General features: G+C 41.7%; 28 protein-coding genes and 1 long non-coding RNA gene across 60 annotated transcripts; 13 read left to right on the plus strand and 16 right to left on the minus strand.

Moving 5' to 3' along the window:
• Nucleotides 1-50,853: 50,853 nt before the first annotated feature.
• LOC103190151 (alpha-1,4-N-acetylglucosaminyltransferase-like) lies at nucleotides 50,854-53,164 on the minus strand. The gene is made up of 2 exons (XM_007910869.2): nucleotides 52,743-53,164; nucleotides 50,854-51,586 (listed from the first exon to the last, which is right to left on the minus strand). Exons 1-2 carry the CDS (start codon nucleotides 53,157-53,159, stop codon nucleotides 50,987-50,989), a joined length of 1,017 nt encoding a protein of 338 aa, XP_007909060.2. The 5' UTR covers nucleotides 53,160-53,164; the 3' UTR covers nucleotides 50,854-50,986.
• An 8,046-nt stretch (nucleotides 53,165-61,210) lies between these two features.
• Nucleotides 61,211-69,717, minus strand: LOC103190220 (lactosylceramide 4-alpha-galactosyltransferase-like). Of its 4 annotated transcripts, XM_042338946.1 has the most exons (4): nucleotides 69,142-69,717; nucleotides 64,068-64,157; nucleotides 63,121-63,569; nucleotides 61,211-62,167 (listed from the first exon to the last, which is right to left on the minus strand). In XM_042338946.1, the coding sequence occupies exons 3-4, from the start codon at nucleotides 63,535-63,537 to the stop codon at nucleotides 61,571-61,573; spliced, it is 1,014 nt and encodes a 337-aa protein (XP_042194880.1). In that variant the 5' UTR covers nucleotides 63,538-63,569; nucleotides 64,068-64,157; nucleotides 69,142-69,717; the 3' UTR covers nucleotides 61,211-61,570.
• A 3,889-nt stretch (nucleotides 69,718-73,606) lies between these two features.
• LOC121849889 (alpha-1,4-N-acetylglucosaminyltransferase-like) lies at nucleotides 73,607-76,123 on the minus strand. Its single transcript, XM_042339189.1, has 3 exons — nucleotides 76,056-76,123; nucleotides 75,517-75,965; nucleotides 73,607-74,563 (listed from the first exon to the last, which is right to left on the minus strand). The coding sequence occupies exons 2-3, from the start codon at nucleotides 75,931-75,933 to the stop codon at nucleotides 73,967-73,969; spliced, it is 1,014 nt and encodes a 337-aa protein (XP_042195123.1). The 5' UTR covers nucleotides 75,934-75,965; nucleotides 76,056-76,123; the 3' UTR covers nucleotides 73,607-73,966.
• Nucleotides 76,124-79,745: 3,622 nt separating this feature from the next.
• On the minus strand, nucleotides 79,746-138,895 carry farp2 (FERM, RhoGEF and pleckstrin domain protein 2). Of its 2 annotated transcripts, XM_042339188.1 has the most exons (28): nucleotides 138,816-138,895; nucleotides 132,259-132,496; nucleotides 121,446-121,550; nucleotides 117,653-117,695; nucleotides 116,464-116,542; nucleotides 116,231-116,328; nucleotides 115,680-115,794; nucleotides 114,829-114,976; nucleotides 114,545-114,640; nucleotides 113,705-113,868; nucleotides 112,628-112,696; nucleotides 110,698-110,755; nucleotides 109,723-109,963; nucleotides 97,073-97,248; nucleotides 96,465-96,554; nucleotides 96,088-96,221; nucleotides 95,683-95,764; nucleotides 94,307-94,544; nucleotides 93,908-94,038; nucleotides 93,609-93,677; nucleotides 93,211-93,300; nucleotides 91,203-91,223; nucleotides 90,585-90,667; nucleotides 89,913-90,031; nucleotides 88,827-88,990; nucleotides 85,907-86,014; nucleotides 85,254-85,405; nucleotides 79,746-82,157 (listed from the first exon to the last, which is right to left on the minus strand). In XM_042339188.1, exons 2-28 carry the CDS (start codon nucleotides 132,463-132,465, stop codon nucleotides 82,061-82,063), a joined length of 3,177 nt encoding a protein of 1,058 aa, XP_042195122.1. In that variant the 5' UTR covers nucleotides 132,466-132,496; nucleotides 138,816-138,895; the 3' UTR covers nucleotides 79,746-82,060. The 2 variants fall into 2 exon arrangements, with proteins under 2 accessions (XP_042195122.1, XP_007909323.1); XM_007911132.2 differs by lacking the exon at nucleotides 91,203-91,223.
• Nucleotides 138,896-141,578: 2,683 nt separating this feature from the next.
• LOC103176249 (maestro heat-like repeat-containing protein family member 1) lies at nucleotides 141,579-146,509 on the minus strand. The gene is made up of 2 exons (XM_042339247.1): nucleotides 144,091-146,509; nucleotides 141,579-143,869 (listed from the first exon to the last, which is right to left on the minus strand). Exons 1-2 carry the CDS (start codon nucleotides 146,507-146,509, stop codon nucleotides 141,579-141,581), a joined length of 4,710 nt encoding a protein of 1,569 aa, XP_042195181.1.
• A 2,841-nt stretch (nucleotides 146,510-149,350) lies between these two features.
• On the minus strand, nucleotides 149,351-157,225 carry LOC103190558 (ephexin-1). Of its 2 annotated transcripts, none has more exons than XM_042339331.1 (11): nucleotides 156,987-157,225; nucleotides 155,827-155,987; nucleotides 155,294-155,446; nucleotides 154,158-154,185; nucleotides 153,374-153,448; nucleotides 152,575-152,667; nucleotides 151,799-151,950; nucleotides 150,885-151,049; nucleotides 150,254-150,351; nucleotides 149,853-149,957; nucleotides 149,351-149,742 (listed from the first exon to the last, which is right to left on the minus strand). In XM_042339331.1, the coding sequence occupies exons 1-11, from the start codon at nucleotides 157,221-157,223 to the stop codon at nucleotides 149,585-149,587; spliced, it is 1,425 nt and encodes a 474-aa protein (XP_042195265.1). In that variant the 5' UTR covers nucleotides 157,224-157,225; the 3' UTR covers nucleotides 149,351-149,584. The 2 variants fall into 2 exon arrangements, with proteins under 2 accessions (XP_042195265.1, XP_007909606.2); XM_007911415.2 differs by having other exon boundaries at nucleotides 154,158-154,287.
• Nucleotides 157,226-169,230: 12,005 nt separating this feature from the next.
• septin2 (septin-2) lies at nucleotides 169,231-199,896 on the minus strand. 5 transcript variants are annotated; one of them, XM_007911501.2, is made up of 14 exons: nucleotides 199,535-199,896; nucleotides 199,079-199,255; nucleotides 187,532-187,580; nucleotides 181,414-181,597; nucleotides 180,650-180,736; nucleotides 179,957-180,080; nucleotides 179,093-179,227; nucleotides 178,322-178,439; nucleotides 177,430-177,531; nucleotides 177,097-177,242; nucleotides 176,767-176,889; nucleotides 173,227-173,284; nucleotides 172,916-173,034; nucleotides 169,231-172,471 (listed from the first exon to the last, which is right to left on the minus strand). In XM_007911501.2, exons 3-13 carry the CDS (start codon nucleotides 187,556-187,558, stop codon nucleotides 172,924-172,926), a joined length of 1,215 nt encoding a protein of 404 aa, XP_007909692.1. In that variant the 5' UTR covers nucleotides 187,559-187,580; nucleotides 199,079-199,255; nucleotides 199,535-199,896; the 3' UTR covers nucleotides 169,231-172,471; nucleotides 172,916-172,923. The 5 variants fall into 5 exon arrangements, with proteins under 5 accessions (XP_007909692.1, XP_007909757.1, XP_007909816.1 ...); XM_007911566.2 differs by lacking the exons at nucleotides 199,079-199,255; nucleotides 199,535-199,896 and adding an exon at nucleotides 195,560-195,622; XM_007911625.2 differs by lacking the exons at nucleotides 199,079-199,255; nucleotides 199,535-199,896 and adding an exon at nucleotides 195,404-195,481.
• Nucleotides 199,897-200,648: 752 nt separating this feature from the next.
• Nucleotides 200,649-236,705, plus strand: hdlbpa (high density lipoprotein binding protein a). The gene is made up of 28 exons (XM_007911859.2): nucleotides 200,649-200,767; nucleotides 212,334-212,409; nucleotides 216,123-216,235; nucleotides 217,400-217,554; nucleotides 217,862-218,077; nucleotides 218,342-218,548; nucleotides 219,270-219,485; nucleotides 219,889-220,095; nucleotides 220,591-220,698; nucleotides 221,011-221,115; nucleotides 221,707-221,785; nucleotides 222,585-222,724; nucleotides 223,209-223,313; nucleotides 223,414-223,527; nucleotides 224,164-224,250; nucleotides 224,696-224,827; nucleotides 225,563-225,781; nucleotides 226,109-226,330; nucleotides 226,915-227,133; nucleotides 227,229-227,367; nucleotides 227,788-227,927; nucleotides 228,846-228,950; nucleotides 230,189-230,323; nucleotides 230,950-231,093; nucleotides 231,358-231,537; nucleotides 231,863-231,979; nucleotides 232,564-232,695; nucleotides 233,135-236,705. The coding sequence occupies exons 3-28, from the start codon at nucleotides 216,160-216,162 to the stop codon at nucleotides 233,222-233,224; spliced, it is 3,789 nt and encodes a 1,262-aa protein (XP_007910050.1). The 5' UTR covers nucleotides 200,649-200,767; nucleotides 212,334-212,409; nucleotides 216,123-216,159; the 3' UTR covers nucleotides 233,225-236,705.
• A 604-nt stretch (nucleotides 236,706-237,309) lies between these two features.
• On the minus strand, nucleotides 237,310-258,429 carry ano7 (anoctamin 7). Its single transcript, XM_007911774.2, has 24 exons — nucleotides 258,372-258,429; nucleotides 256,545-256,741; nucleotides 256,023-256,107; nucleotides 254,886-255,010; nucleotides 253,900-254,007; nucleotides 253,272-253,408; nucleotides 253,036-253,093; nucleotides 252,556-252,666; nucleotides 252,126-252,291; nucleotides 251,860-251,950; nucleotides 251,077-251,173; nucleotides 250,018-250,161; nucleotides 249,135-249,272; nucleotides 246,318-246,416; nucleotides 244,703-244,805; nucleotides 244,298-244,409; nucleotides 243,753-243,807; nucleotides 243,098-243,195; nucleotides 242,585-242,724; nucleotides 241,564-241,769; nucleotides 240,802-240,944; nucleotides 240,033-240,123; nucleotides 239,352-239,471; nucleotides 237,310-238,506 (listed from the first exon to the last, which is right to left on the minus strand). Exons 2-24 carry the CDS (start codon nucleotides 256,683-256,685, stop codon nucleotides 238,381-238,383), a joined length of 2,694 nt encoding a protein of 897 aa, XP_007909965.1. The 5' UTR covers nucleotides 256,686-256,741; nucleotides 258,372-258,429; the 3' UTR covers nucleotides 237,310-238,380.
• A 6,232-nt stretch (nucleotides 258,430-264,661) lies between these two features.
• Nucleotides 264,662-271,056, minus strand: ppp1r7 (protein phosphatase 1, regulatory (inhibitor) subunit 7). 2 transcript variants are annotated; one of them, XM_007912013.2, is made up of 10 exons: nucleotides 270,884-270,948; nucleotides 269,629-269,733; nucleotides 269,147-269,202; nucleotides 268,452-268,517; nucleotides 267,698-267,828; nucleotides 267,264-267,426; nucleotides 266,524-266,640; nucleotides 266,269-266,373; nucleotides 265,918-266,004; nucleotides 264,662-265,150 (listed from the first exon to the last, which is right to left on the minus strand). In XM_007912013.2, exons 1-10 carry the CDS (start codon nucleotides 270,915-270,917, stop codon nucleotides 264,974-264,976), a joined length of 1,041 nt encoding a protein of 346 aa, XP_007910204.1. In that variant the 5' UTR covers nucleotides 270,918-270,948; the 3' UTR covers nucleotides 264,662-264,973.
• A 2,331-nt stretch (nucleotides 271,057-273,387) lies between these two features.
• pask (PAS domain containing serine/threonine kinase) lies at nucleotides 273,388-292,297 on the plus strand. Its single transcript, XM_042339313.1, has 20 exons — nucleotides 273,388-273,453; nucleotides 275,480-275,733; nucleotides 276,133-276,365; nucleotides 277,205-277,375; nucleotides 277,534-277,674; nucleotides 278,189-278,323; nucleotides 278,701-278,839; nucleotides 279,175-279,356; nucleotides 280,142-280,313; nucleotides 282,006-282,098; nucleotides 283,106-283,277; nucleotides 283,593-284,884; nucleotides 285,619-285,794; nucleotides 286,335-286,502; nucleotides 287,015-287,140; nucleotides 287,276-287,410; nucleotides 287,704-287,903; nucleotides 288,571-288,704; nucleotides 289,153-289,296; nucleotides 290,333-292,297. The coding sequence occupies exons 2-20, from the start codon at nucleotides 275,520-275,522 to the stop codon at nucleotides 290,497-290,499; spliced, it is 4,194 nt and encodes a 1,397-aa protein (XP_042195247.1). The 5' UTR covers nucleotides 273,388-273,453; nucleotides 275,480-275,519; the 3' UTR covers nucleotides 290,500-292,297.
• A 1,524-nt stretch (nucleotides 292,298-293,821) lies between these two features.
• mterf4 (mitochondrial transcription termination factor 4) lies at nucleotides 293,822-299,275 on the minus strand. 2 transcript variants are annotated; one of them, XM_042339392.1, is made up of 4 exons: nucleotides 299,173-299,275; nucleotides 296,077-296,619; nucleotides 295,099-295,283; nucleotides 293,822-294,657 (listed from the first exon to the last, which is right to left on the minus strand). In XM_042339392.1, the coding sequence occupies exons 2-4, from the start codon at nucleotides 296,459-296,461 to the stop codon at nucleotides 294,301-294,303; spliced, it is 927 nt and encodes a 308-aa protein (XP_042195326.1). In that variant the 5' UTR covers nucleotides 296,462-296,619; nucleotides 299,173-299,275; the 3' UTR covers nucleotides 293,822-294,300. The 2 variants fall into 2 exon arrangements, with proteins under 2 accessions (XP_042195326.1, XP_007910370.2); XM_007912179.2 differs by lacking the exon at nucleotides 299,173-299,275 and adding an exon at nucleotides 298,027-298,138.
• A 577-nt stretch (nucleotides 299,276-299,852) lies between these two features.
• LOC103191260 (histone deacetylase complex subunit SAP130) lies at nucleotides 299,853-321,568 on the plus strand. 8 transcript variants are annotated; one of them, XM_042339148.1, is made up of 21 exons: nucleotides 299,853-300,008; nucleotides 303,184-303,361; nucleotides 303,931-304,181; nucleotides 304,715-304,882; nucleotides 305,394-305,526; nucleotides 306,162-306,295; nucleotides 306,692-306,813; nucleotides 307,576-307,726; nucleotides 308,329-308,419; nucleotides 308,580-308,684; nucleotides 309,155-309,290; nucleotides 310,050-310,177; nucleotides 311,135-311,410; nucleotides 313,380-313,557; nucleotides 314,179-314,283; nucleotides 315,025-315,386; nucleotides 315,936-316,184; nucleotides 316,915-317,040; nucleotides 318,846-318,949; nucleotides 319,547-319,660; nucleotides 319,973-321,568. In XM_042339148.1, the coding sequence occupies exons 2-21, from the start codon at nucleotides 303,190-303,192 to the stop codon at nucleotides 320,129-320,131; spliced, it is 3,264 nt and encodes a 1,087-aa protein (XP_042195082.1). In that variant the 5' UTR covers nucleotides 299,853-300,008; nucleotides 303,184-303,189; the 3' UTR covers nucleotides 320,132-321,568. The 8 variants fall into 8 exon arrangements, with proteins under 8 accessions (XP_042195082.1, XP_042195084.1, XP_042195085.1 ...); XM_042339150.1 differs by having other exon boundaries at nucleotides 313,383-313,557; XM_042339151.1 differs by having other exon boundaries at nucleotides 307,579-307,726.
• A 2,012-nt stretch (nucleotides 321,569-323,580) lies between these two features.
• On the plus strand, nucleotides 323,581-340,470 carry LOC103191549 (AMMECR1-like protein). The gene is made up of 8 exons (XM_042339327.1): nucleotides 323,581-323,848; nucleotides 329,863-329,986; nucleotides 333,096-333,597; nucleotides 336,402-336,512; nucleotides 336,899-337,013; nucleotides 339,478-339,568; nucleotides 339,787-339,883; nucleotides 340,163-340,470. The coding sequence occupies exons 3-8, from the start codon at nucleotides 333,128-333,130 to the stop codon at nucleotides 340,272-340,274; spliced, it is 996 nt and encodes a 331-aa protein (XP_042195261.1). The 5' UTR covers nucleotides 323,581-323,848; nucleotides 329,863-329,986; nucleotides 333,096-333,127; the 3' UTR covers nucleotides 340,275-340,470.
• A 17,069-nt stretch (nucleotides 340,471-357,539) lies between these two features.
• Nucleotides 357,540-403,751, plus strand: LOC103171937 (unconventional myosin-VIIa). 3 transcript variants are annotated; one of them, XR_486886.2, is made up of 49 exons: nucleotides 358,101-358,196; nucleotides 360,119-360,232; nucleotides 361,325-361,477; nucleotides 361,826-362,010; nucleotides 363,578-363,699; nucleotides 364,827-364,969; nucleotides 365,362-365,475; nucleotides 365,568-365,721; nucleotides 366,706-366,782; nucleotides 367,247-367,366; nucleotides 367,713-367,855; nucleotides 368,097-368,307; nucleotides 369,486-369,621; nucleotides 369,856-370,016; nucleotides 370,956-371,093; nucleotides 371,689-371,847; nucleotides 372,272-372,364; nucleotides 372,952-373,046; nucleotides 373,244-373,328; nucleotides 373,716-373,934; nucleotides 374,476-374,583; nucleotides 375,052-375,216; nucleotides 375,474-375,674; nucleotides 376,166-376,339; nucleotides 376,496-376,570; nucleotides 376,975-377,102; nucleotides 377,518-377,644; nucleotides 378,994-379,113; nucleotides 379,379-379,552; nucleotides 380,408-380,635; nucleotides 380,958-381,125; nucleotides 381,967-382,081; nucleotides 382,653-382,779; nucleotides 383,098-383,267; nucleotides 383,458-383,639; nucleotides 383,755-383,867; nucleotides 385,124-385,281; nucleotides 385,952-386,105; nucleotides 386,525-386,680; nucleotides 387,881-387,986; nucleotides 388,079-388,192; nucleotides 388,663-388,750; nucleotides 388,848-388,954; nucleotides 389,346-389,531; nucleotides 390,070-390,186; nucleotides 390,800-390,883; nucleotides 392,349-392,468; nucleotides 392,712-392,858; nucleotides 403,590-403,751. XR_486886.2 is itself a non-coding variant. In XM_007884849.2 (48 exons), exons 1-48 carry the CDS (start codon nucleotides 357,884-357,886, stop codon nucleotides 392,796-392,798), a joined length of 6,492 nt encoding a protein of 2,163 aa, XP_007883040.2. In that variant the 5' UTR covers nucleotides 357,540-357,883; the 3' UTR covers nucleotides 392,799-394,062. The 3 variants fall into 3 exon arrangements, 2 of the variants coding, with proteins under 2 accessions (XP_007883040.2, XP_007882952.2); XM_007884849.2 differs by lacking the exons at nucleotides 358,101-358,196; nucleotides 403,590-403,751 and adding an exon at nucleotides 357,540-357,901 and having other exon boundaries at nucleotides 392,712-394,062; XM_007884761.2 differs by lacking the exon at nucleotides 403,590-403,751 and having other exon boundaries at nucleotides 392,712-394,062.
• On the minus strand, nucleotides 394,042-422,211 carry lims2 (LIM zinc finger domain containing 2). 3 transcript variants are annotated; one of them, XM_007884624.2, is made up of 11 exons: nucleotides 422,061-422,211; nucleotides 414,453-414,612; nucleotides 414,045-414,111; nucleotides 413,167-413,287; nucleotides 398,941-399,090; nucleotides 398,287-398,437; nucleotides 397,291-397,383; nucleotides 396,776-396,824; nucleotides 396,366-396,441; nucleotides 395,608-395,718; nucleotides 394,042-394,296 (listed from the first exon to the last, which is right to left on the minus strand). In XM_007884624.2, the coding sequence occupies exons 2-11, from the start codon at nucleotides 414,606-414,608 to the stop codon at nucleotides 394,272-394,274; spliced, it is 999 nt and encodes a 332-aa protein (XP_007882815.1). In that variant the 5' UTR covers nucleotides 414,609-414,612; nucleotides 422,061-422,211; the 3' UTR covers nucleotides 394,042-394,271.
• LOC103171671 (uracil nucleotide/cysteinyl leukotriene receptor) lies at nucleotides 405,552-412,594 on the plus strand. The gene is made up of 2 exons (XM_007884483.2): nucleotides 405,552-405,850; nucleotides 409,308-412,594. The coding sequence occupies exon 2, from the start codon at nucleotides 409,351-409,353 to the stop codon at nucleotides 410,356-410,358; it is 1,008 nt and encodes a 335-aa protein (XP_007882674.1). The 5' UTR covers nucleotides 405,552-405,850; nucleotides 409,308-409,350; the 3' UTR covers nucleotides 410,359-412,594.
• Nucleotides 422,212-423,749: 1,538 nt separating the features above from the next.
• wdr33 (WD repeat domain 33) lies at nucleotides 423,750-460,967 on the minus strand. Of its 5 annotated transcripts, none has more exons than XM_007884980.2 (24): nucleotides 460,817-460,967; nucleotides 454,392-454,619; nucleotides 452,874-452,942; nucleotides 452,420-452,524; nucleotides 449,985-450,080; nucleotides 449,372-449,523; nucleotides 446,684-446,781; nucleotides 437,293-437,419; nucleotides 435,684-435,838; nucleotides 434,932-435,010; nucleotides 434,014-434,124; nucleotides 433,756-433,853; nucleotides 433,422-433,508; nucleotides 432,832-432,971; nucleotides 432,570-432,722; nucleotides 431,100-431,807; nucleotides 430,558-430,666; nucleotides 429,615-429,800; nucleotides 428,637-429,108; nucleotides 427,560-427,679; nucleotides 426,084-426,247; nucleotides 425,448-425,609; nucleotides 424,856-425,071; nucleotides 423,750-424,295 (listed from the first exon to the last, which is right to left on the minus strand). In XM_007884980.2, the coding sequence occupies exons 2-24, from the start codon at nucleotides 454,593-454,595 to the stop codon at nucleotides 424,069-424,071; spliced, it is 4,038 nt and encodes a 1,345-aa protein (XP_007883171.1). In that variant the 5' UTR covers nucleotides 454,596-454,619; nucleotides 460,817-460,967; the 3' UTR covers nucleotides 423,750-424,068. The 5 variants fall into 5 exon arrangements, with proteins under 5 accessions (XP_007883171.1, XP_007883117.1, XP_007883266.1 ...); XM_007884926.2 differs by lacking the exon at nucleotides 460,817-460,967 and adding an exon at nucleotides 460,551-460,703; XM_007885075.2 differs by lacking the exons at nucleotides 429,615-429,800; nucleotides 460,817-460,967 and adding an exon at nucleotides 460,551-460,703.
• A 540-nt stretch (nucleotides 460,968-461,507) lies between these two features.
• Nucleotides 461,508-465,397, minus strand: polr2d (RNA polymerase II subunit D). Its single transcript, XM_007885193.2, has 4 exons — nucleotides 465,313-465,397; nucleotides 463,806-463,986; nucleotides 462,973-463,068; nucleotides 461,508-462,701 (listed from the first exon to the last, which is right to left on the minus strand). Exons 1-4 carry the CDS (start codon nucleotides 465,383-465,385, stop codon nucleotides 462,623-462,625), a joined length of 429 nt encoding a protein of 142 aa, XP_007883384.1. The 5' UTR covers nucleotides 465,386-465,397; the 3' UTR covers nucleotides 461,508-462,622.
• A 647-nt stretch (nucleotides 465,398-466,044) lies between these two features.
• On the plus strand, nucleotides 466,045-469,989 carry LOC103172486 (cryptic protein). 5 transcript variants are annotated; one of them, XM_007885362.2, is made up of 7 exons: nucleotides 466,045-466,468; nucleotides 467,506-467,631; nucleotides 468,171-468,220; nucleotides 468,303-468,485; nucleotides 468,776-468,890; nucleotides 468,977-469,083; nucleotides 469,692-469,989. In XM_007885362.2, the coding sequence occupies exons 3-7, from the start codon at nucleotides 468,214-468,216 to the stop codon at nucleotides 469,823-469,825; spliced, it is 546 nt and encodes a 181-aa protein (XP_007883553.1). In that variant the 5' UTR covers nucleotides 466,045-466,468; nucleotides 467,506-467,631; nucleotides 468,171-468,213; the 3' UTR covers nucleotides 469,826-469,989. The 5 variants fall into 5 exon arrangements, with proteins under 5 accessions (XP_007883553.1, XP_007883506.1, XP_007883455.1 ...); XM_007885315.1 differs by lacking the exon at nucleotides 466,045-466,468 and adding an exon at nucleotides 466,813-466,844; XM_007885264.2 differs by lacking the exons at nucleotides 466,045-466,468; nucleotides 467,506-467,631 and adding an exon at nucleotides 467,641-468,089.
• Nucleotides 469,990-472,428: 2,439 nt separating this feature from the next.
• On the plus strand, nucleotides 472,429-493,071 carry LOC103172733 (serine/threonine-protein kinase PAK 2). Its single transcript, XM_007885473.2, has 15 exons — nucleotides 472,429-472,591; nucleotides 481,363-481,571; nucleotides 482,628-482,728; nucleotides 483,844-483,988; nucleotides 484,120-484,154; nucleotides 484,822-484,932; nucleotides 485,486-485,621; nucleotides 486,316-486,379; nucleotides 486,720-486,768; nucleotides 487,149-487,261; nucleotides 488,351-488,468; nucleotides 488,587-488,686; nucleotides 489,383-489,579; nucleotides 490,082-490,219; nucleotides 491,355-493,071. Exons 2-15 carry the CDS (start codon nucleotides 481,382-481,384, stop codon nucleotides 491,439-491,441), a joined length of 1,584 nt encoding a protein of 527 aa, XP_007883664.1. The 5' UTR covers nucleotides 472,429-472,591; nucleotides 481,363-481,381; the 3' UTR covers nucleotides 491,442-493,071.
• Nucleotides 493,072-493,571: 500 nt separating this feature from the next.
• aqp12 (aquaporin 12) lies at nucleotides 493,572-496,398 on the plus strand. The gene is made up of 3 exons (XM_042339256.1): nucleotides 493,572-494,163; nucleotides 494,723-494,854; nucleotides 495,716-496,398. The coding sequence occupies exons 1-3, from the start codon at nucleotides 493,572-493,574 to the stop codon at nucleotides 495,952-495,954; spliced, it is 963 nt and encodes a 320-aa protein (XP_042195190.1). The 3' UTR covers nucleotides 495,955-496,398.
• Nucleotides 496,399-498,363: 1,965 nt separating this feature from the next.
• LOC103176256 (galactose-3-O-sulfotransferase 2) lies at nucleotides 498,364-507,730 on the minus strand. The gene is given in 4 exon segments (XM_042339248.1): nucleotides 498,364-498,552; nucleotides 498,554-499,141; nucleotides 500,765-501,764; nucleotides 507,726-507,730. Coding segments are annotated over 4 exon segments (1,782 nt in total).
• A 3,733-nt stretch (nucleotides 507,731-511,463) lies between these two features.
• LOC103173414 (single-pass membrane and coiled-coil domain-containing protein 1) lies at nucleotides 511,464-519,098 on the plus strand. Its single transcript, XM_007886067.2, has 3 exons — nucleotides 511,464-511,695; nucleotides 514,767-514,916; nucleotides 517,657-519,098. The coding sequence occupies exons 1-3, from the start codon at nucleotides 511,562-511,564 to the stop codon at nucleotides 518,099-518,101; spliced, it is 729 nt and encodes a 242-aa protein (XP_007884258.1). The 5' UTR covers nucleotides 511,464-511,561; the 3' UTR covers nucleotides 518,102-519,098.
• A 1,115-nt stretch (nucleotides 519,099-520,213) lies between these two features.
• rnf168 (ring finger protein 168) lies at nucleotides 520,214-527,375 on the plus strand. The gene is made up of 6 exons (XM_007886001.2): nucleotides 520,214-520,702; nucleotides 521,334-521,410; nucleotides 521,829-522,005; nucleotides 523,735-523,871; nucleotides 524,010-524,079; nucleotides 525,017-527,375. The coding sequence occupies exons 1-6, from the start codon at nucleotides 520,318-520,320 to the stop codon at nucleotides 526,025-526,027; spliced, it is 1,857 nt and encodes a 618-aa protein (XP_007884192.2). The 5' UTR covers nucleotides 520,214-520,317; the 3' UTR covers nucleotides 526,028-527,375.
• LOC121849911 lies at nucleotides 524,287-529,453 on the minus strand. Its single transcript, XR_006085396.1, has 2 exons — nucleotides 529,369-529,453; nucleotides 524,287-525,119 (listed from the first exon to the last, which is right to left on the minus strand). It is a non-coding gene; the product is annotated as an uncharacterized LOC121849911 (long non-coding RNA).
• Nucleotides 529,454-529,583: 130 nt separating this feature from the next.
• ubxn7 (UBX domain protein 7) lies at nucleotides 529,584-543,576 on the plus strand. 2 transcript variants are annotated; one of them, XM_007885828.2, is made up of 11 exons: nucleotides 529,584-529,698; nucleotides 531,367-531,514; nucleotides 533,462-533,529; nucleotides 534,262-534,342; nucleotides 534,987-535,099; nucleotides 537,000-537,146; nucleotides 537,781-537,871; nucleotides 538,323-538,450; nucleotides 538,887-539,289; nucleotides 539,850-539,929; nucleotides 540,730-543,576. In XM_007885828.2, the coding sequence occupies exons 1-11, from the start codon at nucleotides 529,620-529,622 to the stop codon at nucleotides 540,889-540,891; spliced, it is 1,500 nt and encodes a 499-aa protein (XP_007884019.1). In that variant the 5' UTR covers nucleotides 529,584-529,619; the 3' UTR covers nucleotides 540,892-543,576. The 2 variants fall into 2 exon arrangements, with proteins under 2 accessions (XP_007884019.1, XP_007884078.1); XM_007885887.2 differs by having other exon boundaries at nucleotides 534,262-534,327.
• A 5,308-nt stretch (nucleotides 543,577-548,884) lies between these two features.
• On the plus strand, nucleotides 548,885-552,298 carry LOC103176265 (sialidase-4). Its single transcript, XM_042339249.1, has 2 exons — nucleotides 548,885-549,203; nucleotides 551,189-552,298. The coding sequence occupies exons 1-2, from the start codon at nucleotides 549,003-549,005 to the stop codon at nucleotides 552,296-552,298; spliced, it is 1,311 nt and encodes a 436-aa protein (XP_042195183.1). The 5' UTR covers nucleotides 548,885-549,002.
• A 3,476-nt stretch (nucleotides 552,299-555,774) lies between these two features.
• stk25b (serine/threonine kinase 25b) lies at nucleotides 555,775-573,816 on the minus strand. The gene is made up of 12 exons (XM_042339060.1): nucleotides 573,738-573,816; nucleotides 566,316-566,546; nucleotides 565,632-565,688; nucleotides 565,397-565,505; nucleotides 564,688-564,845; nucleotides 563,537-563,722; nucleotides 562,889-563,034; nucleotides 562,121-562,232; nucleotides 561,487-561,558; nucleotides 560,736-560,872; nucleotides 559,138-559,173; nucleotides 555,775-558,591 (listed from the first exon to the last, which is right to left on the minus strand). Exons 1-12 carry the CDS (start codon nucleotides 573,771-573,773, stop codon nucleotides 558,399-558,401), a joined length of 1,473 nt encoding a protein of 490 aa, XP_042194994.1. The 5' UTR covers nucleotides 573,774-573,816; the 3' UTR covers nucleotides 555,775-558,398.
• Nucleotides 573,817-574,826: the final 1,010 nt, after the last annotated feature.

Here is a 574,826-nt window from a genome sequence, read left to right on the forward strand (position 1 = left end):
TTGTGTTGTTGCATTTCAGCATTACAAAGAACGAGCTAAAAACATACAGAATAGGTTGACCACGGAGATATCTCTGTACATTTTGGCAATCACAGAGTTAAGACTTGCTGTAATTGCCAAGTCTGTAAAGAGTGAAAATGTTTGAAATGGCTGAAAAGGATTTTAAATTCGACCTGTGAAAGCAAGTGTTGTTAAAGCCCCCTCTCTCTCCACCTCCAGAAATGAGATGCGCAGGTGTTAATGGGACAGATCACACCAGACAATCGCCTACCTCCTCCACTCCTCGTTGGGTTGGTACAATGACACTGTCTTCAAAGTGTGACAAGTCTGCAGGCCAAAAGGTGCAATACAGTGCTCACCTGACTCAAAGCACAGGTGATACAAGCCAGCAAAACTGATTGTGTATGCAGGAACGGCTGCTGGATGCCTGATATATCACAAATTTAATTCAAAGCTTAGTCTTTGAACTTACTGAATTTACACAAACGCCAGCCCTAGGATTCGAAGGTGAAAACAGAAGACAGCAATTATCCACCTGACTCTCAATGATAAGAGATAGCACTGTATGCAGTATTATGTGTTTGTTGAGCTTCTTTGCAGTGTTGTTTGTGTGTGTATGATGGTGGGGATGGGGGGGGGGCATGCACAGTTCACAGTCTGCTGAGACATATGGCAATCTTTGTAGATTTCACACAACAAACCCTGAAATGGGATCGCATTGACTATTATTGAATAGGAATATTGAAGAATCAAATGAGCCTGAATAAAGTCATCAGGACCAACGCATTATGTTGAGCACGTCTTATAAATTCAGACTTCTGGCAATGTGACATTTCATTCTGCTACTTGTGTCTTACTGTGCAATGGATTTTGCTTCTACCCTTTTCCTGGTTTGCCCTCTGCTCCAGGCTTGGCATCTTTTACCCCTGCGCACAGTCTGTTCCAGAGCAGCCACCACAGTTGTCCTATCCCCTTATCAAGCCACAAAGCCTGTCTGTCCAGCTCACTCCCCTCCGAGGTGGATTTTTTGTTCCATGCTTTCTTTCTCATACATATGGCAATTAGAATCGAACAACAAAGGGATCAGCACAGAGAGTAGGTTTATTTGATCTACAAAAAAAAGGGAGCAAAAAATGTTCCTGAAATACATACTCAGGCTTAAATTGGGAACATTGATAATGATCGTTAGAACATTGAGCGCAAATAAATGTTATCATTAACTCACGGGTGTGATACAAGAATACCAATAATAATCCATGCATTTGATATAACTCCTTATCACGCCTTCAAGATGTCGCAAAGCACTTCATAGACTATACTGTAAAGTGAATTGACTGTGTATTTTGTGGCCGAAATATTAACCAGCATCATGCTGTCAGAATTATGGCCTGTTCATTGACCAGACAACAGAACTGCCGCTAAGTGCAGCCTTGTACTGCCGAACAATATCTATTTAGGCAGCCAGGCAGAGAGACAAGTGGCAAGGGAGGTCAGGGGATAAAAACAGGCTTTTTGCTCTTACTTCTCGGCTCTTTCTTCAGTGAGATCAGGGCACCAAATTAGCAGCTCACCACAAGCATAATCAGTCCTGCAGATTCCTTTGTGGCTGCGAAGCTTCTGGCTGAACGTTGGGTAAAAATCATTCTTGTGAAAAACTGCATTTTTTTTTAAACAATGTACCCTTAACTCAAATGGAAAATTAATTGAAATTTGGCTTCATTTAAGCGTTCCAGTGCAAGGTGTGAAAATCTTTCCTGCTGAAAAGAAACAATATTGCTACTTCAACATCCAAATAGATTTTAATATGTTAGCCTATAATTACAGTTAAACAAGATTAAAAAATGTATATTCATAGATCATTTTCTAAGCTTAGCTTTTCTTGTATGTACTCTCTGACTATATTAGAGCACAAAGCACAACAGATTCCACTAAATAATACGTTAGCCTGGCTCAGTTGGTAACACTCGTACCATTGGGTCAGAAGGTTCAAGTCCTACTTTGAGCTCACAGTTGAGGCAGACAAGCAGTTTAGTGTAGTGATGCAGGAGCTATGTAGCTCAGTGGTTAGAGCACTCGCTTTGCAAGCGAGAGACCTGATTTCAATTCCAGGCAGAGGGCGAAACCTTGGGCAAGTTTCCTTACTCCACACACCTAATAATAATCCCTCCAAAACAAAAAACAATAATAAATTGGTCATTTTCAATCTACGACTGTTTGTGGGACATTGCTGTGCGCAATTGGCTGCCGCATTCGCCCACAAATATACAGTCAATTCACTTTACAGTGTGTTCTGTGAAGCACTTTGGGACGTCCTCCCGACGTGAAAAGCGCTATATCAAATGCAAGGATCATTACTATTATTATTATTATTATGCATTGTCGGAGATGCTGTCCTTCTGATGAAATGTTAAACCAAGGTTCTCTCTGTTCAGGTGAGTTTTAAAAATTCCGTGGCATTACTCAAAAAGAGAAGAGTTTCTCCCCAGTATCCTGGGCAACAGTCCTCCAGATAAATTCATTCTTTTTTCATGGCTGTGTGCCTACACTTCACAGGTACAATTACAACAACAACTTGCATTTAAAATACACAGTCAATTCACTTCACAGTATATTCTGTGAAGCTCTTTGAGACATCTCAAACATGCGATAAGGAGCCATATCAAATGTAAGGATTATTATTATTATTATATAGTGCCCTTCGCAAAGGACGACAACAGTCATCTGTGAAGTGCTTCACAACATTTCAAAGTCATAGTCTGATATGCACATATTCCCTCCCCTCCTTTCCTACTGATCCCAGCCCCCAGCTCGGGTCCATGTCCCTGTCTGTCCATTGCCTTGGGACATCAACCCGACATGAAAGGCACTATACAAATGTAATTTGTTGTTGTTGTTAGCCACACAGAACGTTTCAACCCCTACAAGCAAACCTGTGTTGTGTAATTATGCCATCCAACCTTTGAATGCTGCTGCAATGAGGAAAAGATGGCAGGCTCCCACAGTCAAATCATATCATTTGAACTGAAATAGTAATTTGACCTCTGTTGCAGTGTTTTATTTCATTCTGTGTTATATTCTATGTATTGCCTGGTCTTTATCCGACCAATTTTCATAAGATAAAAAGTTGATGCAGGAAAAAATTTAATTAATTGACTCAGAACAACGTAACACTTGCTTTTATTCTCTTCACAGAAAGAAAATAGTTGAGGAAAACAGCACCATTCCCTTGTATATTCTACTGCTTCGCAACTATGAGGAGCTCTTCTCAATCTCAGCACTGGAGGATCAATGTATTCCTGTGCACAAACAATCCTACCAATTTTTTTGTATAACTTCAGATTTGGGCGTTTCATTACAATTCACAAATGCAGTCTTTTCAATGTCAAAATCTCTTAGTGCTGAACACGAGTCCAAAACAATAGGCACAAATAATAATAATAATAATCCTTGCATTTGATATAGCACTTTTCACATCTTCTAGACGTCTCAAAGCGCTTCACATAATGTACTCTAAAGTGAATTGACTGCATAATTGTGGGCGAAAATCACCCCACTCTCTCGCATGCAACCAGCTCCAAGCATCCAAAATCAGAGCTTTGCATTCACATCATTAAATGATCATCCCAGATCTCCATGGAAACCACAAGAACATTTCCTCAAAAAATGAACTGAAAACCATGACCCAAAGCAGAATTACAAGCACAAATTAAATGAACAGCATAATTGATAAGGATGAGGCGATAGGCCGCTTATTGCGTTCGCGAATGAACTGACATAACTGCCATGGGTGATGTAGATGTAAGCAGGCTATTTGATTTAAACCATCAGAGAGGAACTAGAGGGCACAGGTTTGAAATTAAAAAGCATCGAGCAGGACAAGAGATTAGAATTTGTTTTGCCCCTTCAGAATGGTGGAGATGCGCAATACAGAGCCAACAAAAGCACTTCACGGTCCGTCAATTAACTCCTTCAAAAAAGAATTTGTTAAATATCAGCTTGAGAACAGTGTTGCAGAACATAGCATTAGCTACAGACTAAAATTTACAAATAGGCCCCTAGATGCAATGATTTCTGGGCAGGGGGAGGGAGTTGATGTAAAGGAAAATATTGCTGTGAAGGCCAGGCTAATGTTGAGGTGGTAATGTGGTGACAGATGAATATTCTGCGGATTTCGCTTGATCACATTTGAGATTCATGGAGTATCAATGCAGGAGATCGAGTATCGGTGTGATGCACGTGATAAGGTAGACTTTGTGTGGCTGTAGAAGGAACCTAATGGCTCTTTCTCATTCCATGCTGCCAATTGTTCTGCAATCAGAAATCACAAAGGTATAAGTTGACCTGGTCACATTACAAATAAATGTGGCCATTGTTCATTAAAGATTCAAATAAATGCAGTCACACTCCATTCATTCTTGTTGGTCATTCACATTCTGAACTCGGTACTGAGAATAAAAATGACTCCACGCCCAAACCCATCTGGAAAGCATTGCCTGAAGCCGATTCGATAGCAGCTTTTAAGAGAGAAGTAGATAATTATTTGGGAAGGACAAGTTTGCAGGGCTATGGGGAGAGTGCGGGGGAGTGGGATTGATTTGGAAGTTCTTTTCAAAGAGCCAGCACAGACACGATGGGCCAAATGGCCTCCTTCTGTGCTGTATAATTCTATGATTCTCTGATCCTGAATATAGTCACTTCCTGGATTTCTCTACTTGAACATTGAGCTAGAGAGAGTCTCTTACAGGACTCTTCAGTCAAGGCATTAAAAGAGATTCATTTAAAACAGATCATTCAAATCACAGCTGAAATAATGTTTCCTATTTGAAAGCAGCTTGTGAAATAAACATATATCAACTGAGGCATGAATCCAAGCCAACGTATGCAACTTTCATAAATTCAGCCTATGTAAAGACAGTCACACAATGATTCTTGGCTTCTTACGACATGGATGACATGTATACATTTCTTCCATTTTAGGAACAGAGAGCACTGCAGCAATTACATTTGCTGTTTGTCAGCAGCCAATGTTACACTCCACAGCCAATGTTACAGTCCACAGCCAATGTTGCAGTCCACAGCCAATGTCATTGCTTGCAACAGTGCTGAGAGGTAATCCTGAAGAGCAACTGATCCACTCCCTTAGGGACTGGGCTCACTGTAATCTTAATTTCATCGCACTACACCAAAAGCATGGTTTCTTCTAACTCAGAACACGAGCACAGGCTGGAGTACTGGCTTTTAGCAGAGGTGCAGCACTCTTAGACATGAAATATTATCCTTGCAACCATGGACTGATTGCTGCTATTCTCTAATTAGTATGTGGACTCAAGACAATGAACACTGCAGTGCACGTAATCTCTGAGATGGGCATCAAGCCATTTTAATTGAAAACCACGAGTAACAGAGAGAACAAGTGTGCTACATCACCCCCTCCCTTCTGCCAAAAAAATCCCCACAGAGCTAAAGAAGACATTTAAATGAACACTTGTGGATTGTGAAGCAATGTATATTTTAGCAATTCCATTAAACTTGTGACAAATGGGCCCCTTTCGTTAAAAACCCAACTATAAAAATGAATAATTACTGATATTACAACCAAATTACCTTCAATGAGAACTAAATGATGCCATTAGAATGGTTAAAGCAAAAGTAAATGACTGAAGAACACAGATTGCTGCTGGAGATAAGAGCAAGAAGGTACGTTCCCTTTTGATCACTGACTCTGTCCCCTAAGGCGTATTATGCTGGGATGTGTAATTTTTAGACATACTGAGGAAGATTATGCAGGTGTTGGCTTATTTTGGTAGGGAACATTAATGAGTAAACATAGAGAGAAACTATGATGTCAGAGTTCTAGCTCCCTCCATTGGAGACTACAGGATATGAATTTCACTCGAGTCGAACTAAATGCCTGAAAGCATTTCTTATTTTGCAAAATGATGGGGGTGGGAGAAAGACCTTTGCAAAATGCGTTAACTTGACAAAATGTTAGTGTGATAGTTATTTTCACCCAAATGATATCTACCAAAGATTAATAAAATTATGCTGTGAATATAATGGGAATGCTGAATTCTATTATACATGGATTTCTACCTCCAATCTCTTAACCTGCTTTCAGGCATTGGCCTGTGCTGGGGGTATCGCTGCACAAGAGGTAACCATCACCCTATCACTTGCCCAGACGGCTATTCTTTATGTCGGCTAAGACAATACGTTTCAGAGGTTATCTGACCATCAGTCAAATCCAATCCCAATTTTGCCTATTCTCTACACACACACAGTACAGCATATGGTGCTAAAGTGAAACCCTGTCCAAGCACTGAGATGTGCCGTCAAATTGCAGCTGCTTGGAAATTTACTGAGCGCATCTGTTATGGCACCATTGGCCATAGCACAAGTCATAAATGCTTTTATTTTCAATCATGGCACTGGCCCCGATATCGGATGTACCCGCCCTGAGAGCAGTACATTGAAAATGTCATTATTGAACGGAATTCACATTGGGACACAGATTTCCTGAGGTGTGAAGGGAGATTGAATCTAACTGAGCGACTGTTGCACCACAGTATCCGCAAACTCGTGGACTTAGGCCAACATCAACTAATGGCAGCTTGTCTCTGGGCCATCTGTGGGTGGTTCCAATGATCCTGTGAAATGCCAGGGCAGAAATGAATTTCAGCTCCCAACTGGATCGGACTTTGTGGTACAGCCTTTTATTGTTTTTTTATTGAAAAACACAGACGAAGAGCAAAGCAGTGCTGGATGCTCATTTCTTAAACTGTATAAATCAGACAATTTCAAACAGGATTTCTTAATGAAGACTCCAAATTGCAGATGGGGATTTCTGCCACTAACAGACTGTGATTGTCCTTCAACAAAATCAACTTTCAGAGCAACGTTTCTGTGTGCATCTTTATTTAGTCTTTTCAAAGTGATGTACTTTTGGTTACCAGAAGTCACCACTTGTGACTTGGAGTCCTTATTTAAAAAAAATGCCACTACAAACTGCTAGGTTTTAGTTCCCAACTACAAAGATCATTATCTATGCAATCTATAGTTCTATACTACTGGGGCAAGGAAAGGCCAAGTAAATGGGACTGAAAGATTGCTCTTTGAAAAGAGCCAGAACAGACATGATGGGCTAAATGATCTTCTGTGCTGCATATTTCTCTTTGTTCTATGATGGTTATATCTGCAAAGAACTGGTAGAAGCAGTTTTTACAGACATGACTCTGATCCATAGTCCTGATCCCAAGATGATTAAACAGTTCAGTGGTATGAGTATTTACTGTGTCCCCATATTATATTTAAACACAAAGAACTCTACAGGACTGTTGTCCCTTCTTATCAACAAGTTTATTGAAAACTTTCAGTAAACAACACTTCTGCATACCTATGTTTTGAAGATTTCACACCATCCTTCTAATGGACAGCTATGTATGCCTAAACCTTACCAACCTGCCCACTCCCTCTGCTCAACGGGCACCGGCCTGCTCCATGTCCTCCGCCCTGGCAATCCCCAACCTCTGGAACACCATCATGGAATCCCTTCACGTGGCCTCCTACAAGGCCCATCTCAAGACTTTCCTCGTTCACTGTGCCTTCAGTCATCCTCTCACACCCAAACCCCTTGGGCCCTCTTGATCCCAACCCCTAGATTGTGTGCAAACCCTTGACTGTTCAGCACTGTTTTTGCCCTTGCTCTAACCATTCAACAACAACAACAACAAAATTACATTTATAGAGCGCCTTTCACATCCGGAGGGCGTCCCAAGGCCCTGGATTCAAGGCAAAGCTTGGGTGCAAGCGAAGACACTTTCACAAAGAACGGAGACTTATATTTAATTCAACACACAACGCAGTCACCGCTCAGTAATCCACAGCTTTTCATAAACGTAATTCTCGCAGAACAGTAATTACAGTGTAAAATTATGATAACTATGTCCGTGGCACTTTTTTTTAATTATTTGTTGCAAGCTTCCCAAGTGTGCATTTAATATATTACAAGTCATGTACAAATTGATACTTACTTTTGCATTTCTTCAGGGGTCATTAATTTTCTTCCTAAGCTCCTTGGGAGTGATGTGCATCTCAAACACAGCATTAACCCAGTCAGGCAGATACACATGGGGCATCGATCCTGCCTTTTCTACACCCTGCATGTCACTGCACTATGTGTTGGAAATCCGATGCTCTATACCAAACAAATCCCATTAACCAGTTATGAAGCTATAGAGATTTGTTGACATGGTGAAATCACGAATCTGATCGTAGCTGATCGTTCCACTTTGCCCAATGGTGATTTCCCATCTGAATAGCTCACGAGCACATTGATAGAGCTGTCATTTTAATAAAGTAAGCAATGTTGCTCATATGATTTTCCAATAAAAACAATCCAATTTTTCAAAACAAGGCATGCTCTGGGTCTCTGAAATAAATACCGAATAATAATAGCAGTAAGAAGTGAAATGCAAATGCCATTCACAGCCTCATTTGATCTTTAATCAAAGTGATGTTTGTTTTTTATCTGTTGAATTTCAGCTCAGCCTCATCAACTAAAAATCAACAAGCCAATGATTGGTGAGTAATGAATTACTAACTAGATTACTACATTAGCAGTTTAGAAAGGGTCAAATTCTTATTTATATTGTTGTGGTGTATGTTGATAACATTTGTTAATTTTACAAACTGAATTATCACCAAGTTTGTTTTTCTCTTAGTAATTTTTCTCAGGCTTCCTGATGGCTCAGTGAGTGAATGGACTTTACGCTATAGTTACCAGTTTGTACCAAAATGAGGCAGTCGAGGGAGATAATATCATCCGGGACATTAATGGGGAGTATTACAACGGACATTGACATTCTGAGGTAGATCAGGGAAAATGAGATCACTTGCTTGTGGTTAGCATCTGGTAACTATTTCAGGTGAGCACGTTCATTTATGATGGGGAAGAGGGGAGGTAGAGGGAACAAAAAATCAACAAAGAGGAAAGATCTCTTCAGCAGACCTAAGCTGTAATCCAAAAATAATAGTCCCGTGGACAGTAATTAGCTTTTTGTGCAGAAATGTCTCCTTTGGTTTGCATTATTTTCCATTGGCAATTGTTAATCTTACTTCAATTATACGGACATGTTCCAAAAGTGCTTCTGATTGTCCAACGGTCAATACAGTATTTAGGTACTGTATTTATTTTTTGGCATTGAATATAGTGACTTCTACTATTGCCCCTTCACTACATGTGCCTCAAGTGCACTGATTTTCCTCAATGTAGCCTCACCCGCATCTGTCCATTAATTGAGCACAGCACATAGTTGAGGCCAGAGGGAGAGCATCATTATGTACAATATACATAGAATATGTATATTCTATGTCCGCAGAGCACCAGAATCATCCTCTCTTCCTTGACGGAGAAGGCAAACACCAAGTGTGATTGACAGTGCCCTCGGCTGCCATGCTAGAAATATATAACCTCATTAGAGAAAACTAGGAGGCTGTAAGCTCTCTTCTCAGCACCCTGCCAATAGCCCTGAATGTGATAAATTTTAGCCAAATAGATCCTTTGAACATCCCAGTGGATTGAGGGTCATTTAGCAGGTTGTGGATGCTCTATTTAGGAAGGCCTGATGCTTTCTTTGTTTCTCAAGGAATATTCCGTAGAGAAACAATCATATTTATAATATCAGAGAGCTGGAACAAAACAACTCGTTCTTAAATATTCTGCAGGTGAATCCTCAATCGCTCTTTGAGAAGAAACCATGTGATACAAATCTCGATAGGGCTGAATACTGTAGCATATAGACGAGAGGTAAAAGCAGCACATTTCAGCGGAAAATAGAAGTTAATCATCATTTAGGTAAGCAATATAAAGACAGCTGGCTTTATGTGGGAAATGCAAAGCTGTCAAAATTAAATCAACAGTATCATAATACATGATCTCCATCAAAATGTGTGCAGAGCTTGATTGGCACAAAATGCATCTTTACAGGTTTAAAATGAATTACAGTAGTTTTGAAATTGATGTGCTACCTTATGTGCCATTTTCTACTTGGCCGTGCCATCTGAGTGGTATTGATGCCAGCAATCTTATATTTACGGCCCATTCTTCAGGCACTTGACAGCGCTGCAGCTCAAATTACCCTGCACCGTTTTTATTTATTCTTTTTTTCCCCCCAGTTAGAGTCAGCAAGTAACAGCCTGATGGAAACACTGCTCCACTCTGCAAACAGAAAAGGAACAGCGAGTGTCTGTGTTAGTGGGATAGCTTTATGGAAATGTTATGAAACATTTTTCAGAGCAATGTTTCATAACATTTCTCATAATGGTCCTCTCCAAAGTCCCTGGGAGCAACAGCAGTTACTGTTCTATCCCCATTCTACGGAGTCCTGTAGCTCAGTGGTTAGAGCACTCGCTTTGCAAGCGAGAGACCTGAGTTCAATTCCAGGCAGAGGGCGAAGCCTTGGGCAAGTTTCCTTACTCCACACAGAGCCTAATAATAATCCCTCCAAAACAAAAAACAATAATAAATTGGTCATTTTCAATCCATGACTGTTTGTGGGATATTGCTGTGCGCAATTGGCTGCCGCGTTCGCCCACAAATATACAGTCAATTCACTTTACAGTATGTTCTGAGAAGCGCTTTGGGACGTCCTCCCGACGTGAAAAGCGCAATATCAAATGCAAGGATTATTATTATTCCCTGGAAATTTCATAACATTCTTTATGGAAAAAAAACCATGATAATCCACAACTGCTTGTGGGGCACTGCTGTTGGTTGCTGCTTTCGCCCACAAATATACAGTCAATTCACTTTACAGCATATTCTGTGAAGCGCTTTGAGAAGTCGAGAAGACGTGAAAAGCGCTATATCAAATGCAAGGATTATTATTATTGATTATTATCGGTTTCTTCTTATCATTGGGGATCTTCTTTGTAAATATCAGAAAGCAATATGATTAACTCATATATCTATTTGTTTAATTTGTTCTCTCTAGCTTTTTAAAAAAGTATAGATGGAGGGGTTTATACAGGGGAAAATGGTTTTCACAATACATTTTAGTGATAATTGGTACTGGAGAAAAGCAAGCATCCTTCAGGGTGAATGTGTGAACATGCGATAATGGTCTTCTCCAAAGTCCCTGGGGATCAAGGGCAGTTTTCTAAGTTACTGCTCTATCCCCAATCCCTGGAAATTTCATAATATTCTGAGAACATCTTTGATTGCTTAGTCTATCGTGTTTTATGCTCAGGATTTCCATAATCCTACCGCTGACAGTCATTATTCTGCACATTTTAATAAGTCTTTGTGCAGCATTAGCATATATTAATCGTGAATGACAGGAACTCAATCATCTTTTTCATATGCTGTAAATGCAGCACTAGCAGAGAGAGCAATTAAGAAGCGGGGGTACCTCTGCAAATACACCTCCCTATTACCAGCGGTTCGGAAATTAATGCTCTCCGAGTGGAAAACATTTTGATATATTGCAAAGTTTGCTTTGCGAACAACAACTTGTATTTATACAGTGCCTCTCATGCACGGTAGCCTCCCATAGCGTCGTATTGACCCTGTGTCTAATTCACGCAAGCGTGAAAATAAAAAAAATGCCGTCTTACTGTATCCTCAGCACATCATCTGGAGAGTATTAATTTCTGGCACACAGCTAGAAGCTAAGACAGCCCAAAACGTTCACTACTTAGCACCATCTGTCACAAAGCTATTCATGTTTTTTGCTGCAGGTGTCTATCCCCAGGAGGTGTGCTTTGTGTATTTAAGCTGCTGAACTTCACCCTTTGAACCCTGATTGCCTGCCAATCATTTTTTTTCCTCCTTTTTAGAAAAAGCTGATGTTCGTTTTTCACCTTTGGGGTCAGGAAAATATATGGGGTGGGGATGGGCGGGTGTGGTGGGGGGAGGAGAGGTAAAGCATACTGTTTCATATCAGATTTGGTATTATTCAATCTTATGAAAGGTTGCATTTTTCACTCCATTGTACGACATCAGCAGGGCCCTATATCCCTACGTAGAATCAACAGATCTCAGATATAATTATAGAGTTTATGATCGATGTATATACTCTCTTTTAGCATTGCCCAGGGAAACATGTGAAAAATCTTTTCGTCATTGAGAGGGGCATCACCTGGCAGATTTCTTCAGAACCTTGTCACCTGGAATTGTCTGTATATCTCAGTCCATACTTATTCTCCAATCCTGTCCCTAACAGATACTTGTATAGTTTTTGTATTTGAAAGAACTGATCGACAACATCAACTGCTTTTGCTGGGAATTTATTCCACATACGTACTACCCTGGATATCGTCTTCTTATTTCTAGGCTCACTTAAACTTTGATAGTTTCAAAACAAAGCTCCGTCCATCTAAAATTCAAGCCAGACCGAACCTTAACACTCCTTCTTGACGCAACTTGTCTTTTCTCCTACATTTTCTATCTTGGTACTGTCTTGCTCTGCAGCCTGCAACATTTAGACCTTCAACTACAATTCTCAAAGAGGAGTGTAATTTTTAATTTCTTTCAATGAGTCTGGTCCCAATCTAATTTCATTAAAAGAGACCAATTGAAATGGGGGAGTCCAGTTTATGTGCCAAATTGGAAGAAGAATTTACCAAGAATAGAGCTGAGATTATTATTTCTTTATCACTATGTTTTCCACTTTAATTGAAGATTTAATCTGAACTGGACCATGTTTGATAAAGTCTTACATTGAATAATTATGACTGTTCTGAAAGAGTCTCCCGCACACTGTGCTTTATAGGATAATTATCTTGCAATGGATCAGCATATTGTACTGAGGCAAAAAACAAACAAATTCTTATGAGTGTGTGAGCCACATCACATGAATATTAATCCTGCTAACCAACAGTTCACATTCCTGGCTCTGATGGCAGTAACGGAGAGAGATCAGAAGTGCAATGCCATCAGTAATAAAGCAATAACTTTGTACATATTTATTCTGCAGCTTTTTAGTATTGTGTTTAAAGAAATAGCAATTTTGATGGAGCTTACAGTGTTCTGCACAAGTGCCAATGCAAGGTACAAGCCTTATGGTACATGAGTTGAAATTCGCTATGTCCCCATGGTTTAAGTTTAGTATTGTTAGGTGTGAAGCTGAGCCATACAGATCCAATAGTTCCAAAGTTCATTTCCTGCTCTGTGCTGATCTCAGGCAAGTGGGGAGCTTCATTTGACTTCAATTTCCCTGCATTAAGGAGGGAAGAAAAAACATTAAACTTCTGTTGCCTACCCAGTGATCCCTACTGGGAAGTCCATATGTGCGAAGATGAGGTGAGAACTGGATTGTTGCAGAGTAAAGTAGCTTGCCAAAGCTTATTGCCTAAGCTCTCATAGGAAAAGGATGACTTTGAGATATTGGAGGTGAGGCAGCAGCTGTGGAATCATTTCCTATCAGGAGATAACCCCTTCAGCACCGAAGGACAGATAACAAATTTCCATCGTACTGAGTATCACTCATCGGCAACATGGGTATGGGATGAATAGAGAACATTGTGTACATCCAATTAAAATAAAGCAGCACACGTTGGAATTATCTGACAAGACCTTTTTCTGCCAGTAAATATAAAAGGCAAAAAGACATATTCCAAACTCCACGGGATGGCAAGTTTGCTACAGAGCAGATTAACTGGCTTTGCAACATTTCTATTAAGCTGACAGAGCCTCAAACGGGTTTCCACAGAAGCCATCAAAAAAACTGTTGAAGTGAATTTGAAACGGATGGCAAGATTAGTTTGGATGAAGAAAGCTATTCGGACACCCAATCTCATTCCTCCAGAATACCCACCCTACCTTCCTCCCGTTACAGCATCATGTTGCTTTTTAAATCAGTCCCAGGGTCCTGGCCTCAACCACCTTTCCCGGCAACCTCTTCCAGTCATTACCCTCTAGGTTAAAAAAAATCCTGGTGTCTGTCCTGAAATTCTGAAATTGGCCTTTGCACTCTAAATCTATGTCTTCTTGTTCAACTGTCTTTGTGCATCCTAAAGTATTGTTCTGGGTTTACTTTTTCAATCACATTAAGTAAAGCAACGGTAGCAGGAGGCTTGAAAAGATACAACACAGAATTTTTTACAATTTTACGAGGTGCATCTTCACACAGGACATTACGCCACCCTGAGGATGCAAATTATGGCTTTATATCAATGATGCATTACCTCTTGGTGTAAACAACACACTGTAATCAGTATAGTCAAAAGCTCTGCACCTCCTTTGAAGACTGGTACCTGAGTAAAATGCATTGAATGCTACGTATTGCAAAATTAAATGTGCCAACATATCTGATGACTTGTTGAGACAGATATCCAACTATAAGTAGTAAGCAAATAGCATAGGATCAAACACACATTTTAGATGAGGAATAAAAGTAAAACTAATGTTGTGTTTATTACGTTTGCGGAATATTCCTTTTTTAATATACAAACAATGAATGTCATAATGTGTAATAAATATAAAATCCATTTTAAATTCAATTTTTTAAAATGCACCAAATAGGAAATAAACAAAATCTAAAATTAATAAATATATTTAAATGAATACCTTTGCACAAATATTATCCATTCATCACATGTATTCTGTATTAAAATGTGTTACACGTTAAAGCAGAATGGTAGATTGCTGTGAAAATTGCATATTTGCTGGTGTAAAATGAATGAATTACCACATAAATTGGAAGAAACACATTCCACGATAGTATATTGATTGCATGTGTAAATCTCAGTGGCAACAACAACAACAACAACAACAAGATTCCATTTATAAAGCGCCTTTCACGTCAGGAGGACGTCCCAAGGCGCTGGGACGTCCCAAAGGACATGTTCTTCTCTGTACATTGCCATCACACTGCTTCCATATGAAGGTATAAAAGGTATAAAAGGTATAAAAGATCAAAATGAAACCTCTAAAATAGATACCATTTATACTTGGAAGCTGCACACATGTGGACAACATGGGACTTTATTTGTAGGTGTTGCTATTGAACCGATTTCGGGTAACATTTAACCTGTGGAACAGTAGGATCTGTGCTTGAACATGATGCATTGAGAGATAATTGACTAAGCACACACAGGTGGCCTGCTTCTTAGTTATATTGCTTCTCAGTTGTATTTCGCCCACACTATATAGTCAATTCACTTTACAGCATATTCTGTGAAGCCTATTGAGACGGCCCCGCAATTTCGTCAAATCTTCTTGCAATTTTTGGTAAATATTTCCACTCTTTCTTTTGGCCCCGGTGCCAGGTAAAGCACAATAAATGCCTCGCAATGCAATGGAAATTGCCTCACATTGCATATTGAGTCAGATATCCATTGCAATTTATCATGGTAAGCAGCATAAAATCAGTTACACATGTTATAACTTTAGTTGAGGGTGTAAAATGACCTGCTAGGATTTTTAAGAGGATCAATAACTAATTAAAAGAGGAATACAGATAGTATAACCTGCTGTAAAAAGCTGCAGACCATCTAATTGCTTCTTCAGGAGTCCATCATCAAATGAAGCTGAAGCAATTCAGTCAATACTTCTTTTTATTTTTACGGTTTAATTTTGTGTCCTAGACTTTGATGTAAATTAAAATCACTTTAATTAATTTTGCAAAATTCAGACCTTGCAAAATGAAATGCACACTTAAATCATATGTACTTACATGTGCATTTGCATACTTGAGCACATTTTTACGTTGGCTCACGTGCAAAGCAAACTGCAACTCCACGGGGTGGGGGGAAGGAAAACACTTGAAAAGAAAAGAAAAAAAACTAATTATCTTCAAAGAAACCTGTTACGTATTCAACATGGGACCCCGTGTCAAGGCAATTACTGATTCCCCGCTGGATCCAATTCTTCACTGAATGACTGAAGGTCACCCTTTAATCTGAAAACCCATCCAATCAATTGAAGTAACCGTCAGCACAAGAGAGCATTGGTCATCAAATTAAAGTACATTTTGATTTTGAGTTTTTCCAGGTTGGTTTTATGTGTTGGGGACTTGTACCAGTAGCACGTGCTTGAATTTATCTAAACCACTCACACCGGATTATGCAGAGGTACCATTTAGAAATGTAGATCATTGTTGCAAGAGGGCAAAATATTTGAACCGTAATATCAAAGGGTCAAAAGAGGCTTTCTAATAAATATGCTCCTGCTTTTCTGCTCATACTTGTAAAAGCAGGAAGTAAATTTATTATAAAAGCTTTATAACACTGTGGTTTGATAAAGAGAGCTATAAAGCTGTCTTAAATTAGCTCCTAAATGAAAATAAATGAGTATGTGAATAGAAGTGCTTGAAGGTACCACACTGTGATGGAGTTAGACAGTGAACAGGCAAGAGAGTGGTGTAACACTCTGCTGTTCACCTTCACATTAGTCGAGGAAACAGCTAAATGGCCTGCATCAATGTCCCCAGCAAAGAGCTCCCTTATTACACTAATCTGAAGTTGGCTTTTGCAACACAATCTGTTATTGGGGTGCAGAGACAAAATGGGTGCACTCGTACCACATCTTGTCCCAATCTGAGTACAGTTTAAAACTGTGTACTCATGTCCTTTGGGAACTGGATAGTTACTGTCCACACTCATTAATTTAGGGCTCTTAACGGTTATCTGAGAAAAAAGAGACCTGCATCATGTTTAGTGAAAGGATAGTGTCTAACCAAGAGTGCCATACAGCTCTTCTCCAGTGACACCGTGTATAATTAATATTCCAACCGAATAGAAACCGCTCGACTCCTAAACACTGTCAATCCACGTGTAAAAGTTGCAGTATTCCCTTCTGTTGTCAAACCTAGGCTGTATTTCAAACTATCGGAGAAGTCTTACGATAAATTTTACATTGTAGTCGATTAATATCGGTTTCAGCACTTAATCCTTTGGATTTGATTGACATTTTCTGAGTATTCTTTGAAGCACTTGAAAGAAAATATTGTAGTCAAATGCCGAATTATGCTAAACTATTTGCAATGTTCAGGCTTTGATGTACACAAAATAAATCCAGTCACTGAAGAGAAAGACATTTTGTTTAACCCCCCAAAAGTGCTTGAAACACATTTTACGGTGTTAACAGTGTGTAGAGCCGCAGGGAAGTTTTGTATAATCGTGATTGATTTTTTTGTGAGACTGTGAGGCTGGGGAATGAAAAGATGTTAAAACAAAAACAAAAACACACTTTTGAATGTTCATTTCAAATATGGCTGGGTTTCAACAACAAGAATAACAAGAAAAACTTGCATTCATATAGCGCCTTCATGCAGGCTGGTGTCACGGATGGTGTAACAGTGATGGAGCCTGAGACTGAGCCAAGGAGAGAGAGAAGATGAACGTAAGTACGGTCGAAGAGGTAGGTCTTCAGGTATGATCCGAAATATCGAATTAGTTGGATTTTATGGATAAGGGAGCTGAGCAGACCGGCGAAGAGGGCATTGGAATAGTTGAGGCAGGAGGTGACGAATGCTTGGACAAGGGTTTCGGCTGCATTGGGTATAAGGTACGGTCAAAAGACAGCAATATGAAAGAGGTGGAGGAAGGTTGTCCTGGTCAGGGAAAGAAATATTCAGAAAAACTTGCCTCTAAATACACACAATACTTAGCTCCCTATGCTGTTCTACATAAAAGAGGGGTACATCCTATGAAAGAGGAATAGCTAAAATCATATAGCCTCAATCATGGTTTTCTTTCGTGAAAGATTTCAGCAGACAAACACTGCAGCACCTAAATGGTTAAGTACAGAATCAGAAGAACACAAATCATTTTGGAAATAATAGGTATGACACTGTATCCCACGGCAGATAAAGGTTTGGGCTGGAGATAAGATGAAGGTCAAAGTGAAAGTCTGACAGGGCATTGGAAAATGTCTCTTGGGCGTAAGAAGGAAAACCACAGCAGATTAGATATAATTGAATTCAGAATCTGGTCATTTTCAGAAGGATGAGCTTCAAATCAGTGAGGAGTTTGCAGTATTTTTTCACTGCAGATTGAGAGGATGATGGAAAAAATGTTTCAGGACTACAGTGATATCAGTTATATAATAGTCACAAACTACATTTTTACGCAGGCCAGTATATAACAGGCAATATCGAAGCAGGATTGATTTTTCCCATTAAGATGATCAATAGGTATTCTTCAGGTCTGAAATGTAACAGCCATTTTACTCAGTCATCTCCGACCTCTGTCATTTGGGAGAATTTTTTTTCCCAGAGATGTTTAACATGCATTTTACAGTACTGCCTCATTGCTAATATTTCAATACTTGAATGATAACTGATTGATAAGAAGAATGGCTTTGTTATAAAATGATTGAGTCAGCCTGAAGGTCAATGCATAAGCATTTTGCCAGCTCATTTTACTGTATGCCATTGCTTCTACTGTGGCTGTGAGTGCATCATATATATATATATATATAAAAAGAAGCAGCATGAAATATGTCCACTATAATTTTCAGACCAAAATGCACGATTCTGAAGATTAAGTAGTGATCGTTTTGCGCTAGGACATCATTCTCAAAACCGTTCTTTAGCTTTTTGACCCCCAACCTCCTCATGTCATTTGTCGTTAGTATCTCTCATTACTGAGGACGAACGACAAGGGAACACATTTCATCAAAATACTGAAAAATAAGATGCTGAGCACTTCTGCCATCATCTCCCACAATCTTAACCTCCATCACCTTGAATAAACACCTGTCTGTTTCAAGCAGCCAATTTTTCTCAAAATGAATGGCCTCCTTATTTAATTGTACAGGGTCTGCAGCACACAGTCACAGGCACAAATGAAACTGACAGGCTAGTGGTAAGTGAAATCTGCACTGCAGTTACTCAGCCATCCTCATACTAGAGATCAGCAAAATATCTCCTCTCCTTTACATGGGTGTACCAACACTAAGATATGTACGATTGTGTATTTGCATTATTTTTGATTCAATTTAAAAATCTGTGTTTTTCTTCTTCTCCAATCCCCCTCCTAATCAATCTTGAAAGCAATGTCATTTATTTTTTTCCTTCTAGTAGAAAGTGGTTCCACAGACCCTCTGGTATTTACTCAAGTGGCTATTATATACACAGTGGCCTTGAAATGGAAAGTTATCGAGTCCTGGCCAGTCCTTGCACTCTCCCAACAAGCATCGAGACCAAAAACATAAGATTCCACCCCAAACTAGTGACTGTTATGGGGAAAAGTCAAACACCATAAAATTACAGGAAGAAAATGATAATAATAATAATAATAATAATAATCCTTGCATTCGATACAGCGCCTTATCACATCTTCAAAACGTCTCAAAGTGCTTCACAGAATATACTGTAAAGTGAACTTAAGATATATTTTGTGGGCAAAAAGGGGGAAAACAGCAAATAAAGATGTTTTAATGTTTTATGGACAGAATATTGTTTATTTTGTATTTTTAGATGTTTTAGATATTCACCTTGGTTTCCTTTCACTAATGCTATCTCATGCTTTAGAAATGTTGTGAATATATTGGCAAACCAAAAATTCAGTCTTGTACAATGGACTAACTGCCCTAAAATCAATATTTATACCTCAGACTTAATATAAAGAGGATCATACGAAAAGAACAATGATGGATTGTGATTCATAGGCCAATTGGTTTGCTGCAGAGATTACAGGAAAGTGTTTTTTTTAAGATATAAATATAAACACCCGTCATTTCACACCCTTTTCCACTAATTTAATTTATTTTTCCCTTCTCGTGGAAAATGGTTCATGGTTAAGCAATCGCAAGACTAGCTCAAGCTCCACAAAACACTGCATGTTTTCCAGATTCACGTTCTCACTTGGATGCATTTCCCAGTGGAATGGCAGAGCTCGTATAGCCAGTAGTGCAGGGGTGAAGAATCTCGGGAGGTTGGGAGGGGAGGGATGGGGGAAAGGGAGTCCAATCTTCCAGTCAAACAGATAGAAAAGATTTAAAGTTTGCCAACAGCCCATGTGTCCTTGGATGGATCACAGTAAAATTTGATTCCACAGAAAGCAATGGGAAGCTTTCATTTGCTTCTATGTCTCTCTAATCTGATGCATCTCTGGAGAACCTGCACACCCTAAGCTTTCTGATTCATTGCGATTGGTATGTAGCATTGCGGCAGAGTGCTGCAGAGTGTGTGCCCATGATTCCTTCACTCCAAGCTGTGCCACCGTGGGTAGCTAACCAGCCACGGCTACAAGGCATTGACATTTTACAAAATCATGGATTTTATACACAAGACAGTGAAGTATAAATAGATAAGCTGCACGACTGTAGCATTTTGCTTGCAGTCACGTCGGCAAATATTAAGGTACGTTTTGTCAATGTTGATCTTTGAAAGTAGCTGTTGGTTATATCAACAGGAACATGCGATGAGTTTTGAGATGCATCCAACCCTATCATAAGAAACATGAATCTTATTTGTGTGTAACAAGGCACTGTTGAACCACAACATCCAAGTTTATTCACACTTTGTACCACATACTTGCATTTAATCAACTGAACAACTGCACCAGCTACTGGGCCATGTGTCAAGGGGATGCAATACTTAAGAACCTTCAGATGGTGCAATCTGAAAATGAATCTGGCTTTATTTTATGCAAGCAATGATGGACAGATTTCGTCAATAACACTGACAAATGCAGCTAGTAATAATAAAAGACAAACTGGCTGCTTTTGCAAACAGCTAGTTAAATATTCATACCATGGACAATATAAAGAAAGATCTGTGAAAAACATATTTATTTTCAGTAGTGAGATAATTGCATACCCTGAGAGAAAACTGTTACGAAGTCAGGGTAAGTAATGAATTCTGAGGCATCAGACATGTGAAACAGCTTCCTAATGGGGAAGCATTTAATTGGAACCTTAATCCCCTTTCAACCAATGTAAGCAACAAGCTCTCTCAAGTCAAATAAAGCTTGGCTAGCTACAGAGTGGAGCTCCCGCTTCTGTGGCCAAAAATTGCACCTCTGCCCCACATCTCACATCCTTTCCATTTCCCACACCAATCTGTTTGTAATATAATATAATAATAATCCTTGCATTTGATATAGTCGTTTTTCACGTCTTCTCGACGTCTCAAAGCGCTTCACAGAATATACTGTAAAGTGAATTGACTGTATATTTGTGGGCAAAACGCGGCAGCCAATGCACACAGCAGTGTCCCACAAACAGTCGTGGATTGAAAATGACCAATTTATTATTGTTTTGTTTTTTCGAGGGATTATTATTAGGCGTGTGGAGTAAGGAAACTTGCCCAAGGTTTTGCCCTGCCTGGAATTGAACCCAGGTGTCTCACTTGCAACGTTAGTGCTCCAACCACTGAGCTACAGGATGTGTGACTGCCAGTTTAGTACCATTTTGCTTTAGAAATCTCTCATTTGCTTTGCTTTATTTCCATACCCCCACCCCACCCCACCCAATTCTAGGTAGCATTACGCTACAGAATAGATATCTTTATTTTCTCTTGCTTTATTATTCTTTCTAATTGTCTACTGATCACGTACGCCATCTGTAGTCGAGAGGTTTGGTGAGTGACCTTGTCTAAGACATCTGCAGCATTATTCTACTATCCTGTGAAGCATTTTGAGACGCCTCAATACAACATGATAAGGCTCTATAAGTGAAGAACATTATTGTTATCATTATTCTTGCTGAACCCTGGGAAATGTAAATGAGGTTCCAAAGGCAGTGACTTGTTCTTTTAAAATGTTTTTGGGGCGTTACAGAGCGTTTCTTAATGAGAGTGGATATCATCTTAAGTTTTAATTATTATACAAGAAAAACAACAAAATTACATTTGTATAGCGCCTTTCATGTCGGGAGGATGGCCTGAGGCTCTGGACAGTCAGTGTTTCGGACCTGAGCTTGGGGTCGGGATCAGAGAGGGTGAAGGGCAGGGGTGGAAGGAGGGCGACCAAAGCCACAGTCGAAGAGGAGAGTTCCAGAAGGTGGGGCAGAGTAGCTGAAGGCCGCCTGCTAATGGTAGGGCGGGTGAGGCGGGGGAAATGAAGTAGGCTGGAGCCCGCTGAGCGAAGACAGCGGGCAGGTTGGTAAGGGGTTAGGAGGTCACAGAGGTAGTAGGCGGGAGCAACGCCTTGGAGGGCTTTGAAAGTGAGGGCCAGGATCTTGAACTGTATCCTTTGTGTGATGGGAAGCCAGTGAAGTTGGGCGAGGATGGGGGTGATAGGGTCACGGAGCCTGGTGCGGGAGAGGACACGGGCTGCAGAGTTCTGGTTGATCTGTAGCCTATGGAGGAACGAGTTGGGGAGGCCGAAAAGCAGGGAGATTGCATAGTCAAACCTAGATGTTGTGAATGCGTGTATGACGGTCTCGACGGCCTGCGGTGTGAGACAGTGGAAGAGCCGGGTCGATGTTGTAAAGGTGGTTGAAAGTAGAGAGGGTCATGGCACAGATGTGGGGTAGAAAGGACAGCTGAGGGTCAAACAAGATGCCAAGGTTCTGGACTGGCTTAGTGAGATGGAATCCCTGTGAGAGTTTTGATCTAAAATCCTTGCATCATGAGGAGACCAATCTTGATCAGTTATATAGTAATAGAGTCTCTCTTTCCCCTTCTCTCACGTACACATACAGATTGTGTATTTCCATGATGGGAGTAACTCTTCCTGAACTCTATCCCTGTAATCTTCCAGTCTCAGAAAACTCATTTGTTTGTGTGTGTCCCTTGATCCGGTAGAAATACTGGAATTGTGTATTTTTTTAAAAAAGAAACTTTTTTGTTGTAATATATTGCGGCAACGGATTGAACATTATTTGCTGTAGTTGTACAATCTCTACTGCCAGCCTTACAATGCAGATATCGTGCAACAGCCTGTGTTCAACAGAATGTTGGTGAACAATAAATTCACATAACTTGTCGAGTTCAGCATCCTAATGTACAGCAGTGGCTGAGAACGAGATACATTTTTATTCCTTTCTCTCATTGTTCTGCATTTAATAAAAGATCACATTAGGTCCTTGTTTTGTTAAAAGTTTTATCACTTAAAATCAATGGACTAGGATAGAAAAAAAATCATAATTCACTCCAGCTACTGCACTAAGACTGAAGGAGGGGGTCAAGTCCCCATCTGATTCTGCATCTGTTGGTATGTGGGTGTTTGCATCTACTTCACATGAATCTAATTCGATTTGTGCCTCAATCAATTATTATCTTTGACTTTTTAAGTACATAAAACCTAGAATGAAACAGGACATTCAGCCCATCAAGTTCTGAATGGGCAAGTCAACATGATTTTTACAGGGTGTCTTATATACAAAAATACAATTCAGTTACTTCTGTAATAGATCAGTGATCATCTGAGAAAATATTTTTAAGCTCATATTGCCACTGGCAACATCTGTGTCATTTGTCTGCATATTATCTTTGGCACCTGTACCCAGGGCCTAGCATTTTATGAAGACCCCTGTACAAGTGCACAGAGCTTTTAATCCCACCCACCCTCAGTGAGCAACACTCAGACAAGATGTCAAGAACTGAGCTGCTCACGTCAGATGTAATCGCATACAATCGATGCCTTGGATTATTCTTCACACCAGAAACAGCAATAGTAATGGGAATACCTTCTCCTCCACTTTTCCTCTTTCCTCCCACTCCCCCCACCTCATCCTGAGCCTTGCCTGTCAGCCTCCCGTGTTGCAATGCTATATTCAGCGCTGATGTAATGTGACCAATGAGTCAGGCTGCAAAGGCAGACAGGGTGACCTGAGCTCACTTCCACCTTCTGGATGATATTTAATTTTGATGCATGTCTACACTTAACCAGGGTAAGGATAGCGAGGCCAGGCAGAGGCACCTCTACAAGTTATGGAGAATGAGTCTAATAATTTCCGTACTGGGATAAATATGTCCAGCATGCAATGATAAATGATACATTTAAATTAAAAAAAAGCAAATTATTATATGCTACAACGAAGAACAAACTAGGGGACAGTGATTTTAAGATAATGATTCTATCTCAGGCTTCTGCTGATGCTTATAAACCATTACAGCTTTCCTCTCCATGTCCTAACTAATTCACATCTAAATTAAGTCTCGCTGAATGCATATGCATGGCCTGATACGACTGCTTTACATTTCAATCTCAATTGTTCATTGTTGCAATGCAGCTATGAAAAGAAGATTGAGTAATTACAATGCATGTTCAATATAATTGAATTACAGAGCAAAATCAAAAGAGAAGCAATGTTATAAAAAATAAAAGGAAAATAGTATGGCAAGAGACAAACAGTGCAGGATCCTTCTGTTGATTTTAACAAACATATTGTCTTCTGTCATAGCATGCAGTATGTACTGTTACCAATTCGTTATTAAATCCAACAGATGGATCCTGCACAATGCTTATCTGCTGCATTTGTAATTTGCTTTTGTTCTATACTACCACATTCTCTTGCAATAAAGAATAACAATTTCCTCTTACGAGAACCTTGCTGTTGCTTGAATTGATTAAATACAGATAGGCAAAGTCCTCAAAGGTTTAATTTGTCAAGGCAAGATGTTCCTTTCCTTGCGAAAAAAACATCAGCAGTTTTAAAAGGGGTTCAACAGTGTCCCTTAGACATGGAAGGCACACAGTATTAGTTCAGATACGCAAGCTTTGTGTTATGGAGTTCTATAATCACATTGTATGTCACTACTTCATGAATCATGTGCATTATTCTATGGAGATATTCAGTGTTGAGGTGTGGTAGCCCACTGCTCTTTTGCTTCTTACACCGGATTGCAATCCATCCCAGTTTCATACGTGTTTTTTTTGTCTCTCGTTCTCTTTCAAAAGTAAGATTCCAATGTGAAATTAGTTTCCTCAATCCAGTTCCTAGTCGGTGCAGCCTTAGAATAGAAGTGTCGGTAATTTTCTACTTAGCAGCACAAACTGGTAATCTCATTCAAAGAGGCCAGCAGGATAGCTGGCGTGGGAAATGGAATACTTCACTACTGCACAAGGGGGTACTCTTCTGCAGTTAAGGTTATGGTTCACTTCTGAAGCATAGTAAAGGGAGCTTCATGTTGCAGCTAGTTGTGCTATTCGCTGTCAGCTTGATGCTGACACTAGGTGTTTGTAGTGGAACAGTGTTCCTTTCCCTAGTCCAGTCATCCCTCACTTAGAAGGGTGCAGAGGTTCGCTGAATAAAATACTTCACTTGTAGTTCCTTGTACCTTGTTTTAAAGTGGAATATCGGATGTGATTTTGTATCCAAACAATTTGTGTGTAAAGTTTCCCTAAGTGTTTTGAATGGGGATTAGCATTCAATTCTCTGGAGATTATTGACTGTGTAAACGCTCTCCATTTACATCAGTACTCTAGGGAAAAGCTTACTTACACAGGCCTCTGTTTGCAGTATAATACATGGGAACAGGAAGCACGCTACAAACACCAGCAACTGTATACATATATCATGCTCTATAGCATTTATGATTCAGTGGCTGATTCACCTGTTTCTTCTTTCAAGCAAATTCTCAAAGAAACAAATAATAGCAATTTTTATTAAATAATATCCTGTGAAATCCACAGGTCCCAAATGCTTAAAATGGAGCCGCAATATTGAAATATTTCGGCTAAATATATGTCTTGATCGTTGTTGGCAGATTGGAATGATCTCTTTTCATTCTCTTGCTCCTCACATCATCTGTTCAATTTATCGTAACGGAGGCTGGAGGCTGGATTGATTCACTGATAGCAGGGAGAACCTCAACTGGGCTGGGAAAGCAAGGCACAGTCAACCTTGTGTTCATAGATAAAGAATAAATCAGGCTCAGAAGAGACGGCATCTCCAAAGCAATAGCCCACCTTCACAATAGACTGTAGAACATTTTGGGTGTGGGGGAGGGGGAGAGCAATTAGTACCGAAAGTCCCAAGCAAACTGTAGAGCAAGGATGAGCAAATTCTGATGTTACGTTTACATAATAATAATCCTTGCTTTTGATATAGCGCTTTTCACATCTTCTAGACATCTCAAAGCGCTTCACAGAATAAATTGTAAAATGAATTGACTGTATATTTGTGGACGAAATGCTCACACTCAACGTTCATGCTTCTGTGAACTGTCAACAATGCACAAAACTAAACTCTCTGCTGCAACCCATCATTCCAGTGACAGGAGCAGCTGCTTTTAGCCATCAATGAAATTGGAAGAAATTCTATGACAGGACCCACAAAAGGCATTGAAATTGTAAAAGATTCCAATGATTTTACACCCGGCAATGCAACAGCTACAGTAATCAGTTTGACAAGACTTCACTTTTGACCAATGGGACATTCAAGAAAAAAATATGAATAAAAGAAGCTATTAGAAAATGTTGGGAAAGTCTTCCAAATGCATATATTTTAATGAAAACCTTATCCTTTCGAGGAAAACCGTGCCCTACCGTAGGGCAACAACTGTGTTTGCAACGAACGATGGTTATGAACAAACATGTACAGGAATCTGAGATTTGACTTCAGAAGGTGGGAAAGCTGAGTCCAGTAACATCCGGTCCCAGGTGCTGAAATGGCATTTGGTTTTATTGAATTCCACGTGGCAGAAATGATACGCACTTGGCCAAGAAAAGGGCCTGAATGCAGCAGATTGTAAGCAGTTATGCAGAAACTACAGGTGAAAAAGCATGAGGGGAGAAAAGGCAAACACCGTGTATAATTTGAGCAAATAAAATCTATAAACCCAGGAGTAGGAAGCCAGGTGAAAGGCGCCCTCTGCATATTCCTTATAAAGGAAAGATGCAAAAACAAGACAAGCAATATCATGGGAAACACCATCACCGTCCTGGCTTGAGATATATAATAAATAGCTGTTCCTTCATTATCCCTGGGTTCAAAATCCTGGAACTCTCTACCAAAATGCTACACAGCACAGTGATTCTAGGCTCACCACACAAAAGGACTGCGGTGCTTTAAACAGAAGGCCCACCTTTCCTTTCTCAGAACAACCTGAGAAAGGAAATCTGCAATAAATCCTGGTTCTGCCAGTGTTGCCCACATCCTGAGATGAGGATAAAAAATACAAAGCGCACAGCAACAGCACAGCAATGAGTTGCTAACGGCAATAATACATACACAATTGTATACAACACAGGGGAACGGACCGAGACCACAGAATTCAATGCTGAAATATTAGAGATACAACATTGAGATTCTACTCATAACAGTCAGGAATCTAACCGAATATTAAATGTCAACAAAATAAGGATGTGCACAAAAATACTTGCTTCGTTACAGTAACAAATGGGAACCTAATCTCTCAGAGAAAACTCAGCCATTTCACACGATTAGAAACACTTAATTCCGTCAGCTACTGCTCTCATTCTGTTCTGAATGGTTTCAATTGTGAAGTTTTAACCACCGTAGCTGGGGCTTCCAGTTACCAGATACACATGGAAAAAGTCGTTCTTCATAAGGAATTTACAGGGATCTTATACTATTCTCAGTATTTTTATTGCACAGCTTCATATAACATTGGCTGCCTCTGTGTGCACTTAAACACCAGCATGTTTAGTGTTTATGCTTGAAAGTGTTTTTTACTGTCTCCTGGGATATGATGTTTGCTACAATTAAAGAGAGAGAATCTAAATATGAAATGGGTAGCAAAACAAAAAATAAAAATAATAAATATAAGTTTCACACTTGTAGTTACTTAAAACTCAACCTTTATACATGAATTCTCATTGTGTGACAAGTTAGAATCCAGGCTGACCAGGTGCCAGGCTGGCTCGATTGGAAGCACTCTCACCTCTGAGTCAATGTGATTTCATGCCCACGTTGGGATTTTGAACTCATAGTCTCGGCTGTCACTTCTGTGCAATGCTGGGGGGTGCCATCCTTCAGATGAGATATTAAACCAAAGTCCCACTTGCCCGTTTAGGTGGAAAGTAAAGATCCCATGGTACAAATTTGAAAAGAGATGTTCTTCCAGTGTCCCTTGGGTAAAATTGGTCTTTCACTTCATTGCTCTGTCATATCAAATGTAACTTTTTTTTAATGAGGGAACCATTTCCTTTAGCTTACTTCCTATAAGGCCTTCATATCATCTACAGACTAATTACCAGTAAATATTCTGTCAGATTTTGTTTTCCACTCTTGTCTACTTGTTTTCTCACAACACTCAAACAGCTTTGGATTCATTTATCAGTCAGTGTCTTGGATACATGTATAAGATATTTATCTTTGTTTGTTGATGCTTGCCTTTGAAAAGCAAAAGAGAAAAGGGTGCTTATAAAAAAAGACAAGAAAATAGACATTGGGCATTTTCAAAATGAATACAAAATAATTTGAGACTAAATTGATTCCAGGAAAGGCAAACATTCATATGAAAATCTATATCAGCTAATGTCAGCTTTATAAGATAGGAACTTCACAGTCGCTTCAAATATTACTTTCATTATGAATGTTTCAAAATATTCATAATCTCTGCTCATCCCATTTATTCATAAACAAGTCTTAAAACGGTATCACTCATTGATTTATTAGTGCATGATATTTTATTCTGACTTTTAGTCTTCCTTCACCTGAGGGGAAAGGGCACGACAACTAAAGAAGTTGTATTCCTCAGTTGAACAGGAGCTCAAGGCAACCGATCTTCAAAGCATTGCAGCAAAGCTTCGTAGCAGCTGAAAACGAGCTGGGCTCTCAGATTTAAACCAGTGTTGAGCTTTGATCTTCATTCACTGTAAGCTCTTGATCAGATGTCCATAGAAGATCACAGCCAGTGTTGCCAAATTGCAAAGAAGCTTCTCGATACAGGGCAAGGTGGAGATAACCTTGAGTTCAGCACAAACATTCCCTCACTTAACAAAATAACTAGAGAATATTTATTTTCTTTATTGGCCTGTTTTGGGAGAATAAAACTAGAATATTACATATTTTAATGCATTGTAGAAAGTGAAAAGTTATAATGCTAGCATGGATATTTGAACAAAAAAGATTCGATTAGTTGAAATCTATAATTGTTCCATTCATTTTGCAGTTGAATGTAGAATTTTGTTTTAACTTAGAGCAAAATGTTTTAGTTTAGGGCAAAACCTTAGGCAAGTTACTCCACATGTCTCTGTTTACCAAGCAGTAAGTAGGAACTCGGTTGTTAATCGATTGGCGGATCGCTTTTCTCGGCAGTAATAATCACTAAAACATAAGTCAATTCACTTTACAGTCTATTCTGTGAAACGCTTTGAGATGTCTCGAATCCGTGATAAGGCACTATATCAAAAGTTGTGAGAACAGATCGAAAAAGAGGTCAAACTTCAAGAATCGAAACTTCCTTGCATGCATAACAAGCTCAAGGGAGAAGCAGAATGCAAGCTACACTTTAGAATCACTGAAATCACAACATTAAGATAAAGACATGGGTATCTGTTTGTTCATAGTGAATTAGTACTTTGTTTTTATTTTCTGCCCCAATCCCAAATAACTGAGATGGTGAGTCGTGTTGGGCTACACTTACATGGCTATTGGTTAAAGTCAGCCATTCTTCACAAGTGAGACTATTAGACCACGAGACCATCACAGTCAAAGCTGATCCTATTGTCACATCGCATTCACATGTGCACACATCTGTAGTTGAACTTACTACAGATGTGTGCATTATTTACTAATAAAGTCTTTAAACTGTTGAAAATCTTGAAATGATGAACAGGTTTCAGAGATCTGCAGGTCAGACCTTCATCAAGCTTTTCACCTCAGGCTGCCTTCACTCTGTCTCCCAATAGTCAGTGAAATTGACATGTAAAATCTTAAACATCTTTTCTGAATGAAAAATCACCACGATTGCAATAAAGATATTTTATTACTGTTATCTAAAGATATGTCTGTGATTAATTCAATACTTGAGTAATAGATTGGTTTCAGTTGGATTTGCAATATGCTTGTTCGGTATTCCCTTGTACTGTGTCCCCCACACACCCAACTCAAGCACAAACCTAAAATGTTCAGCATTCTCCCAACGTGAAAGATGCTATACAAATGTAAATTTGTATAGTATTTGCTGTAGGACATTTTACCTGGAGATGTGTTCTGGGAAGAACTATTAAAGAGAGACTCAAGCCATTTAGTAAACACGTCTGTTTAAATGACCTCTGTACAAATTTTGAAAACAGATTATTTTATCTATATGCACTTATTGTCATATTTTGTACTTCTCACTGTCTTTTAAACATCAGGAAGTTGTAATTCCTGTTGGAATAATAACAAAGCATCTGACTGCCGGCAATAGTTTGGAGGTGGGGTTTGAATGAAATTATGGTTCACCTATTATACGAATCGTATGCATAATCCTCAGTGATCTAATGGCTTTGTGCTTCGCAAAGACTGCAATGTGCATCTCTGAAATCAAATAGAAGGATACTAAACAAAAAATACTTTGTTAGGGTAAGATACTACCTAGTGATGGAGTAGATATGACAGCCATGTCTGACTTGTCCAATTTCTGCAGGTTTTGTCAAAATCTGGCTTCATATTTTGGCTGTGACTTTAAGATCTACGCAACGTGGAATCTAACTGAGAATCCGTTTGGAGATCGGCAAACGCATCAATACTCTAAGTGAAAGGCTTTTGGCTGCATTTAGAATTTCTATGGTAAACTGGAATACTATGTTAGATTGGTAGCTAAAAATAAGTTGGCACAAGAGAAAACACACCTATGCTTGGAATGATCAACTTTTATGCCACACCAATTTTGAATGGGTCTTCGTGTGGTCTTCGAACAAGCATGATTCACGTGTAAGACAGACACAAATGTGAATTGGTAGTAATATTGCATTAGAACAGTACAGTACTGCAGTGTCTGTGGGGGTATTGTTCCCTTGGTTACATTACGTTGCATTAAAGTTAGCGTACAAATTTTTTAGGAATTTAGTCATGAAATAGAGGTGCAAAACGATTATTAAGATCTAGCACTAGCCTTAAATTTAATGAGATTGAGGTTGATTTAATTCAGAGTGAAACAAAATCAAGACACGCTTCATGCTCGGAGACTGTTTTGCATTAATTTAACTTACACTGTTAATATTGCATCCTCCTGGTCCAATAGTTAAAGCACTTGTTTCACATCTCTGTGGGTGTGGGAGTTAAGTGATGGTGGCGGCTGACATACCAACACACTCATGAATATATGATGAATGTCCATTGTCAGTTAACTGCTGGGAGGAGGTTGAAGCTATGGAGAGCTTTGTAACCTATATCCCTATCCTCTTGGCCGAAGGAGGAAGGTACAGAGGAAAAATTAACATTGCCTGCGATATGCAATGTCCCTCTATACTGCAGGGTCTCCAAATCATTAAACCAAGTATTGCACTGCCATCTTCTGTGCTCCCAAGAAATTACCGATGCAGTGAGCTTATTCTCTTATTCAGTCTAAGAAATAGGGTCTATCATTGGTGCATAGAAATATTAAGTTTAAGTAAGTACTCATCTAGACTTTGACAGAAGGATGAAAGAAATGGAAGTAAGATACTAACCTGATGTAGAATATTATTGTGAACCCACCAAAAAGATACATTTTGTTTTACTTCTCTTCAAGTAAGACAATTTTACTGTATATTATATGGCCTGATCAATATCGCTACAGAATTGGCAGTTCACATCCGAAGACTACAAAAGCTTGGCAATGCAGTTTCCTATACGCTGTGTGTGGTGGATGATGGCCAAATTAAAACATTAGAACATTACAATCAAACTCCACTGTGACCTTTGTCAATTTATGGATGACAGATAGACATTCCTAATAAATGCATGATTATAGTACGCTCATTAAGGTGAGAGATGACCCTATGAGGGAATTCACTTGCACCTAAGTTCAGCATTAAGCATTATTTGATTGGGGAAACTGCTATTGAAGACAGAGACAGACTTATAGTTTTCACTCTGCTCTATAATGTGACTCCAGCAGCATTGGTTTCATATTATGTGAAGTTTTAGCTGTGAATTGATTCCCACCAGGAAGTGGGCTCAAAGTCCCCAAGCTCATTTCAATTAGGACAGTTGTGGCCAACAGAGAGAAGAAAAACTTTCATTCTCTCAAACCAGGTTGGATTCAAACCTAGAGATGAAAGGGTAGCTTTCAGCCCAGCCCACCACCCAATCCATCTGTGCTTCATACAATATAAAATGTGCAATATCTTGCACAATTACCACAGTTGAGTTGGAAAGAAAGAAAGGCTCATAAATATTTTTAAAAAGGAGCTTTTTTTTTCAAACATTTCAAGCAGAGATGAAAAGTTCTGAAAAAGATTTGGTAAAAGTCATGCAAAAGTACCAAAATGAATAATGAATTTATGATTAAACGTCAATGACAAAAGTCAACTTTGCAGCTGGTGAATATACAGGGCAAGTAATTATTAAAAATTGATGTTTCATTCTACTATCAATCCACAGCAATATCTGTAAGGTTAGAAAATGTCAAAATAGGTAGTTCAATGCCGTTACAAAGTGAATGTCCCAATGGATTCTATTTTGTTTTCCCATGCTTTATTCAAAGCGATGGGTGTGATAATACTTCCGAGCTAGCAACAATTCAGGCCAAATTGCATCATAACCAAGATTTCCAAATAATTGCATCCCGATCTCTGCAAAAGGATAGTGATAGTCATAAGCCAAACACTTTCCTAAAGGGAGTGGGAGTGTTGATATGCCTAGACTGCTGCAGTACGCCTTAAAAAACATGTTACTAAAGTTCACGACGGATTACAATTCAACCCCAGTTGTTAACCTCACTCAGAGAAACAGGCCGATGGGATGGCCACAATAGGTAGTGAAAATATCACACCAGAAACATAAAAACAGGAGTAGGCCCCTCAAGCCTATTCCGCCATTTTATAAGATCATGGCTGATCTGTACCTCAAGTCCAGTTACCCGCCTTTGCCCTATATCCCTAATACCCTGACCTAACAAATATCTATCTACCTCCGAATATTCAGTATATTCAGCAGTGCTGCTTTGAATTTGGGTGTATGTATGGGCCACAATAAAGGAGGCTTCCTTCAGCATCACTCCCTGAACCTCACTTGAACGTTTGTGACGCTGATGCGAGGTAGAACTCTCCACAATTGACGTAGAATTTTGGCTTTGATGCCTTAAGTAGAAACATGTTGCATTCACTCATGTGGTAATGTGGACATCCCTCATCTTGATGAGCACATAAACTCACCAAAATGTATTGTACAAGAGCTATTGGCCTTATCAAAGGAGTGACAACCTTACAATTGCTGGTTTATATTCACACCAGATATTCCACTATTCTGAATATAAAACATCTGAGCTCAATTAGAATGCAGTCTGTAATTTTCTCCTAGTTTTTCATTATTCTATATACAAACCTTCTGAACTGTTTGATTAGATTGCAGACTATAACTTACTTTTCATTGTATATATAAACATCCGAACCTCTCGAACGAGACTCTGGGCTAGTAATCACTCCCAGATGCCCGTTCTTTGTTTTTTTTTGTTAATCATTCCATTCAGCCAATGAATGATACTTCAAAGACTATTACGCCATTGACAGTTCAGTGCATGCTACTCACTGAAAGTGACAGAACAAACGTAAAAATAATTTCAGTACATGCTGTAGAGAATAAACTGGGTTTTATCTATGTGGAAAAACCATCAATATATCACTGATAATGTTTCGGAAATGAAAACAGCCTAAAATATTGTGAAGGTGAAGCTTCCACTTGTCTTGGCTTAAAAGGCTCACAAAGGAGAGCATCAGCACTGTAGGGAGCAATCTCCCTTACTTATGTACCTGCTATCTCGTCTGCTAATGTGTCAGAAGAGGGGAAGCTCACTAATTAAAATATAGATCAGTCAACTTGTAATTACAAAATGAGGTATAAGTGGAGCATGCAGTGCTGGCCAGCAGGGGTGGTGCACCATTCCTGTGTAGGTTAATGCAACATTTTTAACTGCAGTCTCTCGAAATACTGAACACGTCTCTCTGAACACGGAGTCCCACACGTGCTTTCTCACCCGCTTGAATCCGCACTGTGTTGAAATCACGACTTGTCATATTGTCTTCAAGTCATTCATCCCCAGGTTTTCGTAGCTGCAACTCCTTACCCCCTTTAGCTTCCCCTTCACCCACACTCTGTAGTCATTTTAGACTTCTTTAAACATAATCACATATAGTTACAAAGTTACATAGACAGCGCGGACACATAGTTAGTTAGTGCAGCTCCAATGTTCTGCAATATTGTAAATAATCCTTGCATTTGATATAGCGCCTTATCACATCTTCGAGACATCTCATAGAATGTACTGTAAAGTGAATTGACCATATTTTGTGGGTGAAATAAATAAACAAAAGGTAATTTACAGACAGTTATAAATAAGGTGCATAATTCCTTTGGAGCACTAATGTCTTTGTACTTTCTGAATTCAAGTCTGTCAAATCCATAACCTGATTTAGGACAGAAAACACATATTTGCATTCGCATTCTAAGGGAACATTCATTGAACACTCATTGTGAAAGTGATCCATGAATAAGTCAACCCAATTTTTTTCTCCACCATCCCCAATAGACTGTATCAGATATGAAGAACTCATCAGATTGAAAGGACTTTCTTCCTTCCAGCATGTGGCAATGTTCCTGGTTACAATGCCATTGCCCTGCACACGACTGGCCTTCATTTAAAACGATCACCAGTCAACATTCCCATATTCCTCAACCAGGATAGAAATAGACATGTCTTTAACACATGCCCACCCTATTACATTTACATTTGATTCTTCCAGCGTTCTGTGATACTACCACCAGGTGAAGGGAGCTATATAAATGCAAGTTACTGTGATTGTAAGGATTTATTTTAACAATAATAACCATTTAGTAAGGAACAGGGAGGGTTCCTCTGTGTTCTATCATTTTCAACCAATTTGGGACAGTATCAAACATGGTAAAAAAACAAGTTAATCTTGACCGATTTCTGAGATCTGATGTAAAACAATCTTTTATTTATCCAATACATGAAGTCATTTGTCTGAATTCAACTTGCCGTTGTCTTATGCAGGACCCTGAGCTGTCAGAGCACAAAGATAATAGTTTGTGAGGATAAAGGTGAGTAGCTCCTCAGTAACCTTTCCAAAAGATTGAAATTCCACCTCCGTTACTGCGTTAGAAAAGCCCTTACAACCAGTGCTGTCACTGCTGATCTTTTCAAAGTGTGCACACACCAGGAGCTCTGCATTAACTGAGAAACGAGCGTATTGATCTCATCTCTTCTGGTACTATGTGATATTGTACATTCCGACCCGATCTGCTGATCAAAGGGTAAAAGACAGAGGAGACTTCCATTTAGATTTAACAGTTTGAAATATAACTGACCTTGTTCCACATGAGAAAAGACAGTAGAGAACAATGAGAACAAAAAATATTGTTCAATTTAAATCTGAAGTCAGAAACTAACGTTGTCAGTGTTCCATGAAGGATAAGAAGCGTTTAATTTCAGCCTTCTGGTTGTATTGCATTCTTTGATATACTGCATCATTTCATATAACATTCACTCGATAAAATGTAAGTACTGTATATAAACTATCCCCTTTAAAATACGGTGTTTAAAGCTCCCCAAAACAGGGTAATAAAGAGTGTCTACATACTAAAGTCAAGATAGAAAAATCTCTGCACAGTACGTTCAATTGTTCAAGGTGTCAGTTAGTAGCTCTCTTGCCTCCGAGGCAGAAGGTTGTGCATTTGAGCCCCACCTCGGGACTTTAACCTCTTATAATCAAGGATGACACTCCAAAGCAGTGCTGGGAGTGCCCCGGATTACTCGAGGAGCTGTCCTTCGGTGAGATGTTATATACCGAGATCCCATCTGCCTGTTCAGGTGGATGTTAAAGAGCCAATGGCTGTTTGGAAAGAGAAGGGAGTTTCTCCCTTGTTCTGGCCAACAATCTCCTCAGATAAAACAAACACAACAAATTACATTTGCGTAGCGTCTTTCACCTCAGGGGTATGTCCCAAGGCGCTGGACGGTCATAAAAAATAGTTATTCACTCCATGTCTGTTTGTAGGACATTGTTATGTGCAAACTGGCTGTCATGTTCAACTACAAAATACAGTCACCACATTTTACAGTAAAAAATCCAGTTAAGATGTTGAGATGTCCTCCAGATATAAAAGGCTCTAGATCAAAATTAAGTTATTTAAGTGCTTACACCATTGATTGGCAAATTCCAAAGCTATAATTAAAAAGTGACCCCAATGATAATGCCCCTTAAGCTATTGACTGTTTAGTATGAACCAGAGAGCAAGAGCTCGGTCCATTTAGAACAGACTCCAATATCTTCCAAGTTGTTTGTCAATAAACATAATTAAAGACTTAGAAAAAAGAGAACAAGCAACTGGGCAACTACTACCTTGCGTAAGTGCCACCTGCAACTGTGCATTAAACTACAGAAAATTAATCTTTGTGCACAGTGTCTGCATATGCCACAACAGATTAACCTTGTGCTAGTTGATATTTAATTTGATGGCTATTGAAATTCAAGAAACATAGGGAACGCTGTATCCTTTCACAACATCTGATCAATCTGATGCAATCTACTGCTGAAGACAGTTGAAGTGACATATTTGCTCATAGTCCTGCAGGATGCTTGGCCCCAGTGTCTTTTTAGAAATCGGACTTCTACAGCTTGCCCATTGTCACTCACAAAGTAAATAATTTTGCTGCATGTCTTAATTAAGAGATCCAAGTCCACCGTGTAACTGCATATACTTCATGCACCCAAATCTGACTTGAGGAAACTTGGCTTTGAAGTCGGTTTAGTTGGAGCAGCATTGCCTCAGGACATCACAAAATCCCAGATTTCTTAAATAAGAAATAACGCAACATGGAGGCTTCTATATTTCTGACTCCTAAACTTGCTGTCCAATTTTCAGGACCTTTGGGGTACTCTCTGCATCTGTGAGTTGATTAGCTAATTGTTGTAAATATTGAAAGCACGGAGAATGAAAAGTGCAGTGCTTCCTAATGAATAGAATAACACATTCATTAATAGAATCCGTTTTGAAATACTATCTTCCACAGCTATTACTAGCTGGTTAATAAAGTTCTGTTTAATTATAGGAAATTAATTTTGTATTTATGTCTGCCAGCTGATGCATTATCACACCATATTAAAGAGGCGATTTGCTGTTAAGAAACAAATCAGGAGTTGATTTTATAAATCAGCTACTCTGTGCACATTTTTAACAATTTCTTTTCATTTCTAATTCTACTGTAAAATATATAATTGGTATATTATCGCTACAAAGCATTCTAAAAATGGTGGCCTCCTTAAACAGGCATGTGCCTCTCAAAAGCATTGTGAACACACAAGGTGTATTTTCAGTAAAGAAGCAAATCGATTGCATTCCTTCCACATATAAAATAAGACCCGGGGGAATAGTGAGAAACATCAATGAAACCTGGTGACATTTAACGTGGGATGTTAAATGTCACCAGGATGTTGGATTTATTGCTAATGTAATCTGTGCACCGAAGATTGCCAGCAAAGGCACAGGTTATTTAAATGATGTGAGCCCAAATTCAAGATCGACTTGTTGAGTTGAATGACACTGTGTTATAACACTGTCGCTTCACCTCTGGGCTGATTTGAATCAAGTCACAATAGACGAGATGAACATTTTTATTTTCTGACGGCTGGAGAGGATCTCAAGTGAAACAAGCTCTGTCTCTCTCGCCCTCTCTCCCTCTCTGCCTGACACAAGTGTCAATGCAAGGTCGAGGTTCCGCTGAGCAACCAAAACTGTTGATAATTCACTCTGGTCTGAACCCCACGATTGGATTATTCTCTCATAGCCAGGCAGGCAGTCAGTCAGCCAGTAGCCTCCATGCACTTCATTTAATACAACTTAGAAATGCTCAATTACTATCATCGCTCACTTTAATGAGCATTGCACCACAGATTAAAAACAAACTATCAGCCAGATGCCTGCACAAACCCTTCTTCAAGGGATGCAAACAACATCAATCTCACAAATAGAATATTGGCCAAAATGTATAAAGCAGCACGAGTAGGATGAAACATTACAATAAATCATATTAAAGCTACTTTTCTCCCTCAACAACAACAACAACAAGATTCCATTTATAAAGCGCCTTTCACGTCAGGAGGACATCCCAAGGCGCTGCACAGTCCTTTTATAAGGCGCTATATCAAATGCAAGGATTATTATTATTGCTATCCTCCAATACCTCACCCAAATGACCATTCATCCTGTGTTAGCCTCCAATGTTTTCATGTGTTATCAAAGCTGTTTGATCCAAAGGGGTAAGGAGGAGAGCAACTTACAAGTACTGCAAAGACCAGGAATCAAATTGAGAGCAGTCTCATAGTCTCTAACTTGGTGCTTCTCTTTTCCAACTGAGACATCAAAAGAGCTAAGGTAAAGAACTAAGATGAACATTTAAGAAGATTCCTAAAACCGAAGTGAAGAGATCTTAGTTTTCTATACGCCTGTGGGTCTCACCCAGGTACTATTCTCATAAGAATATAAAGCATGAAATGCAGACAAGCTTGGCTTATACATATATCATTCACTTCACTTACTATCAGCAAATCTTATAGTTTTGCAAGAAGTGCTCTCCTCCACTGTATTCTTCATCGTAAGACCAGCAGGGGACACTGAATAGACCCCGAACAGTTCATTTCAGTTGCCTAAATTAACTAGCTATAAAGTACTGCCTTAAAAGCGTGTTTCATTTCATTGCTCAAAGATTTCCATTCCTAAAGTATATTTCTCAACTTTATTTTTATTTTTAGCCTTTAGTACATTATCAAATCTATTGCACTAATAATGGAGTGTTCCATGTGTTCTCCCACTTCCAGTTGCCCAGTCCTGACACCAAACCTAATCTAGCCTCTGTTTCACAAATTGCAACAGAGGGCAGTCATTGCTTACTTTAATGTGAATTGTTCCTTTCTGCTTATTCCAGGTCTGGCCACTCAACAATTGGATTATTGAAATTGTCCACAATTATGTCTCTATTGCCTGTAATCTCTCTCATTTACCTAAACAGCTTTCATATAATTCTCTAGCTTGAACTGGGCATCAATAGCAGTTATCAATTACAGATTTGCCTTCCCTGTTGTTACTAACTTCTACCCTGATTGCTTCACCAATCTCTCCGTTTGCACTTATATCCCTCCTCTCAATAGCTATCATATCTTTTCTTCTGAATAATGCTTTCATTTCTTCAGATCTATATTGTGTTACAACCTCTTAATGTATGTCATAGCCATCTGCTCTCAGACAGGTTTCTGTGGTGCTGATGAGCTTCACCTGCTGTACATCAACAACAACAACAACGAGATTCCATTTATAGAGCCCCTTTCACGTCGGGAGGACGTCCCAAAGCGCTTACATACCTCTAATTCTGAAAAATATCTTCCTCAAGCTCCTCGCATACATGCAAAAACCTTTGAACTGTTCCATCTGTACATTTTGTTCCCTATTTTGTCACACTGTTGTTTCCTTTTCACCTCTCACTCTAAACTACATCTCCCGCATCCTCTAGCTCAGTGGTAGCCAATCTTTTTGCTCAGCCAACCAAATAATTTTTTCTTGAATTAGTCTTCATTTATTGGCATGACTATTGCAGTTCGGTAGCTACTGGAACCAAGGTATTGATTTGACTTCCCAGGACTGGTGTGGCAGTGTTGTTTGGCGGGCCATATCTTGAGCCTCCAAGCAGTCAATTGATATCCACCGGTCAATCAACCAGTTGGAGACCCCTGCTCTAGTTTATCCACCAGTCTCAGGTTATTATCTCTACCAAAGCACTTGTCCACCCAGTCTAGTCTAACTTAAATGAATCTCGATTAATGTATTTATGTTTTGTGCCCAAATCTATTTTTTTTTAAAAATTGCAGAGTGAAGAACAGTCATTACAAGAAGAAACATGAAGGGAATGTCATTTGGACAACATATTTTCCATTATCTAATGTAATTTTTTTGTTGTTTGGAGGAAAACGTGATATTTTTGTGTGTGGGCTTGCTGAATTCTGATGAAGCAGTGGAGACGGTCACTTGCTTGCCGAGAGATCCCTCTGCAGTCAAAAGCAAGAACTACTCTCGTTGTTTGGGTTGCAGCTGAATGTACATTAGCTGCCATTCAGTGCTATCAGCAGGTAACCAAGTTAGCATCTTGCCTGTTGCACCTCCAATACTGTACTAGAAAACTATGTGCAAATTATAACATTTTTACAGTTTCTTTTTTAGATGGAAAAAGACGCTAAAGATGGAAATACTTTTTCTAATTTCCTGTTTTCCAATTCAAGCAATGTTGCCTCGTAAATAACAATAATAATAATCCTTGCATTTGATATAGAGCTTTTCACGTGTCCTCGACGTCGCAAAGCGCTTCACAGAATAGACTGTAAAGTGAATTGATTTGTGGGCGAAACGCGGAAGCCAATTGCGCACAGCAGTGTCCCACAACAGTCGTGGATTGAAAATGACCAATTTATTATTCTTTTGTTTTTGGGAAGGATTATTATTAGGCGTGTGGAGTAAGGAGGTGGAACAGGCAAATTGACTACATGACTAATAAAAACAGTCCACTTCAATCTTTGAACCATTCCTTGCTACTAGTAATTTATTTCATTTCACTCCATCGCTTACAATTAAGCACATTTGAGATCTGATGTTAACAAAATGGTAACATTTCAAATGCAAAAACACATAGTCATTGCCCTACATTGACCTTTTTTTTAGCATTATGCTGGCATTTGGTAATTTTTTGCTGATATCCATTACTCATCGCGAATTTTCATGTGAAATCCATCAATTTTTGTACAGACCTAATCCCTTAAATTGGGTTACTTTGCTGGTGTAGCTGAATACAAATAGATCCTCTGAGCTTTTCAAAGTACAGATGAAAGATGATTGTAGAATAGAGCTTGGAAGTCAATGTGACCCTCAAAGATACTTTGTTCTACAGAGGCTATGTAATTTATTCAAGGGAATACATGATGCAATGAGGGAGATCACTGTCTATTCACCTCCGTATATTGGGCTTGAATCCAGACGAAATTGATTAGATTAAAGTATTCAATTTCTCTCTGAGATTTATGAGGATCATATTTTAAGTAAATCTGGTCCCAATCCAGTGGGTATGAATACACTGCAAGAGTTGCCTATATTTCAGAATGATTTGGCACTGAATTGGTAGTCTCGACCAGTTTATGTAGGCAAATGTTACACTGGTGCGATAGGGGGCTATCTAACTCAGGTTAGATATCAACCAAGATAAATAGTACCTTTCATTCCTGTAGGATAATGTTTCAAAGCGCTTAATAGCGATGAGGTTGGACATGAAACAAAAACATTGTGATCTGGCAGTGACTAAAAATAAAACTATGAATTTAACGTACAGACTTCTATTGCTTCCTTTCTCCCATGTTACAGTAAAATATAAAGCATAATCATGTTCATAAGAAAACTTGGAACTGAAAGCAACTATTTTAAAGTGCTTTTGAATGTGTGAGAAAATAGAAGGAATGGAGATGCATACGATTTTAATAGTGCAATTACATTCACAGGAACTTAACATAAACTCATTGAACTGTTAAATTTAATCTCCTTTTGCAGATAATAAGATACGCATTTGGAATTTTAAATTCAACCACAGTGCTTAAAACTACAGCATTATGAGTGGCTGAATGTTCCAATTTAAAAACTACAAGAAAAAACACACAGTAGTTCTGTAGCTGTTAGAAAATTGTTAGAGCAATTTAATTCAACTGTTCCAGGGATGTGAGAGGGACAAGTTGATTGAAGCCTTATCCTTCAGATCAACCTATTTCTAAGAAAACATGGAACATGAGAAGATAACGTGATCTATCAAGCCCCACTCATTTTGAGAAATGTATAATATGGTAGATCATTTCAAGCAATGTCTGGGAAAAGAAAATTGATGGCTCATTGCTTAATGGCATGGTATAAGGTGCTAATAGACTTTGAGCAGGAAACCCAAACACATAAAAAGCAAGTTAAGAAGTTATGAGTTATACTACACTGTTCTTGTGTAGCCATGTACCATCAATGGTAACATTCTGGAAACACATCATTTGTCTCTTCACGCACTTGGACATGGAGAGGGTACTGAACATGAGAGGGGGTGGTGGTATATACTGTACAGATATTTAAATTAGCTATCACATGAGCCAAATATTAAGCAATGGTATAAAAGGTCAAAAAAATTAGAGTGTGATGCACGATGTTGGTGTTGATACAAGCCTTTCCAAAAAAATGTCTCTTGGTAATTTAGTTTTACCAGAGTTAGTCTTGACTGAGAAAACCTTCAGCCGATAAGAAATTGCTCACAATTTAATCCTGTAATGAGTTCCACAGGGTAGTGGTCTGCAGACTTCCCTTAATCAATGCCTGCATTATTTCATATCCGTGCTGCCTGGCTTTTCTTAAATTACCTTGGTGTTTAGAATTCAGGTAAAACTCAGTGGTCCAGGCAACCTGAGAGACAGAACTTACATAACAGAAATTCAGCATGAGTAATGCGGTCTGCATGTGACCACAGTTCCCATCTCTGTTGTACAACCCCCAGGCTTCCATAAACCCTGAAATCAGCAACATGATAGGCAGCGAACACACATATCTGCAGAAATAGCAATATCATTCCGAAATCCAATAACAGAACTTAACAAAACAACCACCAATAACAACAACTTGCATTTATAATAATAATCGTTGCATTTGATATAGCACCTACCGGGTCTTGGAGACGTCTCAAAGCGCTTCACAGAATAAACTGCATAGTGAATTGACTGTATATTTTGTGGACGAAACGCAGCAGCCAATTGGGCACAGCAGTGTCCCACAAAGAGTCATGGATTGAGTGACCAAATTATCATTTTTTTAAGGGATTATTATCCCCAGAAAAGCGATCTACCAATCGACTAACAACTGGGTTCCTACTTAATGCTAAGTAAACAGAGGTTTGTGGTGTAAGGAAACTTGCCTAAGGTTTCACCCTACCCTGGAATCAAACCCAGGTCCTCTCACTTGCGAGGCGAGCGTTCTAACCAATATGCTACAGGACTCCAATTGTATAGCGTCCCTTACGTAGGATAGAGTCCCAGAGAGCTTGACAGTGGCGGAGCACAACCACAAGCCAAGGGAAGATGGGGAAGGAGGAGGCAAGACAAAGGGAGAGTGTTCCAGAGTTTTGGGGCGTTGTCGTGGCCAAACCCAAACCCTCAAAATCTGCACAGAATTCTGGCCCTTCTGAAGACCTGGAAGGAATTTGGTATAATAAATAGCTATTTGCAAGCAGCAGGAGAAATTAAACACGTATGTAAACCAAACAGGTCCTTGGTAATAAGTCCGCAATTGGCTTCAATTGATGTTGAAGATATTGGTATATTTAAAGGCCAGAGAATCAGGAAGGTTTATCATGTCTGCCTTGCAGTCGTTTAAACTGATTCTCTGCTGCTATTTGCACACTCTGCCATTGGCACATACATACACAACTGACAAGAATAATTCCTCCAGCCCAGATCAGGATTGCACTCGGGGCATTCCTGATCTGTTTTGTCCTCAGGGAGGATATACCACTGAGCCATCAGCAAAGATTCATGACAACAGCAGTGCTGAACAAAGAAGGTTTTGATGCCATGTTTTATTGTAAGTCAATGAAGCAATAATCCAGTTGAAGTATTGCTTTCGTTGGTATTTCCTTTATTTCTTATAACAGAGGAGTTTATCGAGAACAAAGATATCACCAGATCTGGAGAAACTAGATATCTGAATGATAGATATGAAAGAGCATCTAATAGTCAGGAATATTTAATCACTACTGTGTGACGAACTGTGTTAGCAGTGATGGATGGCAAGCCCCTATCTTCAAACAAACAATATATATCAAAATGATTTCACTCAAAAGTAAAACTGTTGAAAAGGTGCATCCTTTCCAGCATCAAATACCTAGTTGTACTGCTTCCTACAGGGTGAATTGCAATTCATTTATGTGTAAATAATTGATGCTGCTCTCTGATAGCGCTGTTTAAAAGTCATGTCACACTAAGTCTAGCGATTATTTTAACCTGAGTTAGGAATCAAAGAGTGACGCATGTGTTACAATGATAGAATCATAGAGCATTTACAACATAGGAGGCCATTCGGGGCCAGCTAATGTATTGTGAAATTAGAGTTACCATCTCTGAAAAAGACAGCCTTATCAGTCTGATGTTCCATGAGACAATAGAATATATGAGGCTACTTCAGCACCCCTCTCTCCCCACGCTCACCTATCAGTACATTTGGTAATAAAATACATCAGCTCATTATATGCTGATAAGCTTGCAGCTGAATGTAATTTAAGGAGTAACTGCTGGCCCTCGACTTATGATTCAGTGGGTAAGATCTAGAAGGTCTTACAATAATAATCCCTCCATTTGATACAGAGCCTTTCACATCAGGAGGACGTCTCCAAAAACAGGATATTCTGTCACAAAGCATTGTAACTGGGTAATTCGGAAGCGAAGCTTATTTCCAAAGAAAATCCAAATTCCATATGTGATCGCAGAAGATCAAATCATCAATGTCCATCCATCTGTCCCTCAGTAACACAGTATCAGTTTCATGTAGGGATTATTATCATAAGACCTTCTAGATCTTACCCACCTCAACAGGGAACTGACTAACCAAGCTCTGCGGTTAGAAACAACAGCTCAAGGCACAGGCAAGCTTGGTTGAGAGAATGATATTCTAACGCGACTGCTCTCAGATCTCCACCCTAATGAAATCAATTACCAACTTTATTCCCTCGATACCTGCAAAAAACGTTTTATCTATGTCATCACCAAAAAACATACATTAATTATATTGTCTCTCCAAAATCATTACACCCTAACCCTGATCTACCTATTATTAGTAATCAATAATAATAACCCTTGCATTTGGTTTCATGTCAGGAGGACTTCTGAAAGTGCTTCACAGGATTTAGTGTAAAATGTAGTGATTGTGTATTTGTAGGTGAACACTGCAGCCTATTTGCAGACTGCAATGTCCCACAACTAACAACGTCTAATTTAATTTCAGGGATTGTTGGCCAGGACACCAGGAGAAACGCCCTTGAACGAATTAATGGCCTGGTAATAATAATAATAATCCTTGCATTTTGATATAGCGCTTTTCACGTCGGGAGGACGTCCCAAAGTGCTTCACAGAACACACTGTAAAGTGAATTGACTGTATATTTGTGGGCGAACGCGGCAGCCAATTGCGCACAGCAATGTCCCACAAACAGTCGTAGATTGAAAATGACCAATTTATTATTGGTTTTGGTTTTGGAGGGATTATTATTAGGCTCTGTGTGGAGTAAGGAAACTTGCCCAAGGTTTCACCCTCTGCCTGGAATTGAACTCAGGTCTCTCACTTGCAAAGCGAGTGCTCTAACCACTGAGCTACAGGACTCCACACGATCCTACCCATGTGTTTTTTTTGTCTGCTCTCTGCTCCCTGAAATATCACCTAATTGGAATATTCAAAAATGATTTTTTGAGGTTTCTTTATACCCTTTTATATTCCCTAGTGAACCGAATTATGAAAATTAAGCCTCATTATCCAATACTGTTCAAACTTTTTGACTGCTTTCTTCTCTGTGAAATGAAAGTCTTGTAAAATATTTGTAACCTTGGATTATTCTCAGTTCTTTTGGGCTCATATTCCAGAATGTGCGTGAGACTGACGTTTATTGTATGTCGTTATGTGAGCTATATTTTGACTATTTCACCAGTATTCCCTTCACAGCTTCCACTCCCTTCATTGTGCTCTCGTATGTAACACAAAGTTAGAATCACATGCAAACTAAGAATAAAATTGCATCAAGCAATCACTCCGGTTTTGTGGTATTTTGACTAGTTGGATTATAATAATAATAATCCTTGCATTTGATATAGCGCCTTATCACATCTTTCAAAATGTTTCAAAGCGCTCCACAGAATATACTGAATTGAGCGTATATTTTCTGGGATTGAAATTATCAACTCAAAGTTTTTCCAATTAAATTGGAAATCAAATGGTAGAAACTAGCAAGCGTTTTGAATCTATGACTTGTATCAAGGTTTGAATATTGTGCTTAAACCCNAAAAAACTGCGGAAACCCGGCTTCCAAATTAAGACTGAATTTAAGAATTTCACAAAGTTGAAGACAATGGCCTTAATTGCTATACTTTTAACGAAGAAGGGTTAGGGTGCACCTTATGATTTCTACAACTACTGTAAAAATATATTTTGTGCGCACTTGTCAGCTGAAAAGTGTTAAAGATGACGGTGAATGTTCAGTTGTCTCCTCTGTAAACAACCAAATTCTGATACACCGCACTTGCCAATTGAGAAACGTAATAATGAGAGGATGAAATAATCCTAGTTTAGTTGAAAAAGAGAACCATACATTGATCAATTTATTGTTTTCATTTTAATTTACCTTGCAAACATTTGACTGTTGGTTTGATTAATTCAGGCTTGTATTCCTCTGGAACCAGCAACTGAGCTCACACCATCTGTGTCTTGCTCAAGTTTTACATTGAATCCAAATATAATTTAAACCTGATGACATTCTATTGTATTAGGTTTGTTCACAGTATTTTTTTAATGCACACTTATTCCAACCTGACTGGGCATAATAGAATTAACAATCGATTAAATTATTTCATGCTTGGTTGGTCAAGTAGCTTCAATGCTACATTTAAATCTCAATTAGAAGGCCTCATTTATGCTCTCAAGCCCCTATGCATTTTACTAAAATCTTTCCTAGTGTTACCTGATAACTTAATTCAGTCCAAACAGCATGGGTTGGAAATAGTTGAGTTTCATGAACCTAGAGCTTGTATGAGCTTTGGGACGTCCTCCCGACGTGAAAAGCGCTATATCAAATGCAAGGATTATTATTATTATTATTATTATGAGTGAAAATTCTTGTCATGCATTTTAAAATGATAATTTAATATTCAAATGAGAAAAATGCTCAAAGCTTCAGTTTTGCAATGTAGAACACGGTAGAAATCCATATCATGTAGCTTCTAATCCAGGATTCACAGAACATTTGGCAGATACAAACTAAAACAAAATGCTGATGGAGACAAACAAATAATGTCTTTTGACACCGAGAAGCTGAAAAACCCAAACATTGTTTGAAATATCCAGATCGCATACCGGATCTAGAGAATGCTATGGAGAACATCTGAGAAAGTGGGAAGAAAGTGCTGACTGAAGCTACTCAAGAAATCCGAGGTTGTCGGCATCATACATGATTACCTTGGATGTCTGAGAAAATGCTGGATTAAGATCAACAGGATAACGTCTTAGATTTGTTCGGCGGGCCTCATTGCTTTTGATTGGAGTCACAGGAGGACAAAAGAGGTTCGGATGAAGAAAGTCCATTGACCCATTTGATCTCATCCTTCTCGAGTTGCCCTCAATTCCCTCCTTCCCATGACAGCACCAAGCTGTTGCTTAATTGAGTCCAGAATCCTGGCCTCACAGCCCTTCCTGGTAACCCATTCCAGACATTAAATCTCCTTCGGGTAAAGTGTTACATCTTTGTGTCTGTCCTGAAATTGTTCTTTGCAACCCTGAACCTAAACATTCATGTTCTGCTGCCTTGGGATGTCTGAAAATACTGAGGTACATATTCAGTGTTCACTGGAAGAGAAAATAAATATTTTAATCTCCCTGAACTTGATCAAGGCACCTTCATTTGAACATGTCCTCCAAGATATAAACCTACTTACATTTACATCATTGATAGCTCACAGCATCTTAAACTCATGGATCATATATCTCTCTATTTAACTTGCTTTTCTCTAGCAAATTAAAATCCAGCTTTTTCTGGTCACTCATAATGTAGAGGCTAGAATTGGGTAAGATATTCCAAATGTAGCCTTACCAGTGATCTACACATAGTTAAACATTTATTTAATCTGCTTCTGAAATGCTTGTGATCCAGTTTAGTATTAATTGACATTGTAGTTAATTGCTTCACATTGACTGGAAACTTTTCAGTGAATAATGAGGACTCGCGTCCAAATTCTTTTACTTCTCCAACCTTTGCTAACAGGTCATTTTTCACTCCATCCATGGTTGATGTTTCCTGCTCCAATTGTATTACCTTATATTCATCTGCGTTAAAATCCATCTGCCATTCATTAGACCATCTGCTTAATTTGTCCAATTCTGTTTGAGTACTGTTCATCTTCCTTATTTATCACCTGCCCACACAGCTTGGTATAATTATCCAATTTGATGATATTACCAGAAATCCTCCTTGCCAAATTATTTATAAACAGTGTAAGCAGCAGGGTAAGAAACCCTGGACAGACTCCTGTTGAACTTTGATCACCACTGCACTTCAAGATGTGATAAGGCGCTATATCAAATGCAAATATTATTATTATCACCATCTTCTATTTCCCAATCTTATTCGCTAACTGGTAAATTGCTGGTAATTTACCAGCTTTCCCATAATTAAAAGACTCCATAATGAAATATTATCAAATGCCTTCTGAAAATCCATGGAAATTGTATCCTCTAGTTTAACTACCTTCTCCAAGAACTCCGGCATATTAGTCAGGTGTAAACAATTGCTTCTGGATTCTAAGAGCCTCGCCACTCTTTAGATGAGCATCTCATAAAATGTTCTCAGTTATCTTTCCCACTGCAGATGATAGGTGAAGTGGTCATTCGTTTCAAGTTATTTGCAATGCAATTTTAGGACACATCAAGTGCAGACACCAATTCAGTCACAGGCACCTAAACATAAACTACAGGGGTATAGGGAAAAGGTGGGTAAATGGGGCTGAAAGGATTGCTCTTTAAGAGATGATGGGCAGACACAGACATGATGAAGCAAATGGCCTTATTCTGTACTGTAAATTTCTATGATTCAATGATATGCACTTTCTAGCAAGGGTTATTGGATAGCGATTAAGAAAGGGAATCCAGATTCACTTCCTTCTTCCTTCGCCTATTCACGCCACTGCTTTCCCGCCTGAACTTAGTTTACAATGCAGAGCAGCGATCAAACTTTCCTGTCTTGTAGGGCCCAAAATCACATTACACAGAAATGTTAAATCCATAACATTTCTGTGTCACATAAACATAATTATAGTGGAACAGAATGAAAGCAGCACTTGAATTACAAGCGGAGTTTTTGATAGGAACATTGTCTCTGCAATTTTTGCACTTTAACCCCCAATGCAATTACACAAAATGATACATCACCTTAATCTGTCCTTTATGTGAGAATCAAAATTCTCCAAGTGGGATCACAGCTGCTTTCTTGCAGACACTCCATGAATAATGTACACAAAATGTGGTTTCCCAACTAAATATCGTTTTCAGTTAATTATGAGTATTACACAGTTAGTCAGCCGCTTACTACTCAACAAGACTCACTGTTTATTTTTTTACCAGCTGCACTGACATTCTAATTGCCAGGGGGGTGGATAGTAAATTGTCCTGAGATTATTATATTTCAATGCAAATGTTTACCATCTGTCCTGTAACCAGACTGTTCAGCAAAATTGTATAATACCAATTTGAAGTTTACAACAGCTTAACTATTGGTGAAATCTCATCATGAACCGTCTGTAGCAATAAAAGGAAACAGGAACTCGCTCCTGTTCAGAAGAATTCTACTGTAATCTACTTACTTGTCTTCACGTAGACTCCGTCACAATGTGCTGCAGCTCTCACACACCTCAGCTTTGCTACTCCCTCCTCTCAGCAGGCTCCGGCCTGCTCAACGTCCCCCGCCCGGCCCACTCACCATTGGTGGTCGTGCCTTTAGCCTCTCTGCCCCACCCTTTCGAACTCCGTCCCATAGCCCTTTCGCTGCGCTCCCTCCCTTGCCTCATTCAAGGCACTTCTAAAGATCCTCCTCGACGATTGCGCCTTCGATGATCCTCCTCTCTCTACTCTTCCTGCCCTCCACCCCTTCTGATCCCAACCTTCAGCACAGGGTCACATCCCTGACTCTCCAGCGCCTTAAGACATCTCCTGACATGAAAGGCACGGTATAAATGTAATTTGTTGTTGTTGTTCTCAGCTGGTATTCCTCTTCTAACTCAACAACAACAAATTACATTTGCCCACGTTGGGGGGACATCCCAAAGATCTGGACAGTCAAGGATTTGGACTCTTACCTTATCCTTTCGGCTCGCGCTGAAACTAACATCTACCACATAATAGGAAATGGGTCATCAAAAGCATGAATATGGTTATGGCTATGTAGAGTTTAGGCTATGGCGCTTGAACATAGGATATAATAGGCTTCACAACTGGCCAATAAATGTTTACATTGAAACAGTTATTGAACCTCCTTCTGTTCCTGAAACCTATAAATCTTATGTAATTCAGTACATCAACAAAATTCAAGTCTAATCCAGGACACATCTGCATCAACAAAACAATGGCTGCAGTCAGTTAATAGAACCTGATGAAGCAGCCTTCGAGGGAACCACAGTATAATGGCAGAAATGTGTATAATCATTCCAATCACTAGATCAGTCCCCCATCTTAGCCTTAATTCAAAATCAGGGTATCTTGCAAAAGCTCCTTTATCCTCAACTCAGTTGTGTACTTTGGGCAGATATCACTATATCACAATAATTGCAGGAACAATTTAGATTTTTGAAGTGCCTTATAGTGAACTGTCTCCACACACATCACAATAACTCAAATTTAGTGATTATTTATTGTACGCAAACACGGCAGCTGTTTTGCACCGGCAAAGTTTCACATACCATTTTATGGTATATCCTGTGATTTTCGTTGGCACATGAGAAGGCCTAGATCATATGCAAGGATAATTATTAATATTATTATTAATCTCCCAGGTGTCCATTATATATACGATACAAGGTATACCGTACGTCATTATCCTCCACAGTGTCATACAACACAAGAATATTATGGTTGGAGGCTGATGTTGCAATAAAGCGTATTTACCTCTTCCGTGTGCAAAATTTACTGTATAAAGCTGCTACGTTTTACGAGAACCTTATAGGTGGTCGGACAATATTTTATAAACAAATTCTCTATTAATGTTCCACTTCCGGCAACCACTCGTTTTTGTTGTCCCACGTTTTTGAAGTTCCAGATGTGCACCCCTTTTGTATCTGAGAAAAAGGATTCAATATCGTTCTTATTCCAGGGCTGAAAGAACCTCTGCCACTCAGTGTATTTAATTGGATAAAAATATCTGGGAGACAAATAAGAAATGCCATTGCATTGCAAGTCAAGAAATTTGCCAAGGTTATCAGACTGACACCAATGTTTCAACACACGACTGATCAGATGAGGACCTTGTTGACCCCAGATCTGCCCATTGTAGTTGGTGACATAGTCTTCCATGCAGTCCCACATGAATTGATGGTGATCCTGAAATCCGAGGGCTGCACCATTGGCAGTCATGTATCCTTCTGCGCAGATAAAGTTTGTGAACTGCAAAGGCTTCAGGGATATAATATCTGTATCCAGGTAGATGCCACCGTATTTCCACAGAACTGCTAACCTGCAGGCGTCAGAGAGCACATGAATCCAGTATTGTTGCCGGTACGGATTTACCTGCATTATAATGGACAGAACAAAACAATATTATTTACCAATAAAATAATAATCCTAATTAATAATAATAATCCTTGCATTTGACATAGCACCATTTCCACTGGGAGGACGTCTCAAAGCATTTCACAGGATTTGCAGTAAGTAAGTGGATTAACGGTGTATTTTGTAAGCCATCACTGCGGCCAATTTGCACAGAGCAATGTCCTACAAACCAACCTTGAAGTGAATGATCAATTTTTGGTCTGGAGGATTCTTGGCCAGGAAAATAGACCCTTTGGAATCACTCTCTGTTATATAAACATATATTCTTCTTTTAAGCAAGGACCCAATCCTGTTTCTTAACTGTTCACTGCAGTTCAACATCTTCAGGAACAGAGGTGTGAGGCGGGATAGGCAAGAAAAGGGAATAACAAAATTGTTGTTTTAAAAACGCTCAAAACTCAGGAAAGTTTCCAACTGCACATTGTCATTATCTTGAGTTCTTGGCATCCGCTTCATTAAGGACATCCGTCCTTCTGGTAAGTCTATAACAAAGATATCAACAACTTGCTTCTAAATAATAATAAATAATAATCTTTGCGCCTTATCACATATTCGAGACAACAACAACAAGATTTCATTCACAGAGCGCCTTTCATGTCGGGAGGACGTCCCAAGGCGCTGGACAGTTGACTCGGGACCCGAGCATTGGGGGGAAAATGGTGAGGGGAGGGGAGGGAGGGAGCGAGGAGGGGGTAGAGAGTCGAGAGGGGAGCTGAAGGCTCGGTCAAAGAGAAAGGTCTTGAGACCGGCCTTGAAGGAGGAAAGGGAGGAAGCGACGAAGGCACTGAGGGATGGGTTGCAGAGCCTCGGGGCTGAGAGGCTGAAAGCCCGGCCGCCGACCTACTATCCCCCTACAGGCAGGTAAGTAGGGGGATAGTGGGTCGGAGAGGTAGGAGGGAGCAAGGCTGTGAATGGCCTTGTAGGTGAGGATGTGGATGTGGATCTTGAATTCGACGTCTCAAAGTGCTTCACAGAATATACTGTAAAGTGAATTGACTTCTGACAACAAAATCAACTTTAACATGTCATAAACTGTGTGAACATTATTACTATATATAAATTACCAGGAGAGGGAGACATTTACTTATAAGATTCTGAACTGAATGACTATTACCTGTTGATACCAGAAACTCAAAGGCGTATTTTGAAACAATGCCTTGAGCCTCAAAGGAACCAATACAACGTTCTTGATTGATGAAAGCATGGGAGCAGCAACATACTGAGGGAATGGATATTGTGATAAATTCCCGCTGAGTCCCTTCATAAAGTAATAAACAGGTTTATCTGGATTCTCCCGAGCAGCTGATTCCACGGCACATACAGCCAGTGGTGTCGGCTCCACCTCATTTGTAGTCTGCACAAACATGATCCCAGGATCTGTGATTAAACTTGAATAATCAAAATCCGCATCATATTTATCTTTCAAAGAGCATCTTTGTAGGAAACAGTAAATGAAAGTGCTTTGCAAATATAATACAATGCAGATTACGAGAAGGAGAGCGACGAGGTAGCCTTTGTGTAGTCTCTTCATAACTCGCTGCGGAGAACTTGCTTCAAACGTTGCTGTGAAGGATGAAGATAAAAGGACAACTTAGTAAGAAAGTTTGAGAAATTTGTCACTGGAGCAGCGATCGCTACCTGGGATTTGCTTACTTTTGTCGGCGAGCACCACCTCCAAGATTTTTTGGCAACTTAATAATAATAAAAATAAGGGAGGGAGGGAGCAGTGGTTTTAAAAACATTTAGAAGCCTTTTGAAATGTGGACAGCAAAAAAAGTGCCACTTTCTGAAGCACAATTCCTCAAGGAAACATTGGAAAATCTGGTGCTCATTACTTTCCCCAGGACAATCTACACAAAGCCTCTCGGTAGACCTGACACAATGTGGACTTCTGACACAAACCACAAGAATGAGATAAAATGGTCTGAAAAGCCTTCTTCCACTGCACTTACCTCACGTGAACCAATCTTACAAGGCTCAGTTTCAGTTTTCAGTGTGATTTGATCAGCTCTACCAAAGCGTTCCAAGAAGGCGTCACCTCACAGAGAGTGAGAGGGAACACAGTAGAAAAAGGAAAAACAGTGAGATTTGACTCTGGATTCCTGAAGCACCAACTTTTCAAATGGCATTGATGTCCAATGCAAATAACCAACGGAGTTCGTGTTAATGCAAATTCGTGTTTATATTAACTGTACCAAAACCAGGATCATGTTCAGAAGTTCTCATTGTTTTTTTTACACACAATCTAAGATTTGTTAATTGGAGCTTTTAGTTTGTTCATATATCTGACTGTTGTCACACCCACCAAGCAACTGGCATGTTTCACTTCAGTCCATCCTCCCTGGATCTGTCAATTCCTTGGACCATGTTACTCATGTTCAGTGAGGATGCACGCATTTTTTGGATACTTATATGTACCCGGAAATTATCTCAGACCGCTTGGAAAAAAAAGTTCACTTAATCACAGGTCCTACACTTCCTCACCTCACTACACCACCTTACTACACCATCCTATCTTAATCTTAACACGTTTTGGCTTCCTAAATACCACCCCACTCCACGCGCTACACTTCCCATCTGTCATCACATTGTCCATGCATAATGTCGACAGTGTCGCTTGTTCAAAATGATTCTCAGACCTGAAACCTTATGCAGCAATCTGTGTGCAGTGTGCTGTCCGCAGAAACAATGTCAGAATTCTCATTAAAACGTACCTTAAAAACAATTGCTCAACACAAATTTACTCCCATTGGGGGAGGGGGTTGGGGGAAGTGGGATATTAAAAAAAATAATTCAATCAGCTGGTTTCCATTTCAGATGCAATATTTTTTGCAAAGGAATTGTTGTGTCATTCTAATGACTGTGCTGTACACACGGAATAAAAGGAAAGGAAGATTGGCTGATTTTTGATGTTTTGATTTTTAATGAATGCATTGCTCCCCCTACTGCCTGTTACAATAAGCTTTATGGTTTAATTACAAGCATTACATATTGCTTCTGGGCCTTAGGCTTCAACCAGTCTAAATTTAAACACTAAACCTTTACTTGGAAACCTCGCTCGCAGCAAAGATACAGCATCCAAAGATAGGTTGGAATTCAAATATGATTTGGAATCTAGCATATGATCGGACAAAATCAAAAGCATTGCAATGTCAAAGTAGTTAAAATCCACCCACCTTCTCCGGTGCCTTTTGACAATGCAGGCACTCAAGCTGCTGCTTTTATTTGGCTCTGTAGCATGCGCTCCTCAGCACTCTTGTGGTCAAGCTGGTTAGCTACTTTTGTAGTACTGTACTGTGTTTCCGTGAGGGAAAGATAATGAACACGAAGCAATCTTTGCCGTCATTTAACGAGGCAAAATCTGGACGGGTGTCAAGTAGCAGAGGAGGAGGAAAGGTTCAGTAGCAACTTGCTGCAGCCTGTGAGCTGGAGAGCGTTATTTGTTGTTGCATTTGCGCTTCAGATGGCAATAATAACAGGCTGCAGTCGGATATAAGTGATGCTAGCGGCTGCTGGCATGACAGTTGTTGAATGTGAGTTTAATGTTCCAGGTGCTGCGTCTGTCTACCAGTGGGTTCCACAGGCAGGAACGTAGTGTGTGAACATCTCTTCCACACAGGTTAAAGTGCAGTAGTTCTCCCATTCCAGAACACCACTGTGCAGTTTTCAACCTAACAGCAAAAGTTGGCATGATATGACTGGGCACTATTAAACAGAAAAAAGAACAACAAAGATCTGTCTTTAAATAAAAAGTTTTTCGGGAACGGAGGTAGGTGGGGGGGGCGATGTGGGGAGCTTATCTTGCTTATCGAATTTACGCTTTTCGAATTCAAGATCCTCACCCTCACCTACAAGGCCATTCACGGCCTCGCTCCCTCCTACCTTTCCGACCTGCTATCCCCCTACCTACCCGCCCGTACCCTCCGTTCCTCTGGCTCCGGTCTGCTCCACATCTCCCACCCCAACCGCCCTACCATCGGTGGCCGGGCCTTCAGCCTCTCAGCCCCGAGGCTCTGGAACTCTATCCCCCAGTGCCTTCGCCGCCTCCTCCCTTTCCTCCTTCAAGGCCGGTCTCAAGACCTTTCTCTTTGACCGTGCCTTCAGCTCCCCTCTCGACTCTCTACCCCCTCCTCGCTCCCTCCCTTCCCTTCCCTCCCCTCACCCTGACCATTTCCCCCCTTGCTCGGGTCCTGACCCAACTGTACAGCGCCTTGGGACGTCCTCCCGACGTGAAAGGCGCTCAATAAATGGAATCTTGTGGTTGTTGTTGTTGTTATGATATGGTTCCAATAAATAAGGTGATTGGGGCTCTCAATTCATCGTGATCTTCAGAAAAGTAAAGCTTCATAACTCGAGCCACCATCCTGCCTTCTGCAACTTATTTGGCTGCCCCGCCTTTCCATTGAGGTGTAAAGATCAACCCATGTTGACAGTCTGATGCAGGAGCAGTACTGTGCTGGCACAAAGCCCAGACGCCAGTGCAAGTCTCAACGCCAATGAAAGTACTGCAAAACCAGGCTAAGAGTTTAACCGCGCGTGCCCGACGCAGCAACATATTCGAATGTCGTTCACACGCACATCAGTGCACTTAAATGCCTGGTGCGATCGCCAGCGTGCTCAAACGCCTGACCGTTACCGAAGCTTGGTCCCGACTACACCTTAGTGTGGCATCCACAGCTTACTCAAGCTTGGCCCCACCTACACATTGGTGTGTCACCCACAGCTTACTCCAAACTACTGTCCTCTACTTGATACATTCAAACATTCAAGGAGACAATCACAAACCCTCAAAACTACTGTCTCTACTTGAAGTATTCAAACATGCAACATCATTAAACGTTAACGCTTGATTCTACCTCCCTTGTCTGTTTACTGGGGAATCCTGCCAAATTGTTGGAAATCGTTGCTTTACAAGTCAATTGTACAGGCAAAGGACGCAACACTTGACCATACATAGGGCTACCAGACACACCAGAAAATTCCAGAAAATTCCTCACCTGTGAGGGGAGGAAGGGGTTGGTTGTCAAAATTAATCAGGGTGGCTGTAGAGCCTGAATCTACCAAAATAGCATGGATGGTCCCGCACACCTTCATGGATATAAACGGCCTCGGTCCCTCATATTTCTTAAAGGGGACACACAACCGATTGCTCACTTGGCCGGCATCAGGGTGTGGGACCGAAACACGTCACTGAGGGCATGGTTGGTTCCCCTCGACTATAGCCGAGACAGAACCACCTCCACGTCCCTGATTAGGGCCTAGCTGAGTCAAGATTTCTTGGGTTAATGAACGGGTTAACTTTCGCTCCAGGTTCCTCTCCCATTGTTCATAGTTTTGCTGCTCTTGATCAGATCTGGGGTCAGCATAAAAGCTCTGCTCTCTCTGTGCACGGGGTCTGTGCCCTGTTGGACAGTCCAATGGCCCCGTTTACCACAGGTATAGCATGTATCCCTTGATCTATCATGGGGTCCCTGACTTCGGGGCTGCCCTCGACTCGGACCATTATTCAGTAGCCTCCACGGCTCTCGCCCCTCCACCTGCCACACAGATTCTGTCTTTTCACTCTTAATAGATTTCTGAATAGCCCTGTGACACCTAGTGGCTGCTCCCATCAGTTGATCAAAAAGGGAGGCGGGATCTGTGCCTAACCCTATAGCAGCAGAGGCATTCTTATTCAATTTCCCTAACCAGCATTTTTTTTGTAATTAGCAGAACCCTCGCATTGTTGCCGATTCATGGCGTTCTCCTGATTAGCTGAATATAGTTGCCACAGTCTATGATGGAAAGCCAGGGGACCTTCATTTGCCCCCTGCTTACATGAGGTCAAATCTTCAAGGGGGTTGGAATGGGCAGCCAGCGCTTGCCTCACCTCTACCTCGAAATCCTGTAAATTGGCCGGGGTAACGACTCCGCCTGGGATCGTACGAGGGTCTAAAGCTCCTCGGAGATCCAAGCTTAACATTGCCTTAAGTGTCCTAGCATAGTCCACAATTCACCTTCAGAACAGAAGGTTTGTCGTGTTAATTACAGTGAACAATGCTGTATTAGGACTCGCTGCACAAGATGACAACGTGATCCCTGAAGCACCTCAGTTTTGATTAATGGAACCACCCACGTTTTGAAAGGTTACTATGCACTTTTTGTTTTACAGGGGCGTGTACCTGCCAGAATCAAACCCAATTTTTGCCAAACAATGTTTCTCCTTATCCAGTTATGTGTGAGTGCAATGATACTTTGAGATCCGTTCTTCATTTTAATCTAAGTAGATTGTCTCTCGAAGAGCAGACAATGAGTCCGGGCTCCAATATTCACTGTGAAGTTTGTAAAAGGTGCAACTCCTAATGATTCAGTTCATTTGAATGTTGTTCATCTGAATGTTCTTCTGGCTCAGAAGGCTTGCCCCACCTGTTGAACCAGTTGCGCTCTTGATCACCTCCACCCACCTGGTTAAAAAAAAGAACATAAAGTTTATTAAGATGGAATAACACATCACGAGGTGTGTTCTCAAGGGCTGAGATGATATCAACAAACTCCATCAGGTGCTTTCTCAAAGTTTGCCACTCGCAGTATTTTAATGTTCACCTGAAACACTATGATGGTTCTTGGTTTAATGCAGGGGTGGGCAAAACATGGCCCACGGACCATATTGAGCCCGCCAAATGATTCTATCCGGCCCGTCATTGTGTCTAGCAATAGAAAAAATGATAGTTGGTTCAGTTCCAGAAAGTCACACAAATTTCGCATTTGGACTGGGAATATCAGCCAATCACTCTGCTTAGATGTGCGCACGTTCCCTTCAGTGTTGAATCAAGCTGACATCAGAAATGTACGGATTGGGAAAGTTTCCAACGGGCGCGGCAAAAGCAGCAATACTTTTCACTGACGAGGACGTTAATTGGAAATGAGTTTATCAAAGAAGCAGAAAGTGGACACTGAAGGCCAAATATTCAACAAACAATGGACTTCGAATTCACCAAACATTATGAGCTGACAGAAAAATTGACCTCAATACAAGATATGGAAGATACGACAACTGGAGAAGACTTTTTGGAGGCTGTAAATAAGTGTATCTTAAAATTAGGACTGGAGTGAAAAAAATTGATGAATGTAACCACTGATGGAAGCCCAAATCTGACAGGCAAAAATGTTGGGTTACTGAAAAGAATTCAAGATCAAGTCAAAGAAACAAATCCAGAACAGAATATGGTATTTCTGCATTGCATTATCCACCAAGAGGTCCTCTGTAAGAGTGTTCTAAAACTAAGCAATGTCATGGACACAGTTACGAAAGTGGTCAACTACATTTGAGCAAGAGGATTAAACCACAGGCAATTTGTAACTCTGCTTGAGGAATCGGTATCCAAGCTCACGGATGTTCTGTATCACACGAATGTAAGATGGCTTAGTTTAGGAAAGGTCTTGAAAAGAATGTGGAAACTGAGAACAGAGATTTTTGGACATGAAACAAAAAGATGCTGATTTCCCACAGCTGAATGATACGAATTGTCTCTGATTTTGCATTTGCCGTTGCTATCATGGGCCACATGAATAAACTGAATTCAAAACTGCAACAGAAGGGGAGCTTCCTGCACGATTTGTATTGCAATGTCAAGTCATTAATGACAAAATTATTTATTTTAGCGCATCAGATAGGAAACAGGCTGTTCGTCCACTTTCCAACTTTGCAGCAGATTACTGTTTGCGATCAAAGCCTTAAAAAGTATATTTCGTCACTACTTGACGTACATACCGAATTTTCTCGCTGATTCCAGGATTTCAATTTGATCGGAAATGACCTGTCTTTGGTCTCTTCACCTTTCTCATTTGATGTTGACAAATCCCCATTTGACCTCCAACTCAACCTTATTGGCTTGCAATGTGATTTATTGCTTGCAGAGCAACTCGTATCAGTGCCTCTTCTTAGTTTTTACGCCTCGCTTGAATATACCTTTCCAAAAATAAAGGCTCATGCCCAGAGGATCCTTGTGCTGTTTGGATCAACATATATATGTAAGGAGACATTTTCTGTGATGAAATTCAATAAATCAAAACATAGATCTGTGATGACTGATGAACACCTTGCAGCAGAGCTGCGCATTGCAACAACGGAGACGATGCCTGACTTCAATTGTCTGGTTAACGCACATCAGCGCTTTCATTCTTCCCAATGAGTGAGCTTCCCACATTCTCATCAATACGTGAATAAATGAATAAAATTTGAATAAATGTCTTAATATAGATACAAATGCTCAATGACTTGTTTTATTTAACCTCATTTTAATGATTGTCAATTATATAGATTTTATTCTATGCAAGTACAAATGTAAGACTTAATTTTGAGCAATTATTATGCATTTGTATCTATATTAAGTGTGTGGCCCACAAAGCTTACCAAAACTCATGAAGTGGCTCGCCAGCCAAAATAGTTGTCCACCCCTGGTTTAATGGCTCATCGACATGGCAGCACCTTCAACAATGCAGCAGTCTTTCAACAATGCTGCACGAGAGTGTCAGTCCACCATTTGAGCTCAAGACTCGCTCCTGTTCAGAAGAATTCTACTGTAATCTACTTACTTGTCTTCACGTAGACTCCGTCACAATGTGCTGCAGCTCTCACACACCTCAGCTTTGCTTCTCCCTCCTCTCAGCAGGCTCCGGCCTGCTCAACGTCCCCCGCCCGGCCCACTCACCATCGGAGGTCGTGCCTTCAGCCTCTCTGCCCCAGCCTTTCGAACACCGTCCCATAGTACTTTCGCCGAGCTCCGTCCCTTGCCTCATTCAAGGCACTTCTCAAGATCCTCCTCCACAACAGCAGCTTCAGTCATCCTCCTATCTCTATTCTTCCTGCCCTCCACCCCGCCTGATCCCAACCCCCAGCGCACGTTCAAATCCCTGACTGTCCAGCGCCTTGAGACATTTCCCGACATGAAAGACACGGTATAAATGTAATTTGTTGTTGTTGTTCTCAGCTGGTATTCTTCTTCTAACTCAACAACAACAAATTACATTTGTCCACGTTGGGGGACGTCCCAAAGATCTGGAGAGTCAAAAATTTGGACTCTTACCTTATCCTTTCGGCTCGCGCTGAAACTAACATCTACCACATAATAGGCAATGGGTCATCAACAGCTATGGTTATGGCTATGTAGAGTTTAGACTATGGCGCTTGCATGTAGGATATAATAGGCTTCACAACTGGCCAATAAATGTTTACATTGAAACAGTTATTGTACCTCCTTCTGTTCCTGAAACCTATAAATCTTATATAGTTCAGCACATCAACAAACTTCAAGTCTAATCCAGGACACATCTGCATCAACAAAACAATGGCTGCAGTCAGTTAATAGAACCTGATGAAGCAGCCTTCGAGGGAACCACAGTATAATGGCGGAAATGTGTATAATCATTCCAATCACTAGCTCAGTCCCCCATCTTAGCCTTAATTCAAAATCAGGGTACCTTGCAAAAGCTCCTTTATCCTCAACTCAGTTGTGCGCTTTGGGCAGATATCACTACATCACAATAATTGGAGAAACAATTTCAATTTTTAAAGTGCCTTAAAGTGAACTGTCGCCACACAAATCTCAATAACTCAAATTTAGTGATTATTTATTCAAATCAAACACGGCAGCTGTTTTGCAACGGCAAAGTTTCACAAGCAATCATAAACCATTACATTCCCCCACAAAAGACACACCTCCACACCATTTTACAGTCTATCCTGTGATGTTCTTTGGAACATCTTGAAGACATGAAAAGGCCCAGATTAAATGTAAGAATAATTATTATTATTATTATTGATCTCCCAGTTGTCCATTATATATAAGATACAAGGTATACCGTATGTCATTATCCTCCACAGTGTCATACAACACAAGAATATTATGGTTGGAGGCTGATGCTGCAATAACGCGTATTTACCTCTTCCGTGTGCAAAATTTACTATATAAAGCTGCTACATTTTACAAAAACCTTATAAGTAGTCGGACAATACTTTAAAAACAAACGCTCTATTAATGTCCCACTTCCAGCAACCACTCGTTTTTGTTGTCCCTTGTTCATGAAGTTCCAGATGTGCACCCCTTTTGTATCTGGGAAAAAGGATTCAATATCGTTCTTATTCCAGGGCTGAAAGAACCTCTGCCACTCAGCGAATGCAATTGGATAAAAGTATCTGGGAGACAAGAAAGAAATGCCATTGCATTGCAAGTCAAGAAGTTTGTCAAGGTTATCAGACTGACACCATTGTTTCAACACACGACTGATCAGTCCCGGACCTTGTTGACCCCAGATCTGCCCATTGTAGTTGGTGACAAAGTCTTCCATGCAGTCCCACATGAATTGATGCTGATTCTGAAAACCGAGGGCTGCATTATTGGCAATACTGTTTCCTTGTGAGCAGATAAAGTTTGTGAAATTCAAAGGCTTCAGGGAAATAATATCTGTATCCAGGTAGATGCCACCGTATTTCCACAGAAGTGCTATCCTGCAGGCGTCAGAGAGCACATGAATCCAGTATTGTTCCCGGGATGAATTTACCTGCATTATAATGATGTAACAAAGCAATATTATTTACAAGTAAAATAATAATCCTAATTAATAATAATAATCCTTGCATTTGACATAGCACCTTTTCCAAAGGGAGGACCCATCAAAGCACTTCACAGGATTTGCGGTCAACTGTATATTTTGTACGCCATCACTGTGGCCAATTTGCGCAGAGCAATGTCCTACAAACCAGCCTTGAAGTGAGTGACCAATTTTATCTGGAGGATTGTTAGCCAGGAATATGGCTAACTCTCTTTGGAGTCACTCTCCATTATATAAAGATATATTCTTCTTTTAAGCAAGGACCCAATCCTGTTTCTTAACTGTAAACTGCAGTTCAACATCTTCAGGAATGGAGGTGTGAGGCGGGATGGGCAAGAAAAGGAAATATCAAAAATGTTAGTTTAAAAACCCTCAACGCTCAGGAAAGTTTCCAACTGCACATTGCCATTATCTTGAGTTCTTGGTATCTGCTTCATTAAGGACATCCGTCCTTCTGGTAAGTCCAAAACCAAAGATATCAACAATTTGCTTTTAAATAATAAGAAATAATAATCCTTGCGCCTTTCCACATATTCGAGACGTCTCAAAGTGCTTCACAGAATATACTGTAAAGTGAGTTAACTGTATATTTTGTGACATATTTTACATAGTGATCTTCAAATAGGATAGTGTCTCGGAGTACTTCACCAAAACAGAAATAAATCTGAGAAACAGAGGAGAGAAGCAGTCAAAGTGGTAGGTTTTCAGGCCGTATTTAAAGACAGATAGAGAGAAGGCAAGATGGAAGGGTAAAGGAAAGGAATCCCAGAGAATGGTGATGTAGCTTCTGACAACAAAATCAACTTTAACATGTCATAAACTGTGTGAACATTATTACTATATATAAATTGCCAGGAGAGGGAGATATTTACTTATAAGATTCTGAACTGAATGACTATTACCTGTTGATACCAGAAACTCAAAGGGGTATTTTGAAACAATGCCTTGAGCTTCAAGGGAACCAATACAACGTTCTTGATTGATGAAAGCATGGGAGCAGCAAAATACTGAGGGAATGGATATTGTGATAAATTCCCGCTGAGTCCCTTCATAAAGTAATAAACAGGTTTATCTGGATTCTCCCGAGCAGCTGATTCCACGGCACATAGAGCCAGTGGTGTCGGCTCCATCTCATTTGTAGTCTGCACAAACATGATCCCAGGATCTGGGATTAAACTTGAATTATCAAAATCCACATCGTATTTATCTTTCAAAGGGTATCTTTGTTGGAAATAGTGATTGAAGTCATTTTGCAAGTATAATACAATGCAGATTACGAGAAGAGGAGCGACGAGGTAGCCTTTGTGTAGTCTCTTCATAGCTCGCTGCGGAGAACTTGCTTCAAACGTTGCTGTGAAGGATGAAGATAAAAGGACAACTTAATAAGAAAGTTTGAAAAATTTGTCACTGGAGCAGCAATCACTACCTGGGGTTTGCTTACTTTTGTTGGCGAACACCACCTCCAAGATTTTTCAAGACGTGTCAAAGCCCTTCACAGAATATACTGCAAAGTGAATTGACTGTATATTTTAGTGGGCAAAAGGCGGCAGCCAATTGCCCACAGCAGTGAGGAGGGAGGGAGGGAGGAGAGGGAGGGAGGGGAGGGAGGGAGGGAGGAGGGAGCAGTGGTTTTAAAAACATTTAGAAAACTTTTGAAATGTGGACAGCAAAAAAGTGCCACTTTCTGAAGCACGATTTCTCAAGGAAACATTGGAATATCTGGTGCTCATTACTTTCCCCAGGACAATCTACATAAAGCCTCTCGGTAGACCTGACACAATGTGAACTTCTGACACAAACACAAGAACGAGATAAAATGGTCTGAAAAGCCTTCTTCCACTGCACTTACCTCACGTGACCCAATCTTACAAGGCTCAGTTTCAGTTTTCAGTGTGATTTGATCAGCTCTACCAAAGCGTTCTAAGAAGGCGTCATCTCACTGTGAGTGAGAGGGAACACAGGAGAAGAGGCAACAACAGTGAGATTTCCCTTTGTCGGGTCCTCTGTTCTGGATTACTGAAGCATCAATCAACTGGTACGTTTCACTTCAGTCCACCCTCCCAGGATCTATCAATTGGTTAGACCATGTTACAACAACAAAAACAATAACTTGGATTTTATATAGAGCCCTCCACACCGGCCGCACATGTTACTCATGCTCAGTTACGATGGTCGCATTTTTTGGATACCTATATGTACACAGAAATGATTTGCAAAAATCAGTTCTCTTAATCACAGATCCTACACTTCCTCGTTTTTAGAAACATAAGACATTTGCCATTTGTTATTATTAGCAAGATGAGTTTTTGGTTTGACCTTATCCACATTAAGATATTTTGGTTACAGGGCACGTTCGTGAACCAAGATTTTATTAAAATACGATCCACTAGACCTGCTGTATACCACAGAAGCTCTATTACTTCTCTGTTAAACTTTCCCAAACCTCTTGGCAACTCGATTCAAAGGAAACCTGGGAGGAAGTCACGTGCTTGCCCTTTTGGGCCCAAATTGTGTTAGGAAAGAGAGAAACCCTCTGAAAAAGTACAACAACAACAACAACAAGATTCCATTTATAGAGCACCTTTCACGTCGGGAGGATGTCCCAAGGCGCTGTACAGTTGGGTCAGGATCCGAGCATTGGGGGGAAATGGTCAGGGTGAGGGGAGGGAAGGGAGGGAGCGAGGAGGGGGTAGAGAGTCGAGAGGGGAGCTGAAGGCACGGTCAAAGAGAAAGGTCTTGAGACCGGCCTTGAAGGAGGAAAGGGAGGAGGCGGCGAAGGCACTGGGGGATAGAGTTCCAGAGCCTCGGGGCTGAGAGGCTGAAGGCCCGGCCACCGATGGAAGGGCGGTTGGGGCGGGGGATGTGGAGCAGACCGGAGCCAGAGGAATGGAGGGTACGGGCAGGTAAGTAGGGAGATAGTAGGTCGGAGAGGTAGGAGGGAGCAAGGCCATGAATGGCCTTGTAGGTGAGGATGAGGATCTTGAAATCGATCCTCTGGGGGATGGGGAGCCAGTGGAGGCGAGCGAGGGTGGGAGTGATGTGGTCACGGTGTCTGGTGCGGGACAGTACACGAGCTGCAGAGTTCTGAATGACCTGCAGCTTGTGGAGGGAGGTGCCGGGAAGGCCGGCGAGGAGAGAGTTCCCATAGTCCAGCCTTGAGGTGATAAAGGCGTGGACCAGAGTTTCAGCAGCGTGAGGGGTGAGGTAGTGCCGTAGTCTGGCAACATTCTGGAGGTGATGGAAGGCGATGCCAGGTGTGGTGCGGATATGAGGGAGAAAGGACAGCTCAGGGTCGAACAGAACCCCAAGTTTCCTGACTGGCTTTGAGAGGTGGAGAGTGCAGCCTTGGATGCTGATGCTGTCAGCGCCTGAGGTGCGGAGGCGCTCACGTGAGCCAATCAGGAGGGCCTCAGTTTTCCGCACGTTGAGCTGAAGAAAGTTGTCTCTCGTCCAGGACTCGATGTCGGACAGGCAGCTGTCAGGACATCGGTGGTCGTGGAGTTGAGGGTAGAGGAGGAAAGGTAGAGTTGGGTGTCATCCACATACATGTGGAAGTTAATCCCATGTCTGCGGATGATGTCACCACAGGGGGAGCATGTAGAGGGTGAAGAGGAGGGGACCGAGGACAGAGCCTTGAAGGACACCGCACGAGACAGTGCGGGGGCTGGAGGAAAAAACATTTGTGGAAACAAAGTGAAGACGGTGGGAGAGGTACGACCTAAACTACTCAAGGACAGGGCCTTGAAGGTTGAGGTGAGAGGACAAGCAATAGAGGTGGATAGCATGGTCGACCGTTTCGAATGCTGCCGATAGGTCGAGGAGGACGAGGAGGCAGAGGGAGCCCTGGTCGCAGGTGGTCAGGATGTCATTGGTGACCTTGACCAGGGCAGTTTCTGTGCTATGGGCAGCACGGAAACCCGACTGAAGGGTTTCTTCACAAAAAGGCATTTACAGAAATAGATAAGCATCACCACAGTAACAGTCTTTCACGCTGAGCGAGTTTGTAAGGGAAAGAGAAGCGAAGAAAGAGAATTTAGCCCATGAAAATTCAGATTTGCATTGAATCGGATTTTTATTAAGGCAGTAACTTTGACTCCTTTAAATATTTGTCTTTACTGTTAATACACAATGTATAATTGTACTATGCCATGCAAATACCAATTTGACAGTTTAACCAAATCTATGAGCAAAATAAACAGTAAACAGGTGGCCAAAAATAATCAGATATGATGCTACACAATAAATACACAAACATTTCTTCAGAGGATATCATAATCATAATCAGTTTCAATCCCAAGTAACACAATGAAATAACTCCTCGAAAAATTGTGCTAGAACTGTTACCTGTACACGATCATTGCCAGGCAGTGTGGGACCACATTACCACACACTATACAAACCTACGCAAACTCAGTAGTTCATTTTCAAAAAGGTAGCACATCAACCAATGTTTCTGCCACACTTTCCGCTTTGTGGTGTATGTTGCAGGTAATTATGTAGGATTGTCCCTGATGCAGTGAGTTAGTGAAGGGAGTGAGCAGTCTGCTCCAACACTCCGCCACAGCGCTCTCCAACATTCACAACACTCAGCTGTTGGAGTGAAAAGACCGACGGACTTTGTAACCAAGTCTGGTTATAACGTCCGTTGCAATAAAGAAAATACCGATCCATACGATTTCCTCAAATTCCCAGTCTTGTGAAATTGTGCGGCGGATTTTGGATATTTTGGCATGAAATGGAGTGCAAAGCATTAAAATTATTTAATAATTAATTTAATATTCTTTCTGGCACAGTATTTTGGCATCTCAGGTGCTTGTTCAGGGACATAAATGATCCACTGTAAGGGCAAATTACAAGGGTGGTAAACCATAGAAAGTAACAGCTTGGGAAGGTGCATTTGTATAATACACAACGGTGGGGTCAACATGTTCTTCTGTCACCAGTGGAGATGCTTATTTTCTTTTAATGACCTACACTCAACTTCCATCACAATACAGAGCTGTAAAAAGGGTTGTGGATCTGAAACATTGACTCACTTTCCTTTCTCCGTAGATGCTGCCTGACCTGCTGAGGGCTCCCAGCAACTTCTGTTTTTGTTTCAGATTTCCAGCATTTGCAGTATTTTGCATTTTGCATCCCGTCATCCTGGATGGGATTCAAACTTGGATCCCAGAGGTGAACACCATGTGCCCTAATCCAGACCCATCTGTTCATTGCCTATCCTCTTCTCCGATCATAAGAATGAAAACTATGGCATGTAATGTCACAGCCCTAATTATTCTATAGTTTATTTTGTTTTTTTCTAGGCATTATTATGTGTCCGGATGTGTATTGAGCAGCAAAGTCACTTTTCAAAAATCCTTGGATGCTTGTCTAAAATGATACTAAAATAAAAAGATCATTTTACCAACCACAGCTAAAACCCCCTACACTTTCCTGATCCATTTAAACAACAATACAATTCAAACACCACCAACATAATATATTTTGTCTCACTCCACCGAGACCTGCTGTGGTCAGGATCAAACTATTTTTTCATATAATTCCAATTTCCTCCATTATCCCTTTCTTCCAAGCTCTCTCCTTCATCTCACATTACTTTTCCCATTTTGTTTCTTTCATTAGTTTAATTATGGGATTCCACGAGCCACATACTGGGCTCCGCTACAACATGGAAAGGAATATCGAACCCCTCCATACAGACACTCAGTATAACATGTGAAACAAGCTGCACATATCTGCTATAGAGGACTCATTTTCATATGCCCCATTCCAGCTGAGTCTAGATGTTCTTTATCTACGTAGCATTTTAGAGAAAACAAAATTTGGTAATTTTTTAAAGCTTTAAATTAGAAATCGGTTTTCTGTAGTTCTTAAAAGCCCACCTTCAAAATTTAAGCTGTATTCAAAAATTTCACAACTATCAGCTTTGCCAGCATAAAACATTTTCACTTTAGGTATGACCCTAATCCAAATCAGATAGCCATCCTCTCTCTACTCTGTCTGCTGAGCAGTCCCAGTTCAGGTGTAGCACAGGTTAAATACAACATAAAACTGCTTTGCACATTGTCCCATCAAGACTCACAAGTCAAATATAGCACAATCAGATGTCGAATAAAATCCCTCTATACTTGCCCACTGAGAAGCAGCAGGTTAGGTAGCACAGAGATTAATTACAGAGTGTGAAGCTCCCTCTATACTGTGTACCTTGTCGTGCCAGACTAGATTAGATGTAGTTTAAGATTCCTCTTCATTACTCATACATTGAGCACTCTCAGATGATGTACAACATGAATTAGATGTGGGGTAAGACTCACTCTAGATTGGCTATTTCTGCTGTTTCTCTTCAGGATTTACAATTGGCCTTCAACCTCTATTTCAATGGGAAAATGTGTCAATTTTGAAACCAAATCTCATCTTCCTTGACACAGTGGCTCTTTCACACCGAAGTACAACATTTTTGCCTTCACACCTGCCATAAACATCTGAACCCAACCAGTGACCCATCAAATTGGAGTTAAGACATCGCACACTCCATTTAGTGATCCCAAACCTTTCAACACTTCACTCATTCCTTTCTCATTCTGTCTTCTTGATATCTCCAAGGCAATACATTTGCTAAGTAGAAACTGCCACATGTGTTTGTGAATTACAACATGAAGGCTGTAAACCTACTTAAATGAAAAGTAAGCAGCTGTCAAATTGACAGATGCATAACTAAGGATGACCCAAGAGTATGGACTAAGCAGGTCCGAAACTCACAGTGTACAGGACAAAACAAATACAAACATCGCTGTTTATAGTGTTATGTAATGACAGGAATAGGACAGAGTCCCTTGTTTTCCGAACCCAGGCATGGAGCGCACAAATAATTGAAATTTCATCCTGGCTACAACTGTGCAAAAGTCTAACAGGGCACTTACATTTATGAGTTTTCTTCTTTTATAGCCAAAGGAGCAGACCACTGAGTGGTAGAAACTGTAGATATCTTTACTCACTCCGTCCACAATTCACCTTCAGAACAGAAGGTTTCTGTTGTTAATTACAGTACAGGAAGTGCATCTTTGGTAGGTGAACAATGCTGTATTAGGACTCGCTGCACAAGTTGACAACGTGATCCCTGAAGCACCTCAGTTTTGATTAATGGAACCACCCAAGTTTTGAAAGGTTACTATGCACTTTTTGTTTTACAGGGGCGTGTACCTGCCAGAATCAAACCCAATTTTTGCCAAACAATCTTTCTCCTTATCCAGTTATGTGTGAGTGCAATTATAACCTTGAAACCCGTTCTTCATTTTAATCTAAGTAGATTGTCTCTCGTACAGCGGACAATGAGTCCGGGCTCCAATATTCACTGTGTCCTGCAGTAATGCTTGAAGATTGTAGCAGGTGCAACTCCTAATGATTCAGTTCATTTGAATGGTTTTCATCTGAGTGTTCTTCTGGCTCAGAAGGCTTGCCCGACCTGTTGATCCAGTTGCGCTCTTGATCACCTCCACCCACCTGGTTGAATAAAAGAACATAAAGTTTATTAAGATGGAATAACACATCACGAGGTGTGTTCTCAAGGGTTGAGATGATATCAACAAACTCCATCAGGTGCTTTCTCAAAGTTTGCCACTCGTGGCATTTTAATGTTCACCTGAAACACTATAATGGTTCCTGGTTTAATGCAGGGGTGGGCAAAACATGGCCCAAGAACCATATCGGGCCCGCCAAATGATTCTATCCGGCCCGTCATTGTGTCTAGCAATAGAAAAAATGATAGTTGGTTCAGTTCCAGAAAGTCACACAAATTTCGCATTTGGACCTGACTGGGAATATCAGCCAATCACTCTGCTTAGATGTGCGCACGTTCCCTTCAGTGTTGAATCAAGCTGACATCAGAAATGTACGGATCGGGAGATTTTCGAAGACGCGTGGCAAATGCAGCAATACTTTTCACTGACGAGGACGTTAACTGGAAATGAGTTTATCAAAGAAGCAGAAAGTGGACGCTGAAGAACAAATATTCAACAAACAATGGACTTCTAAATATTCTTTTACCAGTGTGGGTGTAAAGCTGTGTGTTTAATGTACAAAGAAAGTGTGTCAGTGCTCAAAGACAACAATTTGAATCGCCATTTTGAGAGCAAACACGCTTGCAAATATAAGAACGTTTCTGCCGAACAAAAAGGAAAGAAAGCTGATGAGATGGTTGTCCGAATGCAAAAAGAGCAAAGCATTTTCACAAAATAATTTATGTCCCAGGATGAGACTTCAAGACTGAGTTATTTGATTGCACACAAAATCGCCAAGAACATTGGCTGAAGGAGAATTTATAAAGGAATGTATGGTTGACTCTGCCTCGATTTTACGCCCAGGCAAGAAAAAAACAGTTTGAGAACATTAGCTTGTCAAGGCGAACTATTGTGAGGCATGTCGAGCATATCTCTGAGAATATGTATCTCCAGTTACAAAATCAAGTAAGCAATTTTGCATTTTTTAACTGGCACTGGCACGTGAGAGTTGTGATGTCAAAGACACAGCCCAGTTGATAATTTTTATTCAACGTATCACCAAACATTTTGAGCTGACTGAAAAATTTACCTCAATAATAATAATAATAATCCTTGCATTTGATATAGCGCTTTTCACGTCTTCTAGACGTCCCAAAGCGCTTCACAGAATATACGGTAAAGTGAATTGACTGTATATTTGTGGGCGAACGCGGCAGCCAATTGCGCACAGCAATGTCCCACAAACAGTCGTGGATTGAAAATGAGCAATTTTTATTATTGTTTTGTTTTTTTGGAGGGATGGAGTAAGGAAACTTGCAAGATATGAAAGATGCGACAACTGGAGAATACTTTTTGGAGGTAATAAATAAGTGTATCTTAAAATTAGGACTGGAGTGGAAAAAATTGATGAATGTGACCATTGATGGAAGCCCAAATCTGACAGGCAAAAATGTTGGGTTACTGAAAAGAATTCCAAATTAAGTCAAAGAAACAAATCCAGAACAGAATATGGGATTTCTACATTGCATTATCCACCAAGAGGTCCTCTGTAAGAGTGTTCTAAAACTAAGCAATGTCATGGACACAGTTACGAAAGTGGTCAACTACATTCGAGCAAGAGGATTAAACCACAGGCAATTTGTAACTCTGCTTGAGGAATCGGTATCCAAGCTCACGGATGTTCTGTATCACACGAATGTAAGATGGCTTAGTTTAGGAAAGGTCTTGAAAAGAATGTGGAAACTGAGAACAGAGATTTTTGGACATGAAACAAAAAGATGCTGATTTCCCACAGCTGAATGATACGAATTGTCTCTGATTTTGCATTTGCCGTTGCTATCATGGGCCACATGAATAAACTGAATTCAAAACTGCAACAGAAGGGGAGCTTCCTGCACGATTTGTATTGCAATGTCAAGTCATTAATGACAAAATTATTTATTTTAGCGCATCAGATAGGAAACAGGCTGTTCGTCCACTTTCCAACTTTGCAGCAGATTACTGTTTGCGATCAAAGCCTTAAAAAGTATATTTCGTCACTACTTGACGTACATACCGAATTTTCTCGCTGATTCCAGGATTTCAATTTGATCAGAAATGACCTGTCTTTGGTCTCTTCACCTTTCTCATTTGATGTTGACGAATCCCCATTTGACCTCCAACTCAACCTTATTGGCTTGCAATGTGATTTATTGCTTGCAGAGCAACTCGTATCAGTGCCTCTTCTTAGTTTTTAAGCCTCGCTTGAATATACCTTTCCAAAAATAAAGGCTCATGCCCAGAGGATCCTTGTGCTGTTTGGATCAACATATATATGTAAGGAGACATTTTCTGTGATGAAATTCAATAAATCAAAACATAGATCTGTGATGACTGATGAACACCTTGCAGCAGAGCTGCGCATTGCAACAACGGAGACGATGCCTGACTTCAATTGTCTGGTTAACGCACATCAGCGCTTTCATTCTTCCCAATGAGTGAGCTTCCCACATTCTCATCAATACGTGAATAAATGAATAAAATTTGAATAAATGTCTTAATATAGATACAAATGCTCAATGACTTGTTTTATTTAACCTCATTTTAATGATTGTCAATTATATAGATTTTATTCTATGCAAGTACAAATGTAAGACTTAATTTTGAGCAATTATTATGCATTTGTATCTATATTAAGTGTGTGGCCCACAAAGCTTACCAAAACTCATGAAGTGGCTCGCCAGCCAAAATAGTTGTCCACCCCTGGTTTAATGGCTCATCGACATGGCAGCACCTTCAACAATGCAGCAGTCTTTCAACAATGCTGCACGAGAGTGTCAGTCCACCATTTGAGCTCAAGACTCGCTCCTGTTCAGAAGAATTCTACTGTAATCTACTTACTTGTCTTCACGTAGACTCCGTCACAATGTGCTGCAGCTCTCACACACCTCAGCTTTGCTTCTCCCTCCTCTCAGCAGGCTCCGGCCTGCTCAACGTCCCCCGCCCGGCCCACTCACCATCGGAGGTCGTGCCTTCAGCCTCTCTGCCCCAGCCTTTCGAACACCGTCCCATAGTACTTTCGCCGAGCTCCGTCCCTTGCCTCATTCAAGGCACTTCTCAAGATCCTCCTCCACAACAGCAGCTTCAGTCATCCTCCTATCTCTATTCTTCCTGCCCTCCACCCCGCCTGATCCCAACCCCCAGCGCACGTTCAAATCCCTGACTGTCCAGCGCCTTGAGACATTTCCCGACATGAAAGACACGGTATAAATGTAATTTGTTGTTGTTGTTCTCAGCTGGTATTCTTCTTCTAACTCAACAACAACAAATTACATTTGTCCACGTTGGGGGGACGTCCCAAAGATCTGGAGAGTCAAAAATTTGGACTCTTACCTTATCCTTTCGGCTCGCGCTGAAACTAACATCTACCACATAATAGGCAATGGGTCATCAACAGCTATGGTTATGGCTATGTAGAGTTTAGACTATGGCGCTTGCATGTAGGATATAGTAGGCTTCACAACTGGCCAATAAATGTTTACATTGAAACAGTTATTGTACCTCCTTCTGTTCCTGAAACCTATAAATCTTATATAGTTCAGCACATCAACAAACTTCAAGTCTAATCCAGGACACATCTGCATCAACAAAACAATGGCTGCAGTCAGTTAATAGAACCTGATGAAGCAGCCTTCGAGGGAACCACAGTATAATGGCGGAAATGTGTATAATCATTCCAATCACTAGCTCAGTCCCCCATCTTAGCCTTAATTCAAAATCAGGGTACCTTGCAAAAGCTCCTTTATCCTCAACTCAGTTGTGCGCTTTGGGCAGATATCACTACATCACAATAATTGGAGAAACAATTTCAATTTTTAAAGTGCCTTAAAGTGAACTGTCGCCACACAAATCTCAATAACTCAAATTTAGTGATTATTTATTCAAATCAAACACGGCAGCTGTTTTGCAACGGCAAAGTTTCACAAGCAATCATAAACCATTACATTCCCCCACAAAAGACACACCTCCACACCATTTTACAGTCTATCCTGTGATGTTCTTTGGAACATCTTGAAGACATGAAAAGGCCCAGATTAAATGTAAGAATAATTATTATTATTATTATTGATCTCCCAGTTGTCCATTATATATAAGATACAAGGTATACCGTATGTCATTATCCTCCACAGTGTCATACAACACAAGAATATTATGGTTGGAGGCTGATGCTGCAATAACGCGTATTTACCTCTTCCGTGTGCAAAATTTACTATATAAAGCTGCTACATTTTACAAAAACCTTATAAGTAGTCGGACAATACTTTAAAAACAAACGCTCTATTAATGTCCCACTTCCAGCAACCACTCGTTTTTGTTGTCCCTTGTTCATGAAGTTCCAGATGTGCACCCCTTTTGTATCTGGGAAAAAGGATTCAATATCGTTCTTATTCCAGGGCTGAAAGAACCTCTGCCACTCAGCGAATGCAATTGGATAAAAGTATCTGGGAGACAAGAAAGAAATGCCATTGCATTGCAAGTCAAGAAGTTTGTCAAGGTTATCAGACTGACACCATTGTTTCAACACACGACTGATCAGTCCCGGACCTTGTTGACCCCAGATCTGCCCATTGTAGTTGGTGACAAAGTCTTCCATGCAGTCCCACATGAATTGATGCTGATTCTGAAAACCGAGGGCTGCATTATTGGCAATACTGTTTCCTTGTGAGCAGATAAAGTTTGTGAAATTCAAAGGCTTCAGGGAAATAATATCTGTATCCAGGTAGATGCCACCGTATTTCCACAGAAGTGCTATCCTGCAGGCGTCAGAGAGCACATGAATCCAGTATTGTTCCCGGGATGAATTTACCTGCATTATAATGATGTAACAAAGCAATATTATTTACAAGTAAAATAATAATCCTAATTAATAATAATAATCCTTGCATTTGACATAGCACCTTTTCCAAAGGGAGGACCCATCAAAGCACTTCACAGGATTTGCGGTCAACTGTATATTTTGTACGCCATCACTGTGGCCAATTTGCGCAGAGCAATGTCCTACAAACCAGCCTTGAAGTGAGTGACCAATTTTATCTGGAGGATTGTTAGCCAGGAATATGGCTAACTCTCTTTGGAGTCACTCTCCATTATATAAAGATATATTCTTCTTTTAAGCAAGGACCCAATCCTGTTTCTTAACTGTAAACTGCAGTTCAACATCTTCAGGAATGGAGGTGTGAGGCGGGATGGGCAAGAAAAGGAAATATCAAAAATGTTAGTTTAAAAACCCTCAACGCTCAGGAAAGTTTCCAACTGCACATTGCCATTATCTTGAGTTCTTGGTATCTGCTTCATTAAGGACATCCGTCCTTCTGGTAAGTCCAAAACCAAAGATATCAACAATTTGCTTTTAAATAATAAGAAATAATAATCCTTGCGCCTTTCCACATATTCGAGACGTCTCAAAGTGCTTCACAGAATATACTGTAAAGTGAGTTAACTGTATATTTTGTGACATATTTTACATAGTGATCTTCAAATAGGATAGTGTCTCGGAGTACTTCACCAAAACAGAAATAAATCTGAGAAACAGAGGAGAGAAGCAGTCAAAGTGGTAGGTTTTCAGGCCGTATTTAAAGACAGATAGAGAGAAGGCAAGATGGAAGGGTAAAGGAAAGGAATCCCAGAGAATGGTGATGTAGCTTCTGACAACAAAATCAACTTTAACATGTCATAAACTGTGTGAACATTATTACTATATATAAATTGCCAGGAGAGGGAGATATTTACTTATAAGATTCTGAACTGAATGACTATTACCTGTTGATACCAGAAACTCAAAGGGGTATTTTGAAACAATGCCTTGAGCTTCAAGGGAACCAATACAACGTTCTTGATTGATGAAAGCATGGGAGCAGCAAAATACTGAGGGAATGGATATTGTGATAAATTCCCGCTGAGTCCCTTCATAAAGTAATAAACAGGTTTATCTGGATTCTCCCGAGCAGCTGATTCCACGGCACATAGAGCCAGTGGTGTCGGCTCCATCTCATTTGTAGTCTGCACAAACATGATCCCAGGATCTGGGATTAAACTTGAATTATCAAAATCCACATCGTATTTATCTTTCAAAGGGTATCTTTGTTGGAAATAGTGATTGAAGTCATTTTGCAAGTATAATACAATGCAGATTACGAGAAGAGGAGCGACGAGGTAGCCTTTGTGTAGTCTCTTCATAGCTCGCTGCGGAGAACTTGCTTCAAACGTTGCTGTGAAGGATGAAGATAAAAGGACAACTTAATAAGAAAGTTTGAAAAATTTGTCACTGGAGCAGCAATCACTACCTGGGGTTTGCTTACTTTTGTTGGCGAACACCACCTCCAAGATTTTTCAAGACGTGTCAAAGCCCTTCACAGAATATACTGCAAAGTGAATTGACTGTATATTTTAGTGGGCAAAAGGCGGCAGCCAATTGCCCACAGCAGTGAGGAGGGAGGGAGGGAGGGAGGGAGGGAGGGAGGGAGGGAGGGAGGGAGGGAGGGAGGGAGGGAGGGAGGGAGGGAGGGAGGGAGGGAGGGAGCAGTGGTTTTAAAAACATTTAGAAAACTTTTGAAATGTGGACAGCAAAAAAAGTGCCACTTTCTGAAGCACGATTTCTCAAGGAAACATTGGAATATCTGGTGCTCATTACTTTCCCCAGGACAATCTACATAAAGCCTCTCGGTAGACCTGACACAATGTGAACTTCTGACACAAACACAAGAACGAGATAAAATGGTCTGAAAAGCCTTCTTCCACTGCACTTACCTCACGTGACCCAATCTTACAAGGCTCAGTTTCAGTTTTCAGTGTGATTTGATCAGCTCTACCAAAGCGTTCTAAGAAGGCGTCATCTCACTGTGAGTGAGAGGGAACACAGGAGAAGAGGCAACAACAGTGAGATTTCCCTTTGTCGGGTCCTCTGTTCTGGATTACTGAAGCATCAATCAACTGGTACGTTTCACTTCAGTCCACCCTCCCAGGATCTATCAATTGGTTAGACCATGTTACAACAACAAAAACAATAACTTGGATTTTATATAGAGCCCTCCACACCGGCCGCACATGTTACTCATGCTCAGTTACGATGGTCGCATTTTTTGGATACCTATATGTACACAGAAATGATTTGCAAAAATCAGTTCTCTTAATCACAGATCCTACACTTCCTCGTTTTTAGAAACATAAGACATTTGCCATTTGTTATTATTAGCAAGATGAGTTTTTGGTTTGACCTTATCCACATTAAGATATTTTGGTTACAGGGCACGTTCGTGAACCAAGATTTTATTAAAATACGATCCACTAGACCTGCTGTATACCACAGAAGCTCTATTACTTCTCTGTTAAACTTTCCCAAACCTCTTGGCAACTCGATTCAAAGGAAACCTGGGAGGAAGTCACGTGCTTGCCCTTTTGGGCCCAAATTGTGTTAGGAAAGAGAGAAACCCTCTGAAAAAGTACAACAACAACAACAACAAGATTCCATTTATAGAGCACCTTTCACGTCGGGAGGATGTCCCAAGGCGCTGTACAGTTGGGTCAGGATCCGAGCATTGGGGGGAAATGGTCAGGGTGAGGGGAGGGAAGGGAGGGAGCGAGGAGGGGGTAGAGAGTCGAGAGGGGAGCTGAAGGCACGGTCAAAGAGAAAGGTCTTGAGACCGGCCTTGAAGGAGGAAAGGGAGGAGGCGGCGAAGGCACTGGGGGATAGAGTTCCAGAGCCTCGGGGCTGAGAGGCTGAAGGCCCGGCCACCGATGGAAGGGCGGTTGGGGCGGGGGATGTGGAGCAGACCGGAGCCAGAGGAATGGAGGGTACGGGCAGGTAAGTAGGGAGATAGTAGGTCGGAGAGGTAGGAGGGAGCAAGGCCATGAATGGCCTTGTAGGTGAGGATGAGGATCTTGAAATCGATCCTCTGGGGGATGGGGAGCCAGTGGAGGCGAGCGAGGGTGGGAGTGATGTGGTCACGGTGTCTGGTGCGGGACAGTACACGAGCTGCAGAGTTCTGAATGACCTGCAGCTTGTGGAGGGAGGTGCCGGGAAGGCCGGCGAGGAGAGAGTTCCCATAGTCCAGCCTTGAGGTGATAAAGGCGTGGACCAGAGTTTCAGCAGCGTGAGGGGTGAGGTAGTGCCGTAGTCTGGCAACATTCTGGAGGTGATGGAAGGCGATGCCAGGTGTGGTGCGGATATGAGGGAGAAAGGACAGCTCAGGGTCGAACAGAACCCCAAGTTTCCTGACTGGCTTTGAGAGGTGGAGAGTGCAGCCTTGGATGCTGATGCTGTCAGCGCCTGAGGTGCGGAGGCGCTCACGTGAGCCAATCAGGAGGGCCTCAGTTTTCCGCACGTTGAGCTGAAGAAAGTTGTCTCTCGTCCAGGACTCGATGTCGGACAGGCAGCTGTCAGGACATCGGTGGTCGTGGAGTTGAGGGTAGAGGAGGAAAGGTAGAGTTGGGTGTCATCCACATACATGTGGAAGTTAATCCCATGTCTGCGGATGATGTCACCACAGGGGGAGCATGTAGAGGGTGAAGAGGAGGGGACCGAGGACAGAGCCTTGAAGGACACCGCACGAGACAGTGCGGGGGCTGGAGGAAAAAACATTTGTGGAAACAAAGTGAAGACGGTGGGAGAGGTACGACCTAAACTACTCAAGGACAGGGCCTTGAAGGTTGAGGTGAGAGGACAAGCAATAGAGGTGGATAGCATGGTCGACCGTTTCGAATGCTGCCGATAGGTCGAGGAGGACGAGGAGGCAGAGGGAGCCCTGGTCGCAGGTGGTCAGGATGTCATTGGTGACCTTGACCAGGGCAGTTTCTGTGCTATGGGCAGCACGGAAACCCGACTGAAGGGTTTCTTCACAAAAAGGCATTTACAGAAATAGATAAGCATCACCACAGTAACAGTCTTTCACGCTGAGCGAGTTTGTAAGGGAAAGAGAAGCGAAGAAAGAGAATTTAGCCCATGAAAATTCAGATTTGCATTGAATCGGATTTTTATTAAGGCAGTAACTTTGACTCCTTTAAATATTTGTCTTTACTGTTAATACACAATGTATAATTGTACTATGCCATGCAAATACCAATTTGACAGTTTAACCAAATCTATGAGCAAAATAAACAGTAAACAGGTGGCCAAAAATAATCAGATATGATGCTACACAATAAATACACAAACATTTCTTCAGAGGATATCATAATCATAATCAGTTTCAATCCCAAGTAACACAATGAAATAACTCCTCGAAAAATTGTGCTAGAACTGTTACCTGTACACGATCATTGCCAGGCAGTGTGGGACCACATTACCACACACTATACAAACCTACGCAAACTCAGTAGTTCATTTTCAAAAAGGTAGCACATCAACCAATGTTTCTGCCACACTTTCCGCTTTGTGGTGTATGTTGCAGGTAATTATGTAGGATTGTCCCTGATGCAGTGAGTTAGTGAAGGGAGTGAGCAGTCTGCTCCAACACTCCGCCACAGCGCTCTCCAACATTCACAACACTCAGCTGTTGGAGTGAAAAGACCGACGGACTTTGTAACCAAGTCTGGTTATAACGTCCGTTGCAATAAAGAAAATACCGATCCATACGATTTCCTCAAATTCCCAGTCTTGTGAAATTGTGCGGCGGATTTTGGATATTTTGGCATGAAATGGAGTGCAAAGCATTAAAATTATTTAATAATTAATTTAATATTCTTTCTGGCACAGTATTTTGGCATCTCAGGTGCTTGTTCAGGGACATAAATGATCCACTGTAAGGGCAAATTACAAGGGTGGTAAACCATAGAAAGTAACAGCTTGGGAAGGTGCATTTGTATAATACACAACGGTGGGGTCAACATGTTCTTCTGTCACCAGTGGAGATGCTTATTTTCTTTTAATGACCTACACTCAACTTCCATCACAATACAGAGCTGTAAAAAGGGTTGTGGATCTGAAACATTGACTCACTTTCCTTTCTCCGTAGATGCTGCCTGACCTGCTGAGGGCTCCCAGCAACTTCTGTTTTTGTTTCAGATTTCCAGCATTTGCAGTATTTTGCATTTTGCATCCCGTCATCCTGGATGGGATTCAAACTTGGATCCCAGAGGTGAACACCATGTGCCCTAATCCAGACCCATCTGTTCATTGCCTATCCTCTTCTCCGATCATAAGAATGAAAACTATGGCATGTAATGTCACAGCCCTAATTATTCTATAGTTTATTTTGTTTTTTTCTAGGCATTATTATGTGTCCGGATGTGTATTGAGCAGCAAAGTCACTTTTCAAAAATCCTTGGATGCTTGTCTAAAATGATACTAAAATAAAAAGATCATTTTACCAACCACAGCTAAAACCCCCTACACTTTCCTGATCCATTTAAACAACAATACAATTCAAACACCACCAACATAATATATTTTGTCTCACTCCACCGAGACCTGCTGTGGTCAGGATCAAACTATTTTTTCATATAATTCCAATTTCCTCCATTATCCCTTTCTTCCAAGCTCTCTCCTTCATCTCACATTACTTTTCCCATTTTGTTTCTTTCATTAGTTTAATTATGGGATTCCACGAGCCACATACTGGGCTCCGCTACAACATGGAAAGGAATATCGAACCCCTCCATACAGACACTCAGTATAACATGTGAAACAAGCTGCACATATCTGCTATAGAGGACTCATTTTCATATGCCCCATTCCAGCTGAGTCTAGATGTTCTTTATCTACGTAGCATTTTAGAGAAAACAAAATTTGGTAATTTTTTAAAGCTTTAAATTAGAAATCGGTTTTCTGTAGTTCTTAAAAGCCCACCTTCAAAATTTAAGCTGTATTCAAAAATTTCACAACTATCAGCTTTGCCAGCATAAAACATTTTCACTTTAGGTATGACCCTAATCCAAATCAGATAGCCATCCTCTCTCTACTCTGTCTGCTGAGCAGTCCCAGTTCAGGTGTAGCACAGGTTAAATACAACATAAAACTGCTTTGCACATTGTCCCATCAAGACTCACAAGTCAAATATAGCACAATCAGATGTCGAATAAAATCCCTCTATACTTGCCCACTGAGAAGCAGCAGGTTAGGTAGCACAGAGATTAATTACAGAGTGTGAAGCTCCCTCTATACTGTGTACCTTGTCGTGCCAGACTAGATTAGATGTAGTTTAAGATTCCTCTTCATTACTCATACATTGAGCACTCTCAGATGATGTACAACATGAATTAGATGTGGGGTAAGACTCACTCTAGATTGGCTATTTCTGCTGTTTCTCTTCAGGATTTACAATTGGCCTTCAACCTCTATTTCAATGGGAAAATGTGTCAATTTTGAAACCAAATCTCATCTTCCTTGACACAGTGGCTCTTTCACACCGAAGTACAACATTTTTGCCTTCACACCTGCCATAAACATCTGAACCCAACCAGTGACCCATCAAATTGGAGTTAAGACATCGCACACTCCATTTAGTGATCCCAAACCTTTCAACACTTCACTCATTCCTTTCTCATTCTGTCTTCTTGATATCTCCAAGGCAATACATTTGCTAAGTAGAAACTGCCACATGTGTTTGTGAATTACAACATGAAGGCTGTAAACCTACTTAAATGAAAAGTAAGCAGCTGTCAAATTGACAGATGCATAACTAAGGATGACCCAAGAGTATGGACTAAGCAGGTCCGAAACTCACAGTGTACAGGACAAAACAAATACAAACATCGCTGTTTATAGTGTTATGTAATGACAGGAATAGGACAGAGTCCCTTGTTTTCCGAACCCAGGCATGGAGCGCACAAATAATTGAAATTTCATCCTGGCTACAACTGTGCAAAAGTCTAACAGGGCACTTACATTTATGAGTTTTCTTCTTTTATAGCCAAAGGAGCAGACCACTGAGTGGTAGAAACTGTAGATATCTTTACTCACTCCGTCCACAATTCACCTTCAGAACAGAAGGTTTCTGTTGTTAATTACAGTACAGGAAGTGCATCTTTGGTAGGTGAACAATGCTGTATTAGGACTCGCTGCACAAGTTGACAACGTGATCCCTGAAGCACCCGAGTTTTGATTAATGGAACCACCCAAGTTTTGAAAGGTTACTATGCACTTTTTGTTTTACAGGGGCGTGTACCTGCCAGAATCAAACCCAATTTTTGCCAAACAATCTTTCTCCTTATCCAGTTATGTGTGAGTGCAATTATAACCTTGAAACCCGTTCTTCATTTTAATCTAAGTAGATTGTCTCTCGTACAGCGGACAATGAGTCCGGGCTCCAATATTCACTGTGTCCTGCAGTAATGCTTGAAGATTGTAGCAGGTGCAACTCCTAATGATTCAGTTCATTTGAATGGTTTTCATCTGAGTGTTCTTCTGGCTCAGAAGGCTTGCCCGACCTGTTGATCCAGTTGCGCTCTTGATCACCTCCACCCACCTGGTTGAATAAAAGAACATAAAGTTTATTAAGATGGAATAACACATCACGAGGTGTGTTCTCAAGGGTTGAGATGATATCAACAAACTCCATCAGGTGCTTTCTCAAAGTTTGCCACTCGTGGCATTTTAATGTTCACCTGAAACACTATAATGGTTCCTGGTTTAATGCAGGGGTGGGCAAAACATGGCCCAAGAACCATATCGGGCCCGCCAAATGATTCTATCCGGCCCGTCATTGTGTCTAGCAATAGAAAAAATGATAGTTGGTTCAGTTCCAGAAAGTCACACAAATTTCGCATTTGGACCTGACTGGGAATATCAGCCAATCACTCTGCTTAGATGTGCGCACGTTCCCTTCAGTGTTGAATCAAGCTGACATCAGAAATGTACGGATCGGGAGATTTTCGAAGACGCGTGGCAAATGCAGCAATACTTTTCACTGACGAGGACGTTAACTGGAAATGAGTTTATCAAAGAAGCAGAAAGTGGACGCTGAAGAACAAATATTCAACAAACAATGGACTTCTAAATATTCTTTTACCAGTGTGGGTGTAAAGCTGTGTGTTTAATGTACAAAGAAAGTGTGTCAGTGCTCAAAGACAACAATTTGAATCGCCATTTTGAGAGCAAACACGCTTGCAAATATAAGAACGTTTCTGCCGAACAAAAAGGAAAGAAAGCTGATGAGATGGTTGTCCGAATGCAAAAAGAGCAAAGCATTTTCACAAAATAATTTATGTCCCAGGATGAGACTTCAAGACTGAGTTATTTGATTGCACACAAAATCGCCAAGAACATTGGCTGAAGGAGAATTTATAAAGGAATGTATGGTTGACTCTGCCTCGATTTTACGCCCAGGCAAGAAAAAAACAGTTTGAGAACATTAGCTTGTCAAGGCGAACTATTGTGAGGCATGTCGAGCATATCTCTGAGAATATGTATCTCCAGTTACAAAATCAAGTAAGCAATTTTGCATTTTTTAACTGGCACTGGCACGTGAGAGTTGTGATGTCAAAGACACAGCCCAGTTGATAATTTTTATTCAACGTATCACCAAACATTTTGAGCTGACTGAAAAATTTACCTCAATAATAATAATAATAATCCTTGCATTTGATATAGCGCTTTTCACGTCTTCTAGACGTCCCAAAGCGCTTCACAGAATATACGGTAAAGTGAATTGACTGTATATTTGTGGGCGAACGCGGCAGCCAATTGCGCACAGCAATGTCCCACAAACAGTCGTGGATTGAAAATGAGCAATTTTTATTATTGTTTTGTTTTTTTGGAGGGATGGAGTAAGGAAACTTGCAAGATATGAAAGATGCGACAACTGGAGAATACTTTTTGGAGGTAATAAATAAGTGTATCTTAAAATTAGGACTGGAGTGGAAAAAATTGATGAATGTGACCATTGATGGAAGCCCAAATCTGACAGGCAAAAATGTTGGGTTACTGAAAAGAATTCCAAATTAAGTCAAAGAAACAAATCCAGAACAGAATATGGGATTTCTACATTGCATTATCCACCAAGAGGTCCTCTGTAAGAGTGTTCTAAAACTAAGCAATGTCATGGACACAGTTACGAAAGTGGTCAACTACATTCGAGCAAGAGGATTAAACCACAGGCAATTTGTAACTCTGCTTGAGGAATCGGTATCCAAGCTCACGGATGTTCTGTATCACACGAATGTAAGATGGCTTAGTTTAGGAAAGGTCTTGAAAAGAAGGTGAGAACTGAGAACAGAGATTTTTGGGCATCAAACAAAAAGATTCTGATTTCCCACAGCTGAATGATACGAATTGTCTGTCTGATTTCGCATTTGCCGTTGATATCATGGGCCACATGAATAAACTGAATTCAAAACTGCAACAGAAGGGGACCTTCGTGCACGATTTGTATTGCAGTGTCAAGTCATTTATGACAAAATTATTTATTTTGGTGCTTCAGATAGTCCACTTTCCAACTTTGCAGCAGATTACTGTTAGCGATCAAACCTTAAAAAGTATATTTTGTCACTACTTGACGTACATACCAAATTTTCTCGCTGATTCCAGGATTTCAATTTGATCGGAAATGACCTGTCTTTGGTCTCTTCACCTTTCTCATTTGATGTTAACAAATCCCCATTTGACCTTCAACTCGACCTTTTTGGCTTGCAATGTGATCTATTGCTTGCAGAGCAATTCAAATCAGTGCCTCTACTCAGTTTTTACGCCTCTCTTAATTAATACACCTTTAGTAAAATAAACGTTCATGCCCAGAGGATCCTTGTGCTGTTTGTATCAATGTACATATGTAAGGAGACATTTTCTGTGATGAAATTCAATAAATCAAAACATAGATCTGTGATGACTGATGACCACCTTGCAGCAGAGCTCCGCATTGCAACAACGGAGACGATGTCTGACTTCAATTGTCTGGTTAACGCACATTAGCGCTTTCATTCTTCCCATTCAGTGAGCTTCTCACATTCTCATCAATACGTGAATAAATGAATAAAATTCAAATAAATGTCTGCTCAATGACTTGTTTTTATTTAACCTCATTTTAATGATTGTCAATTATATAGACTTTATTTTATGCAAGTACAAGTGTAAGACTTGATTTTGAGCTATTATTAAGCATTTGGATCTATATTAAGTGTGTGGCCCGCAAAGCTTACTGAAACTCGTGAAGTGGCCCATCAGCCAAAATAATTGCCCACCCCTGGTTTAATGGCTCATCGACATGGCAGCACCTTCAACAATGAAAGCAGTCTTTCAGTTCTGCACTGGAGTGTCAATCCAGCTTTTGAGCTCAAGACCCAATGTTTTGTTTTGAACCAATAACTGTTTGACCCATAGGCAAGTGTGTTACTGACTACATCAAACCAACACAAAATGTTACTGGGACACACATCAATCTTACGGAATCCCTGCACTTGTCCGGCTGTGAGATATTGTTGGGCAAAGGTAGATTCTGTTGGACTACGCTGCCACCTAGTGCATTGAATGCAGATTGAATGGCCACGGGATTTTTAATTTCCAAATTGTTTTATAAAACTGGAATCCATTTTGGGGTCAGAAAAAGACATATGGATCCAGATCTTACCTTTCAAAAGTGTATTCACTCTCAGCTCTGAAGAAGTAGACGTGAGTTTTGAACTGGAGCTTGAAGACATAATCTTTGTGGATGCTGTCACTCACGGAGGGCATACTGGCCGTATAGCCTAACAGTGGGAGACTAGCTAAGGGATAGTCATCCTGCAAAACAGTCAAAGAGTAGCATTGTAATGTCAACACATGTTAGAAGAATTCAATGTTGTATTCAAATGCTTTTACCCTTCTTTATCCTGTAACATTTGCGCACCCTTGCTACCCCCAGCACAATGCTTTTCCTAGTTAGGATGGTGACAGTAGAGACTGGGTTTTGTAGTGTGGCCTTTACTAATTGTTGTGCCAGATTCCAAACATCTTCACGCACCTGTCTGAGAGAGGGTGGCACTTGGTCAGCTAGATGGGTGCCGTTCAGCAATTAAGAAACATCAGTATAACACTCTCTAACCATGGACCCAAAGCAGTTCCTCTCCCGGCATTTTTACCAAACTGGAAACTACAGTCGTCTTAAGTGGCAACATCGAACAACATAGTTAGGTTTTCTTCCTCTATTGCCTTTTTACGTTCTACCAACGGAGGTCTCCCGTGCTGCCTTCCGTGATAAATGGCGATATTCATGGTTCAGGAATTACAAGCCTAGGGCTGTACCTGGTGTGTCTTGTAGAAGAAGAGGCAGAAGTTGGTGAAGACAACCCAGAGTTTCTGCCAGCCATTGCTATTCTTGAACTTCCTCAGCAGGTACCCTGACAGCTGGTTCTAATTAGAAAGGACCCAAAGACACAGTTTTAACAGAAGTACAAAAGGCACAGAATGTAGACATTTATCAAAGTGACTCCAATAAAATGCTGATTACAACAGTGATCCCACTCTCGCAGTTCCTTAACCATGCCATTTTCATATTCAATTTATACTGCTGCAAAGAAACCTTTTTTCTTTGTGACTGATCTTATGAAATCTTAAGCCCTGACACTTGCGAATCACCAGTTAACTTTCCCAGTCATTGCTTAAAAGCATTAAATCAAGCAGGAATGCTGAATTCTGCTCTTGTGGGAACTCCTGACAATCAATGTGCCGCGTATCCAGTTACCTGCAGGATTTATTATTTACGAATGCTTTACCTGTTGCAAATACTACATTTTAGACCCAACAATGACCTTCCAGTGAATTTGACAACTGGTTTGCTGCAGTGCAAAGGTTTGGCCACCAAGTTGTGTTGTTGTATGAAACAGGACAGCAGAGGTAACATTTCACTGCTTTAAGGTTTAGTTAAATGGAAAAAATTATTAGGAACTGGTGGAAACAGAAACGGGTCGATCGCACAGAGCCAAACAAGCTAAATTCACTCAAACCAAAACACACTGGTTGGTTCGGGAGGGTACAGTGTATCGTTATATTTTATAATAGAGCAACGCCCACTTTAAGGATAGAATGTTGGATTTCTAAGGCGTTAACATCTTTGAGTTAAATATTCACAAGTGTGGCTTCAGACGGTGTTTAATGAGCGTCCCATAGTTATCAAATACAAGGCTTATTATATTGTTTTGAATCATAGAGAATTATTTTATGAAGTTGAACAAAATGTATAAAAATCCATTTGTAAACCAAGCCTTTGCTTGCAAGAATAGTCATTACACTTCATAGGAATACACTTAACAGTAATTACTGCAAAGCGCATTTAATATATTTATCATTAGAGACACTAGATCAAATGCAGTGATCAGTATTAATTATTATGTTTGCTATTATAATAAGCCTGCTGTAAAATCACATTCAACTCAATCCTGCTTCTACAAGAGTAAAATTATCCATCTGCAAAAATGTAGTTTCTCAGCAGGAAAAGCAATAAGGAGAAGCATTGGCACCCTCAGTTACAGCCAATAACTGCAATATAAAAAGCTGAACAAAGCCACTTGTGTTGTAAAGCAGCAAGGCAGAAACAGTGTTACTGAATAAACGTATCGAAATTAACCTTTTTGTTCATTGGATCGACCTCTGCTTTAATTGATTTACTTCTGCGGGTTAAACGCATTGGCCGATTATCAGGTTTACCTCCATCATTCGTAGGTAATCAGCCAGCGACAGATTTTGGCTGCGGTACCAGCACACATGGGTGATGCTATTAGGTCTCTGACCCTGGCCCAGAAGATAGCGCGGAGGAAGCTCCGGAGAAGTGGCAGGAGAATAGAAAACTGAGCACGTCCGTGTGTAAGCAGGTACGGAGATGGGAGGGAGAGAGAGAGAGAGAGAGAAAAAGAAAGACAGAAACAGGACAGCGATGAATAAGATAACGGGATCAGAGATCAGTAGCTGAAATTTGCATTATTCTTCAGTTAGTCACAGGATGGCCATTTACACAGACAATACCACACTGAGCTACAGCACTACCTTCCACACATGAGTGACATGAGCTCAATGTTATTGTATTATCACAATCTTTTCCACACGTGAATGACCGCCCTGAACTCTGTGAGAGAGTCTGTGTTCACAACAGGTGCAATAAAAGCCAGTAGCAGCTTTCATGCCTTTTCAACATAAATCAGTCACAGACAGTCATGACTAACTTTATCTTTTTTATTACAAATCTTGCATTTTTATGTTCAATTTTCTTCTTGAACAAGTGCTGGTGGTCGGGGCTTAGAAGGGTTTCAGAGCCCGATGTATAAAGAACTGAATTAACTTACATCCCCCCCACCGTTGACACTCCAGTGAGCTGATGAGTGTCTTCATTAACAATAACATGGTTCCCTAACAGTCAGTCTAAGTAACTCCTTTCAGGCCACTTGTGTTAGCTGTGCAGTGTGGATAGAGACTCGCATCAGACCAATGTTATGACCGTAGTGTGCAATCACCAAAACCACAGCAAAACCTTTGTATCCAGACACCACAGGGTTTGATGGATCTCTCGCACAGATATCAGGTGCTCAGTTAACTTATTTGGCAGTCAACCATGTCAACAGAACTTTACAATGAAAAGGAAGATAACCGGGTTGACCAAGTCACAATGCGGATGCAAAACGTGCTGCACGAGAAGGCAAAAATACAGGAGGCAAGTGATTTTCATTAATGGAAGGAAACAGAGGATGAGTGAGCTGAAAGAGAGAGTGTCACAGAGAATCCAACATGTTTCAGAAGCCTGTTTGAAAGGAAGAAGAATGGGAAATGAGTGATGGAGACAGAGTGCTTTGACTCCACCGGATAACCCAGGACTTCACACCATCACTTGTAAACAAAATTGATCATAAGCGTACGACCCTTGAGAAATTATTGAAATGGTCTACTCTGAACCGGGGAAGGCTGAGCCGAGAATTGACTGGACAAGGAGAAATCACAGTCTGGGATCATCTTCCCCTTCTCCATTTAAGATAATGACAAGTAAGGCCTGTAAAAGGGGCAATGTATGTTGGAAAGTTCTAATTTAACTTGGGAAAGCCAGTGCCATAGCTGGCAAAACTAATTGGAAATCAATATAAAATAGCTCTGGCAGGTAGGGTATGTGCATGTGTGCCCTGCCCTGGGTTATCGTTGGGTAACTGGAGTGCAGGAGGTGGTGAGAGTGCCCTTTGGGTACCTCCACTGCAACACTGTGGTCCATCATGGAGACACTAGTGTTGCGATGCCAGCACACGTGCATTGTGGTGTTGGCACGGTGATGGGTCTGTTTGTCCAACGAACTGCGGGAAGAGTGAGTGTCGTCTTCGGATTCCTGCTCCACTGACACCTCATCTGAGGATCCTGAGAAAAACGAGGGCAGAGGCATAAAGAGAAATAACTGCAGGGTGGGCACCTCTCACATCATGTTCTCATCGCAGAGACTTGCTGGCAAATTAGTATCCATTAAACACATAGAACAAAGCACAGGGCATAATTTTTCGCACATTAAATTGGAAGCTGAAACGCAGTTTGAGTGTTCACCGTAGTTAGCACCTTTAATTAAAGAATCTTCTCGTGACACAAATCCAAATAGGTGCTGTTCAAACCACAGACCTCCAATAGAACAATTAATTGGGAGAATCGAAGAGATGAAATGCCTCATGGGCTTAGGCCCACACCCGTTCCCCTTAAAAATTTAAAATTGCACAGAAGTTTTGGAAACATTTTAAACTCAATCTGAATTTAAGAGGTGTTTTTCCTCAGTCCTTCCTAGCACTGTATGAAAAAGGCTCCAGATTAGGATTCAGGTTAAGAATTTTCCCAAATTCCACACAATCTTCAATTTGAAGACAATGTTTTTGTTTGTTTGTGGCTTTGAGGTATCCACTCCTACTGATAATCAAGAATTATTATTATTTATTATTATAATCCATTAAAGGGTTTGAGCCGTGAATTGGTCACAAAATGGAGGTGGGTCATTTGGAGAAACATATTAAGTGGAATCACACTAATGAGTTGGATGTCACAATGATGCCCTTAGGATAGATGATTCAAAACCTTTCCCAACTTGCAATTAAAACCACCAGATCGTACTTCAAAAGCTTCTTTTTAACAGTTAAAAAAAAAAGCCATTTTGAATGTGGGAATTACCCCAGAATGAGATTTCCACTCAATGTAGAGCAAAATGTATTCCTTTGATTTCTTTGCCTTTTGGCTTCCTCCCCACTGATGAGTTGGCCCATTCTTGTGGAGGAGCTGCCATCATGTCTATTAAGTAACTTACTGTTCGAGCGATCGCAAATGTTGGTCTCCAGGAACGCGTCTCCCTTCTCGTTCGACTTCTTCACCAAATCAATGGCCATGTTCAGATCTTCTATCCACTTTCCCATTTCTATTCTGGAGCTTGGAAACAGAAAAGAACAGAAATGACGTCAGCACATTCAACTACTGTGGAGCAAGTGATCCTCAAACAGGACCTCCCTTTCAGAGCAAACTACTTAATAACCATATATACAGTGTACAGTAAGCAATGCTGGAAATCAATGCTTGTGTGGTACTTGAATGAGAACAGAAACACTTTTGACTATGATGGATCAGGAGGGGTGGTGGACAGGAAGGGTAGGGGTAAGAGGGTGACCCAAGGCGCGGTCGAAGAGGAGGGTCTTGTGACGTGCCTTGAAGGAAGCAAGGGAGGGAGCGAGGCGAAGCTGCAAGGCGAGTTCCGAATAATCTGCAGATTGTGGAGGGAAACATTGGGGAGGCCGACAAGCAGAGGGTTGGCGTAGTCGAGCCTAGATGTAAGAAATGCTTGGATGAGGGGAGAGGCAGTGGTGGAGCCGGGAGATGTTGCGTAGGTGGGGGAAGGCAGAACAAGTCATAGCACGGATGTGGGATAGAAAGGACAGTTGAGGGTCAAACAAGACACCAAAGTTCCGGACTGGCTCAGAACACCTACCTGGCTGCCACAACAATCGTCTTTTGTGCAGAGTAGATGGTGAAACAATGTGGAACTGACCATTCATTTTCACTCTCTTCAACCTGCAACAAGAAACAGTAACAAGCCACATCATTTCTTATCCAGGCTCCAATCACTGTTTACTTAGTCTGTCATGAACTCCGTCTGGGATGAATTTCAATTCGAACTAAGGTTTCCAAGGTAAAGGGATAGTGTTCGGAGCAAACGGTGAAAATCAAATCAACAAGACAACAAAGGTAGCAGATGATTCAGCAAGGCTAATAACAGACTGAATAAACAAGATATTGGTTCAGGATTTAGCGGAAGAAGGACACAATTAAACAGAACTGTGAGAAAGATAGTGAAGGTAAAGCCCAATTTGGTACAGCAAGGAGCAAGAGGGCAATGCTGGAGACTGATTCAATGAGGCTAAATGCAAAATGACTAAAGCAGAAGCAGTAGAGAGGCGGAAACAGCATGGACTCCTCTGCAAATCCACGACACACCTACAGTAGCTTCTAAGTCTATATTTATCCTACAAGAAAGTCCTAATCAAAAGTCACTTTGAGAAGCTGAGACTGCCTCTGACAGGAACCTTCCCCAGAGCTCTGTACTCACCGGGGGTTCCAGCACGATCAGCTGGCAATGGTCCAAGTACAGAAAAGCAAAACAAAACAGTTCACATGATTGTGAGGATTTCCAAGAGCAACACTCAGTACAATCAATTTCTACTAATACGGTTGGGGTATGAGCTTAAGTTTCACACTTGACTTGGCCTCCGTTTATTTTACTTTGTATTATCTTCACTCTGCCACTAAGGGGAGCTTTCCAAACGTCTTTAATACTGTATTCGTAAACAGGAGACATATCAGATACGCCACTGATTATTCACAAACTGGACGGTGCAATTCACAAAACAGACCTAGTTTACTAACACCGCAAATTAGACCTTATCGGTAAAAATCCCTTAATTTCTTTACAGCTATCTAAAGCCCTCCTGCAGAAGAACAGAGATGGAAGCACACAAACACACACATACACACACACACACACAAGTGTTCATGTGCACAGAGGAGTCTCCATTATTTCCAGAAATACACTCTCACCCCCACATGGTTAGTTCATTTTTCTTGGTATTACTTCTCCTCTGTACTCGAGAGGTTAAATAAAACTGGCTCTGGGTATCGCCTTGGACAAGGACAAAATACATTCCGAGTCAGTGTGTGCAGCAAATTGTTCCCATGCTCCCAAAAGCTGAATTGCAGAAGCTAAGACGAAGCACTGTCACCCTGTCATAGCTCCTCTTGACACCCACCCACACACTCAGCTTTGCTTCAGCATGACCCCAGCATCAGTAAATTCATTCTTTGAGTGGAATTCTCCCACTCATTGCTCTGTTTAACAATATAACTTTGCAAAGTATTACTCATGTTCATGTGTTGACAGCATGAAGAAGGACGTTTATAACTGGGTGGCCCTATCATAGGAATAAAGCCTGACTTTGTCGATGCAAGTGAGATCACTCACTTGTAGCTGCATGCCTCAACTGACATTGAGCTTTACTTTGATACAGTTACCAGTCCTGATCCTCAAATCCTCTACAGGAATAGAGACGTATGTGAGAAGGGATTAGGAGGGATGGAGTCTCCTGTTGAGTACCAACACCGACGTAATGTAATGCACATATTTAATTCTATGTAATATATTGGATTACTGCAGGCTAGGGCCGGGGGAGATTGGAATGGCTTTGACAATTACAATCATTTATATCATAAGATTTATTAAAAACAAGTTATTTAGCACAACTTTCTTTGGGGTTCGATCCCATCTATCTGCTTGCTCACTATATCCTGCAAAAACTAAAGGTCCCAATCATGCCACGAAGAACATGAAGCACATCTGCTCTGGAGTTGGATAAAGAGCAACCATTGAGTGTCATGTTTAAGGTAGTTTTCATAAGAAATATATCCTATCATTTTTCAAATAGTATTAGTTTATAAGTCTGTTACAAGCCAATCATAACAGATAGAACATGGAGAAACAGACAGAGAGAAACCAAAGAAACGGAAATACATGTTAGACATACACCAGAAAGACAAGAACACCCTCACTATTGTTTCCTGTCGAGTCGATGTGACACAGCTATCCTTTAGAGCTTATAATAATAATAATAATCCTTGCATTTGATATAGCGCTTTTCACGTCGGGAGGACGTCCCAAAGCGCTTCACAGAACACACTGTAAAGTGAATTGACTGTATATTTGTGGGCAAACGCGGCAGCCAATTGCGCACAGCAATGTCCCACAAACAGTTGTAGATTGAAAATGACCAATTTTATTATTGTTTTTGGTTTTGGAGGGATTATTATTAGGCTCTGTGTGGAGTAAGGAAACTTGCCCAAGGTTTCGCCCTGCCTGGAATTGAACTCAGGTCTCTCACTTGTAAAGTGAGTGCTCTAACCACTGAGCTACAGGACTCCACTAATGGTGCATTCTGTGCACATGCCTGCTTTTCATTTAGTTTTCTTTCATTGTCTCTGCCAGATTGTTGAACAAGGACCGATTAATACAGTAAAATTAAGCCTGACTCATTCAAACCACTGTAAGAATTTCTCGGTGTACTTACGATCATGCCATAGAGCGGCAGCTCACCGTGTACTTTGAACTGGTTGGTGATCGTCACTCCCTTGCTCGTGTACAGTAACATATCAGAGAACTAGGTGAGAAAACATACGAGGTGGCTCACATATTTGGAAAACAATAAAATATTAAAATATCAAATGAAAATGAAAATGGATGTGCCGTCTGTAAGAACTGAAAAGACAATGAAACAGTTACTGTACATACAGCTAGAATGAATGGAAATGGTAGATACCTGCAGCCAAATCAATGGTCAAGGATCAGGTATATGACAGGCTGTCACCTCCATACACGTGGAAATTCATAGTAAGGTGTGAGATTATCACCTCGTTTCTATGGGTAGTATAGAGGACATGAACTTGTAAGTTTTGATGGTTCACTTACCAGGAAGAACATCCTCTGCTGGAGTCCTTTTTTCGTAAGTTTGTACAAACAGCCTTCCCGAATAAACTCCTGAGGAGAAATGAATGTATAATGTAGAATTCAACACATTTTTCACCAGCGCAAGTTTCTATTTCATTTGAGCTGAAAAGATCTGCGTATAGTACATGAGGTATAGGATTATCCAGAATCCTAATGATAATTTTTAAATGTTTCTTTTCAAAGAACATTTCTTTAGAATTGATGTGGACCAGATCTTGTCGGAATTTTTTTTGTTTATTTCGCTGTATTTTCCCACTTACCCTTCCAGGCAGGATCAGGTTCTCAATGCCAATGAGGTCTCGTTGCAACTCTGTTAGTTTCTGAAAATTCTCCAGTCTAATCAAACTGCTCTGCAACTGAGCCACCACCTCGCCAACCTCCATCAGTGCTTCTGGGAAGGGAAATCAGGGTCAGAAAGAAACATCTCCCTGATCTCCTTCAAGTTGTCTGTGACAGCTATCAAGGACAGCCCTTGTGATCATGATTGCAGAATAATAATCCTTGCATTTGATACAGCGCCTTATCATGTCTTCGAGACGTCTCAAAGCGCTTCATAGAATATGCTGTTAAGTGAATTATGTGTATATTTTGTGGGCAAAACATATGCCAAACGTAGACACATGTGTTATGTACTGCAGTATCCAACACATTATACTGACCTTGACAGTCTCCATAGTCCTGATGATCAGGAGGGTAGTGCCTGCAGAGTCTCTCCAGGATTAGCTTGTAGTGCATTAGCCTCTGGATGGGCTTCAGTAGGAAAGTATTGAGGGGCAGGTAGCACACCTTCTGCAGCTCAAATTCTTTGTAAACAGCCTCCAGTTTCTTTGAGCGCTTGGTGGCTTTCTCCAGTTCTGTCAACACCTCATCGTGTTTCTGGAGGTAGCTGGTAAACTCCTAATGATAAAAAATATATAATCTCATTAAGAGCAGTTATTTAAGGATATGAAAGAGCTTCCGACACATTGAGCAGAAGCTTAGCGATCTTAAACCTCTCATGTGAACATGCCTCATAGAGCACAGTAAGAATGATCAATTACATTGTTTATTTTCCCTTCAGGCCCATTATGGAACCATTTGCAACCCTCATCAGTCCATTTCACTTGTCATTGAATAGAATGCTTGGCACCACAGCACGTATCTCAAGGTCCATTTTACTCACAGTATTATTACTACATGCCAAGTAGAAACAAAGCCACATACTTTAGACAGATGGCATCACTTTTTGTTTTACCAATTGCCAACTTGCTACTGACAGAGCCAGCCACACCAATATTTATTTATTGGAGGATATGTTCTCATTTCTCTCAAATATTATGTCGTAATACAGAATGAAATTGTAACTCTGTCCTTATAAATCCAGGAGAGTTCGCTTTGGATCTTGCCCCTAACTGATGGGATAAAGCCTCCAACTGTCTGACAACTAAAATGTAACTTGTTGGGCACAAAACATTGTTCCTGATGGGCAGGAGTCCATCCACAGCAACCAAATTGTCCAAATTACCACCTGAAGGTCATAATGAAAGCTACGTAAGGAATGGAAACATCCTGCTGATGCAGTTCAAACACTGTTCTGTGCTGAGTTAGCTGATAACAGCTGCAGTTAGTCCTCAGTCCCTGGATAAGGGAGGGGAAAATTAGTCACAGATCCTAATAGCGATAGTTATCCAGTTGGAAGTACATTTGTGCGGATTTCTGGTGCAGACAGGATTGGACTTGGCTGTGATGTCACTTGCGGTTGAAGAATCTGCCAACGTTCAACCTTGAATAAATGTGCACTTGTGCAAAGAGACTGCAGGGCAACCATTTAAGTGTACCCCAGTATTAGGGAAAAACAATAAGAAAAGGAAATAAAAGTGGAGGAGAAAATTGGCACCTTTTTTATACATATCTTTTTGACAAGAATGATCCTGCTGCTTTCTACTCAAGGTCCCATGTGAATCATTAACAACAAACTGTGATACATTTGAAAGAAATATGACCAACGTTGAATAAAATAGTCATTACTCTCCATAATGAGTCTGCCTTTCAATACCTTAAGAACACACATATTCCGAAGCATAACGTCCCCAATTCTCTGATAATCTCCTTTCACGTGAGCATTGGATCGTCCTTCCCTGAAGAAGAAAAAAAACCATAAAGAATGTCCACACAGCTACTGCATAAGTTCATCAACTACACCTTGAAGCAAGTTAGCAAGTTAATCTTTCTTGAAGATTAAATCCTTCCTTGCAGAACATAAGCATATAGCATATAAACATAAGCAATGGGAAGTCTACCACCACATGGTAAGTTCTTAAAAATGAACAATATTTTTAATTACTTTTTTTGGGGGGTAGAGGTATAACCCACAAGTACTTGAGGTTATGTCCAATGTCGAAACTACCCATGCGTTAGAAACCGCCTTTAAAGCACACAGCTGAAGAAAGTGAGGCCTCACCAAAGAGCGAGTCTCTGTTCTATCTCTTTCAGGAATCCCCGGTGATACTCGTAAATGGGATCAATGTTGGAAAACAGCAGCGTCATTAGCCCCTCCGGCATGGCCTTCTCTTTGATAACTGCACTGCGGAACCACTGGGAGAGGGAGACAATACAACACCAATGAACCACCAAGTAAACCACAAGTAAACTATCCTTCCTCTTTCACCGCGTTTTCAGCCATCTTTCAATCCCCTTGCCCCACCCACTCCCTCCCTCTCAACTCCCATCCCCAGCTCAGGCACAAACCTTAGACTGTCCACAAATTTGTATTGCTGTAAACACCAGTCACTTTTTAAAATGGAAGCCAGCACGGGAACACACACAGAGATCACTTACCACTGTTATTACTTCGAGATCTTTCAGATAGGTCCTTTCTGTGGTCAGGATTTCCTTCGCAATGAAGTAGGCTTTATCAGCTGGGTAACGCTACGAAAACATCCAACTGGTGTTAAACCACTATCTCAGCAGTTCAACATCAAACCAATTAGACAAAGCAAAACATAAGCAATGGAGAATGAAGGTCAAACACGCTCGATCAATTGCTGGTACTTTCTAAACAGTATTTATAATTGTTATCTTTTCTGTTTGAAACAACGCCTGTGTGAACATTGGGGTAGTGGAGGCTCAGGGTAGTTGCTCATTTTCTGAGCTCATGCCATTAAGAATGGATACTTGGGTGAGGTAGAGCACAACTACAGCCTGTGAGCTGCCATCTTTATTTTGTGCTGAAGGTATTTGGCTACAGTTTGTCATCTTATCTGTTCCAGCTGCTAACTTATAATAATAATAATAAATCTTGCATCTGATATAGCGCCTTATCATGTCATCGAGACGTCTCAAAGTTCTTCACAGAATATACTGTAAAGTGAATTGACTGTGTATTTTGTGGGCGAAACACTGCGCACAAACTTTCTTCATTCACCCAAATCATTCATATTTCCAACCTTTCGCCGGACTTCTTCCTCATCATCCAATCTTGTGCTCCCTGCCTCACTAAGAATAGGGCTCTGCAGTGGGGACAATGGCTGACCAGGCAGACTCAGGTTGGACATCTGGAATCCAGGAAGGGACATATTCAAAGGGTTCTTCGTGTCAAAGGGAGGGCTTCCGGTTAAGCTTCCTAGAACGAATCAAATACAGAACCCATGAAAAACTATCCTAGCAAAGTGCAGGACACATAAAAATAACTTAACCACATCGAGGGTAGGGGGAAGAGTTGAGGTTTGAGTGGTTGGATTCAGAATCTACTTAAAGAGAATTAGCAGAATTTCCTCAGACATGTAATGAAATACCCACCAATGTGTAAATGATGTACTTAGCTAGTTGGACACTATCTTCCAGTTGGATCAGTCAGGGTTTGGTAGTGCATTTACGTGGCATATGAATCTTAACAAACCTTGAGTGAAGAATTTACCAGCAGAAAAGCTTAACGTTATAACTGCATGGATATCACATCCAACAGGAACTCAGCAGTTTTTCTCCGTTTAACCCTTAACTTGTGTGGGATCTTGTTCATATTGTTTGTAGCAACTGTGTACATCAGAGTCTGAAATAACTTCTATGATGGGCCAGTATTACAACAGTTTAATTGTTCTCTACACTGGGTGGCGCAATAAGGAAGTGCTCTGTGTTGAGCATGACTCACACTATTATTAGTGTGTTAATTTATTGTGAATCTTGCATTCTCAAGTCCATGTAGAGGAATAGACAAGATCCAACAGGTCTTCCTCAGCCTGGTATTGTACAGAGTGTTTAATATTGCTATTGGTGAGGTTTGGAATTCACCTGTACTTTCGATGGTGCCTGATAGATTACAATGGACCAAAGCAGCTCTTACTCAACAAGTCCTTGTCACAAAAGGAAAATGGTCTTTTGCGCACGACCAAAGATTTATTNAAAAAACTGAATCACATACCTATTGCACATCATTCTCTGTATCATCTCTGAAACTCCATAGATACATATACTAATAGCTTCATTTTTGATATCTATAGTTTGGATTACAATTTCCGCTTGTATGAACAGAACATTGGTTCTGTTATATTCCCCATGGACTAACGCCAGCCTAAACAATCACTTCTTGAATAGCAAAAATAGATGTTTTCTCAGATGTAAAGAATTGTTTAGATCCTCAAAACAAGGCAACAAAAATGAACATAAAATACAGTTAACCATCGTAGGGCAAAACTGCACTATTAATGTCAACAATGAATTCAAGCATGAAATTGTAAATAAAAATGAAATCTCTGGTTTTCAGCAAAATGATTGAAACCTTAGGGTATCATCTGAATCTCTAGATTGCATTACAGCCTTGGTTTAATTCATTCCCAGCTGGTTTTGTCTATGATAGGTTCAGTTACTAAGCACATGTTAGCTGCAGGGTTTAATAATGACCTGAAAATCAAATTCACCACCTATCATAGCAGATCACAAAGGTTCTCAGTTAAGAACCTCTAGATTGTTATTCTGGATTACAATTCAAATTAATTGATACCACATCCAGGCAAAATATATACTTCACATATTTCATAACCATAAATTAACATGCCTGGAATTTGCCTGTCAGATTGGGAAATACTATGCTGTGTGGTGTAACTAACTTCTATCTGCCTCATTGTCAATTTATAGGACAATGTGAAGAGACCATTTGAGAGAAGTCACACAAGTTCCTTGAACATAAGATTGTGTAGGACAATTGCTCTCCATTGAACTGCTACCAATGTCTACTATGGAAAATCTCTCCTCGACAGTCAGGCAGGGAAATGGAGTGGGATTCCTGGCTAAACTATAAATAAATTCAACATTGGTAAACACTCAGCAGGCATTGGGCATCTCGTGGCACCTTGTTTTAAGGAGAACATTAAAAATTAATGTGTGAGGGATTCATAATCGCTTCACAACAAAATTCACCTCACAGAAGCAAAACGTCATTGATTCAAGGGCAAGGGCCGTAATGAAAGCACAGGGCCTAATCTGAATGAGCGAAGGTGGAAATCCTTGTGGGAAATGGTCAAGATCCAAAGTACTATTTGACTTGCTGAGGCTGCAAGTAACATGGACGGTGTGTAGTTCTTTTCCCAATAGAGGATTCAAGCAGATTAAAGAACACTGAGGCACTCCTGAAGATGAGGGTGTGGAAGCTGTCTGATAAGGTACAAAAGCTGAGTCCCAGAATACAGCAATTATCACTGTTCATTGGCAAAGACAGGGATTCCTTGTGCTGGTTGAGAACGTTGATTTGTTTTGTATGAACATGGTTGTTAAGAGAGAGAGTGAGAAACAAACAACCAGAGGGCCACATCATGGCTAGTTAGGAAGGTACAAGGCATGTTGTGGGTCAAAGGTGAAATTGCACAACCAGACAGGATACAGATCTCCACAGCTCAGTTGGTGTCTTATATTTCCTTCCACCATATTAAACAGAAGCATTCATAATGCGTCTGCACTCCTCTCCCTAGAACTGTTAAGTTTATCTTGAGAAAGTTTGCAGTCATACTGTGTAATTGATTTTGCATGACCTTGAGATTGCGGTCAGAGTATTTTTGTAATTAAAATTTCTGAGTAACCTTTGCATTACATGTTACTCAGCCGCAGATTCTTCCACTAATCTTCAACAGGCCCTTTGTAAAGGGCTTTGTTCTCAGAAACGCCTGGTTTACATTGGAAATTCCTGCACACAAATAATGAGATTGCCCAGTATCAAACAAACAAGCTCTTCCATGGTAATCAGACCTTTCACTTCATCCAAAATGTAGCTGATTCCAGATAAACGTGTACTTGATTCAAATAATGGATTCCAATGATCTAGAGAACTTCACATTTGTTATTAATTTAGAATTCCTGAAATAGCGCTGAAATATAAAATAGCAATTCATAGTACTACCAAGGTCAGATCATTGGAAACAGAAATGGAGAAACTGAGGGACTGTTTACAATTTTAAATGTTTGACATCGTGAAAGTCACAGAAAGCCAGGCGGGTCCACAGTACTCCAGGCCACCGCTTTTGACAGACCAGTCAGCCTGGATCATCAGCTGGGCATGTGAGAAGCAAACTAATTACCGGGAGCACGGATTCTTCCCACTGAACTCCTGTTAACTCTGCAAGCCAAATCCCTAACAAGTAGGGTGGTGCTAGCTGGACAAGTAGCAAGAAACTTGCTAGACAATATTCTTAATGTCAAGCTCTGCGATTGTTAGTGGTTAACCTCCAGCAGTAACCCAATCCAGTCTGGGTACCTCATACCTTGGCCTTGCCAAACTGCACCTAGTATTCTTTGGAATTATGTATGCAAGATGTATCCCTACAGGGAGAAAGTGTGCATTCTATACCAGACACCCAGAAATGTTCACATGTTGGTGGCTTGAATATATGGATCTCTGAGTTCGCTTTAGATCCTCCCACACGAGTCACATAAGAAGCTAACCAAAAATACAGTAGCTTTAGTCTTCTACACCTAGTCTGACAAACTCGAACCCAGCAGGTGGCAATCCAAGTACATTTATATTTTAAGTATTTAAGAATTTAAGTCCACATTTGAAAGCAGTTTGGAATATACACATCTTCTGTACAATTTACGAAGAGCATTGAAGAGTAGAAACATTTAAGTCCTCATCTCCCAAGAGACAACTTATTAAGGGCACAATTGTGGAGACACGCTGAGAGATAATAGATCTCTATTTTAGATAGGTGGCTCAGGCAAAACCTTCGGCTGTAGAATTTCTGAATAAAAGATGAATAGTTTTGTAGGGGATGTGTACAATAACTGATGCTATTTCTAATCCTGTTATTGAACGAGTTTCAATAAGCGTTTTTGCATAAACATCCAACTCAGTTATGTATACATTTGTCATTGAGTATGAATAGCTACTCCAAGGGAAAGGGCTCAGTGACTAGTTATCTGGAGTGACGAGTAATGACAAGTTTAACCAGGGTTGATTTATCAATTTACTGTAAATGTATGCGCAATATTGTGATTTCCCCCTCTCCTCAAAACAAATAGAGGCCAGTTACAATTTGGGGAAAGGAAACATAACACAAAGTGGATTGATATGTGGGAAAGTGTTGACAACCAAACCTTACCCTTCAATCTCCTGATCCCACCACCCACCCCCGTGCTTAACACTGGTTACTAAGCAGCATTTAAAGGTTTACATTCTTCTAATCTCTTCTGCTCTCCCTCCCACCAACAGAAAAAGGATTCCACTAATAAGGAGCATTTGCACGTTTACACACTTGCCCGTTCTGCACCCTGTTCCCACAGAAACTGCCATTTTCACATTGACAAAGACCAAATCAGTCGCATGGAGATGTTCCAATGTGCTTTATTATTTACTTTGCTGCAGCGTGCAATTTTCCCTGTGTCATTTAAATGCACCTTTGTGAAAAAAAACAGCGAGACAAAGAACAAACCCACACAATGTCCATTCAAACAAGCTTTTTATTGGAGAGATACCCAAGTAAACATGGAGTCACCAAAGCAGCTCAAAGTTGTGCAATGCAATACAATCCCACGACCGATCCATCGTAATTGCTAATGAAAATCAATAACCAGACATTTGGTCATTTCCAAGCACTTGAGTTGAAAGTTGTTCACAGAGCTCAAAAAGACACCTGTTTTTTTGCTTCAAACATGTACAAATGTGCTCCTAAGTAAACTGAACTGTAATTAAATTGGAACTCAAATGAAATAAAAAATGAAATAAAAACAGCAAATGAAATGAAAACAGTAAATGTTTAAAGCTGTACTTGATTTACAAATTTCTTGAACAGGATCAGACTTTTCTGAAATTCAAGTCATCTGGTGCTGTTCCATAACACTTTTTAAAACGTGTTCCAACAGTTAACCAAAAGGATCAAGCAATTCTTCTCCCGCCCTCATTTTACAGAATGTTACAGTACAATATTAAACTAAATTGGATACGCTCATGTAACGCTTAAATTAATAACAGTCACTGCCTTGTGTAAAATTGAGCAAGAGATCCAGATCGCACATTTCATCCTGTACTAATTCCTCTGATCTTAACCAGGGGGTTCCAAGGATGACAACCATTCGTCTCAGCTCCCAAGGGGAAGAAATGACCCAATCGCAACCTAGTAACCCCTGCTGTCAAGATTGAGCTCAGCTCCCACCTACTCAAAAGTTTTATTAGTTTGACAATACTCATTGTCCAGGTTCAGACAAGTAGAATCTGTTAGGCCAGGTACATGAGAGCAGCGAGGGCTGTGCAACAATAGCCCAACATGATTCAATGCTCTCAGGGGTTGATAGGACAAAATAGGAAGCAGCTGGGAAAAACACCTGACTGTTTTATTTTTGTACGTAAAATCTTTTTAACCTGACAATTGATTACTTATTTTAAGGCTCATTAGAAAGGTCCAGACTATGATACAGGTGGCCACATCTTTTCCCTTCTTCCTCTTCTTTGCCTTTCACGATTTGCCTGTGCGACTCATGAATGAAATTCTGTTCAATTGCTCTAGCTCACTCGAGATTTCAAGTGAAAAGCAGAGGTCAAGGGCCAGTTTGTACACAAGTTAACCTGTGGATCCCACTGGTGTAAATTTGGCTTTCAAACTGAAGCCTACCAAAAGTAAGCAATCAGCAAGCACGATAAACATTGAAAGTGTAGAAATAACCAAGGAACATCAACAGATGTAAAAGAAAACAAAAGCAGAATGAAGGCATGGATCGCTATTAATCCTTTTCTATTCTTCCAGCTATGTATTTGGAGTAAACAATAGCCTTCACCTCCCCAAAAAACAAGAGCACTGTCTATTTTCCAATGGAATGTATGACCAAGTGACCCATTTCAAGGTCTTTGTCAAAGCTGTAAATGTTGGATCCCTGGAAAATCACAAGTGGATTTGCAGCCAGTTCCTCCTCACCAGATGAAAAGATGTCTCACTGCCACCTTTGCCCAGATGGCTTTTTAATACCAGAATCAATGATATAATGGTAGTGCATTGTGAACATTATCTCAGGGTTAAATCAATTTTCTTCAAACCAAAGGGCTCCTCACCCAAAATTAAGAAAGTTTTATTTCATGTTTCTTTTAAAAACGTCTCCTATAGCAATTAAGAATAATATGTAAAATCCTCAACGAGCGTGAACCACTGAGATGAGAAGAGTCAGAAATCAAGATTCTAGAAAAATGTTGGGATGTTTTCAACCTTATGAATATTGTCATGGGCATAAACCAATTGAAGTTCCTAGTATGGAGTTGTTGAAGGTCAATGCTTCAATTTGCTATATATCTATATCACAGGTGCATATGACACTGCAAGTTCATCTCGTTGGACGGCCTACTTTGAGAAAGGTTAATTCAGCCATAACAGTCCAACGAGTAATACTTAATTCTTTGGATGAGCTTTCTCATTGTACTCCTTCAGCATCTTGAAGCTTTGCCACAAGGGGTACTACAGCTTCTGTCCTTAAAATGGATTTGGAATAAGGTTGCCTAGTTGTGCAACCCTAAAATAATTGAAGGGTATAATAGCTGAGGATTTTTGAAGCTGCATACAATGAGAACTTCAATCCTCCTTCATGCCACAGTACTAGGTAAGATGGCACAAGATCAATGGTTTATTTGCATAGGTGCCTGATACATTTGTACCATTAACTTTGAACTTTAAATATAAAAAAGGTATCCACTGTGACATGCTGAAAAATGTAGTCCTGCTGTAACCAAGCCAGGCATATTACAAATGAGCTGCCGGGGATAAAGCACCAGCAATTGCCAGGAAAGCGGCTTCAGCAAAAGGAGGATTCTGCCGATGACTCCTGGAACCTAGGAATGTCAGGCATCATTTTTGCACACATAATATTAAAAAGAAGCTCCATGGCAATAAATGGAAATGCCACTTGTAACTCAATAGCTGCATCACCTGCATATCACATTGTCTCTTACAATAGTCTTTGGCTGCCTGCATGGTATGTTCATGAAAAACAGGACCATCCTTTCACACACATTATCCTTTCCCGGGTCACGATTACTGCTTCTACCACCCTCTCCTGGCATGATATAAAACCCATTGCAATTCAATAGAAATGAAAGATGCAACCCCATATTTGCCAAGAGAAATGCAAATGGCAAAACATGGTGCTGGCAGTAAATAAATAGAACCAAGAACGGTCTGTACCAATTTATTTATTGTTTTTATAAAATTACACAAACTGGTCACTAAATGTTTCGATTGTATCACAGCCTGTGGCATAATCCCAGTCAAACCATTGTTCCACATCCTGTCAAAAAGTTTAAATCTTTAGCAAATCTTTTTATACGTGTAACCAATATTACTACAATCATAAATGTGTGAAAGTAGCAAAGAATCAGATCTTGGTAACAATTTTTTCAGGCACTTGTTAAGGATTCTTCATGTTAAAACAGGCTACACTCCAGTGTGGAGCAAGGTGCAGTATTAGTCCGCTGTCCACCCCATGTAGAAAAGCTATTTGCTTCACCGTCCTCCCGACCTCTGATCCCCCGCACTTATGCTTAATGGCACTTTCAATTACTGGATTGGAGGCGTTTGATCATATGGCACAGGTATATTCTCCCTAAATATTAGTGATGGCACAGATTTTTAATCTGGAACTACCTTCAATAACAGTAATGTACCAGACCCTGGGCCAGCAACCTTCACTGAAATGTGTGTCCATTGTAGTTTTCTAACAAGCAAATAAAACCGGTTTACCTACATATTGCTAGAAATTTGATCTGATCTGAAGGTCACTTTGTATCAAGGGAGCAATAAACAAAAAAACAAGGCAGGAATTTTCATTCACGGCACTAAATGGACAATCAATTCTCCTTTAGGAGACTGCGAGCTGTTCGGATCACGAGCACGAAGGATACATAAAACTCAAGGGGGTGGAGGGTACAATTTATGCAATGGTGTTTCACATGAGCAGCGGGAGGTTGTGTCTCAGACCTGGTGCTCAGTTTCTTTGGGTGGATACAAATTCAAACACCTAATCTGACTTCAACTAAGAAAGTATTATGTGATAATTTAAACAGGAGAATGAATATTTCCAGGCTTCCCTCATGAGCAATCTTTAGCCGTGAAGTCATGCCAATAGAATGAAGTCATCCATTCTTTTCCCAAATCCCAAAACAGATTCTGCAGCAGAGCTTAGAGCTAGTTTGGTTCTCCCTCGCTTCTCTTTCCCCCATTCATTCTCCCACCAAGACCCATGGGATTTGCTCTACCCCACCTCACCCTAAATTGGCTTAACTCTCTCCACACCTCCACAATAAGCACACAATGTAAATACAAGGCACAATTCCAAGTTTGCCATAACTGTACACCAACGGAATATATAAAGCACACTTCATTAAAAAGGTTTTATCACCAGATTGGTTTAGTACCTCAGCCCAGAGTATACAATAAGCAAACTTCATACAACAACTTTATCACGCAGGTTGGCTTTTGTACAGATCAGATGTGAACATGAGGATTGATCATTGAAGTCAAGGGTTGAATCGAAATGAATACCTGAACGTTACAGCACAGGTATCATTTAATTCTGCGAGTCATCTTCCAAGCTATCACCATGAAAAAATGGCTGGTAAGAAACCCAAATTCACTCCAAATATTTCCCATTCAAAGTTTGAATGTTTCAATGTTTCAATCATGGAGACACTCAGGAAATTTCCCAAATAGCCAGTCCACCGCTGTTTCTGGACAAAACAAAATCTACTGCCCACCACCCACATTCCTGCAGCTTGCGGTCATTACTAACAGCATTCAAAATAACATTTGACAGTACGAATGGAGTCTGTGAACAGAACAAAACCCACTATCAAAATTCTGATATCCTGTGGGAAAGTGAAGCAAAATCATGTCCTGCACTGAACATTTTCATAATTAAAGCAATAATATGACAAAGATCAATAATTGCCTAGTCTTTCACCACCCAATGACAATAATGAGAATGAGATACCAGCTAGATCTTCTCTTAAAAAATTAAAAGTTAAATATTTGAATAACACCAATTTGCTTTTGGCATTTAGAACCTTGCATTAGTGTTTGTATTAATGTTAGAAAACAGGATTAAAATAGCAAATTCTGAGAAATATGTATCGTCTAAAACACAAAGGATTATTATATCCTGGGAAATATCCTACACTTCCTCCCTCCCTAATCTGCTATCTGGATATAAGGCACATATTCTGAAAAGTGCACCCACTGAGGAGAGAAGTGATGATCCAAATTTTACAATCAAATATAGCTACATTTAAAATCAAGACCTATACACAGGCTCTGTGTAAACATGCTTTGAAAAGTCTTGTATTTAAGCAAGGAAAAGACACACGGTGAATTGGGCACTGCTTTCTTATGTCATATTAGGGAGGTTGCGCATAGAGAAGGCCAGCAAAGAGAGATTTCCTGCTACTCACAGACTAAAAACCATACAAATGCTCCATTCAGAACCGATTTCAAAGCCAGCACTTATGACAATCTCAACTTCACAGTAGGGACATTCAATCCAGCGAGTGCCTCCTGCATTAAACATCAAGGATGCATAGTGCCTACTATAGACACTATAGAGGGATAAAAAATGGTCCTTGCCAATTGCTCCGGATCACAACTGCAACTTTCATCTGGAATGCTCCCCACTGTCAAAAATCTTCCAACAATACTGGGTTCACATACAACAAAAGGTTACAACATAGCACCTATGAAATTGGACCCTTGCATGAGGCTGTGCCTTCAGGAAAGGAGAGGGTGGGAGCGCGCGCAGAGAAACAAAGAGACAAAACTGAGAGGTCGGGGTATCTTGCTTGTAAAAGTACAAAGAACAGCAAAACTCACTCACAACACTTTTGCTCTGTCCCTACAACGAGGTCTGGATTTGAGACCACAATTCCTTTACCAACATTTTTAATTACCTGCTCTGCATTTCCAAAGAATCCATACTATTACAAAGTCAATGCCTGAACTATAATTTAATCAAAACCATAACAGATTTTATACCGTGGGCCAGTAATGGGTTTCCAGTCTGGTTTACTACGACTGACCACTGGCCAAGACAAAAACAAAACCTATCCTGCAAATACCTCAGCGGTATTCGTATTAGAAGCCTTGGTCAATGGCAAACAATGGTTGATAATCACCTAGGAAAGTTTCATTTACAAAAAGCCCTCCATTGACAAAATCTAAAAAAAAACTGCACAATATACTGCAGAAATCACAGAATTCATGTAAATGTAAAGCTACAATTTCCCCAAAGAACCTTTTCCCACCCTCCACAGAATTAATACGTTAGCAGTCAGGATTTGTTTGGTAGATCTATCAAAGTAAGATCCATGATCAGAATGTCCATGCTTCAAGTATTCCATGGCTTTAGATATCCAATCTTATTGCTGATCACCAGCAATACAGCATGGAAAGAGAGCAAAAAGCAGTAATCACTATCACTGGTAAACAATCTGTGCAACTCTAAATCTCTTCTTCTCTTCCCACACCACATCCAAAATTAATCATTTATTCAGCAGGTGTAATTACTGACACAGTTCCTTCCTTCAAGTGAAAATTAACAAAGGTACCACTGGAGACACAACCTTCAAACCAGGAGTTAGGGATCTCATTCTCAAATCTCAAAGTATTATCAATTGTCACAAATAGCAGAGCAAAAAACAAAGCACGTGATTAAAATTTGCACGCTGCATATCTTTTTAACCAAAAATGATACTTCCATGGTGTTGAAATAGAAACAATCAACACACATTTTAGCCTCTGCAAATTCACCTGAAAGGAATATTGACAAGTATCAGTGTGTCTGTCCTACTTGTGCCAAACACGAGAGAGATGATACAATACATGGGTAAAATATTCCCCACTCCTCTCATTAATAAGATGAACAACAAGAAAGTATGTTGCAATGTCTACATGTCCCTGTCAGCTATATTATTTGTACAAAGTGCTGAGAAATGTCTGCGGTTTTTTTTCTAAGCAATCTAGTTACAATTTTACTTTGCCTGCTTCAATTCCAGGGATTGGTACCAAGCAGTCGATTGACATTGTTTGATAAGTAAGATTTTGTGTGATCCCATGAGAACTGCTATCCACAGGAGTTTCAGAGAACAGAGGAGTTGATATAATTGTATAAAAGCAGCTTGGTGCCCAAAGCTCTTGTGCTATAGTAGAAAAGCTACTGCCACTGATAATTGGCATCTTCCTTCATAAAGATAAATTCAGGGCTCATTTTCGCAAATAAAGGAAAATGATAGCACTGAACAATATGACATTAGTGCTTTTGAAAATTCTCAAGACTGCCTCAAGAGAAAATTTTGGTCAAACACGGGGCCACTGGCCCAACACTCGTCACACTCAAGTGACAAGCGAGAAGCAAAAATTGTACATTAAATACATTGGAAGTGGTTATAATGAAGTACTACAGAGATATATTTCTACTCTTAGTATGTGAAATGAAGTGAATAGGAATTTCTGCTCTGGTGATCATCAAACCAAAGACAAAAATACAGCATTAAAGTCCAGCAGATCACTAAGTGTAATTAGCTTTTGGTCCCAAACCATTAAATGTACGGAAAGAACTATCAGCTCTGCTCTGCACTGCATCAAAGTGTACCAGCGCGGTGGCACAGTTCAACATAGACTGCTCCTCTCCTCCCGTTCTCCGTGTGCACAACCATTAACATCATTCTTGAAACTAAAGGTGAAGTTATTTGCCGTGACTTGTGCAAATGGATTACTGTAGAAGAAGTTGCCCTCAAGAGGGACACCGTGGTCTGAATCCCATGACCCGGACCCGCTGCTGGTAGAATCCTCAGTGGTGGTGGGGGGGTAACTCAAATGCTCAAACTGATCAATCACATCGCCGAACTGAAGCGCGGAGCTGGATTCAGAGCGCACTGAATAGGTGGGGAAATTCACCATTGAACTGGCTTCAGACTGATTGGCCGAGTTGGCCATCCTGAACGATGCCGTTTCAGACAAACCGTTTAGCCCAAGGTTTGTCAGTGAGCTGCTCTGTGACCGGTTGTTCACTAGAGAACTGGTTTCAGATCTGCTGAAGTGCCCATGCATCCGATTGACTTGTTCCTTCACTTCAAAAAGGTCAGCCGTGTTGATTGCTCGGCCGTTGCCATTGAAGTCGCTCCCACCCTCAAATTCAAAGTCTTCGTCTGAACCCACCTCCACATTATTATTGCCATACTTACGTGAGCTCCAGATTTGCTTGCTAAGGTTGGAGTTTATCGTTGGTGGATGGTCTTGCTCATTGTAACATGCAAGACCATTCAAGCTATTCCCTAGCCCACTGTAACACGGTGAAAATGCTTCCGACCCGCCCGCAAAAAAAGAAATCTCAGCAGGATCATCATCAATGAACTCTTCCGTGAGTTGCAACTGAGCGTTTGTCAATGTGAAAACTGGCATTGCCCTTCCCCGAAGCTGGCTAACATTATACTCATTTTCAGTAATAAATATACCTCTGGTATAATCATCCTCATCATTGTCATTTTTCTGAGTGGGCCTGCCCTCACTGTAATCCTCTCTAGCCACACTACTACCCTCATCACAAACCGAAGAGCAGGGGCTGCAGCTGGCTGCAACTTCAGCAACAGAACCTTGCAAGGAGACTGAAGAGGGATGGTCAGAATTCTTCTTCCACGCCTGTTCAAACACTGGACTCATCTTCACTTCTGCTGGGGACCTCTGGGCGGTCTTGTCAAGGAGCACTCTTGCATTATCAGGATGGACGGGCTGATGATCAGCGGCACTTTTATACGTAGACTGGATGGACTGGAAGGAGATGGTCGCTGAGGAAGGGGACCCCGGGACTTCTAAACACTCAGTAACTGATAAACTCTGGAAGAGAAATAAATAAATCAACAGTCACGTTTGGACACTATAAATAGCTTTGAAGTTGGTGCGAAGTAAAATGTATTTTCTGCTTCAGTATTTGGATATTACAGTAAACAAATTAGCCTAATAAAACATGCCCTTAAATTTCTTTATCGATGAACAGCAGGACCTGGAACAGAAAATAATTGGACGAGAAATATGTCATGAGATTCCATAGCACCTCCACAAACAAGAAGTTGATGTGTAAATTTGGGGGGGAGGGGGGGTTTGATGAAATGAAACACACAAGATTAGCAGGAACAATACAACCACTTTAAACAGCTCCCAAACCAGAAGATCATTGGAGAGGTCAGGCCCAGGATTATTTACCGCTCAGCCTAGATTGCCTCAACTGTATGGGTTTTGCCAAGCCAGGATGGGAATGCCACGTGCAAAGGAGGCATCTGCCCATCTCAGGAAGGGGAAGGGGGAAACAAGAGGGAGAAGAGAAAGACCAAGCATACTTCCACTATCTCATTCACAGCTAATGTGTTAGAGTGGCACCAACAGTAATTGTGTAAGTGTCTGCTACCTATGGGGCTTCACACTCTCAGTGGTAGGAGAATATGATCAGGAAGTCTCCTGCAATTATTTTTATGAAAAAGAGAGAACGATCCACATAATAAGCTGTTAAATAAGAACTTCACTGACACAACACACTGACGCACATTCCAATGATAAAGTGCCGCAGGACTAACCTGTTTGGGCACGTCTGCGCTCAAATTCCGAGGCGAGACTTGTGCTCTGCCGTGCCGCCTGCAGAACAGAGAGTATTTAGTAAGGATGTGAGAAAGAAACCCCTGCACCAGACAGACAGCAATGCTGCACTCAACAGACACTTGCACAGAGAACGAGCGGGGAGTGGGCAATGAAGGAAAGTGCACCCACAAGACAATGCAGCACATCCAAAATAAAAATAGGGGAGCATTAATGCATGCGAGACATGAGACACTGCAACACATTTGAAATAAAAATAGGAGAGAGAGAATACAAAGTGAGGCGCAGAAAGGAGACCCTATACCGTACTCAAATTCACACATTGGTCATGATTGCAATGTGAATTGAGGGAGTTTATACAGAAGCAAAAGTCAAGCAGTTTTTTTTATAGATTACCTAAAGCCTGAGACTCAATCAAACTCAATACAATTATTAAATTTCTTGGATATTATTTTACAGAAGTTTTTATTCAACAAACTTTTAAAACTAGTCACCAATACTGCACTCCCAATTCTGTAACCATTCCCAGTGTGCCTCAAAGAGCACAAAATCACCAGACACACAAGAGTAGAATTATCTAAACATACCATCAATGCTGAACAATTACACCATTGTGTTATTAATGGTATGTCACTTATTTAAAGCAGCCAATTCGGTACTGACTATATCATATTTAATACACGCACAATAATACTATAGTGGTTAAGGAGTAAATATTGAACCCAACATACGCATGTAATTATTAAACTTTGATCAATAGCCCCTTAATTGTACAATTAAGGTAGTGCACAATATATATGTACTAACAACACAACACAGCTGCACAGACAACAGCACTGCCCTGTCTGCTTTCAATGAGCTAACTACAGACCTTCGCCTAACATGTGGAAGTGGGGGTGCTGGGGGGGTGGGGGGGGAGAGAGAAGAAACGGGAAGGCATTGAAAACGTGTTCCTGTTATTGTATTGGTGGCAACAAAAATGGTGAGCACAAAGCAAGACAATTCCGAAGTGTTAGAGAGAATGCAAATCCCCACAGGATTCTATGGCAAGTTAACAATTCAAATGACAAAAAAAAAAATCAAATTAGGCAAGGAAAACAGTAAATCACATTCATAGCAGTAATAATATATTACATTCCATTATCATCTATCAAATCTGAATTGATAGTTGAATTCCAGTGGAAGTATTAACTGTGGCAAGTGACAATAATATTCAAAGACCCCAAGTTAATAGTGTTTTCATGAAGGTGTAAAGTACACAAATATTGCTGGGTTATGTGCTAGTGTCTGTTGAGAAGAAAATTCAGCCCTATTTCCAGCTGGTCCGAACTGAATGGACGTTAAGTAAACAAGGTGAGGGTTGAAGCACTCCCAGAGGCAGGGATCGGCGAGTGGCCATTGATAAAAAGGGTTTTAAGTGAAGAGGAATAAAACATAACCAGGAAACGACTTTCATTCATGTCAACAATCGCCATGACAAAAATCCTCCCCATCAATGCAGAACAATGAGGGCTAGTGGCGAGTCTTTGTCCAGCTCTTTGGAATGGCCTCCTGATGTATTTGTTATGTAAATGTAATGTGTTGTTATTGTGGTTACAGATACTAAGAGATTACTAGTTTAGACAAGCAAGCATTAAGAGCTCCATAATTATATTGGGTAGGGAGTGGGGGTGGAGTGGGAGTTCCATTTGTGCCAAGTAGGTATATGTTAATGTTAAGTTCCTGGTCATATTTTTAAAAACTCAAATGTATAACCAAACATAAGCACAATTTTGTTTTACAAAAAAAACCTTGATTTCCAGCACAGAGGAAGTCGTTAAAACCAATGCCACCCTCTGTAAATATCACCAGATGAAAACAAACTGTAATACAACAATAAAGTCAGCCTTCCAAATACAAAACAAGACATACCTCTGATAAGGAGTTGCCTTAACCACACTCTCCCGCATGTAATCAACGAGCTGCTTCTGTGTCCGACCGCTATGGAGAAATAACAACAGATTAAGCACCATTTTATCAGTTGATTTATGAGTATGAATCTAGTTTTAAAGCCACAACAAATTAATCTGTAGGCTGGTCACTTGAGTGCAAACTTATTCATTCCCTAGTGATCCATTATAAGAGTCTTAGCAGCCTATGTCTGAGCAGCATTGGAAGCAGTATTACCCATAAGTCTACTGCAGTATTGCCTGCAAGTCTCTTACTCTCTTGGCAGTGCAGGAAGACTAGAGGAAATAAAAGTGTCTCAGAAAGATACAGTAAAAGTTAAACACAAGTTATTAATGGCCTAAATGAAGCAAGAGTGCACATATCAAATAAAGCCTAAGAATAGTGCACATCCTAACTGCTCTCCTGGTGTGCCAGTGCAAAGATTAGTACCACATTGATGTAGGATCACATTCAGTCAAGCAGAAAGCAAATATTTCATGATACAGGGGAAAGAAATTGAAGCAATTAGGTAATGGAATATGCCTCCCAGGAGTTGATTTCAGGATAGTATTAGTCAAGATCTGGCAGCAGATAGCTGTCTGGGCTATCTATGGAGATTTTCGAGAAAAGAAAAGGGAAGAAAAGGAGTTAAGTCTTCCTATTTTTAGTTTTCCACACTTACACAGCCTGAGGCAATCCTGAAGTGCAACATTTCAGTAAAGACTCAGAATTCCCCCTTATCTCTGTACAAATACTCCTTGATTTATTCAAATCTGCTTCAACTGTTCCAGCTTTTATCCATAACCATAACTTCCTACATCAAATTTCCTAACTTGATATGCTTCCAAGGCCTATTCACCAAAGTAATGTTATACTGTACTTTTATCAACTACACGGATAGAATGGTAAATCTCTGGTAAAAGGATAACATCAGGAAACAACAGCAAGTTTAAAAAAAACTTGAACAACCTAAACTTTAACAACTAAATAAGCATGAAACAAACTGGTACCCAGATAGTGACAGAATAGTGTTGTTATAGACTTGAAAGTGCACTTTACCTGTATCGGAATGAGGAGCCTCTGCTGAGGAAAACAGGTTTGGCCTTTGCTTTCGGTTGGTCCATGAGTCTGAAGAAGGTGTGGTATTCAACACAGTTCTTCCAGAAAATCTTACATAGATCACGGTCTCCCAGCAGAAACTCTAGAGTATCCTGGTATGGACCCTGGAATTGGATAACACTATAATCAATACCGCTCTGAATTTCTCTATTGTAAATGCAGTGTTCATAAGAGTTTCATAGAGTGATACGCACAGAAGCAGGCCATTTGGCCCATCTAATGCACACCAGTGTTTATACTCCACACAAACTCCCATCCCTCTGATTGCCTTCCCCCACACCCCTCTATTCCCCTCTCCCTCGTGTATGCATCAAATTTTGTCTTAAATCCATTGTTATTTGCTTGAACCAGTTTCCAATATTCTTATCGCACACTGCAAGAAGTTCCACTTAATCGCTTTACACCATTTTCCACTACTGAGACCATTTTGACACATTTACCAATCTATCACACACCAAAAAGAGTTACTGAACCATTCTATCATAATCAGTTTGTATATTAAGGATACGGAAATTCAAGGCTATGATGGTCACTGGTCTTGGGAGACTTTAGCAAGGCTTCAAGGAACAGGTGCACCCATGGAACAGTACCAGTCAGCCAACATCATAAGTTCAATTAGGAATGAGTCAGCTCCTGATTTTTGGTATACTGAGTTCCAAATGTATTGGTCAGAACTACATTATCATGCCATCAGATGAATCACCCACACGCTTCCCACCGCACAGACAACTCCAGGCAAAAATAAAGACAATGAACTGCTTCTAAAACTCCAAACCGTACATGAACTTCTGGATGCAGCTTGATGAGAAATCTTTTCCTCTTGAAACTAAGTTTCCGAATTTTTGACCAGTTGAAGGTGTTGATTTTTACATTGCCCTGGAATAAAAGTAACAACTTGCATTTATATAGCACCTTTTACATACAAATAAAAGTCTTGAAGCACATTACAAATCACATTTGACTAGAAATGTCTCCGAGTGGAAGACAATATGTTTCCTAGCCATGTATAAATAGGGCCATAATTAATACCAATGTTATATTTAATCCGAAGACTGCATGCTTACCTGAAAGACCAGCACTCCCATATGCGCGACAGACAGGTTGATTTTAGTTCCTTCCCTGTCAGAGGCTGGATGAAACCGAATTCCATACATTTCAAGTTTCCTTGCTATCTCTAACACCTGGAAATCAGACTCTGCAGGGGTATGGCCCCTAAAATATAAGGACAATACACAATCATTCAGACCTCAGCTCTGATCGCTCTGGTACCCTCATACTTCTGAAGTGCCCAAACCCATGCTTTGAGGATTAATGCAGTCATCTGTGCTTATAAAATAGGTCCAGAATGACCCTGGGAATCTGCAGTGTCCTATCTGCCTTTCCATTTCTGTGGAGTGTAGTTATAGTGAATTGTATGTAGACAAACGGAACCTGGGGACGTAATATAGGGAAATTGGATCTGCACCCACTGCTGTCATGGCACAAGTTGGTATTTAAAGTACCACAGCGGTAACTTTTATTTAAAAAAAATTGATCTCTTTCCCAGTGACTCAGTAAAGCAAAGACTATGTGCCACAAAGTGCAGTACTGAGCAATTCATTATTCAATTCGTAGTCTGTGGGATTAGCTGATACTCCAATAGGGTAAGGCTGCTGCAATTAATTTGTATTTGATTGGGCAGCAATGAGAGGTTTGCAATTATGTTGCCAATGTGCCACACAAATCTATAATAAACAGGAGAATCTGCCAATTATTGAAAGAATGGCCTTCTCACGGTGGCAGAATGATCCAGTATGGAAGTACCGTATGATACTGCTAAAAACACAAGGCTAATGGGTTGAGAACAAAACAGAGGGTTTCCACTTGATAGGCAAAGGCAGAGAACAAACATCTGCTTTGGACGACTGATACTCACATGTGTTTCCTGTGGAATTCCATGATCTTTTCCTGTAACTTTTCCTGATTTGGCAAGAGTGTGTTTTCTTTCAGGTGCGCCCTATCTAGAGCTTCATCATAATCTCCGATTTCAGCTGAAAAGAAAGAGAAGGATTGCTTCAGTAATGCAAAGCATAAATACGTTCTGTGCATGAAAACATTTTTGCCCAAATAGGGATGTTGTTTGGTACAGGCCAGTGAAGGGCTCGGGGAACTTCAAAAACATTCTACAGAAAGGAAGCACAATTGTCTAAACTGACATTTTAGGGATGAACACAATACAATGACCATATTGTATTGTGTTCATCCCTAAAATGTCAGTTTAGACATTTAAACATGACCATAGCACAGTTCACCACTTAATGGAACCCGGTACGGGAACGGAGAAACCAGGGAAGAAAGTTCAGGGGAGCGATGAATATTTATTCTGCATCAAAATTGCTTCTATACACTGCTATGATACACTCCAATCAGAATCATCACTGCTTCCATTCCAACGTGACCGTGGCTCAGTTTGGTTATGGTACTCACATTGCAAGAGATGAGAGGTGAGAAGTGCTGCAGTGTTCTCATTACACATTAGTCTGCTCTCTGCTAGGTCCCGCTTAATCTGCAATGCAAACAAGTATCTGGAAAAAGAACAAAGTTACATGTGGACAACTGTCTGAACAAATGAAATGCCCTACCTCTCACACACTGAAGCAAACGGATTACAGTCTCAAAACCAACTTTAGATTCAAGATACCTCCAATCCCAATTATTACCTTGTGTATTCCTCTTGTAGTTGGCCTGGATCTGGGGGGAAGAACTTCACAGACAGTCTTAATATGGTGTTCTTTGGTCCTGTAAAGAAAGAAGGTAAAGAACACTAAAAATATAAAAAGGGCAAATAGTTCCCCTCAAGTAAACTGTTTGTGGTTCAACACCTGGATTTCATTTCCAATATGTTCTAGTATAAGCAGACTGAAAAATTGATTAGGTTGAAATGAAATAATCTGCGGTGGTTCCTTAAAGCAGCTGCATGGTCACCACCATCATAACTTCATTTAAATCAGCGCGCACACGCCAAAATAGGCTGCCGATTACGCAGTAAAATGATTTTTCAGTTTACAATGACATTCAATAAGACTTCCCAAAATAGAACCATTAGTTGCAATGCTCTATCCCCTCAGTTAGGAAACATAGTCCAGAGTTATTGACCTACAACATTGTCCAGAGTTATTGACCTATAGGGTGTTACCATCATGTTGTAGTGAATGCAATTAACATTTACTGTTAGCAGGTAAATCAAAACATGATCTGTGCTGCAACTTGCACTCCTGCCCATCATTACAGACAGTTTTGCAATCATTGCAGAAATTTACTTGCATGACTTTCCTACTATGCCCACACATCGCATTGTGTGGGACTACAAGAAGTCCTAAAATCAATTAATCAATAAGTCCCAAGAGCTTTTCTAACAAGATGTTTACTCGAGTGCAAATGAAAGAAAGCATTAATTGCTTTGGGCAAATCCCAGTGTATTCCACGATTAAAGGCACTTGGACAAACTTATCGTAATGCATCCTAATATTTATCGAGCTTTCTGGAGGCAAGTACACAAAATGATTGCTTGAGTCCTAATTTAACTGTTTTTGTAAGCAGCACAATTCTGGCAGCTTCTGTTACACTGACTGTCAAACTAAATCAAAGCCAGAGCAGTCTTGCTTACCAATGATTGAAAATATACTGTGATTCAGACTTATGCATGAACCTAGAAATAAATCCATACTTATCAGCTACAGCAACATTAGATACCTGATCCTTTAAACTATGTATGATCATTCATGAAACAAGTCTACAATTTGAGCTGGAACACAAAATATGAAGAAAATCATGTATCTAATGAACTGAACAAAAATATGTGGGTGGAGGGGAGGAAGTCAGGAGGAGAACAAGAAAATAGACACTTACTTTGGACTTGTTTCACAATAAGTTTTGCAGGCTCAAGCCAAATCTAAATGAAAGGAAAATATGAAGTAAATAAAATGTATGACGTTATTGAAAAGAAAATGGTCTAATAAAATTAAAACAGTAATTGTGTAGACTTCAGAAATGGTTTGGACTAACAGGAAAAGCACACACCAATACATGGCCAAAATGAAATTACCACTTGCAGCAAATGGCACTGAATGATTCTTCACCAATGGTATTGGACAGAAAGTGGAAGTAAGCAATAATTGGACAGTTAGTGTTAGAGCAAATCGCTCAGCAAAATAACTCACTCAATAATTGCTATTTATAACGTTCCTCTTCTACAAAAACTTCACAAAGTTTCACGTATCCTTGCAATAACAGATCAATCACACTCCCACAATGGCTTGGTGGATAAATGTGCATCACTGGGCTACACAGAGCAGAAGGTCACAAGCTCAGTCTCTGTTGTTAGCTGGGAGCACTAAAATGGGCATCAATGCATTTTAAGCCTAAAATTTCACCTATGACTATTTTGTGTTGAAAGTTAGGATCACATAGATTTGCGCAATCTTAATTTTTTTAAGACATAATGGTCACAGGCTGGAACTATGGTGAAATTTCATGCCTTTGGGCTGGGTGGGGGTGGGGTGGGAAGAGAGAAAGGAAAAAATAATGTTTCTGCCTGATGAAAACAGCATTAGTTTTGCCTTCAGTCAAATAACCTGCTGTGAAAAAGTCAACAGCAACTTGTATTTATTTAGCACCCTTCATGCGGGGGTGTCATCTCAGAGTCCTGAGTCTGAACTAATCGATAGTGAATTGCCACTTACACCAAATACTAGAGAGCAGGACCCCGGGAAGGATCAGAGTAGTGTATCAGGAGTGAAAGAGGAGGAAAACTGTCAAAAAAAAGAAAAAGATATACTGCGTTACTCTACTCTGGTCACAGTGTTCTCCTTTTAGGCTGTGAAGTAGTACATTTATCTAGTCTGGACACTACCCGTCCACCTTACAAAGAATTCCTATATCCCTGGAACAAAACAATGCAAGATTAATACAAGTTTAATGCTCACTTTATTAGCTTTAGCATTTTCAAACCAGATAAGAGATTCAACATTATTCTCATCGTTTAACTGGATACTCACTCCAGCAACAGCCAGTGCCAGGGCAAAAGTCTCGGCTTTGATTCATTGTGTAAAATCTAATTGTTGCTTACAATCGACGCCAATTGGCAACAAAGAGACGATCCATTAATGCTGAATTGCATTCTCCAGCCACTGCTAAACTTGGCAGCAAATCCATAGTCACAAAGCCAACGTGCCATCGAAGTCAAGAGGCATCAGCCATCAGCTCCACACTTAAAAGGTAGATATCGTCAAATCAGCTGTCTTTTAGCAAAAGGCATGCAGGATTCTGACATTATTACCACAGCAAAAAAGTGTATTCAAAACAGAAGCAAAGCGTGCCTCCTATATGTCACATCCCACTGCTCTCCATTTCTGACAAACTCATTATTGACGTTAGGGACATGCGATAGTTACCAACGCTGCCAATTTTCAGATGTAGAACAACCAGCACAACTCTACTCACTCTGACGAGCAAGAGCAGACAAAACAATCTCTTCTTAGTAATGCAACAGCTCTAAACCAGCTTTGCTGAGCTAATCTATTAACTGCAACCCAATTTTAATCTTAGTTCTTAGCCTATTCTTCGAAAAAGGGGTGAATTCCTCAACACAAATACCTTATCCATTATAGCCAAAACTACAGCTGAAACTGTAAAAATGGAGCAAGAGACTATGGAAAAAGGGATGTGGGCCAAAACCTCAAAAAATGTTCTTTTCTTCCCTCTGCAATTAGCTGCTCATGCTGAGATTATTTGCGAGTCAATTTAACCCCATATCACCACAGCTGAAAAAGCAATCCTGACTTCCTGCACAGCTTGTACACCTATATGCTGTTTTTTTATGTAACTTGTTAAATACTGTAGCTCAATAGTAGAATGAAAGGCGTTTCTTTCATAAAGGATTTCATTGAGATCCTGGAAGGAGGGAATTGTACAAGTCAAGCCCATTTCCATGCAAATATACAACATGTACATTAATCTTCCCACACATTATATTTAAATCTTACCTTGCCTAATGCACTGTTCTCTTATCTGGCAGTGAGTGGAGATATTATAATCTACAGAAATGTTTCAGTTCTGCAATACACAGACAGGAAATGTTGAACCTAATGCTTAAGGAATATTAATATCTGTAAGATCCAACGCAGTGGAAAGGTCTCAGCCAACAATACACCTCAAAAGAAACACAGAGAAGCAGCTTTCATTTCCCCATCCATTTCCAACTACCAAAATATCATTTTATAAGCCAGCCACGATTGTTGGCTCTCGGTGAGATTACCAAATTCTGCTGAATGACTGGAACTTTAGGCATTCGTGTCCACTGGGAACTGGACAGGCCAGCCTCAAACTCAGTTTGTGTAGAATCCTTACCCCACAAGAAAGAATGACTTTTATCCCAACAATTTGGTCTGAATTTGAACTCAGGCAGCCTGGTGACCTGGAAGTCGAACATGTGTTAGTGCCCAGCTGGTCGCAGGACCACAGGGACCCATGTTACACAGCAGGGCTCCACTGTAATCTACTGTAATCTGACCATATTGAACCCAATTTAACAAAACTGCATCTGAAGAAATCACGAGTTAGCATCTTACTAATGCAAATAACATTCAGTACAAATAGCCAACACAAAATAGCAATTGCTGCCAAATGTAACGCATGAGGTAAATGCACTAATAATAATATAACTTGATATAACTCCTATAGTGCCTGTCACGTAGGAAAAAATCTCGAAGAACTTCACAGAGAAAGAGCAGGAGCCCAGCAGCATGGGAGTTAGGAGGGAGGTAACTGAAGCAGGATGGAGAGAGGGGGTGGGGTGGGGGTGAGTTTGTCGTACACATTAAAGGAAGGCAGGAAGCAACAATATTGCTTGAACTATTATGGATAATCTGGAAGTATTAAATTACATGACGTTCAAGGGAGGAAATGACAAGCTGTGCTCCTGACACAGCATATTATAATATAGAGGCACCCCGGCAAGTGATATTCAAGCTTCCAACATAGTCTTTTGCGCTCTGACTCAAGACAAAGTTTACACTGAAATGGGTTCACTAAGAACACCTGCTCGACATACATCAGCAAGTGTCAAGTATTCATACCTAAACTTTGCTGAAGTACATACTCGCATGCACACACAACTGTCAGTTGTTGCAAGACAACTGGAGTTTAAAGATATGAAGCTTCAACTGTTTTCACCAGAACAGAGGAGGTTAAGAGAGATCTTTAAAATTCAGGATCGTTACTGAAAGAGTTAAGGGGAAGGTTAGGGGTAGAAAATATGAAGAAATGTCTTCATACTTAAGAGTCAATAAACATGAATGCTTTGGGATATTGGATAAGTATTTGAAGATAAACAATATAAGACGGTGCGGAAAAAGAGCAGGGAATTGGAATTAGACCAGAATTTGCTCTACAGCACACGCTGAAGACAAGAGCATCCACCTGCCTGCCCACATTGGATTGATTATAGGGACAGATGTCGCAAACAAGCAACAGTCACAAGAATCTTCAGAGTCCCAGACATATTGAGCTGAATAGTTTTTACATTCTGTACACAGTTGGCCATTGCTGCTCACATGCAATGACAAGATACAATTTGGGGTTTGGGGTGCAGCTGCTATTATCTACCGCAGTCCTGCGTGAACACTGAAGCTCATATACATACCTCATTCCCCAGGCTGTTCTGGAATTCCAGGCCAAAGTAATCACTTTCGGTGAGGTTGAGACGCAGAAAAACTTCATTCATCAGAGACTCACCATAGGCCTTTTGCTGTGGGGGCAGAAACAAATGATCATAAGCAAAAGCCATTTGAGCTGCCTAACTACTTTCAGGTTAAAGCATCTCCTCCAACCCCAGCCCAAAATGGAATGGTCGACAAGGGATCCACTTGTGAATCCCCATATTCATAAAATAAAGAATTCAAAGGAGTATTTTCAGATAGAATACAATGTAATAATAATAAAATAATAATCCTTGCATCTGTTGTTGTCCTAGGTTTGAGTTAAAATCTCTAACGTCATTCTTGAACGGTGAGCAGTCCAACAAGGTGAACTGTCAAATGCAAAAAAGTAGTGCTAACCGCATTTAGTTTGTTTGTTCAGAATAACTGCTTTCTTTTTAGCCGGTTTTCTATAAAATTTACTTCTCTGAAACAATATGCAGGCTCCTTGACACAAACGTGAGCCATTAAATAGAGCAAAGCACAGTGTAAAACTACTCTCTTAAAAATACCCATCCTCTACATTAAAATAAAGGTCAAAGGCAAAGCTAAAGGCTAATAAAATTGGATTCCTCTGCAGGAGCTTCCCAAACATTTAACTTGTTATATGCATTAAAATTTAGTTTTAAAATCCCCAGATTTAGTTTAAGTTAAATCTAAATTTAAGTACAGTCATACAGTGATATACAGTCTGTACTGAAGGAAACCAGCTTAGTTGTGTTTATCTGAGTAAAAACAGGATTTACAGTATTTGCATGCCTGTCTGGATGTGCTCTGAAATCTGCCGTGCAGTGTGGATAGGAATGAATGCATAGCAGCAGGAGCAGACTAGGAGACTATACAATTGCTTCTATTTCAAGATGTTCTCCAACATACAAATGGGAAAAAGTAGCATTTTAAGTGACAAGTTAGTCTGTTCAAAACATCTGGGAAACCTTATTACCCAAACTTAAAAGATCAATGCTTAATTCGATCTGGTCCATCTGTGAATGTTATAATCTCTGCAACTCAGATTTAGAGGAAGTCTTCTGCTCTTTGAATTAATGACATCAGCGTGCCAATAGCAATGTTTAAATCAAACTTTTTTTTGCCACACAAAATCATTCTTCCAAACTGCAGCCTCAAACAGAGAAGCACATTCAGAAAATGTGAAAAAAAGCCTGACATTTAGAAAAACAATCTTTTCATTTGTTATAGTGCCGTATCACGTCAAAATGTCTCAAAGCGCTTCACAGAGGTTTGGATGGTGTAGTGACTGTATTTGTAGGAGAAATGCCATTCTTTATTCCCCTCTCAATTCACATTGACATTAATACAAAAAATTGCTTCAAAAGGCAAACTAGACCAGAAATGCAGTAGGGCAAGGAAAACATGCATATAACCAGCCAATCTTAAAAAGTCCAATTTAAAATTAAAGCCTACACTTCCAACAGGAGTTTTGAAAAAAATTTGAATGTAAAGATGTGGTAAGAAATTATTTTTTAAATTACTTTTTATTTGAAAAGTAGAACATTTGGGTGATTGTTGTAGCACCTTCAAATTAATCCCTTGAGAGAAGGAAGGCCAAATTACTCTACCTGCAGCAGGAGAGACCAAGATTGAAAAGGTAGCAAATATTTAATTTTCCATGACAGCTTGAGCATTCAACACATTTAATTTTCCATTACAGGAATTACAGCAGATGACTGAAGGCAGTCCAGACCATCTGTTATATCCCTCTCCGTCTCTCAGGCAGTCCAGCTTCTGGATGGGTTTAAGGTCCATAGTGCACCTATCTGTCCACATGGTAATCCCCATATGCTCTCAGGTCAGGAGTACAGCTATCCTCCTGGCAGACAGGCGAACATCATTGAAAGCTGTGGGCTTGATCCACTTCATCTTTTTCCAGCTGGCTTAGTTGCTATAATCTGCCCCAGGCTTTCGCAATGCCGCAAATCCAGTGACACACCATAATCCTTTGTCAACATAAATTGAAACAACGCCACATTATCATTCAATAGCACTCAGACACAGTCAGAATTTAAGAAAAGTGTACACAAACTTCTAACAGGTACAAGGTAACTCTTGCTTATGCGTTACTAGGTCACTCACTCCTAACAGCAATTTAGTATTTTATGGCAGGAGCAAGCATTGCCTTTCTAATGACAGACAAGTTCTACCTGAAATTTTGTGGAACATTATTAACCAATATTGGGATCCCAGTCAATCCTGTCGTTTTATTAGTTTGGCTTGTGTCATCGTAGCAAACATTTCTTACTTCTGGTAAGAATTGTCAGCAAACGTCATAAGTGTAGGGACGCACAAGGAGGTGCAGTGAGGACGGAATAGCAGTGGAAGATACGCTCCGCTCCTCATTATTGCTGATTATTGCGAGTGTTTTTAAATCACCCGTGATCAAGAAAACCATTTGAAATAATGAGCGCAACGTCTCAACAACCATTAAGAAACGTTTCAGGAAATGGAACAAAAACTAAGCGGATAAGCAAGAGCAGGAAAGGTTAGATTAGACTTGTCTAGCCTCAAGCTAGGAACTCCAAACATACTTCGACAATGAAGCATTGTGCTGAACAGCAGCATTAGTGCAGTTCAAACAACGTACCATTTGAGGATTGGCATTTAATTAATCGTGGAATGCAGTTCCAACAGAACAGTTAAGAATTCAATGTTAAGAATTTCTTTGATAAAAAGTGGAGGTCAGAGATTAACTGCAGATCTTCGTTTGAAGCAAACTGAAATGTGGAAACTAGACGTGTGCCTCTCCTAACACACAAACACAGTCAAAATATGTAAGTATCAGGCTCAAGATAAGATAAGTACCTCTGTTGTACATCCCTCACCCAGCCACCCCACAGCTGTCACTATTCCTAATCCAGTCTCTACTCCCTCACCCCACACCCCATCTATCCTCTTTCCCCAACCTATTCATCCTCTACAGCCCCGCTCCCCCCCAATCAATTTATCCTCTACACCCCGTCTCGCCCCCCCCCCCCCATCTATCCTCTACCCTCCAATCTATCCTTTGCTGTTTCCCTCAAACCTGTCCAGTGAGTAAGGAAATGTGATCATCAAAACTTAAATTATAATCAATAATAATCCTTGCAAGAATGGTTCGAATAGACCGAAGGTTAGGTTGCTAATTTAGCTGTTAGCCTCAAGATTATACAAGGAAAAGTTTGTGACAACAACCTCGTGTGGATGGAAACCAGAAGCCCTTTGTTTTACTCATCGTTTAATACTAATGGACCAATGGAACATAATCTGTGTTTATTATTCTTGTGCAGAAGACAATTCAACAGCTTTCATTAGGTTCACAATAAGTGAACTGTTATTGACACCTCACAGACTACACACAATATCCCTCAGTCGGTTTCAGATAACCCATTCACACTAACGCACACAATTGCCGTTGACCTCCCACAAAGGATGAAAAAACAAAGTCCACAAAAATGCCAAGTCTACATTGAACTGATCCCCCCAACCTTGTTCTGATGCAGGGCCTTGTGAAGATAAGTAGTCTACTATGCAAAGTGGTTTGAAGGTGCTTTTACACAAATACACGCAAAAGAGCATGGTGGCTGTACAAGCACCCAAAAAAAATGGCAATTTTAAATTGAAGAGCACTCACCCCTTAGGCCACCAAGGCCATCAATGTATTAGTGGGTGTACTGAGCTGCAGTACAATCACGCTGCACATTTCGGAATTCTTCTGAAATATTTTATGAATAGTCTCAAGTCATGTGAGCAATTTAAACATTTGTGTCAGTAAATTTGCCAATTTTAAACAGCATTGCTCCTTCTGAACGCAATGCTTGAACAAAAGAATTCATGCGACAGTCTGCCTCCCACCACTTTCTCACGCACTGTATTCTCCCAGTTCAGCTCTGATGAAGGAGGTGCAATTTTAAATGGAAATATGAATCCACCCAATTTCAGGATGCCGGAAAATCTCCACCTATTTACTACAATATCCACTAATGTGTACTCTTCAACCTAATCCATTTGGAAAATATATCTCTGGAGAAATTCAAATTTAATCTAAAGTCTCCAAACAAGTCGCCACCACAAAAATGTTAATTATATCATGGACCCACTTCTCTTCAATGTTTGATGCAATATATACAGCGGAGGACACTGGAGGGCCATTTGAGATGGAAGCTGGTCTGCTGCCTACTGAGCCTGCAAATTAGTGTTCTGATATCTGCCAGATTCACATCAGCAGCAACGCACTAGCATGCGGGTAAGAAGCAGCTTGTCCCAGAGGAACCTGAATCTAGCTGCAATGCTATTTCACAAATTTGATAAAGCCATATTCCATCAGAGCAGTTATACCCTTAGTCTTTACATGGACCATGTCACCACTTGAATGTTCCATTACAAATGTCGGTCTTATATAGTTCTGGTAATGATTACATTCAAACACTAAATTTCTCTTTTCCCTCCGCGCAGCAAGAGGTTAGCTTCTGAACCCATCGCACTTATACCAAGTATTGTGTCCCGGCATTCTGTACTTAGCATTCTTGCTATTGTAACATAATGGCTGGGGAAAGGTGGTTGAGGGAGAGGGAAAGAGCTCTGCTTTTGGAGTGCTGGTGGAAGCAATACAGAAACATTTGGCAGCACAGCAGAATTCCTATTGCTCACAAGTTTTGGAACAGCGCCTGCAGAGCCTGATTTCTGTGGTTTGCAGAGACTTGTACTTTCTCTCTCAGAACCAATTGTTTCGAGAACAATATTAAAAGAGAGAAGCAGTGAAACACTAGGAGATAAAGGGTTATCAACAGCAATAGACAAGAGGTGAAGATGATTGGCGGCATACCCTGCGAGGAACACTTAGTTGGTTTTGCAATTCTTTGCTAAATTTGAATGTGGTCAAAATTAAATTACATAAAGTATTACGATCTTAAAATTAGACTCAAGCAAGTTACAAATGAGATCAGACAAAATTTCTTCACACAGAGGGTTGCTAAAATGTGCAATACATTGCCCCAGAAGGCCAACATCAGTCCGGCTGTTTATACCCCTGAATGCCCTTATGTCCCAAGTTTCTTTTAGAAAAGGGGAAAAAAATGGAATTAAAAGATCTGCCATGAAGCAATAAAAATGTTAGAATGGCTGAATGAAAGCCCGCCAAGGTGCTGCCCTGTGTGAAGGGAGCTATATAAATGGCTCTTGACTTGCAAGTTGTTGTTGAAGGATGACCTTTTGTTACATCACAACTGAAGTCATTGGGCCCCACAGTTAAAAAAAACTTACTAACTTCCCTCTACACTGCAGGGATAGCAGACAAAGTATACAAGAAGCTTATTTTTTTGCGGACAAATAGTACAGCAAGTTCACGCTGGGGTTAGAATGAATTTACCGTTTCAAGAACATCCCAAAGGATACAGCTAATTTTAACCTTCAATGAAGTTACAAGATTTCCTGGTACCAAATCCTTCATCTTCCGGGAAAGAAGCCTTCATCTGAATGAATCAAAATGAATGGGGAAACATCCACCCTTTAAATACAAAATACTGAATTAAATCCAATCCTAAAACCTCCAGATTACTGCCTACGGGGCCGTGAATGGAGGGTGAGGTTTATTTCAAATGAAAGTATGCTGGTTAAATACAGGGCAGATCCAATATACTTTAAGTGGATTGCAAACAGGTTAAGCAGAAGATCCAAATGTGCCACACCCTAGAACCTCCGCTTCTGTCAGTACAGTGCATAAGGGAACAGAGCTGCGACCCTAAATCATCCTATAATAATATTAATCTTTGCATATATAGCACCGTATCATGTTCGTTGCAATGTCTCAAAGTGCTTCACAGAATGAAGTAGGAAGTGAATTGCCTACATGTTTAAGGAAAAGTGACAGCCAATTGCACACAGCAGTGTCCCACAAATAGTCGTGCATTGAGTGACCAAAATTTTGTTTCTTTTTGAAGGGATTATTATCTTCGGAAAGCGATTCGCCAATCGACTAACAACCGAGTTCCTACTTACTGCTTGTATTCTCCAGAGTACTAAAGTCACCTCTTTCCTTTCCCCACCGTACTCTTTCAGCAGCAACAGAAACTTGGCTGGCAAACGCTCAACATAATTAAGTACCAATGGATAAAACGTCCTTTGGAAACAGGCCACTTTTACAGGATTCATCCAGACCTGAGAAAACAGATTCTTCCTGTTCATACACGTCTCCCAAACGCCCACGTGGCTCGCCTGACTCCCAAATAATGAGATGGATGAACAAAATTGATCTGTTTTTTTGTTTGAGCGAGCTGTGTTGGCTGAAAAACTGAGAGAACAAACTGCTCTTTCAAAGTGTCGTGGGATCTTTAATGGCTGCTTAAACTGGAAGATGCAGCCTTGATGTGGGGCTCAAATCAACAAAACCCCTGTACCCAACAATGTAACAATACCGTGTCATATACACAAATCGCAAACGCAGAAAAAAAAAACACCGTTCCACCACAGCAACATGGCTTTAAACTGCGTGACTTCCTGCTGAACTCTGCAGGGACTCTGGACTCATTATAAAGAGCACCACATTGACCTCCAGGAAACCACACATCAAACTTCACAACAAGATGCATCACTCAGGATTATACCAGAACTGAAAGTTGGATTATTTATTTTGACTTCCTTCTTCATCCTCCATGATCTTTACTTAGCACAGGTTCCATTCTCCAATCAGCTTTATCTTTAGGTTTCTTTTATCCACCAACTTCCCTACTTCCTTTTTTAGGTCGTGACTCACCTAATGTATAATGCTTATCTAGTGATGTGCCACCAGCTCGCTGATCATTCCTTAAATGCAATCTTAGACAGTGAATATCAGTAGGTTATTCAATCATCTGGCAGGAAGAAGACAGTCTTATTCTCACCAAATAGCCACAGCTTCTAGCAAATACCTCTAATTAGATATCTATAACTGAATCTCAAGCTGATTGTTCCTCCGAGCTCAGCAACACTGAGGTCAACTCAAACACCCACTGCTAACCAGCCAAGATGAACAATTAAACTGGAAGATTTTGGTCCATACTGTACCACCCATTGAATTCACACAGAAAACCACTGAAGCTGATTTTCTGGTTTGTCTTTACAGGTGAGAGCCATGATCATATAGAAAATGGGATGGAAAGGTCTACGATACAGGTGAGTACAGAAAAAGATTGTACTTCACCGACGTATACAGGCACCATAGCAAAGATGAACATTGTGGAGTCCTGTAGCTCAGTGGTTAGAGCACTCGCTTTGCAAGTGAGAGACCTGAGTTCAATTCCAGGCAGAGGGTGAAACCTTGGGCAAGTTTCCTTACTCCACACTCCTAATAATAATCCCTCCAAAACCAAAAAACAATAATAAATTGGTCATTTTCAATCTACGACTGTTTGTGGGACATTGCTGTGCGCAATTGGCTGCCGCGTTCGCCCACAAATATAGAGTCAATTCACTTTACAGTGTGTTCTGTGAAGCTCTTTGGGACGTCCTCCCGACGTGAAAAGCGCTATATCAAATGCAAGGATTATTATTAGTATTATTATTATTATCTTCAGAAAAAACATTCACGATTAAATCAGCCCCTGGTTATGAAATTACTGCTCTAAACCTTTCATGCACCGGGAGGAGCTTATGTCATGCAGTATTAAGGGGAATTATTTTTTCTGCACCAGTTGCGAGCTCTCAAGCCTTTACAGAGTTACATTTGACTGGAGTAATAGTTATCTTGGCTGCTGTTGTATTTATACAGGAATATTTTTTGGAGAAGTGGAGCCGAAAAAAAGCCAGAAATGTTAAAGTTGTAAACATTACGTACAGGCATAGCACATTTTCAACCAGGATGTGAAAGATGCTGTATCAAATATAGCTTTCTAAGGAAGTTCATATATCTTAGCATGCAATGGTTTGATAAGTCAGTGCGCAGCACTAAGTTAGCATGACTGGGGATCTCACCCTAACTCTCAAATAGAGGATAGACACAGTCCCATGAGACAAGTCGAAATTCAGAACACAATTCACCCTATGGCACCTTCACACATCCACCTGGAGAATAGCACGTGCAATTCAGAGAAGGGAAGAGTAGGAACGAAGATGGAACTGAAATAAATAAAACATGCTTTTATAAAAAAAAGCAAACAAATAGGCTGCATTTCCACCCAAAAAATCATGGAGCCTGCCAATTATTCTACTGCCATTTAAACATGCAAACTAGAAGCATTCACAGATTCAACATTAAAGGGAATGAACAGCCTTCAGTTCAGACTAGAGATTTTGTTCCTGCTGCTGGATATTTTTCAAAGGCAGTTGGCTGAAATTATGATCTAAGAATTTTTTTCTTGGCAGTCAAGTAAAGCTTTTAAGGACTGAAGGGCCCCTCAGTTATGGTTGTAGCTGTGACAGGTGTTGACAATCTACACACTGTCTACTGAGAGTTCCAAAGTATATTCAGATAAGAGTACAAGCGGGTACTGCAGACAGCAGAGCTGGTCAGAGGCGATAGACTGACCGTGCTCAGCTCAACACAGCAGTTCAGCCACTTGGGAAAAAGGGAAATCTGTTTGCTTAGTAATAAACATGAAAACACATGGAATTCCCATTAAATCGCTTTTAGAAGAGCTCCAGCAGCAAGCAACTGCAGATCCCAGAGGTATCAAGAGCACATTTTCTAGGTTTCACTGGAAACTCCTATGATCTTTAGCCTTGAAGGAGAGAAACCTTACGCACTTCCACTTCACCAATGGACTTGTGCTTGTTCTTTAAAAAAAGTGATATTCCTTTATGGCGATTAACTGAATGAACAGCACTTACCAGGACCGCAGGCTGTCAAGTCTCCATATGCATTTCCTCTTTGCTGCTAAGATTACTTGACGACATACAGAATGGGTAGGTCAAGTTTACAGAGAGGACCGCTCTACATATACACAATCACTATCCTTGACAGAAAACTCTGAAGTGCTTTGAGATGTTGACATCGTAAGTGCTACATCAAATTGGGATTATTATGATGACAACCATCATTAACTCTGTTTTGCCAGAAGCATTACTCAAAATGGCCATTACATGAATCGTCAGCACTCTATACTTTCCCACATCCCACCAGAGAAACGTTGTTTATGAGGACAGTGTTTCTGATGCTGATGAACTGATGTTCAGTGTAGGCTTGATGCATGATGTGGCTCATGTAGCATTTTTTAATAGCATGGAGGAAGTCACACGTAATGCCCATTAAGCATTTAAGTCTATAGTTGAACAGTGGGGAGAGAGGCCAGGGGAACGAAAGGCAAAGCAGTTTGTTCAACACCCAGTGCTTAAATGGTAACCATACACCATGCTACACAACAGGCCTCCACAAAACTAGAGTACAATTTTCCTAAAAATCATCAAAGTTGAACATTTTTTTTACCAACATTCAATTTGGACCTGTGGGCTGACCATGTCAAAGAACAAATCAAAACAAGAAAGCAGCCAACAGCTGCCAGAGCCTGCCTTGAAAATGTTAGGTTTACTTATAAAGGCTGGGTGAAAAGGACAGGAAACGCTGACTGAAGGCAAGATACACTTAACAACTTCCAGATTACTACAAGCTGCTGAGTTTTTAAAAGGAGGGGCGGACTGCAATAAAACTTCAGTGCGGCTACCAAGAGGTGTATGTTGAACAGAAAGGGAAAAAACAAAGCGTAAAACGATGCTATGTGATCTCTTGGTAACGGAACCAGCCTCCTGATCTTAAATTGCAACCAGGAAATCAGATCTCCCCCCCCCTCAAGGGAGTCTGCATATTTCACTTCAGAATCATCACATCCACATAATAGCAGCATATAGAAAAGGTGCACTGAAAGTCTCGGTTCTGGAGTACAAAGGGCTCATTTCCAAACAATTACCTCCATCCCTCCTTCCACATAACTGCGTAAAAAAAAAAGCTGCAGAGAAGTCTTTGGTTTGGAACAGGGGTAGAACATTCACCTTACCTACACAAACCATAGAGAAAATTAAAATGTGTGTATCTTGGATTAAATCCTTCAATTTTATAGGAAAAAAAAACTACTTTCTAAAACTGCTGATGTGGAAGAACTGAGACTTGAATCTTTGCTGCTGCTTTAGAGGCATGTTGCAGAAAAGCAATGCAGAGCATTGGAAACAGATTAATAGAGCAAAGGTCACAATGCAAATCAAGACACAAAGGTTTCTGGCTTGCTTAGGATGTCTATACAAGGAAAAATTGCAGCCAGTTAAATCTCGGAACAGTGTAATGTGCATACTTTTCAACAAGGATACTCACTTGGTCATTTTTCATTCTACACAAATTCAATGAGTTATTTTCTTTGCAAGTATTTAGTAATGTTCAAATCAAATGTACTGTGGCATTCAGTGTCAGCTGACATACTTTATCTGCTCATACATTACACAGGCAGTATTTCTGCCCAGATCTACATAAGCCTAGAGATGATCAGTTCCACATTTTTCCAAAGAGCTTTCGTACATCTGCAGGTTGTAGTTTCTGTCGTGTGTCCAGAGATCAAGCAACTTTGATACCTATTGAAGGGTGTAACTATTACAATCACTACCCTTTACAGTATATTCTGTGAAGCACTTTGAGACGTCTCAAAGACAATGATAAGGCACTATATCAAATGCAAGGATTATTATTATTGTCAGTAGTTAAAATCAAAAATCCCACAAAATTTGTCAACTGCACTAAGAACTGGCCATTTAATCTTTTTTTTCAAAAAGGCGTAATATAAATATGAACCTGTGAAAACATTAATTACTTACCTCTACTTCAAACTGCTCCTCTGTGTTATCCAACAACCGCAACGTGAGCTGGATCCTTCTCCCCCGAAGTTTGGGTGAGGCCACTGCCAAAGCTGAGGATAAACTCTGCTGTGGCTCCAGCGTGCTGACCCCTGGTATTGTCTGGGCTCCAAGTCGAGCTCCAGGAGTCTGCAGCAGCCGATAGGTTCCTTCCACCTCCTCCTCCATTGCTCGCCAGCAGGCAATGGATGTATTCTATCTAGCAAAAAGAAAAAACAAGTTTCATGAAAGGAATTTATGACGGTTCCCCCCGCACCCCCTACAATTCTACAAGTATAGGAAGCCATTCTCTGATACCTCATCCAAGTAGTCAGTCAGGTATCAGCTTAAGTGTTTTGCAGATTGTTCAAATACAGGGCAGTTGAGACAACTCGAATTCTGTCAGCTAAACCAGGGATCAGGACTGAGGCATGCCTGGTCTGTTTGGCTCAGTTTCAAGTTGCTAATCGATGGCTTACTACCTAAGACGATGCATGAATAAATACACTTTAAACAATGCTGAAATCGCTATAGAGGTCATTGAAAGTGTTAGAAGACAATTATTNAAAAAGATCCTTTTTTCTCTCTCTCGGTCCGCAAGATGAATAATAACTAGAATATATGTAAAAATAGCCTGAGTTAAATTGGAGTCAAATTGGTCCACCAAATGGGGAAATAGCCACCCTCACCAGATCACATTAAGGAACAGTTTCATTATATTAATTTCTTTTACAAAGGAGTAAATGGAAGAATCAGTTTGCAAAGTCTGCTCACAACAGGCTAAGTCCTAGTATCCTGGCCAAGTGTTCACACTGTTTGAGATGGGGGGTGGGGAACCAGTCAGTTAGCCAATCAGTCGTGGAAAGTTTAGATTTCGATTCTTGCAAAGGATGTTTTGCTTGAAAATTATAAAAACAAAAGATTTGTTTGGCGAAACAAAAAGTTTATGCAACAAGGGCCAACCGGCTCACAGGCACGAAGCTTGAATTCCATTGACAATACTCTTCTAGCTTTAAATCTATCTCTCTGGTGTAGTAGCCAGTCATTCACCCAAGGTCAAGGCACCATCTCTGCCCAGTGCCAGGACCCATATTAGCTGGCTCCAAGAATTTACTAAATAGAGTCAAATGGAACACCTAATCAAAGAAGTCGCAGTGTCAGAAAAAAAAACATGCTTACTGGCAAGTAGAAAATTATATTTCTGGAGTTCTGTCAGCATTCCAATAACCAGCGCTAAGCCAAAGCTGGTGAATGTAAGCAACTCAGTACAGTCTTTTCTTGTCAAGTGTTAAAATCTTTTTTTGCCAAATTAAAGTGTGTGCACACCACACAAATATAATGCTGTGCAGCCCATTATGATCCAATACAGCTGAAAGCGAAGGGGGGAAGCTGAGCACGCACATTAATCTTCGCTGACTCTTAAACCCTCAACGTGCAGAAAATCTGGCAATAAAAAAGTTACGCAATGGACATAAAGCAGGAAAAGTCACAGAATTTCATTTAATTCTACAACGTTCTTAGAAAATGAAAATTGCAACAAATGTTCATTTTGGTGCAGCCCTGAACTCCCTTTGTGTTACAGTGCAAAATTCAACAGTATCCTTTACATCAGGAGCACAGAGGAGGGCATTTGGGCCTTGAATGAAAGCTGTGCCAGCTGATTCCTCCAGTCTGCTGGTAATCCTTCCAAATGACACCAAACATTGATTTTGCAAACAAGCCTAACAAGCATTGCAGTCACTGAGGAGCAATTTTACTTTGCTTAGAAGTAAGAATTGGAGCAATTCGAGAAACTTTTACATGTTCTGAAACTGTGCAGCCACAACCTGCTTTATGGATGAGGGATTATGAGTTGATCTACATTACAGACCCAGAACAGAAAACTCCTGGGCCCGTCATAAATCACAGGTTGGAAGACACGCAGAACAGACTCCCAGAAAAAGTTATTAATTCTAGGTCAAATGACACTTGGGAAAGGGGATCAAAGGATGCAGGAATAGTTAGATCTGATCAACTACCATAAGGGTTAGGAAGGGAGTACAAGATCTTTGAACTTGGCGGAAATTAACAGGCTGGAAAGTATATAATGGAGTGGTCACAGATATGCTTACTACAAACGTGAAGCCCAAAACTAAGAGTAATGCCTAAATAAAGACTTCCTCCTGCCTGACTTCTATTACTGCTGTTCTGCTTGTCCTGGTGAAAGACGGTACAACCCAGACATCAGTTTTCTGCAATCTATACACAAGGTGATTGGATTCCTGAAATTCTACACAAAAATTCTTGTGAAGCCACTCACATAATGGGCTAATTTGCAATTCAAGGATCTTTTATATTTTATTAAAATGGGGCTTTGATATTCCACAACAAGGCTCAAGTATTTCAGTCCTAAATACAGTAAAATCAGCACAACCTAAATAAAACCTTACTTTGCTGAACACAGTGCCTGGGACATGTTAACTTTCAACAGGCCAAAGTGCAAGGCAAAAACAGAAGTTAAAAATACTTTAAAACCACAGTGTTCTAACTTTCACATAATCCAAATGACAACCCAAATTGTTTCGTTGGTCGTGGAAACTAGGGTTGGGCTTGTGTGGTTGGCCACTAAAACAGTGGGTACTGCACCAAACCACTTCAATTCCAAGCCACAATGGGACAAATCCCTCCCTGAAAGGCCATTTTGATCCATTCTCTCTTGTAACATTGTCTGCTAATTGTATTTATAAATAAATCTCTTAATTCAACATTCATAATATGCAAAATTATTCTGATTCTTGTCTTAGGGAAGAGACACTCAGATTTCACCCTCAAATAAACAGTCGATTCACTTTACAGTATATTCTGTGAAGCGTTTTTCAGACGTGAAAAGCGCTGTGTCAAATGCAAGGATTATTACTTATAAATGTTCTTTGACAATCTGCAAGCAAATACAAAGAGCAGCATAACAATTCAATTTATTTTACTTTTTCTACAACTTTCTTGATCTCTCAACTTTCACATTCCCCTCTTCTTTTCTCCTAAACTAGTTTACTTTTTTGCTATTCACTTACCTCCCTTCTTGTTCCTGACCACTCAGTTAGTACAGCTGGAAACAGGCCTGGGAAGTAGCAGGGGTTAGCGATGAGCAAAGAAGCTCGCTAACAGATTTGTTCAGACTGCAAGCAGCCAATATCAAAACACAGTGTGGAGTAATCACAGCTGCAAATCCACATAGTGTGATACCAACATACTATACTATATTTCACTGTACACGGCCCAAGGGCTCCAGTGCGAAGAAGCCAAACGCTTACAGTAAAGCCTACTTAACCCACATCGAGTCAGCTATCATTTAGACAAGGTTCCCAGTATTCTTTTGTCAAGAACCACGATATCCAATTCAAGCCATTTGCATTCCTTATACAATACCATCCATGTTCCTGGGCAGAAGCCTCTAGTGCCTACAATTACACACTACAACACACCATGCATTTCAGTGTCAGAATATAAAAGTTGTGAGCAGAAAGTGTACTGAGGGAAGGGACTATGATCACACACTGCAACATATCATGTATTTAAGTGCCGGACTATAAAAGAAAGTGCATTAAACATCAGTAACTCAGCAGTTAAGAGAAACAAGAAGTCTTGTCGTCTGACTGGGCTCCAATCAAATTTTCAACTCGCTCAGTGCAAAGTGCAAAAGCAAATAAATAAACTTTCGCTGATCATCAACTTCACAAAGAACAGTGAAAACTCTACCACGCACACACCACATGCTGTCTGGCATTAAGTGCATTAGATTTCATACCGATTTACAATTCCTTTGAATTTTTTTTACAATTAAGACAATGTAAGCTCTAATCCACACAGCCTGGTAATGAGGCTGTTCAACATGTTGAATATGGTAGTGTGGAAACCTCAATTGAGCTCACGATGTTCATTTCAACCCTTCATCCTAGAATTCCAAGCAACTTGCACTTCCTTAAGCCCCCACCCACATCCACGCAACACTCCAGAGATACACACACACACACAGACTCATTTTAGACTGCTCCTCTCCCTCCCCCTCCCTCAGTAGTTTAGACAGAAACCTGCCTATGGTACATCGGAAACCAGCTGCAATTGGAATTTAAAATATTCAGAATCAGCATGATAAATGTGGTTTCTCACTGCCTCCACCACTCTCTCCCTCATAAGCAAGACTATTACTACATGTACACATGATCAGAAACCAGACATACAAGCCTACTGACATCGGGAGCCAGGATTGCTTCAGAAGATAGTGGTAACTACTCCTAGAAGCAACAAAGCTGCTTACTTCATAACCTAGCACCAACACCAAAGGCAGTGTGCTAAATAGTACAAAAGTCTCCCGGTTTACACAGAAACTTCAGCACAGAAAAAGCTAATGTGCCTATGGCACACCAGGTCCCCCCTGAACCTACTGACTAAAATTCAATTTCTCTTCACAATTCCCTTTCATACGTTTACAATTCGTGTGATTAATTCCCTTTTAAGATGTCTCAATTGAATCGGCTTCAACGGCCACTTGCAGTAATCAGATAATCTTCCCTAGAGTTCTAATGACTGATAATTTAAAATTGTGCGTTCCGTCTGATTGTAAAACGAGATTTCTGAAAGGTCGAAAAGGCAATAAATACAGCAGCTTCATAACAAAACTAAAGCCAGCAAAACGTCAGTTAACCGCTTTAAAAACCTGTTAACAGTGTTATGAAATTATTTTTCAATCCCAATTTCTCCACAGTTCTCAGTACCACCCGTATCTCACACTGAATGCCTTTGAAACATTTATTCACACGTGTTGCTTGAACTTTTCTAATGCACTCCTCTCTCGTTGTTTTCCCTAGCTCACCATCCATATGCTCCAACATATCCAAAACCCTACCTGCATCCTCACATTCACCAAACTCCTGCCCTCCCCATGATCAGTGGCCAAGTCTTCAAATTCTACAATGAGTCTTCAGTGTTGACTTCCAAAAACATAGTTATGTTAAATAATGTTTTTATATACCTCAACCAGGAATAAAATCTTTATCTACTGAAGCTTCCTTTCTTCAAAACCCAAATACTTGTTAGTGTGCGGACTTTGAATCTCACGAGCTGAGTTATGCCAGATAATTCTGGCATACTGCACAGCCTCTTCAACTGAAAGCCTTCATGCAGTATCCCAGGTTGACAAGGCTGCAGAATTCATTTCATTGACATTTCAAATTCCACAACACCACAGGCAACACAGAAATTGTGCGTTCACACATTTGTTCACATATAGTTTCAAAGTTTGCGAATCATGACGTTAGATTCTGCCCACCGAACCCTCGTTGATCACTGCCACACTAATTCGGCGGTCTGCACAGATGACGTTTAAGGCCAGAAAAATGCAGTCGGAAAGTCATCGGTGGTGTTTATTCTACTGGCTCAGGACATGCCAAGAAAACTACTACCCACAATGGTCTTCATTCAGGCGTTGAATTCAGCCAAAAGTGTCAAATGTAACCTATTATACAAGACCAAAAGCATTGTCAAAAGCATTAGACCAGAACTCGAGACCAGTAAATGAGACGATGATGTTTTTTTTTAAAAAAAAGAAATTCCTTTGGAGCAAGGGACTTTTCCATCCATAATTTTCTTGGAAAAAAAACAAGAGCGGGCCCCGCAAGAAAGGATTCAGAAACGAAGAGCCAAAGTTAATCATTTGTAAAACAAGGTCCGTATCTTATCTCCACCCCCTTCGTGGTCATTCATATGGATCCTTTATTGGGGGATATATATATATAGATATGTATATATATAGATATATATATATATAAAAAGTTGTGACAAAACACTGATGGTTTCGACAAAGCCAAGTTTGGGGTTTTGCCCCCCAATTGGGGAGCCAATTCCACCCCGTGGGTCAGGGACACCCCGCGCCCCTCACTCCTCACCTCTTTCTTGTTCGCTTCTGCCATCAGAAAGCGGCTGAAAGCGCAACCCCCCCCACCCCCGCCCCACCCCCGCCCCGGGGGCCACTGGGCTCATCCGCCACCACAGCCTCATCCATCCATCCAACCTTCCTCCCCCCTCCTCTTCCTCCTCCTCCCTCTCTCCCCCCACCCCAACCATCCAGTAACAGCCTGAAAGGCTCCAAGCTCTTTGCACGTCGTTCACCCACTCCTAGGGGACCCCCCCCCCCCGAGATAATAATACCCCCTCTGCCCCCTCCCCCGGGCCGAGTACCCGATCTCCCCAATCACACTGCCCCCCCCCCCCACCCCCCACCAGCACCAATACACAGGCTCTCCGATCCCAGTGACATACCGCCCCCCACCCCTCACCCTCACCCACTCACTCCTCCATCACTGCCGCCCCCCCTCCGCATTCACGGCCGTCACTGCCCCGACCCCCAGTCCGCGGGTCCAGCACCAACCCACCGCCGCCCCTCCATCCCCGCTCCCCTCTGCTAAACACCCGGCGCTTCCTTCCAGTGCCCGGACCGGCTCTCTGCCCCCCCCCCGGTACCCCCACCCGGTGCCCCCCCGCCTTCCTCCCGGTGACCCCCGTACCTGCCGCCGCTCTCAGTCTCGCACTCGCTCCGCGCATTCCATCGGCGCCATCTTCCTGAGCGCCCGCAGCCCCCACCCCTCCCTCTCGCTCTCTCTCATTGGCTGGAGCCACAGCCAGGTCCCCAGCTCTGATTGGCTGTTTGTGTGGGGGGAGGGAGGAGGAGGAGGAGCTCGGCGGCGGCTCTCTGATCACCGATTGGTTGTAACTCATGTCTGGCTGGTCCTGATTGGCTGGGACTTTAACCTGCATGAGCGGCCCTGCATCTGATTGGCCGAGTCTGTGCGAGTGGCTCCAGAGTTTTTGGTCGTGAAATGAACCAAAAAAAAAGGTCAATTTGATGGCTTTAACTTAAAAAAATGTATATCTTTGTGTTGAACGTTATTACCTACGGCCCCGACACCGCCGCTGACTCGGGTAACTGGACACGTACCCGACGCAACTTGACTGCTGCCTTTTAAAACTTTATTGCAGAATAATAATAATAATAATAATACTCCTTGCATTTGATACAGCGCCTTACTGATCACGTCTTCTGATCGACTCAAAGCGCTTCACAGAACATACCGCAAAGGGTAGTGACTGTGCATTTTGTGGGTGAAACGCGGCAGCCAAGATAACCCAAAAGGAAGGCAATTATGTGCATAAAGGTGTGTGCCCTGTGGTCCCTCTCTGGTGTTTAGTTCCTACTGCAATGTGATGCAAAGGTGCCAATGGGTATTGGATACCGGGAGAGCCACCATACCTGAAATGCAAACTCTCGTTGTGCAGTTTGTCGTTTATTGTGAGTTTGTCGCGTGTAAAAAAAAAGCACCTCAGGGAATGCTGCACTCTGCCAGTTCTGCACTGGAGTGTCAGTCTTAAGCTGTTACCGCTATGCAGTAGTGAGGGTGCGCGCATTGCTTTGTTGGTGGAGACCTGCTTCAGGTGAAATGTTAAACTAAGGTCCTGTCTGCCTGTTCAGGTGTATGTTAAAGATTCCATTGCATTTGAAAAAGAGAAGAGAGATTCTTGGCCATCAAATCACCAACCAAAATTTGTTATTCACTTCATGGCTGTTTGTAGGACAATACTGTGCTCGAAGGGCCGTCAAGTTTCCCTACAAAACGTATACTTACTTTGCAGTAAATCCTGCGAAACACTTTGAGTCAGCGGAATTGAACAGTTGGTTTGAATAGGATCAGACTCAGCTTTGATGATCCTCTTCATCATCCGGGTGAGTCTGCAAAGTTAACCGAGGACTGGTATCATACCATGGTTGTCACACTTACGGATAGGAAGAAAGAAAGCTGGAGGTTTTCAATAAAGAATCGTGCCCGAAATGTTAACTTACCTTTCTAATTCAGATATTTTGTATTTCTGACGTTTTATGTTATTTCACACATGGTATCATTTCAGTTACTGAAATTCAATCAGTGACTTGGTGCCACCTACAGTTGAGTTAGAGATGTACAGGATTTGGGTGGGTGGCGTTTCTAAATGGTATATAGTGCCCTTATCATTTCAAAATCTATATTAGAAACGTAGAAATTTACAGCACACCAGGCCTGCGCTGCTGTCCTCCCCCACCCCCACCACTGTTAAAGAAGAAATTAATAAAAATGTTTTCCAACCATCTAATGTGTGTTATTTCCTCGTGTTTAGTTTTTAATCAATAACGTGAAAAGGTTGGCAGTAAGATGTACCTCAATAGCACCCATCAATTCTCCGCAATTTTCGGCAAAATTTCTGAAACTCTCCACAATTTGGGGCAAATATTTCCGCACTTTTCTATTGACCCAGGCAATCCCCAATGTGAACAGAGTCAGGAGTGCCTACACTCCAAGAGCACAGATATCTTTACAAGCAGTCTGAGCATAAGCAAACAAATTGTGGGCTTAACTCTGGGACTTAATAAAACGTTGTTAAACACTTGTAAATATGTTGTGTTGTTAATTGTTTCAAAATTAGGTTTATTATTTTGAGAAGCCGCGATTAACTAAGTTATGAACATATGCTACTTAGCATATAACTGTCACACAGTGTTGGTAACTGTTTATATAAGATCCTAAACAAAGTCCATCTCTAGAAATTCTTCAGTCCTAATTGTAACATTTGTACTGTTTCAGTTCATATTGTAAAATGTATACTGTGTACGTGGGAATGACTGGTTATTCAATCTATCATGGTGATTAGATAAGGCATGAGAGAGGGTAATCTACATATGCAATTTAGTACAACTGTGCAGGAAGGAAATTATAGTATTTGTATTGTACTGTTCATCACTGAAAGTTGGATTTCTGTTCAGCTTTTGGTCTCTCGAGTTAATTTATTCGAACAAAGAACTCAGAGTTTTAGACAAGGATGCGTGGTTTTATATTAACTGCTTTTCTTGTGCCTGAAAAGCATAATCATACAAATATCATTGTTGCAGAGGAATTATATGAATTGAGGGAAATGTTTATTTGCACGGGAATTCTCTATTAGGTTGTATCCAGATTGGGATATTTCACAGTCACTTGTCAGCCATGGGCCCTCCACTGTTGTTTAGGATCTAGAAATAACTACTGTGTCAAAACAGGATTTTGTTTTACTAAATAAAAAAAAGCAAACACCATTTGGAAAAATAAAGTATTCACAGTTGCTTCAATAAATTTGCTCACAAGAACAGGCAGGCATCTTGAATGCGTGGAGTGTTTGTGTCTTGGGCAAAACCTCTGCAAACACAATGTAGGTACATTCTATCCAGAGGTATTTCGACTCAGTGGAGCACAGATGGAGGAGAATCAGTTCCCGACCTGGGTTGGGCTTTCTGGCCGACACTTGACACCACAGCAGCACAACTGTTGCATGCAGGTCACCCGCTTGGCAGGTTGGAAATATTCTTTCGATGGACGTTGGAGAAGTAACCCTGAAAACATGACTGCGTTTGCTCTGATCTCAGGCTGAGGTCTTTTGAAGTACAACGTGCAGCCGGTCACATAGGAGTTGATCATATCAGGGAAGTCTTTGACGAGTTGTTTGGAAGTGTCCTTCATGAACTCCCCATAGTTCAGAATGTCCCCCATCAAATACTTGTGCGCGTTCATAGACATACTCTCAGACCCCATGAGTGGAACCACCAAGCGCAACGTCAATTTGCAAGCCTTGACAACCTCATCACCGCTTTCATTCAGATGCACCAGCAGGCTGACCAGGCTCAAATGGATTTGTTCTAGGAAAGAAGCCTTTGCATGTCCATCTCCAAATCGAGCTAAGTTTCCAAACACGGTATATGCTGCAGCTCGCACCTTCTCGTTGTCAGTCTCAAAGAAGTTCTGAACCCCAAGGGCTATTTTGATCAGAACGGGTCTTACAGTGTTTGGTTCCAACTGCTGTAAGAGCTTGGTGAGGCAACACATCACCTCGAGCATTATGAAATCGTTGGGGTCGTCTTTCTCGTCCATCACAGCAATCATCGCACAGAGTAACTTGGTGCCGTATTTATCAATGTTGTGAGGAACCCCGATTGCAACGTTACCCAGGCCTCTTATGGACAGCAAGCGGACAACAGGGGGGGTGTAAAACAGACATCTCAACAAGCTGCTCACAAGCACGAAGGTGAGTTGCAAATGTGAGACTACATGGTGTTTTAACAGCTCTCCAAAGAAAGCAGCTACAGTGACTTTCTGATTCTCTTGTATATTGAGGATGGCAGGTGCCAGCTGTTCTACAATACCGACTAGATGAGGGGCAGCGTATTTGGCCATTGCTCTGGCCAGCAGAATAACACCTTTGTGGTATTTGTGTGGGTCGATCATGAGATCCCAGCCTCCCTTCTCCTTCATATAATTCACCACTTCCTCATTCTCCCCCTGATTCAACATGGCAATGAGCGTCTCCACCGAGTAAATGCAAACATCTCTGCTCTTGGCAGTTGTGACCTGGTCTGAGTCATTTGGCTCCTTTGGTAGCGGTTTGCAAAGCAAATCTTTAGACACGCGCACATTTATGCAGGAACTGAGGTGAACTATTAAGCTGCTGAATAGCTGAGCGTACAATTTGTTGACAGCCTCTGCAGACTCGGGTTTAGACAATATTTCACGCAGAGCGCAAGTCACAGCCAGAGGTTCAAAGGCAATATGCCTCATCGCATTATCGCCCATAGGGGAGTCTCTTCTCTCCTCAAACAGTGGCTGTTTGTTCAACTTGTCCAACAAGTGTTTGATGGTACTTGTGGCCAATGAGGTATCCTCCGCTAGTGATTTCCATATGTCACTGGTGTACTTATTCAATGGGAGAGGGTAGGTGAGGAGACAGTTTAGAACAGCTGGCATGTTCTGAGATGCCAGAATGGCAATAGAATGTATCACTGAAAGCCTCACGGCTTTTTCAGTGATTGCGTGCATTTGAACCTGCAGCACTTTCAATATCTCTGAGACCTGATCCCTAAGCCCAGACCCACGCCTTTTAATGACAATGTCCATGACTATGGCGGCTGCACTGGCACAGCTGGGATGCTGGTCACCCAGTCCATTTAAGAGCATAAAGATTAAATTGCTCAGCTGGTCATGGGGCAAACGTTTCGAAATGACCTCGGCAATCTCACAACATGCTTTAAAGAGGACTGGGCCACCGTTTGTGGCATCTAACTGTTGTCGGATTGTTTTCAGATGCTCCACCAGTTCATCTTTCTGATCCAAATCGAAACCTTCGTAGCATAATTGGATGTAGAGAAGAATGTACAAGCAATCCATGGCCATCTGCTGTGTGGTCAGCAATGGGTCTAAGCATCTTGGCACCAAGCGCCCAATGAGGCTTCCCAAATTATGGAATGCCACCACATTCCTCACATTGAGCTCCTCCAAGTAAAACCTTAACAGCTTTGAGGTGATGTCCATGGCTCTCTCTCGCTCATAATCCTTAGTTGATGTTATCCACCCTTCAATGTGGTTGAACATCGCTTGCAGACCCCCCGGAGACAAATCCAGGAGTAAGATCTGCTTTAGAAAACTCTGCAGAGTGGTTATTGTTTCAGTGTAAAGTAACTCTCTCGCCATCATGTCCAAGTTTCCATCTTCCTTATACTTGTCAAGTCCTAAAGGCACCAAGTTAAAGACACTTTTAAGCATATCTTAATTAGCTCGGATGTGTCAGCCTCATTTATCGGAGGGTTTAGTTGTACAAGATGCATGCAAGCATTCATTGCTGACTGTCGAAGAGGTGTCTTCAGTTGCTCTGTTGATTCAGTCTTGATAAGACCTTGAACATATAACAACAGCTCCCTTTTTTTGACCAGGATGAAAGAAGATCGCTCACTGTTGGAAAGAATGGCTCTGGCTATCAGTGTCACGGTTTTTATCAGGCTCATTCTTAGTGTGAAGTCCTTATAACACATCTTCATCACTTGCCCATTTGCACCAAACTGATTAATAACAACTGGCAGGATGTGCGCCTCTATTCTAGACAAAACAAGATGCTCAGGTGCATATAGTGTCATGTACCCATAACACAACACTAATGTGCTCTTGACTTTATCTACATCAATTTCAGGCTTGTCCTTCGGGATGTTAAAAAAAGTTTTGGTTTTCTTAAAGATGTTGTCTAGGTTAGAAAACTCCTCCAGGCTACTGAGGGTATCATCAAAATGGTTCATTGCACAGAAACCTACTCCAACAGCTACACCCTCTCTCTCAAATGCCTCATTGTGTTGAACAGTCAATAGCATTTGCTGAAGTTCCTTCTTTATGTTTTTGCTGCACGACTGCCTCAGCACAATGCCAAGGCATTTGTACAGAAACCCCTTCTCTTGTGGGTAACTGTAGTAGCTGTAAATTTGTTTGCTCATTTCTTCACTCAGCTGGCATGTCCACACTTCATCATCAATTGTTTTCAGAGTTCTGGATAAAAGAAGCAACAGTTTCTCTTCCCATTCTTGCTGGGGAAGAGACACCTCTGAATTCTCCACCAAATAATGGGCTAAAGGTGGAAGCTCCTCTTCCCACACCCTCACTGTTGCTGGGTGGATGTTCAGACTTATGACTTGCAATAACCTAAGAGCAGGAGCGCCTCGACCTCCTCCTTGATATGGACAAGAAGAGACAACAAGGAGTCGTGTCAGCAGTGCATGGGGTTTAGGAAGATTTGGGTTGTCATCGTAATTAAGAAAAAAACTTTCACTCCCGATTTGCTGTTTCTTCTTTCCTAGATGTGCCAAACACCTACACACTGGTGCCAAGGCTTTGGTGTATTGAATCATGGTCACAAATTCTAATAAGAACGGCCAGAGAACATCCTCCATCTTCACTGTAGTTGTGATAATAGACATCATTATTTCACATGTCCTACTTAACTCTTCGTCTGTAACCTTATCTGGATCAGAATTGAATGTTGGTACGCTCTGTGAATCAGTGAGCAGAGCGCACTGATGGATGATGAATTCCACCATTGTCTTTCCTCCTTCTAGATCTAGATAGCCTTGATGGGCCATGGCACAAATTACCTGGGAAATGATCTTCTTGACATTATTGTTACTATCCAGAAGTGTCAGTTTCATGCCAGCGAGAATCTGAGCCTTTTTATTCTCTAGCTGTGAAGAGGCAGAATTAATGAGGTGCTTCAAAACAGCCAGGGTTCCGATTCTGATTTGGTGGTTGTTGTTTTCCAGCTTACGTAGAATGAATTCAATTAGTGAGTCTGAATAAGTTCGGGCTAGTACTGTGAAACAGCAAAGGATTTCATTGTGATTTTTTGCAGCGAGATGGTTATTATTATCCACTGGAACACAGATCTGTTGGTGTAGGTTTTGAAACAGGCTGTCCATTTGTGTTTTTAACACTGTACTGCCCATATCCATGGCAGCATTCAGTACGTGGCACAGGCCGTGACTGATATAAAACTGCTCGGAGTGTTTCTTATATAAGGACAAGATTCCTGGGATTAACTTGGGCAACTCATCCTCTAGTCTTTCTTTAGGCATCAAGGGAATGATGTACCCTAGAGCTTCCACTATTGTAATGTTTAACTTGGATTCTTTCTTCTGAAGCCACACGTTGAAAAGTATGTTATAAATGATGTTGATCTCATCAGAGAATGTATATTTTGTTACTGTAATGCCTGGAACCTTCTCCGCATTGTCCAGATACTCAAAAATACTCTTGCAAAACAGACCAAATGCTGAAGTGAACACAGATTTCACGTGGTCCTGTTTTATTAGGATAAGCAATGGAATCATACTTTCTAAAATGTTCTTTAGCAAAGGCACCATGCCATGATCATTTGCTACTGAGAGACTCCCCAAAGTTTTCACTAAGTAGACATGTGGAATGGTCTCTGGGTGGAACAATTGCATTATCTGATGCACCACTTCCTTAATAAACCCACAGCCCAGAGCAACCAGGAGGTTACTTGCTGCTTCCTGCCACTCAGGAACTATTTCTTTTGATTTAGTCATCTCCTCTGAAGCCATAGATATAAGTTTTTGAGCCAGTGGCAGGGCAATCTGGTTGATATTGTCCTTGACAATCAGCTCCATACTGTGCAATATAATAGCACGTTGCCCCTGTGCCAAACTGTTGTGGTAGAGAAGATAGTCATGGCAGGCAATTAGTACCACTTCTGGCTGATGGCATCCCAATGCATGTAATGACTCTGATACTTGCTGGCAAACGTGTTGATCCAGATCAACAGTAATGTCCATCAGGGCAATTGAAAAATCGTCCATTTTGCTCGTCTCCATTTTGTTTTTTCCAGCAAACCTTCAGAATCATAGGCTTGCAACGTTTGAGTTCACAATACCACGATTAAGGAAATTACTACTACACTTCCAGTTATATGTTGTCCTTTCAGAAGCCAAACTTTGAGCTGTTTTTGCTGGAAATTGCAACAACTTCCATTCGGTCTGAAACAAATTCTATTTGTAACCACAAATGCTATGAGGTTTGATTTACCTCTTTGGTTACTCACAGTCTGAAATCCAATTTTCTCTTCTGAATGGCCTTCTCTCTGTTTCCCCTCCTACAGAGAGTTAATTTTCTTCTATGGTTAATACACATTCCCTCTTTGCACAGAAATTTCAATTTAGTGCTCACAGATTTCATTATTTTTGAAGAACGTGGTTGTTTTTCGTCGTTTTCCTCTACCCCTTTATCCCTCACACAGAGAAACATTCAACTTATTTCTTCTGTCCCTCAGCACAGCTTTCCCTCTAAGGCCAAACCCTCTTGCCTTTGGGTAGCCATGGGTTTCATTGTGAAGTCATGTGACATAACCTCCTCAGTTTGATGAGGTGTGTTATCCGCCTTGAGCTGTGAGCCTATCCGAGCCCTGCGAGGTGACTCTCGAGGGTTCGAAGGGAGTGGGGTTGAGGGAGAAAACATTTTTTAAAAATTCTGAATTCCTCAAGCACGGAATTCGGACATTAGAACGTAACTATCAGGAATATATTTGGACATGCCACAAGTTGTATTTGTGTTCAGCTGTGTGTCAGTTACCATAATGCCAGTTATTGTCAGCGCAGAACAACAAAGGATCCTTCGTCCCAATAAGAATCAAAAAAACAATATATCAAATGCCATTTGCATTTCACTCGTAAAGGTGGCTTTATAATTTACAACCAATAGTAATGTAGAAATAGTGTTTATATTTTTTTTAAATTATTCTTATTTTAGACAGTAGATTAATATTCAACGGTATATAAGCTGCTCTATGATATCACGAGAAAGTTGCTAGGGCATTAGAGCAATTATTGTGACGTCATACGTAGGGAAGTGGCAACAAGTTCTTTCATTTGATATAGGACCTTAACCCGTCACTAAGACATCTCAAAGAGCTTCATAGGAATCACTGGAAAGTGTAATCACTGTATGTGTGAACAACACAATAGAATTTGTAATATGTTACAAGGCAACACCATATTTGAAATGACATCATAAACTTCAAGAGAGAGGCCGATGCAATTTATTAATATCTTTCCCTCTAGGTATGTTGCTGTCATAATTTTCTGCCTGCAATTTTTCTCTCCTGAAAAGAATATGGTTGATGGGAGCTGACAACCCTCTGGTACCTCAGCCGAAAGTGTGGACATTGGGTGAGAGCAGGACAGAGCTCAGCTGTGATGGCCTCTACAATTGAATAACCTGCCAACACTCACTATCTGTGCTCACATATAAATAGGTGCACGAGGGAAGTACTGAAGGGATATCAGTGTCTGTAGAACCATTCGTTACTCCAGCAAGACACGTTGGTAACATTTTAGTAGGTTGCAGAGATAGGGAGGAGCAAGACCATGGAGGGCTTTAAAGGTGAGGACGAAGATCTTAAACTCAATCCTCTGGGGGTGGGGGAGCCAGTGAAGCCAGGCGAGGGTGGAGTGATCAGCTCATGGAGCTTAATGTGGGAGAGGACACGAGCTGCAGAATTCTAAATAGTCTGCAGTTTGTGGAGGGAAGAGTTGGGAAGTCCGGCAAGCAGGTAGTTAGCGTAGTCAATTACTTTGCATGAAGACATTTAGCTACTTACTAGAGATTATAGGTGGCAACAACAGCATCAACTTGCATTTATATAATGCCCCTCACACAGAGTAGCGCGTAGGGGACTTGATAATGGCAGAACACAACACCATCATTTTGTAATTGGTGTTCAAATGAATGCAATGGGGAAAGTACAGGACGTGACAAAGTGGTACAGATGGAGTGTAGGAGTGGGTCTGATGGGACAAATTGCTTTTTCTCATTCCAGACATCCTAATGGTTCATATAATGTGATTCCATTTACTGGCACAAGACTTCATACCAACCATTCATTTCCAACATTTTAATAGTTTTCACAGTTCAAAATATTTTTAAAAAGTAAAAAAAAATTACAATCATTGTTGTTTTTACCCTTATGCTGAAATACATAGAATGTGCGACATATAACAGGTAACATCCAGTGTCCTCCACTAGTGAGAAAAGTGATCATGCAAAGATCGGTTCGATATACCACCCCATCTATTTTGCTCGTTCCCTCCGCTCAGCGGACTCCAGCCTGCTTCATGTCCTCCATCTTACCCGCTCCACCATTGGCAGGCGGGCCTTTTGCCACTCTGCCCCCACCTTCTGGAACTCCATCCCGCATTTCCTCCACCTCACCCCCTCCCTTGCCTCCTTCAAGGCTCATCTGAAGACCCTCCTCTTCGACCGTGCTTTCGATCATCCCGCCCGGGTTCAGGTCCGAAACACTGACTGTCCAGGATCTTGGGACATCCTCCGGACTTGAAAGGCACTATACAAATGTAATTTTGTTGTTCTTGTAATTCATTTGCACAAAAGGCCAGTGCTGAAATCTTACCTGAGACAAGAGTCCACAAATATCAGAACAAATATTAGCAAATAGCTTTAGCAAAAGTTTCCTTTCAAAACCTATTTCACCCATTAGATACAAAACACAAAATACTGCAGATGCTGGAATCTGAAACAAAAAAAGAGAGAGCTGGGAAAACTCAGCAGGTCAGGCAGCATCTATGGAGAAAGGAAAGTGAGTCAATGTTTCGGGTCCACGACCCTTCGTCAGAACTGACCCTCTATAGATGCTGCCTGACCTGCTGGGTTTTCCCAGCTCTCTCCGTTGTTGTCACCCATTAGATACACCAGTAAGAGAACATTGAGAAGAGGAGTTTGTTGCGATACAAAGCGTTCCAGCCACCTTTAGTACACAAGCAATGAAGGCCTGACAGACAGACAGTGACACACTGAATTGATGTGAAACTCCTGGTGCCATTGTCATCAGGTTCTGGTGAAGACAAACCAGGTCAATAATGTCCCTCAGCAAACGTTCAGTTTTTCATCTGAAGTAATTCTTCTGCGGCTCGTAACACTCGGTAGCGTTCCAACAAATTCCGTCTCCTCACATGTTCATTCATAATCTCCTTTACGCAGTTGTTGGGAAACCAGCCCATTTTACCATCTGAGAGCCTCATGCCTTTGTACCACCCTGTGGAGATATATAATATGAGTAGTGTTAGGAGACACATCCACCTTTCTGCATCATCCTCAATCTTAGTCCTATCTTCCTGCTCCAAAACGTTGACAGACTGCACATACCATCAGTTGTCTTGTGAGTAACGTTGATGAGATTAGCAGGTTCAAGGCTCAATTCATCGGCTTGCTGTGCAGCATATGCTTCCAGGCATTGGACTTGAGGGCAGTCTGGAAATAAAGCATCAGAATTGCACATCATTTCAATGGAACAAACTTGGATTTCAAAAATAGTTTTATTTATTTAAGAAAACCAATACAGCACATTTATCTTGCATTCGTTCCATAAGAATCCCTTGAAAGAGTGGCTGTTGACAGCAGTGAGGTACTACTGCATACTGTACTACATCATTAATGTGAACTATTAGTTTATTTCCTCAGGGTTTTTCTTGTGATTGGTATCAAGTATCCATTATTGCCTGCAGGTAAGTTATACACCATAAAGGATTACTTGTCTGTTCTCTTACCCCAATCCTCATATACTTTCTCATACTCAGACTCCTCATTGTCATTTTCACTGCTCTTTTTCTGTGTTAAAGCCTCCATCCAGCGAGCTTTCTCAGTCCTATCATCAAACAAACACAAGAAGGCTATGTTACGTGTCAGACATGCCCCTCCTGGTCAAGCACAAGCAAATTGACAAGATGAAAATCTTAGACTATTCAATTAAAAAGATACTGGGAATTTTTTTTAATGCAAAATATTGTAGATTTATTGGACACATTCAGTGCTGAATCAACATTTATACAAGCACCTCATGGCGAGGCAGGGCAGGAAAATTACTGATAGTGATCAAGACCAGATACCCTAGTTGATTTTTTCCCTCTCCAGGGGTGCTGAAGCCAATCATGGTATATCCAGCAAAGGTCCTACCAACTTATATAACAACCACAACAACAACAAATTGCATAGCTCAGTAAAAAGACCAGGAATAGAGTCTGTCATCTTCTGTATCTGAACCACAGCAGGTGATGCATTGAAACCTTGAAGGATTATTCTAATTTGGCGGTCTCGGTTAAATACTTAGTTTCAGGCCAGAGAATAGATATTAAATTGGACATTCTGAGAAAGAGAAACTTTAATACTGTATATGCGTACGGATTCGATGCTTTAACCAGACGCTTTGAGCACTCGTTCCTGCGATTCTGAATCAAGACTAAAACAAAGGAATTCTCCTGCAGCGAACCAATGCTATTCAGCTTCACTTCCTGAACTTCTGTCAGGGATCGATGAGCGTAGTCCTGTACTACAAACCTGTCCGCTCTGAAACACAAGAACAAATAAAATTGAAACTATACCTGGCATCTTTTTTTTAAAGAAAGATCGATTCTGAAAGAAGAAAGAACTTGACTAGAATTTTTATAGCATCTCCACACTTCAAAATGTCACAGACACTTTACAATAATTATTGCCAAGTGTATAGAATACTTGAATTGAACTGCATGAACAAATTTTCAGTATTTTACACAAATAAGTAACCAAAATATTATAAACACTGTGGATCTGATTCAGATCTGCGAGACATCATATGGAAGAAAGAAAGTCTCATTTTAGTTTTCAATGTACGATAGACTGCAATTTTGTGTTTATTGTGTGAGCGATGTTACTGGTGGGAAATTGAACACTTTATCCCTTTAGGCATCATCAGCATCTAGTTTTCTAGCATTAACATGGTTAGTTGTAATGTAATCCTTTCTATACTCTGCTCTAACAATTTGCCTCAAAAGAGATATTTTACTACAAATTTTCCATGCCCCTCACTAGCCATCCTGTGCTCCCTTTGAGTGAGATTGGCTATTTAGTGGAAAACTGGTGGCAGATTGATGTTATGAACACACACCCTCTGGAAACTGAGATAGTGTTGTCCACTCTAATCTCACATGGCTACAATTTCTTATAGCCAAAGATAAAGAAGATATTCATCACGTCAGTTTTCTAACGCACTGCCTCACAGAGTTCACCCCAAGCCCCTCCTTTTTAAATCAATGGGGAATATAACACAGAATAATCACCCTTTCTGAACTGTCACCAGAAGCAAGTCATTGAAAAGAAACAAATAAACAGGAGACAATTTCTTCAGGCGAAAGAACTTCTCCTGCATCGACAGTTCCAAGAGTTCTCCGCGTTTCACCAGCCATCGAAATTGAGAGATCACTGGAATAGCCTGGAAAAAAAAAATTCCAGTTATATAGAACATAGCCGACAGGGGCTTCAAGTTACAGCACATTCATATAAAATATATCCCACAGGTTGTGGCAGTTATGTTGGACTATATTCCACAGGAGACATAGCACGTTCTATTGAAATGACATGTCACTGAGGCTGAAATTTATGTGCATCATGTTGCAGTATACCTCACCACCTACAGAAAGTGGAATATTTGGGTTGCATAGCAACAAAGTGTATCTCAAGACTAACTGGGACATATTTCACACAAAATTGTCCTTGTAGCCTGCTGAGAAAATTGAAAGACCAGGAGAATCGATGCAATCCCAAAGGATTTGCAAGATCAAACATGTTCAGCAAATAATTGTTCAGACACCGTATTGAACTCCTGAACAAAAAGCACAGTGTTCCTTTAACACAATTTGAAAGAGTTCACCGCTAGTATTCCAAATGGATAAAAAAAAAACATCTCTCACGTTTGGTTCATTGCATCAACAGAAGTTTGTGACAATCCTTGGCAAACAGAAATATTTAAGAATGGTTCAAAAGTTGTGTTGAAAATAAGGAACTGAAGAAGAAATTCAATCAATTCTTGGACCAGCTTTCTAAAGCCATTTCTCACCTTCATTTTCGTGAATTCAATTGTGTTTCCAATATGAACCATTTCTTCAGTCTGCTTCATCTTCCCCACCTCCTTATTGCATTCCCCAACAATCTGTTTTAATGGAGAGAAAGAGAAAACCCTCAACATGAATACACAGTTCACTGGAAACCCACAAAGCAAAGAATCACAACACACTACCTCAACAGAGAACCTCAATGCATTGGGAATAAATTAACGGAGAGAGATGAGAAAGATAACAACAATAACAACTTGGATTTATAGAGCGCCCTCCACGCTGGATGGCATCTCAGAGCGCTTTAACACACGAACACAAAGTGTATATTACACTGGTGATTCAGACACAGAGAGACAACACAGAATGGCAGTGAGAAAGAAAAGAAATGGAGAAAGAGAAAATAATCTTAGACAGGAGTACAGTGTACATTAGGAACTAGAGAGAGTAAGAGGCAAGAAGTAAGACAGACAGACAAAAAGAAAAAGCTTCAACAGCATTACATAACACCATCACTATATAAAACCTCAGGAATCTTGACAGATAGATAGGGAAAAGAGTGCACATGAGTATGTGAGAGAGAGAAAAAGAGAAAGAGAGAGAGAAGTGTAAGCAAAAAGACAGTGAGCTAATTATTTCACAAGGAATGTACACTTTAAATCAGGATACTGTGGCGCATATTTAAAGAATATGGAACACACACCTTGATACAGCAGTTCTGATGTAGTTTGTGGTGGGTGATCTATTTTGTGTACAATTCAAAGATAAAAGTTACGCTTTGTGCAAAACAGATGCACTGTTTACCTTCGAGACCTCCTTCAGTGCTGCTGCTGCCATCTTCTCCCTGTTGCATCCTTGTTCTGTTCTCTTCAGGATATTCTAAGAGTGAAACACAACATGAGGCCCCTTAGCTCCACAGGCTGATTCGGCCATCTAATATATTTAATTTAATTGGAATTACATAAAATCTGATTCAGGAAATAAAATACTAAGCACATCGGGAGAAATTCCTGTGCTACTCCAAACTGAAAATTGCAGTTAACCATATCAGTGAACTCACTACTTTGGAGCAGAATAATCTCTTGTGTTATATCTTTATATAACTCCACGTCCCCCGCCCCAATCGCCCTACCATTGGTGGTCGGGCCTTCAGCCTCTCAGCCCCGAGGCTCTGGAACTCTATCCCCCAGTGCCTTCGCCGCCTCCTCCCTTTCCTCCTTCAAGGCCGGTCTCAAAACCTTTCTCTTTGACCGAGCCTTCAGCTCCCCTCTCGACTCTCTTCCCCCTTCTCGCTCCCTCCCATCCCTCCCCTAACCCTGACCATTTCCCCCCTCCTCGCTCCCTCCCCTCCCCTCACCCTGACCATTTCCCCCCTGCTCGGGTCATGACCCAACTGTGCAGCGCCTTGGGACGTCCTCCTGACGTGAAAGGCGCTTTATAAATGGAATCTTGTTGTTGTTGTTGTTGCTGTTTATCTGCCAAGGAAAACAGGAATTTCATACAGAAAGAATTGGGAGTTTCTTGGGAATATCCATATAATCTAGGAACCATGGATGTCCAGACAGATATGGACACAATGTGAACGTACCTCAACTAGAATCTTTAATCTGGTTATCCTTTGAAATGGCAGAAAAAGGAAAGATTTCAGTGGCAGTCTGTGGCAGATGGGGTCTTCTTGCAGCTTGTTAACCACCTCTGTAAACTGAGCCTTCTCTTTCCTGTGCAGATCATTTGACATTTAAGGCTTGTAGTGGTGATCATGTAAATTAATCAACAAAACTGCACCTTTCCCAAAGCAACATATTCAGCGAGAAACTATATTCATCTGCAAAATACACAGTCATTAAACTTTGCTGTAACGATGCTGTAAAGTGCTTTGAGATGTTTAGCTGACTTGATAAGGTAAATGCTAAGATTATTATTATGTTGTTGATTGGTTGTGCACTTGTAAATTGGGAATCCAGCAGAGGACACTGTGCAAAGAAAAGGAGAAGCTTTCAATGAACCAGGGTCTATGAAGATTATCTGCAGGCTTCCAGCTCTCGTCTATGTTATACCACACTCAAAACGTTTCAGGGATTTGTGGGAATATACTAGGCTTATAGTGCACAAGTTCCGGAATTAATTCATAGAAAGGAAAACATATTACAAACAACCTCTCTACCATCCTTATTATAAAATAAAAAAATAAAATTACCAACAATCCCATGTCAAAATACAATGTCACGGTTTGGAATTCAACTAAAATAATGGGGTTGCAGAAGGGAATCAGTTCCTTTTAAACAGATTGATTTTAAAGTACGAATGATAAGGCTTCAGGATTATCCTTAACCTAGAGGAAATGAGTTTAACAACTCAACTCCTCAGTTTCTTAGATTAGGTTTCTAAGGTTTGAATTATAGAATTTTTTTTTCAGTACAAGAAAGTCATTCAACCCATGGTGTCCCCCAGTTCTCTGTAAGAGCTATCTGTTTAGTTCTACACCCCTGCCTTTCACCATACTATTATATTTTCCTTTTTTAAATTTGTCTTAAATCCTCTTAATTCAATTCTAGTGGAGCATGTCCTAATAATTTTATTATGGACTAAATAGTATGGGTAAAGAGCAACCAGTTGCTCCCTAGCTTTTCTGGGGAGTTGGAAAAGTTAAACAAATTAGATTGAAATTAATCTGTGCGCTATTGTTTCTCCCAGGAGAAGAGGTTCACTGGTACAGGTCCTCACGTAAATTGGAGGAAGATTTTCTCCTGGTAGGGCTGGTTGCGGACGTAGTCAATGTAAGAAGAAAAACTGTGCTTGGCGTGGTGCTCAGTGATGTCACAGATATCCGAGATCACAGGATTCTCGTCTAGGCGGCATTCCAGATCAATCAGGAAACTAATGGGAAGATAGGAAGGAAGAAAGTTAATATGATTCAGTCATTCAGAATATTAAAAAGCTCTTAAATTCACCTGATTATCCATGTTGTTCTTTCAGCAAAAGGTTTCAACAAAACACAATTATGTGCTCCATCAACACTGTCTCACTGAGCACCTCGAGGTTTGGTACACCATAAATTGGATGCAATAGAAATGAAAGTTCACTGCACTATCAATGACTTCCAGATCAGATATAGCTTAGTATCGTTGAATAGCCTTTCCCATATCTGAGCTGACAGACACCTGGGTGAGGTGCTGGAGGGTCACTGTAGAGCAATTATGTCTTAAGGAGAGGATACAATTGTCAAAAAATTGAAAATAATCAAGTTGCTCACTTACTTCTCACTGACTTGCTGGATTTTGGTTATTGTAGAAAACAATATCTTCTTATCCTGTTTGGTGAGCAGTCGGCTGAGCTCTCCCGAGGCCATGAAGTGGTCGATGGTAACATTGAGGCTCCTCAGGTAGGAGGCTTCTGATGTAACGACTTCAAACATGCTCTGAAAGCGAAAATCATTGAAATTACAGCGCAGAAGGGAGCCATTTGGCTCATCGAGATTACATGCTGCCAGTTCCTCCACTAGCTTTTTCCCTTATATTACCCTTTTATATTCTTCCCCTATTTATCCAATTCCATTTGAAATATCTTTACGGCATTCATTTCAATAACCACCTGAGGCAAAGTATTCCATAATCTAATAGCCTGCTGCATGATACAATGCTTAGGGTCCCTCTCCCTGGCTCGGCATCAGTCTCCGACACTGTCAAGCACTCAGAGATGCTGCCCAGGGTGAAGGGCGCTATTTTAATGCAAGTTGCTGGTGTAGTAAAGAAGTCATGCTTCATAAATGAAGCACGACTGTCAGGCTCAGTAGAGTGTTCCATTAAGAACAAAACTACCGCCAGCCAATCTTGTGCTCATCTGATATCCACATCAATGCACTTTCTAGCAATTCACCAGAGAGTCCTGTAACTCAGTGGTTAGAGCACTCGCCTTGCGAGCGAGATACTGGGTTCAATTCCAGGCAGGGCGAGACTTTGGGCAAGTTTCCTTCATCCACACGCCTGATAATAATCCCTCCAAAAAACAAAACAATAATAAATTGGTTATTTTCGATCCACGGCTGTTTGTGGGACGCTGCTGTGCGCAATTGGCTGCCACTTTTCGCCCGCAAATATACGGTCAATTCACTTTACAGTCTATTCTTTGAAGCGCTTTGAGACGTCGAGAAGACTTGAAAAGCGCTATATCAAGTGCAAGGATTATTATTATTATATTATTATCAATCAGGAGAGGGAACCTCATCTGAATTTTCTCTTCCCTCAGACTGGGGCAGTGTTTTAGTCCTCCATACGCTACAGCAATCAACAATCATTACAGATCAGTAATTGAACCGGAATCTTCCTGGGTTGTGTGACTTAGGGCCACGTCCCAATTACAAGCAAACGTAACTCAGGTAAGACAGACATTTTTTGGTCTTATTTCTGTTGTTACAAACCTCCTGAAGTAATATTTCTGCTCTAGTCAGAGCAGTGAGAGCCCCACTCTCTTTCACCGCAGGCATCTCCTGCCAACAGCTGAATCTTGATTTTTTAACATCTTCAGATGGCAAACTTGATCCCTGTTCACCTCGGGCCTCATTCCACGTATTCGGTAAGTCTCGATCAACCCTAATATCAGTCGATGAGCCTGGACAACTACTGGGGGCTGGTTTTTCAGCCTCCTCTTTATACATCCTGACATCAACAGCCTGCGATGTGGTCGAACTGCTGGAGAATTTACGTTTAACTTTATTCTTCACTGGAGTCAACAAGGGACTGCTCGTCCTGACATCATCAGCTTGTAACACTGTGTCGTCATCAGACTTTTTCTTCTGCTGTGAGGGCAACCTCACGACCACATTGTCATTTGGCGAATCGGGGTCCGCTCTGCTGGCCTGGCTCATGAGTCTTGAACTTAGCTGGTGTTTCAGTTCCTTCAGGATTGAAGCTTGATTGTAGGCCTGATAAAAAGGCTCTGAAATTAATAATACATTCAAAATATGAATACTACGATCGGTTTCCATGTCAAGAAAAGTTACATTAGCCTTTCAGGTAGACGGGACTTTGGTTTAACAGCAATATTGCGCTTAATGAGGCACTCTCCCCAGAATAGTACAGTACAGTGTCAACCTAGACTATGAGTTCAAAGACCCAACATTGAGCTCGAATCCACAACTTTCTGACTCAGAGGCAGGAATGCTGCCAACTGAGCCGAGGCAGAGAAGATACGTTTTTCACTTAACCCTAACTAACCCTTGTTTCTGCCCCACTCAACTTTCTCCTTTCCTCAGTTTTATCCGGACTTGTCATCAAGGCTATATTCCCCCATACCCTCTTACAACACAAAGGTGAGGATATACTGCAGTTGATTTTGTGGTGATATGCACCCTGATTGTTTTTTCCTTACCATTAGCGAATCTTGATGTCCAGTTTCTCTCACGTATTGTGAGAGAGGCTTGTCTGGGTTGAAAAAAAAATTTTTATTAGAACTTGGATTTGGCTTCATTTTTCAATGATCACTAATTTGAACAACACACATGAGATAATGAAGTTAGCAAACAAACAGAAGGTGACACTGAGTTGTTATGACCTGCTGTACCTGTGCTATGGGCCTGCGGAATAGAGTGAGGACAGAACATCTTACGTGCCCTAAAACTTAGTGGCACTAGCATAGCCTAGTTCGACTCAGCTTGTGGAGTCCTGCAGGATATTGGTTAGAGCACTCGCATCGCAAGTGAGAGGACCCAGGTTCGGTTCCCGGACAGACCAAAACCTAAGGTAAGTTTCCTTTCTCCACGCGCCTCTGTTTACCCAACAGTAAGTAGGAACCCAGTTGTTAGTTATAGGCAGATCGCTTTCCGGGTATAAAATTCTCTTAAAAAAATACTAATTTGGTCACTCAATCAACGACTGTTTGGACACTGCTGTGCGAAATTGGCTGTCATGTTTCACCCACAAAATACAGTCAATTCATTTTCCAATATACTCTGAAGCGCTTTGAGGAGTCTCAACAATGTGATAATGCACTATACCAAACGCAAGGTTTATTAATTATTATTATTATTGCCACTCAGTTTTGTGCCTGTAGTTTGGGGTGAAAAATGCAGTCAGAAGATACGGATTGCTGTGAAACAATAGGGCGAGTTTACAGAACATCAATCTGTGGCATGGATCCAACAACAACATCAACAACAAAATTATTGAGCGCCTTTCACGTCGGGAGGACGTCCCAAGGCACTGATCCAGTGCAAGAGTAGGAAAATCTTGTCATTAGCACCATTTGGAATGTTTAAAATCAGTCATACATCTGGGCAGTGAGAAAAGTCTACTTCAAATACAAAAATACGTACCTATTGTCCTGAGAAGATTCTAAAATGCTGTTTTTTCTGTTCTCATTTTCACCTGAAAGTGCATAAAATATCCCGATTAATCACCTCATTCCTTTCCCTCCTAACATTCCAGACTCAATGAAACAGCGCTACATTACATCAGCATACTGATGCCCACCACTTGTTGCAATGGGCACTTAACATAAGAAATGCTAGACGAACAAAGACCAAGGTCCATATAGTTCGCCTTCCACCTTCCTGGCGGTCGCATGCACATATTGTCCAAACTACCTATATGTACTATATCACATAATGTTATTTCCTAAAAGAAAACTATCTAATCTGTGTTTGAAAGAATCAACACTTCCTGCTTCAACTGTCTCCCTAGGGAGCCTGTTCCACAGGTTCACTATTCACTCATTGAAATAATGTTTGCGTAGATTCATTATGAATTTACCCCCTTTAATCGTAGGCCATGTCGTCTGGTTAACAAAATAATACTCATGAAATGAACCTAGATTATACAGTGTAAAAAGTCTAGAACTTACAGCATGGTGACAGGGGCTTTGATGGCAATGGTGGTAGAGGTAATTTTGGTGCTGGGGGAACAGTGTCCAACTTGTGACCATAAATTACATCATTATCATTTATTTCCATGTACTCCCTCTCACCGCTATAAGAATCCTCGGTGGTCTCTGCATACATTCAGCAAAAAGAAGTTAAGTCAAGCTTCATTAATACAGACACAAAGATTACCAAAGTGCTTTGAAATACAGATAGAATCAACCTCACTTATCGTTACACTTTTGAACGTCGTCAGAATGTTAGCTTTGGAAATTGAAATATAAGTTCATCAAGTTTGCATGCAATGCTAAAGTGGGTGGGGTTTCTAATGAAAAGAAACAAACAGACAAAATACAGAGGGATCTGAAGAGATCAATCTGGATAGTTTGGTTGAGAAGTGGCCAATGTCACTTAATATTGGCAAATGTAAAATGAGGGCAGGAAAATAAGATGAATGGTACATGCTCACAAGAAGTAACAAAGGAAATGGGTCTGGGTTACCAGCTGATAGCTCTTCGAAACCTTCCATTACAGCAACATTGATTCCCCCCTTACACACACACGCACGGATGCACAGACATGCACACGCACAGTTAAATGGCCTCCTGACACTTGATGTCCAATTTACACTTAAAGGATGGTTACTTGGACATGACAACAGATGCTAGCCAACACCTATGGAACCATAGAATGATACAGAGCCTTCAGAAGAGCTGGGAGAAAATTGGAAAGTAGAAGTGAAGTACAGTTTTAACCCTTGCAAACTTGCCAACTTGAGCAAATGATCACAGTTTGGCACTGTGAGGCTGTACTGGTGAAGTGTGGCTACCTGCGAAAGTGTCCATTAGCTGGGTGTTCTCCTCTGGCTTTGAAGGCAGGCACAGTTGTGAAAAATGCTCAGATTTGGGTTGGTTTCTTGGCAGTAATGCTGGTCTCTGTCTCTTAGCTTTAGTGCTGCTCTCTGTTGCAGTGATTGGTTCCAGTTCAGAGTAACTAGAAAACTCTTCATCTTTCGATAAGTGAGAGCAGCTATTAGAAGAGGGGCTATACTTTATTTTAGCTTCTGTTTCATTGGGTTAGCATCCTTTGTCACGTTGGATTGCTGTGAATTTTGAACGTTGAGTGGGCTATTTCTACTACTCGATGTCTGAGTAATGAGTTGTCTAACAGGCAAGTCCTTTTCATAATGCTCCATCTCTGGTTCCTGGAGTATGGAAGAGCTTGGTGCATCTGAGAGTTTGGTCCACATTTGCAGGCTGGAGACCTCATTGTCAGAGCTGGGAGAGAGCTTGTTAATGCTCGTTCCATTATTGGCATGGAGGCTGGCAGGGTTGAGAGGAGAGGCAGGAGAGATGGTCTCTGAGGTAGCAGCAAGTCCTTGGCTTTTCTTTTCTTCAGCTCTTACCTCTTCTGTTCCACCATCTGGAATATGTGCATTGATTTGACTCCTAAGGTGGCAGATACACGGGCAACATGGTGGGCACTCAAGCTGACTGGATCTGATGTCGTCATCAGGAGTTTCGACAGAAAGCTTCTGTTTATGATGGTGCAGCCAACTTTTTCTGTAACAAAGAAGAAAAATGTTCCATCAGTTTTCTACATTTGTTCAATTATGTACCATCAAGCACTTTCCATCCACACCAACGAGCCTTGCATCAGATTATAGTTCCTCTTACATCTAATGTTTGTTTTGAAAACAACCAAAGCCACCTAATGTTATCACCCTCCTCAATGTCTAACTCAACCACGCACCTGAAGCAGTCATTTTGAGAAAATAACTCCTTCAGTGGGTAAATATCCTGCAGAGTGCGATATCTCCTCCCGATGTGAAAGGCGCTATATAAATGCAATTTATTGTTGTTGTTCTCAGCCATACTAAAACTGCAGTTTAGTAACTCAGTAAACAACTGAGAGCAAGAGAATGGAGAAAGAAAAAGCAAGGCAAAGTCAAGGTAAGCTTACAATATTTACATTTTAATTTAGTTTATATTTAGTTTTTAATTTAGGATTGATATAGGTGAAGTCAAATTGCTTCTGACATTTGAGCAGCTTTATTAATGCTATTAGCCTCTGATTATCTATGGGATGTAAACTAAATATGCTTTTTTAAAATAATAATAGCCAAACAGAACAAAACCTTAGGAAAGTTCCCTTACTCCACGTGTCTCTGTTTACCAAGTCTTACAGGTTAAATATTATTGCTCTAGAAAATGCAAACTGAAAAACGACCCAATTATACCTGGGAAGAACAAGCAGGAATTCAGAAAGAGCCCAAAATGATCTCAAATCAAAAATAAGCAAAAAAAAAGAAAAATGCACATACTTTGGAGGGATCTCTTTGAATTCAAGTTAAAGGATAATCTTCTCGTGGATGTGATTTTCTGTTTTCTGGTGGATGAAGTGTGTGGTTCTAACTTTGATCTTGGTTTTGGCCGAGGTACAAATTTTGCCTCTGTATTTCCATTAATGTCTTGATGCTGCTCATGTAAGTCATTGCATGGCAATACCATGCCCTCTGGGAAGTTTGCACTGTTTAACTTTAATCTACTATCGACAGAGTTTGGTCTCTGTGGCACCACTGAAGTTTGTAGTTTCCCAACATCCTCTCCTAAGGAGATACTTTTAAATACTTGTCTCTTTTTTTCCAATGCGATTTTGGGAAGAGTAGGTTTGGGAGGAATCAAAGGTTTGGATTTTGCAGTTGTCGAGTTATCCATTCTTTTCACAGGAGAATCAACTCTCTTCACGCTGTGCTTAATGATCCTTGTTGGAAGCCGGTGCTTTAGCTGGGGATGACACAACACATCTTGTTACCGCATTAAAGGGTGACCCGATGAACGAAAACCAAAAAGTAAATTGTAAGGAGATAAGAAAGAGATCATTAATTTTATGAATCCGCACATGAGAGCCCTCAGTGTAATAAGAGTCTGCTGTGTTCTTCGTGGGAAATAGCAAACAGCTAAGATTTGGAACAAAGTGTGACTGGAACCTACTGAAATTTAAGATTAGGAAACTGATCTCTTTTCAAAGACTATTATGAATACTTGGAAAAGCCCTCTCCATATACATTCGATCTCACATTATCAACATCAGTAACTTCCTAGCTGTCATTCACAGAAAGTAAACCAATAACAACATACATTTCCTGTGCACTATTATCAGAATTCCAATAAATCCAACCCTTTACTAAATATGATAGTGAAACCAACATCAATGACTCATACATATAGACTGCCGTAACACCATTCTTTATCAAATATTTTAAAATTCAAACATTTCCGGCAGATTTGGTCTAAAAGTAGATTCAGCCTAAATGCTAGAGTTGTGATGCTATTTCTGCAAAACAATTTGTTCTGAACTGATGTGACAAAAGCCGTTCTGGTCTTCCATTCAATTACAGACTGCAAAACCTTAGAAAAGAAAATGATGTAACATCTAACAAAGATCGAACAGAAATGTTAAGAAAGGAATCCTGTAGCATAATTGTTAGAGCACTCATCCTGCAAGCGAGAGGATCCAGTTTCGAGTCCCAGACGGGACAAAACCTAAGGCAATTTCCCTTATTCCACACGTCTCTGTTTACCAAGCAGTAAGTAGGAACCCAGTTGTTAGCCAATTGACTAACAACTGGGTTCCTACAAGAGATTACACCCATAACAATATAACTGTGGGGATACTGCTGTGTGCAATTGGTTGCTGCGTTTTACCTACAAAATATGTAGTCAATTCTCCTCATAGTATATGCTGTGAAGCGCTTTGAGACGTCTCAACAACTTAATAATGCCCTAAATCAAATGAAAGGATTATTATGATTATTATTATTATAAAGGCAATATATTTATGAATGTGAAAAGATTGGGACTGCAGGAAAATACTTTTAAATTAACCTTTTGAATACAACAACAACAAAATTATATTTATAGAGCGCCTTTCACGTCGGGAGGACGTCCCAAAGCGCTGATACCCCACATTTGAGATAACGTGGTCTGGTCTGACTAAATCGTTGAGCAGATGTACTGCAATGTGGGGGGGGGGTCAGAAACTAACTAAGGAGGTATTAAATTGCTGTGGGACCTTTGTATGGAGTTTGGGAGGCGAAAGGTAAAGGAAAGTACATGCTGGGGCTGCCTTAGAACTATTTCTTTGGCAGCCACACCGTGAAGTCTGAGAGATATCCGCAGATGCAATGTATAATCAGCCCCTCCTCACTTACTTGTGAACTCAGGTTCTCTCTCTAATTATATAGGTTTTAAAAGAATATGTAGTTATCAAAGGTACTTAATTCCTGTAGTAAGTAACTTTGCAGATTGCTTCATAATAATAAATAATAATAATCCTTGAATTTGATATAGCGCTTTTCACGTCAGGAGGACATCCCAAAGTGCTTCACAGAACACACTGTAAAGTGAATTGACTGTATATTTGTGGGCGAACGCGGCAGCCAATTGCGCACAGCAATGTCCCACAAACAGTCGTAGATTGAAAAATGACCAATTTATTATTGTTTTTGGTTTTGAAGGGATTATTATTAGGCTCTGTGTGGAGTAAGGAAACTTGCCCGAGGTTTCGCCCTCTGCCTGGAATTGAACTCAGGTCTCTAGCTTGCAAAGCGAGTCCTGTAACCACTGAGCTACAGGACATCCGCTTCTGCTTCATAGAGCATTGGAATTCAATTTAAATCTCGTTCAGGCATCTTTGTGTTGGAACATGCTGTTTACTGGTCTGTTTACATGTTTTGATCCTGGGTGATTCTGCCTCAGATACAGAATCTGATCTGCCCCACTGACTACCCACTCACCTGAGTACCTCTCGATTAACTGATTTTTATTCTACTTATTTACCCTCTCAGTTTGCGAATAGGACATGTTGTGAGAACGCTATATAAATATATATTAAAAAAAACATCGGGAGAAAGACACAAATGTTACAAATCATCTTTAATTGGGAAACCGGTTACACCACATGCTTTGTACTTCTGTACAAAGAGCAAAGTTTTAATCACATAGTTCTCTAAAACTCAGGGCAATTCATGTCTTTTTTAAAAAAATTAAAATAAGGACTGGAGTTTATTGAGGGGTAAGAGTGAAACAGAAAAGAAAACCTCCATTTTGAAGCCAACTATACTTTCGTCCTGACTTTTACGCTTTAACCCTGCTGTTAACAAGCTGGAAGCCTTTCGAGAAAGTCTAATGAGAGATATGCAAACAAAAAAAAGCTTAACGTCGGCTTTTGAGCAGTTCACCTGGTTCCCTCAGCTGAATGGCTCATTCTTCAGTCCTTACCTTTAGTGCTCAGTAAAGTTCAGAGGTTCCTCCATGAAGACTAACGAGGCTGTTGTCCCAAAGGTTTTGCTTTGCTTGGACAGGGCTCCAACTGCAAGAGAAAGTCACTTCTGTCAAAACGACTAAACTCCTCCGGGCACAGCCAGTGTCTGGAAATCACTTGTTGCATTGAGAACCTGAAACCTGGAGTCGGTAAGTCAAGGAATGCTCCTACATGCTCTGTAACTCGATACCCACCCTCCACAACACCCCGAGGCGAAATAAACTAAAACAGCAACTTAACAGCGTTAAGACACGCAAACGCTCACTTGCTGGAAGAGTCGACGCTTTCTAAACGGATGCAGGTGGTTTCGCTACATCAGAATCTCAAGTAGGAAGCATCATTTCTCCATTTAAAAAGAAACACATTCATATTGAGCCACTTCCTCACAAAGGTTTCTGTAAAGTCAATCTTGCCAAAGAAACATAGGGCTAAACCCCCGCCGGTCAGTGATCAAAAGCAGGGCAGATCTACATACATTGTAAGATCTCCCCCAACATGTTCTGCACCGCAAATATCTGCCTGTGTCACTCTCCTGATGGGGTCGCCTTCACACGTTCCCATCTGAGCTCCTGCCTGTCAGGTTGTCTTTTCCCCTCTTGCACCAACTACTTTTCTGAGGATTAACGTCTTCATTGGCAGGATGTCCCTGGAAATTAATCCGCTTTGAAATCCCCCCCACCTCCCCCCAAACAGACAGCAAACTCCTTTACTTTTCAAATACCTTTTGCAATTTGCTCAGTAACAACATGTAAAAATTAAGGTATGTTATAAACAGTGACCTGCTTCATGTATAAGTAAACAGTCACCTTCAGACACCCACAATGGCTCAGTGAATCATAAAAGCCAGGAGTCAACCACATACAAACCTTGAAACATGCGGTTTACCGAATTTTGGCTGCAGTTAATAGTATTAGTTCTATAATTGGTTTACAACCTCCTCAGGTTGGGGTTAAAATACACACTGTCCAGAGTCCCTACCACTGATTAGTACATAATGACTGCATGTGGTTCATGGTAATAACATGGTCAAGTTTAACTCTAATATCCCTTCACTCACTGCTCAGGTTGCACTGAATGAATGAATGAATGAATGGTACTTCAGCAAGGTAACGGAGAGCAGTTAAACACTTACAGAACACAGTCACACCACTTTACAGTATATCCTGTTAAGCGCTTTGAGATGTCTCAACAACATAAGGGGCCACATCAAATGCAATAATTATTATTACAGACATGCAATAATTATTATTAGACAGTAGAGGAATAAGGAGGAAAAACAAATTACATTAAATATAGTGCCTTTCACATCGGAGGATGCTTCACAGAGTTGACTGGGAGGCTGAGCTGGGGTTGGGGGCAGCTGAGGAAGTTGGAGGGTTAAGGTGACCAAAAGCAAGGTCGAAAAACTTCCAGGACTTTGCCTAATCTTTCCCATAAAACACTAGCCTCTGTCTGTCTGCAAATATTCACTATTAAACATTCATCCTCTTTCCCTCTCTGCACACACTGAAAACTACCTTTTCCTGTTAGGTCAGAAAGTCTGTCCTATCTGAATACGATGGGATTGATTGTATTTAGTATAGTTGTATGTTGCAGCACAATTTTGTTTGTGGAGGAGGCAGTGGAAGAAAGACAGAGTCACAAATAAATAAGCAATTTTAAGTCCCTGGAGCAAACAGAATTACATAACATTCCACTGTAATTCTCATGCTAAAAAGACTGACAAGTCAGGACTTGAACATGAAAGTATGATTTTAAGTAAAAAAAAACATATCCATAGAGTAGAACATAGCCAGTTTGACAGGCAGACAAACTCTGACCCTGAAAACACATTTTTTTTTGTCAGCCAGGTACTTGACACACGCAGAAACCTATCACCATGCGAGAATACCTAAACCACGCATGGAAATTCCCGTGTCTGGAATGGAATGTGCACTCTCTTCCCCCAAGGGGTACACCCTGCTTACCTAACTCCACAGAGGAGAGTATTAGGCAGTTTGGCAAGAGTCAATGCTTGGGGATTCCAGAGTATGCGTTGGGGTGCTGTTGGAGTTCAACCAACTAAAGTCACATACCTTACTTTTGAGAGCAGTGTTTAGCCATCTTCCTGGTGCTTGTCCAGCAAGGACCACCCTACCATTAGGGCTTTGACTTATAGGGTTAACAGGAGTCCAGTGATTACTTTTAGAGATATGCATTTTAGGTGAGTGAAGTAGAGTGCAGCCCGTGAAATAACAACAACAACAAGATTCCATTTATAGAGCGCCTTTCACGTCGGGTCAGGACCCGAGCATTGGGGGGAAATGGTCAGAGTGAGGGGAGGGAAGGGAGGGAGCGAGGAGGGGGTAGAGAGTCGAGAGGAGAGCTGAAGGCACGGTCAAAGAGAAAGGTCTTGAGACCGGCCTTGAAGGAGGAAAGGGAGGAAGCGGCGAAGGCACTGGGGGATGGAGTTCCAGAGCCTCGGGGCTGAAGACCCGGCCACCGATGGTAGGGCGGTTGGGGCGGGGGATGTGGAGCAGACCAGAGGCAGAGCAACGGAGGGTACGGGCAGGTAAGTAGGGGAATAGTAGGACGGAGAGGTAGGAGGGAGCGAGGCCGTGAATGGCCTTGTAGGTGAGGATGAGGATCTTGAATTCGAAAAGAATAATAATAATCCTTGCATTTGATATAGTGCTTTTCATGTCTTCTAGACGTCCCAAAGTTCTTCACAGAATATACTGTAAAGTGAATTGACCGTATATTTGTGGGCGAACGCAGCAGATTGAAAATGGATTGAAAATGACCAATTTATTATTGGTTTTGGTTTTGGAGGGATTATTATTAGGCTCTGTGTGGAGTAAGGAAACTTGCCCAAGGTTTCGCCCTCTGCCTGGAATTGAACTCAGGTCTCTCACTTGCAAAGCGAGTGCTCTAACCACTGAGCTACAGGACTCAGAATTACACTGCCCAAAATCTAGAGGTTAACTGGCCTCTAGGATTTTTCTCGTTGTAAGTTTTCAAGTGTTCTGATCTCTTGGGATTTACACTGGAACTAAAGGAGAGTTATGCATTGCTGAATGTGGGAGTTCTTACAGCATCTTTTTTGGAGGGAAGTAGTTTAGAGGAAATCAGAGTGGCTTGGAAAATAATTTTCCAAACTCAAGTTGCAAAATAATGAATGACTGGTAACCATCACTTTTGAATTTACGTTTTCTTCAGTGCTTGTGCAACTCACTCTGAGTCACTATAAAGTAATTTCTTAGCATCTTAAAATTCCCTTAAATTGCAAGGGATAATAAACCAGAGTTATGATGCCATCAATGGCATTATCTCAGCCCAGTTAAAGTTTAAGATTATGCTGCCATGGTTCAATAGAGGAAATAAAAGTACATTAAGTAGAAACTACCACTGGCAAAGACGAGAACTATGCAGATTAGTGATGGAGATTAGTGATGGTTCTAATCCATTCATAGGTTTTTAAAATTCAGGCAGCAGGTTACTTAAGGTACGGAAATTCTTTCAAACTCGTTGAATCAGTGCAGAATCACGGCATTGTTTGATTCTCAAAATTCCCTCCTTCCTCACAGTCATCGAGCAGATCTGCTTTCCTTCACCTCCATCACATCACTACTGCCCCAATCTTACCAAAACACTTTCATGTCCCTAACCTCTGGAACTTCCTCCCACCCCTTTTTGTTTCTTTGAAGTCCCACCTCAAAACCTACTGCTTTTCCCCCACCCACCCCTTTCCCTTGCTTAATATCTAACCCTGTCCTTGTAACACACTGAGCTATGACCCTACGGGAAATTCAAGTTGAATATAAATGCAGCTTACTACATTGAGGGGTTGTGTCTAGGTCTCATGGATAAGTATAGTTATTAAATGAAACTTGTACTAACACGCTACCGAAAGCACAAACAAATGTTAGGCAGTCAGCAGGCGGGTCCAAGTTGTTGCGTCTGTTCAGGTAGATGTTGAAGATCCCACAGCACGCTTCAAAAAGTGAGCTTCTCCAAATAAAACTTTATGGCTGTTTGTGGAATACTGCTGTGTGCAATTACATTTCAGTTTTAAAAAAATCCTCTGAAGCCCTTTGAAATATTAAGAACTTGATCATCGCTTTATCAAATGCAATGATGTATTGTCTTGTCCAATCTTTTCATCCCATTGTGCCATTTAGTCAAAACACGGCGTGTTGAAACCCATTTACTTTTTTTAAAAAAACTATCGATCGATCAGTTAACAGCACCTGAACCCCCATGGTTTAGGCACACAAGGTCAAAACAACCAGATCAGATGCAGAGGTAGATATCCTCATCATAATAGCATCCAACAAATAAGTCACATTCAAACCTCTTAAGATTTTCTCAATTACCTGAAAATTTCTGGGAGCATCATTGGTATTATCTAAAATGCCTTGCCCATGGTATGACAAGTACCAGCCAACCAAATAATTTGTTTTCCTTCACATGTGTGAACAGAGAGACCAATCTACAGCTTGAATGTTTTATACAAGTTTATTGCAACATTTAACAAAAGCACAAATGCATTTACATTGTTGTAACAAGCAGCAATACATTACTGTATAGGTTTGGTTATTGCTGTCTCAGCCTTCAATATTCAAATGGAAATGGCTGACCTGGATGTCACTATCCGGCACAAAACTGCCAGACAGAGGGTGTGTCACACCATCACTCACATCATCCAAAGAATTTAAACATTTAACAAGGTATGAGACTGAAATGGTTAGAAGTTCTAAAATAGCTTTTGAAATCCAAATAGTATTGTAACAGCCTTTAAGCTTAGAAAGTGCACAACTCCCAATGCTCGAATCTAACAGCTACTAGTACACCAAGACCATTTGGTGGAGATTGAGCAGAGAAAGAAAATGCACTCTTATCCTCCCTACAGAAGAAAAACTCCTTCCAACAAAAGATTTGCATAAGCATTCCAAAGATGTGAAGGCGAGAGTGGGAGAAGAGAATGTAAACATCCATGTTAATTTCTAACTGTTAGGATACCCAGTGACAGAGGACACTGGGCAATCACTCATTTCCCAGCATTAAATCCTGAGAAAAACCCAGTGTCCTAAAACACATGTATAAGCAATGGGGGTGGAATAACTTCACTAAATGAAATATTTGGACACAAACAGTACTTGTCAGTCACTTGACAAATGTAAAAATACATACAAGCGGAAATTCTATTCCTGACTTTTCTATAACAACTTTGAGATTCAAATCCAAATCACATTTAAACAGTTGTTAGTCCAAAGTTTATTTGATTTTCATTGTGGTTTAATACTGTTGAAAAAAAACTGGTGAAAGTTACAAGAAATGGTACAGTTTCAGGAATGGGGGTTTATGGTGATAGTTTAGAAATTGTGCAAATATGAAGTTTAAAGTGAAAATTAACACGAGGCACGGGCTGTTGACACTCTTTCTACTTCCTTTGTGCATGAGAAATCGGACTAATTCAGGCACTCCTAAGAAAAGGTCAAGCGAGCAGGGACTCGATTAGAGGGTATCCTTGCAAGCAGCAATGTACAGTAAAACTCATAAGTCTGATCTTTATAAATCGTATAATCTGCCTAAATCCTTTCAAGAGTTTATATTCTATGCAAGTTTGACAAAACGTATACTTTGCATAAATCATATTAAATATATGGTCCCAACTGATACAACTTATGTGAGCTTTACTGTAGTAGGGACCACAGTGACTCAGTTACTCAAGAGAGACCGAGCAGAGATCAAGTGTCCCAGAACAAAAGTTGCTGCCCAGAGCATTAAATGGGTTAACGTAACAGCGTGGTGAAGAATGCAATCAGATCAGGAAATACTCTCAGATCAAATCCTTATTCACAGAAGACCCATTTCTAAAATGCTCCTTTAAAGTTTTCATGCAGAATACAATTTCCCCAAAAGAAACTGACTCAAAAATCAAGCGAAAAATTTGAAATCCCCCAGCCTCAAAGTATTTAGGGAACTCATGCAAAGCAAAAGGAATGTCAATGCAAGTATGAGCACAGGCTTGTGCATTCTGACAGTGTATATAAATGGAGTCATTGCATCTTACTATACAATAAATAGCTTTTTAGTTGCCAAGACAAGCCAATTCATGGCATGCAATTTTCAGACTGAAGACCAAGGGGACATATCTACTTCAGGGACAGATTTATACCAGCCCCCCATAGTTTAGATGACAAACTCTAAGGTACCAATAAGCCAAGTGCACATCTGAAGTTTTATGCCAGTATAAAAGCTGGTTAAGGGATTCAAATGCAGGATCTATAGATGGGATTTGTGCAGTTCCATCATCATCTAAGTAAACCACCATAATTATGTCACTGAAAAGGAATGCAAAGGTAAATTACACAGTACCTGCAGGGATTAAATCCTAATGCTCCATTGTTTGGCTGAACATGCTTCAATTAACTTTTCAAACCACGATACCAGACTGAAGATTTTTTTTTAAAACCACATTTTAGACAGTCTATAAGTGTGTGGAGAGTACAATCCAAGTGTTTGTTTCATCCTTGGTGGCGAGGAACCAAATTCAAGTACTCTCTCTCTCTCTGAGTTTTCCTGCCTGTTATTTAGGTGCAATGTCAGTTGATTCAAGCTCCACAGATGGATGGACAAGTCAGATTGCCAGACCAAATAATTAGTGCACTGAGTAGTAGTTACCTTGGTGATATGTTGTGCTGACCGGGACAGTACAGTTTAGCCTTGAACATAACCTTTTTCAAAAGGGATGCATTGAATTAAAAAAAACCTTAAGTGGTTTAACATTTTGGTTAACACCGGAGAATGAGTTATTTGAAAGGATAGAGGGCCCAAATGTTTGTTATCCGATTAAAATTAAATCCATTCTCAAAAGACTAATACAGAATACACTCTAATCAGTCAATTAACTGCAGTGTAATCCTGACATACTGAATATTGGCATTTGTCAATGTCATTAAAAATGCCAAGTACAGACACGTATCTTTCTTGGAGCAAGAAAATAACAAATCCAACAAGTGTTTACAGGCGGAATTGAGAAGGAACAACAAATAATGTAATTTAACCAAAGGTTTCAAAAGCTCAGTGGTTTGATTTCCAAGCAGGTTAAAGTGAGCGGGGGAGGGGGGGTGGTAAATAATTGCTTGGATCCTTGTCAGTGACCAGAAAGCAATACAACTCCAATATTAACCGTGCTGACACATTTAACTCTTATGAACAGTGACTCTGCTAAACAGGATCTAGGTGCCTCTGTAGCATTGCAATCCATCAGTGCATTTGGATTAGCAATGATACAGGCTTCACTACACAACATACCTAAATGGTCAATATTCATATGAATGAGTTACAGCTCTCACAGTTCCATCGAATCAAACCCTCCCCATTAACAAGTGGCTTCTTCACCCTTATCCAGTGTCACAAATGCTATCTACGTAACCACGAAAAAACAGTCAATAACAGGCACTGTATAAATGAATCTTACTTTTGAGCACTTATAGAACTGAAATCCAAAGTGAGATTAATACAAATTATATAGGCAATATAAAAAAAATGAAATTACCACATATAAAAAAAATTGGCAAAAATAAGAGTACAAAGATTACAATATTGCATTGTGAACTTAGCACTGAAATCACAGCTCTCAAATAATGGCTGTCAAAACCACATTTTCCACACTCAAGATTCCTTGCCACCTCTGCTTCAAGGAAGTGGATTGTGTTCGAGAATCTTTTGGAAGAGATCTAAAAAAAAAAAGAGGGTTTTTAGAAGTGCACATTTCAAAGAACTATCTGTAAGTTTAAATTCAATGGGTACGGGACAAAAAGGCATGAAAATGGAACTAAATAGATAGTTCTGTCTGAGGGGCAGCAATTATAATGGTTTGAACTGTCTGCTTGGCCTCCCATGCTATCAATTTCTAAAGTTATCATGCAGTCAAAACCAAGTGCTAAATCAGCTGGCGGCATGGGAAAGGGAGAATCATAAATGCATCTCCTGTTTTTAAATTAAAAACTGGTCATTTGAAAATTCTCATCAGTGTACACACTGATAACCTGAAGTATGGCAGCAAATAAGTGCTCTGAGGCCCTACCCTGCATGAGGGGCACTATATAAATGAAAGTAGTTGTTGTATCTAGTTGCTGTAGTCCACTTCCAGTCTTCCTGTGTGTGGGATAGACACTCACTCTCCAGTTTAGACGTGCTGGCTATGCACACTGCTGGAATCCCCATCTCCTCCTGGTTTATTCTGCTGCATCTGCATCTGAGCCTGCATCTGGGCAATCATCTCCTGCATGCGACGCAGCTACGAGAAAAGAAAATTGAAAACCTGAATATTTGGAAAGCATTGTACGACAGAATCCAAAATACTGTCTTCACACCACTTGCAGAGATATCAGGCCAGTGCTGAACGTGAGATCTTGAAGGCAGTGCAGAGAACGACTTTTGTAAAGGATGGAGAGTGAATGTGATTTTCTTGCATCACTAAAGCTCTTACCTCAGCTTCCTTTTCCAGCAGGATTTGGTCCTTATCCTGAGGATGCTCTTCCCCTTTTCTAAGAGGGCAAACACAAAATAGTTAAATTGGGTTAAATCCAGTAGTCCCAGAATCAGCAAAACTTGAATTGATCGCTTCACTTACCAATTTGTTTTAACTAAACAGTCAGTATATTGTCAGTGACATATTAACCTGACCAACTTGGCTTAGCACCATCTCAAACTGATTCACCTTTCAGATTTCCTTGTAGACTTCTCCTGGACTTGTTCTCGGCACCCTGTGTGCAAACTTTCCACTGGAAACGGCCTTCACTCATCTCAAGTAAAAAACATTCTGCTTCAACACCTCAGAAACAATCCAAAGACATGGGGCTGGCCTGAGAATTATCTAATGCTCCTGCAACTCTAATAGGGCAATGCACTATTAATATCACACATACCCAATGTCACAAAGAGGCAGGGAATGTTCCACATTGAAAAGTCGACAAGAATTCTCATATATTCATATCAGGCCACACCGAGGGGTTCAAGGTCTAGGTTTCAACTTGGGTCCCAGAGGTGAGAGTTTGCAAACCCACCATCAATCCCTCAAATTAAAGGTCTTTATCCCCGTCCAGCTCAGCTGGACAGACACTGAGTTCCTATCTGAATCACACCAAAAGATTCTCAGAGATAAACTTCTCCTGTGCTAGGTGATATATCCAGTTAGCAAGTTTTGTATAGTATCAACATGAAATGAACCATTCAATTGAACAAACAGTTGAATTAAACCCCCCCATTACAACGAGACAAGTGAAGGAGAGAGGAAAAAAACATCTAAACTGTTGTGAATCGGTAATCAACTAGCAAGCACTGCATCAAAACAGAATTGGGCTTTCGTCCAGCACATCTCCACCAGCTGCCCAATGGTAAACTACACTATTCATTCCAACACTGCATGCGTGAAATATCATTGAGTCAGCACCCAGTTTGCTGGCACAGCGTGTGAGTTCTTCACAGGTACACATTTCTTATTGACATTCCAAGTCTTAAACTTGTCCAGAAATCGAACAGTGGAAAACTACCTGAAGTGACTTGTCCACTTAATTTAACAAAACTTGCTTATCTAACAAAGTAAGGTTATGAATTCTGACAAGGCAATTTTCTCAAACAAACTTAATTTGAACTATTTTTATGTATAAAAGGGGGGAAAAAAAGTGTGAAGGCAACATACAAAGTAAAAATTAGGGTACGCAAGTCAAGGGGGCCACATGTCAGCAATATTCTCAAAAAACAAAGCAGAATTTATGGTTTAAGTGCCAAATCAGTCTGTTTGCATCGAATTATTAAGAGTGCAATTTTAAAAAATAATTTAAAAATGAAATGCCTTTAAAATCAACATAGCAGCCAAAATTTTGCTAAAATTCTCCTTGGTTGCAGGAAATCAAACATAGTTTGCGAACTAAAATTCATGGATAACTTGGCTTCACATAATCTTCTCACACCTGTACAAATAAGTCTGAAATGAGCAAACGCGATATGTGAAGTGATCAAATTGGGCTCCAGGAATAAATTGGATTCTTTTAAGTAGTGAGTGAACCAAGTGACAGAATGAAAGTCTTGCATTTCAAATCTCATCCGTCTTGTAAGCTACTCTGGCAACTAAATCAAACGGATACCTGTTTTAGTTACCCATTTGTAATGAATCACCAACTTCCAGTCAAACCACCTGATAACCTCTTGGAAGCAGCAATGATAAACAGATTCACAAGCCTGGAGGGGAAAGCTGAGATTGTAACAGCAATATGAGATTATGCTCTTGAACAATACAGTTCATCAACACATCCACTATTTGTTTGAGTTGCAATTACAAGCGTACATCAAATTACGCTTCTTCCTTTCCCTGGAAATTAAGCAGTCCCTAAGGTGTTCTCTATCTATGGTTGTGGAACATGAAACATGAGGGTTTGCCCAGAGGCCAATGATTCTTAAATTACTCCAACCAAGTGCCACAAGCAACAACAATTTAATTTGTACAGCTTCTTTTCAGGAACTAAAACACTTCAGATGGGGGAAAGAGGGCATTAAATTATACAAGGTAATTGAACAAAGCTCTGGATATTCAACTTTGGTTAAAAAAAACAAGTGGTTTGGCTTCATTGACAGAAGTAAAATACCCTATTTACGTATGCCTCTGTATTCAAAAGGTAATTTGCTCCTTCCATAACACAATTTCCCTTAGCTCCCTCTGTTGGCATAACTTTGAAACATATTTAAAAGAAGGAATTAATAGTAAAAGATAGCAGAAAACAGATCAAAGAACAGATCAAAGGAAGATCCTTCCCCCTCAAATTTCACCAATTTGTTGTCGCTCCTCACACCATTTTGGTTCAGCGACTCCCAGACATGGCTAACGCAAACACTGTACAAATCACTTTGGAGACAAACAATGCCCAGTCTACACTGGGACACTGCCATCTTGTACAATGTTCCACGCCGCTATGATCAGGATTCTTGGAAAGCTCTAATGTACCATAACCCGACCATAACTGTAACCCTGCATGCACTTTAAGGACCAGAGTCTAAACATACTCAGCTGGATATTCTTTCTCTCCCTCAAAAAGTAATTGATGCTTTAAGGGAAAGGTACTGTAATTTCAGACACTAATTAACATCTAACATGACATTTTCTATTGAAGAATCTCATATTAACCACAGGAAAAAGGCACTGTGTCCGTGTACTGGAATTACCTAAAACATTCTCAAAATAAATTTAGTTATTTTTGGAATAGGCTGTACAGGGAGACCTGGGATACTCGGTCATAATACTTCCCGCCACCTCTTTCATCACATGTTCAGGCAAAACTATTCTGTATTCCTGCCAGGGGATGAGAGAAGTTATTATGGAATATGGACATTTGCTCCAAAAGCATATACTGAATTAATATATTTAGAATGCTGCTTTTGGCACTTTGCTTTTTAAAAATTACACAAAAGCAAATGGCTATAGTGACATGTAACTGACCTGATCGGTTATTTCAGAGGAAAAAGGACTTAGGATCACAGTGGTTACTGAAGGAGCAAGTATCACAACAGGTTATATGCATGGACTGAATGGCTTGCTGCTATCCTGTATTTTCTAGGAGGTTTTTTGGGCCTGTACCGTGGATAATATTGGCCGAGATTACTTTAAAGACTATTTAGAACTGCTGTCTTCAAGTTGGACCAGCATTGTCAGCAGAAGAAGACTTTTTGGCCAGTATGTCTTTGCTTCAAGCTTTAAGTAACTCACCCTGCGTTTGGTCTATTTTAAACTGGGCTGCAAACTGAAATGATGTCAGGAATGTGAGATTAGTTTTGGCACACTTGCAACCATAGCAGCTAGACCATCTAAACATGGTTTAATGATCCGACATGTTTAGCGTCTAAGATCATGTGCAAGAGCATTTCTTCCCTTACTGCATTCTCCCCCCTCACACAGCAGGTACAGGTAATGGTACATCAGAAGCTTCTGTTAAAATGGTTTGCAGAGGGCGAGAAGGCAAGAGTGACAGGTACGTACGAAGGAGAGAGAGGGAGAACGTAACCATGGGAAGACAACCTGCCACCCCGCTTGAGACGTTCCGAACGGAAATTTTCATAGTGCAGATCCTGGGTCACCTCCTGTAGATCTTGCATGTGGGTACTAGATATTCCGAAAACACAAAGCAGAACATAGATAAATCTTCGATTGCAGTCTGGGTATCGCAACTAATCAGAACATCAGTTTTTTGAAACGAGCAGGAAAATTCAAACCCAATTAGACAATATTTATTGTTCATTGCTACCTACTGTTGAACCTACTATAAACCATTTCATCAGAACAGTACTGTCATTTAGACGTGGCACTTACATGAGCATAGTTCTTAGCTTCAGGAAGTCATTGTGCTCTGGATTCTCCACTTCGACTACTCCCCATGGGTATAGGCGGCCTCTGACTTTTTTACCCTTTGCTTCAATTAGTTGATTTGACCCAACCACTGCGAAAGGGATACTGGTCTGTATTCACAAGAAGAGCATCATTTTAATGCAATACTACAGTCAATATGTCAAATACATATGTCTGAGAATTTCAACCAGTGCAAACATTGACTTATGACAAAAGGATAAGAAAGAGCCAGGCAATGCTTCACCAGAAATAATAATAACATACAAGGAGTTTAGATTTTAAACATCTGTCCTCTACCTTAAGGACTCGAGTTTGCTCCTTGAAATCTTCATCCTCGTCAGACTCTGCATCTGGAAGGTGGTATATTCTAATTCCATGCTCTTCAATTTCATCCAAAATCTGAAAAAGAAACCATGGACCTATTGAAAAACGGATAATCATCACAGAATTTGGGATTGCCTTGTAAATATATATATTATATAATATATACACACACACAGGGAAAGTAGTACATTGCGGTGTGGTTTCATGCTCCAAATTTAACAGATCCTTCTTGCTTATATCCTGTACAATACCTGGTTAATTAGAGCTGTTTTATTGCAGCCTGATGAAGTTGGCCTAGCAGGGTATAATACATTTGATTCAATCACCAACAGATTCAAGGGAGATAGATCGCAGTGGCCTTTCACAATTTTATACATTCCTATATTCCTCAGTGAAAGAAAACTGGCACTTTAAATCGACTGCAAATGCCAATTAAGGGCACAAAGCCCACAATATTGTGCCAGAACTCATCTAAAAAAAGGAAAACATCCAAATTTTGCTCAAGCTGTAAATTAAAGCTAAAAACACAAACTCCAGTGTTCAGCTGCACAGATTTCTAAAATAAACATCTTGTAGTTACAGATTCAAAATGGTTGCCTTTTCTGCATTCAGGCCATTCGAGGCCTCTTTCAAGATTACATCCCACCAATGTTTTTTTTGCTACCTTAACCCCATAATACGTGTCATTCCTGGATCTAGAATTGCCCCTGGATTGCTGCAAATGAGTACCCACTACACTAGATGTCACAAGAATTATTACACTTCAGCAATTATTGGTTTCACACTTAAAGGAACAGTTTTTACACATTTATCAGTAATTTATTCTCGTTTCAGACAAGACCTGAATATTTGCTAATCTCCGTACCCTTCTCTTGAGCCGCTCCCTTTCCTTCAGTGTGAGAGTGTCTGCCTTAGCAATCACAGGAACAACATTCACTTTGTTGTGTATGGCTTTCATGAACTCCACATCCAAGGGCTTCAGGCTAGATAAACACAAGATAAAACAGAGAGATGCTGGGAGAGTTTGCTGAGAACTTGTTTTATTTAGAATATAAAAAACATTTTCCTCCCTCTAAAGACATCGCATCGACTTTTTCTATAATACATTTCCATGAGTACTTCATCAAAATGGCCTCATAGGTGCCTAGATTGTGAATATCGGAATCGAGTCAATCCTCTATGATGGTCTCATTAGTCTGGTTCCTAAACCAGGCTACTTACTGCTGATGAAACAGACCACTGAGCCTGGTTCGTAAGAAGAACTTGGAGGGGCAGATCGGTGAGCTCCCGTTAAGACCCCGCAAGTCCTATCTGGACAAGCAGCTTGTCAGACAGTGCTCTCAATAACACCCTATGTGGTTTTACCTGGTTAAACTCCAGCAGTAGCCCAACAATTACTCTGTAATCCCTAAGCCCTGATTACCAACCTTTACCAGATACTCTCTGGAATTAGCTAAAATGGGTGCATCGTCCAGGAAGAGAGTACAGTTTCCACTACACTTTGAGGACATTTGATGTATAGCACCATTTGCATCATGAGGACCCTTAAAATGTCTTTTTTTTGCAGACAAATGCCTATGTTTTCTGTGCTGTACAGAGGATAATGCGACACAATTCTATCAGGCAACATGCTTACCCATGGCCAAAAGGAGAGATGAAATAAAAGCAGCAGTGGACTCGGTTATCAACAATGTGGCGTCTGTTCAGTCCACTCTCGTCATGCAGGTAACGCTCAAACTGCTCGTCAATGTATGAAATGATGGTTTTAAAGCTGGGAGGAAGCAGAATTGAACAATGAAGAACATTGTGAGAGCTACAATCATCTGGTCAGGGACACAGATAATCCTTCAAAGCAAGCAATGCATCGAATGATGACTGGGGAATATCAAAGCACTTGTACAGGTAAGCAAACACCCTATATCAGTGCTTTAGTATGTCAAACCCATCCAATGACAGATTTTTACATCTCAGCAATTCAAAGCAATTCCATCAGGTCCTTTAATTTGACTGAATCATACAAGATCCAGAAACTGCATTATTATGTACATGTCACCATATTAAAATAGCTATAAATGACACCCACCCCCTCCCCCAAATGTCACTCCAGAAAGAGATACAATACTGCAAGGTAATAAAGAGGTTTAACACTTCTAATTTATTCAATTTCTCCAGTTTTTGTACACTTCCATTTAGATATAGGAGCGATCTCCCTTTAAGAACAGCTACACTGGGAGTGTGTTTTTTCCATCTAATCTCAATTCACATAGAGTGAATTGTGTAGTACATTATGTAGTACAATTAATCCAATTTATTGCACACCTTCTCTGCTGCAAGCAGAAAAATTGANTTTTTTACAAACGTTTCAATACCTGTTAATCAGTCACTCGAATTCAATGCTCTGATTAAAAATCTAAATTACTTACAGAAACTGGGATTGCAACACCCTCGTCAATTGAATGCCTCAGGAAGCATGAATACAGTTCACAATAATAGTACATACCAGTCTTGACTGTTTATGGCATCACCATATCCTGGGGTGTCAACCACTGTCAGACGAAGCTTCACTCCACGTTCTTCTATCTCCACAGTGGAAGCCTCAATCTGGACAGTGCGTTCAATTTTCTCTGAAACGGAAACATGGTGCTGTGAGCCAAGGTGACCCAGACAAGCTCATCTTTCAGCAGCTACATACATCCTCGTCAAGTCCCCAAGTAATAGCAAGAGCTTATTAAAATAAAAATTCCTACATGTCTAAATGAATAGGTCACCTTCCTGATACTGTCAATTCTACTTTGTAACCAGTCATGAAATGGTGTGAAAAAGCAACTTGGATGACAGGCTTTCCTATTCAGATTATAGGAAAATGCCTGGGCTCTGCTCAGTGTCTCAATAAGTGAAGTTGGTACCTGTTACTCAAATCAGAGCTTGGCCGCTAACTGATACCAATTTAGCTGAAGAGATATTGTTCCACGGTGCAGCTGTCAAGTATTTCTAATACACTGCAAAGCAAACTACTTTTAACACTAGATTGTAATATCTCCCTTTGAAAATCTAATCGCATGGAATTTCTGAAGAGACTTTTTTGGCACCAATTTACAGTGTCCTGAAAGGGAAGACATATACAAGCACATCATCATGTTTGGATAGTTTCAATCTATGATAAAATTGAACTGACAAATCAGAGGCTCCTTACCTGCAGCACCTGGAATGATCCTCTCAGGGTAGAGATCAGTCAGGAAAAGGCTGTTAATGAGGGTTGATTTGCCCAGGCCAGACTCCCCTGTAAAGGAGAAAAAACAGTATTGAAACAAGGCATCTTACGTCAAAAACAATCACAAGACTACACCCATAACAATAACTTTCAGATGCAGATCATGGAGAAGTGATAAAGCACTATATTAAATGCAAGTATTATTATAATAGATTACGTAACGTTTCTGTGATTGCCAGTTTCCTGTATCAACAGCAAATTTGATCCATGGAATTCTCCCAGATTAAGATAAATCCTGAAATTACTTAGTCAGCCTCAACGTAAAGTTTAAAGTTATCTCCTGATAATTCATTTGAAACATATCTGCCGAGAGGTAAACAGAATCAGACAAAGAAGCCCTCAAGTTTGATCTCTGATCTGTGCTAAGTTAGGTGATCTTGGAGTACCAGTAGGAACACCACCATTACCCTCAGCAATCTTGGATTAAAGAAGAGAAAAGTTAATCATGGCTCCAGTTCATGAACACCATCAAGGAACTTCAGTGGAAAGTGGGCATGTGAGAATGTAAGGTGAAGAGAAATAAGGCAGGCTGTGATGTCCCCCCCTCCCCCTGCTAATTGGTCTCCAGCCCCTCATTTTTTCAGCCTACAGGTGAACAGACAAGTTTGAGCCGTGGAACTGTACCGCAGTATGTGTAAACATCTTCAGGAGAGAGAAAAGATCAAAAAAATAAACTGTATACTTACCAACTACCATGAGTGTGAATTCAAACCCTTTCTTCACAGATTTACGATGCACCTGATTAGGAAGGTTAGCAAATCCCACATACCCCGGGGTCTCTGGGTTTGTGAACTGGGCTTGTTGCTGCTGCTGCTGTTGCTGCTGCTGTTGTTGCTGCTGCTGCAACATTTGCTGTTGTTGCTGTAACAACTAGATGAAAAAAAAGACAGTTCAGATCTCTTAATGGCACTTGAAAATGATGTCCTCCACTGAACTGAAGACATCCAGCAATCTAATTATTCTCAATCCCCAAGGATAGTTTCTGTAGTCGTTTTCTCAATTTCAAGGTGCACCTCAGTTTATTTAGCTTATTTTAATCTTTGCAACAGGAACACAAACAAAATAGAAGTTAAAGCACTTGAAGTGGAAATAATGTACAGAGAATAACTTATTCAAAGTACTCCCACTGGAGATAGGGGAGAAAAAAGTTACAATGCAGCATTTAATAGTGAAGAAACATCCCACATTAATATCAACATCTCACTTACTCTTAAAACCAGCTGCATTTTACACAGAGCAGCTTAGCAGTTCCAGAGGAAACGTTGGATCAGTGTGGAAGCTGACACTCACAGAATTCCAGCAATACCTCTATAGAGAAGTGAGTTTTGCTTCTTGTGTTAATTATTGCTGGAGCACCAGGTGTTTGAAAACTAGTGATATTCCAAAATAATTTCTCCCCACTCTTCACTGGTCTGCTTCACATCCCCCACCCTGCCGGTCCCACCATCAGCAGTCAGGCTTTCAGCTCACAGAATCGAACAGCACAAAAAGAGGCCGTTCGGCCCATCGAGTCTGTGCCGGCTCTTTGAAAAGAGCAATGTAATGTCAATCCCACTCCCCAGCCCTTTCCCCATAACCCTGCAAACCCATCCTCCTCAAATACCCGTCCACCGCGTTCTTAAAAGTAGTTATCGAATCAGCCTCGACCACCCTTTCATCTGCTCCCATTCTCTGGAACTCCATGCCAGAGTCCCATTGCCTCACCCCTTCCCTCGCCTCCTTCAAGGTCTACCTCAAGACCTTCCTCTTTGAACATGCCTTCAACCAACTTCCTCCCTACCTCCCCCCCAACCACCAACTACAGTTCAGGTCCAAAATAGTCCAACATCTTGTAACATCATCCCGAATGAAAGGCGGTATATAAATGGAATTTGTTATTTGTTGTTGTAATTCCATTAATTTTCAAGATCAATTCAATGAAATACATGTCCCTGTTACTGATCAATAAGTAACCTGTAATGCCCCATGGTAAACAAAAAGAATGTCTGAGATGATGACTGGGCACTGAAGTGACTGAGAAAATTTAATACAATATTTTGGCCATCACTTGGCTTTGGAAAGCTTCAAACTTAACCACACCGACAATCGAGCCAAAGCTTAATTGGAATTTTCCAGACAGCACACATCAATAGGCACAGAAAACACAGTGGAAATCTCCATTTACATACCATTAAGTGTGTACTGCATAGTTAATGGGTTTTAAAGCAGACAATTATCTGCTGATTTCTATAAGAGGCATTTTCAGCATCACCCGCACAAGCAGTAAATTTGGTTCGAGTAAAGAAATGCTGGGAGATTAGATTCCATCGAGATCTTCCTATCTGAAACTTAATCTCTGCAGGAGCAGTCAGATTGGGACATTGCACAGAGAGGTTTCATCCTGTAAATGAAGGCCACTTATTAATAAAAAAGATTTATGTTGGCGCAATCATTAATACAAATGTTGAACCATCATTGTTATGACCTGAAAACCTCTCATCTGGACAAAGTATAGATTTGTTTTTAAATCCACACTGTAAATTTTCAACATTTTAAACTTCATGCTGATTATCTGGATAATTATTCTCTTTCAACCTGGGACAGAGTAAACAGGTGAAGAGTGAGTAGGGCTATCTTAAATATGCTTAGCCCAATGTAATCACTGCTCCCCCAAGAGTCCTCTCAACTTTGCCAAAGGGAAAAAACAGATTAATTGCTTTTTAAATAGTAGTGTCTGGATGAATGCATACCAGAGCGGACTCCAGAATTCCAATGCACTGTTCACAGTCGCTCCCATTACAGCATAGATGAACTCCAATCCAAGCAGAAAATTCTTGGCAGCTTGCTTGTGCTTCTAATCATGTTTTGATTGATGGTCCAGAAGGAGATTCACTGTGAAACGTCAATTCTCTTTTCCTCTCTTTACTCCCCCACCCCCTCCCTCCACAAGCCTTGCGAATGTGGATTTGGCCAGATCTCCAGATGGCTGCTCTGCATTTACAGAGGCACCGGGCCACTGAGTAAAGCACAGCTGGAATACATATTGAGACAGCGGGGTAAACACTTTCCCAATGCGGGCCCTCTTCTCAGTTCAGTTCCCTTTGCTTTAATGCTAAATCTTCCACAATAATGTGTTATCTCACACTATTTTGTTCAGTCTTGGAATATTTGCTACACTTTTTTTTTAAAAAAAGAAGTCTTTTTGCTCAAATGGAGTCCCAAGTTCTGCTCAGAACATGGACCAAGTTAGAATTGCACAAAATGAAATGACACAGAAGCAGACGAAAATCGGCCCAGCTCGTCTATGCCAATACTTACACTCCACTCGAATTGAAGAGGTGGAAGCCGATTCGATAACAACTTTTAAGAGAGAAGTAGATAATTATTTGGGGAGGCCAAGTTTGCGGGACTATGAGAAGAGAGCAGGGGAGTGGGATTGATTTGGATAGCTCTTTTAAAAGAGCTGGCACTGACACAATGGGTTGAATGGCCTCCTTCTGTGCTGGATAATTCTATGATTCCAGGTGCACACTGTGGTGTGTTTTCTACCCTGCCAGATAATCCTAACCCACAAAGATCAAACCACTGTAATTGCTACTATGAAATTAGGGTCCAGATCCCATGTTAAAATAAATGTCTAGCTCAAATTACTGGCAGCAAGTTCAGGAGTTTTATCTCTGATCCTATTCAAGGGCCATCAATTGAAAACCTCAAGGCCCAGCTGAGTGTCTGTTCTGCTTATCTCACCGTACACTTCTTCCACACAGTCAGCACGAAAGTCAACAATCACCACTACTCATTCAGGATTTAATCGTCTCACTGGAAATGGCGTCTCCAAATAGTCTTTTTACAGAAGTTACTTTTGATGATTAGGGTAGTACCTCCTTCATCCCAACTAGTCCCACCTCCCCTTAAAACAGCTTTGGCTGAATAGCTTATTTAACAATGAGCTAACCACGTCCGACTTTGTACCATGCACTGCCCAGAAATCAGAGTCTGGATAATCCCTGTCCCTCATTCACAATGGAAAATCACAGCATTATAGGACAGAACACAAAAGTCCCAAACATCATTAAAAAAAATCCACATATGCACTTAACAGCAGAAAAGTCAAAAGCAAGAGCTGTTTCTACTCCTCCCACATCAGTAGGGTTAAGGTCAATTATAGTACCACAATTGCCAGCCCGACAGTTAACTCAGCATATTCTGATCTACAAGATTTAGTAAGTCACTGTATGAGTACTTTAAGCACTGTGCGATCAGGAGAGCTGTGTTCTGCATTAATGCACATTTTGTGGTACAGCTCCTGGGCCACACAAGTATACTTCAACATGGAATACAAAAAAAACTGTAAATTGTTTTTCTTTGGTAGTTCTCACAATGTTTCATGGTTGTCAACAGCTCAATCGAGTGGCACAGCCCAGAGACAACATGAGACAGCATCAAAATAACTTCACACAAGAGGGAAATAATCTGCCAGCTAAATGAGCAATGTAGGCATGGACTTTAAAACCGCACAAATAAGAATGCCTCGCCCCCTCCCCCCCACCAACAATTACTTGGCAGAAGAGGTTCCAATGAAATGAGACCTATCCTAACTGATGTAAGTACGTAGAACAGCTCAAATTTAATAGCGCCTTGGGACATCCTCCCGACGTGAAAGGCGCTCCATTAATGTAATTTTGTTGTTGTTAATGATGTAGTATTTGCATTTGTATTTCTAGCTTTATGAGTGCTCATCCAGTTTCAGAGCAAAGCCCATGCGGGTAATTTATTCGATTTATTTATAAGTTTCCCTTTCCAAATCTGTGGCTTGGTATAGTCCCAGTGACGTATGCCTTCAATGAAAATTCCAATGCAGCCTGCACAGGCGACTGGACAGCACAGGAACTCAAGACTCCAGATGCCTGCAGTAGTCATTTCTCTCCCCATCCTCCCCCACACGAAACACACAAATGTAAAAATGTTATTTGGGAAGTGCAAACTGAGGCAGTCCTGATGCTGCAACATTTTGTATTGCTGGAAACTGTAACAAGAACCAACGCAAAATTTGCACTTTTATAGCACCACTTTTCATCAGAGGGAGGCCACTCTGGGAGGCAAATGGAGTGGGGGGGAACGGGGAAAGGTGGTCAAAGGAACAGTCAAAGATATAGGTCTTTAGTTGAGTTTTAAAAGCAGAAAGGAAGCAGTCAAGGAGCAGGAATTTTGGAAGAATTCCACAGGGTGGATGCAGTGTGGCTGGAAACTCAGCAGACGATCATGCAGCAGAGTTGACAGGGTCCACTCGCTCCACATGGAGGGAGGGAGTGGCCGTGGAGAAGGGTCACAGGAGATCGAAGAAGTCGGGTAAGGCAAGGCTATGGAGAGTTTGAAGGCCACGTCAAAAACCTTTTAAGTTGATTTTATTTGGTCAGGCAGCTGTCAAACACATGCAGAAACCCAGGATCTAACCAGGCAGAGTTCCACATATGCATGCCACCCACACGTGCAATTTCAACTCAACTGGAATGGAATGCTCACTCTCTTCCTGAAGGGATATACACTGCATCCATGAAGTAGAGGCAGGCAATGTTGTGAAGATGGAGGAAAATGGATTTGGTTAAGAGTCTAAATGAAAAGTTAAGAGTGTTGACAGCCAAACTAAATGCAGAAGTGTCGCACAGGCTCTGTGAGTTGAGTGAACAGCCAGGAAGATTGACATGAATAGCACTGAGGTTAGGAGCCATTGGCACTGGATTCAGTTTTGTCAATGAGTTACAGAAAGTCAAAGCTCATCAGACTTGAAAAGCAATGGTCTTGGAGTTGAAGGTGGAAGGAAAGTTGGGTGTCATCCAGGTACACACTTAAACATAGACCCCTAACCACCTTCTTAATCTCGTGCCCATTCATCATGTAGCTCGTAATAACATGATGCAATGAGTGCATTAATGATGTGAACTGTTGCCAGCTCTCCCAGCAATGGCAGCTTGCTTGTGTGATAAAAATTTATTATATTCACAAAAACACATCTTTCAACTAACTACATTGATGTTCTCTCTGTAACTTTTGGCTGACAGTGCAACAATTTACCAGGGACCTTCTGAGGCACTAAACGTCAGGGCCATATTTGAGACCTTGTGAATACCACAAACCTAGGTCTGCAGTGGTTATAGCTAGAAGTGTGTGGTAATGCCTGAAGCTCATTTTTCTCATGGGAACTACTCATTTTCACAGGAACAGCATTCACATCTCAGGTGAGCTTTGTAGAGTTAATAGAAATTTGGCTTTAGAATGAACTCAGTTATAGCAAATCATGACAAACTTTTTTATGGAAGCAACCCAAACAATTTTTTTTAAAAATCAGTGTCATTACTACATCAGCCACCTTTTTAAGACATTCACATTAGTAAGGTTGCTCTCTTTCAAATGCTAGTTTTAAGCACTCTGAGACACTACCCTGTGTGGAAGATGCTATATAAGTGCAAGTTGTTGTTGTAGTTTACATTAAAAACTACAATTTCACATCAATGCTGCACAGTTGATTTACAATCTTCGTCTATTTTGGTGACAAGTTAATCAACATTTAAGACAATAAGCAGACTAGGTTAAGACTTGCTAAAGCAAACACCACATATGTGCAAATGAAAGGACATTTTCTTAAAGGGGCATGCAAACACACATTTCAAATTATTCGGTTCAACCTGAATCATTGGATAGCTTCAGTACATCTTGTCCACTAGCTTTAACCAGAAAGCAGTACCATACAAACCTTTACTTCAGCCATTTTAAAGAAATAATCCCAAATAATACCATTCTATTTTTTTCTAAAAAAAAACTACTCACCTTAAATTTTTCTGCTGTTTGAGACATAGTGGAGATTGCGCAATTCTACCTGAAAGAGAAAGAAGTTTAGCATACATTACTCCATAAATATTTGACAAATTTATTTCTACCCCATCAATTTCTTCTCATCCACGAATCCAAATTAATTTACCCTGGATAATGAACATTAACCGTAAAATCATTACAACTGGGAATCTGAAAACAAGTGGCAAGACTCCTAGGCTTTATTCTCATCCATTTGAAAGAGCTTAGGTTTTCAAAATAGTAGCAGCCCTGATGGTGTAGTAGATGAAGCTGCAGCTTATGGATGACTTGACATCAATGCAATGGTTTCACAACAACGTCAATATGTTACGGAAGAGTGGGACTCAGCAGGCTTACTCAATTCAGCTTAGCAACTTTATACTGCGTCAAGTCTGCAGCATGCGGAGGCAACTGAAGATCTGACTCTCTACTCCAAAATAGTGCCATGGGATGCAAGAATGAAGAACTAGAACCAACAAGGTCTTGGTTTAACAATTCATCCAAAGCCCTACACTGAAAACCCTGCAGCTCTCCTCTATCTCTCACAGTGTTCCCCCTGTACTCGAGCAACAGTCTAGAATAGATTATGACTACAACTCCTTGCGCTGCTACTCCAAATGACCACTTTGTAACCCACAGGTTAAGAGTGCTACCAATGAGATAGAAAAAATAAAAGTAATGTATCCAAGAATTGAGCTCACTGATGAAAGATTGCGATCAGCTTTTTTTAAAAAAACATAAAAATTCTATGAACAGGAAACACCTTGGGCTCCACGAAATCTCAAGACTAAGAGTGAATGCATTGGTGGAGTTTCAGGTAATTTCTACCTCCCCAAATCTTGGGCATCGAGGGTCTTGTAACACTCACAAAGAAATCTTACTGATTTTTATGCTAATGATCTCTCTCACACAATATGGTTAATTTAAGGCAGTATTTACTCAAAATGGCAAGCCTCCAAATCAAGGACTTCAGAACACCATACATGCAATCTCACACAATCACAACTGATACTATTAATATCAAGTTGTGCCTCAGTAGTTGATTACCAACACACTCTAAAAACCAGCAGAGGCAAAAATAAAATGAATCTTACCCCCTTCCCCTGAGTAATCTCCAGTACAATTCATTGTCACACTCCAGACAGCAAGAAAGAAAGAGGGAAAAAAAGCTCAGCATCACTTACAACTAAATCTCTAATATTTATATAATCAGTCAGATTCAGTTTCACACATACGAATGTTAAACTTGTTAGTTTAGATCAAACTGCGGGAATAATAGTCGGGCATAACCATGCTTTTTTAAAAAAAACATGAATATTTTATGTTCTTCCTGCTCCCAATTAATTCTGGGGCACACACTGTAGAAACCAAGAGCTTTCTGAAGATTTCTAAAAATCACAGGTTTATAAAATTGCAAATACCTTTGTAAGTGTCAGTTACACCCATATTTCCTATCCACAACGCAAGAAGTGCAATAACGTTGCTCTAACAATTGTATGTAGGTAGGTAGCACTTTAACCAGTCAGACATAAACAGTTTTGTCACTGAGGGGTGGGTAGTTTTACCTTGGACACTTATAACGCAACCCATCCTAAGGCAGCTAGAGGCTCAATTAAGCAGAATCTAAGTACAGTTAAGAACAAAGTAAAAAGAGATCCTAGTCGGTCATATTGGGAACTAAAGTATTTATTTTAAAACCAGACAGTTGAAAAGAAGCTGAAGTGCCAAATCAAGGTTAGACTGGACAGAACATCACCATGTGCTCACATTCAGCAGCAAAATAAATTTCCATTCTCATTTGAATCTGAACTTCTTTTTCCAACATAAATGAGACGGTCGGATTCCTAAATCATGGCTTAAAAGTGGGTCTAAGGGAACAAAAAGCAAATAATTGTAAATAGTCCGGCTACTTAAAATGGCAGAATGCAACACACAATTAACCCTACGGGGAAGTCTCCACTAGAGAAAAAAAAACGGTGTTGGCACATGTGGTACAGATGGGGAATCGGTTTCTCAGACAGCCGCTTTGTACACGAAAATGTGTCAGTTGTAGATCTGACTGAAAGTTGCTCAACCCACAACTAGCCAAAGCAAGAAAAGCTATGATCCAGGTTTTTTTTCCCCCCCCCACTCTGTGGAGTTGCTTGTATAAAATGAGCACCATGATTAACCAGTCCACAGCAGAAAATCCTGTGATACACTTTTCCCTTCTGGGACATGATGACTCAGTGTCCCTTCATTGGCTGAATAACATAGGACGAGAATGCTCACATTTCTAACAATGAGTGAAAACGGCAAAGCTAACTTTCCTGCACTCTCTCTCTCCTGTACGTTGTAAATACAGCTCTGTCCTATATAAAGCAGCCTCTGTGAGACGTACAAGAGCACATTATGAAGCCGCCATGGCAATGTGCGCTGCAAAGGGAATCTGCCAGATGCTACCAAGTAAACATCTATAAGATAGAAAAGTTTACCCTCCAGCTAACCCCTCCATTAACAATAGTAAAATTGTCAAAACAAGACAACAACCAATTTTCTGTGTACTTTTTCTACACCCATTCATTTGACAGACAGATGTTGACAGATAATACCTTGCTTGTATCGAAAGCCAGATAGTGAGACTTGCTCTGTACGCATACGAGGCAGCAGCCTTAGACCATTCGCTTTCTTAATATCACAATCTCACACTGCATGCATTATTTCCAAGGCCAGGTACAATTTTCTTTTTCCAAGCCAAGAAAACCATTTGTACTCCGGGTGCCTCAAAATATAAGCACACCCACTGTGAAATTGTAACTGCCATTCACAATTCCCAAATCCTTCATTATCGATTTTACAACTCAAGTCAAATGAATTTAGCTTCAATGAGAAAATTCACAACAGAAATATCAGCAGCTCATACACAAGCAATAAGCAGAGATGATCCAACCGCGTAATCAAAAGCAGCTCAACGCAGAGATAACGTGGAGCAAAGCTCCCTCTTTTCAAAAGAAGTTTATTCGATTTAATGAACATCATAATCGCTTACATAAAAAGTACACAATATCCCCAGAAGGCACAACAATTTGTACTTATATAGCGCCCTCCACACAGAGTAGCGTCTCAGAGTGCTTAAAATTGGATCTTCTCCAATTAGCAAAGAGAACATCAAAAAAAATGTGAGTGGAGATCCAAGGAACTATTTAAACCTATGAGGCTTTGCTCCATTACACAGGACTGGGAATTCCAATGCTTTTTTTTAAATATAGAAGTCTCTCAGGCTATACAGTTAATTGGGCTCAACAAACATCAATGCTCAGTCACAAAAGCTCATGGGTATTGCACCTTGAGAATTATTTTCCACAATGATTAAAAATGATGCACCATGTTTTTTTTAAAAATGCTGCAGCTGCTGTTATATTTCAGGAACAGAAATGTGAACTCTTCAAACTGAATACCTACACCTGGGTCACTAACACAAGCAGTTCTTCTGCACAGTGCAAATAAGAAAAACATTCCATGGCAGTAGAATGCAATGCCTGGAATCCTTAGAAGGAATGAGATACATGAACTAACCTAAACTAACGAAACAAGAGAAGAGGATACCGTAGAACTCACAAACCCAGCATTTGGACTGGAGTGAAAGCCAAAATGTTGGAACCATACTTGAATCTTGGTGACTGGGATACACTTGAGTCAACTTCCTCTTCCATTATATAAAACAATTGGATGGGCTACAGAAAAAGAGCATGGCAGAGCAGAAAGTATATCTGAGAGCAATCTCTGGATTCCAGTTGAAAGACAACCACTATGCTTTGAAATACAAGGCACAGAAAAGCAACACAGTTTGCATCCAAAATAAAAAATAATCAGGGATGGGATGTTAACGAGCCAAACACTTAACAAACTAACTGGGCAGCTGAGAATATCTTCTACCCAGTTATACAGTTATGCAGGGTTAAGTGTTTAAAGTTTACTGTTCAGTCAGCAACCATAAACAGTATCTCCATATTCTGTGCTGAACACACAATAAAGAAAAAGTGATGCCTTCACAGAGTTGCAAGGGTAAAGTTATGATCAGAAGCTGTTCCTTAGATCTGTAAAATCTTGAGGTAGCTTTTTATTATAGTATGAAAGAAACCATCGCATTTGTTAAATGCTATCTAGCTTTGATAGAATAAAGCAAAAGGGAAATATTTGCACCTGGGGGAAACAAAAGAAACATGAACATTTGCTAACCCTGTGGCTTCCAAACTTCAATTAGAAAATACAAGACTCAGGACCACTATAAAGGAAACACCAAAGTAAATGCAAGGCTTCTCATTTGAGTAGACAAAATCAACAATAGAACAGGTTCCAGCATAGGTTCATTACACAGAATTTCTACAGCATAATTTAATGTCGCTGGCTTTATTCCAAACAGTATAGTGATATGGTGCAGGACCCCAATTATGCTTCAAGCTCTGTCAGGACTGAATATCAGCAACAGCAATTCTGGGAAGTTTTTTTTTTTGAAAAGGACATCTGACCATTTTAACAACATTTTTAAAAAATGGTTTGTTCAAATTTCCCAGTATCTCCTTTAAAACAGGACAGAGAATTGAGCCTAATGCAATTCACATTTGTTGCATTTAGCCTTCATGGGTATGAATCACACAACTCCTGAAACCACCTTCTCCAGCCATTCAATCACACTGCTCTTTTAGCAGTGAATAGCCAAACTTGCAATAAAAATAAATAACACCCATCTTTCCAGCATAGGAAGTGCATGAAAGACAAGAATTGTTTGCAAGTCTGAAAGGATAGTTGAGGGTTAAACAAGATGCCAAGGTTCCGACTGGCTTAGTAAGGTGCAGTGTGCAACCATGGATGTTTATGCTGTCAGCACCTGAGGTGTGGAGGCATTGATGGGAGCCAAACCGGAGAGCCTTGGTCTTGTTGTCGTTCAACTGAAGAAAATTAGCTCCCATCCAGGACTTGATGTCTGACAGTACTAGCAAAAACACGCAACCTACGTGTGCAATAAATTACTTCAAGCTACTATACATTTAATTTTTTCCTTGGATTTCTCTCTGTGCACAGGAGGATCATGTTGATTCAAACGGAAACCATTACAATGGATTTAGTGCTGAAAGTAGTATGAAATACTCAAAAGACTCGAAATAAATCACCAAAAGACTTCACACCTCTGAACCAACTGTTGGTGGTGCTAGCTCATTATCTGATCTGCTGCACACAAAAATGTAAAAGCAGAACAAACCTTTGACCTCACCACAATATCCTCTTCTACATTGCAATGACCTAGTGTTGCCTTGGAGAGAATATTTAAAGCTTCCTTCAGAAATATATGTAGATTCATTACTAATCTCTTCCACAGTATTCTATTCCTTGTTTGAAATCTTGTAATTCGATAAGATTAGAAGCCCATCACTCCTCAACTAGTCCACGATCAGAACCCCAGTCAGCCTTACTTAGAAACAGAAGCCATGTTTCATAGGGAGACAAAAGAGCTATGATCACCACACTACCACAAGTTGCTAAATAATTGAATATAATAGTTTGAACAATACTACAAACTGCAACTAAATTTGACTACTTTTTCATCAGATAAAAAATTCCAAACTCTTTTTAATGAACACCAGATATTTTCAAATAGCCCATCAAAATAGTTATCTTTACCTTGACACCACAGAGCATAGTCCAGACACATTTAACAAACGGAAAATGTTTCAGGCAGGAAATGCAAGGCAAGATATAGTAATCTAGTGTAAAGGAAATCTACTAAACAGTTACAATTAGCTAATTCAAGATTATGGTCATAAACTGCAGTTTCCCCAATTATGCCTCTCCTGATCAGCCCTCCTGGGGAGGGGGGAACTGGGTCTCCTTGGAGCTAAACTGGCGACATGGTGACATGCCTGGAGACAGAATGTCAGAATCGAGCCAGCCCTCTGTGGCCGTCTCTAGTCCGGTTCCAGGTGCAAAGTATCCCAAATTGCTGCTGATGATAGCACAGCCAACCAGGCTCATCAGCAGGACCTGGAAGGGCAGTGGTGGGAGGGAATCATCCCATTCAGCTCCTGTTAATCCTGCAAGCTAAAGCCCTAATGGGGTAGGGCGGTCCTCGCTAGACAAGCAGCAGGAAAGCTTGACAGACAGCAATATCAATGGCAAGCTGTGCGGTTCGAGTTGGTCATCAAGCAGGATAAAATGATCAGTCAGTGTATACAGCGAGTTCACTTTTGTAAGTACTCTCTTTGCACTTTACTATTTAAATCACCATGCCTTGCATCAGATAAATTTAATCCTGGACAGGAAATGGTCAATCACCTCTCAGTCAGAGGCAATTGCTGTACGATAACGAGCTGCGAAACCCACAATTGCAGTGTTTCCAATGCTTTTTTTTAAACAAAAACGGTTCTGTTCAGTTTTTGTTTCAAAGAGTACACAGGAAGCTGCTTGAAGTTGTAAGCACGTCTTGGCTAAACAACAATCAGGAGACTGGCGACCAAATGTACAAGTGCATTGAAGCTCACAATCCTGACTGGAGAAAAATCTGTAAAACGTGTGGAAGCAAACACAATCTGTAAAGTTTGGAACATAAAGGAGAAACCAAGCATCTTGTAAAAACACAACTTCGCTTGCAATAGAAACAAAGAAAAATTGAAAGAAAGACAGGGGCAGTGAAAATAAACTGGTCATTTTCAATATAAATTGGTCATTTTCAATCTACGACTGTCTGTGGGACATTCCTGTGCGCAATTGGCTGCCGCGTTCACCCACAAATATACAGTCAATTCACTTTACAGTGTGTTCTGTGAAGCGCTTTGGGACGTCCTCCCGACGTGAAAAGTGCTATATCAAATGCAAGGATTATTATTATAAACTGCAGTCCAGTGGAGGTGGAGTTGTGAAGCAGCACAAAAACATTACAGTAAAAGAAAAAGCCTTTTTTATGTCTGTGGAGCTACGAGCTCCTTTCAGAGCGATTTACCTTAAACCCTAGTCCTCCTGCTCTTTCCCTCTACTACTAAAATAGGACTATTTTACCTTCAAGTACTCATCTATTTCCCTGTCAAAGTGTTCCTGCGGGAGCCAACTTCCCCAAAACCGTTTATGGTAAAGCACTCCATCCACATCCTAACAAATCCCTCCAAAACCAAAAACAACAATAAATTGGTCATTTTCAATCTACGACTGTTTGTGGGACATTGCTGTGCGCAATTGGCTGCCGAGTTCGCCCACAAATATACAGTCAATTCACTTTACAGTGTGTTCTGTGAAGCGCTTTGGGACGTCCTCCAAGACGTGAAAAGCGCTATATCAAATGCGAGGATTATTATTATTATATAAACGCGAGAGAATTTTTTTTGAGAGAAAGAGAGAGAGTTTTTTTTGAGAAAAAAATTCTTTTGAGAGAATCGGGAGAAGCTCTGCGGGACCTTTCCTCATCCCCTCCAAAACCATACACTTGACTATCTCCCCCAACCCACCCACACACACTCCCCCCCTCACACACACACCCACCCACACCCACACCCCCTCACACTGCCATCTACACACATCACCAGAAGGTTCCTTCTCTCCCCAGAGATGCCTTTTCTCCCCCCTCCCCTCCCCCATTCCCCCCCCTCCCCCCCAACGAGATCACAGGACAGTTATCACACTCCCCGCCCCCCCACCCCCCGGGCCCTCTCTCTCTCTCCCCTCCGAGTCGCTTCCTCATCTTTGTTAGGACTTCGCATCTCCCAAACCTCCCGCCCCCCCCCCCGCCCCGTGGGGATGGACCCCCCGCCCCGCCCTCCCGGTGCGGCCCCGCGGCAGAGAAGGAAGAGAGCAACAGAGGGCGGTTCCCGTTCCCTCACTTACTCTCCGTGCAATGCGGTCGAGGAGGAGCGGTGGCGACTCGGGATAAAGAGGCCGAAACGCCGGGGCTCTCTGCTCCGGGGGGAGGGAGGGAGGGGGGGACTCGGTTACGGTGCGCGCGGGGGCGGAGGGGGGGCGGGCGGTCGGCGCTGGACTCACGGCACCGACTGTGGCTGATCCGGGCGGCGCCGCAACCCTCGCGATACTGGAACCCTCCCCCAGACTGCACCGCGCCAGAGGCGGACACAACACCGTCATCGTCCCCCACCCCCCCGCCTGCTTAAAGGGACAGGCACACGCTTCTCCGTCTTAAAGGGACAGGCACACGTTTCTCCATCTTAAAGGGACAGGCACACGTTTCTCCATCTTAAAGGGACAGGCACACGTTTCTCCATCTTAAAGGGGCAGGCACACGTTTCTCCATCTTAAAGGGACTGGCACACGCCGCTCCCCTCCCTTGCTTCCTTCAATCCCCATCTCAACACCTGTCTCTTCGACTGTGCGAGAGTGACGGTCACTCTCCTACCTCCACCTTCCCTGCCCTTAACCTCTCCTGATCCCAATCCCCAGCTCGGGTGCACATCCTTGACTCTCTGGGGAACTTTGGGACGTCCTCCCAACGTGAAAGACCCTATACAAATGTAATTTGTTGTTGTTGCCATCTTAAATAATAATAATAATCCTTGCATTTGATATAGCGCTTTTCACGTCTTTTAGACGTCCCAAAGCGCTTCACAGAATATATTGTAAAGTGAATTGAATGTATATTTGTGGGCGAACGCGGCAGCCAATTGCGCACAGCAATGTCCCACAAACAGTCGTAGATTGAAAATGACCAATTTATTATTGTTTTTTTTTGGAGGGATTATTATTAGGCTCTGTGTGGAGTAAGGAAACTTGCCCAAGGTTTCGCCCTCTGCCTGGAATTGAACTCGGGTCTCTCACTTGCAAAGCGAGTACTCTAACCACTGAGCTACAGGACTCCACAGAGTCCTTAAAGGGTCAGTCACGTACTTCACCTGCTTAAAGGAAAAACTACACAGCCGCTTGGAAGGGCAGACAGCATCTCAGTTTCAACAAGAACAAATTACATTTGTATAGCGCCTTTCACGTCAGGAGGATGTCCCAACTTATCTAAAGGACACCACCTCCAACAATGCAGCACATTCCTGCATTGGAGTGCCAGCAGACTATACGGCTTCCCAGTCCTGACGTGGGGCTTAAATCCACAACCTTCTGACTCCGAGGCAAGAATGCTACCAACTCAGCCACACTGACAATATTATAAAGGTGTATTAAATTTTAAATTGGATTGAGGTAGTAAACCCAAAACAATATTTTTGATACAGCTGTTCTTGATTTGCACATTACAATTAGGATAAATTGTATGCACACACAGTGCATGCAGTTAAATTTGTGGGATAACTATTTCTCCAAAGTACTTCTGAATGTGAGTGATCTATGCTTAGTGCATTGACCAAGAGTCTTCCACTACGTTGCCCCATTGCCAAACAAAGATTTTGTCTGGACCAGGGACTCGCTGTGATTCTCTTTATTTTTATTTGGGATTCCTTGAAATTAGTATCCCTGCTAACAAACTAGGAATGGTATAGATCGTAATCTTGATATGTTGATTCCCAAGAAGGCAGATTTTGTACAATTATAAATTTGGCAGATTTGGTCAAACTGTTTTAAAACAACAACAACAAGATTTCATTTATAGAGCGCCTTTCACGTCAGGAGGACATCCCAAGGCGCTGGACTGTTGGGTCAGGACCCGAGCAGGAGTGAAATGGTCGAGGGGAGGGAAGGGAGGGAGCGAGGAGGGGGTAGAGAGTTGAGAGGGGAGGTCAAGGCACGGTCAAAGAGAAAGGTCTTGAGACTGGCCTTGAAGGAGGAAAGGGAGGAAGCGGCGAAGGCACTGGGGGATGGAGTTCCAGAGCCTCGGGGCTGAGAGGCTGAAGGCCCGGCTACCGATGGTAGGGCAGTTGGGGCGGGGGATGTGGAGCAGACCGGAGCCAGAGGAACGGAGGGAGGGGGATAGTAGGTCAGACAGGTAGGAGGGAGCAAGGCCGTAAATGGCCTTGTAGGTGAGGATGAGGATCTTGAATTCGATCCTCTGGGGGATGGGGAGCCAGTGGAGGCGAGCGAGGGTGGGAGTGATGTGGTCGTGAAGCCTGGTGCGGGACAGCACATGAGCTGGAGGGAGGTGCCAGGAAGGCCGGCGAAGAGAGAGTTCCCATAGTCCAGCCTTGAGGTGATAAAAGGGAAAAAAATTCAAATTAAATTTTATTTTATCCACTATTACTGTAAATGTTTAGTGCGACAAATTGAAGATCATATGTAATGTCCCAGAGAATTCCTCATCTTGTACTGTGGGAAAGCATCAAGCCACGATGAAAGGAATATGGAATTAGAGTGTGGGAGAATGGTTTGAGTGGTTTCTTATGGTAAAAGTTCAAAGTTTCTACTTTGTAACACTGTTTATGCTGTCAATGAAATCCAAAGAGTACATCACATTAAAGCAGCATTTCAAATGTAATCTCCTGATCTGTTAATTTTTATCTTGATCATTTTCCTGCTGTTGAAAACTGTTCTTTTATTCCTGTATCAATGTCAAAGAACACTTTTGAAAATCAAGCCATTTTGAATGTTATCAACATTGTGTTTTGAATTGGCTGATTTTTGTTTGGTTCAGGCTTTTTTTACATTCTCATCTCCAAGTGACTGCTAGGGGTTGCTTGTCTGACTGGCCATCAGCCCCCATTGGCTTAGTCAACCACTCAAAAATCATGCACATCTTCTTTCTTTATTAGGCAAAGTCATTTTAGAAAGAAAATGGGATTGGCATCCACCAGTTTGTGGATAATTCCAGTTTATGTATCACTAGCAGCATAACATTTCAGCACAGCAATTTCCAGATGTGGATGAAAAAGCAACAACAAACAAATGACATTTGTAAAGCGCCTTCCCCACCGGGAGGACATCCCAAGGCACTGAACAGTCAGGGATCCGGACACGAGCAGGGTTGGGATGAGGGAGGGCAGAGAGTTAAGAGGGCGGCCGAAGGCACAGTCAATGTTGCAGAGGTGGCGGATGGCAGAACGGGTCATGGTACGGATATGGGGGAGAAAGGACAGCTGAGGGTCGAACAAGTTGCCCAGGTTTCTGACTGGCTTGGTGAGGTTGAGTGTGCATCCGTGGATGTTGATACTGCCAGTGTCTGAGGGCCTCGGTCTTGCTGGCATTCAGCTGTAGAAAGTTGGCTCTCATCCAGGACTTGATGTCTGACAGACAGTCTGTCAGGATGTCAGTTGTCCTGAAATCAAGGATGGAGACAGAGAAATAGAGTTGGGTGTCATCCGCGTACATGTGGAAGTTGACCCCAGGTCTGCAGGTAACCAGGAAGCAGCCAGGGTCCTGAGTCAAACCCTTTATTGCCATGACTGGATCTTATATGCTAAATGAGAACCACAAGACTTTGCCATTTGACTGGTAGAACCAGGACAGTCAAGTCATATTACTCGACATGTATGACAACACACATATATTAAGTCATATATGTCATGTATTAAGTCTGCAGATAGAATTGATTTCCACATGGAGACTAAGAACATCTTAAGCATTTTGAGTATTGTTTGCATTTTTTGAATATGGTTAACATAAATGACCTCCTACCTTTTCTATCCATAATTTAGAGTCCTTGAAGTTTTCACTGGTTGGCCTTGCTGTGTGTACATTTTCCTGTGGCTTCCTTTACATCTGAGGTATAATTGTATTTTTGTCAATATTTTCCCAACATTGTGGCCCAAGGACAGGTTGCAGTCAAATCTCTGTATACATTCACTCGATGGCCTAATGTGTAAAGGTATTGCACTGTGTAAAACTATGCCTTACAGAAAATAAAGGTGCAGTCACAAATAAGTTTGTTAATTTAGTTGATACCAGCTGGGGCACCAGTTGGATTCTTAACTGGCATCAATCCACTTGGGTTGAGAGGGTAAAATCTAGAGGTTTTGCTCCCAATTGCCTATAAAGAGCCCCAATGAAGTTTCGTGAGGGATATCTGGTGAGCACAGGATCGGCTTAACTATAATATCCTTCCCAGAGTTGAAATAGACTGCCAAAACTCACAAATGAAGCTCACGTGTGATCCTTAGCCACTTTAGATGATGAACTGGAGGGTGACTTGTACCATGGAATCATATTCCAATAGGAGAAGTGAGTCAAACACGACCAGAATTGGAAAGGGGAAAATTAGCGCAAAATAAACTGGATAATTTTTGCATGGGTTTTTCTTCTAGATTGCTACATTTTGTATCTCACATGAGGATGTCTTTTACTTGACCATAAGATAGGCCGACCTCCCTCTCCATATATCCCCCCTCTCTCCATATTTCTCCCTTTCTCTCTGCCCCCTTTCTAAATACCTCTCACTCCCTACTTTATCTTTCTCTGTCCTCCTCTCTCCTGCACTCTCTCCTCTCCCTTTTCTTCTCCACCCCTCTCAATTTCTCCTCACACTCCCCCTTATCTCTCCTCTGTCTACTTACTCTCCTCCCTCTCCTTTCTGTTTTCCCCCTTTGCTCTCCAGCAATTCTCCCACACACCCATTACCATTCTCTCCTCTTTCTGTCTCACCCCCCCCCCCCCTCTTGCTTTGCCCCTCTCCTCTCTGCCCCCAACATTCCTCAATTGTTTCTCTCCCTTCTCCCTCTACCCCCCATCACCTCTTTATGCTTTCATTTCCCCCTCATCCCCTTTCTCTACAATCCCCTTCTCCCTCATCCCTTCTCTACAATCCCCTTCTCCTCCCTCATCCCCTTTCTCTACAATCCCCTTCCCCCCTCATCCCCTTCACTCATCCCTTCCCCCCCATCCCTCTTCCCCCCCACCTCATCCCTCTTCCCCCCCCACCTCATCCCTCTTCCTCATCCCCCTCATCCCTCCTTCCTCCCCATCCCTCTCCCCCCTCCTCATCCGCATATCCCTCTCATCCACCTTTCTCCCTCATCCCTCGTACCCGCCCTCCCCGTCGTCCACCTCACCTCTCCCCTCCCCCCCTTTACCCTTCTCTCATTAACCTCATCCCTTTCTCCTCTCTCTCTCTCTCTCTCTCTGTCTCCCACCACCTCATCCCTTCTCTCCCTCTTCCACTCTGATTCCGCTCCCCCCCCCCCCCCCCCCCCCCCGCCCCCCTCCGCCTGTGTGTGTCTCTGACGTGTGAGCGGGTGATTGGCGGGCGGGGGGCGGGGGCCTGGGCCGGGCCTGCCTCTCGCTATAAGCCGGCGGCCGCCGTGTGATCCCCATCACATTGGAGTTCAGGAGCTTCTCCACCAGAGAGGGCTACAAGGACACCACCAACCCGTGAGTACCCAGGACCCGGGGAGGCAGGGGCTCGGAGCCGGCGACTGGGCCTCTCAGCGAGGACGGGGGAGGAGGGAGGAGGAGAGAGAGAGAGAGAGAGGAAAAAAAAAATATATATATGGACGCGAGTGAGTCCGACCGCGTCTGAGAGAACGGCGGCGACCAGAGAAAAAGGCGGCGGCGGCGAATATTATTTCCTCCCGTCCTCGGGGAGGTGTGAGGCGCGGGCGGACGGGCGGACGTGAAGCCGGTTGTGCAGCGGTTGGTGGAGGGCCGACGGCGGCGACGGCGGCGGCGGTGACAGCCCGGGCGGCGTGTTTTACCCCCCGGGTCGGCCGGTCAGTCAGTCAGTCGGTCGGTCAGTCGGTCGGGCCTCGGCTTGGGCCTGGTCGGTGGTGTGGAAGTGGCCCGGAGCCGGGGGCTGGTAGTGGAGGCGCTGCCGGGCTCGGGGTGGGGTGGGGTGGGGTTGGGGTGGATGGTGGGGGGTGGGGAAGGCCGCTCAGACATGAGCCGTTTTTTTTTGATTTTTTACCCCCCCCCCGAGCGCCGCCGCCGCCGTCGGGTCCGGCGCTACGTGTCACCATTACGGCTGCGCACAAACTCTTCCCAAAGTTTTTTTTTCCCCCTCAAAGTTTGTCCAAAAGCTTTCGAAGTTTCCCCCGAAACAAACCTTCTGAAAGAGGGCCGAGAGGAGACAGACTATACCCCCACACACACACCCACCCCACACACACACCCCCCCCACACACCACACACACACACCCCACACACCACACACACACACCCCCCCCACACACACACACACACCCACACACACACACACACACACACCACACCCCACACACACACAAACACACCCCACACACACCACACACACACACCCCACACACCACACACACACACCCCACACACACCACACACACACACCCCACACACCACACACACACACCCCCCACACACACACACACAACCCCCCCCACACACCACACAACCCCCCCCACACACACACACACAACCCCCCCCACACACACAACCCCCCCACACCCCCCCCCCACACACCACACACCCCCCCCACACACACACACACCCCACACACACAACCACCCCCCACACAACCCCCCACCCCCACACGCACCCCCCCACACTCACACCCCACACACAACCCCCCCACCCCCCACACAGAACCCCCCACACCCCCCCCACACACACACACAACCACCCCACACACAACCCCCCACTCCCCCACACCCCCCCACACACACCACTCACACACAACCCCCACACATACACACCCCACAAACAACCCCCTCACCCCCCACACCCACACACAACCCCCCACCCCCCCAGCCCCCCCACCCACAGCCACCCCACACACAGCACCCACACACCACACCCCCCCCCACACATACACAGCCCCCCCACACACACAACATCCCCCCCACCCCCACACAACCGCCCCCCACCCCCCCGCTTCCTCTCTTTCTCACCCCCACACACATTTCTTTTAAAAAAAACTTTTCTCCCCCCTCCCCTCCCTGTGTCCCTTTCTTCTCCCACCCCCCGCCCCCCCCGCCCGCCATCCACGAATGGATTGATTATGCAACGAGTAAGAGTTTGCTACGTGGAATAAACTGGAGGAGATCTGCCGAAGTGTGCGGCCAACACACACTCTCTCTCTCTCTCTCTCTCCCCCTCTCTCACTCTGCTCTTGTCTATTAAATTCCAATTCTTCCCATTTTCTACCCACCCATTTTATTTTTGCTGTACGATTTTTTTTCCAACACCCCCCCCCCCCCCTCCCCTCCCCTCCTTTCCCTCCCTCTCTCCCACACACACACACACACACTTACTTTTTACCTTCCCCCCTCCCATCAAACCCGGTGAGTTTTATTTTATTTTCCATGGTGTTTTCTCCTCCTCTCTCCCCCCCCCCCCTACACCCCCACCCCGTCTGCCTTTCTCTCTCTCTCTCTCCCTCTCCTCACACACACACACACACACACCACCATCACACACACAAATACAGATTTTTTTCCCCCAATCCGCTGTCTGGTGACGTTGTCAGTTTCTGAAGCTCCACGCGGACATGCCTTAAAATGCAGAAAAGATTTTATTTATTTTTCTCTCTCTCTCTCTCTCTCTCTCTCCCCATTACTTTTTTTTCTCTAACCCACGCGTTGGTGGTGGGTGGGTGGTGGGGGGATTCGATCCCCTGACAACTGCCTGGTAATTGCAGTGAGTGTGTATGTGTGTGTGGCGATGTCCATTAAGAGAGCGCAACAGTTGCTGAGTTGGCACAGGCTGTCACTCGCCCTTTGCTCCATTTGAAGTTGGTTTTAATAGAGTGCAGTTCTTATTCGATGCGTGTTCCTGCTTTTTTTTTAAACAAAAAAAATTAAATTACATTTTTTTTATGTTTTTAAAAAAAACACACACACACACACAGTTGGAAATATAGGCGGAAACCGTAGAGAAGGAAGGCTTGGGGGTTTTTTTTTATTCAAAAGGGACCCTGTGTCGATTGCGATCTGTCACTTGCAGAGTAATCTGGATTTGTTTAAGCAGAGGTCACTAATGTAATGCATACGTGGGACCATCATGCACTTTCCGAAAAAAAATGATCGTGCACGTATTGCTGTACTTTTTTTTTAAAAAACAAAAATAAGCCTGACCAACTGATCGGGCGTAATGCAATTCCTACCGGAAGATTAATAGTGATCTATTCCCTTTCCGACCCTACCAATTTTTTTTTTAAAAAAGGCATTGAACTGGGGATTTGGTACTTGTATCGGTTGCGCAGTGGAGCGTGGAGTTGAACACGAGCAGGTGGCGCTTGATTGTGTATCAACATTTTTTTCGCAATTAATTGATTTCTTGTATGATTGCATTTTGACATACTGTCAGGGTGAGAGGTTGAGTAGGTGAGCAGTGCCTTCATAGCACCCATTCTCGTGATGTGCAAGATGAATGATCTAGATGTGGTCAAAGCGTGTTCCGTAATGCTTATTCTGGGAATTGCTCTTAGATATTAGTTCAGGATTTATTGATATAAGGAGGGAATATACACGGAATACTATGGAAGTGTTTCTTAGCCACAGTGTTTGCCACCTTATCCGTGAAGTAAGTTTGCCATGTTTTGTAGTAAATATCCTTGCCAGACAAAAGAAACCTGTTAGATGAGTGCATAAAAAGGCAGTGGCTTAAATGGTTCAACAATTTAATGTTGTGTTGGATTCTAAACATGAGAAGCAGTTGTAAAGTTGCATTGGAAGGTATTATCACTTGGTCCTGAAGTAATTTTCAATCTGGTTTCTCACTTGCCGGCTTGTGAAACGTTTTCTCATGAGAATTGTGCACCTTTAAGAGTAATTACCCTCGAGATCAACAGCAATATTCCTCTTTGAGCAAAGTTCAGTTTATCAAAAACCATATGCAAGTTCTTTTAACTGAATATTATCTTATAGTTGAACCATACAGATAATATCTTCGGACATTACAATTAGCCTCTATGTCTAGGTCAGAGAGGTGAAAGTCAGACCAAGTTCGACTGATTGGTTTTCAGAGACTCCTTTGCAGGTGTAAGAACAAGATCAGCCTCAGGAGGCAGTTTGGCTGCATCAAATGTTTCTGGCACTTACTGTCAGCTCACTCTGAATCAAATCACTATGTGGTGAATTACTGAAGGATGCCTGTGGGAATGTACCCCTGTAGAAAGAAGGAATTTAGTGCATTTGGGGGGGCTGGGGGGAATAAAAATTACTGTTACACAACTGCTTCTCCACTGCCTGATTCCTTTCCTTCAGAAACGCTTTCCTCCTGGAGTGGGGGTTTTAAATTGCACTGGATCTGTGGAAACAAAAGAGCACATGGAAACTAGAAGATATTTAGTGAAAATGCCTTTGATTAGTTTTAAAACGAAGGAAAATTATGAAGACGTTACAACCTCTTTCAAAATCATTTCAGCAGTTTGCCTTGAGATCTCAAGTCAAAACAATGTTCCCTTTTAAAGGGACGCTGGAATGTTTTTATATGTTAATTATTCAAGTTGGTTCCCAGGACTGCTCCTGTGCTTCAATGTCTTTAAGACAGGATCTCAAAGGTGAATTGCGCACCTTTGGTTGAAGGAATGTGCGTCATGTGAGACGCAGACAAGTCTGTCAAATTGGCCATTTTAACAATGTAGGTACAGTAGCATTGAATTGGAAACAAATCCTATGAGCTGCTGCCTTAGGAGAAGAGGGGTTGTTGGCCAATCAAGGAACAACAGCAGTTGTGGCTGAATATTGAGAAATGCGCTCCAGGTACAGGTCATAAACTAAAAGTGGCCTCTGTAGGAACTGCAAAATAAATAAATTGAATCAAATGTATATAAAACTGCATGAAGGTGAATGCTTTGAACAGCATCTGCAATTGTTCTGGATGAAGCTCAAAGCTGGAATCCAATGATTGTTCGGGGTTGATGGAAGCTCGTCTCTCCCTAACAGGAGGTCAGCAAATCTGATCAGCTGCTGCCTAACATTAAAGAAATGGTGTGTTGCAGTTCAATGGTATATAATCGTGAATGTCCTGGAGTGCTTCCTTGCGCTGCTTTATTTAGGGTGTGACTTCCTTACTCATTGATCTATATTGTGTCTTCTTGCTGTCGATGGATAAACAAATTTCTGCAGGTAGTAAATACACCAAATACCATGGGATGATTTATTGGTTTTCAGTCTTCCCTTCTGTGAAGTGACTTGTGCAATGGATGGTGAACCACAAACTACAGGTTCCTTGGTATAATGCTTTAGGATTCTGAACAACCTGATCTGTTGGAATTTTTTAAGTAAGCGCAGAGTGACTGAGTTGCTTGCAAATCTTGGCTGCTAAGGTGCTGTTTAAGCCGGGTAAAGTTGTGGAATCTGCTGTGCATTTCCCTCCCTGTTGAACTTTTGGGTAATTGAATTTTGATTTCCAGCAACTCGCATTGAATTGGTTCAATTAGGAATGATTTTCCTGTTCTCTCTGGATAGTTGTTCCACAGGAGCATTTTATTCATCTGTGATTACATCAATAAAGTATGTTGAAAGGACAACATTACGTGGCTGCGTGGTTGCCACGTTTTTAAACTTCCTGCCAAAATACCAGTTAAACTAATCAGTATGTTCCTTCTACTGCAGGTTTCAATAGCATTGCTGGAGCAGACCATTCCTATCCTGGTCGTTGCGCTTTCTATCACCACTGGAACATTTAACCTGGGCCTTTATTTTGCAGATTCTGGCTTACTTCCAGATGATTTCCCCTTCCATTTCCCCCTGCTTCAGAAACCTGTCCAGCTCTTTCTTGTAATTATTCGAATGCTGCAGCACTGACCGTGTGGTTCCACTTCATTATTTAACTCAAGATAGGTATTTATTTAGTAAGTTGTTCTTCCTGCTCGATTTTTCTTTTTCAGTGGAACAAGTAGTTTGTTTCCACTTTTATAAACTTTCTGAGATTTGCATTCTCAAAGTTGTGTTGGGAGTAAATTAAATATTATAAAAATTAGCACTTATTTCAGTTTAACTTTTTTTGTTCCCATCTTTGTGTGGGATGTTAACATTCAAAACCCAAATGTCATTTTATTCTCTGGCTTCACACTTGCAGTGTGGTGAAGCTCAGATTGAGAGTCCCATCTTTTCATGTTTGTCATTACAAAAGTGCTTTTTAAAATAAAATTGTTTAGTTGGGAAAACGAGCAGTGACACATGTTTACACACCTTTGAACAAACGAGCTTAGCACTGTAGTGAAGCCCAACTCTATGCTTTTGCTCTAGTGGCAGTTCTATGGTGAGGGCATGTCTAAATCCAGTTTATATTTACAAACAACTAAGTTTAACCTTACAACCTTTTGAATTTTTTTCTCATAGCAAAAGCCATCTTATTTCCTTTGTAGAATGGAGGTACACGTGCCACTCCTGTTCAGCTGTACCATCTGCTGCTTTTCTCTCTTTCAGTCCCATTTTAGATATTTAAAATAACATTTACAGCTGTTAATGCCAGAACAGTGCTAATCAAAACCAACCAATGCATGGATGGAATGCAAAGTTCTCAAAATCCAATTTTAAGCTGCATGTTGTACGCAAATATTTTTGCCCCTCCTTTCTGGAAACCCTAGAATTGTAGTTGTGATAGTGTGTAGTTCTATGGATATCAAACATTCTCATAACTTGCTCAAGGAGCAATTCTTTATCCGAGGCTGGATATTGAGTGCTTGACCTGAGCGAGAAGTGGATATCAAACTACAGACTCGCCCTTTACAGCAGTAGTCACTAAATGGTGATCTGTAGGAGGAACTCTGACAGCTCTTGCCTACCCCCCCCCTCCCAAGACCACCACCCACCCGTTCCTTAGCCCAGGCAATTAACCAATTAGTACCTCCGACTGCTGACCAACTGAGATCAGCTAACTTACAAATTGGATCAGAACTGGTCTCCTGGGTTTGTATGGCAGTTTAATTCTAGGCAATGGCGTTCACCAGTCGAGATAGCAAGCAGACAATTGCAGCCTTGTAATGAATCCTTTCAGGTCTGATGTTCTCAGGCTTTAAAAGAAAACATCCTGCCTGTCAAAAGATGATTACAATTGGACTGCATAACACCAGACCAGACGTGCTATACTTGAATACTCCATTTGGCGTTCAACTCAGCAGTGAAGTACAGTGGATTCTCAAATCGATGCAAACCGAATGAAACTCCTTCCTGTCCCATGAAGCACTTGGAGACGTATAAAATGTTGTGGTGGTGGTCACTCGTTGCATAGGATTCAAATGAACCAAACAGACCCTCATTTGTATTGAATTCCTGATCCCAATATAAAATGTTTGTAATTGTCACAATAAATATAATTTGATGCGCATTGAAGCTTTAGAGACAGCAGATGATATTTGAAAGTCTGGTTATTGGTATACAGTAATTCATATCAAGGTTTGATTTAAATGTGGTTCAGCACATGCTCCATGGAACAAAGATTTATAACTAAGCTTTTTTTCCCCCTAGAGATCTTGTACAAATCCTCATCTTGGTGTAGCAACCGTATTGATGTACTTCTCGGGACTGGAGTGTTTCAGTGAAGGGAAGAGAAGTCTTGCTAAATCTGCTGCTGTATTGTGGCTTATAAAGGGAGTTCCACATGTCTCATCTTCATTGGAGTAAGGGTTACTATGACCTTCATTTCAGTGGCGCACTTTTGTAAAATGTCCCTGTATAAAGAAACTTTTTTTTACTATTGGTTGACAAACCATGTCAGACCAATTTTGGAAGGGCAGGTCAGGTTTAATGCTGCCACAAGTGAGCTATGACTTTGCTTGAGCAGCCATTACAATGTGAATACACGGTGAGAAAGTTCCCAACCGTTGATCTGCTTTTGTACACAAAGTTCTTGAGTAACTTGCTGAGTTGGCAGCAGGTTGAGGCTCGAGATCGATCGGCATTGACCTTGGAGCTCTTGTTCATACAGCCAGTATATTTTATAGTGTAGATGCTGGGAAATATGAGTACCGGACTGACCAATGCTCATAATCTGATTTCTGCTGGCACTGGGAATGTACCAATACTGAACTTGGGAATTGTACTAAGATGCTACCCAATAGTGGACAAAATAAAAACTCTGTGCAGAGTAGGTGACACACCAAGGCATTGGGATTATTCAACATGCTGTTGGATTGCAGTTTGGGGAAGATTTCGTACTTGGTTTACAGCGGATGTCTGATTGACTTCCTTCCAATTCAGGTCTGCCCCTGAGCAGACCTGCACTGTTTCTGGGTCTCTATTCATGGCCTCTCCAGCTAGTAAATACTGTAGTCTTAAGCAGGCTTGTTTAGCAAGTAAAACTGATGAGGACTCTTGGGTACAACCTGTCCCATCACCGGTGCAGGGTTTTGTGTGGCATTCATGACGATAGTCCTCACGTAGGATATTGGTTGGGATTGTTACCCTTGACAGAAGATGGTGAGTAAACATTAATGAGCTTCAATGGGTGCATGATCTCTTCTCATCCCTTATCTTCCTGTGATATGAACACATTGCAGTCTAGCGCTAGCAACCACTACACTTGTATGAGGGGGTACATGTAAACCTCACAAACAGCAGCAATTATTTCCCAGTGTGATTTGCTGATATCTCACTTGCCACTAAAAGTTTTTAACTATTTGCTACAGGATCTGGCAGGTTTTTTAATGTAAATTCAACGAACCTTGAACTGGATTTTCGGAGTAGGCCATTGCAGAAATTTTGCTGCAGCTATTGTTATAATAGCCCTACTGTCACTTTAAACAATAGCATCAAGTGTTCATAATTAAAGATTATCCTCAGTCAGTGTTGTCATTTCCAAACACAAATGTCTGATTTTTAAAATTGCTCTGAATTTTGATACCAAACTTGCCTTCCCACATGACCCAGCTGCTATTTCTGTTCCTTGTTGGGAGGGATGTTGAGAATTAAGGATGTGCTGCCTTAATCACTTACAAGGAGCAATAGCAGTAATTTTTAACCAGAAATTAGTTCTGTCCATTGTGCAAATGGCAATGACATAGGAAGTGCATGTGCTGATAGATCAGAACACGTTCGCTCTCTGCATTTGTCACTTGTTCGGCACATCTTGTGCTTCAGAAAGTAAGTGGGTGCTTTATATTTGGGGAAAACAATGCAACGTGGATATTTTACCTACAGTGCAGGACTGATCTTATTCTGAGAGGTGAGTGGAAGCTTTGGAGGGTAAATTAGTTGCTATAATTGGATGGTTACAAAGAGCATTGGCAGAACCAGGTATTATATGTCCTAATAATTAGCAAATGGGCTAATGCAGGGAAGGAAATAACCTGATGAAATTGAAGTGGGAGATTCACTGAATTGCAGTTTCAAGTGCAGAAAATATTCTTAGAAGTGAGTTTCAACTTGAAAATCTTGTTAAAAATAGAGAATGTAATTTAATGCTCCACCTTGGGGTCCAAAGAACATGTTGTGAAGAAGCTTAAGGCTGAACACATGGAATTGCTTCATCTGAGAGGAAAGATTATTTGCTGTGAAACTGGAGTTAATGTATACCTGGCAGAAAAAGATACAGAATTTGTGTAGCATTGTCTCTGTCTTTCAAGGTGGGCAGGGGGAATGTGTTCTACTATTCTTGAGCAGACACCAGCAAGTTGCTTTCTGTTCAGATGTTTATTGAAGCATGAGGAGCTCATCCTTCCCAGTACTGTGCCAGAAGTATTCTTATTTAGTACATATTTCAACCTGAAAATTAATCCTTGGACTGCATCCGAGTTTGATCTGTGCCCCAAGGAGGGATTGAAAAATTAAATCCAATCCATACAATGTATAATGAGGAGAGGTGGAGTTGGAAATCTGTACGAGTGTTGGGAATCTCCTTGTCTGTTGTGGGGAGGTTTGATTACAAGATGTCTGAGCAAATGTAGGTCTGGATTCATTTGTTTTAAGTAGAAGAGGTGTTTGCTCTGGTAATCTGCACTGTGACAGGATTTATCCTATGTGAAAATAGATTAGGCCTTGGTACACACAGACGTGCACACCAGATATTGGCAAAACATTGCCTCCCCATTCTCCTTACCCCCACTACAATCCTAGCACATGTGTTTTGTATAGTTGGGTGCTACTCCCTAAACTAGAGGAGGAAATCTGCATTCATTTGTCTTCTCATTGATACTCAGTGCTTTACAGTAATTTAAGTGCACCCTTCAAGGTCCTACAAACACCCATAAGGTGAATGGCTAACTTTTATCGGGGGATTGTTGGCCAGGGGGGTGGGAAGAAACTCGCTTCTCTTCAAATATTACCCCTTTAAAGTCATCCTGAACGGTTTTGTCAGTTTAACATCTTATCCAAAGGACAGCACCTCTTCACAATACACTAATTCCCCCATTGAGTCACGGAGCACGTACAATTAGCCGTAGGTAGCTTTCCGCCTGGGACCTGGTGGTATTTTTAGTGCCGTTTTGCTGCAGGTTCTAGTATAAATGGGTCCCACAAGTTCCAATTCTCACCTGTTTGCCGCTCCAATACTGTACAGCTGAACAAACAGTAAAATTACTGCCTCCTTCCCCAACACTCTTTTTGATTGGAGCAATATTTGTGCAAAGCTAGAATTTGCTTAAGTAGTTGATCATGAGGAAATAATTCGGGGAAATCAACAGCAGAGTCCAGGTACAAGTCATTTGCTGCCCGCTCTTGCGAAATGACCCAGCAAATGCATCAATGGGAGTTCAGCGACATAAAATCTCATTGTAGAGTAAAACAAATACCCAGCAGTATTTTCAAGATTATAACAACAACAACAACAAGATTCCATTTATAAAGCGCCTTTCACGTCAGGAGGACTTCCCAAGGCGCTGCACAGTTGGGTCATGACCCGAGCAGGGGGGAAATGGTCAGGGTGAGGGGAGGGAAGGGAGGGAGCGAGGAGGGGGGAAATGGTCAGGGGGAGGGAAGGGAGGGAGCAAGGAGGGGGAAATGGTCAGGGTGAGGGGAGGGAAGGGAGGGAGCGAGGAGGGGGAAGAGAGTCGAGAGGGGAGCTGAAGGCACGGTCAAAGAGAAAAAGGTCTTGCCTACCCTAAAGGTCTTGCCTACCCTTCCAAACCTCTGGGGAGCCACTTTGAGTTGTATAATTTGAGTGAAGTACTGGTGACTCATTGGGTTTACCTGCTAGATGGTGTAATATTGAACTACACAGACCCAAGCCAGTCCCAAGTTCATTCCCTGGCGTGTGCTGATTAGCCTGGCTTGGAGCAGGGACTCTGAAACTGGCTTTCTGCTCCTGGATTACGAGGCAAAATACAGTTTCAATACCATCTTCACATTGCTATCTAGCGAGCCTTGCTATAATCAAACCCCCATCTATATAAGCTACAAAATCTGTAGATTTAAATGCCCATGGCTACTTGAGTGAGGCACTAAGAACTAGTATTGCTTGTGGAATTGTACCCTGATTTGAGTTTCTTTCAGCAACAGATTGTTGTCACTTGGGACCCAGAGTTATTTTGATGCAGAGTCGCCTCAGGTTCTGAAATAAATGGGTCCCAACAGGCTAGAGTTGTTGTAGCAGTGGTTACAACAACCAAGTACCCCAGAATAATGTTCTGCCTTTAAAATTGAAGCAAACCAACATTCAGTTACTATTGTGTATTTAATTGCTCTTTGAATTGCTTTGATCTGTTAAAAAATAAAGTTCTTTATTTTTTTTACCAGTTTTAACAAGTTGTTGGGTCTGTTGCTTTGTATTTTCAGTAAGGGTGGTGCAAGAGAATAAGTGTAGTATGGGGTGCTGTGTAAACTAGTTAGTGTGGGGGAGAGAGGAAGGGTTTAATTGGAGTAGGGGGCAGGTCAGAGTGAGAAACCTTGGTTTCCTGCAGCTGTGTTGATAATAGTTGGTCCTCTCTAGGGTGTAGACTTTAGTAATATCTGTTTAAATCTGCGCCAACCAGATTGGATTCCAATTTTAGTCTTGCTTGTGGTGGCAAAACTTGTGTTTAGGGTCCTGTCTGCAGGTGTGACTTCCAAGGTGCTTGAGCCTTTCTTGACCATCTGCTCTCTTACAGATCAAAAAGCTGGCAGGCTGACACGGACGGGAAGCCTTTCACAGGACGGACTTTCTGGCAACTGACCATTTAGCTGGTGAGGGCATACATTTTTATGTATTTCACTTTATAAACTGGTCAACACTACCAATTTAGATGCTGCATGAGTCACATTTGAAGCAAAGCACACTCAAAATTATAGTCCAAATATACTTGCATCCTGTGTTACATGTTGAACATTTAATTGCACCTGGGTCAAATATAGACCATCTTCTACGTTACCATAAAGGTACAATATTTCTATTTTTAAATAAAAATAGATGCAGTTTTTTACTTGGATCTAAGGAGTGGCCATTTGACAGAGTTTTGAAAGGTCACAAACCCAAATGTTAATCTGTCTATTCTGGATTCTGATTGTCTGGCATTCCTGTTTTATAATTTCTTAAATATTTGTTTTTTTCCTGTTTTGCGTCCATTACTACATATCGTCCATTCCAGCACTCAACACATAATGGCAAATATTTGCCTTCCCCTTATTAAAAGTTTCCTCGTTAATGATTTGAATGTTGTGTGATTAAGCCTATATTAAGTTATTAAGGGGGGGCGGAAGGAGGGTTACAGTTAAATGTAACCTGGCATTGCAAGGAACAGTCATAGCTGTAGAGCAGAGTAGCGACTTGAGAGATGAAGAACAGAGTGAGTCAAGTAGGGACAATTGTTGCCAAACGTTTAAAGATATAATACATAATTAATAATAATTCTTGCATTTGATATAGCTCTTTTTCATGTCTTCTAGACAACTCAAAGCGCTTCACAGAATATACTGTAAAGTGAATTGACTGTATTTGTGGGCGAAACGCAGCAGCCAATTGCACACAGCAGTGTCCCACAAACAGTCGTGGATTGAACATGATCAATTTATTATTGTATTGTTTTGGAGGGATTATTATTAGGCGTGTGGAGTAAGGAAACTTGCCCAAGGTTTCGCCCTGTGCCTGGAATTGAACCCAGGTGTCTCGCGTGCAAGGCGAGTGCTCTAACCACTGAGCTATAGGGCTCCACAGCGATTCCCAGCGATCACATATCCCCTTGAAAAATAAAAATACCACTGGAAAAGTGGTTCAACCTTGGCTAACTAGAGAAGTTAGGGAAAGTATAAAATTAAAAGAAGAGACCTATAATACTGCCAAAAAGAGCAGTAAATCCGAGGATCGGGAGGGCTTTAGAGATCAGCAAAGGAAAACCAAGAAACTGATTAAGAGGGAGAAGATGGAATATGAGAGTAAACTAGCTAGGAACATAGAAGATTGTAAGAGTTTTTACAAGTACATAAAGAGGAAGAGACTATCAAAAGTGAATGTGGGTCCATTACAGGCAGAGAACGGAGAAATTATAATGGGGAATAAAGAAATGACAGTCATTAAACAATTATTTGACTGCTGTCTTCATGTTAGAGGACACTGAAATTTACCGAAAATAGAGGGGAACCTGGAAGCTAATGTTAGTGAGGAACTTAAAGAAATGAACATCAGTAAAGCAATAGTACTAGGAAAATTGATAGGATTAAAAACCGATAAATCCCCTGGACCTGATGGCCTCCATCCTAGGGTTTTAAAAGAGGTAGCTGCAGAGATAGTGGATGCTTTGTTTTTGATCTTCCAAAATTCCCTGGATTCTGGAATGGTTCCCAGTGATTGGAAGATCACAAACGTATCGCCAATATTTAAGAAGGGTGGGAGACAAAAAATGGGGGACTATAGACTAGTTAGCCTGACATCGGTGGTAGTGAAAATTCTAGAGTCCTTAGTTAGGGATGTCGTTGTGGGTTATTTAGAAAATTGTAACATGATTAGGCTGAGTCAACATGGCTTTACGAAAGGGAAATCATTTTTAACAAATCTTAGTTTTTTGAGGATGTAGCTAGCAGGTTAGATAGGGGGGAACCAGTAGATGTGGTATATTTGGATTTCCAGAAGGCATTCGACAAGGTGCCAGTTAAGATTGCAGCCCATGGAATTAAAGGCAATATATTAGCATGGATTGGAGAGTGACTAACAGGAAGAAAATGGGAGAGTAGGGATAAACGGGTCCTTCTCAGATTGGCTGGTTGTGACCAGTGGAGTGCCACAAGGATCAGTGCTTGGGTCTCAATTACTTAGTCTATACCAATGATTTAGATGAGGAAATATATTTTAATATATCTAAATTTGCGGACGATATGAAGATAGGTGGGGGTGTAAACTGAGGGTGTCACACGAAGAAAGCAAAGGGAAATAGACAGGCTAGGTGAGTGGGCAAGAAGATGGCAGATGGAGTATAACGTAGGGAAGTGTGAAGTTATTCACGTAGGTAGTAAAAATAGAAAAGCGGATTATTTTCTAGAGGGGGAGAGACTAGGCAGTGTTAGTGTTCGGAGGGATCCGGGTGAGACCGCACCTAGAACATTGTGTGCAGTTTTGGTCTCTATTTAAGAAAGGACATACTCGCCTTAGAGGGGGTGCAGCGTAGATTCACTAGGTTGGTTCCTGGGATGAGGGAGTTGACCTATGAGGATCGGTTGAGTAAACTAGGCCTATATTCTCTAGAATATATAATAATTAGAGGTGATCTTATAGAAACCTATAAGATTCTGAAGGGTCTTGACAGGGTAGATGCTGTGAAACTGTTTGGAGAATCTAAAACTAGGTGTCATGGTCTCAAGATTAAGGGTCAGCCTTTTCGAACTGAGTTGAGGAAACATTTCTTCACTCAGAGGGCAGTGAATTTGTGGAATTCTCTACCCCAGAAGGCCGTGGATGCTCAGTCCTTGAACATATTCAAGACTGAAGTTGATAGATTTCTAAAGGATAGAGGGGTTAAGGGATATGGGAATAGGGCGGGTAAATGGAATTAGGATAGAAGATCAGCCACAATCTTATTAAATGGCAGGGCAGGCTCGAAGGACCGAATGGCCAACTCTTGCTCCTAAACATTTCTCTGCCCATTCAAGGATTATTGTTTCCATCTGAGATCATGTCTTCCTGGTATGAATGGAAACTGAAGCTGACAAACTGGAATGACTGCTTTACTCAAAGCAGTCTACCTTACTGCTGACAGCTTTGTATTGCATTTCTGAAGATTTGTGTCTGCAATCCATAAAGATGTTAAATTTTACAGAATATTTGGATGATTAAATCATACGTTATGTAGAAAGATTTTGAAGTTTCTTGTGATGTTAAATGTAATTCCTTTTATATTTGCATAACTTCAGATGTATGACCTGCCACCCAATTGAGGTTAAGTGGCATGATGCAGTCTCCAAGAACTTAATTCCTAAAGATTTTGTTTGTGTTCAATCCTGTAAATGTACCTCTGTACGTTTTCTCTGTTTTTATTGGTAATATATAGAGGGGAAAAGAAAGAGAGCTAACTAATTTGTATAGGTTAAATCTATTGACTGGGGTCTCTGGTATGGCATAGTGGTCTTCAGTTTCCATTTGATCACCTTTTGAAAGAACCAGTCTAATTATACAAGATTTCTCCCATTGATTTCCTTGTTAGTATCACGGTGAGCATTTGTGCATAGTAAAGAAGGTGCGACTGCCACTAGTTATGATGACACCAGAAACGAATATAGCATTGCATGACGAGTTCTACCCAAAATGTCTGCTTCGCAGCTGCATTTAAACCAGGACATGGAAAGGATTGAGGAAGAGTAGTTAAATGTACTAGTTGCTCCCTTTACAACACTTGCCACTGTGATTGTTCAGCAGCCGATACTGAGCATACGTTTGAGGTTGGAGTGTATGTAATCATGGTTCTTTATTTCAGTGGCATACCCGGACCTCGTGTACGTGGGATATCGACAATGAGCTCCGTAGCAGTACTGACGCCTGAAAGCTTTGCTGAGCACAGGAGCGGCCTCAGTGAACAGCAAGCCAAAGGTCAGTGCCAGGGCTTCCAGCTACTATGACAGTTGTACAGGTTAAATCATTAAATGCAGACCCTTCCAACAGTAGCTTCCATCACACATCTCAACATTAACACCGAATGGAGGGAATTGAGCATTCAATTCTCAAAATGAGTTCAAGTCCTGGGGTGATTTAAGTCTGGTGAGTCTCTCCTTTGTCCCCACAAATCATCTTATCTGACTGTCAGTCAGTCACTGATTCAGCCGGGTGAGTTTCTAGTGTTCTTGGCAGCACTATTGGAACAAGACACAGTATCATTGTTCCTCTTTTGTGGAAGGAGAATGTTCATAGAACAGCTTGAACCTCTTAAACTTGAAACTTGTAGGGCTTTGTTACAGAATGACTGACATAGCAGGCTGATGGCTGCAGTTGTGTGTAAGGAAGGGATTGGCATTATGGCCCTCAGCAAAACATTAGTTAGCAACCTAGGTTGAATATATTTGTATCTGGGGAATCGGATCATTTGTCTTTTCCTCCCTCTCTAAGTTGTTATATCTCACTGTCGCCACCTGAGCTATCCTTCATTTCTCCTGATGATCGGTAATAACTGCCTTTACACACAGTGCAGGTTTGGTTTCCAGATTTGGAAATTATTCTTGTGTTTAATGTTTGCACAAAGATTCCATTCAGAAGGTGCATGCTGCTTAAACACAGGGCTTCCTCACAAAGGCATGTAATGGGATATCTTTAGTAGAAAGGACTTTTTTTTTACACAGTGATTCAATTTACAGTCAGTGTGAATATTACTTGCACATATTCCATTTGTGCTTTAAATTATTGACTATTAATATTTCTATCACTTTTAAGAGTGTGGTAGGAGGAAAGAGCATTTGTTCCTTATCTTTTTAATCTGCTGTTGAACACCATCTCCTAGCAGATGGGCATTCAGCTTTCAAAACTTCACTAATGATGTTGTATAAATGCAACAGGGAGGGCAAGGAAATAGTGGTCTTTATTTTGATGTGTTGATTCATTGGATTGGCCAAATTTAGTATAAAAATAGTTTTGACTAATGCATTACTACAAACTTGGTTATATGTGTTTTTAAGGCTCTTCACTCTTGCTAACCTTAAATGTCATTCTCATGGTTACATTACGAGTTTCGGACACTAAGTGATTGTCTTGTTTGGCCTGTAGCAAATGTTGGTTCTGAAGATGAGACTGATGTAGTCCCGACCTACAAAGAAGCCTTCCCTCCTCTACCTGAGAAAGTTGTTTCTGTCGAGGCAGCAAACGAACCAGCTGGAGCATGGACCAAAATCCGACCACTTAAATCTTCACTTATCACTCAGGTATGATGTATAGCTCTGCAACCTCAGCAAAATGGGGATTATGGTAACATAATGCAATTGTAGCATCCCAACTTGGTATTAATACTTTTGAAGCTGCAACCTCCTAGTTTGTATGGCCTTGTAATTCACCGAACAGGAATTAATCTTTGCTATTGAATTTGGGGGGGTGTGGGGGCATTTGATTCATGCTAGATCTGTTAAATGAGAACTCTGGAGCAGGTGTTTTGGTGGGCTGGATAGACGTTTCTGAAATCTGTTTATACGTGATGTTTCTGCTAAAACCTGGTTCCTTACTGGATTTCATCAGGTCTTTCATGTCCCTTTGGAAGAGCGCAAGTACAAGGAAATGAACCAGTTTGGGGAAGGAGAGCAGGCCAAGATCTGTCTGGACATCATGCAGAAGACCGGCGCACACCTTGAACTCTCATTGGCCAAGGATCAAGGTCTTTCCATCATGGTTTCTGGAAAACTTGAGGCTGTCATGAAAGCAAGGAAGGAGATTGTGGCAAAGCTTCAGACTCAGGTAAGTTTCTGCAGTTGGGGTGGGGGGAGAACATGATCTGATCTTGGTGATCTGGTCATTCAAAAGCAATTTAAGTACACTGTTAAGAGTGGCAATTTATGTGGTATTTGACATTTTCAGATATGTACCTGGTGTGTGGGCTTATAACCTAGTATTTTACTGCCCATGTTTATTTAGCTGTCTTGAAATCTGCCCAGGGATCTTTGACTGCCTGTATCTAGGTGTCTGTGCTTGTCCTCGTCTAACTGGCTGTGTTCGTCCTAGGCATCAGCAACAGTCGCCATCCCGAAGGAGCATCATCGTTTTGTGATTGGAAAGAACGGAGAGAAACTGCAGGAGTTGGAACTGAAAACGGCAACAAAGATCCAGATCCCTCGGCCTGATGACCCCAGCAACCAGATCAAGATAACTGGGACAAAGGAAGGAATTGAGAAGGCTCGGCACGAAATCCTGCTCATCTCTGCTGAACAGGTACCCAACGGGTGATGCTGTAACAATGAGGTTTTGTTAGTTGCGTCAATAACATACAGTGATATTTGCAGAACAAATTAAGTACTTTGTTATTCCTTGAAAGCTTTCTGAATCTTCTCGCTGCCAATGTTTATTTTGACAGGAGAATAATTTAATAATAGCATTTTATATCTGATTCAAAACGCTTTGCTGAATTGTTCTGTTACCATATAACGCGTTCTAGAGACATAACTATGATCTAGCTCTCACACAAAATCACACAAATGGGCTTCCAGCCAAGACCTTATTTATGTTAGTCTATTTGGCCGCAGCAGCAGGAATGCTAAGGCCTGTTGAAGGGTCTTGACTGAGTTAGCTATCTTAGCACAGTTGGACCTTTCTAGGCTCTGGTTCAGTACCACTTGGGCAGTACTTTGTGCTATCAGAACTCAAAGTATTTGGGGTTTCCAAAGTGTTGGACACTCGAAAACCTTTGTGTCAATTACTAGAAAGAAATATATCTTCAACGAAGGCAAATGCTAAAAGTACACAACACGTAGACTAAGATTAGATAGCATTGTAAACTACTGTTTGTATGTGATCATTCGGCAGAAAGTGACTGATGGAAGCCAAGCACAAGTTAATACATATTATTCGTGTAGAGGCTGGTGCACCTCCCTTTCCAGTGTTTGCTATTAAAGAGAACCTTTTCCTTGAGTAAAATATCTTCCTTTTCATTTAGGATAAGCGTGCAGTGGAAAGGATTAACATTGAGAAGGTCTACCATCCCTTCATTGCCGGAGCCTTCAACAAGGTCTCTGGAGAAATGATGCAGGAGACGGGGACTCGAATCAACATCCCTCCTCCGAGCGTCAACAAGAACGAGATTGTCATCACTGGGGAGAAGGAGCAAGTAGCGCAGGCTGTAACTCGCATCAAGAGGATCTATGAGGAAAAGGTAAGGCACATTGGTGTCGGGAAATAGTCTGCTTACAGAATGCACATCCACTTGCAATGTCTCCCAGCAAGCACAATGTTACAGATTACTCCACTGGCACTAATCCAACTACCTTGTGTTTATTCCCAATAACTCTGCCAGCCAGCACCTTGTCACTGACGATCTCTTCTGATGGTAATCCTGCTCTCTCGTACTGTCAGGCTCAATAAATCCTAGTTAGTACCCTGTGTTACTGACTGTATTTACTGATAGTCCATGTCCCTTGTGCTTAAGGATTTTTTTCTCAGATATTGGAGTTCTGTGATGACTATTGACTCCTTGAAGCTTTTCCTTTAGTGACTTGTTGGAGAAACGTATTGTCTCTTGCTTGCCTCATTTTTATATTAAAAAATTGTCCTTCCAGAAAAAGAAGACCACAACAATTGCTGTGGAAGTGAAGAAATCTCAGCACAAGTATGTTATTGGTCCCAAAGGCAACTCCTTGCAGGAGATTCTGGAGCGCACCGGAGTCTCAGTCGAAATCCCACCCTCGGACAGCAACTCTGAAACCGTCATCCTTCGCGGCGAACCCGATAAACTTGGACAGGCTTTGACCGAGGTCTACGCTAAAGTAAGTGATGTTAGCACTAAACAAGGGCACCAAATTTTTATGCTCTGGTCAATCAAGCCATGTTCAACTTGGGTTATATAAAGTGTCTTAGATTTACCTGTATCAAATTCTCTTTTCTGTACTTGGAAAAGACATCAAAAGTTATTTTCTATGTTGTCTTGGATTTGTAGGTATGAGCGTCCCATGAATTTGTAACTGTTTAAGTGCTAAACAGTTAAGTGTGTGGCATGGGGGAGGGCGAGAGAATAACTTGTAGAAATTTGAAAGGCAATTGTATGTTAATTTTTGTATCATTTTTGTGTAGATTAGAGATTGAGCATGACTGAAAGCTTGCCTGCACGAATCAATGTCTTTGAAAGGGAAGAGAAGCCAAAAAAAAGGCAGCTCTGAGTATCAAGTTCTTCTTGTGACACTGAGCAACCTTGTTCTGTCTAAGCTTGTTTCACTCTTTCTAATATTCACTGATGAGCCCTCATTTTCTCTGTCCTTTTCAAGGCTAATAGTTTTACTGTGGCGACTCTGACCGCCCCAGCCTGGCTCCATCGATTCATCATCGGGAAGAAGGGACAAACCCTGAGCCGCATCACCCAGCAGACCCCAAAGGTACAGTAACTGAAGTAAATTTGAGCTGAACATCATCCCGTTTGAATTATGTGCAAGGCGGCTGGGAGGGGTTGGTTAATGGTCTTAATTTTCCTCCCAAGTCCATTGTAGTGAAAGATCAGAGGGTTTGTGCCCCGTCCATGAGCGTTGCACTGAAGTAGAATGTGGATGGTCAGATGCTCCTATTGGAGTGACTTTGAGGAGTCTGTAGCCAATTAACCGGCCCTGATGCCTAATGGAGGAAACAAGAGGTGAATCTGAACATTGGGTATCAAACTGAATGTATTTCTGTCTATAATTCTGTTGGTTCAGGTACACATCGAATTCACTGATGGTGAAGATAGGATTAGTATGGAAGGCCCAACCAAGGAAGTGAAACAAGTTCAGGAGCAGATTCAACTTATTGTGGAAGACCTGGTGAGTGACTTTAGAATTAATTGCAAACCCAAACTGAATTATCCTAGAGATGAAAGTTCACTGATTATTGTCTCTTGGGGGTTGCGGTCCCAGAATTGGCAAAAATCTTGTGACCTAATGGATAATGCTTGATTGCTCTATTCATAGACAAAAGTTATGAAAATCTATTAGTTTTTGTCTATGGTTGTTTTAAATTTTTTTAAGTTTAAAACCTGCTTGGTTAATTGTCTGGAGCAATGACTTTCATTGAATGTTGCACTGGCCAGGTGAGAAATTTTTACTGTATCTTTGAACACCATCTTACCAGTTGTGAGGCATAAATTTAAATTGAACCTACGCTGAAAAGGATCAGCTCTGCCAGTCTTGGTGAAATATGTTGTGGGAGCAGTTTGAAACCAGGTTTTGGTGGGTGGGCAATCTGAGCACAAAATTGTCTGTTATAGAATTAATTAGTATTCCATTTCTTGCTGAGACATTAGTTTTGTTTACTGAGATGGCGCTCCCTGGTATAGGACAGGAACCTCCAACGCACATTTGTGCATCCTTTTTACGTAGGGTGAAGTTTGACTCGCCATCATGTATTCATTTCAGGTAAACCGCATGGACTACACCGAAATTACAATTGATCCCAAGTTTCACCGCCATCTAATCGGGAAGAGTGGAACAAATAGTAAGTAGCTTGAATTGTGTAGAAATGTGAACTATTTAGGGCCAGATTGCTTCTAAGGATGGTTGAAAGATAAATAGGCACTGAATATCTGTTAAGTAATGATATATCTTTGATAATTGTTTATTACACATGGTAATCGACAGTTGCAGTTTTTTTGTTCACCAAGGACGGTGATTGAGAGCGGTACACTGGACTTGTTAAGAATTATCTTAATGCTCTTGTAGGATGATGGTAGGATTAGTATTCCGGAAGGAAGAGCCTAAGGGGCCTCCGTTGACTGATCTATAAAATTCCTGAGGACTAAATCACTAGATGGCCTTGGTGTCATCCCACATCTGGCTGCTAGCCAGAGTGGTATCTACTGTGATCTGAAAATAGTGCATGACCTGGAAAGATTTACAGAGAGGAGAAAATGTCTGAATTTGAGCTTGAGTGCACTTCAATAAATGTATGTAGGTACATTGATGGGAAAGAGTGTGAAAAAGGCACAAAGGCTCATTGAGATGGTTCTCTTGAGCCCCTGCCCCAACCCATGACATGACATCTACCTTCACATCTCATCTGGTGTTGGCCAAATGCCCCCATCACCCTTTAACTGATCAAGCTTGTATTGTGTTGGATTTCTGGTCTGCAGCACCTTAGTTTGTGTCCTCATACCTGGTTGCTTCGATCAACTCGCTTTCTAGCATTGAGGCTTCACTTATTTTACGTATAGTCTTAAAGGTGACCATCGCTCCAGGCTTCAGTATCGCCTGGTACACAGTTCACATAATCACTTGTTTTCCATTGTGCTTTCTAGTAAATCGTATCAAGGAACTGTACAAGGTGTCTGTGCGAATCCCTCCTGACAATGAGAAGAGCAATCTAATCCGGATTGAAGGAGACCCTCAAGGAGTTCGATCTGCCAAGAAGGAGCTGCTAGAGCTTGCGTCCAGAATGGTGAGTGGAGGATTCTTACTTGTTGCTGCCAAAATCCACACTTTATTGGGAGGAAAAGGCTCTTCATAACATGCAGGCCTGCTGCAAGCTTAGTGTGGTTCCATTAATGGTTTTCAGGCTGGTGACTTTCACAAACATTTTTTTTTAATTTCCTGCTGTTCTGCCCTGGATTATCCACCCTGCTCACCAATGTCATCCAGCTTCCTTTCTATTGCTTATCAGGAACTCGCAGGTCAGAAACCTGGCCAGGTTACAGGAGTGGTTAGACAGTAACGCAGTCTCATTTACTGTTACAGCAGGGGCCACTGAATCTGAGAAGCTGATTTTCTTTTTCTTGCGTAACCCGTATGTTTATGTGGTGGGGCCAAATTAGTGTTTCCACCTCGATGTGCTAGGATTTCAATTTGAAAGGAAGTGCCAATGAATAGCAAATGAGATTTACATCGCATTGTGTTCTCTTGAGTTATACTTCTGTAACTTGCAGGAAAACGAACGCACCAAGGATTTGATCATCGAGCATCGCTTTCACCGGACAATCATCGGCCAGAAGGGAGAGAAGGTCAAGGAGATACGTGACAAATTCCCGGAGGTACTGGGCACAGGATGGGCTGACTTGTTTGGTTCTAGTATCACTTCGGTAAGATTACTGAATTCTTGTTGTACTGATTTTTTTTAACTTTCCAATTCAGGTCATCATTAATTTCCCGGATCCAGCTCAGAAGAACGATGTTGTTCAGCTACGTGGCCCTAAAAATGAGGTTGAGAAGTGTGCCAAGTTCCTGCAGAAAGTTGTAGCTGAATTGGTAAGTTTGCACTATGGTATGGTCTCTATGCACTCAGAAAGGTGGGGAGGAAGAGGATATGAACTGGGTAGTGCTGTGTTTTGAATGTAAAGGGGAGGATGTCCTGTCGTGGACAATGTAATTAAGGTTTTCACTATTATGAGTGTGGTGGGGGGTAGGTGTGGAATTCAGCACCTCACGGCCATCGAATTGAATTCAGAAATGGAGTAATAATAATACTTGCATTTGAGATAGCACCTTATTGCGTCTTTGAGACATCTGAAAACACTTCACCGAATATACTGTAAAGTGAATCAACTGTATCTTGTGGGTGAAATGCAGCTGTCAATTGCACACAGCAGTATCCGATGAAGTCGTAGATTGAGTGACCAAATTATTATTTATTGTTTGAAGGGAATATTACTCCCAGAAAAGTGATCCGCCAATCGACTGGATCGGGACCTAGTTACTGCTATGATTGACATGACCATCAAACATCATGTTGCATGAGATTTTGACAATTTAATCAACATAAGATTGGGATTTCATATCTATAAACTCTTAATCTCCCATTGTACTCGTGCATTGAAATGAATAAAGCAGTCACCTGAATCTACACAACTTCTTGGTAACATTCTGTTTGTCTCTCAAACCCAGGTGGAGAACAGCTTTTCTGTTTCTGTGCCCATCTTCAAGCAATTTCACAAGAACATCATTGGAAAAGGAGGAGCAAACATCAAGAAGGTGTGTAACAGTGGTCCGTCTGCTGCTGTGAGGTGAATGGACTGAATGTGATGTTTTACTTGTGTGAAACCAAGTGAAAGGCCAAAGTTGAATGAGTGGGACAGAGGGAGAGATGAATTGATGTAGTGGTTGGACTGCCAAAGTTATTGATCATAGGAGGAAGTGCAGATGTAAATTTTTAAAAGATCGGGTAGGAATACAGAGAAAGTCGCATTCAAAAGAGTAGACCACTTGAGAGGGTTAGATAACCGACAAAATTGACTGGTATAAATTCCCTTCAGTTAATTACTTCCAGATTATACATGGAAATTATAAACTGGGCCATGAGTTTAGAGATTTTTCAGATGGAAGAGTTGTATTCACTTTCTATCAGGCCTGGGGTCTGGTGACAATGGCTTTCATTTGTTCAGACCAGATGAGATTGGTGTCAATTTTTCTTTTCCAGATCCGCGAAGAAACCCTTACAAGGATTGATCTACCGGCAGAGAACAGCAATTCTGAGATGATTGTTATTACAGGAAAGAAAGCCAACTGTGAATTAGCTCGCAACCGGATCCTTTCTATCCAAAAGGAACTGGTATAAAGCGATTTTTCTGCTTGTCCTTCAACTATCTGCTGTGTGAAATAAACCTTTCTTGTAATTGACAGGCTTAGCTATTCTCAGATGACACCATGTATTTTTGTGCCCCGTCACACCTGATTTCACCAGACCTGTCCAAAGACTTAAATGCTGCAAGCCTTTAGGAAGAGTAGGAAATAAATCTCTTTACTTTTGAGAGTGGGAAGAATTTTTAGTGAATGAAACCTTTACTTCCTGAATCATGCTGAAGATAAGTTGGATGCAGACTGGACATCCAAGGATTTCGCACTTGGGGATCCCTGTGCCAGTTATGCAGGACCTGAGCTGAAGGGGTGGGAAGCAGGGAAAAATGGAGAGTGATTTGCTTTGGGCTACCTTCCCAGAATTAATAGCCAGTCAGACCATCACCTACTTGTTTTGGGGGTAGGGGAAGGATGGAACTTAAAGATTTTGAATTTGGGGAAGAGTTCCTGCTTCTTACTACATTTGGAGGGTGCTTTGATCAACTTCACAAAGGGATCAGGATCTGTAATATGCCATTTATGGCATTTTTTTACATGTTTAAATGGTTAATCCCATTCTATAGACATTAACAAAGATTTTCCTATTTTAGCAATTAACAGATTCCAGTCTGTTCCCACAATTGGTAGATTACTCCTATGTTCCCAATCTTGTCCTGTGATAAAGTGGAGATTTCCAAGACTCTGAAATTTCTGAATACATCTATTGCAGGCAAATATCACCGAGGTTGAGGTTTGCATTCCCGCCAAGCTCCATAACTCTCTGATCGGTGCTAAGGGCCGCTTTGTCCGCTCCATCATGGAGGAGTGTGGAGGGGTCCACATACACTTCCCTACTGAAGGATCGGGCAGCGACACTGTCACCATTAGAGGGCATACCGAGGAGGTTGACAAGGCAAAGAAACAACTGCTTCACTTGGCTGAGGAAAAGGTAACCTTGTGCTATCTACAGAAAAGGCAGTGGGTGTGCCAGATTTCATAAAGAATTATCTTTGGGTCACTGGCTTGTGCCTGCATGTTCGTAGACTTACACTTCAGATTCGTTTTTTCTTTCACTCAGCCTAGGATTGGCATACTGCTGAGATAAAGGTGATTTTTCCTTTGTGGGGAAGGGTCAACTCCTGATTGACTGAGATCACAAATCTTTCCTAATGGCGAGAGCAAGTCATGACTTTTGGTTTTCTTTTCTCTCTTTTGCATCCTCCCCAGGGCTAAGCTCTCTTATCTCCAGGTAAATCTTTTCTCTTTTTAAATGTAGCAAATCAAGAGCTTCACAGCAGAGCTGCGTGCCAAGCCAGAGTACCACAAATTCCTGATTGGCCGCGGCGGTGCTAACATCCGCAAGGTGCGCGACAACACGGGGGCCCGGATCATCTTCCCCACAGCAGACGACCAAGACCAAGAACTGATCACGATTGTCGGTACAGAGGAAGCTGTCAAGGATGCTCAGCGAGAACTGGAGATCCTGATCAAAAACCTGGTGAGGCATCTTTCTTAAGAGCTTAAGAAGCCGGAACTCCTCATCACAGGGAACAGTTAGAGGAGAACCCACACCCCCCCAACCCGTGGAGCAGGGTCCAGAAGGCTGTGGTGTTTAAGGGGGGGGTGGGGAGGAGAGAAATAGCCACTATTATCCTTGATGCACCACTGATTCCCAGAGCTTATCGCCTCACCTGTCTAATCATTATAATCTCTAAATTGGGTGGTTCTTGGACGTGTGTCCTATTATCACATAGTCTCTGTACCACCAGCTTCCTGTCTTTGGGTGTTCTTTTTTGTGCAACCCGAGTGATTTTCATTGGTGTCATGCGATCTTGTAATGAGGGTCTTTGGGCTTGCAAAGTATTCCCTGCCCTAGAAGGGAAGCTTAAGTAACTTTATTTTTAAAAAAAAAAGTTGCCTTCTCTAGAGTTCTGGCCCAAGAAAAATACTGCAGGATGTTTTGCAATAATGGGCTTGAATACAGAGGTGACATCACCATGGTAAAGAATGAGTTTAAGGTGTTACTGAGTGATCAAATCTGCCACACGTCTGCTTTTTTTGTTCTCTCCCCTGCCTTTACAGGATAATGTCATCGAGGATGTGATGACTGTTGACCCCAAACACCACCGTCACTTTGTGGCGCGCCGTGGACAAGTATTGCGGGACGTCGCAGATGAATATGGTGGGGTGATGGTCAGTTTCCCTCGTACCGGCACTCAGAGTGATCGTGTGACACTGAAGGGAGCCAAAGATTGTGTGGAGGCAGCCAAGAAACGCATGCAGGAGATCATCGAGGACCTGGTAAGGAGGCGAGGCTCTGGTGGAACGGACCTGTAGTGAGTTAAATGCTGAAGAACACTATGCTGAGGCTGGTAACTCTTTCTGTTTTGCTATAGGAAGCTCAGGTGACCATTGAGTGTGTGATTAACCAAAGGTTTCATCGCATGGTGATGGGTGCTAAAGGCTTAAAGGTACAGCAGATCACCAAGGACCACCTCGTGCAGATCAAGTTTCCTGAGCGTGAGGAGAATCCAGGTACAACCCCATTTCGTTCCTATCTCCCATTTCATTGTGTGATTGTTACAGCCAACTTTAAGACCATAACAGTGAGAACAAGACTACTTGCGATCAAGTTTGTCTTTTCTGGGATGCGGACTATAAATAGATGCAACGTGCAAGAAGCCTCCTACAATGTGAAATATCATCACCTGTGATGTTTAGCCAGCACATGTTGCGAAACTGATGTGATCATTTTTACCAATCTCCTCTGTCTCCTCAGTGGGTCTAAAATACTTTTCACTGATGTACATGTTAGACACCAGTATCTCCCAGCTCCCAGGCTGAACTACACTTCTTTATTGCTAACGAGAGCAATTTGTAACTCAACGTCTAGTGTTGCAGGGCTGATGGTGCACTGGAGTAGAACAAGATCTTATGCATCACATTGTCCCACAGGGCCTGAGCTACAGCACGTACATGAGAACGGAGAGACCAATGGAGAAGTTAAAGTTGATCCCACAGTCCCAAAGAAGAACGATATCATTATTATTTCCGGAAGGAAGGAGAGATGTGAGGCCGCTAGAGATGCTTTGCTGGTATGTTGCATTTCACATTCCTTCAATGGGAATGAGTGAAAACGGGTGCTTGATGAGGCAGTGCAGCCCTTGTGCAAAATTGTTTCCTTTGTTCAGTTAATACCCATTATTTCTAGTGGTTATTACTATATTTACCACACTGTATACCTGCTGACAGTGGTAGACCACAATCAAATAAACATTTGCGATCAAGCAGCGTTGAGTAAGAGATCCACATATATTCTGGTATTCCCAAGTGAAGTATTCTATCACCAGGTCAGACAGATAGACTGTACGTGCAATGAGTTTCTTGGCTTTGAATGTGGCAGTGCAAGCTTTCTACAGATTGATACCATAGATTTCTACAGAGTGATACCATAGATGTGTTTTCCTGCATTATTACTGCACACAAAGAGATGTTTTATTTTTGTAGTTCTGCAATTTGCTCTTGCAGTGACAACCACTCTGCGGTTGTGTTGTATGGTGGGTAGGGAAGAGGAGGTGAGGGAAGGTGACAGGAGGTGAAGCACGTTTGGACCTCTTAGTGACCAGTTATAACAAAAGTAAAGGATGAACTTTTGGAACAGGATAAAGTAGTGATAAAACTGAAATTACAGACCTTTTTTAAAATTTAAGATTCTTAATTTTACAAACTGTTTTTAATTGTGACCTCCAGTTTGAAAATCTAAAATGGTGGTTGGACTTGAGATTCACAAAATGGCTAATCCCAAAAGTCAGCAACTGTATTAACTGGCAATTAGAGCTCCTATGGAAGCAGCCAGTTAAGTTGTTTTTTGGTGAGTTACCTAATTCCCTCTAGAAATCAGTATTTATACAGACTTTCCCTCAGGAGATAAAGCAGGTTGAATGATGGGCTGAGTTGTAAATGCTCTGTGATATCCAAGTAGCTAGCTGTTCATGCTTGTATCTTTATAATAGGCCCTGGTTCCCGTTACTATCGAGGTGGAAGTACCCTTTGACCTGCATCGTTATATCATTGGCCAGAAGGGAAGTGGTATTCGCAAGATGATGGAAGAATATGAGGTAAAAACACTGTATGGAGGTGGTGGTGGGGGAAAGGGACTAGAAGGTTATACAAGATACTAGCACATAAGTGTCACTCTGTCTCAACTGGAGGCACACTCGCCTTTCAATCCAAAAGATTGTGAGCTCACACTCTATGTCAGGACTCTGGAGCTGATTATCTAGACAGATGCATTGCAAAGTTGTAAGAATGCTGTATTGTTGAAGGTACCATCCTTCACTTGTGACATTCATGCAAGGTCCAGTCTGCCTGTTCAGGTGAATGTTGAAGATCCCAGGGCTTCTATTAGAAAAGAGAAGGGAGTTCCTCAGATCAAATTAGCTATGTACTTCATGTCCACAGGACAGTTCTGTGTTTAGAATGGCTGCTGTGTTTGCCTACACTGTATCGTTGCATTCTAACTCTTGAATTGTTAATTTGAGGTACGATCCAGTACAAAGATAATTAAATGGGCACATGCAGCCAATCTGAATCAAAGGACAGAAAGAATGTGTGTCATAACGTTGGCCATTGTATTTTTGAACCGAGGTCTTTTCAAGTAATTTTCATGAAGCTTTTACCTTTTCTGTACTAGATTTTCTCCTATTGATTGTATTTGTTTCCCCATGTGCTCCCTGGAGACTTGCCCCTTTGTATCTCTCATACATATTTTTCACCTGGGTGTCTAGCATCTCATGGTCTCTTCAGCTGAAACACAGCTTCACATTTGAGTTTGATCCTGTCCTTAGGAATCACCAACTAGTGATCAAGACCTTTTTTTCTTCTGCCTGGGACCCTCAAACCAAATGAACTCCTCGAGTGATGTATGTTTTTTGAAAGTCTATAACACGTTTGAAGTGTTAAACTGATCTTAATCTAGCTGATCTCATCTTTCTCTGTCATCTGTGAATCAGCATATTGTGTGTTATCTCATGCTGCCAAGAAAGTGGGGACAAGACAGGCTGACAGTGGGAGGAATCGTGCAGATCGAGTCTGACATCCCTGTTTACTAACCTGCAAAATGGTGGCCCTAGCAGAAAACTGGGATCAATTCTATTGAAACTATTTAATTTGCAGTTTTGTGGTAGAATTGCATTTAACGTTGTGCCAAGGGTGCTGAACCGCATCACTTTAATTCAGGGCAGGGAGCAAACACCCATAAGTGCCTTCAAGTGGGAATTGTAAATGGGAATTAACCTGTCATTCATCAGTTTTAAAGAGTTGCTGTTAATTCTTTGGTATCTGTTTTCAAATCTAGGTGAACATTGCTGTGCCCCCTCATGAGGAGCAGTCTGATACCATCAGAGTTACAGGGCTGGTTGCCAATCTGGACCGAGCCAGGGATGGGCTAACTGAACGAGTCAAAGAGCTGCAGGCAGAGCAGGAAGACCGGGTAAGCAAACTCACTCGGCAAGACTATGGAAATTGGATCCTGCTTTCAATAGAATGGTTCCTTCTTGATTTGATCACTGCCTTGCTTTTTCTCTTTCCCTCTGTTCACTTTCCTTTCCCACCACCCAATTTCAAGTGCTGCTGCCCAAAACTTGGTAGATGTTGGAAATCTTTCTCTGAGAGACTTAGTGTGGGAGTGGAAAAGTCCCTACTGGTGCGGTAAGCGGTTGGGGGGGTCTCAGGTTGTGGCCTAAAACACTTTGTGGATGGAGTTGAGGAAACGGTTTGGCAGCTAACTATCTTGTATTGACCTGAGAATGTTTGATGGTGGCACTGAAAAAAAAACCAGAGGAGCTCAAATTGAAATTACTGTTTCAATTATTGTAAGACTGGCTGTCTGTTGGCCTCAGTGCACTGCATCGTATTATCACTTGTGGAATTAATGACTGGTACTTGATCTTTGCAGTGCACTGAAATGCAGTGGTGTTTATATTAAAAACAAATGCTGCCCAAGATTGTGTGGGCAGGCATGAATTTTAATTGAATCAGCCAGGTGGCATAGTTGAGGTTCTGTTGCTGGTTGTGAATTGACTCTAACCAGCTTTTTTTTAACATGGTCTCTTGTAGGCTCTGAGAAGTTTCAAGTTGACCATCTCTGTGGACCCCAAATATCATCCAAAGATCATCGGCAGGAAGGGTGCGGTTATCACTCAAATTCGCATCGACCATGACGTCAACATACAGTTCCCCGATAAGAATGATGAAAACCAGGTGGGGATTTGGGGCTGTTCTCATACTCTGCTTCCTGAGCAGAGCCAATCTGTTAGTTGGTAAAAGAGATGAAAATAGAAATCCATCAAATTCCCACATCGACAATCTTAACTTTACCAACAATCAAAAGAATTGGAAGCTTCTGTGGATGATGGTAATTGGGGCAGGGCATTGTTGCCCAGTTCAGCAATACTAGCATTTTATTGGTTGAGTTGCAGACCCTAGATCTTGTTGTTTTTTAAACTCACTGACTTCTGTCTTCAGGATCAAATTACCATCACTGGATATGAGAAGAATACTGAAACTGCCAAGGAAGCCATCATGAAGATCGTGACTGAGCTGGAGGATATGGTGTCCGAAGACATTACTCTCAGCCACCGTGTCCACGCCCGCATCATTGGTGCCCGCGGAAAGGCCATCCGTAAAATCATGGAAGACTTCAAGGTGAGATTAGATGGGACTAAACAAATGTCTCAAATTGTTCACGTTTGGGTTGGCAAACTAGGGCATCTGTGCCACCAGCAAGGCTCCACAAGACCATGAAACTTGTCAATTAACCTGGAGCATTGTTGATCAGATTCTACATCCTATTGGCTTAAACATGTTTCCAGTGGCTCAGTTGGTAACCTACTGAGTTATACATAAGTCCAGGGAGTTTCTAGGTATGCTTTCCCTGTCTTAAGATGAGTTGGGGTTTATTCAGTAGGGTTATTCATAATACACTTCTAGGCCTTTTCACAAAGTCTTGCTGCTCTTTTTGCTGCTGCAGGTTGACATCCGTTTCCCTCAGTCTGGAGCGGAGGATCCGGACCGTGTGACTGTGACCGGCCTACCTGAGAACGTAGATGAGGCTATTGACCATCTGCTGAACCTGGAGGAGGAGTATGTATGTATCTACAGCACAGTTATTGCAGAGAACCTTTACCACTCTCTAGATGCAATTTATCATTAACTCCTGGACTCCTACTGTACCCAGACAAGTGTTGATTCAGGATGTCCTGTTACATAAAGGCTCGAGTCCAGTATTCATTCTAGCTATTCCATACCATGTTATGTAAGGATCTGTAGCACAGAAAAAGTATTTGTTCAGGCAGCTCTCGCAGGACATCACTGAAGAGCCATACAGTACATGGAGTGGGGAAATGAGCAGGAAGGAGCTAGGCTCCCTTTGGTTTTGGTTTCCAAGCACACCGTGGTGTCTGTTCCTGGAGCTACCCTGGAGATCGTGTGGAGGGATAAAGTGGCACCGTCTGGGTCAAGAGAATGGTTCCCATTTTGTGAAGTACACTTACAAAGATTAAAACATTAAATACATGGTGCAATTATTGTAGCCATTACAAAATAATCTTATGGGAGGGAAAGGGCTGAAGTTTTGTTCTTGTTTAAAACTCACCACCAAAGATTTCAGAATGGAGTGTATGACTGTATCAGACCCCATAGCACAGCTCACTTGCCCAATACTGTTTGCAGATGTCTGATGTTGTTGAGAACGAGGCAATGCAGGCCTACATGAAGCCAGCATCCCGCATGGATGAGCCAAAGGCCCCTTCCAAGGGCTTTATGGTGAGAGACGCCCCTTGGACCAGCAGCAGCACGGAAAAGGTAAGCTTGCCCCGAATGTCACTTTCTTTTCTATCTTGATCTCAGTCAAAGTATAAACAAATTAGTATGCGGTGGGTGTTGCAATTTTTTTTAAAAAAGGGGAATTACTTTTGCCCTTATAATTTCGCTCCACTTGGTCTGGCCTCCTCCTCGTCTCCCGAATCCTCCGCTCCACCATCGGCGGCCGTGCCTTCAGCCACTACGCCCTGAGGCTCTGGAACTCCCTTCCTCACTCCCTTCGCCTCGCCCCGTTTCCTACTTTCAGGTCTCGGCTAAAGACCTTTTCGACTGCACCTTTGGTCACCTTCTCCCCCCTCCCCCTGGCTCAGCCCCGGGATCTGTTATTGTGAAGCACTCTGAGACGCCGTCCAGTGCAGAGGGCGCTATATAAATCCAAGTTGTTGTTGTAATTAGGATCTTTCCTATTCCTCTCTCCCAGGCTCCAGACGTGAGTAGCTCAGAAGACTTCCCAAGCTTTGGTGCTCCTGTTGCACCAAAGACTTCCCCTTGGGGACCGAAGAGATTCTAACCTGGAAGAAGCCCTTTTCCTGTACCGCTGAACTGCCAAGATGTGCTTCCTGTTTGATTCCAGTTCAGCAGCCTAGCAAATAATTAGACTAGCAACTACTTCCTGTGTCATGATTGCTCCCCCTCCCCGCCAAAAAAACTGCAATTGAAGGTCCTATTTCACAGCCCGGTTTACATTAATTACCCCCCTTTAACTTCACAGCATTCTGCAAAGCACCTGTCGAGCATAGGCCAGTTAAAATCTCACCTGGTACTGTGTCAGTGGCTGGTGTGCTTTGCGCATCCAGAAAGACCCGTCCTAATTGAACAAGTCTCACACCATGGGCCTGCCAGCCATGACTATCCATCTGGTTCAATCCTCCCATTTAATTCAGAGTTTGGTTGATACTTAGAGGAGGTTAAGGTGAGTAGAGTATAGAAAGGGGAGCATTGTATCTAAGTAGGGCTTCTTAAGAGAACTACCTTTGCAGTTTTCCCTGGTAAAGTGCAAATGCTTTAGCCTTTTAGTTGCCATTGAGCCCCAGCCCCATTTAACACTAGCCATGGTTCCAAATCTAGCGAGATTCCGTCTTTCATCCATAGCAAGCAAACCAGGCTAGATCGACTCGTTTGATAACGGAATCAATTCCAAATTGCATGTATTCACCATTACCAAAGGGACAGTAGATCCTCATGAATTGTGCTGGTGTAGATTTCACCCCCTCATCCCCCTGGAGTTCCTCTGCATTCATGACTCTTCTATTGCAGAATTGACTATTGTGTATGTGGTGACGTTTGTTACGTGACCCAGGACTAAATGCTCTGAATGAAACTCCCAAGCAGTGTGTAAATGGAGCTCTGCTAAATTAGAATGACAGCTTAAGGGTACTGAGGGGTTAAAATTAAATTTTAAAAAATATATCCAAGCCAAACAGGTTCCCTTAAATGGTCCCAAAGCCAAAGATGCATTGGCAGCCGTGCAGTTAGCATACAGCACAAAGCCAGCAGCCTCGCTGTCCTGCCAGTGTGCCATTACTGCAGGGGGTGAGGCCCCAACACACAGGCTGCTCCCATTACAACGACCCCTGGGTGGTACTTTTCACAAAAAAATAAAGTTCTTTATTGAAGGCAAACTAGAAAATGTGCATCCTTATAAAGCTCAGACGAGTTGGAATGCCAAAATGGTTTTCATGCTTGTTTACTGTAGGTTTTTCTAATGTTTCTGGGCACTTTCCATTGCACATCAAAAGGCATTCAAATATCTTCACTGTTTGTATGTTAGACATGCAAATCCTCACATAAATGTTGTGTTCAGGCCAATGGATGCATGCATTGCAATTAGCATGGGAGGGGAAAAATTACAGTATGGATCCTGTGACATGGGAATATAAAAAAAATACACTTTGTATGTGTACCTAAATTTAAACCGTACAGGTTGGGGGTGGGGGAGCGGTCTGCTCAATCCCATAATCCTTGTGCTCATGTGAATTAGAAAGGGGGGAAAAAAAAGCAACATCCCACCAACACTACAAGATTTTGGCAGACACTGTGTGCCACATTAAATCTCATATGCTAATGATGTGCTGGAATTTGGTTCCTAACCCGTTCCTGCACTGGGGATATTCCGCAGTAGAGTCTGCACTGTATGTGTCTGATCCTCTGACACTGTAAACCAAGAGGGAGGGAAGGGGAGCAGCTCGCACAGCTTATGAAAGGGACGCTCTTCTCCTTTTATAGCTCAGGCCTTGCCCACTATCAGTAATGTTGCTCCTGATGTCTGGGGTCTCACTATCTTCCTGTAAGGAGGTGGGAGTGGTGGTGGTCTTTAAAGATTGGGGTGGTTTGAGAAACTCACCTCCTTCAAACCTAAATGAAACACTAAGACATTGAAACTGAAATGTTCCTTAGGAGCTTGCCGGTGCTGCCAGTTCTCTTGCAACTTCCCTTAACTCTTGAGAGACTCTGCTACCAGAGCTGCAGCCACGAGCATTGAAGCCATTCACTATCCAGACCTAGTTTCCACTCATTTTTCAGTGTTTTCAATTGTCATAATTCAAGGCCAGGCCACATCTGCCTCCACGTTTCTCTTTTTTTTTTTACTGCCTATGATTCTAGTTTTACACTTTGTTTAAGACACCTTGCAGCCACTCCAGGGATACATTCAGTGGACAGTCAATTGGATTATTCAAGCATTTGTAACGCGCATTCAATTCACTTTATTGACTTGATGATAACAAAATCTGGGCCCCTGTTTGGGGAAAATGGTGATTTGGTTAGACCCTATTTGGGACGAAATCCCACCTGGGTCTAGATTTATGCTTCTATGTAGCATTTTTAAGAACGACAGAAAACAAACTTCAAAATTAAGACTGAATTCAACAATTCGCCAAATTCTGAACGTTCTTAAAATCTACATAAAAGTATAAATCTAGACATAGATAGAATTTCTTCCCATGTGTTTAGTTGAAAGCCTGCAGCAGGCAGTGCCCCTTGCACTATGCATAGAGCTGTAGCAGTATTTAACCAGTTTTATGCATGAACGACAGTATTAGAATAGTAATCTTTGCATGTGGTAGAACATTAACTGCCTCTCTCTGCTCCCGGATGCTGCTTGTGTAGATGTTCTGTTTGCTGGCACTTTAAGTACAAGGTGGGATCTGCATTGGACACTTATGTGTGTACAGCTCTGGGATCCACTTTGAAGGTTAGATCATTTAGAGAAATGCACACATCTTGGCAGAATACTAGTTTGATTTTTCAAAAATCAGATTTTCTTTGGCTAATCTTCTCAGGGCCTTCAGTGTGAGACTTTCTCCTCTGACACACACAGATAAAGTTGGGAACACGAGTTATAGTCTGGTTAGCTTGACTTCCCTGATCTGGACTGAGCAAGCCATGGAAATTAGGTCTTTCTAAGATCACCAGGGCACTATTGAGTTGTACATTCTACAGGGTCTTAACATACGACAATCGCTAAAAATGGCGATCTTTTCTTTGTGTTTATAATGGGCTGTCCTCCATTATAAGCAATGAATATTTTTTAAAAATTGCTACTTTTTGGCATCTGATGTGTAATAGACCCCATCCCCCACAGCACAGTGTTGGCAGTTCAGCTGTGTTGTCAGCTGGTAATGTGGCAGATCCAGTGTAGGATCAGTTGAAATTCATTATGTAAAAGTACCAGAAAGTAATATGCCAGGCTTTTCCTCTTGTTTAAACCAGCAATGTGCTGGTACCATTCTTTCTTGCCCGCCCAAACTGCTACCTTCCTCTAAGGATCGTAGCATTGAAGGGTTTTTGAGAAACGATGAGCGATTTGGCACTGGCCTATTTTCACTGCTCACGCCTGTTGAAGTCTTCCATGTTGATGCAATACACAGAACAAGCAGTTTCCATGTGAGACCATTGGCCTTAACTCTGAATGGAGATATGCAAATGTACAGGAGATATGGATGACACTGGAATTTTATAAATCCAAAATAAAAAAAATTGAATAAGTAGTACTTCTGTACTGGTGGTGGTGATTCTGTTCAACAAAACCCGTGTAAGGATTCTACTGCTACACATAAAACACTAGTTGATGTATTTTGAATGAAATCACACGATTCTCTTTAGTGGCAGGGTATTACAATGTTGTACTCGCAGGGAGCTTGATGCACATTTTACTCTGCTGACTCTGACTTCTATCTTTGAATCAGTCTGTTAATGTGTATTGGGTAAATCAGTGATGCTTTTGCCTGTGAGACAGATGTGAACTACACAGCATCTCCCGTGGTTCAGAGGTAATGCATCTGGCAAAGCCGGTCAGGTCTACAATAATACAAGGCAGCTGTTGAGCTGGATCTTGTTGCCCTGAGTGCCAAATAGTATGGTTCCAGCTAGTCAAACACAGTAATGGTGCTGCAGGAAATGAACATTCATTTGCAACGATGATGCACTCAGAAGATTGATCTTTCCTGCAAGTGAATTGCATAAATCTAAGATGACAAGAGGTAATTTCAACAAACTACCGAAACATCTGAATGCAGTCACTATAAGTATTAATGAATCAATCAATGAGTATTCATTTAAATAGTAAACATAAAAAGTGAAGCAGTCGAGTTCATGGAAATTGAAATCATTTGTTTACTTCTGTTCGAGATACAATCGCTCACGATTACTTACCATTTACACCCACTGAGACCTGTTTCACTTATTGGTTGGCCCTCTATCTTCCCCCCCACCCCCTTGATTCACAAACACATCATGGTACAGCCATACAGCCACCCTCTGGTTTCCCTGTTCATCCGGCCTTCATAGAAAAGTACACATTTTCTGCAGAGAAGGTGGTTATTAAGCTCATTTTGTCAGGTGCTTTTTCCAAAAAAATTCCTTTTTTTAAAAAAATTCCACTTTCCAGCTCTCTCCCAAACTAAGGAAAGTTGCTAATAATTGGAGCGAGGTGGGTAGTTACAGGCATCCCCTTAGAGTAGCCTGTTGGTTGTTGGGATATTGCAGAATGCACAAGAAAACTAGCATCCTTCCATAACCAAGTGTTACTACACTTAACAATTTGCAATGCATGGAGCCTTGTTCACCCACAAAACACAGTCATGTCACTTTACAGTATATGAAGCACTTTAGGAATCCCTCCCAACATTAAAAGGCATTATGCCAAAGGTAAGGATTATTATTGCGTGTTTGTTGGTTGCAACTTTCTCAAGTTGTTGAACTGATTGTTTCACAATTTTGTTATTTGTATTGCTTTTCTTTTTGTTGGAGCAACAAATGAGTCGTCTATTGAAAAAGTCACATCATAGCCTGGAATGGTCTTGAATAAATCATCCTGTGCAGCCAATTTTTCCGGGATTGGATGCAATACGACTTTCCAGTGTTAGGTAAAGTATTCACATGGTGGAAGATCATTAAAGTGAAGTGGAGCATCGCTTGCTGACACCAGCCAGTGTAAAGTTTCACCAAAGTTGCAGAATATAATACATTGCTGTTGGATAAGATCTCAAGGCTCAGTATTGATGCTCCATTGAGGCTCAGTGTTGATGCTTGTACTAAAGATGTAATTTAATGCTGGTCATTGATGATGCAATTGCTGGTGCAAAATCATAGCATTTGCACTTGATCTACGCCATTCCAGAACATCTGCATTTTGCTCGCCATCATTTGATGAGCAGTGAGCTTTGGTTATAGTTGTTTGTCTTCTGGGATGGGTGGCAGATTGTGCTGATCTGTAGAGGTTTTCCTTTCTGATGTTTCTGAGCTGAATTCATTTTGATTTTCAGCTTGTTCAAAAAGTGCCTGTCCCAGAGCCTAGCAAAACAAGCAATAGCAGTCTTAGAATTATACAGCACAGGAGGCTATTCAGCTCATCGTGTCTATGCCAGTTCTTAGAAAAGAACTATCCAATTCAATCCCACTCCCCTGCTCTCTCCCCATAGCCCTGCAAAACTTGTCCTCCCCAAATAATTATCTGCTTCTCTTAAAAGTTGTTATTGAATCGGCTTCCACCACGCTTTCAGGCAATGCATTCCAGATCTGAACAACTCGCTGTGTGAAAAAAATTCTCCTCACCTCTCCTCTGTTTCTTTTAACAGCTATTTTAAATCTGTGTCCTCAGGTTACCGATCCACCCTATCGAATCCCTTCATAATTTTGAAAACTTCTATTATGGCTCCTCTTAACCTTCTCTGCTCCAAGGAGAATAATCCCAGCTTCTCTAGCCTCTCCAGGTAACTGAAGTCCCAAAGGACAAATGTTTCCACTGGTGGGTGGGTCGGTAACCCAAGGACACCGATTTAAGATGGTTGTTAAAAGAAACAGAGGGGAGGTGAGGAGAATTTGCATGACTGAACTAATGTTGCTGGTGGCAGTAATATAGGAGCATAGGAATTGACAGACCAAAAAAAAAACAAGGTTCATCCAGTCCACCTACCATCCTGGCAGATATTGATAGTAATTAAGTCTGTATGGATTAGTCTACCATCACACTGGAAAGCTTTGGGAACCTTAGATCCAAAGTTGTCTAACTCTTCCGAGCATACTACACTTACTATATGTCATGTGTCAAATTACTCGTATTGCATCCTAAAATATTATTCCAAATTGAAATTCTTGAGTAAGTCCTGGCAAGGCAGAATTATTCTTCTGTTCCTTACCTGGTTCTCTGCCAAGGCCTGCTTTGCCAGGTAGTGTTCTCTCTTCAGTTTGATCTCCACTGACTCAGGCACATCTGGGACCAGCACATCAATCATGCGGCCAATAAAAAAGACTACATGCTGCAAGAAGGACAAGAGTCTGAATCAAGCCTGTACTGTATATATATATCATTGAATTCACATCAATACTGGGGAATGGAATACTTTATGCCTCTTTTTGAATCTGAAGCACTCCCAGTTCAGCTATAGCACGGATTAGAGGCTAGAGTTAAACATGTTACCCCCAACTCTGCCCTCCACCACCCTCATTGCCACTTTAAACATTCTCAACTCAGTACCTTAGATGCAGGGGAAAGCTCCCTCTAATACTGGCTGGTCAGGGAAAGTAAAGGTTAGCTGCAGAGCGCACTTTGCATTAATACCATTCTAAGACCCATAATCCAACAAGCATTTCTCTTAAGTGAGACTGCAAAATTAATGCAAAACTTGTGATTACAGGTAACAGCTATCATTTAAAGCATTGTTCCTCAGGCACATTTCTCTGGTGATAAGTTGTATACTTTCATTTTCAGTTAGCTTTTTATAGATATGATAGTCAGAGTTCCACAGATATTCTATGCAATACCGGTCTGCATTGATCAGTAGGCAGGACTGATGCACCTCTGTACATCTGTTTCTTACCTCAAATACAATGACAAAACCCAGCCGTACAGCCAAAAGGTTCCAATAAGTCAGGGTCAGATAACCATGTTGATCCCGAAAGTCTTTGTATCTGTTCACAGTAATCGTGTTAGAATCACATCTACACATAATAATCCTTGCATTTGATATAGTGCCTTACCACATCTTTCAGATGTCTCAAAACACTTCACAAAATATACAGTGAATTCACTGTATATTTTGTGGGTGAAACACAGCAGCCAATTGTACACAGCAGTGTCCCGCAAACAGTCGTGGATTGAGTGACCAAATTATTATTTTTACACTTCAACATTTAGAAAGCAGAAAACTGGAAAGAAAAATAATTTTCCCAACAGTTAAGACTTATTTTTGTGTACTTTATAGTCCTCAAGGTGAGGGATTTTAACATTGATAAATTTCCCACCTTGCCTACTCATTGGCAACATCAAATGCTCCCAGTTCAGGTGCAGAGTAAAGCTCCCTCTGCACCAACACTGTATCACAGCTCTAATCTCAGAAGAAAAAACTCCAGTTCCGATTTCTCACAGGAGTCAATCGCACTCTGCTTCTGAGTGAGATTGCTAACCTATTATTGTCCAATTAAGAGCTTGGCAATATGATTTTTAAAAGGAGCTTTTAAGGTGAGATCATCTCTGCTTCTGACGTACTTTGAGATATATAACTTCCTGACTTGAAAAACACTGTATAAATGTAAATCGTTGTTCTCTTCAAGTGAGAACCTGACAAACTTGTTTCTTTTTGTCCTTACCGGCACATGCTGTTGTTCTGCTGTAGAAACTTGTGCGGTGCATATGACAAAGTGAAGTTGACATAGCCGGTCATGTTATTGTCATGGGTGTAGTAATAATACAGGCGAGGCAGGAAGTCTGATGTGAATGCTATCAGAAAGGCCTGTAGGTGGGAAAAGTTATACGTTCTAACTGATATTTTCCTGCTATAAATGGTGCGATGTCAATGCAGGTTGTTGTCAAGATTGGACAAAATTGAATGCTTATCATTCACATAACACCCATGCGCAGAATTAGATGATCAGACCCACCGAGCCTAAAGGCTAATAAAATTCTCACGTTCAACAAAGGTATCTCTTGCAGAATTAATATCTTTGCCTTGGCATTACTGAAATGATAGAGGCATTAGTGGAGATGGTGCATTGGGAGAAAGAAGCAGGAGACAAGAGAAAGATCACCTCGCAGACAGCAAGTCTTGTGTCCCTTGCGAGCAAGTTACCCCCAAGTATGGAAGCAATATTTAACGGGATAAAGAATGATCGGTTGCTGAGGGGAAAAGAAGTGAGGCTGAAAATAGATTTTATAAAAAAAAGTTCTTGAGAACAGCTTCATCTGTTTGAGCAGTTACAGGCTGCCTGTGTTGGAGAGAAAAATCACTTCACGAGAACATCAGAACAGTGATAGATACATAGAATGGAAATTTTGGAACTTTCAGGCTGCTGAATAGATCACAATTAATAAATGATGTGAAGGTGGATTTGATAGGATGTAATTGCACTTACATTGCTTATTACAGCTAGGTGAGTAATTACTTCCAGGATATTGAACCAGATTCCGATGTCCTGTGCTCGCTCCACGATTGGACGTCGGTACTCGCACACAAACTTACTGGCATCCAGACGGATCTCAATCCAGTTATTCAGGAGGGCAAATAATGGAGCCAACGGAAACGCGGCCACAAATATGGTAATGAATCCAAACTGCAAAACTGTGTGGGCAAAGTTACCATGGGAAGAGAATGTGAGCAAGAAAAAGTATTATTTCAAGCAATACTGCAATAGCTGTTCTCAGTGTAGTCATAGCTACAAATAGGTTCTGGGATGTTGTTGCTGTTTTTTTAGTAACCTTTCCTTCATTCCCTTTCCCACTCAAATATTCCTTTGTAAAAGTGTTAACTGGCATAATATTAACATTTGTAGGAAATGCATTGAGCTAAAGCAACTGTTCCAGTAGGTAACGTTCCATCTGAGTAGGAGAACACAGAACTAATCAATGAGAGTTCCCTCAACTGAAGGACCTATCCCTGCAAAGGAAGCAGTTGCCTAACTTGGTTATGAGAGTGTTGAGGGACAGAAGCCATCATCCTTGATGGTCTGCATGCCCAGTGTGTGAAAATTAGAAATAAGTGGGTGAATTCCACATGTTATCTATTACTTTTATGAGGAACAGATTATGTGGGTATTTGAAGTTCACTCTCTCAACAACAACGAAGAAATAAAGCATGCATGTCCATCACCCACTGATACAATAAATCCTGTGAAGCGCTTTGGGACATCCTCCTGCCATAAAAGATGCTATACCAATTGCAAGGATTATTATTTTTTAAATGTATGAATTGTTAACCATGTAACCATCCAGAAATGTGTACTATTGGATGTTAACTTTAATTCACTGAGAATCAAACCCTTCAGAACTTTTATCAACCCAAGGTTGACACACGATTTGAAAGATTGTTCTCCTCCACAAGATGAATTATATTCTGTTCCTCACCACGGTCACAGGGTTTTCCAGTGAAATACCTACCCATCTCGAGGTATTCATCAAAGAGTCCCTCACAGACCAGTAACTCGTAATCCTTCACCCAAGGAACCTGCTCTGCACCAGATAGCTCCTTTTTATCTATTGATCTCAGCTTGTGTTTCTGCAGCCATCCTTTCAGCTTCCTGTTCAGGAAGTAATAGAATCATAGAATCAATAATTTATGTTGTGATGTTTTGTCGCACATGGTGTCCTATGGAGTGTAAAGTGCTGACTTATCCCCCATGCACTTCCCACATGGATTTTGCCTATCTCAGCTGTGGTAGGATCATTAAGTGGTCCGTTAAGTAAAATGTGAAGGAAAACAAGACAACATTCAGGAGCAAAGAAAGTTGAAAGTCCCGCATTTAAGAGAAAATCCATTTCATTCAAATGTTTCATGCATATTCTATATTCTTTTTGAGGAGGTCTTTCTCCATCCATCACTGTTGCAGCAGATCTCTTCCCATTCCTGCTCCCATTTGAACAGTGCCTATTGCCATGGCAACAGATACTCACGGGATGACAAATTCCTGCACATTGTTGATGATTTGCTTTCCCACCATGATAACAAGAAGCTCCTGAGCCAGTTGAATCATACAGCCACCAGCTCCACACTGAAACAGAAGAGCCATTAACAATCTGTAATAAATCATTCAAGTTATAGCACAGAAAAAGGCCACCAACCAACCTTCTTTTGGTGCTATCTCCTGCACTGGAGTTATATATTGAAAAACGGATACCTCAGAATACAGATGCAAAATACTCCAGAAAAAGATCCTATCAGAACATGCCCACAAATACTATATATTAGAAAATGCAGATACATTAGATGGTGCATGTCACTAACCCAGAATTATTTTATCTCACGAGCATTTAGACTATTTCATGCCGCCTGCAAGTTTTCGCAACAGTGGAGAGTGGAGAAAAAGCATGTTCCAGACTGCATCTCTCCACAATAGCTGGCATTTACCTAGCGCCCTTCACGAGGTGGGGGGGTGGGGGGTGGGGGGTTCTCAGAGCTCTACTGTACACAATACAGAAGTGCAAAAATCAAACAAGCTATTTGGAATTTTTTTAAGCTTTTGATTTTAAAAAAGGGCTATTGCTGACCTTGAATAATAACTTTTTTTAAAATACATATATACACCAGCCCACTGTCTAGAATACCTACATCCTCATTTGTGACTCCCAATAGTGATCCATAATGTCCAGGGTATCCGATAAACCTGAATAAGACAGTAAATCGGAAACACGTTTGGGAATTATACAACAGTATAATAAAGAATAATTGAGAACCTGAAAACCTGTCTCCCCAAAGCCCCCAGTACAACCCGCTCTTCATTCCAACAGAAAATAGCCCACAAAGTCTTTGGAGTTCCTAGGAGCAAGACCTTGGCCATTCAATACCAAATGAAGATTGGATGCAGGCCCTGGAAGTTGTCCTTCATGGTCACCACATACAACAGAATGAGAGAAATCCCTGACCGACTACGCCTCAGGCCACCATTCACTTTGTGTAGTTACCGAGTTCAGCTAAAACTGGTGCTAAAATGACCTCATGTGCTGTCTTGTGGTTATGGTGACCACACTGGGCTATACTCTGACCATCTTGCTGGGAGAGTGAGCCCCATTGTTGTCCTGTCACCAGTTGATAGCACAAATTCTTTAAAACGAGACTCTGCAATGATCTGTATCAGCAGATGAGAAGCTGCTCACCTGCCTTTAAAGAAGGCGATGTACAAGGGTGATGAGTAGAAGTTGACAAACTGAAAAATAAAGACCTTTACAATAAAGGCATCCTCGTACATGGTCTGAGTCCGGTGCATTTCTGGAACAGAAGGAAAATAACGAGTAAAAAAAGTCTGCAAAACAATATCGACACAATCATTATTTTCTTTTCTTCCCTCCAACATTTCCCCCCCCCCAATTCTGTCCTTTTCCATCCTCTTATTAATAATAATTCTTGCATTTGATAGTGATGTATCATGTTGTTGAGATGTCTCAAAGCGCATCACGGATTTACTGTAAAATGACGCAACTGCAGTGATTGACGTAATGATCTTCTGTGCTGCCTGCCCCACTATCCCAATATACACTGAATGACAGATAGCTTGTACTCACCCCATCTGGTCAGGAAATGAGCCAGTGATGTATACACTTGAGCCAATAAGAGAATGACTAGGAGATTCACTATTGATCCAGTGATACTGGCTATCTTGGAAGCCTGGAATGGAGAGAGTGTTACAAAAGTCACAAGAAATCAGCATATAGTCAAAGTTGGCACTCAATGCATGGGGGGTGGGCTGGGGGGCGTTACATTGTCTGAGGTGCCGTCCTTCAGATGAGATGTTAAACTAAGGTCCCGCCTGCCTGTTCAGGTGGATGTTAAGGATCCCATGGCACTACTCCGTGGCTGTTTGTTGGGCACAACTGGCTGCTGCAATTCGCCCACCAAATACACAGTCTCTTTACAGTATATCCTGTGAAGCACTTTGAGACGTCTCAACAACGTGAGGAGGCGCTGTATCAAATGCAAGGCTTATTATTAATAAATAACTACTGCACTATATTGTTGTTCTATCAGTGACGAGTGTTCACTAGAGGAGGATCTGGTATATGCATTATAGGAATGGGTTGAACAAGTAGCAGGACAAAAGCCTTCCTGTAGGGAAAGAGATGTTTTGAGACGATGATACATTGTCTGTCTCAGGCAACTCCCCGTGAATAGTTACAGAACAGTCTTTGTGGGGTTCAGTAATGAGAATTCCAGAGAGTGGGGACAGAGTGGATCGCCAGTGGTGGAGTGGATAGGACGGGGGACATGAAGCAGGTCAGTGTTCGCTGAGTGAAAGAAGCAGCTTGGTCTGTACCGTGCAAGGAGGCTGCAGAGGTAGGGTAGGGTGGAGCAAACGGGACCTCGGTTTAATGATGTAAATCAAGCAGATAAACACCACCGGCTGTCGAGAGGTTTAAGGGTGAGAACCAGGATCTAACATTTGGTCCGCTGGGACATGGGGCTCCAGTGAACCGAGCAAGGTTGGGGGTGATAGGCTGGTGGAGCCGGGTGTGGGAGAGAACACAGCCTGCAGAGATCTGGATTGTCTTGCAGCCTTGGTTCATTTCAGAAATTGATAATCAGCTGCGAATGATTCCTGCTTATGTAAGAACAAAAGAAGGCTTTTTAAATGCATTCCTTTCACCGACCTTTGTGCAATCTACTCTACCATGAACTTTACTTATTTACTTAATCTCTAGAATCAAAGTTCTGCAATAAATAGTTCCTGATCCAAACAGGCTATCACGCGATTTCCATCCAACCTCATATCTCGAGAGTTCAACCCAAGTAACAGGTAAGATTTTAGCAGCACTGTGTGTGTGTGTATATATATATAATCACTTTACAGTATATTCTGTGAAGTGCTTTGAGACGTCTAGAAGACGTGAAAAGCGCCATATCAAATGCAAGGATTATTATTATATATACTATATATATTTCGTAGAGTATTCAGTTATCTCAGTCTCTATATAACAGAGGCGATCATGGCATTTACCACTGTACATTCTTAATCGGTGGGTCCCACTAACTAGGAGAGCTAAGTCATCAAGGACCACATTGGACATCAACAACTCGGGTGACTGACCATCCCTGCTGAGCCCCTTATGGGACAAGAGGTAAAAAATAAACATGCACAAAAAATTGCACCATTTAGCTTTTCTTAACTTTTGCAATGCTCACCAAGACCATGAAGATGCTGTTTCCCGTCTTGTACATGAGGATGCTGACAATAGAGCGGTATAGTATGATGGAAACCAAGCAGATAAACACCACCGCTATCTGAAAGAGAGAATGACGAGAATTAGCAAATGACAAGTCAGCTTCAGATCACAAATATCTTCTAAGTAATTGCATACGTAATTGACTCTTTGGTGCTAACTTTGCAAACCAGTTAACTGTGGAGGGAGTCACAGGTAAACTCAGCCCTGTTCTCACAAAGTTCCCTTTATTGCACTCCCGTCATTAGCATCTAATTGTATTTTAATATCTCTAACATTTTACCTGTTGCCTTATTTATTCCAAACATCATTCAGTACTATTCACCAATTTCCATTTATTCTAGTCCTCCTTTTTTAGATTATGTTAAATGAATGCTTTGTCTGCATCTTTAAATATTTTATATGCTGTGATGATGTGCCCATTAATCACCTTCTTTGCAGACTGCAAGCCTAAATTTCTCTCATGTTTCTTCATAGTTTATCGCCTTTATTCCTGGGACAGTCTTATACAGTATGTGGATATTTACTCTGTCTGCAAGGGTTTGCAGAAATCATTTTTGTTAAATCAGCTACAAATAATAATACTTTATTAGCAATTTATGGTTATATGAGAGCTGTGACACCCTTCCAATTCCAAGGAGTCCAGAGATCCCAAAGTTTCCACATTAGATGTATTCATGATCTCTGACAGTAGAGGGGGCTGCGTCACAGCCACCTGCAGTTCTGTGGGTCTGTATGTTATATGTATTTCTAACCCATTAGGAGATGTGTGACAGAAAGTGAATAACATTTAGTTAATGCCAATTTCTGTTCACTGTTTTCTCTCTCTGTTTTGACTTAGTTGCTGGAAGAAAAAAAATCGATTTAAAAAGGTTGCACTCGTGAGGTGAAAGTCTATCCCTGCCTGTTGGCTATCAGACTTTAAGTGATTTCTGGAAACAAAAACACTTGCAGATAACTCAAGTACATTAAGTAGAATACATTAAAGGGAAACTATGAATATAAGATAATCACAACAAAATAAAAGTGAAGGTTTGTACAGTTTTAACGTATCCCTAGAGTATATGGGTCACAGCCCTAATCTAAGCCTCATGTTTCCATTGGGTTGGCCATTTTCTTGTAATTATCTTTAAATTCAATTTTATAACAAGTCCCACAATGTTATTCACAAACTAGAAGTTGTTATCGGCCAAGTGATATTAGATTTTTCGACCATTGTATTTTCAATTCCAATATGTCAAAAGTCTTAAATATTTCCTACAGTTTCTGTGCACACAAATTCACACAACAAAAATTCAAACACTTTCTATGAACTGGTTGTTTTGTTGATAAAAAGAATACCGGCAGATGTTAGCGGAATTAAATTATATTGATAGTTTCCCTTTAATGTAATTTGACTCTGTAGGAGATGGTACAGTCATAATACAATCAGCACATTCTCATAACAATGGACTATTTTCAAAGTACATTTGGGCTATAATATAAAACATAATATTTTAATTGAAGTGATATAATATTTTATTATATCTGTGTTCCACCAGACTGATGGCCAAAGCAGTGGTTATTTGCAACACTCAGCCACCCAGGAGGATATTCAGGTGCTTTGACAAGCCTCTGTTATGTGCTGCAATGAAACATCTGTGGTGTCACATTCTTTAATGAGGCTGATAAAAAATGTTTCTTCAGTAGATCCTTCTTTGATATTAAGCCTTTATTAGCAGTTATCCCATGAAATCATTGTTTCTAAAAATGCTGTGCTTCATTCTGACCCTGATCTCAGCTCAGACTCGATCAGAATATCAATTCAGGCATGGCACTGAACTGAATTGTTTTTGGCAGGTGTGTTTCAAAATTCCTGGGTCTTCCTGTGGAGCAAGACCTTCAGTTCTCGTGTGCTAGACACAGGTCTCTTAGATGAAAGGACAGTACTGTCTACTGTACCTCCTCATAGCCATCAGAGAGAGGAAACCTTTGAAACTCAGTCTGGATGGATTTATATCCAGCTTCCAGAAGTGAGAGGAGAGACAGTGTACCCATTCACTGTTCCATCTATTTCATTTTGAGTTACTCATACAGAATTATCTCATTGTTTACTCTCACTTTTTAAAGGAGTTTTTAAATCTCATTTATCACAACTCCTTTTGAAGATGATTTAACTGACGCTCAATTGATCAGCTGACATGACAAATTGCCATTGCCAGTACTCTGCTAATGAATCATTGTTTTCAGGTTAAGGGAGAGGAAATCCGGTGGGGAAAGAGAAGAAACACAGTTAGCTAAAAATAATTTTGATCAACGAATACTTCTTATTCATTCTTTTCAATTCATATTTGAACAAGGTGCTGTTAGCGTTTCTAAAGGGTAGCGAGGGATTTATAATGGGATTTTCCATTGTTTGTGCACAAGGACAGATTTCCTGTTAAAGCTGTCTTTGAATAAATCATTTCGTAATGACGTAGATCAAATATTCGAAACGTTCTGCTTAAACAAAAAAATCTAATTTTTGGTGTGAATTTAACAATGATTACATCTTTCACAGGACTGTTCCATATTTTATAGAATTATAATTTACACTTATGTAGACTTTAGATAACATATCAATCAGTGCCAAAATCAACCCAAAACATGAACTTCACAGAAGCGAGAAATAAAAAAAAATTGAACTAGAGATGTAACAGACTGGAATTGAAGTGAAATGGGTTAGATCAGAAGGCATTGGTTTGGGTTAGGATTAGAATGGATTTGAATGTACGTCTTATTTGAAGGATCACTGACTTACCATGAGCAAAATGACCATAGTGCTACTAATAACACGTTGTATCCTGTCCCCATTGGGAAAATATGGCTCCTCTATCCCCGTGACTGGGTTCTTTATCGTCATTGGAGCCGTAGCAGTAAACTCTGGTCTGGAACGCTCCTGAACTCAAAGCAGAAGCAAATCATATCTTTTCATACGCGTCGTTTGCATATATTGTTTTCAGAAATGCACGTTATAGGTAGACAGCAAGCAGCTTGGGATTCTCTTTGATAGCAACCCAGGAGAGGAGAGCTTAATTTTTCCTCTCTATCTGTCCAGCACTTGAACCCACTCCCACATTATTATTTAAGGCGTTTATAATAATAATAATCCTTGCATTTGATATAGCGCTTTTCACGTCTTCTAGATGTCCCAAAGCGCTTCACAAAATATACTGTAAAGTAAATTGACAGTATATTTGTGGGCGAACGTGGCAGCCAATTGCGCACAGCAATGTCCCACAAACAGTCATGGATTGAAAATGACCAATTTTTTATTATTGTTTTGTTTTTTGGAGGGATTATTATTAGGCTCTGTGTGGAGTAAGAAAACTTGCCCAAGGTTTCGCCCTCTGCCTGGAATTGAACTCAGGTCTCTCACTTGCAAAGCGAGTGCTCTAACCACTGAGCTACAGGACTCCACACTTGTGCCCTTGTGATACCTGAGCAAACAGTTTAATCCTAAATAAAAGCTAAGTTTACAATTTTGTTTGGAGTATAATAATACCAGGAGATAGCTTGCGCCAACAGTCTAGTTCTCAAGTTAAAAACTTAGCAGTGGGCACAGACTCACGCCTTTAAGCTGACTTGTGGTATTTATCAGATTGATTAACATCAAACATGATCGTTCACTCAAACCGTTTTACCTTAGATCCCTCAAATTCCAAGCAGTCCCACTTGTCGGCGAGGACCACACTCTTCCTCTTCCAGTACTCAAGGAAGGTCACAGCCCACAGCGACATGAAGACGCTGAAAAACACTGTGCCCCCATTGTCAAAGAGCAACCCTATCTGAAAGAGAGACATCAATGGAGAAAGAGCAGACACTTGTGAAAAGAAAACCTGGTCACAGAATAAAACACTGGATATTGATTTCCCATCAGTCCCACGCATCACCAGCTTTAAATGCTGTATTCATCACCAGAACAGTAACTGTTGTCTTTTTGCAGGACCACCTATGGTATCTCAGCAGTTTGTGCCTTGGAAAATGCACAGAAGCAACATTAAATTAAAGGAGCTTTGCCCTGTCAGGCACCACATTGCACGTGTGCAGACATCAAAGGCCTGATGTTTCTAATGGTCCGAGGCTTAAGACCACTCTCTTAAATTGTAAGCGTTTGCAGCAACTTGGAAACTTTCTAAATTCAGTAATTATTCTGAAGCCCTTCTTTTTTTTTTAACAGTTCTGTTATCGACAGATAGCCCCAAACTTAAGCCATTTCCAAAATTCTGCACAATTTCAAGACAATGATCCAATCCCCATGGAACTATATTCAAGAATTAGTCCTGAAATATTTTTGTGTCTGGTTTTAAACAATGTCAAGCATGTTCAAGTAGCAGTGAATACAGGTCTGTCTGAGGAAGAGAATGCAAGCAAAAAACACGTGTCTTGAGACTGACATGGACACCAGTGGTTTGAAATAATGGTTCAAAATTGTAACAAATACTGAGGGACCGAGGAAAAATTAATCACCTCACACCTCACCTGAATGTATAGGCAGATGTTACCAGTCCTGACGAGATCATTCCATTTTGCTCCCTTTTCTGTCTAAAAATTTACAAATATCTGGTACGTTGCTTGTGAAATGTCGCATCACTTTCTCCAAGACATCCTAGCCCTCAGTTCGACTTGTGGACTAAATATGCAAACATACTGAAATTGTAATTGTGCGTAATTGAGACGATGGAAGAAATAACAAGGATTACCTTAAATGTGTTGCAGATGCTGGAGAGGTTCATCTGATTACAGACATCACAAGGTGGACAGATGACATATGCAGTATTTTCCTCACACGTTTCCTTCCTGGGGTAAGATACAAAATATTTAAACCCCCAATGGGTTTCAGCGCACTATACATACAGGGAAAACTCACTAGTAGTCACAGAATCACACATATGTGTATTGCACCACACATACCCACTTATCCAAAACCCCCAACAATGCACATGCCTGAATGCACGCACACATTCAGGATTTTGTTCAGTATTTCCACATGATTAATTATTAATTTAGTATTGATTCTCCTGAGTGAGGCGATTAATCACCAGTAAAGAGCAATTGATTATGTAAGCTGGGGATTTGATCAGCGCTGTCCAATATTGCCCCAACGAATGTTAAAAAGCAATATAATTTTACATCAGCGGTCGCCAACCTTTATGGTTGGCCAAGCAAATGCATTTTTCTTTATTGAATTTTTCTTAATTTATGGTCATGCCGTGGATATGGCGGTTCATCAGCTACTGGAAACAAGGTACTGATTTGGCGCAGATGTGCCTTGATTGGTACGGGTGTTTGGTGGGCTATTCCTGATGCCCCCTGGGGGCTAAACGTGGCCCCCCAGGCCATAGGATTGGCAACCATAGCTTACATCCATGGTAAGTAACCCCTGTTACCTGTTAATTAAAAGGTTTGGACCTTATCATCACCTATTGCAACCAAATTTAGACTTTTCCATAAGCTTAATTCAAGCAAATTGATGCAGGACTTACGCAGGAATGTCGGTTTGCACCAGGAAGATCCCAACAATAAAGATAAAGGTTCCAACAGCTGCTGCTGGTAACAACCATCCAGTATAAAATCCTAGAAAAAAAGCAAACCCAAATTAGGATAAAATCATCAAACATATCCATCATACCACACTGTGCTGCGTGATAGATATCATACCGCATGGAGGGGTGTGCTAAAAAAAAGAAGCCACCGGGTGCTAATAATGAAGATGAAGAGATGAAATGGTAAAAGGTTTCCAGAGCCTTACCCAACCATGCGAAGTAAAAAGCAATCTTCTCTCCATAGTATTTTCGAATGTGACCCAAGGGTTGGTACTTGTACCACTTACCCCATCGACCCCAGTATTCATACAGAACCTGCCTGAGGTTCAGATTTGTGGGTACACAGTCTTTATTTAGAACCTCGAAAGGACCCTGTAGAAACAATCATGAGAAAAGCAAAGTATGTCATCCTGATCAGATGTTGCCCCTGTATTTTGCACATTGGGTTTCCTATGCATTTTGCATGTGCAAATCAGAGCAAGCACAATGAGAAACATCGAAACCCATTTGTTTCTGTGCTCCTCTTTCAAGTTCTCTCACTGGGAAAAGTGGGGTGTTTTTAGAAACATTTTTTGAATGTCTCCGTCGGGTTTGGGGTTGGAAGAGCTCAACGGTCAAAGCGCAGGCAGGACTCACATTGTGAAGGGGAAATGCGGCTGAGAACACATTCTCATTTAACAACTTGTTGATACCAATTTCGTCATTTTTCAGTTGACCATATGGAGTTCTTTCCAAGATCTCATAAAGCTGGGGAAGGAGAAGAAAAAGACAGAAGTCAGATTGAAATCAACACATTTTCTAATCTATAATAATGGCTCACACGTGCTGAGAATGCTCCTGTCACATTTACTTCGAAATCAGATTAGAAAGGGATGACTTTAAGTGAAACTTCAATTTCTACATTTGTAGATAACCACTTTCTCCTCTCTGCCAAAGTTATACTCCACTTGTATTGGTCATTGCAGTAACTCCATCAATGAGGCACAGAAAGAAATGGGTATATTTAATCACAGCAAAGACACTGTGTATCATGGTGACTTTTGCTGCATGGAAACATACTGATATACTTCGGCTTCTAACAGAAAGAAAAAGCTGTTGAACTGATACACTACTTACTATCTGATGCCGTTGGGTGCAACTGAAAAAGTTATCGTGGTCGTCGCTACCAAGGAACCTGCAGAGAAAATATCTCAAGTAAGTTTCTACATGTAAATATTGTAATTATTTGGGATTTTTTCAACTTTTCTTCCCTTGTTCTGGCAGCACAGCAAATGAGTTTCCATTATGTGATCATGGAGCAAACAGGATAGATGCTTTCAGTACTCTCATACACGACCCATGTTTTTACTGACCTTTCTAACTTGGATTGTCTGAACTGACAAGTGTAATAATCCAAAGGTGTGTTAGGGATTTCATCATGCATGACGTTAAAGATTCCCAGATTCTTTAGCACATCATTAGACCAGTTGGAGGTCTCATTTATTATTGCCTGAAATAAACAATAATGATACTTGTAAAATTGTTAAGTCATGTTTAGATCAATATGATCAATTGTCCTATTTATGTGAGATCTAAAGATCAGTAATACCTTAGTAACGCAGAAGGCGTACAGAAGTGTTATAGGTAGCCCAGTAACTCAGAATAATAATAATTCTTCAAATCCTTGCATTTGACATAGTCTTATCACATCTTTGAGGCGTCTCAAAGCGCTTCACAGAATATACTGTTAAGTAAGTTGACTATAATAATAATCCTTGCATTTGATATAGTGCCTTATCACGTCTTCGAGACATCTCAAATATATACGTATGTATATTTTGTGGATGAAATATATTACTCCAAGATGTATTCCAGGTGCTTTATACTCCAGTAATATGTTATTGTATAATATATACAAGTGTTACGCATAATATGTTACTTTCTGACATATATTGGAGTGTTATTACCTGAAAATAAATCAGAACTGTTTCTGTGACTTACCTGCAGTGGAACCTTCATACTCAGTTCCTCTGCATAATAACAGAGCACATTCCATGGAGCACTCAGCAGGATGTAATGGACATTTCTCTTCTCATTGTGAACCACATGCTGTAGGAATACAGCCACAAAGCAGGCAGGTAAGCAAGTGAGATGTGTACCCCTCGTGCGTCAGAACTGTAACTGTGTAGGATCATATATGCTCCCCCAGTGGCTGTGGACCAATACACATGTTCAGACCGAACTGAGCCATACAGACCAAACACTCCCAGCTCTGTGCTGAACCAGCTGTTCACAGCCTGAGCAATAGCTCTAAAATGAGCTCCATCGCCCTTGCTCTGGACATGAAGTGTTCATTCGATTAAACTATAGAACTGTTATAGGGTACTTAATGGGGAAGCATTTCAGAGCCCACGGTATTGAGTAAGCATCAATTTGCCTTTAACCGATGTTATACACATGACCTGGCCCTGTGTGTACAGATGAGACATTTATATTTTTAGGTAATCTTGTCATACTGTTGCTTCAATGGAACCTGGAACCATGTAAGTGGAAATATATTCAACAATCCTTGGAATGTACATTGCCTGGAGCTGGTAATTTGCTTATATAGAGATAACCACTGTAGACTAGTTACTGCCTTCCACCAGCTACCGTGCACAAATAAAGTGGCTGTAGCAAATGTACTTGGTTAGAGCCTCTGGACTGTAGGCCCATCTGCTGTCCAGAACAGAAAAACTGCATAAAAATGCCACGTGCTCCAGTAATGCAATGCCCTGCAGTCCTGGCATAAATCATTTCCAAAAATGTACAAAAACATTCTCTCAGCTGTATAAAAATGCCTTGTGTCCACTTGCATAGGAACTTGTGCCCTCGATAACCCCAACCTGCCCCTTCCATCATAAACCCCAACCTCCTTTAATACGGAACCCCAACCAGCCCTTCATACTAAACCACAAACTGCCCCTACGTCACAAACCCTAACCTACCTCCTCTGTGAGAACGCCACTCTTGCAGAGCTTCTTCAGGAATTTTTTTCTCCAATTCGGATGCTTTTCACTATCTGATTTATTACATTCCTTTGACCGTTCCTCTTCCCACACAAGGACAAAATCTGAGTGAAGGCACAATAGCAGAAACACAGTAGCAGAAATTACGTCGGTATCCTCAATGTTTTTCATTCCCAGAACACCTCTGGAACACATGATGTGGCTTCAGTTAAAACTTGCTCTTTAAATTATCATCCACAACAGATAGGTAATTAAGGTCTCCTCTTTCTCGTGGGAAGTAGGGGGTTAAGGGGTTAGAGATCGTTAGAGACTTTGATTGCTCAGGTTCAATTCCACCCTGTGCTTAATACTCTCTGGATTTGGGTAAGCAGGATGTGTGTCTGCAGGCAGAGTGTGCAGATTTCATTCCAGTCTATGGAAATTTCCATGCATCCCCAAACCAAGGAGGTGAAAATCTTCTTCCAGTTTCTAACAATCTCCACCCCCCCCCCGACCACCCCCCAACCCCCTACCTCCTATCATTGCTGTTGTTTTTGGTCTGAAGCATGCGGAAACCTATCACCATACTTAAGAGTATCCAAACCAAATAGAGTTTCACACAACCCACCTAAGCATGGAAATTCCCGTGTACTGGAATAGAATCCGCACTCTCTCCCCGGATGGACACATTCTACTGTATTTATCTATATCCGGAGAGTATTAGGCAAAGGCCGTTGGTCGTAAGGATACTAAACGAAACAAGTTTGTCACAACTCATTTCTTGTCGTCCATAATTTGACACTTAACTCGTTAACCTCACTAAAAGCAGATACAAAGATACAAAAATATTTCTACTGTGTTGTTAAGAATCACTGGCAAGCACAAAGGTAACGTCACTTTGCATTTGGCATTTGTTGCCTTCGTTAGTAAGATGAGGCTGTAAGGGGGAACAAATACACTACATCCAACTCAGTCCATCCCTCACCTGGGAATCAAAATTGCAAACTTCCTCATTTCCTGGCACTGACTGATATTTTGAGCCAAATAAACACCCCATATAATTCCCCCCCTCTCTCTCCCCTTCCACCACCTGAACAAGATTATGACGTCAGAAAATAAGAGAGGTTTGAAACTCACCTATTTTGGTTTTCCCATTTTCAAAGAAATTGATCTTCTCTTGAACCTTTGAGTTTGGAATAATTTCTTTGAGTTGGTCACTAATCTAAACAGATAATCATAATGGTGACAACCCTCGCATTGGTATAGGACCTTATTGTGTCATCAAAACATCTGTAAACAGCTTTACAGGCTCTATTATAAACTTTAGTCACTGCATTTGTAGGCAAATGTGGCAGCCAATTTGTCCACAAACAGCGATGAAGTGAATGACCAATTTTATCTGGAGGAATGTTGGCCAGGAAACCTTAGAGAAAAGGCATCCTCTTTTCGAATAGTATCCCAAGATTTTTAGCACCTGAACAAGCAGACAGGACCTTAATTTGATGTCTCATCCCAAAAGGTTGTATCTCTGACAGTGCAGCATGCCCCCAGCACTATAAGATTGCCAGTCTAGATTATGTGCTCAAAGTTTTGATGTAGGGCTTTACCCTTCTCACTCAGTGGTGAGAGCACTACCGACTAAACTCTAATAACACTCACCTCCTCGAGCATTATGTAACATCCATCCTCAGCTTCCTGGTCCTCATTTACTTTGTTCAGACTCCCATAGTTGTCAATCTTCAGTTCTTCATTTGGAATCAGATTGCTGACATCCTCCTCCTTGCTTTTCCGTCTAAACATGATGTTTCAGGATTGCTCTAATTTGATAAATATGCCCTGGGTAATATGCCCTTTACCTGCGAGGAAAGAAAGTTCCCGATATATAATGATAAATTATTGCCAAGTGTATTGACATCTTTTTTCCGTTGTTACTGGAGTCTTTCCTCAAAATACAATACTTTTTTTCCCCCCATACGTTGAACTTCGTGTGGGTGCGTACAATTATTCCACATAACGTTGCAACGATCTTTCCTGGAGCCGATTGCAATGAGTTTTAGATTAACAGTGTGTGAAGTTGTTCTACGTGGCATAGTCTTGGAGGAAGTTCTATAGTCTTATCTCTTAACTGACTGGCATAAAGAATTTTTTCCCCTGCAAGGTTTCACAGTTGGTCACATTACCTTTTTCTGTCTGATGTTAGATTATTTTAGGCTGATTTCAAAGCCTCGATTCTCTTTCTGTTACATTGTAAAAAAAAAATTGTGTTGGTTCATGTCGTGGCAGTAAGAATTCCAGATATGCGCTCAGAAATTCCAGAAGGATAGTGTTTATAAATCACTCCCTGATTCTGAACAATGGCTAATGGAGTGTGTGCTGTGAAACACTGGGTGAAATTTCCGGTCTGTCATTAACATCCTTTTAGATAAATGATTCCCAGTAAATAATTCCGATAAATGGAACTGCATTTCGTCATTCTAAGAAGGGAGGAGAATAACAGGACTGGAGGAACTAATGTGTAGAAGAGAAACAAAGCGAAAACGTGGGAAAATAAGAGATTGGCATAAATTATGCGTACAGAAAAATCTCAACATACACACACACACACAGAGGCAAATACAGATACATACTGACACAACACATCAGGAAAATAAATGATGGCTATCTCTACACTGAATTGATTGACTTTTTCGAGACTGAGTTCTGACATTTTCCAAAACCACAAACTAAGCAATTCATTTTCTTTTTAGATTAACCACAATCTTGGAATGAGTTCATGCAAATCCAGCCAGTTCTTGTTCTCTGATAATCCGACTTGCTATAAAATTCATCAGGCAAATTGAGTGAAGCGACTGAGGGTTAAACTCAAGGCAAAAATTCTCAGTCCCATCAGACTGGATTTATACTACATATATATATTATATTATTTCATTACCCTCAAATGCTCCACTCTTTGAGAGACCTGACAGAACAGAATGTTTCCACAGCACTTACATATTAATCTCCTTGTATTTCCTGGCACCTCATAAATCTGGAGTCAATAGTCAGTTCTAACATTTGGGACCTGACACATCTGTTCGAGCTATTTGGATTGCACAACAGACGGAAAATTACTCACTAGTCAGAAGTATTCACCCACAAAATACACACAGTCGCATCGCTTTACAACATATCCTGTGCAGCACTTTGAGACATTTCGACGACCTGTTATGACTCTATATCAAATGCAAGGATTATTATTACGTACCCAGTTCTTATTAGGCTTCTCTAGGTATGGGAACAACCTTGCTCCAGTGAAGCGAGCAACCAGTTCTCAAGCCTTTACTCACTGTACTTTGTAAAACAAAGCACAAGGACAGCTGTAAACCAGTATAAGGAAAACCACTGTAACAAACTGATTTCCGACCACTTTATGACACACTTGCTGCATGTCCATAGGAGTAGTGTAAAATAATCTATCATAACATCTGTATCTATTTTTAAATTCACCTTAACTTATCCCAGCTTGAATTACATTCATCAACCGTCACCACCTTCTGAGCCACACACTTGTCCAGGCTGTGCCGATTTCTACTTTTCTATTTTTCGACTCGGTGCTGTGCTCTGTCAAAACCAGGACAATCGAGAGAGGAATAAATTGAGAGCGAGTAAGAGAGCAGACTAAGCCATCAATTTTGATTTCTGATGTACAAATCGGCATTTAGTGAAGCTCACTGACCACCCACTCAGTCTCTTCACAGGCAATAACCCTAAAGAAATGGCACGACAAAGACAGGGTGTTTCAAGTCAGTACACAGCTTGAATCTACAGCATGAAAGTACACACCACTTGAATCGACAGCAAAAAAGCAGGACTGTGAAAAACTATGCATATACTGATCCACTGTTGTACATGCTTGAGGCAAGGATGCTGGACTCATTTGCAAAACAGCTTGATGCTCTTCTGATGGGAAAATAGTATGTATGGTGTTCTAGAATGATGAGATTAAATGGCTTCTTCATCCAAACTATTCTTGTGATTTTGTAGGAATGAAGGCAGTGCTTTGTGAGCCCAGAAGAGAATAACAGCACCTCGCTGTGGTTTCACAACTTGTACTTAAATGACAAGCTTGTCAAGAGGGCTCCCTGGATAGAGATCAGGAGCAGGAATCCTGGGTGATTTTTACAAGTCAAACCAGGTGAGTTGAGACCTATTATAACACCCCTATTGCTATCCCAACTGAGATCTGTCACTTTAACACTGACCAGCCATTGAACTTGGGATTTATCTGGTCAGTCAGTGCCAGTTTCTCACTGGAAAAACATGGGGGCAACTTATTTTCAAGGCTAATTCATTGTAAATCAGCATGTAGCAATCAGATGGAACCACTGTTGGCTATTGTTGTCTAACAATGAGAAGCGATGCTGTGATAAATTACAGACTTGAACCCAATTATTAGACTTCATGTTAAAATGACCTAGGCTCTGTACTCATGAGGGCAATAAAACAATTCTATGTGTGCGTGGTGACGGCAATGCAATAACTAGTCCTTGTGTGCAGTAATCGGTGTTACACGCTGCAGTGCAGTGTGTGGGTATGTGCAGAGACCTGATCCTACTCTATCCAGTGACACATCCTGCAATACACTTCCTAAGGCAAAGCCTTTTGTTGTTACTCGTTCAGTGACATTGTGATATCTGGCTCAATTTGCACCTTTTATTTTGCTGTGGAAGATAAAATAAAGCTCCTCTGAATCACGCCACATTATGTTTTGTGGCACTCTCCTCCCGAGGAGGGGGTAGTGGAGGTAAGCAGCTCCTTGGAGCTGAGCTAGCTGCAGGGTGATGTGCTTGACAGTGGAATGTCGGAATCGAGTCAATTCTCGGTGGGGGTCTGCGGTACTCCAAGAGTCTCTCTTGCTTTGCCACTTGTATTTGTAAATATGGTTCAGGGAAAGGGTGTGTCTTTCATTCCCAACACAGAGACATTCACACGCACAGGTGGCTTCCATATGGACATTAGTGTTATTCTGAAATCACATTGTCCAGTTCTTGCCAATTCAGTAATTCTAAAGTCAAAACCCAGTAGGTTTTACGTTTTCGACTTCCCTTTTGCAGTGAATATCATTTTCATCTTGCCAAAACTTTGAATTCATGCTGTGTCCCTTACTGTTTGGGGAACAAGCCGAGATGAATCTTGCCAGTAAACACATGCAAACGATATATAAAAAGTCTCTTAACTGAGTCATTTGTGAATGTCCCACCCCCTCGAAGTTTTATTTAATGCGTCCATTATCTCTCTTTTGGAAGAAGCTGACTGGAGTATGTTTTGCAGAAATAGTCGCATCTGCTCTGGATACACACCAAGCCGTGGGATCCTGAACCAGTTTATCAAACAGTACCTGCTTTTGATACTAACATTCTTTGCTTCCCCTAATGTTTATGCAAAGACAGAGAAAAATCAGCAGTTTGCTAAGTGGAAATGGCAGCTTGCCTCAACTAATACAAAATGCATTTGGTAGGCAAATAAAACCATGTACAGTATTTCTCTTTGCCACGAAGATACAATCCATCCCACATCCTGTTGCAGCCTCAGTACAGCCTTTACACGCAGTGCTAAGGAAGGAGTTTTTGTTTCAAATTCCAGCAGTAGTTCCAAGCTTTCAGATTTCTTCTGAAAAGGGTCGCAGAGATCCTTAGAACCATGTGGGATCCACACAAGAGAGATTTCAATTACCTGGTCTATTGAGTAAGTTGTAAACTGAGCTCTGTGTAACCCACTCTTCAAAGTGAATTCTAATTGTCACTGTTAAAAATTAAAACTTATTTTCAAAGTTGTTTTTTGAACTGGCATAGCTAACAAAATACAGAAAAGGATTGTCACAGAAGTCCACGTTAACACAAGCTGCTGTTTACTCCAACTGTGAGGAGATGCTGGACTTCCTCGAATCCAAAATCGAGGGGATACGTTCAGCCACCTCAGCCCCGTTCACAGCCATCCCACATCACCTCTCCCTCTTGACCCAACACACATCCCCCCTATACTCCTTCGATCCTATCTCTCCCTCCTCCCTCGCCACGACTGTCCGCAAACTCAAACCCACCACCTCGATCCCATCCCCACCTCTTTCCTCATCTCCCAGCTCCACCTTCTGGCCTCTCTCCTTGTCCACCCCCCTAAAAACAGCCGTCATCACCCCCATCTTGAAAAAACCTTCCTGGATCCATCCCTCCTCTCCACTACCGCCCCATCTCTAACCTCCCATTCCTCTCCAAGGTCCTGGAACTCCGCTCCTTTCTTTCTCGCCATTCCCTCTTTGAACCCCTCCAATCCGGCTTCTGCGCTGCCCACAGCACGGAAACAGCTCTGGTCAAAGTCACTAATGACATTCTGAACATCTGTGATCAGGGCTCCCTCTGCCTCCTTGTCCTCCTCGACCTCTCTGCCATCTTCGACACTGTCGACCACTCCATCCTCATACACTGCTTCTCCGCTTTACTCAATCTTCATGGATCTGCTCTTGCCTGGTTCGATTCCTATCTCTCTCACCGTCTCCACTTCGTTGCCTCTAACGGTTTCTCCTCCAGCCCCCGCATTGTTACGTCTGGCGTCCCCCAGGGCTCTGTCCTTGTCTCCTCTTTAATACCTACATGCTCCCCCTTGGTGACATCATCCGCAGACATGGGGTCAACTTCCACATGTATGTAGATGACACCCAACTCTATTTTTCTGCCTCCACCCTCAACTCCAGGACCACTGCTGTCCTGACAGACTGTCTGTCGGACATCAAGTCCTGGATGAGGGCAAATTTCCTACAGTTGAATGTGAACAAGACTGAGGCCCTCCTGATTGGCTCACGCCAGCGCCTCCGCACCTCAGGCTCTGGCAGCATCAACCTCCATGGTTGCTCACTTCAACTCACCAGCCAGTCAGGAACATAGGTGTCTTGTTCGATCCTCAACTGTCTTTTCTCCCCCACATTCAAGCCATGACCCGCTCTGCCTTCCCTCACCTCCGTAACATTGCCCGACTCCGCCACTACCTCAACCCTCAGGCCACTGAAACTCTTGTTCATGCCTTCATCACCTCCAGGCTCGACTATGCAAACTCCCTGCTTGTCAGCTTTCCCAACTCCTCCCTCCACAGGCTGCAGATAATCCAGAACTCTGCAGCCCGTGTCCTCTCCCGCACCAAACTACATGACCCCATCTCCCCCATTCTTGCCCGACTCCATTGGCTCCCTATCCTTCAGAGGATCCAGTTCAAGATCCTGGCCCTCACCTACAAAGCCCTCCATGGCCTCGCCCCACCCTACCTCTGTAACCTCCTAACCCCCTACCAACCCGCCCATTCCCTCTGCTCAGCTGGCTCTGGCCTGCTCCACATCCCCCGACCCACCCACCCTACCATTGGCGGGAGAGCCTTCAGCCACTTTGCCCCCAACCTCTGGAATTCCATCCCCCACTCACTCTGCCTCGCCCCCTCCTTAGCCTCCTTCAAATTCCACCTCAAGACCCTCCTCTTCAACCATGCCTTCAGCCACCCTCCTTCTCCTCCCCTCCCTTCTCACCCCCTGATCCCAGCTCGGGTCTGAAATGCTGTACTCTGTCCAGCGCCTTGGGATGTCCTCCCGACGTGACAGGAGCTATACAAATATAATCTTGTTGTTGTTGTTTACTGATAACATTATGACCAGTGATCCCTATCAGTGATCCCTACCTTGCCAAAGTTATTTGGGGACCAAGGCTGCTTCTTTTTCTTGATCAGGCAGCCTTCGATCGGTAAAAATACTCGGATCTGTTCACACATTCAGATATACAGCATAGGAGCCATGGTGTGGACTGGAGTTGTGTTACACAGTTTGAGAATGCCAAACTCTTATCAACACTGTTTGACCAAACCCCTTGATTCAACAACATAATTCCCTCCTTGTGCGATACCACTGAAGGCAAACTGTTTGTACAATCTGCTGGAGGGAGAGGCACGATAATTCATGTTTCTGAATATGGCTGAGTTTATAACAAGCACCACCTAAGTAATAGGAACATCGCTCATGTCATAGATATACCATAAAATGACTCAAAGTGAATGACTCAATTCACCTGTTGGCATATGTTATGAAGCCGATTCACCTTTGCATGAGGACAGGCAACACCCATTGCTATTAAAGGATGAGCAAATGTTAAAGTGATAGGCAGAAGGGGAGGCAGACAAGAAAGAAAACAGGAAAGAAAGGTAGGATATAAGCTGGGCCAATAGAAAAGTGCAGAAATATTTGTCAAAAATTGCAGGGAAATTTGAAAATTCTGTGGAAAATTGGGGGAAGTTAATCAGTGCTATTAAGGTATATTTTTTCTTTAACAAAAACTGGGTGGCCAATTGGGGGGGGCGGGTGGGCAGCACCTGGAAGAGCCTGGAGCACCACATACAGAGACACACGCACAGACACACATTCTCAGAGAGAGAGACACACATACACTCATAGAGACAGAGACATATACACACACACACACACAGACAGCAGAGAGATGTACATACACATTCACACAAAGACACCTCAAACACACTTTTCTATTAACCCAGGATATAAGGAATAAAAAGGTACATGTGGACCCGAATTCAATTCCCAGTACGGCAAAATGTTGGGCAAGTTTCCTTACTCCACACACCTGTTTACCTAGCAGTAAGTAGGAACCGGGTTGTTAGTCAATAACAACAACTTGCACGTATATGGTGCCACCTACGCCCTCCCCTAGTCAATTGGCGGATCGCTTTTCCAGGGGTAATAATTCCTTAAAAAATATTTGGTCACTCAATCCACCACTGTTTGTGGGACACAGCTGTGCACAATTGGTTTCTGCTTTTCACCCACAAAATATAGTCAATTCACTTTAGAGTATATTCTGTGAAGCGCTTTGAGACGTCTCAAAGACGTGATAAACATTGTATGAAATGCAAGGACTATTATTGTTATATTTGCAGAGAACGGCCCTGCACGATATTACGATGGAGGCGGACATATTCCTGACAAGGACAAGTAGAGTGTTATTTCCACCGAGTTTGAGGCAAGAGGGACGCACCATGAAACAGGTTTTAAACCAGCAATCGATGTACTGCAATGATGTGGAGACAATATCAATTTGGTCCAACCTGTATCTGCTTTTCTTTGCCGGTTATTTAAAAAACACACGAGGATTGATCATGTCCTGTGTATAAACACGAACTGGAGACTGAATTGCTTGAGCAAGAGCTCGGCAGAGCCCTCTGGTGGGAAAAAAAATATCAATGGATTTTGTGTCCAATCAACACATTTTTTCTTTGCTAAGGATCATATTATCCCGATGGTTATTCCGCCCAGACTTTAAATGGTTCAACATTTCAGATGAGATTCCTCCTTACCTGTATTGTTTTTGGTGAGCAGAGCTTGCTGGCTCATTTTGCATCTATCCCCCAGTGCATTTTGCTTGTCAATCTCTTAGTCCTGCTTGTACTACCACCTATTTTTTCTGCCCAGTTAGACTCAGTGCACATTACTGAGATCACGTTAATTAGTGTAATGAACTACTGTCCCCTATTAAACGAGCCTTAATTTAGCTGTAAACTGTGATAGCTCCATCCCTCCTTTGAATGTAACTCACTCTCCCATAGCAAAGCTAATACATAATCTCCTCTACTGGAGAAATCCACTAACCCTTCGCCCTGATATTAACCCATGTTGCCCACATGTGTGCAACACGAAACGTGATTTGTGAAATAGCACAGGAGAGAACTGAAAAAACTGCACAAACTCCAGTGACAGGTGTGTTCACGAATTCACGTTTTTAATGTTCATTCTTTTACAAAAAACATTCAAACACAGGTACATTCATCCTCACAAGCTGAGGAAGGATTAGTCATGAGATCGGTAGAGAAACTGGGCAAAGGTGCAGGATGGAGGATAAAGCAACCAACACAAAGGAAGCACATTCGTGAGGTAAAAGTCAATAACAAAATAATGCATCGATTTATTTTTAGCTATAATTTAGTGCTTTTATCAAATACGTTAAGAGTGACAGTCAGATAAAATACCTTCCCTACACATACATGCCAGTCAGTGGTGCAAACTCCTTCCTTTAGAATCGGATAAAAGTTGCATCGATTTGTCGTATGGATGGAAGGGACAACATTACTTTCCGTCGATACTGTGGATCCTTCTGCAACGGGTTACCTTCGAAATATACCGTCTGGAGGTTTTTTGCGTTCTTCAGTTCATCGAGGTCACTCCACTGCTCAATTAAATTATCGTTCATCTACAAATTAAGGGAGGTAAAAAATTCAGAACACAGGGCGATAAAAGGAGATCTCCAAATCATCAATCACACACACAACTTAATTTCTTGCGAGTTCTGTAAAGATTCATTATTGAATGATGTTTCATTTGTTTGATCTACATAAATCTGGAATTGTTTAATAACCAGAATGTTAATTATAATTTTCACAAACAAGCACTCCCAACACACTCATCCAATCTTCAGCTGAGATGTTGAACCGAGGTTCAACCGAGATGTCTGCCCGTTCAGGTGGACATTAAAGATCCTGTGGCACTATTTGAAAAGAATTTCTCCCGGTGGCCTGACCAACAAATTCCCCAAGTAAAAATGGGTCACTCCATGGTTGTCTATGGGGTATTGTTGTCACAAACTGACTTACAGTATATCCTGTGAAGCGCTTTGAGACATCGACAACGTGATAAGGCGCTATAGCAAGGATTATTTAGCTGGTCTCTAAACCTTTAATACAAAACGCTCTCAAATTTTGCATCCAATTCCCAAAATAAAAGTCTATGTTGTATATAAAACCTCACCTGATATCGTATATCACAAAAACATTTACATGAAATGCTACTTATATTTAGTGATTTTAGTGAGGTAAAAATTCTATCATTGAGGTGTAAAATGGTGTGCATTGTATGCAAATACAATTGCAGCAAATATTTAGAGTCTGAAGAGCAATCTGAAGCGAATGCCTTTAAGTATTATACAGTGCAGCACGTATCTTCTGTTCTGAGTCAACAAACCCAGAATTCCTGGAGCTCTGTGAGGTGGCTGATATTCTCAATCTTCTTGATTCGGTTGTTTGCTATGTCGACTGTGGTTAACTTTTTCTGCAATACAAGAATAGGTCATTAATGACCTCTGTGTACAGGACAGTGACTGGTTTGGTGAAACAAAGTCATTATTACAAGCTTGTGATGTTGGTACATTCAGACGTTAATCCAGTTTATAAACGCAACACCTCACGACGTTTGCACGATTGGACTATTTTTACATAACACTATCCAACATACAATCGTCATCATTCAATTCCTCAATTATGTCCCAGTACTAGACACACGCACTAATGTGAACAAGTTTCGGCAGTGACTCACATTGTTTTCTAAACCTTCGATCACTTCAATCCCATTGTGACTCAGGTAAAGCTCTTGCAAGTTGACCAGACTTTGCATCCCTTCGATCTTTGTAAGACGGTTGCTCTGAAAGAAAGGTTGCCATGGGTTTGTCAAGACTTCCCATCAACATTGATGCGTAAAAAAATTAACACAAAGTAGGAAAAATGCAGGCACAATCCAGGCACTGAAATTGGCAAAGTCAGCACACAACTTGCAGACCAGCAGGGAGATTACCTGTATACTGAGTACCGTCAGATTCGTTAGCCCGTCCAGGTTCTGTAATTTGGTGATTTTGTTTTTACCCAAAAACAAACTGGTCATCTTTTTTAGAATGTCAATATTCTCTATAACCTGTTAACAAAACAATGCTGCAGTTTGTTATGCCGCTTCCATCAAAACAGCAATAATTCAACCAAACTGTACCCTCACTTTAAATCCAGACAGCACAGTAAAGTAACTAGGAGACTGATTTTACACCATCGCCCTCCACAGCATGTTGGCTGGGGCTGAGGTCTCGTGTGTGCACACAGACTAAGAGTGAGTGGAGATGTATTCCAACTGTCAGTGAATGCTCTTTAGTTTGTAATGTCATTACAGAGCTAGGAAAGCAACCAACTCTTTAACAATAAAAAAAATCCATTGAACTATTAAGGGATGATTCTTGAATGGAGGCCAAAAGAGCTTTTCACATCTTATTTATACTAAAGAGGTGGAAATCAATGTGCTAGTGAAACTACTTGCTCAACATGGTGCCAGGCTCCAGTATGCTTTAAATAATTCAGTGCAAAAAGCACAATCTAAACCAGACATTGGAAAACACTCTTCTGCTGGATTCACAATAGTGGCATGAATGAAGTATTTAATAACGGAAACTAACAAGTGGTTACGGTATTAAAAAAAACACTGAAAATAAATATGTAGCAGAGTGTTCCCACACGTGGATGGTGCCAGTGACCAGTTGCCAGCACACTTACCCGGATGCGATTCGATCCGAGCTCCAGGAGGTCCAGCTGCTCGAGGTGGCCAATATTTTCCATTTTCGTGATCTTATTGTTCAGGAGGAAGAGCTTCTTCAGCTTTGTCAGGCCTTCCAGACCATCAACTTTCCGCAGGATGTTAAACGAGAGATCTAAAATCCTGTGCAACAAAAGAGAAGTAGAAAAGCCCAACAGTAAATAATTAATAAATAAATAAATCCTTGCATTTGATATTGCGCCTTATCACGTTGAGACATCTCAAAGTACTTCACGGGACACATTGTAAAGTGATGGTGGTCTAATATATGAGCATATTTTTCATTCTTTGCCTTTGCTCTTTTAAAATGTCCCTCAATGCCAATCAAAAATAAGCAATGGAAAATAGCAAAGTTCTAGGAATTGTGCTATTCATTGCAGCTAGCGTTACTTACTCAAGGTCCTTCAAGACCTGAAGATTTTCGATTACTTTGATCTGGTTATCGTACAGATCCAGCTCTCGGAGTGTCGTCAGATGGTCGAGGTTCTCGATCATTTTGATAAGGTTCTGACGAAGACATAGCACCTAGAATCGATAAGAGACCAGGTGGGAATTAAAGGAAGGTATTTCAAACATTTTTAGTTACCCATTGACAACCACAGATCCCTAATCCTACAAGATCTACACGTTATATAAACATTTTAAATCATTTTAGATTACAACTATTATCTATGCTGAATGATGGATTCCTTTGTCCAACTCAAAGCAATGAGGAAAAAAACCTTCTGGAGATTATGCATTTTCTCCAGAAGGTTTTGTTTTGTCTCATTGCTTTGAGTTGGACAGCTTCTGCTTAGGATTTTTGTAAAGCTGTAATAGTCTTAATTCAGCACATCAAATGTTTCCCACTACTTCTAATAACACTGATAGACCTGTAAACATTAGGCAGTTACCCTCAGAATGCAAAGGCAAAATCTACAGTTGTCCTGCTGGGCGCTTTCACAGTATTAAAATTTCACACGCCCATCAATCAGCATTTCTGAAATCTTAGTGACACTACTAGAAATTACATCAGCACATTCCCCAAAACCACTAGAACCAAAAGCAACACTCGTGCCACAGAGTGCTGCAGTATTCAAAACAAGATAGTAGGAGGCACAAAACGACAAGATAATCAAATATTGCACCCAAATGCCAGCTGACCTTACCTTCACTTTCTTCAGGACTTCAAACCCTTCAATCTTCCCTATTCTGCAGTGATTCAGATCAACATCCTGCAAAAATGATAACACATAGACGTGTAAGGGTATGTAAGTCCACTCAAATAAAGTGGGGGGAGGGGGGGCAGGTGCGGTGTTTGCTTACCACAAACATCTTAATTGGAACATCAAAGCAGAATGACATTAAGCTCTCACAAACTACAAATGTTTGTGAGTCCTGTAGCGTATTGGTGAGAGTGGTAAGAGCACTCGCCTCGCAAGTGAGAGGACCCGGGTTCGATTCCCGGGCAGGGCGAATAGGCAAGTTTCCTTACTCCACATGTCTCTGTTTAGCTAGCAGTAAGTAGGAACCCAGTTGTTAGTCGATTGGCAGATTGCTTTTCCGGTGGTAATAATCCCTTCAAAAAAATATTTTAAAAATTATAATAATTTTGTCACTTAATCCAGTTCGACCACAAAATATATAGTCAATTCACTTTACAGTATATTCTGTGAAGCACTTTGACACAGCTCAACAACTTGATAAGGCACTATGTCAAATGGATTATTATTAGATAACAATAACAACTAGCATTTAAATAATGCCTTTCATGTTGAGCGGACATCCCAAGGTGCTGGACAGTCAAGGGTTTGCACCCGAGCTGGGGGGGTGGATTTGAGAGGCATACATGAATGTAACTCACCTCTGCTTCAGGATCTAAAATGACTGTTTCAATATCAACTGGAGTATCTGGTTCTCCTGAAAAAGTAAATCATTTGAATTATTAGAAAATATGGTCACTCCTCCAAGGATTATTTATTGTATACAACAACAACAAATTTATATATACATCGCACCCTTCAAGTCAGGACCACGTCCCAAGTCATTGATACAAAGCTGAAAACAATCTCAACCATATTTGTTGCGATGAGGTACCAACCTTGTCAAGAGCAAGTGAGAGAGGGATAAACTCGAGGGAAATGGCACTTCATACCTTCTGGAAGCAAGATCAAGTGCAGCATTGATGAGTTTCCCAGATGGTCATTTGCTTGCCACTTAGCCACAAGACATGTGTGACCAAATGCAAAAAAGGGTAACTGGATGCAAAAGTACATTACTTTTGATTATATCAGCCGTGTAAATATACTGTATAATTAACTGCAGTGTAAATATAAGGTTCGGTACCTGATGCATTTCCCCTCACTCTAATATTCTGAAACACTTCTTCAATCACTCCTTTGTTTTGTCCGTCTTCATCACCGGACTCTTCAGATTCCACTCGTCTGTCAACTGCAAAACACCACAAAATTATTGCAGCTATGACAACACTGTAGACCATTTCAAAAGATTCATGTTATATAATTAATCTTCATCTAATCACAATCTGTTCCCAATTCATAACTGATTAAAGTACCACTAACCCAACAACAAGATTCCATTTATAACCCAGAACTTTATATAAGTAATGTAATAGCCTTACACAATCTGGCTCTAACGGCAGTATTTATTCAGTTTTACTACAATAAAAGGTCCTTGAAGCAGGAAAGACTGAGTCAGACTATCAGTATCAACTTCTTGCAGGAAAAAATGTCTCAACCACTTAGAAGCTTATCGTGGTCTGTCTGAAATAAAATGATATGAGTAACCACAATCGACCAGTTCATAGTTTACTCCCGAGAGATATCTGTCCCCTCCTCTCTCTCTCCACTCCCATTATAATTTATCCATCGTTCCAACAACGCCCCACTCTCTCTCTCTCGCTCCCCCTCCCCATTAGCACTCCTCTCCCCATCAGTACTACTTTCCTTATTAGAACTCCTCCTCCCATTAGTACTCCTCTCCTCATCAGCATTCGTCTCCCCATCAATACTCCTCTCCCCATTAGTATTCCTCTCCCCATCAGTACTCTTCTCCCCATCAGTACTCCTCTCCCCATCAGTACTCCTCTCCCCATCAGTACTCCTCTCCCCATCAGTACTCCTCTCCCCATCAGTACTCCTCTCCCCATCAGTACTCCTCTGCCCATCAGTACTCTTCTCCCCATTAGTACTCCTCTCCCCATCAGTACTCCTCTCCCCATCAGTACTCCTCTCCCCATCAGTACTCCTCTGCCCATCAGTACTCCTCTCCCCATCAGTACTCCTCTCCCCATCAGTACTCCTCTCCCCATCAGTACTCCTCTCCCCGTTAGTATTCCTCTCCCCATCAGTACTCCTCTCCCCATCAGTACTCCTCTCCCCATCAGTACTCCTCTCCCCATCAGTACTCCTCTCCCCAGCAATACTCCTCTCCCCGTTAGTATTCCTCTCCCCATCAGTAATCTTCTCCCCATTAGTACTCCTCTCCCCGTTAGTATTCCTCTCCCCATCAGTACTCCTCTCCCCATCAGTACCCCTCTCCCCATCAGTACTCCTCCCCCATTAGTACTCTATCCTCTCACTCCTTTTCTCCCCATCGTTACTCCGATTCCTCATTCCTTCTGACCGCCCATCAGCGCTCTGGCTGCCCTACCCCCTCGCTCTCCTTCCCGCCCTTTTTTTCTCCCTGACTCACTCTCCATGGGCTGCTGCTGCTGCTGTTCCCCTCCTTTCTCCGCCATTCTTTATTTCGCTCCTCAAAACACCGGAAGTAGCGTGAGGTCACCGAACGGACTTCCAATAGGAAGCGCGGCTTCGGCTCAAACGAACCAATCAGAGTGGAGCGGGGCGGGATCCCGGTCATGCGTAGACCAACATAGCGCAGAGCATGACGGGAGTTGTAGTTTATATTCAACATTTAATTTACATTATTTTCCCCATTGCAACATTTCTGCATCACACACACACACACAACACACACACTCCTCCTGCAAGGATAGTTCTATCATGCTGCAGTCAGCACTGTTCATGTTTTACATTGCAGCCTAGGGCTATTGTGTAAATAATCCCTCCAAAACCAATAATAAATTGGTCATTTTCAATCTACCACTGTTTGTGGGACATTGCTGTGCGCAATTGGCTGCTGCGTTCGCCCACAAATATACAGTCAATTCACTTTACAGTGTGTTCTGTGAAGCACTTTGGGACGTCCTCCCGACGTGAAAAGCGCTATATCAAATGCAAGGATTATTATTATATATATAAGTTGAATTAAGATGATTACATGTGTGTTTTTCTTTTAATCAAATGTGACATATAATATTTTAAGATGTTGTCAGTTTTAAAGATAAGATAGATACATATATATTGTCAGCTGTTTGGTTGCCTTGTTCTATTCACAATACCAGAAAAGTCATGCAGTAATTGCTTCAGATGGTAGTAGGTAATTATCAAAGAGACTTTGCCACCGTGATAGTGTAACATTTTTTTAGACAGGCTGATTCAAGCGACAAATTGCTTTGTTGATTTTTTGATTCACTTCGTGGCTGTTTGTGGGACGTTGCTCTGTGCAAATTGGCCTCTGCGTTTGCCTGCAAATACATAAGAGTAAATCCTACAAAGTGCTTTGAGATGTCTCGACCCCAGCTTGGGTGCGAAACACTGATTGTACAGCACCTTGGGATGTCCTCCTGACATGAAAGGCGCTGTACAAATGTAATTTTCTTTGATGTTGTCTCATCATGATAAGGTGCTATGTCGAATATAAATATTATTTTAATTTCCCTTCCCAAGCCCTCATGCAGTGAGGCCACCTGAAAACCAACAACCGTGCAGCCCAGTTGAGATCGGACAGGCAAAAGATCACTACGCTTCATAATATATTCTGTGAAGCACTTTGAGACGTCTCGAAGACTTGATAAAGCGCTACGTCAAATGCAAAGATTATCGCTATGAGACCGGGATGCAAGCCGGAAAATCTCCGGTCTGCGTAATCGATTGCAGCGACCCAACGAGGTCATCAAGGCAAATGATGCCATTTATTTGAACTTTTTCCTACGTTCCTTTATGTGTGTGTGTGTTTCTGTTTTCCTCTTGTGCCTCTTCCCTATCCCTTTTGAGCTCAGCGTTTAAGTTTCGATGAAGAGCGGTGCCCCAAAATGCGACGCGTACCTCCTTTTATTTTTCTATTATAATTCTTCCAACCGGTTGACCGGCAGGACATCGCCCACAAGGGTACCGCTGTCACCTGAGAATAATAACAACAACAATAATAATCCTTGCATTTGATATAGCGCTTTGCACGTCGTGGAGGACGTCCCAAAGCGCTTCGCAAGTGAATTGACTTGTCTATTTGTGGGCGCAACGCGGCAGCCAACGGCGCACAGCGACGTCCCGCAAAACAGCCGCGGGTTGAAAATGACCAATTTATTATTGTTTTTGGAGGCATAATTATTATAATTATTATTATTATTATGACGAGAAATGTCGTGGGGCGGTGCGTGTATATGTGTGTGTGTGTTCTTGAAAAAAAAATACCAAATTTATAGCCCAAGTCGACGGGAAAAAAAAAGAGAGGCGGATTTTTTTTTTCCTCTTCTGGTCACGAAGGGAAAGAGGCCCCGACGACAAGTTGCGACGCCGGTGTTTAATAACGATATTATTAGTATTATTATTATTAGTAGTAGTAGTAGTAGTATCATCATCACGGGATGCGCGGCCCCGCACGGCGAGGCCCCAGCGACGGTCTCCATGGCAACGGCCGCGGGTGGCCGTTGGGGGGATCCGCCGCCGCCGCCGCCGCTCTTCGAGGCGGGAGAGGGGGACCTCGAATGACATGGGAACCGGCGAGGGGGCAGCGTCTGGAGGGTGAGCCCCCGGGGAGGGAGGGAGGGAGGGAGGGAAGGCGATGGAGGACCGGACGGGAGTAGCGCTCTCACCCCGGTATCCCCTCCCCCCCCCCGGAGCGCGGCCTGTGGTTGGCGGCCTCTCCTGCGCTGTGCGGCCTCCGCCCCTCACACCGCCCACCCATTGCTCGGCGCCGCTGTCACTCAGCCCCGGGGCCGCCTATCGCCTCTCAGCAGATGGGGTTTTGGCGGCGAAGCGCGGGTGTGAAGGAGAGGGAAGGAATGGCGGCGGGAGCGGCGGGGGGCAGGTAAGGCAGGAGCCGGGGGCCCGGGGCCCGGGGGGGGAGGTGTCGCTGGGCGGCGAGGCGGTCAGGGCCGGTGGTGGTGGTGGTGGTGGGGGGGAGATGGGGCTCTGTGTCCCACCGGGAGAGGGTCTCAGTGGCTTTGCTTTCTGTTGACGCTGATTTAAGATCGACTTTTTTTTAATTTTATTTTTATTTGACGTTTCTTTAATGGGGTCTCACTATCTCTCGCGGTGAGAGATATACAGTAATAATCCATGTGATGATACTGATGATAATAATAATGATGATGATGATGATGATAATCCTCGCGTTCGATGCAGCGCTTTTTTCACGTCCTCTCCACCTCCCAAAGCGCTTCGCGGAACACACTGTAAAGCGAATGGACCGTATATTTGTGGGCGCAACGCGGCAGCCGATCGCGCACAGCGACGTCCCACAAACAGCCGCGGATTGAAAGTGACCAATTTACTATCGTTTTGTTTTTTCGGAGGGATTGGTCTAGTTGGGCGTCGCAGAGCGTGTTTGGCGCCCAGTTTTCCCCCCCCCCCCCCCCCGGCGGCCAATTTGCGCACAAGTCAGTGTCCCGACACACGGCCGCGGAGTGAAGAACTCTTTTGTTTTTGTTCGAGTAGTGCCTTGGGATCTTTCGCATCCATCTGAACTCGCAGGTGGGACCTCAGTTTAATGGCTCATCTGAAGGCGGTACCTCTCAACAACCTCGTGCGCCCCCCCCCCCCCCCAGCACTGCGCTGGAGTGTCAGTCGAGATGTGCACGTAGACCCAACTTTCTGACTCGGTGATGAAAATGATACCCGCTGAGCCGTGCAGTCTGATACGTCCTTAGGTTCAATCCTTATCTGTACTGTTGGCTGATCAAAGTGCTTACTGTGAAGTGGATTTACTGTGAAATGGAGTGGTTGTGTATTTGTGGGCGAATACGGCAGCCACTTTCTGCACAGCAGCGTTCCACTAACACTGATGAAGTGAATGACCAATTTTATTTGAGGGATTGTTGGCCAGGACACCAGGAAAAACTCCCTTCTATTATCGAATAGTACCATGGGATGTTTATTTTCCACCAGAACAGGCAGACAGGACCTCGGTTTAGTGCCTCATCCAATGGATGGCGCCAATGCATCACTCGGTGACTTCTCAGCATTAATAATCCTTGCATTTGATGTTGCACTTTTCACGCCTTCTAGACGTCTCAATGCGCTTTACAGAATAGATTGTAAAATGAATTAACTGGATATATTTGTGGGTGAAGTGCAGCAGCTAATTACACACACATTGCTTTGGTGTGTCAGCTTAAATGTGGGGCTTGAATCCACAACCTCCTGACTTAGGGGCAAGAGTGCTTCTACTGAGTCAGGCTGACACACATATGAACATTGTCCATTTGAGTCAGTTTCTGGTTGACCTCCTCTACCTGTGGAATTGCATCCCAGCATGGATTGCTTTCTTGGGGGTGGGTAATAAAAGGAGAGTATTAAAGAAAAAAATAGGAGAAGCAGCAAAAAGAAAATGCCGGGAGGGGTGGATTGTTTGGGTTTAGTGATACAGAAATTAAGTTGTGTTTGCACTTACAAGTTGTAGAAGCAGGACTGAATTTATAAATAAACATTCTGCCATTATATATCATTGGCTTTCGGTCTCATTTTTAAGTTGTTTCTCATTTTTACTTTTCTGCATATGTGGCAGTTCAGTGGGCCAAAGACAACACATTTTTGGCATTAAGGATTGCTGGCAGGTGAAAAGGAAAGAATGATATATATTTTGTTAAGGATAGACTACTGCTAATAGCCATATTTTAAGAGGGAAAAAAGAAAAATTGGATACAGATTGTAACCTCATTGAAATAAAGAGATGAGGTTTATTGACTAAATGACAGATCAAAACCACACTGAAATGAGTAGATCTGAGTTTGCAATGAGAAGCACACAGTTGTATTAAATCCTATCTCAGGCTATGACTTTTAGGAAGCTTTATGTGTTTTATTCTTGTGTCTCTCTCTCTGTCTGTACAATAGGTGAAGAGTAAACGTTTGAATAGAGGCGGCAGTACCGAAGATGGAATCAAAGTTCCTAGGATCATTGGATGGCCGACTATATGGTATCTCTCCGCCCGACAGTTTAGAGAATGGCAAAAGGGAAAGGGCTGCCTTATTTGGACTTGAAATGAGGTTGAATAATTCATTCGACTTGAGCAAAACATTTCCTCGAATAGTGAAACCTTCCTTCAGAAGTGGAGCTCCAGGCACCTGTAATCTGGATTCCTTTACAGGTGGGATTTTCTTCTGCAATTGAAAATTAAGAGAAATGCACAACTGATGGATGATGGATCGTGGGTGATATGGGCTTGGCAGAGAACAGGAAGATCTGGCGGTTGTGGGTGGGTGGCATCATTTATTGCCCACAGGAGGAGACACAAACAAATGAACTGTTTGCACTCCTTGCTGAGGAGGAGGTTGCACAGCCGTGAGTACCTCTCTGGCCAAATTCCTTGCTGAAGGAGGACGTATGGTGTTTCAGATCATCTTGCTTCCCAGTTGGAGATGGATATGTCTCCTTCCTTCCTGGTTTAAGAAAAATACATGGTGGTTGGTAGAAAAAATAGTATCAGATATAAAGGAAAAAGTCAATGTGCTTGTTATCTTAATTGTTCTTTGCTTCCCTCCATTAGGAGAATCTCTGAACTCTTACAGTTACTCTTCTGTGGCTTCTCGAAACCTTTTCTTAACTGACCGAAGTGGCTCGTTTTCCCAATGTGGTTCCCTCTCGTACTCCGGATCAGCTTCCAATATATCTAGCAACTTCTGGAATCTTCTAGCAGGGGGCGATGGTAATTCCTCTCTGCCCTCCGCAGTCCGTAACCCTAACAAAGCCATTCTTACAACAGACAGCTTGACTACAGAGGTATGCGATGAGTTCAGAACTTTATGTAGCACAACCTTGGAACCATGTACAAAAATATGCCACATGTAGAAAGTCAAAACCAGATTCAATAAAAGTAAATGATATCCTTGACAAATAAATGTTTCATCAAGACTTTACACGGATTTGGAAAGGGAATAAAACTGGAGGAGACTCCAATATAACATAGTTTCTTTGGTGCTTTCATTGCAAAGCTACATACTGCAGCAGGAAAGTATTACCACAGATCTGTCTTTGTCTCTCGATGTGAATATTTGGGGAAATCTAGACAGTATGCTTTGCAGCAACTCTTCTGTGCATTTACCGTATTGGCAAAAGAAGAAAATTGTAACCTGAGCCTGTGTTACCTAGTTCTGCATGTGTACTTGTAAATATCTAATTCTAGCCACAGTGGGGAATTGAAGTGCAAACCTTATGTGACTAACGGCTTTGCACTGTCAGACAGACTGAGCTGGGATTGCTTGTTGTGATTTATGGGGAAAAAAGCATTATATTATCCCCTTCCCCACCAATCCATAATGTGAGTTTCCACATCGCGTGCCTGTTTTGAAATTCAGCGGTTTAATTCTTAAATATTTGGCATAATTTTCTTTCCTTTATTAATCCGTCACATTAATCATAAGGAAAATGCTTTTCTAATTATAAATAATAAACCTTACATTTGGTACAGCGCTTTTCACGTCGGGAGGATGTCCCAAAGTACTTCACAGGATATTTTGTAAAGTGTAGCGTCTGTGTGTTTTGTGGATGAACACGGCAGCCGATTTGTGCACAAGCTTCAGCTCGAAATCCTCATGACCATTTGTTCTGTGTATTTGCAGATACTGGTTGCCAATGACATGGCTTGTAAATTGCTTGGTTACAGTAGCAAAGAATTGATTGGTCAGAAGTTATCTCTGCTGGTTACAAAGTCTAATCATGGCCTGGAGGAGGCATTGTATGAAGAGTATCCAGAAGTTGATGGACATGTTTCGACTATCTCTGGGAAAGTGGTATGTGTTAGCTGACTTTCACTCCTTGATCCCCTGACATCTGGTAATGTCTCCATGATTCATCCTCAGTATTTTATTACTGCTACGTGGCAATGATCTTTTTGGTACTTATTCCTCTTGTTTCCATTGAGAACGAACTCCCATCTTTTTCTTATCAGATTGACATCATTGACAGTGAGGGATCAGAGATCCCAGTGTCGGTCTGGATGAAACGTGTGACTGGAGAAGACAAGCAGCGCTGCATTGTAGTGATGGAACCTGTTGAGCGAGTGACTGCTTCGGTCACGTTCACAAACAGCGTGAGTACCGATTGTTATCTACATGCACTTTGAGAGAAAATGCAGGGTAGCCCGGTTAATTTAAGGTCAAAAGTCATGCATTTTAGTTATGATGTGGGAAGTTCTGAGACTGGCTGGAAGGGCATAAATCGTATAGTTTATGTTATATAGTGTGAAAATTGCAGTGTACATTTTTTTGTATATATATGTGTGTGAATTTATGTAATGTATAAGATTTCTGGAAGTGGAGAAATCTTCAGAAAAATATTTCAAGCACTGGAGTTTTAGTTTCGTCCTCAAATCCTGTTTCATAGCTTTCATTCACAGCAGCCCTTTGAATAACGATTGGTAATACCTGTTTTGTGGAGATCTGAGAAGGAATTATGGGATTTTGATGAATAATTTTATCCTCCAGATTATATATCATCCCATTCTTGGCTTCTATTCACCACATATTCCAGTTTCTGAGATTCACATTAAGATATATTGCATTATGTTTGTTTGTTTATTTCAGATTTAAATCCTTTTTTTTCAGGGAAAAATTATATCCTGCGACTCAGCATTTGCCCATCTTCACGGTTACATGGCTGAGGGTGACATCAACGGTTTTTCAATAACAGATGTTATTCCTTCCGTAAAGATACCATTACCTTGCAAGACATTACCAAAGGTTAGAATTCTGTGGGCACGTGTGCTGGACAATGAGATTAGAAGGGGAGGGAAAGAGACTGGTATTTTAGGTAGGATGTCCCTCTAACATCCAAGCACATTCCTAAATAAAGCTAGTTGTTTTACTGTAGCGTGCTAGATGTTTTGAACCATTTTGTAAGGCTGGTTAAGTGATTACATCAACAAGTTTGCATCCTTCTGATTTGTAGCTCAGAACCTTGCTAAACCCAGGAATTAGGATTTCTGCAGACACACAGATGTAATAATTTTTTAAATCTGAACTAGGTGCTTTCAAACACATCTGCTGCAAATTCATAACTGGGCAATTTGCCTGTTTGTTTGCTATGATAACTCTCTGTACTTTGTCTCTTCCTACAGTACTTCAGGATTCAGCGAGCTGCTGGCAGAGCAAAAGATGGCACTACCTTCCCTCTCAGTATTAAACTAAGCACTAAAATCCTAGAAGATCAAAGCACTAAAAATCAGCAGGATCTGCCACACAAACTGTGTTCTGCAGGTACAGTACAATGTAATAATTTTCATATGTCTGTTGCACAAAGTTCATTACTTTTGCGACAGGAAAAATAAAAGGAATGCTTAATTTTCTCAGAATGCATAAACTTAACCTTGAGGTAATGTAGATTGCAGTGTTGTTTATCATTGTAAAAATGACATCACATTTTAGGGATTCAGAAATACCAAATGAGGTTATTGTTGCCGCTGCCAGTTCCATCCCTCCATTTGTTCTGTGTAATATGTTCTGGATCTAAAATTCCTCTATGGAGATGCCCTTACACCCCCAAATAATTTGGGGTATTTTTGTGAAACAGATTCTCGTTCTCTTTCCTCTAGGTGAGGCTGAGGAAGACAATGGCAGTCAGGTCAACTCAGTCATGGTTTTCTCAGGAGTTGTGTGGGTTTTTACCACCATCAGTGGACTGCTCACCCTCTTGCCAGATGGAACGATCCACAGTGTGAATAACAACTTTGCTTTGATGTTGTTTGGTTACGAGAAGAATGAATTACTGGGCAAGGTAAGATAAGTCTCAATTATGAAGCATAGTTGGCTAAGGTAAAGTGGTGAATAATGCTGCCTTTGGCGAGACTTACTTGGGTTCCGTGTATGACCAGATCACTCATTAAACTATCTATGCAAGGGTATTTACCTGTCCAATTGAGATTATCATGTATTGGAATGTTCCCCTTGCAAGGTTGAGATTAATTGAATTAATAAATATAACCATCAAAAACTGAAGTTCGGAGAACTGAGCTTTGAAGCAATTCCAGCAAAACTTGGGTTTGGGATTTATTGAAAATCATACAAACCGCACAACATAGAATTTTCTTTCACAGAGAGTGACTGTTGGTAACTCATGACTGGTGTTGTGAGTCAAGATAGAACTGTGAGCACTTGTTAATTTCATGCTCTATTTATTGGGTGGGAGGTAATGAATCTTGTCATCGTGAGCAATCATTAAAAGTTTGAATTGTTGACAACAGCTGACATCAGAATAACAGCTACTGTCCAGTTGTGTGTTCATTTATTTGTTTACTAAACCAAATTAAATTGGAGCTAGTGCCTTGGGACGTCCTCCCGACGTGAAAGGCGCTCTATAAATGGAATCTTGTTGTTGTTTTTAACCATTGATTAACTTTACTTTTCTGGTTGGGTGGTTGAAGTGTCATTATCTGAAAGATGTTTGCAAAACATGTCTTTGGAGATTCTGAAATGAATAAAATGAAAAGCTTCCATTTGTATTGCATATTCTGTCATTGGATTGGATTTTTCTGAGACCGAAGGTATTCTTTCATTTTCCAGAATGTTATGTTTTTAATTCCTGGATTCTATGACTACATGGATCCAGTCGACGACAGCTCCCTTCCACTGCCACCCTTGGACGATGAATCTGATGAGATAGAATTGTGTCGCAACGATGAGGAGAATGAAGGAGGACAGCACAGTTACATCGCATTATCAGATAATGCAGAGGGTATGTCGACCGTTAGAAGAGGAACTCATTTGTCTTCATCTCTGTGTTTTTGTAACTAGTGCTGCAACCCACCCGCCTAGCTGCTGTAGTTAGAGCAATAGCCGACTTTCAAAGTAGTTATGAAAGGAGAAGGCACCAGCAGTCATCTTCTAAATCACATTTATTTGTAAACCGAATTATGAAGTTCAGTCATTTTTAAATTGGAGTCTGAATCTTATTTTGAGTAAATTCAGAATGTTTTTAAATTACTTAACTTGATTTTCATAGAGGGCACTGAACAGAACATTGTTGACTGCATACAAATACGACTGACTTTTTTTTAAAAAGGCATTTAACTTGTTTAATTCAGTAAATGGATAAATGCACAGAATATTAAGCCACGGGCTATTTCTGTATACAAGGCAACAAGGGTTCTATTGGAAACGGAGGAATATATGTATTCCTTAGAAACATATTTCCTTCTAAAGGGGATAACAACTGTTAATGTTAGTGGGGGAAGATGAGGACATCACACCTGATTAGTGAGTGTGTGGTACAGTAGTATACAATTTGTAGGGAAGGGAATTATGTAGTTGCAGAATTAATTTATAACTCACTGTAATATTTATTTGGGGTTAAGTAATTTAAGTAATTTAAAGGTAAAATGTTAAAAATCCAGGTTACAATTTACATAGGCTAAATCTTAATTAGTCTCTGTGATACTGAAATCTCTTGAAATGTAGATTTCAACTCCATGTAGATTCTACCGAAAATCTAAATATTCTAATCCAACTGTGGCTCAGGAAACTGGTGTTGAAGCTCATTGATGGGGAATTGGAATAGTAGCTCTTATTTCTATTACATATTGACATCCTTTTCTTGCCCCAACTACATTTTTGAACCATTATTTGTATATATGAAGGGTTTGAAAAACATTATTCATGTTTTTAAAATGTATACAAAAATGCTATTGGTGCTTCTTTGGGTTAGTTTAACTTGGTACTTTTTCTCCCATTGAATACAATGAGAGGTGATGTATGTGAAAAACTCTCACATTTTTGCCTACAAAATACACATTTATTATACTTTCTGTACATCCTGTAAAGCACTTTGAGGCTTCCACCTGATATAAAAGGCGCTATATCACGTGCAAGGTTTATTATTACTGAGTGGCTGAGGTAAATCTGAGTACGACTGTATAAAGTTGTGGAGTCCTGTAGCTCAGTGGTTAGAGCACTCGCTTTGCAAGTGAGAGACCTGAGTTCAATTCCAGGCAGAGGGCGAAACCTTGGGCAAGTTTCCTTACTCCACACAGAGCCTAATAATAATGCCTCCAAAAAACAAAGCAATAATAAATTGGTCATTTTCAATCCATGTCTGTTTGTGGGACATTGCTGTGCGCAATTGGCTGCTGCGTTCGCCCACAAATATACAGTCAATTCACTTTATAGTATATTCTGTGAAGCGCTTTGCAGCGTCTAGAAGACATGAAAAGTGCTATATCAAATGCAAGGATTATTATTATTAAGTACTGCATGAGCAATCATTGTAGTTTTTTTGTTTCTTCCATTGTTTTCAATGGGAGTATTTGCCTGAGGTATGTCATACAATAGAAATGCTTTTATCCCTTACTAACTTAGTGTTTTTCTTTCTTCTCCCTATGGTGCTTTTTGTTTCTCTTGGTGTGTTTCTTTGGGTATTTTTTGTGTCTAGATGACCAACCTGCTACAGGTAACATTATTCCACTGACCAGTGACATCGAGATCCCTAACACACTCCCTGTAGTATCTTCCACGATGAAAAAAGGTATAGTATACTGAGGAATGGGGTATCCCCTGTACTGCACAACTTACTCCATCCCATATTTGAGAAGCCGAATGCCTTGCCCTGTGTTTGAATTTTGTGCTGCAATCTTTTTTTAAAAAAAAACACTACCCTTTTTACCCTTCCTAAATTGATCACTGAGATCTGATCCACCTGTTCAACTGGAAATTGAAGATCCATGACTATTCCAAAAAAATCACTATGGTTGTTAGAGGTGGTATAAATTATTTTTATGTCTGTTTAAATAAGCTGGTCTGTGGCTGCAGCGTGATTATAGAACAACAACAACAACTTGGATTTATATAGAGCTTGCCATGACGGATGGCGTCTCAGAGCGCTTTAATACGATTTACATGGCATGTTAACAATTGCTTAAATTCACATACAGCGCATGGATATATTCAATTCATTGCAGAGTCCCTAATGTTTGCATTGTAATGAAAAAAATTAAGATAGACTACACTGTTACCCAGAGAGCTGTCATTGCCATTACCTAAGGAATTGTGCAATTATTCAGCGAATCTTAGTTTTCTTTTATTGAATCGTTTTCTAAGGATCATTGTAAGATTTGCTCTTGCTCAGATGAGCTTTAATTTTTTAAGTTAAAAGAAGCAAGAAATATTTCTTAGTGGCCTGCCAAAACAGACTGGGGTTAGGATAGGGATCTGCACAGAATTTCCCTACTTTTTTTATTTTGCTATGTAATTTGTGACCAAGATTAACATGTTATCCAGAAAGTAAACTTTCATTGCTTTCCACCAAATCCCCTCCCCTCAACTAAAACCAAGTAAAAAGATCGGACAGAATTAAAAATTAAAAACACTAGGATTTCAGGGACACGGGAAGCCTGGAATTTTCTGTGCATTTCTGGACTCTGATATGAAATTAACTTATTTTCTCAGAACACTTTTTAATTGTTGGCATGGAGCTCACTTTGTTTGCCTGTGACTTCAGACCGTTTTTATTTACCGCTCACTTTGCACAAGTAGATCCAAGCCCACTGATCGCAGGAGATACGGCTTTTATACAGGAGGCAAAAAGCCGATGTGTTACTGGACAGAGCATACCAATCTTTACTGGAACCAGCTCGCGGCTGGAGAGTGACGGCAGCCTGCCTTCTACCATGTCCTCTCCCCAAATAACCTCCACTCCTTTCAGCAGGTAAATGGGCAGATGTTTTTTCAGTGCTGGTTATAGGTTGTGAGATAATGATGGAAAACCTCTGCATAACAAGATTTTTGTTTGAGCAGTGTGGGCGAGGCATCAGGTGCGTTTCAGGCTAAAATGGAAGTAGATTATGAAGCCATGAGTCCTTAGCTTTAAGAGCATTGATTCAAAATTTAAGATCATGCAGAATTTTGAAGTCTTACATTTTTAAGTCAATGGTCTGAAGACTGAACATGAGAAATTTCAATCCTTTGGTTGGGTGCTCTAGTATTATAGAATGTGCGCCAACATCATACTTTTTCTTCTCAGGCCAGGGAGTAACAACACAAATGAACTGATTGCCCAGGTTCAGCAAGATACTGACCAGAAGCGTGACCCTTCATCATTGCCTTCAGACAGTGAGGATACACATGATCTTCTCAAGGTGACACCCAATCTATTTGAAACCAAACAGACCGATGGACATTCATGTCGATCGAAAGGTAGCATTCCTGAGAAAATTAAGGAATCGCTTGTGTTAAAGGACTCACCACAGAAATTGAACTCTGTTGTTTTATGTGGGCACTGTCCAAAAGGATATCTGGTTTCAGAATCAGAGGCATTAATCTGTGGTTGTCCTAAAGGAATAGGCAGGTTATCGGACTCCTCAGCTCTGAAAGAAAACCATGACTCTAATATCTACTTGTCCAATTTTGGTACTCCAGATTATAATAATGTCTGCAACTCGCCAGGGACTCCTACCCTTGATGAATTGTGGCCTGAAAATAGACCGTGCACCTACATCAACAATGTGGAAACTTTAGAGAGGAACTTTAATAATGGAGATCAAATCTCTAACCGTGATTCCCTTATTGACAGTTGTAATATTAGAGATCCACACAAAGAAGAAATGTTGTACACCAGAATATCATCCTTGCGTAACCACAATCTGGCTTTGTCTAACAGCGAAGGACAGACCAGTGTCAGCAAGGGATGTCAAGTGATCATTGTTCCAGAAGCACACAATGCTCAGTTACAATTGTCTACCAGACAAGACCTCATTGAAACTGATTCAAAGACTACATTCGCATCTGAGGTTGATGTAAACCTGATTCTTCGCAATTTTGGTGATCTAGATCTCAGCAGTGACGGAGAACTAGTTTCTATGAACCAGTCCAGCACGTCTTGTACCACCGCAGAGCTTCTCCGGACTCCATCTCCCTATGTGGTGGATTCAGACCTTGAATCAGAACCTGAGAAGACAGGGATGGATTTCCCATCTGCTGACCAGGAAGAACTGATGAGCACTGGCACGTCTTCGTTTACTTCATTTAATGCCATCAGAGATTTGGGGACATTAGAACAGTTTGTGCCGCACTCGGTTGGGGCTAGTTTTTTACCAGAAGGAAACGTACCCAGCCAGCATTGTTGCTATGGTAACGAGGTGCCGAGTGACAGCGGAACCCCAGTGAAAAATAAAAAAGATGAGATGGAGCGACACATCACGTCGACACCGGTTGCCCAGAGGTACTTGAAGGATTATATTTCTTTACAACCCAGCAATGAAATTACCGAGGGAAGCTACTCTGGAAGCTGCTACCACAGGGATGGCTCGAGACTCTGTAAGTCAATTTAACATTCATAATGTACGGTGGTGTAATACTCGACAATGCTCAGGCCCTAGAGCCGGAATGGTATGCTTTGTCATGTGTATTGTTGCAATGGCTGGGGAAATACCAGTGACCTCCAGAGGCAGAATTTCACCATTACAGTGCTACATAATTCAATCATTTTGACTGTTAATTCGTGGTTTATGCTACTTGAGATAGAATGGAACTTAATTCCCTGGGCTTGCAGGTAATATTCAAATATTGTATTATTTCAAATCACATTCAATACATTTAATTTTTTTTGTAGGATTTGGTCCCACATTCTTAGCAACTTTCTAAAATAATTCTCCCTGTATTTTTGAACTGATTTGTTTCACATCTTTTAGGTCTCCTTGTGCCATATTAGCATTTGCTTGTAAGAGGGTGGGAGAGAGTTCACAATGGCTTAGCTGCTCCATGCACAAAGTAGCTGAGCCATGCAGACTAGAAAGGTGATGGGTTTGATCTCTGATCTGTGCTGAGTTGAATGACTTCATGAGCATGAAACTAGAAATACTACAACTGAAGTTTGAATTTGTGGCTGAAGGAGAGAATAACAGGCATGATTCCCACTCCTCGTTGCTATCCAGTGTCACCTGTTGGAGGTGTGTGTGCGTTCTAGAATTCAAGTACTCGGATGCGTTCTATATTTGGTATATTTCTGCTCAGATAATCATAAATCTACAGTCTGTGCCTTCTTGTTCCAGGTATTGTATTTCAGGTTAAGTGTCTCCACTTGCAAGATGGAGGAAAGTTGTATTGTGTATGGGTTGTCCGAGATCACATTCAGAGTCAGAGGGAAGCTGCGCTGAAGTCTTTCTTAATGTCCACTCTCAACAGTACTTCCATGTCTGCAGACCACTCTGGTGTCAGCCTCGGAGAGGTTAGTCAAATTGAACCTTTATGACCGGGAATTCACTCCACCGCTTGGAGCTCACATAGTGAACATCTCTTGTTATAAGGCTGGGCCCATTAATTCCCACTTAGATGATTCTATGATATTTGAAGACCTAGAGAATGCTTCAAGTACATGGGAATTTCCTCAGAAGATATTTCAAAGTTGATGTTTATATCAGAGCTGAATATTTGGCAAATGAGAGGAAGGCATCACCTGATGGGGGAGTGGTGGGGGGAAGAGATTGTAATGCGGTTGGTCATTCTCACAAAATGTAGAAGAAAAACTAGAAGAAAAATGTAGAAGAAAAAAAAGAACTGAGTTCTGGCATGCTGCTCTCACTATTGTGAAGCACACAATCTATTTACTTGCCTGAGAGTTGAGAAAGTTTTATTTCTAAGTTTGGTAACACAACATTCTTTCCCTTCTTTCTTCTCCATGTATTCTGGCCTGCTTCACAGGTGGTATAATAAATGCGTATGTCATGGGAAGCACATCAAACATTTCACACATTTCTGTTCTTTCCAGGCTATCATGGAGACCGCCAGGTCAAATGGCATGAAGTTTTCTGAGGATCTGGAGACAATAAAAGCTTTCGAAGGAGAATACTCCAATCACTACAGCACAGTCAGCCCATTAGGAAAAGGGGCATTTGGGTTTGTGTGGACTGCCATCCAAAAGGATACAAACAAAGAGGTATAGTATGTGCATGGTTTGATTTCTAACTAATCATTATTGCTGCTTTTTACATCTTAACGTTTATTTAAACTGCAGCAGAGCTTGACAGTAATGAGATGTTGTAACAGTAAATGTAAAGGCCAACTGCAATCATCAACATTTTACTGCTGAAAAGTTCATTTTTTAGAGTAGCTTGGTTAGATTACTTCTATTTTATTCATAATTTTATTTCATGGAGTTCTAGGTAGATGTAGAGTTGTGGACTCAGTCTTGTACATTAAATAACATCGAAATATTGACATTTAGAGGTGTGTTAGGGCTCACAGCATTCACTTAATCTTTTATTCCCTTCTTAAAGCTTGCTATAGATCAGTTGTTCAATCTGTGAGAAAATTGTAGTTAATGACATATTTAGTACAAGGTTGTTAAACCTATATGGGTGCTTATGATGGTATATAAAATATTTACACTCACTACTCAAGGTTACACAGTTCATAGCTTTAATACTTCTTTCTGATTTGTTCCTCCAGGTTGTTGTGAAATTTATTAGGAAGCAGAAGATCACTGAGGACTGCTGGATGGATGATGTAGACCTTGGTAGAGTCAGCCAGGAGATTGCAATCCTCACGAGGCTCAATCATCCCAACATAATCAAAGTCAGTTGATTTTATTTCCTTCTTTTATTTCCCTTGCCCTTGTTTGCATTTATTTTTCGTCCAGTATTGGCTAAACTAGTCAATTGATGGAGCTACTGTGAAATCCAACAGGACCTGCTTTAAATTCCCCCACAGGTCATCAGTGTCTTTGAGAACATGGATTTCTTTCAGCTTGTGATGGAGAAGCATGGAGTTGGATTGGATCTCTTTGAATTCATTGACCGACAGCCAGACCTGGATGAACCACTCGCGAGTTACATCTTCAGACAGGTAAAAGGAGCAAATTGCCAACTATTTTTGAGAGATGGTGCGAAAGTAATGTAGTGTAAACAGGTAATAATAATCCTTGCATTTCATGACTTCTAGACGTCTCAAAGCGCTTCACAGAATATACTGTAAAGTGAATTGACTATATATTTGTGGGTGAAACAAGGCAGGCAAACAGTTGTGGATTGAGTGACCAAATTGTTATTGGGTTTTTTTTTCTTGAGGGATTATTATCAAGTGTGTAGAGTAAGGTAACGAGAAGGATGGTGATAGACTTGGGTCTGCGTGTATTGCAGATTGTAGCTGCAGTGGATTATCTGCACAGTAACAACATATTGCACCGGGACATCAAGGATGAGAATGTCATTATTGATGAGGATTTCACCATCAAACTTATTGATTTTGGCTCAGCTGTAACGTTGGAGCCTGGGAAAGTTTTCCACATGTTTTATGGAACAATTGAATACTGCTCCCCAGAGGTGTTGCTGGGAAATCCGTGAGTATTTCACTCGGAGTTTGTCTCAAAGGGTAGTTGCTGTACCTTGTTAACTGCTTTACTTTAACAAGTAACTACATGCATTTATGTAACTCCCTTCATGTGGCGTAGTGTGTCGGAACACTGCTAGAAGCAGAATGCTGACATTAAGTTGCTGCCTTAAACTAACTATCAAGCAGTTCACAATGTTAAAACAACTAGTTTTGCTGTACTATCCTAGGTGTCTTAGAATGATCAGGGAAAGGATTAAGAAAAGGAAGGAACAGATTTATTTACGTCTCCTATTCCCTTGGCAATGTTCTGTTTTTCTGTTTGGATGGTCTGACCTATGAAACTCCACTATAAAACCAGAATGCTGAGAAACTGGAAACTGGAGACAGGTTTATGTTGCCTTCTGAATGAAAGTAAAAATTGAATCCCACAGGTCTATATCAAATATTCTTATTTGCAATATTCATAAGAGCTATGATATGAGGATGGAACATCATGCCACTGCTAAACCAGCTCCTGGTAGTTGACACGGGTAGAGAAGTGTTATTTTACCCCCATTGGTCAACTGGAGGTTTATTAGTATTAGCTCAGCAATGAGTTTGGAGCAATTACATTTCTTACTCCCTTTCAGATGTGTTTCATGATCTCCTGTAGAAACGGTTTTCTTTGTGTGCAGGTATTGTGGTCCTGAGCTAGAAATGTGGTCCTTGGGAGTGACTTTATACACCCTGGTGTTTGCGGAGAATCCATTCTGTGATGTGGAAGAGACTGTGGCAGCCGTGCTGAAGCCACCATTCCCAGTGTCCGATGGTAGGATACCNTTTTAGTTTCAGAAAAGCATCAGGTTGAATAGTACAAGTGTATGCATACAGCTTTGGGTACGGGGCTGAGACTGTTCGCTTCTCACTGCAAGCGGATTTTCTAACGCTGCTGCATGTGACGTCAGCAAGGTTGGTGTGGAGGCATTGCATTTGCGGTGTGGGGTGAAATGCTTGTTGATCAGCCATTGTGCCTGCAGCACAAGCTGCTGCCTTTTGGGGAGGTAGTGATTCTATTTGGTTTGCAAAGTGGGGGTAGGGGCAGTTGGAACATATGCAGCAGATGGGAAAGTGCCATGTTTTGAAGACTACTGGAGAGGGAGACAAAACACAGAAAGAAGAAAGTAATGTCATTTTTTACAGTTCTTCGTTGTCAGGTAAAGTTTATTTTTCTAGAATTTTGTAGCAATTCACTGACATGTCTCTTCCTGTTCCTGTAGAGTTTATGAGCTTGGTGTCACAGATGCTGCAGCTTGACCCTCAACTTCGCCTGACCCTGGATGAACTGCTGCAAAACCCGTGGGTGACACAGCCGATCAACCTGGGCCTGTACACCTGGGAGGAAGTGTACCTCACAAAAGAAAGAGAGTGACCATCTTTATTCTCTTATTCTTTATTAGCAACTGGGAATTGGATGATGAAGTGGGATCCCTAAGCGTCTTTTCTTGCAATGCAGTAATAATGTTTGAGTGTAATTTAATTAAGAAATTAATTGACTTACACACTTAGAGATTGCAAAATGTGCGTGTTTTTTTTCCAATTTCATCTTTTTATTTCGTCCTCATCTCATTGAAGGTGTGCTTGCTGGGGTATTGGAGTCCTGTAGCTCAGTGGTTAGAGCACTCGCTTTGCAAGTGAGAGACCTGAGTTCAATTCCAGGCAGATCAGGGCGAAACCTTGGGCAAGTTTCCTTACTCCACACAGAGCCTAATAATAATCCCTCCAAAAACAATAATAAATTGGTCATTTTCAATCTACGACTGTTTGTGGGACATTGCTGTGCGCAATTGGCTGCCGCGTTCGCCCACAAATATACAGTCAATTCACTTTACAGTGTGTTCTGTGAAGCGCTTTGGGACGTCCTCCCGACGTGAAAAGCGCTATATCAATGCAAGGATTATTATTATTATTATTATTACATCTCCATAGCTGTGGAAACATGCTATTATGGAGGGGCAAAACACAATACTGTTTTTCCTGATACCTCCGCACACACACACACAGCAGAGGTTACTGGAAAGCAGTCGGGAGTGAGACCCTTAATTGATTTCCTCCTCACCCCACTCTACGGACATTTGCTCAATTATAGCCTCACTGTTGTCCTGCCTCTGATTGGGATCATCACAGAGGAGGAATCCAAGGTTAGATAAAGATCGGGTGTTGCAAGATTCTTCTTAGAAAACCAGATCATTGTTTGGCGTGCTTTATATAGACACTGGGTTTAAAAAAAAGCCAGGAGAAAAATGATTGTGTTTTTACAGCATTAAATATAAGACCTGCATGAACTCGGCTGTGTTGTGTGTCTTATGTTCTTATGTTCTTTTCAGCACACAAGTGCAATAACTTGCCACTGCTGATACACAGTGTTTTATGAATGCATTTCTTACTTTCTCTGAACAGGATCATCCATAAACTGCTCTGCTGTGACCGGAGAGGAGAACGATGAAATAATTTCTCACCTGAAGCCTAAAGGCGGTCAGGGTGAAGGTTGTGCTGATGGAAATGGATGCAGTGCTAATCACACCGAGGATAACCGTGCATACAGTGACCCCTACGGAAGTGATTAGGCAACCACAGATTCTGAAATGTTGGGCCTCTCTCAGAGATCCAGATTCTTCTTGAAGAATAAAAAAGACAGTTAGGATGTTTTTAATAATCCAATACAGGATAACATCTGTTTTTATTTAAATTATATATTTTTTTTCTCTCTCACTGTGCACTCCTGTGCTGTGCTAGTTGTCTATATGCCAGGAATCAATAGTTTCAGCAGCTAGCTATTGTGGCCATTCCATAGATGTGAACCAAGACAGCAAATATCAGTTGTCCTGCCAATCCCAGATCTGTATGTTGCAATTGCATGTTCCCTGTGGGGATGGGGCAGTTTAGAGCCCGAACCTTGTCTGATTGTTAACTCTAGGGATTCTCTTGAGTAGCTCTGGAAATCTCGTGACACTGTCTTCATTTGTATGTCATCAGATGGGACAGGTGGGGTTAACCCCTTACATCCTCTACATGTTATAATTACTATGAGAGGCTACGCCAATGCACTGTATGGAATATGCAGTCAACTCACCCCTATGAGTGTGAATAAGGCTACTGCTTTGAATAAGCACATCTCACTTAACAGTGGCCACGGCTGGTCATCTGAATACGCCTTGAGAGGATGGTAGAAATCGCAAGCCTGACTTTGTGTACTCTAGTCACATGCCTTACACCGACAAAGTCCTAAAAGGGTGAGTGAGACCAAGAGGTGCTTGGAATGCCTGGCACCCACACTGTTGCAGATATTTGGAAGGTGAGGAGATTATCTCAAAGTTCTGCTTATGGTGGATATTTGGAATATTGTGATAAAGAGGCTAACCACCTCGTGGTGAATAGCTGCTGATAATGTATAGCTCTTAAGGGGATAATATGCAGCTTCAAGAGCTGAGGCCGTAGGTTCCTCGTTTTACTAAAACATTTAAAAATTCAATATGCTTTACACCCCCAGTAGCACTGTATTAATACAATATATGACACTCCTGTATATATTGCATTGTGTGCTGTTACATAAGACATTCCTGTTTTGACCATTTATCATGGCTGGAAGTTTTAACAAAATCTTTTTAGGGACAAAGAAAGTTAATTTACAGAGTTGCTTGACCCTATTTCTGACTCTTTAGATTCCTTTATATTTATTTGGCTCTATGAGACAACCTTTGGCATGAAATACTATTAGTTGTTACTTCAGGTAAATTGTAACATGGCTGTTCTCAGTAGGAACATAATTTACCGATTTCAGTGTAATTGCTAAAAGGAAAAATGTGAGTTGCCCAGTGTCAAAAAACCTCCAAATTGTGGAACAGCAATTCCAACCTCGTAATTCTCAAGCTGCTTACTGTATTTTTCTCCATTTGTAGCCCAGAATCTTTGCCAGCTTCAGAATGTCTGTCTTTAAAGTAGGTTCTGCAAGCCAGCCTTGTATTGCTAAACGCCCTGCAATGGAGTCCCACAGCTGCCTTGTCAAAGAATCTGCAAACACATGTGAATCGAGTGCATGTGATGGTAAAGTGTAGTGATTTAGATAAGGCAAAAGATTGTTGGGTCGTTTGGTTAAGGTTTTTTTAGAATTTTTTTGGGTTGGTGCAAGGGTTAATTAGAGAGTTACCTTTACATAGAAGAGGAAGATCATTTCAGCATGAAGGGTAACTGATGCACCACCTTACCACATGAAGTTTCAGCGCTTTGGGACGTCCTCCTGACATGAAAGGCGCCATACAAGTTTGATTTGTTGTTTTGTTGAAGTTTACCTAAAATCAGCACTAGTTCAAGTTGTGACACGGCATTGTCCTACCACCTGGTGGAATAATGTGTTTTCTTGATGAAGGAATTAGAGGAAGAAAAAACACTACCATGTATATCTAGAGACCAAGTTATCATAACAGACTGCAGATCCTATAGATCTGAGGTTTAGAATTTATACCAGCATTTTAAGGAAAATCAGTGAATGACAACCTTTTGTTTTACCATCAGAGGGTGCTCTGGGATTCCCATAGGACAGTGAGGGCCTCCAGTGACATAAACCTTGTACTACAGTACAAGACCACAATTGTAAATGTTTCATCAGTATTATCCGTATTGAGGCCAGGAACCCAAATGTGTATGGTTCACAACCGGTACACTTGCAAAGCCAATTCAGCTTCGGCGAATGTACCCTCTTCAGAAACCTGTCCAGTAAGAGAGTTGTTCTTTCCAAATATCCTGCAGGATATATACGTGTTAACTAGAATGTACAGTATAAACTGTAACTTGTTTTACTTTATATAAAACTTCCAAATACTAGTTTTATTTAAACTTTGCACTCGTTTGTTCTTAAGGTGATTTATTTTTGTATTTACATTGATCAAAAATAAATTTGAAATGTTGTATTAAACCCATCTGTTTGAGTGAGTATTCACATCGTACAATCTTTAGCAGAACATTTCATCTTGGATAAAATATTATTCTTCATTTTCATAAGTGGCTGTGACTAAGGTTCTCTAAATGATGAGGTGCCTGCCTCGTGTATATTTATACCACAATTAATCTTCCTGTTTCTCAAAACTCCATTTCAGTTGTGGATCCTTAAGATTAAGACACCGAAGTTTAGTAGGATCACATTCTGCTTTCAGTAACATCAGTCTGAACTGCCATTTTTGTTTCCTGTATGCCAGTGTAAAGGAAAATCTTCAGACCAAATGCAATTTAACAAAATGCCCGAAACAAGTATTTATTTCAGATTCATATAAAATGTGATATTTGCATAATCTAATACACTTCAAATACATAATTTCATGAAAAAGTTTGTAGCACATGGCGGTTTGATGCAAATGTACCCAGGTGGCATTATTGGCCTACTTTTATTTCTGTGAATTATCATACCAAATGCGTGTACTAAACTCACGCTAATACCAGTCACTTTAAAATGCTTTGTGTAGCTTTCTGGGCCCGGTTGAATTAAATTATCAGAATGTTATAAGTATTCTATTTAACTCTTCTGTAATGACTCACTGATCCGTGGCTTTGAGACATTGCTGTGCGCCACTGGCTGCCATGTTTTGCCCACAAAATACACAGTCAATATACTTTACAGTATATCTTGTAAAGTGCTTTGAGACGCTTCGGTGACGTGATACTGCTCTATAATCAAATGGAAGTATTATTATTTTCACATTTCTGGCCACATAAATTGTTTCCATTTGCTTCGGCATGTAGTTTGAAATTTTGTTTTTTTGCTGTTAAAAAATACAAAGCATTAAGGTAACTGATGAGACCTTGCAGTTGTAAATATCTTATCTGCACCACTTTGAACGTTTGCCTTCATCGTTGATCATCTCTTAACTAACTGGGAAGAAGGGGGGAAACGTTAAATTTGATTACTCTTGTTTTATTCAGTGACTGGAGTTTGTTTACAGGTACCGTGTATAATCAAAAGTTATCTTTCTAGGTTTTATTTTTAAAAATGCTGAGTGAACAAATCCTTCCCTTTTCTGAGTATTGAACTCAGCACCAGGCCAATGACTGGAATTTGCAATTGTAATTATCTTTACATAAATGTTGTACGAGTTAATTCATATCCAATGGCAGATATCTCATTCATTGTGGTTTGGTGCCTTTAGCTCTAGTCACAGGCCAGAAAATGAAATTTAATTTTTTGATATGATATTTTGTCTTCAGGAAAACAAAAAAATTGGTCACTTCAATCTACGACAGTTTGTGGGACACCGCTGTGCGCAATTGGCTGCCGCATTTCGCCCACAAATATACAGTCAATTCACTTAATATATTCTATGAAGCGCTTAGAAGACATGAAAAGCGCTATGTCAAATGTAAGGATTCATTATTTTTATTCATCTTTTGTCTTCATCACTGCTATATTCATCCTCTGATGATTCTTCTGAATCTTCCCAATTCAATTCCTCACGCTCCTTGGTCTCCGGTTCCTCACGGCTCAGCAGTTTTTTAAAGATGGCAAACTCCTCCCGAGTTGACATGGCTACCTTAGCAAGGAAATAGTCCTCACTGATGTGAAGAACTTCTTTTAGTTTAGGGTTCAGCATCTGAGTCTGACCCTTTTTATCTGGTGTCTGGTACCGACCCAGCCGTTCTAAGAAGATGTGACGTTGTTTGAGTTCCTCTAGTGATGTCCGAAAGGTTACAGATTTCATTATTTCTGCTTGCTTTATTCCCATTCGGAAATAGGCATACTATGGGGAAGAAAGGCAGGAAAAATTAGGAAGCAATTATTCTTAATCATCTTAATGGAAAAGAAGATTTTGTAACTATAAAAAAAATTAAAATGTCTTTCCAATGTTCTCAGTTTCAACACTCACAGGTAAGTTATAGCACAGGTGAGAAACAGTTGAATTCTCTCTCTGTACTGTTCCACTAACTTCTATGTGTCTCAACTCCAACTTCATAAAAATACTTCCTGGTCCATCGCTGTGAATTTCCTTTCCATATCACCCACTTTCATGGTTTGAAGCTCCCATATTAAGTTAATTATAAATGAGACATTTAAACTATTATAACCCAAAGCAATGTTTTCTAATCCAAGTTTAAACAACTTAACATCTGAAAGGTTTTCAAGAGAAGAAATAAAAGAATAACCTGTGCCGCGAATTTTACTACAAGGGCATAACTATTACCTGGAATTTGTACTCCAAGTCTCCAAGTTCCTCAAAAAGAACATTGGGTGAAGTTCGAAGGATTTCTGTGACCTGCTGGCCGGTGAAAAGGCATTTGGTTTTGAAGAAACGCACTGTATTGTTCAGGTGCTTCACTGAGAGAGTCAGGATCTGCGGATAGTGTGCGAAAACACGCTGCATACTGCCTAGGGATAAACAAATGTACGGTAAACCCCATGTTCATAGGACCTGCTGACTGCCAATACTTGCTATGGGAGAAAGAGAAGTTGCATTTAACGTTTGTTGCCAAGTTGATTACACAGTACTGTTTAATGCATTAATTATAATATTAATTAATATTAATCTTTATAGATAATATTAATTATTAGGTAATAATTAATAGCATTTCAAAGAGCCTTAGAACAAACTGCTGCCTCTCAGAGAGGTCAGGCATTTCCCAGAGGCAGGAAAGAAAACACTGGATTGGGAGAAAACTGTGTGCTCGCTCGAGGGCACTGTACATGTGCACAGGCTCCATGGGCCAAATGGCATTCTACTGTGCTTGTAAATGTCTATGGTACCTTATGGCAACACATTCAACAGTAGGGAAGTTCTTTACTCCTTTATGTCCCGATAATGATATATTGTGATCTAAACCTACTTATGTGGAAATTTCAAACCATTTGAAAGTCAGAGTAAGAATCAGAAGATAGCAAAAAAAACTGAATATTGAGTTTGGTTTAAACTGCCAATTTCTCACTGCGTTTTCCAATCTCACATCCAATATTGACTGCAAAATAAACTGCTTACATTTCCTGGTCTTGGGCATTTTGACTCAGCACAAGGAGGTGACATCAAGACACAAAGAAATCAAGCAAACAAAGGGACTCAGCGATACATAAATGTTGGGAGCTGCCGGGATTAGTTTGCGTACTATTCAGTGCAGAGTATTAAAACTGGCCACACAAGCCTAGCAATGCAACGAGTGTTGTGTGTTACCTTCTCCCAGCCCATTCTTCCGTAAATTGTCAATGCGCGACTGCAACTGGCTCTCTGTTGCACTCGAGAGCTGCGGACACTTCCCCAGGATCTTGAGGGTGGTGCTTGGCTTTAGCCCAAGGTCGCCGAAGACGTGGAGCACGGGCAACATTTTTTGCAGAGACTTAACGGTGAGACCTGTGAACAGCTCTTTCACCTGAGCGTCACTGAAGCCCAATTCCAGGACAGACTTTATGATGCTCTCCGACTCGGAGTCATCGAGGCCCGGCTTTGGAAAAGAGGTGTCGGCAAAATGCTGAAGGTCTTCGAGAACCTCTAACTTGGAAAAATGGAATTCAGTCTCTCTCCTGGTGCCTTTCAGAGGTGAACAGGAGTCTTGTGACATCTCTGTCGATCGAGCAGGGGGTCCGTCTGTGCAGAATGCATGTGAAACAGAGCCCCGAGGCCGGCGGCAGAGGAAGTGTGTTGCTCTTGTGCAGATGAAACTCGCCAATTCACAGCGGAAGGTGGTTTTGTTCGAAAAAGGCAGTGCTGCTGCATAATCTGAAAGGAACAAAGATTTCGGGGGAAAAAATATATTTTCACAGTGTTCAGCAGCGGGTTGTTAACGTCAACCATTCAGCAAAGGATCACTGATTTGAAGACCACTGATTGATTATATATATGTGTGGGCGCAGATTGTGTGTGTGCGCAGTGACTGCATTTAAGTCATGTCGACGAGTTTTACATATCGAACGAGTTCTGGGCTCTAAAGATCGTAGATATTGCATTTACACACACAACAACAACAACAAGATTCCATTTATTGAGCGCCTTTCACGTCGGGAGGACGTCCCAAGGCGCTGTACAGTTGGGTCGGGACCCGAGCATTGGGGAAATGGTCAGGGTGAGGGGAGGGAAGGGAGGGAGCGAGGAGGGGGTAGAGAGTCGAGAGGGGAGCTGAAGGCTCGGTCAAAGAGAAAGGTCTTGAGACCGGCCTTGAAGGAGGAAAGGGAGGAAGCGGCGAAGGCACTGGGGATAGAGTTCCAGAGCCTCGGGGCTGAAGGCCACCGATGGTAGGGCGGTTGGGGCGGGGGATGTGGAGCAGACCGGAGCCGGAGGAACGGAGGGTACAGGCAGGTAGGTAGGGGGATAGTAGGTCGGAGAGGTAGGAGGGAGTGAGGCCGTGAATGGCCGTGTAGGTGAGGATGAGAATCTTGAAATCGATCCTCTGGGGGATGGGGAGCCAGTGGAGGGGAGCGAGGGTGGGAGTGATGTGGTCGCGGTGTCTGGTGCGGGACAGTACACGAGCTGCAGAGTTCTGAATGACCTGCAGTGTGGAGGGAGGTGGCGGGAAGGCCGGCGAGGAGAGAGTTCCCATAGTCCAGCCTTGAGGTGACAAAGGCGTGGACCAGAGTTTCAGCCGCGTGAGGGGTGAGGTAGTGCCGTAGTCTGGCGACGTTCCGGAGGTGATGGAAGGCGGTGCCGGTTGTGGCGCGGATATGGATATGAGGGAGAAAGGACAGCTCAGGGTCGAGGGGAACCCCGAGGTTCCTGACCGGCTTTGAGAGGTGGAGAGTGCGGCCTCGGATGCCGATGCTGTCAGCGCCTGAGGTGCGGAGGCGCTGACACGAGCCAATCAGGAGGGCCTCGGTTTTGCGCACGTTGAGCCCTAAAAATTACAATAGTGTGGGAGCATTAATTTACAATTAATCTTGAACCCCCCCCCCCCCCACCCCCCGAATATAATCAAAAGCTCTGAAAGAAAACGGACGAAACTTTCGAAGTGGGCGAGTGATTTTTTTTTGTGTGTGTGTTGTTGTTGTTGTGGGTGTCCCGAGTCACTCGACGGTTCGGGAAGGATCGGCATCTCGAAACCTTTCATAGTTTTCTTGTTCTCTCTCTCTCTCTCTCTCTATATATATATATATAGACACACACACACATTAATTAATTCAATCATTTTCTCACCCGCAGCGTCGCCTCTCTCAACCTCCCGCTCATCTCGTTTCTCTCTGCGTTGCACCAGGAAATCCGTCCCCGAACCCACACCCCCCCCCGAAAAAACGTTCCGGGTCTCTGTGTGTGTGTCTCTCTGTGTTCTCTGTGTGTGTGTCTCTGTGTGTGTGTCTGTGTCTCTGTGTGTGTGTTCTCTGTGTGTGTGTCTCTGTGTGTGTGTCTCTGTGTGTGTGTCTGTGTCTCTGTGTGTGTGTTCTCTGTGTGTGTGTCTCTGTGTGTGTGTCTCTGTGTGTGTGTCTGTGTGTGTGTGTCTGTGTCTCTGTGTGTGTGTGTCTGTGTGTGTGTTCTCTGTGTGTGTGTGTCTCTGTGTGTGTGTCTCTGTGTGTGTGTCTCTGTGTGTGTGTCTCTGTGTGTGTCTGTGTGTCTCTGTGTGTGTGTGTCTCTGTGTGTGTGTCTCTGTGTGTGTGTGTTCTCTGTGTGTGTGTTCTGTGTGTGTGTGTGTTCTGTGTGTGTCTGTGTGTGTGTGTCTCTGTGTGTTCTGTGTGTGTGTGTCTGTGTGTCAGTGCAGAATCCCAAACCTCAGCCAGAAATGCCGAGTTATCACGTCGGTCTCTATCTGGGGGGTGGGGGGAGGAGGGGAGAGAACGTGATTGTGAAATACGACTCCCCCCGCCCCCCCCCCACCCCAACACCACCATTAGAAATTAAGGATTTTTTTTAAAAAAAGACACATCATTCGAGTCGACTTGAAACGACGTGTTATATACTGTTATGTATCTAAACATATATATAAATAACAAGAGCACGTTGGGAAAAGTCACTGCCCGCAGCAGGCGGTTTCCCTCCCTCGCCTGTCAGTTCTCACGAGCACCGGGTGTGCGTGTGTGTGTGGTGTGTGCAAAAAAATATCCTGGTCCCAGACCACCCTCCCCAGGTTCCGCCATTTGCACAAAACACACAGACACACACACACACACTGATCAAAAACACTCGGGATGTAAATAATTAAGAGATCGGGGAGGAGGGGGACATAAATAAGGAGTGAGTTATCCTCTCCCCCCATCCACCCTCCCTACCGCCTCCTTTCTTAAACGTCCCTAATTTGAGAGGGGGGGGGGGGGGGGGAAGAGAGGAAGTACGAGGAAAAAAAATACACACAATCTTTTTCCAGACATCTTTGTACCCGTTTTTTTTTAAAACGCGTGACAGACAGTCGGCGCGAAGCCGCCGTTGACCCGACGCCACAGGTTCGACACGGCCCCAACATGGCGCCCTGACGACAGCGGGGTCACGTGACCCGCCCGTCTCCCCGACTCGCGGCGGCGGCGGCTTGCGACCGCGCCACCGCGCGCGTGCGCGACAACCGCCCCGCGGGGCGGGGGCGCCCAGATCAGCATCGCCTGGAAGGCGGTGAGGTGAGCGCGCGCGCCCGCCCGCCGAGAAACAAAAGACACCGGGAATCAATCGGCAAACGCCTTCCGTACGACACCCTCCGCTTCTCCCCAATCAGTCCAAACCGATTAGCCGCCACGTCAATCAAATGGGGGTGGGAAGGGGGTGGGGGGGGGCGGCGGATAAATAACAATCAAAGGGACTGACTACAACGCCCAGAATGCCATGTGCGGGCCCTCGCGCGTCACGTGATACAGAAGCGAGCCAATCAGATCGGAACAGGCTGCGCGGGTTCGGGGCGACGACCAATCGGAAAGCCTCTTCTATGCTGGATCTGCTCGAACACCCACCACTAGGAGCGCCAGCCCCCCCACAAGGCGGGCGAGCCAATCAGAAAGCAGCTTGCGTCGCGGCCGCCCGCCGATGCCAATTGGGAGCCCGGGAAGGTGATCGCCTAGTAACCGGGGGGGGGGGAGAAGGAGGCAGGAAAAGCGGCCGCTCGATCAGCGCACAGACGGGAGACACGGACGGTTGAAGCGCGGGCCCCCGGTCACCGGAACGTGCGAGGAGTGGGAGCGGGACAGCGAGCACTTAAAACCGAGGTAGGGGGACCCCAACCGGAAAAAAAATAAACCCCAAACAAAACCAGAAAAGCACTCGTGAAAGCAGAGACGCAGCGAGGGCCCCCCTCCCCCCCCCCCCCCCCACACACACACACACACACACACCACCACACACTCACTGTGGGTGTGAGGGGAAGGCTGGGGGTGTGGGGGGAGAGAGAGGGGTGTGGGGGGGGGAGAGAGAGGGGGTGTGGGGGGGAGAGAGAGGGGTGTGGGGGGAGAGAGAGGGGGTGTGGGGGGGAGAGAGAGGGGGTGTGGGGGGGAGAGAGAGGGGGTGTGGGGGGAGAGAGAGGGGGTGTGGGGGGGAGGGAGGGGGTGTGGGGGGGGAAGGCATGTCCTGGCTCTGACACTGACTCTGAATTCGTATCTGTTCGAGAGAGAGAGAGACACACACACACACACACAGAGTCAAGCACTCGTCTGAGTGTTGTGTGTGTGTGTGTGTGTGTGAGAGAGAGAGAGAAAAAGACGCAGTCCGGCTCGGAAATTCGGTGTACGTGAAGCGATCAGTGCACACAAAGCCGAGTCCCCACTGGCTGTGCCTGTCTGTGTGTGTGTGTGTGTGTGTGTGTGTGAGTGAGGGAGGGGGGAAAAAAGAGAAACGAGTCGCAGTCGGATCCCCGCTGAGCTCTCCATATATGTGTGTGTGTGTGTGTGTGTGAGAGAGAGAGAGAAAAAGAAAGAGAGACGCAGTCAAGGCCTCTCCTCACTGTGTCTGTGTGTAAGCACGAGAGACGCAGTCAGAGGTACTTACTTATTCACTGTGTGTGTGTGTGTGTGTGTGAGAGAGAGACGCAGTCAGGCCCCCATTTCACTGTATGTTTGTGAGTGCGAGACGGGACCAGGCCTCAGCCCCCGGGGGGGTCAGTGCTCGTGTGCGAGTCGTGAATTTATTCCTATCAACGATAATGCGGGATGGCAACGAGAGGAGACAGTCTGGAGGCGTCACTTTCAAATATTCCTGATAGGATTGTAGCGCTTAATGCAGTTAAGTTGTACCCAGTGACCATGTGAGCGGACGCCCCCAAACGATTGGGTGTTCCTGTCTGGACGAGCAGTGAGAAGCTTTATACCAGTTGCATAGTTTTAGTTTTGTTCATTTCCAGAAATGCTCACATGCAATTTAAGAGTTTCTAATGCTTTGGCGTCTGCCGATCCGCCCCCTGTAATTCTATGAACATAGGGTAAGTGTGGTGAAGCCCAACTGCTGTCTCAGGGGATGAGCTCACTCAGAACCGACCTGGAGTCAGATAGTGACCTCTGATCTTTGCCTTTGTGAATGGGGACACAGTGATCTGCAGTGGTAACCACAAAACCAGCTTTACACTTTCAACTGCTACTCTGTTCTGTCGGCTGAAAACTGGAAAATTTAGTCTGATCAACCAAATCCTATTTTTGTAGCTTTGAAGTATTTATAACGTGCTTCACTTTTTCACTTCCTTCCATGTTCTATTCCAAACCCCCCCCCCTCAGAGGAACTAGTACCTTCCAGGTTATTGCAGACTGCAGAAAAGCCCCTCAGATGTCCCAATGAATGAAGGCATGCCTGGTGAAGTATCAGTATAGACCAAAAAGCAAGGTTCGAATCTGTCTGCTGATTTCGCCTCAGGCGATGGTAGGGCTTTTCCATTAGCCTCGGTGGATCTGTGTTGAGGGAGATAATCAACAAATTATTCCCTCTCTTGATCATTATCCAGTCACTACCGCTGGAGGTGTATATTTGTGGGTGTTAATAGGATAGGATCTTCCTCTACTGCCTCCTTCTGTCAATAATATGCTAAGGCATAAGCGAAGTTCACGTATGAAGAATGTCCGTGTGAAAAAGATACCAAAGAGCCTGTGCAAATGTACATCGAGGAAGGAGTTAATAGCTTTAGGAAAAGAGAGGCTGGGGGGAAAAAGAGTTATGAGCTGACATGTTTGAAATGTTAATACTGTTTCATTTTATGGTTTTTGTTTTCCAATATGGTGACTATTTTTAGATGTTCATTTTTAAAAAAAAAATAGTTCAGTAGGTCCTGTAAGTGGCATGGAAACCACTTTTGGCAGGCTTTTATTTAAGTGTTTTTGAAGAATTATTTTAAAAAATAAAGATATACATATTACTATTTATTTGCTTGTAACTGATGAATTTCAAATCCATCTGCAGTATAAGCCTTTATTGTTCTGATATTTTCAAAACTTTCTAAAATATTAGCAGAAACTAATATTATGATTAATGTATCATGCTTACTTGAAATTGTCTGAATTCCTCTCAACACACAGGGCTGCATTTCCCAATTTCTCTTTACAAATTAGAAATCAACCATGTAATACCAGTAAACTGACTCAAAGCTCACAATGCATGTTGCAGGTTCCAACCATTTTTGTATTCCACGCCTTTGTATTAAGTGCGTTGTGATTTTAGATTTATACATGTTGTCTTTATTCGAATTTAAGATCCTCATCCTCACCTACATTCACGGCCTCGCTCCCTCCTACCTTTCCGACCTACTATCACCCCACCTACCTGCCCGTACCCTCCGTTCCTCTGGTGCCGGTCTGCTCCACATCCCCCGCCCCAACCGCCCTACCATCGGTGGCCTTCAGCCTCTCAGCCCCGATGCTCTGGAACTCCATTCCCCAGTGCCTTCGCCGCTTCCTCCCTTTCCTCCTTCAAGGCCGGTCTCAAGACCTTTCTCTTTGACCGAGCCTTCAGCTCCCCTCTCGACTCTCTACTCCCTCCTCACTCCCTCCCTTCCCTCCCCTCACCCTGACCATTTCCCCCCTGTTCGGGTCCTGACCCAACTGTCCAGCGCCTTGGGACGTCCTCCCGACGTGAAAGACACTCTATAAATGGAATCTTGTTGTTGTTTATAATAAATAATAATCCTTGCATTTGAGATAGCGCCTTATCGCGTATTTGAGATGTCTCAAAGCGCTTCACAGAATATTCTGTAAAGTGAATTGACTGTATATTTGGGCAAATTGTGGCAGTCAATTGCTCACAGCAGTGTCCCACAAACAGTGGTGGATTGAAGTGACCATATTATTATTTTTTGTCTTTGCTGTTCATCAAGCAAATATATTGTGTAGTATTAATACAGTCAGTTTGTGTTTGCTTCACCAGTGTTTATTCTTTTGAGTATCTGATTTTTTTTCTTTTTAATTTCAGGATTAAATGAGTGCCCAGCAGTTTCCACGACCCGGTGCCCCTTCGTCAGGACTGGGAGCCAGCCAGCCTGCCACCACTATGCAGAATAACAGTGGCGCAGGGGCACCCAGCAACACAGTAACAGGTAAATGGCGAAGGGCCTTGGAAAGCAGCCAGATGTTTCTGATCACCAATCTCGGTAAACTAAATTGACTTTGTGGTTAATGACTTTGCATGACAGCATTTGGTTGTTTTTTTTAAAAATGATGTCTTAACTGCCAAGTTAAATGTCTTAGACTTGGTTGCCACACTATTGAAAGTATGTCTCATTTGGATGAGAATGTTTGTTTCTAGATTCTAATGTGTGGGTTCATGAGGTTTATCTGTTTGAATTAGGTACCTGACATTAGTAAAAATTTTGAAAAAAGATTTACAGCCTTAAATGCAATATAAAATCAACTGTTTTCTTTTATTCAGCTTATTTATTGTATATTAATCTTTAAAATATTGTTTTGTTGAAATTAATTGAAAACAACTTAGCCAATGGAATTAAGTAATGGGGCAGAACCGCGGAATGGTTGAAGCATTACGCAAGCCACTACCATTTATGGATTTCATTTAAATCTGCACTAATTGTATAGAAAAGTAGCATTTTAATGCAAGCCCTGGCCAGAGTGAGAGAAAATAGAGGCCAGTTGTTCTTCCTTTTGCAGTGGGAATACAGTGATGTTTTACCATATGGATTTATTGTTTTCCATTCACTTCTAGCTGCCAATGAAGAGACCAGCCGGGATTCGGAGCACACATCACGTGAACATACTAATCCCATGTCTTCATTGCCATTCCGAGATGAGAAGCAGGAGACAGTTGTGGTTAGGCCTTACCCACAGATACAAGCTCATACGCAGCCGCTAACAGCCATCCAGCACCACATACAGCAGCCCGGGGGACCGATTGCAATTGCTCCTCCAACTCACATAACACAGGCTACTCCACTTACCTTCCCAGAAGTGATGAAGGTATATTACCAATTCCTTTCCATCCTGTTATAATTAAGAAGTGCCTAAAAACTGTTCTTTTGTGACAAACAAAATAGACTCGAAGCAGCTAATTAGAGTAAAATGGCAATGGCTATGCTGCTTAACACAGGTGTTGCTGCCTGTGTTCCACTCATCAATGCAGTAGGAACAATCCTGAGCAATGATTTTGATATAGTCTAAATGTTCACCTAGAATACATTGGTACTACTATTATCTTAACCAGTTCTCTGCATTTCTCAGTTTTGTTTCTCAGTTTGATTGACAGCACTCTTGGAGACTCATTATGGTCTGTGTTGTGTTACGAGTGTATATTGGTGAAGTTGCATCTGGGAATTCAATACAAACTTGTGTTATTTTTCTCCACACCGTAGAAACATGTAAATGCTGGTGCTGAGGAACAACCTGATGCACAGGCATTGAAGGTGCTAGAATTTTTTTCTGCATACAGAGAAGGAATTTTTAAATTTATTTTAGTTTTGCTGATGCATGTTTTTATTTGTGTATTGCTTCAGACTACACTGAAGACGCCATTACCCAGTCGACCCATCGCACCAGCACCATCATCTGGCCAGGGACACATGACCGGTGCTCCTAAAGTCTCGGGTCATGTCACTGTTAATATGGACAGCTCCATGCCCCAGGGGTCTGCAATTCCTGTAGCTACTATCAGTGGGCAGCAGGTAAGAGCATGAAAGCATTTGAAATGGTGGACTAATGCTCTTCTCCGGCTTGAAGCATGCACTTGCCAACATATATAGTCAGCACACTTTACAGTAAATCCTGTGAGGTGCTTTGAGATCTTTCTACATTGTGATAAGCTACTATACCAAATGCAAGGATTGTTGTCTTATCTGAAAATGACATCGTGGTAATAGCTTGTCCAGAATTAACTGGATGAGAACTAATGAGATCTTGCTTCTTGAGCAAAAATGCTCTTCTACCAACTTTTGGACATTGTTATAAAATGTTCTTGATGACTTGCAAAGACAGTGTTGCAGAGCAGTGTCCATTGTGATGTCAATCCTTCCCCCCCACCTCCCCCAAACACATGCTTGTTTCCCTCTTTCCACCACTCTTCCCAACAGTGTCATTCACATAGTCTCTAAAACACAAGAGGAAGGGAATTATTGTATTTCATCCCAGCAGTTATGATCCCAGTTGCCGTGTCTTGACACTGGATGCTTTTTACAGGGACATCCCAATATTCCTCATCTGATGGGAGCCAATATGCAAATGTCAATCATCCGGAACTCTGTTCCAACTTCTCTCCACATTGGACAGTCCACAGCACCACCACAGATGTTCTCATCTCACGTGCCTAGAGGTAATCCAGTGTGTATTTGATTTTGTTTATATAAAATTTGTGTGGGGCAATAGATGTCCCAGGAGTAAGTAATTGTTTTTTGTGAATATTGGCAACTTGCACTTGAACAGATATATTTGTTCAATAGTTATACCTGTAAAATATCTATAGAGCATTAGAATTCAAGTTTCTCTTTAGATTTTGCCTCGTTAATGTTGCATTGTCAAAGACCTCGAGGGCTTTGAGCGTTGAATCTATAATGGAGAAACATGTTTAGCCTAGTGGTCCTTAAGCCTGTCGAGATTTATAGCAAAAGCTATATCAAAAGAAGATTGATTCTAGATTTTAGTAAACCGTTGTCTGGGAGCTTCACACGTAACCTGGAAGTCGTCTTCAGATACAAAATGATTTGGTCACTATAACTGAATCAAAGGTGCTTGTATAGGGAGAGTAAAATGTAAGCAATACCCTTGATCCACCTGGCTGGTCCTCTCATCTGTTTTAGATCTGTATGTAGAACTGTTATTTGACAGATTATTCAGAGTGCCCCCACAACATTTCTTTAAGGCTAAATGTCCTGCATTTAGTTCTTTAAGGCTTATGATCAGAATTAACGGGAAAAAGGATGCATGTTAAAATGAAATGTCCTTCTCTAGGTGCAGCGGTAGCAGCAGCAGCAGCAATCTCAAGTTCTAAAGTAACGACAGTTCTGCGTCCTGCTCCTGTACCATTACCAACAGCAGGGACTCCGCAGAACTCCTTGCAGCATTCTCTGCACCTCCCAATACAGGTAATCTTGGTGCCAGTTATACCAATATCCTTTGCTTCATCTACCTTCCCAAAGTATAATCAGCCACCCTGTAATGGAATTTTATTATAAAGTCATGGAGCCACTCTTCTTCTCACCCCCCTATAAGTCTTCCAGGAAGCATAGTTACGCTCATAAACCAAAGGATGATTCATCTGTGCATTTCAATTTCAATTTAGCTCCATCACATCAGCAACATTTCCAAGCCAGTAGCCCCAGTACACATCAGCGATGTTTTACATTTGCAACTTATGCATCCTGTTGGCTCAAAGGATAAATTGTTATTGCGCAGTCTTCCTAAACATGGCGTGTTGTAAAATCTGAGATTTTTTGTTATCTGTTTCTGTAGTCCACTAATTCTTTTTCTTTGCCTGACAGTCTCGCCCACCTTCAACTGGCTCTACAGCAGTTCCAGCAGTGGTGGCAACCGTATCTGCAACTCGGGCCCAGTCTCCTGTCATTACAACAGCATCAGCCCATGGGACAGATGTAACCCACAGGTAATAAAGCCACCTCTTAGGCCATTTTTTTGCATTGAGTTTAAACAGCACTTCTAGCAGAGTAAATGTGACAGACTGAGTACAAATGCTGCACATAATCTGTTGAATACTCGTGACAAACAGCAATGAGGTGGTACTTGTACAATGTAGTATTTTGATTGGTTCATTGGCACCAACTCCAAGGGATTTTATTGCATTCTATCTTATTTGAACTGCCTATTCAAGTTGTTCATCTTGCTTTCAAGTGACTAGCTTCTAGCACTCAAGTGAGTCTGTCTTGACTGCACTGAAGTGCTCTAGGAAAAATAGGCTCAATATGATGAACGTAATTGACTACCCTCTGTTAATCTATTTTGCATGTACGTTTTCAACAGTGCAAGTCCCATATACATAATGTGTACATTTATGGTGCCAAATATTAAATATGGAACTGGAGAAAAGATTTTAAAAAATTGGTGATTTAAGTACAACTCAAAAGTTGTAATTTTGTTATATTTTTGGTGAAGAAATGTTCCTGCAATCCTGATTCCCAGGGGTCACTGGCAAAAGGCTTGGAGCAGTTGGCCATGGTTACCAGACTTTGATCAATGAGTTCTGAATGCACCATCTAGTCTGATACCATTTTGTGCAGTAATTGGTCCCTGCAGCAAAATAAACTCTTGAGGATCATTACATATTAGGAAATATTGAAAATTCACAAGTATTTTTGTAAATCTTTTGTTCTGATTTATTTTCTGACATTTCTCTCCCCCACTTTTCCAGTAGACCAGCATTGACCATTCAGCCTCATCCACCGCCTGCCGCCATTAGCATCCAGCGCACTCAGCAGCCACGGGATACAGCAGCACGCATCACACTGCCTTCCCATCCCGCTGTTGTGTCTCAAAAACCACAGCTTCATGCCATGCCACAGGTAAAGAACTGTACCTTACCTTGGTTACTGCATATGTGTATATTGAATTATCAGGGCTGTTGACTGTTGTAATGAGGATCTTTTATTTCCTCTTTCTTCTCCTCCTCCAGTAATGTCTCATTATGGAACTACCATTTCTTGTAATATGAGAAATTATTGTTGCAGGGAAATTTAGTGTGAAATTTGTTAAAGGGGACATCTGAAATTGCACTGACTGTAATGTATTTGGTAACTTCACACTTTTTAGTACAAAAACTCCTAAAAGAATTTATTCTCAGTCCACATACAATTAAGAACATTGTGGATGTCTTCAGGCCCAGTTACTAGCATGAAAATTTTTTAAATCTTCATTTCACGCTCCTTTAAGTTAGAAAGGTTCTCTTAATTTGGTGCCCATAAATAAACTTTTATGTGTTCACGTGTTTGAATGCCTGCAAGATTGCAACATCTTGCTGAATGCAGTGGTAGTTGCTTTTAAGTAAGCGATTATATTCGATGCTTATCTCTAATAGTTCTCATGCTGTCCATGACAAGCTAATGGAAATGTGTAGCGCTTGAAATCAAAGCTTCAGTTATTAAAACATTTTTTTTCCTTTTATCAGAAAACAATCTTCAGCACAGGCACTCCAGTTGCTGCCGCCACCGTGGCGCCAATACTCTCCACAAACTCGATTCCATCCACAACAACTCAGGGTAAGTCCCTACAGAAAGCTTAACCAAGGCTGCACTGCTCATCAAGTGAAAATGTCTTGGGGTGGATGGATTATCAATTTTCAGACCTTCAGTCTAATGCGAATTTTTTTTAATATAAATCACATTCAGTTCAGGTGCTGATGTTTGTTTTTTTGTGTAGGTGCTATTTCTCACGCTCAAGCAACTGGCAGTACAATTGTCACCATGACGATGGCCCCTCATACATCGCACCCTCCTGTGGTGACCACTTCATCAATTCCCATAGGTCAGTGATCTTTAATAAATGCAAACCAAATGCTGGTCCGCTGCTTGTATCGCCTTTCCAATGTCAAAAGTTGCAAGTAAGTGATGTCACCTGTGGTTCTGCAAACTCCCAAGTTCAGCACAAAAAACTGTTGGAAGTTTTGATCACACTGAGGAAACTGAACGTTGCCTTGAAACAACCATTTTTTATACAGTGAGTGACAGGGGATTTGCGAAAGGCCAAAAACAGTAAAATAAAACTGGGGGGAAAAAAAGGTTGTTCAATTAAAGCTGCAGAGAATATCGGAGTTCATATAATCTTTTTGTCAATATTATCGAGTAAGGCTTTTTCATCATTTTTTTTAGAATTCTTAAATGTAAGACCACTTTCCAAATTATTTAGCTGAATCATAAACATTTAAGATGACAAAGTGTGGTGATGTCTAAGCATTTGCACTTTAATTGATGAACCCCTTTTTTGAATTATTATAGCAAAAGTTGTTCCTCAACAAATAACTTCTACGCGGATCCAACCTGACTATTCGACAGAAAGGACGAACATGATCTCTATACCTGGTCATAGGGCATCACCTAACCCAGTTACTATGGAAACAAGAACTGACAACAGGTAAGATGCCAGACTGAAATTGTTTTCCGGTGTTTGTGACAGTCAGGATTTACAATGTACTAAATATTTCAAAATGCTTTTTTGCACCAAAGGCACTTTTCAATGAGGGGGTGAGAATCTGCTATATTGGGCTCCACATGCCCATTTTTGTGAAATCGCAACTGATCTTTTTTTAATCTGCCTTCTGTTTCGCAAGTTTTTAATTTTCAGAATGGAAACTGGGATTTTACTGTGATGGTTGGAGAGTGGTTACAAAGAACTATAGTTGAATTTCAGTTCAATTATTCTTTCTCAAAAGACGCGAGTAACAATGAATGAATTCTTATTGTATCAACAAATGTGATGTTGGAATGAGTAATCCATATTTCAGTCATGCACTCCAATCCATTTAATTCAATGATTAGTTTTGTATCCAGTATTTGGGTGACGTCTGGCTAGACCTGTCTTAGGAAGGACATTATGATGGATATGCACAATTTACACTGATCGTTTCTCACATTTTCCTTCAGAATGATGCTGGTGAACATTTGCATGTAATAATTTGGTTATTAATCTTATGGCTGAATGGGTTAAATTATGAAATCAACTTCAGGAATCCATGACCATGAAAGCCACATAGAAGAGACTCATTATAACTGAAATAGTCACACAGAATTTAATTTAAAAGCTGTTAACGCACTTCTCTGTGTGTGTGAAATCTGTGTGGAGTTTGTTTATTCGCCAGGTTAATGAATGTTCTAATTCCCTCTTCCCACCCAGGCCAATGCCAGTGCAGTTCCAGTATTACCTGCCAGCATATCCACCTTCAGCTGCCATCCCAGGCTATCCACTGGCCCACACCTTCACTCCAATAACTAGCACAGTGTCCACTATACGCCAGTACCCAGGTATGGATACGATCCGTTATCTCTCTCTATATAAATAGTAACCAGGTAAGAATAAAAGTAGAACGGGAAGGGTCCTGAGTTGGCGAAAATGAGAAAATGTTGGTGAGTAACTGGTCTTGTTGCCTCTGGTGTTGATTGAGATTTTCAATTTGATTTCTGCCCATTTACAATATCCTGTTGGTGAAGTGTATTCAAAATATTCTTATGAAATCAGCAAGTGTTTCCACCCATGAACAGGCTATCACTGAAAAATGGGTTCAGCAAAGGATTTGTTCTGTTAAAGCTGTTTGATTCACGTTTTCCGAAACAACAGGTTGTTATCACTCATTTGAATTTTCTTAGGCAAGCAGCAGACCATTTTTTTTCATCAGAGTTCATAAAAGCAGCACTGGACTAATGTTGACCTTTAAATTAAATCTATCACTCAATCACGTAGGCTTGACTGGGACCACAGGCTCCAGTGGCACTGCCTTTGGTATTGGTCAACGCCTATCTGATTCCCTGCCCTGATGGCATAATACAAGAGCTGGCAGGTGGTTAATTTTCAGGTAACTTCAAGTGGGGAATTTTAAACTAGTTTTAAACAGTAAAAAGTCTTCACCAGGAATCTGTCCAGCTCCCATTTCCTCTCATTTTTCTAACTAGCACTTTATATACTCTGCTTCCTCCGGATTCTCTGCAAGTGCTTTGCAATTTAGTTGCGTTTATATCCCTCTTATTGTTTTTCATAAACCTGTGTAATGTTTGTGAGTACAGTGGCCATAATAAAGGGGGTCCTCCCATTGTATTTGTAAAGCCAGTAGCATAACTGGATTATGCCTGTAGTTTTAACAGGATACTTCCACCTCGGTTGCTGACAAGCACAGGTATTTTGTATGACTGCCCTTCCAAAAACTTAAACCTCTAAATAGGAAACCAGCCATTTCATTTAAAATTGATGTCCAATCTCTATTTCAGTTTCAGCACAGGCACCAAGCTCTGTGTCTGCAGCAGCGATAGCAGCTCAGGCAGGTGTTGGTGTGGCCTCCACTGTCCATCTTAACCCCATGCTGATGACTGTGGACCCGACGCATGCACGTCACATCCAGGGGCTGCAGCCTGCTTCAATTGGCACCCAGGGGATTCAGCCTGCTCCGATCGGAACTCAGGGGATTCAGTCAACAGCTATTGGCACCCAGGGTCTGCAGTCTGCATCACTCGGCTCTCAGCAGCCCACTGAGAACAAAACCTCAGGTAATAGGAAAGCTACACTGAGATGGTGGGGGGTGTTGTAAGGGTGATCCGCTTCCGAAGGATTCAGCTGTGACAAATGCACACAGAGCAGGAAGTGTTACCAGTGAGCAAACCTGCTAGGGTTCGGAAAAGCTGCTGCAGTTGTGGCTGAGTCTCATGACATTTTGAGCAATTCAATTATTTGTCATCACGTTTTACTTTTGTATAGCCATTAAGACTGGAAAGATGAGGGTGGGGAGAAGAAATTGCGCACAATGTGGTTAACTCCCCTATCGAGCCCTTCCGTCTAGCGGTTTAGAGAGAGTAGAGGGGGATTGTCGGGAAGTGTTCTGAAATCTTATGTAAGGCAGATTGGAGTAATAAGTAGCAAACCCAGCAATCAGCATTGAAAAGAGCATTATTGGTATGGTACCCTTTTTTCTGTTTGTAACTTCTTTTTCTTTATAAAATTCCAATACATTTGTCATTGTGATCCCGGCAAGCAAAGGTCCATGTCAACTACTTCCGATGGGAGTCAGTTCCACGGATCTGCTGCTCCGGAGGTGAAAGAAACCGACTTTAACTTAATTGCATAAATCGGATAGTTTTACGTGCAATGGATCCTTTGGAATGACTGTACACTATAATCTAATAGAAAGGTTCAAGTGACATTTACCATAAAATTAAAATAGTTTATAACTGTTGCCCGAACCTCTCAATTTTAAATTATCTCCCAAATCACTCCCAGGTATTGTGTTCATCATTTTTATGATGTGTGGGTGTTCACACAATTTTCAGGATTTTATACTTTTTTTTTGCCTGAGACAGTAGTCAGCCTCCAAACCAAGGGTCACAGCATTTTATGGTTTGATGTGTTGGCTGTTTACACTGGGTGATTGAATACTGTTCTGTCATTACAAAGGTTTATTGAGCAATATTCTACAGTTTTTACAGTAAATTATCTGGCATATTTCATGTAATTCTCTTCACTGTTTTTGCCATCAAAGCTGAGGTGCTTGTGAGTTTTCACTTGCACACCGGTTGTGTCTCTCACTTTACATCTGCATCTTTGTTCTGTTTACTTTATTTCAATTCGGTTGAATCTTCCAGGTCATCAGCTACACCCCCTTTAAACACAATAAATTAGTCGGGTTGGAAGGTGGAGAAGGGGAAAAAGAACAACCTGAGTATGTGCTTTCCAACTGATTTACAATGATATAAAATCTAATCACAATCATTTTAATCTTTGCATTTTACCACTTTATGAATGGCAAACTCGTTCTGCTTGCCATCACAGAAGAACAGGATACTGATCAGATTAGAATTTTTTTTGCATTCTAAAGTGGTTCCAAGTATTCGTGAGGATGCAATGCTGCAGGAAATGATTCCTTGTCCAGAGAAAAAAATCTAAACTGCATACTGGATGGTAGAACTCGGAATCTTTTTCATCCTCGCAGTTTACCACTGTGTGATTGTACATTATTCATTCTAGCACATTGAGAAAGTATGTGATACAGTCTCAGCCTTGGATGCTGAAAATCCCTGGAGCTTCACTCTTCGAGTTTGTTGATTGTATTTTAGCTATGTAATAATAATCCTTATTATTAATGTGATTCATTATGAGCTAGCTGCTGTTTCTTTTTTAAACATTGCTTTGTAAAACCCACACTAATAGTTCATTTTTCTTCACTTTGATGTTTAGGTGTTTCAAGGACAGCTTGTAAATAAGGTTGTAGGTTCATGTCCATGACTTGTGCTCACCATTTGCCTTTTCACATGGATATTAACCATCCCGTGGCACTATATGGAAAGAGTTTCTCCTGATGTCCTGGAGAACAATGCTACAGATAAATTGATCATTCATCTCATGGTTGTCTGTCCACACAAAATGATTGCTGTGTTTGTCTAGGGAAAAAAAAACGTCACTACAGTTAACACCGAAGCACTTTAAAAATGCAAGTTCTTAATATACAACTGTCTTGTTTCCCAGCAGTGGTGTTGACCGATGGAGCTACCATTGTAGCGAATCCGATTAACAGCACATTCAGTGCGACCCCTGCTGTCACCACTGTGATCCAGACCCATACTCAAAGCAGCAGTACCACTGCTCCAGCACAGGGATCCTCACCCCGACCCAGCATTCTACGAAAGAAGCCAGCCTCTGATGGGTAAGTCTGACCAAATACTGCTTTATAGTTTGTGACCGTTTCACTTTTTGTTTCTATACAGAAACCCATCTAAGGTACATCAAAAATTTGTATCAAATTTACAGTGAAATAAATCCATGTGATTGGTGTGCAATATACCGATTGGATTTTTTTTCCTAGATTCCCAAAAAGCTTTGGGAAAAGGGAAGTGGTATAGATCGTCCAATACAAGATTGAAAGCTGTCAGAATTCCAGTGTGTTTGAATTTACTTCTGTTATCATTTCTCATTCAGTATATTACTAGCTAAGGTTATAAACTAATATCAACTATAGCTGATGATTGAGCCTTACGTGGAAACGTTGAATATTATTGATTTGAAGGATTTTTATTAGGCAGGTTCAGTTTGGCCAAGGCTTGTGCATTCTTCATCCAACTACTTAAGGGGCTGTTCTACTGAAGGCTGCTAACACTCAAGGTGATGCTAGCTGAATTACAGCAAAAATGTCACTAAACATTATTGTACTTTCAATCTTCAGTTTATTAGCTCAGCCCCAGCAATACGCTGTACTAGCTGAATGTAATCGGAATAAGATGCAAAGTCCTTTAGTTGTCTCACAGTGTATTTTGTGTTTTGGTTACAGTATGGCTGTAAGGAAAAGTCTTATCCCTCCTCAGCCACCAGAGGCTACGAGCCCGCGACTAGATGGGACAATGCGTAGCACATCAGGGTCTCCACGACCAATTAGGTAAGGCACATTCGGAGGTCTGCACACATTTTCTGGCTGAGGTGGGAGGGAGGTGACATTTGCCAAGGCCTTGATTTATCTCCTTTATTGATCACCCTGAGCTACAAGAGAACAGCCTGAATTTCCCCTGTTGATCTGTGAGGTTAGCGACTGCCCTCTATTCAGCAAGGAGGGAGAGTTGGTTTAGAGTTGATGGTATTTTGGTGTGCGATTTACTCAATTTGAATCTGCTTTTAACAGATATCTATTTTCTTAATGATTGGTTTCTGCTGGTTTGTATCTAAGATATGAAAGAGAGTAGGCCTGTCAAAAGAGCACCTTTCAGTCAATTTGGAGTGTGATTGAATGTTCAGCTTTTCAGGACTCATAACTCAAGAGGGAGTCGAACAAATATTTGAAGAAGAGAAATATTAAGGGGTTTGGTGAAGTGGTAAAGAAGTGGGACTAAACGGCTAGCTCTTTCAGAGAGCTGGCATGTTGAACTAAATGACCTCCATCTATCCTGCAGATTGTATGATTCAAATATCCCAGTCTGTCCTTGATGAAGGGAAAAGTGTAAAGCTGGTTAAGAGAGATGGGAATTGTTTAGTTGGATATATATTATAGCTTTAATGAGCATCACAATGCTGTTTCATTTGTTCCCCTTGGCTTATGTAGGCTACTCACTCTTACCTTTGAGCAAGCAGTTAATAATAAATATTCCTCTTTAGTTGTTTTTTTTTCCTGTTTCCAACTTTTCAGCACAAAGCCCAAACCAGAGATTCATGTTGCCATGACCACCCCGGTGGCTGTAGCAGTGGAAGCAGTTAGCAGTCAGAATATGGAGCCTTCGTCAGTCCCGGGGCTGCCGAATTCCCAGCAGCCTCAGCCACCGATCCCAACACTTATTGCAGCCGCGGTTCCACATCCTCAGCCCACTGCCTTGTCAACCGTCACAGCAGCGGTGTCTGCTGCCCCTCCAGCTTCAATATCCATCACGACCGTGGTACCTCCTCCCTCACAGCCAGTGGCAATATCTGTTCCTGCCTCCATGAGTTCAACATTGCCAGAAGCTAAAATTAAACAAGAGACTGAGCCTATGGATGGTCTGCAGCCAGTGTCTGGTAAGTCAAGTTCCTACCTTGAGTAATCACTTAGATTTTGTCACTGGGCCGATGCTGGTTCAATTGCTCAATATGAGTTTGGTGGTTGGTATAAAATGATCTAACTGCAATATGAAGGCCTTTCATAATCTTGTAATTATAGATGGTAAGTTAATGGAAGTAGTGGCACCTGTAACATTCATGCTTGCAAAGAAGGGTTCCAGAACCTAATCCGTACTGATGTCCCATACAGAATATCTAGGTCATTGGAACCATATGAAAGGTAGGGAATTGGGTTAACCGGGATAGTGGCTCAGCAGTTGTTGTGTGTTTCCCATCAACTGTACTTTCCCATATAAGCTTTTATAGAAAAATAAGGAGGATCGAACATCAAAGGACATGCTTGCACGTCTCACATGGATTAGTTACAGGACAACATTGGGAGGGGTTGGTGTTACCAAAGTTGACTGAGATGGGAATTGCGAGATCAGCAGGGACTCGTCTGATGGTGCAGATTTGTGATGTTTTGAGGAGGTATTTTCTCACTATCAATTTTTTCTTTACTTTCAGTGTCTTCGTCCCAACAAATGGCAGCCATGTCTCCTGCTCTAACTCAAATGGTGAACAATCTGGGTGTTCCTGGCAATGATCTCCCACCGGGTGCCTCGCCCCGTAAGAAGCCTCGCAAACAACAGCACATCATCTCTACAGAGGAAAGTGAGATGATGGAAACCAACAGCACTGATGAAGAAAGAGCCAGTACTAAGCCAGTTCTTCTCAAAGCAGAGAAAAGGAAATCACCTCCAAAAGAATATATAGGTAAATGTGTTTGTGCCTTCAAAAGCATAATTTTGTTGAGAGTACATCTCTGAAGGGTAATACAGGTAAATGGATTACTGGATTGATCTCCAAAATACGTTGTTTATTTGCACTTGCACACAATAAATGTAGACAAAAATGAATAGCTCGCCTTATGTTATGGTCTGGTTGATTCTGCCTTTGTGAACATTGTTTAAGTGAAATCATGAGATCTGCTCGTGATATTTTTCTTTAATTCATAAATAGTTGAAGTTGGTTATGAACGTTTTGATTTTATCAAATTCATTTTCACACAGTCTGTTATGTAATGGAAATGGACAAACACACGAGCCTTTGATAAGATCATAATGTCTGCAACACTAAAAGTATATCTTCCCCCACAGTAAGTTCAACCCCGCGCCCCCCCACCCCAAGTAGTATTCCCATCAGCACGATCAGTTTCATTGATGCAAATGCAGCACGTTCATCTTTTAGGCCTTGAACCGGTCTAACTTCACCTTAATTGGGCAACACTGTTCTGTTGTGAAACTTTATGTGTAACGTGTACAAAATATTCATTTAGTGCTCAGGCACTACCCCTCGTGAAGTATGCTAAATAAATGTAAGTTGTTGTTGATACAATTATCTGTGGCTGAAGCTTGTTTGGAATGGTGCAAATTGGTTTAACAAAGTTTGATCAATAGTTCTCTGCATTATTGTTCTGAATCTAGTTTGATTTTTGGTGTTGCAGATGAGGAGGGTGTGAGGTATGTTCCCGTTCGTCCGAGACCACCAGTCACGTTACTGAGACATTATAGGAACCCCTGGAAGGCCGCCTACCATCACTTTCAAAGATACAGTGACGTGAGAGTCAAAGGTCAGTCCGTATTTTCCATTCTTCCATTCTGTTCCATTTTCCATTCTTTGTGAATCGAACGGATCATTTATGGTCTGAAGAACTTTTCAAAGCCAAATTTGGCTTCCATTTTCAACATACTGTACAATTCTTTCGTCCCGTAGCAATCCATTCCAGTGGGTTACCACCTCGCAAATCTTCTATTCAGATCACTCGGTGCAATCTGTGTCTATAACAGCCCAAATACTTTGTACATTCCAGTAGTATTTACTCCCCTTTTATATGCAGACCAAATCTAAATAGAATTATTGAACCTATTCCTAATGACACAGTTAGTAAACAAATTATACAGTGGGTAATTATGCAATATAAACAGGGAAAGATTACAACCTCCATTCAGATCCTATGTTAGCTGATCTCACCCAGGGTAACGGGTGAAACAGGTGCACTAGGTGAAAGCACTGGGTCCATCCACGTTTGAATAATTTGTAACTTCAGAGCATAATCCCCACCCACTAATGTGAGGAATCTTATTTCATTTACTGCTTGGCCACATTATATTTAATTTTTTAAAAAGTGCTTAGTATATTGTCATTTATTCTGGAAGAATGCTTTGCCAGATAATAAATCGGTAACTGCCGGCGAACATACATTTTATACAGATATTCAAATGCAATTAGTTTAGTTCCATCGTGCATAATTTATTTTGCGGCGCAGGCTATAATTCCATCAGCTCCACAGCCGCCTTAATTGCGAGTCAGTAAAGGGTATGTTATAACGGTGACATGAAGGTAGTTCAGATTTCAAATTCCATTATTCACCAGCACTGTAAACATTATAAATATAATGAGCATTTATAATGGGGAACAGTTCCTACTTCAGCTCCCATGTTTAGCAACTTTACCTGACCCAGCCATGAGCAGTGTCTACTCGCAGCTCCTCCGCAGCTGAAGGTCACTCAACCAAAGCTTAATTGCAATTATAAACTGGGGCTCTTGCTCATTAACCAGTCATCATTTTTAGTCTCTGTATTTGACTGTACATATAACAAATATTTGTGTTCGCAGTTGTATGGATCGTGTGAATGAAATGCTCACTGTGGTTCTGTTATGTATCCTGTTTTGTTTTTCCCGCTCTGGTGCAGAGTTGATGCTTTCACTTCAGGTGTGCCCGTCATTTCTTTAAATCTATGTAACAAATTTAACCGGGTTCAAAGATGTTGCACGGGAGCTATTTTTGGAGCTTTTAAAGTTTCCTTGTAAGTAAGCACTCAAGATGCAGTCATGGCAAAAGGGCACTGTCAGACTGGAACCCAGATCTCCAAAATCAGCGCTGGTCAGCTAAAGTATTTCTGTGCTAACCTGACACGAGCACTTAAAGTTAAATCCCTAAACTGCTATGAGATTAGTACCCATGTTCCTGGGTTAGATTTTAAATTTGTTTATATGGAGAAAGAGTTCCTCTCTGCAAGGAAATGTAAAAGCAAATAATGAATATTAGTGATAAGGCCTCTACTTCAGATTAAAACGCATTGATTTGGGTTCAACTGCAACCAATCTCTGCTATACCTGACCTCTCATTTACTGATGAGCTAATGTAACACCTTCTGTGGCAATACCATTCTAAAGTACAAGTTGATCAACCAACAGAATATTAAGGAAGCTAACAATAATCTGTAGATTCAAGCAGTTGCTTCTGTTCTTTTATGCCTCTTAAGTGAAATGATGCGATCCTTTCAATTTTGTATCATTAATTGCTGCCCATTTTCTTGCACAACATTCGCTCTAACCTGTGCCTTTTCTTTTTCATTTTCTCTTCAATGACAGAAGAGAAGAAGCCCACACTGCAGGAGATAGCTAATCAGAAAGGCATTGTCTGCAAGGCTCAAGGCTGGAAGGTTCACCTGTGTGCTGCACAGCTTATGCAACTGGTAAGTGAGGTTGGGTTTCTGCCTGTGGGGTTGGGGGAAGAAAAAGAGAGGAGGGAGTAGCTGCAGAAGGCTGTTTATTAGCTATACAATCGGCCATTAGGTTTTGGTTATTTCCGGGGAGTGACTAACACATGGTTATTGGTTAGAACATCTGTTTGTACTGCTTCAGACTCTTGTAAAATTACTGAATAATAAAAGGTGCATCAGTTTTTGATGTTTGCCATCATTTTACCAGTGATACCTTATTCAAATTAACCGGGTCGTACATTTTGCTAGCCCACTTGCCAGTTGTGGCCTTAACTAACAACTGCTTATTAAATAATCAATGGTTGACCCCCTTGAGTTGATGAGAATAAGTATACATTCCAAGATTGCAGAGTGCAAGGCTTCCCTTGCACAAACTGCTTATTTATAGAGATTTGAACACATTTGACTAAATTTCATTCCAGTGTGATTTTTGTTTGCTCTGACTTCTGCTGTAAAATATTGGTCAATACTTCAACCAATGTCCGAACATTTAACTAATGTTCCTGTTGTGAGCTTTCTCCTTACAATCTTCTTTTTCTGATCTGTTTCCTTATCCAAATGGACAATCAGACCAGCCTGGAACATGACGTGTACAGCCGGCTGGCTTCATTACAGGAGGGGCTTATTCCAAAGAAGAAAACTGCTACAGACGATGACATTCATCGAATCAATGAGTTGATCCAGGTCTGCATATGTGTGTGTGTATATGTATGTGTGTGTATATTATATATAATATATGTACTGTAAAAAAAATAAATTCAATGGCTTGAAGAGTGTATATTGGAAAGATATCAGTTGCACAGACTGGATTATCATTCTGGGTAGCCTATGTTTAGGACTGAATTTTACAGAAGGTTGTGCAGTTCACATTGAATTGGTAATTGAGGCAACTGAGACTTCTGCATTTGTACGTGTTTGGATGTGCATGTTTTCTTGTTCAGTAGCTTGTAATAATGCGATCTTCCTCCTCACCCTACGTTATGTTTGCTTTAATAGGGAAACATGCAACGCTGCAAGCTAGTTATTGACCAGATTACTGAGGCCAAAGACACAATGATGAAAGTTCTGGATCATAAGGATCGAGTTTTGAAACTCCTCAACAAAAATGGCACGGTCAAGAAGGTGTCCAAATTAAAGAGAAAAGAAAAATCCTAAACCCAGGGGTTCGAATAGTAATTGTGTTTTAAAGCTATTGTATAGATGTTTAGTTTGATATTTGAATAAAGCAGTTTTCCAGATAATGGATGGTATACATAGAACATGAACACTGCTGTGTGTTCCAGAGAGTGCTGTGAATGGAGACAATGTTCTCAATAGCGCTCGCTCATTTTGTTTGATTGTAAACCAGATAGGGGAGTTGTTTCACAACTGCTGCCCTCCACTTGAAGAAACCTTCAAAATGGTTCTTTTAGATTTTCATCCAACCCAAATGTAAAGTAGCACAACTTTTTTTTTTGGCCAAGCTGACATGGTTTATCTTTTGAGTTCAAAGAACAGCTTCCAGGTTTATGCTTTCAGGTTACAGTAGCTATTCAGAAAGCAAACATTTACATTGCCAAGGTGTTTCTGTTAAATATTAACATTTGTAACGGTTAGAGTGAAAATTATACAAAATAATTAGCATTACCTCACCACTTTTCACATTGCAGGTATTGTCTAAATTTATCTGGAGACACAATTTAGCAACCCCAGTCAGGTGATGCAGTTCAAGAGATTGCCACAGGTTATGTTCAAGGCATTATCCCGAGTCCAGCACCTGTAGATATTAGCAGTACACATTCAAATGTGGCTGACAAAAAAAAAAATAGATTCCTCAAGTAAGGCCTTAAATCTAATTTCTCTTGAATTGTGTCATCTACAGAAGGTGCTCTTATTAGTAGATGTGAGGTGTGCACGTTAGGAAGGACGGATTTTAATACCATTCTCGAGAAACCTTTCCTCATTCAACGCATGCTGCTGATGTTCCAAAAACTTATCACAAATCAAGACCTATATGGTTGATTTGAGGGAGTCGAAAGAAATTATGGGAATATTTTCTCAATGAGAAAAACAAAAATAAAAAATGCTTAAAACTGTCAGTGTTTAGTCTAGGGAATAAACGTGGGGTTGCTAATCAAAATCACTTACCTGGTGTATTGTGCCCTTGTGGGGTTTGTGTGGCTCTCTAATGGTAAGTTAAAGGGAGCTGGTTACTGTTTATTTGAATACGATTCCAGTTCTTCCCCAGTTCGCCATGTTGGCAATGATGAGAATCTAAAAATGGGAATCTTTTAAAGCTGTTGTAAAAAGTACTGAGAGCTTTACAAAGTTCATAAAGTCTATAGTTCTTTTTTTAAAGTTTGCTCAATTTCCTAGACCGAGTTTCAGAAATACTGTGGGCAGCTTTTATATCCTCCCTCTGTTCACATATATAATGAGTTTGGTATTTGGACCAGCAGTGTTTGTAATTGACAGGAAGGTTCAATGCATAGGCCTGCCCTGCTCCTTCTCTTTTGTGGTGGTCTTGTGTGACATGTTGTAGTTTATGTGATGCTGTTTCCTGTACATATACACTTGCAAATCATTAATAAAGGATGCAAGCTTTTATACCAATGATGGAAATGCAGCTTGGGAGCCACATTACATGCATTTTACATAGTATACATCTTTTCTGTATGTGCGTTTATTTTGGTTTTAGTTCTCATTTCTAAAGTTGTATTTAGTTCTTGTCATAAGAGGCCACACTTCATCTATTCTTAGGGAATGTTTTTCTTTTTTTAAAAAAATCAAGGACAAATGTTGAATAGGAACACTTATGGTTTTTTTTCCATGATACAAGCAGACCATGATTCTAGTCGAGAGAATCATAGCAGTGTCATTCTTTATTGTCCAGTTAAACTGAATTTATTTCAGTGAGGGGAAAAAAATATTCTGGTGTGGATCGTGGAATGACTTACAATGGAGCCCAGTAGGATATAGATTTCCATTACTGTTGTATAAATGGAGACATTGTGAATGAATTTAACCTCAAGGCAAAGTCTTCAGATCTATAGAACAATTTCAGGCCATTTAATTTTAAATTATTGTATGTACTTTAGTTACCTACATCAAATATGCCTCATCATTTCAAAACCGACCTCCCTACTCTCTCCCAATCTTTGTTTTCCAAATGAAAACTAGCTCAGCTTTGTAAGTATCTCATGACAACGTTCAAGTCTCAGAAGTCGCACCAGCAATATCTCACAAATGAGATGCAATAACCAGTTACTCTGTTTTTAATCAATTTAGATAAAGAAAAATCCTGCTCTTTGAAATATTGCCATTGGAATTTATGGTTTCTACCAGGACATTCCACAACACAGTCCAGATGATGAGTTCCAGTCCTGGCCAACGAACTCCCCCAAATAAAATCGGTCACTCACTCCATGACAGTTTGGGGGGACGTTGCTGTGCGCAAACTGTCTGTCGCGTTTTGCCCACAAAAAGCAGTCACTGCACTTCACAGTAAATCCTGTGAAGCACTTGTGAGGTTTAAAAAAAAACACACACCTCCTTTCCCACCTTCAAATCCTGCCTTAAAGCCCTGTCTTTTTGATGGTGTTTTAAGATCTCTCCCCCCACTCCCCGGCTCGGGGGTCAGACTCCACTGGGACGTAACCCTACGTGAAGGGCGCTACGTCAACGCGAGACCGCTCCCAACACAAACAGTCACTGCGCTTGACAGCATATTCCGGGGAAGCGCTTTGAGACGTCTCGAAAGGCGCGATCTTTCGAGGTGAGGATTTTTTTTTTTTGTGCGCGCGGTCGTAACACGGTGGCGTACTGAGTGCCGGGGGAGTCAGCGGTATGATTAAAAACCCATTCCACCCCCAAACCCCCCCCACCCCCCAACAAACCCCCCCACACCCCAACAAACCCCCCCACACCCCACCTACACACCCCCACACACACCCCACCCCAACCCCCCCACACTCCCCAAACCACCCCCCAAACCCCCACACACCCCCCCACACCCCCCACACACACCACCCCCAACCCCCCCCACACCCCCCAAACCCCCACCCCCCCCCCCACACACACCCCCCCCCCCACACCCCCCAAACCCCCACCCCACCTACACACCCCCCACACACACCCCACCCCCAAACCCCCCACACTCCCCAAACCCCCCCACCCCCCCCCAAACCCCCACCCCCCCCACACACACACACCCCAAACCCCCCACACACACCCCACCCCCCACCAAACCCCCCCCCACACCCCACCAAACCAGAACCAACAACAACAACAGTCACAACACGAAAACACGCCCACTCTTCGACAGCTCGCGGGGGGGTGGGGGGAGCGGGGGCGGGGCCAGGACCTCCGGCCGGCCGGTGTAATGACGTCAGCCTGACCCCTCCCCCCCCCCCTCGGTGCGCGCCGGGATACTGGAGGACTCCTCGGTCCTCCAGCCCCTCACTCTTTTGCCTTCCGCCTGGCGAAAGTGGCCGCCGTGTGTCTGCCTGGTGGCGGCTGCTCTCCTTTCTCTCTTTCTCTCTCTCTCTCTCTCTCCCTTTCTCTCTCTCTCCCTCCCTCCTTTTTCTTCTTCTTCTTCTCCTTCTTCTTCTTCCTCTCCACCACCGCTAAACCCCTCTCTCTCTCTCTGTGTGTGTGTGTGTGGGGGGGGTTTTCTGCGGCTGCTTTGCGGGGTTATTTGTGCCGATCTCTCTGTGTCTCTCTCTCTCTGTGTCTCTCTCTCTGTCCTCTTGGGCTGTGTCTGTAACATGGCTACATGATTGAGGGGAATGAGTGCCAGGGACAAGGCCGGCCTCCTCCTCCTCCTCCTCCCGCCGCCGCCGCCGCCCTTGTCTGAGACCGAGGGACCGTCCCAAACACTCGCCACTTTACAAGGTTTGGACCTTTCGCTGTTTTTTTTTTGTTGATGCCATTGTTTTCTTCAGAGCTGCCGTTTCGGATCCGCCCCTCTCTCTCCGGTTTGCGAGGGGTTTTCTTCATCATCTTTCCTCCCTCCCCTCCTCCCTCCCTCTCATCCTCCTCCTCCTCTCCTCCCCCCCCCCACGCTCCCCCTCCTCCAAGCCAACCCCTCCCCACTCCAAGCCCCCTCCCCCCAAACCCCCCTCTACCCCCAAGGCCCCCCTCCCCCCAAACCCCCAAGCCCCCCTCCCCCACCCCCCAAGCCCCCTCACCCCCAAGGCCCCCCTCCCCCCAAACCCCCCAAGCCCCCCTCCCCCCACGCCCCTCTACCCCAAGCCCCCTCTACCCCAAGGCCCCCTCCCCCAAGCCCCCCCCCACCCCCAAGCCCCCCTCTACCCACAGGCCCCCTCTACCCCAAGCCCCCCTCCCCCAACCCTCCCTCTACCCCCAAGGGCCCCCCAAGCCCCCCCTCCTCCCCCTCCCCTCTCCAAGCCCCCCCTTCCAAGTACCCCCTCTTCCTTCCCATCCCCGCTCCCCCCCCTCTGTCTCATTCGAGCTCTTCGCTTCTCCCCCCCCCCCCCCTCCTCCCCCCCCCCCCCTCCCCCTCCATCATCCTCACTCCCCCCCCTCCCCTCCACCACCATCATCCTCACTCCCCCCCCCTCCCCCTCCATCATCCTCACTCCCCCCCCTCCTCCTCCACCACCATCATCCTCACTCCCCCCCCCCCCTCCCCCCATCATCCTCACTCCCCCCCCCCCTCCCCCCCATCATCCTCACTCCCCCCCTCCTCCTCCACCACCATCATCCTCACTCCCCCCCCTCCCCCTCCACCACCATCATCCTCACTCCCCCTCCCCCCCCTCCTCCTCCTCCATCATCCTCACTCCCCCCCCTCCTCCTCCTCCATCATCCTCACTCCCCCCCCTCCTCCTCCTCCATCATCCTCACTCCTCCCCATCTCCTCCTCCCCCCTCTCCCTTTCTCTCCCGGGGAGGGGGGGGGAGGGGGGCGGTGTTTATTTTTTTTTGCAGAGTTCCCAGGCCCGGGGTGGGGGTGGGGGTGGGGGGGCGGTGCTCCTCTCTGGCAAACAGTCAGTGTGATCAGCGGCATTCCCGGGTATTAATTAATACCCACTCCCCCCCCCCCCCCCCCCCACCTCCTCCCCGTCACCCCGGGTCCAACTCCCCGACGCTTTGTACATGTATCTCGGATTTTCACGCTGCGGCATCTTTTTTTTTCTCTCTCCCACACCCTCCCCGGGGTATGGGGCAGCACCAGTCAATCCTACCCCGGGAGAAAGGGGGGGGAGGGGGTGGGAGAGGGGGGGAGGGTGGGGGAGGGGGGGAGGAGTGGGGGAGGGTGTGGGGAGGGGGGGGAGGAGTGGGGGGGAGGGGTGGGAGAGTGGGGGGAGGGGGTGGGAGTGGGGGGGAGGGGGTGGGAGAGGGGGGGGAGGGGTGGGAGAGTGGGGGAGGGAGTGGGGGGGAGGGAGTGGGGGGGTGTACAGTATTGACCCTCTCACCAATAAGCGATATTAGTAATCGATACCGCCCTCTCGGTCCACTCTGCACACAACACAACACACACAACACACACACACACAACGTGCAGCAACTTTCATCTGATCCTCATGGACAGTGGGTGGGTGTTGGGATGGACGACGACAGAAAAAATCCCCAATAAATGTCAACCTTAATAATCCACAGCGTTCCGTTTGTGCCGCTGTCTTTATTTTGTGTGTGGCTTTTTTTTTAAAAAAAAAGAGAAGAAGAAGAAAGACCCTTCAGCGAAACCTGTTAATCTAACAAACTATTCTTGACGATGGTGGGGATTTATTTATCCGCCAGAGAACTGATTGAATTTTAATGAACAGTTAAGTTGCCTTTGCGATTGAGCTCTTTCTATGTCGAGGGTTGTTTTTTTTTTTGGGGTCAAATTGCAACCAGGGCATCATTTGGGTTTTTTTTTATTTCCTGGTGTCTAATGTCAATCTGGGCAGCAGACTGGGTGGGGGGGTGGGGGGGTTTATTCCTGAGTTTGAGAAGCTCAGGTGGTATGCTGGCTGCTGGCACCAGGTTCAACATGTTTACCCCAACTGGTTTTGTTTTCAATTTGCTGAAAAGCAATAAGATCTGGAAAGGAGAAAAGCAGCAGTCGCCTTTACTGCCGCCTGCTGACCTGATAGATCAAGGAAAACATTCAACTCCCTCAGACTCAGAGAGAGCGACATTGCGTGCACAACCATAAATGGTACATGAAAGAGGCTTTAATGCATATACACTACAAGGTAGAGAGAGAAAATACATCAGGCGCTTACTCTGTTGTTGTGCGTTCTATGATGGCGCAAGGGTGTTGTTGTTTTTCTCTCTATCCCGTCTTTGTAAATTAAGCTTGTGTATGTATTCTCTATATCTTGTAAGTATACGTTCAGGTGGCACAAATGGTGTTGGGAGTATCAGTCTGCATCACTAGAAATGGGGAGCTGAAATAAGTCCATCTGGATTGTAAGGATATAGTTAAAATTGTATATGTGTGTATATAAAGAAGCGAGTGAGAATACACACACAAGTATATGTTCATCTGAATTCACACCCCATCTTAGCGATCAAGGTAAGGGAATACACGCTTATCCAGAAACCCTTTCCACACTTCCAAGAGGAGACTTTCATCAGAGGTTTAGCAGGCAAACAATTAGTCAGGCAAGTCGCTTTGTAAAACAGGCATTCAACTCACCAGGCAATGTAGTTTGACAGTCAAGCAGCCAGAGATGAGCATGTCCACAAGGGATCCCAGACAGGAAATCAATGAGGAATCTCAGACAGAGAGATACAGTTAGGTAGATAAGAAAGACTCACTGAGTTCAACAGTCAGGTATCCTTGATAATTTGTCAGTTTTATGTCCTGGACAGATTTTGACTCAGATAAGACAGAAAACAGGACTGACTGATGCACAAAATAGGCAAACAGAAATTACTTTCAATGGTTGGATATTTCTAGATTTGTACCTAACTGCAGTCTATTTCAAATAGACAGGCGCACAAATGTGTTAGAATAGGTAATTATGGAAACTGGATAGTCAATCGGACTTTATTAAAAAGTGTAGCACTTGCATGGTCAGTCAGATGACCAAGAAACAAGTAGATGGCTAGACAAATAGCTCTGGCACCTGGACCAGACAGTCAATTCAAGGAGAGGAGGTTAACATACTGCAAAGATATGTAAAGTACACCAAAATTGACTTCATAGATTGCTGAACAAACTGGTGAAGTAGGCAAGACTGAGCAAATTAAGTAGATAATATGGACCAGTTAATGGGCTAACTGGCTGATTGGCTAGTGACTGGGTTCATAAATAGTAAACCTATTTTTTAAAAAAAGAAGCAGGAACAATGGAAGATTAAAGGTAAATCAATGGAAAGAAAGAGCGAGGGAACAAATGCACTAAAAACTAGAAGATGCTGGACAATGGGAGTGAAGAAATTCAATTCAATAGAGGTGTTCAATTGATGTATACTTAAACTGGGCTTTGCTTCCTATCCGGTATTTTTATACTGCATTATATGAAATTAAATTTTACTGATGCTGCTTATTTTCTTTACTGCTGTTGGGTGATGAATCAAAATGATTAGATATTTATTTTTTGTGACTCTTGGTGTGCATTTTTGCAACTTTCTTTTCCATTCACTTTCATAAAAATAATTTTAAATTCCGAATAAAAGAACATTGATCAAACCCAAGTCTGTCAGCGTATTGATGTGAATTTTAGTTTTTAAGAAGCCAGTGGAAACTTAACATGTTTTTCTTGATCAGTACAAACACTTGAATATTCAAGAGCAAACTCCTAGAGTTTGGGATCTCCATGGAATCTTCCTGTCTGCATTGGGGACTTCACAGAGCTGCAAAAGATCTCATTGTGAGAGCCAATAAGCAGAAACAGTGGACATCCATTAAGGAACTGTGGAGGTTAATATCTTTGTCAGGGATTTAATGCAATCATACATGCGGGCAATGCATTTTATTTTTCAATACATTACAAAGGTTAGAATAGCTAACTTTTCCCCTCTTTCTGTGGTGATGGGGTTGTGTTTTATCAGTTTCAAAAATAAATACCTACTGTAAACATTTTCATCTAGTGCTGTTGTTTTTCTTATTTGGGATTCAAAGGTTATATTCAAAATGTTGAATATAATGCAGGGCGTCAGAAGTGTGAGCAAATTTTGGATGGTGAATTGCAAAAGAATTCATCAGCCCCCATCAGCCACATCAACTGTTGAGTTGCAGATTGAAATTTCAGATTCCCTTTATCACATTTCCCCAGATAGCTCTTGCATGTTTATCCAATGAGTAGCAGAGCGAGACAGTGTTTGCTGGTGCCATGTGTGTACTGAGTGAGCTGATCTCTGCTGGGGAGATCCTGTTGTCGGGTGATCAAAATGGCCTTCGTGCTCTGGGTTAGGCAAAGAGGAAGATAAACCAAGGTTTCCTTTCTCTGTCGCTGTCCTGTTTATAGCAGAAGTCCTTTAGATGCAAATGAGGATAGAATCATGATCACTTATGATTTCCCCCACCCCCACCCTAGATCAAATAGCAGGGTGATACTCACTGTCTAAGTTCACATATGAAAAAATACTCGTTGGTGAGTTATCACCATAGAACCATACCAGTAGTCAGAAAAGTTCTAGCAAGGGAGGGGTAGGGAGAACATTTGTGAAAAAAACTCAGATTCTTGAAAAGCTCCTCCGATGGCTTACACCAACAACAACAAATTACACTTAGATAACGCCCTTCACGTCGGAAAGATGTCCCAGGGCACTGGACAGTTGAGGGCTTTGGGGCCCGAGCTTACTCACCATTGTGAAACACTGAGCTATCTAGATCTGCTCGGCCCAGATTCAATTTGTGGCCTGTGCTGAGTTTGCATTCTCCAGGAGTAAAGAGTATAGGAACTATTCTGCAGGAGATTTATTGGAGGGAGCAGAGCCTAAAAGCTCTGAGACTGAAACTGTGTCCCAATGTCACCAAAACATACGGTCATTATTGACTATTGTGTTAAACTTTTTAAAGATTAAACTTTTAATATGTGCTTTATAAAAATAAAGTTGAAACTTGGCTAAAGAAATCGTTTGAAATAAAATGTCTACAAAACAATCCGCCTTACGCTCTGTTAGCTCAGTGTTACTTGTGACCTTTACAGGAGATAAGAGTCCAATATCTTTCTGACAGTACATTAAAAACTACTTCAGCCACAGATAACGCAGGTTATTAATGCCTGAAAATCAGGAAGCAGCATTGTTCTGCTGTTTCATTACAGACTCCATTTATGGAGGTGGAGTTGGCTTCATGTCATGTATGGCACTTTGCCAGAGCCTCTCACATGAGGACCTGCATTAAGCAGTTGGTGTTGTGTAAACATGGCATGCAGCATTGGACTTGGACCTCTAAAAAATCAAGGTGGCTGGCATATCACAAGTTGTCCTGTGTAGCTTCTTCTATCACCCTGAAAGCAGATATCTGTTGTCCGAAACTCTGAGGTTTTGGACAGCTGGAAAGAGGTACTTCGACTTTGGGTGTGTGAACACATGCTCACATATCTAGGGCTTGCTTTCATCCTTGATTGAGATGCAGAGAGGTAAGCAGCTGTTGCTGAAGCTCCGCAGTTCTAACTGGTGGACCCACAGCTCAATCGGAAAGAATGTGTCTGGGCTGTGGGCAGAAGGATGGTTGTACTGCTGTCACGTATTTTATGCTGAATTGTGCTGCTCACTAAGAGGCTTGCACAGTTCTCTGCTATACACCTAGTAAGGGCTCAAACCTTTGCTTGTCAGATGACTGAAGAATAACTAGTGACTTATAACTTCCATGGCAATTCCATAAGTGCCATGCATATGTGGAACTTGGTCTCGTTTGGATATTCTTAAGCCTTACGGTTTCCGCGTGTGTGTCAAGACACCTGGCTGACCAAAGAAAATCAATTTCTGTCTTGTTTTTCAGGTTACACAAGTTGGGGGAGTTTATCCCAGCCAGGAATGGAAGTGGAGCTGACTGAATTCCCTCAGGAATTTCAGTAACCTTATCAACTCTGTGCAGATTCTCCAGTTCCATATTCCCAGAGCAGGTATAGTTCAGTACTGAAGACTTGACTGTGCTTGTAATGAGGGCTTTGTGCTTTAGGACTTCGGGTACAGTTATATAACAATAATATAATAACCCTTACTTTTGATATAGTGCTTTTCACATCTTCTAGACATCTCAAAGCGCTTCACAGAATTCAACAGTAAAGTGAATTGACTGTATATTTGTGGGTGAAAGTTTCATAACCTGTGAGATGACCTTATCTGTAATGCGTTTCATAACCTGTGAGATGACCTTATCTGTAATGGGTTGATTATTTATAATTTTAATACGGTCATTGTTTCTCATTGAACATGAGGAGAAATTTCCAATAATATCAGAAATGTCTTTTCTTACTTTTTACAGGAATGATGAGTCAAAGATGTAAATTGTTCTAAATCACTATTGATAAGTAAACCGACAAATATATCAACGCAGGAGTACACTAGACACACGTTCCACCTTGGGATCCCAATGCATTACAGTTTGTGCTGACAGATTGCTTTTTGGGAAACCTTAAATTGCGTAGTACATGCTGACAGACCTCTCACTTAGAAACTAGGTTATCCTTTCCTTGAGTATGTGAACAGACTGCCAATGAGAAATCCTCTACTTTGCAGTCTGCGTTGTGACTTCAAATTGGGAAACCCTAGATATTAAAAAATCTGTGCTGAGCTTTCTTTCCTCCCTTATTCCTCCTTCTCCACCCTCACTCCCCTCCTCCAAAATAGCTTGGAAAGCCTGAGGCAATATTGTGCACCATGGACATATTGCTGGCAAGCTTGAGATATCGCAGTTTGGATACAGTCATCCTTAGTTACCATAGATATTATGATAGTCACAGTACTTGCTGACAGAACCTCATATGGGAATCCTCTAAGTATCACAGTGCAATATTCATCATGTCATAGAGATATCCTTGGAGGTAGAAAATATGCTTTTATAAAATACCGGAAAGCCATAGTATTACATTTTTTGCTCTGAACCCTTCATTAGGAAACGTCATGTAGGTATTGATAATACTCCTTGTTCGGAATTTCTAGATTACGTGCAGTGAGGTGACTGTCCTCTTGAGAACAAATGTAGGCGTGTTCGTATATTGGTAATCAGCATTTGTGACACTTAATACAAGTTCATGACCCTAATTATTGTACCATCTGTAAAGAGTCTTGCCCCAAGATTGAACAGGATAGTCATCATAAGCAGTGTTGTTAATGCCTTGAAGCTACTTGTGGTGTTAAATTTTCTTGGATTGAGAAACTGGCCCTGGGTTTTCAGACTCTTATTCTCTTTTCCACCTGAAAGAATCAGACCAATCTGATTTCTAATAATAATAATCCTTGCATTTAATATAGTGCCTTAACACGTCATTGAGACTTCTCAAAGCGCTTCACAAAATATCATTTAAAGTGGATTGACTATATTTTGTGGGTGAAATGTGGCAGCCAATTGTACGCAGCAGTATCCCACACACTACCCAGTGGTGGATTAAGTGACCAAATGTTTTTTTTTGGGTGGGGAATTATTACTCTAGGAAAGCAATCTGCTTTCAATCGACTAACAACTGGGTTCCAGGTAAACAGGGGCATGTGAAGTAAGGACACTTGCCTAAAGTTTTGCACTGCCCGAGAATCAAACCCAGATCCTCTAGTTTGTGAGGCAAGCGTGCTAACCACGGAACTTCACGTCCTGTATGATTTCTGACACGCGTTGTGTATTTCATTACATTTGCACAAAGGCCTGTACCTCTGTACTTGACTTTTCAGACCAAGGTTGTCAAGTGCATATCCTGTTTGCAAGGTCACATTTGATTGCAAATCATTTCTCCCCAAAAACATTGTATTTAAATTAGCAAAACTATTGTTGATTTAAATTTGAACTTGCCTTAGCGTCAGTACTGATTCAGCCATGTTGCAATGTAACCTGAGGATACTTCCAGTTTTATAGCAAGAATCTGCAATTACTGCTAGTTTTATAGCATATAGTCTATAGTTACCACTAGTTTTATAGCAAGAATCTGCATTTACTGCTAGTTTTATAGCATATAGTCTATAGTTACCACTAGTTTTATAGCAAGAATCTGCAATTACTGCTAGTTTTATAGCATATAGTCTATAGTTACCACTAGTTTTATAGCACAGATTCTGTAATTACCATATTAGCATTCAGCACAGAGGCTGCAGTTTTCCATCACCGTGAGACCAAATAACATATTAGTCTACAATTCTTCTATAATATAATAGGGGTCCAGTATCCTGGTTTCAATGTCTCTGAATATAAATCTGGCTTTCATCCAGATGTCAACATATTTCATCTGCTCCATTGTTGAGATCTGATCCCAGGTCAAATGTAATCTGTGCAAAGCACAGTATTCATGTTAATAGATGGTAAGAATTATTAACTATTCAAAGGATAGGTTCTGCAAATTTGGTTCTTTATTAAAAAAAAATTGGCTCTAAAATAATAGGATAGAGAGGGCAGCCTCAGTACTGATACTAGTACAAGTCTTAATTGAAGGTAATGAAATATTTGTGACTGATGGATGCCAAACCTTTACTGTAAATGATCAGATCAGTCCAGTCTCCTCAAGGTGAAAAGGCCTTTACATAATAATAAACCTTGCATTTGATGTAGTGTCTTATCACGTCGTTGAGACATCTCAAAGAGCTTCTCAGCATCTACTGTAAAGTGAATTGACTGTATATTTTGTGAGTGAAATGCAGCAGCCAATTGCGCACAGCAGTCTCCCACAAATAGACGTGTTTATTATTATAATAATAAATATCATTATTCCCCTAAAAAGGAGATGTGTACTGGCTACTTTGTGCTGGGTTGAGTCCAGAGGGAATGAAACAAAGTAATTTTTGATTATATTCTCTATATTACAGGTGACTTGGCACACAAATCTAGTGTAAAGAATGATAATCAATATATCCTTCAGGTCAAACTGCGTTTCTGTTTTTGGTGCATGCGTGGGTTGCCTCAGTTTTTCACGGTCTAGATATTTTAATGACAGATTACATCTTGAGCAAGCTTCTCGATTGTAGTAAGTTGTACATTTTGCTGCCGTGCCTTGTTGTTAATTGGTTGGGTGTTCTGTTCTCTATGCTCAGGGTGACGTGCTGACACTGTGCTACACAGGAGGATGGGAAAAAGGCGGTGCCTTCAAGTGGAGCCAACGCTCGAACAGAAGATAGCAGCCGGGTGCTGCGGAGTGAAGAAACCCAAACTATCGGGGAGCAATGTGCACAACCAACTGAACCACCCCGGGACAGTCCTAGGTTGCGGCTCTGTGGCCGGCCTGCAGTCTGGAACAGCCCTGGGGAATCACCACAATCACAGCCAAAACCACAACTATAGCCAAAACCATTGCGAGAGGAACAACAGGGAGAGCAATGGGAATGTGAACTCTTTGAACTCTACACTTAACCCTATGACGGGACTGACCACAGTAGGAAGCCGGCCGAATGGGACCGGGCTCAGCGGGACCAGTGGAGTGAATGTGAGGAAGCTGGTGGTGACTGCAGAGATGTGCTGCTACTGCTTTGATGTGTTGTACTGTCACCTTTATGGATTCCCACTGCCCCGATCACCCAGGTTCACCAATGACCCATAGTGAGTACTGCACGATAAGGATAGTCGATGTACCAGCCTTTGTAGAGAGGAGCAAACACTTTCTTTCCATTGATGCTTCCCATTGCAGGGGCATTAGTGAAGAGTGAGGGTAAGTCCCCTCATGACATATAAACAAAGAGGTTAAGAAAATACAAACTCAGACAGAACGCTGTGCTTTCACCTCAGGGATCTAGGCTTGAATCTAATCCTGACAGACGGGATGAAGGCCTCCTCTCTCTGATGGAGCCTGGATAGTGCAGTGGGTTGGAACACTGTTCTTTTATCAGACTGATGGCATAGCCCATTGATCGTGCTAACAGCTCTGTTTCTCTCATTCCCTATATGGGAAGAACCTGATCTTGAGCAGTCTCTTAAGGGAGATGTTAAATGAGACAGCCCCTCGACTGCTGTTATTCAGGTCCTTTCAACTCGTTTGATGTGTTCCGTGTTCCTGGGACAAAATAATTGCTGTCTCAATCAGATATGCTGCTTTAAATCATAGTGCCATGGGGGTTTGGCATTGATGCCATTTGTAGGCATTGCAGTGACTGATACTGACAACGTTTACATGCAGTGACCCTCACCAAAGCCTTAAGCCACAGTGCAGTGACCAGAACCAGCACCATTTGAAGCTCCTGCTGCGAGTCTGACAACGAATGACATTTTGGAGCGTGATTCAACCTGGGTATTCAACCTGGGTGGCTTCCCGAGTAGATATTCAGAGGTGGGGAATCAGAGGTACACAGCTTACAAAATACACAGTCACTACACTTTAAAGTAAATCCTGTGAACGCTTTGAGATATTTTCTAGACGTGAAGGGCTCTATTAAATACAGGTAATATCACTACTATAGTACTACTGACTCGGTTAGCATCCTGTGCTACCTGGCAGCTGGTTACAAGGACATTGGTGGCAATCCAACAACAGGTTATGGTAGAGGCAGGAAAACATTGAGCAATCAAAAGGATAACTTACTTTGAATTAATTAGGTTGAGAAAAGATGCATCATTAGGGAAGCCCAGCAGGAGCTCTGAACCACAGCTGTGTTGCATTGAACCACTACCTGAGCTGCCAATGAGTTTTTAAAAAAGAAATCAAATTGATGAGATGAGCTTGACACTGATGCTTCTGCCTGGTTTATAATGGCAAGTGAAAGATACAGCAGCAAAAAAAGTAACCTGTGGGCAGGTTGTAAGCAGGGAGGCTTGTAACGCTGTTGGGGAAACAGCAGAATAAATATGGTGGTTTTTACCATCAGGAGGGAGAGAGCTGGAAAACCTTTTAATTAAACAGGACAAATGGATATAAATAGCAGCAAGAAAACCTTTCCTGTTCTGCTTGTCCTTAGCGCGATGAGTGTAAAATTTACGACTATAAAATGGTCTCCGAATGTTGGTAATGAGTCGTTGACATTGGTAATGGCTCATTGACATGTCAGACGCTCTCATTCATGCTTTAAGGCACAATAATGGATGTCAGGAGTTTGTTTGAATCTAGACTTAACTCCTTGTGTGTGTTGTGCATTGCAAGATTTGATTCTTCAAAACCAATAATTATCAATAATAATAATCGTTGCATTTGATATAACTCCTTATCACCGTTGTGTATCAATGAGATTGGTTGCTTGCGTAAAGTGGATTTAAGTTATTCTTTTAGAATGACTGGAAAAAGATGAATCATAGTTTCTTGTGCTTCTTCAAACCTGATCTTAGACTCCCCGTTGTTAAAATCCCTGTAGCAGATCTTGCTGAGTGTCTGCAAGAAGGAGAATCATTTGTGAATGGTTTGGGGTATTTTCACAAAAAGAAGGGCAGAAGCATCGGCTCTTCTTATTAGTAATCAAATCATTTTCTGGCGCAGTCCCACATTTGTGATGAACTGTATATCCCACTCCTCTTCATGACATAGTTATTCTGTTTGTCACTGAAATGTGGCTGCTTGTTCTCCCTCGGATGACTGGATCAAATTGATGTCTACTTGTCCTTGTAAAACTGCTGAAACAGTTTATATTTATTTGACTGCGCATTTTGTTGGGGAGGAGAAACATGTTGTGTCTTTCCTTATTTTTCCTGCTGTAATTTGCCTGAGGAGCTTAGCTTGCCTAGCAGAGCATACAGTACAAGCAATTGCTGCCAAGTCTTTCACTGCCAGTGCTGCTCCACAGCTATGTCTGCAGTGAATCTAAAAGAGTGACCCCGTGGATGACTGTGGCTAATTTTCTCTTCCTCCTTCCAGGGAATTGTTTGGTGTCTTCTTGGCATCTCCCTCTGGCGGCAGAATTGAATCAGGAACTGACAGATCACATAATCAGAGCACAACTAGAATATTCCAGTTCCCAAAATATCTAATATTAACCCTATAATAATATCTGTGACCCAATGTCTTAGGCTCAGGACTAATCCCAGGAATATCTGTACAACCACTTTCTTCCCAGAATACCCAGGTTCTAGGATATCCCAATTTACATGGAGCATCCGGTGTGTAGCAGTAATTCCAGAATAATCAAGATTATAATAATGTTATTCATAATAATAATTCTTGCATTTGATATAGCGTCTTATCAAGTCTTCAAGACGTCTTAAGTGCTTCCCGGAATATTCTGTAAAGTGAATTGACTGGGAATATCACATGACTGAACTGTCCATGGTAACTTTGGGCTGACCGCAGAATAGCTTCCTATCCCCTTTATAAAACAATGGGTAAAGTACAAAGTCTTGCATCGGGTGTTTATATCTGTACAGGCTATTGGTTGGCGCATTGCATGATTCTATTATGTAGGAATGTCTGGCTTTGTGTTTTCTAGTCCACTGTTTGTAACATGGAAGATGGGCCGGGATAAACGCCTGCGAGGCTGCATTGGAACCTTCTCTGCCATGAACCTACATTCAGGACTCAGGGAATACACACTTACCAGGTATTATACAATATACAAATGTATCGCTAATGAAAGCGTGATGTCAACATGGAAGTGTATCTGATTGCCTCTTGAGCTTTATAGTTTGTGTGTGTATTTGACGATTGGTGAAAGCACCCGTAGAGACCTATATGTCTATTTTGCTTCAGTTTCAAAAGTAAGCCGTAAGATAGAAATTTCTCTTTTTTTTAAAACTCTGATCTTGGATATCACACTCATATCCAAATTCCCAAGATTTCCCATTATAAGTGGGAAGCATTCCATCAGCTTTGTGAACGTTGCAGCCTAATCCTCTTTGCCTAGAGTGATTTGATTAATCTGATCTGCCAGCACATGTGACCCCATCTTTGACTAGTTCTTTGACCTTTCTTTCTCTCTCTTCACAGTGCCCTTAAAGACAGCCGATTCCCCCCACTGACACGAGAGGAACTGCCCAAACTCTTCTGCTCTGTTTCGTTGCTCACAAACTTCGAGGATGCCAGTGATTACCTGGACTGGGAGGTACTCTGCTTTAATCTGAGTGGTTGATTCAATTCAGTGAAATCAAAACTGCTTCTAATCATGAATTTTATACGTTTCCTGAATGTTCTGCTCCAGGTTTCCTCAAATGGCCTTTCCTCATGTGTGAGCATGGACACTGAATGATGGCAGGAGTTGCAACCATAGATGGAAATCAAAGTCAGTCTTAATCCGGCTTTACTCGATATCCACACAACATGGATTTTCAGTGACTGTAATCAGGAACAGGAACCTGTCTGATTTTTTTTCCTCTGCCCATTCCTAGCCTAGGTACAGACACGTGAGATCTAATGCAGTGACATCAGCCAAATCAGCAAAAACCTGTTAATGCATGGATGAGTGCTGCTCTTCACAGTGTACAGTATCAGATTTACTGAGCCTTTGTAGAGCCTTAGGCCATGTGTTAAACGTCTTACTGGATTGTTAAGCCAAAGATTGAAGAGCTGAACAGTAAAAGAAAATTGCAATGCAGCATCCAGTTAACCTTCCTCCCTGGCCATTCAGAATGACTGAGAATTGGCTGCTGTCACAGACTCTGTCCCCTGAGTGTGAATGAGTTCCACGTGACTGTCTTGCTCAGCTCTGACATCTGCGTAGACGATATTAACACTAGGAGGAAGTCACAGTTCCGGTCTAATTCAGAAGCTATTGTAATTACTAGCGATTTCTCACTGAATTTTAATTAAAAGTCAGACCAGTTGTACAATTATTTCCCCTCCCCCAATTTTTTCCATTCATCTCCATTCTCTCTGTCTTGCTTGATCATGATTCTCAGGCACTGTTCGTGTACTGATACTTTGCCCAAATGGCCTTCTCTTACGTAAGCCTAAACGTAGATGTTGCATTCCATCAGCACTATTTGACCATGCATCTGAACCTGATTCTATTCTCATCTGATGCACTTTTGCACCAGGAGTCACCGGATAGGGATTAGAAATAGGAATCCTGACTCCCAAGTGAAGCCCTCTCCCTCTCATTCCCCCCCAAACTGCCTCTTTCGCTTCTGGGAGCACTTGTCTAGTAATCGATAGGATGCAAACGTGTTATGCTCAACGCAGCCACTTGATGGTGATGTTGTGTTCAGTAAGTGTGATGTGTGCAGCACTCCTTCAAGCCATATTCCAAACCTTGCTGATAGTCTTCTGCTATTGTTTTATAACCTCAGCATATACTGATATTATCACTTTCTAACCCTGCCTTTTGCTCAGGTGTCCTTTTGAGGGGCATTAATGAGATGAAGTTCAGGCAGATCTATCTTTGTGGCCGGTGGGAAAAATACATCGAGGTGAATTGCCAATGAAAAGATAAATTAATGGTTTGATTTTTTTTTCAAAAATTGAAGTCAGTGACAGTCCACCGTCTCCCTCTTCCAGCACATTCACTGTGGTGTGAGTGTGTGTATGCAGTTGCGCACATAGGGGTGGGGGAAGAAACAACATCAAATAATGTCGGCGGTGACTGCTTATGTTGTGACGTCATTGTACGTGCAATGGCAGCACAGTCCTGCCTGTAGGAGGCAACCAGAAAGTGCTTCTAAATGTTTTCAATGATGTTATGACCATTTTACTAAGTTCTAACATATACTGGCTGTCTCTACTGGCGTTCCAAGCATTTCTCCTGCCAGAATATCCATTTCTAGGCTTAGCTGCACCAAGTAAAGAGTAGAATAGGGTGCTAAGCTTATGTTTTTTTGACAGTTAACGTTGTCAATTTCCCCCTCTAGGATATACAGGGCAAATTTTTTTCAGATCCTCCATATGAATGCGAACCTTTTTCCAGAAGTAAAACGTTCGGGGACAAAACTTCTTTCTGCCACTAGGTGTCATTTACTTCACCAGTCATTTGGATCTGATTGCAGAAAATAAAGTTAATTTGAAATATGTTTGAATTTATTTTCAGAATTTGATGCATGTTTTTTTCTGTTATTCTGAAGTTTGCTTAAAGAAGGGATGTGTGTCATAACTGTAAGTTTGTGGCTATATCCAGCACAAAGCCTTCACCCTCAATCAGTCGAAGTCCTTTCCTCACAGTAGCGTCTAGACAGATCTTCCTGCACAGACACACAGAACTAGCACGGCCATGATGTGTACCGTGTTCAGACATTTATCAGTATAATGCAGAGTTCTGCACATCGCTGATCTTCTCATACTCAGAAGCCTCTGACATTATTTCCAGTCAGCATATTGATAGCCAAGTTGTTGATGGCACAATGTACAGGAAGTGGCTCCAGACGAAGGCTGCTTTATAATTGCTGCCTTTTCAAGCAAACCCTTTTTCTGCTCTATAAACCATTGCACTAACTGAGGTTCAAAACTAGTCACTGGCAGCGGATGAATGTTCTCAGCTGTCACACACCTGGTACTGACAGTTCTCACAGAGTAAGGGATGGCTTGATGAGCGAACTCTACCTGTTATTGCTCATACATATCCATGAATTTGTGTCTAGGTGGGAGTACATGGGATTCGGATCGAGTTTGTAAATGAGAAGGGAGCGAAACGCACAGCAACGTACCTGCCTGAAGTGGCTAAGGAACAGGGTAGGTATGAAGTGTAGCCTACAACCCAAGGGCCGGAACCTCTTTGTTTCTCTATGTGCTTGTGTGGGTAGAGTTGCTGTGACTACCAGGATTTGACTTGGAAAAAGGTGATTAAAAACTGTGTGCTTCAATCTTTTTGGGGAGTGGTGGCGGGGTAGCTGGGCATGATGACCGAGTATACAACCTCACTAACACTGCTGTGGGTGTTTGTTTTGTAGACTGGGACCAGATTCAGACCATAGACTCTCTCCTGCGGAAAGGAGGTTACAAAGCTCCGATCTCAAATGAATTCAGGAAAGCAATCAAGCTCACCAGGTGAGTCATTTCCAGCAAGAAATGTTAATTGGCCGAAAAATGATCTGAGACACGTGTCACACTTATACAGACAGGTGAGACACATACCTGTACAGACACAAATGACAGATGAGACACTTGTATAGACGGACACCAATAAAGGGTGAAGCACATGTACGAAGCGACACACATGACGTGTGAGACTCGATTACATATACAGTCACTTGAGACGGGTGTCTGGGCGGAAAGAAATGAGGTTATCAGCGACCTTGTTAGCAGATTGCTCTTTCTTATCCCCAGGTACTGCAGTGAGAAAGTAACAATCAGCTATGCCGAGTACATGGCTTCACGACAACACTATTTTCAGAATGGCACCCTCCATGCTCCACCTCTCTACAATCATTACTCCTGACAACAGGCTGCATGATCAATCACGGGACTCCACCTACGACCTCATCGGGGGTGATGCCTCCTCCTCCTGGTCTAGTTACTTTTACTACTGCACTATTTTATGATGCTAGTTTCCGTTGCCAAGCAGGCCTTTGGTCACCGGCACCGTGGAAGGACTTGGCAACGGAATCCTGTGGCAAAACAGTAGAATATTTGGGGCGGGCGGGCGGGGGGGGAGGGTTGGGGGGTGGGAGACGTGATTTGTAAAGATTCTTTTTGTTTCTAAACTTGTTTACCTACGTTTGCCTTACTTTGGTAACTTGCAGAATCTCAGATGCAAGCTGCAGGTTTAGTACTGAGCCACCGATGATATGCGGCGCGATCTGTGTAGGCTGCTCGGACTCTCCGAACAGCGAATAGCACTTTCTCTCACCAGCTGTTTTCAGTCGCGCAAGTCGACGGGCACCACTGAAAACAAGGTCAGGAGGAGAATGTTATCCGTTGTTATCGAGTTGTCGAGTTTCTCTCAGCACAAGTAAGTATTCACTCAAAGCAAATAACAGGGTGTTTGAGTATGATTGCAAAGTGCAGATCAGTGTTTGGTTACGTACAGAATGACTGCAGGTCAAGTGGAAACCCAGGGGAAGATGCTGGATATCTCTACACATTACACAAGAGTACAGCATAGCCTCAGCTTCAGCAGCTCCTCAATGACAATAACCCGCTTCCCATTTATCACCATTGCTGGTGGGGAGTGTAGGGATGGTGATGGTGGGGTGAGGGAAAGGAAAGGAATGAATGAACAAATTGGAAGTTTATAATTTTTTTTGGCCTCATTTACTACTTGTATCTCTATAGCCTGAACCTACACATTTTGTGAATGAAAACCCTTTGATAAAGTGAATTGCATTTACTCTCGAGTCTCTTGGTCTGTGTGTGACATTACATGGCTTCTATCCAGAGCCCCCGCTCGCTCCTTTCACTGTTCTGAGTGAGCCTTTCGTCTTTGTGCGAGTGCCTTTTCTGCAGGAGAGCATCAAGCTATAGTTACATGGAACATTTGTTACTTCATTCTCTGAGGTTGGCTTGAGCACAGATTAAATTTCCAGAAATATTCAGATTAACGTTTTGTGAAAGGTGGAGAGACAGGTACTTTTTTGGTGTGATGCATTTCCTCCCAACCTCACTCTTTTTTCCCCCCTTCCGCACTTTCTTCCCCTTCTTCTTCTCGCTCCCTCTCTTTCCACCCCCCCCCCCCCCCCACACACACACACATACATACATATGCTCTCTCCACCCCTTAGACATTCCTTGTCCTCTCCAGTTGCCTCTCTTTCTATATCCCTTGCCCTTTTCTCACAGTGATGGCATAGATCACACGTGGGCAGGAATGATCAAGTCCACTGACCGTGTGTGTTCAAGTTACGATGATCAGGTGTTGATTTGAAACATTTCCACTTAATTCTGTCATCACTCTCATTAGGTTAATGTGGCAGGATCCTAGAAAACATTGCTGTGTTCAAAAGTGTAACTTCTTGCTGAGTGTTAAATAGAGCTCTATATGTTTTAGTTTTGCCTATTGTATTTCTCAGTATCATGTCATCAGCATAAATGTAGCTTTTGGTTCACTTCCATTCTTTGTGCATTCTGATGTTTTAGATCCCATTTATTTCTCCTTGAACTTTGGTCTGATTATTGTGTGATGTTGCCTGGGCTTAATTTTTTCCTGGGAGTGAATAATATTGTATTGAATAGTAAAACCTTCACACTTCCAGGCAGGTGGGCAAACTGCTAAAGAATAGCAGCTGTGTGAGTCAAGTCTGCTTCCTTTACTGCAGGGTTTGTCTTGTGTTTCTACGATAAAATCCAATGCATTGAGCTCTTTTCACTAAGATTAGTTTTTTTTTTCTGGAATGAGTGGGGAGGTTTCACAGGTGTTTGCAGTCCGTGGATTCCAGTTCCTTGTCTAGACCTAAATAAGACTTATTTAATTTTGAATTTTCGTGATTCAATTGGACTATATCTGTGTGCTTGGTTCCATCAGCCATAGCTAAATTGTTGATACTTTTCTTAGAACATTTAGATTCAGGCCTTAGTTTTTTTTAATTTAATGTTCAAATTACATAAATTCAGTATAAAAACTATATCTTCGCAAAGCTTTTTTTTGACCATGAGACCTGAGGTTGTGACTTATGCACTAGTACAAACTATCAGTTGCTTAATGACTAAGGAATGTGTTATAGATTACAGTTACGTACGTATTAATTAAAATTCCCCAAAGCATTTCATAAAGAACTCAGTAAAAAGGTAGACAAGATTAGTCTCACTCCAATCACTATTTTTTTTATTGTAAACAACTTAGAGATGGCAGTCAGAATGCTTACAATCCCTCTGCACGAGGAAAGGAAAATCAACCTTGATTCTTGCTCTTGAATATTGTCCAAAGGGTTTAGGAAAGTGCACCCTCAATTTGACCTCCACTCCAGGCAGCCACCAAATTCTGGGCTCATCACAATTGCATGTGTGGTAACGGTCTATGATAAGAAAAGACGGTGAGAAAAACAGATCTGAGATTATGTGTAAATTCCCTCCATGGTTTGAAATATGAAGAGGGTTCTTACTTGCATTCAAGATCTGCTCCCTCCATTCTTCTCTCGATGAATGCAAACGCGTTTCCTCAGTAATTCAAAAAACGTTTAACCAAACTATTTCCTTAACCTTTCGTCCTCAGACAAATATGCTCTGCTAATGCAGTGCTACTTACACTGCAAATATAGTATTCCTACACTGTAGGATGTACCACAAAAATAGTGATATGCCCTAGTACAGTACTACCTCCTGACACCCCTAACTGCACAATAGCAGCAGAATTGCATCCCAAGTGTGTACAATGGTGACAATGCACCATCACGGTGTAAACACATCAGTTCTTTGTATAAAACATCCTCCACAGGAACTTGCTGGGAACTGACTGTTCTCCTGTGGGAAAACCTGAAAGATAATGACCTTTTAAGACATCTTCCAAATCAAGCATTTTTAGGATGGTGGTGGCTGCAGATATTTTTGATCACCTTATGACACTGGGACATCACTTTTCTGATTTCTTCCCTCTTCACCCTCCCTCCAGTTTTACCCACTGTGTGGTACGGAGAACCTGCTCTGACCTAAGGAGTACAAAGTTCGTTTCTCTTCAAATTGGAAAATGTTGCTTCTGTACTGTTTCATTGCACAATCAAGTTTCGCTACTATCAATCAAATAATTTCTAGGAGCACATGGTTTTAAACTGTCTGCTGTGTGTGTGTGTGTGTGTGTGTGTGCATATGCCTTCACAATATTAGACCTGTGGGGGTTCGTGCTGTGTTGACTTGGTTTGACTGACCATTTCTCATACTACCTGCCAGTATAATCACTGAAGCCAGGAAGGAAAGGAAGCTCCACTTAGCACCAGTTTATGCCTATCAGTTGGCATTGGTTGGTGCTAGAATCAGCCAATCATCCCAAGTCTCTGCCAATGCTTCCTCTGCCATATATTAGATGAATTTCTTCTTTTTCTGCCTTGCAACATCCCCTTCCATTGCCTGAACCTGTTCCTAGACTAACACTTACAGAGGAATCAAATATAATTCTCACACAGCCTGATTATACTTTGAATTCCAACTCCCATCAAATCTTCAAACTCTTGAGTGCTCAGCAACCAAGGCAGAGTTTTCCTCTTCATTTTGAATTAGCATCTGCGTGTTTCAGACGAGTTGTTTTGCCAACAAACCTGTTTCCATACATCTCTCTATACTGTTTCCACCTACACGGTGACTAGTTGGGTTTGTTACTCCCTGAAGAGGACAATCCATTTCCATACAGTGCCTTAGGTCCCACATTCATTACCCACATCTCCGATGCCATTGGTTGGTGTTTCACTATTTGCAGCAAATGAAGGACTTGTCCCAGCAACAAATTTATACACTGCTGGTCGATGACATAGAACAAAATCAGACAGATTTGATACACTTGCAGAAATGGCCAATGTCCTAGAGGCTTGTGATCAAATTCTCTTGTAGAGAATTTTACAACACAGAGGGAGGCCATTCAACTAATACTTTGCTAGTTCCTGAAAGCTGTCGATTTAGCCTTGCATCTCTGCCTTTTGCCAACACACTTTAGATTTTTCTTAAAATAATTTCCCTTTAAATTCCGTTTGCTTCAACTACTATTTAGATAGGTCATTCCGTTATACTACTACTAATAAATAAATAAATAATTTGGTCACTCAATTCATGACTGTTTGTGGAACGCTGCTGTGCACAATTGGCTGCCGCATTTCGCCCACAAATATACAGTCAAATTTACTTTACAGTATATTCTGTGAAGCACTTTGAGACGTCTCAAAGACGTGATAAGGCGCTATATCAAATGTAAGGATTATCATTATTATACTCTCTTGTCTGTGTGAAATCATTTCTCCTATCTTCTCCCTATGTTTTTTTTACTGTTGCCTTGTGGATTTATGAGCCCTGAGAGGTTTTGTTCATGGAGACCATGTTTGTGAGGAGGGAACATTGTTTTAATGAAATCTGATTGAAACTCAACCAACCCCTAGGCCCTTGGGACAAATTGCAATTTAATTTCCCGTGATGATGTTAAATAGGCAGTTTATTCCATGGTCTCCGTCAGTCATGTTTTAAACCAGGCTTTCTTCATGGACAACCAGGAGAAAATCCTTCTTTCCGGGAGGGAAGCACCAGATATCTCTGTCAGGCAGCAAAACTGAAGTTGGGAACTGAGCAGAGTGGCACACACCTACAACCAAGTTTCTTCACCTAATACTGCACCAAGTATTTTATATAATGTTTATTTCAGGAGTTCAAACACGATGTGAGAATGAGAAAAAGTTATTTCCTTCTCCCACAAAGGGCTAGAGCTGGACTGTTAATGGGATGGCTTGGAATTTCTAAAATTGGAATTTCAGCAAATATGTCGATTGTGGTGAGTAACAAGATTAACAGAGTTTTAGATATTTTTTTCGTTAATTAGAGCTTCCAAAGTTCACCTGATCTATAGTCACTGTTTAGAACAAATCTTGCCTGGACCACTTGAGGATATGCGTGCTGTAAAGGCGAGTGAGTGCTGAGAAATAGTCCAAATATGAAGTGCAGCAACACTGCAGTATCTGAGCCTCTGTGTGTTCTTGGACAGTTAGCTGCTTGAGGGTAAGACAGCATTTTAAAGACTATTTAGTCAATGGATTCTGCAATACTTGGGAGAAAAGTCGAACATATGGGTCTATCCATTCTACATTCCTCTGTATTGCTTCACCAGCCTTCAGCAGCTGTGTATTAGTGTGTTCATTCATCCTGAACATCATTACAAACTAACATAGTCTCCATATAAATCCTGGTGGCAAACCTGGCAGCCTTTGGGCCTTTAGCCATGGCTATCAGCACTAAATGGCTGCTACGTTATTTATTTATTTATTTATGTATTTATTTTAGGCTGTATGGGGGGAAGGATTCAAATTCCAACTTATGCTCTTCGAGTTTTTCGTTCGTAGGAGCTTTAGCAATTGGCTACAATTTGTGGATTGAAGAGTGAACCCACAGAAACCAATGGTCAATAAATTCCCGCCTAACTCTCGGCAGTCGATTTGTGTTTGTGAAGCATTAACACCCCCTCTCTGTCTCCCTCCCTTCCTCCACCTTTAGCTGGCCCACTACATTTGTAACGTAAACAAGAATTTTGAAGCAGATCTGGCCAAGTTACAGGGCTGCTTTCAACCTGCTTACTAAGTGTTGCACATCTTATTAACTGGAGTTTTTTGTATATTGGGGTGGGGGGTGGGGGGGAGGGGGGGGGAATCCAACTGAAAAATAACTTGAAATTGGTGCTACATCACCCTCCAGCACATCTCGTGAATGGTCATGCGGACTGAGAACACCAAAAGCATTGGTCCTATATATGCATAAAGTATTTAGCTGTATAGACTGATTGACTGTATATAAACACAAGTAGCTTTCAGCTTGTATGTTCCTTGAATGTGGATAGATTTTATGTACTGGCAATGATTTAGTGCCTCAGAATTGAGACTGAAGGGTCCAGTTTATTCTCAAGAACATTGGTATGCGTTGGAACAGTGGGAGCATTATTGTCTTGTAAACTAACCACAGCAAAATTTCGTAAAACTCACCGCTTAAAATTTGGTAATGCCAGATAATTGGGTCCGAGCCAAGAAAGGGGAATAATTGGTCTGGATTCTTGTTCCCCATTGTTTCCCAGTGGATCTTGCTGAAAAGTGCCCCTATGGACATTGGTAACAACAAGGTCAGTGTCTGAAGAATGTCTTAGTTGGGCACTGGACTGCTGGCACTGATGGAATTAAAGCTCTTCATTAACTTCAGGAAAATTGGCCTAAAACAGGTTGACATAAACACACCTTGTGGATGTCCTTTTCATTATTGCTGTATTTGCCACTTTCCTATCACCATGGCCTCCCAAGCAATAAAGTCACACAAATATAAACTGTACATCATTCTAAAACTATTCAAATCCAAGAAAGTGAACACCAAACTTTTCACATAGATTAGAATCTTCTAACTGATTTTCATGTGTCTTAGTAACCATTGCCCTTCAATGAGATTCAAGGCAACAGATCAGAATGGGTTGGGAATACAAAGTAGCAGTGGGTGGGAGGAGGAGTTATGGAATACGGCTTGAGTACTGGAGGTATACATTTAATGTCCAGATGCTTTCAGCCACACAGTATCATGTTATTGCTATAGACTCCAGGTTTGTTTCTTATCTGTGTGTGGCAAGCTCCTGAAAAATAAACCCAAGCTCTTCCCTGTATTCAGGAAATCTTTCTGAATGTTCACCATAACCATCATAGGAAAATATAGATAAACTCGCTGAACTAAACTAATTAGGAATACTGACAATGCACAGTGAAAATGTTATCAAGGAACAGGAAATCTTGCCTATTATTCCCATGGAGAGGGACTGATGACAATTTCTCCTGTATCCTCCTGATACTAACCACAGAAAAAGGGAACTGACCAGGGAACTTACAGTTCAAACTACAAATCCCAATTTGTTATCCCGTCACAAAACATTAGTTGGAAGCAGAGAACGTGAAGGATACACACATGGCACATTGTGAGTCTAAGTGGCAGACAGACAGCCCCAGGACTAAGGAAATTCATCCGATTGACACAATGAGTCTGAGTGTCCGACAAGCCCTAAAACAGAATGATTATGTGTTGCAAGTCACAAGTTTACCCTATGAATTTATTGAACAGTGTGGAACTAGCTATTGTTTCTTCTGATTGGAAGCAGAAATTGATAGGAACAAAGCCAGCACTCGCTTGTGGCATAGGTGGTCAGCTGGGTGTCTGCCACATGCAGAAACCCATCACCATGCTTGCGAGTATCCAAACCAAACAGGTGCTTTTTGCTGTGGCTGTGCCGATAGGTTAGAGTTAAGTCAATTATAAAGTCCCATTTTGTAGTGGTTGGTTAATGGTCCCACTTTCCAAAGAGCCTTTGCTGGAGAGCCTGAACTATTCCTTGACTTCCATCCTGCGCTGGTCGAGTTGCGATGGTATGTTTGATAGTGGATTGCGTTTTTTAAAACCATTCCTTTCCAGTTCATTGAGCTGACAGAATTGCGGAAATTATTTGAAGCCCTTCTATCCAATGAATTTCCGAGTTAAGAATTGTATGCGCCAAGGTAATGTCAGCATCAAAGACTGGGATTCACCCTTACCTTGCTGCTGAATAGTAAACAGCAACTATGCACGGTTAGCACAAATGCTCTCCTGGCACTTAAAAATTGAAGGTAGGTTGGATCACCTGGCATTGAGAGTATCTTCAGTGTTAGGACCAGTTGTAAATTCTCAATGAACTTCAGCACATCAAGGAATGTACTTGTTTTAATGATGTTTTCTTGTTTTGAATTTGTACACATTTTATTGTTATGTGGTTCGCGATGACATTGAATTTTCCTACAATAAGCAATTGATGCTGTGAGCATTCTGTTCGAGAGTACAATGCCCTGAACCAGTTTATCTCGTACAGATTGCAGTTTCCTTATAAGCCTTTCTCTGGAGTGATTCCTTAAGATGCTGTATCCTATTTCAATAAATATTATACAAAATAAATCATGAAACCGTGGAAGAGACTCTGCGTTTTGGTCTTCAATTCCGTACTTCTCTGACAGTTTGGCTGCCTGCAATTCATCTCCAGTAACTAATACATACTTTGGCATCAAATATCAGTATCCAGCTCTCCCCATTCTCCATTGATGGGAGCTGGATGCTTCTTTAACCCATTAATCTGGAGGATTGCTAGTCATTATCTGGTGAGGTAGTCTTACAGATCATTTCCGGATGAAATGCTGAACAATCCATTTAATTAGCTGGCAACCTCTCCTTTACACGGTAGGGCATGCATTCAACTATAATTGCAAATACAGTCTTGGTGCATTTGTTGAGAGTATTCCATGTTGGAGAGTAGCACTGTATACCCTGGACTAACATGTACCAGTGGTTCTAACTTTAGAAGTAATTTCCTGTTTACAGCAGGTTGCTATATTTGTGTTTTCCCACTGCAGTCGTGCTTGTGCCCTTTGAACAAGTTGCCAGTTTGGTGCCAATACAGTGGTGGTGGTTTTCTACGATGAGCCACATCCACTAAGAAACTTTGGGGTTCAGTTCGACCCACAGCTCATTCCTCCCTCACACCCTAACCAAGATAGGTTTTCTGCATCTTCGCAACATTGCTTGCCCCTATCTTACACCCAGTATCGCAGAAACACTCATTAATGCTCTGTACTCCGTATCTCCACCATCCACAAACTCCACTGCCTACATATTGACCCACACAAACTTGCCCCCTTGTCCTCGCCAGATTCCACCCTGTTTCCCAACTGGTCGACTTCAAGATCCTCACCATCAATCATTTCCCTTCTCTCCTCTCTCAGCCCTACCTCTTTGATGCTTTGTTAAACCAAGATGCATCTGGTGTCATATTTAAAATCTGACTGGTCCACTATTATCCTGCCATTATAATCATAAAATGAGAAGTCCATATAGTTGCTGATAATTAACAATCAAAGTCCGGGAAACATTTAACTAGAAACTATTTAAATTCCTCCCTTTTTTTCTTCAAAGCTTTGATGATATTGGAGTGGCCTGAATGATAAACATACTCCCTGAAATTCTTGCCCATTGAGCTGCAAGAAAGTTTATTCTCATCTTCTATGGTAGTATTGTTCGCAACTAATGATATAAATGCCTGTACTGAACTACTCTGCTATAATAATGATAATAATAATCCTTGCCTTTGATATAGCACCTTATCACATCATCGAAATTGCGCAAAGTGCTTTGCAGAATATACTGTAAAGTGAATTTTGTGGGCGAAACCAGTTGCACATACGTGTGTCCCACAAACAGTCATGGATTGAGTGAACAAATTATTAATTTTTTTGGAAAGGATTATTATCCCCAGAAAGCAATCTGCCAAATGACTAACAACTGAGTTCCTACTTTCTGTGTGGGAAACAGGCATGTGAATTAAGGAAACTTGCCTAAGGTTTTGCCCTACCCGATAATCGAACCAGGGTCCTCTCTCTTGCAAGGCGAGTCCTCTAACCAATTCGCTACAGGACTCCACACTATGATGCAATGATCTCAACACTCGTACACAGTACCAAAGATATATATGTAGTCTGTGTTAGTTGGGGAAAAACATTGCAAAGTGAACCTATCGAGAATAATCTATGTGCCACTCTGGGAGTGAATGTAACTTAACACTTCTAAATTGCTGAGATATGAATGTTATTTTATTGCTCTCCACCCTATATCCCTAATAGATTGTATTCCATTACTAATGTTCCATGATGTCTAAGATCACTTTGTAACCTGAATATTCCTAATAGCCCCACAGTTGAGCCCAGATGACAGTTCAGAGTAAATCAATGGGTTTCTTTGAGTGTAATCAGATTAAGAACAAGGAGTTGTAACCTGATTAAATGTGTTGCAAAGCAGAATGTAGCACAGACAGAGGAGGATCCAATAGGCATTGTGAGCATGAAGGTTCCCGTCTCGAGCTACCAATGCTTCAGGTAAGCAGAAGCAGGAATCCAGGGTAGATATTCTCTTGTGTAAATGGTGCCGTGTAAATGCAAGGATCCTGCATCCTCGGAGCTGAACACAGCAGTGTTCCATCATCCTGTCTTCATCGATTCAGTAGCTTTAAATTGGATGGACAGGCCCTGGGGTAAGTTGAAAGAACCTGCTCAGGAAATTGCATTCATATTTGCATCATGCATAGTTCAGTACAAGCGTAGAACTCACCAAAATGGCATTCCTTCGAATTCGCTCCATTTGTGTTCAAGGTTTGATCTAAGTAGAATTCCGAAATGGATCAGCAGAATATTTTGCAATATCCTTTTGTCTGGATTCAGATGTTAATAAATTCAATGATATCTGTTTCTCAGTTACTTGGCCTTTGTGGGAATGGGGGTAAAATGAGTTGTTATAACAACTGAATTTAGAGACGGTTGCAGAGAGAAATATTGTGACCGCTGAAGAAATGAGTACATGAATGGCTGCTTGCTGACACTGACCAGGTCACTGGGATTAGTGTCAGACGGAATTAACCATGGAGCCTTTACTTCAGGCTTCTCCTGTGGGCTGCATGCTCTCAATTACAAAGCTGCTACTGTGCACAGCATCAACTCCTAGAGTGCTACATAGCCTTTTATAGGGCTACAAAACGAGGGGATCATGCCAATACTTTGCATTAGTGTTAACTCTGTCAATCCCGTGGCATTGGATGGGAAGGTGATCCAGATGGTGTTGAAAGGTGCTCTGTCAAGGTGGCAGAATTAGAATCACCTCGAATGTTCTTGCATGCCTCCCAGCAACCAGCCCCATGACAACATGAGAACTTGCCTACCCTTTAAGTCAGGGAATTATGTGTGAAGTGTGTGTATATGTGTGGTGGGGCGGGGGGGGGCATGCAGAGAGGGAATTTTTAAAGGTGGGTTTAAAAAGGTTCCTTGTAAATGAGTTGAAATGTATGTGCAGAATTCCCTTCTCTCCTGCTTGTGAGCCATTGCCTTGTCCTGGAGAGGCTAACTCAGGCTGACAGGAAGAGAAGCTGGATCAAGAAACAAACTGGTGCGTCTGTGTTTACTAGAGTTTTGGATCTGATCCAATGGGGGAGAAAACAATCAATGGTGTCTCACATGACCAGAGACGAGTGAACTGCCACAAGCAGTTTAATGATTTCTAAAGTCAAACCAATGAGAAAGCTGTGCACTATTAAAGGTATGGGAAGGTTACTGGAGGAAGCGCTGGTGTTGTGAATAGATTTGCCCTAACAGAGGGGAAGGCTGCCCACTGCTGACATCTGAGACTTCGCATGAGTGATAATAATAATATAATAATAATCCTTGCATTTGATGCAGTGCCTTATCATGTCTTTGAGACGTCTCAAAGCGCTTCACAGAATACACTGTAAAGTGGATTGACTGTATACCCTGTAGGTGACACGCGCCAGCCAATTGCGCACAGCAGCGTACCACAAACAGTCGTGGATTGAGTGACTAAGTTATCACTATTGTTCCAAACAGGAACCAACAAATACAGTCCATGTAAGCACAAAAAAATGTTAATGTCATTATTTAAAATGTAGCGAGATGTTGAATATTCGAGCTATTGTGAGGTTGGGATTGTGTTGAATGTGTTTCTCAAGCTAAAGTCTATCAGCAACCTTCGTTTAGCGGGGTTAAGTTTGGACAGGGAGAAATGTGTTGATATGCAGCTCCCGGCAATGAAAGCCTGGAATCTCAGGCAGGTTTAGGAGAGACACAGACCTGGAAAGAAACAGCAGGAGTCATTCAGGACTGGGCTGCAATTGTGCAGTTGAGTGCATGGAGAATCTGGGAATTGGCTGCCTTTTTTCTCCCTGAAATGGTGCCCATTGCAACCCATGAACACTTCTTTTTTTTACAATTATTTTTCTTTTAGACTGAATTCTGTCTCCTGGTCCCAGTTAGTCGCATTCCATCTCCTTTTTTGCACTATTTGAACTTTTCTTACACTGCCAGTGGCAATTCTTTTCTTGCTCGGGTGTTAAATGCAAAGTTTAAAACTTTTTAAAAACTTCAGTAACCTTCCAGGCTTTAGGTGTTTAATTCAGCGTTTTCTCACCCAGTCCATTCCCTCTGGTTAAACCTTTCCTTAATAACTAGGAATCTTCCAGTAAGAGAACCTGTATGTGTTCAACTTAAAGAGACACAGATCTGTGTGGTTGCATTGAATATCTGACCCTAGGATTTCTGACGGCTTATAGCAAGTAGCCTGAGAGTGCAGAAACTGGAGAAAGCTCAGAGAAAGTGGTAAGTACCATGCAATTCATTTATTTACACACCTTTTTAAGACAATGCTATCAGAATAGATTCTTCTCCACTCTCCTCAAATGTTGAATGTTTGGACAGAACCCAAGTCTTGTCCAATCATCACCCAACATTCAGTAAGGGGCATAGGCTAGTGATAGAAAGTAAAATCCCTGAGTGGTGAGGACATTCCCAGTGATCACACTACTGTTGCGGCTAAGATCAGCTAACTCAGAAAATAATCTGCTTTCTCCCTGGTCTGTATAGCTCAGCTTTACACTGAGATGTGTATTTGGCATTTGAGCAATCAAAGGGCTGGAAGATCTACTATCTCTAATGTAGAAGTAGCCCATGCACCCACCAGGTCTGCATACATAGTTGGGACAGATATAAAAATAATTTCTTTATAACTGAGCAATGTGTTACAATTAGAATGAAATTGTTCAAAAACATTCCTAAATATCCATTTCATTCACAGATGTATTTCTCTCTCCAACAGAACAAAGGATCTCTTCTGTACCGACTTCTAACAGTTTTACTCCCATTGCCAAGCTTCTGGAGACAAACCACAAACCAGGACTTTTTCTCTGCCACTGTCTCCAAAAAGGATCATCAGGTGGGAAGGAACAGAGATGACCTCCAGGTCAAAACACCATTCAGACAAGTTATCAAGCAAGATTCCAACTTGGTGCGCTCATTGGATGTATCCAACTCTTAATCGGAAATGTGCATTGGATTTATAACAAAGACTAAACTCTTCTGTTTTTGAGTAGTGCTATGAGATCGTTAATGTCTACCCAAACAGGCTTGTCTGCCAAAGGGGTATAATTGGACAAGATTCTGGGAAGCACTTAAATTCAGGGCTCAATCAGACTGCGATGTCACCATTTAGAAAGGCCAAGAACACGTTTAGTGCAGACTGGTATTGGAAACTAATCAGACAAGATCTTGAGCATATTCAATGGCATGAAAGTTTTTCAAAAGGAAGCTGAGAATATTCAGACCACAATGCAGATCTCGTGTGTGAGCCTACTGGGCAAGATCTAAGCGCATTCCTTGCCTACTGCTGTTTGATTCATCCAATCTGATTTCTGATTAGAATTTGCAAAAGTTTTTAGTTCTCAATCTGAATTGAATTGGTTTATTGTAGCTGTTATCATGCTGCTGATCTGGGATGGTCCTTGAATAGGTTCTGTCACTCATATTCTCAGGACTTTGCAGAGACTTGACAAGAGAGGAGTTCCTTAGCCCAACACAAGTCTGCCACCTCTGTCAGTATACCATTGTCAACATCTGCTCAGCCTTTGTGATACCATCATTTAATAATAAGTAATTATAAGTATTTATAGCATCATTTAGCATTAAATAACTACTATTTCTGAGCATCTAAAATATTTTTTCATTAAAAATAATTTGCCTCAAATATTCATTTACCCCCAAAAAGGTAGGGTAAGTACCTTACCCCTTCCCTCCCCACTCCCCTTTTTTGGGGGTGAGGGGGCAAGGTACTTGAATCATTTTCGAAAATTGAGTGAAAGCTTGGATTAGATCCCACCAAAAGAGAGAAATTCAGGAATAAAGGAAGAATTGTGCTGTGTTAAAGAACTGGTAAATTTCCACAGATTAGTCAGAAACTCGATTGTTCTGGAACTAAATGGTGTTTTGAGAAACCCTGCAGGAATGTTGCTCCTGAAGGACACTATTACTTATTCTTTGTGAAATCCATTCCGGGAAGAATAACAACAGTATTGGCAGCATGTGTTCCACAGCTGCACTATAAAGCTCTACAGCTCGGCTGTGAAACTACAGAACTTTGGCACATCAATGAAAAAAAATATTTTTTTAAGAGTCGAAATTCTATATTGCATTTTGCCCAGGATAAAATAATACACATTTTTTAAGCCCACCCTCACACCTTGCACCACAGAGTGATGGACGGGGGAATATGGTCGCTATCCCGCTAGCGTGGGAAGTTGGTGAACAGAGGCCAGAATCCACCCTCTCCTCCCCTTGGAAGTGTTAGGAAATTCTATGATCAAGGCTGACACACCAAAGCAGTACGGAGGAACATCTGCATTGTTTGTGGTGCCATCCTTTGGATAAGAGATTAAACTGAGGACGCTGCTGCCAATTGTCTTGGTTTAAGGGGTTGTCACAAGTCCCAGGATACTTTTTTGTAGAAAAGCAGGATGCCAGAGTCCAGTGTTAACCAACAAAACATCCGTCACAATTTACAGAATCTATAGATTAAATATCCGGTAATTGTAATTTAATTTCTTTTCATGCGACAATGCCCCTGATTACTTATGTGACTACAAAGTGAGTTTCAACAGTTTGCCTGCAATTAGTGAGGGTGCCACGATAGCAAGAATTGGACTGCCTATCAGCAAGGGATATTTGATAACTTTTGCAATCAGTCATTCATTAAAGAAATCAAGCACCTGCATTCATGTTTCCGGTATACGTTTGTACAAACAGATGTTTGCTTCTGTGGTCATCTGCATTATTGTTTGACTTGCGTATTGAAGATTGCTGTAGTTATTGATTAAAAAGCTTTCCAGCAACATGGGTGGGTTTACTACAAATAAGGTATTGATTTTTTATTAAGAGGTGTTTGTTATGTGGACCTGCCCAGCCAACGAGATCAACAGATGAATTGACTAGAAATGTACCTTTGAATTTTGCTCACACCCTTCACATAAACCGATCTTATACCGTATTGCTCATTGAGTCTAAAAAAAGACTCAATGCAAGTGACAATTCAGCCCAATTGAAGTTCATAGGTTCTCAGATCAAGGTTTAGTTCTCTCAGGGTTATATGTTCCACCCTTTTCTGTTAATTACTGGTGGTAGAGTTTACTCAAATAATTCCAGTTGGATATTTTGGTTTCCACACATTGGATGACTAATTAACGTGATAAAACCAACAACAAAATAAAACAATGGAGTGGGCAACAACCCCTTCATGTTAGTATGGAACAATGGGATTTTTATCACTAATGCAAGTCCCACTCATGGTATTTGCCTGTGAGACCATCACACAGGAGTCTCATCCTGTACTCAGCAATTGGTGTCCTAAATGAGAGACAGCTAAACTCAAGAAAAGTCATGAATAAAGCCGGTGATATTTTGGTCAGCGTGCCTTTTTCTCACCTAGTTATCAGTAGAGAAAATGATGACATTTAAGTGGAACAACAGGTATCTGCATTCCAGCGTCAGCTGATCCATAAAACATAAGGACAACGTTCAGTTCATTTCTATGCATGTGTTGTTTGTGAATCATGTTAAAATGTTGATGTTAATCATTTTGTCTTAGTAAAAGATAAATCACGCGGGTAATGAATGCATAAAAAAGTGTGATCATCCTAATGGGTGGAGATATTTGTCTCTGATAGCAGCGAGGACATAGTCAATTTAGTTTTGGGTTCGAACCAGAGCAAAGCAGATTCTATCCTTTCCAGTGCCTACATTCTAGCAGTATCCTGCATATTCCCTGAGCAACCAAATTCCTGCAAAATATAATAATTAATTTGTACTTTTAAGTACAAGGGTACAGAAGATAAAACGTAAGATTTATTAGGGGAGATGTCATTCGTTCCAGCGGTTGTTGCACAAAGGATAATATTACTCAAACTTTCTGACGTCATGTTCTCTGGTTGAATTATAATTATGTCCTACGTCCTCTCTGGTAGTGAGAGCCACATATCCAATTATTGCAGGACAAAGCCATCCTGACCAGAATATCAGAGCCTTAGGAGGTTCTCCCAATGTGAAAGGCACTATATAAATGCAATTTTTGTCATTGTTGATGGCGATTGTGTCGAATTGCATCCTGCCCTTTTTCCTCTTCACGTGGTGCTTTTGTCAGAAATATTACTGATAGATGTTGTTTTCTTTCCTGTGAGATGTCAGATGATTACTGGTTGTAAATATTATAAATAGTTAACTAGCTCTCACCAACCAAGGCTGCCCTTTGGATCCTGCTGCTGTTTACACAAATCGCCTCCTAAAACCTGTAACAACAGATTAGTTGTCTATAAAGGAAGCACCGAGCAGCACTGAAACTGCTTGAATGCTCATCGTGTTCAGATACAGACATTTAATACACGGTATACAGAAACCCCTGCAGTACCGACTGGTATATGTTGTTAGGTACACAATATACAGGGTGGAGTATACGGTGTGTAATACAGTGCATCGTCCACTGGGTGTAATGTAGTGTGGGAAACATAACTCGCAGTGCAAGGAACATCACCCTGTGAGTTTAAGCTACCCAGGACTCTGGATAACAAACCATCAGCAGATCACAAGGAGGGTGATATCAGCCCTCGACAAAAAAAAGAGAAAAATACCTCGCCACCTTCACAAAAGCATCTTCTGACACGACAAGTATGGTTGAAAATGGCTATTGGCTCATTTTTCAAGCACACCCAACCTTGCCTACTGACATTGTACAAAAATACCTTTTCATAATAATAATAATCCTTGCCTTTGATATAACGCCTTATCACGTCTTCGAGACGTCTCAAAGTGCTTCACAGGATATACTGTAAAGTGAATTGACTGTATATTTATGGGCAAAACACGGCAGCCAATTGTCTTGTACTTTTCTTGGCTGCCGCGTTCGCCCACAAATATACAGTCAATTCACTTTACAGTGTGTTCTGTGAAGCGCTTTGGGACGTCCTCCCGACATGAAAAGCGCTATATCAAATGCAAGGATTATTATTATTTTCTTAAATGTTCTACGTGACCCATCTTTGTCAGGTAGACATACACACTCTAGGAGTATTTCATGTCATCTGGGTGAATATTTCTTCCTCTCTGACTGCTTTTTGTTCCACTTGTGGGTGTGGTAGTGCTGGATCATTGGAGGATCAAAGTCCTGCGAAAAGGAGTGGAAGTGGGAGCAGATTTCTGCTCATAAAAGATTCAGATCAACTGGCGTCAGGAGCAATAGTTACAGTCATCCCAATGGAAAGGACATCAGTTTCATTCGGATTTATTTGATCTGAGAATATATCCCATTCTTTGTGTCATTAGTTACAAAGATGTTGATGACGGAAGAAACTAAGTTAATGTGTTTCTAGGATTCTGTACGGCTGGGAGTTGCTTCGTATCCTAGACTAAAGGAAGTTGGAAAGATCAGACTACTGCGTGAATATAATCGTACATTTTTCTTGTTTCATTTTCCCCATCCTCAGGCTGTTGAGAGAGAGAGTTGCCACCGTTTACCATGGTCACTTTGAGAGAGGTAAGAATTCATTTTTACTTCAGATCTCTGCACCGATCTTCTTGTGACTTTCGTTATTCATTTATTCAGACTCAAGGTAGTTATTCATTTATCCAGGTTTAGGGTAGTTATGTCTTTACACAGACTCTGGTAGTTTTTGTTTGTACTGCCTCAGGTGTAGGTAGAGTCGAGTTGCAAGTAGAAGAATGAGGAAGCTCTTAGTGCAGGAGCTAATTGGGCAACTGAAGGGAGTGGGTAGAAGGTATGATGCTCAAAGATGGAGAAAGCAACAGATGGGGATAGGCTTAGTTTGGAAGTGAGTACATTTGTTTAATTTCAGAGGTTGAAACTTGCCTGTAGGTATTGGCTATTGTGCATAATCTACAGCAATTGTTCCATTCCCTGGTATTGGTCATTGTAAATAATACGGACCATATGGGTTTGCATATTTTATGGGCTAATAATGTTGTTTTCATTGAACTATAGCGGTTTCTGCTTGGGTTGGAAGGAATGTTAAGTCTGTGGATAGGGCTTCACTTGGAGAGTAACAGTGATGAGGAACGAAGGATAGATACCAACTAAGAGAATTTAATGTAAGGTTACATAATAGCACAGATTGCACAATGCCTATGAAAGGATCAGGTTTGTTGGGCCAAATGGCCTTTTCTTGTCTGGTATGTTTTATTGTATGGAAAGAAGAGAACGTACATAAGGATAATAGTTGATATAGATATAAATATGTAATAATTTGCAACTTCAGTGACATCTCTCTGGACGAGTCATTAGCTTATTCATTGGGCAAATAAGAGCAGTGCAGTAAATTATAACATGATAGTCACTGGGCATTTCAACATCTCAGAGTTAAAGTGGACAGAACAGTGAAAGGGAGAGGTGAAAGCAACTTCACAGACAGAGTAATTGACTGCTTCTGAGCATAATATTCATTCTCCCTGAATTTGGTTATCACTTTATGCAATATGAGTAAAACATATTGTTGATCAGAGCACTTAGGACTGGTGGCTGTAATGTATTTTCTTTATGGTTGAACTAAAGGTCAGAAGAAATGATGTAAATGAATGAGAATATAATAAAAGGAAAAATAAGGTGTTGAAGGTTAACTGTAAAGTGCCTTTATACTATTGCAGCATCAGGTATAGATTCAAAAGGTGGAGAATGTTTTTCTTTGATTGACTGCTGAACGTTTTAAAAGTGGCTTTGAAAGGATGATCACAAATTGCTTCTAAGAGAACATGTGAAGTCATACAATAGGGTAAAATGCAGTATTCAAATCCATCATTGGTGATAAGTAACATGAAAGTAGACAAACACTCGGGTTCTAGTGATCATTGCAAATATAAATTTGATATCATAACAAATGCTAAAGCCAAAAATAACAAGACTTCAGGGGAGCAAAAACTTGGAGTCACCAGAGAGCTCTAGGGAGGATTAAGTGGAAAGTAAAATTAGAAAATAGAACCGCAGAATGGAATAGAATTCTTCAAGACTGCTTTAAGGGATGTGGATAGGAAATATATTCCTTTGAGAAAAAGAAGAAAAGTATTGAGGCCGAGACTGGGGCATCTGAACCAGCTAACTTCAACACATCGCGGGGCATATGTAGGGAGCTTTGCTTCATAGTGAGGTGTGTTGCAGCTGGAGGAGGTAGGATTTCCTCCCATCAAGACCTCCTTATACAAAATAATGTACCTGTCTTTACAGGTAAATGAGACTTAGAATGATTGCTTCATAGAGTGCCATGCTCTGTCTCTGAAATCGGAACCAATAAAACCATTAAGCAAAGACTTAACAGTTTACATTACACATTTGTCCAATTTCAGCTAATGTCAGATCTCTGTGCAACACGAAAAAAATGTAGTGCGATGCACTGACCAAAATAACCCACAATCAGGCATATTTTATCCTTCACTCCCTTCTTTTTTGATGAAAGAGTGTTAGTTAATCATTTAGGGCACACATGTGTATGAAACATTCTACAACTGTGTAAAGAGAGATTTTTTAAAAATTGTGAATCCCGCGGATCTGAAGTCAAACCAAAAATGCTGGAAATGCATAATTGGTCAACCAACGGGTAAAAAGATGTTCCAATTCATCAAAAAACAGATGTGAGGGGCTGCGTCCAAAATGTTAACACACCTTTCCCTTTCAAATACTGCTACGACATTGCTATTTACGCACGATTCACACTGTTTCTGTAATCCTTTGTGTTTCTGTTCTCAGGGTGATCATGTGTGGCTGGAGCTGAAAACAGCGAGTGAGTTCAACGTGCCAATTGGAGCGGTTGTCAAGCTAGCAGAATCAGGAAAGGTTCTGGTGTTGGACGATGAAGGGAAGGTCAGCTGCCAACTTCACTGAAACCTCTTTTCTTGTTGCACAGAATAAAACTCCTGAGTATCATTGATCTTCTTTTTTAGGTACTCTGTAAATGAGAACTGAGAAGCTCCCAAGACTGCGTCTTTTTGCTTTGGAAAAGGCGCTGTATCAAATGCAAATCCTTGCATTTGATATAGCGCCCTATCACGTTTTCGAGTCGTCTCAAAGCGCTTCACAGAATATACTGTAAAGTGAATTGACTGTATATTTTGTGGATGAAAGTAGGGTCAAAGTACATAGTTGAAGGGTCAAAGTACATAGTGCAGATATGGAAGAGTATGTGACGTGACAAATCAAGAATTGGTCTTTAGGGAACACCAAGCCTGTATACTGGAGGAGATAAAGTCTTAAAGTTCTGGGAAAAAATAAGTTATGGTGGGAGATGATATAATCAGTTTTCAATGCAACACACTAAGAATTTATGGATTAGTAAGAACATGCGGATGAGAACACCCTTTGAGAGAATGAATAACGTGGGGAGGTTGGGATGTCTAGGACATAAGGGTAATTGACGGGTAATTTTCCATTGTTCATTAGGAGCTGTGCTTTTTTTTAATGATTTGTGGCCTAGATGGACACATACACAACTATCTGACACACAGAGAAAGATAGGGGGGTTGGTTTGCATGGATATTGAATGAACGAGATTACCTAGAGAAAACCCAGACAGAGGAACAAGAAGATGAGGAGAAAGATGTTAGCAGTGCACACAGTAAAACAGAAAAAAAAGGCAGCTTGGCATGCACACAGAGAGGGAGAAACTGACCATTGGGTTGAGAAACCGAGAACGTTTAAACAGCAAGTATGTCTGAATGCTAACATATTAAAGGAGACAAAGAGAGTGCTTACTTATGAAGATATGGATTGAATGCGGCAACAGGTCTTGTGCTGGAGGTCAGTCTTAAGATGACAACACATCCATTTGTAGGGAGTGTTAACAGTAATTACACAAGATCTGGGAGTTATAGAGTTCATATATGGCTCTGTAAGAGCTGTTCATTTACAGCTCACCAGGGACACAATGCACTTTCACATTGTCGGCCTCATTTTTAGGAACGCTGGTTTAGTGGAAAGGACGTTAAAAAGATCAAGCACATGCACCCTACCTCGATTAATGGAGTGGAGGACATGATCCGTATTGGGGACCTGGATGAAGCAGGAATACTACGCAATCTCCACATCAGATATAATGAGACCATCATTTATGTAAGTACAGCATTGAGAGAAGTGATTTCACTTACATTACGCTGCATTACCTAACCTTCACTCACTATCACACAGATGTAGTCCATGCTGAATGAGACTTGCTCACGGCCCACATATTGACTACCAAGGTCTCTCCCTCGGGACGCACACCATTATGATAATAATAATAATAATCCTCACAAACATCAAGAGGATGTCTCAAAGCGATTCACACAATATACCACCTTGTACTGTATGAAACCTAAGGTTTTTCTGTTTTATTCAATAATTTGAAAACACAGAAAAATTTGAGAATAGTTCAAAGGGCAACATATTCCACGTTAATCTAAGTTTATTTCCCTTTCTCAGACCTACATCGGCTCTATCCTGATTTCTGTGAATCCCTACCAGCTGCTCCCAATCTATACCGTTGACCAGATCAATCTCTACACCAATAAGCGTATTGGAGAGCTGCCACCTCATGTCTTTGCCATTGCTGACAACTGTTACTTTAACATGAGAAAAAATAAGCAGAATCAGTGCTGTATCATAAGGTAAGAATCAGGTTTTTCTCTGGTTTCAGATAAAAGAAATGCTATAATTCTATCAGAAATGCCTGCAACAGATAGTCCAAAAGTGCAGCAAGATCAGTAACAGCATCAGGGAAAACCCACATTACATGAGATCTAAAAACTGGCACTTGTTCAGTTGTAAGAGCTGTTCGTTTACAGCTCACCAGGGTCACAATGCACTCGAAGGTCAGGCTGAAAGGTGACCCTGTTTCCAAGCCAGCGTGAAAGAATTTCCTATAATATGTCACCATGAAGGAAACCATTGGTACAATTAAACAGAGCGAATGGTAACAGTGGATCTGATTCCTCAGAGAATGGGGGTATAAATCTGTAAAGAGTCTTAAAACTAGATGAAACCTACAGTGAAGCTCTTAATATGATTCAGCCCAGTCTCAGAGGATATCTGAGGTATTCAGATATGGGTATATTCTGTAGTGCGTCACAATATTCTGTATGGAGACTGATAACAGGTTCATAATTCTGCCACAGGTTTTACAAATGGGGGTAATGAGTAGTTAATCTCACAAAGTAGAAATTCTCATCATGAAGGTATGATTCTGCATGAGTTCTCGCAACAATGGTTTGACGTAGCCCCTGGTCACATCGAAACATCTCAAAGCACTTCACAGAGCTTTTCTGTCAAGTGTAGTGACTGTGTATTTGTATGTATTGATCAGAGCAGTTGTACATCTGTGTATATAGATATCCTGGCCAGGGTTTGGTTAAATATAAACTGAAGACATAGTGGAAAAAAAGAGTGAGAAAAAATCAGTGATTGCAAAATTTTGTTACACTGCCTTTTGACTTTGCCTGGCGTTCTAACAATCACTCTTACCAGGTAAATTGCACTAACCTTTGATCACTGGATGCCTCCAGCTATCATATTGCAGGCGTACTACAGTGAGCATATTGTATTCTCGGTGTTCAAACATTAGGTATATCATTGGTTTCGCTCCCCCAATGAGTCAATAAAGTTACTGGCTGGTTTGAAATTGAGCCATACAGAACATAAGGGACCCAGGTTTGATAATAATAATAATAATCCTTGCATTTGATATAGTGCCCTATCACGTCTGACTTATGATCTCTCCGATGGCTGTATTGTCTGCCAATATGTACTGTTACAATGCCTAGACTAGCACACAAGAAATACCCATGTGGGAAGTTCCCTTTGTTTGTCTCATCTGATTCTAGGCACTAAGGGTGGCCTGATGCCATTAATGTTGACTTGTAGGCAGAAGGCACAAGGTGCATACTTGCATTGAATAAGAAATATAATAACTGAGCATGTCGTGACATGGTGGGTATTGGAAGAGAAGAAACATCTAGCAAGGTTCAACTACTGTAGATCATTTTTATTATCAACAACAATAAATTACATTTGTATAGTGCCTTGCATGTTGGGAGGATGTCCCAAGGGACTTATTAAGCACTTCATCAGTTGACCACAGATGTATACAGCCCCTTGGATGCTAGAGATGTATGAACTTGTGGACAAAAAAAGTAAGAAAAACAATGGATAAAAAGAGCTGGTTATTTTGCCTTTCAGTGGGGAATCTGGAGCAGGGAAGACAGAATGTACCAAGCTGCTCTTGCAGTTTCTCACTGCAATTAGTGGGCAACATTTATGGATTGAACAGCAGATCTTGGAGGCAAATCCTATTCTAGAAGGTAACATTAGCAAACATTGAACTTAAAGAACATAACTGTTCCAAGATTTGATGCTCACACTGATAGTTAACTCTTCAGGACTCGATACTCACTCTCATTGATAATAAATCTTTCACAGTGGTTTGTCAGTGCAGGCAATGCATTAATAATAATAAATAATCCTTACATTTTGATATAGCGCCTTATCACATCTTCGAGATGTCTCCAAGTTCTTCACAGAATATACTATAAAGTGAATTGACTGTATATTTTGTGGGCAAAATTGTAACTGAAGCCAATGTTATGCATCTTTGGAAGTGTTACACTTACGTTGTGTAAACCAATTACACAGGGTATGTGAGTATTCCATGGCTCTATCAGGAGAAATGAACAGTTTCTGGCGATTTTTTATTCATTTTGTTTAGCAAATTTGATTTTGTGCTTTTCCTCTTATTTTTCTTAGTGATTGTTTAGGGATTGTCAGTGCTGGGTGAAGAAATATTTTGGTGCCTTTTAATGTCCGTGTAGGCATTAAGATCTCTTGGATTAGATACATCAGGGTATCTAATCCAAGATGGAGGTAACCAACAAAATACTTCTTATATAACCAAAGGGAGACTTTGTACCTGTAATGAATGCAAGTCTCACAGACGAAAATACAGTGTTCTAACCCATAGCACCACTCAGGCTCTTTTGGTGTTTTCGTGAACTATTGCTATGCCTCACTCTGCGGATAAAAAGGAACTGTGTTCTCAAGCATTTACTGATGCTACTATCTAATCACTGCTGGGTGAAAAGCAATGAATGACTCACCACCAATTATTACCTGCCCCCTTCCTTGACTCCCTCCCTGATGCCCCCCCACTGAGAGAGTGATTGGTTTCTGATTGCTGACTCTCCTTAAAAATGTGAGTCGATTTTGGTAATCAACATTTGGAAATTGCATTTATCATTCTGCAGCTCAGTAGACCATCCACAACCCCAGGAGAATATCCACAGTCCACTTATAGCACATCAGTGTGAAATGTTCCATTTCCCACAATATCTATTAGATCATCGCAGGGCAGGATGTAATCTGGATGTGCTGTACAGATTTTCAATCATCTTCATATTGCTCCAGATTATACACATTCTATTCTGTTTTGCAGCTTTTGGAAATGCGAAAACCGTAAAAAATGATAATTCCAGTCGCTTTGGAAAATACATAGACATCCACTTCAATGATGAGGGGATCATTATGGGAGCAAGGATAGAGCAGTACTTACTGGAGAAGTCCCGGGTCTGCCAACAGGTGGGTGTAAAACAATGATCTTAGTAATATTATTATTATTATCTGGCCAGTCTTTATATGTGAACCAAAAAGTGAGGTTCAGCAGAAACCTGGTGCAGGTTGCCTGCCTCCCCAGTTCAGGGGTAGTGAATGGGGTAACCTAAACACGGAACTTTCAAATAATGTTTTGAAAAACAAATACAAAATCCTCCAAAATTGGGGACGGTCTTGATTCTTAAAAAGAAAGTGGCATTTCAGCAATGTCTTTGTCCATTCTTGGGACATCCTCCCGACGTGAAAGGCGCTATACAGATGTAGTATTGTATTGAATTGTGTCCAGTCTGGAGGAGGAACATTGCACACACCTTTTATTGATTGCTTTTTATCTGCATCTTTTCATGTACTCTGCACAGGCTCCAGAAGAGAGAAATTACCACATATTCTACTGTTTGTTGATGGGAATGAGCGCAGACCAAAAGAAACTCCTCAATTTAGGTACAGCAGGTGAATATAAGTACCTAACCATGGTAAGTCACTGTAATAGGATAGACACTGCCTTTCGTTAATATGAACATTTAAAAAAAACCCGGTTTGGTTACATGTCACTTTGCTCTTACAGGGTAACTGCACAAGTTGTGAAGGACAAGATGACGTTAGACACTATGCACACATCCGCTCAGCCATGAAAATCCTGATGTTCTCAGACATTGAGCAGTGGGAAATCAACAGGCTCTTGGCTGCCATTCTACACCTGGGCAACCTGGAACTCGAAGGTATGAACAGAAACACCAAGCAGTCATTTGTTATATTCTGATCTCACATTTATCATTGAAGTCACCAAAAGAAATAAAGTTGGTAACCTATTCAAGCCGTCTTATATCATCCCCAATAAGCAAAGAAAGGGGAAACTTGCATTCATACTCTACCTTCACCACATCGCCACAAGAAACCAGTGTGAAATTTTCATTTCCATTTCCCTCACCAAATATTCTATCTACCTTGTACCAATTATGGGCGATTTTTTGATGTTGACTACTACCTATCAGGAAATGAGTTGCATTTACCCTAAATGTATTTCATTTACACTGTTGCAGAGAGAAAGGGTATATATGCACATCAGTCCAGGATGGAATTAAACTTATTCCAGAAATCAAAGGACACAAGCCCCAAATTCCTCATTGCCCCCCATTGAATTCAAACCCATTTCAGGTCTGTGATCATTATCATGGTGAAATTCCAATGGCTAGTAGTTACCAACCTTGGTGGCATGCGTTTATAAATGGGGGAAATCCCATTCTAAGTGCGTGCTGCCAATGTCAGCAACTTTACCAACCACTGGAATTTCACCCCATATTTTTTACTTCTGTTGGGTCCCTTGGGGATATCATCTATGTAATGAAGCTGGTCACAGTTGATCAATGTCATTTATAAATAATGTTAGAGTAATATACCTGGAGTTTTCATTCAATTGATTTGGGATAAGGAAGAAATGTGAGAAACTTCTGACCTTTTGGAAATTTAATTTGAGTTATTTCACGTCCCTCAGGAGATGTAGGGAGAGTTCATGAGAATGGAAATTGTAATTTGTCTGCTAGAAGACGCAGACTTAATCAGTTTATTTTTCACATTCTACCATATGTTCCTAGGTTTTCCCGGATTCAGTCTCAATTCTGTGCTTGTTCCCTTGTGTTTTTATGTTTGTTTCCCCAAAATTAATTTACTTCCTCACTTTTTTGTATTTATGCATTCCCTTGTAGAGGCTGTATATAATAACTTGGATTGTTGTGAACTTCGGGAGTCAATTCATCTCACCATGGCAACAAATTTACTTGCGGTAAATAGAGATTTCCTTGTCAAATATCCCTTATGTAAATCTCATACAAGCAAAACCATTGTCACAAGCAGCAAAGACACTTTCCTGGTTGTTAGTCTTCATTCACTGTTCACATAACTCAGCTTTGTTAAGGAGGTTTTCCAGGAATTGTGCTTCCAAGGCTACTTACCAAAGGTGTAGTTTACACTTGGACCATGCCTGACTCTGTGGTTATAGTTTATATATATATATATTTATTTATATATAATGGGATTGCCTGTTAAGACATAGAATCTTTTGGCTTTGACATGTGGTATAGCTTGGTGAGACAAGATACCTAGTGTTAACAACATAGGAAAACAGGAAGAGGAACCAGTTGTTCAGCCCACCGAGTTAACAATAGATCTCATCGTAGTTTTCAGTGAACAAACTAATATTCTGCCTCTTAATAAATGCAGCTAATTTGCTCTTTATTTGTGCTGCAGGTGAACTCAGTGGATTTGGGGAATGGACTGACCAGGCGATCCATCATTACCAGAGGAGAAAGCCTCACCACCCCAATGAGCAAAGTGCAAGCTTCTGGTAATCGAGATGCACTTGTGAAGGTAAATCTGTGAAATGAATAGTTCCATCTTTGGCACGACACTTTTCTGCATCAATTCTATTGTTCTTTGGAAATTAATTAAAAATCAGTAACAGCCATAGTGGACTTGATATTAAAGGGCGAAGTAGATGTGTAGTGCAAATCAATGCCCATTGGAAAATAATAATTTACCGAAGTGGTCTGAATCACCATTCACACTTTTCTGTAGTTGTCAACATTCTTGAGTTTCATTTCTGTAAATCCCTATGAACCCATGGATCTGAATATATTTGATACATAATCTTCTTATCCTCTCCAAACCTCTTCCAGTGTCCAAAGTAATATAAATTCTTTGATGTTTTAATCAGGGGATATATGGCCACCTTTTTGTGTGGATTGTGAATAAAATCAATGCTGCAATCTACAACCTACCTTCAAATCGTTCGCGAGACGTCCACAGAACGATAGGATTACTGGATATCTTTGGCTTTGAGAACTTCAAGACAAACAGGTACACAGCGTTTTTTTTAGTTCAGTTATTCAATAAGAGATGGCATTGATAGTCACTATTTGTGTTGAAGTTATAGTGTGATTCACACTTGTTGAAAAGTGACACCATTGCACCATATCATACACACTATGGCTTACATTGATTATTGCCTGTTTTTATTCGTTCCTTTTTCCAGCTCTCTCCCCATCTGCTGATGGTGGCTCTCTCAGGCTTCTCAATGACATTGCACCTCTCATTTCAGCTTCGAGCAGCTGTGCATCAACTTTGCCAATGAGCACTTGCAGCAGTTCTTTGTGCGGCACATCTTTAAGCAGGAACAGGAAGAGTACAAGCGGGAGAAGATTGGCTGGCAACACATTGATTTCATCGACAACCAAAAGACACTGGATGTCATTGTCAACAAACCGATGAACATCATGTCCATCATTGACGAAGAAAGCAAGTTTCCAAAGGTAAGCTCCCCTCCTGTTGCCTTTATCTGCTAACTTAAATATCATTTACACAGTGGTAGACATTCAGAACATATACCTCCATACCTTGTCATTGACCAGTAATGAAGAACTAGGAAAAATGCCATTGGATAATAAAAGCTATTCACACATACACATGCACAGATGCACTCAAAATGATCCAAAAAATAATACTAAAATTGGTCACTCAATCCATGACTGTTTGTGCGACACTGCTGTGCGCAATTGGCTGCTGCGTTTCGCCCACAAAATATAGTCAATTAATATTATTAATTATTATTATAAATGTACTGTACATATTCAAGCATGAATATGCAAAGATGTATGTGTGTAAATACATCTAATAATCACACATATTCCAACGTTCGAACTTGCTGGAATTCACACGCACAGAATGCAGTGAGTCCATAAACAAGATGATACTGCAGTCAGTTTCAATTATGACTCTTTTTCAATTGATGAAACTTTTAAATTTAGTTATCAGTGAATATTCCAAGATTAAATGGTCTGAGATACTTTCCATCACCCAGAGAGCCGGTGGGGGTGGGGTCTAATATACCCGGTCAACCACCCATTGGGGTGTGTTGGCCTATGGTCTTAGACATTCCTCCCACCACCCATTCACCACAAGTAGGCTCTAAAGGCCTAACCATTTTCCACCATCCATCATAGAACGAACATCAGTACAGATTGGCAAAGGTGCATTCCAACTCTCCCTCTCCCCAAATATGCCACTAAGCCCTCCAATCATCCACCCTCCCCCCATCACTCACCAGCATGAAGGTGGCAATACTATCACGAGATGTTTAGCTGAAAGTAAGGTGGGACAGTTTGCAAAATTTTCCACCAGTAGAGGGTGCCACCTTGTAACTGACTGGCAGGAGGCACAATTCACACTGATGAAACCTTAAAATGTTTGGTCCTGTGTCTCAAGTTCAAGCACTCTCCTGAGTTGAAAATCTGACAGACTCCCCCAGGCTGAGGCAGACAGATATGCTTCTGGGATGTGAGCAGTTCCGTTCTTGGAACATCTTCCCGATGCTATAAATGTAAATTTATATTGTCACGTGTTGTATTCTGGTGCACAGGCAAATGTTCTTCTGTCGTATCAGCTCGGCTTGAATTGTATCTTATTAATACAAAAATGCTTTTATCAACAGGGTACTGATTCCACATTGCTAGTCAAGCTGAACTCTCTGCACAGCAAGAGCAATGTCTACATCCCACCCAGGAGCTCTCATGATCCAATGTTTGGCATTTCTCACTTTGCAGGAGTGGTGTTTTACCAGGCTAAAGGTACTAGCATATTTCACAAACCCTTTTTCGTTCATTAGTGGCTGTCTTAACTAACGTAGACTTGGAAAAAATGGAGAAGCACAGAAAGAGAAAGAGATTTTGATTTACAGCCAAAGCCTCAATACAAAGGAAGTGACATACTGAGCACATCAGAAAAGAAGGTATTTATTGCAAGGTGATTTCAGCACAAGTAAGGTAAGGTGCCAGCAACTAAATTCTCTTTTTTCGTGACAGGTTTTCTTGAGAAGAACAGAGATCAGCTGAGCACCGATGTCATTCAGCTCATGCACGCTTCCCGGAATAAATTCCTCAAGACAATTTTCCAAGTGAGCACCAGATCAACTCATGGGAAGACCGGCAACCATATCCAAATCAACACTAGCAATTCCATGAAGGTTATTGACCTTTGAATATAACATTTTATATATTCGAACTTACTGCATATTGAAATGGGCTATGAGGAGATCTGCTCATAATGCGTCCCGTGAGAAAGGTGGTTCCTCTTAAAAACAAGGTGGAAAGATGTTGACGTTAAGCAATGTGTGAGGAATTCACTTCATTATAATACAGCATGTGAGGAATGCACCTCTTTGCAAAGCATTGGTCGTCCAACGAAAGCAATTTAGCATAAATCGTAATGTAGAGATCATAACGCGTCTAACACAAAGGAGACCTCTTCCTTTGACTCCTCCATTGTACACGCAGTGAGAGCAACTCCTCACATTGGGACATGGAGTGAGAGTCACTCTGCGCTTTGAGTGGAGGGGGGGGGGCGCTCCTTCGTGGAATGAGGGCCAGCTCGTTTTGGTGTGCAATGTAAAGAGAGAAGCCCCTCCATGAAAGAAAATATTCGATGTCATGAGTTAGGTATTTTCTCCATTCAAATTTATGATTTATATTTTTCAGTGAGCTTATGCAGCACCTCAAGCCTATCCTCTTTCTCTGTATCAACAAGCTGATATTGTCTCACTGTTGGAGTTCTTATGGATCTTGTTTAATTGTGTTGGGATTACTGCTGTCTTTCTCGCCTATTGTAAAGCCGTTTCTGCAACTGGAAGCCTTAAATACCCATGCATTTACTTTATAACCTTGTCAGAGGGATAGATTTGTTAGCCCTCTTCCTGTTATGAACCGTTTGATGTTATCTCGTTAGATCCTGTTAGTTTATGAAGCTAATGTACACAGTTAACTTTCATCTGTTCTCATGCTGTGATCCGATTTGTTACTCTATGCATTTGACATGCTTAATGATAACTCATGGCAGAAGACTTGTACATTTGCCTTGTCCTTGTGAATAGCTCAGTGAATTTTAACTGTATGGGCTTCTCCCACAGGGAACTGACAACCATAAGCATCTCACCACACTCGGCAAACAGTTCAAACAATCGTTGGATGACCTCATGAAAACTTTGGGTGCCTGTCAGCCTTTCTTCATCCGCTGTATCAAACCCAATGAATTCAAAAAACCCTTGGTAAGCAACGGCTCTCTAGATGCGGAAGCTGAGGTTCTGGGCACAGATCCTGAGTTAGGCGGATCTTTGGGCTTTGAGACTTGAAAAGATTTGAGTTCACAGACTAATTGGTTTAGTTGTCTTCAAATGTTTCTTTGAATAGTCAGGTGTAGCCTTTAAAGGCAAGCTTAGAATGATCATTTTACCCACACAATATACAGTCAATTGACTTCACAGTATATTCTGTGAAGCACTTTGAGACATTTCAACAATGGGATAAGGTGTTATATCAAATGCAAGTATTATTATTATTTTTATTATTATTATAGTGATGGAGTTGAAAGCTTTGATGTTTCCTGACACTAGAAACATATTTTTACTGTGGGTTACTGATCGGGAGCTAACAGAACGAAAGATTCTATCTCTCTGTTTCTAATCATATATATTCAATTTATTCAACAGTATTGTAATTAGACGTTCTTATCATTCAGGACTTGTCAATTAGTTGTTGTCAGGATACTTTTCTAAAGAAATTGGTACTTTAGTAAAGAATGTTTCTGAGGGATTGAGGCAAACCATACCCTGATTAAACTTGATCTTCCTTCTGATTATTCAGCTGTTTGATCGGGAATTGTGTGTTCGGCAATTGCAGTATTCTGGAATGAGAGAGACAATCTACATCCGCAAGTCTGGCTATCCCATTAGATATAGCTTCCTCGATTTTGTGGACCGATACAAGGCTTTATTGCCTTCATCAAAGTGGAGCATGAAGGAGGTGAGTTGTGGAACTGGTAATTATGTATGGAATGGATTTTGTATAAATATTGGGCAGTCTCCAATGGATGACTAATGATCAATACCTCATTCATAATAATGACATTTGGAGGGCATCAAGGATCCCATTACTTTCCACGTAATAATATAGTGAGACAGGTTTATCTCACTGCCACTGAAGTTACTGTCTATTTGGAAACCATTGGATCTTATTTTTAATTATCATATAACATTATTTGTATTGTTCTATAGACAGACATGAGCTCATTCTCATTTATCATTTCAGTATATCTGTGATTATACTCTAATCCACAGGCAGTTGTACTTTTCCCATGTATAATTGCATGAGTCGCATTTCGAATGATAGATTTTTTTCCATACTCTGAACCTTCAGTAGTGCAACGCTTTTCAATGTGTAATTACAGGAGAAAGTTCAATCATGCTGCAAACAGATTGTAACCTCAGCGATTGGAGCGGACAGTGATTGGAAAATAGGGAAAACAATGATCTTCATGAAGGTACTGTTTAGAGGCTGGAAAGTAAAATCATTGCTAGGGCAAGCAAGCAAAACTCGTCTCAAATACACCTACAAGTGACATTAGTCTATCAACTGCATGCAACTGACTGAGTAAAAGAGCAACATTCAGTAAAGAGCCACGTTCTTCCAGATCATTAGTGGATGCTCATAAATATCCCACTGCTTGAGTAACTGAAGGCAGCTACTCATATTTTGCCTCTGTGCAATGTAATCTTATATTTGTATGATTTTGGTACCCACAAAATACACAGTCACTCCACTTTACAGTATATCCCATGAAGTGCTTTGAGACATCCTCCTGACGTGAAAACCACCATACCAAATGTAAGGATTATTATTGTTGCTGAGAACTGAATCTTTCAAACCTGCTTTGGCTGTGATTTGACCAACTTTTTTTGTGTTAGACAAAAGTAGACTCCTGCTAAGGTCAGGTCCTTTATGAAACTCTTAGGTTCATGAAGACCTCTTTCAGATGTGCTTGATAATCATTCCTTGGCTGTTACCCACTCACCCTTTGCTTCCTATTACTCTGAGCTGTGCTCTCACTGGATCTCTCTTTTTATATAGGATGAGCAAGAATTGGTGCTCGAGCTCAAGCGAGGCAAAATCTTAACAACAAAAGCTCTGATCATTCAGAAAGCGCTACGTGGGTTCAAAGACAGGTGAGAGGCAACAATTACCCACTACTTGAGCTGTGATGTCCTTCCCTTGAGCCTTTAACCAGCTGAACGAAAGCAAGCTGTTCTACTGAGGCAAAAAGAAGAAATTCTGATTTAAAGAACAGATCAAATCTGATTGATAATATGCAGACCTTTATGTGAGCACTTTCACTCAGTTTGTTTGATGTGTGGCTCCATAGGAAGAATTTCCTGAGGCAGCGCCGCTCAGCCTTGCAGATACAGAGCTACTGGAGAGGATATCAGAGTCGTAAGAAGTGCGTAGAGGTAAGTCTTACCTTAACTCATCAATATTAACTGATTTGAGTGGATTAAACATGAAAGAATAATGTAATATTATGGAAGCTAAGGAATCGATGTTCAAACTGAATACGACCATTAAGGTCTTTCCAACTGGTCCTATTTTGTAAAACGTAACCTCTTGCTATTTCACATACCTCCCAATCCCCGTCACAATCATATAACGATTGCTCGCTCTGTTGAAATGATCAAAATTATCCACCTTCACCACCTCCCGTGTTCCATGCATTCACTGCAGACAACGTGCAAAGTACTGAATTGTGTGCTCACCTTCCTGAGTTTGAGATTATGTTTTCCATGTTGCTGGGTTGTAACCTACTATTTGCTGCAAATCTGTACCATTTTCTGCCCTAGATGTCTCTGGGTTTTGAAAGGTTGCAGGCATTTTGCCGAGGCCGCATGGTTGCCAAACGATACAAAATGGCACAAAATCACATCATCCTGCTTCAGGCCCGCTGCCGGGGGTACTTGGTACGGCAAGACATGGTCAAGCGTTTGGAAGCCTTGACCACTATCCAGGCCTACACCAGAGGGCTGCTGATACGAAAGAGTTACCGGAAAAAGAAGAGAGATGTAAGTCAGTGAGACTGTTTATGTGATGACCATCAGTAGCCAGAAGGTGTAATTGGTGTGTGTGTGTGGAATGAATGAGGATCAGGGATCATGTGGTCAGGAGTTCACGTTTTTAATGAATTCAGGGGATTGCTTCTTTGATGTTTTAATGGGTGTCAAACAGTGCGGATCAGAGGCCTGAAATTCTTCTTAGCCTTAGTTTGTAAACCCAATTTGTCTTAAAGTTTAAGGTTGCACTGAGTTGTAAAACATTCTTAAATACAGGCTCAATTTGAAAGCTAATACTTTTAAAGTAAACAGCCTCAGAAGTTCATTTGTTTGAAGGGTCCATTGCACTTGCAAGTAGGATGATTATAAAACATGTGTAGCAGATCAGGGTAATATAGTATGTGAGATGACTGCAGGGCTGTGTCTGTGGTGGACTGCAGTGGAGGAGATTTATATATGAGTTTGATGGGATTTTGGAGATGATATGGGGTGGATTAGGGACCTAGTAGGGGTTGTACTTGGGGTGATGTTTATGTTTGTAAACTGTTTGCAGGTTCAAAGGCGTCTTGAGGCAGAGAAGCTTTGCGCTGCAGAGGAGATGCGTCTTGCGAAGGTGGTGGGCCTAACAAAAGCTAGAGAAGAAGCTATGAAACGACAGAAGGTATGAGCCATACCATGTTGTGCCAGAACAGCTTTGTGAAGCACCACTTCTTTACTTCATGTTCCAACCACAAGATCGATCAAATGCTCCTCACCTAATGCAGATACCCACAACTCTGACCAAGACAACCTCCTCCACACTACCTCCAACACCGGATACCGCTGGTGGTTCTTGTTCATTCCTAACACAATTACATTTGTGTGCTTACCTCTCTAACTGCTTTCGTCCCTTCTCTCCCCTGAAGTCATTGCACACGTACCAATCATGTCCAGTACCGCACTCAGATCAATTCTAGAGTCCTTAGTGATGCTATAGAGATCAACAAACTTAGTTGTAGACTACAGGGGCTGGAGGATATTCTTTGTGATTGGGCTTTGAAGATTAACTTCAGCTTTATAATAGCCCTTTCTGTATGTCTGTGTATCCTCTGATTCTTCTGTCCATTGAGTATGAATTTAACCTCTACAGGAACATTTGGGGAGATTGGAACAGCAGGATGAGGAGAATGAGAGACTGAGAAGAGAACGGTATTTATCCCAGCAAGATAAGAATGAATCTCTTAACGACCTTGATTTGGTTGACAACATCTTCGGCTTTTTACCCAGTGTGATCGCAGGCCAAGAAGGATTTGAGGTAACATTTGGCATTTTTGTGATTTCCTAAAATTATATACAGTCTCTCACTCTGATGCTGGGATCTCTGTCCACGAGGCTGTGGCCCATGACTGTGATGTTGGGTTCTCTGTGTGTGTGACACGAGTATTTGTGTCTGCGGTTCAGCAATTTCTATTAGCTGACTCAATGATTTGATTTGGAAGAGTTAGATGATTCTTCACTTGAAATATTTCCCTTTCTCCTCCTTACTTTCTTGCTTGTTCTTGGTATTCTCAGGACTTGGAAGAGAAACGCGAGAAACTTGAGGAGTCTGATTTGGACGATTACCCTCTTTCACAAGAGGAAGAGGATGATCTTGCCCGATACACCTTCCCAAGCTTTGCTGCCACCTACTTCCAAGGATCCGTGACTCACACTCATTCTCGTAAACCACTCCGTCACCCACTACTGTTCCATGATGATGAAGTTGACATTCTAGTGAGTGAATTCCTCCCAGTGGAACAAAAGTGAATGGCTTCAGAATGTTAACAAGTGCCAAGATATCATATTCTTAATGTACTGTGAACGATGATAAAATGTTATTTTATATAGCTCTCAAAGGATACAGATAGAGCACAGAAACACATAACTGTAGGATCTGAGATAATTTGTAAATAGATAGTCTAGTTTTGTTTTAAGTATATTCGATGAAAAACGTATCAAGTCAGGTGGAAGAGAAATTTGACCTGTGATTTAATAGCGCAAACTTATTTATTTGAACACATTCTTCCTCTTTTCAGTTTCTTACAAAACACAGTCATTGCACTTTGCAAGAAATCCTGTGAAGCACTTTGCGATGTCCGCCCAATGTGAAAGGCGCTGTATCAAATGCAAGGCTTATTATTATTACAGTTGCCAGTGACGAATGCTGACCTATGCATAGATTCATCCCACAGTTCTTGTTAACTTGTAAAGCTTGTCTATCACAGGCTTCTTTGGCAGTCTGGAATATTATCCTAAGGTTCATGGGAGATCTTCCGGAGCCCAAACAATACACCCAGAAATCTGAGCCGAGGAATGACTCCTCCATCATGACACAGATATATGACAGTCTCGGCAAGAAGAGCCAAGTCCGCATGTCCTCAAAGACATCTGTATATGAGGTAAAGTTCCTGTTACCTCTTAAATATTGAATTTTATTTGTATCTTACGTGGGCATTTTAGCATTAGCAGATGTTCAGTGACAATGGGGGAAGGAATATAAGAAAAAAACTTAATCTCCGAGAGTAACACTCAAACCTACTTCAATTTATTTACAGAGCCAGAGTCAAAAAGGGAACTTCAAAAAAATGGCGCTCTTGAATCTAAAGCATTCTTCCAAATCAACAGGAAAGGTTAGTGATGTTTCAGCTCTGCTATTAACACATGAAGATCTTTGAAATAGCTGCCGGTCACATGGATATTCTAGTGGTGTTTATCACTCATAAGGACATCTTTCCTATACCTGCTAGAAACATGACTCTTGTAGTAATATCTATCAGTCACACCAAGTGACTCTGCTGTTAAACTTTTCCTTATGTCTGTAGCTGAGATTCTGATTGATCTTATTCAATTACAGGGCATGTGTATGCAAGGCCTGGAAAAACTTCCATTCTAGATTTTAAGTTAGATTTATGATATTGTAACTGTGTCTCCACAGTAAACAAACCTCCCCCTTCTGGAAGGCAGCACAAAATACCCCAGATAGGTTTGATTTTCAATGTTCCATTCACTAATATTCCTATGATTCATGTTTCAGGCGGCATCTAATGAAACCATTGGAAAGGAAATACTATTGGGTGAGAGTCCTATCTCAGACAGGCCAATGTCAAACCTACAAAAGCTTCATTTCATTGTTGGGAATGCCATCGCCAGGCCTGACATCAGGTAACTAAACACTGATCAGCTCAAGTGATGAACCTGCTGTTTAATGTTTCCTTTTCAATAGTTTTTACAACTGATTGCAACAGACCTTTAAATCACAGGTCCGTCTCTTTAATGAATGACACAATTGGAGATCTATGCATGGCATTACAGCAGAGCAGTGGCAAGAAGTTCTATTTCCAATCTGCAGAGCTTTATAGAGGAAAATAAAGGCAAATTCAAAGAGTTTACAAAGGGAATCATATAATGGATGCTGTGAACTCCACAATCAAACCCTGATGGCAGCTTACTTGTGTACCCTTTCGCAAACTTTATTACAACAAAGAGAAACACCATTTGGAGGCCCAAGAGGAGAATCTTGAATAGCCTGTCTCTTCACTGCATTGAACCCTTGAGTGTCTGTTTGCTTTCATTGTAGGGATGAGATTTATTGTCAGATCTGTAAGCAGCTGTCTGAGTGCTACAACAAGAATAGTTTCGCCAGAGGCTGGATTCTCATGTCCCTCTGCATTGGCTGTTTTCCGCCTACAGAAAAGTTTATCAAGGTAGGTCTTACCTAGAATTGTAAAGATAACTTTTGTATTCTATACCCTGGAGTGTAGACAGTAGCTGTACACAATTGCACCTCCATACTGTACTGTAGCCTTGGGACTTCCTCCCGACGTGAAAGGCGCTATACAAATGTAATCTTGTTGTCGTTGTTGTTGTTGTTGTGTATGTTGGAGCACTCCCTCACACACATACACACACGCACACATTACAGCAACCCTACCTGTTTCTGCAGTCTCAGAGATCAGTTTGATTAATAATCCTGTAAAGATGAAAATTGGAAGATTATTTACATTATGGATAAAATAACTTGGACTTTTTTTTTTCCCGCTCAGACATGTAGAAATTGATGTTCAGTTTTGGATTTTAAGGCAGTTCTGTTTCATTGCCTTTGATTGTGGTGACCTTGAGCTTGGAGAGAATGGAGATGCTTTTGTTTGGAGAGTCTTCCTGTTGGGCCAACTCACAAGCAGACCTCTGGCTCCTTTCCAACACACAACAACAGCAGCAAACATGTTACTCAGTTTCAAAGGTCTTAGCCTTGGGGTGTCTGTCAGAGCAGGAAAAGTCTGTGTCACTGCCCGCTGAGACAGAGGATCTTTCCGTGTTTGCAATTGGGGGTTAGTGCCAGCACCATGCTGTTTGCAAATGTGTAAACTTGACCACATATCTGGTATTTATGTGGCCTTTCGCCAGGTTGATCAGTGGTATCTTTCCACTTTCTCTCCAGTGTTTCAGATTAAGAGGTACAAAGAACAATGGGATTCATTCACACCAATTTGTTAGGAGTAGATTTGTTGGTGTGAAACTGTATGAGGAGTTGGGTGGAAAAAGAACAGTTGTACCATCAGCAGAAACAGATATCTAGAATTCTCACAGTGACAAGTCACACATTCTGTACTCCCTGAAGAGCAATAATATCCTCCCTATATAATTAAGTGACCAGTGCAGCAGAAATAATTCAAGATGGGGTCTTACCAACACCTTAAGCAGTAGCAATATAACAATATAAACCTCTTTCGATTTGTACTGTATCTTCTGTTAATGCAGCCTTATTGTTGTCTCGAAGCATTGGGCTGATGATTCCATGGATTTTATTCACACTAATCTTTACTGAACAGTGCATTACATGACTGTTCTGATTAATAAGTACATGGCTTTCTAATAAACCGTTTCCTCCTGCTTTATTAATGGACAAAACAAGTCAATGGCAGCATAATAAAGGGGGTAGGGGATAAACAGGTTCTAATATTGATCATATTTCTATACTGATTTAGATTAGGTGACCAAAATATTGTTTTTCATGTGAAAAAGTAAAAGCATCTTTTCTTTTCATTATTATTAGTACCTGCTTAACTTCATTCAAAATGGACCTTCTGGATATGCCCCATACTGCAGGGAAAGGCTGCAACGTACATCTGCGAATGGAGCTCGGACTCAGCCACCAAGCTATCTGGAGCTTGAGGTATGCTCACTGTTTACATTGAACGATGCAATTTAAGGAGAGCTTCATCTGTCCAAAGCCGGAGAAAGTGAAGATGCTACAGAATTCCATGCACCCTCACTGATTCTACTGGCTCATTTGCAAGGGTGTGACTACTGACCCGTTCTTTATTGATTCGTGTTTTTTTAATCATTACATTTTCTATGAAATTGCAGCATCTGCAGTTGTTCTTCATAGGCAGCATTTTTTAAAAAAACACATTACATTTCTTCTACTTTTCTAACAGGCAACCAAATCAAAGAAGCCAATAATGCCACCAGTGAGGCTGATGAATGGATTGAGACACACAGTCCCAATAGACTCTGCCACCACAGCCAATGAGATGTGCAAGTATCTCTCAGAGAAAATTGGATTGAAGGATTCTTTTGGATTTTCAATCTACGTCTCGCTGTATGATAAAGTATGTTACAATAGCGTGCGAGCTGAGGAATCTGGGAGACAGGGCTAAAGTTGGGCGGTGATGCTGGGATGAGGTATTTGGAAGATGGGTCGGGTCAGTCAAAGAGACAACATAACTTGGATAGAGTAAAATGTTCTGTCTTGTGTACGTGTGACTGAGCAATGATGTTTCGCACAGCAATACACTTTGCAAGCCAAAAATTGCCAGGTTCACCTTAATTGAATTATTGTCTCTAGCACTGAATCTAATGAATGCAAGTGAATAAATTTTAATGACTTGTTGTAGGGCTAGATTTGGAACCTTGGACTGGTAAAGTGTCTGCCAGCTCATTGCCACAATTGGTAGGGCCTTTTCCCGATCAATCATTTGCACTATAACATATACTTAAACCATGGTGTATTGTTAAAATCCAGGAGTACCCAATCAACAAAAGAATGTAGCTTAAAATCTAGAGTGCATTAGTCATACAGATGTATAATTCATAACTTCCCGCTGCTCTTTTCGCTCCTGCCCAGACTCATAAGTCAAAAACACCGTGCATTGAAGATGCAACTCAACATGAGATTTCCAGAGTGTAATACTGCTACTACAAATTATCCTTGCATTTAATATTGCACCTTGTTCATGTCATTGAGATGTCGTTCAAGCGTTCTGAGACGCTACCCTGCGTGAGGGGTGCTACGTAAATGCAAGTTGTTGTTGTTGAGACATCTCAATGCGTTTCACAGGTTTATATATTATAAAGTGAATTGACAGTGTATTTTGTAGGCGAAACGCAGCATTGCACACAATGTAAGAGCTGTATTGCTCTTTCACCCAGACAGGATGCTCACCTGATTGCATTTCCATCGCTAGGTCTTCTCTCTTGGTAACGGCAAGGATCACATAATGGATGGCATCTCGCAATGTGAGCAGTACATGAGGGAGCAAGGCGGGCAGGAACGCCATACCCCGTGGAGGCTTTTCTTCCGGAAGGAGATCTTCACACCCTGGCACGACTGCACTGAGGATGCTGTCAGCACAGACCTCATCTATCACCAGCTCATCCGAGGGATTAAATATGGGGAATATCAGTATGAAAAGGTAGGCAAGAGATCCCGTTGTCAGGCACTGTGACATCAACACTTTACGAGTGCCCTGGATCAGTGGGTTCAGGAACCCACCCTGTTCCACGTTAAGCTGTTAACGACAGAACTTGTCTAATTTGACACCAATTCTGTTGTGCTCTTCTCAACATTGTATTGCAGGCGAGATTATCAATATTAAGGTTATTACATGATGAAAGAAAGTATGCTCTATTTTAACTTTTTTTTGCCGAGTTGTTTTAGCCTCACTTAGAGGGTTGTCCGAGATCGGTGTCTGAAGGAATTCATATTGTAAACCTTCATCGATGCAAACTCCACAGGAAGAAGAACTGGGAGATATTGCTGCTAAACACTATTACGTGGAGTTTGGAATGAACATGAGCACTGAGAAAGCACTGAAGGTCATGTCTGCCTGTGTCCCAGATAAACTCATCAAGAGCAAATCAGGAGATAAATGGTGCCAACAGATAACCACAACTCATGCCAAGGTATACGCGAGCAACCTCATCCTCTTGGTCCTTGGGTGGGGTTTAACTCACAGAGTGACATGAGGGTAAATGAAAGCGAGGACGCTATTATATAATGATTGAAACTGAAGTTGCGAGTTTCTTCCTGTTTAAACATTTCAACAATTGGGGGGGAGGGGGGTGTTGCCTAAAAAGCAGTGCTTCCCTATCAACCACTCTCAGTCGCTATTGATTTCTCCCCCTCGTAAACCCACCCACTTCTTAGACTCCCAACATGCCTGGTTATGAGCAGCAGATGCTGTAGGATGTGAGGTTCCTATCACACTGAGCTGCTGAGCAGCCAGATGTTTGGTGACATCTGCATTTCCCCACGTGCTGAGTTTCCACCCTGGGTGGACGTGCTGAGCTGATTTTAATAGATTAAAAAATTAAGAACCGCATTTGATATAGTTAGTGCCTTGTTGTGTATCAAAGTGTGTTACACAGTGGCCCTAATTCTAAGGTGCAGAGTAAGATCCCAGAAATAGAGAGCTGAATGACAGATTCCGTCTGGGTTTGTTATATAAATTTAGATCAGTGAGGAATATTAGCCGGAACATAGAGAAGAACTCTGGTCTTCTTCAAAATAGTGCCGTGAGATCTCTACTGTTCACTTGAAACACCAGCAACTCAGGTTAACATTTCATCCACAGCAACCTAGTGGGTTGTCAACCTGGAAGATTATGAACTCAAGTCCCAGGTGGGGCTTCAACCCACAACCTCTTTCTCAGGGTAAAGAGTAGTGAGACATGTGTGTGTGCACGTGGCACAACACAGCAGTGAATAATAACTTCTAAGATGGATGTCTCTCTCTTTATTACAGGCATTCAGCATCAATAGACCAACAACGCTCGAGCTCAAGGAACAGCTGGTCAATTTTGCTCGCTTGAAGTGGCCGCTTATGTTCTCTAGATTTTTTGAAGCGTCAAAGTTTTCAGGTAATGAATGTGAGCAGACAACCTGTCACATTTTCCACAAGTGTGAGCAGTAGCTTGTGTTTCTCATGTTTTGTGCTAGTTTAAGTAGGCAGTCTTTTACACCATGTGTCAGGCAGGGTCACAGTCACGTACAGCAGACCCATACTACAGACAGACACGCATACGCCTAGGGTGGATGTGTGTGTGTTTCTGTATTTGTTTGTCTATGTCTTCTCTGAGTGTATGTCTGTCTGCCTGTAGTATGTGACTGTGTGTGTGTGTGTGTGTGTGTGTGCATGTGCACACGTCTGTGTATGTGTGTGCATGTGGAGGTGGAAACTATGGAACATTCTCCCTCAATCCCTCCGCCTTGACCCCTCCTCCCCCAACTTCAGGTCGCGACTGAAGACCGTCCTGTTCGACCGTGCTTATGGTCCCTTCATCCCCTGCCTCCTCCACTGTCGAGAGCTCTGAGGTGCTACTCTACGTGAGGGGCACTATGTAAATGCAGGTTGTTGTTGTTGCACTTACCTCAAACCGCTCTGCAAGCACTATGGTATTCAACGGTTAACGTTCACTTCCTTGCTTTCAGGACCCAGCCTGCCAAAGAACCAGATAGTGTTGGCCGTTAACTGGGTAGGTGTTGCTTTTGTTGATGAAAAGGAAAGAATCCTTTTGAAACGATCCTTCCCAGAAATTATCGGCGTAAACACAAACAGGTGAGTGTCAGGTCAGAAATCAATTTTGTAAAGTACTGACTTGGGGTCAGTTTTAGAGCAAACAGGGTACAAGAGGGGCTAGTCTTTGAAGCGCTCTGGACACTACTCCGTGTGAAGAGTGCTATATAAATGCAAGCTGTTGTTGTTTTTATTGTTGAATCGTTCTCAGTGTGTACTGTTTTTTTTAAAAAACTCTTGAATTTGATATTAATCCTTAAAACGTCAGGAGGGCGTCCCAAAGCTCTCCACAGAATTTATTGCAAAATGTAGTAACTGTGTATTTTGCAGGTGTATGTTAATGTGGGCTGTTTAATGCAGGGCTGCGAAGCTGTGTGGACAGAGCATCACTCTGAACACACTGCAAGGGGAGGAGTACACTCTGACATCGGGATACGCAGAAGACGTTGCTGATCTGATAGTGATGTTTCTAAACGGTTTGAAGAAGAGGGCAGAATACGCAGTAGCGATCCACAGCAGCCCGAGAAAAGGTGCACGTTAAAATACCTTCTGGGAATTACCAGTCCAGCTATATACATCACACTGGCCATTCCAAAGATTGCCTGTAAAGTCTAATTGTGCAGTGACTACCTGTTTAGTCTGACTGTATATCTGAGCTGTGACCATCCCAGGTCTATCGTCCTTTACAAGTTCTAAACGCTGCTCCTTTTTTTCTTTCAGATGATCCCATATTCCTAAAAATTGAGAAAGGTGATTTGATTACGTTGTTTAAAGACGAGGAGATATCTGAGCACAGTGCCTGGGTTCAAGGGAGGAATGAACGCACCAACCAATCTGGCAATGTCTCTCTGGACCTTATCTGGATCATTCCTACTCTTATGAAACCCTCACCGGAAGTGCTGGTAAGAGTCTCTACAGTCTATTGACACAAGGACTGATAGAATTATATCAAGCTGTTAGATATACCAAAATAATACAGAGGAGGGCACTGACCAACTACCTTTGTTTAACTAACAGAACTTGATACTTATGTCCCCTGATCAACGGCGAGAAGCAGCACGAAAGGTGGAGGAGCCAGACGTGAAGATCAAGCTATATACACTAGAGGAATTCTCCTATGATCATTTCAGGTTAATATTGATATGTTGACGTGAATTGTCAATGGATGTTCGGACACCAAGTTAATCAAGCTCACAGAGACCATAATTTTATATGGCAGTATTAATGATACGGAAAGATATAATTACCAATCTGGAGGTCAGAATATTAGTGAATAACGATGACTTATTTTTCTATAAATTGTACCTTCTCGTTTTCTAGCTTTCCCAGGTTTGTTCTAACTTTAGACTACTTAGTGCACGATATTTATACACAGGAACTTGGAACTTCCCACGTGTTCAACTTCCCCTTCCACAATCTGCCAGATACCATCTCATTGTGGTCAACTGCCTACACCAACCAGTATCTAATCGCGTTACATCTTTTATGGCATATCATCTTATATGTAATTGATTACTACATTCCTGATCTATTCTTGCTTCACAAATTATCTGGTCACCAACCGATTCATTACTTTACTTCTGCATCTAGATAGACCATCTGGTTACACATCCCCCTTTTTCCATCCCTGCAACAGACATGATCAACGATGTTAAAGTAATTATAATAATAATTGTTGCATTTGATGTAGTGCCTTATCACATTGTCGAGACGTCTCAAAGCACTTCACAGGATATACTGCAAATTGGATTGACTGTGCGCAAATAGTAATTATAGGACTCACACAGACATCACTTAACTTTAAGGTTGCTGACATTCCCATTTCACAATAGCTAAGGTTACAGAGGTTATTAGCAAGATAGGAATGTTCAGCAATTTTTGTTGTATCCAGAATTCATAGCAGTACAACAGCACACCCATAGTGCATCATAAGCAACTTGTGTCAAGAACTGATTTCTATTGAGACAACTAACCCCTAATGCTTCACCCAAATATACCTCTGATAAAGAATTGCATTAATTTCCCTGTACGGTGACTGCTGACTGTTTGCATTGATGTCCTATTGCACACGTGTTTCAGATCTCTGATAACGTTTGAGTTAGAAACCGTCCTTTCATTTCTGTATGCCCTGATTCAAAAACAACTCAGAGTTCATGTCCCTGAAGTGGGACTGGGTAAAGCAGTTAGTTAAATCACTATCTTATCCTTGGAACTTTGGATTCAATTCCAGTCTAGACTGAGGGTTTCTAGTGGTTAACATTTAAGGCTGAGTTATATGGTTCATTTAGATTGTATCTAGGGAATAAGACATTTCCCAGCAATTGAATTATTAAGATAGCTGGAGCAGTGTTAATGTGATATTTTTTCCCTTCTCTCCTCGAATTAGACCTCCAGCAAAAGAGTCTGTGAGCAGAGTGGTGCTTCCAAAGGCTCGAGCAAAGGACCGAATTTGGGCTTGTTCTCGTGAACCTCTCAAACTCCCTTTACTGAAGAGAATCTGCGCAGATCCAGACATGGTGCGGGAGGCCTGCCAAGCTTTCATTGATATCCTTTCAGTCACACAATCACCAGGACACTCCATCTGCTCTGCAGATCAGCTACACCATGAAAGAGTGAAGCATCTTAAGGTCACGGCTGCCAAACAAGGATAGAATAAGGTTTAATTGAGGGGTTGCTCCTAACGGCTGTTATTGAGGTTTGAGGAGCAACAGACACATTCGTTACTCTGCCAAATTCAGGGAGGAGAAGAAGGAGGGAGGAACTAATCTGCCTACGCTTTGGCGAGGGGATCATCAGTTTCATCCACATTGGGGGATGGGGAGGGAAGAGACATACTACTGTGTTCATTAGGGCTAGACTATAGCTAGGCTGTTGTCCTTATAAAGGAGTCGAAGAAAGCAGTATCCAGCTGGAAGGGGGAATTAGTTGCAATTAAATATTTTCAGTCAGACTGTCATACACCAGCATCATCAGTCTAGTTTAGTCTGATAATCTCTTTCACCAGTGACCGGTGCCTTAATAATAATAATAATAATTCTCGCACTTGGTATAGCGCCTTATCAAGTCATTGAGACGTCTCAAAGAGCTTCACAGAATAGATTGTAAAGTGAATTGACTGTATATTTGGCTCCTTCACCCAGACCAAGCAACATGGGAATTTTCTTAATTGTTACTTGTTCCCACTTATGTGCGCTTTTCTTAACCAGCGTCTCACCCATAATGAAGTATATGGGGGATTATCCAGCCAAGCAAGCCAAGGCAGCCAGTGAGTTGACCGATCAGATTTTCTTTGCAGCAATGCAGGAGGAATCAATCCAGGATGAGATCTACTGCCAGATCCTGAAGCAGATGACAGATAACAACAACAGGTACTGGCGCACAAATTGCCAGTGGGAGTTGGCACAAGTGGCCTCAATAAGGATCCTTATTAAGCCTATGTATTCCAACTAGTGATTTGTTGGATCGCTTTTCCAGCGGTAATAATCCCTTCAAAAATAAACAAATAAATAAATTGAAAAAATTGAAAATAATAATTTTAATACTTGTTTGTGGAACACTGCTGTCTGCAATTGGCTGCCACGTTTCACCCACAAAACATACAGTCAATTCACTTTACAGGGTATTTTGTGAGGTGCTTTGAGATGCCTTGAAGACCTGATGAGGCGCTATATCAAATGCAAGGATTATTATTATTACAACCACACCTATGTGGATGAGAGAACGTCTGAAATTGACAGTAGCAGGTAACTGGATGCTAATAATGGCTTTCATTCTGTCCCGCTCCTAGGTACAGTATTGAAATGGGTTGGCAACTGCTGTGGCTTTGTACCGGCCTCTTCTTTCCCAGCCCAGTGCTGCAACCTCACGTCCAGAAGTTCCTGGAAACACGTCGGAAGGACCAGCTAGCTGCTGAATGTATTCAGCGATTGCACAAAATTAAGAGGTAAATGAAGTGAATGGGCGTTGGTGTGTATCGTGTATCATTGCGGTGCTGAAAGGGTTACAAAGCAAAAGAGATAGGGTTAAAGGGCAAACTTCTGCACCAGTGCTGGATGCTCCTGCTTGTAAAGCAACTGGAGCTCTGACTCAAGGTTCAGGAGGGCGTCTCTTCAATTGAACTCTCGATCAGTCCGTTTTTGCTAGGCAATTAGCAGAGGTTGTGTGCAGTACTGTAGTCGCTTGTACTCAGTGGGGTTGGATGTTCCACATGGATATGTTAGCCTTTCGTATTTAGCAAAAGTCTCCTGAGAACGCGGAATTGTTTCTTTTCACACTACAGCGTCAAAGTCCACCCTGAGGGATAGTCATTTTCCACCCGGCAATATTGCATTTTACTTCAGTATGAGCCAGTGAGTTGAGTTAAGCAGGATGTATGCTGTGAGCTCAAGTATTTCTGAACTATTGAACTCTGGACCTGGCAATGTTGTACAGCGGGGCTGAGAGCTTCACATGCGCAGAGTTATCGGAGTTGTTAATTAAGCAATTTAACTGTAAAGAAATAGGATCCCACTGAATCAATCTTCCTGTCAGGTAGGAAATAGAATTCCCTTCATTGAGGGGGATTGTCGGTAAATTTACCCATCTTCACAGTCTGAACTTGTAACGGGATCCCATTTGAAGCTGAAGTGGCCGAGGACATTTCGTTCACTGACCAGAGGAGAATCACCCACACAGATTGGTGAATTTTTGTCGATTGCAGCTTCGGTCCCCAAGTCTCATTCGGGCAATATTAACACCAGTTCAGATTTCCTGACGTATGTCGAACACAATGGTGGATTTGCACTCCCTGTGAGAAAAGATGACTGTAACAGGGAATAACACCTGTAATTTAGAATATGCCCTTCCCCGCAACACCAACTAGTGTGAATAGTGTATTTGAGTTCAGAGATAAGAGGATTAATAATTAAAGTCAGAGTCTCTACTGGATTATAAGTAGATATATCTACATGTGTCATTACACGTACACCTACAGACTCAGTGTTAACTGATCATTTAATCCAAGTACGAAAGAATATAACATGAATTGTCGTATGGCGGATGAAAAAAAAATTCCTGTAATTTAGAAGAAATGGAGTGTAATCTGTCTGAGGCAATACGTTAATTGCTTCTCCCTCTTTTCACTGCTTTCTGTGTTCTCTGATAGGAGTGGTGCTCGTAAGGAGCTGCCCCACATGGTGGAGGTGGAGGCCATCCAGCACTGGAGCACCAAGATCCTACACAAGATCTACTTCCCGAATGACACCAGCGAGGTGAGGGAGGGATTTGTCCGCAGTACTTCCCTTCAGTTTAACTTGAGTTTGACGTAACCGCCTGCGTTCAAATTCACTTTCCTTTCCGGCAGATTTTCGAGGTTTTCACCAGCACCAAAGCGAAAGAACTCTGTGCAAATATCACCAAGAAGTTGAACCTCAACGCTTCTGATGGCCTCAGTCTGTTTGTGAAAGTGGCTGACAAGGTAACATAACAACACACTGCATTCTTTCCTTTACTTACTGTTGACGTCCACAGACTAAAGTTTCAAAATTATCAGCACTCCTGAAATTATGCATCACAAAATATACAGTCAGTTCACTTGACAGTATATTCTGTGAAGCACTTTGAGATGTCTCAAAGACGTGATAAGGCGCTATATCAAATTCAAGGATTATTATTATTTATTATTATATCAACATGTGTTCCCCTTTACGGTTTCCATGAATGATGTTTAATCTCCACTGCATTGCTGATGTATGCAACCTGCATTATGTGGTTACGGTATGAAACGTGTATTGTGTGGCTGTTTTTGGGGGTATAATAATTATATGGTACCTGAGTGAAAATGAGTTAGGAAAGTGACACTTGTGCAGTGTTCCAACAGATAAGCCTGTTGTCTCATGTATAGGATAATGTGTATTACTTCTCTGACTCTGTTGTTTCTGCCTCCAGGTGATGAGTATTCCTGAAGGGGATTTCTTCTTTGATTATGTGAGGAAAGTGACAGATTGGGCAAAGAGAGACAAGCCAGTAAAGGACGGTATGTAGCTCTGACCCAACAGGAATAGAAGAGCCTAAAAATGAAGCCTATTTTGACAGCTCGGAATGCTACAATATGTTTTGCTGTGATTCCACAGGTGCATCTGTCTCAATGCCATACCAGGTGTTGTTCTTGAGGAAGCTGTGGCTGAATATAGTTCCTGGTCGGGATCTCAAAGCAGATTTGATCTTCCATTTCCCACAGGTAAGGGACTCACGAGCTCCGAGGAAAATCATTTGTGGTTGTGTGGTTTGGATTGATAACTAACACTTGTCTCACTGGATGACGAAATAGAACAAGTACTTTTGGCTAATTGAAGGGCACATCCAAATTCACTGCCATAGTTTGAACCCTCCACACTACCAAAGAGTGACTCTCCTCACCCCCCGCCCGCCCTACCATTCTAAGCGAAAAATAATTCCATTCAAAGTTTGAACTGCTGGATACTGAAGTTATTTCACCAGTTCATCAGTGATGTGAAGGAATCCATTGTGCTGTTTCAAAGCCTTGTAGTGTTTTGGTTTACATATTTTTCGACACTTCTTTAAACCGCGAGCATTTGCGTTCAGTGATGCATTCATTTCCTTTACCCTAGGAACTACCGAAATACTTGCGAGGTTACCACCAGTGCACTAAGGAAGATGCAGTTCAGATGGGTGCATTCCTTTATAAAGCAAAGTTTGACAACGACAGGTTCCAGTTTGTTAATATTCCTAAAATGCTGAAGGAGTTGGTTCCTGAAGACATGGTTCGGGCGATGTCAGCAGAGGAATGGAAGAAGGTAAATTTCAACCATCTCGCTTGTTTCTGCTGGACAGATAGGGACCCTCCCCAGACAACCACTGATTGACACGTTGCAGGGCCGATGATACTTATTAACGTAATCCTGACAGAATTTCTCATTATCTAAATGGTTGTATCAGTACAAAAAAGTCTGATAGTATAGAATCACTGACATTTCAGTACAGAAGGAGGCCACTTTGGAAAGGAAGCATTATTCAGGGATTGTTATAATGAGAGCTATGGTTTTATTCAGGGAGTGTTACAATGGGTCTGAGGCATATTCATATTTATAGTTTTGTTTTGCGTGCTTTGAATCCTGGAGAATAATTTAGAATGAGATGTTGTGGGGCAATTTCTTCAACGTTCTAACTTCATCCTCATAGAGTGAGAGACAAAACGAGAAACTCGTCCTGGTGACTCAGACCTGAATCCTGTGCGAATCCTGCAAGAATCCTGCTCTCTCAGGGTTTCAGGAGATAACCGAAGGGCTTCTGTATATGTATCTTCAATAATTCCTCATTCGATTTCCTCCCCAGGCAATTGTCGCGGCATACAACAAACACGCTAGTAAATCAACAGAAGATGTGAAGGTGTCTTTTCTCAAATTCGTGTTCCGTTTGCCCACTTTCGGATCAGCTTTCTTCGAAGTGAAGGTACTGTGTTACACGTCCTGGCAGTGGAAAACTACTTTCTGCAGCCACGAAATAATGTGCAGCTGATCAGAAAAATATTTAATTGAACTGAATTTCCATTGCAGTTTAAGTTTATCAAACTTTTCATTCTACGCTGACAGTGGGTTTTTCCATTGCAAATGCAGGACAAAAGTTTGCTTAGAAATCATGAACACTATGAGTTCGATCCGAGTTTGTGATATTTATTTAAAGGTGCAATTCGTCTGTCAATATGTGATCTTTAAGCGCGTGATGCAGTGATTTTCTGTTCCAAAAGCTGCCCAAATCCTGTTCTAATCTTATTCCTTCCTCTATGCAGTCAGTGTCGGATCTTCAGCTCCTCTTCACACAGTCAGTTTCTCTTCTTTTCCTCTTCACTTTCTCTGCCACTTTCCTTTCTGCCTGCTGAGTTGGACTCTCTCAGATGTTAGTGTGTGTATGTGTGTGTGTGAGTATGCGCGTATGTGTGTCCTGTGTGCATTCATGAACTAGAATTATGAGAATCCCACGGAGTGGAAGGTTCATGCAAATTTTAACAGTATTATACTCTCATACCTCCTGAGATATTAATACATCACTACTCTATCATTTCTAGCAAACCTCTGAACCTGGTTTTCCAGAAATTGTGCGGATAGCCATCAACAAGCAAGGAGTGATACTGATGAACCCCAGAACAAAGGTAACAAGCAAATTGGGCTCTGTGAGAACAGGGAACACGAAGGAGCATAGATCTGCACAAGTTGTACAATCGCTTAATACTGGCAGATTTATAGGCATTTAAATCTGTGAGTGGATTGATTCTGAACATTTTAGTTCACTCACTGACCAAGTCTATTAACAAAGTTAGCAGCAGGTGACTAACAATGGCTCTTGAAGGCATATTTTTATGATCCAGCTTTGTTTGCATTTGGGGCCTTGACTGAACGTTTTGGGGGTGAATAAAACCAACATAAGTGTATCACACTCGGTTCATAGATTACTGCAGTGGGTGTAAATTTCAGTCACATGTGCCCGCTGGCAGATTGGCTGTGATGCTATTGCCTCTTTGGTGACTTTAGATCTTGGTCGGTGCCAGGCGCCTGCTGGGGTTGGAAGTAAAGTGAGCCTTTCTTTGTGTGTCATGGGTTATAGCCATGCAATTTACTGGAAAACGATTTGCTACACTTCAAGGCTCTGTGGAAAAAAAAATGTCCAGCTGTTGGTTGCTGTTTTGCTGGGGAACTGGAGTTCAGAAGCAGATGAAAGAGATGCGAAAGTGCCTGCAAAGCGAGTAATCTGCTTCCCCTGGATATCATTCACCTCCGCACACAGCTCGATTCAGGCCAACTAGAACTAGTGAATCAATGCACGCCCTTCCGTCTTTACCTGCGTTATTCATATCTCAGTGGCCAACTTTTTAATTCTGTTGCAAAGTGTAACATCACTTTGTTCATGTTAAGCTATGCTTAGAATTGTGTTTCCTTGCCCCCACATCATCAAATTGTTCCGTTTAACTGCAAGAGGAAGCGTTCACCCTAAAATACTTCAATTAAATCACTAAATTGAGAAACTCCTGGTTTTCTCTCTGTTTATCTCATCTCTTCACCTAAAATTGGTGGCTATGGTTCCACAGGTGCCACCTCTCCCTCTGGTGCTTCAGTAAGTTGCCGTTTCTCATGTGCAAGTTTAAGCACAAATGCCGGCATTGTGTTTGATCAACTCTGAGCTGATCTGATCCTCACAGCGTCTCCAGACAAACATTCCTTCTGCTAGTTGTTAATGGATAGGAACGGGATCTCAGCTAATTTCTCATTACCCTAGCCCGAGGACAATGAGGTCAGTCTGGTCTCTTTGGTTTGTTAACATGCCAGAGACTGTGAATTAGAGATGTATTACACATATTATAGCAACAATGCCCTCAAAGAAATTACCATGTTGTGATTTATTAGTAGACCACAGCCTTCGATCAGTATGATACCGGTGGTGATTTTGCCTTGATGATCAGTTGAGTGAAGTGCTCTCTGTTTTGCAGTAGTTTCTCTATCATCAACATTTTAGAGTGTGATGTTGTTTCTGTGATCTCTCGGAACTCAACATCAACATCATCCCAGCTTGTTGTTGCACAGGGTTTGGATTTCTGACATTTCTCTGTGCTCTCCCTCCAGGAAACTTTAGTGACTCATCCGTTTAACAAAATCTCCAACTGGTGCAGCGGAAGCACGTACTTCCACATGTCAGCGGGCAATCTGATGCGAGGTGGAAAGCTTCTCTGTGAGACTTCTCTGGTAAGGACAGTCCCTTAGTCATTAGGAAAGATAACGTGCACTGAACTGTTAATCTCGTTCTTACTTGATTCAGCTCCTTAACTGCGCAATTGGCTGCCGCGTTTCGCCCACAAAATATACAGTCCATTCAATTTACAGTATATTCTGTGAGCGCTTTCAGACGTCTCAAAGACGTGATAAGGCGCTATATCAAATGCAAGGATTATTATGAATATTATTAACCGTTTGTCTATATGATTAAAGGGTTACAAAATGGATGACCTCCTGACATCCTACGTCAGCATGTATTTACCTTCTGTTAAACAACGAACAGCCCGATACGCAGCCTGATGTGAAATGGGATGCTTTGGACTCAAAACTACTAGTGCCATGGAAATGCTCAGAATAAAGGTGCCTTTCCTCCTCTTTTCCCCCCAATTCTTACCCACCCGTCGAATCCCGGTAGAATTGTACTTGAAATCAACCTGTGAGAATACTGTGGAACAGCATTTTTCTAACAGACAATGTGATCAGAGTTCAATCAATTGTGACTTGCTCCTGAAGTGATTGATATTGATAGATTTTTTTTTAATCGAGGCCTTGGCCCCTTTTTGTGCTTTTAAACATTTTCCTCTGCTCCCTACTCTGTGTTTACCCAAACCCACATAAATAGACCTCCACCTACCCATTAGCCCTATTATTACTCACCACAGCACCGCTACACTCTCATCATTACACATTATTATTATTATATGTACCCTTACCCACATTACCTTTCACAGCAGAGACAAAGGGCCACAGGGTTTGCCTTCATGTACAGTATATATTTATATAAAGATAGCCATTGTGTAAAATACATACAGTAACTTACATACTGTCAGAAAAAAACATTGGATCCCTAATGTATACAAAGCAGAAAAAGCAAATACAGGTAAAGGTGGTGTCAATGTAGAACATCTTTCATGCCGTCTATGTGGACAGTTGTACCCTGAATATCTGTAGCTGATCATTCACCCTGTCTGAAGGAGTGAAAGCCAGTCTACGTGCACTTGAACATTTATGTGGGGCCCAGTCTGATTACATAGCTGGGCAGTTTCCAACAACATGACTGCAGATGTCTGCAAATGGGGCCTAGGGAACATGGATGTATGTGTACAATTATAGATCTGTGTGATTCCCAAGTGTCCAACTGTGGACAAGTCCGACTGGGAGCAATTGTGGAACTGTTCAGTTTTCACCACCTGTGATTATGATGATCCCATGTGATTTTTTTAACTTGTGTGCTCAGTGAGAGAGAAAATATACTGAGCTGTAGACTTCAATCCCCATCGAACCAGAAGATGGGTTCAATGAATCATTTTGTATTTTCAATTCAACGGACAGTGTGCTAAGTGGAAATATGTGGTTTTACTGTGTTATCATCTGAACTCAGCCTTTCAGAGAGCCTAGGACACTGTTTTCTCTGTATGGATTCATTGCCTTTCATTATACGGAATTCATTGAACGTGTCAATATTACTGCATTGCTGAATTTCTATGACTCGTGCATTGTTTAGTGCTGCGGCCAAGATTCTTTGTATTTGGGAATCATGAAATAAAATAGTTTCAAAATGAAATGCCCTTTCCTTAATAATAAACAATCCATACGTTTGCTCCAGCGCCGATAATGCAGAAACATCTTGAGGTTCTTCACGGTGTTTATTAATTTAAACTAATCAAGATGAAAGTCTCCTTTGCTCGACTGGCAGTGAGGATTCCTCATGAATATGTGTGTGAGCTTGCCTCTCTTGGTAGCACTCTCTCCTCTAAATCAGAAGTTGAGGGTTCAAGCTGACAATTGGAGGCTGAGTCTTCAGGACAGTAATGGGGGAATGATATGTTAGAGGTGCAACTTTTGGATGAGAAGTTAAATCAGCGTCTCATCCGTTACACGATTCAAACAGACGCAAGTTTTTCAAGTGACCTGGATCAAACATTCTATTGAAGCAATTATGATTTATCTCAACCAGAACACAAGCAGCAGTTTATTAAGCTTACTTAGGCCCACGACTGGTCCAAATATAGACCAGGGCTATAAACAGCATTATAAATGTTACAATATTAGGTTTACACAGCTGGGAAATGTATATGCTACATTTGGTTTGGGGGAAAAAACAGTTCTCATTGCTGTCAAGTCCAGCAGATCATCCCAGAAGTTTACAACACCAGGAGCTAGTAATTTTACTGATTGTCCCGAATCTCCCTAAAGGGTATCTTCTGAGGTCACCTTTCTCCACAACTGACACCAAGCTTCCCGTGTCTGGATGACACCTGCCACAAACCCCAACATTGCAGATTTCCTCTCCACACATTTCATCCACTCACAGTCTAACTGTATTTTTAACGTTTTTGGGGATTTTTTAAAATCAAAATGATCATGTCAGTTCCTGCTACATCAATTTGTTTGCAACCTAAGTTGGCTACAGTATGAAGACTTGCTCTGCATTGTCCTATTCACAGTCCCCGATCAAGAGTAGCATAGGTTAGATGGACGTTAAATTTTGGACTGCACTGTCCCATCAAACATTCCCATGTCAAGTATAACATAGGTTAGATTTATGATAAACCTCCTATCTATTCCATTCCCATTATCTCTCTCAGGACTGATGTGCAGGGCTCTTGTTGCAAGGTCAAGTTCCCTTTACATTGCAATATTAGTTATGCTCAGGTCAGGAATTGCAAGGTTAGAACCTCCCTTCTGGTTCCGAACCTAGCCCCATACAGTAATCCTCTTTTTCCATTACTCATACCAATTATTTTCTTACTGGGACTGAAAATCTGGTACCAATTATTAAGTACAGTGTGCAGTTTTGCGTTGAGACTCCCTAAATGTTCACTTTGGATTCTTATGTCGGTTGGAGAACAATTAAAACATTTATTTCATCAATTAAGGTTAGATTCAAGCCCGGGTCCCAGAGGATGGTCATAAAGACTATGTATAAGATGTTTGTGTCAGTTAAACCTGTCTGCTTTTTCCTTATATACAATGGATGCTGGTTCAGATTTGTTGGGGATGTGTTCTGTACGTCATGGACATCAGGCATTGGGTGTCATTGAGCAGAGAGGGAATGTGATAAAGTACACAGGTTTGAGAGCAATGAAACATTCTGTGTGCAGCTTACTTCCGGGTTTTCATGTCAGAGAGTTTCTTCAGACGTTTCTTCAGCTCCAAGGGGAACTTCTCATAGCATCGCTTACACACGGGCTTCATTTCAAACTCCACAAACTTATTCCTACAAAAGTCACAATAGCAACTTACATCGCATGAATCAGAAAAATAAGAGCACATTAGACAGTCACTTAAATACAAGTGGCAATCGATATACAGGAACCCACGGTTCAAGTTATAATTCAGTGATTTGGGACGGCATTCACTGTCAGAGAGAGGATTCAGAGAATGTTTAGACAAAGGGTTAAAGGCACACTTCAGCAGTATTAATACCACTTTGTAAATTTCAAATTAGGTTTAGAACTGCAGTAAACCTTTTACACTAATAGAATGAAAACTTGATTGAACTGCCTGTTGACGGGGGAAGATAGATCCAATTAATTTAAATTCCTGATCATACTCCAGCATATTCTACATGCCGCAATATGGGTGATGCTCACATATCAATGTAGCACTTAATTGCCACCCATGGCGCAGCTGTAGGTCCACTAAAATAGAAGCAATAAATGGCACAGTGAGCTTGAAATGTGTGTTACTGACAGTAAGAAGCTGGACTGTATCTATTCAAATCAGTCTTACTTAGAATCATTGGTTCATATCTCCCAGTGAACATGAATTTGACATTCTGACAGAGGAGAGACAGACGAGGCTACGAACATTGCCAGAACTCAGAGCTAAATTATGAACTAATAATAATTACTGGATACTTACTTGAGAGTGAGTCTGGTGTTACAGGTGGAGCAGGCGAAACATTGCACACACCAGGACTTATTCAGAGCTGAAACCACTGCAACAGGACACAGAAAGCATTATCTCTTTGTTTGCTCTTTCAAGTCAACCATTAAAGCATCTCAGCTTGTTACAGTTAGTGGAATGTGTCAGCACATCAGAGCTTACCACATCTTTCCTCATTACTGCGAACAGCAAGAGGTGTCTTTCCATTGCAAAGGGAATAGAAAATGTCAGTAGCAAAAAATGGGAATAGCAGAAGTGGATAGGGAAAAAAATTGGGAATAGAAAATATAGATCAGGGAAAGATGGGAACACGGGGGAAAAGATCAGTTCCTTATTAACACTGGGATGTTAGGTACCAGAGCAGTGATTCAGAAGGATGTTCTTACCATCTGCTTCAATCACATGGTTACAGTGAAAACACACGTCTCCAAACAACTGTGGAAATAAAATGGAGATGCGGATCAGCAAGACAGAAAGTAACTGTTAGTAACATGTTTGCAAACAGAGCATGAATCACGTGTAATTTCACAATTACTATGTCAGTTACACAATTCTTAATAGTGATTGATAAAGTCTGCAATTCACCCAATAACATTCAATCAATAAAATCACTAACACAACTAGTAGAACAGTAAGTAATACAGTTTGTAATGAAATTATACTGTAGTAACATAACATTTAAATCCAGCAACAACAGTCTGTACCACCAGCAAATGTATATTTACCAAAGTTAGCAATACACCCACACCAGGTAATTACAGTAATACAAACACTAGAAGTAATGTAAGTGACTGGCTCAGAGAATAATATATTGAGCAACAAGCTTCTGCACAAATAGCAGCACATGTTCACAAAACATACTGAAGCAAGTGAAAGAAACCCCCACATCATGTGTGAATACCTGGTTATAATGCTTCTCACAATAGGCCAGTCCTTTCCTCTCAAAGTGACGATGTCCCAGGAATGGCTTTTCACACATTGAGCAAACAAAATGCTGCAGGAGAGAAAATAGGGAACCTTGTAACACCAGCACTGAACTCTCTGTTTCAGTAAACCTCCTCAGAATGACAGGACATGTGAGAAAGAATGAAAAGTCACCTTGAAATAGCACAGAACAGAGTCGGACAAAACAGGGCTTTGTCAATCATATTGCTCAACTTAACATACTATAGGAATTCATTCTTTAAAACAAATGCAGCACATTCACCAAATGCAGTGCCCAATGCATAGGATGGATTGAATCATTGGCGTTTAGGAAGCAACGTGATTGCAGGACAAGAACAAATGCCCGGAGCTTAGCAAGAAGTCTACTTGAAATCAACGTGAAAGGCTAAAGCTAAGATTCAGAGATGAGGAAGTCTCACAACAGCAGGATGAAATAAATGATCGGAGATTAGGCAAAGGGTACTGAGAACAAACTGGAAATATACTTGATCACTGTCACAGAGCAGTTACAAAGGATAAAGAATAAACCAGAAGATATAGAAAACTTTCCAAAGATTGCTTAGATACTTTGGTAGAAAACAATAACAGAAAGACTTTTGTACCCCATTCTCTCTCTACTTTAGTGCTCTGTCCACTTTTCTCTTGAATGTGGTTAAAACATTTTCAGTACCTTCGTAATAACATAATTTTTACATTTATTCACTGATGTAGATCTCCAAAATTTCCCCGGGGAAATATATTACTGGAAATGATTGAGAACAGTGTTTTAAAGAATTAATTTCTATTGTTGAGTGAAAAACATTGATAACCTGGCTGGGTTGCTTTCCAAAGTGGTCTCCAAAATCTTGCTGTATCCCATTCTTGTGTTATTCTGAAGTGACTGATTCTCTTTGAACTTGTATTCAGATCGATGCCTGGATTTTAAAGACAGAATGTACTGCCAATGACTCACCTCAACATGCCACTGCTTCCCCAGAGCGTTCACCACTCGCCCCTCAATGGGCCGTCGACATGCTCCGCAGATCGGAATCCCCATCTTGTCATGACAGGGCAGGCAGTACAGCTCACCCTTCAGCTCCCGAGCATCAGCAGTCAGCTCCTTCCTGCGTGTTACAAACCAATGGTAGCGATTGATAAGAAACACTTCCAGTGCCCAGTTCAAATTGGCTGGTGATCCGATCAATTTAGTGCCAAGCCAGGTCATTCAAAGGGAAGGATTCTGTAGCACAGCCCAAGGAACATATCCAATTAACAATAAGCTGGTAGCTGCACAACTGGGATCCACATACTCTCCAGTGGTAATATGAACTGTGTGACATCATTCACCAATGCAAACCACAGCTTCATGAGCTCAGCATTGCAGATGGAAAATAAGGCTCTATTAACACAGCCCACTATTGGGACATGAAGCTCTGTCTATTGAATGAAACCGAATACATGAAACGCTATGAAATGAGCAACAATGACCAACTCTGTCAGCTCAATGCAATTGAAAGTAAGCACTCAAAGTTATAAGTAACTAACTCACACCATATACAGATTGGAATAGTATCCCAATACACTGATGCTACTTATAAAGTAGAATTAAATGGGAATCCAAACTTACCCACAGTGGGTGCAGTTGAAATGGTCGGGGTGATAGGCATCATTTTTGTACATCAGATGCAATTCCTCGATGATGAGGTGGCATTTCTGGCAGATGTACTGGCCGAGATACTTAGCTTTCTCCTGGTTGTGGCAGGGTCTGCAAAGATGCCTGTGGGTAAAATACCAAAGTGAGAGAGTCCGGAACTTACTAAATATTTTACCACTGTACTTACATATGTAAGTAAATCTACCTTTAACCCCTCTCGCAGATCCAGCATTCCTTCCATCTCACTACTCTGCCAGCCCTCCTTCCTGCAGTCTCTACTCAACTCATGTGAAATTTTTGATTCGTTGCCAATATTTACAGAATTTTTTGCCTGTTTGAGAATTCTAAACAGGTCATTTAGTCCGAGTTTGACTTAAATCCAGATGGCAGGATTTGTACATGAACTTTGCTGCCAAAGTCATTCCAATTCTGTTAAATTCGATTTATTTTTCGAACAAATTAATAGATGTCAAATTCTATTAAACTTTGTTTTGAACCATATAGCTTTTGACAGAAGATAACTTTATTTGGGAATGAGAAGAGCTCTTATCCCATACAACATCTTTCTCCTTTCATCTCTAAACCCTTGTTCATAAACCAGTCTTTGGATTGTGAGGAGCCTCACATGCTGACTCTGGTAAAAATGGGTTTATTGCAATTTTCCAGTGAGACGTTGAACTGCTTTCCCTTGTTTATCAGGAGAAACCAAAGAAATTATGACCAAAATGGGATTCTTAAGGACTATAAAGTCAGTGTAAAGAGCACATACTGAAGCATTTAAGTGTACTTGCATGTGTCTATAAGTGTGTGTGTGTGTGTTTATGTGCGGTGTGTGTGTGTGAAATTGAGACTAACAGCTGTAACATCTCACCTCCTTGGCCTGCCTGGGTCGCTGTATATGTAACTGAGACGAACAACAGGTGGAATTTCTTGCCCACATGAACAAAATCCAACAAGGTCTTTTCTTTTAATTTTGCGAAATATTTGCTTTTTAAACTTGAGACCACTTCAAACCCGACTGAAATCCGAGCCCTTTGCTGCCAAACATCATTATTCAAAGAGCGCGTACACAGGCCCTAGCAGGGAGGCATGTCTATGTGGGCACACTCTGTCCACAGTGTGTGATTCCAATAGTATCCCACAAGCTGATACCATAAGCTTACTGTAACATGGCTGTTCCTCATGCACAGTTACCTGGTGGCATTGCTGCTGGTATGAAATGACCTCAAACTGTTACAGGAGCAGCAATTCAGGGAGAATGAATTTGGCAGCAAAGGTCTACATCAAATAATCCTATTAAATTTGTTCGAAAAATAAATCGAATTTAACAGAATTGGAATGACTTTGGCAGCAAAGTTCATGTACAAATCCTGCCATCTGGATTTAAGTCAAACTCGGACTAAATGACCTGTTTAGAATTCTCAAACAGGCAAAAAATTCTGTAAATATTGGCAGCGAATCAAAAATTTCACATGAGTTGAGTAGAGACTGCAGGAAGGAGGGCTGGCAGAGTAGTGAGATGGAAGGAATGCGCAATTGGCTGCCGCGTTCGCCCACAAATATACAGTCAATTCACTTTACAGTGTGTTCTGTGAAGCGCTTTGGGACGTCCTCCCGACGTGAAAAGCGCTATATCAAATGCAAGGATTATTATTATTATTATTATTATAAAGTGATCCTGGCGTTTCTGCTAACTAAGACCTCTTTCTGAGCGCTGCAGAAAGGGTTTATACAATGACCTGGTTACATACTCAGTGCTGATCCGAGTCAAGAGAGAGACATCTGTGGCATTTCCAGAGAAAGAGGCTGTGTGTTCTCGGTGGAATCAAGTCACTCATTCACTTTCTCTCGCCCTGGTAAAGCGTCACTAAAGTGCTCTGTGGTTAGCGCTCTGACTGAATCACATAGGAGCTGTTGAGGTTATTTTAATGAGGGCAAGGTTGCCAGCTGTGCTGTGTGGCTGATTTGTCGTCTGAAGTCTTGATACCGCTGCAGATGGCTGGGCTCAATTGCAGGTGTGTGGATTGAGCTGGCCTCCAACTCACACAGCAACCAATGAAAGCCTGATGCATTAGCCTTCCAGCTGCAGATATCAGTGAAGTTACAGTTATTCTGTAGCTATCAATGGTTACTGTCCAAGTGAAGGTCCCATGAGAGTGAGTATCCAGGTCTGGGTTACAAACAATGTATTAAAACACTTTGGAATTCAATGCTTGTTTACCAGTTGCATGTAGAATACAGTCAAGTCAGGGCAATATCAAATGGAAGGATTATCATTATTATTACTACTATTATTATTAGTCGCTGCCCTTTGCAGTAAACCCTATGAAATGCAGTACTTTGAAACATCCTCCCAAAGTGAAAGGCACTAAATCAGATGCAAGGACTATTATTATATTCATTCCAGGACCTTGATCTTGTATGACTTGTGATTAGCCTTCATCTTCTACAAGATCTGTGACCAAGTCTATATTCTGTGAAGTCTGCAGCAACATTCCTTCCTCCAAGAAGTCTGTGAGCACCCCCTCCCCCTCTTGCCAACCTGCAGCTAACACTCTGGATTTAGGTAGACAGGATGCATCCCTCCAGGGAGAGAGTGTGCATTCCATTCCAATAGATGGGAATTTCCATGTGTAGGTGGGATGCATTGAACACTCAGTTTGGTTTGGATTCTATTAAGCACAGTGATGGGTTTGCACGTGTATCAGGCACCCGATTAACCCCCAAAAAATCGTTCCTGATTATTTTCTCCAAAATCTAACCTTCACTTCCCATTTATAAATCAATCATGCTCTCTTTGTTCAGAACTCTCTCACGTCTCTGTTTCTCTCTCTCTCATAATCCCCTGAGTTTGATAGGACGTCAGTTCTAACATTACTACTGTAACTATTTTGCGCAGTCAGATGGAATGAATGGGGCTGCAGTATCTGTACACAAACTATATCTGTTCTTTTGAAACTCGTTCGCTAAAAGTGTCCAATGTTTGACACTGTGGAGGATTCATCCTTAGCGGCATTTTTAACACTCAAAACTCGAGCAAATTTGTTGAAAGAGTCCTGTTCAAACGCTATGAAAGTAGAAAACGAGCTCTATGTGTCTGCATGAATTGATAGAGCTGCTCTTTCTGTGACTCAAGTTATCAAGGTCATTGGTCTGGCTCAGACACACTCACAGCTGCTGTTTCCCTGTTCAGCTTTTCTGTAAGAAAACATCTGTATTCACATAAATCAACTCTCCAAGTTCACCAACCCAAATAAAGGACATTCTGTTCCAATCAACACCGTGAAGTATTTAGAATCTTGGTCAAAATACACCGGACCCCAGCCACAGACCTGGGCTCAAACATACCGCTCCTTACCCACAGTCCTGAACTTTAACACACTAACGTTATTTTCCTTCAGTGCAATCTTGGTGAAGGTGCAATATTCCTGGAAGTCACAAAACCGTGTCTCGCTGTACCTGTGGAGCGAGCACGGAAAGGGGACAGGAAGCTATACATTCTGGAAGAATACGTGGAAAGACAGAAATTTGTGGGAAAAACAGCAGACCAAAAAGCAGACTGACAGACAACGCAGCTGCTGCCACACATATCCGATTAAACACCTCATTTGGCTGTTCTTTTCTTCCCCGTCTAGCTTTTTGCTCTGCTCCCATCCATTGAATTAACTCAATACCTCCCACCCATTGAGCTAGCTGGCAATCCATCCTCGTTTGGAAGATTGTCCTTAGTACACTGCGACTCACAATGCAGGGAATCATTGTTTTACATGATTTCACATGTAGATCAGGAGCACTATGGGTTGGTAGAATGTAAAGCCCTGTTATTTTAAGCTTGAGTGACCCCATAGAGGAGGGGATATTCCGCTCAGAGGGCCCCTTTTGAATCTCAGGAATGGGATGTCAGACTGCACTAACTGGTACGTGCATATTTCTGACGACAATTTAAAGCTCTTAACAATCCCTCATATTGTAGTTTCAGTTCCCAGCCTTTCCTTTGCTCTTGCGCATTTGACCGTGTGCCTGTCCATTGTTGATTGACAGCGAGTTGAGCGGTGGAAAGACGCAGTGACTAGTCCCTACGCTTCATTTCATGCACCAGAACCCACCACCACCTCACCAGAAAAGCACTCGGTTTCTTTTCATCAGCTGCCTGCTTATTCCAAATTCAGTTCCGTGTTTGCAGAGGCAACTGGCAACTTATGCGTAAGAGTGAGTCAATCCGCAAGAGCTCTTGGAGTCACGCAGTCATTCAGGGGCTGATACCAGCTCTCCATCTAACATGAGCTCCAATCCATGTTTATCAGCTCTCTTAAAGACCACTGCGTCTCTCTTCATGAGGGGGTGGGACGGGGAAAAAGGGAGAGAAGGTAAATGAATCCTCTGAGGTTGAGCTGTCTCCATCGCCACTAGAATATCCCAGCAAGGCAGCTGTGCAGTACTCCAGGACATTGTTGATGACTGAAGCTTGGCATCACCTCACCACTGAGGATGTAGTGTTTGAGTGATGCCAAACTTCAATATTAAAATACAGTAGATTGTAGGATCCGGGAAAGACAGTGTCACAAGACAATAGGAATGAATGAATTACAATGACATGATGCAATAAATCTTTGCTTCAACAGAGAGGGGATGCCAAGAGGTGGAAGGGAACGCAGGGTGACATAGATCAAGCTGCGAAAGAATAAGAAGAAAAAGTACAATTGAAAGAATGGAGAAAGACAAGAACATTTGTAATGAATAGAGAGAAATTGGTCACCAGAGGCGATTCTCGATACGACAATAAAAGTGGTGAATGTGGGACACTTCTGTGAGTTTTACTGATCAGAACACACTCTCTGTGAATGCGCACGATATAGTACCTACTTTGTGAGTGTGCAGGACATGCACACTGTCACCAGCACTGAGCCTCTGCGAATGGAATTTGATTCTTTTGTGGGCTGAAAATGTGGATCAATGGAGCAATGCCTCTGTTTTAATATAAAATGGCATAAGATGGATCTGATGGCCCACTTTTGTGTGCCTGGGACCCTCTGTTCTGTGAGTCCCTAAGTTTAAGGATAAGCTTCCGTTGGCCACAACTATCCAATTCATGCTCCCCACACTGACCGCCACCTTCCTGACCAGCTAATTTTAGCCCTTTTGAGAAACGGACACTTGCTGAAAAGTATGAAAAGTGTCTTTTTTCCATCATTTCCTTCTGAAGAATTCCAATAAGTGCTAAATATTGCTGAGACCCAGGACAAAGAATCGGCTTTATGTGCGACATGTTAATGGGAAGTTGAACTGGCCTCTGAGGTTTGGCGAGAACGAATGTTAAGGATTCTATGAATGAAGGCAGCTGTTTCATTCAGGATGTGCTTAACATTGTTCGAACTCTGACCCTGTGGGGTTAATGTAACTTTCTGTTGTGATGTCATGAACAGAGTGAGCGGAAACCTATGGATTTTCATCTGCATATTGACTACAATGGGATTGGGACCACTTGGGCAAGTTTCCTTACTCCACACAGAGCCTTATAATAATCCCTCCAAAACCCAAAACAATAATAAAATGGTCATTTTCAATCTACGACTGTTTGTGGGACATTGCTGTGCGCAATTGGCTGCCGCGTTCACCCACAAATATACAGTCAATTCACTTTACAGTGTGTTCTGTGAAGCACTTTGGGACGTCCTCCCGACGTGAAAAGCGCTATATCAAATGCAAGGATTATTATTATTATGTCAGGACTGACAGAGCCTGCAGTGAATCGTGATCGATATACAGGCTGCCTCACTTCACTGAACCCTTCTCCGAGTTGGACCACTGCCGCCCCACCACAAATGAGATAATAGCTGCAAAACTGGGAAAAAGGCCAGGAGCAAAGTTCCCTGATATTCAGCCACACCTTCAACTACCACTATTCCAGTTGTGACAATCAGGCAGCACTATTCTCCTTCATGAGAATAGTGAAGTGTTGCCTTCTGGTCACTTTTAATAGCAGGTTACTGCAACCCCTGAGCAATAACAACAACAAATTACGTTTGTATAGTGCTTTTCACCATGATCACAACACAACACTGACCATGATCAAAGAGGGTTAATGTTGCCCTGACCATCCCACTGACCATTACTGCACAACCTGTAGCTCGTATACTCAGAATTTGAGTTACTCTACTACCTCTCTGGACTCACGATAATTCAACTTAATTAATTTAGGAGACACAGACTTGTCTTCTATCCAGAGATTAAAAAAAAGATTGCTTGCACTATTCAGCAGGGTTTGAGGCTCAGACAGTGACACTACATTATCACTGACTAAATACTGCCTTTTCATAGACACTTGTTTAAAAAACGCAGTAAATGTTTGGAGGCTGTGTCCAGTTGCCATGCCACCTAACCTCCCCCCTCATTGCCCCCACTGTCCCCACACTGATATGCCTCTGCTGAAACCTCCCATTGTACAGGGAATCCTGTGAGGAATCTGTCACATAGATTCATAGAAAAGCCTCGTTGACAGGATAGACCCCGCTACAGGGATCTCATAATGGAATCACACACAGAAATATCATAAAGCTCGTCGCAGCACGTTTTAGGGCGGAAAATACAAATTCTTTTCATTTGACACACAATCAGCTCCCTCTATTGGTATTAACAATGCTCTGTGCCTATTCTCTGCACTGGTTATATAGTGGAACCACCCCAGTTAGTCAGCCTGATACACACAGCCTTGATCATGTGCAGCACTTGGAAATGTGCAGGTCTCGTGTAATTTACTTACACCTCAGTTTTCCTGAATGAACTAGAGAAGCCGGACTTGGAAGTCAAGAAATCAGGACTGGGAACCATTCTCACAGACTTTCTACTAACTCCAAGGATATCAGCACAGCAGCAGCACCAGCAGGTATGTTAGTTTGTTAACAGCTGTTGTTCTTTTCAATTCTCATTGCAGAAAATAAAGTGAGGGAGAGATTATAGTAACAGGGAAGAGAGAGAGAAAGAAACACAAAAGGAAGAAGCCGGAGGGATAGGAGAAAGAACAGAGGAAATACAAAGGGCTGTACAAACAAATTACTATACTAGCTAGTAAATCAAAGGGAAGGAAAAGTTGTGAAACAAACTGTAAGCAAGATATGAAATGTTTTTAATGGATAAAGAGAATAGGAATGATTTTAGAAATTATTTTATATTTTTGCATTTTATTATTCTCTAATTGTTCGATGAGGATAAAATAGTTTGAGCTGATAAATATTCAGAGCTGCTATTTGTAAAGTCCAGTACTTTATAACTGCAGGAAAACACTGCAACACTAAAACACATCAAAGTGGCTTCTGATTACGGAACTATGACTAAACCTTTGATTCAATCTTCAATCCTATTAGTGACGGCAAATTTTCAATGTTTCTCAAACAAAGTGCACAGAAAGGGTTTCCGTTCAGTCAAAGGCAAGTCACTCATCAATGGTGTCATCAATTACAGTCAGTTGTTTCAAAGTTGGAAATGCTGTAAGAAGCAATAGTTTTGATTAAACTCGTTAAACTGAGACCCTGCGTATGTCCACGACTTTATGGAGAGTTAACCCATTAAAGGTGAGGCAAAATGCTTCAGTTTGCGGAAGGTTTGTGATACTATGAAGCGATGAGTTCGGAAAGCAAACACGCTGAGCGAATAAGCAGCTATTTGTAATGGAATGGGATTGTTCAATGAGAAATCCAAGTAAGGACTCCATTCAGTAACCGGGATGTACCTTGTGTTTTTGGTCAGCTAAGCGTCTGATACATGCGCCCGTCATCACGTGAAAAGTATCCAAACCAATCTCACGTCCATTATGCACCTCTCGCCAAAATGTATCCACCTGATGACAGCTAGCTTCAAATCCACATCCATTTGCAGTTCGCATGGACTGGATATAAATTAATTAACTTTACTGGAGGTTCCTAGTATTTGCCCTTATCGTCGAGTTGCTTAAGTTCCCTGGAGTCTTTCTCCCACTGTGTCAAGACTCCAACCATGAGATATAAAATATTACAAGCATGTAACTATTCATATACCTCTATATGAAGTATTAATGCTTGCTCTTCCCTTGGGTTTGTTCACCATGATCTGCATTGTCCACTCACCATAGCTCCAGATTGAGACCCTTCCACTCTGTTGACCAAGTTGTGTTCACGGCACAATTTACTGTCAAGCAAAGTGTTTTATCTGTCCCAGCAAAAAAATCAGACACAATAGACTGAAAAGCATCATCGGCCGGAACATTTACGTTTACTCAGTGTTGGGGTGGTCCTTGCTCAGCTTCAGGTGCTCCCATCTCAACGACTTGTCGCATGCTGCTTGCTGTCTCAGTGATAGGATTATTCATCACTGTCGTTGAATTTCAGTACCTCGGAGCATGAGAGAGTGCAGTACTTACACGCAGTCGCAGGATTTAATTGTAGAAGGCAATGCCAAAGATTGGCCTTGGGTTTGGTTCAAAACTGCGCAGATCGTTTTATCAAACTGTTGGTAAGGAGGAGGATTAGGGAGTGGGGAGGTTGTCAGACTGAGTGAGGCATTCCTCACATTCTTTCCAAAAGAACAGTTTATATCTGTGGTAATTGAATCCTTTCCGAGGCTCTCTAACAGGCACCACGGTTAGGGAAAACCACTGAGAAGTTCAGCGGTTGCCTGAGAACCCCGAGCACTTTCTACTAATTTCAAGCTCCCAGCTGAACTGTAAGCCTCAGAGGCACTGTGTGAGATGAGAAACTCTGACTGTGCTTCTACCTTTGCACTGGCCTCAGTCTCTTTGCGGCTTGTATACAAAAAAAACAATCTGATGCTGACTTTATGTTGCACTTTTGGCAGTTATTCACCAGGTTTCTGGCAGCAATTGACTGCCAAATGTGCACTATAAGCGAGAGCTCAGGCAGCATGAATAATGCGGCATCCTCAGCCCTGAAGCACGGTATGTTCGCCAGAGATTCAGTTCACACCCAGCAGTATAAAGTGAACGAGTGCAAATCAGGGCAGTTTCCCTGAGGAAGTTCCTGCACTGGACAATTGGGTGACCAGCTCATTGAATAAAATTAGTAAAACAAAAGCCTGATTTTAACAATTCTATAAACTATTCATGGCCCAATTCAGAGGTGTGAAACATAAAAGAAGCGTAAATTCAGTCCACGTTCCTGCATTAACCCCTAGCAGTGTAACTAGAGCAACGTGGAATATTTGAAACAGAAGAAAAAATCTCTTATGCTGCTGAGTGCAGTGATATTTGACAAATAGGTTTATGGCAGGATCTTCACATTACAAGAGCAAATCACCAAGATACATTCCACTCCTACGGACAATGTACATTGTCTGTAATAGACCACACCACTACTGCTGGACACATGAAAGACAAACATTACCACGATATCCTGACCCGCTGTGTCATCAATGCTAACAATCCGGATTTACCAATGTACACTCCTGCCAGGACCATGCAACAGAACTTGCCGGTGACTTCATTCAATCTGTCTTTCTGAATGAGAAAATGAGGATTTAACACAGTACAATTAGGCCTGATATGGGAAAAAAAATTATGAATTTTGTTCTGATAATTGAAATTATAGTCTTCATGTTTCTGCAGGAAGTTAAGACCCTGGGGGAATCTGTTCTCATGTCTCTCTTGCCCCCATGTCCCATTTATCCTGTTACTTTCCAAACAAAACCCTTTGACCTTTGTCTAGCTCAAACATGAGTGAATTTCTTGGACATGCCTTGTTAAGGAGGAGGTCACTTCATTCGTTTCAGCTGTTGTTCTGTCAAAGAGGCGTCAGTTACAAAACATCTCTGGTGGACACTTTATCGGCACCAACTTCTTGCAGGTTTCATGTCACTGCTGCACCCCACACTTCCCTGCCTCCCTTCAGTTAGCTTTATAACTTCAGCACACATTCATTCCACTCCTGCACTTCCTATACAGACCACACCACTACTGCTGGACACATGCAAGACAAACACCTCTTGTACACAGGACTGAGAGTTTGCAATCAAGTTTCAAGAATAAAGAGAAGGCAATATGTCGGTCATAAAACCGAGTGCAAGCAGGGACACTGAATACGATGATTTTGTAACAGAAAAAAAGATTGCGATGAGGTTGCGAGAACATGCAGTGTGAAACGTTGGTGATGGGACTTGTCAATGAAAAACGTGCAATAATAATATAACAATCCTTGCATTTGATTCAGGCCCCTTATCACGTCTTTGAGGCGTCTCAAAGTCCTTCGCAGAATATGCCGTAAAGTGAATTGACTCTATATTTTGTCGGAGAAAGTCTGTAAGGAATTCACTGGGCAGTGCGGGTGAGTTTGCAATTAGCTGCTTTTATTTTCCAGATGCCCATTGAAGTCTCCTGGATGTGAGAGAAGCTCCCATACTATGGCCTATTCCGTTGTGTTCGGCAATGCCAGTAGCCTTCAGACAGAGCAGTGCAGCCAGGAGAGCGTCGAAGAGAACCTCTTCTTCTCCTCTTTCTACGGGATCGTGTTCGTGCTGGCGTTTGTCGGCAACACGCTGGCTGTGTGGGTTTTCTCGTGCGACAAGAACTCAAACACGACCACCAACATCTACCTGATGCACCTGGCGGTGGCTGACCTCTCCTACGTGTTGATCCTGCCCATGCGGATGGTTTACCACCTGAGTCAAAACCACTGGCCATTCGGGGAAGTCCCATGCCGCATCACGGGTTTCCTCTTTTACCTGAACATGTACGCCAGCATTTTTTTCCTGACGTGCATCAGCACTGACCGCTTCCTCGCCATAGTGTACCCGGTCAAATCCATGAGGATCCGGAAACCTCTCTACGCCAACGTCATTTGCATCGTCCTGTGGGTGGTCATTGTGGTGGGGGTGGCTCCCATGCTCGGTGCCCCACAGACGCTTCGAATGGACAACACCACCACCATGTGTCTTCAGCTGTACCGGGAGAAGACCTCCAGCTTTGCCCTCGTGCCCCTCACGGTTGGGTTTGTCATCCCGTTTGTCATCACCGTGACCTGCTACTTGCTGATCATCCGCAGCCTGCGGACGGGAAACCGGATCGAAAAGCACTTGAAGGACAAGGCAATCAAGATGATCATACTGGTTTTGACCATCTTCCTCATCTGCTTTGTCCCCTATCACATCAACCGCTACGTCTACATCCTGTCCGCCAGCGCGGCCCATTCCACCTGCAAGGGCAGGAAGGTCATCGCTCTCAGCAATCGCATTACTTCCTGCCTGACCAGCCTCAACAGCTGTCTCGATCCCGTCGTCTACTTTTTCGTGGGTGAGAAGTTCCGAGAGCGATTCTGCCACTTTGTCTGCGGCCACAGGAAGAGAGCCCAGTCCGTCAGCCACGAGACAAAAACCAACGAGAGCTCCCTCAGCGGCAAGTCAGAGCTGTAATCGCTTCAGTAATCCACATGTGCCATTTCCTGTGTGTGTGTGTCTGGGTGTATGAGTATTTGTGTGCTCACATGTTTGTGTGTGGATGGGACTGTGTGTGTGCGCCTCTATGTGTATGGGTATTAAGGAATTTGGGACAAGGGCTGGTAACTGGATTTGAGATCATCTTATAAAATGGCGAAACAGGAACAGGAACATAGCCTATTCCTGTTCCTATGTTTAAACCTGTGTATGTTGATAGAGATGAGAATTCCCTACAAAGATGCATCAATACCAGATAAAATAAATAACTGGGGGGGAAAAAAAGGTGAGGATACCTAGTGAGTATGTTTAAGGTATCAATTAGAACTTCAGAATGGTGTTTGTTGGAAGTACATTGTTCAGAGTTCCTCACAAGATGAAGGTTAGAAATCTAAATAGGTATATATGTGGTTCTGAGTTTGCGTCTTGTGTCTGTCTAGGCCTTTGGGCATGTATCTCAGTGTCTGTGGTTTGTCCCTCCACAGACCAATACTTGTCACCTTGATCCTTGACATCCAGTGACAAGTTACATTTTTAACAAAATCAAAATTAATCAAGCCTTCCAGCATCAGAACTGATCAAACTAAGACAAGCGAACTTTGAATTAATTGCCCATGAAGTATTTCCGGTACAAGCACATTTAAACTTAGTGGTAAATCTTTTCTGACTTTCATTAAAAGGAAACTTGCCTTGCGAACCCAGAGAGACGCACAGAGTCATCGTGAGGGATCAGTAATCACAATGAGGAGGGCAGAACTTCTGATAAAAGGTAGAGATTAATTTCGAGGTCAGCACTGCTGTAATCAGATACCTTCAGAATAAGATGCTCCTCTGTCAATGGTCATTCTGATCATTATTAACATTCAACTCTCTCCTTTGGCTTCTACTTCTGATCACTTTAACTTTGCCTAATTTTCTTGGATATCAATGTGAAATTGTGGCTTATTCAGTTTCCCAAACCTCTAGGTGTCTCCTTGAGTAAACCTAAGCTGGTTACACCCCCTATTACTTTGTTAAACACTGTATGAATAATCTTTTGTGAGACACCTCCGTATCTGGGACTTTGTGTTAAGTTTGCGATGGGGTATGGGTGTTTATTGATGTTAGATTTCAGAGTCTGAAATCTATCTATCTATTGTCAAGTGCTAAGTACCTTATTTGTTTAAAAAAGGAATTACATGAAAACACATAATGGAAAGATCACTATTTTGCGTACAGAAACTTGCCATCTTATCCTATATCTACTGTTATACTATTTCCTCCCACACGTCTTCTCGTAAACGATCTACATCCCTGCTCTTATATCACCCTCTCCTATCTCACCAACTCATACCAACTCTTCCTACACATCCATTCATACCATCTTCTCCTACATGCCCATTATCGTTATCAGACGCCTGCTGCAATATAGCCGTGCAGATATGGCAATGACAGGGACCCTTTCAATATAGCCACTTGAAATCAGAAAACATAACTCAACCACTACATAACAGTTGTGTTGAATTGGACTAATATTCAATAGATTCATTCTCTGGTTTGAACTAATATCTGAACTGTTACTCGCAATGTAGCACATCCTAACTGGTACTCTACTATAAATCAAGAGCCTATTTATTTCCATATAACCCATTCCAACCCGAACATATCAACATAAGGCACTCTAACTTCACTCTTTGATGTAACACAGAATTTATCCTATGCAACACTACACAGTATTGTAATCATTTCAGTCCTGGGGGAAGGTGGCAGGCTTTGGTTCAACAGTGGAGGGTGCATCTGATCGTTTTTTGGAGCCTTGGGGGCGTTGTTGCCTTCACGGATAGGGAAGCGTTTAAAATTCCTCCAGGAGATGGATCAAGTGGTGTGGTATCTATGGGAACATAGGCTTTATTTGGTCTGGGGAAACCAGTATGGTGGACTGAATGGCTTTTCTCATTCTGTGTTTCAACTGTATGGTTGTGCACTGGTTAAAGCTCACCTGGAGCCAGCAGTCTAGAATTCAGCGAGAGTTCTTGAAACACTCAAGCCTCTGTACCAGACTGTAGTCTCCAAGTCCTTTGAACTGTGCTTTCTTTCTCCTTGATTGGTTTTCCATAAATATTATCCTGTATATTAGTGGCTATTTTAACTTGTATTTGACATTTCTATTCACGATCAGTGTTATGAACCTGTATTTTTTTAACTTGTTTTTGAATATTAAAAGACATTCCTTTTTCCAATATGTAAAATGTCTATTTTTTTTAGGTGTTCCCACACTTCCTATGAAAATATTCTACTTGATCTCAGTCGGGATAAAATTTCTGGTGCTATAATTGGTTCCAGCGCTCATTGGTTAAGGAAGGGTGGAGGGGAATCAGTTCCTGATCACTATCGAGTCAGCCTGATAAGAAACTGCTTAGAAAAAACTGCTGCGATGGTGATCAAATCAACATCCCCTTATAAAACTCTAGAGACACATAACTTACAGGAGGTTTACGCTAGAATATGGTTTCAACAGCACACATCATCAGCATTTGCCTAACATCTTGCTGAATCCAAATGTATACCAAATGTATCCCATCTTGGAGACCTCTGACTTATCCATCAATAACAATGACGGTCTTATACATTAAAAACAACCTTAGAAAAATAAAGAAAACATATTAATACATTTCAAAAAGCACCCACAACAGACTTTCTGGTTCATATCTTGTGAAGTATCAATTCTCAGTTAACACAATGATATGAGGCCATTTATTTGAACTGCCAATGAATGAACGAACAGAACATTTTTCCCTGTGGACATACCTTCCTGCATTTTTCACAAAGCCCAGGTCAGCCAGAGGCACGGAACAAATCTCACAGCAGAAACAGTGAGGGTGCCAGTTATTGTTCATTGCTTTGATGACACGGCCAATGATGAATTCCCCTGGTTAGAAAACAGAGCAGGAAAGGTATAATTATTGTTCATTATAATTTCTGTTCCAATAAACAGAACTGAACAGATACAGATCTGAGACTGGCCTTGTCCTGTTCTTAAAAAAATCTGGAGGTCTTTATCAAAAAATCCAAATCAATGGTTACACTGCTTTATTAACTTGTACAGGGCAGCGTGAGACTGTAACAAGTTACCAATACTGAACAAACAGTGGATTACAGGGTTTTATAATAATTTGGTCACTCAATCCACGACTGTTTGTGGGACGCTGCTGTGCTCAATTGGCTGCCGTGTTTCACCCACAAAATACACAGTCAATTCACTTTACAGTATATTCTGTGAAGCGCTTTGAGACGTCTCGAAGACATGATAAGGCGCTTTATCAAATGCAAGGATTATTATTATTATGTAGAGTGTGCGGTGGATCAAGAATGGCATTACACATACTGAATGAAAAGTCACTTATACTGAGGTGTTACTGGCTGGAGGATAGTGAAAGACTATTGGTACTTTTACACCATGGCTCCTGCCAGCAGCAAAGACCACAACACTAAAGTGGAGGTGTTGACTGAGATCCCATTCGTTTTCTTCACAGCTTTGCCCACTTGTCTTCCCACTTTTGAAGATTTATGCACGTTAACCCTGTGTCATGCAAAAGCATTATAACAAGAAAAATGTGACCAACACTGACTAAACAGTAACACACACATATATACGCAATCAGAATGGACTAGATCCCAATCCTTACCGCAATATCCACAACAAGGTGCGAAGAGCATCTGGAAGTCATGTTCACAGTACTTCCTGCCTTCAAACTGAAATAGAAGAGACAACTGTGAGCAAGAATCTCACCGCCTGCATTGTAACTGTCATCATCCAAGTGAGATTCAACAACAGCAACAACTTGCATTTATATAGTGCCCTTCACGAGGAGGGTAGCATCCCAGAGCAACTCAAAAAAGATCTACAAATTCTCCCTCCGGCACCTTCTGTTGCTCATTTTATTGGCTTTGCCCATTGAAGTACAGTTGCAAGGTAAATTATTCTATTCTCATACTTTACTGAGAAAGCGCTGGTCGTGTTAAGAGTGATGTTCTCAGGACATGAAGAGACATCACTGACACACCCTTGGGCTGGCAGTTCAGACCAGGCTTACCTCGTAAAATACTCCTGCCGGAAACTGCCGGAAGCACTGGGCGCACACGAAGCACTTCTCGTGGTACAGCTTCCCATTGCTGTTGACAATCCGCTCCGAGGGGTCGAATCGTGAGTGACAGCAATCACATGTCGCAATCGCGAGAGCGTCAGCCATGTCACTGCGAGGAGAAAGAAAAAACATAGCTAGCAATAACATCAATCCAGTACGAAAGGAGCTTGGTGTGAAGGGTGCACAAACACGTCCCATATGTTTCACCTAGCAATAACATTAAAACATTCCTAATGAAAAAGTGCTCATAGTTTCTGAGGTGCACCAACGCCACTTGAGCTTTTTGCTTCCAGCTTGATTATCTCTCAAAAGCTGTTCAGTGTCAATGAGAACAGCCTCCAAAGGGCAAATAATGAGGTTACATTTTTTATAAATTCACTATATTACTGTGTGAGCTTATTCCATGTGTCCTCCTCCTTCTCCTCCTCCACTGGTCAGCAACACTGACTGACTGCTCTGCCCACGTGCTTATAAAAGCTGCTTTGTGAGAAGCACGCAGCTGACTGCCGCCGCTGCTGGAATTACATGCCCCACAGCAACACAGCCAACCTCTGTCCTTAATTGCAAAGCTGAGGAGCCAGCCACTTGCTCCCGATAAAGAACACTCTGTATTGGTGTTTATTTTGCATTTAAATGAGGCCTATGAGGCCACACACTTCCGACGACCTTCCCTGATCATCCGCCTGCCTTTCTGTATCCCTGACCACCCCTCACCCCGACCCCCAAACCCCCGACACTCACTCTTTACAGACCACCATCCGACCGTACAGTATACACAGGGAAGCTTCAGTATGGACAGAAAGTGTTGGCCATTGAGGGGGCAGAAGTGTCAGAAATTCTATTATGGAAACTGCACGCCTCACGTCATTTTAACATCACTACCAGAAAAGCAAAGAGGGTTTTTTTTTACATAGAAGTTTCCTAAGATATTAGGTCTTACCAAAAACCTCCGGTTGAAATGGAATCCGTGAAGGCTTTAAAAAAAAGGTATTGTACAAATATTTGAAAAGGAAAACACGTGGGGGAAAAATGAGGATCAGGAAAAAATGGATAGTCTTTGTAGAGAGCGAGCACAGGCATGATGGGATGAATGGCCTCTTTCTGTGTGGAAAAATTCAACAATTCTAGCGATGATAAACACTATACCAGGTCATTGCACAGTTTCAGCTTGAACAGTCAGTTTCCTGCCAATAACAGTAGGGGGTCAGGACATTGTGTGGTACTGGTGACGGGACTTTGTTAAGATTGCTGGTTATAAACAGGATATGCTGCGTAATGCAATGTCCAAAATGTTTACTGAAAGTTGAAGGAAATCACTGAGACAGAAACATCGCAGTCACATTCCAATGGAAAACACAACAACATGCCACTCGTTCCTGGGTTGACTACGACAAGTGGCACATTTATGTCACCTATATTTGGCACCTGTGCATAAGAGAGTCAGATTACAATACAGTCAAAATTACATTTGTATAGCACCTTTTACATTGGGAGGATGTGCCAAGGCCCTGGGACAGTCAAGGATTTGGACAGAACCTGAAAATGAGAGTGATGAATACCGACGAGAGTGCTACTACAGAGATCCTTATAACAGCATGTTGTAACCTTATAGTGTGGGTCCGTGTGGCTGTCCTATACAATACTAATAACCCCTTATTGACAGCTAATATGAAACTTAATACTTTAACCAAGGAAGAGCCCTCAGAATTTAGTCTGAACCAGTTGTTCCATTTATTATTTATCCCAGCAATGTTATAGCTATCAAGGGAGTTCTTGTGACAAGCATTCACAACTAAAGGGTCATATGCAAATTATTTGTAGTTTCATGACAAGGTCCTTTATCACAGAAAGGACTCCTTTATCCCTACTTTCCAGGCTGGTTCCCAAATCAGAGCTGTGCGTCTACAGTGTATCCTCAAATGCCGATTACAGACAGGAGCCCTGAATCCTCTCTGGTAGGGCGGGATTTAAACTGCTCTCAAAGGTAAAAAGGCTACATTCTACCAGACTGTTCCATCTAATCCCAATGGACAAGGGCTTCCGCTGAGTACAGTAACGCTTTCTGTGTAAGCAGCACTTCGTTTAAATAACAGATGGTCTCTTGTCCCTATGAATCCCAATACTGCAACAACTTGCATTTATATAGCACCCTTCACGAGGATATGAGCGAGTGAGAAGAGGGGAAAAGGGAGATGTTCAAAGAGGTAGGTTTTAAAGTGGGGTTTAAAGAGGGGGCAAGGCGGAGGGTGTAAGGTAGTGAATTTCAGAGATTAGAGGTTCAAGTATAGTATCTGAAGGCTCGGCAGCTGATGGTGGTGAGGAATGCACAGCAAGCTCAAGTTACCCAAGTGTAGGTAATGAGCAGAGCAGGGTAGGACAAGGTCAGAGAGAGTGAAAGGATTTACAGTTGAGGGTGAGGACATTGGTCAATCCGTTGGGAGCATAGGAGCCAGTGGAACCTGCGAGGATCTGGGTGTTGGTCATGCAGAGTTTGGTGCAGGTGAGGATATGGGCAACAGAGGTTTGGATCAGCTGCAACTTACAGCACATACACTTCAGAGGGAATATCAGTATGGTAGCATATACACACTAGGCAATACCAGTCCTATAGCAAGACACTTCATTTGACAGCATGTACACATTACCAGTACAAAGAACCCAGCACCACTCTCGATTGTAATCTACATTAACTACAGAATACCATTCCCAAATTGACCAATCTATCTTCCTTCAGGGTATTTCATTAATACTAATAATAATCTTTGCATTTGATATAGTGCCTTATAATGTCAACATGTCTCAAAGTGCTTCACAGGGTTTATTTACTGTAAAGTGCAGTGACTATGAATTTGTAGATAAACCTAAAAGCTAATTTGTGCACAGCAATGTCCCATAAACAGTTATAAAGTGAATGACCAAGTCATAATTAACTGGAGGACAGTTGGCCAAGGCACAGTGGGAAACTCACTTCTCATTTTGAGCAGCGCTGTGAGATATTTAATGTCTACCTGAACAGGCAGAGAGAACTTTGATTTAACGTTTCATCCAACAATGCGTCTTTTCCCTAGCACTAGACTGGATTGTCAGCTTAGACTATGAGTTAAAAGTCCCGATGTAGGGCTCGAACCTGCATCCTTCTGATTCAGAGGTGAGAGTCCCAAGTGACTCGGCCTGACACGGAAAAATAATTGCTTTATTCAGTTTTCTGAGTCTAAAGCCACCCTAGTTTGTCCTCGGCTGGGGCTAGATTCACAAAGTGGAATAAAGTTACTGTTTACAGAAAGAGACAACTGTCTAATGATAGGGAATGAAGGCCTGTCCTTATTGCTGCCCATATTCCCTCACGGCTAAAGTAAAGCCTTCCTATCTTCTCATCAGATAATTTTCTCGATGAGCGTAATCACCCCTAGTTCAGCAGAGGGCAAGGATCTGAGCGCAAGAGGCCGCAGCACTGGGACAAAAACCCATTCTGTTAACATGTGGCTGGGTAAAGCTGAGAGAAGTGTTTGGCCCTATTGTGCACTCGCTGGCAGGAAAACTGCCTGCGACAACAGCTCAAGGAACGGTGTTTCCTGTTTGTAAAGGAATCCGCCTTGTCCTTTTCAATCGCGAAATGTTCAGGGGGTTGTCAAGCCAGCACCTACCCACTTCTCTTTGCTGTGGACACAGTCCTGCTCTGCCATGGGTCTGGGGCACTGCTGTAGCGCTCGTAACGCCGCCGGTAAAGCTGAGATGAAGCAAGCTCCCGAAGTCTCACCACAGCCATGCTGTAGAGCCCTGCTTGGCAGCCACCCACCGAGCTTCCAACGACGGAGAAGGGGTGGAACTGAGCACAATTGAAAGAAGCGACTACTTCACTCGCACATTGTGAGTCAGGTTTCCTGCTCTGTTCCCTTCACAAATCAGGCACTCTGCAGCTTGCCCCAGCTAAACACTGAAAGTCTCCGGGAACACAGAAAACAAATCAGAGCAAGAAAACACCGCTGAGCTCAGCTTATCAGGTTGTTGTTTTCAGTCAGGGTGATTTCTTAACAACTTGATAAGTCGTAAAAAAAACATATTCAAAGCCTTTCTACTCTTTACTCAGATCAATTTCCATTGGGCATGGTGCAGCCTATTCATATAATGGTGTTCAGGAGGAAGGGGGCAGAGAGGTGGAGTATTTCACCGAAAGATAACAACGTAATGAAGTTTAGAAGTGGGGAGACCTCTCCTAATTCTACAGGGAATATAATAATAATCCTTGCATTTGATATAACACCTTATCACGTCTTCAAGATGTCTCAAAGCGCTTCACAGAATATACTGTAAATTGAATTGACTGTATATTTTGTGGGTGAAACTCAGCAGCCAATTGCGCACAGCAGTGTCCCACAAACAGTTGTGGTAGATTGAGTGACCAATTTTTTTTGAAGGAATTATTACCCCCAAAAGGCGATCTGCCAATCGACTAACAAATGGGTTCCTACTTACTGCTAGGTAAGCAGAGGGGAGTAAAGAAACTTACCCAATGTTTCACCCTGCAGAGAATCGAACCCAAGTCTCTTACTTGCACGGTGAGTGCTCTAACCACTGAGCTACAGGACTCCACACGATATAACACAATCCTGTACATCAGGCAGCTTCACCGTTTTTGCTTCCTTGTCTCCCATTGATATGTGCCTGTGTGGGACTTCACAGATAACCAGGTAAAGCAGAGATGCAGTTTGAATTCTTCACTGTCAGAGGAGTGATACAATATGCATTCACCTCACTGGTCTCTCTGCAGCCCATACACTCTCTCCATGTCTCCCTGACTATCCACCTGTTGCACCACCACATTATATAGTAATGCAGGTCTGCAGGTTGGAGATGCTGGAAAACCACAGGAAACAATGGTCAGGAAACGAGTGACTTCTGTGTCTGAGACAGTGTTCAGATTTTCTGCCTGAGGAACCCATTGCTACTTCAGGTGGGTTTTACTGCCTCTTCTCAAACAGAAGCGCTACTTCCCTTCGCAAAGTGATAGTGGAAGTTAAATGGTGCAATGCTGCTGCACTTTCAAAAGACCTTTAAAGTAATGAAATGACTGATAAAACAACCCCCGTGAAGGTCAGTGGTAGGAGATGCCAATTCAACGTCTTCATGTTGGAATAAGGCTGAGATAGAATGTTCATTACTCTGTGTTTTGTTAGAAACAAGCGTAAAATGTTATAAAATGCACCATTCCAAGAAACAAGACTCCATCTCTTGATAAATACTTATCTATAATACGAATTGGCTGCTGCATTCATGTAAAGTGCAGTCTGTACACTTTATAGCAAATCGTGCGAAGCACTTTGAGACATCCTGCTGTCAAGGAAGGCGTTGAACCATGAAAGATTTTAAAATGTGATTTTATAACAAGGGTCTGGTGGGGGAATCCTGGTCTGTGCTAAATGGATTGATCTCAGCTGTACTGCAGTTGGGACCCAATAATTGGCCACAACAGCTATGATTGTTAAGGAGACCAACACTCTTCTTGAAAAGAGAGGTGTTTCTCCTGGTGCCTGGCCAACAATCAACAACAACAACCTGCATTTATATAGCACGGGGTAGCGTCCAGGAACGCTTGTAAAGGACCCAGGGTAAAAGTCACTTCATGACTGTTTGTAGGATTTTGCTGTGCACAAACTGGCTGCTATATTTGATCTCAGTGCTTCCCCAGCCCTGCCCTTCACCCTCCCTGATCCCGACCCCCAGCTCGAGTCCGAAACTCTGGGACGTCCTCCCGACGTGAAAGGCGCTTATACAAATGTAATTTTGCTGTTGTATATTTGTTGACAAATACAGTACCACACTTTACAGTAAATTTGCTGAGACATTCCTCCTGATGTGGAAGATGCCATATCAAAGGTGAGCTTTATTATTATATTATTATACTTAAAATCAGGTCACACTCAACAAGTTGGGCAAACTGAGTTTCTCTGCCCCAATCCCTCCTCTGTTCCACTTATATTGTGCCCCAAGTGAGAGAGTCTGTTGCACACAGCAGGAGTGCTGGAAGCCTCGACTGACCTGAAGTATAAACCTTATGCAGTGTAGATGTCACTTGTTGCACCAAGAAATGTTCCAGATCTCTTCTTTGCCTGACAATCGTTGCTTTTTTACACGATGGGGAAAACCGTTTAGCATCAATCAACTCAACTCAACCTCGCATCTAAAGCCAACCTGTGCATTAATCCTCTCTCAAGGGAACCCATCAATTTCACACTGTTCCCTGGCTCTCACACACACACAGACACCCATCACACAGTGACCACCCCACCCTGTCCTGTCCCACAGCACAGGATCTCCCACTGACCACAATCTCCACTCAAGCTCCTGACCTCCTCATTTTGTTGCAGGTCATTCTCACCTTCCCGTCATTGTCCACTCTGCGGATGTCCGTTATTTTCTCTCGGCTGAGCTCTGCGGGTCTCCCGTTAGAAATGGCCAGACGGTTGCATCTTCGCCAGGAAAAGAATTCAACCCAAAAAAGGAAAGAGTCGGCAGCACAGTCCGCACTTGGCAGCCAAACTACTCAATCCCCGAGAGGCAGTCAGTCTAAGACGGGTAATTTGTGTGGTGTGTTTTTCTTTTGCAAATGACTTCTAAACAGAGTTAAGCTCCCAGCCAGATATTTGAGATTAAAGCCAGTGCAATGTGGTGCCGCAAAAGCCTATTTTTTTCTGGTATGTCAATAGCCACCACCCCCACCTCCCCCGAAAAAGTGACACATTAAACAATTTGCAATTTCCTGTGTCCTGCCCTGGTTTTAAAAGGGGGGTGTGGCTGGGTGGTGGGGGGGGGGGGGGCATTTGGGGCTGATATAACAATTCTTGCGCGGTATAGTGTCTTATCACAACTGCCAAAACGTCTCAAAACACTTACTATAAAGTGTAGTGACTGTGTATTTGTAGACTGACGCGACAGACATTTTGCACACAGTAATGTCCCACAAAGAGCCATGAAGTATAATTGGGGGATTTCAGTGCCTTGGGATGTCCCACCCCCCACACAAAGTTAAAGGGGCTATATAAACCTGTAAATATACATTTGTTGGTGTGGATTATTGTCTAGGATAACAAGAGAATCGCCAGATGTTGCCCAGGTTGTCATTACAACACCACACATCAATTACTTGTGGCACTTCGTAACCAAGGAATATTGTACAATTAAGGTGCAAACCACTGCCATCTGAGACCAATCCATTTTGCACGACAATTTATACCTTGGGTTATGACATGATCAATGGTACAACATATACGGACTTTCAATGCTGGGTCAAGTGTAGAGGGTCCCCATCCAGGTCCTTTTTCTGGGTATCGTTATTGTACTAACATGCCCCAAACAGTAATAGTATTAACACGTATTCTGCCATTAGGACAGCATTGCAACATGCTCAAATTCCTTGGTGAATATAAAATGCCTAACCCGATAGAGTGGCAATATCAAAGTTTTTTTTTTAAAACCGCATTAATCCATTTCTGTAATATATGTATGCACTACACTGCAAAATTACAGAATGGCAGGGCAAGAATGAAAAATTTCACTTACTCTCAGATTTTTCCATGTCCTGGCCTTTGATCCAAACCCTGAAGTTCTGCAGATCATTTATTGGGTCAGTGACCTCCCAGTGCCTCCCACTATACACAGTGCAGTTAGTTGTCTCACCTTTACAACTAAAAGTGCTGCTGCACCATACATTGTCGATCTACTTTTCCCCTGTGCAGTACTGGTTCTGTAGCGCCCTGCAAACTCTCCTTTAAGTACAAATGGAACTTTTTTTGAAATGTGTTCTGATGGGTCGCAGATCCATCACTGATATAAACAAACCATTCGCACAGGAAGCAGTAAGACTGTAAATTACCTCTGTTCCCGCTGTCAGGAGCGAGTAACTCCTGTTTTCGCACCAGATGAGAAAAATAAATACCAAATTTATCTCAGATAATTTTGTGACCAGTCCTAGTTGGCATGACATGCCTCCTAGAGGTAGTGAAGAGGAATGCGATAAGATATGATGAGGCGTAAGCTCTTTGGCCTTTATAATGCCTGTTGCAGAGGATTTTCTATAAACATATAAAATGCTTAACAACAGTTTATTAAGCATTGGGAGCTAAGAGATTTTAGACAAGTTTCCAACAGTAAGAGTCTACATTTACGCCTCAGCAGATTGGTTGAATTCCCAGCAGTAAGGCAAGCAGTGGTGGAATCAGTTAGTATAGATGATTTCAAGAGGAAGCTCGACCTTCACATGAGGAAGAGGAAAATAGAAGGATACGGGAGGGAGTAAGGAATCGGTGAAGTAAAAAACACAGCACAGACTGGTTTGGCCGAGTGGCCTGTTTCCGTGCTGCACATCCTTTGTAAACTCTTTGTAAGATAAATAAAAACGTAAAGAATAATAAAGGCAAACACTTTTTTTAAGCCAATTTTGACTCCTTGGTCCTTTCCTGAAGAAGTTTGGATTCCTTTGCTTTCTATTAGGTTTTGGGTTTCACAGGTGCTGACCATTCACCAGTACCTTATCCAAGTCAGCCTTATTCATGTTTGAACAGTGGTGCATTGTCAATATTGCTATGTTAAAGTGCGGGAATGGATGGAGGTCCACTCAGCTCAGTGTAAGGGTTCACACTGACAGATATAAAGAAGGGATAATACTATTTAAAAAAAAAGGATAAATCGCCTTCCATAAAGGTTGTGGGTTCAAGCCCCACATCGGGACTTAGAATCACATTCTAAGATGACAATCCAATGCAGTGCTGGGGTTATGTTGCATTGTCGGAGGTGCCATCCTTTGGACGAGACGTTAAACCAAGGTTCCATCTGTCTGTTTAGGTGGATGTCAAAGATCCCATGGCACTATTCGAAAAGAGAAGGAGTTTCTTCCGGTGCCCTGGCCAACAAATCCTCCAAATATAATTGATCACTCACTCCATGGCTGATTGTGAGACGTTGCTGTGTGCAAATTGGCAGCCCTATTTTGCCCATAAAATACACAATCAATCCACTTTATAGTAGATCCTATGAAGCGCTTTGAGACATCTCAACGACGTTATAATGTACTATATCAAATACAAGGATTATCATTATAAAATAAGTTAACCTCCACCCCAATTAACAAATTTAAATGCATCTTTACTGTGCTGTAGTTCAAACTAAGAAGTAAGTGGATTGACATCAGTTGTGCTTTGTGTTTGTGATATGACATACGATACACAAAATAAAGAATCAAGTTTTCAAATGTGTTTGTTAAATTTTGCACAAATTATATTGTTTAGTCATACAAAATGACACTTCAGACAGACAAACTGTACATACAGAAACAGAGCGCTTCTGTTCTGACACATATTGCTGTGTGTGGCAGTGCTCCAGAGCCCACAACACTAAAACTGCTGGAGTTTAACAACAAACACCGCTGCCAACTGTACAAAACTGAAAAAGGAACAATCGCTTCTCCTGGGGGCAGATTCAGCACTGACTGTGCACTCAAGTTCCAGTTTAAACACTGTACATTGTCATTGGAGCATCTTTAGTAAAATTCATTCTTTCAATGTTGTTTTGTTCATCTTCCTCTACTGCCTCTGGAGGATCCCCGACGTGATGGCTGACCTGAACTGTTTCCACTTCTTGCCCAGTTAGGTCCTCCCCTTGCTGTACTCCTGGGAGGAGCACCTCCGGGCCCACTGAATCCATCATCTCTGTGGAAACCATCATGATGCTCTCCCTCATGTGAATTGGAACGCCCAGTCTTGGCCACACGGGGTGCTGCTCCACCTGGTCCACTGCGGCCTGCAATACAATCCATCAAGTAACAGATTATCTGGAATGCCATTCTCCACAGAACCCCTTCTCTCTGGTGCTGGGACTCTAGCTTAGTACCAAAAATAAACAACTTGCTCACCTCAAAAGAGGATTGTAAAATGTCCTGATTCAAGTGAAAAACTATTACCCACTAAAAGGCCGTGGTTCGTGTCAACACTTAAAAATTTGTTTATGCTGCATGCAGCGAAGGGAAGCAGAGCAAATAATCAATGAAAACCAAACCCATCCAAATCTGGCTGGCTTGGTCTCACAAACTGCAGGGCCCAATTTAGCCATGTGTGCACATGGCTTCCATAGTAGTTTCCATAATGGGTCCTTGTGATTCCTTGCGTGCGATTCCACACGGCATCTGCATGCTGCAGTATCAGCTTGGCTTCCACTGCAATACCTCACAACATAACTCTGCAAACACCGAGCGAGCGGCCACCTTTGCTGTCAGGTTGACTGCTCGGGTGTCCTGTGACAACGTCGGTGCTGTGGCAGTCGTTGGTGGATATACACACACACACACACAGACAGAAACTTACTTTGGCCTCTATCGTCAGGTGTGGGACCAGGTGTATCCAAATCCCTCTGATCAGGTGTTCCCGGCCCTTCGTACCATGGCCGTTTGCGAGGAGGAAGTGATGCAGTATCCATGCTATGGAGTGATGATGGTCGCTCCCTGCTGACTGGAGACTGGCCATCACGGGGTGATTGGTCCTGGCGAGAATCATCTGGACAGTGATCGCGGCCAGGCATGCCTGTCCAATCACAGACAAGTATGTGAATACTTGATGGACAGGAATACTAACTAAAACTTCAGAATGTTGGCCACTTGTATATCAGTTATAAACTGAACCTCGGTTTATATTCTTACTAAGGGTAGTAAAACATTAGGGGAGCAAATATAAATTTTGTGCTATCCTAGGACAGTGTGGGGCAGCTTGAAAGGCTTAGACCATGACAACGTAGGTCCACAGAAAATGCTACTGTGTGTTTAAATAAATAGGGAGATGTGGGCTTTTAATATTCCTCCAAGGACAGACATACTTACACCGCCTCCCACCCAACCACACAAAATTCTCTGGGAGCAAGTCTGCAATTGATTTTCAAACAACATTTGATGACGAAACAAACCTGGTTCTCTGCCAGTCTCATGAATTTCACCTCGGTCTCCTCGCCCTACCCAGCCATCTCGGTGGCCTCCTGGAGACAGCGGCCGTTTTTCTGATTTGCGACCAGCTTCAAAACGAGGGAACTCTTCATGGCTAGGCAGGGGCAGGAGGCCCCCTCGCCCTCCTGTGGGAAAGTAGTGCATCAGGGACTGAAACTCAAACATGTTCTCTCATGCTCTAAGAAAGCTAGGTGCTTACTTTCTGTGTTTTGGTATCAAGCGGACTGTCCCGACATACTTCTATTGTCGAAACACAGCTGTCAGTCAAAATGTAGCGCGTGTGGTTATTTGGGAGCCTGGCGGTACACACAGGTATGCCTGCAATTTTGGGAGGTGAAAGAGTGGTCCACAAATGTGTTCCACTATATATTGTGTCCATGTCAACTGTGTAGTTGTCCATGAGTAAGTCTGTACATTATAATGGTGAAGGCGTTTCAACCTTTCGGATTTAATCACATTTGCATGTCATGTCCCAATAAAAAGCTTAAGTAATTAATTAGGAAATGGATTTAAAAATCAGGCATAGTTTAATCATTGTATTTGACTTTATTTCTATGTCTTAAAAGTGAAGTGTAAATCAGATGCGTGTACACACACACCTCGCATTACTCCACGACCTCGTCCTCTCCCTCCTGGATCACGCCCTCTCGAGTTCTCTTCCCCTTTTTCAAATTCTTCATTGCCAATAAACTCGTCCATCCCCAGGAAGCCATCTCTTCCTCTTGGGCCACGGACATCATGTCGAGCTCCTCCTCGCCTGAAACTTCAGAGAACATGCAGAGGTTCATTTGCAGCCTTGGTACTCTCACACCTGATAGACTGTTAAGTTTCACAGCTACCTAATAATTCTGACGGTCTCGCACTGCATCAGGATAGGAATGTGAAACTTTCCATGAGCACCTGGCTTCAGTATGAGGGTCCAGATCAGATTCAGCCCAATCCTCAACAAAAATTCTGCAAACACTGCATAGTTCACAACACAAACAATCAGCCTCGGACCCTCCTTAGTCTGAGAATCGTGCGCATATTCAAGCTTTAATTAAATGTTTACTGTCTGTAGTTTAAAGAACATATGAGATTCACCACAACCCATTTTGCATTTAATTCTATAGTTTAAACCTATGTGCATCAGCTTGTACAATAACACTCAACTTTAAGTTTCATTTCCAGTCCCATCACTGTATTAACGCTTCAAAGTCCCAACTTTCTGTACAGTTCATTTTATATTCCTGGATACAGATACACTTATCTTTAAACAAAATCCCTCAGAGAATATTGCATCAGGAGCTCCTTATCCAAACTCCACTGACTGGAATTGGCTGGCTATCAATTGATTGGCTAGTCTCTCAGCAAGCTCGATGCATGTATCTGATTAGTACATTAGTACCTGCTCAATTAATATTGCTTAATCTAGTGCACTGCAGCTATCAGCTTTCATCAATCCAAAAATTATTCCAAAACAGTTTGGATAAATAGCATGTGACGCTGGTTTACTCTACAATGCAACAATTTCTATAGCAAGTTGCTAAAAAGCTCTCTTTCTTTGAATTACTGCTGACTAAATCAACCAGTTGCCTGTTTCTACGGTCTTTGGCCCTAGACTCTTTTCTGTGCATGGGACATCATCTCGCCCACAAAATATACAGTCAATTCACTTTACAGTATATTTTGTGAAGCACTTTGAGACTTCTCGAAGACGTGATAAGGCTTTATATCAAATGCAAGGATTATTTTTATTATGTAATGTACTGTACATTCATAAAAGCAAGCCTAGAAATGTTGAAGATTAATAGTTAGTGCTGTACAATGTTACTCAAGTGTCAGTTCTTCCACATGAGCATCACTGTTTGTGCTGGAGGAGGCATAGTCTAAACTCAGCAGAATTGAGTCATATCTAATATGCAGTTCGTCTGGTTTAGAGCTTCCAATCAATAATGGTGTTGAGTTAGAAAGGTAGGTTGAGGAGGAGTGACTACACCCATCTCTTATCTACAGCAGGACAGATACTCTATCTGGACAGACTAATCCTTTGCTGAGATTTCAAATCTGAATTTAAAATTTGCATGAAGACTTACACTTCTTCAAATGGCTCATGCAGTTCAAAATCTGGGCCACGTCTGACTTGAGATGGGCGTCGCTGATCACGATGTCTCAGTTCAAATTCAGTGCCACGTTGATCAAAACTCTGTTCAAATCTACAAAAGGAATTAAGACTAGGTTGTTCCGCTGCAAACATTGAGCCTCTCGCTCTTCTACTACCTCAGGCAAGCTTAAACTGAACTAGCTCAATTTGTATGGTTTATTTTGAAGACCAATTGAAAGGACTGGAAATGTGAATGGTTTATAGATACAACCTTTCTCTATTTTAATCAATACTACCATAGTCATTCCTTGATTTTTTTTATATATGACTTCCTCCGAGATATTCTTCCTTCCTACATTGAAATAAAAAAGAATGAATAATGGAAATCCACAGTAGGTCATTCAATATTTGAAAGAGAAAAGTTAACATTTCTCTTTCAAATGCAGATTAAACTGAAATCAATTTAGACCATTTTCTGTTTTTATTTTGGATTTCAAGCATTCAGTTTTCCATATTCTTTCTGCTAATTTTCAATACTATTGTCCTGGAAGTAAAAGGCAAGGGAGAAAGAAAAACATACTTGTAAAAATAACAACTCTCAGCATTCAATGTATGCTATAATGTGTGGTGGTTGAACTGAATTCACTGTGAAAGGTCATGTTTCTCAAGCTTCAAGTATTGCTTGTACTTAAAATGGAATATTCATCTTTGGTGACAAAAATGTAGAGCTCAATTTTCTGAAGCATCAAGTCAATGGTCGTTGTGCTTTCACAATGGTTTTTATCAATATAGTTTAATCAATTTCTCAGATGTAACTATTAAAACCTGTGTCAGGCACACATTATGCACTCTGAGGTGGACCAGAGTTTGCAAACTTGTAAATGTTGTAGCTGTGCCTCAAAATCAGGGAATAAATAATAACGTGCATAATATCAGATTGTGTGTAGAAAAACATTTAAAAAATCAATGAAAAGGCTGCAAGTTTCTTGAGTCGAATATACCTTTGAAAATAGAAATGGTATTTTATGTCAAACAGAGTAATAACTGCTAATATTGCACACTTTCTCACCGGTCGTCTCGTCGCCCACGGAAGCGAGCATCTTCTGGATCCCTCCCAAATCTCTCCTCTGGTGGTTTCCTGCCATCCCAGCCTTGTGGTAGACCTCGATTTGGACCTCTGAGCTCAGGGTCCACAAAGTCCCTGAACTCCTGATCAGGTGGGAAATCCCGCTGTGGAACAAGACCCCGTCTCCACCCTTCTTCATGAGGTAGTGGACCACCTCGACCCTCAAATTCCCGTGGCCTAAGGACAAATCGTTCATCCTTGCGGAATTCCTCACGGAACTTATCCTGTGGGTCGAAGCGATCGTGGAAGTCGTGCAGGGGGCCCCGCCTTTCAGCCGATGGACGTTTTTCCCGGGGATCTGGCCAGTCCGGGGCACCCCTGAAAGGCCCATGGTCGGGATCACGTTCCATATTCTGATCATGTCTCATTTCTTGTGGATGGCCCATGTGGTGATTTGGAGGACCGTGAGGTTCACCTATAAAAATAGTTTGTAAATTATAAAATATTGCACACAAACCATATATGGCTGTAGAAATGGGGGGAAAAGATGAGTACAGTGGTGTGTAACTGCATAAAATAGACACAAGTGTTTGCTTTAATCAGATGTCCATGATAAACAATGATAATCCATTCAACAACTCTTGCCTGTTGTTGTGCTCAAAGTGTGCTGTGAAATTAAGTGCCATTTCTGCTTTTGTTAGTTGATTATATGAAATGCCTGTTAACCATTTTACTCGAACAATGGTTTCATATATACTGAACTTCAGACAGCCATAAAGACATAAGCTTTCCTGTAGGGGCTACTTGTTGTGTAGGTTTACACAGGAAACTATTCAACCAGGAGCTCTTGTCTTTAAAGGAAATGTGGTAAGAGAAACAAAATCAAAAGCTCAAATATATATTTTTTAATTTGCCTTTTACTAAAGAGACTATTGGACACTATAACACTGTCCTGCGATCACGGTCCCAAAACACTGTTACCTTTCTGGGACAGAAGCTGCTGTGAAGGAAGAGCTCCAATGGGCCCTGGACCTGGGTGTCTAATGATGGTCATCCCTGGGCGTAGCTGGTACATGATAACACCTGAAGCTGGGCCAAGCAACTCAGTATTTGGAACATTAGAGTTTCGAATCATAGCCCCTGAGGTAGGACCTAACGATCCATCACCTGTCAATAAACAAACAAAAACTCACTGTTGTAGCTGGCTTTATAAGTGTCCTCACCTACGGGCTACTCTCTACAGATATCACCTACTTTCCCATCCAACCTCAACCTAATGATAAGGAGCTGGAAAAAAATTATAAATGCTCCACCCGTCCAGAGACATTTTTACATTGGGATTTCAATTAACTAGCTCTACCTCCACCTCTTCCGTATTGAGGTGATCGAACAATTATTAATGAGAATAATGTGTTTAAAAAGCCTTCAGATTGACTGATTCACCATTGGTATCTCTTCCCCAATTGAAGTACATAGCTCTGGATTTTCTATAAACCTTAAGCGCTCCCTTGGAAATATACTTTGGCCTGAATTTGCACTTCAGTGCTATGCTTTGGTGACAATCAGTGGTGGATTGGCTCCCCGAAAGAGCTTGGGATTTTCAGGTAAAATGGGGGTGCCGAATTGATACACCTCCATGCATTCAAAAACTTTGTCGGGTCTTAAAACAGGAGGGTAGGCGGTGATTGGCTACAGGAGCCGTCACTCACCAGGGAGGTAGGGCTCTAGGCAATGATTGGCTGGACCAGGCTGTCACTCATCCGGATGTCAAGCCCTGGGGTGTTACGTGTCGGGAACCATTCACGGGGACACTTGGGAAATTTCCCGATTTCCCATATACCCACTCCGCGCCTTGGCGATCATGTGCACAAACAGCCACAATTTGTTCCTCTGATGCTTGTTCAGTAAATACTACTTTACTCACCTTTGCCTGACCCTGGGCCAGGAGGACCTTGGTTAGAAGCAGGTACTCGAACTGGTCCCTGCTGCCCCATACCTGACATCATCAATGGCGGTACTTGGTTTGGAGTCCCCTGTGAGAAAAACAAAACAGTTATTTGCGAGATACTTTATGGTGTGAGGGAGCTGGATAACATCAGTAGATACAAACAGTAATCCAAGGAGTTTCATTTCCAGTGGAGATATTTTGAAGCAGCTTCTGCCCATTGCGATGCAGGCTGCTGGCTGATAAATGTAGGGGAAGGGTGTCAACATTCAAAAAGATCCGAACAATACATTTGTTAACAAATAATGAATGGAATTACATTAGAATGCCATTTATTGCATATTTGCTGCATCAGTGCACCAACAACATGAATTTCTATAGCTGCTTTCACACAGGAACCCACAGGACCAAGCAGAAAGCCTGAGTTAGCCAAGTGGAGAGGCAGGCAGCAGAGGCAGGACTGCAACACCCAACATACCAATATCTATTACTTGTAGATCTGCAGTGAAGGGATAACCCACCTGATTAAATGGCATTCTAGGTCCATCACCCAGCAGTGAGGGTTTGGCTGGCTGTTGAAAGGCAGGAGATGAGTGAGGTGGCCCTTGCATATTTGAAGTCCCTTGCTGAGGATGTGGTTGACCTCCTGGTGCACCCTGTGGTCCTTGAGGTCCCGGTGGTCCTTGCATTCCCTGAGGATGCCCTGGCATTCCGTGGGGCGGTCCCTGCATTCCTTGTGGAGGCCCTTGCATTCCCTGCATTGGTGGCCCTTGCATCCCCCTGGGACCTGATGGCCCCTGCATTCCTTGTGACACTGATAGTCCTTGGGGCCCTGGATGCCCCTTAGGGCCTAACCCTTGGCCATGTGGGCCTTGTAGTCCTTGTTGGCCAGGATGGTTCTGAGGCCCTGGGAAACCTTGTGGCCCTGGGGGCCCTCCTGGGCCATGAATCCCCTGAGGACCCATTAATCCTTGCGACACTGGAGGACCCTGCATGAGTGAAGGGACTGGAGGTCCAATCTGTCCCGGCGGCCTGAATTGTCCTTGGGGTCCAGAATGTGCTAGAGACATATTCATCTGCATCTGCTGAGGTGGATGGTTTTGCTGAAATCCTTGGGGAGGTTGTGGGAGAAATCCTGGCCCTGAAAAGGACTGCGATGCTAAAGGAGGACCTTGCTGTTGCTGCACTTGTTCCGCCTGCTTCTGTGCCATTCTCTCAATCTTCAGTTGCTGTTTAGAAAAATAAAGCATAAAAACATTAAACATTCCATTTTCCAGCACCGACCATTACCAGGTTCTGTCAAAAAACCTGACACATACAGCAGTGTGACACGATTCTCTTCAAAGTCATCATACAAAGCAGAGCTTGTTTTTCCAGAACCTATTAAGCAAGACTGATTTTCCTCTCCTAAACACATCAATTTCTAGCTGATGATTTAGAGAGAAGAAAATAGGACTGGTACTAAGGAGGAGCAACACTTTAAATAATCTATTAATGGCAAATATAATGAATTTCAAAAGCTAGTTTTACGTTTTTTGCATTGTAAGACAAAGATAGAAACTGCAACACAGGGGCTTCTATTACACGTGCATATCTTGAGTGTTCAATTCTAAGGAGTGGTGGGATTCTCTACACAAATACCTCACATGCACCCTAATAGGAAATATCTTTTTGTTTTGCTATTTAGTTTTGATACAATTCCATATTCTAATGGAGTTGCTGTTTTTTATCCAACATGATAAATCTAGTAGGTTGTCTCTCCCTTTGGTCTAACACATTGGTAGTGATAATTAGCTGAAGACTTATCAGATAATAGAGCAGTCAACAATAATTGTTCTCACAACCCCCACCGCCCACCAGGAAAAATGGCTGAAAGTTAAAATGAACAAATTAGCGTTATTCTGCAAATTGATTGACTCAGTTTGAAGAGATTGCATTTGGCCTCCTAGAAAAAAAATGCAAATGACAAATGAGAAAGATTAATCTTTAACCTCCAATAGAAGAGGATTGGTGTACTGCAGAGCAGCCATTTCCTGCTCGATTTCTGCCTGAGATTTCTTCTTTTCGTCTAGTTTCTTCTCCTCTGCCCTCTCGATCTTCAGCATCTCGATAGGCGCTGTCAGAACTTTGTTCTGAGACCATGCCTGCAAACAGAAGAGAGAGATTAAAACTTGCATCCTTCTAACCCCTCATTTCTAACCACACATGTTCAGGTTTCATAACCAAGATGTAGGTGAACATTTGTTGACTGACCTGCTGAAACTGTACAGGAATAGGCTTTGCATATGGGACTTTCTTCTGTATCACTTTCTTCTGGTCCTTCAGCATCATTTCATCCATACCCCAGTCCAATCCTGGGATTGCCATCTCCACCTCATTTACTTCTTCTTTGCCTATAAAATAACAAATACTTTATGATAGGAAGCTAGACAGAGGATTTCTAAATATCTATCTGTAGTGATTTTGCATTGCTCATTTTAACTACTGTCTGCTACAACTAACAAAATGAAGAGAGGCCGAACAGGAATCAGATTTGGAAAGTGCTTCCAATTAACATAGGTTTCATATGCTGTCATTACTCCCTTCTTACTCAACGCTTTAAAAAATTGTAAGGGCTATTACTATTCACTGGGGCAAATGATCTGCCACTTGTGAATACAAACATTTGCTCCTCGTTGTTCCAAGCAATGCTGCTCCATTGCCCGCCCCCACACCATAGGTTTTGATCCCCAGTAGTCCTCTGAAACCTTACTGCTCCATTAGCACATCATGCTGAGATTTCCTTGAAACATGCTCTCCTCGCTATTTTTATTTGTGGCGCCATATTCTTTTGGTATACTTACTAGCCTGCTCCATCTCCAGGGCTTGTTTGAGTTGCTCTGGAATGCCCATCCCAGGAATGCTTGCAAGACTGTTTGGCTCAATGTCATCTGTGAAAGTCCAAAGAAACGTAAAGCATACAATCGTTTCAAGGTACAATATTGTGTTTAAGTGTCTGTTCTATTTAGCAAAAGTGTATGTAGCCATAAATTACTCTTATGCTGAAGAACATTCAGGTTGTACACTGAGAAGTTTAATGCATTATCCTAGGCCCATGATTGTGTGGTGTAACATTCTGAACACTGCACAAGGTAATCTAATTGTGCAGGTTTTTGATGCAGAACATATTGCTCTTACCATATTCTCCAGCTGCTTCGTCAGACATTCCTGGGAGCAGATTTAAATTGTAGCGATCCCTCATTTTGTCTCCAGGTCGGTTTCTCGTCCAGAATTTACTGTAAGGGAAAGTTAGTGCATTGAAATTTGACACACTGTTGGATAAGTCCTGTCTTTACACAGACACAATGAGCCGTTTGAAGGCGTACATTATCTGCAACACCTTTGTTTCTTCTTCCCTCCCCAATCAAATTTCTATTTTGTTCACCAATATCATACCTTGTGTGGTCATTGGATCCCGAACACAGTATGTGCCCCAGTGGATGCCAGGCTAGACTCCAGATCATGCCTTCATGGGCCATCTCCATTCCTCCAACTTCCTTCTCCACACTGCAAACACACATCCACACAACTGTAGGTACACAATCATTTGATAAACAGTGAACCTGCACTAGACTGGCTAAATTTTAGAAAATAAACTCATGGTCTTTGTATATGTATTTAACAACTCTACATAATACCACCGGCCCCTTGCACACTAGTACTAGCTCTGCCCATGTTCTGTTGTTTTGGTTAGCCAGGTGTCTGACATGTGCAAAAATATCATGCTTAGGAGGATGCAAAAAGATTTCCACTATGTATGTCATCTACACATGGAAACCTCCGTGTCTGGAATGCACACTCTCTGAAGGGATGCACCCTGCTAATTCCGGAGAGTATCACACGCAGGTTGGCAAGAGCCGCGGCTTGGGGAACATGGAGTGGGTGTTGCGTCCTGCTGGAGTTTAACCAGCTAAAACCACATACAGGAGTGGTTTGGCAAGCTTTTGCTGCTTGTCAAGCAAGGACCAACTTACCCATTAGGGCTTTAGCTTGCGGGTTTAACAGGAATGGAGTGAAAGAATTCCTGCCCCCAGTGACCAGTCTGACCCTCCAAGTCCTGCGAATGAGCCCGATTGGCTGGTCTGTCATCAGCGGTGCTGGCTCAGGAATCCACCAGACTACTGAGACCACCACAGAGTGTTCCCTCTTTCCAACATTTTATTGCCAATCAAATCACCTTGGAATCAGTTCAGCTCCAAGAAGATCCCACTTCCCTCCCCTCCACAAAGAGGGTAAATAATAATAAATAAATCCTTGCATTGGATTGCACATAGTATGCTCTGAACATAAACATTATTTCTAAATTTTACTCACCCCACATGCCAGAAGAGTAAAGAACCATCAGAACCCCCACTAGCAAACAGTCCTTCATGCACAGGATGCCAAGCCACAGCTGTGAACATAAATATCATTCAAACAAGGGCACTTTGCACCAAGGTGTAGGTGTTCATACAGAAGATGGATTGAAGCAGGGGAACATGATCTTAACACTACATCTATGTTAGAGAATGACAGCTAGTGCAACAAATATTTTCGGGACAAAATATTCACCCATCTTGATCTTAAATATTAAACAACTACCTTATATATATCTATACTAATGAAGACGAAATGTCTGTCTGTGGGTTTGTGTCTGTCAATAACGCAATAACCAAGTGACGTAAAGACATGATTTGTACCTCATACGAAAGGTCTTTAATGGGGGACTGTCATGGGCATATTGTTTTGGAGGGGTTCTCCTATCGTTGATATATATTTATATATTAATTTTTTTTAAATTAAGCCCCAGAATATGAGGTATGCATGGTATTCTGCAACAAAGTAGTGACAGAGGAAATGACACACCCTTCTATAGAGATATCTATGCTAGTCAAGACAAAATGTCTCTCTGTGTGAATGAGCAGAAATAGTAACACAGACATCCTATCCCACATTAAAACTTGCTTGGCTCAGGTACAAATTTAATATTTCTATATTCCAGTTGCTTTCCTGTCATATGGCAAAGCTTTGGAGAATGGGAAGGTTCTGGGTAAATATACCCATTGTTGCAGATGATGATTACTGACCTGTGGCCTCCTTTTTGTGACCCCTGAAGATTTGCAGCTCCTCTTTCAGGTTACGGATGTCAAACAGTTTGCAGAGATGATCACGGGATGCTGTGAGCAGCCAGTTCCCATTCTGATTCCATTTGACTTCCATCACTGTATTTTTGTGAGCATGGCTGGAGAGAGAGCAGTCAAAATCACTGGGTATTAGATACAAAACCCCTACAGATTGAACACTAATTTAAACTCTTGTATAAATACTATTATATCAGCAAAGTGATGTAAAGGCAAGCCCTTCAGATAGACACAATCATAGATTTGTCTCTGTATTTTTTCCTTAATAATAGAGCTTTCAATCCCTGCAGTCTGCCTGGCTTTTTCTTCACTCAATAAAGACACTATTAATATCTTGTTAATGCCTTATGGTTTCTGCCAAAACATTTACACTGGACATTAAAGTTTCCTTTACGAACCCTCCACCAGGCAAAACCAACACATTGCTGACGGAAAAAATATGCTCATTGTTTTTTTTCCAGAAAGGCATTTTTAATGGGAAAAATAGGAAGACATTAATGTGCTCCTGTCTCAGACATCATACAGTTCACAGATCTAACACATCTGCCTCATATATATTGTAGACACAAGGTCCTACTTTCTTGTTATCTTGTGTGGTCTTAAAAGTGCTCAGCTGCTAACAGCACAAATCCTGAAACCATCTGCTCTGTAGAGGTTAGTGTTACTAATTTAGTGCCTTCACCTACTATGACATCAGATGAGCTACTGTATATCTACTTATAAGGAAGATCTGGTGCCCTGTAATGTTGTTGCTTAGGCTTCCTCGAGGAAACATTTCAAGAAGCTCATATAAAAGCGAAAAACTGCTGACTGCAACACAATCAAACTTGTAGTGTTTCGCTGTGATCACTGAAGACTGAATTAGACTCATTTGAAATTGTATTTTTTGGAAGACTATTTGATAAAACAAACCAAGAAAATATAATCTGTTCTGCAGTCTGCCCGTCTGGGTCAGAGCTAGACAGCCTATGAAGCTTAATCAGTAGAATTTATTGTATTTTGTTACTGTAGATCCTGCACTCAGTCACATGGGATTCCAGCGAAAGTAGAATGTGAAATTCTCTGTAGCTTTGATGAAAATTACTTCCTTCCTAATTAAGCAGAGTCCACACGACGATCACCCCAGTCCTCGCCAGACTTCACGTCTCCCAATGGATTGATTTCAAGGTCCTCGCCTTCATCTATAAATCCCTTCAAACCCTCGACCCTCCCTATATTTGTGATCTTCCACTTGGTTAACTCGGACTTGCTGCACATCCGACTCCACCGAGCCACCAGCAGTGGCCAAACCTTCAGCTACTAACACCCTAACGTACGGATCTCCCTCCCTCTACCTTGTCATGCCTCCTTTGCATGAATCCTCCCTTAAAACCTACGTCTTTTGACTGCGCCTTCAGTCACCTCCCTCTTCCCCCTCTCCCTTCCTCGGTGTCCAATCCTGACATTACATTACATAAATGCAAGTTGTCATCATTAATTCAATGGTTTTATTGGACCTGCAGCTTTTATAATTCTTATGATCAATGTTAACTGTATTTAAATGGTAATCACTTACAGTGTTGCAAGACTTTGACCCGTCTTAGGATCCCAGAATTTGATTGGTTGTTGGCTGTCTTTACTTCCTGACACAACCAATCCTTTGGTAGGATGCCAATCTACACACTTTACATCAGCACCATGTCCTATTGGGAGCACAAAACAGAACTGATTATTATTATTATTCATAATGATCTGTAAGACACCCTCTCATTATTCAGTTGTACTTAATAGTTTATTCAGAATCCCAAACACCCCTGGCCTGGTTCAGCAATCAATCAACTCTATACCACCAACCAATCCAACTTACTTGCCCATCAAGTATCTAACCTTATTCTACCAATCAAACACACATACCTCCACATGCAATGTTAAGATTCAACAACCTGAAATGCAGCATGTGGCAGACAGGTAACATCTCCTAGACTTCAGTCGATGACCCCAAAGGTATCCAAGATTGACTCAATCTCGATGGAATACAATTCACTCTACCATCACCTCTTCTCTGTAGATATAGCCTAACCTCAGTTTGGCTTTTCTGAAACAGCTAGTTGCACATCGGGAGGACGTCCCAGCGCCTTGGGACATGCTCCCAACATGAAAGGTGCTACACAACTGTAATTTGGTACTGTATCATGAATTTTCTATTTTAAAAAATCATTGGGGATATCCTATCACACCTCAGTACTAAAGTAGGTTTCGCAAGATCTATTTGATGATAATAATCCTTGCATTTGATATAGTGCCTTATCACTTCATTGAGACATTTCAAAGCACTTTAGAGGATATACTTCATAGGACTGTGTATTTTGTAGGCGAAATGCACCAGCCATTTGCGCACAGCAATGTCTCGCAAACCACCATGGAGTTTATTTGGGGATTGTTGACCAGGACACCGGGAGAAACTCCCTTCTCTTTTTGAATAATGCCATTGGATCTTTAAAGTCCACCTGAACAGACAGAAAGGATTAAAGTCTCATCCGGAAGATGGCACCTCCAACAATGCAACACCTCCCAACACTGCATTGCAGTGGCAGTTTGGACAATGTGATTCCAAGTCCCGACGTGGGGTTTCAACCCACAACCTTCTGACTCAGAGGCAAGAGTGCTACTAGCCCCTCACCAGGATGACACAAGAAAATTTAATCCAACATTTGTTCATCATTTAAATACCATCTACTTTCCTACACTACCTGGAACCATCACAAATAGGAAAGGAGGGATCACCTTTGTAAAGATGGGTTCTAGCTTTACCTATTCTAATTTGTATGAATCATTCTTGGTAGGAAAGTTGCTTACCCTGGAAATAAATTGAAATAAAATTATTATCACTCATCGGGGATTCCTTTGTTTTATTTATTTCATGTACTATTTTCATTACTGAATGATCAAGAAGATTTTACACTGAACTAAAGAAGAAAGGGATCTGAAGCAGGCAATAGATTATGAGACTATCACCATTATAACAGTTATGAAACATAAGCAATTACCACCCAAAGTAAATCATCCATTTAGTTATATAATGAAAGAGGCAATAAAGATCTCATAAAGTACACTATATACTTTTGAATGTTTTCATCAACATTGTCTTTATTTCAACATAGAACTTTGCTGATCATTTACTGCAGCTTCATCCCTGGCTCTAATCCAGTGGCCTTTATAGCACTAAATATTGGGTGGAAATGTATGGCTATTGAAGGGAATTAAGAAGGGTGACAAAACAAGTGCCTGAATTAGATATTGCTTCTGTAATGGCTCAGTTGTAGATTTATTTCACTGCCCTAAATAAATAAGATTACTGATTTAAATTAGTTATGATTGTTTCTGAAAGAAAATAACCAGCTTCCAGATGACAACCGATCAGATCTTCATGTGGAAATTGTTTGTAGGGTTTTTTTCCTCATTAGGATAACTGGTTTTGAGATAGCTGCAGGTTCCAAGACATTTAGGAAACTAACTACAATCAAAATGTAAAGGTCTAAAAGGCATGATTGGTCTGGCTGAATACTGGGGAAACTCAATACACACACATGTAGAATGGAGTCTTTGGGATCAGCAATATATAACCCATATTAAAAGGTATCTGAAGGATGCAAGTGTGCATATTGGAACAGGTCATTAATAGGATTTGCTGATATGAGCATATATGCTCCAATAACTATTAGAATAGGGCAGAGACATATATGCCCTGTAGAATGTAATAGGCTTAAGGTGTATTGCTAGAATAAAATAAATATTAATAGACAATGTGCACCATTAAGTACACCATGAATATAGGTGGTGGGAGGCGGAAGAAGTTAACAAATTGTGCACATATTAGAATTGCTCATAAAAAGTACAATAGTCCATTAGAAGTACATGTTACAATGTTTTTCCTTTAGGATGCTTTGAAATGGGTGTATGCCTCACACCAAATTAACAGGCTTGCAAATGTGTAAGTAGGTGACTAGCCTTTCAGTTAGGGGCAACTTCTGAAGCACAAAGCTGACAGTATTGAGAGCAGAAGCAGAAAGCAATAACGACATCATATTTCAGCAACTGTTAAGTAGTCATTGTTGGAAGCCAGCTACATTCACCTTTCAACTTTTTTTAAAAAAAACCTCTCAATAAGGTTGCGATGCCATAATTGGCGACAGTGGTCAAAGGTAAGGAGAACTTCCCTCTCTTGGTCACTATTCAACAATGGTTGCTGGAAGAAAATGTAACTGCACATTAGGCAGGTGAAAATCAGGCTCAGCTTCACTGCTTGGACACACAAATAGTCTGCCAACTAACACTCACTCACATATAATGCCCATTGGAATAAGCTAATGACCATGACCTGTTGAACCATACTCCAATAAAGGAACAGTCAATTGCATTCATGAGTGGAGAGAACATTGGAGTGTTTATGGGTGGGTCAGTCGCGTGTCTGACACGTGTGGAAACCATGCTTAACAGTATCAACAACAACTTGCATTTATTTAGCGCCCTCCATGCTCGCTGGCATCCCAGAACGTTTAACAACGGTGGAGCCCAATGCCAAGCCAGGGGGAGGGGAAAAGTGACCATAGGCACAGTCGAAGAGGAAGGTCTTCAGGTGCAACCTGAAAATGGGGAAAGAGGGGGCAAGGCGAAGGGATTGAGGGAAAGGATTCCATCACAAACTAGGGAGTTTGGGGGCTTTATGGCTGTTTGTGAGACACTGCTGTACACAAATTGGCTGCCACGTTTGCCTACAGAATGCACAGTGCTGTGAAGCGTTTTGAGTCATTGTCCCAACGTGACAGGTGCAATATCAAAATGCAAGGATTATTATTAACTATTTGCTTCCACACGTTCAATATAATTGGGGATTAAGATGTTGCTACAAACATTCCATTTGAAATCAACATCGTGCAATTAAACATAGCCAATTTCTGAATTTCTGCACCACACCCCCATTTAATTACTCAGCAATTCAAACCAAATAAAAAACAGGAAATGCCTAAGAACATATTTTTCAAGTTATTTGACTTGGCATGTGAACTCTGGGAGGAAGGGAAATTACTGCTTTAAGTGCACTGAATCGACTAAAAAAAATCTACAACATTGGGGTGAATGGGAAGCAGATTGGATAATGTAGAGTTCTACGGCATGAGAGCAATTTGGAAAATTTTCAGTCCATTGGAATTCCATTCTTGGATAAGATCTATATATACCCAAGCACTGTATATATTTCCCCCAACATAATCTGTTTCTACAGCAGAGGCTTTAACCTGCAATATGCCTGTAGTATTTCATTTGAAATGATGTAAAGTAAATCATGGGAGATCAGAGGTTTGCAATAAAAGTACAGTAATTTATCACCAAACATAAATGTTTTTTAGGATAGTTAGTAAGACTGCATGGTATTGTCTGTACCAGAATACTGGGATGATTAATAAAAATGATTCCTATTTAAAACTATGCTGCCCTCTACTGTTCACTTTATCTCAACAGTACTGACACCTTTGGGATTTAACTATTAATAAACACTTTGAAATGTTTGCTTCATATTTTACAAGACAAATACTCAATTAGGGTGGCTGTCACAGAAGCAACATCCCTTCACCCACAATGCACGCTACACACTCAAGTATTGTCCCCTCCAATATTTCCTCAGCCAATAACACCTCAGATTATTGTCTACATGAGCTCTGGATCTGAAATTGCTAACTGCAAACCTCATGTTTGAATAGCGTGTAAGAAACAACTGTGAGCTCTCACCAAATGTACAGGTGACTTAACTAATTAGCTAGCAATCCAACAAATGTATGAACTTTTTGGTTAATGCTAGAGGGATAAACATAAATTATCAATTGTAAGTAGTCAGAAGTGATCAAACACTTCAGAAAAGCTACGGTGGGCTTACTAGACATAGATGTGATCATCAGAGCATCATAAATGGGCATGTTTTGATCATAACCTTTTCATCGTCTCAGCAACTATCATGGCTGAGGTTGTATGGCCTTTTTATTTGTTAATTTAAGTCCAAGTCTTTAGTGCATTCATTTGTGGCAACAAGGATACTATGGTTGGGCTTCTCTGCAATATATGCAGTTTAGACACAGCTAGATTCTGTTTAAATTTGTAGTAATTTCTGCCTCACCCAAGTGGCTATGCTTCTGTATGGCGATTGCTACTAGGCTTTAAAACCTCTTTGCAAGCCATTAAACTGTGGGACACATCACAGTTGTTTCCAATTCTGTTCTTACCCATGTCCCAAACACGCTATTCAAGCATGCAGTACCTATGATAGAAATCATAAGTTTGAAACTCAACTTATTTTTCCTGAACTAGATCTGGGGATGCTGAGACAAACTTCAGTTGCTGCCTCAGCTAAACTGAAAGATTTGAACCTGAAACGTTCTGGTCTGGTTAGGCCCAGTGCTAACCTTGGCATTAACTGTACCCACTAGGGTATGATGAGAGTTCAAAAAACCTTAGGAAAATAAAGAAACTTTAGAATAAATACAAGTTTAAAATACAAAAATATTATATATAATAATATAAAATAAAATAAAAAATAAAATAATATTCAAGTTTCACATTCTTAAACCAGTAATTCACTACTGTCTCACCAAACATTTGAGACAACAGCTGAAGTCAATCCATTTTTGATCTCTGCTGTCTGCTGGCCTATTTATTTTCTAACCATGGTGGTAAGTCTCCTAAACTCAAAGGAATCATCTAAATTGTGGGTATTTGCCTGGTTATGGGCAAAAATGCAACAGATATGATATGGTCTATTGCACAAAATTGTTTTAGGAATCTGGTGAATTTTTTTTCAATTGCAATTCCAGTTCATTCCCAATATGATGCTCGGAAATGAAAATAATCGGCTTTGTCTCCTTGTCAATGAAAGGAGAAATCAGAAATGCATAACCATACGGAATAATTGGCATCCTGAATGACTTTGCCAATGAATATCTGTCATAGCGTTGGAGTCAAGACTTTTATTTAAAGAAACTTTGAAGGTTTCCAATAATTTGGACTTGTATAGCTCTTTTCATGCAAGGTAGTGTCTCAAGAGCGCTGGAAATGGTGCTGGTCAAAAATCCGTCCAAGAATTTGTGTTAATGGTTCAAACTTAAAAATCAAGTTTTGTGCATCCAGTGAATGAGAAGGTTGTTCCTGCCTGACACAATCAGTTTGATGATCTGCTCTCTGCTATCAGCTGGAGTGAGGATGGCTTGCATCAAACAAATTAAATGAAGTTCAAGAGGGTCATCAACTTCCTTTCTCACTCTCGAGTCAATGGGGATCAAAACGCGACAGATGATTTTGCACCAACCATAACTCAATTCTCAATCTGCTTTTCCAAAGAACTGGAACCTGAGGTTTCTGCATGAAACCATCCTATCCTGCAGCATTTCTTTTAATGAATTAAAAGGTCACTTTTGAATTTTGCTGCTTATCCTAGAACAGGTTGCACAATTCTAGGAAGCACTAAATGGACACACCTATAACAATAATCCTTGCAGATGATACTACATCTTCGTGACGTTTTAAAGTTTTTCACAGAATATACTGTACACTGAATTGACTATATATTTTGTGGGCAACTCACGGCAGCCAATTGCGCACATCTAGGTATCAGGCTAGAATTTGGTTTGATTGTGCCACAATTCAACAGCCTCACATTATGAAAAGTCTACTGGGGCAAGTTATTGAAGGGCTGCTAAAAACTGTGTAGCAATACGCCTATCAATAATCAAAAACTTGAATCAAAGTATTGAACAGAAAAAAAAACTGAAGCATATTTCCAAAACTAAGCACAATAAAATATCATGTCTAGACCATACAGCTAATCTGAGTTTTGCACAGCACCAAACACTGAAGGAGACTGTAATGGTTGAGGTGTGGGAGGTTTAACAAAGGAAAGATAAATTATGCTGCTATATTGTTTCCAGAAAACGTTCCGAAATGGTGAATTATGTTGTATTTTAGGTGATCTACGGATAAGAACGTAGGTGAGGACTCTATTCAGTTACCTTTCATCTAACTTTGCACTGAGCCTGTCAACTACCTGCTAGCAAACTTTAACCACAAAGAGAATCTCAGAATAAATGAGACTACAGATCAATGAATATTATTTTCTTGAATGCGTTACTTCCAGGTGAAACTGGACAATGTGTGCAATGCATGGAAAAAGAACAGAACCACAGAAGCCATTCAGCGGACTTAAAAATGAAACTAAAGTATTTGGAATAAATCACGTCAGATTAGAAAAATATTTATTTGGAGCAACCATCTGAATCAATTTGATTTATTCGTCCAACTATTGTGGATTCTATGCCAGCAAATTGAACTGTTAGTCATCTATAAAGGGGAATATTCTTTATTCGAAACATGGTAAAAGTGAAACATAAGTACATAATACCAACAAAATCCCAAAGTAGCATGTTATTTTTGGCAGCTCTTATAAGAGTTTTTTTTAAAGTTTGTACTAGATATTCTTTTTTGGCAAGTTGAAATCAGGGAAAAATTGGGGGGTGGGGAGTATAACTATTGTGTATTACAAAATTGTCCCAAACTACCCAAAGTAATTTCTCATAGAACCCTGACAGCATCAGAGTAAAGAGATTTTCATCCCACCAATCTGGATTGAACTAGATTCTAATCCAGATTGAAGAAGTCAAAGGACAGTGCGCTCATTCCTACAGAAGCCAGTTCCACAAATCACTTAAAACCCCTTCATTACAAAAATCATGTCTTTCCTTTCAATGCAACACCTGAAATACTGACTACAATATTGATCTTCTGGAATTTTACAAAATGAAATTCAAGAACAAAAATGCCTAACCTATGTACCCTGCAGTGTGATACTGAGTCATACAATTTAGGAAGGTCCCGGGTTCAATCCTTGCTCAGTTTACGAATTAAAAGCATTGTCAATGTCATCAAGAGCGGTTACAAGCATTGTTGGTTCTTGCTTGAATCAACTTAATATTATGCACCAAGAAGTGTTGCTTGTCTGTGAATTCCCACAGATTGTGCTTCAGATTTCAAACAAACTACAACAGGGAAGTGGGCATCTCAATCGTACCATGTTTGCTGTTATAATCTCACTTTCAGATATTTACTTGCTGATTGTTACTGCAGATAAAGAAAACATTAAATCCCATTATCCCAGAAGTGTGCCATAAAGAAACAGAACAAGTCATGTGAAAGGCACAATAAAAGCTGGGACGTGAAAATGTCTTTCAGTCCAGGAGCACCCTTTCACTGTTTAAGATGTTTTGAGCCAAAAATACGTTTCCAGGGACTAAGTACCACTGAGATAGGACTAAGAAAAGCACTCATGAATGTGATCTGAAAGTAATACATTGGAATGAAGGGCAACAATGCTACTTCAGTCCTCAAAGGACTATTGCAGCCATGAATATCTGCATAGCAAGGACAGAGTATTGAATGACAAAAATACGCCGATTATTTTAGATAACTTATTGGGCATTTTACAATGGTGAATACAGAATAATGCTGTTTCAATCAGACAATAAAACCTTGGGAATGCATTGGATCAAAACAGCAAAGCAGATCAACTTACTGTATTAGATTTTAGCTCGTAGAATACCAAATACATTTTCAAATTGCTATTTCAGAGTGGAGTGGTATGCACATTACTCTCAAGTCAAGAGAGCTTTCTACTAGCTGAGTAATATTGTAGATACAAGTTTCAATGAATATTTGCACTGCCAGCTTTCCAAATCTGTATCTCTTTCCTTCAAACACTATGAATTAGCCACTTAATAAGCCCCATTGTATAAGCAAATCATACAGTCAGGTATAATTGCCATATTTAAGATGTTGGAATCGCAATACAGGTCATTTTAAATTGTTTAGGTTCCACCTAATGTGCATTTTAATCATCTTTGAATTGAACTCTACCTTAAATCCTGTTACAATTATGGTAGGGATTTAATCTTAAATTACTGCCAAGGACTAGGAAACTAGTTATAAAATAATCCTTGCATTTATTACTTAATTTCTTGTTGGAAACAATCCTGTGAAGCACACAAATAGCTTCTTGTATCACAAATTATAGTAAACATTCTCACAAAATTCAACAATAAAATCCTCTGTGGAACTGCATGCAGAATGTCCCCATCTGTTGCTAAGCAGCAGATGTACACATCTAGAAAGACTAGATCCACAGGGACCTCACTGAAACTGACAAACTACAGTACTAGCAGCAGAGTAAAAGCAACTACCACTGGAATTTGAAACATGTGCTCTTGCAAGTATGCTTCAAAATAAACGATTTTAGCTAAATTTAATTTTCTGTTGCCCATGAATTCAAGGGAAAGGTCATCCTGTATTAATACAGTGGGCTCCATCACACAGAAGCACTGGGTGGGTTGGTGGTGTTTACAGCTGCATGTGACTATATGCGACTCAGATACAGGGGTATGTACAGTAAAGCTTTTCATGTCACCAAGAGTGTGCATCCCAGACATGATTTTCTGGTGGAATTTCTTGGGATCAAAATTCAGAACTTGAAAATCCAAATAATGCTTGCCTGCTTCTCCCACCCCCAGGATATAGACTTCTACTGAACAAGGGATCTCACAGAACTGTTCTGTTTTAATCTCAGCATCTCAGATGAGTAGACACAGAATGTGACACATGGGAGGAAACAAATGGGGATGTCTCTCCAGAGTACTGACAATGAGAAACGAGAACACTTCTTAAACATGTGTGAAGAAGCATGATTGCTAAACACGCTTTTGTATTCCTTGGGTGGAAAAAATGCCTTTAAGCAGATATTTGATTATAACACAAAATCTTTCAAATACAGCAGTGTGCTGAGAGCCTGGACTTGGGGGATTTCGAGATGTACATATTCATTTCTATCACGATGACCAGCATATAGCAGATACAGTAGTGTTTTTTTTTGCTGTACATACCTCGAAGAATTCGCTCCTCATGGCATCGAAGAAAGTCCCAGATTCGAACTGTGCCGTCATCAGAACATGTGGCAAATTTATTATCCGTAGGTGAGAAACTGTTACATGAAGACACACAGTAGGGGAAAGAAGTCAGCATTTAACAGGAGCCGAACTAAGCCCAATCTGGGGCATCTTCACATACACTTTCTCTACAAATGGACCCCAGAAATTAACAAGAATAACCTTAATGGCTTATTAAACAGGTCCTAAAGTCAGTTTATACACTGCCAAGGACAAGATATACAGTGATAATTTGGCCATGGATGGCCACTGCCAAAAGATGGTATAACTAAATTGTTCAATGCAGCTTACTCCTGTATCGTCCTAAGAACTGCACGCAGTTATTATACTTTAATTTTATTACCCATGAGAGTTATTCTGCAAAAATTCTTCTAACTGGCAATAGTAATTAATTTGGTGTACTTATCACAATTAATTAATGTATTTTAAAAATGTAGGATTGAATGGGAAGCTGTAAAACACTTCCAAGTGTTGCAGTTTTCAAACTTTGCCTAGGGAAACAGACAGGGGTTATGGAAAGCAATTGCCCATAACAACGCTGAAATTTAGAGTCTGGGAGAATCTTGATAATCCACCATTTCATTGGAGAAGAGTGAGGAGTGGACTGATTGACCACCATCAACCCTCACCCCCGACCCCTCCTTTCCACAAATTAGCAATGGAGACAGGGCAATACAGATGAGAGGTAGGTATCATTTTTGTATAAATGTTCTCAATAACATTAATACCTGGTGGTTTCAATTATATTTTCTCAAAGAATTCAAACAAAAATAATGGCTTTATATATTTTTTTAAGGAGGCAGCTTGGCATGGTTTATGGGGGTTTATGGAGGGACTGCGTGCAGAATACAAATCATTCAGCATTGTTCCAGTTGTGACCTAATATCTGATAATAAAAAAGTAATTCCATGAATTGCAGGAATGATGAGGAATTTAGAGTCAGAGTCAACATGTCAGGGAAGACCGATCTTAAGGCAGTTTTGAGCTGGGCAGTAATAACCGATGTTGTATTCTGATATTTTATAACTCATAACTATTAAGAAATTTCTTAAGAAATATGCTATGTTGCTTAAGCATGAGAAGTTGTGCGGCACAATTCTATGGAAAATATATTATTGTCAAAAAGAAATGGTTTAAATAGCCATGGTTTTTGTTTAGCGATAACTACACAACGTTTCTTTTTACCAAAGCGAGAGAAAAAAAAGCTATCTCAGACAGCCTGTCAGCACAATATCATGATTCCTGGACATACATACAACAACACTTGGGGACGATCAATTATCCACCAATTTCAATCATCTACAGGTGGCCTCCTCCAGCAAGGCAGATAACCAAGGTTCCACTGAAATTCTATGATTGCACATTTCAGTCAGAAAACCTTTCCCTGCTTCAGCCACGTTTTGCTGAGGTGAAAAGTATCTGCAAATGTCAAACCCAAGACACAACTTGTCGCGTTGCAAGTGGTAAGATATTTCACAGGCATAGCCCCATTAGTCACTCTGAGCTCACACCTAGTCTTCCATCAACTCTACCCACTTAAACATCAGTAACAATGTTGTGCACTGGCTACTGATATTTTCATGAATGGGCAACTTCAAGTGCTTCTATTTTTGAACCTATGACTATGGCTGTGTCGTGCCCCTTAACTGGCGCGTTATGCTCTTGCATTTGTTACTGCACCATGATCTGACAACTACAAAAGTGACATCTAGTGGAATTAAACTGGTAATAAAAAACTTCATTTTAATGGCACTTAAAAGGTGGACACCTTCCCAGGATGTATGGGACCTGGAAACTTTCCAGAAAAAAAAATCAACCCTGTAAACGGCTGATGGGGTTGTTTGCCTCCATTTTTCAAATTGAAATGACTTAAAAGATTGATCTGGCACCACCACAACGGAGTTTCTCACAATACTGAAAACTGTGACATCTTCTCGTTATAATGGAAACCCTGAGTGGAATGGGCTAAACTTAGATTGTTTTATTGCTCTCAGTCAGATCACAAGCACATAGTAACTAAGTTACTTTCTGCAAGACCTGCCACTTTATTTTATTTTGCTGGTGGAAATATTTTTTTAAATTGTTTAAAATTTAATTTTGTTTTGCAGCTCTTGATTCCAGTGTTCCACTGTATGCAGTTGGATGTTCCCAGTAACCATGGTCTAAGTATTTATTTTTAAATTCCTGTAAATATCACCACCGCTGGGATTCCGCTGACCATTTTACTTCAGTGTTGAAATTGGTTTTATTTCTGAAGTTTTAACCTTTATTCAGTTTAAAAAAAGAGGAAATGCTTTATTTAAAAATGTAAAAATCTTGCTTACAAAGAACTCATAAGAGGAATACTCGTATACATTAGCACTGCAGCAAAGCTCACAGCAGTACAGCATACTGCCAACATCCACATTTCTCAAGAATGGCAAAGTATAAATACTGCACCATAGTTCTATAGTAGACAACGTGGCATTTTGTGTAAAAGAGGAAACAAATGAAAATATTGAATATGAAATGTAGAGCATCGCTCCTAGGGTCTCCTTGAAACCATGCACAACTCCACCTAGAATACATTGAAATGACAGTATAAATATACCAATCCCTACAGAAAACTGCATAGCATTAATCCACCTGGCCTCTCTAATCGCCTCCTTGTGAGCTTGGAACATCTTCACATTGTTCATGTTGGACTGCCAGTACTTTACATATCCACAATGGTCAGCTGTCAGCATCCACATGTCATTGTGAGACCAGGTCATAGCTCTGACCGGACTGTCATGAGCCTGTAGAGAAAAAGAACAGTTCCATTTGTGATACACTCTTGTTTGCCCATTGTTATTGAGTGCTCTCTCGTGTGATATCAATTCTGCTCGCTAAAAGATTCCAACTCTTTTTAAAATGCCATTCAGATTTTTAAATTCACTACAGCCTTTAAATACACACTAACTTTGAGTTAAGAACAGTATTACGAATTCATGCTAATGTCCCTTTGGCAGACTGCATAGCTGGGTCTGGATTTAAGCAGCTAATGGTTTAACTTCCCTTGGTGTTAGAAATTCCAGCTCCAATATAAAATATGGTGTAGAAGCATATGGTGAAAAATAGCATTTTTACACCTCAAGCAGGGGGCGCTGCTTTTCATTACTGCCACAGTACAAGCTCTTCCCACAATCAAAGCGAGCTGCAGGAAACACTCCATTCTCCCTCCCTTCCCTAGAAGATCGAATAGTGATAACCGTCATACCTGTAAAATAGTTTCAAAGTTAAATGTGAGCCCATTCCAGAGTGTGAACTCTCCACTTGAAGCACCAGTGACTAAACGCCTTCCTTCAGGAGTCCACTAAATACAGAAAGAGACAGTTATTCACCTGTATGAGGAAATGCATTACAATCTTTACAGCATATTTTGCACTACAATTGTACAATGGACACATATAGGGTGACATAGTTTAATGCACTTCCAGGAACTACAGATCCACAGGACTCGCACTCCAACGATGCACCTTTCTAATAGGATCCCCTTGTATAATTGTTCTGAATCTAAAATCTTGATACGATTGACATTACTGAGCAAAACCTTTCCAGCCAGTACTAGTTTAGTAGCACTTAGACCAGAGCAAAATGTCCCACTCAGAGGTTTCAAGACTTGCATCAGAATGAGATCCTTGTTGGTCATTATGTTAACGACCTCAATATGATTATATTAAAACCATGTTTAAATTGTGAGAAAATGAAGGATGTTCTGAGAAGCCCATAATAATTGGTTCACATTTAATACTGTGTGGTCGTGCCCTTTAATTCTAAAAATACTAGAAATGATTTATACTAAAAGTTACATTAGAAAAAAAACTACAATATCATTGACAAACACCAAGAGTTCAGAATGTGACATTAACTGTCACAGCATAAATAATGAAGTGTTTGTAAAATATAACAACCAGAAAGTGATATGAATACTAATGCTATTTAAAACAGTAGTCCCCATTTCATCCAATTAATTGGTTGCTCATCTCCTTATTTATGAGAAGTTACCTGTCAAGATTAGGTGTCATGTTTGTATACAACATTTATTTTCCTTTTCACTTTGTGTATTTTGTAAAGTGCTTTGAGACATTTATTTTTGCATGAAAGCCATGATACAATGTTATTTTTGTTTTCTCCTTTATGGATCTAAACTTCTGAGGTGCAGCAGAAGAACTTCCTCCAACCCATTTGCAAAGTCCAGGATCAAGCAGTGAGGTGGATTTGTGGCACAGGGAGCGGTTGCAGGGAGTGAGGGCTCTGGCCTACACTGACTTGTCGCTAAGCACTCTGGAAGCAGTCGGCTTCATGGCAGCCACGTCTATTTGCCAAAGCCTCACACGAAGCAGCTGATGCTGAATAAACCTTACTCAGTACGCTTGGACCTCAAGAACATCAAGGTGGCTGGCACATCACAATCTGTCCTCTAAAGCTCCTCCCACCATGCTGAATGCAAATGTCCGTCAGATAGCTGGTGATGAAACTTGGGAGGCTTGAGACAACAGCTGCTGGAAGGTTTGTGAGCATACATCTTTACATCCAGCCATGGAATGCATCTGGTTTGGTTTGCAGAGAGGCAGGAAGATGCTGCTCAAGCTCTACACCTCCAACTGGTGGAATCTTTAAAATGGGAAGGGATGCATGTCCAAGCTTTGGGCAGGAAGATGGTGACAATGCTCTCATGCATTTCATGCAGGAAGCTCCCAGGAAGTTGCTGGTAACTGCCATCCACCTAGTAAGGGCTCAAACCCCCACTTGTTGAATGTCAAATGACTAACGAGTGACTATCCTCCTTGGAGGGAGGTGAGCAGGGTCTCCCTAGAGCTGAACTGATTCCAATGTGTCACGTTTGGTAATGGAGTGTCAGAATCGAGCCAACCGTGTCTCAGGAATCCAATTCCAACACCTGATGCAGGCAGGTCCGCAGTTCTTCAGGGCATTGATGATGAGCTCACTGCTGAGTGGCTCATTAGCAGGACTTGGAAAGGCAGCTCATTGATTCAGGACAGCAACCCTTCCCATTGAGCTCCTGTTAACTCTGCAAGCCAAAACCCTAGCAGGTAGGATGGTCCTAGCTGCAAAAACAGAAGGAAAGCTTGTGCAACGGTACTTTTAAGGCAAGCTATATGGTTTCAGCTGGTTAGCCTTCAGCAGTATCCCAATGTGTACTCTGGGGTCCCCAAGCCTCGGCCTAATACTGCGCCTAATACTCCCCGGAATTAGATAAGCAGGATGCATTCCTCCAGGGAGAGAATGCGCGTTCCATTTCAACAGTATAGGTGGAAATGCATGGAACTCTCTTTGGTTTGGATACTCTTAAACATGGTAATGGGTTTCCACATGTGTCAGACACCCCAGCTAACCAAAAAAAATTGTTACTGATAATTCCAGCCTACCATACCTTGCATTATAGCCAGAACACCTGCACCACATACTCCTTGCTCCCTGCTGACAAATCAGCCAGTTACATGCACTGCTTAAGCAAGATGTAATTGGCAGTTAAATTTCGATTTTCGTTTTAATTTGTAATCCAATGCCATACACAAGCCAATCTTTCTGATAGTATGCAATGAACAAGTATGACATCAAGTTAAAATATCAGAAGATCCACATCTTCAGTTTTAAATCCCATCTTAAATGCTTGCACACTGTACTTACCCTGACAACAAACACGGGACATTTCACTTTATTGGTTGAAGTTCTGACAAATTTTGTTGTTACTGCATTCATGGGATTCTTAAGCATTCCCATAGGTGGTACTAACTGTAATACAAAAGATCAGACAACATCAATACTAAGAAACAAATGACAAATTTATCAATTCGGTCTGCACCAAACAGAAAACCCAGTTCAGTCAACAGTAGAAACACAAGAGCGAGACGGAAATGTACCAAAGCACATTAATGGAAAATAAGACAAAAGCATAAGCTGCAATCACCAGCAGAACTTTTTTCAAACACGATATTTTTGAGTGTTTGCATGTCCAAGAGTATGATGCCAATTTGGGGAAAGAGAGCGCTTCCATAAGTACTCCGTATCAAGCCTTTGCAGATGAAATATAATAGATGACAAATTAATGTATAAAATGCACAGACACTCCTAAAATGCTTACATCATTATAATAAGCTGCATCTGGCTGTATTGCTCGAAGGTCTCTGTGATCTCTCTGCCAGATGCGGTTCTAATAAGAAAAAAATACATACCTTGATTAGCAAATAAACTTGACTTGAATATATAAATATACAGTGCTATTCAGCAATGATACAGTATAGCTTTAAACAATAAGTCAAAAGGTTTAGGTCCATATTTATTTATAGTAGAATATTAATATAGCATACTTCATTATAATGTGGATTTGTTTATAACACGATTGGCTGTAGACCTCCACCTTTTCTTACCAAAAATATCCAACATGCACTGCCTGACTTGCTTCATCACATCGCCTTGCTTCAAAATGTCAGCTGGTTTCTCTCATGCTAAAAGTGACCAACTTCTGGATCAACAGGTGGCCACCTGATGACCCAAAAGTCAGCCCTTTTTTACCACGGAAGCCAGCTGGCTTTCTGCACACAGGTTCAGTGAACGTGAAAGCACTGATGTACAATTAATCTCCATTATTAAGCAGGTTAACAATGGGGTGTAATTGTCGATTCCCCCCCTCCCCCAACTACCCATCATAACAGGGTTTAACTTGTGTCCGCCGATCATAAGTTGCTAATGCTTCTATTTGCTAATACTGCTATTTAACTGAGGGAAAGCAACCATGTCTGATTTGTCCCAGCAGAGCCCTTCAGCAGGGGACAGCCAAACAAAATGGGGATCCTCCTTCATTTCCCCCTTCCAGGAACACAGAGGTCACTTGGAAAACTACTGCCATCATATAACTCAGCACATACTCGGGGATACATTCAGGGCACTCCAATTCATATGGCTGTAGTTGCATAATGAACACAACAGTACCTAGCTTTAATGAAGAAATCCATCACTTGGGGAACTTTAGCGTGCTGAACAAACATCATAGCCTCGAGTAGCCTCTGGAAACCTAACCATAAGGCTCATCAGAAGACCAAGCACATTCAGATCATGTTACAAGGGACTTCAGGATAACTCGAGTTGCACTGCTTGGTACCCTTCCAGCTCTGACTAGCCAGCTTCCCTCACATACTGCGCAGGTTTAGAAGCCCCCCCCCCCCACCCGCAGTTAGTGATGTCCCAGTAACCGGTGGAAGCGATCATGAGAAGTTACCACTTTCTGATCACACTGCACATGCAGTAGTGCTGACCAATGAATGCAACACATTGCAACAGTGATTGGGATTTTATGCACCCAAACTATCACATTAAAATGGGGCTTCACTCAATCCACAACTGTTTGTGGGACACGGCTGTGTGCAGTTGGCTGCCTTGCTACGCCAACAAAATACAGTTAATTCACTTGACAGTATATTCTGTGAAGTGCTTTGGGACGTTTCGAAGACGTGATAAGGCACTATATGAAATAGCAAGGATTATTAACATACACTTGGTGTATTCGGAGTACCGCATACTCTAAAACAAGCCTATGGATAATAGTGAATATCAGATCTCACTGTTACAGAACTTCTCTGAATCAGGTTTCTCATGTACTCACCTCTAAGAACTTAATAACAGACGGGTTATAATCGATTGTCTTCCTATTGACGGCCTTTCTCATACGCTTGCCATCAAAGGTCAGTTGCTGCATGGCTTGCTGCTGAGCATAATCAGGCCGTTTATAAAAGCTGTGCCGAGGGCCTTGATGCTGGAACCTCGGCATGTGGAAGAACCGAGGTGGAGAAGTTATTTCCATTGCCATGATGAGAAAATTAGTTTAACGGACCTGTTGAAAAATACACAAGATAGGCTTTTGTAGATATGAGTTTATACAGTTTAAATAGAAACACCACCATTTTGGTACAATTAATCTAATTGTTATAAATGTATTTATTGTTACTATCCCAGTTACAATCAACCACAATTCCTTAACTTTCTTCCAAAAATTATCCACCAGTAGCTTATAGTAGCTATCTCCAAAGTGATACTGATTGGATAGCTCAGGAAAAGTTACCCCATGAATGAAAACAATCACTTCTGCCCATCACTTATTACACAGAGGAAACAACTAAGAGAAAATATATTTTATAATAATCCCTAAAGCTGCATTTCACAGTTCTGCACACCTTAATGGTACAGAGTGTCTAAATATCTGCTGTTACACCTTAGTGTGGCAATGTCACAAAACTTTTCAATAGTATGAAATAAAGGCTTGTTTTATCAATAATTAACTACTGTATTGAGCATGCATACTTATCTACAATTCACATTGTTACTCCACAGAAACCATTTTGAACTGGAACAGAGACATCCCAGCAGGTTTAAGGCACTGCTATTAGATGATTTGCACCATTAAAATAGGATGATAAACCAGGAAAACTGATCATGAAATCACAATAATCTAGAATCTTCAAATACTCTAATTCTATCTGCCAGCCCTCAACACAAAACTGCTACCATTTCTCAGAGACAATAGAGCAATGCTTTATCTAAAACATTTCCAAATGGGAAATACAGCTGTGCAAAGAATATTTTCAAACTCAAACCAGGATTACCCAGCTGTCCTTTCATCTCTGCAATAGCCTTTTTTCCCTGTTTGATGGAAAGCTATTCAACCATGAGCTGAAGCTGGTCTTAGCCTCATAACAACCACAGAACAGAGATCTCTGGATAGCTATCAGGAAACAAAACTCTAGGTTTATTTTCCCCTCCATGATCAAACATGTAGCTCAGATAATAGACATGGTGCTTCACCAGGTGGTGCTCAATTAAGTTCAAATGTAGGGAAATGGGATTAAAAGATTTGCAAGAAATAAAATGCAGATCGGGCAGGGTTACTGACTGAATGGTCTACTCATGATACTCTGCAAGTGCAAACAGTTCAAAATTGATGTTGATTTCTGAATACCAATGATTTTCTCTCTCACACTCTCTCTCTATCTGTATTTTGTTTATTGTAACCCATCTAGAATTTAAACCACAAACAGAACTTCAGTTTAAAATTTAGAAATCTAAATAAAACTAAATGCTCAGGAGTGGGGAAGAAAGAGAATCTGTAAACATTGAAAATGAAAATCTCATCATAAAGATGTACACAAACATAAAAGTACACACACCAGTAAATCCTGACCACTGTATACAAAGCACATATGCTTTGTATACAGTAGTCAGGGTTTGTATGCTTCACTACAACATATTCTGCAACTGGGGGTTCGTACACACACACTTTGAATCTTTAATGAAACCTTTCTCCAGAAACTTTCACCATCCACTACTAGTAGACTGGAAACAGCCCAGTTACCCCCTAGAGCTTTATCTATGAACCCCCATATCCCCTTTGGATAAAGCATTTCACACGTGTAACATCATATCCATTACTTATGTCTGCAACTTGTCTAGTATCTCTTAATTTAGTTTGACTGTTTACAAAAAATAATTTATTTTGTCATGCAACGCTAAGCTGTAATCATTTCGTTCAACTCAAGATTTCGCTGTAAGCCAAATGTAGTCTCAAAGTAGCTTAAGATAAAAAGAAATACAGATCTAGATCTATATGATCACAATAACATGGTGAAGTCCCACATAAATCATAATAATTCTTGCATTTGATATAGCGCCTCATCACATCTTTGAGACATCTCAATGTGCTTCACAGAATATACTGTAAGGTGAATTGACTGTATATTGTGTGGGCAATAGAACAAGTACAGTAAAAGGCAATGAAGCCTTTATGCACAAAGTTCACAGCACATTTGGAAAAAAGGCATTGATTATTATACAAAACCCTTCTCGTTTGCAGTATAACATTTTAACCAGTTTGCTGGAATTTTCTTCAGTTGCCCATTATTGCTAAATTATTTTAAAAAATTAAATAATTGATTATATAAAGCACGACATAGATATATATAATCATAGGAGTTCCTCGATGACTCAAATTTATGTTGGTCAGCCAGGTGTCCAACACACGCATCACCATGCTTAAGAATATCCAAACCAGAGAGTGTTCTATATATGTATGCCACCTACACATAGAAATTTTCACTCTAGAATGAAATGCACATTCTCTCCCTGTTCAACTACAAATTACATTTGGTACAGCTTAGCGAAAGTCAAGATTTGGGAACTGCAGAGTGTGTGCTGGGCTATTGCTGGAGTTTTACCAGCTAAAATTGCATAGTTTGCCAATGGAGCACTGTCAATTTAAATAATAAAAATCCTTGCATTTGATATAGCACCCTATTATATCTTCAAGACTTCTGAAAGCACTTCACTGTAACGTGGTGTGACTGAGTGTTTTGTGGGTGAATGCAGCAGCCAATTTGTGTACAGATATTTGTATCCTACAAATAGCTATGGAATGAATAGCCAATCTTCTTTGGGGTTTTGGTTGGCCAGGATAAGAGGAGAAACTCCCATCTCTTTTCAAATAGTACCATGAAATATTCAAAAAACATCTGAACAGGCAGATGGGACCTCCAACAATGGAGCATAACTGCAGCACCATACTAGATTGTCAGCATAGACTGGGTGAGCTCCTGATGTGGGGTTTGAACCCACAATGTCTGACTCAAGCAAGATGCTATTATTAAGCCCTGCCAATTAGGAAGGTTCTGCAAATAAGGAATGAGGAGTATAGATACTCAACCTGCACCATATTAGTTGTTCAATTAGAAAGCAGTCAGATATAATTGACTGATACCCCAAGGAAATATCAGTCAGTATACACAGATGGATCATTGCCCATTAATCCCCATTGACAAAGACTGCACATCAAGTAAAAGCAGACTCAGGCCTGTCCAGTTTAATGAGGGCAACACAGAAAACATTCTCCGCAGCTCCTACCAACTCTTCCTCAGTTTTCCCACATTTCTCTCCAACCCATTATATCAGTGTGTGATTTGGAAGTTCAGTTCAACCCTCAGCTCTCTTTCCTCCGTCAGTACCTGACCAAGACCGCTATTCTGCACCTTCATCTGCGCCTACAAACTTATCTGAGGCCTAATGCTGCAAAAGCCCTCACTTGCATCTTTTCACCCATATACTAGACTTTTCAAATTCCCTCCATGCCGGCCTTTCCAGGTCCATTTCTTGGTATGTTCGAGCCTGCTGTGCATTCCTTACCCCCTACAACCCATCATCAGCCATTCTGCCCCCACTGGAACTCTGTCCCTTAACTCCTCCCTCTCCATCTTAAAAACGTGTTTAAAAAGTTGCATCCTTCTTCACTGTTCAGTGTCGAGCAAAGTCTCTGTAAAGCATTCCACATACAAATACAGTCACTACACTTTACAGTAAATCATATGAAACATTGAAACATTTTAACACAATAAAGGCACCGTATAAAATACAAGGATTATTATTATTTTGAAAATTGCTATATAAAGAATTTGTTGTAATTCATCTAATTGTTGTTTGTGGAATATTGCAGGTGCAGTTTGATTGCCACTTTGTCTACAAAAGTCAAACTTAAATATCTAAAAGTACTTCACATTTGAAAGCTTTCGATATCAATAGGCACTGAATACATTTATTTTTTCCGTTTTATTGGAATAAAACTCCAAATGAACCATGCAGTATCCTGTCCTTATTTATGCATGAATCTCAACTATAGTGTTGCAGTCAACCTGATATGCACGCCAAATACTGTCTTCATGCACACTTTCCAGCAGATATTACTGAACAGTGGTGAGAAGCAGAAAACTCCAATTGTCATCTTAATTAGTGAGGTGCAGACCAGGAGTGATGGGCAGCTACAACAAATCAGAAAGAACAAGAAACAAAAAAACAAAGCTCTACTGTGATACATAACAGTGAAACATTAGCAGGTGAAAAGTAATGGCTCTACTGCAATATATAGAACTCATAAAAAATTAATCTTGATTAAAAATCCAAAGCAACAGCTAAAATGCAATTTTTTTAAAAAACATTCTCAGGCAGGCTTCTTCAAAGTTAGTTTCTTTTATAGCTTGACATTTTTTTAGATAAAGTAGATGATTGGGAAACAAAAATGTAGCCTGTCTTAGTTGAGCAATTAATAATAATGTTCTAGGTTAAAAATTCAAAAAGTTTTCAATGGTAGAATATGTCAATCTAGCAGGGTTAAGAGCAACACATTCAAATTTGGATTTGGCTGGAAGTCAGCTGAACACAAGACAGATGAGACAAGGGAAAACAGAGGACTAACACACTGCACACTCCCAAATACGGAAACTTATTACTTAGGTGCTAATAATTTATTGTACATGTTATGGAGACTATGTCCAATGATGAAACCCTTGCATGCAACATGGGTTTTGCAAGACTGACTAAACTTTGATTTTGACTTGAAAGTGTAGCATCGTCTACCCGTTACATGAATCAGTTTGGGGAGTAACTCAGTTTTTGTTAATTAATAAAATAATATAATAATCCTTACATTTGATACAGCACTTTTCATGTCAGGAGGATGTCTCAAAGCATTTCACAGGATTTACTGTAATGACTGTGTATTCTGTAGCCAAATGTGGCAGGCAATTTGCACACAGCAATTTCTACCAAACATGCCAAATTTTATCGAGAAGGATTATTGGCCAATATATAGGGAGAAACTCTCTTCTTTTAAAACAGTGCCACTGGAACTTTATCATCCATCTGCACAGGCTCAATTTAACATCTCATCCAAAGGATGGTATCTCAAACAATGCAGTGTATCTCCACTGCAAGGATGATTTGGGGCTTGAATCCACAATCTTCTAACTCAGAGTGTACTACTTACTAACTGTTCCAGGTGGATGCACAATAACTGCCATACAAAATGTTCAGTACTATTTGAAAGAAACCAATGTAACATTTGTTCTGGTTACACTGGTTTTTAACCTCCAACATAATATGAAATGTATCACAAAATTTTGCAATATTTTTAACAGAAACAGTTATCCATTTCTACCTTTTCTAACTGAAAAATATTCAGTTGTTTGCTTGTTTTGTTTTCGCGACTTATAGCAGAGAAAGTCTATTAAATGGAACCAGATCAATATTGTTTAAGACTAATCGCTATACTCCTGAAAATGTATCAAATGATACCAAAGATATGAAAGAAAAACTGACGTTTTTTACGTTTATTCAAAATGGATTCATTCACACACACACACACCCCACCCGTCCAACGTGCTTTCCTTCCACTCGGTATCAGACCCCATCTCCTCCAGGCCTTAATGGCAGTTTCTCTTTCCCTCGCCCTCCCCTCCCCCATCCCTTCCCCCCTCCCACCCCCCCATAGCTGTCAACATTAGCAAAATGTTCAAAACGTGAATCGTATTCGTAAACCACTTAAGTGTGTTCCTGTCAAAGAGATACTTTTAAAATAAATATATATATGTATGTATGAGTATACGCGTGTAGTTTTTTTTTAAAAAAACTAACGAGTGAGGATTTCACAAGTCTGTCCGAGTCTCTTTACCCGGTCCAGTGACTCTCCCCCTACACGGGGTCCAGTGACTCTCCCCCTACACGGGGCCCAGTGACTCTCCCCCTACACGGGGCCCAGTGACTCTCCCCCCACACGGGGCCCAGTGACTCTTCCCCCCACACGGGGCCCAGTGACTCTCTCCCCACACGGGGCCCAGTGACTCTCTCCCCACACGGGGCCCAGTGACTCTTCCCCCCACACGGGGCCCAGTGACTCTCTCCCCACGGGGCCCGATCGGGCCCTCTTTCCCCCCGACCCCCGCCGCCGCACCGTTCTCTCTCCAGGGCTGCCCTCCCCTAGAAGGCCACGACTCTTCCTTTCCCCATTCCCAGGTTCGGTTTTCCCTCCTCCGACGCGAAGGAAAGGGCCCTTTCTCCCGGAGCCAAATTCGGTTCCCTCCCCGGACATGTCCGCAAAATGGCGGCGACCAGATTGCACTGCGCCATCAGCGCTCCCGGGAGCTCGTGTGATTTGAGGCGAACACGGGGGGGGGGCGGCGGCGGCGGAACCGAGCTGGAGGGGGGGCTCTCACTTACTGCAGTCCGGCTTTGGGCGGGTCGTCCCCGTTGCGGTGTTCGGTTCTCCCGCTGCTCTGTTTTTTGGGGTGGGGGCGGTGGAGGGGGTCGCGGGGGTTGCCTTCAGGCCTCGCGTCTCCTCGCTGCCGCCATCTTCCACCAACAGCTCCGCCGCGCCGGAACTGACGTCATCGCCCCCCCCACCACCGCTCGCCGCAGTCAAGTCGGTCGGTCGCTCGCCGGCGGCGCCGACAGTGCGCATGCGCGCTTCCTCCCTGTAGCCTCTCAGTGTGGGGTGGGCAGCCACGTTTTTTTTCTTAGCTTCATCATAAATCATAATCATAATGATAATCATAATAATCCCGGCATTTAATAGCACGCCTGATCGCGTCTGCGAGACGTCTCGAAGCGCTTCGCGGAACGTACTGTCGGGCGTCCCGACGGGCGTATTTCGTGGGCGAAACGCGGCAGCCGATTCACGGCGCGCAGCAGCGATTTGGTTCGGATACTCCGAAGCCCGGGGATGGGTTTCCACGCGGGTTAAGACGTCCTCCCGACGTGAAAGGCGCTCCATAAATGTAATTTTGTTGTTGTTGTTGTTAATGACAACCCGGCTGACCCAAAAAAAAACAAATAAATAAAGTTCTTTGAGACTCTATGGGAAATTTGATCAATTAAAGCAATTGAAAAACGAACATTAAAAAAATAATCCTTGTATTTGATACAGAACTTTATTACAATACCTGTCAAAACGTTGCACAATTGTACAAACGTTGCACAATTGTACAAACGTTTACCAACTTTATTCCTTGGAGATATCACACGGTGTGAAGAGGCATATCATGTCAAGCTCAGGTCAAGAAAGGGTAGCGCTCATTTCAGCCACTTGCTGGAAAATGCATTTTGGGGACATTCAGCGAATTTCAGCAAAAATGGGCACTTGCTGATTTTGTGACAAATAAAATAGGACCTAAATGGAATGAGGCGCTAATTGCGAAAAAAATGAAGTTAGAAGAGAAAAATCACAAAACATACAGGTATTGACTTTCTCAGATACCTCAGCAAGTGCCCATTTTTAATGTGTGAGTCTAAGCAATGAGTGTCAGCATATTATTCAAAAGTGAATAACATGACTGCTGAATTTATATTTATATTTGCTGAATGTCCCCAAAATGCATTTTCCAGTAAGTGGCTGAAATGAACTACCCTTTCTTGACCTGAGCTTGACATGATATGCATCTTTACACAGCTAGGAGCAAGAACAGTCTGCACTGTGTTGGAGTTCCCTGGCACCTTTTACTTGGCGTCTTGGCACCTTTTACTCACTAGGTCTTAGGGTAAAGCTTCTGAATTATTTTTCAAAAAATATTCTTGTGTGATTTTCAACAGATTTAAACTGGAGGTATAAAAGCTTTTCCTTTGTTTTCACTCTGAACTCTATCAGCATTTTTAATGCTATTCAAAATAACTTTCATACTTCAATTAAACGAAAAAGACCAGCAACTTTTTAGGGTTAAATTTGTCACCTCTTGCAAATGGCTAAATGTACAAGATACAAAAATATGGAAATATCAGTTTGACATCACGATAAACAAAATACAACGTTTTCTCTTNAAAAAAACACAGGAAATTCTGGTGTCCTTATATCCTGGAAGCCTTGGAAATGTTATCCTGCATGATGTCCAGACCCAAAGTTAATTCAGAATGATTTCCCATTATGTTGACGATAGATAAGAATTGGGTTCAAATTTCACAGCCTCTGCATTTTCACTCTTTAACAAGTCCCCGTGGGAGAGCAGCACCAACCAGTGGTAGGAAACCGTAGCCTTAATACTGAAAGCTTCTCTTGGTCTGAATATCATCAAGAATCTGCTGGAGCTCCTCATCTTCAAATCGCCCTTCCAAGCTGCGATACAAAAAGGGTACAATCAGGGGAAAGGATCAGGTGACAGGATAAATAGCGAAGGCAACTCNTTTTTGATGCTGAAATGGAAGAGTAGCATAGCTGATTGGTGCAACAACTCCCTTTTAAGTACCAGAGAAAAAAGAATGTACCATCATGCATTCAGAATAATGCCAAATACATAGGTCAATAGTGGCACAAGGCTGAAATTATATAAGTACAAATAAGTCCAGCAGTATATGCGTTCCCTGCCATGGAGGAGTAGTGCACTGACCTGGGAATAAGAGCCTTGGCTTCTTCTGCAGTCTCAGGGCATAGATTAGCCAGACTGGCCAGTTCAAACTTGTGCAGTTTCTTCTGTAATAGCAGACTAAAGAGGGAAGGAGATGCAAATTACACTTCAAATAAACCCGAGACTACGTACATAAACAGTACACTCCCTTTTCCTTAAATTTAGAAGAAAATCAACAACAACTTGCATTTATATAGCACCTCTCCCGCAGGGTAGTGTCCCAGAGCGCTTAATCAATTAAAAACAATCTGAATTTCCAAGTGAGCATCATTCACCACTGAACAAACATCAATTTCCAGATCTGTATTGCTGAGTTTCACACTAGGCATTATCAACCAGATATTACCAACCAAGCCATTGAGGAGCCCTTCTATTATCCTAACCCAAACATCCCTGTTTACTGTGTCTGTCACATAATCTCTCATCCAGCTATTTATGGTAAAAGAACACGGCAAATCTATTGCCTTTAGAGTACTCCAGATCAAGCCTTTCAAGGCAATGGCATTGGCACCTATTTTAGACATTCACCAACACTCCATTGAAGAGGCAGGCAGCAATCAGTTTCTTGGCCTCTGCCAATATTACACTGAAACAGATATTTAGAATCACTGGGTTTTACCCCCCACCCAATGGCAAAGAAATGCTGAAAGGTTATGTTCACACTGAACTATTCCCCAGATTATAGTACACTTATCTGTCCTTGCTTTTTTCAGTCCAGATAGGTAGCTTGCATCAATCCATAATAAAGGAAATGTCTTGGAAACACTCGGATCTTCCAGGCAAGCTAAACATTGTTCAATCCCTCCACCACTGACCTCCTGACACTGGCGATGGTCTCTCTGTTTTTGAAGCGACTAAATCTGGCCGTGTAGTTTAGCGTTTTCATGAAAACTTCTGACAGTTCCTGTTCATCTTCTGCACTCTCGTTCTGCTGTTTTCTGTGTTCCAGCAACATATGGACTTCGGAGTTCAGCAACGTCTCGGAGTTTTCAAATTCTATGGGAAATAAGAGGACAAATCCACTACAATTAAAATATTCCTTAACAACAAAAAATTACATCTGCATAGCGCCTTTCACCTTAGGAAGTCCCAAGGCGCTGATACCTTCACAATGACCATACCCACAAAATAATAGACATTCTCCTGCTGGGCATTACACATTGATGTTAGCAAAGCATATTGATGTTTTAAAGTCCAGCACTACCAAGCTGTTACCACTGAGTTCATGCCACTGAACTTTTGGCAATAAATTAGGCAATGTTGCTATGATGAGGCATTATTAGGGTGGTTGGGGAATCTAGAAGGAGAATCAGCACCAAGTCATATCCTCAGAAAAGAAATGAGCAGCTGCTGGTTATCCATCCACTCAATGAAGGGATAACAAAAGCTGATAGTGTGACAATAATAAACATCTTATAACAAATGTTTTTGGGTCAGCCAGGTGTCTGACACGTGTGGATAGTGCATAGTAGTACTCAAACCAAAGTTCTGTGCATCCCACCTTCTCATGGAAATTCCCATGGAACAAAATGCACTCTCTCCCTGGAGGGATGCATCCTGCTTACCTAATTCCGACAATGCAACCCCCTGTACCGCATTCAAGGGTCACCTTAGACTATGATTCCAAGTGTCGATTTAGGGCTTGAGCCTACAAGCTTCTAACTCAGAGGTGAGAGTGCGACCGCTGCCCCAGGCTGACACATATACACACACGCTCTCTGACATAGACACATTCTAATGATACACAGACACACACACTGACACTGATACACTGACACAGACACACTGACGCAGACACACTGACACAGACACACTGACACACACACTGACACACACACACTGACACACGCACACTGATACACTGACACACACACACACTGACACAGACACACTGACACAGACACACTGACACACACTGACACACACACACACTGACACAGACTGACACACACTGACACAGATTGACACACACACAGACACAGACTGACACACACACACTGACACAGATTGACACACACTGACACACACACACACAGACACTGATACACACTGACACACACACACACTGACACAGACCGACACACACACACACTGACAGACTGACACACACACACACACTGATACACTGACACACACACACTGACACACACTGACACACACACAGACTGACACAGACACACACTGACACACACACACTGACACACACACACACTGACACACACTGACACACGCGCGGGACCATTGATCGCTGCCCATTGTCCCGCGGCCGTCGGCGGATCCCTCCCGCTCTCTCCCCCCGAGCCCGGGCGGGCGGGGCGGTACCTTTGGGAAACACAAGCTGCGAGGCGTCCTCCTCCACGTCTCCGACCCGAGACTCGCTCCCGCACGCCGCCATCGCAGGACACTGGCCGGAAGTGAAGAGACGACAAACAACTGCGCCCGCCGGAAGTGTGGCGGGATGCGCGCGCATGTGTTGTGAGCGGTCGGAGCTGTTGCTGTGTGTGTGTGTGTGTGTGGAGGGGGTGTGTGTGGGGGGGAGAGGGGAGGGGTGTGTGGGGAGGGAGGGGTGGGGGGGGGGGGGGGGGGGGGGGGGGGGGGGGGGGGGGGGGGTGTGGGGGGAGAGGGAGGTGTGTGTGGGGGAGAGGGGGTGTGTGGTGGGGGAGAGGGGAGGTGTGTGTGGGGGGAGAGGGGAGGTGTGTGTGGGGAGAGGGAGGGGTGTGGGGGGGGGGAGGGGGTGTGTGGGGGGGAGAGGGGTGTGTGGGGGGAGAGGGGGGTGTGTGTGGGGGGGAGGGGAGGGTGTGTGGGGGGGGGGGGGGGGGGGGGGGGGGGGGGGGGGGGGGGGGGGGGGGGGGGGGGGGGGGGGGGGGGGGGGGGGGAGGGGGGGGGTGTGTGGGGGGAGAGGGAGGGGTGTGTGGGGGGGGAGAGGGGGGGGTGGTGTGTGGGGGGGGAGGGGTGTGGGGAGGGGTGTGGGGGAGAGGGGGTGTGTGTGGGGAGGGGTTGGGGGGGAGGGGTGGTTGGGGGGGTGAGGTGTGTGTGGGGGGGAGAGGGGAGGGGTGTGTGTGGGGGAGAGAGGGGGGCTGTGGGGAGGGGGCAGGAAAGCGCTGTTGACTTCACTGATTTTCCCCCTGGGCTCAGATTAACGTGTCTATCTTTGGCCTTCCACCTGGTTTACATGTTTGAGATGTTTATTTTTTAGTCTTGAATCGAGACACTCAGCTCGAACGACACACACCACCTGGACCCGGCCGCTTCACCAGGCCCCGAGTCCGTTCCGGTGCCGCCGGAGGGTGTCGGCCCCGACTGGGCTGCTAAGCACCCTGGCCACGCAGTCAGAAGTCGTGGCTTTAAGCCTCGTGTTAAAGGCGCTTTGGACTCACAGACGAGGCTGACAGTCCGATACGGTGCTGATGGACCACCGCGCCCGACCCTGTACTTGCTGGCTCCCAACAGATCAATTTCACCATCCTCATGTTTGCCTGTAAATAGCTTCACTAAAACCTGGCACCTCTCGGTTTCAAGGACAACATCAACTTGCACTTATTATAGCACCCTCCAAGCAGGGTAGCGTCTCGAGAGAGCTTAACAGTGGCGGAGCCCGACTCCGAGCCGGGGTGGCGAGGGGGGAGGTGGCCGTAAGCACGGATGAAGAGGAAAGTTTTCGGGTGGGACTTCAAAGAGAGGAGAGAGGGGGCAAGGCAGAGGGATTGAGGGAGAGTGTTCCAGAGTTTTGGGGTATAGTGGCTGAAAGCATGAACTCTGATGGTGGGGCGGAGGGTGCGAGGGACGAGCAGGAGGCCAGTGCCAGTCGAGCGGAGGCACCGGGTGGTGGATTGCAGAGTGAGAAGGTCGAAGAGGTAGGGAGGTGTCAGGGAGTGAATGAATTTGAACACGAGAGTGAAGATCTTCTCCAACCTCACCGCTCTGCTCACTGCCTCTGCCTGGCTAATTCAGATGCTATGCAGCCCCCACCCTCTGGCCCATAATTGGTGGCTGAGCTTTCAGATTCTGCATCCCCAGCCACTGGAGCTCCGTCTGTCTCACTATCCTCTTTATTTGCCTTGACCACCCCCCCACACCTACTTCTTCCAAAACACCTATGATCACCTCTCCCATACACTGTATCAAATACAAGGATTATTATAACTGGCATCATGGGGAGTCTTGTAGCTCAGTGATTAGAGTACTTGTCTCACAAGCGAGAGACCTGGGTTCAATTCCCGGCAAGGCAAAATCTTGGGCAAGTTTCCTTACTCTGCACGCCTGATAATAATCCTTCAAAAAAAATCGGTCACTTCAATCCACAACTGATTGTGAGACACTGCTCTGCGCAATTGGCTCTGCCGCGTTTCGCCCACAAATATAGTCAATTCACTTTATAGTCTATTCTGTAAAGCACTTTGAGATGTCTGGAAGATGTGAAAAGAGCTATATCAAATGCAAGGATTATTATTATTAGCATGATTTTTTTCTCAAATACCTTATGTGTGAATAATTTATATTTCCCTGAAATTGTAGGCATTTGTAATATAGAGAAATGGGTCTAAGAGCACCACAAGCGGGAACACAAAGACGTTGGAGTGAAGTCAATACATGAAGTCAATACATTAAGTCAATAAGATCAGTCATAGAGCAGATATCATGGTAAGAAGAATCAAATAACAGTGGTAGTGTGTTCTGAGAGAACCATAAAGGGAAAAATAGGAGAAAGAAGCATCTAATAAAATGAACAAAATTAGATTTACGCATCGAGTTGACAAACTACTGTTCTGGACCGAGTACTGAATTTGGATAAGTAGGGGTAATCTCGCATCAATTGATTTTTATAGATGGCAATTTGGCTCAATTGGTAACACTCTTATCTCTGGATGAGAACAATACATTTAGGAAAGCATTGTATTCCAAAGACCAAAGTCCCTTTAAGATCAAAGGGTGTAATTATTGGAGCGAAGGGAAAATTGGCTGCTTGTTAATTGCTTGCCACCAATCGGAGATAGTATAAATTGCACACCTAAAACTCATTTAACAGAGGTAGGTATTTTCAAAAACTTCAGAGAAAGAATGATTTGGGGAGAAGGAAAAAAGGCTAAAAAGTGCTGGTGGTATGAAGGAATTGTTATGAATTTACTTTTATACAGCTGCTCTGGAGACCTTTTAGTGATAAACCCTTTATCTTGTATTAGGTGTTTCCTATGCATTCTGCTGACATTGAGAGTTGTGAAGTTAATGACAGGTTAGTGATGTCTTCATTAAAGTTATGAAAATCGGGTTTTTCTATGCATTCCAACAAATCAACTCGGTTTTGTATATTTCAGCATGTGCAGGTCAAGATTGCAAACATGTAGAAAATCTCTTTGCTTTTCGGAAAACTCCCAGGACCATGCCTACAACTTCTCTTGTGAAATTCAGTCAAGATAACTACCGAACAGAGGAGCAGAGATTTCGACGGAGACGTGGGCCTCTTGAACATGAGGGAAAAGCGGGGAACTGGACACACGGTGAGCTTTCTCATGCTGAGGATAGAGTAGGTGGGTTCTGTGTCCAAATAACTTCAATTTCCAGTGATGTATCTAGAATAGTTTCGAATTTTATACCGTTTGTGTCTGTCCAATAGTTGGGTTGGATTTTATTTGCACTGGAGTGCACATTTTGGTGTATTGTAAATGTTTTTACAGGAAAGTTGTTGTGTGGGAATATTGACATTGTGGCACAGATTGGGGACAAGATAGTAGGTAGGATATCATGATCCCAAGAGCAGATTTATTTCCAAGTTTTATATTGTGCCTAGGTGTTCTTCTTGGTGGACGTTGTTGCCAGAATGGGGGCACTTGTGTGCTCGGCAGTTTTTGTGTGTGTCCTAAAGCTTTCAGTGGTAGACACTGCCAATACAACCATCTCAACAGGTACATTTACAGCTCGGTTTGCATTCAAAAACCAGCGCGGACCGTATCCTGAGTGCAGTGTTTCTGTTTTTTCCCCCCTCACATAGAGACTGTAACTCCATACAACATGGAGAGTGGGCTCGCAAGAACTGCACCTGGTGTAAATGTAACTATGGGACATTCCATTGCCTCCGAGGATTGCTGGAAAACTGTGGTAAGCGTGCGGCAAACAGAACCCACAACTCGCTTTTACTTCTGTTACTGACACTAAAGTATGACCCAGAGAACTCATCTGAACTTTCAAAGTGTGACTCGCAGTGAATTAGTCAATCAGAAGTTTAAGTCAGGAAAACATTTCATATTTAGCTATATTGAAACCAAGTTTGAATTAATCATTGACATATCTACCTGCCAGAAGCCAATTCGCACTAATAGAAACTCAGAAGAAGGTTATTCTTGGACTTTTACCCACTGTTGTGTTGTCACCAGCATTGAATGGCAATAAGCCAAACCTTTATAATACCAAGGCTATGCATATTGATCTATTTGAGACGTGTATGCAATTTAGAATGAATTTAACATTGAGCTTGATAGGTTTGGTGAGTGTATGGAGCATTTTGATTCTGAATCATTGCTGTTCCATCTCTCTCCAAACCGCCCTGCTCCCAAAATATCCGGTTGAATCAACTGAGGTTCTGTAACTTGTTTTCCAGACATTGGGTATGCCAAAATTTACAGGAAGTAAAAAATATGGCGATAATTCAGCGTTATCAAAGTGTGTCCCAAGGTCAAGTATTTAAACGTGCTCTTATCTTATTTCAGATCCAGCCCAGGATAAGGAACTGGGATATATATTAACATCTGGGTGCAGTTTGGAATTCTCTCTCCACCCCACATGCCTGCTGGTGCCCTTGATGATCAATATCTGTGCAAGAATGATGCAGCTGAATTACTGAGGCAGTTTTAAAAATATATATTTTAACAACTTGAACGCATTTGAGAACCGTATTGGTGATGGATTGTCACTAGAGACCAAACACACTATTAGCTATATAAATGTGATTGACCATGTCGCTAAACCCAATTTTGCTTTTAACATTAAACCCATTTGTAAAACAAACGTGGCATAAATCTTCTGTTCTTTGTCTCTAAGTAAACTATTTTCCAACATGTTTGGTCTAAAACCAATGAATTCGAGGCAAAATGTAGGGCGACCTTTGCATTTGCTTGACTGCTCGGATGAGCATTATTAACAGCAAGTCCAAACAAATGGGAGATTTGAAAGCTGCAATATGAGGTTCTTGCCTATGCAACTTCATTTATATGCAATTCTTGAATGTGTCTGATGAAATGTGTTACATTGAATTTCCGTTTTTATTAACTCAGGATCTTCACCAACCACCACAAAAATATTGATGTGTAAATCTGTCCCTCTGAAATTTAGAACAAACAATTTTAACAATGTTGAGGAATTTCTGACTTGTCACACGGGACAGACCAAACTGATCTTTTGCATTGAACAACCAGGAGACGCTTGAAAAAAAACTTGAAGATCATAAAGCTTGAAGCAGATGGTCAATGAAACATGATGCTGCATGTATCCCTGAGGGTGTGAATGAGTCATTTGTGGAATGCAGCTGATCAGAGTTGGAAAACGTTTTCTCCAATATACTTGGATGTAAATTTTTTTTAAAAACTTTGGCAGTACATACAAGAGAATCTGTTTAACTTTGTCTGTCACTTTTAGTTAATTGCATCTGTTATTAATCCCAGTGATCTCCGCTTTTTTCCATTCAATCCCTGGTTGATCAGTTTCTTCAATCGATAACACCCTTAATTTTCCTGTATCCAACCAGTCTCCTTATTAAGTAGTTTCAGAGGAATTGTGCAATAATCTTGAAATCATTAGGATAAGAATAATCATTTATGGTTTCAAATAGTCTAGTTCAGTCTTAAGACCCACTGTGTGCATGTCACGCCAGCATGCCAATGTCAGATTCCTATTCCAAGTAACTTGTTTTTACAGGTATGACCTGGGGCAATCGCCAAATTATATACACAAACCTACAGCTATCCTCAAAACAACATTTCATTTGTTTGTTTTTTACTCTTGTATGTTTCCATATAGAATCTTACAACTATTTGAGAAATTCCTTGCTATAATATCCCGTGGGGCGGAGAGAAAGGAAAGGTCATATGCCCATAATCAAGTGTCAACATGGGTTGTATAAAATCAGCAAAAGACTTGACCGCTCTGTACCTTTTTGCAGATCTAAGGGTATTATGAGATTTTTTTTTAAAAAACTTAAAATGCCCTGATAATTGTCATGCTCCTCCGAATGGCAGTTAGTTGACTCGATAACAAGAATAGTAATCCTTGCGTTTGATATAGCACATCGTAGAGATGCCTCAGTCCTTCATGGGATATACTGTAAAGTAGATTGACCATATATTTTGTGGCTGCAACATGCTCTGGCACTTCCCAAGTGAGCAGTCTGGAATGCCAGGGTACAGCCCCTCATGTCTCTTTCACAGTGCCAGACTGGTGAGAAGCTCAACAGGGTCTTCTCTCTCCCATCAATTCCATCAAGCCTGTTGCCCTGGCTGTAGTTTTGCTTGATAGTAAGTAGGGACAGTGGGAATCTCATTCATCCATTCATGCTGTCACTAATTCGATGACAATTAGACATCTACCCTCTGATGGAACGGTACCAGGTCATCAGGTCCCTGCAGGGACTCACCGGCAACTACGCCCGAAGGGCTCTGTGCTCTTTTTGAACACACGCCAAGCGTAGCGTGTGTGCACTCGCTCTACATCCTGTGAACATTTTTAACCGAAGGACTCTGAAGGGTTTGCGCTGTGGGATTCATCGACTGTCCTGGTATCGGGTTTTTCCTGCCATTGGGTGGTGTTTTCCTCCATTGTTTGGGGGTGTGGGGGTGGTGGGGTGTGACTCCTGGGGTGTGACTCCTGGGGTGTAGTGTGACAGTGCTTCAGAGTGTCCAAACCAAACTGAGAATTAAATGGATTCCACCGTCTGCTCTCCACAAAAATCCTTACCCTTCACTCGGGAATATTTGTAGCGCTCACTGAGGGAAGCAGCGGGACGGAGTGGGGGGACGACAACAACAACAACAACACTTGGATTACATTTCAAAGGCACTCAGTAAAATCGTGCAGCAGAGCGACAACAGTGAGTTTCCATAGAAACAGGCGCACCCTCCCTCGGCTGCGCGCGTCATTCCGACGTGGCTTCGCACCGCTTCCTGGGAAACGGAGTCGCGCGGCGCACGCTGGGAGATGCAGTCTCGGGCGCCTGCGCTTTTGTTGACAAACGCGCGGGGCCGGACCCGGGCGAAGGACTACACGACCCGGCGTGCCCCGCGAGCCGGCTCCGAGCGCGAAGCAGTCTGGGAGGGAGGGAGGGAGGGAGGGGGAGGAGTCGGCAGCACGGCCTTGGCCGGGCCCTTTCCCCTCCTCACCATCGCCACTGCCATCACCACCCCCCTCCCTCCCGCCCGCCCGCCCCTCCCGCCCCTCCAGTCTGAGCTGCGGCCTCACTTCCGTTTCCCTCCGCCATTCCGCCGCAGTCTGTGTCCGTCCCGGGGGCTGTTGTGTTTCGTCTCGTCTCGCCCATTGCCGCGCAGGACCCCACGGGGAGCCGGAGAGGCACCACAACACAGGGAGGGAGAGAGAGAGGGCCGGAGCAACGACTGACTGTGTGAGTGCAGAGTGCAGCCCGGCCCCCCCCCCCCCCCACTGCCTTCCTTCTTAAGGGACAATTGGGCACCGGCGGCGTCTCCAACCGCCTCTCACTGTAAAGCAAAGGAGTCGAGGGGAAGGTGTGAGTGAGGCTCGGGCCGGGGGGGTGGGGGGAGCCGGCGGGGGCGGGGGGGAGCCGGCGGGGGGCGGGGGGGAGATTCTGGGTTGAATATTCTTCGTGAAGGGTGTGAGGTGAGAGACAGGTGGAAGGGTCCGCGCTTGGGTTCACGGGGGGGGCGGCAGCAGCTGTGTGTGGTGTGGAAAGCGAGCGGTCAGCGACGCGTTTGGTTGGGGTGGTGCGGTTTCTGTGGTCAAGGACAAGGTTTGGGAATGTGTCTCTTGGGTGTGGGGGATGGTGTTTGGAAGGGTCGGGGGGGGGAGGAAGGAGAGGAGTTGTTGGGGGTCGGGGGGTGTGGGTGGGGGGAGGAAGGAGAGGAGTTGTTGGGGTCGGGGGGTGTGGTGGGGGGGAGAAGGAGAGGAGTTGTAGGGGTCGGGGGGTGTGGGTGGGGGGGGAGAAGGAGAGGAGTTGTAGGGGTCGGGGGGGTGTGGGTGGGGGGAGGAAGGAGAGGAGTTGTTGGGGGTCGGGGGGGTGTGGGTGGGGGGGGAAGGAGAGGAGTTGTTGGGGTCGGGGGGGTGTGGGTGGGGGGGAGAAGGAGAGGAGTTGTTGGGGTCGGGGGGGTGTGGGTGGGGGGGGGAAGGAGAGGAGTTGTTGGGGGTCGGGGGGGTGTGGGTGGGGGGGGAAGGAGAGGAGTTGTAGGGGGTCGGGGGGGTGTGGGTGGGGGGGAGAAGGAGAGGAGTTGTGGGGGTCGGGGGGGTGTGGGGGGGGGGGGAAGGAGAGGAGTTGTGGGGGTCGGGGGGGTGTGGGTGGGGGGGGGAAGGAGAGGAGTTGTTGGGGTCGGGGGGGTGTGGGTGGGGGGGAGAAGGAGGGGAGTTGTAGGCTTCAGAGAGAAGGTGTGAGGGTCAGAATAAGTGTACTCACTCGCCCAATTTCTGTCTCTGTAGCGTTGGTTGGCTCTCAATGTATCACTGTATTGCCAAATGTAACACAGCTGCGTTATCCACTCCTCTGTGTGAAGCTGATATTTACATGTGCAAGGCTAAAGTCATCGCTAAAATACTGTACTCTGACTTCTGTGTTTGCTGTACCCGAATTGACTGCTGCATTTGTCTGCACAACACAGTCATTACTCTTTGAAATGCTTTGAGCCACTCCTCTGACGTGAAAGGCATTCATTAGATCCAATGCTCTTATTAATAAACTGATCAAAGAAGCAAATGGAAATTTCCAGTAGAGCACCAAACAGCAAAAAACGGAGACTAAGCTTAGAGTATGTTATAGTTAACACAGTATATGTACACTTATTACTCCACTGCTCAATTTGCACAAGTACTTTGAACTTACTCTAATTCTGTGTATAATTTATACCTGAAATAACATAGTTGGCACAATCCGGAGGTTTCAAGTTCAGTCAGGACTAATGTGTTGCAGCTTCCAAACATGGAATACAGGCCTCGACCTGCTTTGTGAATTGATTTAGTTTCTAAATTTTTCAAGATGTCCATGACATCTCAGAATAAAAGTATGTGAAAGAAAGTTTTTGATCGGAATATTTTGTGCCAATATTTCATGGTGCGCAATGCAATGTGTATGTTGGAGCTTTAATTTAGAAATACTGTAGTTGCGTATGATTTTTTACAATGGCTCTGAGGTTTAGTGGCACATTATGCGGTACTGAGCCATAAGGATCACAAAGGTTTAATACCTGGTCTGTGCAGCTTTAACTGATCACAGGCAGAAAAGTAAAGTTGGGCTACTTCTGGTTTCAAAATCCATTGTAGGGTGAAAACTTAGTCAGTTAGGTAGTCAGTCACTACCCAATCATATGGATGTTGTCTGAGGCACTGGAGGTGCAACTTGTTTGTTTATCAAACATCTGGGAGCATGAAAAGGTCTGTAATAACCAAAAGTACATTGGTATGACAAATTCTAGTGTGTCATAACCGGGCCTGGTTGTGGAATATGTTGTCTGCAACGTCTGATGCAGTTTCAGTGCTGAGCCTGGGCAGGATGTCATTAACAGGAACTGACTGCTCTTTATGTGGGGTTGTGTATTCTCACAGCTTCCTCTTTACTCTGTACTGTACTTGGACCCGTAGAGAGCTTTGATTATCGACAGTATAAAGTTTAGGAGAAGTGCTAATCATTCATTTGGAGATAACCAACAGGAAGTGTGGCCTTTAAGAAACTCTTCTTGGAATTTATACTTTATGATCCAAATTGTGTATACTGCTGGATATCTCCCTATATAATTGCTCCAGATGTTGCATTGCTTGGAGCTCAGCGTGCATTGAGGAACGCACATCCCTTGAGTTTCACTGTGACTTTAGGAGCTTGTTTATCGTAATTGAGGGAAAATTTTGCCGAAAACAAGGCCAAAGTTCTCTTGCATGCTTAAATTTTGAAAGTCCTGGAAATTAAAAGCTGTCAGCTTGCTGCAGTAAGGCCCGTTTTCTGTTTATAAGTATGGCACATTTTTAATTGGTGTTTGCTTTTAATACAGTGCATTTATGGTGTTTCCAATCTGCAATGTAATAAGTTTCTTGTCCATAGCTGACACCTGAATCCCACAATTGGATTTCTGATTTCTGGCTGTTGTTGGATTCAAAAGCGACAACTCACACTTATATAGTGCCCTCTACGTCAGGCGGCGACTCAGAGTGCTTAACGATAGTGGAGCCCAAGGCCGAGCCGGGCGGGGTGGGAGGTCGAAAAGGAAGGTGTTCAGGTGCGACCTGAAAATGGGGAACGAGGGGTGGAGGCGAAGTGGTTGAGGGAGGGAGTTCCAAAGTTTCGGGGCATGGTGGCTGAAGGCACTACCGCCAATGGTGGAGGATTCGGGGGATGTGTAGGACGCCGGACCCAGTAGAGGGGAGGCAGCAGGTACTGCTGTGGGAAGAGAGGAGGTTAGAGAGATAGGGGGTGCCAAGGAATGGAGGGATTTAAACACTAGAGTGAGGATCTTGAAGTCAATCTGCTTTGTGACAGGGAACCAGTGGAGTTTGGCAAGGACTGGAGCAATCGGAGTACGAAGTCTGGTTGCGATACCGTGACAACAGATCTCAAAGTGACTTGACAGTATAATGAATGTATAGCGCCTTTCACATCGGGAGGACGTCCCAAGGCACTGGACAGTGTACAGCATTTCAGACCCAAGCTGGGGTCGGGGGGGGGGGGGGTGGAGGGGAGAGTGTTCTTCCAAGTTGTGCTTGAGAATGATCCTTTCTCAGGGGCTTCAAACTGCTTTATATTGGGGGTGAATTCCCAGGTTTATTGATGTATGCCTTATGTCCATCAAGTATAGTAGTCCAGAAAGTCACAAGTTCTTTGCATGGACAATTTATACACTTGCAACAGACTATCTGGTTTATATTCGTCTTCAGCTACAGAGACCTCTCCATTGTTTCCAAACCATTGTTTCATATGTGTTTGGGTTTCTTGATATTCTCTCACTGATGACCTCTCCACACTTAATTTCGTAAGGAAGCTTGCATTATTCTGTGCCATGTTGCAGCATGCAGCATGGAAGAATTTAGGTGATGATATTTGACAAAAGTAATCTTAAGGTTGACTGACCAAGTTACCTGCAGTTCACTCCTGTTCACCTCAAGGAGGTATGATAAAGCCTCCTTGGAATCAGCCAAGAAGTACACTATGTCCATTCTTACTCCCCCACCACTATGCAAGAACTGGATTTTTTTTCTTCTGAGGATTGTATCGTTGAGTGTAACTTATCCACTGAGAGCACTGTTGTGAAACTTGCAGTGAATGAGATCTGTGTGGAAACCTATGGTAAAGTTAGGTGTGCAGAACACAAATGGGTAGGATTTATAAAGCTCACGTTAATCTTTGGTTAGCTTGGATCTTAGTAGGTTTCTAAGGATATCTGAAAGTGAAGTACAGTACACAATGAAATCTAGGGTTTTAGGTGACGTAATACATATACTACTAAAGTTTGAGCGATTAACCAGCGGTCAACATTAACATTTGCCGGTTGAAGAATCCTCTCATTTTTTTTTCTCATCCTGTCTCAGAATGTGGGCGATGTTGATGGGGCCAGCATTTATTGTCCATGACTGGTTGCCATGAGAAAGTGGTAGTCTTTTTGGTAATGGGTAAGGAGTTCCAGGATATTGACCTGATAGTGATGAACGAACAACAGTATATATTCAAGTCGGGATGGAGTGACTTGGAGATGGTGATGTGGGTTATATTAACTAATTGGTGGTCTGGTATTTTTCTTGGTTGTTGTACATTTTGTCCTTATCTAATCACCTTTTCAGCTTGTGAGTCACTTCCTCTGTTTCAGTGATGTAAAGGAATTTTTGCCAGGTGAGGGAGCTGAGACCTTACCCTCCTTGGTGTGGGAGAAATAAATTAATAGGATCTCTATGCCTATGGCATTACTGTTACACAAGAGGTGGAGGGAGCAGGAAAGGAACATTGCAGTCAGCCAAGTGAAAGCAGCAGACTGTTTGGCTCAAAGGGCAGGTGCTCAGGAATTTCCTTTATCTTTGAGTTCAGAGAATAGCTTTCTTGTACACGTTCATCTGAGACACTACAGATTTCTTCAGTTAAGTGAGTTGCCACTGTTTGCGGTTGTGTTCTTACTGTGTCAGCAGTTGATACTGCTTTACATTTAATAACTGAGTTGCTGATCTATTTGTGGTGAATAATGTTCATCTTACTGGTAACTGACTAAAAAGTAGACTGATAGCATCTCTGGGTTGTTTCTGGCTGATGCGTGCTTTTCCCCCCCTAGATTTTTAATGTGTTGTGTTGTCTTACACATTTCTGAGTACCTTGTAGTTGAGCAACCTGCTCCCTGTCCTCTGCTAGGTTTACACTCCAGCGATTTGCTTGGAGGGCTGTCTCAGTTCTGGGCAAAATGTGACTTAGCTGATGTGTTTTTTTTTCTCTCTCTTGCCCCTGAAGGCAGGTGCTTTGCCTCTTGTCACCATCTCTTTCAAGAACACATTTGAGCTAGGAAGGTGATGCATGTTATTTGCAGAGATAAACCTTCCTCTATTAGTAACACAAAGGAAATCGGCATTGAAAGTGGGTTAGGGTGAGATCATCTCTGAGTAGGCCTGGTGTGAAGTCACATTACTATTAAAGGGATGTATGCAATTACTACAATTTTACATCCAAAACATCTGCAATGGATGCCTGGGAGATTGCACCTTCCAGAATGGGTTATTGTAATTAATTGTTCAAAAAAATGTTGAGAATGATTCTTTGTTGTACAGTTAGATCATAAAGCTCAAGGCTTGAAGCAATCTGTACAGTTACCCTGAATACTTAACATCTGCAATAAGTACTTTGAAAATGTATTGCAAACATAAAAAAGCTTATGTCTCTACAAGATTCCTGAGGGGTGGCAAAATACCTTTGAGAGTTTGAGATCAGAGATGGTTGCTGTCTTTAGTCTGACCCACCAGATTGTATTGCTGCATGGCTGGCTGCCTGACAGCAATGCTGATTGTAGAAGAGAAATATTTGCCTCATTGCATTTCTGGCAGGCCAGGGAGGCTTCGTTAGACGTGATGGAACTTGTGCAGTAACTTCCTTTTCTGTGAAGCTTTTCACAAAACGAGTCCACGTCTGTCAGGAAATGATAGGATCAGTGCCTTACCCAAGGCTATGGTCCTTTCTGCAATGCAATGGAATTACAGGCTGCGCAGAGCAGACCATAAGAATCCAATGGAGTGGATAGCTGTGTCTGACAGGACTGATTGCCAAGGATGTTAGGATTCCTTTCACCATGAGCGGTCCGTGGTTATCCCTGGCTACTATGTAGTTCACTATTCTATCACACTTGTGCTTAGAGTTCCTCAAATGGTGAGTTCCTGACTTATAATACTGAGAACCCACATAACCCCCAGGCAACATTCCTTCTCCCTTCCCCCTATGGACTCAGCATCACAATTTTCATGCTCTTGCAGTTCAAGAGTATTATTGGGAAAGATGGGAGAATTTTCCCCACATCTGTCGAGGTGAGGGTATTGTGCAAGGTTCACAACCTATTGGAGGAGAGAGAGGTGGAGGAGCATTGTCGTAACACAGAGGAATTGGAGAGCTTTGGGGGTAATGCCGAGTGTGCAGCTGCTATGAACTACAGAATGTGGGAGTAAAACATGCAGATCTTTGTCAACTTTAAAATCCGCTGATCAACTGCTCGTCAGCTGCTGGTGTACACGTGTATTTGGTTGATTCAGTGAGATGAACACTACTAATCTGTAAAAAAAACATCAACACCAAAAAAGGTTGGATTGCAGACACACTGGAACAGACGCACTTCAGTGGGAGCTTTGATTGGCTGTGTCTTACAGAGTGACTAAACAGGAAAGCAGATATTCAGATGTGGTTAGGCCTCTGAAAGACTGTCTGCTACCAGTTTGTGAGAAGTGTGTCAGCAAGGTGTGCAATCAGTAGAATGCTTGGAAATGGTGTCCACATCCATTTTTTTGATGCTGGCAGGATTATACATTTATGCACCCAACAGGATGCTCGAGTTTGACAATCTTCACGTGTAAAATTTTGTAAACCGCATTAGACTTCGTTTGAATCATTTATTCTGTCTAAGAGGACTGAATGAAACAGCCTTGTGAAGTGGAACTAGGCCTTTTGTGGTAAGTTAATGTTCGATTACTTGTTGGAGGTGATCGATTAAAATATGGCATAAATTATGATCACCTTCTGTTATGTAACTGCAGGTTACATAGGTTGGTGCGGGTTGGTGTATTTGGGGTGAGTGTATGACACAGTTTTTCCAGTATGAGGTACATATCACAGACTCACGATATAAAAATGGATCAGAAATCTTTTAACCAATCTGGGAATCTAAGACATGGTTATCTTTACTAAAATCCAGTACTGAATTTGACTGCTACTGATGAATAAGAATACGGCTCTAATCATGATATCTCCATGTGGAGTTTTGCCATGGCAGATAGAAAGAAAGAGTTAAAATTAGAGCAAGACACCTGTATAATCCCAGAATCTGTTGTTATTTTTCCTACCACGTAACCGTGACTCATTTCTGCAGCTACTGAAAGCCAACTGTGATGTTATTGTTAGTCATGCAATGACCATGTCCAGTGATGATTCTAAATAGAGAAGGGCCCATCACAAATCCTGTGTTGTTCACTGTGGTAATTCTTTCCTTGCCAATATTTTCGATATTCCCTCCTTCCTTGTGTGAAACGTTTGTTTCCTATTTTCTTTCCACTGGGATATGGTTCCCTAGTTACTTGTTTTACTCTGATACATCACCCAAGGTGCTGTCATTTATGCGTGGTGAACCTCCACAGTCATGTTGGTCAGCTATTTGACTGCTCGCGCTGCCCTGATTTTGTGCTTGTCCAACATATTTGCAATGGCTTGAAATAATAATAATAATCCTTTTATTTGATATAGCGCTTTTTACGTCTTCTAGACATCTCAAAGCGCTTGTTCCAGCTGGCCTGATAATTTCATTTTNAAAAAAAATAGAATTTTGACAACATATTAAAAAAAAATCCTAACTTTGTAGCCTGTTTCCTGTCGTCTTTTAAAAAAATCCAAATAAGACTGAAATTACAATTTATAATAATATTTAGCAATTTTGCATCGTATTAAATTTGAAGACAAAATACTAGTGTTTTAATATCTGAAACTAGGTGAATGTAAGAGAAGCCTCCAAAAGGGACACTGCTAAATATTGGTCAAGTGCATGATCACTCTGTGGGGCACTGAGCTCAATGGTAGTCTCCTGGCTAAGATCTGCTAACCCCTCACTTACAGTGGATAGTGCAGTAGCTCTATACGGTTAGTATTGTTTTAAGTGCAGCAGGAAATGGGTTGGGAACGAGAGAAAAATGCAGCTGCAGTAAGCTTAAGAGATATGTTATGGTTAAATCAGGTCTAAGTTCAGCCAGAATTGTGATGCTTTCCTAACAAAATTAAATTGTTGCATTAAGAACATAGATCTGTTGATCTCATGTTTATCACAGTCCAGTGAAATCCATGGAGACCCTCCCATCAGCTTCACGCTACAGTAATAATCTGTGTACTTGAGCAGAAAGGTAGAAATCCAGGGTCACAACCTTGTTCTTATAAGAAATATGTCATTATTACAACCGCCTTTGAACTGGTTTTGTTGTGTCTGCATTGACATCTCAAGACTTGCAAAATGGATGAACGACCAAGATATGAGGTAACAGAAACTGCAAGGCTTGGAATGTAGGATTTTTGAAACGTTTCATATTAAGAAACCCTTAATGAGTTAGTTTGGCATGACCTTTTGTTTGGTCATGTTTGTTTGAGTCCTTGGAAACTGAAGTTGTTGGGAAGAAATGTGTAATCTGCATTATTCTGAGTAAACTGTTTGCTAAACAATGGGCTATTCAGATATCTTTTCATATACCTGCTTGGAAGTGAGCAGAATCTTAATGGATGATGTACTGTTTTGTGGCCACTAGAGAGAGCTCGTGTCATTTACCTGGATGAACCTGGTCTGCTGTTCAAACATACAGTAGTTTGGAGTTGAGCAAACGCAGGCTTGCTTATGGGTAAACTTTTCTTTGTGTGGGCTAATGTAACTGTCAAACCAGGAATACATGCTGTATTTTCCCAAACCCCCTTTCAGATTGTCAGTTCGCCTTTAATTAGCCTCTGTTTCTTTGTTTCAGGATTAAGTAATCTGGAATTATGTCAGATAACGGAAAATTTGAGGATCGGCCACCTGCCCCTCCTGTACGTGTAAATAGCACATTTTTCATCTCAGGCAGCAAGGATGCCTCATCGAGCAACCACAACGCCAAACCCTTGCCATCTGTGCCTGAAGAGAAGCAAAAACGACCCAAACTCATATTCCCGTTCACAATCACGGGAGACAAAGGTATTGTATGGGATATCTAGAGGGATATGTGTGGAGTACACTTGAGGGGAAGGGGCTAAAGGGAGCCTGGGGGCTTTAGTAAGTAGGAGGCAGTGACAGTGAGTAAAACAGGGGACTGAATGGTCAGAGTACATGGCTGAGTTACAGAGTGCAGGGATGATGGGAGGGCATTTGTACTACGTGCTCTACTTGCTTCCTATTCTGTTTATATAATTGCACCATATAGTGCACTGTTTGACATCAGCACTTATGTCGTCCACATGTGCCAAGAATAGAAAACCTTTTTTTATTTATTTTCCTTGTTCTCAACACAAAACTGCATCTGCGGGAATCTTTTAAAATGTGGACAGATCAGTACTGTGTTTTCTTGTGCCTTGCAGTTCTGTTCTTTGTGGATATGGTTCCACTTGACAATAGATCACTGGTTCAAATCCAACAAATGCATGGTGCGGTCACGATCAGTGATGAGCTGGCAGCTTTCCAGTGTTCACTCTGCAACATTCACTCAGTGTGCAGGCATGATTTATCAAAGTGTTCATTGATTAGTCTGATCTTCAGTAGCTTGTAGGCTATCTCCCGGCGAAGGTGTAACTTTTATTTGAAGCCAGTAGAAAATGAATTTTTCTACCCAAATTGCTACTTAATGACGCGGTAAATTAGTATGAAGTCTTATTCCCTAGATTTCAGAACAATGGACTTCTTGTGCAGCTTTCAACCAGTGCTTTTGGTTTGATCTTGTCTGCTTTTATTATTTCTAGGGAATGAAAGTTCTTCCAGCATTTTCCCTTCCCAATATCACACCTTTCCATACTCCTTGCAATTGTGTTAATCGTGCTAAATTAATTTAATGTTTTTTCAGTTTGCAAGGCACTTGATGGTCTTGTGAGTGTATTTTTGGACCGGATCCATTCTGGTTGAGATCTGTCCCCATGAGGTCTGTGACTGGACCCGTGATGAAGATTTGTTCATTTGGCTGTTTTCTTTTGAAATCTCTGATTGTGCTTTGATTGTCTATTGTTTTGGTAGTTGCTGAGCATTGTTCTTATGTTTCTTCAGGAAGTAAGAAAAAAGATAAAGAACGTCCAGAAATATCTCTTCCATCAGATTTTGAGCACACAATTCATGTCGGGTTTGATGCTGTAACGGGAGAGTTTACAGTGAGTACTTAATGGCATAAGTGATGGATATTTGATTATTCTATTGAATCTAGTTTGACTCCTGCAGTTCTTGGAAGGCGAGAGTCGAACTAGACTCTCGCCTCCCTTAAAAAAAGGGTTGTGGCTGTGCTTCATTATTACCAACTGTGCTGACAAGTGTCTCATCCAGCAGATTTCAGTCTTCATCAAACTTGATGGTTTCTGCATCGGATAAGCAGAAAGATGTGTTCCATTACTGGCTCTGGGTACTGTTTGGCCATTTCACCATTAATTCATCATTTTGAATGGAGCACTGTAATGTGGAGATTGTCTTGGGTACCAGAACTGTTGAAGAATGTTGTGTTAGGTTAACCCTTCCTTTGCTGTATTGCCTCCCCTTGTGGGTGAGCTCAGTATAGTGGGTTCCAATGCACATCCCGGCTAATAGTGCCACTCTTAAGTGCTTCTTTCTGGAGGGGTGACGAATCTTAGCTGTGAACTAATTCCACCTCAAACTGTGAGTTAAATTGGATCCCTAGGCTTGTCCTAACCAGGTAATATTCCAGTTGAAAATTATGGAATGCAAATTTTGAATTTCTGTTTGAGGGAAGTCTCCAAATTATCAGAAGGTTGCACTATTTCACTATAAGATCCGGTCACATCATCACATTGCTCCATTTTGTTTCCCAACATTTCATAGAATTTCTCTTAAGGAAATGTTTACCTCACCCTCCCCTTTTTTTTTACCAGGCAGAAATGAAATCTATTCTCACGGGTGGGGAGAAGTTTTTGCCAGTGCTGTAGCATACCTTATCTCATAATCAGTGAAAGAATAGTCCTGTAAGATGCTTAGGAACTTATTGTACACTTGGATCAGCTGCAGATAATAATAATGATAATCAATGCATTTGATATAGCGCCTTATCACGTCTTCAAGATGATATGCGTTGCATGAGATCAAAGATGCTGAAATAGTCTTTTAAGAGAACAAGTTTTTGCATTCGGAAATATTTTTCTTTTAAGTAAAGTGATTAGATTGGTTTGTATGGGAATAAAAAAGGAAATTCAAAAGATGTTTTAAAATCTCTCGCTCTTCCTCCTGACTGCTATAACTAAACTGTTGCGTTATTGTTTAGGGAATGCCAGAACAGTGGGCACGGTTATTACAGACATCCAACATCACAAAACTGGAACAGAAGAAAAATCCTCAGGCTGTCCTTGATGTGCTCAAATTTTACGATTCCAAATCAACAGTAAAACAGAAGTATCTGAGCTTCACAGGTATGAGAAATGAATATGGGAGGAGAAATGATACAGGCTACGCAAAAGCGGAAGGACTTAAATGTTATTTGTTTGAGTATCCAAGACAGATGTAACCTATATTTTTCCTTCCTTCCTATCTTTTTAAATAGAGCAATCAGATGGGTTCTCTCCAGTGCCAGCCGTGGTGAGTAACCCATTTCATATTTATTACACTTTGTTCTTTTATTGTATGTGAATCTTCACCTGCATGCACCCAGGCAATCCCCACACATTAATGTGCTCATTGGCATAGTATGTTGAAGAAAATTATTGTACCAAAGTTTAAAAGTTAGTACATTTGTATGTAGGAAGATGCATCACCTTGTTTACATTATATAATACAGGAATTAGGACGTTGTATACATTAAATACTACCATCTATAGATTAGATACAGAATGAATAGTAGGCCCAGATAAGATGTGAAGTTGAAGTTCTCGTCAGTGGTTAAGATGTGTGTAACTATAGCACTATTTTGTAGAAGAGCAGTTTTCTCTCGGAGTTAAGGCCAATGTTCCTGCTTTACTCCCCTCCCCCCTCAAAAATTCCAATAGATTATTAATCTCTTTACTTTTTGAATGGCATTAATGCCGCAGTTTAGCTGCTGTTTGCTTCCATATGATGCATAATGCTCCAAAGTAACTCATCTGTACTGAATTGAGATTTTTTTAACATTAAAGAATCGTTTATCTTGGGTAATGTGTGGGGTGAGGTTGGACAACGAGAGGAGAAGCTGCATACACATATATGTGTGTATGTGTATATAATATACATTTATAACTACACGAACACTGATGCAATTGTTTTCCTTTAGCCTGGTTCAAAAGGCACTGACCCATCAGGTGTAGCGACTGTTCCTGAGGAGGATGATGATGATGAAGCTCCCCCTCCAGTTATTGCTCCTCGACCTGAACACACCAAATCTGTGAGTATGTCTGTTCCTTGTACGTAGGAGTTCTGTATTCGAAATTGCCACTAACTATTTTGTGGCAACTGTTTTACCAGGGAGATTAGTAAAGCGTTCAACATTTCAGAGCGCTTAATTTTGGTATTGGTGGATATGCATAGAATTATTTTATATAACTGCTTATTAGGGTTATGGAAAATTGTGGGCTGAATGAATCTACAAGAAAGTCGTCTATGGATGACTGCATGTTTTAACTCTTGATAAAAATTGTGTTCAGTATGAACTTGGTTGTTTCTCAAAGGCTCAGATTCTACAGTCTAGATAAAATTCAGCCATATAGGTCTGTCCTGAGACTCTGCTGTCATGGCCTCCATGATGGGATAGACCGCTGAAACTGGCTGTATAATAGCCACTTGGACAAAGTGCCAAAAGATGACCGGTGCAAGTGGAACTGCACTCTCATATGAGCTGGTGCTTTCCAGAGGGGAAATCGTGTATATTGGCTCTCGATCTCCGTCTGTGAACTTTAACCATGTATTATAGCACTGAACTCACTGTACTCTTCTCTCAGCTTCTCACACGCTCCGTGATCGATCCAATCCCACCTCCTGCCAGCAGAGAAGGGGATGGTGATGGCGCTGCAAAAGGATCTGACAGATCAAAAAAGAAGACCAAGATGTCCGATGATGAAATCATGGAAAAATTGCGTAAGTGCTTTTCATTACGGCACTCAATCTATGAGGAACTGGGATACATACAGGCAAGCTTGAAGGAAGCTCATTTTGGGAGCTACTGATCTATGAGGATAGCTAGTGTACAGCAAAGTGCCACTTTATGGAGGTGTCTGTAATGATAGTCACTGAAATTGTCTGAATTTTGTTTGAGTCACTGAAGCAGAGGAAAGCTCGGCTTTGGACTTGTATGAGTATCAGAATGGGTATCATTTTGATGGTATTTTACCACATGAATTTCAGAAGGTGTGTGATGTTCAGCATTCAAGACAGTGTTTTGCTGGTATGGATACTTGTGTGTGGGTGTGGTGTGTGATGGAAAGGTGTGCACTGGGAAACACCGTGAGATTGGCTGTAACATAACCATTCATAATTTGGGGAAGTCAATGAGACTGACTAATATTACTGGTGCAGAGACTGAGATTCAGTGTGTATAATAAAGGGGAATAGATAAGATTCTGAATAATATATAATAACATAATAGTATGTTTCTGCTTAACATGGGGTAAAAAAAGGTGAGATTGACTACTAAAAGATTGTGCTGTGGTAAGTGTGATTCCTAACCATTGTCACCAAATACCATGCCTGTCTGAGAGTTGCTCTGAAATCTCAGAGGTGCTCTGTCTTCTCCATTTTAAGTTGGTCTTCCTTTTGTACCTTTCTCTTATAGGAAGTATAGTCAGTGTTGGAGACCCAAAAAAGAAATACAGCCGATTTGAGAAGATCGGGCAAGGGTGAGTGCTGGTCCTTTGACTCTTATCTTTGAAGTGCTTTGAGATGCCCTAAAGACGTGATAAGGTGCTATATCAAATGCAAAGATTATTATTAGTATTATTTACCTGAGTGGGCAACTGGTGGGGTTTCTTAATGATGCTCTCTTACTATTTAAAAGACCAATTCTACTGCTTAATTTCCGTCGAAAGAACCCCAGTGTCTCTAACTTCAACTCAACTGTTTCCAGTTGCCATTCTAGTTTCCATGTTTGTCCGGCTCCCTAGTTTATTCAGATTTGTAGCTTCTAACATTGGATGTATTTTAGAGTGATTTATGATTTAAGTCTCTTTTTCCCTCCAGTGCTTCTGGGACAGTGTTCACAGCCATTGATGTGGCAACAGGACAGGAGGTACGTTTCCAATCAAAAGCTTTATTCAGAGGTATCCATTACCAGTGAGAGATCTGTGGATTGACTAGTCTGTCACAGCTTGTACATAATCTTGCACTGAGAGACATCAAATGGAAAAAAAACTATTATAGATTCCAATCCACACACCATTACCAAATCAATATCCAGAATAGTGTAGTCAGTGCAGATTACAGAGATCTATTTGTTGCTCATTGTCTTTTAAAATGTAATCTATTATTTTAGTGATCAGGAATAAGAGCATGTCAGAAAGTGGTGATACAGTATTTCTGCTAGACAGTGCATTCACCTGTGTGTCTGAGATCTATTGTGAGGAAGTGGAGAGATGGTGGCCTGGACATGCTTTTCATTTGCCTTCCCAGGTGGCAGTCAAACAGATCAACCTGCAGAAGCAGCCAAAGAAAGAACTGATCATCAATGAGATTCTGGTGATGAAGCAGTTGAGGAACAACAACATTGTCAATTTTGTGGATAGGTAACTGGAGGGGGGCGCTGGGACGGGTGGTCTGTGTACAGTCAGGTGGGAGCTGTGCGCTAATATATATAGTTGGTCAGATAGGGCCGAGGGCATCCATCTCGTGTGCTTCTGTTCTGATAGAGGAGTAGAGAGGTTTTGTGTGTTCAAAGTTTTAACACTTACAATTTTGGAGGATTACTCGGGGCTTGGAGTGATCAGGACCACATGCTGGGAGGCTCGAAGCCACTGTCTTCTTGATGTTGACCAGACGCTTAGCTACTCCTAGTTAGTCCTTAGCTCTCCTCGCTTTCTCAACAGATAATGTCTTTTTATAACGAAGGGTCGTAGACCCGAAACATCGACTCGCTTTCCTTTCTCCATGGATGCTGCCTGAGTGTTCCCAGCGACTTCTGTTTTTGTTTTCAGATTTTCAGCATCTGCAGTATTTTGTGTTTTGTCCTTTTATAACCTTTTGTTATCTCCAGTTCATCATGTGAGTCTTCTTGAGTTTTTCCATCTGAAGAGTTGGTTTCAATTGCCCTTGCAGTTACAATGAGTTGTTTTTTTACTGCTTAGCAGCAACCATTATCACGCTCTTGCGATTATCACAATGGACTTACTTCTTTCTGGATATCTCCCTCATTGTCTGGATAATGACCCAGGCCATCATGCTTTGCGGGCCCATCTATGGTCAATGACCGTTTAACTTGGAGAATATAATATTTTACACTTATCGTTCTAAGCTCGAGTTCTGAATAAAATTTAATTGTTATAGAAAAACAAGACTAAAGCAGTAACATTTTCCGCAGCTTTCACTTCCTTAAAATAGGATGGTGAGTTTGGATTTTAATAGTGTGGAAGCCTGGAGGAAGAGAAGGATGGCTTGGTGTGTAATTCATTATTGATGCTTGCCTTCTGAAACCGTGCTGAGATTGAAATGTCACGTGTGGTGAGAAACGTGAGCTAGCATTGTACCTTTCTTTGAATACACCACTTCTGCACCAACATAAAGAGCTTTACCTGTCCGCCTGTTTCTTTCTGAAGTGACTAATGATGCGTTCCCCTGGTGGATTCTAATGAAGTGCTCAATCCTTTGTTCTGTCTTAGCTACCTGGTTGGTGATGAACTGTGTGTCGTGATGGAGTATCTGGCTGGAGGGTCGCTGACTGATGTGGTCACAGAAACTTGTATGGACGAGGCACAGATTGCAGCTGTCTGCAGGGAGGTAAATGCAGACACCTCGGGAGACCTGTTTTGGAATTGATTGTATTTGTAAAGTTCTCGAGCATTTTTGTTTAATAAGGATCATATTAGTAGCACCTAATAGTTTTTCCTGTGTGCAGTGCTTGCAAGCTTTGGAGTTTCTACACTACAACCAGGTCATCCATCGAGATATCAAGAGTGATAATGTGCTACTGGGAATGGATGGAAATGTGAAGCTCAGTGAGTAACAGTGTAACTAACCCATGTGATGTTGAATACACCCAAACAGCCATAATGGTTGTACTGTTCCTGAAATTATATTCGCAGACTGAAATTGAAAACAATTTTGAGATGTTTGCAGAAGATCTAATAATTGCTTTGTGAATTCTTAAAATAAATTGATGTTATTAGATTTTTTTTATATTCCATTATCTGTTCCATTATGTTCTAGAGATGGTATTTAGGGACAATCTGACCCTTCAATATGCAAGTTACTCGAACCTTGTGTCACTGTAGATGTCACTTCCTGCGTGCGGATATGAAGTGACATCAATGTTGCTCCAGGTGCAGCAAGGACTAAGGAACATCAGCAATGACCTGACAACCCGGATGTCAGACATTCTTTAACACATGGGAGTGTTCTGCTGAAAGCTAGTTTGGGTTCCACAGGCCACTTGTCTTATAATGGGGTTGCCCAGGAAATCATTTTGTTGAGTTCTATTTAAACAAATAATTCCTCCACATCTCCATCTTTTGGTTGTTCCCAAATGGTTGCATTCATTTACACTGATTTTCAACTGGATACATTTCTTTTAAAATTAAAAACTGGTTGATAGAATAATCCAATTTTTAAAAATGTATGTGTCTGAATATAAAAAGATCTTGCTGAAGTTGAAATAACTTGGCACTGATTTGTCACATTGTCATCCATAACAGCTGATTTTGGGTTCTGTGCCCAAATCACACCGGAGCATAGCAAACGGAGTACCATGGTGGGCACACCCTACTGGATGGCCCCAGAGGTAGTGACACGGAAAGCCTACGGTCCCAAAGTGGACATCTGGTCACTGGGAATCATGGCTATCGAAATGGTCGAAGGAGAACCACCTTACCTGAATGAGAATCCACTGAGGGTGAGTCCAGAGACAAAATATGAAAATGCTGTTCTAGTTGCAAGCCTCTGGTTCACACCGTTGCTTAAAAGTACAGTTTTCTGAACAGGGTGCTAATTTCAAAGACAAATGCCTCCCTGTAATGCAGAATATTGTACAAGTCTGTTACACTTTTTATACAATGGGAAATTGGTTTGTCCACATTTGGCAGTATTTTCTTTCCCTGGGTTTTAAACCAGCTTTCCTGCTTGAAGAGATATCTTTGTAGTTCATTCCCTGAGACTGATCACCAGAAAATGCCCTTTTACGGTCAAGTCAGGGATCTTCATGACTGGAGCAATTCAAATCTTGTTACTGGATTTTCTTTGGGATTTACTCTTGCTAATGTGATTAGGATCAGGCAGAAGAGAGGGTCGGGGGTGCAGTTACAGTTTCCAATTCAACCTTAATGAGACTGGGCCAATGAAGAATGCATTCCTGGTGTATGTCATTGTTCACTTCACTTGTGGTGTGTGTGTTGCAGGCCTTGTATCTGATTGCTACGAACGGCACTCCAGAGCTTCAAAACCCTGAGAAACTCTCGCCAATCTTCCGAGACTTTTTAAACCGCTGTTTGGAGATGGATGTGGAAAAACGAGGATCTGCAAAGGAATTGTTAGAGGTAACTACCATTGATTGCAGTTTTGTCTCTATGGATCCCACCAGTTGGTTGCTTTAATAGTTAGAAAAAATCAGTTTAGTATGTACCTGCCTCAAACAGCTCCTTTATTTTTTATTCATGTTAGTCCTAGACATATTATAGATAAAAGGCAAAATACTGCAGATTCTGAAATAAAAACAGAAGTCGCTGGGAACACGCAGCAGGTCAGACAGGATCTATGGATAGAGGAAATGAGTTAACATTTCAGGTCGATAACCTTTCGGCAGAACTGCGGAATGTTGGAAGGGAGCAGATTTTACTGACAAGCAGAGAAGGGGCCCGGGAAAGAAAGACAAAGGTCTTTTTCTGTCCTCCACATTTAGGTGGAGGACAGAAGATGATAGCAGAGATGTTGATGGTGCAAGACAAAATAAGGCAATAGTGGGAGATTATAGAAAGAAACAATGCGTTTAAGACCCAGAGGGAGTGTGCATGGTTATAGTAGAGGGGGAGGGGGGAGGCAAGGCTGAGAGAAGATGGGAGCTGTGTTTAAGATCTGAAGTGGTTAAAATCAATGTTGAAGCCAGAGGGCTGTAAGGTGCCGAAGAGGTAGATGAAGTGCTGTTCTTCATGTTTGTGTTGTGCTTCGTTCGACCGGCGTAGGAGGCCATGGACAGGTGCCCTCCCGCAGCACCTCCCATACCAGCGCAGGAGATGCAACACCTGCCCATTCACCTCCTCCGCTACCAATGTCCAGAGCCACAAACACTGCTTCTGGGTAAAGACAGTGATTTACATGGACTTCCACTAATCCGGTGCAGTATACTGTATTTGCTACTCACGATGTATTCTCTGCATCGGAGATACCAAACACAGATTGGGTGATCGCTTTTGCCAAAACATCTCCATTCCGTCTTCAAGTGCAACCCTGAGCTTCTGGTCGCTTGCTACTCTAATTTTCGTTCCCACTCTGACTCCGTCTGTGGCCTCCTGTGCTATTCGAATGAAGCACAACACAGCTCGAAGAACAGCACTTCAATGTTGTAGGCAATTCGGTTGGTTTACTCAGTATTGTGTTACAGATCTACAACTGTCATTGTATCTGTTTTCTTACAACCTTCTACCAGTATTGACAGCTCGTTTCTCTTTCTTTCAGCATCCGTTCCTGAAACTGGCAAAGCCTTTGTCCAGTTTGACACCTCTGATCCTGGCAGCCAAGGATGCTATGAAGAACAACCGCTAGGATCCCCTCATCTCCTCCCAAAGGACCCGGATCAAGTATCTCAATCTGCACCAACATGGCAGAGCAGCTGTTGATTCCTACTCTGGCATTGCCATGTGCCTGTCATTGGTCACCTACACAAGCAAGATTTGTCTTAAAGAAAAGTATTCCCCATAGACCTTCTCTCTCCCCTCCCCCTTGACAATATCAATACTTGAACTGCAGATCAAAAGAATTGTCTCCGCAGAGGGTAGATTTTTCCCACAATTGCTGTTTGCTCTGCCAGTCGCTTGTCTCTTCTTTTCTCCTCATGGACCTGTATAGGGTGAGCTGGGCTTTGGGATGCTCTGCTTGATGCCTTTTTTTTGTATATTGTGTATCTCAGCGGTGGATTGCATCCTTAGAATTCAGGAGAAATGTGGAATATCTGCCCTGATTATGCTTTTACTGTTTTTACTAACAATCAAATTCTGATGGTCAACTTCATCAGCTACTTCTCATGCAGCGAATCACGGGTTCCCTTCGTACCCATGAGAGATGTGATTTTATTTCTTGGTCTTAAATGATGCCTCAATGACTGTGTGCACCCATGGAGTAATCTTAGGGAAGTTAATTTTTCCGTTACGATCATTAAAGACAGTTGATGTAGTTAGACTAGTTTAAAATCTTGGCCTGAATTGGAAGAGCGGTTTCAGATCATATTGGAAAAGCTGGTTTACACTGAATGTTTTCCCAGCAGCCATATGTTTCCCAGTGTCTGTGTTACTTCTACAACTGTCTTGCATTGAAGTCCTATGATAGTCACCTCACTGAAACCAAGTCAGTAAGACTGGTGTTGATAGAAATGGGTTGTGTGTGTGTGTATTTACTGTAAGAACTGGTTAGTTTAGGTGAAAGAGCAGTATTTGGATAGTATTGAAAAGTAAAACAGTATTCCCATCTGCTTGGCTATGTAGGCCAAAAATCAAGAAACTTGCATGGTCCCCAGCATTGAAAATATATTTATTTTTTATTAGAAATCCACTTTTAAAGTGGTTCATTTTCACAGACCTATTTAAAAAGGGCATTCGCCATCATAGCATAGATGGCAATAACACATCAGCTCCCAGTAGCTCAGATGTAGTAGTTGGGTGCAAATAAATGTAAAGTATTTTTACATGAAATGAAAGAACTTGCATTTTATCACACTTCTCTGGTAATTACTGGAAAGCGGCAGTCATTGGTGCCAACAAGGTCTCAGAAACAGTCACCAGTCACAGTCATCAGTGAGGCTGCCACTGAGCTTGGCAAGGTGCGCGCACTCAAAATCTTTGGATTGTACCGGAGTGAAGAATTAGCACCCAACTGTCACTATTTGAAGCTCTGCTGAAGAGGGAATACTGTCAAAGGTAGAAAACTCAACTTGTTACGGGTTACTCGAGTTCTGTTTTTGGAAAGGCAAGGCATTGTCCATCAATTTCTGGGAGTGTTGGTGAATGTGTGGCTTGTTGCTGCAATGATGTAAGGATCAAACTTAACAATATGCAGAACACATCCATTAAGTGCCTAACATCTGTAATGAAGTGCCTAACCGCAGAGTCTGACATAACTGGTGATTTGGGGTTTTGGACTTTTTTAATTAATACTACAAAAAATAAAATTTTTAGAAAAATGGTTGTGTGGGAATGTTCTTTTTGTAATTGCTCGACTCAATCATAGAATTACACAGCACAGAAGGAAGCCACTTGGCCCACATACTTGTGACATTTTCCTGTTGTCAGCAACTGTGTCTGTGCTTGATACCAATATGGCAATGTACAATTCCCAGCTCAACTTAATTACATTGCAACAAAATTAATGGAAAAAAACATTTGTTTAAATAAAGATGGGTGTGGTAGTAGTATTTGACATTTTTAAAGTAATCAAAACTACAGTTAGAGAATTAGACTGGCTTTCAGTGCAAAATGCCTGGTTGATTATTGATTGGCTGCTTTTCTTGTACACGTGTATTTAATCCTAGTGCCCTTGAAACTGATTGCTGTCAGACTAAATGCCACGTTACCAAAGACTGTTTTTTAAAAAAAACTGAAAAGCATTTTGAGCCACACTCCATCCTACAGACCTGTATCAGGTGTGTTCCAGACAATCATACAGAAAATTTCTTCCCTAAACATGGCTGGACTTAATGTTTCATTTGGGTATTTCTGTATGGTCATTGCCATTTGTGAGTTTGTCAGGAGGATCTCCAGGAAACTTTTGCCAATCCACATCTACTCCAACTTGGTGGTGGAGTTCGTCTCCTGCTTCCAGTTAGCTGCCTGTTGGTTTGAACGTGAGATGCTTGTGGAAATTGGATCTTGGGGAGGCGGATATGGAACTGATGTGGTTACGACACTGCTGTTTGTTCTCTTCTTGATCCATGAAGCCACGTTTGATGGAGCTGAGGCTAATCCCTTGGTAACCATGCAAGAATTGCTCCGCTACAATTCCTCTATGAAAGCCAGCATTGTGAAGCTCTTTGCTCAATTCGGAGGGACAGAGCTTGCGAGAATAGTCGCAAAGATTTACTGGTCATGGGAGCTAACAGATTTCCATCTCATCCAGAATCTGATGGCCATAGATTGCAGCTCATCCATCAAGACATCAATTGGCCAAGGAATCTTTGCTGAAGCAATCTGTGCCTTCCTTTTCCACCTGGTTTTGATGAAGCTTGAAAGAACAATTGTTGGATACAGGATTATCTTCAAAGCCCTATTAATCACTGCCTTGGTGTACATAGGTGAGCCCTCAAATCCAATTAGTATTATCCCCATTAAAAATATCTGCAGTATTAAATCACTGCACTACTGGAATTACTCCACTCAATCGGATCCCTGTCACATGATCTCAATATATCCTGAATTGTATTACATTTGTGCATAGAAAAATGGGGTTTGTGCTTCTTCTGAATCCAGTACCCAAACCGTAATCCATATTTAACAACCCTAGGCTTCATGAGCAATCCGATATGTACAGGAGTCACGCTCCCCCACTGTCAAGCACTCTGGGGCACAATATAAATGCAAGTTGTTGTTGTCATACTGTTGGTGGAGTTGGGATGTATGCACTTTGTGGGCAATAAGATTGGTCTTGCTGACATTTTAGTGCTCATATTCTGAAGCTCCATTGATTATTTTTTTTAAAAAATTCATCTCTAGAATACGTATCCTGTATTTGAGAGTAATATGATGTGTACGTACTGCAGAGATGGAGAGATTGACTAGCAGTGTCAACCATGCACTTTGGCTCAGCAAAAGGGAGACTTTGCTGGTTTGAATTTATTTTTGTCTCTTGTGTAGTTGGCCCGTACACAGCAGCACTGTTTAACCCAGCACTTGCCTTCTCATTCACGTTCCACTGTTCTGGAAACACATGGTCAGAATACATGGCCGTCTACTGGCTCAGTCCATTTGTTGGTGAGTATCATCGACCCTCTTATTGCTGAGACTTCAGGGCACTCGAACCCATTGCAACTGCAGTTACACCGTTAAATCTTCATGACTATTCATCTATATGATAATGAGTGAATGAATCAGGCTGTTTGTATTACTGGGTCTACATTACTGACCCTGTCGCTTTTCATTTTCTGTGTTGCTGTTACTGAATTCATATCTTTTCTGTGACTATTCTGTGTGACTGTAATGCTGGCTGTCTCAATATCCTAATAAGCAGGAGTCTGTATGACTGATTAGCTTTGTACAACTATTACAGTGCTGCACTCCATCGGTGTGTGTGCAAATAGCCGTACCACTGGATTTGATGGAAAAATGTCAGTAGAAGGAGAAAAAAATGTTCAAAATAAATATTAAGAAACACTAAAAACAAGTATTTCCAAGTTTTCTCTCAAACCTCCCAAAAACATCCAAATGGATAGATTTATTAAACACCGGCAATCGCAGCTTACAAAATATAATGGGGTTAGTCTGAAAAATGAACTGTACAGCCGGGGGAGGAGGGAGGAAATCCTTCTCTATTCCCTCCTCGCTCCCTCCCTTCCCTCCACTCACCCTGACCATGTCCCCCCTGCTCGGGTCCTGACCCAACTGTCCAGCGCTTTGGGACGTCCTCCCGATGTGAAAGGCGCTCTATAAATGGAATCTTGTTGTTGTTGTTCTGCTTACAGCTGATTTTAAAACGTTAGCACTGCATTGATTGCTGTAATCAAGGATAATCAATCTGCTTGGCAAGCTCCTTGTCCTCTTTAACAATGTAAACCTCTTACATTGGTTTACAGAGAGATCAGGTAATTCATTCATGCAAATCTCCTCTTGTTGCAGCAATGTTTCTGGCTGTCTTTCTTTTCAACGGAAACGTTCCCCTCCTTTTCTCCACGAATCTGATGTATTCCCAAAAGCCCAAGTACAAAATTCCTAAAGGGAAATCGACACCAGAGGCTGGAGAGAATAAATCAACGAAACGTGAAAAGGGTGACGAGAGGCTCGAAAATAACCGCAGAGGTGGAAACAAACGAGTGAAATTCACCCCATTCGGTTTACAGTGTTTTATGTGGTTATAATCATTGGTTAATTGGTCTGTTATTGACCTGTACCTTAGTGACCCTGAGATACTCATTCTATAGTGACCCTGATATTATGTATTCCTGTATTTGCCCTCTTGCATTCACCCACTGGTATCTCCCTACGTGTACACCTTTTTGTTTTGGGTCAGTCAGTTGTTTGACATAGACAGAAAACCTCCTCCATGTGCAGTTCATTATACTATTTCACAAGTATTTCACACTTGTTAGTAGTTTCTAGACACTTATTTTGAGTTTGCTGTTCAGAATTAAGTGGGGTTTGTGAGAAAGATAATTTTAAGTGGTCAGAGGGAGATTCCAGTTTACTTATTCATTAAACATCCAACATTGCAACAATTAGAATCGTGTAATATGGGGCCAGTAATATGTCAGTAAATATACAACCAGCCTGCAACTATTTTTCCCTAAGATTGCTTTGCTGAAATGTTGTTGAAATGGAACATTTAATCAGTAATGAACTGAAAATTCCAATTTGTTTGGTATTTTCTGTACTGGTTTCAAAGCAAAAAAAAATGCTCTGATTTATCAGTGAAATAAACATGTGATTTGACTGACGAGTCTGTGTTACTGTGTAGCAATAAAATATGGGAGGTTATCAAGAATCATCAGCCTTTTTATATAAGTTCAGGCCTCAGCAGCGCACCTGATTAATGGTATCTATATAAAAACACACTTCACAATTCTTCTTCACGATGGTATGTTTTTATTTCCTGGACTGTCCTCATGGCAGGAATTGAAGGCATCAAAACAGGAGAGGGGTAAATCGAGGGGTCGGTAGCTGAATGCTGTCAATCGTATGTGAGTGAAAGGGTTGGAAAAATACGGCCAAGGCGACATTCCTCTCCTTGAGAAAAAAATGCCATCCGACCTTCACCAGGAATTTGATAGAGTGCAAATAGTGTGTTGTCACTACCTGCAGTGTTAAGTGCTTTTATTTTTCTTCTTGCTTTATTTCGCTCATCCCTCTTCCTCTAGCACTACAGGTTGACACAGAATCCGCTTACGGCTACAGCTCGTTCAGAATTCAACTGCTTTATAATCTCAATTGATTTTAGAACAATTTTGCTCCAGCTAAGGAATGTGATTTTCTTCATTAGGTTGAAATTGACCGTCAACAGTAGGGGGAGAGATCGTACCATATGGTCAGCAATGGAAAAGCAGATTGTCACAGGAGAAGCCAAATTCTGATATCTGCAACAGGAAAGCTTAGGTTTTTTTAAAAATAAAGGTTCTTAAATTCTTCTTTAGTTCCCTTTTTCTTTCATTGCATGTAAGTACACGTATTGTGTTTAAGCATTATTTGGCAAAACCTGTAAACCCTCATTTGTCTTATTTTAAAATACTTTTTATTTACGTATTTTTGTAACAGTCAAAATAAAGTTGGCACCATGCACACCAGAACAACAACAAAAAACAATTTCAGCCACAATACATTGAGAATATATACACTCAAGATATACACACATAAGATACACATTAGCCACACAAACGCACAAATTATATTTATCCCTCCACACCATAAGAACATGAGCTAAGGAAGAGCCCAGTAGATTTGGATGAACCAAAATCTGAGTACTATGGATCAGAGTCCCTTTATTTTAAAAAAAAGGCTAGTTTCCTCCCCACCACCATACGTAGTTACTAATGTTAGTTGAGGCATTCCTGACATGAGAGGTGCTATATTAAATTTTATTATTATTAGCAATAAGAGTATCCAGACCAAGACACTGTCTGCAGATATTCAAAAGATTATGTTTGATAAAACTAATTCGTCTCGAAGCCTGGAAGAGTATGATGACAGAGCGGGGCAGTGGAATTAAAATTTCTTCCAAGATCTAATAAAATGGTGGGATAGAATCAATGGGCTAAATAGCCTCGTGTTCCTGTTTTCTTATGTTCTAAGGCTTTTCAGGTCACTTGGAAACAGATGGATTTTGAAGGAGATCCTTCCAGTAACACACAACATTTAGATGTAGAATAAGGTGTCAATCAATCTATCCATTCCAGAATAAACCAGTGCGTCTTTTGTTTAAAAATAAACATGATGATGTTAATACTGTATTTGATGCTCCTAACAATTTTGGACCAGTAGGGTTGATTTTAAGCAGGTGCAGATAATATTGCCAAGGACTCTGATGCCTCTCCAAGATCTCCAACATCTATTGAGTCTATAACATCTGTCTAACATGGCTTTCCATGTGTGGTCTCTTAAGATGAGTTTCCTGTATTTAATATTTTACACTGGGCTTTTCCTTTTTTTTGTCGGATTTGCTATCGAGTTTATTCTCCCTGATTGTCTGCTGAATTCTGGTCCCTCAATTCATCAAGGTTTGAGTTATTTGGTGTATGCAGAAGTCGAACAATATACTATTATCCTGCTACTATTTATCAGGAATACTGCTTATCATAAAGTAGTTTAGTGTACTGCAGTTCAGGAATGACAAGACGCTGGCATTTCACCGTGATGGTGTGATCCAAGTCTGGGTTGAGGTTATAGCCGAGGATTCTTGCCTTGCCGAACTGGAATGGTTTGAGAGCCTTATCTTTGATTTTAGAGGCATCAACAGCTCCACCGTGTTTCCAGACAAGTTTTCATCAGCTCCGTCTGCTTTTGCCGCAACTTATCCACTTCTTGCTGCATCCTTTTTCTCCCAATTGTCTCGTCAATTTTCTGCCAAAATGTTTTATTGAAGTGGAGATAAAGATTCCAGTCTACTGCATTCCAGTCCTTTATCTCTTCAATCGTTTCTTGAGATAAGTGCTCCTTTGTGGCATTGCTTCTGATGTTGAGTTTGAAGAAAACCACATCATCAAACTCCCAGCAAAGGGCTTCTTTCAGAAGAATAATTGATTCGTCAAAATATTCAGTGACCAGAATCAGATTAAACTGTGTCTCTATTGTACTGATAATAGAAGCCATGTATTTTTCAGAGTAGTTTGCATTGTTATCAAATCCAAAGTCAAAGGACAAAAGATTCCTAGCATAGTGGTTATTAGCGGCATTGTTATAATATACCCAGGGATCCTTTACAAACTCAGTGAGTGAACTAGCTTTGTAGAAGGCTGGAGCAGAATGTTTGTAATATGTGAAAGATGACTCCATCAGAGTGGTTGGATTTCGCACAATTGAAAAGTAAAACGTCTCTTCAGGCATAACCTTCTTCACCTGTGGGAAGGGAAATCGTATTGAGACAATCAATTTCCAAACCGTGCTCTTCTATTTCGTGAAAATGTTAGTGAGGCTAATAATGGAATCTAGCTTTCTCAGACAACATTGTCATAATTAACAAATGATCAGTCGGGATGAGACTAGATGGAGACTTGTGGAGTCCTGTAGCTCAGTGGTTAGAGCACACGCTTTGCAAGCGAGAGACCTGAGTTAAATTCCAGGCAGAGGGCGAAACCTTGGGCAAGTTTCCTTACTCCACACGCCTGATAATAATCCCTCCAAAAACAATAATAAATTGGTCATTTTCAATCTACGACTGTTTGTGAGACATTGCTGTGCGCAATTGGCTGCCGCGTTCGCCACAAATATACAGTCAATTCACTTTACAGTGTGTTCTGTGAAGCGCTTTGGGATGTCCTCCCGACGTGAAAAGCGCTATATCAAATGCAAGGATTATTATTATTATTATTAGATATTTACACAGGTAACAATAACAACTTGCATTTATATAACTCCCCTCACGCAGGGTAGCATCCCAGAGCACTTAACATTCATGCAAAGGTCCTATGCATAACTATGTTGGTGAATAGCATTCAGTTGAATAGTTTGGGACCCAGTGATGTTTGGTTATTTGTGTGGTGAACATTCAGCGTATGTGATTGAATTTAATGTTAGGGCGAGTGCGTGCATGTGTGTGCATATTGGAGAGGGGGTGCGCCATACTGAGCATTCAGTGTTTAGCATTCAGTTTGTGAGAGACGGGCATGAATATTCATCATCTTCACTTTACACAGGTGAGTATTAAATTAAATCCAGTCGAATTACCAATTATACAAAATCTAGTCATACTTTCAATATATTATTACGACTAAGATTGAAAACTACTTCTGGAGAAGGCAGATGCTTGACAAGTGAGGTATGATGTGAACATATTAGGGTGAAGCAGGAAGCAACTGTTCCATGTTAGTGATTTTGAGGATCCAAAACACCTTGGGATAGTGATTCCCTTTCTTTACATTGACACCAATTTAGAGGGAGATGAAGAGCAATAACTTGACACTTCTGCATTGATGAGGGTTTTGATTTCAAGACAAAAGTTCAGATTCAGCATTAACTTGATCAGGGTTTTGTGTGGCAACCAGACTAAGAGCTTTACTATAACTTTTAAAACTACATATACAGTAAAACTTGCATAAATCTGATCTGTATAAATTGTATAATCGGCTAAGTCGTATATCTGCCCAAGTCCCGTTGAATTCCCTATTATTAATAAATTTCACATAACTCATAGTTTTCATAAATCATATTAAATGTATGGTCCCAACTGATACTACTTATGCGAGGTTTACTGTATAGTATATTTGAAAAAAAAGACAAATTAATAAAAAATCTCAAACCAATGAACTTTGTGAAAAAGGACTGTTTCAGTGGAACAACTGAGATCAGAAACTACACAGCTGTTCACCGGAGAGGGTCTCAGATCCTGAATTTAGTTACTTGGTCAAAGTGAAATTACTTTATTTTGATTATACTTATTATTTATATATTGATTACCAGGTTTGCCTGCCCTTGGGTGCAAGTATACCTGTATTAGAAATACATGTTGGTTCATGGTCTTACCTCTGGCAGATAGAATCTCAAGTGATTACACATGATATTGTACTGATTCCATTTTGTGGGGAAGCCTGCGACCTGCTTTGCTGAGAAGAATTTAGGGTAGCCCAGTTGGAAAGATGGCCTGCGAGGAAGCGCCAAAACCAGACCATTGGCTTCTCCAAAACGGTAAAGTATGTTCAGGATGGTACTGCTAGCCGATTTATGCGTTTTTAAGAACATGATGTGAGTCTTCGGACTACAGGAAGCCTGTGCATAAGCTGGTGCTTCTTCACGTCTACCTGTCTTTTTCAGGTCATTATGCTTTGATGGGACGCTGACAAATGTTGGCACTGCAAATAGTTCTTTGGTCATCTTTCGTTTTACATTGGCCGACCACGATTCTTGGTTTGGAGGGATTACGTATTGTAGACCCTGAATGTGCTTTCCCTCTACCAGTCCTTGTTGATTTGATACTGCTTGAATGTCCTGAATTAGCTGCTTTAGGGCTTTTAGTCCTGAAGATATAAGGCTCTCCTTTCCTGTATATTTTACTATTCTATCATGGAACTCACTGTGATGACTTTCCTGGATTCCTACTTCTGAAGCCCTGCCATCTGATGGATTGTTTAGATTAAATTTCTTGTCGTGCATTTCCTTACTTGCTTCCAAATTATTGATACCGGTTTTCATTGCCATTTTCCCTTCTTTTTGAAATAATTGCAAATTTGCTGATTTCTTTGTTTCATTTTCAAGGAAATCTTTTGGCATAAAGGCTTCCTGTCTACTTTTATTCTCCAAAATCTTTAGAAGTATGGCTGGAAGATACTCTTTAGTTTGCTTCTCATAAAAGTTCTGATCAAGCGTATATTTGAACATTGGGTTCTCCTGAATATCCATAGATTGGTGGACTCCGGCCTTCTGAGCTGAAAGTAGTGACTCTAATGGGTTTACTTGATGTAGTTGTAAATTGTGATCATATTCTTGTAGCGGCTCGACTATCTGCTTTTGATACTTAACATCTTTCCTAAAAATAAGAACCGGACATTAAAAAAAACATATCAACCATCTCAGAAACGGAGGAAACAAAAACAACAGCTTGCATTTGTATAGCACCCCTCACATAGGGTAGCGTCCCAGAGCGAAACAAGTTAAAATGGTTGTTTGATGAATAGAGAATGAAAATATCAAATCAATTTAACAACTTGTATTTATATAGCTTCACTTCAACCTTCTTGACACTGTTTCAGTGAACAGAGAATGCAAAATTGATGCCTGGTGTTGCTAACCATTGTCTTTCCTGAGCCAGTACAGGTGCAGTAAGACACCACAGATCAATGCTCTTTAGAATAGTGCTAAGAGTGAGAACATATAATACATAATAATACTCTTGCATTTGTTTTAGAGCCGATAATGTTGAAACATCTCAAAATGCTTCACATGTAATCGCTGTCAAGTGTAGTCACTTTACAATTGTAGGCAAACTCAACAGCCAAGTTGCAAACCTTAATGTCTCACAAACCGGCATGAAGTGAAGGACCAATTTATCGGAAGGATTGTTGGAAAATCTCTATGCTAGAGACAATGCCCAAGATCTAACCCTAATCCTATGTTTTTGCTAGGGAAACTTTTCTATATTTATACCGTGTTATGTTTGGTGGAAGGGTAAATTCCTTAAATCCCTGATCCAACTTGAGGTTTGTAAATGTTGTAATTATATCCTCCAATTCAGTGATTACATCTTGCACCTTATTGACTCCTGTCATTCTCCCTTCATACTAATCAATTGCCCACAAGATGTAGTGTCATTAGCTGATTCTTTAATAGATAAAGAAATTCATACTTATTTGAATAATGTGTTGGGCTGCGTGATCTATTCCAATGAAAAGGAATAATTTACCTATATTTGGATAATCCAATCATCTGGATGGTGAACGAGATGACAGTGAAGATAGCCAGAATCAACCATATTCGTTCCCTTTGAAGCTTTGGCTTATGCTTTGAGTTTCTGTAAAAAAAAAGGGCAATGCCAATCAAAGTGGCTGTCAGTCCATGTACAATCACACACAATCCAAACAAAATCTCCTTTTCACGGAAATTGTAGGAAATAAGGAATTTGCACAGTTTTAAGTTTCTGGCAAAGAGTGAGTTAATAATAATAATCTTTGCATTTGATCTAGAGCCTAATCACGTCTTCGAGGCATCTCAAAGCAATTTACAGAATATACTGTAAAGTGAATTTAGCTGCATATTTTGTGGGCAAGTTAGAACAAAATTGCAGTGAATTTTGGTTTCAAAGTCATATGGAGAAAAAACACGTCCACTGGCATATATAATTTGTGTATAATATTTATATATGTGTATAAGATTTATATAATTAAAATGTTTCCATCCCTATGATCAATCAAGTCCAAAGAGATTATTCTTTGGAATTGAATGATCACAGCGATGGAAAATGATTCTTCTTACATGAGGCTCTAAGTTTACACTGACATTTCACAGCAACAGAAAGGAGGGTAGTTGTGAGGAGAGTTACACTAAAGTGTTTAATTCCAAGTGGCTTATTCCTGCATTCTTCACCGCCAGCAAGGACTCTCAGTCTCCCAATCCCTGCAACCTCCTGAGCGTTCTGAGACTCCAGTTCCAATCTGAACTTTTATATCAAGTGAGCATTTCGAACAGCTCCAAATAGAGAATATTAAGAGTATATTGAACCACAACAACTTGCACTTACATAGATAGCCCCTTTCACACGGGGCAGGGTCTCGGAACATATTCAAACACAATGTCAACTTTGCATTGTGGAAGGAGAAAGCTTTGCTATGTGAAAGCAAATAGAATTATATAGAATATACACCACAGAAACAGACCATTTGGCCCAACTTGACTATGTCGGCGTCTATGCTCACCATGTGCTATTCCTTCTCATTTACCTCGGCGGAAGCTTGACATTATTTAACTAGCACAGCCTCCCTCAGTGAGGGACGTAGTTGGTTTTGAAAGGAGGTAGATAAGCATCAAGTTGTTTCCAATTCCCAGGAATATCAAGCATTTCAAACCAATAGCACTGTCTCGCGTGCAGAACTTGGGCTTGCAATTAGCAGGTCAATTTGATATGTAGGAGTCCTGTTCCTATCATGCAACGCACGGTATCTTCTCTGTTGAAATGCAAATCAGTACAAAACAGCCACAAGAATAACCATAACATCAATAATTTCACTACCAAATTGTTAATAAACTAATAGGTAATAATTTAATAGTATCTAATTTTTCTATACATTTTCCGATGCAGTTCAAATTCTCATATAAGACTTCTGGTGCAGCATTCAAAGGATTATGTATTTCTAACAAAAATTCATAAAGGATAGTGCTTAATTTTTTTGCCCATTTTCTCACCTCCTCTCCTGATGGTACTCACACACAATGGGTTACAGTTTCATTAGCAGCTTCATCCTCTATTATTATACATATACCTATAATATATATATTATATCTGGTATCTACCCAAGTGGGAGCTTCATGTGTGAATCTGGGCAGCAGGTCTCAGTGGATTATTTAACCATGGGGATGAGAGGCTATCGCCGCTAAGTCCATTCCTCTCCTTATTCAGTGTTCACACACTGTATATGTATGTGGCAGGAGGGGTCTAACAGCTACACAGACTGGTCTGCTTTGCAGCAAAGAGAAAGTCTCAGTCAAGATAATTATCACTTTAATGCAACTTGCTATGACAACCAAGGTGCAAATTATTGTGTTTCAAAAGCCGATTTTCACAATGATTACAAGCATGCACAAGTCAAGCCTTTGACATATGGGACTGATGTCCTGTGGCAATCATTTCAGCAATCACAAATTATATCAGCTGAACATTATAATTTAATTCAATTTAATGACTCCTGGTTATTACCTGTACTGACATCAAGCTTAAATTCCAAAACATTGTATATACTTTGATTTGGAAGAATTCACCAAAGTTCCCTTCCATTGACAAGGGCTCATTCTTCATTGTGTGAATCTTATCAAGCGAGCAATCCAATTAACTTTTGGTCTCTGGCTTGCTTTTCAATTTGTAATAATTCATGCAAAACCCTATATTCTGATACTCCAAGGCAGCAGGATATGAGGGTACAGGCTCAAGCTTGTGAAGAGCAATTTAAATCCAGACAAATAATAATCCTTGCATTTGATATAACATCTTATCACATCTTTGAGACTTCTCAAACGCTTCCCAGAATATACCGTAAAGTGAATTGACTGTGTATTTTGTAGGACATATTTCTTTTCATCGAAGCTAATCGAGAACTGGAATAGGTTAGCAGAAAGGCTGGCAAAGCCCAGACACTGGTCATTTAAGAAACAGTTTAATGCTGTGGTGGGAGTTTGGGAGAGTATTCTGAAAGGATATGATGAAAAGGACCAAAGGATCTTCTTCATCCAAACCTCTCTTGTGATACCCAAATTCCTGAACCATTTTGTCCAACAGATTTTGAAAAAGTGTGTTGAGAGTTGTGCCATTATGAAACTTTAATAATAATAAACCTTGCATTTGATGTAGCAGCTTATAATGTCGTCGAGCAGTCTCAAAGTGCTTCAGAGGATATACTGTGAAGTGGATTGACTGTATTTTCTGGGCGAAACTTTAACGATCTTTTACAGTTCATTTAAGATTTCACAGAGGGTAGACTAACAAGAATTTAAAAACAGCACTGTCCCTGAAAGAATCTTATTAAGAGGTAATCTTGTTTTTTTATGAACAGTTAAACTTTTTTCAATTAAAACTTATGATGTATGCAACCTGCTTCTAGTGTACCCAAATTTATTTTCTTTGGATTAATACAAAATAACTTCTTATAAATTATATAGTAGTACACCTTCCATAGACAAAATGCAAAACTATATGTAATCATCAATAGTTTTTTCAAAATCAGGCCTACAGAATAACTGCTACGTATTTGCTATGTGTAGCCAAAGTTTTTCAGTTGCCCTTGGATATTTAGTTCAGGAAATATCATATCTCTGCCTGGCATTTCATCACACAGAGAGGAGTAGATTGTGTTACTGACATCAATGTGAAACACAATGGCAAATGAGTATCCTCAAAATTTCAACCTTTCCAAGAAAAGATTAGCGGACCACATTTATTTCTCTATGTGATGATGTCTTCCATTTACAAAACAATTATTGTGTCCTGAAAGTATGCTGTGCACATTTTAAACTTCAAATTGTTTAGTATCTATGTGCTGCGTAGGAGTCATTTTTTAATTCATTTTTTAAACACGGAGGACTATTTGTTTCAGCGATTCAGGCAATTGGAGGAAAAATCTACACTGAGACCTTCCATGTTGAATCTCTTAGACATTAAGTCCTTGATGGGAACTAACTTTCTACAGTTGGATGTCAACAAGACCGAGGCCCTCCTGTTTGGATCCTGTCGGTGCCTCCACACCTCGGGCACTGGCAGCATCATCATCCACTCCACCTCACTTGGCCAGTCCGGAATCCTGGCATCTTATTTGACCTTCAACTGCCTTTTCTATGCTATATCCGTGCCAGGACCTGCTCTGCCTTCCCCCATCTCCGCAATATTACTCAACTCCGCCACAGCCTCAACCCTCAGGCCACTGAAACCCTCATCCAAGCATTCATCTCATGTTCCTGCCTTCAGCCTCTCTGCCCCCACATTCCCTTCACCTCGTTCACTCCTTTGCCTCTTTCAAGGCACGTCTCAAGACCCTCCTCTTCGACCAAGCTTTCAGGCATCCTCCTACCCTCCCTGCTCTCCACCCTCCCTGAGCCCAATATTCTTGCTCGGGTCCAAATCCCTGACTGTCCAGTGCCTTGGGATGTCTTTCTGATGTGACAGGCGTTGTACAAATGTAATTATTCTAAGTGACCATGTGTGAGTCTTGGCAGTAAGGTTTGGCATACTCTGCAACCTTACAACAACACCAACTTGCATTTATATGGCGCCCTTCACGTGGGGTAACATCACGGAGAGTTTGACAGTAGTGGAGTCTGATGCTGAGCCAGGGGAAGAGGGAATGGGGACTGTATGCACAATCAAAACGAACGAGAGCATCTTGAAATCAATCCGTTCAGTGGTTGGGAGCTGGTGGAGCCTGGCAAGGACTGGTAGGATGGGGGTACGGAATTTTGTGCAGGTGATTATCCGGGCAGTGAACTTTTGGATTAATTTACTTTTGTCCATGGTGTAGTTGGGGAGACCAGCGAGGAAGGCATTGGAATAGTCCAGCCGGGACGTGTCGAAGACATGGGCGAGGGTTTCGGCTGCGTTGGTTAAGGTTTGTTATAGCTGAGCCTAATCCTGATTTCTTCTCAGATCCTGATGTGCAAGTTCTCTTGTGAGGACACTTGCTGATTTATTTTCCTCTCTAACTTAGGGATACTGAGGTCAACTTTAATGCTTTCCCTGGATATGAGCTAGCTCACCACAAAGAGGGATCGAATCTGGACTTTCCTGATCTATTTATTTGCTCAGCTTTATACCCGACAGAGTCTTTACCAACTATTGAGGGAACTTTGCACAAACATTTGTGAATATGCATTTTAAAAACGTTATAAACAAAACACTTTCATTATTTTCTTTCCACTTTTACAAAAGTTATATATTAGGGCTAGAGTTCACCACATATGAGGTTCGTAAAAAAGAAAGCAAGAAACAACTTGTAGTTCCATAGTGGCTTATAAATCCAGTGCTTCAAAGCATTTCACAAATAACTACTGTCAAATATAATAACTGTTTTTGTAGGCAAACACAGCAGACTTTTTACCAGCAATGTCCACTAACAGCTATGAAGTGAAAAACCTATTAATCCAGAAGATTTTGACCAAAACTATGTACTGGACAAATAATTGTACAAAAAAGAAAAGTAACATAACAGGTAGTAGCACTTCTATCTAAAGTTAAGCAACTGAGAAAGAAAACATCAAGTGTGACAAACTCTGAGCCAGGATTCTCGCCACTTACCTCATTGTGAGTCTTCACTTTTCCCACAGTTTATTGGTCTTTCTTCTTAAATCTGTCTCTGGTGGACCCCACTTCACTGCGTTTCTCTCAGAAGTTACGTTTTGCTGGTCTCTAGCCCTTTTTTCTTTAGAATTTTCGGTTAGGAACTTTCCTCTTTTCCTACCTTCTGTGTCTGTCAAGGCAAATCAGTTAATCAAATTGTCCTCTTGGCAATCTTTCTTGTGACTATGCAAACTCCCTACTTGTTGGCTTCCTCAACTCCTCCCTCCTTAGGCTACATATCATACAGAACTCCGCAGTCCATTTCCTCTCCCGCACCAGGCTCTGTGACACTATCAGCCCCATCACACAGAGAATACAGTTCAAGATCCTGGTTCTCACCTTCAAAGCCCTCCATGGCCTCACTCCCCCCTAGCTCTGCGAGATTCTGCAGGGGCTTCGTATATAATAGCTTCACGTTCTGTACGTCTACCCTTCTCAATACAAACCCCAGAGGGCAACATTTGTCTACCAAATGCTTCTTCAAAAAAATCTAATCAGTGGGATTCTAATCTTAGACTAGAAACCTTTCTCTCATGAGTACATTCTCTGTCTCTTTCCATCGTCTTTGACTCAGATAGTTATGTTCATTCGTAACAGTCTATCATCACTTATTATCAGGGATCACTCATGAAGAATGTTGGCTTGGCCAAGATACAGAAAACCAACATACATAGAGATCCTTTTGGAAGAGAAGGTGAGAAAGGGCTACTTACTTAATTGTCTTCACATATGGAGAACTGTTAAATAGATCTGTCTGTCCAGGTGAATGTTAAAGATTCAATAGTCCAATTCGAGGAGAGTTTATCCTGGTGTCCTGGCCAACAATCCCCAAATACCAAAACAAGTCACTCATTCCATGGTTGTTTGTGGCTCACTGCTTTTGGCAAATTGACTGATGTGCTTGTCCACAAAATACACATTGTCACATTACTTACAGTATATCCTGTGAAATCCTTTGAGAAGTGTCAATTATGTGATAGGTGTTGTATCAACTGCAAGGATCATTATATTATATGATTATTGCCGCAATAACTGGATCGCAGATTACTGAATTGGAAAGGAAAGCATTTGTCTCTGTATCCAGGTGGGAGGAAGGCTCCAGATATCAGCTACTGCAATGTGTTGTAACTACTGTAGAAATAATTGTTGGTTTACTCCCCACAAAGGATTGACAGCTGAACTCAGTCCATAACTGTACATACTTGTATGCCATTGTACGAACAGAAATTGTAATATGAATGAAAAATCCATGTATCTCCATGGAGAATTCCTGATGTTAAAAATAGATAAAATTGGTTAAACGTAGTACTAAAAGCAAATCCTCATATCCTAGATCTAAACGCTGTATATTTTCAATCCTCAGCCCTTGCAGAAGTTTGCCCCCAGGACTACCAATTAATAATAATAATCCTTGCATTTGGTATAGTGCCTTATCACATCATTGAGACATCTCAAAGCAAAGCACTTCACATACTGCAAAGTGACCTGACTGTATTTTGTTGGCAAATCTGATTTTATAATAGCATCACTGACACTGATAGTCTTCAAATGACAGAAACCACACTGCAGATCAGTTTACAAACTATAGTAACTTTTAGTTTTATTTACAAGCCAAATTGCAACAGGACAAATGTAACACAAATATTACGCAGATGTTACAAAGCACTAAAATAAAACAATAAAGTCATTTCTAAATTAATTTATCTTTATAGTCAAGTGTCTCAGCTTTGAGTTGATAAATCTCAGAAATGATAAATATCATTCATTTTGAATGAGTGAAGTCAGATCTTCGTGAAGTTTTTTTTTCTCTCAAATGGAGTTTACTCTTTGTGAGTTCTTTGGAATATTAAAATGAAAGCTTTTGTATGTTTCTGCTATTGAAGAAACAGGATATGAAAGTAACTAATTCCGGTTGGAATGTCTCTGCCTTACAATGTCAAATCCCATAACTCTGGAAAATCGTAGAGGTGGATGCTTCTTTGGGTTCCTAACAATAGTCTTTCCTGCATGGACAAGTTAACACAGAGCGGAGGTTAAGACCTTTAAATCAACAGCTATTCTTCTCACTGAATATACAAACAAATGCAGGGAACAAACATGTCAGTCTGTTACTCAATAGGAACAATGGATCAGACACATTTGTTCATTTCATTTCAAGAACTACAGATTTATATACAAAGAGACCAGTCAAGAAAACGGTGATAAATACCTCCTCCAATATCAGTATTGAGAACAAAGTCACACCATTAATCTGCGTAAACCATTAATCAGAGAAATTGTGTTTAAAAGTTGCAGAGGTAACTTTAGCTACTTTCTTTTTCTTCTCATACGTCCTTAACATGAATAAAAGGAGGGATATACAGATTCATGGAGAGACGAGTACTGATGGATAGGGTCACACCACAATTCTTCTTTCTAGCAAGGTGACTTCAAAAAAGTTCATAGTCCTATATGAAATGAGTTTGGTCAGTTCCAACCTAAGTATCAAGTGAGGAAACTTTCACAGTAGAAAACTAGGATTGGCGCATAAATGTGGGGACATATAATGGAAAACACAGATCATGAGTTATGAATTATTTTGACACAAATCAGCTTCAGCTTCAGGGTCGGGTGTTACATTTCTTTCTGCTGTGATGCCTGGAGGTACAATGGCTTATTTGGTTAAGTCTCCAGTTGGGTAAAGTCTGAAGTGTTTATTGAAGGGACTTTAGATTTGTCAGTTTTTTTCTCCCTTTCTCCTCTGCTTCTCACCTGTTGCTCTTATTCTTTATTGCGACTTTTTTTTCCAACATCTTTGTGTCTCTGGTTCAGTTTTGCTCAACTCTGTCCCAATCATACAATTTCTAAGCAAAAGGTCACGCAGGAAAAAAATAACATATTTTCATTCAGATACGTACGGACCTGCTTCACAGGGTAAGAATCCTTGACTGCCCAGCGCCTTGGGACTTCCTCCCGACGTGAAAATGACAAATGTAATTTTGTATTGCATTGCATTGCATTACATGGTTAGCAGTCTTTGCGATTATAAACCAGGGGTGTGTTTCTAAAACTCACATGCAGGTCTCGGTGACTTCAATGCCACTGAATGCAAAGAAGCATATGTTTTGGTAGAGGATACAGTTTCCAGTGTCTGAATACTGATATAGATAAGTGTAGGGAGACTGTAAAACACACTGCTCGAGGGATCTAAACACAGGTGACTTTACACCACACCACACACTGCTCACAGACCCTGGACCCTGTGATGGAGAGGTTGCATGTGGATGGCTGTGCTCCCAGGTGGCTGAATGCTGTCATAAATGGGACAAAACTGCGATGGCCCTTTGATTGCCAGCACCAGTGTGTCTGTTGGATGTCATCGGTTTAATTATAAACTGCCTGAGCCAACACGATCGGGTTTCAGCACTGAATATTACAATTCATTGCATAGCCTTCATGTCATCACCGCCGACCGTCGAACGCATGTTCTTTGGCGTAAAAATGCACAGCTTAATCAACGTGCAGTGTGCAAGTTACATATACATATATATATATATAGATAAAATGCAATATGTATGCACGTGTGTAAGGAGATATTTGACGCCAGGAGACACGGTGCCAATTCACACTCTCGGTGGATTACTGCTCTTTCTATTTTCTGCCACAGTTTAAAATAGACGCCCATTTCATCGGAAACCCGTGTACTATAATAGTCAGTAACTTCACGTATCGGTCGGGCTGGGCCACAGACTGGTCAGTTGGGCTGTGCACTGAATTTTCTTTGCATTGCATTTCTTTGCATTGCTGTGTGGGCTATGGAAGGGCAGGAGGCGAAGAGAGTCAGAGGTGCAGCGGAGTCGGGGGAGTGGGAAGGGGAGACAGAGAGAGGAGAGGCGAAGGCTGCATCCGAAAAAGTGTCCATGGAGCTTCTCGGCCACAGGGTAGACAGGTACGATGCACACTGGAACTTTGCTGAGTTACAGGAGAGGTACCGAGAATGCGATCCATCTTATGCGTTTTCGGATCGTGCGTCGAGGTCCTGATCCAAATGCGCGCACTGTGTGGAACAGATAACTCCACGACTGCATCACCGTACAATACAATTCCTCCAAAGGAGTTGCTTTTCCTCCTCTGCTGTTCTGAACCCCTGGGCAGGAGCTGCAATCCGATTCCTCCTCCCAGTGACAGCTCGAACTGTCCTGAGAGATCTCATACCTGGAGGGAACAGGTTTAGGAACACAGAGCATCTCTCACTCACTCACCCACTCACTCACTCACTCTCCTCCTGAACACTCAGCAGTGGAAGTAATATGGCAATACCTTGGTGCATCAGCAGAGCTGGCAGAGGGGTAAGGAACCAGGCATCCATCGAAGTTTTGCAACCAGATACACTCATCAATGAGGTTGATATCTCTTTGTATGTGTGTGTGTGTGTGTGTGGGGGGGGGGGGGGGGGTGGGGGGGTTACTCTGTTTTATTTCATACACAAAATTTGTTGAAAGTAGCTTCACAACACTTCTACGTGTAACATCATTAAGAGGTTTTTTTTTAATGGTCAGAACTGTAAACATCAACAAAACGTGATACATGTAATGTAATTAATTAATTAAGCGCTTTGGGACGTCCTCCCGACGTGAAAAGCGCTATATCAAATGCAAGGATTATTATTATTATTCTTATTATGTAATACACGAAGCAATCCTTTAATAAACCTATGGGTCAGGTGCTGGCACACTGTAGATCTCGCTGCCTATTAATAGGATTCTTCCATGTTTTAATCCTCGGTCTTCTTGTTCCCTTCATTACCCTCTTTTTACGAGTTCTCCTTTTCAGGTCCATCCTGCAATTTTGAAAAAAAAAACCCGACAAATTGAGAAAATAATTTTTCACATTTTTCGAAAAACAAAACACATGGAGTTGAAATGTGAGACCGAGCATCAGCCTGTTTTTTGTTGTTATTATTATGTTAGGGACGTTGTTATTCTTAGGAACCCTACTCCTCTGGTGATCACACATACAGCATCTGAGAGGTGGTTGTATGACCCATTGCAGCCACTGATAAGCAGTGCTTGATGGGTTCAAACAGTGCACACAATTTACTAATAGTCTCTCAAGATAGTCTTAAGAGTCACTGTTGCTCCACCATCCCCAGATGCGAGTGTGGTGTATTCACGCCGTGAACTTGTTATCCTCGTGCTGAGTGTATAGCGTGTAGATCTTTTTTACCATCTTGAACCTGAGGGATGCTCGAGGATCAAGCTGCCAACAAACCTGGATTTCTTTCGCTCGTGTATTCGGGCCTGCAGTTTCCCTTCGGTTAAACATTTCTAAACGCTGGTGAACTATATAATGCGCATCCATTAACAGGCTATCCTCACAAAACATTGTACTACTGTTCCTATCCCAACTTGAACTCTCCCAACTACTGTACCTATCCTGACAGGACCTATCCTGTCTTATTGTACCCATCCTCCTGTAACCTTAGTCACATCCTACTGTTTCCATTGTGAGAGCAGCTGCACTTATCTTACTTGCCCTGACATGACTGGTACCTTCTTTGCTCACTCCTTATCTTACTTGCCCTGACATGACTGGTACCTTCTTTGCTCACTCCTTATCTTACTTGCCCTGACATGACTGGTACCTTCTTCGCTCACTCCTTCCCATTAGAGATGATGAAACAATCTTACTGAAGTGATGTCACAATACTGAAAGGCTAAAGTCACTGTATGATTTGGATAGATTTGCAACCTGCGGTTACACCTACGCAGCCCTATTAGAGAATGGAGGTGTTCAAGAAGAACATCAATAAGTATTACGCCGGCATTTTGTCTGAAACGAGCTCCTACAGAAAAAAGATTCAAGGCATTGAGAACAGGTGGGCAGCAACGGTATCAACGACACAATCGTCCGTTTGCTTTCTGGCAGAAAGAGTGAGCTACCGACGTGCACTATCAATGAGTAGGATCTGCTGAGATATTAGCCCAGTAAGGTGTTGGATATTAGTAACCCGTGAATTTGATATAACGCTTCGTAGCAACTGAGCTGGACAGCTTTCTGCACATTTCATCTATTTGCAACATGGTAACATCAACGGTGACATAATGATTCAGAAGTGCTGATCACCAGCTTCACTTTAACATGACTCATTGGAACACAGGACCTTGTTTTATTGATCCAAATCAGCACATTATAATGAGATCTAACAACACTATACCTGGCACTCTGCTCTTCTCTCCCCATATGCCTCTGCTTCACTCCTATCCTTAAACAACTTTCCCTGGACCCATCCCTGCTCTCAAACTTCTGCCCCATCTCCAACCTCCCTTTCCTTTCTGAGGTCCTGGAATGAGTCATTGCTTTCCAACTTAGCTCCTTCCTCTCTGGCCGCTCCCTTCACGAATGCCTCCAATCGGGTTTCTGTGCCACCCATAGCACAGAAACAGCTTTGGTCAAAGTGACAACTGACATTTAATATAATAATAATAATCCTTGCATTTGATATAGCTCTTTTCACGTCGGGAGGACGTCCCAAAGCGCTTCACAGAACACACTGTAAAGTGAATTGACTGTATATTTGTGGGCGAACGCGGCAGCCAATTGCACACAGCAATGTCCCACAAACAGTCGTAGATTGAAAATGACCAATTTATTATTGTTTTTGGTTTTGGAGGGATTATTATTAGGCTCTGTGTGGAGTAAGGAAACTTGCCCAAGGTTTCGCCCTCTGCCTGGAATTGAACTCAGGTCTCTCGCTTGCAAAGTGAGTGCTCTAACTACTGAGCTACAGGACTCCACAATGTTTTGTGGAGTCCGTCTGCGACCAGGGTTCCCTCTGCCTCCTCGGTCTCCTTGATTTCTCTGCTGCCTTTGAAACCACTGACCACTCTATTCTCCTCCATGGTGTCCCACACTATCTTTGTAGAAGGTGCTATATAAGTACAAGTTGTTGTTATGATGTGCAATCTCTGAATGAGATATTCTGTTTCCATGACTGCAATTCTTGTGTTTCACACGTAGGCTGGAGAAGAAAATAGACGATTTGGTTGTTGAATATAAGCAACTGGACATCATTGCAAAAGAACTCATTCAGCGCTTTCAACCCTATTGTCAAAACCTTGCAAGTGAAGCTGGAGAGGATGAGATGTGGTCATCACTGCTGGAGGACAGGTAACTGGACCAATGTGTACAAGGCATTTGGGGGATGATTGGAGCTATTGAGGTACATTTTCCTGCCAACCTACATTTTTTCACTTCATTGATAAAAACTAAACATGAGGAAGTAACACATTGTTGCAAAACATTGTTACCTCTGTCCATGGCCTCCTCCGCTGTTCGAACAAAGCACAACGCGAGCTTGAAACACAGCACTTGATCTGGCTCCCGGGTACCTTACAGCCCTCTGGCCTCAACATTGATTTTAACCACTTCAGATCTTAAACACAGCTCCCATCTTCTCTCAGCCTTGCCTCCCCCCTCCCCTCTTCTATAACCATTCACACGTCCTCTGGGTCTTAGATGCATCTTTTCTTTCTATAATCTCCCACTATTGTCCCCTCCGCCACGGCTCCTGCCACTACCCTTTCTTAGACTCCTTTGCCCCATTTCTCCCTCCTGGATGAAGTTCACCACCTGCTGCCTCGACCCCCTCCCCACCCAGCTGCTGGTCACTCAACTCCCCCTCCTCTCCCCATTGCTGGCAGAGCTGGTCAACCAGTCTCTTCCTCAGGCTCTGTTCCACTCCCACTGAAAACCGTTGTTGTCACACCCCTCCTCATAAAACTTACCCTCAATCCCTCTAATCTCTCATTCTACTATCCCCTTTGCAACCTAATCTTCCTTGCCAAAGTTCTGAAACTCATTGTTGCAGGTCAATTTAGGTCACACCTCTCTCTCCAATCCCTCATCAAGTCCCTGCAATCTGGATTTCACCCTGCTCACAGCACAGAGACAGAGCTTGTCATAGTCACCAACGACGTCCTCTCTATCTGTGACCAGGGTTCCCTCTGCCACATTAGACACAGTCGACCACACATCCTCCTCCACCACCTTTCCTCCCTCATCTACCTTAGTGGGACTGCACTCACATGGTTCGAGTCCTACTTAGCCAACCGCCTCCAATTCATCTTGGCAAATCATTTCCCCTCCCGCACCCGCCCGGTCACCCCCAGGATACCTCAGGGTTCCATCCTTAGCGCTCTTCTTTTCCTTATCTATATGCTCCCTCTGGGTGATGTCATCCACAGACATGGGGATAAACTTCCACATGTATGCCGATGACCCACAAATCTACTTTGCCTCTTCCAGCACCAACTCCAGATCCACTGATGTTCTATCAGTTTGTCTGGCAGACATCAGAGCCTGGATGAGTGCAAACTTCCTGCAGCTGAATGTGAACAAGAAGGAAGCCATACTCCTTGGCTCACGTCAATGTCTTCACTTCTGCGGATCTGAACTCCTCAACCTCCCTGGGCTCTCCCTCAGACTCACTGAACCAGTGTGCAATCTAGGTGTCCGGTTCATCCCCCAGCTGTCCTTCCTCCGCCACATCCGGTCCCTGACCAGGACCACCTTCTTTGATCTCTGCCACATGGCCCGCCTCCAACCGTACCTTACCTCAAATGCAGCGAAACCCTCGTGCATGCGTTTGCCACCTCCCGCCTGGATTACTCAAACGCCCGTCTCCCCAGCTCCACTATTCAAAAGATCCCGCTTATTCAGAACTCTGCCACCTGCATACTTACTCGGACCAAACTCCATACCCACATCTCACCAGTTCTGGCCAAGCTCCATTGGCTCCCCATCACCGAACGGTTTGACATCAAAATTCTCTCACTCGTATTCAAATCCCTTCACTCTCTGGCACCTCCCTACCTCTCCGACTTCCTCACTCCCGAATCCATCACCCAGCGCCTCCGCTCGACCGGCATCAGCCTCCTGTTCGTCCCTCGCACCCTCCATCAGAGATCACTCTTTCATCCACTAGGCCCTGAAACCCTGGACCACTCTCCCTCAATCCCTCCGCCTCACCCCCCCTCTCCCCTTTTTCAAGTCCCGCCTGAAAACCTTCCTCTTCGACCGTGCTTTTGACCACCTCCCACTCCCCCCGGCTTGGAGTCAGGCTCCGCCAACTTTTAAGCGCTCTGAGATGCTACCCTGCATAGAGGGCACTACATAACTGCAAGTTGGTGTTGTTCTTTTGTCTTGCACCATCAACACCTCGGATCTCATCATCTTCTATCCTTCACCTAAATTTTTCCTTTGTTTTTCTTTCCCCATCCCCTTCTCTGCTTGTCCTTATAATCGGCTCCCTTCCAACATCCCCCAGTTCTGACGAAAGGTTATCGACCTGAAATGTTAATTAATTTTCCCCTAGCCATAGTTTCTGCCTGACCTGCTGGATATTCCCAGTGACTTCTGTTTTTATTTCAGATTTCCAGCATTTGCAGTATTTTGTCAGAAACTACTTCTTTAGCGGGTTAATAGCGGAGGATGCTGTTTATAGCAGATTCTGCAGAAAAATTGCAAAAGCACTTTTCTATTGGCCCAGCGTATGAGGAGAAGGAAATAAACCTAAAAAATTTAAATTAATAAAAAAAATAATAAAAATTGGTAACTCATTCCAAGGCTGTTTGTGAGACATTGCTATGCACAAATTAGTTGCCGCATTTCGCCAACAAAATACATGGCCAATCCACTTTACAGTATATCCTGTGAAGGACTTTGAGACGTCTTGATGATGTGATAAGGCATTATATCAAATGCAAGCATTATTATTGTTACTATAAAGAGAAACAAAACAAGACAAAAATTAAATTGCTTGAATAACAATGCCATAAAATGAACTAAAGGCTCAATAAAAGTATTTTAAAAGATACAGCTGGGCAGAAATTACTCTTTCATCTTTTAGGTTCTTGCCAGTAGAAGTCAACTTGTTCTTCAGTTATATTGTGGATGCACTTCGACGTTTACATTCTTGTGTATTGGAGAAACTGCCAGAATCTGCCAGTGAACTGCCAACACTGACCTCCATCTTGAAACAGAAAGCCTTGAACCCAACGCTTGAAGCTGTGTGGGTAAATGTGCTTCAGGACCAGGGTCTGACGGAAAATGATGTAAAACTTCTGTGTTCATTCTTCGTGACTTACTGCCATGAAGCTCACTATTACCCGGCCATAGAAAGAGAGAATTACGTGCAGAACGTCCAAGAGTTAATAAAGAAGATAGTACACAGCCGCGTTTTAAACAAGGTTCTCCTCCATGTTGTGCAGCAGACAGAGAAGAAGAAAACGGTTAAACTTGTGGATAAGAAAGTCCTTGCAAGAAAGAAATTCAAGGCAACTAAATCAAAATGAAGGGGATTCAGGGTTCATTTACAGCTCGACTGGGCATTGACTCCACTTTCCTCATTGTAATGTTATCCTTTCTGATTTATCAATAAATTCTGTTGTTGGATCTTTGTAAAAGACAAGAGGAAGCTGTAAAACAAGTATACCAGTGCCCTTTCTTCTCGGATCCCATTAATAGAATTTGAAAAGTGGACCACAACCACTTACTTAAGTATTAACATAGGTGAACCAAACAAAAACAAAATTCCACATGTCATCATTCTAGTTTTGATTTCATGGGGACATTGAAGCTTCCTGGATGAAATGTAGTTTTCTTTCTCTCTAGTGTTGGTGCACATTTTACTCTTGTGCGTATTTGCTACATGTAGAGATGGCATGCAGGGCACAGACATAATATAAATATATCTGATTTTAACACCAAAAGAAACCACATATCCTGTGGAGTTTGTGTGTGTAAAAATGTAGTATCAGCCACAATCTCTGCTGTTACTCTCTGCATCGCTGCACATTCTCAAGCACATCTCATCAGGCCCCATTTTGTTTAGTTTAAGATATCAGAGACAGGAATAGCACCACAGCATCTAATTATAGCGCACACCGTGTAATTGGGGCTTGACCAATTTGGTTTTAATTGACTTGTCCCTCCTGACAATAGGTATTTGCTGGAGAGGCGAATCCATTAGACTACATTTCCACTGTTGGGGAAAAAAGAGTAAATTTATTTATATAATAAAGTTAAAACTATTAAATAACAGTAAAAAAAGAGATAAAAAATAACAGAAAGCAAATGATAAAATAGAAACAAGGGATAATAAGAAAAAACAGGAAAAAAGACAGAATTAATGCAATGGTAATAATGATAAATGGAGGTAACAGTATAATAATGTTTTGGGTCATTATTTGCATTTAGTGTTTTAAACAAGTGTGCGATTCGTTAATATTTACCCTAATAAAAATGCTTCTAAATCTCAACAGTGTCGTTAGTGTAAAGTTTACTAAAAGTAAAGCCCAATAAACAATCCCTCCAAAAAAACCAATGATAAATGGGTCGTGTTCGACCCACGGCCGTTTGGGGGGGACGGACCCACGGCTGTTTGGGGGGGACGGACCCACGGCTGTTTGGGGGGACGGACCCACGGCTGTTTGGGGGGACGGACCCACGGCGGTTTGGGGGGACGGACCCACGGCGGTTTGGGGGGACGGACCCACGGCGGTTTGGGGGGACGGACCCACGGCGGTTTGGGGGGACGGACCCACGGCTGTTTGGGGGGACGGACCCACGGCTGTTTGGGGGGACGGACCCACGGCGGTTTGGGGGGGACGGTGCCGCGCGCGATCGGCCGCCGCGTTCCGCCCGCGAGTGTACGGTCAGTTCCCTTCACCGTCCGTTCCGTGAAGCGCTTCGAGACGTCTCGAGGAGACGCGAACAGCTCCGCCTCAAATGCGAGGATCACTATCACTGTTACTGTTATCATTAAAGTTAAATCGCTGAGACACCGAAAACGTGAGGTGGAAATGCCCCCAAAACGCCCACAAACACAAACACAAACGGCCCCAAAGAACACAGGGTTCCCCGAGAGCGGTTTACATTCGCGGCCGCTTCCGGTAATCAAAGGTAAGCAGTTTGCGCGTCCGGTCAACTGCGGTGCAGTCGGCGGTGTTTCGGTTGAATTCGGTTTCCCACCAAAAGAAAACACCACATCCCCAACAAAAACCACCATCGCCTTCTGGGCAAAGTGCGCACGCGCAGTGGGAGCGGGCAGGGGAGGGGGGCGGTGGGAAGAAGGGGGGGGGGCGGAGTAGGAACGCGCGTGCGCAGTGTGAGCGCGGGGTTGCGTGGGCGCGCGGGAGAAGGGGCGGGAGTAGGAACGCGCGTGCGCAGTGGGAGCGCGGGGTTGCGTGGGCGCGCGGGAGAGGGGGGGAGTAGGAACGCGCAGGCGCAGCGCGAGCGCGGGTGGGTGCGCGCGCGGTGTGTGGGGGGGGGGTAGGAACGCGCAGGCGCAGCGCGAGCCCGGGTGGGTGCGCGCGCGGGGAGGGTGTAGGAACGCGCAGGCGCAGGACGAGCGCGGGGGGGTGTGTGTGGGGGAGTAGGAACGCGCAGGCGCAGGACAAGCGCGGGGGGTGTGTGTGGGGGGAGTAGGAACGCGCAGGCGCAGAGGCGACTAACTGGAAAGCGGGAGAGCGTTGTTTGGTGGTGGAGGGGGGGACGGACTCGTCGACAAATGGCGGACGTTCCCCCGAGTCGAGCCGTTACCATGAGGCGGAGCAGGTCGCGGACCAAACGTAGCGGCCCATCCAGTCCCGCGGCCTCACCGGTCGGGGCTCCGGAGCCGCCGCCCCTCACCCGGTCCGAGTGCCTGTGCCCGGTATGTCAGGAGCTGCTGCTGGAGCCCGTGACCCCGCCGTGCGGCCACTCGCTGTGCCTCGACTGCTTCCAGAAGACGGTGCAGATCAGTAACCTGACCTGCCCGCTCTGCCGCCGCCGCCTCTCCAACTGGGCGCGGCGCCAGGCCCGCTCCGGGGGCCTGGTCAACACCGCGCTGGGCAAGCGCATCCGAGAGCAGTTCAGGGGCGAGAGTCACGGAGCCGCCGAGGAGTCCAGAGACAGTGAGTAAAGCCCCAGTGACCCCCCCCCCACACACACACACAGAGTGGTCACCCGGCAGCGGGACAGTCACAAGCATCGTCAAGCCCGAGGCCATAATAATAATAATAATAATCCTTAATAATAACAAGTACGGCCTAATTCTGTCAGGTGTTGTCAAGTGCAGGTCGGTAAGAGCCAAGGCTTGTGGGGTGTACTTTGGGGGTACCGCTGGTTAAAACCAGTTAACAGCTCGTCCAACTCGGGCCACTCTATTCCTTTGGAGTTTGGCTTGAAGGGTCAACAGGGGCTGAGTCAGAAGATTCCCTGCCAACCCTCCCAGGGACCGGACTGCCTCTCCCGGGTCCTGCCCACCTGCCAGGCTGGATCAGTGCACTGGCTCCTCAGGAACCGGGTTATTGAGATGGCCGTTGAGGATTGACTTGCTCTGTGGCCGAGCATATCACCTTGGATCTTGCTCAGCTTCAAAGAAATCCCTCTCCCACTTTAACTCGTTCAATGCAATCTTTCAGTAGGATGGATATGTGGATCAGGTGATCACTTCATTAAATCTCTTAATAAGGAGCTTCACCCTCGGGGCTAGTGCAATATGCAGAAAACTAAATATTTAAAACGTTGATATAATTTTGTAAGTTGACAGATCGTGGCCAACAACACATCTAAGCAAACCTGGTGAAGTTCGACAGGAGTATGAAGACCAGATTCTTAAGGTAGGAAGGAATATATTATGCAGATTATGTACAAGAGACTCGTTCTACATACACAAATAGTTCTATATACATATGCAATTGATAGGATGTGAAATAGCCCTGTTAAGTCTCTATTGTAGAACAATGTAGATTTTAATGATAAAATAATATTCTTGAGCTCTTTGCCTTATCATCTCTAACTAAGGTGTTGTTAAGGTTCCTCCATTAGAATGATTACTGCAACCTACCTGCTAAACCTTTTAGCATAAAAACAGGCCATTAAGCCCAACCAATCCTTGATAGTATTTATATATATATACTATATATATATAGACAATATATGTACAGCAATATATGTAATGATTTTATGTAAATAGCTAGCTTGCAGATAGTTTGAAAAGCCAAAGATGATGTAAAACATTGTGGAATAACTTCACAGTTCAAAGCTGAGCGTGTTGCTCGTGAAGAGGAGGAATTCCGAGCTAGTGAAAACTTAATTCAGAAACTAATGGCCGAGGAGCAGCAGGAAAAAGTGCTTTTGGAACAACGCAGGAAAGAAGTGGAGGAACAGTTGAAAAAAGATGAAGAACTTGCTAAGAAGTTGAGTGACAAAATGGTAAGCAACTCTCAGGTGAGGAATTTGTGCCTCCATGCTTCCAGAGGATGAGCCTAAAGATTTCTTCACATTTTGTTCTGAAAATAACAAGAAGTTACATTTGTATAGCGCCTTTCAAATCAGGAGGATGTTCCAAAGCCCTAAAAACCTTGGTGGGTTGAGTATAATTGTTTCAAATTGATTAGCATAGCATAATTGTGTGGCTTATCTATCGAGCAACTGATTTAGAAGTACTCCGTAAAATACTTTCTGTTTTGAGTTTCTGTTCAGGATGTTGGACTGAGTTTTCCTGTATCCCAGTGTAGAATGCAGGTTGAGATTTGTTGTTTACACTGTTTTGTTCTAATTTGTTCAAAGAATCTGTAGAAAGGAAGGGGGAACCTCTTAGAGGAATAACAGTTGGGAGGATACAAGAGTATTATTTTGCAATTCATTAACAACAACTTGCAGTTAGATAGGGTGCTTCACATGGGTGCATCCCAGAGTGCTTCACAGTGAGAGTGACAACGAGCCAAGGGGATTGGGAGGGGGGAGGTGACAGTAAGCACGATCAAAAAAAGGTCTTTAAGTGGGATTTGAAGGTGGGGAGGGAGGGGGCAAGACAGAGGGATTGAGGGAGAGAGTCTCGGGGCATAATAGCTGACGGCACGGCCACCGATGGTGGAACAGAGGGCTCGAGGGACAAAAAGGAGGCCAGAGCCAGCTGAGCAGAGGGAGTGGGTGGTGGAATGGGGGATAAGCAGGTTGGATAGCTGGGGAGCTGAGAGGGGATTAAGTGATTTGAAAACGAGTGAGAGGATCCTGAAGTCGATCCGTTCGGCGATTGGGAGGCAGTGGACCCTGGCAAGGACTGGTGTGATGGGGGTACTGAGTTTCATGAGGGTGAATATCTGGGCGGCGCAGTTTTGAATTAATTGGATTAATTAATTCAATGTTTTGTATATATAGCCTCATTTTAGGAATGTATCTGTTAATAAATATATATATAATAAATATATAATGTCTCCCATCCACCACCATCCATAAAATCCAAATCATCCAAAACTCTGCCGCCCGCATTCTCACCCGCACCAAACTACGTTCCCCGATTACCCCAGTCCTTGCCAGACTGCACTAGCTGCCTATCCCAGAGAGGATCGATTTCAAGGTCCTCACCCTTGTATTCAAATCCCTCCACTCCCCTGCACCCCCCCTACCTCTCTGACCTCTCTCCTCAAAACAGTACTCGTTGCCTTCATTCCTCCAGGTCTGGCCTCTTCCGAGTCCTCCGCTCCACCCTCGGTGGCCGTGCCTTTAGCCACTATGCCCCAAGGCTCTGGAATTCCCTTTCTCACTCCCTCTGCCTCGCCCCTCTCTTCCTACTTTCAGGTCCCTACTGAAGACCTTTCTTTTCGACCGTGCCTTTGGTCACCTTCCTCCCCCTCCCCCTGGCTCGACCCCAGGATTCATTACTGTGAAGCACTCTGATACACCGTCCAGCGTGGAGGGCGATATATAAATCCAAGTTGTTGTTGTAACAATGTAATCTTGTTGTATCTGAACTCTTTTTTCTCCTCTTGTGTGTGGCCGTTCATTGGTGAAGATAAAGAGGGATATATTATGTTCTTATATTTCTCACTGCTGCCCTAAATCTCAATAATGACATGTATGGCCAGAATTGTATACAGTAGAAACTGGTCTTGTAATTTCACATTTCTGTTCTACATTGATTTGTTTTGTATTTCTGTAGAATTCTGCATCTGTGAGGCCACCAGAACGTACGAATATTGATACAAGTTTGACTGGCTCAAAATCCACCTCCTCAAAAGTCACCAAGGGAAGCAATTCTACTGTGCACAACTCTGGCCATGTGGGAGATATACATAGGTAAATGCAGGCACACCAAGCTCAGAACCTCAATGCACCTTGATGCAAGGCGTATAGTTTTTTATTTCTTAAATTCGCAATTCTGAATACCAGAATCGGAATGTTTTCATTTGAGTTGTGATTTTATTTTATTTTTAGATACTTCTCTCCCACAACATATTCTGAATGTCCAGAGACCAGGAGGCAGAAGAGCAATGCATCTGCTGTCGTAAGTGCTTTTTGAAATAACTAATTTAACATTTTGCATTTTTAAACAGCGAGGCCTCCCGCCCTATCCTGTGACTGGTCTGGGCGCTCAGCGTGCATGCTCAATAGCATCGCAGAGCCCTCTGGTCAATTGGAGGGTGTCAACCTTGTCCCCTTCCTTCCGAAGGGCTTACACTTTCGATGCTGAACAACAGGTGTACTCAAAACATAAGAGTATTAACATCAAGGTTTATTACTAAGTATACACAATTGTAAGGATAGCATCAGGATGACTTCTGCTCTCATCAGATTTGCCTCTTGATTGTTTGCTCTCACATTCTCAGACTGTTCTGCTCCCATCATCTCCCAATGGTTACTGGAAAAACCTCTTTGTTATATCCTAAACTTCTTTTCTATAGAGCCCTGAGAACCTCATGATTTGATTCCTACGAGGCGCAGTTATCAATGTTGGCTTTTTGCCAAGGAGCTCTTTATCTTTTTCCTTGAGCTTCCACAATTAAGTCTTTCTACAATCTCTTTCACACAGTCCTCTGGGTGCCTTGTATGAATGTTATGGTCAACAAGCATGGCCTTTCTCTGTGCCTATTGTGGTTAACTGTTGCAGTGCCGATACATCTGAGGGAGGGCAGCACCTTGGCCTCCCGCCGTATCCTGTTATGCGAGTTTTACTCTTATGTTGAAAGAACGACAGCAGCAAAATTAAATTGGAAGATCCTATATTGCTTTGCTGACATTGAAATCCAAAAACATTGTTTTAAACTAATGCAAATTTAAGGCATTTGAATCATAACTTGTGTATAATTGAGAAAAATTATTTAAGAAATTATCATTTTATAACCTTTTTCCTCCCTTACAGTTTTATGTAAGGAAGATAATAACATGTTTTAAGACATTTAGAATGCCCTGTAGATATAATTTCATTTGTTTTTTTCATCCAGAAAACATGTGACGACTTGAACAGTGTAACTTGGTTTAAAGAGCAAAGTGATGAATACAAATTGCAAAAGTTGCCTCTCCAGTGTTCGTTTCAATGTGAAGATTCTGAAAATACAAATGAGACAACAGAGGTTCAAATTAGTGAAATTAAAGAAAGAGTGAGGTTCTCAGAAGATGCACTACTTACAGGAACAAGTATAAATTCCACTACTAGCAATGGTGAAAATGGAAGTCTATTGGATTCTGTAAGCACCCCAACTTTAAAAAGTGAAGTTAATAATTACTATGGTTCACAGACTGCAAAGGACAAAACAGTAAGCAATCATACAGTTACAGCATTGAAAGAACAGCCTATCCAAGTTGAAGGTATAGAGAATCAAACTTTGAAGCGACCTTCCATTAAATTGAAAGAGGTGTTGAAAAGAAAAACCTTCAATTCCTCAGAAATACCCGAGGAAACTACGTTCACACCTAAAAAGAAGAGAATCTATCCTTGTTCTGACAACAATGAGTTTAATGAAGATCTACAAGTTGCTAATGAAATTTCCTACATGGAGCAACATGCAGAGTGGGAGAAAGAAAAGTGTAGACTTGAAGAACAGGACAGAGAATTAGCATTGCAACTACAGAGAAAGTTTGATCGGGAGACGACAACTATTAACAGACAGAGAGGATCACCTGATGAATATCAACTACGGGTGAAAAACCCATATCCAATTAATTCTATGGGCAGACCTAATCAGCATCAATCTAATAGCTTGAGGAATTCAAACCCAAATTCATCACAATTCGGTAAAAAGCAAAAAAATGCCAAAAATTCAAAAAATGTCGCCTCCAGGTTAAGCAGACCAAAAAGGAAACCTCGAGCCACAGCAAGCCAAGTTTCGACTCAAAGGTCCCGACATCAGAAACCACTTAAATGCCTGGATGGGAATTCTGCAAAATTGGGTCACGTCAATAGACTTAAAAACAAACAACAGACTTTGATTGAAATGATTCAGAAAATGAATTGACAGGAATAATCTACTCACCGTTTGTATTCAGGCGAGAAAAAACTTGTCAGTGTTCAATACAATACTATATATGTTTGGTTGAGTTTCATTACCAACCTCAATTATTATTCAACAACTAACCAGTTCTTGTTTGATTTGAGTTGAAATTCACAGGCATCTATTTTTGAAGCTTTCTTGTCATATATAATTGAAATTTCCACGTGTAAATTTGTTAAAAGCTCTTTATTTTGCATGCAGAATATTTGGACAAAATGATGTAATGGATAAGACTGGGTGAAATAGACTGAGGTAATTTGTATTCCTTCAACTTGAGAGGTCAGTATTTCGAGAGTATTTGCGAGGTCAGTATAGCGCCCCCCCCGCATGGCGGGCACTATATAAGTGCAAGTTGTTGTTGCACTAGCAATGAGAATGTGCAGAAATAGTCATGATGCATTCATTTCCAGAATTAAATTCAGCTTTAACATATTTGTAGTTTAGCTTAAATTGAAATACAAAGATAAAAACTTTTCAAAAAAAACTAAATTTTGTGATTTATTGTGGTACAATATTACATTCTGCCTGACAGCATTTTGGGGATTTAATGTAATTATTCATATATATCACTAAAAAATTGTACGAGTTAAATGGCAATAAATATCAGTTGCTTTAAGATGTAGTGTTTTTTTTTCTTTGGGTATGTATCAAAAAAAATAATAAGACTGATGGATAGCAATCTATAATTTGAAATACTGTGCTCTGCTTGCATTCCTTTCCTTTCAACTGAAATCTCATTGATCCACTTTACCAGCACATGATATTGGGCATATAGGTGTTGAAGTGTCCTGGACTGATTTTATGCAGACCAAACCAAAATAAAATCTTTGAATTCCTCAGAAATACCAGTGGAAACTATGTTCACATCTGAAAAGAGTCCAAAGAAGATCTATAAGTTCCTAATTGAATTTCCTACATGGACGAACTTGTGGAGCGGGAGAAAGAAAAGTGTAGACTGGAAGAACAGGACAGAGCAATAGCGTAACTGCTGAGAAGCTTGATTGGGAGATGAAAATTGTTAACCGAATGAGAGGATTACCTGATGAATATTTACTGCAGTCTTGTCGGTGTTCCCCAATGAGCCAAACCAGGCCAAATGGGCCTGAACTAAGCGCTTTGAGAAGCTACCCCCTTTGTAGTGCGCTATATAAGTCCAAGTGTTGTTATTTGTTGTTAAATTAAATTTGTGGGGCTTGATCTATGTAACTATTGCCTCCTATGCTTTGTATAAGTTTGTGGACCGTTCTGTAAGGGGCACAATGACACCCAATGAGTTATATTACTGAATAAAAATTTAATTCTGCACCTGCAACTTCTCCTGTTTCAATCTCAATACCATTGTAACTGGAGGCCACCAGGAAAGGAACATGCTGATAAATGCAAGTTTTGTTGTATTCATAGTAGTTTGCAAATATCATTGAGTTTGACCTTGACGCATTGACTAAATAGACACTGGCTCCACTCAGCTCAGGCAACTAAGAAAGAGCCCCATAATAATATCCAAATGGTTAATCTGCACTGTAATCGTCAATCTACTTTGATGTCAAGACCTCAACCAGATGTTCAACACTTAACTGGTAACCAAGCAACATCAACAAAATTACATTTGTATAGCGACTTTCACATTGGGAAGACGTCCCGAGGTGCTGGACAATCAAATGTTTCGGACCATTCTGGATTGGCAAGGCTCCCTTGCATAAAGTGGTGCTGAGCAAAACCAATATTCTCACTGAGTTAGTACTGCTTGGTACCAACTATTATTAGAATTAGTAAAGAGGAAGAGCAGTATAAAAGAGTAGTGTCCTACTTTGTTAGAGATGCTAATTTTCAGGTGATGCATCAAAATAAGGTCCTGCCTTTATGTTCTGACCTTGAGAAATCCCATGGCACTATTCAAAAAAATTCTTCCAGAGAAATTGGCCATTCGCCTCTGGACCATTTGTGGTACCTTATGGGGCAAGCTTATTATGTTTGCCTACAAAAAAAAGTCACGTCACTATTTGGCAGTTATCTGTCAAGTGCACTAATTAAAAAGTTCTTTATTTGTGTTAGTTGCTTGAGCTGAAATGACTTGGGAGTCTCCAAAAGTTGGGAGTGGTATAACTAGTTGCATTTCAGACTCCTCAAATGTTCCTGTCACTCAGGCTGTCAGAGTACTGAGATCAAGTTTCCCTGGCAACATTGGTGAGTCTGAAAACTCCCAAGGAAGACGCTCCCGATGTTTGCGTCTTTTTTGGGGAGGAAAACCACTGAATTGCCTTGTGCAACGTATCCCAATCTATCAAGGTTTAAAAGTCGTGCTTCAGGAAAAATACACACAAGAAGTCATTGGCGAGACCATTACTGTGCACGGTTCCGGTTGCCGCAGTACAAAAAAGGATATCGGAGAAATCGAGAAGATATAGAGGGCAACCCAAATGATTATTGAGGGAATGGAAGGACTGGACTATGAGGAGCGATTAAGTAAACTGGGTTTGTTCACGCTGGAAAAGAGAAGAGTGAGAGGCAACATTGATCGCTGCCTTTAAGATTCTAAAGGCGGCGGAGACGACATAGATCACGACAGACTGCTTCAACGTGGCCGAAATAGTAAAACTAAAGGACACGGCTTGCGATTAAAGGAGAGGTCAAGTCAGAAGGAATCTACGCAAACGTTATTTATTTCCCAGTGAGCGAACAGCGAAACCTGTGGAACAGACTCCCGAGGGAGACGGGTTGAAGCAGGAAGTGTTGATCCTTTCAAACACGGGATTAGTTTTCTGTCAGGAAATAACATTACGGGGTACACAGTACAGTACGTGGGTCGGTTCGGGACACATATATATATATATAAATGCGCGTATTCTTAGGCTCTCAATAACGGATTTTGCAAGTGCGCGATTCGGGAATCTGAACAAACGCACTGTTAAAAACACAATGAAGACCGAGTAAAATGGCTGCGCCTCAACCAAAGGTTCTCGCCCTTCACATCAACGGTTAGTTCCCCACTTCTCCCCCCCACACACACACTCCCCCCCACCCCAACAGCCCAAAAAAAAAAACCCCCCACCCTATTTCACAAAGTGATCAGTGATTAGGGGCCGCGAGGTGAGGTGAGGCCGATCGATTCCCGGCCCCGCGGTGGTGTCGCGGCGGCCGTGGCCCCCACCAGGAGCTGGGAAGTAGGCGCAATATATGTCGGTGGTTTGCGAACGATGTGGAGGATGTGGGGGAGGGTGTGGGGGGGGGGAGGGTGTGGGGGCGGCCCCTTCACTGGAATTAGCCTTTTCTTTCGTTGTTTTTTTTAGAAGAAACCCCAGAAATACCTGACAAAAAGATGGCGCTCTCCGGAGGCGCTCGGGTGGCCGAGGCGCACGCGCGAGAGGGTCCTGGCACACGCCCCCCTCCCCCCCTCCGAAGCGCACGCGCGACACCGTCCTGGCACAAGGTCCGCCGAGGCGCAGGCGCGAGCGGCTCCCCCCCTCGGACGGAGGACCGAGTCATGCCCGCTGCCGAGGTGAAAGGTTGCGCTTGCCGGAACGAGTGCGCCTGCGCCTGCGCGGGCGCTCAGTGTAAGATGGCGGCGGTTGGTGATGGAGCGGGGTCGGCCGGGTCGGCGCTGCAGGGGTTAATCCGGCAATTTACAGCCATTACAGGTAAATAAATAGCCCACGAAAGGGCGGGCGGGCGGCGGCGGCGTGTGCGCGCGTGTGTGTCCGGAGTCTGGGCGAAGGTGTACTGGGGAGTAGAGAGAGAGAGAGAAAGGAAGGAAGAAAGAAAGCGGGACAGTGAGTGATGGGAGGGGAGATGGAGAGAGATGGGGTGAGTGCCTGGTCAGGGGATGGGGAGAGCAGGCCCGGGGGTGGGGTGGGGGGGGATAGCAATACCGGGCCCAGCGCAGCTCCCACCTGCCCTGAAAGCTCTGCTGCTTTACCGGGGGAGGGAGGGAGGAGGGAGGAGAGTTGTCTAACGGCAATCGGAGTGACCCGAGGAAAACAACCTGGCCTTGCGGGGGGGGGAGCCCTGTGTGGGTGTAGTGAAGCCCCTCCCTGCTTCATAGCACCGAATCGACCCCCTCCCCCCCACCCTCCCCAGCAAGAGTTAGCGCAGCCTTCACCTGAGACCTTCCCCTTCAGTCGAGAAGTAATGCAGCCCCCACCCCCCCCCTCCTCCTCCTCCTCCTCCACCCACCCACCCACCTCAATCTGGTCGTTTCCTTCTTTCTCAGCGTAGTCTCCTCCACCTGATTGCTTCCCCTTCCCCAGTGGAGGGTTTTAGTGCATTCCCTTCCATCCACCTGACAGCGTTTTCTCTTCTCCATTGTAAGTTGCCTTTATCCTCCCCCTTCCCTCCACTTGACAACTGCCCTCGCTTCAGTGGGATGGTGATGCAGGTCCACGACCTGGCAGTTATTTTTCCACGGTGGTTTGTCGAATTTATTTATGATGCACGGATGTTTTGCGGACTCCATGGTTCAGTGTTACTCAGATAACTTGCATACACTTAGTGATGGGTTTGTGCATACACCAGACAATAATTGTTAAATAATTCTCGCATTTTGATATAGTAGGTTTTGTGCCAGGAGGAAAATGATATTTATTTATGCATACTTTCATACAGCATCTAGTTTGGAAATGTGTGTGGATCTAAGGATTGATTTGTACTGGGTCGCACAAAGAAACTTTTTCACAATATATGGTGAATGCAACCTTTCAATTGTATACAGAACATAACAATTTAAAATTATAAACAGAAACAGTTATATGGAGTTGTGCTACTTATTCATGTAGATTTACTTTGTATATTTAATAGATAATCTGTGGCTATACATAAATTGCCATCCATTGATAGTATATGGCCTGGGCTAGTATAAGGAATATATGCTTACTGAATTTCTAAATTCACAAATTCTGTGTGGCAGTCATGTTTGTATATGTGCGTGTGCACATATGCATGCAACTGGTGTGTGTGTGTGTGAAAACCAGGAGTGTGTTCATCTCTTATGAGTCTCTAGTTTCCTGTTTAGTTTCCTGTAATGACATGAAAGCAAGAGGAAAAATCTGCATCCAGATCATCTCGGACAGTTCGCTCTCATTTAGCATAACTATTTATTCACACAGATGTCTGTCTTGCCATCTGTCAGTTCACACAGATCTAGAGATGGTGAAGATAATCATGAAGTGGGACTGCTTTTAAAATTAAGGTTATGTTTATCCAACATGAAAACTTAAGCCCTTTATACTTTTAATCTATTAAGGCAATTTTAGATGGTAGTTAATTTGCTGGATACTTAAAGTTCTGTAATACTTTTTGTTGTGATTTAGGTGCCAGTGAAAGTGTGGGGAAGCACATATTAGAAGCATGCAACAACAATTTGGAGATGGCTGTCACAATGTACCTGGATGGTGGTGGAATAGCTGAAGAGCCTAGTACCAGCACTGCAGGAACATCAGCGAGCAGACCACCTGCACAGTATGTTTTGAAATCTTCATTGTGCAATTGTACTACTGCATCTGTTCGGTTTATCTAACGTTTTAGATTTCTACATCTGGAGAACAGAATTATTTGTTTCTTGCAATCTACTTGTTCAGCCCCGGGGCCATAATCAATGAAACAATTGACTTTTTGGTAAAGTTTCCCAGCTAGGTTAATGATATGAGTTTTAAACATATCCAGTATACCAGTTAAAGCAGGACCTTATTTCACAAATTTTAATGTTACCACTTTAAGTACCGCCAACAAAACTCCCTCTCCGAAACAAAACCATTGATATTCAGGGTCCATGGGTCAATCTTGTCAAGATCCCAGTGTGTTGGCTTGCCATTGATAGGCTGCTGTCAGCCTCCACTGAATGCAATGCTTCACTTGCAATCATTGAGGAATATCTTCTTGTTATTTAGATTTTTATTACTATAAACTAAGAAGATTCCTTCCTGTTTTCTGTTAAAACGAGGAGAAACTGGGGGAATGTTATCCTTATGGTGATTAAAGACATTTGATGCTCTTACATTCAAGCTATTCTGTAGAAAATGTTTTGATATTTATGTACATCAAATTGATATTTATGTATATCAAATGCAAGGATTATTATTAGAAAATTCTTACTTTCAACTGTAGGGTGTTTGAGCTTTTTTTTAATTAAGCCTGCTTTCTAGGTCAACAGTCTCTGCTAAGGGCAGAATTTCAGTTATTGTGCATTTGATTACAGAGCATAATACAATACAGCACAAATTTACATTTGTATAGCACTTTTATAATGTCCCAAGCTGGAGGTGGACTACGTATGTGTACGTTTTAAGGCTCTGGACACCATACGATCACCTTCAGTTTTCAGTCGCATGTTTCACAACCATAAGAGCGGAAATGAGATGACAATTGGTACTGGTAGACTTCTGGTTTGTGTTTGAACTTGATGTCGCACTGGTGTCATGCTTGTTTCCTAAGTTAGCCAAAGATGTTGGTAACTTTGAGGATTGTGCTTCCCAGAAAGATAGCTTCTGAGCCGCATTTAATTGGCTACATATTTAATAAAGAAAATTATTGTTTTGAGTGCAGGTTATTATGTGACAGAAATTATTTTCAAGCAAATAAGCGAGCATTATACAGCTGTTGCAAATCGGTGTCTGTGAAGATCTTTAGATGATCCTCTATATAAACAAGCAGTATTCATCAGTGAAGAGTAACTTAAACAAATAATTTATTCCTTGGTCCTTGCTAGTCTTCAATGAATGAAGACTTTGCCATAGGTTCTGAACTGGATGTACATTCCAATACCTGGATTTATAGTAGCGCCTGCTGTATTGACTGTAAAGAAGAGGCTAAAGAGATCTTGGGCAAGAACATTTTTGGGCTAAAGAATGGGCAAACTAAGACTGAGTGTATACATGTCATCCATAATGTTTCATATCTCAATCCTGAGTTGAGAAAATTAATGTAGCCTTTTCATTGTCTGTCAAGTCAAATGACATTGTTCCTAGATTTTATTTTATTTAAGAGTTGATGGACTTTGTCATTAGAGCTGTCTATATCATGGCACCAGAGTTTCACAGAAGTCCAGAGACTTTTGTTTCTTCCTTCTATCTTGTATTTTTTTGTTGATAAAAGTTTTGTGCTAAATGTGATGACTAGAGGTCCCCTCTCTTATATGTGAATCTTATCAAGAAGTCTTCATATTTATTCTATGGAGACAACTCAGGTTGATGGGGATTGTTGTCCTGCATCGCCAGCTGAAAGCTCACAGATCTGCTTGCTACCAGATTTATAAAGTAGGGTAGAGATTTGCTGCCATTACCCACAGTCACTTGTCTGATGCTAAATGTATTGGTCACAGATCTGCAGAGTAGTGTGAATCAAAAGCTTATGAAGAGAAGGCCAGAAGTTTCTCCCTAGCTGACGTTTCTTCATTTCATGTAATTTTAGGGACGAAGTCCGAGCACCAATTCCACAAAAGCAAGATATCCTAGTAGAACCTGAGCCTTTGTTTGGGGGTAAGACACTTTCAATATCATTGTCTTGATCTTTTTTCTTTGCGTAACTGTCTTGTTCTTATCGGAATATTTACTAAAAGAGACCTATATGTGAAAACTTTTAAAAGGTCTGAAGTATCCATTGAAGGATTTTGATATGGCAATGAACGAGTTGTTTGAAAGCAAACTGATTTGTTTTAATGCAATGGCTGCACTGTTCACTATGAACCAGTCAGTGCTCATCCTCTTGATCTGATTTTCTTCCATTACCTTACAGCAGTGTTTGTCTCTGACGTAAGGGCCACAGCCCCAAACTTCTTGTTCGAGGGCTATGGTGCCCAATGCTGAAATATAAATTCCTGGGGTGTTGGCCTGGTCTATGATCACAATTCTCTTCCTCACCACAGCGAGCTCCTGTTGTCAATTATTCTATCATGAGCAATTACAAAGTAGGCACCAGTCATTTCCTACAGAGAAAGGGGGAAAAAAAATTACAGAACCTATCATTCTATTAAAACTAATTGTTTTATAGAGCCTTTGGACTTGCTTTCACATGATGCAAAGCAAAGTCATAACACAATAACAGTAGGAACAGAATAAAAGCCACAATTAGTCCAATGACTGTGAAGAGGAGGTGGGAAGAAAAAAATATCTCCAGGCTTCAGAGGCTACAAGGCCTTAATAAGGTAATATTATCTGTTGGGAAAGAGTTGCTAGTTTTATCCTGAATAATTGCAGTTCTGTTTTCCACAGCTCCAAAACGACGGAGACCTGCACGTTCTATATTTGATGGGTTTCGAGACTTCCAGACCGAAACGAGTGAGTATTGCTGTTGTAAGTGTATCTACTTTAACTTTTACAAAATTAAGAGAACTGTGAACGCTGTTGCAACTTACTCTCTAAAAGTGAGACAGGTTTACCTTCCATGTACTATACGACTGCCAAAGTGGCACCAGCAGCACTGGTTGCACAGAAAGTGTTGCAACACTCGCTCTGCATGCGCCCATAGCCGTTTAACAAGAATTGATGGTGGAAGTGGGCCATGTTTTAGTGCTGGAAGCTGCTTATCTAGCGTTGGAAGCTGGGTGTACTGCATGTTTGGTTTGCAGAGATCGACAGGACACCAGCACTGTCAGCAAGTCCACACTAAGAAGGGGTGTTATAATGGGGCTTGCCTTTGGAAGCTTTGTAACCCAATAAGGATTTTTGGGAAAGCACGCAAAAATTGGATAGGATTTGTTGAACGGGGACTAGAGGAAAGTAGAACTACAATGCATATGAATTCTCAAGATTAATGTTGAAATGATAGAATACATAACTGGAAAAAAGTTGTAAAAAAAAATAATAATTTGCTTTGTTTATGATGACATTAAAAAGTGTGGACATGTTGCACTTTCAAACTCCACAGATACCTGTTCTCTATATAAAAGTATCATCCATTATGTATGTATTAACATGCTATTGTGATGTGTTTACAGTTAGACAGGAGCAGGAGCTACGGAATGGTGGTCCAGTGGACAAGAAGCTGACCACATTGGCAGATCTCTTCAGACCACCCATAGACCTTATGCACAAAGGCAGCTTTGAAACGGTGAGAGCTTAAGAACCGAGCTGCAAACACTGAGTAACAATTGCAAGAATGGACATGGCTAACATTCATGGGTAGTGTCATTTCCCTCTGTTGACGGATGCGTAGTTCCTGCAAATGCATTAGTCAGCTGTTTGATTTCTGTTCATTTATTTGGTTGATTCAATTTCTCTCTCAAATTTATTATCTACTCTTGTAGGACCCCTGCATTATTCTCAACCCGAGAGGGTGAATGACTTATTTCCAGTGTTGCCAAGGAATGTGTGTAAATAGCAGTAGAGAGTTTGTCTTGGTATTTATTTATTTAGTAGCTGTACCCATTGCAGCTACGCTTGCAACCAGAGGATCCAATATGGAATGTAGATTGACACTCAGACAGACATTTCATCTTTATCTAGACTCCTGGGGGAGGACTCCTGCAGGAGTGCTCACCCTTTAAAAATGTAATTTTGTTGTTGTTGCCCCGGGTTAGCTTCATCTGTGTTCTTTATTTTGTTGAAATGTAATTGATAATACTGGATTATTGTTCAATGTCAATGCACAAAATCAAAACCTGGAAAAAATAATTTGGGTGAAAACTGCACATTTGTGGAGTGATTTCAGTGGTGAGATGGAAACAACCTATATATCCCAATATAGAATTTAGTAAATGAATCTATGATAACTATGGGCAAATTCAAAAAAGACTGGATACATGGTTGAGGGAGAATAAATTGAGTAATACGTGGAAAAGGTTGGAATATGGAGCTAAGGGTAGGATCTATGCTGGGCACTGATGTGGCACTAGTTGGGCTGAATGGCCTGTTTCTGGCTATACTTTCTATGAATCTATGAAATGTAAGGTAAATGCATGCATACACTAACTAAAGCATGCAGATTCTTTCAAATATCCCATATTTAGGGTACCAAACTCAGTTTGTAAATACTTTATATTTTTATTTATAATGTTTTTCTACATAAATCATTCTGATAGAGTTTAAGACATCATGGTAATTTAGTGCAAATAAGTGAAATAGACTGTTGCCCAGAATAGCTTAATTAAGAATTGGAAGTTTAAGGCTGGCAGAGAGTCTTTCATTCCGACCATCTGGGCTGAATTCACCTCCACGATCCAAATGAAAGGGCTAGTGTGCTGATTGACTATAACACCCCCAGTGAAAATTTTTATTTATTTTTTTAAAAAACTTCACCGACTCCCCATCCCTAAGAGGATCGAGTTCAAGATTCTTGTCCTCACTTTTAAAGCGCTCCACAGTCCCACTAAAAATTTACCAATCTGCCCACTCCCTCTGCTTGGCAGGCACTGGCCTGCTCCAGGTCTCCATTCTGCCTGTTCCACCATTGGCAGTCAGGCCTTCAGCCTTTCTTCCCCCTTTGGGTCGCACCCTCCCTTGCCTCCTTGAAGGCCTGTCTCAAGACCTTTGTCTTTGACTGTGCCTTTGGTCATCCTTCCATTTCCACCTCCTTTCCCTCCATCCCTTTTAACTCCAACCCACAGCTCGGTTGCAAATACTTGACTGTCCGCTGCCTTGGGACTTCCTCCTAACATGAAAAGCGCTATATGAATGCAATTTTCTGTTGTTGTTTTATTGGAAAACAAATTCTAGTGTTCTAAGTAGTTGTCGATTTTTTAAAAAAATACAATATCATTGTCTTTCAATTATTTTGATGGTCAAAAAATTGCTTAAATTGAAGTGCTGAAGGAAGATTCTTTTAAGTTTCAACTTGCTACTTAATATTTGCAAGGCAGGATTGGAGCAGAACAAATACGTTTACAATTCATCACTTTGGTAAAGTGCACTTCCCTTTAAAGTATTTCCCATTAACAGTACAATCTGCTGTCTTGCACTCAACTCACCTGATGAAGTAACAACATTGTAATTTAATTCTTCCCTCTGGACAGGCAAAGGAGTCTGGACAGCTGCAGAACAAATGGTTGATGGTGAACATTCAGAATGTGCAGGATTTTGCCTGTCAGTGCCTGAACCGTGATGTTTGGAGCAATGAAGCAGTGAAAACCGTTATTCGTGAGCACTTCATCTTTTGGCAGGTAAAGGACTTGGGGTATTGGAGCTCTAGACTTCTGCTGAACGTTAATGTCAATGAAATTAAAAGTTCTACTCAATAGTCCATGACTCCAGTTAGTCCTGCTTTTGACATGTGGTTTTATATTACCATGGGACTGTAAATTCAAACAAGCTTACTACTATTACTTTTCTGTGGCATTTGCCCTTCAAATGTGTTGCTTTTTATTCCCCTTTAGCTCCCCCCTCCCCAAAATCTTAGTATTTATTTGCAGTTCTTACATAACAACTTGCACTTAAATAGCATTTTTCACAAGGGGAGTGCTGGAATAACCAATATAGTCCATTGGATGAGGCCACTTTTTGCCTGTTCGGGTGGATGTTAAAGATGCCATGGCACTATTCCTATGACATCTTGAAGGAAGTTTTTCCCCCGTGTTCTGGCCAACAATCCCCCAAATAAAATTGGTCACTTATTCCATGTCTATTTGATAACATTGCTGTGCACAAATGGCTGCCGTGTTCCACCCACAAAATGCACAGTCACTCCACTTTGCAGTATATTCTATGAAGCACTTTGAGATGTCTCGACGATGTGATAGTTGCTATATCAAATACAAAGATTATTATTTTATAAAAAAGCTCTATTCTGTTTTCCAGGTTTATCATGATAGTGAGGAAGGACAAAGATACGTGCAATTCTATCAGCTCTCAGACTTCCCCTATGTTTCCATACTAGATCCTCGTACGGGTGAGAATTTGTTTTCATTTTAACCTTGTCTGGTTTGAATGTCCTTAAACATGGTGATGTGCTTTCATGAGTGTCAGATACCCAACTGACAAAATAAATGATTATGACTGGTTTTGATGACTTGACTCATCCATTCATTCTTAATTATGTCAAATCCTCCCACTTGTGGGACTTCTAAATCATCTACCAAGCTCAGGAATGTTAATATAATTCGCAGAAGGAATCAAATCTCACTTCCCAGACATTCACAAAGGCTGATGTCTTGAAGGGGAGAATTCATTTAAAGAATAAACTAACTTCACGATATTAATTTGAAATTTAAAGCAACTCCAAATATTGAAAGGAATTGTATAGCTTCATTTTTTTCTGCTGCCCAGCAAATTATTCAGAATTGGAATAGGCATTTGAAATTAAGGATGGAATATGAGGTGTTCTTGTTTTCTCATGACAGGTCAGAAACTGGTTGAGTGGCGTAACTTAGATGTAAGTTCCTTCCTGGAGCAGGTGACGGGGTTTTTAACAGAGCATGGCCTGTTGGATGGACTCTCCTGCAGCCCACCAAAGAAACGTCAACGTTCAGTAAGTGCAAGGATGGTTAATGCTAATATCAACAAATTTATATATCACTTTAAATGTCGGGAGGATGGGCCAAGGTGTTGGACAGTGAAGGGGTTTTGCACCTGAACTCGGGTTTGGAGTCAAGAGGGGTGGTGGGCAAGTGGGAGGATGACAAAAGGCACGGTCAAAGAGGAAGGTCTTGAGACAGGTCTCAAAGCAGGCAGGGGAAGGGCTCTGGCCTGGAGTTCCAGAGGGTGGGGGCAGAAATAGAATACATGCTGAAGTTGATGCGGTATTAGTTTGGGGGAGGAGGGAAATGGCAACTGATACAAGCTTGAGGAAGGTGGTGGTGGTTGGAGGATATCAGTTTGAAGTTCATGTAGTTTAAAATGGTTTGGGTTATTTTGTACTTTATGGTCTAACTGCCTTGATTTAATAAGTATTCTGTTTCTGATAGGAGAGTTTGATTGACGCCAGTGAGGACAGTCAGCTGGAAGCAGCGATCAAGGCATCTCTACAAGAGACGCACTACGAATCGTCTAGCCCTGAAAACGAGGACCAGTCAGATGAGGAATCGGAGGCAGAAGCTTTCTCAGACAGTGAGGGCTTCATTTCCATCAATGGATCAGATGACGAGAGGGAAGAGGAGACGAATACAAAAAAGAAAACTCCACCTCACAAGGATCTAAGCTGTAAACAGACGTGTGTAGAATTACCTGAAAGGACTGAGACAGGAAAAGATACTGGTTTGGAATTTTCCTGCAAGGACAGTTCTGAGAGAATACAGTCAGTGGCAGATGCAGAAGCCTCAATGATGCAACAAGAGATAGAAGATGAGACAGAGTTTTTTGATACCAGTGGTAAGGGCTTCTTTCTGTATTTTTATAAAGATTTTTTTCTCCGTGAAAATATTCTTGAATATCATGCCAATCAAGAGCATATTGTGGAACAAATTACTGTTAACAATTTCAATCTGTGTTTACTATTTTACCCTGTTAGATGTACATTGGTATATGTTACTTTGCTCCTGCTGGAAAGACTTATGCGTTCTTGGAATGATGAGCTTTGTCTGAAAGTTTTAAATGGAGAATAATTTCTATTCCAAAAAAGGAGACAAACTAACATTTTTGGGGTATTTATTTGATATGTAGATGAAAAGAATTACAAAAAAATCTAGGCCTACCAATGTACCATTAAACTAATTTCAAGGCAGGTGTTACTGTGAGAACTTACCAAAACTTGCCATTTCCTTTGTACTACCTGTGACTTACTGCTATTGGCACTTTTGCTGTTTGATTTGTATAAAATAAGCAGGTTTTTGCCTTTTCTTATAAGGTTGAATCTTGTTAAGACACTTTCCAGATGTGAATACCGTGGAGGTCTAAATCAAAATTGTGTTATATGATCTTACCTTACACAGGACCAAAGGCAAGTCTGATGTTGCGATACCCAAATGGACAAAGGGAACAGATTGCACTCCCAGCTCAAGCAAAGTTATTGGTCAGTTATTTCTTTACATTTTGCATATTTGCTCTGAGGAGATTACTGTAGCTTCTAAAAGGAAATAGTGCATTTTAACTGCAGTTGATAATAGAGCTATTCTGAATGATAAACTTCCTCAGAAAATAAGGAACACTATATCAAAATGAACATTGCTCCCAAGACAAGATGATCCCTGTAGTAAATCCACATAGTAAATCCAGAAAGATGTTAATTTAATTTTGGTAGACTATGAAGTGGTTTATTTCCAAGAAATTAACTCCTGCAGCATTTATATTAGTTCTAAGTTCATTCCAGGGACCTTAGTATTGGTACAGGGTGTGTGGATATCAGTGCACTAATTACTTCACCATGCAGGCCCTTGCAGTAACGAATTACACTTGATGATTTTCCTACTGCTGCTGCATGGCGAGTTAAAAGTTCCTAATGCAAAATGCCTGATTTGTATATCAAATGTGGGAAGTTGCGATACCAATATTCATTGTGGAGTAAAATGCAGGAATTGATTTATACATGAAACATAGTCCAATTTGGATCAGAGATGTGTGGAACAGCAAAAAATTACATTTGTGTTGTGCCTTTCACGTCAGGAGGACATTCTAAGACACTGGACGGTCACGGATTTGCACCTGAACTGAGGGTTGGGCTCAGGAGGGGTGGAGGGCAGGGAGGGTTGGGGTAGATCAAAGAGAAGGGTCTTGAGATGGGACTTGAAGGAGAAAAGGAAGCGGGTGAGGCGAGGGGACTAACGGATTATATCCTATTATTAATCTCTTTATTATGCCTTGTTTTTCCCTCAGGCACTGGTAAAACACATCCAGTCGAAAGGATACCCCAATGAACGATTTGAACTGGTCACCAACTTTCCACGCAGAAAGCTTTCCCACTTGGACTATGAAATTACACTACAGGAAGCTGGGTTGTGTCCTCAGGAAACTGTATTTGTTCAGGAAAGAAATTAATGTGGGATTGAAAAGATTTTATACAAGTGTTGGAAGATCGGACATGTTGGAAACAGCAATCAGCTGACTTCAGTCCAAACAAAAATAAAAAGTCACCCTTTTACTGGACCTACTGAGGCCACTGACACACAAATCGCAAAAGGAAGATTCAAATCCGTGTTCACCTCTTAAAACTTTTTGATTCCAAAAAAAAACATTTTTACTGGACCAGAGAAGACTGTATGTGATTTTTTTGGTTAATAAATACCCATCATTCTATGCTTGTGCTGTTACCTTTGGCTCAATCAGGCAATGGTACGGTTTTTTTTTCAATCTACATCTGGCTTTGGCAATACTGAAGTGCCATAACCAAAATTCAGAAGAGCCTTGTATGAAGCTGGAGTATTTTGCATTTGTTCTGTTGCTCTCTGTAACTGCCAGGCGGAAGCAGTTCCCCCCACAAAAGCCAGATGATAAATGTTTTGACACCAAAAGCTGGAGAAACCACGGGGAATGGTTTGGGTAGACCAACTGTCATCTGATCAGATTTGACTTTTTTGTCTCTTGGTAGTGTTACTTGTTTAGGCTGTAAGTATGTGGTAGGAATTTACTGTTGTTCTCTGTGATGTATCTTCAATTGCCCTAATGTCATCCTACAACAGAGTTGCGGGCCTGTGTTGAAACTCATCAGCTCATTACTGTGGGTGAAAGGTTTGCAGCAATCCTTGGTTCTTTGATGCTGACCTGGAGTTCAGGTAGGTCTCCTTTTCCAGAGTCTGCACAATGGGACAAACTGCTGTAAAGTGCAAGTAATGGCTTATGTACACATTTCCAGGATCTTTTGCAGTAAAATCATTTAGAGAATTATAAACAAAATCCCTAGTTGCCTAACACAATCTCTGAGGGAATCAAAACTCAACCCAAGGCCCCCAACAGTAAAGAGTCTAGGGGTCTACAGTCAAGAGGGTTCTAGTCAGTAAACTGAGAAAATAAGATCAGTTCTGAGGGAATCTACACAGTCATACAATCGATGATAGAAGAAAACCTGGTATGGATTCTACACACAATCTCTAACAGTTTAAAAAAATGAAGGATTCTACTTCAGTCTGTTTTGCTGACAGACTGGCTATCTGTGACAGATTCTACAACTTTCTGACATTGAGAGCTCTTAGCGATTTGACACATCATCTTTTTGAAGCCCTGTCATAAGAGGCATGGTATTCTACACACAGGTCTAGGGTCCCAAGGGTAAGATCTGTAGTATCAAGATCCTTAAGGCAAGACCAGTTCAGATTGCAGATCTGTATGGTGGTCATCTCGCTCACAGTATTGACAACTGAGGAGTGCAATTGCTTCGTCTGGATCCAAGGACTCTTAACCGTAAGAGTTTAGGGTTTTAGACCGGCTCATTTCCCCAACTATAAAGGTGGGATTCTGCATAAAGTGCTGGAGTTCATGACTAAGAACAGCGCTATGGGATTTGACATACAAGCCCAATGATCCATGTTTTGGACAGTGAAACTAGATGAGAGACGGAACTTTTTATTGGAAAAAAAAGTTTACGTTTCAGATGTGACCCTTCGTCAGAACAGGTTGATTTCACATTTATAGATTTAATCTCCACTCAGATGCTGCACAGATCTGGGATCCCGTATATTGTTTGGTGGTGAGAAGTGGTATGCTTTATCACGTTAAAATGGGCCCTGTGAGTGCATGTGCACTAACGCCATGCGCACACATTTGTCATGCTGGAAAGGAGCTCTGTAATGTTTGACTTGAAAATGGGCTTGTGTATACATTTGTCATGTTTGAAATGAGCTTTCCATGTTTTGTCATGTTGGAAATGGGAAGTGTTTACAGTTGTGACCATTCTACCAATTTTGTTGAAATGAGGGCATCTGCTCTCCATCTCGTCACCAGACAGGAGAATGTAGCAGGACAGCCCATTGACATTCCACTGAGAAAAGCAATTCTATATTTTGTTGGCAGTGGTGTAGTTTGTCCGTATCCATTCCATTGCTAACAGCTCCACCAAGGACAGACGACCCACATTAAACAGGACAAATTGAGGAAAATAAGGGACAAAACAATACCCATTTTTAAATCTATACATGGTATAATAAAATGTAGAAAATGGTAGTTCTTATATAAAAGCTACTTTGGTAATATTTTGTGAATGTAGAGACAAGAGAGGATGTAATGTGTTGGGCAGCCACCAAATGTCTTGTGTCTACAGACTGCCTACTTTGCAAGCCTCCCCTAACCTCTGTTCTGGTTACAACTGCACCAAATGATGAGAATAAGCCTGTTCTGAATCTTGTTCCTGTAATTATTTTGTGAAACTAGAACAAAGGGTTACATAAGCAGCATTGTGAAACACTGCTTCACCAAGATCTGGGCGTTAATTCTTCATTGAATTTCTAAAAAAAAATTAAAATCATGTCATACAATATCACTGATGCTGCTCAGTTAATACTGCTTCAGTTATTAATGTGTTTGGAATGTGAGATTGTGCCCATATATAGATTCTGTAGATGAGCTGGGTATTTCTCTTCGGAGATTGATCAGTCGCATACGTTTGACCTTTTTTGACTGAGCGAGTCAGTAAACTGCTGGATAAAATTTGGGAAGAACATTGCAGGATTACATGAACTAGTGTCACATTTTGTAAACCTCAATCAATAAAATTTATAGTTTGCTTTTTAACAATAGTTGAAGGTGTACTTTATTGTGAAAACTCCTAAATGGACTAAACTTTTTTTGGGGGGCGTCAATTAATTAGTCACTGATGCCTTACGAACTAGATTCAATATAAACTTTATTTTTGCCAAACTGATCCAGCTTACTTAAAGAAAATCTATGGAATAAGAAAAAACGACTTTTATATTCAACTCTCCACAAATAATAATTTGTCTAGGGGAGATGAGTATAGATGTGACTCCAGTGCATTATTTGACCGCCCTTATTTTTTAAATTGATCCAATGTCTCCTGTATTTCTCTGGTTATCAAATCCCCCATTGTGTGCTCCAGCTCTTGTGTTTTGACCATTCTTGGTTGAATCTGAGATCAAATTATTGGCACTGATTGGAGCACTGATCCAATCAAATGTATTTTGATATCTCTATGTCTGACTCGTGAGTTAATGAGCTTTGACTACAGATGCAATGGATCCGCACCTGGTGTTTGATAGTTTCGGTTTAGCTATTTTGTCTGATGTAGTTATAGACTAGATGGAACTTTTATTGCTGGAGGAGAAAGCCAGTTTGCAATGATATTTCATGTCGGGTCTTGATTTAACATCTCATCCAAAGGACAGCATCAGACTCTGACTCCAGCCTGAGTGTGGGGCTCAAATCTTGAGCCAGAGCCAAGAATGTTACCAATTCACCTAGCTTGAATGATCAATCGATATCCTAGTTCTTAATATAATCCTTGCATTTGTATCTCCACAAATTTGTCTTGGGCGTGTGTAACCAATAGACATTCTTGAGGAATACATTAGATCAGGGAATACATCACCTGGTATCAAGATTCATAAAGGGTGTGAGCAAGCATTACTAATTTCCCCCACCTTCATCAATGTCCTGTTATGGAGTTCTGTAGCACTCCCCACGCAAGTGAGAGGACTTGGGTTCAATTCCCAGGCAGGGCGAAAAATTAGGCAAGTTTCCTTACTCCACACTCTTGTTTACCTAGCTTTAAGTAGGAACCTGGTTGTTAGTCGATTAGAGGATCGTTTTCCAGGGTAATNAAAAAAATTGGTCACTCAATTCCCCAACTGTTTGGGACACTGCTGTGCGCAATTGGCTGTTGCATTCCGCCCACAAAATATACAGTCAATTCACTTTACAATATATTCTGTGAAGCATGTTGAGACGTCTCAAAGTCGTGATAAGGGGGTATATCAAATGCAAGGATTATTATTATGTCAAGGTGGGGTTCTCTTTCTCTGCATTATATATTTCAAGAAGTTACTTCAACCTCATGCTTCAGATCCCAAAATAACTTGTCTAATTCCACTGTCAACAAAAGTACATCAGTGATTTCAATTGGTTCAGAAGTCATTGATGTGGAGGAGGCTGATACGGGGGAAGCGAGGAAGAGGAAGGAATGAGTTTGAACAACCAGTGTAGATTCTCCTTGGCCCCTGCAGAGATGTGTGTCGGTTGCTGTGCTCGTTGTATAGGCATCGCCCTCATCTCTCTGGCTCTGACTGCCATAGTCACCAACCTCATGCTCCTCTTCCCCAATGGAAAAACAAAACATATCCTGGAAAAGCATATCGCATGGGAAGCCAGGATTCTGCCCGGGGGGTGGGGCGGAGGAATACCGGTAAGAACTTTTTTTTTAGCCCGTTTAACACGAAGTACAGGCACAAAAGTGTGCTTCAGGGAATAAATAGTTTTAACACCACTTGCAAACTATTCGCTATTAGGTTGAGGTCGTTTCTAAAGCAGCAATGGTATAGATGCATTGTGTTCCTTGTATGACCACAAAGGTAAATAAGTCAGTGAGGGTATTCTTTGGCTAGAATGGCAGTCCAGTAATTTGTGTGTGTGGGGATGGGGAAAAGATGAGTACAATGCCTCCATTTAATAATAATAATCCTTGCATTTGATATAGTGCCTTATCACGTCGTTGAGACTTCTCAAAGCATCCCACAGATTAGATTGTAAAGTGGGATTGATTATTTTGTGGGTGAAACGCAGCAGCCACTTGATCACAGCAATGCCCCACACAGTGGACACCGCTGAGAGCGATTGGCTGCCGCATTTCACCCACAAAATATACAATCAATTCAAAGTATATAACATTGAAGTGCTTTGAGACAGATGTCTTGAAGACGTGATAAGGCACTATATCAAATGCAAGGATTATTATGGGCTTCAGACATGCAGACATATTCTGATTCCCATCTTTTGTGGGTCAGAAATTGAAGTGTTGGTCAGTTATGAGGTAGAACAGGTATTATACACTGGATGGTGTACATTGATTGCACAGCAAGACAATGATCTCCTCAGCCTCCCTTAGTCATCAATCCTGCCAAAAAATATAACCCCAAACTCATTTTCATGTGACCATCATACGAAATAGGAAGTCTACACGAACTATGATTCACCAGTCAGATTCAGACCCTCTTCCCCCGTTTCTGCTTCTCAGAAATAGTTCCATTTACGTGTGTTACTTCGCAATGCTCGCCCAGAGAAAATCAAGCCGACTATTCCAACAATATGAAACATTCTTAACAGGCAAAATCCCTGCTCCCCCATCCCAATGATGCCAGGCATGCAACTCACAGGCTTTATTGCTTATTTACTTTTCAGGTGCTTCTGGCTGGTCTTTATATTAAAGCAGCTGCCCATAAAGGTCACTTCGGTTTGTGCATCCAATCAAGGATGAAGGTAAGCCTCCAAACAGTCTAACCCTTCCTGAACCGTCCAGAAAAGACATTAGAGTTGGAAGTGTTCCTCAGGCAACCAAAGTGGGATCTGCTACATATTACAATTCTGTTCTAGAATGTACCACATGTGGTGCAATTTATAATCCAGGAGTTTGAGTGATTTAGAGGCAAATAGAATGTCACGTCTTGTGTAAATTGAAACGGGGGAATAAAATTTAAGTCGACCCGAATTCTGTGGACTAAAGGTATGTTTGAAAAACTGAGTAATACTATTTCTATCCATAGATGCTCGTGTCCATTCTTTATTCCTTCGTGGCTGGAGCTTGCTCCTTTGCTTGTCTTTGTATATCTGGTCTTGGACTCGCAAACGGACCCCTTTGTCTATTCAATGAAACTTTGCCTAATGGAACGCAAGTAAGAGTGTGGGAATACCCCTTTCACACCGAAAGCACATTAATCATTAGGTAAGGTGTGTGAATGTGCAGCTTGTTTTGTTATCAATTGCAAATTATCATACCTTTTAATTTGTTTTTATTTTAAAAAACACATATTTTAAAAGAATTCCCTCAAATCCTTCGCTCCAGCCGCTACACCCTGAAGCTATAGAACTCCCTCCCTCAATCCCTTCGCCTTGCTCCCTCTTTCCCCATTTTCAGGTTGCGCCTGAAGACCTTCCTCCTCGACTGTGCCTATTGTCACCTTTCCCCTACCCCTGGCTCGGCATCGAGCTCCACCACTGTTAAGCGCTCCCGGGACAGAGCCTGGCTTGGAGGGCGCTGTACAATAACAGCATTTGACATAGCGCCTTATCGTGTCTTCAAGACGTCTCAAAGCGCTTCACAGAATATACCGTAAGGTGAATTGACTGTATATTTTTGTATAAATTCAAGTTGTTGTTGTACAGTCTGCTCTAGTATTTTACACCTACCCACCGTGATTCAAATTATTTAAGTATTTCATTTCTTTTTGTGTGCAGTACTGAAAACTACCTGTACCATCACTCACTCTGGAGAGTCTGTGAACACCCGAGGGACATTGTGCTGTGGAACGTGGTTCTCTTTTCCATTCTCATGGGGACAAGTGCGATTGAAACTATTCTGTGTTCCCTGCAAATGATGAACGGACTGTTGGGCTGTATGTTTGGAGCATGTTAGCAGGAACTAAATGATGTGAAATTTCTAACTCACAACAAATGTCAAAACCCAACCTACATGTTATGGCACACGGTTCGTTCCCTCCGGATTATGTTATTGCTTTAACTGCACTTTTTTTTAAAAAAAATCTGAAGCCAAATAAATAATAGTTGGACTTTTAACATCCGATGGTTTGTTCGTCTGTTTGTTGACTTATTGATGGAAGAAATAACTTTATTCACGCACACAGTAATTGGAAGGTGGAAACCCAGAGTGATCAAAAAAAGTGGCAGTAGAAATCATGTGATGGCCCAGGTTAATGTTGACCTCGTTATAGCCCTCGATAGTAGGACTAGTCTGAGCTCTCTAAAATAAAGTTAACAGTAGAACGTCCAACCGTGTTCATAGCTCACAGCTACAGAAGTTCGATTCCTACCAATTTAGACGCTTTATTCCTGTTGCGGATTTTCTTCCAAGGATGGACTGTGTGCGTCGAAACCTGGAGTGCAATCAAACCAGAAGAAAGGGATAACTCCAGAGAGCTCATGTTGAAGCAGAAGTCAATCACTGTGAGCTTCATGTGATGATGTGAGGACGTCTGGAAGATGTGAAAAGCGCTATATCAAATGCAAGGATTATTATTATTTTATTATTATTATGAGGATGATAGACGCCCTTTAATGCTGATGCCCATCAGCTGTCTGCAGCCTCACTTCAACGTTTGGCTGAGTTTCACTTGATTCACTTCAGAAATCACACCGTTAAATTAATTGCAATCCACTTACAACGTTTGGGGTTCATTTTTTTTATGTAAAAAAAATTGCAATTTCGAATTCGCAAAAACCCACTTCTGTTTGTACAGCACAGAACAGACCCACAGTCAATAATTATCCCGAACGGTGCAAAAGCGGCAGAAAGTTTCTTAATTCGAGGGAGGGGAGGGAGGGGGAGGGAGAGGGGGGGAAAAAAATGCTCAATGCGTTGGATTTGACTGTTTTCCCCTCGTTAACAATAACGCTGTTCTGCTGATGCGCGACGTGCAAACAATTGCGCCGCTGCTGCTTCAGTGAGATTTCCGGGTCACTGCGGTGATGGACAGAATGTGACAGATAGACACACACACACACACACACACACACACAGAGAGTGAAAGAAAAAGAGAGAAAAAAGCGCGAGGTGTTGACCCATCTCAGGTGGACGCTCAGCAAACCCCCACCCCAACGAATGCAATTCTGCACGAGGCGAGTGTTTTAAGTTGTGATTGCAAAATAATTTATAAAAATAATTGGTGGATTTAATTACGCCAATAACATGTGGCTCGTGAGTGTGAGAGAGTGAGTGAGTGAGAGAGTGAGTGTGTGAGAGTGAGTGTGTGAGAGTGAGTGAGTGAGAGTGTGAGAGTGAGTGAGTGTGAGAGTGAGTGTGAGAGTGAGTGAGTGAGTGTGAGAGTGAGTATATATATATATATAATCTCGAGCTGATTCCCTCTGCAATTGATAGGTACCCACGACTCGCTATTGCTTTTATTCCCTCTCTCTCTCTCTCCTCTTCTCTCCTCTCTCTCTCTCTCTCCTCTCCTCTCTCTCTCTCCCCAGGGATGTGCTCTCGGTACCTACCGGCTAAGACCGTCCTGTTCGAGCAGGACAGGCGCGGGGTCACTTACCGGATCCCCGCTCTGCTGTACTTACCGACCACCGGGACGCTGTTGGCTTTTGCGGAGGAGAGGTTCACTCCCAACGACGCGGACGCGAACCTGTTGGTGCTGCGCAGAGGACATCTCTCCGGATCCTATGTCGAGGTGAGGCTGAACCCCAATTGCACACACCGTCCATATTCATCATAATTAATAATAATAATAATAATAATAATCACAATCCCGTTCAGAAAAAACCGTCTCTTTCTGTCTCTCTTTTAGAAATTTCTTTTTATTTTTAATTTTTAATTAAAAAAAAAGAGAAACACACCCACACACACACACAAGGTTTTTTTTTTATTGGGGGGAAAGCAACATTTACCATTCATTTGGCTGTTGTCTCCGCAATAACGCTTTAATTTTAATAATTTAATTTTAATTATTAAAACTATCAATTGTTATTAATATTATTATAATAATATTTTTAATATAATAATAACAATAATATAATATAAATAATAATAATAATGAATAGTTTGACATGAACGGGTATTTAGGTAATTTCAGGAAGAGTGGAACTTTTAAGCTGAGTTCCAACCATTGCATCTTAGAGAGAGAGAGACCGATGAGAGAGTGAGTGAGTGAGAGAGAGAGAGTGAGTGAGTGAGACCAATGAGAGAGAGAGTGAAGAGTGAGTGAGTGAGTGAGAGAGAGAGTGAGAGTGAGAGAGAGACCAATGAGAGAGAGAGTGAGAGTGAGTGAGTGAGAGAGAGTGAGTGAGAGTGAGACTGAGAGAGAGAGTGAGTGAGTGAGAGAGACCAATGAGAGAGAGTGAGAGTGAGTGAGTGAGTGAGAGTAAGAGAGAGACCAATGAGAGAGAGAGTGAGAGTGAGTGAATGAGTGAGTGAGAGAGACCAATGAGAGAGAGAGTGAGAATGAGTGAGTGAGAGAGAGAGTGAGTGAGAGTGAGTGAGTGAGAGAGAGAGACCAATGAGAGAGTGAGTGAGAGAGAGAGTGAGAGAGTGAGAGAGAGACCAGTGAGAGTGAGAGAGTGAGTGAGAGTGAGTGTGAGAGTGAGTGAGTGAGTGAGAGAGACCAATGAGAGAGAGTGAGAGTGAGTGAGTGAGTGAGTGAGAGAGTGAGTGAGACCAATGAGAGAGAGAGTGAGTGAGTGAGTGAGAGTGAGTGTGAGTGAGACCAATGAGAGAGTGAGTGAGTGTGAGTGAGTGAGTGAGAGAGAGTGAGTGAGTGAGAGACCAATGAGAGTGAGAGTGAGTGAGAGAGTGAGTGAGTGAGAGAGACCAATGAGAGAGAGAGTGAGTGAGAGTGAGTGAGTGAGTGAGAGACCAATGAGAGAGAGAGTGAGTGAGTGAGAGAGACCAATGAGAGTGAGTGAGAGTGAGAGAGAGTGAGTGAGTGAGTGAGAGAGAGAGACCAATGAGAGAGAGAGTGAGTGAGTGAGAGTGAGTGTGAGTGAGACCAATGAGAGAGTGAGAGTGAGTGAGAGGGAGTGAGTGAGTGAGAGTGAGACCAATGAGAGAGAGAGTGAGTGAGTGAGTGAGTGAGTGAGACCAATGAGAGTGAGTGAGTGTGAGTGAGTGAGTGAGTGAGACCAATGTGAGTGAGTGAGTGAGTGAGTGAGTGAGTGAGTGAGTGAGTGAGTGAGTGAGGGGAGTGAGTGAGTGAGTGGAGTGAGTGGAGTGAGTGGAGTGAGTGGAGTGAGTGAGTGAGTGAGTGAGTGAGTGAGTGAGTGAGTGAGTGAGTGAGTGAGTGAGTGAGTGAGTGAGTGAGTGAGTGAGTGAGTGAGTGAGTGAGTGAGTGAGTGAGTGAGTGAGTGAGTGAGTGAGTGAGTGAGTGAGTGTGAGTGAGTGAGTGGAGTGGAGTGAGTGAGTGAGTGGAGTGGAGTGAGTGAGTGAGTGAGTGAGTGAGTGAGTGAGTGAGTGAGTGAGTGAGTGAGTGAGTGAGTGAGTGAGTGAGTGAGTGAGTGAGTGAGGTGAGTGAGTGAGTGAGTGAGTGAGTGAGTGAGTGAGTGAGAGTGAGTGGAGTGAGTGAGTGAGTGAGTGAGTGGAGTGAGTGAGTGAGTGAGTGAGTGAGTGAGTGAGAGAGAGAGAGACCCCGTTATTTGGAGCAGTTTGGTGTTTGCCCGCCAGTGGGGGGACATGAGAGCCGTACAGTCCGCGCACCTGACAGGCCACCGGTCCATGAACCCGTGTCCGGTGCACGACCGCCACACGGACACCCTCTTCCTCTTCTTCATCGCCGTGGAGGGGCGCGTGTCCGAGTCCCATCAGCTCACCACCGGCCGCAACGCGGCGCGGCTCTGCTGCGTGAGGAGCGCCGACCGGGGCCGGAGTTGGGGCGCTCCGACCGACCTGACCGACCCGACCATCGGGCGCCGCCTCGGGCAGTGGGCGACGTTCGCCTTGGGCCCGGGCCACGGGGTCCAGCTCCGGGGCGGGCGGCTGGTGGTGGGGGCCTACGCCTACCGGATCGACCGGAGCGAGGGCCTCGGGGGGGTTGGCCGGAGCCGCCCGCACTCCTTCGGCTTCTACAGCGACGACCACGGGCGGACGTGGCGGGTCGGGGAGGCGGTGCCCAACCTGCGGACCGGGGAGTGTCAGATGGTGTCGGTGGAGGAGGCGAACGGCAGCCGCGTCCTGTACTGCAACGCCCGGTCCCCGCTGGGCTGCCGAGTCCAGGCCCTCAGCCCCGACGGCGGCGCCGCCTTCCTGTCCGGTCGCCTGGTCCGGAGGTTAGCGGAACCCGCCCGCGGCTGCCACGGCAGTGTGGTGGGCTTCCCCGCCCCCACCGGCTCCCGGGGCGCCCCCTCCCCCACACCCCCGCACCCGCACCCGCCCCCGCAACCGCACCCGCCCCCGCAACCGCCCCCGCCCCCGACCTGGGTCGCCTTCTCTCACCCCACCAGCCCCGCCTCCCGGGCCGACTTGGGGGTCTACCTGAGCACTTGTCCCCGGGACCCCGACAGCTGGACGGAGCCGTGGGTTATTAGCGAAGGTCCCAGCGCGTACTCGGACCTGGCGTACCTGGAGGCGCCCTCCGGCGAGGCGGGGGCTCCCGCCGCGGCCATCGGCTGTCTGTACGAGTGCGGGGACCGGGCGGCCCACGAGCGGATCGCCTTCAGCCTCTTCACGGTGCGGGAACTCCTTCGCAACGTTTCCGACGCGGCTCAGCGGTCGCCATCGCCGCCTTCTCCGAGTCGGTCCGCGAAGGGGGAGCGCAGCTGCTGCGGAGTCGCGTGACCACTTGACCCCCCGCCGATGGCAACGCCGGACCGCGACCACCGGCGGACGCTTTTTTTTTTTGGCCGTGAACTTCGCGCAAGTCGTGTCGGTCGTTTTGATTACGACTTGTGCGAAGTTTGCGAGTCGCCGTCAAAGGTGCGTTTAAGGGGTTTAAATTAAGCACTGAATAATAATAATAATAATAATAATAATAATAATAATAATCCTCGCATTTGATATAGCGCTTTTCACGTCGTGGAGGACGTCCCGAAGCGCTTCACAGAACACACTGTGAAGTGAATTGACTGTGTATTTGTGGGCGAACGCGGCGGCCAATGGCGCACAGCGATGTCCCGCAAACAGTCGTAGATTGAAAATGACCAATTTATTATTGTTTGGGGTTTTGGAACGGGACTCGGGCCCCGGTGTGTTGCTGCGGTGCGATGAGGATTACGCACCGACCGTGCGGCAGATTGGCCGCTCTCACTCGCTCAGCTCGTGTCCCGCACAATAACTGCTGTTCGAAAAGCTATTTATTAATGACGGAGGATGTTTTGTGCAGAATAGAGCTGGTGATACCGACTGGATAGTGTCGGGAGAGCCATGTTGGTGCGGTCCAAACCCTTAAGTTTGCATAAACCATATAATCCCTCCAAAAACAATAATTAAATTGGTCATTTTCAATCCACGACTGTTTGTGGGACATTGCTGTGCGCAATTGGCGGCCGCGTTCGCCCACAAATATACAGTCACTTCACTTTACAGTGTGTTCTGTGAAGCGCTTTGGGACGTCCTCCCGACGTGAAAAGCGCTATATCAAATGCAAGGATTATTATTATTATAATTCACTCTTGTGGATGGAGCAGCGCTGTGCTATATATATATATTTTTTGCCTCGATGGATGCTGAGTAGGATGTATATCCTGATCGCTTAAACTGGGAATACAAACTCTCAAAGGAGTGGCTGTGTGCGAATCTAGAGTTAGCAATAAAAATGTGTTAAATGCGGCCAATAAAAATAATAGTTTTCAGTGATTCCGAGGAAAAGGCCCAATAAGACCCACCGATGATCATTTCACTTGCCCCCATGGCATCCAAAATTAGCGAATATGTGTTTATTTTCTCCTGGCAGGTCTTCTTCCAAATATTTATCAGAGTTTTAAAACCAAACTTGCCATTTTCAAAGCTGTTCACCAGTTAAAATTGAGGTTTTCATATTAATGGGTCAGTAATGCAGCTGTTTTGGTCAACTGGATTTCTGATGCACGGAAATACATCACCATACTGACTTCTCCAAACCAAATTACTGAGACTTCCATCTGTTCTTTCCTCACCCCTCCACCACATCACTTTTTTTCTGGATGAGGTCAAACTTTTCTAATCCTAATTGCGATTCTTTCTATTCTGGGATACAGTTCTAGGGATGGCCCAGTGGCCATAATTCATGTGGTAGACCTGACCATGAGAGTTGGAAGGCTATTTTTGAGCCCAATCTTTACTCTCGTCTGACCTGATACTTGACTGTCCTTCCATCGGGGTTAGGTGGATAGCGACTAAGAGAAGAAACCTTTTTTTTTTCTGTTCCTGGGGCTTCCAGTGCCAGGAAATGTGAACTAACTTAACACAGATCAAGTTTTGCCTACACATTCTGATAAATTCACTTTGTTATTCAGCAAAACAGCTGCATCTTTTACAGTTAAACACAATGGATGTTTGTATTGCCCTTCCCATGTTCTCCAAGCTTTTTTTTGTTATTCGTAAGTTGTTTGATCGCTAGTACTTAATTCCTATCTTGGGCTGACTAGTTTTTAATGGCAAAAGATTCAGCATGTTTGCATTTTTAATTGCTTGTTTGATTTATGCAAGTCAAATTTCCTGATTGTGAAGATGTAGTTTGGGAAATTAATGAGTTTGAAGAATTGATTGGTAAAGCCAAAAATATTCAATGTGTCTGCGACAGTAATCTGAGTACACTTCAGTGACTCATCACATGCAGTTTCTCAATGCAAACCAGTTGATGCACAGCTGGTTGTGAAATTTAAGCTAATTATTACCCATTTGTCCAGTTCTAGTGATTTTTTTCGTGCGTCTGGCGAGGAGCATGAAATCAGTGTAATGCAACAAATGTTTGCTTTTCTTTCCCTTTACATACATTGGTTTAAGATTAAATGTTGCTCAGAACCAGCTTCTCCAGGTTGACGTCCACACTAATTAGACAGAGGTCCAAATTAGTGCGAGTACTTTAGGTTAATCAATGAATTTGGGTCATTGTAACTGAATATAAGCATAAGTGCTCCAATGAGGCATTCTGTAAAAGCTGTTCAGGTGTATTTCACACAAAGGTACGCTGGGACATTTTAGAGCTTTTCTTCTTCAAGTTTACATTTATTGACCTTGGTGTTTGCTTTTAATGGGAATCACTGATGGTGTTTTTCACAATGTCACAATGAAGTTTTTTTAAAAAAATTCAATAATTTGACACCTGTAAATGCTTGGAAATGGAGTATTTGTTGGGTGACTTTGAAAAGTGGTACTAGTGACAGCATGTTTGGATGTGATGACTGGTTGTTGGGATAAGTCTTTCTTTCAGTCTTTCTCAACCTGCTCTGTAACGATTCCTGAAAGAAGGGTTACAAATTGATTGTCCTCGTTTCCATATGTGTCAAGACACCCGGCTGATCAAAAAAATGTAGTCGGGAAAGACTTGACCTTTTTTGTGTAACCTTTGTGAATGGCTTTGGTTAGATGGTGTCTAATTGGCTTTGCCAACACTCCCTACAGTATTTAGCTGTTCTAGGGTGAATGGGATGCTTCCCTGTACTATAACTCAAGAGTTCCCAAACTTATCAGGATATAATCATTTGCTTGGCTGATGGACTTGCCAGTCAGGCAATGGGGTAGCTTTTGCATTTCTTGCTGCCCCCAATGTGTCTCCTGGTCCCCCAGTGGTCTGTGGACCCTAATTTGGGAAGCAGTGCTCTAACCTGCTTGATCAGTCCTGCTGCTGAGGGATTATTCCAGGTAACAAAGAAAGCAAGCATTCCTTGCCACAAGTTGACTAAATTGCTTGGGATTTTTTTTTAATGCTCACACTAAGTATAATTAGTTATACAACGTGCTGCTCTGAAATTCCCCCCACTTCCCCCACAACCTGTGAGCTGCCTGTTAGTCACTGAGCTGTCTGGCTATGTCATAGGAAGCAACCATCTTGCAGGGACGACCGCCTGTCTGAGAGTTTGATAATCTCAGCCAGGGAGCTTCAGTACCCCGGAATTAGTAAAGTTTCCACGTGTGTTTATGTGCAGAAATGAGGGGGAATCTACCTGCCTTCTGATCATTATTGCACCATCCACCTCACTTGAGGGGAGGGTAAAGTTGGAGGAATAAAATGTATTTAATTTTACCATTCAATCTTAATGTAATGTGGAAGAGTGTACTACTGCCACCAGACCAGCCTGGAGATGCTTTCTCAAAATAAAGTGAGAGATTCCCAGTGGCCCATTCTCAGTTTATTTTCTCTCGTACACGGTATATAAAACGCACCTGGCTAGCTTGCTACAAGTGCATCATTGCTCCTTCACCATAAATAACTACAACCAAACTTAAGTGGGACTTTAAAATAGGTAATAAGCGGGAAGCGTGGGCCAATGTGTGCACTGTACACTGTTAATACGCTCAGTATTACAAACACTGGACATACAGGAATACAATCCTGAGTTTCACTGATAAGGCTGTAGATTAAAAACTACAGCTCTTTACGCTCACTCCATTCATTTCAAACAACCCATCCAGTTAAATACGAACAGGGCACACCAATGGGTAAGTTACCTTTAACTCCTAGGCAGTTTTTATCTAAACAAGGAAAGGGATCTAGCATATGGAACAGCTGGGCATTGGCCAATAACCTCCAAAAGAGGGTTTCTTGTCCAAAGCTGTGCTTAAGAAATTATTTTCCATCACTTTGTGTTAAGTGAATAGACCAAAACCTACTTTTTTTTAAAAAAAACTTTACATTTTGACACTTGTCAGTTCTATGTATGATTATACAAACTGAAATTGTTACAACAGTACCTCTAAAAATCCGGTGTGCAAGGATTCCCTTATTGTACAATGGATCACAGACAATTCCATTCTTCACTAATGCTGGGTAAGAGGCCTCTAACATCGTCTGTGGCACAAGACTTTTTCTCAGGTTCCTACATCAATTGTTTCTTTGGTCTCTGCTCTTCCCACTGCACCAATTCACATTCTGGTTATTATAGAATCTGTACCAGGATTGCACTGAATAGTTTAGTGTATGTGCAAACATCACTGCTCATAATAGTTCATAGCAGCATTATATGTGGACTTTTGCATGGTGCAGATCTGGGTTAGGTAGTTTTATAGCATTACCATTACTTGTTTCCCTTCGCAATACGAGGTAGGAAAGAGAAAAAGCCATGTGGCACATGTACATCAGACGCCAAGACAAACCACAAACCCCACAGTGCAGAAATCCAACTCCAATGGTAGGAAATTAAGTGGCACCGTCCTCTTTGCACAATAACTTTTCTGCCTAACAATGTACTTACCCAAAATAAACTAAATATGAAACATAATGGGATTTATACACCAGATATTATGATGCTTAGTGTGTGATAGGAAGTGATGCAAAGAAACTTCCTGGGATAAAGTTCTGAGCTTGACTGATTAAAAAGGCAACACCAGGGAATCTGAAAGACCAGGTGATGCAGTCAATATTATTGAACATCCTGCTCTGCTTGGGGTATTTGTTATGCAGTGGGAATGGTTGCGTTGATGCAGGAAAAGCATAGTTGCGTTGATTCTCTGAAGAACATCTTCTGTTCTGGGGAAACTGTTGACCAACAATGAGTGAGTCACCCAAACAGTTCTTAGAATCCTCTGGGTCTCAAAGAGCTTCCTGGAAAAACAACAAGTCCAAGTACAATACATGAGTATTGCCTCCCATGTCAGTAGTTCCCTTTACAGTTGGTCCTGAATAGTCTTGTGGGAAGGGGAAAGAACAGAAGGGAAGGATCTTGAGGAAATTATACCAGTCAGTTCTGAACATTGGGAGATACAGAATCCATTCTAGTTGCCATTAGAACGGACCTTTAGAAAGCGAAAGACTGAAGTCTGGCAAGAGCAACGTCGGGATTTAGTGCACAGGTACTACCCCGGTTCCATCTGCCTTTTACAACTACAGATGCTGTTGAACATGTGGATTCTCAACAACAGTAAATATATATTTTTAAATCTCTTCGGCCGAGTGGAGCAACAGCAAATGGGCCTCTTTGTAATTTCTCCATCGTACAAGTCGAAACCCCACTAAGAGTGTCTTTTCAGCTAACCCACAGTTTCTGCAGGTTGGATTTTGAAAGCGACAGAATCACTTTTGCAGGTTGCAACAGGTTGGATTCTAAATCAGGACAACCTCCAGTACCTTTAACCTCTTATTTAAAATCTTAAAAACCAGAAGATCTGAAAGGGTGGTGGAAGCAGATTTGATAATAACTTTCAAAAGGGAATTCAAAAGATGCTTAAAAAGGAAACATTGGCTGGGTTATGGGATAAAAGTGGGGGAGTGCGACTAATTGGATAGCTCTTTCAAAGAGCTGGCACAGGCAAGATGGGCCGAATGACCTCCTTCTGTGCTGAAAGATTCTATAAGTCTGATTTTTTTTGAAAAATTCCAATAAAACCAACCTGTTCAACCTCTCCTAAGTTAAGAGGATCTTGACTTTTCTGTTAAGATGTTTGTTTGTTTGGGTGGGGAGAGAATCCCCTGACTGCAGCTGGACAGGGTATATCTGTGGGGCTGGGTCACAAGGTGCTTGGGAAGCCCCTGGAGGTGTCAGAATCCTCACCAAAATTTAAGGGCAGGGTTGAATGTTTAGTGTTGGATTACATTGTAACCAGGTATCCAAAAATACCGGTGTTACCAAAGCAGGATAAATTTGTATTTTTTTTTAGAGAAAAAAAAACTTTTCTGGGCCGCTCGCCTCACATCCTCCCTCCTGTCAATTAAATGCTGGAAAATTATTTGGGGTCAATTATTGTCATGAATTCCCACAATGGCATTTTACCAGCAAGAGATGCTATTCAAGTTCACCTTGCTTCAGTTCAGCAAGCCAGCCTGAGAACACGGAAGCTCATTTGACAAAGGCAGGCACAATTTCAATGATAATTCTATGAGGAGCCCTGTGACTTGAAACGCCTTTTGGGTCAGACGGCAAGCAACTGCTCTACTGCTTGTGCCCTGGACGAACCCAGAGCAGGGAGAATCTTCAAATAAGGGTGACTTGATGCATCTAAAAATCAAGAAAAAACCACTGCATCATTTAACTAGCAGCAGAATCTGGTCACATCTCCGTGGGATAGGAGAAAGCATATCTACCTGCTCCCAGCCATTTAGGAACAATTATAAAGGTGTGTACTCCATTAACATGTAGCCTTATAGTTTTTTTTGTGTTTGATTTGAATTTTGAAAATAGAACCTTGGCAGGCAAGCAAGAGAGAGACTGTCTCCTTCCACACAGTATGCGTCTACGGATATAGTTTGATATATACCATCAATTAACTTTCTCTGTATATAAAGAAATTGTAAAAATATTAATTATAACTTCTAAGTAAAACAAAAGATATCAACCCCTCTATTTGATGCCACCCCTCATGGCGTTCATGTTAAAATAAAACGGTTTGAGTTTGGATCTAATGGCGCGATCGAGCCTCGTTTCGTTTGACCATGAATCGCTGGCATCAGCAGGACATCCCCTGACTGCTGCAGGACGGGGTATATCTGTGGGTGCTGGGTCACGGGGTGCTTGGGAAGCCCCTGAAGGTGCTAGAATCCTCACCGAGCTGAATTTTTACTGGATCCACGTAACGAATACCTAGTAAGAGGCAAACGGAAAGGAGTCAATCAAAATTGAGGCATTAGCTAATGTGTAGCTGTTGAAACTTGTAAATGTCTTTCTTCCTAAAGGCAGCAACTTTCCCAACATTGTGGAGTCCTGTAGCTCAGTGGTTAGAGCACTTGCGTCACAGGCGAGAGACCTGGGTTCGATTCCCAGCAGGGCAAAACCCTGGGCAAGTTTCCTTACTCCACAGGCCTGATAATAATCCCTCAAGAAAAAAATAAAAACAATAATAATTTGGTCACTCAATCCATGACTGTGTGGGCCCCTGCTGTGCCCAATTGGCTTCTGCATTTCACCCACAAAATATACAGTCAATTCACTTTACAGTATATTCTGTGAAGCGCTTTGAGACTTCTAGAAGACATGAAAAGCGCTATATCAAATGCAAAGATTATTATCAAAACAGTTTTTAAAAACAATTTTTAAACCGAACTATAATGACTTTATACAGATCTACCACTAGGTAATGCTGTTGTATACAAATCATAAAATGTGAATCATAATACTTGTATTTATGCATCAGTAACCTTTTCTGGCATTATTCCCTGATTCAGAACAGTCACCTTGCAATAATTTTCAGATGATCAACTATACATTAATATTTATTATACTTGTAAAAATACTTCCATTTATCATAATGAATAGGCTGCTGGGAGGGGGAACTGTTTATGAAATCCATAACATAAAAAGAATGTAAAAATTAAGCTTTCACTAATGCCTCAGTTTTTCATCACTAAGGGCAGTAGAGTTGAACCTTGGTGATCCTGGGCTGAAGGAGAAAAAAAGGTAATGTTTTATTGTCTGATGGCCCCTGCGGGAAAGTGTGCATATTACAATGGATTTGGTTCCATAGCCTGACCACTCACTATTTTGGTTCTGTCATTAAGACTGATCACTTGGTTGAAGTACCATCTAGTTATTGTAAAGCCAGCATCAGCTGCTGGTTCAAATCAAAAAGGAAGAAAGTTGCACTGGGCAAATTGTTTAAAAAGAGAAAAAATAAGCTGTTTAGCACAACTATTTCAATGGTAAAAGCTTTGAGCATGATCCAAAACAAACTCAACTTTGAATATTAAGTAAATGGTAATTGATTTTTATTTAGGTTGGGAATATATCTCATCCTCTCCAGGAAGAGGGAGGAGGTCAACAGTTAATTTGTTAATTAAATCCACATGCAGTGCATTGCACATTTACTGATGGCATCCCAGGCCAACTTCAGCCAGTTTGAGGAAATAGGTTTCCGAGTGTATTAAGACACTCAGCTGATTGGAAAAAATGACAGATTGTATGAGAAATAGAGATCTCACACTATAGAAGCAGTGTGGTGAGCTTTCCTCTACATTTGACTTCATGCTGTACTTGACCTGGAATTGCTTAATCTAACAGAATGCTTTGCTCTTCACCTAAACTGTGCCTACCAACCTGGCTTCCAATCTTTTTGTAGATCATATGTTATTGCCTACTCCTCATAATCCTGTAAACAGACTTCATACACATACATCCATGCACACATACGCTGGGCATTTTTCACTCACCTTCGTACCCGCTCCACCATTTGTGCTACTAGTTTATCTGAAATGCCCGGACACGACTCTTCTGCCAGGTTAAACGCATTCTCCAGTTCTTCGATGGCTCCCAAATTCCCACCACTTACTTTGTGCTTCTCTCGTAGCTTCAAAGAAACAAAAATGAATGAGAAGTCCCAATTACTCAAGTGTGAAAATAGTTTTTTATTCTTCAATCCTTTGTGAGAGGAAGCCTCAATCTCTCTTTGTACCCTAATAATAAATTGGTCACTTCAATCCACAACTGTTTGTGGGACACTGCTGTGCACAATTGGCTACCGTGTTTCACCCACAAACTATACAGTCAATTCATTTTACATTCTATTCTGTTAAGTGGCTTGAGATGCCTTGAAGGTGTGATAAGGCGTTATTCCAAATGTAAGTATTATTACCCAAGCAAAATAAAAACCCAGGGAAGGGGAAGAAATAAACCTGAATTTTCTCATTGTGTCTTTGATTGATTGAGAACTCATGAGGCAGGTTCTTTAGTGAATTATCAAAATAAGCTCAACAATGAATAGAAACTTAAGAGCTGGGTGACAGAAAATCTTTCCGTTTGCTATCCAAACATCATGTTGGGAATGCTTATAGATAGAAGCCCCCCCTCCCCCACCCCATTAATTAACCCCACTGCAGGCCAATTTAAGTACTTTCAACAACAACTTGCATTTATACAGCATGAGTTGCCAGGGAGAGAGATAGATACAGGGATTGACATTACCTCTCTGAACATTGGATTGACAAGCGTCGTCAAGCACTTTGATTTCGGCTGTCGTTTGGTGGACTCCTGGGGCTGTGGATCAAGGAGTCAAATAGTAGTAAGCCTTCTCACAGGAGCATAAACCAACTGAACAGTCTTCACAAACCAGGTTCATTGTACCATTAAAGTAATTAACCCATGGAATAAAAATAAAGTATCTACCAATGGAACCTGCCCATTCAAGTGTAGTCTGGGAGATTATTCAATTACATACAGTATTTCCATATTAGAACCATAGAAATTTAAAGCACATTGTGGACATTCAGTCTCTCATATCTGTGCTGGTTCATTTAAAGAGCGAAGAGCCCTTTCCACTACATTTACCTGCCTTTACCCTCTAAACCTATAGATGCCTATCTAGTTCTCTTTTAAAAGCTAATATGGATTCTGTTCCAACCACAACACTTCGCATTGTGCAAGGGTTATTATTCTATCCCATATTATTAGTGGGAATGTGGAAGATCCAGTAATACACATTACATAGCAGATTAATTACTCTGTCTTCGTGCCTTAATCCAAATATGATTTAATCATCAAGATTATATTACTAGAAATAAACATTGCAAGTGGAAGGGCACTGATATTCAGAACGAACCTTGGGTGAACTCTGCATGGCGGCTCCATTCTGAAGCTTACTCAGCGTGCTGGGACGCACCGTAGGAAACGTCCAGACTGGGCACTGATCACGATCATCGGAATCCGCTTCCCTGGAAAACATGCTCTGTGTTAGACAAATATGTGGCTCTTCAGTCATTTTTTTAAAATATAAAAACAGTTAAGATTCATACACTCTGCTGCAGCCTCCAACTCATAATAAAAGAAACCTAGAGACTCCTACCATAAATCCCGATGTGGTGTGAGCCTGGACTTAATAGAAGTTAGCCTGCTATTCAAAATTCCTGGTTGTCAAAAGGGACCACCCTAAAGTTTTTGAACACAGATTCCCACCTTTCCTCCCTCCAAATTGGAGTCCTGTAGCTCAGTGGTTAGAGCACTTGCCTCGCAAGCGAGAGACCTGGGTTCAGTTCCTGGTAGGGCGAAATGTTGGGCAAGTTTCCTTACCCCACACACCTCTTTTTACCTAACAGGAAGTCGGAACCTGGTTGTTAGTCGACTGGCAGATCGCTTTTCGGGGAGCAATAATTCCTAAAAAGAATAATAAATTGGTCACTTCAATCCACTACTGTTTGCAGGACACTGCTGTGCGCAAATGGCTGCTGCGTTTTGCCCATTAAATATACACTTTACAATATATTCTGTGAAGCACTTTGAGACATCTAAGACACAATAAGGCACTATATCAAATTAAAGGATTATTTATTATTACTCCTCTGCACACTTGGTCTGTCACAACCAAACTTACAGATCAGAGTCCTCGGAGCTGGACTCCTCGCCATGACCCTCGGATTTCCAGCGTTTGTAGCGATCGATCAGCTCAGTCAGGTAGGAGGTTTTCTTTGTGTAGCGCTGGATATACTTGTGCTTTAGCAGCTCCTTTGCTGTTGGCCTCTATGATTGAGAAATTGATTACAGTATAGCAATATACAGCAAAACATTAATTAGCTACCAGTGGGGACCTCAGATCGCTAACATGCCCTACACACCATGGGATTAGGCCTCTCTTTCCAGTTTACTCCTCCATTTTTCCAGTTTTCTCCATAAGGCCTAACAATGTTTGTTAATGTTATTGTACCCTCTGTTCCAGCTCATACTGCTAGCTGACCATTCTTATTGGTGTTCTCCAACCAACAGATATTCCCTGAAAATCTACAGATCTTTAAAACCAACACATCGCCCAACATCCACTTCCCAATTTATCTCATCTGTCAACTATTCTTTTCAGCTTTGGTGGTGTCCTGTGCCACAAGTTGTATTCCGTATATTCTGAAAGTGTGGAATCTGTTCTTAGTGCTGCAAACTAATGTTCAAAAAAGCTACCCTGACAAGCCCATTTCCATGCAAACTTTTCATTCGTACTAGTTATAGGAGGCACCAATTCCCATTTACTTACAAATTTGGGATCCTTGTTGAGACAGGCCTCCACAAATTCTTTGAAAGGTTTACTGTGGTTTCCTTCCAGAGTTGGAGGGTTGTTTTTAGGAATCAGAAAAAGAACTCGCATAGGATGCAGTTCTGAGTTGGGGGGTTCTCCTTTTGCTAACTCAATTGCTGTTATTCCAAGGGACCAGATATCAGCCTAAAAACAAATAAAACAATCTGAGAAAGAGAAATAACAATTCTTTACAAGCAAACAGATTTTCAATGTCACTATCATATCTACCTGAGATTATAAACCAATCTCTTCAGTACCTGCAAAGTAATAATCCTTATAGCTCACTATAGTTACAAAGACCATGATAGCTCTGTGTATAGCTACAAAGGTCGAAGGTTGAATTCCTGCTCTATGCTGAGTTAGCTGTTCTCAGTTTGTTGCTTATGGCAATTAGAGTGGTACAATTTGTTTTAGCACCTCTAGGCTAGGGAGGTGGTGGGGAGGAGAGAAAGTTTAAAAATATCAAGCAGAGTTCCTGCTCCCAGTTATTGTCGCGTGATCCCCGCCGGAAGCATGGGTTTGGATAAAAACAGAAAGGAACTAAATTGCTCAATTTCAGCTGCCAGTCGAAACTGTCAACAATCACTATCTCGCCTCATACATGAATAAAGACAAGAATGCTCCTCGTGTTCATACCCCAGTAAGAACCAGTGCCTTTAGAAAGGAAAATAAATCAGCCAAAAAATATTCAGTCCTGAACGCAAGGAAACACAGAGGCACTAGACTCAGCAGGTAAATTGTTCAAATCTTGGAAGGATGTGTGTCAAGTTGAATTCACTCCCTCCACAAACTCAGATGAATTTATTCAGTTCTCACCCTGGTCCCTAAATAATATTGACTCATGAAAGTACAACAACTTGTATTTATGTAGACCCTTCACGCAGGTAGTGCCTCTACCTTTAAGTAGCGCAGCCTGAAGAGAGTAACGTGAGAAAGGGAGACCTGACATTTCCCAAATGCTCTCATCAATCCATCACAAGCCAGCAGACATTGGTCACAAAAGAGGTTGGAGTCTGGAATGCGGTGTCCCACCCCACTCTCTACACAAACTATGTGCGAACAGATTGAGCAACAACATTATGGGAAGAAAATCTGGAGAAACTACTCACTTTAAAGTCATACGCAGACTGCTTGATGACTTCTGGCGCCATCCAGAAGGGTGTCCCAACAAAAGTGTTTCTCTTTATCTGTGTGTCTGTTAGCTGGCCGGCAACCCCAAAGTCGGCTAGCTTCACATCACCTTGTTCTGAGAGTAATACATTAGCAGCTGCAGGTAAATATTACAAAAGAAAATTAAGAAAAGTTTGTAAGGATATGAACCCAGATTGTACAGGTGACTGGATAAATTGTAACTCGTATATCAAGGTAGGTAGTGTCGAAGAAGTGTAAGTTATTTCACTTTTTGTCCCACTCAGTATCGAGCATTCATGAGTCAGATATATCACACTGATGTGGTGCAGAACAAGGCTTCTTCTATTTCTGTCCCAATTAAATAGATCTCACCCACAAAATATACAGTCAATTCACTTTACAGTATATTTGTGAAGCGCTTTGAGACATCTCAAAGACGTGATAAGCCGCTATGTCAAATGCAAGGATTATCATTATTATCATCTCAAATGTTATACATAGCCTGCCCCACACAAGAATGGTCACTTGAGCAAGGTAGCTAGAACATATGGAATCATCCTCCAAACAAAGTCAGCCCCACAGAAGCTCTTCTTCGGAAATCAAACTATAATAATTTTAAATTATCTGAAATGAATGGGGTTACCATGTTGCTATTCGAATTGCTCAACTCATCCTTTTCCGACTTACCCTTAATATCTCGATGGATTTTGCGTTCAGAGTGTAGATAGTCTAAACCTTTGAGAATTTCCCGGAGGATTGTTGCAATGTATGTCTCCTCCAGGGGCCCTGGTTTGAGCTGCAAGAGCAAAACAGTGAGTTAAGAAAAAGTCACATCGACTGCCCCAGGTTCTGATGTGGTACCCAAGTTAGTACACCCTTAAAAGTACTGCATTATTGTATCAAAATCAAAAGCAAGACTTACCAAATCTAACGCAGATCCTCCACCCAAATATTCCATGATTATCCACAATTTTGTGCCCTAGGTTTTAAAAAAGATACTAATTTCAAACTTCTGCAACATTAATCCTTTGCATTCTGGGCTCATACCAGTATATAAAAACTGACCTGCTATATTGATCCACATGTAACAAAAGGCAAAATACTGCAGATGCTGGAAATCTGAAATAAAAACAGAAGTCGCTGGGAACACTCAGCAGGTCAGACAGCATTTATGGAAAGAGGAGTTAACGTTTCCGGTCCATGACCTTTCTTCAGAACTGACTAAAGGTCATTGACCTGAAACGTGAGCACACTTTCCTCTCCATAGATGCTTCCTGACCTGCTGAGTGTTCCCAGCGACTTCTGATCCACTGATATAAACCATTTTCACCTGAACATCTATCATTGGAATCCAATAAGCAGTCCAAATTAGGAAAAATAAATTGTGTCTCTTTAAAATTGGCACAAATAAGATTTATTTACAGATTATAATGTTTTACAATTGTTTCATTGACAGAAAATGGATTTTGCAAGAGCCAGTGAACAATCCATATTCGCAGTTTAAGGCAACCAGGGAACCTGAACCCGCAATAAGCAGAAGTTAAACAGTTAGCACTGGAGTGATACAAGTAGCTGAGTTAACCATTCCTCCAATCTCCTTACCTACCTTTAAGTAAGAGCCATAATACTTGGTGACATACGGGCTGTCGCACTGGCTTAACACAGTGATCTCCTGTTGAATGTCCTCGATCTCATCCTCTGCCTCCTCTAGGTCAATGATTTTAATTGCTACCACCTCCTTTGTCCGATTCTCAATTCCTTTGTACACTTCGCCAAACGAGCCTTTCCCAATTCTCTCCTGTTTTGTAAAAAGCTCCTCAGGGTCCATGCGGGCATTCTGAAAGAACAAAAAGAAAGAACCAGGATTAGGTTTCCCAAGCATTTGATAAAGGCCCCCACAGGCACAGGTAAAATCTGGTTATCATGTGACCCAATGTTGACAAAGCAGCAAAGTTTGTTTGTTTCCATACAACAGATCAGAATTTGAAATTTACATTAGATGTTACGCTAAACTTCACCAGCTCACAATATACAGCTGAGTTGTTCCCTTAAAAAAAATGCTCATTCAGTTTTTTTTTAAGTGGGGGGATGATACATTGGACGGTATTCCTTTTTTGTGAGTATGCAAAGGAAATGAGGGACAGTGAGGAATGTGCTGTTATCCTCAATTGGCTGGAAGATATGTAATACAATTGCTGAAACAACCCAGTCTCAGTAACTTCTCCAAACCAGTCCCCTTGCCAACGCGAGCAGCAACTGTTGAAACAAAACGACTGAAATAACCATATAGGCTAACCATACCTTTAAAACACTGGAGTGGTTGGTGAAATTCTCTCTTTAGGAATCTCCTGAACTCATTAGACTTAGAAGAGGCTTCAATTTAACTTCCCACCTAACTGGGTCACTTAACCAACTGAAACATTCCATTCATCGGGACAGGCGACTTTGTTATACTAGTCAGCTAGTAACATTGCTTGACAGGATTCAACCCAAGCTGAAATTCTCACCTACAAATGGAAATCCCAGCGATAGATTGTTGGAATGGAATGCGCACTCTCTTGCTGGAGGGACACATCCTGCTCCCCTAATTCCAGAAAGTATTGCCATTGATATTGATGTCCGGCATGCTTTCCCACTGCCTGTTCAGCTAGGACCCCCCTACCCATTAGGGATTTGGCTTGCAGTGTTAGTGGGAGCTGAGTAGGCTGCCCCCAGTGACTGGTCTGCCCTTCCAGGTCCTGCCGATGAGCCAGACTGGCTGTGCTGTCATCAGCAGTGCCTTGGAATATTGCGGATCTGCCTGGCTCAGGAATCGGACTACCGAGACCACCACAGAGGGCTGGCTCGATTCCGCCATTCTATTGCCAGGCATGTCACCTTGGTGCCAGTTCAGCTCCAAAGAAACCTCACTTACCTCCTCCCAATCCCACCCAGCCCCCACCGGAGCTAAGCAGGGTCTCCTTGGAAGCCTACCATACATTATGGTCATTCACGACAAAATTCTGCTTTATTTTGATAACTGGAGTCTCAAAACAGAGACTTAATGGCAAAACAACTTGCTGAGCAAGTTCAACCCTTCTTAACACATCTCACTGCATATTCAGTGTCAAATCCAACTCACATGCAAATTAAAATACTGCTGAGGAAACATTTCCAATAGCAGCATGGTTCATTAATCGGTGGTAGAGGACAAAGATAGCAGATGGAAGCCACTCAATAATGTGAGCCGGCAAGTCGGTGGATTTTCTTTTCAAATACAGTAATACATTTAGGTGAGAGAGATAAGTTAACAGATACAAGGCCAAAGTGCAGTACATTTAAAACCTATTGTAGCAGAAAGCACAATGGCATTCAACCTGCAGCAATGGTATCCAGGACAATGGTGCACAGAATGTCTCTGAAATGCAATTTCTCACTTAAAGTAAGAATCAATGGCACCGTGGAATACTCTAATAAATTATCCCTTGATCTCTCAATACAGTCAAACTAACTTAGGTCCCTTATTTCCAGAAGTAGAGATCACATTTCCAGAAGCCGACCCTTGCAGAAGTGACTGCTGGCAACTCACTATTCCAGCCACTGAAGTACATGGCTCAGCACTGGGAATTTTGCTATCAACCTTTGAATGACTGGAATTGGCAGGTAGAATTTCAATCACAGGCGTTAGGCAAGTAAACAGCTGAGCCGTCAATTTCCCTCTATAATATCAGCATACAATCCGTGCAGGACATAGAGGGATTAATTTTCAGTTCAAGCACTAAATTAAAGGGGAGTTAAACTCGTATAAATTATATATTGAATCGTGAATGTCTGGGAATCAACAAGACTCTAATTGAGAGCTTTAAGAGGCCACAAGAGTGAAAATTTCTGAACCAAGAGATTAAATTACACTTCATTCCTCACTCATTTTTCATCAATTTTTAAAAATGTATTAAAAAAATTCTCAGGAATCAACTGCAAGTTATCTTGTTCAAAGTGGAGCAATTGCATTAGAAGCAATAATAAGCCTTCAGTGTGACATAGTGATATGGTGATGCGCGCAACAGAATAGACACTGTCTTACACTATAGCTTGAATAATTCTCCTCAAACTACTTTTAGTTCTTAAATGTGCCTGTGCTTGGAGCCATGCAATTTGATGGAGGTAGAACAGAATCATTAGCAAAAGAGATGATAGGGCTGGATGATACGTAGAGATCATTAATGTGGAGAAGGAAAGTGGGGAACAGGCTCAACAAGAGAATTAAAGTTGTTGAGGGAATGGATGTGCTTCAAATGAAGAATCATTCCTGGAGGCCTAAATAATTACAGAGGAAATGTTAATATTGTATCTTAGATTAGAGGAGATAGTGAGACCATGAAAGCCAATAATATAGATGAAGAATTGCTGTGGATAGGGCCATCCAAGGGAAGAGATGGTAGCTGTTGTTTTGATATGTGAGAGTCAGGTCTTTGAAGAATTGAAAAAAATAAAAATTTTACTGTTGCATTGAAGGGCACAGAGGAGACCAAAGTTTAGTGATTCATCCATTGCACTGCAAGAATAATGAAGGTTATGTGCGCTGAGGCCATGCGATTTGAAGAAAGGTGATGGAATATAATCATTAGCAAAAGATGTGTTAACAGTTGGATTATGCAGAGAGATCATTGATGTGGAGAGAGACAAATCATGTTTCCAGTTAGTGCGGATCCACTGTAGATTCACACTCTAAGCAGAGTTATATTGAAGGATGTTATAATGGAGCTCCTCTGTATTAAAACAGGAAAAGGATTTCATCATTCAGTCCATTGATCTTCTTACCCACTTCATTAGATGACAACCAATCTTTTAATCCCATTTCCCCACATTTTAATACCTTTACTTTCAAGTATCATAGTTTTACACGGCCCTACTTAGTTCTACAAAGAATATTTCAAACTAGAATTTATTTTTGTGACCAACAATAAATAATTAAATCTAAAATTCTTAAAGACCAGTATACAGCTGAATAAAGCCACATTCTAAACTATTGACAGAATAAAGCATAACAAAAACTTCATGACTTATTGGACCTCAGGTGGCTAGAATGAAGTTAGTCAGGTTTGACGTTGGTACAGAGGGTCACAAGGTAATTAAAACACATTTTACTGCATTTACCTTTGGACTCATTCCTAAATCTTAAAGGATCATTCATTGGCACCTCATATTCAGATCTCACCTAATTCTGCAATAAAATTTCTATTCCCTGTTGCAGTATAAAACCTGCTGCACTGCTCACCATAGTCTCATAGATGCAATAAGATTATTGAAACCACCAATTTTACTGTGACCCCTTATACGTCATGACATTCAGACTGAACACAACACAGATGTCCTCTTTCTCAACCAAAATAGATGAGGAGATCGATTTCTGTGCAAAGCCCTAATGTGAAAAACACTCTGTCATCTTCCTGCCAGAGGTTAAAAAGAGTGTACTTGGCATCACTTTGTTTCTCATCTTCATCAACCACCTAACAGAAGCATTCAAGAATCATGCACTGATTCTTGAGACTACAACACTCCACGGCATGATTAATTCACCATCAGAACAAGCAATGAATGAATCCTTACAAAGTCAGAAATGTAGTGGACAGAAGAATAGTATTACCTTCATTATTGAGTCAATAACTGTTAAGAAGATTGACCATGATAATGTACACCAATATCTCTTCAGAAAGGAACTCTCCTCAGTTTAAAAAGTAACTATTTCTACTAACAAGGAATTACATTGGAGCTACAGTGAGTGAACATGGTTGCAAAAGTTTGTAGCATTAATGGACATACTCAAGAAAACTCAGAAGGACTTTCAACAATCAAGTATTTCAGTCCTGGAAGTGGGATGCAACATCCACCTCTAGTTCCTAGACTCAGAATAATCCCGAATAATTCGAAATGTCTCAAAGCGCTTCACAGAATATACTGTAAAATGAATTGACTGTATATTTTGTGGGCGAAGGTAACAGACCAGAGTATCATATGTAGTAAGAATCACACACTTAGTACAAAACATACAGAACTGAAATGAGGAATTCCTAATTTCTGATATAGTTTTGCCAAACAATGGCTAAAAAATGTCAGACTGCCATTTGGCAAGACTACGTATCAACATATGTCGTTCTGAAACAGACAATATCAGAGTTGTGATTGTACATTACTGATTCTTTAATTTAGGAATGTGATCAGAAATCAACTATAAAAGTCATTGATGTGAATAACTTGTTCTTTCTTTTTCTGGATATGATATTCTTTGTGTTTTGTTTCTGGTTTGTGTTCCCCCTTCCATCTTCCTGTATTCTGATCAACAGGATTTTATGTGTAATTGCAGCCAAATTCTGCTATTTGAATGGTAATGAAGCAGAACTGAATGTTTCACACAACAGTGGCAACGGTGGAGTGTGTTATAGGCTGAAGTGTAATCAAGGGTTCAATTTGGTATATTTCAGCATATCTTTCTCCACGTTCCTACTTTGGACACACACACACCACTGCTATTAGATTGCTGTGACATCACTGAGAATCACTACCATCCACCCATGCAATAAATGCAAGCAGCCATGTTTTTTTAGCCAAATAACCCAACTCGCTCTTCTTAAGATACCCGATCTACATGTTCCGGGGCAGGTAATAAATGACATAAAACCTTAACACAAGGAAACAGAACATTTAGCCCAACTAGGCCATACCAGTTGATACTCCACATGAGCCTCCAAACCTCCAATTTACCTCTCCTATAGTTCTCAATTCCTTTTTCCCTTGTGTATGCTTCAGGGTTCCTCTTAAATATGTTTACTGCTTTTGACTTCAAGATCCTCACCCTTACTTACAACTTTCTTCACACCCTCCCACCACTCCCTCTCTATCTGTCTTTAAACCTCACCTTAAAACCTAGCTCTCTGACTACACCTATAGTCACCTCCCCTCTCTCCTTTCGCTTACTTGACATCTGACTCCGTCATTGTGAAGCACTCCAAGACATTATCGTATGTGAAGAATGCTAATTATATATATATATAAACACACACACATAAGTTGTTGTTCCTTTAAATGGTTCATTTTCTCATACAGGAGTGCTGCTGCTAGGTGCAGCGACTTCTAACCACTAAAAAAAACAAAGGACAGATTTTTAAAAAAGCACAATGACTCTCTGTTGATATTAGAGGGTTTAAAATAGAAGTACTGGCTGAATTAATTTCATACTAACATTCTGAGGAAAACTAGCCATTATTACCTATTCACACTAACATCTGCCCAACCATTAGAGCCCGGGGCATATTCTCTGTAATCACATCATTAGGTCTATTTAGCATTATAACACCAATATGCAATTTGGAAAAAAAACATACTTGAGCCAATATCCTTCTCATCCAACACCTTGAATTAATTCCCTCAAATTGCTGAAGCACTTCTAAACAGACCTAACACAACTAGTGCTTCAACCAAGTGTTACATACATCAACGTGTTCTGTCCAGTCACGGGTTTGGAAAGACAAAATCTATAATTTTACAAATGAGTGTTTTTCTCAGTTCAAGTTAACATAGTACGGAGATTTCACATGCCTCCAATATTCTTCACTGAAATCCTAGTGACAACACTGCTGTTTGTCTTCATCCGTGAAGACTAGCCAGAGATGCACTTACTTTTCATCCACAAACATTAAGATACAGTTGCAACAAGCAACTGCTGAGCTATTTCTTATCCCTTCAAGTAATAGATCACATTAGAAATGAACAACTGATCAAAGTTGTAAGAACATATTACAGGAACTTCTGACGAATTAAGTGTTGTTCACTTTCAACAGATAGCAAGCAACACGATGCAAATGTTCAACAACCAAAAGAATGAGCATATCTTTGCTCATAAGTGTATGGTACGTACTCAGCCTGTGGACTTTGCAATGACATTTTGATTTGCTGAAAATGGTATACAATTATTTCGCAAAACAGCTTCAGATAATTAAAGGCCTTATTCGTAAACATTCTTCGGGAAGTGTAATCGCCCAAAAAGAGTTCAAACGATTCGCAGCTGAACTGCACTTGCAATGGTTAAAATTCTTGATCTGGAAGATGGGATCTACTATCAAATGACTGTTATGGGGGATATCTTTTTTTTAAAACAAAAACAAGCGCCCCAGGTGTGACAGAGGCATCTAGTTAACTGTGTTTATTACATTGGATTGGCAAATCAGACTGGAAATGTCAACAAATAACCAAAGGAGCAAGAGGTAGCCCACCTGAGGACCAATCGAGCAGTACTGATAAGATTATTCAAGGGTGAGGATGGCGATGATGTGGGTAAAGGGCAATGGGAGTGGTACAGGTACAGGAATACGAGTCCAGATGTCAGGCCACATCTGGAAGGTGTGTTTACAGGTCACGGTGTGAAGGGGCTGTGAAGGCTCGTCCCCGAATTTACTCCATGAACAATAAGGATAACTCGGTGACAGGAGGGGCGAAGCCCCGAATAGGCGAACAAACCTGAGGGAGTCACATCAGGGATTAGTCGGTGCATCGTGTGTGTGTGTGGGAGTGGGGGGGGGAGTGAGTGGGCATTTTTATTTCTGTGGTGATGATGATGATGGAGGGGGGAGGAGGAGGAGGGGAATAGAAGAGAAAATAAGGGCCACTGAAGATAAAATGCCAACAGCCCCCCCTCCCTCTCTCCCCACTCCCCCCCTCTCTCTCCCCCCCCCTCTCTCCTCTCTCTCCCCCTCCTCTCTCCCCACCTCCCGCCCCCTCTGTCCCCCTCTCTCTCTCCCTCTTTCTCCCCTCTCCCCCCCCCCCACTCCCCCTCCCTCCCCCCTCTCTCCCCTCTCTCCCCCCTCCCCCCCCCCCTCTCCTCTCTCCCCCCCTATCCCTCTCTCTCTCCCCTCTCCCCCCACCTCCCCCCCTCTCTCTCCCCACCTCCCTCTCTCCCCACCTCTCTCTCTCCTCTCCTCTCCCCCTCCCCCCTCTCTCCCCACCTCTCTCCCTCCCCCCCTCCCCTCCCCCCCCTCTCCCCCCCTCCCCTTACCTGTAAGCTGAAGTCTCGAATGTGAGCCATTTCCATAAGTCAGGCCGGCGGTAACCGAGAGGGCCCTGAGAGTGTCGGGGTGGGGGGGGGGGACACCGCACCGCACCGCCGCCGCGTCTAGGAGGAGGGCCAGGGCCGCATCGCCGCCGCCGCCGCCGCTCTCGGTCAGCCTCTCGCAGACAGACACACAGAAAATCCCCCGTGAACTCTCAAGTGTTTGGGCTCTCCTCCTCCTCCCCCCTCCCCCCCTCCTCCTCTCTCTCTCTCTCTCGCTCGACTCAACTCACTCACTGCGCAGGCGCCGCCGCCGCCGCGCGGGGCAGGCCGGGAGCTGTAGTTCCCGCGCCGCTTCCGCCCCCCCCCCCGCGCGCGAGAACTACAGGCTTTCCCGGCGTGCACGGCGCTCGCACCACCCGGCGGGGCGGTTGGGGGAGGAGGAGGGGGGGGTTTCGCGGCCTCGGTCGGGTCGCCTCTGCTGGAGTCTCCCCCCCCACTCCCCACTCCCCAACCCTCGCCCCCTCGCCCCACTCCCCCACCCCCTTCCCTCCCTCCTCCTCCCCCACTCCCCCACTCCTCCCCACCGCTGTGCCACTCCGCAACGGCCTCACTGCGCCGCGGCCCTGTCAATCCACCGAGAAGAAACAGCGCCGCCCCCTGGACAGAGAGAGACGAAAAGAGGATCCAACACAGAGGGAGAGAGGGGGAGAGTGTGAGAATCCGCACAGAGAGAGAGGGGGAGAGAGAGTGTGAGAATCCAGCAGAGAGAGAGAGAGAGAGTGTGAGAATCCAGCAGAGAGAGAGAGAGAGAGTGTGAGAATCCAGCAGAGAGAGAGAGAGAGAGTGTGAGAATCCAGCAGAGAGAGAGAGAGAGAGTGTGAGAATCCAGCAGAGAGAGAGAGTGTGAGAATCCAGCAGAGAGAGAGAGTGTGAGAATCCAGCAGAGAGAGAGAGTGTGAGAATCCAGCAGAGAGAGAGAGTGTGAGAATCCAGCAGAGAGAGAGAGAGAGTGTGAGAATCCAGCAGAGAGAGAGAGAGAGAGTGTGAGAATCCAGCAGAGAGAGAGAGAGAGTGTGAGAATCCAGCAGAGAG

The sequence above is a fragment of the Callorhinchus milii genome, unplaced genomic scaffold (assembly GCF_018977255.1).
Source record: "Callorhinchus milii isolate IMCB2004 unplaced genomic scaffold, IMCB_Cmil_1.0 Scaffold11, whole genome shotgun sequence".
NCBI classification, from domain to species: domain Eukaryota; kingdom Metazoa; phylum Chordata; class Chondrichthyes; order Chimaeriformes; family Callorhinchidae; genus Callorhinchus; species Callorhinchus milii.

What these genes read in the sequence shown, in the direction of transcription:
- LOC103190151 (XM_007910869.2), bottom strand. Translation starts at nt 53,159, where the DNA reads ATGAAGAGACTACACAAAGGCTACCTCGTCGCTCTCCTTCTCGTAATC. An exon ending in TGAGTTTCTGGTATCAACAG is followed by an intron (nt 51,587 to 52,742) that starts GTAATAGTCATT and finishes ATTATAATGCAG; the next exon opens with GTAAATCCGTACCGGCAACA.
- LOC103190220 (XM_007910947.2), bottom strand. Translation starts at nt 63,537, where the DNA reads ATGAAGAGACTACACAAAGGCTACCTCGTCGCTCCTCTTCTCGTAATC. An exon ending in TGAGTTTCTGGTATCAACAG is followed by an intron (nt 62,168 to 63,120) that starts GTAATAGTCATT and finishes ATTATAATGCAG; the next exon opens with GTAAATTCATCCCGGGAACA.
- LOC121849889 (XM_042339189.1), bottom strand. Translation starts at nt 75,933, where the DNA reads ATGAAGAGACTACACAAAGGCTACCTCGTCGCTCCTCTTCTCGTAATC. An exon ending in TGAGTTTCTGGTATCAACAG is followed by an intron (nt 74,564 to 75,516) that starts GTAATAGTCATT and finishes ATTATAATGCAG; the next exon opens with GTAAATTCATCCCGGGAACA.
- farp2 (XM_042339188.1), bottom strand. Translation starts at nt 132,465, where the DNA reads ATGGAGGAGGAGGTGGAAGGAACCTATCGGCTGCTGCAGACTCCTGGA. An exon ending in GAATTCCACAGGAAACACAT is followed by an intron (nt 114,977 to 115,679) that starts GTGAGTATCAGT and finishes CTTATATTTTAG; the next exon opens with GGGCCATACCCCTGCAGAGT. An exon ending in GGACTATGGAGACTGTCAAG is followed by an intron (nt 94,039 to 94,306) that starts GTCAGTATAATG and finishes TTCCCTTCCCAG; the next exon opens with AAGCACTGATGGAGGTTGGC.
- LOC103176249 (XM_042339247.1), bottom strand. Translation starts at nt 146,509, where the DNA reads ATGGAGACGAGCAAAATGGACGATTTTTCAATTGCCCTGATGGACATT. An exon ending in CAGAGCCATTCTTTCCAACA is followed by an intron (nt 143,870 to 144,090) that starts GTGAGCGATCTT and finishes TGGTGCCTTTAG; the next exon opens with GACTTGACAAGTATAAGGAA.
- LOC103190558 (XM_007911415.2), bottom strand. Translation starts at nt 157,223, where the DNA reads ATGTATAAAGAGGAGGCTGAAAAACCAGCCCCCAGTAGTTGTCCAGGC. An exon ending in ATCCAGCAAGTCAGTGAGAA is followed by an intron (nt 155,447 to 155,826) that starts GTAAGTGAGCAA and finishes TCTTCCCATTAG; the next exon opens with TTTCCTGATTGATCTGGAAT. An exon ending in CTGGTTAAAGCATCGAATCC is followed by an intron (nt 150,352 to 150,884) that starts GTACGCATATAC and finishes GTTTGATGATAG; the next exon opens with GACTGAGAAAGCTCGCTGGA.
- septin2 (XM_007911501.2), bottom strand. Translation starts at nt 187,558, where the DNA reads ATGTCTCAAACAGCAGAAAAATTTAAG. An exon ending in ATCTCTCCTTTTGGCCATGG is followed by an intron (nt 178,440 to 179,092) that starts GTAAGCATGTTG and finishes GTGTTTATCTAG; the next exon opens with CCTGAAGCCCTTGGATGTGG. An exon ending in TGCTGGAAAAGGAAGCTGAG is followed by an intron (nt 173,035 to 173,226) that starts GTAAGAGCTTTA and finishes CTTTTCTCGTAG; the next exon opens with CTGCGTCGCATGCAGGAGAT.
- hdlbpa (XM_007911859.2), top strand. Translation starts at nt 216,160, where the DNA reads ATGAGCTCCGTAGCAGTACTGACGCCTGAAAGCTTTGCTGAGCACAGG. An exon ending in AGAGGATCTATGAGGAAAAG is followed by an intron (nt 219,486 to 219,888) that starts GTAAGGCACATT and finishes TTGTCCTTCCAG; the next exon opens with AAAAAGAAGACCACAACAAT. An exon ending in TCACCCAGCAGACCCCAAAG is followed by an intron (nt 220,699 to 221,010) that starts GTACAGTAACTG and finishes CTGTTGGTTCAG; the next exon opens with GTACACATCGAATTCACTGA.
- ano7 (XM_007911774.2), bottom strand. Translation starts at nt 256,685, where the DNA reads ATGTTTAGACGGAAAAGCAAGGAGGAGGATGTCAGCAATCTGATTCCA. An exon ending in GCATCTGCAACACATTTAAG is followed by an intron (nt 250,162 to 251,076) that starts GTAATCCTTGTT and finishes TCTCTCTTTCAG; the next exon opens with ATAGGGTTGCTCTTTGACAA. An exon ending in TGATGAATACCTCGAGATGG is followed by an intron (nt 241,770 to 242,584) that starts GTAGGTATTTCA and finishes TTGCCCACACAG; the next exon opens with TTTTGCAGTTTGGATTCATT.
- ppp1r7 (XM_007912013.2), bottom strand. Translation starts at nt 270,917, where the DNA reads ATGAGGAATCGGAGTAACGATGGGGAGAAAAGGA. An exon ending in TAACGATGGGGAGAAAAGGA is followed by an intron (nt 269,734 to 270,883) that starts GTGAGAGGATAG and finishes GGTGTTTTGCAG; the next exon opens with TTGACAGACGAGTGGAATCT. An exon ending in TTTTAGATCCTGAAGCAGAG is followed by an intron (nt 268,518 to 269,146) that starts GTGAGTTACATT and finishes TCATTTTTGCAG; the next exon opens with GATGTTGATCTGAATCACTG.
- pask (XM_042339313.1), top strand. Translation starts at nt 275,520, where the DNA reads ATGGAATCAAAGTTCCTAGGATCATTGGATGGCCGACTATATGGTATC. An exon ending in TAATCTGGATTCCTTTACAG is followed by an intron (nt 275,734 to 276,132) that starts GTGGGATTTTCT and finishes TCCCTCCATTAG; the next exon opens with GAGAATCTCTGAACTCTTAC. An exon ending in AGAATGAATTACTGGGCAAG is followed by an intron (nt 279,357 to 280,141) that starts GTAAGATAAGTC and finishes TTCATTTTCCAG; the next exon opens with AATGTTATGTTTTTAATTCC.
- mterf4 (XM_042339392.1), bottom strand. Translation starts at nt 296,461, where the DNA reads ATGTCACAAGACTCCTGTTCACCTCTGAAAGGCACCAGGAGAGAGACT. An exon ending in GAAGAATGGGCTGGGAGAAG is followed by an intron (nt 295,284 to 296,076) that starts GTAACACACAAC and finishes GTTTATCCCTAG; the next exon opens with GCAGTATGCAGCGTGTTTTC. An exon ending in ACTTGGAGTACAAATTCCAG is followed by an intron (nt 294,658 to 295,098) that starts GTAATAGTTATG and finishes TCTTCCCCATAG; the next exon opens with TATGCCTATTTCCGAATGGG.
- LOC103191260 (XM_042339148.1), top strand. Translation starts at nt 303,190, where the DNA reads ATGAGTGCCCAGCAGTTTCCACGACCCGGTGCCCCTTCGTCAGGACTG. An exon ending in CTACTATCAGTGGGCAGCAG is followed by an intron (nt 304,883 to 305,393) that starts GTAAGAGCATGA and finishes TGCTTTTTACAG; the next exon opens with GGACATCCCAATATTCCTCA. An exon ending in ACCTCCAAAAGAATATATAG is followed by an intron (nt 316,185 to 316,914) that starts GTAAATGTGTTT and finishes TTGGTGTTGCAG; the next exon opens with ATGAGGAGGGTGTGAGGTAT.
- LOC103191549 (XM_042339327.1), top strand. Translation starts at nt 333,128, where the DNA reads ATGGGAAAAAGGCGGTGCCTTCAAGTGGAGCCAACGCTCGAACAGAAG. An exon ending in AGGTTCACCAATGACCCATA is followed by an intron (nt 333,598 to 336,401) that starts GTGAGTACTGCA and finishes TGTGTTTTCTAG; the next exon opens with TCCACTGTTTGTAACATGGA. An exon ending in AAAGCAATCAAGCTCACCAG is followed by an intron (nt 339,884 to 340,162) that starts GTGAGTCATTTC and finishes TCTTATCCCCAG; the next exon opens with GTACTGCAGTGAGAAAGTAA.
- LOC103171937 (XM_007884761.2), top strand. Translation starts at nt 358,158, where the DNA reads ATGGAGAAAGCAACAGATGGGGATAGGCTTAGTTTGGAA. An exon ending in GGGATAGGCTTAGTTTGGAA is followed by an intron (nt 358,197 to 360,118) that starts GTGAGTACATTT and finishes TTCTGTTCTCAG; the next exon opens with GGTGATCATGTGTGGCTGGA. An exon ending in GGGAATATCAGTATGAAAAG is followed by an intron (nt 380,636 to 380,957) that starts GTAGGCAAGAGA and finishes CAAACTCCACAG; the next exon opens with GAAGAAGAACTGGGAGATAT.
- LOC103171671 (XM_007884483.2), top strand. Translation starts at nt 409,351, where the DNA reads ATGGCCTATTCCGTTGTGTTCGGCAATGCCAGTAGCCTTCAGACAGAG.
- lims2 (XM_007884573.2), bottom strand. An exon ending in TTCAACTGCACCCACTGTGG is followed by an intron (nt 398,438 to 398,940) that starts GTAAGTTTGGAT and finishes TGTAACACGCAG; the next exon opens with GAAGGAGCTGACTGCTGATG. An exon ending in GTGAGAAGCATTATAACCAG is followed by an intron (nt 396,825 to 397,290) that starts GTATTCACACAT and finishes TTATTTCCACAG; the next exon opens with TTGTTTGGAGACGTGTGTTT.
- wdr33 (XM_007884980.2), bottom strand. Translation starts at nt 454,595, where the DNA reads ATGGCAATGGAAATAACTTCTCCACCTCGGTTCTTCCACATGCCGAGG. An exon ending in GTCCCGTGTTTGTTGTCAGG is followed by an intron (nt 450,081 to 452,419) that starts GTAAGTACAGTG and finishes TTCTGTATTTAG; the next exon opens with TGGACTCCTGAAGGAAGGCG. An exon ending in TGGCCCAGGGTCAGGCAAAG is followed by an intron (nt 429,801 to 430,557) that starts GTGAGTAAAGTA and finishes GTTTATTGACAG; the next exon opens with GTGATGGATCGTTAGGTCCT.
- polr2d (XM_007885193.2), bottom strand. Translation starts at nt 465,385, where the DNA reads ATGGCGGCGTGCGGGAGCGAGTCTCGGGTCGGAGACGTGGAGGAGGAC. An exon ending in ACCATCGCCAGTGTCAGGAG is followed by an intron (nt 463,069 to 463,805) that starts GTCAGTGGTGGA and finishes TTCCCTCTTTAG; the next exon opens with TCTGCTATTACAGAAGAAAC. An exon ending in GCCAAGGCTCTTATTCCCAG is followed by an intron (nt 462,702 to 462,972) that starts GTCAGTGCACTA and finishes TTTGTATCGCAG; the next exon opens with CTTGGAAGGGCGATTTGAAG.
- LOC103172486 (XM_042339388.1), top strand. Translation starts at nt 468,049, where the DNA reads ATGATTTGGGGAGAAGGAAAAAAGGCTAAAAAGTGCTGGTGGTATGAA. An exon ending in AGTTGTGAAGTTAATGACAG is followed by an intron (nt 468,221 to 468,302) that starts GTTAGTGATGTC and finishes TGTATATTTCAG; the next exon opens with CATGTGCAGGTCAAGATTGC. An exon ending in AGGATTGCTGGAAAACTGTG is followed by an intron (nt 469,084 to 469,691) that starts GTAAGCGTGCGG and finishes ATCTTATTTCAG; the next exon opens with ATCCAGCCCAGGATAAGGAA.
- LOC103172733 (XM_007885473.2), top strand. Translation starts at nt 481,382, where the DNA reads ATGTCAGATAACGGAAAATTTGAGGATCGGCCACCTGCCCCTCCTGTA. An exon ending in TGAAATCATGGAAAAATTGC is followed by an intron (nt 485,622 to 486,315) that starts GTAAGTGCTTTT and finishes TTTCTCTTATAG; the next exon opens with GAAGTATAGTCAGTGTTGGA. An exon ending in ATTGTCAATTTTGTGGATAG is followed by an intron (nt 487,262 to 488,350) that starts GTAACTGGAGGG and finishes GTTCTGTCTTAG; the next exon opens with CTACCTGGTTGGTGATGAAC.
- aqp12 (XM_042339256.1), top strand. Translation starts at nt 493,572, where the DNA reads ATGGCTGGACTTAATGTTTCATTTGGGTATTTCTGTATGGTCATTGCC. An exon ending in CAAAGCCCTATTAATCACTG is followed by an intron (nt 494,164 to 494,722) that starts CCTTGGTGTACA and finishes TTGAATTTATTT; the next exon opens with TTGTCTCTTGTGTAGTTGGC. An exon ending in CTGGCTCAGTCCATTTGTTG is followed by an intron (nt 494,855 to 495,715) that starts GTGAGTATCATC and finishes CTCTTGTTGCAG; the next exon opens with CAATGTTTCTGGCTGTCTTT.
- LOC103173414 (XM_007886067.2), top strand. Translation starts at nt 511,562, where the DNA reads ATGGAAGGGCAGGAGGCGAAGAGAGTCAGAGGTGCAGCGGAGTCGGGG. An exon ending in CTCGGCCACAGGGTAGACAG is followed by an intron (nt 511,696 to 514,766) that starts GTACGATGCACA and finishes TTTCACACGTAG; the next exon opens with GCTGGAGAAGAAAATAGACG. An exon ending in TCATCACTGCTGGAGGACAG is followed by an intron (nt 514,917 to 517,656) that starts GTAACTGGACCA and finishes TTCATCTTTTAG; the next exon opens with GTTCTTGCCAGTAGAAGTCA.
- rnf168 (XM_007886001.2), top strand. Translation starts at nt 520,318, where the DNA reads ATGGCGGACGTTCCCCCGAGTCGAGCCGTTACCATGAGGCGGAGCAGG. An exon ending in CGCCGAGGAGTCCAGAGACA is followed by an intron (nt 520,703 to 521,333) that starts GTGAGTAAAGCC and finishes TAATTTTGTAAG; the next exon opens with TTGACAGATCGTGGCCAACA. An exon ending in CATGTGGGAGATATACATAG is followed by an intron (nt 523,872 to 524,009) that starts GTAAATGCAGGC and finishes TTTTATTTTTAG; the next exon opens with ATACTTCTCTCCCACAACAT.
- ubxn7 (XM_007885828.2), top strand. Translation starts at nt 529,620, where the DNA reads ATGGCGGCGGTTGGTGATGGAGCGGGGTCGGCCGGGTCGGCGCTGCAG. An exon ending in GCAATTTACAGCCATTACAG is followed by an intron (nt 529,699 to 531,366) that starts GTAAATAAATAG and finishes GTTGTGATTTAG; the next exon opens with GTGCCAGTGAAAGTGTGGGG. An exon ending in ACCTGAGCCTTTGTTTGGGG is followed by an intron (nt 533,530 to 534,261) that starts GTAAGACACTTT and finishes TGTTTTCCACAG; the next exon opens with CTCCAAAACGACGGAGACCT.
- LOC103176265 (XM_042339249.1), top strand. Translation starts at nt 549,003, where the DNA reads ATGTGCTCTCGGTACCTACCGGCTAAGACCGTCCTGTTCGAGCAGGAC. An exon ending in TCTCCGGATCCTATGTCGAG is followed by an intron (nt 549,204 to 551,188) that starts GTGAGGCTGAAC and finishes TTTGCCCGCCAG; the next exon opens with TGGGGGGACATGAGAGCCGT.
- stk25b (XM_042339060.1), bottom strand. Translation starts at nt 573,773, where the DNA reads ATGGAAATGGCTCACATTCGAGACTTCAGCTTACAG. An exon ending in AGCTCCGAGGACTCTGATCT is followed by an intron (nt 562,233 to 562,888) that starts GTAAGTTTGGTT and finishes CATGTTTTCCAG; the next exon opens with GGAAGCGGATTCCGATGATC. An exon ending in TCCAGTAAAAATTCAGCTCG is followed by an intron (nt 558,592 to 559,137) that starts GTGAGGATTCTA and finishes CTTGATTTTTAG; the next exon opens with ATGCATCAAGTCACCCTTAT.